We start from the raw sequence: 576716 nt of genomic DNA on the forward strand, positions 1-576716 counted from the left end.
CAGGCTCAGTCAGCTCCTGTGCACTTTAGGAGTAGTGCTGCCTGCCTCAGTTTCTCCGGCACGGTGGTGTCCAAATCCAGCCGGGGCCAGACAGACTGTATTTCTATTGCATCCTGCGTGAGCAGAGGGTTTGGGCATGAAGTATGTGGCTTCAGTCGCTGGCAGGGTGACACAGAGTTACCCCCTTCCAAACACAGCCATACCAACACAACCACTTTGCCTTGGGACAGGGACAGCCGTGGCCACAGGGCCACGCTGGTGGCATAGCATCTTCTGCCCCATGACATTCAAACAGCATCTCTCCCCAAGCTGGCAGCTGTGGGCTCAGGATATAGCCTCGTGGTTATGGGTGCAAACAATATCCTGACACAGGTGTCCTGACTAATTGCTCACAAACTGAAATAAATTGAACAGAAACCCAACAGGACTCAACAGAACTCTGCAAAATACTGTAGTGAAAGGTCTGGGAGGAAGCTGAAGGCACATAGACAATATGGCTTTGTGGGCAGAGATGAGTGTCCACAGGCGCATCTGGCAGAGGGTACCTGCTTTATGCTTCCAGAGCTGTGCTGAATAACCATCTTGTCTGTGGGAGGGAGCTCACTCCCAGGCTCTGCGTGCTGCCAGCTTGCAGCTGGGCTAACATGAAGGAACGCTGTCCCTCGCAATGCTTCTATGTAAATTATTTTTACATGAGGATTTGAGTGTCGTTACAGTGAATGTATGTACAAATATTGGAAGAACAATGTGCACTAGAGAAAATAGAGCGAAAAACCACCCAGCTTCCTATTCCTCCCGGGTAAACCTGTGATTTCTCCCACCTTCTTGAGTTGCAGTCTAATACAATATTGTACAGCCTGCTGCCTCCTTAAATAGTTTCTCCTGGAGTAGCAGACACTGAGTACATCACTCATTAAATCCCATGAAGTTGTTTATCTTCCTGTTCCACATCCTGAGGATTTAAATCTCTGGGAGAAGGGAATAACCTGGATGTCCCTCTGGGTGCTTGCTGGTGCAGGATAACACCTGGCATAGGGCTGGAGCTGAATATTTTGCAGGGGTGTCCAGTTTTACTGTCATTCCTGTTCTTCTGAGCTCCAGTTCCCCTCTTCCAGCTCCTCACATATATTAGGGCTCAAATAAATGTGACATATTGATGCTTCACCACTTTGAAACGAGCTGCAATTACCAAACAGAAGATTTGTTTCACTTACCTCCAGACATCTGGAAGTCAAACATGTGTCTTACACTAGTTGCTTACTAACAGGTAAGAGGGATGGACACTGCCAGAAGTCAAATGCTTTCTATTTATTTTAAATACCTTTCCTAGGCTAGGACAAGTGACACATGGGGAGCCCTTGCCTCCCTATGGCTCTACAGAAACCTACAAAACCAAGTTTTAGATCTCAAGGTGTGGCGACTTGAAACCCACCCTCAGTACTTGTTTATAAAGCAGCTGTGAAACATGAGCTCATTCTGTTTAGGATTTTGATGGGTTGTGCTAATCATCTATGCTGACTCTAAGAAAAACAACTTGGCCTCTAGCCTTTAAATTTTGCTCATCCAGAGTGTTTTGGGTTTCTTTGGTAGAAAATCAAAAATATGTCTGTCAATTATAAAGTAAATTTTGCCCTGTAAGTTTTGCTTTCAAAAATAACAAGTCTGTAGAAGAGCAGGAAGAAGAAGAGATTGAAGATGTCCCCTGAGAGAAGGAAGGCCAGCAGGGGATTTTTAACAATTTAAGAGCCACTGGAGTGTCAGCCCATGAGGTTATTTCTACGCACCCCAAGACATTATAGCTTTCAGCCCCTCACTCTCTGAGCTGAATCAAAATGAGTAACTTAGAGAAGAAAGTCTCTTGAACTGTTTACCATGGGTTATGAGGCTCTGTTGCATCAGAGTAGCCTGGATGTGATGTCTCTGCAGGTGCTGGGGACACGGTGCAGGGATGGTGCCAGCCGCACTGGGGATTCTCTCCTTCAGCTGCTTTAGGAGACTTTTGCTTGTGAGCTGCACTTCAGCTTTGGACCGGTAGAGCAGCACGTGTGCAGCAGCGGCTCAGCAGCGCGAGTGACGCTGCTAAGCAAGCAGAAAGTGGCAGCGGGGCTGGCAGCGCCAAGCCTTATTTGGATGGTTGCAGATGAAAGCAGATGAAAGCCAAGAAGAGCAAACAAAACCTGAGACAGAGACAGCATTCTTGCCAGCGAAGCAATGCAGTCAGAGCAGCCACTTGTTTCTTGCAGTGCTGAAGTGGTTCAATTAAGTTGAAGGAGTAAAATAATTCCAAGGGACATGAGTCTATTGAATGCCCTGAGTAGAGAATGAGGCACTTCACTGAATGAGATGCCTGTGGGCAGGACCCCTCTTTACAGAGCATTGAAGCACTTTTGTGCCATGGTGAGGGTGCCCAGACACACCTGAGAGGAGTTTTTACCAGCAGGCTCAGGCTCTGCTCACAGAGCTCAGCATGGGCTGCACAAAACCTATGCATGTGAATTTGCAGCAGACCTTGTGGCTGCAGCATTAGCAGAGCCTTGGCCAGGTCATTCAGGACTGATGCGCTCATGCTGGCAGGACCCTACCCTCAGACAGCCTCTGTCTGTGTTGCAGGCTCTTTAGCCAGCTGCTGCACCCATGTGAGAGCCAGCGACGCTTACCAAGTAGATGTGAAAGTTGCCAGTTCTGGCTATGGGCTCTGGTCATGCTTTGTTGTTGGGATGCCGCAGGACCAGACAGCTCAGAGTCCAGACTGCAAGGGTGTTTAGCATCTAGTATCTTTGGCTGCAGGACCACAGAAATCTTGTTCCTTTAGGAAGAGGCTCAGGAGTAGTGCTTTTTCCTTCCTGCCAGCTGGATAACATTCATGGCATCTTTGAGAAAGAAGAGCACTGCCTTCACAGCTGAATATCTAATGCTACAGGCAATTTTCAGGCTTTTCCTGGGTTTGCATGCCATCAAAACTGTTCCCAAATCCCTTAGACACCTAAATGAAGCCAGCTCTAGCCTTGGTTGATAAAGCATCGGCAGCTGAACAGTAAGATTTTCTGAATTTATCTGTACAGAGGAATATGGTTGCACATCTTGCACCAATCCAGAAAACTCCACTGAGATTTTCATCAGCATTGGGCCACGAAAAATTACTGTTCAAACCAACAGGATAGATCAAGTAAAACGTTTAAGTGTGAGAGAATATGAAATTTATTTACTACCACGCTAAACTGAAAGAGGGAAAGATGAATAAAAATTAAAATATTTTTTTTTTTTTAATCATAGAGCTTTACCTTTTCTGTCCTATCTTTTGTAATGAAAGAAGGAAAAGTGATGAGAAACTTTACTTTTGCTTTTTTTTTGTTTTTTTACTCTATGGAAACTACAACAGCCAAGCCAAAGCCAAACTGTTTTTGAGACATTCCTTTTATCTCGTTTTGTTGAAACACATCAAACTAGAAAGTAGTGCAGGCCATCTATGAAATGTCTTTCTTTTCACCTTTTTTACTAAACACATCAAAGGAATAAAAATCTGATCAGCCCTAGAAAAGAACATGATCGAACAGGACAATTGCTTTGTCTTTCAGGCAAAGACAAAAAATTATGGATAGGTTTATATATAAATATATATGCAGTAACCAAAACCTCAAATTCAGATACACCTGAGCTTTGCGGAAGTTTGTATATTCATTCAATCGTTGTGGCTTAGGCTCATCTGTAACAGAAATATTTGCAAATAGACAGAATACTTCCTCTTTAATCTTATCTAGCGATCTGTCTGTTTGCCTGGGTTTTTCCTAGAGATGGCCTCAGATCATGATATCTGAGGGCTGCACGGCTAAATTAAGGCGAGATCATACCCAGCTTCACAGAGGCCTTTATTTTCTCTTGTTTGCCATGAGCATTTGTTTCATTTTAATTCATTGGGATGAAAGGCAGAGCAGCCACATAACCTGGCTCAGCCTCCACTGGTCCTGTGCTTGGCCCACCTTTGGGAAAATACCTTATTTTGGCTGATGGTTATTTGCTCTATGGGCAGACTGTGGCTGAGATGCACAAAATGGCTCTGTGAGAGCTGTGAGTCTTCTTTCCTGGGGCCCTTCCAGAGCACAAAGTACATCCCAACCTTCAGCTCCCACGTTTGGTGCCTCTGCCAAGTGAGGCAGCATCTGAGGGTACCTCACCAACTGCTCTTCAGGTCACACAGTATCGGAGGGGTAAGTCTTCGGTTCATGTCCAAGAGCTCTTTTCCCCATCCACAATGAGGATTGTTTGAGGTTTCCCACTTTCAATGCCACCTTTAGGCAAGCCGCTGCAGCTTGGCAATAGCGAAAAAAGATGGTGAAATGTCAGGATCTGTGTGTGCCTGGATAATTGCTGCAAATTAGCTTGGCCCATTTATGCCCTTGAAGAACCCCAGGCACCACTGGCAAGTAAAACACCTCAGCTAACTGCCTTTGGTTCACGCTCTCTCAGAGGACAAATCACAGATGAGGCTGTTCAGACCAAGTGCTGCTTAGACAAGTACCCTGCATCGTATTTTGAACAATTTATCACAGCCCTTACCTGTGTCAGTAATTACAATTACCCCTGAGATTTAGTGCCCCGGGAAGGGCTCCAACTTCAACAGAGCTGTGCCATGCAGTGTGAATGGAGAGAAATTGGATTTTTTTTTCCAGAGTTTTATCGTGTTCTTTCATGTCTGTGTCCCCCCACATTGCTCAGGGGGCTTGTGTCACCTCTTTGAGCATTTTCTCATGGGTAGCTTCTCACCATGTCAGATTATCCACATTGTCTATGTGAGACCTCACCAACTGCTACCAGTGCTCATGTGGTTAATGGGTGACAGGAGGGGAGCAAGCACATCTGAAAGGAATGCAAGAAATATAAACAACTTTATTAATGAGACCAGAAAACTATTTGTTTAATATATGCACCCATTTACAAGGACCAAATAAACAAACAAACAGAAAAACCCACCAAGCCACTGGGGAGACGTGATTGGTGTCAGAGAGCACAGCAAACTGGCACAGATCATGTGGGTAGGTTTGGGCAGGGTCCCTTTCTTCTGCCATGGGCTGTGCCCAGCTGACATCAACCCCTACAAGCAGGGTGAGCTGGTGCAGAGCCCGGCACTAAGGAGGTGGGGTTCCATGTGCATCCTGCTGCGGTGCCAGTGATGATGCCAGCTGTGTCAGGGCTCGGGCAATGATGGAGAGATGGCTGTTCATTGTCCGCAGCTCTGCCAGGATGTCACTCACATTTGCCGATGCCTGCTCGGAGCTCGGGGGCATGGCATGGGCAGCTGGTGGAGAGGAAGCACCCCCCGGAGCCCTTTCTCCTATAGGTGCTACCTGGGGACTTCCATCATGGGCAGGGCGTGGGGGTGTGCTGCTGCAGTGCTTCATGTCTTCCAGGGAGCCTGTTCTTGCTGGTGGCTGGTCTTCCTCCTTCCCTCGAATGGTGGCGAGTGTTGCAGAGGCGAGGAAGGGCAGCCAGTTGATGAGGTGGGTAGCACTGCCAGGTGAGACTACTGGCAAAAAAAGTCCAGGGTGCAGTGGTGGAGTAGAGGTGGGTGGTGCAGGAAGAGAAGGGAGGCCAGGGTGAACTGCAGCAGCAGAAGCTGATGTTGATGGTGCAATAGGAGGCAGTTTGGGATGTAAGGCTGCAACACAGGCAGGTAATGGTGGGGAAAATGATGCAGTACCAGTGTCAGAGGAAGAGGAGGGTGATGTTGCAGCTGTGAAAGGTCCAGGGTCTTCAGAGGTTGCTGGTGAAGTGGCAGCAGGTGGTGCATCAGGTGTGCAAGGGTCTGAGTCTGCAAGGAAGACACATCATGAACCCTGATTTACACGCGCACTTGCATACACAGACTGTTGCTTGCTGTCACTTAAGTGGGATGAGGCCTTTTTATGAAAAGCGGAATTTCATCAGCTGGTAGTGATACACTACCTGTAGGACAATTAGAATCTGTAGGCCAATTAGAAAAGCACAGACAAACTCAAAGACAAGACCCCACTGTAGGCAAACATGCAACTTAACATTATAAATCTAAATTATCTTTCTACTCTCATCCTTTGTAAAGCCTGTGGACAGGCTTTAACATTTTTTTGCTTGACTTCTACATTGTTTTGGTTGACGTCTCATACGTATGCATTAACTGGTGAATTACCTACAGTGTTTTCCTGGCCAGTCATGGAACGACGGTAATGTCCTAACTGACTCAGATCTCCTGGGGAGATGTGACGGATGGACTGCTGCTGCTGGAGCCAACATTAATTGCTACTTCATAGAGGGTCCCATCCAATGTGATCTCATCCAATGTCCATTAAAGTCATCAGAAACATGCTTGCTTGGACTAAGTCCAACATATACAGTGTAGGGTGATAGAGCAGCCTCTGGGGGAAACACAAAGACTTGGAGCCACATTATGGCCCAAAGTGCTCTAACCAGTGTGCCCAGTTGGTAAATTCTGTATGGTGAGGATGGTTCTATTCTTACAATAATTCCAAAAGCCAGAAATACGATAGGAAATGTTAGTCATTCAACAACCTCAAGTAGCTGCATAAGTGGAAATACCATGCCACACTGTAGATCTTTATTTTAGCATTGGGAGCACATTATACAGATGGTGATGCGATGCTACAAGAATGGTCAGAGTAAGACAGATGGATTTCAAAACTACTGCTGCAATTGAGTGCAAATTTTAAGGCACTGCTGTGGATACAAAGACACAAATTAATAGATTTATCTAGGTTAAGACAACCTAGAGAAAGCCAAATATGGAGGTGTTAATACCTTACTATTATTATTTCTGGCATCTAAAAAATCTGATGTGAGAAATTTGTTCTCATCACTGGCTGGTTTGCTATTCAGATAGCAAACTGAAACTGTGAGTCAAAATCAAATTAAGGCTTTTCCCTGTCATCTGTAACTCCAGACCAACTGGACATGCAGCCAACATAAGTCCGTCTTGGGACCACCATGTTTTCCCTAACTAAACACACATGGAGGGGATTATGACACAAAATTCAGCATGCACTCATGTCCCTGAGACGTTTATGGAAAGTTACTGCAGGTTCCTTGAAACAGTTTCCTTCCTTTGTGTACTGGATTTTCTCCCAGCACAAAGTCGCTGCCTACACAGGAGCTCATCCTTGTTCACCAGAGGTGGGCTGAGGATGCTGGATGTTGAGTTTCCAATGTGTTATTGATTGGGCTTTGCTTTTCAAAACAAAAACAAAAATAAAGCACAGTTCAAATACAGGTTCCATTTCCATCCAAACCACCAAAGTTTGCAAAGGGTGAGATGAAAGGTTCAGGTTTGGCTCAACCGTAGTGTTAACCAGAACAGCGTTTATGGTCCATATATAGCATGGCTAATCCCTATCCACACTGGCCAAACAAACCAAATTAAATCTAATATTTTTCCATGCACTGGAGAGCAGAGGAAGCTTGACAAACCTTAAGGTAATGTGGTTTAGCATGTGACAAATAACTGTCACAAATGCTTCTTAAATGAGTTAAAGAGGAATTTGAGTTAAAATACAAAGAGTAGTAACTAATATAGACAGAAACAGAGACAAAAATCTGGTCACCAAAGGCTGCAATTTATCCAGACAGTGTGGCTTCCCTATTAGAAGCCATGGTTTTGTCATCCACTAATCCCCCTTTTAGATCTATTTATTCCATGAAGCCTTTTAAACACATCTTGCTCAGCTTTATCAGGCTCCCATACGTCCATCTAAGACATTCCACATGGGCATCTGGGCACCCATACAGGCATATCCAGGACATATGGAAGCTGTTGCTCTGCTCAGATCAATGGCTGGGCATGTGCACAGCTAACATCGTGCAGCCCATGCACCTGGAGCAAATGCCTGCCTGTATGGGGTCTGATCCAACTGCTCAGTATCCAAACACCCAAACTGATGATGAAAACTGCAGAATCACAGCATCGCTGAGGTTGGAAGGGACCTCTGGAGACTGTCTAGTCACAACCCCTGCTCAAAGCAGTGTCAGCTAGGGTCAATAATTTTTTTATTAGGAAAAATATTTGAAAGAAGCCCAAGAATACAGAACTCCTAAGCATGGAGCAAGCTACTATAGTTGCTTATCATATACAACAGGATGGTTCTACTTATTTTCTTCCTCTCTAAATTTGCTTGTTTTATCAGAATGTTGCAGCTCATCACAACTCTAGTGCTTGCTTTTTCTGCACAGCCCCAGTAGAAAGAATGTCTTCTTAACTGGAGCATCCAGGTGCACACATTCCTTCGGGGTGTTAGATCTGCATATAGACAGAGCTGTAGCTAAGTGGAGTTGGATGGATGACTGCAGAGAAGAGAGATGTTGAAGACACCTTGTCTTCAAGTGACCTTCCCTAAACACATCAACCCACCTGTGCTCGGCATTCTCCACTCATACACCGCTCACTCAGCATGCTCCACTACACTCAGCTTACAGAAGATGGGTAGGTACTATGGCACACTCCCACATGCAAAGACAGGCTGATCAACGCAGGCTTGTAGCTTAGAAGAAATGTTATTTCACCAGTTAAGGAAGTTAATCCTGGACTCAGAAAACCTGCTTTGAGATCCGCTTCATCTGAACAACCGAATTGTAAGTGCCTAGTGAAAAAATTCCATGAAACCACCTGAATTTTCTATGTTGCATATAAAGGGAAAGCCACCAAAGAGAAGGTTTGGACACATAGGCTGTATCTCTCTGAACAGCCTCAGAGCAACTTTTTTCTACTGAGCACGTAGGCAGCTTGGTCTCCTCCTTCAGGAACACTGGTTTACTGAGTTGGGATTCAGGTCACCTTTAGCTTTGACAGTCTACAGTATAGATGTCTGTATCTTATCTAATTCCCTAGGCTTTCTTCACAGTCAGTGGATTAAATAGCTGTAGCATCATCTCCTTATTGCTAGAATGAGAAATACTTGTCCTCATCAATTAGCTGGGAAAAATGCATGATAACTAACTTGGATGTGGGTGCCATTCACTGAAAATGCCTCCAGTTTAAAAGAGAACTCCTACACCAGGTGCATAAAAATAAGACGGGTGCCCAGCTTAGAAAGAGTGGATGTCTGACATTCACTTACCCTCCTGATCTAGTAGGGATCTCTCAATGAGAAAACAATTACACATCTTTGAGTCACCTATTTGCAAGTAATAGAGAATACTTCTGCACTGCCACCTCTGAGAGGACCTTGGGGTGTTAAGAACTCACAGGACTGTAAATAGGCCAGGTGATACAGTAATGAGAGAGAGCAGAGAAGCACCTCCAGGAGAGGATTTCCTGGTACTTGTCCTGCCCATGATGATGGATTTTACCAAAAGATTAATAGGCTGCCCTGTGAGAATGGGGAAACTAAAGTTATTTTAAATGCATCCATCTGTATGAAAGAAGCATGCATTTAACTTTTCAGGCAGTCTTGGCTATCTTAGCTGCTTTTGTTTTAGTACTGATTTTATCTGCCTTGCCACCAAATTGCTGCAAACTCTGATTTCTTAGTCTTTTGTTGGCTAACAAAGGAAAGGTCTGTGGAGAAGAAACCTTGAGGGAAAAACATTCTAGCACACTGCATGGGACTCAGCTTATCTAACATTAGCCATTTAGTTGGCATATAGCACAAGGCAGTCACCCTGGCTCCAACCAAGAAAGAAGAACCTCTGGGGACAAGCCATCACAAGCTATCAGGTCCCTAAGAAAGGTGGGAGGATGATGCTCTAGTGTGTCCCTCCCCTCCCAGCACTTCTTGTAGGACTAAGTCAACTGTCTTACATGGGCTACTTTCTAAATGGATGAAGTTATGTGAGCTGGATTTCCCACTTTACATATATAGATGTAGCAAGTAATTTCCTATCAAGTCAGAATAGTAGACAGTAGCGTCTCTGCATTCCTGTGGAAGGCATAAACTCATGGAGATAAGTTTTAAGGTGCAAGAGAGTAGAAACTTAGGCCCCTTGAGTACTTCAAGAAATGAGCTGGTGCTTCAGAAGGTGATAATCTTCCAAGTGAGTCAGCACTGAGCAAACAAACAATTTCAATGATAAGGGTATTAAGATGTTGAAATGAGTAATGCAGTCCCCTTTGCTGACAAAGTAACCTGCAGGAGGCCTTTGTGCACTGTCCTTTCTGCTTGGGGTTATGAAGCTGCTCTAAAGCTAGCAGCATCTGTGCGTACCCCTGTGAGACCCAGTGCATGCACGCACTCCCACTTCCTGCTGCAGCTGCTTCCCGGGAAAGTCTAAATATACGCCTGCCTCCTCTTTCTGGTGAGAAGTGAAACTGGAGTCTTAACAGCTTGTGGTAAATGAAAGTCCAATAGCAACGTCTGCATAAGTGAGGGCAGCGCTGCTTTTGCATGGACAAAGTATGTATTTGGAAGCTGAAGCTGAAGCCATCCCTTCTGCACTGCTCAGGTTTGATTCAGAGACAGAGTGGCATTGCTTCCCACTGCTGGGCTGCAGTCAGTCTTAGAGGGGCTTCAATCTCTAAATCAAGTTTAGAAGGGGTTAACATACTGCACTGGACATAAAGACTACTGGACACTATACTAGAATAGCAAAAGCATCAATGTGAGAGCTCCAGGATGACTGTTTGCCTAATGTGTGATTTCAGAAACTGACTTTGGTTCTAGACATTGTGTCTGGCATCTCTTTTTGTTGTTGTTGTATGAATTCAAACTATCTCTGAACACTCACTTGCTTTTGAGTGAACAACTTAGAAATTTCATAAAAGCATCAGGCAAGTTTATTGTTAATTATTTTTAGATAAAGCCAATCCCATTTATATCCTAGGAGTCCACTCCTCTCTGCATACATGGATATATCCATATATTAAGATGCTGCAATCTTTAATGACAAAAATGGTTTCACGTAATAAATATGCTCACTCAAGCTTAGAAGTTTTGAACAAAATATTAATTTGAACAGGTGTATTAATAAATCACAGTGCTCAAAATCAGCCCTATTGCTCTAGTTTACAAATTCAATCTCACCCCTTGCTCCTATAATAAAATATTTAAAGAAAAAAAATGGGGTTTTGGAACTAATTGTAAGTTACCAGAACCATGCTGTAATGTGTGGCAAAGTCTGTCCCAGAGTCCAAGACATTTCCCCAAAATACCCCAACTCTGTCTCTGTGCTGTCAAATTGCTGCTTGAGTCATTTCAGAAAGGCTCCTTTCCTCTGGTCTTTTACTTTTTAAGCAACTCAATAACAATCTGCAAGCTACTCTACAAATTCTAATTCTCTTCAGAGTTTTTCTGTCTTCATAAGCTCGTGCATCTCTTCAGAATGTTTTTCTTTTTTTTTTTTTTTTTTTTTTCTTTATTATCGTGTTTTTATTGTGGTCTGTTTTGGGGCCTGTTTCTTTTCTTTCAGGTACAATACACCAGGCCTCGCTGGACTGGGCTTTATGTGACTAATCACATTATGACTCCTGTGGAGTGGTGCTCTTTCAAAATTTCTTGAGTAATAGTCTGTTATGAGTACATACTTATTCCCATGTCATGCGAACAAATTCGTTCTCACAGTTTGTCGTGGGCCATCTGCTTTTTCATCTTTGTCCCTGGCTTAAATTCAGTAGGATTTTATTCACTTCCTGACAAAATGTGCATTTTTACACTCATTTGGGACCAGATTTTCCAAGAACCTGAAGTCCTTCTTTGACACCTATGGGACAAAGCCAGTCTTTTTGAAGTACCCTGCAGCTCCTGTTATTTTCTAACAAAGAAGAGTCCCTGAGGATGCCCTGACATCTCAGTGTGGAGAAGCAATGGGAAAAGAGGATGTAGGCACATTGGAGAGGTAATATTGTTGGGCAGCAGGCAATTCCTCATGACAATATTCATTGCCTAACACATTTTTCCCCGCTGTGCTCAAAGCACTGCACAGACGAGTCTCACACTGGCTGCACTTTATGGGGGCCAGACTGAAACACATGAAAAACTAAATGCCTTGACAGAAGTGCATTATGCAGCCAGGAGCAGAGACCTGTTTCATCTTCCCCATCAGCTGACATTGCCAATGCATCCCTCTTTTGGCTCCTTTACCCTGCCCCTTAACTAATGCATCTTTTTAAACTGGGGAAGCCTTCTTTCCCTTCCCTTTGCAGCACAGAAATAAGGCACAGCAGAAAGAGCTGTTATGTTTAAGGAGGCTTCCAGCCCAACCCTCCCTATGGCCATGCACAAGCATCTTCTCCGGCCACATGTGCTCTCTTCCCAGCAACTTGCTGAGGATGGAGAAGTGGCTGGAGAGACTCTTGAGTCCTCTGAAACTGAATTAAGATTGACAGCTACTTCTAGAGAACCAAAAGAAACAGTAAGAGGAAAGCACTACAATTGATCCAACCACTTTGTCCATTTTGTCTTGTCAATGGTCAGTAAATGCTGTCTCAAAGGAAGCTATCAAAAAGTCTTTGATAACAGTTACACCACAGTCTGTTATAGGAAATTTTCCCAGTGTTCCATTAATGAATCAGGGTTTTGGACCAGGACAGATGTTTACACTGCTGATGATCACCTTTTACACAATACAGGCCAATAAATTTGATTTAAGATTGGGCTCAACAACTGTATGGGCTACAACTGCAAGCAGAGCTGGTGCTTAATTACCTCTTTGAATCTAGCCATTAGCTACACCAAAAGGTTTTTCCTGTCTTGAAGCAGATATCCTTTCCAACATGTTTAATTCTTCTGAGAGTCTTGTTTTCTTTCCTCAATAAGTACTTGTGTTTCTAACTAATTGTGTTTCTAACTGTCCCTATTATCGTCTTAGTAGCCTTGTAAACATCCCGTCCATTTTTAACTTTTTTCTTTTTTCTTTTTATTCTTTTCATTTTCCTTGTTCTTTGGCAGTGTTTTTGGTCTCAGTTAATTCCTGTAGCAATGATTTTCTCAGGTTAATTTTGCATTGTGTGAGGAAGTTTTTCCATTTACACAGCACATTTTTTATACCAGCCAGCCAGATAGCATTGTCTCTAAAACAGCATCTGTTTCTACTCTTTTTACCTTTCTCAATAGCACTTTGTGCCTCACATGTTCCTAGAATAAGCCTGTGATCACATGAAATTCAGCAGGTTCTAAGAGATACAAAAGAAAGGATGTATACTTTTAGCCCAAAGGATGGCCAACAAAGAACATTGTAGAAATAAATCCTGAAGTTCCAGATATTTTGGAGGTTTTTTCTTTGCTGCTTTGAGATTAATTTCTTTACATATACACTCTGGCGATTTCAAAACAGATTCAGATGTTAATCAACCAAATGTACTTATATTAACCTGCTGTTTTTCCAGGAAAAACACGAGACACACCATGCAATCTTATGGTTTTAGTAGCCAGTGAGTCAAGTCTGGAAATTCGGTACACATGAGTCAACGAGATTTCAGGTTCTTACAGAGTGTCCAGCAAGGACATTGCCAGCAATGAACAGGCCTCTGTTGCCTGGGCTGATTAATGTAACAAACTACATGCAGGCTGGGTTACCCTGAGGCTTTGCCATATTATGCTTTAAATGGAATTGTCCCTCTCAAAGGCTTGTCACATCAGTGTTCCCCTCTGAAACACAGTAACTGCACCTTTTCCTGGGTATTTACCATCTGATTGCCCCAGCCCAAGGCTTCTGCTAAGCCTTAGAGTCTAATGTAAGAATTTTATACCATACCACACCAATGGTCCAGCAGTCCTCACCTTGTGGCATTGTTTGAGCTCTGGAAACTCACTACAGAGTGGAAGAGACAACAAAAAAGAGTACAGGAAGTCTATTCTCCCATCTTGAGCAGAACCAAGGCTGCTTGATGGGCAATGTTTGGGTGAAAGAGGGTGATGCTGAGTAGAAGGCCATGATTAGACACAGCACAAGAGAATATCTCTGCAAGATTAGCATGGCTGCTGCACTGCCTAAGAGTCTGCAGGCCAAAACCTTTGAAGCTAAAGGTGGATGCTTTGAGTGTATTATAAAGGGTCCCTATGTGAGCTGAAGTTGACAAGGGAATGATCTTGCCTTAAGTATGCAAGAAAAGTAGGAACTAACTCATGGAATTCATTAAATTTTCACATATTTCCCAGTATGTTTCACTCCCAGAGGCACGGTGCCATTTTTAGGAAAATAATCTTGTAACAAAAATCCCCTGAAACTGCACAGCTTGAGGTGCTTTTTCTCATCTTCATACACTGAGGAACCACATAGGCTATATCTTTCCTACAGAATTAATCTGGGTGGGAGACAGCCATACATGAACACCTGAGTTATACCAGTCTGGACATGAATTATTTCCCTGAATGGCCCTACTGCATCTTTGCTGTTTGTGAGCTTTCCTGAGTGTGTCAGGAGAGTCGAAGCAGAGGAGGCATATCTCATAAATTTTGCACGTAGATACCCTGGGATTCTTTCCCAATCTCTTGTGTCAGATGTGGGAGAACTTGATTACTCCAAGGAAAGGCTTTTGGGAAAGTCCTGAGAGATTCAACCCACTCGTGATCAAAATTGGGTCCTCACTGCAAAGCAGGTCAGTGCCAGCCTGTGGCCAGACAGGACCCAGGCTGCTTATCCCTTTCTCAGAGCTTCTTACCTGGAATGGAACCACCTCCCAGGCCTGAATGAAGTTTTTAACACGTGTGGGTTCGGTGTCTGGAGGTGTACCTTTCATCTTAGCTGTCATTTCAGCTGCTAGATATGTCCAGGCAATCATGGCAGTCATCATGGAAACGCTGTCTTTAAAAAGGCATTTTGTCTCCAATAACATTTTCATTTTACACCCAAGTCTAGCCGGAGGTGAATTCTTTTGTTTAATGAAGAGTCGGAGCTCCTTTGGAACAACATGTTCTCCTGTAAGCTGGGTGAGCCGCTGGTTTTATTGAAGAACAGTCCTGCAGACCGAGACAATGCTGTACTTCACTACCCTTTTTGAATTACCACTCTGTCATTTCCCAGAGGAACATGATCGGCCGACCACTAAACTCTGCTTTAAGATCTTACGCCCGATCTAAATGAGACAGAATGAAGCCCTGGAGAGATTTCAACCCTTGCTTTGTTGAAACAACATTGCTTTGTTTGGAATGTATTTGCCTTTGTACTGGGGGATGAAAATGTAACCCAGTGCTCAGTTTTGAAATACATAAATACAGTGCTTTTGGTAATGTAGCATATATAAAGAGATCCACAGCATATGCTTTTTCTTACACTCTCCTTTTCCTTGGAGATCTTCAGTTCTGAAGCCTTCAAGCCTTGAGCCTAGGGACAGCTCAGAGGAGGAGGAACATATCATTTCTGTGTTGCAGGCTGGCACAGTGATCCAGTTAGGAAATCTGTAGCATTTCACGTGAAATGAAACCCAGACCTGTGCTTGCGACAGTGGACTCAGCCTTCCCCTACATCCAGTTCAATTACAGAAGCCATGATCCCCACTCACAGCTGAAGTCAGTGGTCATCACTGCTTGGCTCCCAGGTCTTTCTCTTGCTTTACTTCAATACCCTTAGATTATGCACTTAATCTAGGGATATATTCCACCCTCTTTTCACCCTATGTTTGAATCCTGAGCTGGCAACAGCTGGACAACTGAATGAATTGGACTATTTCCTACCCTTTCTCACAATTCCCTGTTCTTTCAATGCATTTTGGGGCAGAGATTCTATGAACCCAGGCCCTTGCTTTTCCATTAACTCTGTATGTGTACCAGCAGTCAGAGAATTTGGGGTATGATGAACATGAGAAGGATGGAAGAACCACCCTAGGTGCTCCCCAGTCCCTCATCCCTCCACCTAACCACTCTTCCCACCGCATATCCTCCTGAATAACTAACTGGAGGAGACATTCTCCCACTTGGAGAGCAAACAGAACACATCAGCCCTGCACAAACAGAGGTGCTCTTGTCTCTTTGCCTGAGCCTGTGTCCTTTGATCATCACGGGTACCAACTCCCGTCTGATATTTTGGGCTGTGCAGGGTGGGCTTGGAAGCTCGCTGTGTGGAGGGAGACACCTCAGCAGGGCACGAAGCAGTGATTCAGCCACTCCTCACTCTGAGTCAATATTTACCCAGCGGCTCTGGGCTTGAAGGAGGGATGGTCTCTCTTTGGGATTGCATTCCCACCCTCCTGAGCAAAGTAGCTGGAGCCATGAGATCAAGACGGTGCTAGAAGCCTTTTCCTGGGAGCATGCCCTCTCTTTTTTAGCCTGCATTTTGGATGCAAATGGGCACACTGTGGCTGTGTCTCTTTTTCTTGTTTTTTTTTTTCTAATTGTAGTCTGGAGTTTTCCTTAATGGGACAGAGAAGTCTTTGAGACTGGAAATGTGCTCTTCTCTTTGTTTCTGGTAAGACATAACACTGTCCTCATGGGACCACACTCCAACAGGGATATTTTAGTTCTGGCTGGCTCAACTTCTTGCTGGCCTGCGGTGTGATTGCTATTTGTCACTGGGACTGCAAGCACTGGGGAACAGAGCCTGCCCTCACTGCGGCTGCTCTAGTAGACTGGAGCCCTGAATTTGGCTGGGCTTCCCAAGCATTCCACGAGGCAAATAGTAACACCAATTTCAGATGGACACTGTATTCCTTGCTTACATTCCTAAAGGGTTGTGTTGTGCTGCTTTTGCCTTGTTCTCCACATTAAACATATTGCTAGATTTCACCCTGGCGGTTGTTGTGTCCTCCTGGTAGATGATTATATTCCTCTGTTTGAGACATTGAAGATGAAAGAGCACTTTGAGATCCCTTTTGACAGATGGAGATACCCTTCTGGCCCAGTCCCTGATACGATTTTGTGTCCCATCCTACAGATTTTGGTCTCATATATACCAGTGTTAACCAGGAATAATTCCACTGGCATCAGCGTCATTACACCAGGGTAATCATGGGAGAAGGAAAAGAAATAGGCCTGCAGGGATTTTTTTGTTTTGTTTTGTTTTGGGGGGGAACCATGCTGACTGTAAAACCACAGCAAAATTATTTTTAAATGAGAAAGATTTCTTTAAGACAGATCAGCCTCTTAAAAAGACAGACAAATGGAATAAAATGCTGCAGTTCAGAAAGTCCTGCAGTATTTGGGAAATGGATCAGTTTGCTGCAAAACACGGAGTAATTACCCAAAGCCAAGAGAGTTGCAAAAAGAGAAAGATCCAGAAAATGAAGTTGCTTATGAATTACATTATCAAAAGTTCTCACAGCACAAGAGGTGAGATCTTACAAGCAAGTTTATTCTCAGCTCATACATGGAAAACTATAAACCTCAGTAAGAACCTTTGAGTAAACCTGAGAATAGAAAATGACTGTGCCTGGAAATGTTTAGGGGATGATGTTTGTCAATTAATGAAATGAGAGGCCACCGTCTGCAGCTCGGTGCACAACACAGACGTACACAGGCTAAGTCCAAAGAAGGAGACGTTTTCTTTTCTCTTCCCAGTAAGAGGAATGCAGGGAAATTTGTTCTGTGCTTCATCTGCAACTGATTCTTTTCTTCCATAAAACATGGCGATTATTGAGAAGAGAAAGTTTGCTCTGTGTGGCTGGGCGAGGGGTCACAATTACTCACATGACCAGGTTCCCGTTTGCCTTTAAGTTTGTTGATTTTGCTGACAAGCCTTTACCACTCGGTTTCTTAGTTGTGTCAGCAGCTTTCCCAACAGCGCAGTGATGCTTTTTGTGTTACACTGTGCAAACAGGAGAGCAGCTCAAGCCAAAAAATACACATCGAGATTGTACTCCCGACTGTAAGCAACATCAGCTTTTGACTAAGTTTGGATCCAGCCTCCTGGTTTTGACTCATCTCTAATAGAAATACACAGGTATCTACCTCCAATGACACATTTTAATTGATAGTTTTTTAATGACACAATGCATGCACCTTGTCAGGGAAAGCTCCTCTCTATGCTACGATTTCTTAGAGGAGCCACTTGCTTTACATACATGACTGCCTTAAACAGGGCAGGGAGGGGGATTCTGACAGCATCAGGAATCTCCAGCATGCCAAAAGGAAGAAATACCAAAGGGGCAACTGCCTTGTGAAAAGGAGGGCTGCTTGATTAACTTTATGGAAAGAAACGGAGCTGTAAAAAGACAGCATTTTGTCTTTAACAAGGACTGCAAATTGGGAATGTAGCCAACCGGGTAGTCTGCGCTAGCCCAGGACTATTAGGAGACCAGGGTCAGAAGGAGCCCAGACACCAACAGGAATGCAAGGAGAGACAGGCTGGCGGAGCAGCTATGTGGAAGAGCTGAGGTACAGCTGCTGACGTCCATAAATGACTAAATGAGCAAACTCGTGCAGGATCTCAGCTTAGAAGGGAAGGAAAAAGAAAACAACAAAACCCCACTGGATGTCCATCTATAGCTCTGTTCCATAGACATAATGGTACCATCACAGAGAAAGGGAGCCCACTAGAAGATGACATTGCTGCTTAGTCTCTCTGGGCATTAGGAAAGTGGTTGTGCCTTCAGAAATGGCTACAAGAACCCCAAATCATCCCTGCATAGCTTGCACTACAGCTAATGTTGCAATACAAAAGCAGCAGAGTTTTGAAATAAAATACACGGTCCAACACGCTGTGTAGGATGTCAGATTGAGCTACTGCACTTGGCCAGTCCCTGTGACATTATAATTAGAGATGGGGCTTGAATCAAAGATCCAAATGTGGAGCAGTGCTTTGAGTCAGCCAAGACGTGTGCACCAACACTGTCATTATCCTGAATTTTGTCATTTATAACAGAATTGAAGCACTGCAGTCTTCAGAACATTCAAAATTTGGGTTGAGAGAAAACCCCAAATTTGGTATTTATCCCTGCTCTCCAAAGCCCAAAGTCAGTGAAGTGCTTAAATACACAGCTGGAAGACAACGGAATCTGGGAGCTGCGCTTGTGAAAAAAAGCTGCCTGAAGTTGAGCTTTCCAGCATAGATATAGACCTAAATTTTTTGGACACCCACAAATGAACACACACACCTCCCACAAGCCAAGTTTTTTTTGACCTTTTTTGACCAAAAAAGCTAATTTGACCTTAAAGAAAAAGAAGTAAATAATTTTAGCTCCATGTCTATCTCTGACTACTGTGGCTCTGATGAAAGAAGAAAAGTGAATTTGTCACAGAAAAAAAAACCCAGCAAATAAAAATCTCAAAGGGGAAACTGATTAAAGTGATTTAAAATATGTAACCACACCATGACAGCTGCCAGTGAAACCTAGCACTTTGGGGTAAGATCTGCTAGTCCTGCTGAGCACCCCATGTAGCTCCCTTTCCTAGGCTGCTGGAGTATTCCCTGCACTTGAGCAGCTTGAATTAAAAGTGCGATGTGAAATGTCCTGGTTCAAATGAACTCCTTGCCAATGCACTATATGTCAGCATGGAAAGTATATATTGTAGCAGAAATGACTGGAGAGTAATGCACAAAGTAATGCACTTGATCTTAGAGGAGTACAGCAGCATGGAATAACTTAGTATGCCAGGCATAGGTGGTCAGGGGTTGTAGATACCCTCTTGCTCGCCAAGGGAGCATTAGTAGTCAATACAATTTTGAACACCCAACCCATGGCAAGGCCTATTTTGGGAGACCAAGCGTCCAGTGCAATGCCAAGTGTCTATAAAGACCCCAGCAAGCCCATTATGAAAGTTCATACACTCCCTGCAGCTCATTTCTTTTCACCCCCAAACTTCCTGACTCACTGTAAGGACAGCTGATTTGGCAAAACAAGGAAATCTTACTACCTATTTGTCCAGAAGCTGCCCCATTAAAGGCCAGATTATCCTTAACAGGTGCAAAAGCACTTACTTAACTTTTGCTTAAATTCACAGTTGTGTCTTTTTCTTACATGTATCCTGTGCAGATACTGTGTGAAAAGAGCCATTCTAAAACACATGGCCTGAAAAAAACACATCCTACAGCCACTCACATAATTTTAACTCCTTCCTTTATCAATAGAGGCAAATAAAATCCCTCAAACTTCCCAGATGCTTACTGCAGGTATAGCAAATCTTTAAGGCTGATCCATCTTAGTGCAATTGGGAGTACAAGCATTTGAGCCCTGCACTTCTTTATCCTGAATTTTGCTTCCTCCCATGAACCCTCAACTCCAAGTGTTTTGTGGACAAATTTGCAAGAACAGTTTTACTAACTTTTGCCAATGTATCATCTGCACAAGAGATAACGAGTGTGTGCATCTCCTCTTCCAGTGCTGAACTAGATTAATTTAGCAAACTTGAAATCAACCTAAATGTCTAATAAAATGTGTAGAAAGATAGGGTTTTATCCACTGTGCACTAGGAGTGGAATCAGACCCTAAAGTGGCAAATTTTAAGAAAAATCTATGAGATATGTTGATCAAAGGTGGACCTGTACTTTTATTTTAGCACCAATAACCTGAAACAGCGGTGCTTCAAGGTTGTGGGGACTAGGTTCTTCACTTCCTAATGCTGTTGATATTCCTTACAAGTATACCATAATCTGCTGATAGATAAATAGCCCTGGGGCCATACCCTGCCATCAATTACACTTACAAGTCTGAAAAATGTGCTAGCAAACCAGAGAGGTCAAATTCAGTCAAGAGTCAATGAGACTGAGAGCAGAATTTAGCTTAGACATGTAAGCGAAGCATTTCCCTGACACATACGACACAGTACATTTCCCAGGATTCATTCTTCCTACAGAAGGAATGTGTGTTTTCATGGTTTTGAAGATGAATTGGGTTACATTTTTCTCCTGATGGGGAAATACAGGAAGCTCATCTCTCTTTGATGGCTCGGCTGTATCTTCTATAGATGAAAAAGCTCTATGATCTGCTGATGATAGTCTTGCCTCACTATAACAGAATCTCCTGCCCACCTGGAGAATATTTAACTATGATATATAATGATGATGATAATTTTATTTCACAGGAGAAATTTTATGTAGAGTCCATTTCTTCTGGGAGAAATAGTGAGGCTGACAGGTGGAGAATCTTGAGCTGTTGAACACTTTAGTGGTTAAAAGGCAGGTAAAAAGTGAGTCAGGAACTCTGATTTTAATTCCTGGCTGTCTAATTGATTTGGTTGTATGGACTTGGGTATCTCCTTTGGAGCCAGAGTCCTTAAGCCACTAAGAGCTTTGTCTGAATAAGAATTGCTATTAGCTTCACAATTTTGCTGTGTCTTAAATTTTCCCTCCCAAATACAGCAAGGGTAAATTTCCTCCCTCCCACTGGCATAGCAATTCTTAACTCCATGTTTGCAAGACTCATTGTAAGTTGTAGATAAAAGGTGTTAGAGGAGCACAAAACAGATTTGACACCTTTTTTATATAGAGAGCTTTTGAGGTTTCCTGTGATTGTCCACATTTTTGAAGATTAGTCAGCTTTTCAAATGGATTATGCAAAGTGAAAGCCTGCAACAATAGTAGGTTGGGAAAGGGACCCAGAAGGTCCTTCCAGTCTTGTGTTCCTGGAGGCTTTTCCAAGTCATACCAAGGACACTAAAGACTACTTGTGTGGTCTGAACTTAACACCTTCAATACATACATCCCACTGAATTTTTTTGTAGCATCCATTTAATGGGGTAGAAGCAGAGGAGAGCTAGGACCCCTGTGTAAAGGTAAGAGAAAGCACATGACGCAACAATGACAGAGCACCACACAAACTAGCTGACAGCTCAGGAAACTGAAGTGGTCATGCATGTCAAGAAACACCTTAACAGACACAAACAGCTTCATCTCTCTGGCCTTGAGATCCCACCTCTAGAAGCATCACTTGTGTTATCACTGCCCATTCCGTCCTGGACCTCCCTTTTGAAACCTAATAGCTAGTAGCAGTTATGACGGTGGCTTTCTGGTGTAGACGCCTGTCCATATGAAACTCATCTGGGACCATCAAACTTATTTTCTTGCGGCAGTTTACCACCTTACCATATGGTAATGTTTTCAGTAATGTTTTAGGCTGGATTAAAATTAGTGACGCAGTGATGGAAGATGCTTTGATCATGCTCTCAGCTAAGCCTATACTTCACCTAGCTGGAAAGTAGGTAGTGGTGTTGCTTCCTAGTGTTGGTTCAGGTATGTGTTAAAGATGAATTTAGATGGGCTCGCACTCCCCCACCTCCAGGCCTATCCCATCTGAGGAAACCAACAGTTTCTGATGTTCAAATGTGCTTTGGCAGCCAAAATGTCAACCGCATGCCACCTCCGAGAAGGCCACAATTCGGTGGTTGCACATCAAACCAATCAGTCCGTATTTATAAGGTGCTTTGATATACGAGATGAAAAGACACTATATAAATGCCCCATTCATTTAGCTTACATACAGTAGCAGCAAACATAAAAATCATTACCCACAGGGTTAGAAAGGTGTATTCCTGTTTATTAATTGAAGACCACATAAAGAATGCTTGGTTAAAGTGTTCCATTTGCAGTGGACATTTCAGTGCTGGTCCCGCGAATGAAAATAATACTGGAAATTTGCATGGGCAAATGGCATAAACATCAAGTTTGCACAACCCAAAACAAAATTCTCCTTAAAACTGCAGAAAAAAAAAACCTTTTTATATGGGAGTATTCCTTGTTCCCTACACACCAATGGGAAGTGAGGCAAACAGTCCTTTGGCAGATCAAGACTACAGTGAAATAATTATCCTAGCAAAAAAGAATTTTACTGAACATCAGCTACTCTGCAACTTAGTATATGTCACACTTAACCACCTATGGGTTCACTGTACATCTGTTTCCCCTCTTTTATGCATATAACTGAGTCTTTGGATTTCTAGACCTGTATTCCTCACTTCTTTCTCTGTGTATCTTTGAGATACATGACCCTCTCAGTTCATTTGGAAAGCTATGTTAAATAAAACCTTTTCTGTCTGTCATCTCAGTAGTCAAGTGCTGAGTTGATACCCATTCACAGTCCCTGGGAGCATGCAGTGCCTTTCATATGTCATAACCATAAAAATAAATAAATTACAAAGCAGAAAGGAGATAAGGCACAGGTTTAGGCTGCCTTTTGAAGATTTATTAAAACAAACTGATATTTCTTATAATGTGCATGTAACCAGAATACATAATTGACAATGATAATCATTAACAGGTACTAATGTTATTTCAGAACAGAGGATGGAATGAGACAGACTAAACCTCCATGCACGCAGTAGAGGAAATCCAAACTGCGATAATTAAATGCAAATAAAGCCTGGGGGCAAAAATTCCTGGTCTCTCTAAGATAAGAGAAATGTATTCCTACCATCTATACTTCATTTATTTCTCTTGAAGACTCTAATTTGTTTTTAAGCTAATAGATCAAACATTCTTGTCACAGTTCGTACAACTGTCTCAAATATGTGAGAAGTACCCGCCAGGCGAGGACCACCAGCAATTTTTATGATTTCTTTACACTACAAATATTTGGCAGAACTGAAATCACCCAATAAAATAAACCTGTGGATTCATCTGCAGTTTTAGACTCTCTCCAAGTATTTTTTGGACTCCTTCCCAAAATAACTGATGCTCATGATATTCCAATATCAAATGAAAATATGTCCTAATTTTCATGTCTCACTACCACCATCTGTTATTAAAGAGAACGTAATTTTTTTCCTAATGGACCAGGTGGCTTGGAGACACCCATGTGGTCATGAGTGAAACTTTGGTCCAGCAGCGCTTTGGGTCTTTCATGCCTTTAGGTTGGTGGGATTAGGACATAATGCAAAGGCAGAACCATGAAGCAGTGGTGGTGGAATATTGATTCTTTCAGTACCAGCATCGTCTGTCAGCTGGTGCTCAAAGAGCCAGCAGCAATGCAACATGGGTGTCCCCATCTCTCTAGGGGAAAAGAAGCTTGAATTTGATTATGTGCAAGAATGGTTTTAGGGAAAGGTTCAGGATCCTCTTTGGAAATGCCTTTGGCAAAAGGAATAGATAAAAGAATACATGCTTGAAAAGTCTTTCCAGCTCTAGTGACACTGCAGAGGTTTTCAGTGAAAGCAAATCAGCAGTACACAAATATTGCAGTCACTTCTGTGAAGTTCAGATCAACTAGCTGGTACTTCGGGAAGTCAATAGCTGAGCTTTACATACATTCTTACTATTATACCCATGCATTTATAATACTGAATTCTTTCTCCTCCAAACCAAAGATGAATTAATTTATAAACCACCCAAACCTTCTGCCTCTGTCATTGCATTTGCAACCAAACTACATCACCATTTATTCACCCCACCAAGGCATCCCAGAGGGCTATTCCTAAACAGCTAACACTGCTCTTCCCCATTCCTGCAGACATTTTTCTCTCTAGAGGTCTTGAGCTGCACAGTTTTAGCAAGTGCTGCTTGCAATATGCCTTGTAAATCCTACAAACCACTGTAAAATCTGGTGCACGGTGTCAATTTTACATGTTTTCCAGCAGAAAGGGGCATGGCTTTTGTTTCCACCAGTCTCCTGGCTGTACAGTGCCTTGTAGGTACTCATTTTTAGGGTTATCACCCACTCTGATTTTGGTAAAGCACCCTAATTTTGTGAGACTTGTCTCACACCCTGTTAGACTAGCTGGCAGGCTGGTTAATATTGACTAGATGGCAGAAGAAAACCCTCTTTATTAGTACAGTGCTGAATTTAAGCATTGCTGTTGCCCATGGATTGAAATGGTATCCTTTCTGATACAGCCACATTGCTCCACAGCATTCACATGAAATCAAGAGAATGGGCAAGTTGAGCTACTCAGAAATTTCTCGTTTTGCTTTTTTTCTTTTTTAAGGAAAAGCTTGATTTTCCTGAAATGTTTCCATTTTCCCTCGGGATAGATCAAGGAAAGCATTTAACTTTGGGTCAAAGTGAGCTGAAAATTGTTCAGGTCAGGTCTAAGCAAATTAAAATTATTGTAGGTCAAGCCAGCCTGACATGAATCTGCTTTAGCTGGAGTTATACATACATGCTGAGATATGCATATCTGTTCTGAAGAAATGGAGATTCGCTCCAGCAAGGCAGCCCAGCCAGCAAGAAACAACCAACCAGAAGAAAATAACTTTCAAGAGGTGAATGGAGAACAACTGAAAATACTGCTTAGTGTTGAAACAGCCCAAACAAACAAAGTATTTCAAAATATTTCCCACATTCACAATAAAAGATTTTACTACAAGTATCTCATTCTACTGTAAGTTTCCAACAGTTCAGTTTGGGATCCAAAGTACAGATGAAAATGACTGTTTAAAGGCAGGACACAAATCCAGATCTTTGTTCTAGTGACACATCTACTTACAGACATAAAACTATTTTGTTAACTGGCAGGGAATACTGGATCATGCTGGAATTTCCTGTGTTTCATATCCCATATATATACTATCATTCCCATTCCACAGATAGGAAACTGGGATTGCATGAGCACTGCTACATAGGCAATATAGAAAACAGTGCAAGGACATTGGAGGGTCTCTAGTTATTAAAACTAAACATCTACCAAAACCCCCTCCCTTTGAGATAAGCTGTCTTCCAGGACAAGACCACAAAGGCACTGCATGAAACTACGAAGTGGAAGGTTGAAAAACAAAGAAGAAAGGAAGGACACGGTTCTTCACAAAATGTGCGGTGAATCTGCACGATCATCTTGTGCTGCAAGATGTACAAGTTTGCATGAGGTCAAAAAGTGATCAGATGTTGGCAGCTTAGACAGGGGATGAAGAAGAGGTGGGATGTTTTTTGAAGGCAGGGTGCTCTTCAGTGTCCTTTTTGGATGATAAAAGGTCCCTTCAGTAAGGGAGAGACTGTCTGTGACCCCTGTCTCTCTACATGTGCCCAGTATCACCAGAGTCTCTGCACTCTTCTTGACCCAGGTCACTGGCAGCCCACTGAGTCTTTCTTGTTCTCCTGTGACACATTTCAGCTTCTACTCTTGATCTTTTCTTACAGGTCCATAGATGGCTACAGAGGGCTAGGAGATGGGATATATTGTGGCCTGGGAAGCAAACCTTCTGCAGATACCAGTGTACATTTCCCTGCAATATGGAAGTGATGACCAAAATAGTCTCTTTTAAATTTATATTTCTATTCTCTTGATCCCACAAATGCAGTATCATTTACAGAGGTTGATACCAGGTCGATACTTGCTGCAAAAGGGCCCTTCCCAGTCCTGGCTAAATGCTGAAGGGCCGATTATGTAGGGTTTGCTCTTCCTCAGGAAAAAAATATTTCTGTTCCCTTAATCACCCTCTACACAAGATGTCTATGTTTTCCTCTCCGTGTGACTACAACAATATATAACAGAATTTGACTCTCCACTTTATGCAAAAGCAAACGGGCTTTACGGTATTATTCTCAGGCATGATGGGACAGTGTAAACCACATAAAGAGCTGAGGAAAGCTAAGATGTACAGAAAGGGGCAAGGTAGCTAAGTTTCCTGCAGGTCCAGTGCAAAGCAGCTTACACATTCAGGCAAAACAGCTTCCCAGTTATTCTACTGAAATTTCAGTGTCAGCACCAAGACAGACTACTCTCCACAACTCAGAAACTGTAGATGGAGGCACCCCCACCAACCACCCAACAGATCCAGCTCACTGATCTGCAGATTCAACTGAACACGTAAAACCTGCTAAGTGGGAGCTGTGTCTCATATCCTCTACAAGGATCCAGTAACCCACTCACCATCGGGTTAAGCTCCTGTTGAACACGAGCAGAGCTCCTTACATGTTGTGCAACACAATGGAAAATTGAGACCATACCGTAGATGAGGACATACGAGTTACGTGGTTTGCCTGAGGCCACACAGTGAGTCAGTGGCTAAATTATAAACTTGGGAGTCCCTGGCTCCAAGTCACTTATTCAATCTATGCTGCCTCTAAGGCATATTACATTGGGGGTATTGTATGGAAATGACATTAACTTTAAAGGGCAGTGTACAGTAGAAGCAGGCAAAATAAGTGGGCTTTATTGTGGGCTGGGATTTTTTTTATTTTTTTTTTTATTTTTTAAAGCATGAAAAAAGTGACATGAGCAGTTTTGCAAGCATACAGTGTAAATTAATTTTGCACAATTGGATTTCGAAACCTCCCTCCTGGATTAAAAACCTAAACACCAAGTTTCAGGCCATATTGGACCCTTCTTTTCCACTCTTCTTCTGGTTTTCTTTTTTTTTTTTTTTTTTGCTTTCTCTGGCAATACTGTTAACCCCTGAAAACAGAGGTTTAATGTGGAAATGCTGACAGCTCCTTAAGCAGAGCATCACATTTGCAACACTGTAATTATGCCTACTTCAAAATGCTCCAAAGAAAACAAGATTTTCTTGTTCAAACAAATCTTGAACGGTTTTAGCCCCAGAATTAAATAATTCAGACCAAAAAGGACTGTGTTAAGCATGCTGATCCAGGGCTGTACCAAGGAGATGTGGAAAGAGAGAAATGCAAACTGATTTTACAATATTTACATAATTAGATCCACATCTCTGCTTTTCTCTATTGAATAAGTAAAGACCAGATTAACCTTATTATTATTATGTTTATTTGATTGACTTAGGAATTCCATCTGGATAAAAGAGAGTCTAGATGTCTTTCTCCATGCACGCTCAGCGTGAAGCCAATCAACATGACTCTCTAAGTAACAAATTTGGTTTATGTCATCTATCAGCAAGATACTGTAATACTGGATATAGATTTAGTTCAACGGGTAACTGCTTCTTAAAGACCACGCAGTTTAGAGGATTCCATCTTGCATTTTTATGTCCCCACAGAAAATTACTTGTCAGATTTTCCACTCTTGTGGAGACGGTTGTAAGTAAATGTGTGGTGCACAAAGCGTGCATGGCACATTTAAATGATAATGCAGTTTGGTGTAGGATGTTTGCTTATGTTGCAAGACTTTCTTCCAGCACATTTCTGCACTGAAAAAAAAGGTAAAGATGTGCATAGGTACAGGATTTCTTTGCCAGTGGTGACAGTAAGAGAAAAGGTAAAGATTTCTTCCACTGCTCATAAATTTTAATTTTGATTTTTATGACTGTTTCATGCAAATTATTCTCTTTAACAATATTTACTATATCCCCACTTAGTGTAAGTAATGTTAGATGAAAAAAAAGGAATTTGGTGTCAATCTCATTGCATTTGAATGTGGAAGAACAATATTATGGTCTAATTAGGAGAAGTCTACAAATAGATTGTTACTTCCTTTGAAAAACTTTCACCGGCTAATTAAAAAACACCATCATGAACCTTCTTCTGGTAGCTACCCTCACTTTCCGAAGAAGGGTAAGAGAGTGGGCTGAGGCTGGGATAGTTGGGTTTATTTCTCAGCTTTACCTAACTAAGACAAAGCCATCTCCAAACTAGACAACAAAAATATTCACTTTTTCTCTGTTTTGTGTCAGTCATGTTTACTTGAGTTGCCATCATTTACAGGCAGAGCCTTCTGACTATATACAACACCCAGTTCTGACTGCTCACTGGTACTCAGAAGCATACAATTAATCCAAAGAGATGGCCATTTGATTCAACCAACACCATTTCTACTGCCAAAGTGGCCATTTTGTAACTGTGAATGGACATCTTGTGAATGTTTCGATTTTATCTGATTTCCCATTCCTTGCTGTAATAAGCATACTGGAATTTGCCATCAGGCTGCAATCTGAAACAGTTACATGAGGCTTTGCATGTTACTTCATTTGTGAGCTCCCTTTACCACACAGGCTTGCTTTTGACTTCCTCCCGTGCACTATCACAACAGACTCCAACTCACGCGCTTTGCTTTTCTGTTGGGAAAACATTGTGTAACCTACAACACTCACACAGCAACGCTTCCCCCACAGGGAAGGAAGCCTCCAGCTAAATGAAAGCTTTGATATTAAGACCACAGCAATGTGTAAGCCCATAATAATACACTTGGACTGCAGCTCTGCTTTAGGAAAACAACAAAACAAAACACTCCTAATGAAGCTATTGGCTTGGAGGAGGTACCAAGTCCAAAATGATTTCGACTCCATATGGAATTTATATGGAATGCAACATGCAATAAAACACCAGCACACCCAGATGTGGATGTTCCCCAGCTGTCTGTCTACTGCTTTGATGGCAAGCTACAAAGAGCCTTCCCTACACAGTCATCTTCACAGGAAGCAAGAGGTGACTCCATTGCGCTTGTGTATCAAATAGAGTAGTGGAAGAAAAATTTTAGAAACATAAATGTTCCACTCAGCTTTTAGCTTCTGTGTGTTTGAAACAGAGGGTTCTGAGTATCTTAATGCCTCTCAGCAACGGGTCACACAGCCCCAAGGAAAGAAAACTCTTGGGAAGCATTGCCTCTCTGTCCCCAGGGCTTCTGCTTGGAGCACTCGATGCAGATGTTATTTTTCCCTGCAGCTGTTGGGGGCAGTAGACAATCAATCCTGCTTTTCTGTAACCTGTATGATCCTGGGTGCAGATCATATACGGGATATATATGTGCCCTGATGCCAAACAGATTTGCAAGCCACCTTGGCATGTCTGTCAATCTAGGGGAAATGTATGTCCTGCCTTGAAAACTGTGTATTTCAGTGATCCTTCGAGATATGTGGTCCAGATCAGGGCCAAATTTAGCAGAATTTATGATTGCAATATGATTTTGCAAATGCCAATTGATTTTGGCCAGAATTTTACCATTTTCAAGCCATGAGTATCATTATTTTCGATGTGGCTGCTGAATTTTTAAACAAGCTCCAGGAAATAAGTCCCAGGGTCAGGGAAACAGATTTGCTTTGGACACAGGCAGGAGGTAGACTGCAGGCAGAGAGAGAAGCAAGACAGAATCTGGAAGGTTATTTTTACATTAATGGCTACCAAAGATTATTTTTTACCCCCCAAAATCCACTCTCTACAGCCATAAAACATACTGGCCACAGTCACTACCACAGCATCCACTGAAGTGCGTGTTGGGTTGCAGGATGTGTGAAGGCCACAGCACTGATGTGCAGCAGGAGAAAGGAGCTGGATTCAGTCCATGCACCAGCCATTAGTTATTTCACATTTTAGCACACCATAGCATTCCTTGTGATACCTGTGATCAACTTCAAAATCATTTGGAAGACCTAAAGCAGAAGAGCCCAGCTTGTCGTTATCCTTAGACCCCAGAAATGAAGAGCCTTGTCCTCCGCTATGCACCCTCAGTAATCAAGGGGGAGAGGAACAGTATCCTAGAGGACAGCTGAGGCCAAAATATGAAGGCATCAGAAAAAGCAGCTTCTTTTTCCACTACTAAATAAGACCTGGCAGCTCAATTAGACTAAAGTCCTTGGAGATAGATGGGATGAGACCAGTGCCCTTTGGCAGTGGTTTGGTCACCAGCTCAGAGATCCCATGCAGCTCCTAATCTCAGTCAAGTTGGACCACACTGCAAGGGGGTCTGGAAGCCACCTCTACCCTCCAGGTCTCCAACTTTAGAAAACTACCTGGCTTCTCTCTTTTCTGCCCTTCTCCATCTTTTCTTTTGCTAATGAGTGAGAGGCACCTTTCCATAAAAACAGTATGGCATGAACAGTTCGTGGGTTGCTTAAGCAAACCTTAGGGGAGCTGAGTTCAAGTTAGCCCACCCCTGAGACCTCTGGTAGACCTTTCAGGTCCAAGGATGGCCCATCAATTGCTGTCCTGAGGGCTTTGCTGCCTGGTGCTGTTTGTTCGTGAAGTTTCAGCTGCTGTTTCTAACAGTGAGCTTAATGCAATGAAAAGCAGAGATTTGCAGTGTAGCTGCCCATACCTGGGACAGTAGTTTAGGCTTAGTTAGCAGGGTGAAATAGGAACTTTCAGGATAGAGCTCACGTTTCCTAAAAGAAATGGCTAAAATAACTCAGGCTTTGTGTAGATTTCATGTTTTGTAGGAAGTATTAACTCCATGCGCCTCAGCTTGACCTTCTACACTCATCTCTGCTCAAAAGCTTAGGGATGGGATTTTTTCTCTTGGCTATTTATTCTGGAAAGTGAGTGCTCCGTGGCATACTGGTCCCCCACTTTGCCATACTGGGGACCTGCCAGAACAGCTCTTTCTGCCTTCTGGGCTGGGTTAGGGCAAGGAGGTAGCTGGTGCACACCAGGGTCTTTCACCATATAGGACTGTGCCGTGGTCAGGTAATTGTAGATGTCTGGTACAACAGGTGCCAGAATGCTCCTTTAATAAAATCACTGCTTTTAATAAGAATAAGGAGGAGTGCCCAGTAGCTAAAAGGCTAGGCCTTGATCCTGAAAATACATGCTCACATGAGTAATTACATGCACTTAACAGTCCTCCTACAGTGCTCTGAGAACTTTGGTACAGGCTGCTCCAGTTCCCATAGGCTGCAGCAGGGATGGGACACCCCAAGTTCAGGGCTGATCTCACCATGCATGAAGTGACTCATATTCCTGTGTCTGACTGGGGTCAGACCCCCAACCACAGAGCCGCACCTCAGATATGTTCCCTTGTCAGTAGCAAAAATGAAGTTCTGCGCAGGGGGAAATGCCCAAATTGGGATTGTATTAGTTAACAGGACATGGTTGAAGGTTTTTGTATCCTGCAGCTTCCCAGTTTCCACTGACCTGTGTGATACCATGAGGACTGGCTGTTTCTCTGGAGATTTAACAAGGATTAGTGATTCCCACATCGGAGCCATAAACACAATACTGCCAATCACTTCACCTTCCCTACTCATGCCAGCGGAATAATACAAGGTCCTGCTTACTTTCTCCTTAAATTTCACATTGTTATGTAGAATATTTTTCCTTTTTGAAGGATCATCTAGGGATAACAAGATAGGAGATTATTTTAATAACTGATGTCCAGTAGTGGACCATTTACATTGCTTGTTTCTAACTCGCCTTCTTGTTTACAACAGGCTGAAAAGGTTAATCAAAATTGGTAACACATGACACACCGAGGTGTTTCATACAGTGGCCATATATATTTTCTTCCTGTAATTATTATGTTACTACAAACAGCACTGATAGTTTAATATATGTATCAGAGAACTTCTAGGAATAAAGACATCTAACTGAGGGAAAATATTCTACAAAGGTTTTCCTGTACAGGCAGTTGCACTTTGACACTAACAAAGCTCCTTAACTTCACATTTTTAATGATGGGTTTGTGAGCTGAGCTATGGAAAGCTCCAGCCTGGAGAGCTAATATTGCAGGGAAGCTCACTGGGTGGTTTCTCTGTTCCACCCTAGAGGTAGCTGCATTTCCACTCTGTGACTAAGTGGATGATACATACTCAGGGCTAAATGGATTTATTTTTCACTCTTTCAATGTCAAGAGCAATTCCACAGCCTGCAGTGGAGATGCCATAGAGTACAGGAAGAGTAAGTAGCTCACAGCAGGTAAAGGACTTTTTACTTGACTTAGTGAACCCATAAAATTATTTTTTTTTATATATAAGTTTCAGCTTGGCCCTTCTGTTTCTCTGCTATGGGTGAAAAGAGACTTGGGTTCTGTTTAGCTAAGTAGGACATTTAGCTAAATCCTAGTCCTTTCTCGGTCCTCAGAATGGTGAGGAGTCTGATGAGGGGATGTGAGAGCTGTTTGTAAGTTGAATGTACCCTTCCTCTTATTCTCACAGCTTGCTTAATAATCAGCATTTAAAAGCAAAAAACCAAACCAAAACAAAACAAAAATCTTGGGGATGCTACAGTATCTATGTAAATGGAGGATTTGAGTTCACAGATGCCACCTCTCCCTTTCCTTATGCCTCAGGTTGCCAGATGGTTGAGAGCAACCCAGATGGGCTCCAGCGTGAGAAGACAACCTTTCCACAAGGAATAATGCTGCTGGCCAAATGTACAACTGGTTCTACCACCAATTAGGGGTCAGAGTACAAATGATCATATGTTTTCATTATGAAAAGCAGGAACTCCTGGCTTGTACCAGTCTCAGTTCTGCACAGTGACAGAGAATTCCTCTGCAGAGGCAGCTCAGAGCAGACATATTTCTTGCACACACATCTTATCCAGCTTACAACTGATATCAAAACCAAGTTACCACTTTAAATAATTTCATTCCCATTTTCAGAGCAGCAGCTGTCCAGCATGAAGCATTTATCAAGATCAGCAGACAATGACCCCTGTGCTTACACTGTGCTTGCAATCCCAGCACATCCCTTCCCCACAGGGTAACAGCTCCCACCTGAGGGATGGTTGCCCTCAAATGAGTACCAGTGGAGCAGATTTCCAGCTTGCTGTATCTACCTTTATATTCCCTCTCACCCCTGAGGTTCACACACACATCGGCATGCTGCTGAATGGGCACCTGCAATGACCACACACTTTTCAGACCCTTCAGCAATCTAGCACACATCCATTTAGGAAAAGTATTGATATTTAACAATCTTTTTGGTTGTTTAGTCCCACCTGAGGATTCCAACAGTTTTTCCATGTCCTTCTTAGGCAAATAGACATCTCCACATGTTACTGAATATTGATTTGAATTTATGCCATGGAATTAACAAACACTACGGGTGTTAGAAAACAGTACCTACAACTTAATTGCACTGAGTGGTAGGAATAGCAATGACCCCACTGAATATTCATTATTTGGTTTGAATTTTTCTGCATAAAAAATCCAGCCCTCATCTCCTTACCCATTCATATAATTTTGTTGGAACTGATCTGTGATCCTTCACATTTTTCTGCTCTTGATCACGAAATTGCCAGTAACCAAAATTACCATCAAAGAAGCCTTTGTTCACCCCTTAGCAAGGTTGTATAAGGGCTGAGCAGAGGGGACAGGAGAGCAACATGGACCAGTATTGCTCCCACAGTAAGCAGACTCAGGACTGGATGGTCCAGAAGGTGCCCTCTAGATCTGTGTTTCTGTGACGAGTCATCCGTAAAGACATTTTTCCATTTGTGGGCTTCTGCTCACAGGTGAAGCTCGGAGGTAAGGTCTCAGAGTGCTGTAGAAAGTCATACCCACAAGGAGGGACAAGCCCTTGTGGCAGGGCAAGACACCTTTGGACTTATTCTACGAACCAAAATCGCACTTTCCCACCATTTCCCATTGTACAGCCATTGCCTAGTCACTTTTAACCACCATTACTAGCTCTTTTAGAGCATCAGTGTTTTTTCAGATCTCTCACCCTCCTATAAAATATCTGTATTTTGGATTAATATTCCCAGAATTATTAGTATGCCTTTTCCCAGACAGAATCTCATTCTGTTTCCTGCTCATATTTCTAACCTCTGGTTCCATTAGTGTTATTTCTCTGTCTTCACTTGGTTTACAGTTCTTTCCAGTGCAGTGTTGTGTGCAGATCTAGTTAATGTACTTGGTTACACCTCCTTACAGACCATTAATAAAAGTATTAAACAATGTCGCTGCTAGCACAAATCCATGCAGCACCCCACTGTTCACCTCCATCATCTTCAAGACCACAGCCATCCATCATGTGCACCACTTATCACTGGCAAACAGACTTTGCAAACTAAAGCCGTTCTGTTTTAATTATGTTGCTAGCTCTAGGTGAGTTAAAAAGGCAAAAAATGCTAAGTGTTAGTGGCAGAAGGAGGTGGAACAAGGGATGCTCAAAACCACTCCTTATCAGGGAATCCAAATGGACCGATGGTGAGAAACATAATCCCTCTCTGCATCTTACCATGTCCTGTAGCAGAGGTTTCCCAGGAGCACTCTGGTCTGGCACAACCAGGCACCACATACTTAAGGGAGGAACTATATATTATTCCAAGAGTTGCTACGCCAGCCAATGCACAACGGGAATAGCAGTCACCAGCAGAAGAGAGATACTGTTTGTTCCCACATAATTATGTCCGGTAAGAAATAGTCTCATATTCAGACATGAACTCAAATCAAAGGAGAAGTTCAGGGCATATTGCCACTCTGCTTGCTGCTGGGATCTGCAATGAAGGATGCTCATAAAGCTGAATATAAAAAAAATCCTGGACTGAAACAGGCAGTTATCTAGGGTCTTCTATCATTTCTGGGCATCTACACCTGAGAAGGAGGTTGCCAGAAAGGCAGAAGAGGTTCTTTCCATCCAGGCTTCTTCTTCAGGAAAGCAACATGTTCCCCATATACTTGTCTAGACGTGTGGCATGTGCATCCCCAATGTCAGGAACGTTGAGCGTTGCCACACTGAATTAAAGACCTGAGGTCCAACAAGCTCAAAATCCTGCCCCAGAGAGTGGTCAGCATCATGTACCTCTGGGATGATACCTTTTAGCTGTCTCAAAGCACACAAGGCTGGCACAAACTCTGTGCACTGCTCCTCCCTCCTCCTAGGGATTAATACCAAGGCTTCAAGAATGAAAGACTATTTTAATACCCAAAGCACGAATTATAGAAGCTTTTCAAACTGTTTGCTATAGCTGTGAGAACTGTGGATTTGCCAGCTAACCACAGACATATCCCAACTTCATTTGTAGGATAACAAGCTCCCAGAAGTCCAGACAAATTGGTGGTAACTATGGGGGTTAAGCAAGTGAGAAAATGGCATCCAAAGACAATACATGTAAACTAGGATGGCTGCTCTGACCTGACCAGTTAGTTAGATAATACTTGGACTCCTGCAGATCTGCTTTTATTACAAGAAACTTTTCTATTTCTCAGATATAATCTTGTTTAACTAAGAAATATGCCTAAAAAATCCTGCTCCTCTGAAGGCAGTAGAAACATTAAAATGAAAGCAGCTGCTTTGCTCTGAAATACCCAGACTTGCCCCCGTAGCAATTTCTGTGACCCCAAACCCATTTGCATTCAAGAAATCATATTACAAATGCAAGTGAAATAAACAAACATGGAATTAGGTAGAAGTAGAATTAGAATTACGGAGCTCAACATTGTGCGGACAGCTGGTAACAAAAAGCACTCAAAGAGAATACCAAGTAAAAATACTTCTTGAGGGTTCACACGTCTTTAGCTCTAAGTTGAACAGACTGATGATTTTTTAAGAAATTGGTTCAGTAGCTTACCAAAGCGCTCGGAATTCAGTTTTGAACAGCTATGGGAAATAGAAGACATAGCACATATGTAGGTGGAAATAGGAGGAGAAAAATTTGAAATTATTGTGTGTTTTTAATTAAAAATAGCAGTTTGAGCAACTTGCATTTCACTGCTCAGATATTGTAATTATGTAACCATAATAAACAAGTCTGAACAGGAAAGCAAAAGAGCAACACAGGTAGAGGAGTATAAGGTTGAAAAGGGGATAATAAAAATACGAGCTGTAGAGAACATGATTTCAAAGAAACAACCCAGACAATTTCTTAACTAAAACTTCAGAATTGCGGAGTACAGAGAATAGAGTGAACATAATGAATTTCAGCACAACCATTTCAAATACGATGATTTATCACAAAGCTTCCTAAAGCGGGTGAGAGTCCTGAACCCACACACGCACTGCTTGAACCAGCCCGGGTGATTGCCTGTTTGCAGATCATGTGCTGTGATCAGGTCCCATAAACTGGCTGCTCTTGGTTGTGCCACACTGCTGATATTCACTGGAAAGTTCTATCCCATGTATGTATGAAGTGGCATTGATCCTCTGGAGTCTGAGCTGGAGGATTTGTGCACCCCAGAATGGTGCATCTGATGGCTCAGTATTGTTGGATTGGGCATGATGGCTTAATAACCAAATAATATTTTATATTTAATAATCAAATAAAATAATATTTCCTTTGCTTACAGTGTTAAGCAGCAGTGAAAAAAAAAAAAGCAGCAACAATTTTTCTTTCAAAATTTTGGAGCTTGTGTTGAGGTACGATGTGCTGCCTGAATTCCAGTTGTGTGCTCATATTTGAATTACTTTATATTCTTATATCATTGAATCTAACTGGGCAATAAATTTCACTTTCTGTCCTAAAGTATGTCAGTATTGCTTTCATGTATTACAATAGCTGCTTACTGTCCAGGACTCAGGGGAAATGATCCTTCTGATTTAAGGCATACTTCATCTTGTCCCTAGTGCAGACCACCCTGCCAGTGAGGCACCTCCTGAAGGTCTATCTCCCCTTCCTGCTGCAATCATGTAAAAGATGTGTGGTGACAACAGCCACGATGCCTCAATGATGTTGCACTGGGAAAACACTGAATTTCCTTGCAACGTGGCACTGCAACAATAAGAAAACCCTGTTCATAGAATCATAGAATGGTTTGAGTCGGAAGATTCTAGATCATCCAGTTCCAACCCCTCTGCCATGGGCAGGGACACCTTACACTAGAGCAGGTTGCTCAAAGCCCTGTCCCACCTGGCCTTGAACACTTCCAGGGATGGGGCAGCCACAGCTTCTCTGGGCAACCTGTGACAGGGCCTCACCACCCTCACAGGGAAGAACTTCTTCCTAGTATGTCATCTAAATCTACCCTCTGACAGTTTAAAGCCATTCCCCTTTATCCTGTCCCTACAGACCCTTGTAAAAAGTCTCCCTCTCCAGATTTCTTGTCAGCCCCTTTAGGCACTGGAAGCTGCTCTAAGGTCTCCCCTGAGTCTTGTCCAGGCTGAACAACCCCAGATCTCTCAGCCTCTCCGTAGCAGAGGAGCTCCAGCCCTCTGATGACCTTCGTAGCATCCTCTGGACTCGCTCCAACAGCTCTACATCCTTCTTATGTTGGGGGACCAGAGGTGGGTGCAGTACTGCACATGGGGTCTCATGAGAACAGAGTAGAGCGGGGAAATCCCCTCCCTGGTCACACTGCTGGTGTTGCAGTCAAGGACATGGCTGGTTTCTGGGCTGCACGCACACAATGCCTGATCACGCTGAGCTTCTCATCAACCCACACCCCCAAGTCCTTCTCCTCAGGGCTGCTCTCAATCTGTTCTCCACCCAGCCTGTATCTGTGCTTGGGATTGCCCTGATCCAAGTGAGGGACCTTGTCCTGTTCTGGTGAGAGATGCCAAAAGCAGCAAGTATTCTGAAGGTTTCTAAGTGTCAGCAGTGAAAACATCTGGACGACTGCAGGTTTAAGCACATCTGCCTGTGTAACCAAACAAGATGATGAACCTGGTGGAATCACATGCAGTATGATTTTTCATTGTATTTCTCATGTAAGCTGGAGAAGGGGATAAAGCCATTAAGAGAGAAAAATTTTCACCTCTTTCTACAAATGTCTGGACTTTCAGATGCTTATGGATGAGGTTTACTCCCAACTACACCACATGACAACTGCTTGCTCAGATCTTGCTGCTGATGGAGGCTCTTCCATCTGCCCAAAACCTGTTTATATTATCTGATGACTAAATGTGCTGAGATAGCAAGCTGCTCACTTAGCCTGCCATGGGATGCTGAAACTTGAAGTACCAAGAGCAGAGAGAAACCTTTTGTCTTGTTTTTGCATGCTAAAAGTTGTGGTGAAGGCTTCTGTGTGCTGCTGTCAGTGATGGGCACATTAACAAGCTCTTCAGGAGTTAAACTGCTGCGAAATTCAGATGCAAAAGTATTTGCTTGCATTAGGACAGACACCAGAACTGGGCAGGCAGGGTAAAATGAGTAAGCGCTTCCTGTGTTTTCTGGTGTTTTTCTCTATTTAAACAGGCCAGCACGCAGGTGTAACAAACAACAGTGTTTTAGCCACTGGCAAAAAGGAAGCGTTTCCTGCTGCCCATCTACCAGGGATATGGTTTTCTACTGTACTAAAGAGTTCGCAGAATACGAATTCTTCTTTCAGGGAATCCACTTTTCAGTCTGAGTCCACAGTTAATGAAGGAGCTCATGCAGTTGCAAGAAGAGAAGGTAAAAAAGTGTTTCTTCAAGCCAGAAGAAAATCAGTGCTGTCCTTCAACAAGTGTGTCCTTGTTGCTAGTGGGGGAGCCAGGCACATCCTACCTATCCAAAATGAAAGGGTTGTTCTGCCAGTAAGATTGTGTCCTGTTCAGTCAGCAGTGAAAAAAAGGGAAACTGGATTTTTTTAATGCAGAAATCTGTCTGGACCTCTTGTTACTGTTAGGAAATGTAAGGAAGAGTGCGAACAAACAGTTTAGTACAGAATTTTCCTGCTCTTTTCTTGATTCCTGACACCTTTTGGCAAAAGGCAGGGTTAAGTTTATAAACTGAGTCACACCAAACCCTTCTGTTGTCTTAAACAACTGTTTAGCTGCAGCTGACTTGCACTAGTGTGCATACGAATTCTCACTTGTACAATTTACTTTCAATTCTCTGTGCCTACTTAGGAAAATAAATTAACGATGCATAAGATGCAAGATCTGCCTACCAATTTGTATGGTGTTTGCTCCAGCATGCTCCAGAAAGAGTTACACAAGGTTATTTACAAATATATATTATAATTTCTAATCTTAAGGTATACTGTCTTTGAAGCTACATGGGAGCAGATCCAGAATTACGTGGGCATCTGATTTCTATTTAGATCCCAATTGATATCACTGGAGCTCAATGCCTGGGTGCTATTAAGGTATGAGTCTGAACAGTAGTATTACGAATTGCATTGTAACAAATCATAGAATCATAGAATCATTTAGGTTGGAAAAGACCTTTAAGATCATCAAGTCCCAGCTGTTAATTTAGCACTGCCAACTTCACCACTAAACCATGTCCCTAAGCACCACATCTACACACCTTTTACTCCAGGGATACTGACTCCACCACTTCCCTGAGCAGCCTCTTCCAACACTTGACAGTCCTTTGGGTAAAGAATTTTTACCTAATATCCAATCTAAACCTACCCTGGTGCTCCTTGAGGCCATTTCCCTTTGTCCTATTACTTGTTACCTGGGAGAAGACACTGACTCCCACCTCACTACAACCTCCTTTCAGCTAATGTAGAGAGTGACAAGGTCTCCCCTGAGCCTTCTCTCCTCCAGACCCTCAGCTGCTCCTCCTAAGACTTGTGCTCCAGACCCTTCACCAGCTTCGTTATCCTTCTCTGGACATGCTGGTTATGTTAATATCTTCTACAGTGCAAGCCTGACCCTGAGTCACCCCAGACCATCTTGTCAGATAGTGAAGAGAAGCTGGCAATGCCCAATTTACCTTATCCTAAAGCAGATACCTACATTAGGTAGAAAATTCTTTCCAGAGTGATTCCTTTTTTCCATGGAGTATACAGGCAGCCTAGGATCACCACCTCGGCTGTGCCCACCTGGCAGAAATCTAAAATCAGGAGAGATAACTCCACACAGCCTGTTCATTCCTGCCATCCTCATTCTTAGCAGTGCTGCCATGAGCTTTGGTAAGTGCTTGTAAATTGAGTCTGATGGGGAAGGTCTGGAGGACCAGTTGTGAAACAGAGCTCATGGGCAGCAGAGGAAATAAATTAAGCTGCAGACAAGAAAACCAATATTTAAGCAGAACTTGCTGGGTTTACCTTCAGTAATCGACAAAAATTTTGCTTTCGTGCAATAATCTTGAATGGGGAATTTCCATCAGAAATCACATTCTTTTAAGGATTTCATTAAACCAGTCTGAACCTAAATGGAAACTCTTATTTATGTTTAGGTAGGCTAATAGGATTATATCAAAAGGAATAATAAATCAGTTTTTCTAATGTAAATGTAAAAGTTCATCCCAGTATAGGTAGAATAAACTGTAAGAAATTCCATATCTTAATTTTTTTAAAATGAGGTATTTTACTGTTGGCACTGCTGTGCCTTGCCAATTGATTTAATCCATTTTCTCTCTTTGATTTATTTTTTCATACCCCACGCGCTAGAAGAAACAACACTCTCTGATCAAATGTAAACATATACTTGAGCACCTTCCTGGGCTCTCCAACCCGCCCCGAAGAGGAACAGGCATGTCAGGAGTGTAATTAATTCATCTCAGCTAAAAAAACCCTGCACTCTACACAAACCCACAGGCCCATTTTCTCTGCAGGGACTGTATCAGGTGTAGCACAGATCTAGATGTCTACAGCGCTAAAAGCTGGAGAGATGCATCCCATTGTAGGCATCTAGGTTGGAGTCCAACTCAGACTTTAAATCATTATGGCTATTCCATAGCTCAGTGTGTCTAAAACTTGCCCGTGTTCATGGGAACACTGTGTTTCTTCTGAATTGGGTTAGCAGAGCTTTTCTCTGCTGTCTGGCAGGTCAATTGCTTCTCTTCTAAAATCACTGGATGCACCTGGGCTCAAAAAGACACTTCTTTATATAAGCGTCAACCCAACATTTCCAGTTTCATAGCAACCCCAAATAGAAAAACTGGTTTTGGAGGAACAACAGTATCTTTAAATAGCTCTGAAAATGAACACGATGCAAAAAGCTCCCAGAGGTATGTTTGTGTAAATGTAAGCATATGTTTCTACATTTGTTTTCATATTAATGTTATTTTAGTATCTATTTCATTGCTAGCATTCAAACGGACTTACCATTAAACTGATAGTACACATTACAGTCCTCCCACATGAATTGTTCCTGAACACAGCGATAACACTCTTCCAGCACTTTATGTATCAGAAATATTTATTCGTTTGCCTTCATGGGAATATAAGGCAAAGTGTATTAAATCAATAGTTACACAAAGGGTTTTGGTTTCCCATTAAGTCCCCAAAATAAAACTGACAAGCTGATTAAACAGATCACATTTTGCAGTTTCCAAAGTCTGCTTTATGAGCTAGCCCGTGATATTAATCAAATGCTGAGCTAGAGGAAAACATTGATCAGGCTCTTATAGAGAATAAGAGTCAGACCCTCCACTGGTGTAAAATGGAATAATTCAGCATCTCTATCTCAGTTTATATTGGCTGAATGTCCAGTTCACAGGCTTTACACCAACAGTGTTTTTGAAAAAAATCTGTGTATTAGACACTATGTATTTTCTCTTTCCTTTTCTTTCACATCAGAGTCAAATATTTAGATAGAAAGTTCTGAGGCAAGGATTTCCACAGCTGTCTACAGTGGCCTTTGTGGATATATAACTTCCATATATTGGAGAAGAAATAGGTATTCCCACCCCCAAAAGGGTCATTCTTGCTGAACGAGTCCCTGCACCTGTTTTCTATTGCGTTGTCAGCGCAATGCACTCATTGCTGACTGTAAAAACACGACTCTGAGCTTCTCAGAGTGAAACTGCGCATCAGAGCTATGGCCAGGGAGGAATTTCCCAGTGGTATCAATGTTGGGGGTGGTTCATACACTTTTGTGGTAGGTGGCATGGTCTATTCCCAGGATCACTTGACATTTTGCCAATCTCACCAGCTCACAAGTACCCGTGTTCACCCAGCAGCTGTTGGCACCACCCCTGGGTGTCCCAGGTTCCTGGGCATTTCCCCAAAGCCTGAGATATAGAATAAAAGCCACAAGTGCAACACAACAACAAGAATAAAAAAAGAGATATGAGGAGCCTAAGGTAGGAACCGTTTTTGCAGTCGTATTCACTTCAATGCCATGTCATCAGCAGGATATCTACATCCCTCCTACACCCGTTTTCTGTAGAACCATAATCCCACATACAGACCTCAGGTCTCTGAAGAAAGGGAGAGAACAGTTATGGTCCAAGATCACAAGTGACAGACATACAGATTTCCTCCTGATCCTGACTTCTTTCCTCTTCATATAAGCCCTCTGCTTTACTACTGAACTTGCAGCATTACACTGCCCATGAATACCTTACCTGAGAGATGACTTTTGTATACAGAACTTATATATAAGTAACCAGGTCATGGCTAAGATTCATCTAGTCCATTGTCTTGCCCTGACAGTGGGGAACCATGGATGCTTATCATAAGGAAACACAATTGCACTCCAGGACACCGCAGCTTGGGGCTGGTGGATTGGGACATTTTAATATAAGGGCAGTTGTGAACTGATCAAGTCCTTATAAGACAGGAACTGCAAAATTTGGGTTGCACCCTTTCATGCCAGATTACTACTTAATCACTTCTTATCTGTACTAGCTTTATACCCTTATCCTATTCCTTAACCTTTACCATTCTGGCAATGCAAAACAGTTGTAAAAGTTATCAGAAAGGGACCACTGCTACATGACCCTCAACTCATCCCACTGAAGGTGCTGGCTGGGACCTAGCAGTGTGCAGGAGAAGCAGCAGAGCTGGGGGCAGCCTCATGGTGAGACAGGCTCCTTGTCGGCTCAATGGGACATTGAATTGCAGGATGCGTGCAGCCTCCTGCACAAAGTGTGCAGCCTCAAAAGTGTCCTGTGAGTAGTTTTGCATAAACTGTTGGTTATTCTCTTCTTATCTCAGCACAATGGGATACATTCAGTGCAATAATTAGGAAGACAGATTCCCCTTATAAACATTTTCTGCTCTTGTGTATACTTTTTCCGTTTTTGAGCCCTGTGGGACCATTAGCAACCGACCAGTAAATCTTCAAGATCTATTCCCCATATGAGCATGATTCTCTGTAGTGTGCCAGGTTACAAGAAATATAATTAGGACTTCTTCACCTGACAGATTAATGAGTTGAACGGCAAAGGCCAGATAGCAGTAAATTAAACACCTAAACGCTGCTATCTCCACACATAATATAATCATAAAATAGCACATCTTTTGTAATGGCCTCAGCTGTTTGAACACATAAATTCCTTTATAACATATCAGTTTTATGGTACTTTTTTATTATGCATTGGTATAAATATTTATACTCTTAGCTTGCCTTGCCAGTAAATATTTAGCATTTTGTTCTAAACGGTGACAGTCCCGGGTTTAAACACACAAAATGTTGCATGGATTTGTCACGTGAAAGCATTTAATGAGCCACCGAGAATGTGCATTTGGCAATAATCACCTTTTAGAAGAACTAACAAATGCTCAACAAGCTGCTTGTTAAATCCTTCATGCCCCCGGACTCAGAAGACAGAGCTCCCAGCATGGTGAAAGCAGACACATCTGTCCAAGGCCAGTGTGTTTGATTAGGTTAGATTAGCACAGACTTGTGGAGGAAAGAAAAAAAAACACAACAACAAAACCCCCAGATCTCTGCTGAAGTGCTTAATCCTGTTTCAACAAGAAGTAGGGGGATTATGCAACTAAAATCGGAGAGAAGGAGAATTTAGAAGAAAACAAAACTGATCAAGTCGTTTTGTACTCGCAGTGAGGTTGTAACCTATTGATGCCATTGGCAAAACTGAAAGGTTTTATTTGGGATTAAATACTGAATTTGTAATCTCTGTAGGAGTTGAGAAGAAAACAGGGCTCTTGCTTAATTTTTATCATAGTGTTGCCTAAAAAAAACAACTTAGAGCACGACCTAATTTCTCACTTATTCCAGTTCCCCAGTGTCTTACCATTTAGTTGTAGAATGAGATGCAACAAGCTAATTCAGTGGATGATCATCAGCAAAGCTGCATGGCTGTAATCATAAAAAACAGACTCGCTCGTAACACTCAGCTTTTCAGTCCTCATCTTTTATAGCTACCGAAAGAGCCCCCAGCCCGGTCATGCTTGCACAGGCAAGTTCTCCGCAAACACATACTCTAGCAACTCATTAGCTACCTCGATTTCCTCGGGGTGGGATTCATCTCACCTAATTAGCCATCGCCACGCCAGAGGTCGGCACAAAGCCCGTCTCGTGGGCTCCCCACCAGCCATGGGAGAGCCAGCCACCTCCTGAGAGCCATTTGTTTTGCCCAAAGACAGAGCAAACACCCCCAAGAAAGTGCCTCCATCTCCCCAGGGTCATTAGTGGAAGGCCGAATGACGGGTTTAGACTAGACACCTAGGTTTTAGACAGCTAAAGGTAGGTGAGAGAAACCCTACCCTGCAAGTGGGAGCTGACCCCGCTTCCGTCTGCGGCCACATTGTTCTGCTCAACAAAAGGGTCTTTCTTTGAGGTGAGGCTCAGGATGGATGTCCCAATGAAGGGAAGCCAGAAGTGCTTCCACTGGAAATTGTTTACAGGAAAGAAGCCCTCTTCCAGCCTTTTCACAGGAAAGTTTCCTTCAAACTTCTCAAAAAAGCCAAACTCAAGCACAGCATTTAATTTCCCATCCGCTCAAAGTCAGGTAGCTTAAAATATGCCTGCTGGCCCCAGGGGCTCCATGAGAAAAAGTGCTATTTGGTGTTACTCCACATATAGAGTTCAGCAGTTTACTACAGTTATCATGCAAGTGGTGACAGTGTGTGTTGGGTACACACATACCGAAGCAGTACCAACTCTGCTGATACTTTTACCATTAATTACTGAATTAAAATAGAACAATTGTACTGAAAAGCAGGAGGGTTTCAATTGTGTTACCCATGCACAGTATGAGCTAACAAAGAATCACAGGATCACCAAATGGTTTGGGTTAGAAGGGACCTCAAAGATCAGCCAGTCCAACCCCCTGCCATGGGCAGGGGCACCTTCCACTAGACCAGGTTGCTCAAAGCTCCATCCAAGGTGGTCATGAGCACTTCAGGGATGAGGCAGCCTCACCTTCTCTGGGCAGCCTTTGCCAGTGCCTCACTACCCTCACAGTAAAGAACTTCTTCCTTAGATCTAAACTAAATCTCCCCTTTTCAGTTTAAAACTATTACTCCTTGTCCTACTGCTACAGGCCCTGCTACAAAGTCTGTCCCACACTTCTTATAGCCCCCCTTTAAGTATTGAAAGGCCAACTCATAGCATAGCATCAGGTGTTACCAATGTAACACCTCTGTAGCCCAATCTAAATTCAGGTTAACTCTAGCACAGTTAAAAGAGCCCAAAATTTAAAGCAACTAAAATAAAACCCCACATCACCCCAGACAAAACTACAATTCAGAGCTACAAGGCTGAACAACACAGCCAATAGTCTTCATATCTGAATTATCCATCTGGATTTAATTTGATGTAGGAGGCTTCTTTTCCTCTTTTGAACACTTGATTAATGTCATTACATACTCATCAGCTTTAGCCACTTTCTGCCTTCATGATGCCCATCCCTTTGCAGCAGGAAAGTAAATGAAACTTGATTTGCAAAGGCTCTGAGGCACTTTGGGATAGTTCCAGTGGAGATGGACAGTGAAGGATTCTGCATGTGTTTTTTGCTATTTGGGACATGAACTACAGGAACGGCACATTGCAGTAGGCGGCTGTTACCACCACGTGTTTGGTGCTTGTAAAGCACTGTAGAAGTGCTCTGCAGAAACATCATGTGTGGGAAGTAGATAGCTTGAAGTGGAATCCTCTCTGGTTCAGTGATGGATGTGCCTCAGTTCCCCACACATCAAGGCACTGTGCATCCTTCTGGGTGCTAGCAATATTAACAAAGCTCTTATTGCTGCTTTACTGAAACCCTGGATTCCACTTCTGGAGGTGTTTACGTGTGTGCAAGGGTTGTCTAGCACAGAAAGCTACCTGTCTCTCTTGGTACCACCTGGGGTAGTGACCTACCTCTAAAAATGCTGGGTCCTGAGGCCACCCCGAGGGAAGGGGGTTCCTGTCCCCAGTGCTGCGGGTTCACTAACAACAAGGTGAACCACCTGCTGTAGCCCTCCCAGAGCCAGGAACCACAGTGATGCAGGTCAGGAGGTGTAAAAGGTGGCAGGGGAAGGGATCCCAAAGCCCAGGGAATCGGGCAAGGACAGAAAAGCAAACCTGAAAAAGAAACCCAGTGCGTGTGAGGCTTGTGGTTGCATATGGGTAAGTAAGCAGGTCTCCTGAGAAATCCCTCAGGCAGGCAGGCAGTGCTGGTGGGATGGGGGCTCGCTACATCCTGGGGAGGCTCGTGGGGCAGCAGCAGCGCCGTGCCCCAGTGTGCCTCCTCAGAGGGGTGGCAGTAAGGATGCACCCAGAAGGGTTCACAGACTCCATGCCACATCTTGGAGGGCTCCCTCAAAGATATCACAGCAGCGTGCACAACACAGAACTGCAGTGGCCTGCTGCTCATCAGCACCTGCAATCGCTTTCTGACTCAAGTGACTGGAAAAGGATTGGGCTACCATGAGGAAAGGGCAGTGTGGCCACCAGGCAGGACAGCATTGCTACACTGCATCCCTCATCTGTACCCATGCCCTGCAGAATCCTCAATGAGCATCCCCCAGCACAGATTTCATTGGACTCCTCCAGCAAAAACAAGCAGGGGAGATTTTTATCGCCACAAGTCATGTTTCTAAGCCTGACTTTAACAACAACCCCTTTTTCCAGCTGCTAAAATATCAAAGGATGACCACCAGGATTTTAACAGTCCTTCAAACCCAGGAGCTGGTGGAAGGTAAGAGATGCAGAAGATCCCAGTCTTCAAGAAGTGGGATTTAATCAGCATTTTTCTGAGCTCTTGGAAAATGACAACAACTGATCCTCAGACATGGGTGTAAGGGCCAGCCTCTCCAGCAGCTCCCGGGCAAGGCAAGCACTGCAAAACCCAGAGTAGCACAGGTTGTGTTTTAATCCCCTCTGATGCTGGGATGCTGTCAGGTTGTAGTGTGGCCAGGGAAGGACGTGTGAGACCAAAGAGACGTTTTGGCTATGTCTGTGTGGGAGTACAGTGGCGGCAGCGGTTGGTTTCGGTTTGTGGGAGCCCGTGTGAGCAGCGGGTCTTGCTTACGAAGTGGCTGTGCAGGAGTGTGGGTGGCACAGAGTGGCTGTGTGAGAGACAGACAGAGTGTGGGGTTTGGGGCTGTGTGGCTGTGGTATGGACGAGTGTGTCCCGTAAATGCTTCTACTGTTGCAAGGAACAACATCATAACAACAAAATAATGCTAAAAATACTACTAATACTACTAATACTACTACTAATAATAGTCTGTCAGGGGTGGGAGGCTGCAGGCTGGTACCCCACTGGCTCCCCAGCCCAGTCTGTGCCACGGCAGAGGCAGAACATTCCCCAGATATAAAGGCGACGAGAATGTGCAGTTGTTTCTCCTCAAACCAAAAGCTTGTGTTTGGAAACAAGCAGCGCTTTGTTGTATCATCCCAGCTTCTGACCTCGGACAGCTTGAGACCAAAATGGTTTGTGAGCCTTTTTTTCCTTTTTTACAGGAAAAAAAAAAAAGTCAAGCAAATAAAAATAATCCCATCTTCATTGTGAAGAAGAATAGATAGTCCCCATTTTCTCCATTGTCATTTTCAAGTAAATGTCAAAGCTAAGAGGTTATTTGGATGCACATCAGCACGACTGATAGGTGAAGTCAACCTCATTTCTCCTGGGCCTGTGGGCAATAAAACCTCTGTGGGCTTTGATGGGCAAGAGGAGATGAGAGATCTTTCATCTCACAGTGTGCCCAGCTGTTGGGATGGGATTAAGATGCACAAGGAGGGGGACAACCCCTCCGAGCTGCAAGTGGGCACAGCAAGCTTTTCAGGGATAGCTCATCCCCATTTCATAGCCCCAATAAGCTCTACCAATGCTGGCCTTTTATTCATGATTAACACTGGAAACTGAGTTAATTCGTAGGAACTAAAGCAGATCACTGAAAGCCTAAGTACTGAAATACGCCTCATTTATCAGCCTATCTCTGTCTCTGTATGATCTACATGATAGGGATGAATATTAACTTCCTTTGAAGAAAATAAAGCGAAGCAGCCACATGTTTTACCTGGCAAACGTATGCAGGGGTGATTCATTCCAAGAACGCTCTGAAAAATCCCCACCTCACTTTTACCTCTAGGAAATTCCCTTTTCATGGGAATGAAAATCACAGCTCCCACGCCCACAGATCGCAGGGCTTGGGTATTTCGAAAGGCTAGAGATGCTTCACCACAGCCTCACTCATTGAGATTGCTCTGTGACAAGCAAAGCACAAGCAATGCTTTTCCCTAACCAGATAGTATATATATTTTCTTAACCAGTCCATTTTTACGGTGGGCTTAAGCAGCTTCCTATGCTCCTGTTGTTGCTTTTAATTTTTTTCCCTGCTTCGGGTGAAACCCCTGCAGGAGGAAATAAAAAAAAAAAAAAGGAGAGAGAGAATAAATAAATAATGAAGAAAATGTTTCTCTTTCCCTCTCGATGTCAGGAATGTATGGAAAGCTTTAGGCTGCAGCAGTATTTTGACACTGCGCGCAGTACTGCTCCCCTCCCCTATTCCTTTGAGGTTCATCTTTCAGACCACAGCTCTGTTCCGCTGCCAACTCGTTGGAAGTGTTTAGTGACTGGAGAACTGTTGCCTGCTCTCTTCAGAACTTCACACTTCATTTTTCCAGATCCCTGCGAGCAGCAGCAAATATTTCACCAGCCTGGTTTGCCGGCTACCACCATAAATCAGACTTAGGACCCAAAAAAATATCCAGGCCTGTCAAGGCATTAAGCTTTTATTTTCAGGCTGGATCCAGTGGTAAATGAGGGCTTGTATTTTCATTTAAAACTGTAAAGGGATTTTAAGGATTGTCGTTGGACAATGGCCAGATTCAAAAGATACAATGCAGAATGTAACTGGTTAGAGGAGATTTGAAAAAGTCTTAAGGATGAAAAATGACTTTTCTTAAAGGTTTTTCAATGAAATGTGAAGCCAGACTTGAATTTCATAAAGGCTTTGGCATAGGCTGTTTATGAGGAAATCAATTGGGAAAGCGAAGAGGACAATGCTCCTGAGCGTCTGAGGGGGCATTTGTCCCCTTCAGTTTCACTGGGCAGAGATCTGCCACGAATATTGCAGGAGCAATGGCTAGGAAAAATGTATCAATCACATATTATTCACTTTCAAAATCTGATAGAAAATAGGAGCCTGTATAACATTGTGGATTTGGGGAAGTTTGTAAGGCAAAGATGCTCAGGAAACTTGCTTTTCACTGCCCAGGCCAGAATTAGATTGCAGTAGGGTGTTTTTTTATAACTGCCTCTTGAAGCAAACAACCCCGGTTCCCTCAGTCTGCTCTTCATTACCCTAGACAAGCACTGAATAGAAACTAGGTGGGGAGTCTATGAGCAGGGCTTCATTGCCAGCATTGTCATAGGCTTGCTCTGCAGCCTTGCACCGCTAGGATTCAGCAATCTGGTAGCTGTATACACACGGTCTTTTTTTTACATGGCAATAATGACCAAACTCGTTTGCACAATTTAGCTTTAAAACATGCCACAAAGCTTCCAGGCAAAGCTGAACATCAGCAGAAATTGAAAACTGAGGCACGGTCACAAGTTTCATGGCTTAGTTTCCCCCATACCTGAGAAACAAGGAGAAGGCTTGACCCAGACAAAGTGATGTGGGGTAGAAGTGTTGCTTTTCTCCATTGCTGCCATCCCAGACCACCTTCTGGCTCAGCCCCCTGACCTGGGGAGAGCAGAGGTCTGTTTCCATCTTTGCTCCATATTCACAGCATTATCCAAAGCAGGTTGGTTCAGTATTGCTGCCCTGGAGGGACAGTTGTGTCATTCACTGTGGCAAGGTGTTTTGAGGACAAGCCTGTTGACACTTGCTTGGTGACAAGGCAGTACAAAACTATAATTAGATCTACTGGGACCTTTTTCCCCTCCCCATTGGGGAAGTATCCCTTCCCAGCCTCAACATCAGACTGCACCATCCTATTTGTACGGCTCCTGAGATAGCAAGTCTGGCTCCTGGTCCCAAAGAAATTAAAGATGAGGCACTGACATTTGCATATTGTGTGCTTCTCTACTTCCCCTAGTGCTTGCAGCATGGGCTAATCAAGACAAGTGCCAGCATTCACAAATATCAGCTACTCAAGCCCCCCAAATTCCTCTCCTTCACTCTGAGCTGCTCGGCAATGCCAGCATCCACATTGTTCAAACACATGAGGGAGTGACAGCAGCTTAACAAATCGCCTCTCTGTCAGCTGAGCCTCTGTAACTGTCTGTGCATGTGCCCCTAGGCCACCTCGGACGGGGATTAATGTGATTTAGCTGAGTGTGTGTTCACTGCTGGTTTAGGCTGTGTCACTTTGCCTCATAAGCCGAGGTGGGTGAAAGCATGCTCACAGATCATCCCCATCCTTCAGCCTGCCAGGAATGGGGAAGGTGCTGCCCGCACTCAGCTGTGTGTCTGACCAATTCCATTTGCATGACCTGCTCAGGGTTACATACAGATGGGCCCTGAAGAGCGGCTCTGCAAAGGCATTTTGCTAGCTAAGGGATTTCCATGGGATGTCAGTCCCCGGCTACTTTCAAAGAACCTTGGGTTCAGGGCAGGCTGAAGTTTTGGCATACTCTATCATTATGGACAGAGCTGTTTTTTCCTGAGAGCAAAGCATTGAAGCCATAGGAGAAATGTCCTTATGGAGCTGTACCCGGCCTTTGTTCCTGTTTTATCTCAAGGGGCTGACTCCAAAGCAGATGGCATGCCTGAGATAAACTACATAATTTAAGATTTCTTTACACAGCAAAGACGCTGCACTCACAGGAGATGGTCCTTAGGGTGCTCTTTGCACATTCTGACTAGAGGCAAGGGGTCTCTGGAGATCCCCCACCTCCCACAGTGAGGTGAGGGCATTCCCTGCCGCAGGCATTGCCAGCTCCCCCAGTAAATACCAAAGGCTCCCAAGGTTCCATTGCCTCGTCTCCCATGGCTGTGTCTGATCTGAATGGTTTCCTTTTACATTTCCCCACTGGTGCCCATATTCTGCGCTGCTTATTGCCTGCTACCTCTCTTGCAAAATTTCCCACCTCCTCTGACCTTGCTACTGCTTCGTCTTGGGTGTTCTGCATTTGAGGCTGCTTCAGCAGTAGGCTCTGAGTCAATTAATTTTCCAAATCACAGCTAACTCAGCAAGGCATTCATGAACGGCAAGGTGGGGAGGCCAGCCATACTTCAGGAAAAACAAAAAAAAAGGAGTTTAGTTTCCCAATTTAGCCTGGCATGTAGCAGGGGTGGCCAGGAACTGGCGCTGGCTGTGAAGAGGGATAATTTTCCAGGTATGCCGAAAGCACAGGCACCATGCTTAGAGTAAAACAGAAACAAAAGCACCAGCCTTTTCCCCCATGGCAGGATCAGACCCCCAGCAAAATTACTTCCTATGCTGGGAGCTGACATAAGACTCCACACTTCCAGGCAAATAAACACCTCTTCATTTCAGTGGCTATCTGACACGGGTGGAGCAGAGGGCAGGTCAGAGCTTATAGCTCCTTTACATTTTTAATAGCTAAGAACACACTACTGGTGCTTAAGAAATACGCTCGTTAATAATTGATGAGCATGAATGGACAGCACGGTGGTTAAGGCAGGCAGTTCGGTAGAGACCTGTTCCACCCCTGCCTCTGCCACAGACTTCAGAGGTGATGTGGGGGCAAGTCACTTTGTTCAAGAGTATAAACAAGTTCCCACAGGGTGAGGGATGGAGGGAGCTACAACTGAGTCATCTCCATCATAGAATCACAGAATCAATGAGGTTGGAAAAGACTGTTAAGATCATCAAGTCCAACCTTTACCCCATCACTGCCAAGTCCAACACTAAAACATGTCACTAAGGGCCTCATGTACACTTTTTGAACACTTCCAGGCATGGTCATTCCACCCCTTCCCTGAACAGCTTCTTCCAATACCTGATCAACCTTTCTGTGAAGAAATTTTCCTAATTCCCGATCTAAACCTCCCCTGGCGCAGCTTGAGGCTGTTAACTCTTGTCCTATCACTTGTTATTTGGGAGAAGAGACCAACCCCACGTCACTACAACCTCCTTTCCTGTAGTTGTAGAGAGCACTAAGGTCCTCCCTGAGCCTCCTTTTCTCCAGACTAAACAACTGCAGGTCCCTCAGCCATTCCCTATAGGACTTATTCTTCAGACCCTTCACCGCTTTTATTGCCCTTCTCTGGACCCGCTCCAGTGCCTCAATGTCTGTCATGTAGTGAGGGGCCCAGAACTGAGCACAGGATTCAAGGTGCGGCCCACCAGTGCCCACTACAGGGAGATGATCACTTCCCCAGCCCTGCTGGCTATGCTATTGCTGATACGGGCCAGGATGCCGTTTGCTTTCTTGGCTGCCTGGGCACAAGCTGCTCATGTTCAGCTCTGTCAATCAGCACCCTCAGGCCCTTTTCCACTGAGCAGCTTTCCAGCCATTCTTCCCCACCCTGTAGCATTGTATGAGGTTGTGTGGCACAAGTGCAGGACCCGGCACTTGTTGAACCTCAATACCACTGCCCATAGCCCATTGATCCAGCCTGTCGAGATCCCTCTGCAGAGCCTTCCTATCTTTCAGCAGATCAACACTCCTGCCCAACTTGGTGTTGTCCACAAAATTTACTGAGGGTGAACTCAAACCCCTCATCCAGATCACCAATGAAGATATTAAACAACACTGGCCCTAACACTGAGCTCTGAGGGACACCACTAGTGACCAGTTGCCAACTAGATGTGATGCCATTTACCACCACTCTTTGGGCTCAGTCATTCAGCCAGTTTCCAACCCAGCAAAGAATACACCTATTCAGGCCATGAGCAGCCCATTTGTCCAGGAAGAACGCTGTGGGAGACAGTGTCAGATGCTTTACTTAAATCCAAATAGACAATGTCCACAGCCTTTCCCGCATCAACCAGGTGGGTCACCTCATTGTAGAAGGAGATCAGGTTGGTCAAGCAGGACTTGCCCCTCATGAACCCGTGCTGACTGGGCCTGATACCTCCATTTTCCAACAAATGCTATATGATCTCACATCTGCTCCATGACCTTCTCCATCGCAAGTGCATTTCTTGTCTTCCTGATGCCCTGGGAGCAGCCTGCTCCTCCATAGTACAGTGGATGAGGACTCAGTTCCCAACTTTTGCTGTCGGTACCTCGTGCTAACAGGCACACACAGGTACAGAGGCAGAGGAGAAAGCTCACACCCTTGTTCACCCTGAGGCAACTTTTTCATGTGCTCCTAGCTGAGCAGTGGTGTGGCCATAGCCCAGGTAGATGCATCCCCAATGCCTACCATGGGTCAAAACCACAGTGAAGATGTGACACCACAGCTTCCACATTGGGAAGCTATGAGCTGATTCCAGAAACAGGCACCTACTACATTTTCAAGGGCCAGGCTATGTCTGTATGATGTTTAACCTTCTTAACTTGCCCAGAGCCAGTTTCGTCCAACTACACTGCTGTGCGTTGGTGTGTAGACAGACTTTCCTCCGTCCCCCCTCACTTCAATAAGGTTAATAGCTCTCTCCTACCTACCAGATGGGTGGCAAAGATAAACACACTATGGATCGGGAAGCATGCAGACACACTGATAATAGGGTGCAGCTAAATGCTTTAGAAAGATAACGAAATAAATAAACTTTGCCACATCAAGAAAATAAGGACAAGGGCCCATTCTTTGGACAGAAGGCAAACAGGCGTGGCTTGGCCATCTCCACAGTATTCAATTCAGCCTCCAGATCAGGGTGATCTGGAACTGCCCACTGGGAACGATCTATGGTCTGTGCTGGCTCCTGAGCTGTGCCAAGCATTGTATGGGAGAGCCCAGGCCAAAAGCCTGCCCAGGCCTCTCCTAATGATTCTGTTAGGGCAAGTCCATGCTAATAATGATTGGTACGCCCATTGAACTGTTTAATTTATTAGCATAGAAGTCCCCTTTCGGACTGGTTTTCACCATTGAAATGCTTTTTCTTTGGATAACCAACTTTACTGTTATCTTTTCTTCGACCATCACAGCTCTATACTGTGGACATCTGCAAGAAAATGAAAACTTTGTGCTCATATGGCATCAATTATTTCATGTAATCTCTGCCTTCTTTCCCAGATGGACCACCTCTTTTTTCCTTCTCCCCACCTCCTTCCTTAATGCAAGGAAAACAGGAGTGATTTTCATTAGAGGATCTGAGAGCCTCCTGATCCTGTGACTAGGCTCACCCATCTGATCACAGTGGATGGAGTGGGTGTAATATCAGAAGATGTTGAGTTAAGGAGGAGGAGGTAGGCAGTAGTGAGCAGATGTGTTCCCACAGCAGGTTGTAACACTGATACATACAAATCGGGTAGCTGTAAGGAGGGCTAAGTCCTGATCAGGGTTCCTGCTAATTGTTCCAGACACTCTGGTGTAAATGTTGAATTTTGAAGCATTACCAGTTGATTTCTGGGAAGGGGCGGTGTTGGTCAACAGTTTTGCTGTGGTACCAGGAAGCCCTAAGGCAGAAGCAAAACTAGAACTGGAAAAAAATCCCATGAAAATGGCCTCCTATAAGAGACTGTGATTAAAGTTATCTTTACACCCCACACCCCCATCACTCCCCAGCCTCTAACAAGGCTCTGACAAAAAAAAAAAAGACACTTTCCTGAAACAAAAGAATTCCTTTTGAAACCCCTCTGTTTCAGAATTTAAAAGAAAAGAAGTAAAAAAAGGATTTTTGTGTCACACTAAGACTCCTCTTTTGATGTATTTGGGTAACTCTGATTTCTTAATGCCTCTGTAGTGGTGTAAATATAACACAGCAGAGAGATGAAGTCATTCGATACTGTGGCAAGATGTTGAATAAGACCTAGTATAGTAGATGAAATAGCCTATGTATTTATTGTATATAATTTCATTGAAAAACCCAACCAGACAACAAGCACAACCAAAAAAAAAAAAACAAAACACCAAACCCCAAAACATTAAAAGCTGTTGTTAGCACAACTAGAAGAGTTTATTTTGATCCTTAAACCAAAATCTACCCTTTAGGTGATGTCATATAACAGTTTGACTCTGACACGTAGTACTGGCATTTCCTGCAAAATGGAAATAATAAGACTGTAGGTTTTGCTGAGCACTTCCTCCCCACGTACGTAGACACATGTTTCTCCTCCTACCTCCCCACTGCCTGTAATCACTGCTCTGATGAAGTGTGACCAATCCAGAAAAAAATTATTATGTGGGATGGTGGATTCGATGGAAAAACATAATTTATTTTCCACCCAGCAAAATCCTTTCTGTTACTGCTCCTTGATAAACTATGGTTTGTGTTCTTTTCAGAAGCCTCAACAATGGCAGACTGTGCCTTTTCATCACTTGAGAGCTTTCACTTTCGGTCGCTCGGCTATAAATAGGAAAGTCTTTGTTCTGTCCCCTTTGGATCACAGCTACAAACATGAACCATGGAGGACACTCGAGCCTTTCCATGCTTCTTGGTTGTTCTCCTGAGAGAAAGCAGCCACGCAAACAGGCTGCTTTGTTTGTACTTCCTCTGAAGTCACAATTTCTTCCACTAAATGTTTACACATTCCAAAGTCAAGCAACTTGCCTTGCATCTTGGGAACCCAGCGCTGGTGATTTACGTTACTTTCAGAAAGATTTGGAGATGTATATTTAATGGGTTCAGTTAACAATTTAATTTGCATGTTTTTTTCTCGAAGCTAAACGTTTGTTAAATCAGAACATAGCTAGCATTTATATTGGTGCTAATGGGAACATTTTCATAAAAACCAAATTTAGAGCCAGTAGAAGGATCCTGGCTTGGCACATTTTCAAGAGAAGGGCTCTATCTGAAGCTCTGTACACAGTCATGGGATTTTTTTAACCTCTGTTTCAGCAAGTTTGGAGTCAGATGCTCAGCTTAGGTGTAGACTGCATAAGAGAGAGCAATTTGACACTTAGGGTCCATGGTGTCCCCAAGCCTGACCTGGAAGACCTATATCTAGGGATTCAAAGTCAAGGATAATGGTGCCTTCAGTCCTTTGAATCCCAGTGCTAGATGATCACAGAATCATAGAACAGTTAGTGTTGGAAAGGACCTTAAATTCATCTAGTTCCAACCACCCTGACATGGGCAGGGACATGAGCAACAGGCTGAGAGTATTAGAAGCGCCTGAAAATCCTGATTCCTGGCCATGACTGGCTTAGTCCAAGACTGAACCACAGAGTGAAGGACAAGCAATCTATTCTTCACATGTGTCTTCACTGGGTTGCCTGTCTCCTCAGCTACTTGTTTCTGAAGCTCTTCCCTGCCTTGGTTTTACTTCCCTTTCAGCTCAGCCTCCTTCCTTTCCTTTCCTTTCCTTTCCTTTCCTTTCCTTTCCTTTCCTTTCCTTTCCTTTCCTTTCCTTTCCTTTCCTTTCCTTTCCTTTCCTTTCCTTTCCTTTCCTTTCCTTTCCTTTCCTTTCCTTTCCTTTCCTTTCCTTTCCTTTCCCTTTCCTTTCCCTTTCCTTCTTTCCCTTCCCTTCCCTTCCCTTCCCTTCCCTTCCCTTCCCTTCCCTTCCCTTCCCTTCCCTTCCCTTCCCTTCCCTTCCCTTCCCTTCCCTTCCCTTCCCTTCCCTTCCCTTCCCTTCCTTTCTTTCTTTTCCCTTTCCTTTCCTTCCCTCTTTCTTTTCTTTTCTTTTTTTTTTTTTTTTTGGTACAAATAAACTAAATTCTCCAAACCATCTGCATTGCTATCAGACGCTGCTTTTTAAAAATCTTGGCATAATTTCTGAAGTTTCCCTGTGTACACTTTCCTGTTCATGTATTTCCGTCATCCAGGTATCATCACTCAATAACCATACTGTGGCTGTAATGCTTTTCACATGGAAGGAATTGTGTTTTATTGATGGCAAATGTTGTAATGCACTTTCATGTCAAGATGAAAATCTGAAAAAGAAACTTTTCTTAGTGTGTGCTACATGAAACCTCTACATTGAACCAGGCTGTAAAGAGAATATATTCAAGTACACATATGCTATGACTATATATAGCAAATTAAACAGTCCTGGCATGCAAGAATGGGCACAAGAACACATTTTTACTGTGAAATATTTAGCATGGGCACAGTCTAGCAGTACTCTCCCAAGCCATTTCCAGGCATAGACCACATGTTAGCAAAGCTAAGGACCACACTGAATAGGCATTTTGGATGCGTCTGCTCTCTTCTAGGGCCTAAGGGCATTTAGTGTTATGGATCTGACAAAAAAAAAAAAAAAGAGGACCAGAGCCTGAGCCCAGGCACTGTTTGGTTCATGCAGCTGAAGTTATCAAGCCCACCATGGTCCATAATCAAGGACAAGTTGGGGATGTCATCCTCCTACCTGCCACCTGATTTCTATAATCACAATAGTGACCAAATGTTGTGTGGGTCACTTTGATGATGGCTTTATTTGGCTAACGGGTGCTTGGTGAAGCCCCAGAACCTCATGACAAGAGGTTTGGAGCAACCTGCTCCTCAGGTGCCATGGACCCAGGCGTGCAGCACAGCCAGCTGTTACAAAATGCCTGCTTGGAATCAAGGGGCAAACTACAAAATGAAGATAGGGACAGCGGTGCCTTTAGCTTGTCATTACCCCACATCCAGCATCACTCTGCACAGCTGACTGATGTCCCTCCTTCTGCTTATGGAAATACACAGCCTGGTCAGAGCCCTTGGTAGGGTGGCACCTGCACCCAAGCCATGGCTCTTGTTATTGCCAGTGCATGAATTGTTCTCTGGTTATTTTTTTGGGTCTCTTACTCTGCAATGAACTGGGAGCAATGCTGCTGAAATGCATAAGACTCATCCTCATACTGTTTTTTGTCTCAGTTCGGTACCCTGCTGTGACCTGCCATTGGCTCCCATCCAAATGTCCCAATACGAGTGAGAGTTGTCCTAGAGTGATTTTAGCCCGATTGAAGCAAGAAGGTTCAGACATCTCTTAAGAGAAGATTCCTGGGATGTTTCCAACTTGGGTTTTTTTTTCAAATGCAAAATATTTAGCTACACTTGGGAAAGGATCCAAGTCTATGGCTGTTTGTCTGAAGGAACCTTGAAGCTTTTTTGAGGTTGGATTGTCTCCTCAGCTCAGTCACCATTTGTGCAGTTACTTAATGTTAGTGAATTTGCATCTGATTTATGTACCAGAGAAGCAAGATTACCACCTGTCTCAAACACAGGAGAAACTGCCCTTCTCCCTCTTTCTCATTTGATTCTTGGAGCAGTTTTTTGTTTGCCATTGAGAGGAAAATGAGAAAACTCAACCCAAAGCCCAGCTCCTGTCACTCACCAAGACCAATTCAAAGGCTTTCGCTATCAATAGTAACTGCTGGGGCAGTGCATGGAGCTGACAATTTTTTTTTTTTACAAAAAACCCCACTTTCCTGTTTAAAATTATAGCTCACTATTTTTGTGGAAAACTATCAGTTTCAAGGATTGAAAAATAATTTGGACTTCAACACCCAGAACTGTTTTCCAGCCACATGGCATATGAAATCTGCTAGCATTTTTTTGCACCTCCTCGTGACCCAGATCCCAAGACAGATGCCTCTGGGCTTCCTTTGCAGTCAGTAGGGAGAAATATGTTTCTAGAGCATCTCATCCTAAAGTGGGCAACTAAACTGGCTCAGCTCAAAGTGTTACTTTCTCTCTATTGACTATAAAGTTAGTGAACACAAGTAACTAGCCCAGATGTGGAAGTCTGTCCTGATGTAGGTCAGATGACCCCTGTCTGGCCTCTTTTGGCTCCAGCACTGATCCATCTGCAGCAGCTCTTCCCAAATAGCTCATCCCCACCTTGGGCTGGGCTTTGGGGGATGGCTGCTATGTGTGAGCATTAATTAGTCAGTGATACAGGCCCTGGAAATACTTTCACCTGGCAAAGCCAAGATGGAAATGCACTCCTGCCTCCTCCCAAGGGCATATCACTGTTGGTACACCTGCCCTCTTTCCACTTTATTTTGTCGCAGGCTCCATAAATCTTGCTTTCCTTTCCACACTGCAGCCCACCATCAGGAGGTGTGAATGCTCCCGTTCACTCAGCCAGAAGGGAAAAAAAAGTTTTCCACAAGCTCAGCTTTGCTAAGGCAAATGAACTCCGGGTGTTAGGAGGTCAGTGCAGCAGGCTGGATGTCCTGGCAGATGCCAGGAGTGCAAAGGACAGGCCAAAAGAAGCCCAAACAGTGCAAAGACATAGCACCCAGGCAGGCAATCCTGATAAGAGAAAAGCCTTCTGCAAACAACTAGGAGAGCCAACAGGAAAGATTTACTCTCACTCTGTATTATTTTCCTATCTACAAGTTTGGGCTACAGCAAAAACCATAAAAAAAATAGCCAAAGCTATGTTAACAGTTAGATTATTTTTGTGTATGGAAAGAGAGGGCTCAACCTCTTCTCTGAAAACACCCACCCAGGGTTCCAGGAAGAGGCTGAAGTCTCTGGTTTCTACAGTGGCTGCCTCTTATCAGGGGCTCAGGCTGATGCATCACCCCAGTTTTAGCTCAAGTCTGTCGAAGATCTGAGGAATAACTCCAGGAGAAGGGCAAGGTGTGCACAGATAAACAAGGTGGATGTCACTGGTCCAGGAGTACCACGTTCCTGGGGATAAGGAAAGTGAGAACTCAAATTGTTTTAAATGGAGCATCTTCTCATCTTGCTTGAGAAGCACGATGGAGCTCATCTCGTCTGCTGGGCCTTTTAAAATCTTAATTCTCTCCTTTTCTAGTTTCTAGGGCTTGAGTGAGGACAGTCATCCTCTCCTGTTTTCTAGATGTTTATGTTCAACATCCTGAGTTTATTCATAGAGCAACGAGCCTGCCTTTAAAAATCAAGGCCAAATCTAGGTCAAACCTGATGAACATTTTATCCTTTGCTCTGCAGAATTGGAGGGCTCAGGCATACAATCGTGTCATGGCAGCTCAGTGAGTGATACCATGTCAGCTTCACCAATGGGCCACGCACGCTGAGCTGCAAGAGTGAGGCCAAACACATTAGCTTGAAACTTCTTTCACTGGGTTTTCCGTAAATGTGCTTCACCCCATATTTGCTGACAGTCACCATCTGAGTTGCATTATTTCACTGTTTGTGGGCACAAAGCCTCTTCACAAGCTCTTGGTTTTCTATGCAACAAAATTTCTTGCAGTATTTAGAAGAAGGAACCAGAAAACATGGCATGTCTAAAGCTGAGCTTATAAACCCACGCTGGCCAGTGCTGGATTGCTCGTTGTCCTGTTTGGGGTCCCACTGAGGCACAGTGGGGCTGTCCAGCCTGTTATTTCTTTAGAAGAATATCCACATTCAGAGGGAAGTGGTGCACAGCCCAGTTTTATCCCATCAAAAGAGTTGGTATATGGCAAGAATGCACCCAGCTACAAATATGTTGATGGCTGGAGAGGAAAAGGGCATTATGGAGCATTTCTACTGCCTACTGTGGATTCAGTCTTCAAAATAATCTCATCCTTGAATACTGAAGAGCTGCTCCAGCCCTCAGTACACACAGAACAATCCCAGCAGTTCTGCCTCCTTCCAAAGGGGGCTGAAAAACAAAGTTAAAAGCCACCAAAAGTCTAAGTTAAACCTTTAAACTGGAAGATGTACTTTCTTACAAAAACACTCACTTTATCTACATGGGGTTTGTGTTCACAAAGCTCCCTTCATACTCATGGAACAGCCTGAAATGTCAGTGGCTATTCATAGAAGTTGCTTCTACACATGAGTGAAACAAGGTGGTCAGGATGCGACAGCCCAGACAAAGTCAGAGCAAATAAAATGCAAATAATGAAACTAGATTCATGTGGTTCAGCCCTTTTCCTCTGCTATCTTCATCATCTTTGCAACACCGCTGTGATGGCTGATAAGAAAGCAGGGGGTCAAAGTGTCAAGAAAACAGAGGTTGTTTCCTTTGCATCAAATACTAAAAGCAGCATCTCTTGGTTTTCTCACAGACTGGCCCAACCCAGAGCATGGCTAAATTTTGCTCAGGTGGGACTGAGAGGTGCTGGCTGCAAGGAGGAGGCATTTGCACGACAACGCATCCCACCCATTAGCACGTTTCAAAGCTTGGGGCACCTCATTTTTCCTGGTTGCTCTGGGTTTCTGCATTGAGCAAAAGGCTATATACCATTTCTTCCACTCCAGAAAATGTATGCAAAACTTTCCACTTATAGTCAATGCAAGTTATCCCTGACTTATCTGCTGGAGATGGAAATAGTCTCTGTAAAAGATCTGCCACCTCTACAAGCAACCCACTGACCATGCAGTTTGCCATGTTCTTGCTATTATAACTTGGGGCTCAACACCCAGATTTTGTACTGAAATACAAGTACAGCGTCACAGACTTAAAATTCAAGCTGCTGGAGTCTGAGGATGTAAACTTGTTAGAAGAGAAACTGTCAGGCTTGGGGAGGGAGGGCTTTTTGAGGCAGTTGATTAGATCAAGGGATAAACTGATAAAGCAACTGCTAAAACTAAAAGGACAAAAAAGAAAGACAAACTACATAGGAACTGTAAGTCCTGTGAGACAACCAATGCAATCTGAGAACTGAAATTCATAATTGTACTAGATAATAACCATTACTGATACGACAGAAATACTGCTTTTATGGCACTTAATCTTTTCCTTCTTCTCTTCCACTGCAAGGTCCCTCTCTGCTCTACTTTTATGTGTCAGGTAATTTATAAAATTACAGCAAACTCAGAGAAATTTTTCCCAGTTTCTCCAGTTTCCTTTTATATTTAGAGTCTGAAATATTGCTTGGCCAAGAGCTTGTCATTTTTTTCAGCTGTGTTGTTTCGTCTACCAAAGATGTTGCTTTGTCTCACTGATATTCAGTGAACTGATCTCCAACACCAGCAGTATCAAATACTGGAGTTTGCAGAAGGGCACTGGGATACACTACAGCTTGAATAAACAAAACACTGCCCAAAGGAGAAGTCATCTTCCCCCGTTTTCTGAAGTCTTTAAAACAATCGGGAAACCTCCAGTCCAATCACACAATCTTGGTCCCAGGGTGTACGGTCTAGCTTGTCACGCATAACAACCAAAGCACTGCAGCAATGAAGAGTGTAACAGTAATAACTGTTAGCACTGCCACTACTTAACTACCCAGATGACCTTCAAAACTGTAGGTTTAGAGGCCAAAATTCTTCTTTTTCCTAGGAAACAGGAATCTGTTCTGCAAAGAGAATGGGTTTTCCCATGCAAAACCAGAGGCAAATCCCACCTCTTCATCAGCACTGTCTCACCTGATGGTGCTCTTTGACAGGGCCAATTTGCCCTGGATCACACACATAGGTACAAGGTGCTAGCACACCACTAGCACAGCAACCCAAAACACTCAAAGCCTGAAGGTGCATTTTAGAGTGCTTCTCCCAGCAAGGAAACTGGACTTCTCATATGTTTCACTTAAAAATACTTGAGTATCACGTAAGTGCTACAGTAGTGCATGAATACACATATAGATAAAAAAAGGTAAAATCTATAAACTATTGGCCCTAATCCCTAAATCTCAGCAAATTAGCTCTTGACTTAAGATCACCTTGGAGCACATACTGGGCCATGTTCTTTTCTCTTGGTCATCTGCATTGTGGAGGATATCCATTCTGGCATCTAGCTTTGGTTTCTGAATTAGGGGTCTGTATAGTACTTCTGATATAGTCTGTGAAACTTTTCTAGGGCAATTTAGTGATTGAATTCCTGTTTCAGGAATGGGATAATCATTGTGCTCAGCCCTGAGCTCACTGGGAAGTCTGAGAGGTCATCTGGCAGGTGAGAAGTCACAAGGTAGGAGACAGTAACATTCAAGGCTCTGCTTCCCACTGTTATCTTTGCAGAAAACATTCAGGTGGCTTTTAATGGCTATAAAAAGAAAACCAGCAGGATTCAATTCTATTATATATTACCTGAAGAAACTTATTCCTTTGTGTATCTCATTAGTAATGTTTTTAAACTTTTATTGTGAACCTAAAGAGGGCAAAGGAGAGTGAACACTATAGCATCTGTGGCAGAACAAAGAATCCCAAAAATGCAAACCCCCTTTTCTTATTAATTGGGACTGGTATTGACCTGTTAAGGAGAAATGTGATTACTGGCGAAGTATTGGCCTTTTCCAGAAAAATGGCATCACAGCCTTTCAATTCTTTGAAATTTGCCTTGTCACAAATATTGACAAATGTACATAATTTACTACGAAACATTGATTTTTTTTAACAACAGCTGTAAAGCAGCCAAAAACCCTCTGAAGAAAAACAACTGTATTTTAAGCTAAAAGAAGTAACTAAATAACAACCACTTTTCCTAAATAAACCAGGTACTGCAGGATTGATAGTAAGATCAGCTCCCCTGTCCCATAAATATGTTTTGACCCATTTCCAATAATACGGCAAAACCCATGTTTGACTTAAGAAGGTGGTAAATACAGAGGACAAATCATATTCATATTAAATAACAATATTTTCACTAATGCCTATCTAAAGCATTACACAACTTTCATTAAGTACCCATCACTTCTGGACACTTGAGAAGAGAGTGAGCTACGAAAACGTTATCAAAGTGGACTACTTCTGATTCTGGGAGGCAGCTGAAAATTTGATGAAGCCCTTTCTCGCATGGTATGTGGGTGTGGGTATGTTTCTGAGCTTCCCATCTTCTGTCTTTGAGGTTCAATTTCTTATTTGCAGTTGTTGTGGCACAAAAAAAGTTGACATTTTGCAAGGCCTGAGGTCTGTGGTCATTCTCATATCTAGCAGGACACCTCTGCAAGTTCAGTCATATCCTTTCCACTGTCAGATGTACGTATTCATGGGTCTTGAGGACCAAAGGGCACTAGCCCATTGAGCAATGAGGGATAATTTTCCCTCATTTTGGTCTACACCACCTGTGCGATGCCGAAAGGACACAATGGGATGGAAGAAGGCCAGTGTGCACCAGTGGTGGGCTTAGGCTACAGACCTAGGAAAGGCATGGATCCCTTAGTGAAGCTCATACCAGATCTCGTGGGTCAGGAAGGGTTTATAATTAAAATACTTTAAGATACTTAAAATACTTTCATAGAATAGAATAGAATCATAGACTCATAAAATCATAGAATATTTTGGGTTGGAAGGGACCTTCTAAGGTCATCTAGTCCAACCCCCTGCAATGAGCAGGGACATCTTCAACTAGATCAGGTTGCCCTTCAGAACAACTTCCAGAGGAAAACCAGGATTTGAGCGTGGAAACTGGCCTCTGAGAGGACTTTTGTTTATGGTGTGCATTCATTTATCCATTTCCAGTAGGGTTTCACTTCTCAGTTCTTTGGGCATGGGTGTGAGTCCCCACCAACTTGACTTGAACAGACTTGGGGAGGTGCCATCTCCTCTGAACCATGATCTGTTCAAGTACCAGTGGTTTGTGGTTCCTGTCTCAGGTTGTCATGCTGCAGATGACCTAAATTCTCTCTCTCTTTTCTGATACAGGCAGGTGTTTCTGAGCAAGAAATTGCCCCGTCACAGGGCACATGCCTGTTCTGCTGACAGGCAGGGTATGCAACAAAACAACCATACACTAGCTGTACAACATGCACAGTTTATTAAATAAGCACACTAAAGCAAACAAGCGCACTAAAGCAAACAAGCATATTGACGTGAATTGGGTATATATCTCTCTCTCTATAATAAATAAGTACAATAAAGCAAATCAGATAAATACATAAGTAAAGTACAGAGGAAAACTAGCAATGCATAAAATCATTACTGCATAAAGAGAACAGAGATTAGAAGAAATACACTACCAACTACCCCCGAATCACCACCTAGGCCCACACTTAAGGCTAGGACGCCCATTGCAGCCAATGACAGGAGTCTCAGGTAATTGGGAAAATCCCTTTGTGGTCCATCCACCCATAGCTGAGGCTTTGGATCTGGCTACAAGATGGTCCTGCTTTTATACCCGTACAAAAACAACCAGCTTTATGCCAGATCCCTAATTGGTTACTCATGGGGCTGTGCAGTTTCTCATGATCTCACCCTTGTCCACACCGACAGCGTTGGCCAGGCACCCTGGTGCGGCCAAGTATGAAGGTCATAGAACAGCTGCACACCTATGCTGTCCTGCCTGTTTCTGACAAACAGTGACCATGAACATAAACATATATACTCTACCGAATACTCTGACAAAAACCATACTTTGTTATGCCTCTCAGTCATGAGTGGGAATTAACTCTCAGCAAGGTTCCTATCCATTAGACCGCCTTCAGCCACGAGCAGAGGATCCTCCTTCCATCCTTCACCACAGGTGCTGCTGACCCAGAGCGTGCACAGGGTCTGTTCCACTGTGCCACAAAAACCTGGATCAGCAAACCCAAGAGACAATAACCAGGTAACGCTGCAGTCATCAGCACGTTATCTGTTGGTATTTTCTACCACAGAGGAGCTGGTGAACTGCTCCAGGGCAGATGTCTACATTAAGCAAAATGCCAGTCTTAACATGACCATTCCCCAAGCAGTATCTTTTATGCGCAAATCCAGTGCACACAAAGAAAAGTGTGTCCTGAGACCTGTTAAATGGAGCAACCAAAATGAGTTCCTAGTTGGAAAGTTACAAAAATAGCAATTGGGGAGATCCTCTTGGTCAGGCAGAGACAGGGAGGTTTAAAACAGCACGTACAAAACCTTGCCTCGCTGGCAAGGAAAACGGTTGCACAAGTTCTCCGTAAACATCTTTATCTGCAGTCATTAGCCGGCAATCCTAAACATTGGATGAGTTCTCCCCATGGTTTCACAATGGGTTTTTTTCTTGTTTCTAGGAACTGTTTTCGAGGACTGCCATTCAGCATACGAGAAAAATGTGTGAACATGATACACAGTCGTTTCTTTTTTTTCTTGGACATTGCTCATTACAGAAATACAAACCACCACATTACCATGTACCCTACTTTAACAGTTTCCATCCAATACCTATAAGCACATCACAAACATGAATGATTTTAAAGATCCGTGATTTCAAAGATCCCTGCCCAGAAGGAAATGTAGTTTTTGTGCTAAACATAAGGAAAAGATGGTTGAAGGGGTACTATGTGGAGCATACAAGGCATCTTCCTTAATGCCCAATACAATGCCTTATAAAACCACAGTCCTGTCTCTATGTAGTAGTTTGAGTTAATCTCTTCCAGACAAATAATGCAGACTAAGAAAATAAAGCAGGGCAGATGAGAAAGTACAAAAAAAAGGTGGAACAAAGATGCCATTTTAAATCACTGGCCCCAAAGCATCATGTAACTATTCTCTAAGGCAAGGAGCAAGTCAAGGAAATTCCTCATCAACTGCTACTTTCTACAGGTCCATAAGAGCCAAAGGCTGTGGATTTTGCAGCTCTTTAAAGTACAGGGGGAAATCACCACCAGCACTGCTCCAAATCCCTGAGTGGTGCAGGAAGTGCTGCTCGACACATGACAACTGATCAGCAAAGGGGCAGAAGCAGACTGGGTTTTCAGGGCTGACTTTGAGATCCAGCTGCCAAATGCATTGCAAAGAAAGACCTCTGGAGATTTCTCATACTTTACTTTTTTTTTTTTTTTTTTTTTTGGCTTATTCTCCTAGCGTATTCATCTTAACAAAAATCAGCTGTTTTCCTTCTCACTTACACAGTATTTGCTGAAGAGACTTCAGCATCTGGCCTGGCTACTATTAAAAGATGAGAACATCCTGCTCTGTTAGGAGAACACCACTACTGTCAATAAAAGGGCAGAGATTCTTCCTGAGGTCTGTCTGCATTATTTAGGGTTTTTGTCCCTTATGCCACAGCCTTTCCTTCCTATTTCCTGGTGTTTGCTAACTGGCCTCGCACACCCTGGAAGCAAGGATAAAAATTGTGCTTTCCTGGGAGAAACTATCTTACTGCATTTGGATTAACAGCATCATTTTCAGCTACCAAGGACTGCTTTTTCCAACTGCGGAAATGAAAAAGTAAACAAGCTGGAGAGTGTGAGGCACTGCCTTGGTGTTCAGGCTCCTACTCTATTTGTAATAGTGCTCTGAAGTCACAGCCTGCACGAATACAAATGAAGGGATGGAAAGGGGAAGTCACTAAGCACTGGACCCCTACAAATGTGCAAAAAAGTTTTAAACCCTTAATATACCCCGTGTGCCCAAACCCAGAGGCAGGGGAAAACCCCAACTCAGAGGCTGGGGGAGAAGTCACCAATTGCACTTTGGTAGTTGGGGTTAGGTGTTAAGAGAAGCATGGGGATGACATGCTCTTCTGAAGCCCAAGCTCCACCTCCATGCTTGGAAGACATCAAAACTTGCCGGGCACAGCCATCCTGAGCAGATCTGACGGCAGTGGTCCTGCACTGAGCCTCCCTTGGACCAGCAGACCCACAGAAATCCCTTCCAACCAGCATTTTGGTGACCCTTTATTGGTAACACCCTCACTGACGGGTTGAAAAATGCTGGCGTCCAAAACCACAGGGCTATTAATAGAGGGACTTCAGCTGATCTCTACTGGTGTAATCACCATCTGAATTTGGCCTCGTGGTAAACATTAATCACTGGCAAGTTGCTGCAGCATATCAACTTTAACATGGGTTGTTTGCTTTCCTCTAAGTGTTGGGACATCCTGCAAGCTCCAGCTGCTCATCCTGAGTGAGCTGAAGGGACTGAGCAGCCAAGGGCTGCCTCCACGGATTGCAGTGATCCCTGTGTTTCTTCCTGCCCCACCGCAAATCCCGAGTAAATCTGTTGAGACAGTGCAACTTGGCTTTAACTCTGCATTGTTTTTTGACCAGATCAGCAGTCTGGAAACTGGGTCAATTTTTCTAAACATGTGGTTTAGAAATGTGCTGTTTCAAAGGACACTACCCAATGGTGTGAGACCAAACATCAGATTTGTAGTAAAAAGTGCTAAACAACAACAAGAGTTCAAAGCTCTCTATAAACACTGAGTCCATGGGAGACCCTGACAAAGTAGGGAAATAGTAAATATTGTGCTCTATATTTAGGGAAACTGAGGCACAAAAAGAGGAGTGCAAAGCTGCCTGGAGAATCGCAGACAATGCTGAAATTACTCAGGGTCAGAACAAAAGCTAATTGGTCTCATCTTTACAAGTTCTTACAAATAAAACCATAGGGATTTGATTTTATTGTCTCACCCAAACTGCAGGAGGGAAATTCAAGTCTGCTTGCATTCCCAGTGAGGGAAATCCTAGCCCACTTGCTACTTAGGTAATACATTCAACATTTGAAACACAGGTTGCATCTACCCCAAGTAATACATGAAGTTAATCTGTGTGCAATTAGCAGGGCAGGCCTGAGAACTTCAATTCTGAACTACGTCATAGGTTCCAAGTTACTTTGTTTGCACTGCATCAGATCACCAGATGCTTTTGAAAGCTTAGGCTTTGTTCTATTTGTATCTCACAGTCTTATCAGTTACTGGGGCCAACAGCTTCCTATTCTCAGAGGGGCGAATGCCAACGTCCCCTCCTCCAAGACCATGTAAGTATCACCAAGAGACCCCATGGGAACATCTCCATACATCGCAGACTGATACCGCAGCAGTAGCTCTACAGGGGAAAGATTATAACTACTGAAGTCCAAAGACAGCCCTCATGAATGTTAAACATTTATTTTTTTTGCTTTAAGCTCATGCTAAAGTTTCTTTTTTTCTCAAGATGTTGAGTAGAAATGCTCAACTGCTCCCAGTATTTCATCCAGCACAGTCATTCCCATCACCTATCCAAAGATTATGGGTTTCCAGTGGCTTTGCTTATCATTTTACCCTGTACAGTAAGTATTTCTGGCCAATAATGTTCTCAGCTGTTCTCTGCAAGCATTCCACCAAGTGGTGAGTGCCTGAGCTGCAAAGCTGGTCACCCACAATGCACCATGCCACCGCCCCAAATATATGCTCCAGTGTGTGACCCCAAGTGCTGCAGATCACTGTTGCGACTTACGCAGAGCATTGGCTATTCATGAGCAGTTGCCCAGGAGAGGGATTTCACCACAAAATGCCAATTAATTTCCTTCTGACCACACGGAAGGATGGTAACCGGATGGTGTGTATTATTCCCTGGACATATAACTGAGGTTATTTCACCTTTTCCCCTAGTAAACAGTTTGATGAAGTTTTCATTTGGTGCCCGCACAGGACTTGGTGCTGAACCATGAAGTCAGACCCTGCTCCTTCTCTTCCCCACCACTCCCCCAGAGCTTGTTTTAGGCACAAAAAAAAAGGCTGATCTAGGCCTATGGCTGCCCTGAGCCCATCTGGGGTTGCTTACAGCCACAGGAAATGAAAAAGTTAAACCCAAAGCCAACAGGGAGAGATGGTGTGAGATGCTGCCCGCTGTACGTACACCGCGTGGGACAAACGAAGGCCTGACTCCAGAGATTCAGAGCTGACGTTCAACCCTCACCCAAAAGAAAGAAGCTATTTACTGACACCAAATGATGGAGAAGACAATCATCAGCACCCCTAATAGGAAGTGCCTTTAAACATCTCCTAAAAGTGCTTTGCAGTTGATCATCCCTCCATTGGGCAGTCATACATGGTGACCAGTGGTAGACATTTTGCCTCAAGAGTGGTTGGTTTCTGACTATGGCAAAAGAACAAGGGTCACCTCCTCAAGCTGCAAAACGGTAAATGAATCAAAAAACTAAAAGCGACACACCTAGCATGATGCACAATGGGAACTGCTGTACTGGGTCAGCATGGTTTGGCTTTTCCACACCTTGTGCTCACCATGTCTGCTATAGATCACAGAATCACAGAATCATTAGGGTTGGAAGGGACCTCTGGAGATCATCCAGTTCAATCTGCTGCCAAAGCAGGGCCACCTAGAGCAGGTTACACAGAAATGTGTCCAGGCGGGTTTTGAATATCTCCAGAGACTCCAGGACCCACCAGGACAGCCTGATACAGTGCTCTGCCACCATCAATGTAAGTAAGTTCTTCCTCATGCTGAGGCTCTTCTTGTGGTTTAGTTTATGGACATATCCCAGAGAAACGCTCCAGAAACCAACAAAACACAGAAGGATCACTGCAACTCCTCAATAACCTGCATGTATTAGTGGCATAACCTGTCTAAGAATTTCATTCTGTCAAACCTCTTTATTCAGGCTGGTTTTAGCTGAATATATGTCATTTGCAAAGTCATGCAGATTTTAGCTTAGACAAGGTGCAGCAGATAGCTCTTAGCCTGACTCACCAGGCCATGGGATAATTTGGAGGGGACCATGGGAGATCTCCAGGCCAACCTTCTGCTCCAGCAGCTTCAGCTCCAGGGGCAGACCAGGTTGCTCTATGCTTTACCCCAGGAGTTGGGTCCTGTAAACCTCCAAGAACAGAGGTGGCACAACCTCCCCAGGCCCATGTTCGACCACTTGACCATGTGAAATGGTGAAAAATTGTTTATTTCTGGATTAAGTGACCATGAAAGCAAGAGTATAATAAACATCCGTCTGTGCTCTAACTATCTGAGATGGGTTAACCTGAGTACCTGAGGGCAGCAGAAAGTCTTAGCACTAATGTTTGTAGCAGAAGTCCCTCTCCGTCCCCCCAGTTTATGTAACAATTATACCACAGAGCACTGATCCATTTTCTTGGTTCCTCACTCTTGGATAAAGCTTCCCTAAAATCAGGACTCCGATTACGGGCAGGATGAAAGCACCCTTGAAACCCCCCCCAAACATTATCTCAGTCTTCAACTACCACACAAGAATGTGTAGGTCCATGGTAAATCCAAGAGAGTTCACAAAATCAGTATTAGAGACATTTAAACTTCAAAGTTAAAGGCTTATTTAAATGATCAGAACCCCATACCTCTCTGTGCTACTACTTTTCTTCTGCAGAGTCAAGAAATAGCTAAAAACGATAAGAACTTACTATGAAACCAGGCACAAGCTTGGAAACAACTCCTGTCCTCTCCTCCTGCACACAGCCTTAGGTGAACTTCACCTTCATTAGCTGCATCTCCTCCTACCGCTGACACTAGGCTGGAAGAAAAAGAGCCTCCTCCTCCAGTCCCCTGCCTCTCCATGTATCTTTTGCTGCTTGGAAACCGTTCTTGCCTTAGGTCATGCAAATCACAAGATTACCTGTAACTGCATTCCTCAAGTCTGACCAGGAAGAGGTGGGGATAGCACAACCCTCATCCTGGAAAAGCACTACAAAACCCAATCCCTCCTGCCTGGTTTGGAAATCTATCCCAGTTTTTCCTATAGTTCCAAGCTGTGCCCAAAGTGCTCTGGCACCAGAATATCTCAGATAATGCCAGTTGTTAAGTTTCAGAGCTAACGATCTAGCAAGAGCAATGGAGCAGTTTGCACTCCTCTAAGAAACACAGGTTTTGACAGTTTGCAGATTCAGGAGAAGAAGCAACATTTGAGATCAGATGTAGAAGATATCCTTTACCATCCACAGGCATGGATATTTGCTTTTTATATTTAATTGGAAACTTAAGCACTGCAGGAATTGATGGTGCCACTATGAAAGGCTCACTACTGTGTCCTACCATGTACTTACTTTACCCTGCCTGGTGCTAAGAGGAGACAGTGGAAGAAAAAGAAGCATGGAAGATCATTAACAAAAAAAAAGCCATTTTATTGAAAATGAAATTCAAACTTCAAATTAATATTACAATCATGAGAAAATGCCAAACAATTCAATTTACAGTTGCAACATACAATACAAATAGTCCCTTTGAAGTTGAAGTAAAATGATCCACAATCATCATCTGTGGCATAAAGCAGAGTGTGTTTGTACAACATGTGCATGAGAAGCAAATCTTGGGTGACAGCATTTGAAAAAATAAAAAAAATAAAGCTTGTATTTACACAAAATGCTACAAATATTTTGTTCCAGCGGAAATTCAAGACTGGTAAAGCATATTTAACAACAACAAAAAAGAACTGGAATGTCACTCATATTACCTAAAACAAAAGTTACTGTAAAAGTATGGGTTTGGCTGATATACTTAAAAGTACTGCATTAAAAAAAAAAAGCAAAGAGTTATCTGTAAACATGGAAGTAAACAAACATCTAAAAAAGATCTCAGAAAATGTTAAAATGAAATGCATTCTATCAAAAAACAACAAGAAATTCAGAGAATGGGGCTTCTTTGAGCTCATGGCTGATCCAGGTTTAATTATTGCTTTTGTTCATGGCTTGTTGGCTGCGCACAGCCCGGCACAGGGCTAAGCTTTGCTTTGCTAAGTGTGAAAGTGCAAAATTTTCCCCACCAGAGATGGTACCTGTGGAAACCGGTAAATCTTTGCTCGGGAAACTGCTGCCCAAAAAGTTCCATACTAAGACAGACACAGCAGCTGGTCCTTTAAAAGGAACAATAAACGCCACACGAATGATGCTGTGGGTTAAATAATTTGCTTGACTCATCCGTCCTGACCCGCTGACCCCAATCTGGTTACTCTTAGGAGGAGGGAGAGGAGGATTTAATCCTCCATTCAGCAAAAGGAAGATCATGCCTGTTGTGCTGGAAGTAAATCTTTGGTAGGATAAGAGAGCTGGAAAGTAAAAAAAGGCCATTAATCTTTCAGTCTATGACCAGTGCCAAAGATTGCCACTGACCAAAGGGAAGGGCTGTCATACTTTGGAGAAAACTCCTTTCTGTTGATGCTAAACACCCCACAAAACGTCAAATAATCTGATGGGATTTACTACATAGTGCTAGTGGCAAGTTTTTTTGGTGTGAAAATCCTGATTCAAGAGCATTTGCAAGTGAACTCAGAAGCATTTTCTAAAAGCTCTCATGAGCATCTCTGCCTCAACCTGTACAACTCCCTCCATGACCAGCCTGACGTACCGGTTCAGGAGCACAGGGGTCTACTGAAAGTCAAAGAGCTGGTGCTCCTCCATCCATAGGTCCTTAGAAAACCCTTTCCTTCCTATCTCAAGCAAGCAGAGCCAGATGCCTGCCTCCATGGTCAGGGAAGCTGAGGGCAGGGATCAGGCTCACGTCCCTCAACGGGGCAGGGAAAACGTTATCAACATCTGTCCCTAATGGTCCAGTTGAAAAGCCGTGGGGACACAATGAGTCCTGTCGGTACTGAGCAAAACAAAAGTCTGGTCTGTGCTGGATTTATCCAGAAACAAAAACCAAGTGCTTGAATTTTACAACAAAGTCTTTAAAAAAAGAAAAAAAAAGGAAGAAAAAAAATCTGGGTTGCTGCCTGCAGCCACTCTTAACAACATTTCAACACAAAAGCACCCTAAAAATTACTCAATATGCATACAGTAAACCTTAAAAAGCCCTTCTCAGCAATAACAAATAATGTACAAATATAGTACCTTTTTTTAAATAGGAAACAGCTTGCACTGGCAGTACATCTTTTTCTCTTGCTTACTAAACAAAAAACAAAACTGAAATGTGTAACCAGACACTGGCTTTTTAAGTGCTGCTGAGACTAACAAACGTATTTTACAGTTACAAATAAATGGACAGTGGTATGCTTCAAGCTACCACAAACCAACAATAAATAGAATCAATTACAGCTTCCATCTTTGAAGGAAAACTAAGTATTAGAAGAAAAACAAAGTGTCTTACTTATACTTTAAGCATACTTGGTATACAACCTTTAGAAGGCAAAGACTTTATTTTTTTTAAGAGCACATCATCACGCAAATCGGAGGGATGTACCACGCTAATGTCAACTCGTTTAACAGCTTCGCTATTAACGAGCAGTGATGGTGTTGTCCAGCTCTGTATGGCTATGCCCACCATTTATCTACTGAGATATTCTGGTGGTAGCCCAAGTACAGCCAAGGAGCGGTGTGGTGGCCGAAAGCCCCCTGAGGAGGCTGTGGGCAGCAATGGGTAAGGCAGGGGAAGGAGGCAGCGCTGGCAAACCCCATCAGCATGTGCTGAACATCCCACTAAACCAGACTTAACATCACCTGCTTGGGGTAGCCTGGGGCAGGCAGCTCAGCTCCCACCACATCCAGCTGATGCCACATCACCTCCCTGTTTACCGTAGCAGCCAAGGGTTGGGAAAACTCTGGGCCCCTCCACTGTATACTTTGGCAGCAGACAGGCTGGTTAAGGGTTTCGCGCGCAACCTCCTCTCCCTGTATTGTGCTTGGCATCCCCGGGGTGGCTTTTAAGGTGACTTTTTCTCTTCAGCTTTTGCAGAGGTGAGTATTGCTGCCCTTGTGCTTGTCTCTCTAATACAGCAACAGCCACATCAGCTTCAAAGTCAACATAGCATCCTTACTGCTCTAGCATTTAATGCTAATGGGCGGTGATTTGCTACCAGGCAGTTTCTGTCTCAAGTTTTGAACCTTTTTATTCCATCAAGTGGGCTGAAATTGCAAGGGGAGGGGAAAAAGATTCACCAATTTCCCCTTAATCCCATTTCTGAGATACTTAACAATTCAGTATCTGTAAAACACAGGCTTTGAAACCATTTTGGTTTTTCTTTGGCGAAAAAAAAACCAACAAACTGTTGAAATTCAAATCATGCTGTCAAAACGGAACATTCAAAATAAGAATATTTTCAAATTTTGCAGTTCTGAGAAAAAATCCTGGGAGAAGAAGAAATCAGGGGAAGGCTGGAAAATACTTCATCCTTCCTACCATTTTTCCAGTGTCTCCACAACTACTGATTAAAAGGCAAGACTGTGTTGAAGGCAACCAGAGAGCTAACAAAAATATTTCAAACACAATATTTCCTTCATAAGTTATAGAAAAAAGATCCTACATCCAGAATCGCTTGATGTGGATGCACTTGGGTTGGCTTTGTCGTTTTTAAGTCACATTGTAAACTGGTTCACACTGGGACTACTTTTCAGAGTTGGGTAAAGGTCTGAGATTTACACCATTGCAGAAATGTAGTAAGTCAAAAGAAACAAAACAAAAACACTTTTAGAGACCGAAGTCAATATATCATTACATTAAGAAACGTTTAAAGGGTCCAAATGTCATTAAATAATTATAAATATTCTTTTAAAGTTATACGATGATTCATGTTAGCAAACAACCTCAAATTTTACACATTTATAATTTAAAAAGAAAAAAATAAAAAAGAACATAGCCGAACACAAATACTATGTATACCATTTTGGCTCTAGTAATATATATTGCCATTTTCATATTTTGCATAAGTAACAACATTTTGTTTTTTGTTTTTCAAAGGTTTTGGTTTTCTTTTTGGTTTTTGGCTGATCGAAGGCAAAATGAACGGATACAAAAGCAAAAAGGAAACCCCAGGGCTGTCTAGCCTAACTTGAAGACTCATTCTCTTTAAGTACCCAAAAACAAACCAAAAAAGCAATGAACACAGAGAAGTTCCAACCACTATCTGCAGCAAGGCTTGGACCGAGGCTTTTTTTGGGACAGCTGTTTTCATCTGAATGTATCATGGCAAAATGGAAGCAACTCAATCTTTGCTTTCCTTTTTATGTGCACCAATACAAGCCAGTTGAATTGCACTACGGGTGTGAAGAGGGTCCCATATGTTGTATGATTGCAACTGTATCTGGAGTTCATGGTTAGGTTTTTATTTGTCAAAAATAAAAGGGAATGCAGCCTTTGCCTTGCATCACCATGTTTCTCCTGATAGCCGGGGAGTCCGTTCTCTCCTCATTGGCAAAAGTACTCACTAGTTATTACAACACTCTAGACAAAAAAAAAAAAAAAAAAAAAGGAGGGGGTGATTTTTTTGTGTGTGTAAAAAGTACATTTTAAATATAAAACAAGGTAAAACGGTCCCAAGAAGAAAAGAAATATGTGCTTTGATCCACACAATCTGAAACATGGGCTGTGGTGTGCTGGCAACTCTTGTGTTATTTGTGGCCATTATCATCCCACCTACGCAGTTGCACATATTGGTAAAATCTATTTAAAAACAAAAAACAAAAATAAAAACACAAAAACCAGGCACTTCGTAGTTAGTCGACCATTTGTTTGGTTTGGGCTTTTTTTGGCTCGCGGAGGTCGGGCCGGCTACAGAAGGAATCTCAGTACGGCCTCCAAACGGACTCATCCATTCTGCCACTAGAATTCAAGACGGTTGGGGAGCTGCTGTGGCTGCCATCCGCCTCCACACCGTCACTCTGGTTGGGCAAGTTAGGGTTTAACAGTGTGCTGCCGTTGGACGTGGTGGTGCACGGAGGAAGCATCCTGGAGGGGGAGCGGTCCCCTCCTGGCACCATGGGGAACTGGTATGATCCTGATGAAGTGCCATAGTAGAGATATGGAGTGCTGCTGGTCTGGAAAGGTCCACTTTGGTTTTGGGAAGAGCCGGGGTAGGGTGGTGGTAGGTAGGTGTGGTAGTGAGTGGTTGCGGACATACCCAGTGACATGCCTGAGGTGACTGGCGGTGTATAGGTAAAGGTGGCTGGATAGTGCATTCGTGGGTTGGAGAAGCGGCTCTCAGTGAGGGATGAAATGCTTGTGAACTGCCTGGGATCTGAAAATGGGCCCAGCTCTGAAGCACCTAAAAAATTATAACAAAAGACGGGGGAAAACAATTCTGTAAATACCATTTTTTGTATCAAGTGATGATAGAATTCTATTTTTCTAAGAAAACCCACTACTTTTGGCCCCCAAGAGAACAGCAGATCATACCAAATAATACATTGCAAGGAACAGAGTTATACATCTGTCTTCTACAAGTGCTGGGCCAAATTCATCCCTGGTCTAACTCCACCAATGCCAGTGGAGGGAGCAGCATTGCCAATCTGAAGCATTCAAAGGTCACAAGTCAGGCCGGGGGTGGGGGGGAAATCTCAAAAATCAGGAGACTGCAAACAAGCCAAGAGAAAGCTGTATTTGGGGTTGATCTGCTTTCTTGTTTCTGAGCTTTGAAGGTTATGTGTCTCTCCTGTTTTGCTATAACCTCACATGAAACTCAGGTCTGGTTGCACATGAAAGCCGAGATTCCCACCTCAGCACATGCCATCGGGAGCTGGCGTTTCAAGGAAAGCTGAAATTGCTGCTCAACTTGTGATCAAACTACAAGAGCTGGCAACACCAAGTCAGCTGCACCACTGACACCAGGGGAGTTACACCAGGGGTGATGAAGACCCACTTCTTGCCTGAAATCCATTTATTTTTGGGAGAATCGGCTCAGCTACTTCCTATGGCTGAAAAATATTTGTTGTATCTGGAGGATGGGCAAGGCCAGTGAGCTGATAGCAAAGGTGCAAGTTTTACTTTTCAGTGCAGTCGAAGGAAAATTACAAGCCCAACACTTTTTGCCATTGAAAAAAGTTGTTTTCATATGCTGTCTGTGCAGTCTGGTCAAAAAAAAAGACCACACAGTTTATGGCTACTGTGAATGTCTGGATGGTAACGCTGTGAATTGGAGTCTAACACAAAACAGGGATGGGTAAACTCATTTTGCCTAATTTTTAATCCCACATCAAACACCCAAAGTTTTGGAGCAGAACTGGAAAGCAAACGTTAGTAGCTTGGTGATCTGTTTAGGAGACTGTGGGATGGACAGAAGCAGAAGAGAAAGATGGGGAAAGCTCGTGTTGAGAGAGCCAGAAACGTGGAAAACAAAACGGGCGTGGGAAAAAGGACAGGGGGGTGGGGGGTGGGGAGTGGGGTTGTGGGGAGTGTGTGGAGAGGGAAAGGGAATAGAGAGAGAAAAAGCCTTATAACAAAGTACAGTGCAGGAGGCAGATGCATCAGCCAGTATTCAGTATATACATATATACATATTTATAGAGTTGTGAAGAACAGGGTATAAATAAAGAGGAAAAATCATGAAATCAAATGGACTCTCCCTGCACTTCCCAGCTCACACTTCTACACCTTCTACGTGCTGAACACTGAAACAATCTGTATATCCTGAATATAAGACAAAGTGATGCTTTTCCTTGCAGGGAGGCTTTGTATCTGACCTGCTGACACTGCTGTGTAGAAGGAAGGTCTCTCTAGCCCTTCTGTCCTTGCTCTCCTATAGCATACACAGTGGTGGTTGCGACCGTAAGCCACAGACTCAACAAACCCTGCCACCTTGTGTAACACACTTGGTGATTTAGATCACTATTCTCTCTGTCCTACCAGCTCATTTAACCCATGCTTTCAACAAAATCTAAAGGCAGCAGAGGGGCAAAGCTCAGGCATAACTAGGCTTCAGGCTGGAGGACCTGGGCTGCAGCCAGCCAAGCGTCCCTATCATGCAGCCTGAAAACTGGGGATTACAATCAAAATATACTGAGGACAGAGGCTTAAATGGGCAGTAAAAGCCCATTTTTAACTTTGATGACAATGTGATTACTATTATTTTTATCTGGACCTGAATCAGTGACCTACGGGTGAATGGGTCTGTCTCCACCAACAACCCCTTCAACCACAGCTCCATGGAATGTAATATAACTTGTACCTTTACAGCAAACACTACTACTTGATGCAACTTCTTTCATTCCCAACTGCAAACAATAGCCAGAGGCGATACCACCCAGATTCAAAGCTGTAATTTTGGAACACTACCCTTTATATTGTGAACAGGTCTGATATGTATCTGGAAATATAAGGTTAGAACATAATTTCCCCAGCTGCTCAAAATACTGAGTTTCAATCTGCTACCGCTTATGCTGCTTTTTTTTTCCTTTTATTGTTACTGCAACTCTCCCAACATGAACAGAGTTGCTTTCAGTTTACCCTGATAGAAGCTAAACAAGACTTTTATAATCAAAGGTAGAGCTGGTAAGGGCGTAAGGTGTGTAAGGTGTAAGGGTGCAGAAGAACATCAGCATTTTTGGTTTCTTTGCGATCAATAGCTTTTGGTTTTTTTTCTTAATAACAAACTATGCACACAGGTTACACATTAAAGGGCAATCTCCCTTTCAGGGCTAAATCCAAATATTACCTGTATGGGTGCTGCCAAGAGAACACGTATGTGTTGAATGACCGGGAATGTGCACACCACACGTAGGCATTTCTAATGTGGGGCTACAGACCTCCTTACATACCCAGTAAATCCACACTTGTTTGTTTTTACTGTTGCTTGTAAAGCACAATCCTATTTACCCAAAGGCCAAATAACCATAACCCTTTCTTATCTCACTCATGGCTGTGTCTGCATGGCTCCTGCACACTCACTTCTCCACCCCCACTTTTGCCCAAATGCCTTTTGCAATCTCCCCAATTCCCTGCACAAGCTGCGATTTGTTCACAGCCTTCTGTATCTCCATTGTGTAAAGATATTTTTGGAGACCAGGATTTTTCTGTGTTGCCCGTTTCTAGTCTCCTTTCTAAGTCACCTCTAAATCTCAGCTTGTCGAGCTCACCACTGCAGAATCTCACTGATGCATTTTCCTTCTCCTCCCTCTGTGTTACCTCCTGTGTTAAAGTTGATTTTTGGTTCTAACTTGGAAACACAAGATGCATATTCATTTGTATACGTTTAGCTCTTTGCTGGACTGGGAAGATAAACAGCTTTCCTGGGTACAGCACCCATCTTTGTGTATCTAGTCGTGCACAAATAGCGATGTTGATCAGCAATACAGCAACATGACAGTACAAGTAAATAATTTATTTATTCCTCTCCCCAGCAGGATTAAAGATTTATGCTAATTTCCCCTCCGTCAGAGCAAGAAAACAATTTGCATCTGTGAATTCCCACTCTCGTGATAGCTTGTATTAAATGGGTGAAGCACAGATCCTCTGCCCTACATTGTGGCCGCAAGATTGCGAAACCAAACTTCTGTGAAGAGAAGAGACTTTATTTTCTTCTGTCAGAAAGAGAAACCCGGCTAGGAGCACAGCAAGTGATCTTTTCCAACAGTCTGATCAGCTAACAGTGCCTGACAACACCAAAAAATAAAGTTCATTTTTTTTAAATCCCTTTACTTATGAAAGAGTCCAGGTTAAATTGTTTTTAATTCTTCCAAGCTGATTCCTCTCTATCTCTAACACAACCTGGCACTCAAAGTTCCTGAGAGCTATACGTTTAGAACAGAAAAGTGGTCATGTTAATATCCAATATATATGCTAACATCCTAGATTTAAGAATACTGCTCCAGTGTGTTTCATATTTAGCATAAGAACAATTAAAATTCCATGTGGTTTTACTTATTTTGATGCAGAAGCCTCATTAAAAACCCTAGACTTGGGCATTTGCCAGCAGCCGACTAAAATGGTTTTGCATTCACGCTTAGAAAACAATTTTACCTGTTGCAGCTTTGCAGCTCCACCATTTACAGATGAATGTATACCCTGGCTATTTCTCTTTTTCATTTTACAGATGCTAGCTAATGCTAGTTAATGTTCACTTCTCAATTAATAAGCTGCGCTTGTGGTTTGCAGAAAATAAGGCAACAAATTTCTGCCAGGTTTACAGCACTTTGGCCAATCACTTCCAATTATTAAAGATCATAATGTACCGTGGATAGATTAACTCCTTGTGAGCATAGCAAGCTGACATCTACTTTAAAGAGTTCTAGGATAATTTTATAACTTACAAATACAGCAATTTGCTTTGTCATTTTATGCTGCAAGGTCACTACCCAAAAACCAGGTCCCCTTGGCTAATTGCATAGGTCTGACAGGAATTTTTTAGCACATCAGGTCAATGCAAATCATCGGATGCAAGAAAAAAGAGTAGGGCTATATTCAAGAGTCACTGAAAAGTCTGTCTCAAGGAAATTCAACTACATGTGGTTAAATACATTTACCAGTACCTAAATGATTCACTTGTGTTTTGGGGAACTTCAGTGTTAAAGACATTCGCTGAAGTAAGTACTAGATTTTGTGAGGGTTTGTTCAACAGTTTGATTCAGGCTGAAACATAGCACTAACTGATCTATTAAAACTCCTTTTTTTCCTTCCCTACCAGCTATGTCTACGAATTATATGTGCAGCTTGGATTACTTACAGCTGATAATATCGCCTCGTATGAAGTATGCCACACACTTCACATGATGAGACGATTTCCAGTCTCTTACAGCTTTGCCAGACTTTAAACGTTCTGGCTGAAATTGTCCATGCTGGGCGTCTGTCTCAGGCTAAATTGTGATTTATGCATTTATTTGTTTTTAAAATTTCAGCTGAAACTCTTCTGCTGGGAAAAATATATTGTTTTACTAATCTTAAACTTGGAGGAGCCTTCCTTTGAAAAGCTGTACCAGTTCCATGCTTTGAAGTAAGAACTTGAACTTTGGAATAGGAGTGGCCTTTTGTGTGAAGAGATGTTGCCATGAAAATCCAGCCAAATATGAACAATTCTTAAGGATTCTGACTAAAAATGGGCAGAAGAGTCTGTGCCCCTACAAAGACACTTGTCCAGAGACTGGAATGAAATCCAGGAGTCCCAAGTCCTGGATTTTTTCTGCAAATATTGCTAAAATAAGGGGACATTCCCAGCCATCCCTGTGCCAGTACTGACAGAGAATCAGTCCATCGGTGGCTCCATTCACTGGAGTGGCAGAAGTCTGAGTAGAAGGAGTCCACGTGAATGTTTGTGCGATATTGCAAAGGAAAAATTTGGGAAGGCGGGGTGACTTGGGGTTTGCTTTTTTTAGAAACCTGAGAAACTATAAACACAACTAGAGACAAACAAAAGGATATTATTAAGGTTACCATGTGAGGAGTGGGAAAGTCAGTTAGGAAATACCAGCGTTCAAGTTACTTCTCCATAGGCACTATGATACTGCATTCAATTACAGGATAAGATGCCATTCTTTTTATACAAACCCTCTGCAGTCAGCAGACAAGCTGACCCCCTCTGGAGATGTAACAGAGTTGAGGAATAGAGAACACCGTTGTCTATACATCCCCCAAATCCTCTACTGCAAGGAAGCAGAAGGGGTGAAGTGAACAAGGCGAGGGAGACCCGATTATTTCCTGAGCAAACTGGATTTTATATGTGTTTCTGCCACATGGTTCGTACGTGACTCAGTTCAAACCTCTCCAAAGCACATTTTCACTTCTCCCATATTCCGTGCCCAGCCAAGACGTTGGCTTCTGATTTGCATGTGTGCTAAATATTCACAGCTGCAGCTAAAGCCAACAGGATCACAGGTCTGAACATAAAGCTAAAGACAGAAAAACACCACCATGCTGTAGGTGACACAAGGAAGGTGCACTTAATTACGCAAGACTTTAGGGTCAGTCCCAGTACTCGTTATAAAGTGGGTTCTTTCTTTCTTGGGAATACTGTACTGCAACGAACTGCACACAAATGCTATGGCAGAAATATTAGAGCAAAGCTCATCAAGAAATTAAGAATTTCTTCTTCAGAGAAGAATTTAATGCTCTGCAATAAGAAAGGCCTGAGGAAATGCAAAGAACAAGAAGAAAACAAAATATTGAAGAGATGCTCATTAAGTTAGCACTGTCCATCCTGTGCACTGAATGAGACAGGAATCCCGTGGGAAAAATACCATGTGATCCTGTAATTAAAATCTGTAATATAATGCATAAGCAGAATGAGGCTGATTTAAAGTTGCACAGGCAATATAAGTACTGAGATTTCCCAATTTCTGAGCACTGAGTTTTGCAATCAAAAGGATTCTTTGCAACGCATCTGGATGGGGGGAATGATGACTTATTAGCTGGATCTCTGGTTTCCCTCAAACATCATTCTGTATCAAGGACAGAGTGTTACTTTCCTCTTCACTTTGTTAAATTCCTGGCACCTGCCCCTGCTAATAAGTGTTTAACGAATCATACATAACACGACCCTTGTCCTGCCTCCTTCCAGGAGAGCTTTTGACTCCCCAGAGGTGCTGTACTACCTTCCCTCTGGATGCCACTGCAGGATGGAGCCTGGGACTGAGATTCCCAGGGATCCCAAACCACCTCCTCATGTATCTGCTCCCTGCTGTAGCTGTTAGGTCCTGATCCTGGAACCTATGCCAGTGCTCAGCTTCATGCTGGAGCTCAGGGACATGTGTGTACGTGCCGCAAGGGTGAGGGTCGTGCAGTACAAGTAAGGAACAGGGCTCATCGCTCCCTGGTTCACTTTTGTGCTATGTTTTCAAATACCGGTTTCCTCTCTTTAATGTAGATAGATAGATGGATAAACAAATGGGGGGCGGGAAGCATTTTCACATCTTTTTTTGTTTGGTTGTTTTTTAGCTTCTTTTTTTTCCCCAGGTTACCCTATGCAGGTCTCTTGGCAAACAATAGCAGCAGAAAAGGTGTGAACTCCCCCCCCTCCTCCTCTTTCCTTCACCTCAACAAGGTGTTAACTTCAAGGCCTAGTTGGGACCATTTAAACTGCAACATTATTAAGCACAGCAGTCTCACAAAAGTCAGAGAGAGGAAGGAACATTTTAACCCCTTCAGAGCCTCATTTATAACAGGCGAGAAACCTAATTCTAGCACAACTCTTCTCAACATCCCTCAGTACCCCAGTTCACAGGGTAAACAGCACGCTTGTGCCTTCTGGTATTTAGGTAACAGGACTTTGGCACCTAAAATACCACGGATTAATTTACAGATAGATGTTTTCACTGAATTTACGGTGCAGCACCTTAGCTCTTTGCTGGGAGAAACACCCCATAAATAACATAGTTAGCAGCAACCATTAAAGTAGCACTCCTGCAAATAAAGGAAAGTGTTTCCCAAGCAGAGCTGCTACATTGCTTAACAGCAAAACTGGGGTCTCTTTGCACTTCTTCAGTCCAGACTCCATCATTACCTGCCCTGCCACCTCAATAGGACTTTCCTGCTGAATGAACTGTGCTGGAAGGAGGTGATTTTATTCAGGCACCCAAGTCTTGCTGGGTGACACTATGCATTTAAACACAGGTGGCTGCTGGCTGCACCTCAAGAGGTAGCTCATCTTAAATTACGAACATCAGTGGCTACAAACTCCTCCCACGTGTGGAAGAAAGCAACAACAAACCCCTCCTAGATGGACTGCCGGGAGCAGAAATGGAGCTATGGAAGCACAAGCCGTCATTGTCTTATTTATACATGTTGCTTCTTGTGAAGCTTCACTTCTAGACGACTTAAAACCTTTCTAATAAGAACCACAGGAGGGGGACAAATGGTCATATTACAGAAACACGTCCTTGGCTAGCCATTGTGACCTGCCACACCATGGACCTGGTGTGATGGGGAGCCTCTGAACTTCTTGGTCTTTGCTATCTCATCTTAGTGACTTCAGTCTGGAGCCGTCACAGGTGATTCGGGTGAAAGGGAATTGGTAGTGTATCAAAATCCCCCTGCTTGTTTAAAGTCTCAGACCTTCTATGTACTGCGTTGGAAACAAAAGGTAAATAACATTTATTGGAAGTAAGTCCAGCAGCTCTGCAACACCACGAGGCACAAACACGCACACAGGCGCATATAGATCTCACTTCAGTTTTCCCCAATTTTTCCTGCCTGAATTTCAGCCCCTGCTGTCTTTCACCAGCCCCAGCTGAAACACAGCAGAAGGAACACTTGAGGCTTTTCTTGGATAGCAACCTCAGCAGTGCTGTATACAGCAAGGGTTGAAACCACAGGGCTGAGAGCTGCAACGCATGCACGGCGATGGTGAGGACAGTACAAGAGCCCTGTGTAAATCCAGTGAACGGGAAGATGACATACACTGGGGCTAGCAGTCTACTTTAGTACCTTTTTTTTTTTTTTGCAGAAAATGTGCCTTAACTACCCAGTATAAATATTTGTTTCCAATGTTGTCATGAATTGTACTTTTCCACTGCATGCTAGCAACTCAGAAATACCATTTGATCCTTGAGCAGACACAAAGAAACTATGTTTGGGGAGGGGGGGAAGCCCTTGGCACTGCTCTGTAATTTCACCCTTTAAACCCCTCATTTTCCTCCCCATACAAATTTTCCTTTCCAGTCTCGTACAGCTAACACACGTCCCTCCTGAGGACAGAGGATTCCTTGCTGGTTCTTGATTAAGAGACTTTAGGAAGCCGGGAAGGAAGATATTCTTTGAAACTGGATCTACTGTAGGATGGGAGCCAGCACACAGGACACCGTGTCTTTCAGAAAGGGCCACACACAGTGCCACTCCAGTCATATGACTTCTCTGTCACATCCTGAAGCCATTTCCAGCTCGTGTGCGAGTTTGTACTCCCATTTAGAAAAGGATGGGATATATTGGGAACACACATATGGAAACACTTTCAGGGAATCAGTTTCCATGAAATCCATAATAAGCCAAGTGGCTTCAGATGTGGCAGCGTGCCTCAGATTAGCCAAAAAAAAAAAAAAAAAAAAGGAAAAAAAAAGGGGGGGGATGGGGGGGTGGGGGAAAGAAAGGAAAAGAAAAAAAAAGAAAAAAAAAAAAAAAAGGACAAATCTACCCTTTCAGCCCGTATTTCAGTTTCAAGGGGGAGGAAAGAAAGAAAAAATTCAAAACCACTAATGACTTATGGCTACCAAAACAGGCAGCCACAAACCCCCCAGCTAACAACAGCATTCATCCCTCCCCCAAGTAATGGAGCTGCTATCAGCGCTCCTGTGGCTCCCTGAAAGCCCTCCTGGCATCCAGGAGGAAGCTGAGCACACTGACCTCGCCCTGCCAACACCAGTGCCCATTTGGGCAGGGCACCACAGTATGATAACATGTGAGGGCAACTAAAAGCTTTTCCAAAACCTGCAGCTCGGTGATACACTGTTCATTAAGCGCATCTTCCAAGAAAGGCTGAATTCAGGAGAGGACATCCAGCCGGATTTATGGTGGGAATGATGTGTTGGATGCTAGGCAGTGATGTTGATGTCAAGCAAGGAGTGGGTATCACCTCTCTAATGTGCTCCAGCGTCCAGGAGCCGAAGGTCAAAAGCAATCCCTCACGTGCCCTCCCTGATGGGTACCAGTGAGCAGGAGCCAGGGAGCGCGCTGCCCAAGACAACCCCAAACAGCACAGCAAAGGGCTGGAGGCTGCATCAGCCCTGAGCAGGAGGGAAGCAGCCAGATTATCTGAGTTAGCATGGTGCTGGAATAATTTCTGCATGGCCGAGGAAGCAGGAAGAAGCATGGAGCAAGTGGCAGGAGTTCAAACGGGCACTAAAGAGATGCTATGTGCATCTCTGTGACAGCTAGCCGTGTTTTTATCATGAGAAAAAAACCCAGGGATTTGGCTGCTAATTGGGGATGTATCCTACAAACCCTACTTTTCCTGACAAACAAATGACTCCACAAATAGTCCCTCTGTTTTCAATAGGGTTATTTGCAGCACGAGGGACCACCCAACACGAGAGGATCAGGCCCTCCACTTCCTCGCTTTGCAGCTCACTTAAACCTTCAACAGCTACATCTGAACACAAAAATCCCCACAAACTGCAAAGGCTCTTCCCTGCTGCTGCTGGAAAAGCCCTGGACGAGGAGCTCTGTGGAACGGTCTCACGCGCTATTAATACGATGCTCTCCCCGACTTCCGCCTCCGAAATGGGGATTTGCGATTTGTTTCTCAGGCTGTTTCTTTCCACTCAAGCCTCAGCACAGTAAACTAACTGAAAACTTCTGCATCAAGGAGAAGGTCTCTTTTAAAGTTTTGCTTGGCTTTGCTTTCAAAGAGTTGTCTGTATATTTTAGAATATGTAGAATTTGCCTTTGATTTAAACCTCTCTCTTAACAATAGACAAGAGACTATTTCTCTACTGAGCGATTTAAACAAAAACAAACATATTTTGGTTACCCAGGCCTTGTTCTCTAAACACTATTTTTTTCTCTTTTTTTTCTTTCCCAGAGAAAACTCAGACGGTACAAATTGTTCCACTTTTGGCCAAAATACCTGAAATTCACAAATGCAGATAGTCCCATTTTGGTTTTCCTGAACAGTATCATACACAGACAAAAAAAAAAGGGCACCTCCCCAGCCCCCAGACATCCATAAAACATGAAACCCCCTAATCTAAACAATTAAAAACACACGTTTTCCCTCTAAAATAACTCTTCCCTTCAATGGACGTTTTCAGCCCCAGTCCTTGCCTATGTGCAGGGTCATGCTATTGGGGATTTTTTCTCCTCTCCAGTATGAAGTTCTGTGTCCCCAGAGGGTAAACAGACACACCTCGTCCTGTGGGGAGGCAGCGGAAAGTGGCTGCTTGTATCAGGAGCAGGAGCTAGAATGAACCAAGAAAGAGCAGCCGCTCAGAAGGGCACGAGGGTGCTTAGCCCACGGAGAGCTTCTGGCTATTGGAGGTAGGAAAGGGGAGATACCAGGGAAGCATTTCCATCTTAGGTTAAGGATTTTAGCAGCAGGCAAAATAACGCTGTTGGAGTGAAAACAGTGGAAAATAACTCATGCAGTGACGGCCAATTTTTTCCTTTACAATGAGAACATGTTTCCCCCAAGTAACACAAACAGCGGTAACACCAGGCTCTGATAAAATGGTAAAACACCATCCTGACTCAAGACCCACCAGTCAAATGAGTTTCAGGAGGCTCATGGTGCGAAGGATCCCTGTGGGAGATGTGTGGGTAAACAACAAGATGAACCACTACACCCATCTCATGGGGCAGAGCAAGAGCACCTCAGGGCATCCCAATCCTCGGTGTCACAGGAGCAAAGTTGTGGCTCTCGGCAAGAGCAGGTCTCACCACCTCGCAATACGACTGCGCCCAGTTTTGGGGAGACAGAGGAAACCTTTGTACGCAACTGCTGGGCTGTTTTCACTACAGCTGCTGCTCTTATAGCCAAGAGTCAAAAATACTGACCAGTGAAAAGAGGTTTCAGTACATACATTTAGGCTCTCAATGCCTGTTTAGATACCAAATTGCCATCAAATTCAGCAGGATGCCAAGAGCTAAACATAGTCGTATAGCGGGGATAGAGGAACTGTATCCCATTTTATATTCAGCATTGCACCACTTTAACAATATACGATTTTCAATCTGATTTAATAAAAGCAGAGCAAAGCCTTTCATATATTTCTTTTTATGTATTTCAGACCTGAGTTTCTTACTAAGTTAAGGCAAACTACTGTTAAGTTACATTTCAATCCGTTATAAGCTTGTCCACATAGCATCTCCATTCATCAGCTGAGCTGAAGCTTAAACCAGCCCAACTCTGAACACCTCTAAATAAATGCTTCTTCTCCATAGTGTAAAGTCTGAATATAGTTTTTATCCTCCCAGGAAACTGGTGATGAGAAAGAGAAACAGACTTTGGTCTGTAGTAGCTCACATCATAAACACACTTTAGGCTGTTTGCTGTATGGGAACTTAGGCTGTACCATTAGCAGCTCAAATCACTAGTAATGCTCTAAACTTAAAATCTAAGTTACCACGTCTCAGATAAAACACAGTAACAGTCACCTGAATGGCCACTGCTCATGGTAGCATTTCATCTGAGATACGACAATCTGTAACAGAGGATTGAGTTAAGTCTCACTGCCTTGTGTCTGCCATAGGCTGTAGAAATGCACACTCCTACCTAAGTATAACTAAGCCTGTAGTTAAGTTCAGATAACCAGACCAGTCTCTGAATTTGCTTTATTTCAAAGGACATCTTGGGCAACTTCTAACAGGGCTGGTAACAAATAAGTGTGTCATGGAGATATTGCACAGGATAATGGCACACTGGCAAAAAAAGCATGTGTTATTTAGGAGTTTAGAAGGCCGGCTTACCCATTAAAGCTGTTAAAAGGGTAAATGTGATGCACTGCTTTCTGGCTCTTGCTACTGATTTGTTTCGTGAATTTGGGCATATAATTTGACTTTCCTGGCTAAATTTTGCTTGCTATAAGATGGATATTTTAATACTTCGTATTAGCCAAGTGACAAAGGTCAGTAGCGCAGCTTGGAAAATGCTATGAATCTTTTGTTGGAAGATGTTATAAAGTTATGAAGATTACAGGCAAAACACATCAGACATTTTTTGTAAGCTCTTCAACTGGTGAAGACATAGAAAAGGTGGAAGTCAGACAGAGTGAATAGACTTGGCTTAAAATACACTTTCACACACAATCCCGATATCTGAAATAAAAAAGTCAGCCTGTATTATTGCCTTCAGTTGTCTTCATCTGCCCAAGAATTGCTTTAAACTGAACCCCCTCCAGCGCATCTGCGGAGCAGACTGGTGAGAGCAGAAGCTGGCCTGGCTGAGGACCAGGCGCCGTGCTCCAGCTCCACTGTGGCTGGAATGGCTTCCTCCACGGGCAAGCAGCCTGTCCTCAAAACAGCTCCAAACCAGTCTCACCCACCTACATGGGCCAGGCCAAACTAGGAACTGGTTGGGTTTGGACTACCCTTAAAACCAGCTTCCTATCTAATTTTGGAATCTAATACAGTGGCTCCTAATTAGGCTCCACTGGTACTTAGATCCTCCGCTGCGCTCCTTTTCAACCATAAAAAACCCTGCATCATGGGTTGGCTTCTAGCAGGAATTAAAATGAAAACAAAAACAAACAAAAAAATCCCTTTAGAGGGAGATATTTTAGAGAGGAAGAGGGAAGAAAGGGGGAAGAGAGGTGACTTTTTCCTGCTGCCAGGATTCCTCTGTGGCTCCTCAAGCCATGCCAGCATCCACATCACAGTTCCCGGGGACTTCCTCCAAGGAGCTCCTGTGAGATGCCTCTTCCAATGAGCCATTTCATGTCAGGCTTATGTTGCAGAGATTTTGGGTCAGCAGCCTTCCCGCTGTTTCTGAGGCACTTGCTTCCCTTCCTATTTGGCAGACCTCTGCAGAAGGTCTAATTTTCAGCCCTCAGTCCCTAGTCCAGATCCCAGCCTCTGCAAGCTGCACCCTAGAGGCTACCTAAATCCTTATGCTCTTTCCCAATGAGGTTTCTACTCTATGCATTCCCTCTGCCAGTGCTGACAAACCCTACACAACTCTAGGTATATCCACTATGCTGCAGTGGTAACTCCGACTTTATGGCCAGCTGTCTCATTTAGAAGCCCAGTGTATTCATAAAGCCCCATCACTTCTCAGGCATTTACTCATGTATGTAATGTTAGCTTTGACTTCCTTTGTTTTTAAGTTTATTTTCTAAAAATCATTTAACTGCACCAAAATTATCTATTTCAATATTAATCAAGTTTTTGGCTGGGATTTTTCCTTCATTGGAACATGGTTTTGTTTTTGCTTTCAGTGGCAGCAATGCACGTAACTAGTTGGCTACACTTAACAGGAATAACCTACAGATGTCTGATCCTATTTCTGTGTAGAAAGGTACAGATCATATGATCTCATGAGGTTTCTGTCAGCCCTGTATAACTATAGAAGAATCGATCTAGTTCCTCTGGGGTTATTCCTACCTGTGTAGTAGGTAAGTAGATTGACAGAGCTCTATCAACAGCTGTTAAATACAATGATCCAGCTAAGCCTCCAGCTTTGGAAACCCCAACAGCTTGGGAATACCTATGTCCCGGTCTTACGCTCCAGGGGAACCGAATGACCACTTTTGGCAATGCCAAGAAGTTGATGTGTGCTGGATGGACCCTTGGTCTAACCTGGTGGGGTTTATCTTCTGCCCCATTCACCTTTTCAAGTGATGATTCTGACCATTGTGGTTTGCCTCTTATTACAGGCTCTAACAAGCAGCCTTGTGGTTTCTTTCCTACCTCCCCTGAAGCCTGGGAGGAGGTGAAGAGCCACAGAGCTATCTCAGTACCCTCCTCCAAACATCCTTGCACTCCCTCTAAGCCATGCTCACTACTACCCAGCTGCAGCCACTGCTATGTCCTCCCTGTCTCTCTTGGTGTTTCCTCAATTCCCTCTTCTATTCTGTTGTACATCTTGTAACCAGTTGTACTGTATTTAAGAGTGCAAATCCATAGAGGACAAGGCTGACCTCTCTTTTTTCCCCTCCTCTAATTGTAGTCCTTAGCACAATGGGATTGGACTTCCAAACACTACCACAATACAAACAATATTAGTAGCCACTGCCTATTCCGTGGTCAGTGGAGACTCCAGCAAAAGCCTATTAGCTATTCACAAATACAACCATTACTTTGATCACTGAACCACATCGCCTGCAACAGCCAAATTTCGGTGCTCCAGCTGAAGTCCAAACCTCATGTGAAGTCTTCTAAGAGGAATGATCTCTAGTTTGTGGAAATATTTCAATCCCAGGTTTTGCTTTCAACACAAAACATAATTTAGCATAGAATTAAATACAGCAAGCTGTGATTTTACAGACATCGGCCAACTAGAAATGGTGTGCCTTATAGATTTGGTCCTGTACATATGCTGCAATACTGTTTTCCAAGCAAGCCCATTGTGCAACCTAATGATATAAACCAAAACAATGTGGATGTACCTTTAGCTTCCAGCTTCATAATATTCTACCAATTTTAGACAGTGCTTGTTTAATAGAAAAGGGCGTAAGAAAGCACTGATGCCTATGGATCAGACATCAACAGCCCCATTAACCATTAAAAATAATAAGTGGAAACCATGCATGTGGCATCACTAGAGCTTGTGTAGGGACTTTTCATCTCAGCTAAATGAAAGAGGTTTTGTGGGTACCACTCCTAATGCAAGCATACTTCTCACCACCACAGAAATGTGATGTTAAGAGGCAGAAAGATCAATACGAGATGCTGCACCACTTCCATTTTGCTTTGAGAATTCATCCTTATTTCTAAGTCCTCCAGGATGTTGTTCTTTTCTGGTGTTCCCCTTTCTCTCAGCACGCTTGCTCTTCTTTCTCACAAGAGCCCAAAGAGGCTTTTGCCATCTATCTACACACAGTACTTCTATATTACAGAATAACATATTACAGCAAACATTCACAGCTACTCCCTGCCCATGGCAGGGGGGTTGGAACTAGATGATCTTGAGGTCCTTTCCAACCCTAACTATTCTATGATTCTATGATACTGCAGGATGAAAGGTCAAATGGGAGGTTAGAGAGAACTTTGGGAATAATGACTGGGAAGCTTGGAGGTGATATGGCTCAGACAGGGCTGAAGACGCAAAAGAGCGACTCCTCTCTTCCACAAGCTCCGTTAAAGTGACACGAGCACCCCTGCATTAAATGTATGATAACTTTTTTTCCAAAACTAAACTTTTTCATGCAATGAGAGCATCACCTGGTCCATGTAATACCAAGGGCTTAATGCAGTTCCAGCTCTCTTATTTGCGAATTTGCCTGTGGAACAATTATGAATGTGAAGAGCAAAGAGTCTGCTTTGGCTGGCGGCCACAGCCTGAGCTGCAGGCTTTTCTTTGCTTTTGACAATGCAAAAGCTAACTAAACCTGAAGGAAAAATCCCCCTATAGCTGAATTTCTTAAAACGAAAGGTTAAACAGTCTCTGAAAGCTAGGGGAGAATGCATGTCCTGTTGTCTTATTCCAGAATCTCCATCTAGGGTAGTGGGTGAGTAATTAAATTCTTTTTTTTTAATATTTAGAAAAACAGGGGGAACATTACAATTGGGCAAATACATAACCAGAAAAATTCCTAAAGGAATTGCAGAAGCCTACAAAGTCAGTGAAAAATGCTTTCTCAGTCCGTTTTTCCAGGTGGGTCGGAAAAGTAAGAGTCCCACTAGTAAGTCAACCAAAAATAACTCCTTTTCAGCGGATTCCGTAGCAGTTTGGCTGATTAGGGAAGGGAACTTCTGCTATTTGAGGGATCGCAGTGAACCCACAGCAAACTTAAATGACCAAAATACTTTTGCACAATGCCCCTCCAGCCTCTTTGCAAGTTGAACCAGTTCTGCACCCTACACATCCATACAGCTTCCACCACCTCCCTGAGACCCACCACAGCCACCTCCTTTCCCACCCACCTCCTTGTTGTATCTGTCACCCCACAGGAACCCATGCGAACCTCAGAAATAAAAGTCGGCGCTGCAATCTGGCAGACAAAGTTATAGCAAGTTCAAATGAGTGGAAACTAAAGTTAGACAAATTCAGACTAGTAATAAGACCCACATTTCCAAAGAGAGCTTAATTAGCGTCTGTAACCGAAGGTTGCGGTGATTTTGCTTCCCTGGAAATTTTTAAATGAGGACCAACTGAGTTTTCATGTGGTGGTTTGGATTTTTTTGTTCAGTTTTGCTTTAGGTTTTTTTCTTCTCAAAGGTTATCTTCGAGTTCAAATGAGAGAGAGCTAATTTGGGGAAACCTTTCAGCTGCGCTGAAAGTAGATGACCACATGTGCTTCACTGTATTAATAAGCTATGAATCCATTTATCTGTGGAAAGCTCCTTATATCAAATTATTTTTTCCTGCCCTTCATAAATGAATCTCCCCCATTGTTAAAAATCCTTGCCTTCTACAAAAACTCCTTTGAGCTTCAGAAGCAGCACAGAGCATCGTGTGGTTGCAGGGCTGGGCTCCCCCCAAGGGAACCCTGCAATGCCCGCACACCACTCTTGTGGACAGGGGGAACTTGTCCTAAGCTAAGCAAGGCATCTCCTGCTTTGATCACTACCCTCAGTCTTCTCTAAGTAAGTCTGAAAACAAACATTAAGAGATTTCCAGATTAGCGTCCCCAAATACACTCCCTTTATGCATATGAAATAGTTCCTTCTCTCTTAATAACATCTTTGACAAGCCATGTGAAGGTGTGCATCTTCATTTCATCTCATTCATCTTCCTCCCCTTCGCTGCCTACATTGTTTTCTTTGTACACCATTGTACAACCACAGAAAGCCTGAACCACTTGCATGGCTCTTACCTTCCTTTTGGTCACCAGTACCAGTCCAGTATCACCAATATTAATGCTCTTTTAAATCTGACAGCCAAGCTGGTACGACACCAGATCCTTTTCTGCTAAAACATCCATCAAGGGGGGGAGGAGATTTGGACATCTGTAAAATGGGGCCAACAACCATTACTAAACCACTTCAAAAAGGTGTTGTGAAGCTGTGCTAAGCTCCAATACTCCCTTCCGGACCAGATTCAGCATGGTCAAATTCTGCATGGCCAGAAATGTGAGGAAATTTCACCACAAGTCAAGGCAATTCCAGCTATTTCTACCAGCAGCATATTTTGCCTCTTACATTGTATTTTTCACTGTAAGATTTGCAGAATCGGGCCTTTTAAACCAAACAGTTCCTGGAAGGCATGAGACACCTTTCCTTCTATCTTCTACCAAACACTGTCACAACCTGAGAAGGACCAAGTTCTCCCACATTGTACAGAATCATTTCATAAATTCAACTTGTGCAATTAATCAAACCAAATTCAGTGCAATAAAGACTCAAGGCCACAGAGACTTAAGGGCAAAATAAATGATCCCGACTACCGTACCAGAGAGCGTCATGTATGGAGCTAGTTAGATTTCCTCTCCATATCAAGACACATGTGGTCCTGCATCAGCCACCACTGCTGGCTCCATCCTAGGTAGAAAATCAACGGCAATTCCACCAAGGGAATGGAGATATCATCACACGGCTTTGCATAAGGATGAAACAAAGTGCTCAGTCCCACGGCCTTCCTGTTAGGAGCTTATTGACTTTATTGGGAACACACATCTAGGTAATGGCTCCGGATCTGTCCCTTTGAAAGTCTGGAATCAAGTGCCCAGTTGCCCCATTAACAATTAGCATTCTGTTTACAAAACCCAGCAGAGTCAGTAAGAATAATCATTACAAAGCATGCTCAGACTGTGATTCCGGTTTAAGTTAATATAATTTTAATGAGTTCTTCAGAAAAGGCCTGGCACTTATGGAAAATTTCCTTAATTAATATCAGACCCTAAATTAGTAATAAAAAAAAAGCCCTGAATATCATTTGGTCTCAAGCTGGAACTAAAGTATGTTTTGGCATCATTACTAACTGTTAGCAGCAAGTTCTGGAAACAGATGCAAATCTTGATATGTGTCCTAAATATAAAACACATTGCAAAAAAAAAAGCTCAGATAAAAATATATCTATACATCCACATATATTTGAGTGTGCTATTTCCTGCCTGTATCAGCAACAAATTTATTCCATTTAAAAACATTCCACTTGTTTCTTTTTGGTACTTTTTTTACATCCCTTATTTCAGGAATAAAACTCCTTCCCTCTGCCTTCATTTTTCCTGTTGATTTCCTCTCCCGCTAGCCGTTTTAAGTAAATGAAAAGGGCTTAAAGACACGCATTATAATATTCAAACATCTGAAAATCAGCCCACTTGTTTTACCACCTAAATATGGGTATGGGTACCTCATTTGAGGCCACCCACGCTAGAAAAATTTGGCCTTCATCCTTGAGGTAGGGATCATGCAACGCATCTTCTGGACAATTACTCCAATGAGAGATTCTACCCAGCAGAGAGGCTGCTACTAAAACCCCACAGACGAGTGCCAAGGTGCTGAGATTCCCAGGTGGCACCAAGTGGGCAGGAGACTAAAAATGGACAGCCTGCGGTAAACAAAATAAATAGAACCACTGAAAAATAATGAATTAAAAAAAAAGAGACAAGTTACAAGTTTAGGGATGGTAGCAAAATGAGTGGGTTGTTTCTGAAGGCCTGAACTCCCCCAAGGTCTTTACTTTGCCTTAAACTCAATGCCACCTCGCCGGGAAAGCACTGAAACTTAGCTAGGAGAAATGGAGACAGAGACAACCTTGAGTCTTTCAGCTTCCATTAAAAAGAAAAAAAAAATGAAGACAGAGTGAAAATTGTTATAGTCACCAAGAAAAACATCACAGCGTAGCGAGCGCACCAGAAACAGAGCTGGCTTCTTGGCTTTGCCAAGAGCCTGAGACAATATTGCTGAAGCGTGAACTGCTCATTCGTTTCAGGAGCTGCTAACACCAAGGCTGTTCCTGGCAACAGCCACTGTATTTCTCTGCTTCCCAGAGGACATAAAGAACAAAAGAATTGTATTTTGGACACAGTGTTAATGCCTTCTCCTGTTAAGAGTCCTGTCCTGAAATGTGCTTATTGCCCACAACATTTAACGAAGTTAGTAGAAATTAAGGGATGCAAGAGTCACTACTTTGCATGACCACCATTTTTACTCAGTAGCTATAAAGTTTTCTGCGCTCCTTAGGAGAAGATACACGTATTTTCATTCTTGAAGTTAGTATTTTTTCTAAGACCAAATTCCCCCCAAAGGTAAAATCCTGATTATGAGGATCCTGTGCATTTTGTGTCAGTAACCAAAATCCAAGGCAATTCACATCTGGGATTAGAAACTCAAGACGACAACCAGTAAAGGAGCTCAAGAAAAAACAGCCCATCACTGTGAGCCACTTTCTCATTAACATACAAGCACTAAATCCAGAGGTTCAGCGGGAACTGCTTCCAGTATATGTGGTTTTTTATTTTAAGATTTGTAGGCTTACAAGAATGTAAACTGAATTGTGTAAAGGAACAGTATTGTCACTGATTAGGGCATGGCTGGTATTCACAGGGTTGCATTTACACTTGCCAGCCCTCAGAGAGCTGGGAGGGCAGGAATGTTTCTTAAATTCAATATCTGATGAAGGTCCAGGATGGTCCAAAACAATGTGGTGATATATACAGAGTGAGATGAATTAATGGACAAGTTTGGCTACACTCAAACTAGCCAGCAGCCCAGGGTCAGGGTCCATTCTCTGGCTCTACACCCAACCAGGATGGTCTGGCCACAGCTATAGCATTAAACCCTGTAAGCCTCCACAATAGGCTGGCTGCCTCCGAGCTGTCCATGGGAACAGGTCTGGGGCTTTGCTCACTCCCAAACCACAGCGGGATCTGTTTGTGACCATGCTGGCCAGCCCCACTCAAAACCAACCTCACTGACAATTTAACAGTACCTGTATTTAACAGCCCAGGCCCTTCCACTGTGTAATTTATTGCTGAAGATACTACTTGCTGGCCACTTTAGTTCAGAGGGATGAGTCTGCAAACTTCTCTCATTTAGAGGCTGAGCCCAGCTCGTCCCTATTCGGTGGCACAGTAAATATGAAGACAGCAAAATCCACCCTGCACACTGAGGGGACTCCAGCGTGTGGGACAGAGATTTCAGGCTTGGCAGCATTATGCCAGTATCCACAACCAACAACCATCTGCAAAGTGTACAAGTGTGCAGGCTTGAAAAGTAGGTTTGGTGATTTGTCCTACTATTCACATGCAGTTTTATTTTTCTCCTCTGTCATACAGGCAGTTGTCAAACAGTTGTGTAGGACAGGCTCCTCCATAGCCAGCACTGAACATGTACATGTTACACCTGCAGGGCAGGTCCTCCAGCACCTTAAGACCTCGACCTCACAAGAGTCTCTCAAAGGTGAAACAAAAGCAAGGGACTAGCATTTAGGCAGAACGGCGAGGAGGTCCAGGAAGTGTAGGGGTTGAAGTTGTCCTCCCACCTCCTTCTCAGAATTCTCAACAAAATCAAATGCAAGCTCAAACCCTGCAATCACAGAGCAGGCAGAGGTCAGGGCAAGGCAGACCACAGCAGGGTTAAATCAGGACTGACAGAAAGGCAATGATATGGATATGTTTATGGGACAGCTAAATCATCTCTTAAATCACCTCACCAAAGGCAGACTATCAGATGAGACATGCCTGTACCTGAGCTACACACCTAGGCTTGCTTTAGAGCCTGTGGAGGCAAACAGGCTCTTTCCAATGCACTGCCAGGGACCAGTCCAGCTCATCTGCAGACTGGTCATATCCTACCAATGCCAGCTTGTCCCTACTGACTCAAAAGGGACCTGTGGGTGGCAGTCTCTGGTATAGATGTCTACCCTGGGGACATCTATATCTCATTTACCTGCTGCAGAACACCCCTCTTGTGACTGCAGGAACAACCCAACCTGTACTCCCTGCTCTGAACACCTTGCATGTGCTGAGGACTTGCTGGATCAGTCCCAAAGCCTTATGTAAAAATGTGATGTGTATTTATATGAATCATATACATTAATTACATAATAGACACTCATGCTCCCCATCCCACATGCACTTTGGATATGCATAGGACACAAAGACTGAGTGCATTCACTATGAATCATGCAATAAGACTATGGCCCTCAGGCAAACTCTCTTTAAAATGACCATGTTCTTATATTCCCATGGTTTCCATTACAGTATTATTTAATTAAGAATATTAATCTGCTAGGCCACCAACTTTCACTGTCTTCTGGGGAAGTCTGAGCAGACAGATATTAATAAAATATGGGGAATCCGGCTCTTTTTATGACTGAGTTGGTGCAATAATGCAACTCAACTGCATGGCCTTGTGAGCTTAGTTTTTATTTATTCTTGATACGAATAGGAGACTTATGCACCAGAGGGATCACTGGTTCAAAAGTTCCACGAGTGATGCCAGATAATCTTTTATTTTTATTTTTTTTTTTATTTTTTGCTTTGCTTTTCAGCTATTGCTGTTGAATACTGCCCAAATATGTGTGACACATCATTAATTAGCTACATGGCATTGCAGATACAGCACTGATCCCCATCTGGAGAATAAAAGATGAATACTTGGAAGTTTGACAGCCATGGCACTAATTTGCACGTGCCTGCAGCATGCATGCAAACACTTCAGTTGTGCAAAGAAATCAGTCTAGACACTGACATGACCAGTTCAGCCACATTACACTAGCCTGCCTGAATAACTCCTCAGGGTTGCAGCCTGCTGCCCTTTTCCCCTCTCCCATGGGACAGGGAACTGCTATGTCAGTCCCCCACCACCTCCTGGCCTACATCCCTAATAAACCTCTTCTGATGCTCAGCCTTATTTGGGACTGAAACACATGCAACCTTTCCACCAAGAGATGTACCCATCCCAGGACACGGATGAAAAACATGGGATGGATGTGTTTCTTGTCATGGGAGTACCATCAAAACCAGCTCTTAAGGGCTGCCACTAACAATACAACCAGGAACCACTATTTTGGAGGACAGAAGGCTTTATTAGATGGTACATTTCAATATTTGGGTGTATACAACTTAAGCAGCTGTCTAAGCAGAGCCACTGAGGCCTGTGGAAATCTGGGTGATGTGGAATTGTGGCAGGTAGGAAGTCCTGTGTCTCTAGGTGTGACATCCAAGGCCTAAGGGGTAGTTTTACCCATTTTTCCTCCTGCATGATGTTAAGCAACAGGCAGTGAATATGGTATTCATTAAAATTACCTTGTATACTTTTAACAGCCTTGATAACCAGATTTCTGCCACTGTACTGGAAAGCATAGCTTGCTTTTATTCAAGGCCTTGTAAAACTCTTAATTTTTCCCTCATGCAGTGAAGGTGCCCAAAGTTTTCTAACATTTTAGTGTTTCTTAGCAGTAATTTCCGCCCCTCATCAAAGCTTTGTTATCCCCTGAAAGATGTATCAAGTAACTGAGTGAAATTTGCATTTCTCCCTGTGCGAGGGATAAACCGGTTGCTCTAAGGGGCAGCTTTAAACTTGCATTTCTCTCTCTACTTTAACACAAAGGAGGTTAGATCCTGCCCTCCCTCCCTGTGAGATTGCTAGGTAGAAATCCTTGAGATGAACGGCAGGGCTTGCAGCTGGGGCTGCAACGTGCTTCCTTACAGCCTGAGCATCAGCACTCATCCTCCTTGCAAAAATGCTTCTCTGCATTTCTGAACATCAGCAAACACTGCAGACAAACTCTGGCACTTGTGGAAGATTAAAGTCCCCTTGTTCAACCTTAAATGTAACTGGAAGCAAGATCCCCACGCTGAGAAAAGGTAAGAGCACTGCAGAGGCTTCAGTCAAGCCCCCAGAAGATAGAGTGCAAGAAGTGTAAAGGCAACCAACTTTACAGTACAGCAGAAAAGTTCAGTCCTCGGCCACACAATGTACACAGCAGCCAGGTCTTTTAGTCATTCTGCCTGTGCCCACATGCCAGGCACTCACGTCTGAATACACAGACAAGCAAGGGCTGCAGGGCAAGCATGCTGTGGTACATCTGCTGAGGTCCCAGCCGAGCCTCTCCTGCAGGTATTGCTGGGGGCACAGTTGCAAAAATAACCATTCGACAACACAGACCATCAGGAGGCTCTGACTCAAAGGGAACCTGTTTCAGTCCAAACAAAGCATTTCCTCAGCATCAAGCCAATCGAGTTTTTTGAACCAAGTCAGCGTATTGCACAGAGAGCCAGCAGGAACCTGCTCCATCAACCTCAAACCCCCAGCCCACATGGAAATGCCAAACCTCAGCTTGGCATCTCTGAGAAGGCAGGGTGCGCTAGGACTGCAGAGGTTTTTCCAGCTGTTTGTTTGAGAAACAAAGCTTCCCTCTTCCAAGATGAAAGCAATCAAGGAGTCTGCACTAATCAAATCCTACAGGCCCCCTGGCTGAAATTCAGCTTGTCAGTGATGCAGCTCAGCGAAGGGATCAACATTTCCAGTGCTGTAAGCTTGGTGGAACGGGAAAACACGACAGCAAGAAATTCACCTGGCTGTGAGTCAAACAGGTGTATGGCAGCAGCATCCAAGATTATAATAGTATCTTGCAAACATGCAAAAATAGATGTAATAAGACTGATTCTTTGGTTTCCATTAATGAATCATAAAGACTTTCTTTACATTACACATGCTCTTTTGGCATACGCTGCTAATATTCCCACACTTGCAAGGCTGGAGCTTTAATACTGAGCCTCCCTCCCCTACGGTTCCTCATTTTTGGCATGATATACAAGGTGACTGTGTGCCATGACAGACTCTATCTTACTCTGGGGCAATCAGATTACTTCACACAGATGGTTTTATCACTGAGACCATTAGAGATGAATTGCACAGTATGTAAATTGACATTGGTTTGGTAAAAAAAAGTCTCAGTTCTCACTGCTGTCTTGTCTATGTTCCTAAATGTATTTCCTCTCTCCTGCATCATTCCAAAGCACAGTTTGTCCAATCTCTACCCTTAAGTGACTCAGCTAGTTTCTGATAGGTATCTTAAGTACACATTGACTACGGAAATAGGCTCTCTTGTGCTACTGGACTGAAATGCGGGAGAAGGCACCTTAGCCTTAACTACTGAAATAAAGGCACCTCTCTGTCAGGATGCGGAACATCACACGCACTACAAACATAGAGCACCAAAAAATAGAGAATATCACAACTACTTTAAAACAATCAAGTAAACATCCTCTTTTAGGGAAAAAAAAAAAGAGAATGTGTTCATAGAATCAGGTTCACAACTTAAAAACAGTTCGATCTGAAACGGACCTAGAGACATTCAAATGATACATGTTCAGAGCAACACAGAAAAAAAAGGGATTCTGACCCCCACCCACCATGCAGTAACCCTGTTAACACCAACTGAGCTGTGCTCTTCTTATTAAGGTTTGTCTGAGGCCATGAAGGCAACCTCTGCCAGTCCTGTTCCTATCTGCATAATTGTTCTAGGCAAAACACGGTCTTTACCTGAGAGGCGTCTGGGCACATCGGTAATGGCTGGAAGTCCTGTGCCTCGAGTGGAGGACAGGGGAGTTGTGGAATGAATGGATGGTGAAGTCATCTGGCTCAAGTAGGATGGGTAAGACTGGTCATAGGACCATGGCGGGGATGACTGCGCCTGCCTGGGGTCTAGGAAATAAAAAAATGAAAAATAAAAAATAAAAAATTAAAAAAGGAGATTTTTTTTTTTTAATAAGAACAAAAATTAGGGCATCAACAGCCTAATTGACAGATAGGATGACTGAACGTACACACAGTGCTACATGGTGCTGTAAGGAATGAGAATGCATTGAAACACAACCTGCTCCTCTAGGACTCAACCCTTCCAGCCTTGCTCTGGGCTTTTCCTTGCCCATAACAACTTTTGGGGAGAAATGAATGGAGCAGTGACCAGAGTTTCAAAAGATCTAGGATATGTGCTGCAAATTCCTGGTGTCTCTCATCTAGGTCTATCAGTGTTACACCAGTCCTTAAGGATTTGGACTGGTAAGCAGACAGCAAGTACGAGACCCAGGTCTGAGAGCTTAGGAAGTGGACTTCAGAGGTTGGGAGACTCTACAGTCAGCACTTGGCAAGCCTGCCAAGTTGTTATCCAGTTAAAACATTACACAGTAGTGTTTTCAGTGCTGAAAATACTACCCAAGAAGGAAAATGTCATTAATCTTATCAGCATCCACCCAAAAATGTCACATTTGGATGTTGGCCCAGTTACCTACAGTCACTTCAATTACAGCAATATAAAACCAAATGGTTTGGGATAACTATCGGAAGTTAATGATGCCTTTTGATGTATTCGCTACAGCTCACTATAAGGAAATTATTTTAAGGATAAATGCAGATTATTTTTTACTGAAGCACTGATGGATTGCACTAAGTGAGAGAGAGGGAGACCTAGTTGTACTCACTGGTGTTCGGACTTATAAACCATTTTCTCAGTTAATATTTGCTGATAAAGATACCACTGAATGCCTCATTAATTATTATTTTTATTTCTTTTCATCAATAAAATCAAAGCACCCAAAGTCTGTTTTGGGCACTGCATGATAAACAGAAAACTATCTCTGAAGTGGCTCAGAAATTGTAGCACATCCCTTCAAACCCTCCCCAATACTTTCAGTGAAGCGCATCAGGTCCACTCAGTTTGGAAAACCTGTCATAGCAAAGCACTGTGCTAAGGCCCTGCTTTGCAGACAGCAACGTGATAGCCACATGGCATAAGCAAAGACAGTTTTTCAGGAAATTCAACTTGATTTTTTCTTTTTTTAACTCCTTTTCCTGCTTTTCCACACAGCAAAACCTTGTAGTTTCAGCTATTCCTTGTTTATTTTTTCTGTTCAGACATGATTTGTTTGAAGAGATGTCTGGAAAGCAGATACTTCCTTGAAGCAAAAAAAAACTATATAGATATATAAAAACCTTCAACTTTCCAATTTAATTTTAAGAGGATTTTCCTGGAGTTTGCCATTTATATTGGAGCTGAGTAATATAAATGGTTAACATAAACTCCTCAGAAATCTGAAGGACACTTGATCATTAAAGGTAATAAACTTCTTTGTTTTAACAATTTCAAGGCTAGGGTTGTATAGATTGGCGTGGGTTCAAATCTGACTGACTGCTCGTTGTTATATCTGATATTGACATATTTCCCTGCCTCATTCCACTACTATAATTCACCGTGCAGTCAATGGTAAATGATCTTCAACTGGGAACGGAAAGCCTAGGCTTGCTGGGAAAACAATCTTAAAATTAATGATGTGTCAGGAGCACAATCTCAAATCCAAGCTCCTTCAAACTGCAAGAGCTTTTCAATCTCTGCTTCTGAATCTAAAACAGAGTCCCTTAAAGTTTTGGTTTTATGTCAGCTCCAGTGCTGGAAGGAAATTATGTAGCAGGTAAAGGCTGGGGGAAAAGTAATCGCAACAGAGGATGTTTTTACAGGAGTTTGGTCTAAGGTGGTGAAAACTGCCTTCTGGAGGTTCATGCCCCTTCTGGTAGCACAATCCTCATGGCAAGAGCTTGAGCGTCTATGGCACCCTCACCACTTTGAACAGCCATGCTGGACTTGTTTGTACATGTAACATCCTTAACCCAACAACTGTGAATAGCTGGGCAGACACAAGAAGGATGAATGGCAAAAAGTGGTCTTTCAAAGGCTTTCATGGTCTTTCAGAAGAGTATTATCTCTCAGAGTGGTGTCAGAGGCAGAATATGGGGCTGGATGGACAATCAGTTGACCCCAAAACATATAACATATTCTTACATCTACCTTAAATTTATACATGTCTTCTATAGCTCATTCCAACCTCAGAGCCCCAACAGCACATTTCTTTTTCAGATATATATATTTGATTTCAGCTCTCTGTGAGATCAATATGGTGAGATTTTAAACTGCAAAATGTGTTAAGAGAAAAAGAAAAAAGAGGATGGACTGCTAGTGAAGGCACTGTGCTGTGACTTGACTGTTTCTGGCTCTGAAGCAGATCTCCTATTGGACTTGGGTAACTTACCCTACCTCCACGTCACAAAATTTCTACCTAAATTTAAGGACAATAATTATATATTGTGTATTTAATTGGTGATTTTTTTTTAAGGTGCAGGGACTCTCTGAGTACCTCACTCACTAAATGGGGCACTTCTCTTGGCTGGAAGCTTCCAACCCAGATATTCAGCTGCAAACTTCAGCCCCTCTGAAACCAGAGTGTGAGCAACTTAGCTCCAGGAAAATTAAATCATGTCTTTGCATGGAATAAGAAATAATATAGAGGAAAATCCTCACCAAAATCGAACACCAGATGATGCATCAGAACTCAGTGACTGAGGAGAAGATCACAGTGTCCCAGGATGGAGGGTTACTGAGATTCCACCACACCAACGCATGGTTGAGGTCATGGTCGAGGCACGGTGGGGGATTTTGGCCTGGGGCTGACTGGCTTCAAGAGTCATTTCTGGCCCGTTAGGAAACCAGAAAGTGAAGATACAAGTTTCACCAGACCCTACAGTAAATGCCCTAAAGCCAGCCTCTGCTAACTGATAGCAGCCAAGGCTTATGGACGTGAGGGAAGAGACCAGCAAAACACGCTTGCCTTGCCGAGCCAAAGGTGACCACTAGCCCACAGGGTAAACGTCCCCGCTCAGCAGCAATGCGCAATCCCCAGAGTAAAATGTCTTGAGGCAGAGTCTAAAGCTGCTCCGTCTAGCCCCTGGAGGCCGACATGTAAATGGGTCCCACATGGCACCCTCTGGTCACACCAACAGATGTTCCTTGCAATGCTGCTGGAGCAGAGACTTTGGCTGCTGAGGCCCAACCAGCCCATCTCTTTGAGTCCTGCATGTCACCAAACCAAACTTCTTGGGGAAAAGGAAGGTGCTGGGGGTACCACAGGAAAGTTCCAGATGCCAGAACAGCACTTCCAGGCCAGATCCGTACAGACACTTCTGAAGGAAACAGGTCAATGTCCTTAGGAAGGTCACCTCCAACTTACTTGGGCATGGAAGGGGTGTAGTGACTATTCAGCATGTGCCAGCAGGGAAGAACCCATAAGCAGACTGTAAGAGGTTTTCCTTGGCCTCCTACACCAGAGACCAGCTTCCCCATTTGCTCTAGCTGTCAGGATTATACATGTCCACCAAGTACCTGTAGGCCAGGGGTTGTGCACCATCACTCACACTACCATGTGCTCTGCAGGCACAGCACATCTTCCTAACTGTGAAAAGCCCAGGGCAGATGAGAAACCTTAAAGCTCTGAAGTAAAGCAAATGTGGATTCCTCCCTAAAGGAATCCCTCCAAAACAAAGGAAAATGATAATATAAATATACAGCTAGCAACCTGGGAGAAAGCCCCCCATCTTCCCATACAGCAGCCATAGGGAAGGGCTAGCAGAGCATTTAACAGCAGCTTAAGGAGGCAGAGAGCCACTTTGAGTTGGCATTTCCACTTGAAACTTTTGGAGAGATTCCTAAGAGCAGTCCTCCTTTTGTAAACATTTCTGTTATGCCTGTGTGGGTGTGAAGAAAAGTGCGGCTTTCAGCATATTTGTTCACAACAGGGCATATCGTGTGTATGCTGAGAGAGCCTGTGCGCAGCTCAGCTGAAACAAGTCAGTGGGGTGAGGTCTAAACTAATGCACGCACAGCTCAGTCCTGTTTCAGCTTCCAGGTAAACCTTGCTGAAGCAGGAGTATTGCAAGGTGTTACTGTCACATTTAAGGTCAGTGGGAGACAGACATGGTTTGACCCTTGTGGTCTGGGACTGACTGCATCAGTGTACAACAGACAAGTGGTTTTAAAAATCAGCCTAAGATTGGATGCACTGTATAAACTAAAAACGGAGAAAGAATGAAAAAAGCCCCAGTGACCAGTTCTACCACCAATGACATTGGCTCTACAGCAATGTGACTTCCTTCAATGCAAATGTTCTGAGTGTCAATGAAGAGAAGAAAAAAAAAACATAAACAGCCCTGAAGAATGAGTTTTTCCACTACTTTAGCATTGGATTATGAAGCAAACAGATTTACTGTAAGAACATAAATCAACTTCCCATTTCCCAAGCTGTGGGAAGATCAGAGCATGATCACAGGCCCTCAGCTCCTCGGCTGAAACACCCCAATGTCACATGCATGCACGCACTCTGCAAAACCACTCTCATTTAAATCCAGCCATCAGCTCTAGCACTGGCTGCTGCTGCTGCTTGTATTAGCGTTACTGCAGTACCGACAAACAAGCTGTCTGGAGTTATCTTCAGAAAACACTTGAAGCAAGTATCCTCACTTCTGATGTTAACAAAGCCACAATGTCTTTCTGCAGGAGCATCCAACTATTGTTGTAACATCCCCCACCCCCAGCAAAACACCACCACCAACAACAAAATGCAGCTTTCTCCTTCAGCTATTTCTTATGCATCTTTAAAAGCCCAGGGCTTGATCTGAATTGCCCAGTTCAGTCCATGAAGACAAATTCAGTGGAGATACACCCCAATGTACAGAAGCATAATTGAGAACAGATTCAGATTAAGCCTAGGGCTTGATCTGAATTGCCCAGTTCAATCCATGAAGACAAATCCAATGGAGCTACATGGAGCCAATGTAGAGAAGCGTAACTGAGACCAGATTTTGGCCTGAAGAACCTCTACAACCATTTCTCCTCCCACCTCCCCAAGGGTCACACTTTTAAAAGATAGACATAAAACAAACTACTGAACAAGTCATGCCAGTAGAGCAACTAAATTGTAAAGGACATGGAAAAACTAAAGTTAAAAGAATATTTTAATAGGAGAGACACATGCTTTACCAAATGGAGGTTCACAATGGGAACTCGACAGTTGCCTGAAGGATGCAATCAATTTACATAAAATACTGCAGACTGCAGCCACCCCTGTGTTCATGGCAGCAGAAATCCTAAATTCACCACTTCATCTGAGGAGCCTCGTAGCTTTTATTCCACGTTTCTGTGAGCTGAAGGCATGATTTATCCTATAAGCTCATTTCTTGGGCTAATTCTGAATTATCTGCTCCAAGCAACCATGTACTTTTTCTGACATGCTCTCAGATGGATGTACACCAGCTACAAACCCATGTGTGCTTCAGAGTGCTGCTGGTCCCAGGTAAAACACAGTCAACCCCTGGCAGGGCACTTGCATGGCGCTGCTCTAATCACAGCTACACAGTTCTGTTTCAAACCTGTCCTGCAGTTCATGGCCTTGGAGGACAGACGGGTCCCCTCACTAACTTCCAGGTAATCCAGTTCTGAAGCCTTTCAATCTGCTTCCTATAACCCTAAAAATTATGAGCATAACATCCCTGAACTGATGGAGAGAGAAGGAAGAAAAGGAAAAAGCCCAACATTTAATGTGACCTGCTTCTGAGTGTTGTTATTTCAGTGATGGAAGTCAGAGGTTGCCTATAGATCAGATGGTGCCACAGGGGTGATGGAGCATGAAACCTCACTTAATTCCCACTTTGTAGTCCAAGCAGCCCAGCTGCTAGTGTCCTCGTGCCGTGGCTTTTCCTGGCTGATAGAAGCTAACCCTCACTGTTTGCATTTTAGAAAAACAACAGTTTTCCTTGCTTTATACTGCAACACTGATGCAACAGCTCAGTGTCTGAATGGGAATGTAATCGGATACATGAGCAAGTTGTGCGAGTGTTGTTAGGGAAAGGGGAGAAAAATAAAACAGGCAAATATACCAGTATCCAAATGCAAACAGACAGGATTCCTGATTTATGGGCAGCAAGCAGGGCTCAAATTGAATCTGCATTGCTTCAGCAAAGGCATCTGCTTATTGGATGATTTGTTTTTTAATCACCCTTCGATGTTGCTTTTCCAGAATCCTAGTTAAAATGCCATGTTGAATGAGGGCAACTCTGTGCCTTACACTGCCACAGCCCGGTCCTATGACTTGCTGTGATTTGTACAACCTGTGCTCTGATACTCTAGGAAAATAAACACAACCTAGACACAGAAAAGAAATGTAAGAGTGACCCCCGAAGTGCTGAGTTCTTTCAGACTCAGGTGTGGGCCAGCCAGCCTTTAAATATTATTTCTGTTTAATCATGCAATAGCTATGCAAGACCTCAAGTGGAACGAAACAAAAACAGTTTATGTGCTTACTAGCAATTATATGTCGTAGGAAACTAGTATTTACTGTTCAAGTTATTAGGAATTAATTATTTTCCCTAAATTACCAGGTAAAAAGATTAAGAAACAAAGATATTTCTAAAGGAATGCTTGCTTAATTCCTATAAAGGTAATAAAAAAAATCTTGCTTTTCAAACAAGGGTCTATTCTTTTAGTACATACCCAAACCACACCAGCACAGTGACCACGTTAAGAAGGCAGCGGTATTCCCACTGAACACTGCACTGCAGCAAGGAAACTGGTGGAGGTGGACAGCCCAAACAACTCACTCCCTACCATCACACCACGCAGACGTCTAGCAATTCTTCATGGTCACTTAACACTCGATCAAAGAGGTTTCTCATCTGTGGCATCAACTTTGTCTCTTGTTGGCATGGTTTGTGTGCCAATGAGCATCCATTCATTCCAGAAGAACTTGGAGGGACTGTCCGCAAAAAGCATCCCAGCACTTTGGTGGAACATCAAAGCATGTTGAGCTTTACAGATTACAATCAACGTCCTGAAGAGCACCAAAAAGCCTTGTGGGGAGGCCAGCACAATTCACAGAGCTCGCACTGATGTAACATGCCACACTAATCACCTTATTAAATGGGAAGGCTACCAGAAAGCTAAGAGTAGCCTTTGAGGGATGGGTGTCTGCCCGTTCTAAATTGAGGAGGAGACAAGGGTGGGAAATAACATTGCAAATACTGTTTTAGACCACTTCTGCACTGCAAGCTTTAATAAGAAAACGAGTCCTCACAGCTTCTGGGAAATGAAAGTAATTTGGGACTCTAAAGTACCCCATGACCATGAGTTTATCCAGCAAGAGAAGCACATAATTCACAAGAGACAGAAAAGTCAGCCTGCCTTCCTTGGTTCAGCTCCCTTCCCTCTGCTCAATCAGCACCGCATCTTCCATGTCTTGATGAAGTCTCAGCTGGCACTTTGAACTCTTAAGTTTGAAGAGAAGACAGCAAATGCCACACAGCTTTCTTTTCAGTCAGGCTTATTTAAAACTCATCTGAAGTTTTCACCTCCTGGATCTGTAAATGCTGCTGCTGATTCATAACGAGGCAGAGAAGTACCCTATTAATCAAACCCAGCAGAACATTTTCTACAGGAGGCATTTATGTGAATGAGAGCAGCATATGAGGTTACACTTAGCAAGGAAGAAAATTACAAGGGGATCTCAGTTCTCGTGCTTCAGGGCATAAACTGATCACCAGATGGGGTCAGAAAGAATTTCACCCTCCTTCATTCCTAGATATTGTGTTGCACAATAGGTAAACTATGGGGGCACAAGGAAGAAGGGGAAAAAAAGCTGATTATATCCCTGGATTTCCCCCCTGCTTTCTCAGGAACTGTGTCAACAAACATCACCAGACAGAAGACAATAGGTTAGAAAAAATACTGGGCTTTAGTCTGACAGTTCTTACTCAGAAAATGATATGCACAAGAGCCCTGACTTCATATGTCCAATGAACAGAACACTAAGCCCAGCCAAAAAACCTGCTCCAGGAAGCTGGTGGGCAGCAAATAGCATGCAATGGCTCCTATAGACATATTTAATGTGTTACAAATATTTTATGCTGGCTAAAGGTAGACTTCTAGATCTGGGAGAAGTTTGCCACAGCTCATGGGAACAATTTTTTCTTTTCAGTCCTCCGAGTGCTTTGGGTTCAAATTAACCCACCTACTTCTCTTTCTTACTGCAAATTAATAAACCAGTTGAACTTTAAAAAGAGAAGAAAAAGAAAGAAGAAGAAAGCCACAACACTTTGTTAAAACCGCTGAGTTTCAGCTGGTATCATGTCAAAACCACTTGAAACATGAAACCAGAAATCTTCCTGGGTTGACTCAAAGACTATGTCTATACCAGGAGTACTTTACCAGTAAAGGAATACTGGTATTGGCAAAGGATTCCTGGTGCAGACACAACTACAGCAGCAAAACTGGGTTTTAAATGAGTCTAGTAAATTGAGCCAAGGGTTTTATTGACAGACTGGCATCTAGGTGAAGTTCTTGAACAGTTCTAGCAAGTGAGTTGGTCAGGGGCAACACTCTTCACATCCTGCACAGACACAAATACGTCAGCAAATATGCAGAAATGGCCAAAATTAGGTAGAAATCACTTTGAGACTCTTTTGAAAAATTTATCCAGCTCTGAATTTAGGAAAAAAAAAAAAAAAAAGGCAAAATCAGTTTATTTTGTAGGCTTCACAGTTTTGTTGCAAACTTCTGGCATAGCCGCAGTTAAACATCTTATTTCAGTCTTATAATCTGTGACACATGGTACTTTATGATTTCTCTCAGCACAATGAAATCTGTCTCTCAGCATGCAATCATAAATGTTGCATGCAACCCTCACAAGCAAACTTTGGAGATTTCTCCATAACCCAGTTCATTTATTGTAACAGTGGTCAGCACTGGTGCTAGAAGGAAACCACCACGTAAGAAGATTGTGTTATTATTCCAATAGAAGGACCATTAAAAGCTGGCTGCTTCCCTCAACACGAGTGCAAAATAAAAAGGCTGAATAAAAACCTTCATTCTATTACACGCTAATATGTACCACTGCACACACGGAGTAGAAGACAGAGCAACGTGGCAGTTAGTTAGAATTTCATCAGATTCCTCCTCAATTTACCCAGATTGACTACTTTTGATTATTTTGATTAATGGCAAAAAGATATTTTAAAGAAAGAAAGACATTTTCAGCTTCAAACACTATAGAAAAAATCCACTTGCCACCTAGCTTTGCTTGGAACACATCTCTCACTCTGTAACAGCCTCTTTTACTACAGTTGAGACACAAATATCCATAAGCAATTACTACTGTTTCCTGAGCAAGTCAAACCTATGGTTCTGTCTCTTACCTGTAATCTGACTCTGTCCTTGTGGATTAAAAGGACTTGGTGCAGAGTTCAGAGAGGGCCGTGGGCTCTGGGTCGGGACCCCTACTCTCATACTGGGATGAGGAATGCGCCCTAAATCACTGAGGCGTTCAGAGAACAAACTAGGTTTAGAGTCATCAAGCTTCTGTCTGTGCCCTGGAAACAGCAAATCATAAAATAAAAGCGTTAATAACAAGATTTAGTAATTTAACACACCCCCAAAAAACCCCAAAGTGGCTTCTAAGGACCTGTTATTAGATTTAATGGACTTACAGATATCTCATCTACCCCCAATAACACAGTGACATTGGTGGGAGGAATTGTGTTGGGTCAGGGCTGTGCTGGTGAAAGCCTTATTGATCACAACTGTGTCCCTAAAGAATTGTAACATGTTGCAATCTGGATCAGAGTAAACACTTATTAGGACACCCACACAAGGTCTTTTTTTGTCTTTTTTTTTTTGCTGCTTTAACTACACTAGGTAGTTAAAGGGGCAAACTTTCTTTTCCAAAAGCATGCCACGTAAGTAAGTATAAGTTATCAGCTGGGACAGTTATTCCATGTTTGGTTTATATGTTGTGGATTTTTTTGCTATGAAAATGCAAGCTTTTGTTCTCCCCTTATATTTCCTCTCTTTAACTCTGTCACAGTCAGTCATTAGCTTTCATTTCTCTACAAAATAAACAGTCACTGTCATTTGAGAAGAGCAGTAATGCAAGGAAAACCTTCAAAGCTGCTCGCCAAGACTGGGTCCTGCATTCCCTTGCTTGGTCAACCTTCCTTAGTGCTCCTACTTCTCTCTCGCAAAACAGGCTAACTGCCCTCATGTCTCAGGGCCACACTGGGAACACTCGGTTGTGGGTGCTCAGTTGCCAACATGTAAAGGGGAAAAATGGCGAAAGCAACAGGACGTCCCAAGTGGTACTGTTCATATCATCACTGAGATGTTTTCAAGTAAAGGCTTTTCTCTCTGTTGTATTTTTGTTCCTGGGTTTAATTTCTTTCCAAAGTAGTTAAAGAACACTTCTGGCCCAATGGCACCTTGGAATGCGCGGCACAGAAGGTGTTATTTCTATCATTCAACATATGGAGAAACAGGCATGAATTAAGATTAAGGTGAGGACTAATTTTACTTAACTTTAGCCATTCATAAATCAGGCATCTAGTCTAAACTCTTCTAATGTAGACTTCCTCTACAGTTAATGGAAAGAAATAGCTACTTCCAGAGGGCAATTAATCTCATTTGTCTCTGACACCAGTCTTAAAATGCGGTGATTCACCTTCTGAATTTGCTTTCCCTTCCTTCTCTGATCAGAGAGGGAACACACATGACTAGTTTAATTAGACACCCTCACCATTAGTCAACATTAAATGGAATGAATCTTACCCTAAGTTACCAACCAAGGTCACACAAAAAGCCTCTGGCAAAGCTGAAACAGGGGCCCAAGACCCTGATTGCAACCCAGAACCACATCTGTCCCCATCCCTGTAGTGCTGGAGCACAGCCATAAGCAACAACTGGGTAGGATATTGTTATGCTTTTAACAATAAGAAGGGTCTCTGTTAGGGTTTGGGCTTGAACCCTTCCTAATGATCCCCAGTGGCTTGAGGTAATCCACAGTGTCACTTAGCAGTGTGAACACAGCCCTCTGTCTGGAGGCTATGAGAGTTTAGTTTTGAAAGGCATGGTCAGATTGTCCGACAGGTCTTAGGGCCAGAGAATAACTTCTGGCAGTGGTTAATATATTTTAAAAGCATAAATGAGGCCTGAATCGAGACTGAGTCTTGAGACTGAACCATCAGACTGCCACTTTTTAAAGAAATCTCTTTTTATGGTACCTCTCACCACAGTACAGAAGTACACAGATTCACATCATCCAACAGCCTACAGGACATGTAGGCAAAGTGATGTCAGTACTAAACAGCTAAATCCAAACTACATTCTGAGAAATCACAACTCTAGATAGAGAAGTGAAGGATTCGGGATGGGAGAGGAGAAGAAACTCAATGGAATTTAATTTTGGAGAAACTTCTCTGGCAATTTAAAAAAAATTAATTAGCTGACCCATTATTTTGCACTTTGAAGTATAATTTTTCTTCCCCAGGATGACTCAGTCTAAAAGTACGGCGGTAGGCGGGAGCTTTCTCCTTAAGGAGAAGGTGCTGCTCTATGTTACAGCTCGCATGGGTGGCTACTTCTCCCTGCAGGAAGTATCAATCACTTTAAATCAGGAATGATTTTTGGTGGGCTTGTAAAAACTCTGTGAAGGCAGCTTAATTAACAGGATAACATCTAACCTGGTAGTCTTTAGCACTATCTTTTCAATCTATTTAAATTACAACTTGTACAAGCTGGGTGCTGTTTCTGAAGAAACAACTTTCACAAACACACGCAGTCAGTACTCTCTTGGGATTTTTCTTCTCCATCTTCTTTTCCTCCACAATTTTTGTGTATTTGCTTTTTCCTTTGACACTCGTATTTTCCACTCTGTTTTTTAAAAACATCTCCTTCCTCTCCCCTTTTCCTTTCTAGTAATTCCTAATCATATTTTGGCAAATTCAAGAGGGCTCAAAATAAGGCAAACATGATTAGCCTATCTCTGGCCTCACACACCAGGGCTGACTTTATCTGGGAATGAAGCTACCCCCAGAGTGAATTTTATCTTCTGTTTTCATGAAAAATCCTGCACTATATTCATAGTGCCCTTTTTGCTAAAGAATCACTATCAAAACAATACACAAGCTATTTTTACTGACTTCAGATAACCCAGTGAACACTTGTTATATAGGTCACCACTCCTGTACTAATCTGTGTTTGATAACCCCCAGCTTTGTTTGTCTGCCTCAGCAAACCTTTGCTAGAAAAGAGCTTATATTTAATTTTGGGCATTATTATTATAATGAACTAGGTCTATCACAGAAAGTCCAAATTCAGCAAGGTAGCAGTGCACTTCAGTACAGGCAGGTGGAAAAAAAAAAGAGGGAAAAAAAGAAAAGAAAAGAAAAAAGAGGGCACAAAAAAAGAAATAATAAGAAAGATTCCAACATCTGGTTGAATTTAAATGATCTGGAGATGTGTGGGTTTGGGTGTTGCCACCTCCCCCCAAATAAAAATGTAGGGAAAGAACTATATGCACATCTGGAAGACCCCAGGCATCAATGGAACTGCAAGTCCCCAGAAACCAGCAAGGGGCCGAAGGCAGACTTGCCTTCCCCTTCTGGACACTTAAAATTTAGCGTTGTAACACGGAGTCATGTTGTGACAAAGAGATCCACAGAAGGAGGCACACTCCCTCAGTGAAATGTCCCAGTGAGATGAGATTACATTACAGCACGTTATGGGTTACTATGCTTTCATATCAGCTAAGATGTGCTCACATTGAAGGTAAGCAGGAGACCCAACAAAACCTTCATATTCAGGAGGCGCTCACGAAACAGTGTGGGCAACTTAAATGAACCTCTTGCCCTGATTCCTGTGCAGAAAAAGAAGAAAAATCCTATTAAATACAGAGCAGCCATGAGGTATGGGCTGAAAACTCTCGAAACGCCTTCAGAGTAGCACATAAGCAGCAGCAATGAAATATGTGATACATGTTTAAAACTCATTCCACAAGCTGCTTTTCATCTCTCATTGATATATGTGTCTGTTGACAGAGAAATTCCTGATCCCAGGGGAGTGCACTAAGAAAAGCTGCATCCTTGGTCTCCAGCATGAGGCGTAATTTTATTTCAGGAAAAAAGATTAGGGTAGCAAGTGTGGATAGCTCAGGGAGAATCTGCGATCTGCTGCAGCAGTGAGTACATTAAAAAGCAATATAAAAGCTACATAAAGAATAGAATAAAACGCTGTTGCAGATACCCCAATCCCTACAACACTCATTTAGTGCAGGCTGCTCTGTTTCAAAGATGACTTTGTGGAATGAATTGGGCTTGGAGAGAGACAAAATGGTAACAGACACAGAGAGTCTTCGATGTGAAATGTAGTGAAAAAGATTGAGGCTTTCCCAGGAGTCACTGAATAAGGATGGGACCCAGCAGCCATTGGTATCAACCAGGTCACAGGCAAGGAGATGGAAAGAGAAAAATTAAGAATGAATAGAGAGAAACTATACAAGCTGTTCTGATTTGTCTGTGGTCATAGTACAAAATACGTTAGATATTAGAAATCTATTATTTGCTGTAAAATGACACGCAATATTCTAGTCTCTCACTGCTACTCATCTATTTCAAGTCAAACACCAACCTGAGTCTTAGTTTCTGGAGACATAAAACTTTGCCATTAATACACTCCAGTACCAGTTTTGCCCATTTTATGTGAACCAAACCAGAAAATAGGACTGGGAAAGTGCAGTAAGGTTAGTGCAAATTGCAGCCATCCAGCCAGTGTCTGTACTGCTGCTTCAGCCAGCCCAGGACAGCTTCAGAACATGTTAAAATGGTTCACAGAAGTGAACATTCAATTATCACATCCTAGGCATGGCAGGAGATGTGAGAAGGCTTCATCTCCAGCTTAATCACTTCAGTTTAAACTAAACGAAGGAATGTCTCCCAGATCAAAGCAAAGCAATCTTGAGTGTGCTGGATGTGGTAACTGGAAAGGGACGTGAGCTCACCCCTCATCACTGAACTTCCACCGCTCCTCTGGAGAAGTCAAGATGTAAATCGGGCCATGGAAGAGGCTGACTTGCAGAATGTAAATGTGGTGTTGATGCTTAAAGATTTTACCTCCTTTGGGGAGTAGGGGTGTGTGTTTTTATCTTTCAGCTTGTGGGTGTGGAACTGAAAACTAATCAGATTATGCTACACGTGGCTTTGCCAGATGCTGACACTCAGGGACTCCCTTTCTTTGTACCGTGTACACCACCCACCAGTTTGTGTGTGTGTGTGTGTGTTTTCTGGTACTAAGGAGATCTGGTTACCAGATTTTCAACAAATAATTTTATCACTCTCAAGTGGTTTAGCTATTTTCAGTCATCACCCAGTTCTATCTTTTTTGCTCTTGCCTTAACAACAAGAAGTATGATGGGAGTCAGGTGTCTCCATAAAAGAGCCGAGGGAAGGCAGAAAGGTAATGCAAGTAAAAACCTGAGCTCTCATCTGCTGGAAACACATTTTCCAGGTCATCCCAAGCAGAATGAAGGGTGATGGCCCAACATGAAATACCACCATGGCTTCTATTTGCTGTATGTCACGAGTGCACTCAGCATCAGTCAATCCATGGAGCATCCACTCCATGGAGTGGCTACAGCTGGAAGTGGCAAACAAATAAATTCTTTGAACTTCGGGGCCAGTAACTGAGGCTGTCTATGGCTCTGGGTTCAGTGCTGCAACTGAAAAGAAGATAATGCTACTGAAAAGGGTCTTTCCGTCAGGCTAAGGGGTGGCAGAAAGAAGAATCACCTAGTTTACAAGCTTCTGTGTACGTATGGTAGGAGACAATCTCACAGCACAAAAATGGTAGGTTACATGTCCTCTGAATTTCATCACAAATTCTCCTCAGATTCTGTTTGGATGTCTTCCTGCATTTCATCCCATTTGGTCCTGTGGATCACATGTTAACTAGAAGTTACTGATATGGGCTTGACTGTGAATTTATCTACAGGCTTGTGAAGCTGAAGTCAGGGAAGCCAAATGTATGCCATAGTAAAGGAGCCGAAACCTGAGCCTAAGGCTACTTAACAGCTGTTATGCAGGGACTGAATAATGCTAGGCATTCATCATGAAGCAGAAAAATTCATTGTTCTGTTACAAATTTCAGACAATACAACACTGGAGCAAGATGTCACTCCAAAGCAGTGTCAATCTACACACTGGAGTTAAAAATAAGAGAGCTATAAATCACCAAAAGCCCAGAAAATACACACAAGCTCTTAGCAAGGAAAAAAAATCATCGAAGCAAATCATAAGGGTCCCTTTTGTGTCACTTGTCTTGTGACAAACTGTCATCCCCAGGCTGGCTTCTCCTCCCCCCCATCCTACCGAATGCACCCAATGCAAAGTTCATAAAAAAAAGCCCAAAACAGAAAAGAGGCAAACAGTTTTTTACCCAGAAAAGGGAAGGCTTGGAACCCATCCAGTCTCTTGGGTAAAGACACAATTATGAGAAGAAAAATATAATCCACCCAAGAGACATAATTACATAATTAGGCCATAGGCTGTGCATAGGAAAGGTTCATAAAACAAGGAGCTGCATAGGTGCAGTAACTGCAGTTAATTCACTCAATGGAGAAAAAAAAAACATGTTTGTGTTTTAAATAGCTGAGGGCACAAGTCTGCATTAGACTGGAGAGCTTATTCTCCCAACTGTACACAGAGCCCTATTAGTGTCAATAGGAGCCACTCAGACGCAGGCAGAAAACAAGATCTTGTCTCTTTTTATTCTTAAAAAAAAAAAAAAAAAAGACTTGGTTTTCACCCAAAGCAGGTAAATCCTGTACCCGAAACTACTGCAGAGAAAATGAAACAAATAAAGGTAGAGGAACATAAGCTGTGGATGGGCTCAGTTCCTATACAATGACTCTAACGTGGCCCATTGCCAAAAATCCCACTGAGCTTTTCCTCCCTGACCCCTGCACTCCCAAAGGTCTTCAGACTACTGGTATGGCTCCAAAAGGGCAGATCCAGCTCTCAGGGGAACCAGTTATGCTACTGTCTTCTTGGAGTTGTGGCTTCAACACTGGGTGAGCAGAGGCAGGGGAAGGTTTGAACCTGAGTGTAGAAGTCAAGCCTGTGGAGCATCTCTGGTGTCGATGGTCATCTTCCCACTGACTTACTGGGAGCAAAAGCAAACGTCAATTCAACTCAATCCACTGGCAGCTTGTCCAGCATGGGACCAAGTCAGAGCTTCCAGCATGTCAAAGGGAGGAAAGACCAGGGAAGGGTGAGGGGAAATGATCCCATGGATGTGTAACCTGTGTCTCTTCATGCTCATGGGAGTGACTCTAACCCAACCATCGCAAAGCCTTTGAGGATAGGAACTGCTGTCAATGCTTTTTGGAATTCACCTGGGGTCTGTGGAAAGCATGCATCCAGCTGGAAGACAGACCCACAGGTCGGGGGTTTTTGGCAAACAGCTGCAAAGAAGCCTCTCACTCCTGAAATTTCTTTATGTAGAGAGGCAAAAAACGCTTGCTTGGAGCAGGGCTGCTCCTTAGGCAGAGGAGGAAATGATGGGGGGCATTTAGCAGGGGCTGAGCTGGCCAAGAAGCCTGCACAGGGAAAGCTCTGTTAAAGCAACAAACCCAGAAGATTTAATGGATGAAACCAGAATGGTGCTTTGAGAAAAAGGACAAGCAGAGCCGGAAAGGGCCTGAATGGTGGGGCTGCTTTAGCACTGGTTCACTCCCACCCTTCAATTCACCCCAGCACCGCAGGATCCACACTGCGCTCTGCTCTGCCCCTCTGCTGTGGTACTGCCTCTGCTCATCAGTAAGTGAGCAAGGTCTCCCCTTGCTGTAGTGTTTTGCTTTTTCCTTTTCCTTTCTTTTTGAAAAGCTTTTGAATTCTGACTTGGATCTTGAACCTTGTTCTGCAAAGCTGAGCAACATCCCCTATGAACACCAGCACAAACCAACTGGGTTGACGAGGCAGCAGGTGGGACCCCCTTGCTCCGCAATGCTCTGCCTCCACCTTTTCCATCCATCCTTCATGAACATAAAGGAATCTCTGTGCATGTGTGCCAGGAAACCAGCTAAACATTGCTGGCATTGCTACTCAGAGACATTAAAGACAACTCATATAAACAGAGGCTGTCACGCAAGTCTTGGTCCCTGCCTTAATTCCCTTTGCATGCTGATATCTGTTATGCTCTCCCCCTTCTCCTCCTCTTCTATTTAAGCAGGAAAGAGGGAGAGCGAGGGCTGCACCACAAAAGTGCAAGAGCTTCTCATTCTGACTTTATCATCCTCGTCCTAACCAAGCAATATCTTTGAGGAGTAAGGTGTTTTCCCCCCTTCAAAGATAGCTATCCTTTAAGAGCTCACCAACTTTTGTTGCTTGTGCAGCAACGGGCAGTAAAGATCATAGCAAATGAAGGGGGTGAGGCTGGGGAGGAGGGGAGAGAAAAAAGATCTCCTTGAACTGGTCTCCCTCCAGCTGGCAGGAGGGGATGGTTTTCTTAACGCTTGCGAAACCTGATTACTTGGTAAGAATGAAAAGGGGGGCAATGTAAACACAGCCATTAAACCAGATTAAAGGCGCTCAGTTTAAATCTAGACTAAGAACTCTCCGATGCTACACTGCTCTGCTCTCTAGACACCAATGAGGTGCACTTTCATTTCTGGTTTTGTTTTACACCCCCAGAACCAGGAGCGCATCACAGGCTGAATGCTGCGGTTACAATGGGAATTCAGGCATGGAAGAAGCAACAGTTGAGCAATAATAGATGGATGTGTGCATGTTTGCACTCTATCTTTCAACACACTGTTTTGCTGTGTTATAGGACTACTGTGTTTATACCCATGCTGCAGGTTTTAAGCAGATTGTTTAAACTTGATTAAAGTGGGGTATTTCTAAAATAACCTTACTAATAAAATTCAGCTGGCCAAAGAAACTTGAAAACGTTACAAATAAAAAAGATGCCATTTCAGTCTACACTGGCAGGGGTAATATGATATAAACTCCAAGAGAAAACAGTCTTTACAAGTTCAACTTGAAGGATTATCTTGTGTATCAGCACCCTCTGTGGCAGAGTAGCATTTATCCATGTATCCACCCAAGTTAATGCTGTTGCACAATTTACTACAGCCGTGATAGACAGGTAATTGCTTTATCCACCCAAGTGTAATAAGCGGAGTCTACTATGTTAATCCTTGTATTCTTATTGTCTGCGAATGCCAAGGAAGGGAGACACGTACACTGAAAACCCTACCCTCTCCTTCCAAAACTACTGTAGTTTACCCTCAGACCTGCTAAGGTGCTCTTACTGCATTCCACTCCCCTGCTAACAGCACCAAGAACTTTGAGTAGTATCAAGTTGTCACACAAAGGGCACCTACACAAACAGGCTCATATGGAGGCAGAAGCCAGGATGCAGTGGTCTTTAGAAAACAAAACTAAACACCCTCAAACATCTTTTCCTATTCAGTAAATAAAACAGGCCGAGCATTATGCATTCCCAGGCATAGCACAAAAAGTAATTAACCTGTCCTTCTAAAACAAACCGGACATCCATCCAGTTTATGTGCAGTCTATCTGGTTGTTGAGAAATGTCATTTAGGTGCTGGCCCATCAGTGTGCTGCCATAAAAATCTGTAGGCTTTTTTCTTGTTTTCAGTATCAAAACCAGGCATATCTTTTGACAGGTTTACAGATTTCTGGCAGCTCCATGAGCTTAGGTCTGTGACATCAAATTTGTAACGACACTTTGATGGATGTCTCCCTTTCTTCCTCCTGAAAGGTACAAAGAATTGGTGGTTCCCTGAGTAAAATATATGCTTAATGCCATCTTCTGCTCTTATTTATACATTCAAGTGTGCAAGAAAAGTCTTGCACTGATGGCAGTAAGTGGGTTTTTTGGGGCATCTTTCATGTTGCAGAAGGAACTCAACCTTCTCTGTAATCAGAGCGCTTGCAGAAGCACCTACACAATGTGTAAACTTTGACGATGGAGAGCCTTAAGCTGCACATAAATGATGCAGCTGAGAAGGAATGTTGACCTGAAGATCCTGCCAAAAATCCTAGAGGTGAGTCTCCGTTTTTATCCCTTGCTGTACTCCACCTCTATCTGCAAACGCCAACAGGGGCATTTCTGTTCAGGTGGAAGCCGGGATGGATTAAACTCTGCTTTCATGTCTTTGAAGAAAAGAAAGTGTCATCTAAAGGCTAAAACACAGCCATAGCGGATGCATGGATCGGAGTTCAGTGTCACAAGGTTGCCCAATGACTATAATTAATGATACTGAATTATAAGGTATTTTATGGCTCTTTAGTGAATTAATATTTATTATTTTCTTTAATACTTGGATGATGCAATACAAAGCATGATCATAAAACCTTGAGATGATTACCAGTAGTGAGGAGTCCTCCAGACTTTGGAGAGAGGGGTCAGAATTCATAATGATCTCAGCAAATTGGAGAAATGATACTTGACATGCAGTAGAAGTGCATCGTACTACACTATGGAGCAAGAAATATCAAATGCTTGAATGCACCCCAACAACAAACCTATTAGCCAGCAGCACTGCAGAGGCAGATGTGAGGGTAACAGGGAGTTGCAACCTGAATATGAGTCAATAATGAGATTCTGTCATTTTAAAAAATAAAGTTAATAAGTAAACGTATTCTTGGGAAAGATTAATGGTTATGTTGCATAGAAGACAGAGACGGGAACTATGACACCCAGCTCAGACATGGTGAGACATCAGCTGGACTGTTTTATCCATTTCTGGGACACCACCCGCTAAGAAAGATACAGACAAATGAGAAAGAATCCAGAGAAGAGCAACAGGGGCGATAAGAGATTTAGAAAGCATGACCTATATGGAAAAGTTGAAGGAAATACATTTGTTTAGTCTAGAAAAGAGACAAGCAGGAAAGGACATGATAAGAGTAAAATGTTTTCTAAAGAAAATGGTAATCAATTGATCTCAATGTCAGTTGAAAACAGAATAAGAAAAAGTTGGCTTCATTTGAGGTGGAAGAGACTTAAGAGATTAATGTGTGGCATTAGCAAACTCCTTTTTAAGTATGAAAGAAAAAAAACAAAGAAAACCAGACTTGGTAAGTAAGTGGAAGGCACAGTACTGGAGGATTTAAGAATTTGGACAGATGTCAGTGATGATCTAAGTATATATAACACTTCCTCTGAGGAAAAATGGACTAGGTCGCCTGAGGTTTCTTTTAGCCCTACTGTTCTAGGACTGAGTGATTGTCTGTGCTTGGTTAAGTCACGTACACAATACTTTTACCATGAGTACATGAAGTCAGGCAGCTTGTGCTGACTGTGGGCCTGAAGCTGCAAAGGGTTCAGCATCTCCAGCTGCTATGAAAGGGCAGGGTGAAATGAGGGCTGTGTCTGCTTCAGTATTGCAGACCACAAGGAACCTAAGTTTGGAAGTGCTGGTCTTAACCCCTCTGTGCCATTTTCCTATGGCTCTAACATCAGATAAACCGTAATTTCTTTGCCTCACAGTGGATATTATAAGATTTATTTCACCATAAATTCAGCAAGCACAACTCTTACTGTTCATTTTCCACTAGTTTTCAGGGGAGACACAACAAAGTAAAACTAGAATTTCATGCCCAATGCTCCAGAGTGTTCCTGCATCCCCAGATGAAGGTCCAGAATACTAGTCCACGACTGGTTTTAGTTACTTTCTTATTTATGCATCTGCTGGTTACTCAAAGAAGTATGCTCCCCCACAGAGTAGTCTTGGCCACTCCCCTTGCTAAACCTTATGTACTCCTTTCCATCCCAGTATGAAGAATAAGGACATCAAAAAGACAAACTTCTTGGGAAAAAAAAAAAAAACAAACCACTAAGCCTGGAAGCAAATGTTTTGGACAGCCTATGTATTCTATGAGAATGTAGGGAACCTAGTGCAGTGAGAGATTATAAAATCCTGGGATTTTCCAACAAAACAGACCCATTATTTGCATTATTTCCTTCTGGAAGTGCTTCATTCATAACCATCTCCACTGGGTTGCTGGTTTTTTTTTCCCTTTGGCAGGAAAGAAAAGCGACATTCTGCTGTGAGCTACATAAACACAAATACCATCCTTCATACAGGAACTCCAGTCCTACATACATTCATCTCACATTAAGACCCTGCAGCCCTAAGGCTGACTGCCTCTACCCGACCGGCTGTTTAATATAACGTCCAAAACTCAGCAAAGCATTGCAAGTGCATGAGGTACAAGTTGTTGGCCAAACTTAAGCGTGTCCTTATGGGCTTTGCAGGTTGCTAATTCAGTGCTAAGCCAGGTGTTTAACCTGTTTAGGGGCCATGCCTCCAACCAAAAGCCCCAGGGGGCACAAAGGGGAGGGAGGTGAGTGACACAAGTGGATTTGGCTGTGAGGAATGCTGGGTTTTGTGAAGGGCTCTGGCAGGGGGCTGACCTTTTTGCCGACAGTTGTAAAGTTTGTTTAGTAGCAGGGAGCCTCCTGTGAACTTAAAAACAATAGGAAAACAGAGTCCTGGAGAATAAATCTCGCCCCCTGCCCCGGCTGCCTGTGCGTTTGGCTACCAGAAGGTAACACATCTCCAGGAATGCAGGCAGTGGGGGGCATGCGCCTCCGAGAGCTGGATTGTGGCCAGCACAAGCAGCGGGTGATGCCATTCACGGTGCAGCGAAGTGCGCTGATGACTGCTGGGGAAAGCCTGGGAAAGGATGGAGCAGGCAAGATGCCCCCTACGACTGCTGCGGTTGCCTCTGCAGGGAGCTCTTCAGGAGCTCATCCCACAGAAACCACTAGTCCCCCTTTACCACTTCCAGACATATTGAATTTAGTAGAAAGTGGACTCCTCCTCAAGGCATGGTGGAGAAGATCAGTCCAAACATGTCCCTTGCCCATACACAGGGGAAGCTCAGAGGGCACTAAGTTTTGGCCATTTAGAGAGGATGCAGCATATGCAACAGGGAAACCTCTGTCCTATTAACAGTCCCCTGAGCTGCTCAGTCCTCCCCAGAGTTCGTTTCTTAAGTAAGATTATCCCTCACAGGCTTTACTTTGACCCTGCTGTAATTACTCTATTATTTCGCTGCTAAGTAGATATCCAATAGGGCATTACATTGGGGATGCAATCTGCTGGAAAAAGGAAAATCAAAGAAACAGAAGCTGTAAATGCTTAGTTATAAACACTGCAAGTTGTTAAAGTGAGCAGCTGTGAAGTTGATAGCTTTTAAAGATGTACAGAAGCACTTATGTACAGCCCTACCTACACATATATATATATGTATATATATATGCTTAGAGCCAAGAAAGATGTTAGAACACATTGGATCATCACTGGCATGTGCTTCGAATACTCCCTATTTTATTATTTTAGTGAGTACTTAAGCTTGGATGCCCGCTACAGTACACCAGTGGAAAACTTCTCTGCAACGCAAGAGTGGCAGGGATATTTTATTCTGCTCTCTTAAAGCAGGCAGAAATAACATTAAAGCACTTAAATTCTGGAAATACTCATCATCCCTATGCCATTAACATCACCTTAATAGCTCATTCTATTTAAAGCAGGTTTCTTTCTTTGGGTTTTATTTTGTGGGTGGCAAATCCTCATTTAATTTGCAGGATAAAAAAAGTACAATCCTACAATTTGAAAAATTGGATTATATGGGGCACAATCAATCTGCCAGAGCTATGAATAAAGGCTTTTCCGCCATCTTCAGTGGGAGACAGCCTGGCCCTGAAGTCTTTACAGCTTATACAAATTTGAGTTTCATTATTTGTTTTGTTTTTCATGTCATATGACTCATTTTAAGGAATAATATAGCTGCTTCCACTAGAAGTGTGACAGCTATGCATCTACGAGGCTAAAATTTGATACCTCAGTTATGGAACTTTAGATACAAGCTGTGTAATCTACCTTTTAGCCCTACCGCTTGCTTTTTTTCCATAGAGAAAACAAATCGTGCTCAAACCACTGGCACCATTTATTAGAGGACATAACATACATATGAGGGTTTCCTTTTTCTTCAAGCACAATCCTGATTTAATTCCATCAAAGAATGATGGAAAATAGAACAAAAAGTGCTCTTCCCTTTTTGTCCAAGAAAAGTAGAACAGCAACGCTGATGATGCTGCAGAAATCAGATATCTTTTCGTGGTGCATTGCCTTGGGTTTTTTTTCAAGTCAAACTCATCTGTCTTAACCAATTTAAATGAAGTAAAAAGGCAACAACAGAAAAGAGGGATGGAAAACTTTTTCAGCTTCAACACAAACTGAGGAAGTCAAGGCTTAAAATAAGAAAGTGATTATTTCAGTAAATGTGTATATAGAGCCCTGCATTATGACAGGAAGAAATTCGTTTTTTAACTCTTCTCCAGGTAAGATGGATCGTTCCTTGATCTTTCGCTCCAGCTTCCCACCAGATCCATGGGATTATTCTCCTCTTGGCAGCAAAAAAGGAGTTTGGCCGTCAATGCCCCTACCACTGACCAGTTTTGATGCACAAGCAATTTACCCCTCTCTTAACAGAAGACTCAGTGTGCAAATGCTTCACCTCCATCAAAAGACCAACATCAGACTAGGACTGAACACTATTTCTAACCCCTGATGGATTTAGATGGCCAAACCACTGCCAAGGGTGATCTCCTTTCAAGTCTACCCCCAGGATCTGGCAGGATTTCCAACAAGACATTATGTATCTTGTACACAATAGGGAAAATACACTCCCTTCTCTATAATACTGATGTTTCACTGTATCGTTTGAACAGAACATCTATCCCAACACACCAGCAGGTGTGGTAGTAATTCACTTCTCGCACATCACTCAGATTTGAGACTGAGAAGTGTTTTTTCCAGTTTTACTTTTCTGTAATGAAGTTTCTTGGTAGTGTGAGAATAGCTGATATTACTGTTTGCGAATGGTATGATGATGTTTCTTGCTTTCTTGTCAATTGTGGCATAAATATTCACTAAAATAAATAGATGGACACTGGTATAAAACTGATGTAAAAGAGAATTGTGGCTGCTGAATCTAAGGTGAAAGTCAAAGCTCGCTCACTTGACAGTTAACTGTACTTCTACCAAGCTCTATGGTTTTACACCTTCATATTTAGTGTTTGGATGCTTCCTTCTCTGCTTTCACAAAAACGACATGAAAAATGAGTCAAAGACCTTCTCCTGCCAGGCAGGGATGGGGACCCAGCTCCTGCTGGCTCCTGGTAGCATCCTGAGCACAAGCAGGAGGACTCTGCCCACACCAACCCAAGTCCGGGACCACAGTCCCAACATATGGCAGGATCAGAAGTGCCACTGCATTGCCAAAAGATATTACACCCCTCATTGCATCAGACCAAGGCAATGCCACAATCACCTGATTGACAGGAGATGGCATGCACACTGTAATTAAGACTTGCCCTTTGTATTTTATTTTGCATGTGCATGTGAGTTAAGTGGCCTCACTTAAGGTAAAGTAGTATCACTTCCACTGTCTTAAGTTTCTAAAAGCTGCCTATCCTAAACATAAGCGGAATTTGTTCTGTTGGAGTTTCTCTGTTACGCAGTTTTGGTATTTACACATGATGGTACATTCCTTCCACGTCTCTAATTTTGTTCAGAGGCAGCACCATTTATTGCTGCTTCACTGCACTGAAAAGCAAACTTACGCCTGTATGCAAACAAACACAGCAGCACACTCACACATGCTAAAAATGACATTTTTGTGTCTGCTGAGAAGAAAAAAGAAGGATTAATTATGCACAAATGTAACAACTTTCTCTAACTCTGCCTAGAGATGTGAAAGAGAAGTGGCCCTGTAATCACGTCTCTTCTGAGAATACCGCCATATGGTTTTAACAGAGGTTTATTTCCTGAAGCAAGAGAGGACTGCAGATTCTCAATCCAACTAAAATAATTATGCAGACAATTTCACTCCATTACTTTCAGTGGAACCCAAGCTGTGTGGTCCTCACATGCTTGCTGACACCTTTAAAGAGACATTAAGCCATTTTTACATAAAATTCCCTTAATGGGTGGGATGTAGGATGAATTTCCTGGAAGATTAGCACCTGTCGAATTGCATAAGGATTGCCTCTGACTGCTGCATTAATTGCCTTCTGCTGGTAGAGAGTAAAACTGCGACTGAAGCCCACAGAATACAGAGCAGCAGAGCATCAACCATATCTACAAAGGGAAACTTCTCTCCTTGTTGAGGTTTCCTATGCAATTATTTTACCTCCCACATCTGACCCTGAAATAGCACAGGACTTAAGTACAGCTAGGTGCCCCACATTAAGTACAAGGAAACTGAAATACAGCCTTGAATTTCAGTTCTGAGTTAAGCTACGAGCACAATGTGGAGAGTTTGCTGAGAACTTTTTTCAGACCCACCCCGACCTGCAGATCTTTCTCCTCAACTAGATAGATAGATCACAGTACAAAACTTCCAACCTTTCAATCAACAACGGGTAAAAATCCAGGCAAAATGAAACCATTTTGACTCAAAACAATAAAGTGTGTATTAAAACATCACCTATCCAACTTTGAACATGAACTACAGGGATCCTGTAAAAACAGGGATGTTAACCAAGACACACAGAGATTAAAGGGTATTTTAAAGAGAGAACAGAGACCACCCTTAAAGCATGGAAATATCCCTTTTGGAATAAAATGCAAACCGGCTTTTTCTTTTTCTTTTTTTTTTTTTTTCAGCAACTGTGTCCTATTTTACAGTAGCTAGTTTATGGAATTCGCAAACATACTCCATTTCAGACTAGCAAATCCAATTAAACCAGAAGAAAGCATACACATACTTTTAGTGTGCCAATCTGCCTATGGTGATAGAAAGACTTAATCCCCTGTAGCAAGACGGTGAGGGAAGGGGAAGAAGTTTTGCTAGCGGATTTTTCATAGTGTAAAATGCTGATTTCTTCAGATCAAAAAGGCAAATGTGACGAAAAACCAACCGGGATTATGATCAGATCAGAAATCAGCAGCAAACCACAGGGCACAACCGAATGGTGCACAGGGTTGTTTACTGGATGGTTTGAAAATCTTGCAGCTTGAGGCTACTGAACAAGCACCTTCCTCTGTCAGGCATGGGAGCTCTACAGCAGTTAATGGCACACTCTGCATGTGTGTGGCCTGAGCAGTGAGGAAACTGAGCAGGAAATATGTTTCTAATCTTTTTCTAGTGGCAATTTCAACATTATGCTGCAGATAAATTATCATAATGTAAATAGTAAAATCCATTTCTCAATTCTTTGGCTCAGTGTCTGCCACCACCTTAGGTTTCTGCAGGCACGATGAGCACAGGATGCTCTGCTATGAGGCAAAAGTTTGTGCTCCACTCCTGATAGTGCCATACGCAAGGCAGTCTCCTTTCTGCTCTCCCTGCCACATTTTACCCCTTTGTCTTGAAAACTCTGAGGAATTTTCTCCCATTTCAAGTCTGAGGAGCACAGTACCAAAAAATCCCCCTCCTAGCTGTGGTGTCAGTATGTCTTACTACAAAGCAATTATGCCTTTGATAAAAAATTAAAGTGTATTGACCATTACCAAAGCTGCTACTAATACAACCAAATAAGGTCGTTTTGCTAAGTCAACAGTACTTTCTAGTCCCCATGCCCAAGCAAAACGCTCTGAATGAGCCTTTCAACACAGCGAAGAAATACTGAAGACGTTAGCAACAGCACTGGCTTTCTGTGACACTAAAAAAAGCTACAAACAGATTTTTGTCCAAACTGGAATTAACAATGCTCTCTCCCCCCCAAACTTTCTGTTTTTAAAACAAAACCTGAATTTTAGGCCAATGTTTCCTGTGGTGATCATTGTGGTTAAACAATATTTGTGAGTTCTGCATGCTTCATAAAGTCTCTCAGCTCCATAGCAAAAGAACTGCTTGTCAACTGAAGTGTGGCAATTGGAGACAGAGGTTAAACCCAGCAGAAATGGGTTAACCAGATCCAGTTCTCCTCTGAATTTATGGCAAAACTCCCACTTGCTTCAAGAGAAGCAAGATTTGGGCTGATACACCTATTCAAGTTAGCCTTTAATTTTGTAGGGAGAGAGGTGGCAACTTTTCTTGTGCTATTTGTCGAAACAGGAGGAAAATGCTCAAAAGGATAAGAGTTCAGGGTTTGGCCAGCTGTCCTACTCTTCATGCTACATGCCACAAACTTCTAAAGTGGATCTTGGGGAAATTACCCACAGTGGTTTTGAGGTTTTAAATAAGGACCAGAAAAAAAGACAGGAAAGCTGCACTCGAACACTGATTCACTCTATGAATGGTTTAAATTTCTGACAGAAAGTTCAAAGAGGTAACTTGGTTTATCAAGATATAACCCTGCTTTGAAATTATTTAGGCATAATGTCACCTTCTTCGAAGATTTTGGCTTTCCAGAAGTAGCACCCATTATTTTTTTCAGTATTAAGAGTCACGTATTTAACACATTTTTTTCCCCAGTCTGACATGGACAAGTGAGACCAAACCTCCAGAGAGATCTGCTCAATAGGCAGGACCATGATTACGTAAAGTTATTCAACCTTTGTTTATCAACAAAAATAAGCACCAGTGGTTTAAAAATGACCAGCAAGAATTGTCCTCACCAACAAATGCCATCACATAATTTGGGGACTGCGCAGAAAAGTCAAGAACTCAGAAGTCATATATAAAACTGTGCTAATCACTTAAAGGAGCAGTGAAAACTCCTTTGTGTATGGTTTATAACAGTGGGCATTCATGGGCCAAAATTAACATGCTGGTGAAAGTACAATGAGATCTGTGACCACAAATGTTAACAACCTTAGTTTTATGCCACATCCTGAAGGTGAAACTTCAGAAAATGACAGTGTTCCCTTGTTTTTTTCAGAAAAGGCGCAAGCTATTGGTTCCCATCCTGACAGGGATTTCCACTCCTCTTAGTTCTTTCAGATGGAACCTGTTACAGATGTTTTCCTCCACAGCTGGACACACTGGATGTACCTGACTGTACGCAGGTCTGGACTCTTTTGTCCATGTCGGACGGGGGAAAAAGTGCGTTAAATACGTGACTCACAATGCTTCAGAATTGATGGGTAATACTTTTGGCAAGCCAAAATCCTCTCAAGGACAGGAAGGAGTCTATCGGCCCTGTACTGAGGTCTACAGAAAACTGTCAACACTGAAAATGACAGTTTAATGGGACATTTCATCAATTAATCTTGAAATTATGGACTTGTTAGACATCATTCCCTTCCCATGGGCACTGCTCAGCATTTATTAGCAGGTCCTAGATCACCCTGGGTTACGCTCTGTCTCATGTCTTAGAAATCACTGAACTTAAAGTGATTAATATTGATAAAATTCAAAACATTCTGGATCTTTGGCTTTTAGAATCACAGAATCATAGAATAGTTAGGGTTGGAAAGGACCTTAAGATCATCTAGTTCCAACCCCCCTGCCATGGGCAGGGACACCTCCCACTAAACCATGCCACCCAAGGACAACTTTTAATGGAGCAACTAAGGGGGGAAAACATTTATCACCTAGCAGCACAAATAAACAGTATTCACTTATCTTTTTTCCCTGCCTTTTATCATGTTTGATTCCTTACAAACCTAATCCATGGATTCCTCCAGGAAACCTGCAAACTTTTCTTTTTCATTATCTTTCATTGTCTTATTTTTCTCTTCTTCTCTTATCACTTGCTGTACATGTATTCTTAGATGCTTTTATCTCCTGCCATTCACTAACCTTTCATTGCTCTAGCTCTAATAGCACTAGACATTTAAGTCTACTTCTCTGTGAACTGTAAGCCTTTACAGATGGTGTGCTACTGGAGAAGGTATTTATTTCTTGGCTCTATCAGGTACCCTTTACTTGATGGTTACACCCTGGCCAACACGTGTGGAGCAGCAAGAGAGGATTCACCATTTCCACAGCTTTTCTTTTCTACTTGAACTCTTCTGCACCAGCACTGAAAGGAAAGGGAGGGACATGCTGGACAGTAACAGAAGAACACACCTGGCATCCCAAATTACTCCCATGTGTTCACTGTTGCTAATGAAAGACAAGGTTAGCACATAGGAGAGGCTCTGTTTCAGAAATATTTATATGGGCAGCATGGAGAAGTGACAGAGAAGCAAGTTATTAATTACAAAAGACAACAAAAACGGTCACTGCAATACTGTGAGCCAAACTGAAACGGGATTTCACAGTGACTGCTCTGGTACCTTGTATTTAGAAATGCATGGAGCCAAACTTTTCACAAACAACTTGACAATTTATTACTGTCTGCAATGCATAAATGGATTGGCCAAACACTCGCAAAAAAAAAAAAAAAAAAAAAAATTCCTCATTAATGTCAGGCTGCAGAATTCCAGATTAAAACAGCCTGGAGGCCTTCTCCTTTCTAATAGATCTCAACTGTTTTATACCCCTAAGGTGGGAAATGACCAACTAGGTCTTGCAGCAGCAGGTTTATGGCTAGTACTCTTGTCAGTATCTCCAGGAGAAGCCTCTGTTTTCAGGGTTTTCTGACATTGTTGCAGAGCTCACTCAGACTAACATTTATTTATTTATTTTTTGCAGAACAAACTATAAATTTTTAAATAACGCTTTAAAAATAAATCCTGTTTAAGCACTCAGCAAATGGGAACTGACTTTTTTGGAGCTCACTTTCCGTTCCCAAAGCAGAAGCTGATCTATGCGAGATGTTTAACTGAAAACCGGTCACTGTCCACAGCCCCTGCTATTCATCACGAAGCTTGGACGTGCCATCAGCATGGGGGGTAAGCAAGCCCAACACAGCCAGGGCTGTGTTCACGTGGCCTGTTCAGGTTACAGCTGTGCCGGCTGACGAGGTTATCATGCCTGGCCTTTCTCTGCTGTTAATCACTTGTCTTTGATCACAGCTACTGCTGACTTGGAGCAGGACTCTGCTAAGCCAACTCATTTTGACTGATGCTGATTAAAGGAGCACTGGGGAATGGTGTCCTTCTCAGACACCACAGCCATGGCTGGAAGAGGGCACCCAACGAGCCCTCAGGTCCCCTGCCCATGGGATTCCTCCTGCTAGAGGATGCACAAGGCAGAGTGATGTGCCTTCCCCTGATACGGATTTATTGTCATGCTGGTCTAAAGGGCTCACAAATTTCCCAGTTTCCCTGGAGACCTGAAGGGGGGTTAAGGCACTTATGGCAGATGCCTCCACCCTGACACCTTCTGCTTTCCCTACTCTATTTGCAGTAGGTTCTGCTAATCAACTTCCTGCACTGTTACATGGGCATGAGAAATAAAATCAAAGAATGGTTTGGGCTGGAAAGGACCTTAAGATCGTACAGTTCCAATCCCCCTGCTAAGGGTAGGGACACATTCCACCAGACCAAGCTGCTCAAAGCCCCTTACAACCTGGCCTTGAACACTGCCAGGGATGGGACAGCCTCAGCTGGGCAGCCTGTTCCAGTGTCTTACCACTCCTTATATTCTACCTAAATCTCCCGGTTTGCTGAAAAAGTCCACCTGAGCTCAGGAAGGATCTGACCTACCCTCTCTTTTCCTCCCTTACAAAAATCTTATCTTAATCCACAGGAAAAAGATGGGAACTTCCCCATGGACGTGCATGTTCATGAACATTCATGAACCACCCATATTTACATGTGTAAGAATCAAATGTTGTTAGGGACAATGAAAGTTTGTTAGGGACAGATACCACTTACTAGACCACTGCAGACACAGAATAGGGAAATGACCCAGAGGATTGCGAGTTAAGGAACTGGAAATCCTCTAGTTCAAAGCAGCTGCAGAAAGTAAAAAACCCACACTCACTACCTTCTCAAATCCCTTGTCTAAGGAGGGTAGTAACATGTTAAGGAAAGCAGATTAAGGATATGTTGTTATAAATCCAGAGGTACAAGTGCAGGTAACTCACTCTGAGGTGAAACACCCAGATGAGTTATTACTCACATTGAAAGCCAAAAGCAATGCTGAACTGCAGCTTACTGAGCCAGGCTGATAGTCTGCCCACACTCATGGTGCAGTCTCGCACACGCGGCTCACGATCGCGCTCGTTGCCTATGTCCTGGAGAACTGTTGCAACTTCGCCCTACTCAGCAAGTAAAGGAGGCCACAGGGGATTTCAAAAGCATGTTTCTTAAATCAGCTCTTGGTTCTTATATGCTAAATATTACAGACTGTGGGAATTACAGAGTTCAAGGTGAACTAATGCAAGCTATTTTTCCAATGGCTTCCAATAGCTTTTTTATTCTTCCAACAGCTTCCAATGCAAGCACATTTTATATGCAAGCTGTATCTCAGAAGTCAAGACTGGTAAAATTTAGATCCTGAAATACCTGTCAAAGTTTCTCAGGAGAAACCTCTCCCCAACCAGACTGAGAAGTAAAATAAATCTGCTTTTGAATGCTCCCCTCAAAATGCCATTCTCTCGTGAACAACAGTGCTTGTGGGCTGACAGAGAACTGGCGAACTGTTTTTATGCAAGCCAACAAACCCAGCTATGTTAAGGGATTTAACAACTAGTTTTTAAAAGAGAATGTAAATGCTGATGTAAAAATTGGCTTCACTATTGCCAGTACAGAACCATCCAGATACACAGCTAGTTCCTGGAGTAGAATGGGTTACCATGTCCTGAACCTGGACGGTAACCATCTGCGCATGTGGTCCTTGCCTGTGGCAAGTGTGCAGCAATTCTGCTTATCTTAAGCCTCTTTTATTGAGGGCTAAGCTAAATCAAACCAACTTACTTACATTTATGGTGGGCCAAGAACACCTTACTGGGCAGCTGCTGTGGCTCAGCTGACATGTGGAAACACAGACATCCCCTGTAACTTGATCATGCGTCTTAAGCCCTGAAATTTTCTCAGTATGGACTGAACTGGAGGCTGAAATTAAGTGCAATTTCAGGTCTACCTTCTTTCAGACTGAAGTGGTGCACAGGTCTAGTGTTAACACTTCACAGTAGAGCAAATTCCATGCATACATACCAAACCTATAATGATTCTGTAAGTTAAATATAAACAGTTTTGTTTGTGTTGAAATATTTGAACATCTGTCTAATGTTCGGAGCCTGAAAAATACAATAATGCACAGGAATCAAATTATAATTATGGAATGGAAAACAAAAACTCATGATATACTGTTTCATAAGCATGCAGTACTATTATGTGTATATATATATATATGCATACGTAGGCATATACATAATGAAAGACACTGCAAAAAAACCTCAGTGAAGACCAGTAAAAAAAATTTAAATGTTAAAAGTCTGTCTCATTGAATAAGTGAGACTGCGGCTGGAAACACAACAGACATTTCTACTCAAGTCTTCAACATTTCAACTGCCTTTGAATGTAAAAACAACAAAAAAACAATGGTGCTCTCATGAAAAGGCCAAATTCACAATGCGGAGACTGCTCCTCCCCATCAGGCAGGGCATTCATTATTATTTTAAATATGCAGAGCTTAAAAAGCTCTAATAATATTTGAGCATGGTGTGTATCCTTTTAATTCTGCACATACTCATCTTGTTATTCCATCAAGCACTTGCTATCAAAGGTTTTCTTTATGTGCAGGTGTGAAAGGTGTGTGTACAAATTAAGGAACTATCTCTCGAGCTATTCAGTCTGGAGGAGCACATGAAAGAACCTTATTATAACAACCCACGGGATTTATTTTTACTCTGAACTAGGACTCCCAGGCTCCAGAGCTGCTCCTGTCCTCTTTGCATATCCAAGACTGACATGTCAAATGTATTTGGTGAATCTGTTTTCAAGCGAGCTGCGCATCTCAACGGGTGCGAGCAATCAATTCGAATTCACGTGTTTTTCCAGTTCAGGTAGAGAAATGGCCTTGTCCTTACAAAGTGAGGTTTGCGAAGGCCTGTGCCCTCCCTGCAGCTCCAGATGGTTGTAACTTCAGTCATATATCCTGGCCAGTAGTCTCAAGGCTGGGGTTAAACAAGCAGTTTGTTCCTCTCTTGCATAAGCACCGAAAGACAATACTACATTCGAGCTCATAAAAATATTTTAATTGGTGATGATTTCCAGACAACTATGTCAAAATTAACTCAGAGTTGATGCTCACTTGCTTAAATTTCATTCATCTGGGTTCAAATTATTTGCTTAAAAGAAGAAACATTTCCTTTTATACACACTTTGGTTTCAACCTCTGAAACCATTGCTAGAAATTAGTTCTAACCACCCAGTCGGCTGCCTCAGAAACCAAGCTCAAATCCATCACTTTAATGACATCAATAACAAATACACAACTTTAAACCCTATTGTGAACAGTGGCATACCAAGAAGCATGTGTAGCTGTCATCTCGTTAGTCACTAGAAAAACACCAATGAAACCAAAAGAGCCTAACCATGACAAATTATTCACGAGTTTAACCTGAGACATTAATGAGCGCTAAATAGCTTGTTTTCATGCTTGCTTAAGGAGATTTGTTTAAAATCCCACCAACCTCCCCTGAATGTCGCTTGGCAAGACCGTTCATTCTTGTCAAGCTGGTTTTCCTATTCCAGCTAAAACGGCAGGTTGCAAATCTTTGGTTAAGGATGGCTGCCTTCCCCACCCCTCAAGACATACACGTGCATGGAGACAACCCCACAGTTGTAAAGCTTTCTCCCCTCACTCTCTCTCTGCACTCAAGTGGCCTTCTCAAAGTCAGAAAGCGTGCGGTTGATAAAAACATGTGCGCCTGATTGCAGCCATTTCCCAGTCAATGGTAAATCACCAGCCAATGGCAAATAAAACAAACCTGAAAATAATATCTATCCACACAGCAGTTTAATCTTTTCAGCCTTTTTATTTTGTCTGGTTTTCATCTCTCCGGGCTCTACTAGTGTAAAGCCTGTAAGCGGGCACTAGAATAGCCTGGTAGTTGCCATTCTCTGAAAGCACCAAGTATTTAAGTCTGAGTAAAGGCTGATTTAGTGAGAGGCTCACTCCTACAAGCCACCCTTCCTTCCTGCAATGCCTTCAAGGAGTTGAAGGGATTGGGATCTGGAGCGTAAAACAACTACATTGCTCTGATACAACAATATAGAGCAGCAAGATATGGTGGGAGCTCAAAGCTAACAGGATAGAAAAAAAAGCACCCATTTGTCCATCTTGAGGATGGACAAATATGAAGTAAAAACAAACAAATAAATAAATATGTTTCCATTTATTAAAGGAAACAGAAGCTTTCTGATTCATATTGTTATAAACCTTGGATGGGAATATGCCTTAAAAACACAACTTGAGTAAACAAACACCCTTATTCCTCACCTTCTTCCCATATTCATGTCATTTCTGGGGTAGGGTAGTGCTAGAATTCGCATTTCACACAATGGGAACTGAGGCTGAGAGATAGAGGTTTGCAATTGCCACTGAAGTTTGGTTATCTGCTTATACGGATTTTCAAATGCTCTAACGTCATAAAGTTGTCAGAGGCAGATGACAGACCTGGAGTACCCACGTCTAAATGCATCAGTCACTAAACCATCCTCCTACATCGCTGACTTACTCATGTGGCTGAAGAGTGCAGGTCTTGAAAACTTCCTGACGTGAGAATTAAAGGAGGGGAAAAAAAAAGGCATGCGGTAGGAGTGTCTTGTTCTCTTTAAAAAGAAACATTTCTTCTAACAGACAGCCATTATGCTGATGTTCCAGATATGCTAACATTGCTTTTTGCTATATACAGTCCAAATCGTCATTCAAATAAGACATGTGCAGGCTTCCAAAACAGGAGCTGTCTCAAATGCACTCCAAAAAACTGCATTGTACTTCAATGCAAAACTGCTCTTTAGTCCATATGGGAGATCTCAAGCATTTGCTGAGTCTGGCTTTATTTCTAATGGAATTTATGTTGGAGAAACCATTTTATTTTGACCAGCTTAGTTTTCATGCCAAACTTTTTTTTTCCCCTTTTAAATTTTGAGCCAATTTCACTTGACAGACAGTATCCTCTTTGAAGAGATGACCAAACAGATGTAATTGTTCCATGTTGCATATGAGCCCTAAAATCTAATCTCTCCCTGAACTCATGTCCTTACAAACATGTGAAGCCCTCTCAAAGCTTTAAGCTGTTCTGCATACTGAACGTAAATTAAGTGAGGGGTTTTGGAATTTTTTTAATAACTCGTAAAGTTGGGAAGTTTTCCGCGTGGATTCTGGAACCCGAGTGCAGGGCACACTGAACTAATTTAAAAATGTAAATATAAAAAGATATGACCCATAAGCGACAAATTAAAGAGGGAAACGTAAACGGTTTGCAGAGCGCACTGCCCTCCACCACTGCGCGCTTATGCAGTGCAGCCACTCTGGGGTCAGCGTTTTCTGGCAGCTCCAGACAATAAAAAATGCATAAACTTGACGCACATGGTAAAGCTACTGTGTCTGACATAACACTAATGCAGAGGCCCAGAGAGGTGACTGAACCCTGGCTCCCAGCTGCATCAATCCCTGTTTTAATCACCCTCCTGACAACACTTCTCTTTCAGCTCTCAAGCTGCTTGGCTCCCGAGGATGGGAATACTGTGGTAGCAAAAGACATGGGGGATATCTTAAACAAAGCTGGAGTAGCAATGGGAATAAAACTGCCTGTTAAGGTGCCTTTTGCCCAGCACTCAAACCTGTCTCCAAAGAAGTCTGTTTTAACTTCAAATAAAAACCAATGCAGCTCTCTGCTCATCCTTTCACTGCTGCAGTTCCTTCACTGTTTCTTGAGGCAGCTTCAAGTACAGTGCGTGTTTTCCTCAGAAGAAGGGAAAGATTTCTATGAGAGAGCAGATCCCAAGTATAACTTGCAACACTGTCTGCTTCTGATCAGCTCCTCCAATTTACAAACCTGTTAAAACAACTCCTGTAGGCTTTACATGGGCCCAACATCTTTAGCGGCTCTGAGTCACATAGAAGAGGAAAAGGTAACAACAAGTAATAGTTTCTCACTGGCTGACATCAGGGCATCCAAACCACCACAGACCCTGCCTCTGGCTGTACCTATCACCCAGATTATTTCTGAAGAAGGACTGGTCATTTGCCCCAGATGTTACATAGCTCTACACCCTCCCCAGGAGGCTCTCAGGAGCCTGAAGTGCCTTTCTCCACATTCACTGACTCCACCTTGGCAATGATACCGGGCCTGGATTTTGCCCATCCCGAGGTTCCAGCGGTGCACAGACAAAGACTGAGCTGCCTCCACCTGAGCTAAGGGGGTCTCAGAGAGCAGTGCATAGCCAGCCCCAAGGGATATTTAGGGCAAAGTTTGGAGGTTTTTTTCCTATGTTAATTTCCTGTGGTTGTCATCCTTAAACACAAGGGGGTTTTGCCTAAAAACACTCTTTTTCAGAAGCAGTACTGACTACATTGTCACTCTCAGTTCAGCAATGGGGCACCGAGGTGCAGGAGCACTCACAGCAAGGAGCTATGAGCAGTCCCAGTCTACAGCCCAAACTTCTTTCTGCTCGCGCTCCATGTGTGTTGCAGCCTGCACAACGTCTGTGTGGACCGTGCCAATTCAGTTGAAGTGTATGCACACCAAATTACCCCTCTGAAGAGGCAATGGGTGGGGAAGGAGAGTCCTGCCAAACGCTGGTGCCTGGAGGCACGCTGCCTTCTAACCTGCAACGCCTCCAGAAGCCCTGCAGGCTGCGGTGGCCCCTGTTTCATCTTTTACAAAGGTTGCTGCTCTCTCCAACACGTCCCCAGCGTGCAGGCAGGAGTCACGTCATGCTCTCATGTGCTGCTGGAGACAGCATCTCACTCGCTGCCTGCCCATCACCAGCCAAAGACCTGTTGAAGTTGATGCTGGAACTGCTGCAACCCATGAGGAGACCCTGCCAATTGCCAAGTTAATCTTCTATGCAGGATTTACACTGAAGCTAATGGATTATTCTTCAGTGCAAATTAATACCACAGTAGATTAAATATGTAGAGGTGGGGCTCGTAGGACTGCCTATCTTTAAAGCTGCCCAATGCTTCCCATTATAAGACCTGATTTTCAGTTCCTTGCAAGTTTACTGAACTGTGACCGCTTGCATCCCTCTTTTTTTTGCATGAGTAAAGAACACATTTCTTCCATTTCCACCAAAATGTCTCAGACATTCCTGGAAATAAGTTAGCACAGGGAAAACGTAGCGCCTTGAAAAATATTTCTGGCAATCTTTTGCTGAAGAAGCTTTTTTTGTTACTGTATTTTGGAATGGAGATTTGAAATTCAGGAGTTTGGCTTTTTTCTTGTAATTTTTTTTTTCAGAATCTCCATGGCAATTCTTCCAGATTTGGTAAAATTATAAAACTTTGAAAAATAGAATTTCGCATAATGGAATTTTCTTAGATTTTATCAGCTAAAAGCTTTGATGACAGCTTGCCAAAGGTAGCTGATTCCTGGCCCGCAGACTTTATGCTCCTGCCACATGGTTTTTTGTTGTGACTATAGTTAAGTTGCTTAAACCAGTGTTCACAGATCATATTCACTGTGTGTTCATACTTTTCGCAGTGCCTGGTATGAGACCTTCAGATTAATTGTTCAGGAGTACTGACCATTCACCACTAACTCAACCTGAACACTACATATTGTTATGTATAACATTTCGAACACCATATATCATTAGATCTCTAAAAAATAAGAATAAAAGCAAGTGGGTGTGCCCTATCCACAGGACATTGCTGTCCTATGGCTAAACCAGCACATGCTCTTACAGTGGACTGTTTTGTCACACACACACGACATGCATGAATTAAAGCTGCACTGACAACCGTAGTCCTGGCATGTCCCAAATCTGAGGGCTCAGACATGGACTTTTCCTACTATAATTTTCCTCTGTAGTGTACTCACAAAGCAAGACTTAGAGCTAGAAGTATCTGCCCTTTAATCAAAAAAGTTCTATTTCTTTTATGACGACATGCTATTATTTATCTGGTGTGTAAGTATCCCCTTGTTACATACCTTAAATCTATATTTATTCCTTTTTACACCACGTCACCAGAGAAAAACAGTTCTTGTTTTAATTCTTAGTGTTGCACGGCATGTATATAGTTAGTGAGGTGTTTACTTTGCACCCACATGGAAGTAAACACGCTTCCAGAAAGCTCCCTTCATCCTTAAGCTGGGTCTAAAGAACAGTCGCTGTTATCCGGTTTTCGCAAGCACCAACCTGTCTCCTACCTGTCTATAATAAAGACTATCTCTACGAGCCAACTGCTATCATGCTTCTCTTTTACTGCCATCTTTCAGGAATAGCAAATATCAAGGAGAGTGAAACTAATAACATAGATCAGTAGGTACGGGTACATGCAAAATGAAAACCCTATCTAAATACTGAGTCTGAGTATCCTTCATCTGCTGTAATTGTCCTAATTCTCACGGGTGCTTATGACTGTGGGTCATACCACAGGCAATGAATACTGTGGCGTGAGACCTCTTCACGGCACTAATAGACATACTCTGGGCTCACTCTTCCAAAGTGAAAGATAAAGGCTAATTAAACTGTCTGACTTTGCCAGGAAGGTGATGAGGATCACGTATAAAAGCCAGACTACTGATGAGCTGTAGAGGCCACAGCCTCTGGGAGTGGAACAGTAACAAGCACATCAGCATGGGGAAAGATGTTTTAAAGCAGGACAGGCATTTCTGTGTTGAGCGCCTGAGAGTTTCAACCAAGCAGGCACGGAAAACATAAAAGATCACACAGTGGTTATTTATGTCTAACGAGGAGGGGTTCACCTACGACCTAAACTGTAACAAGCTTCAGAGAGCAACCCTTCAATGTGGCTGTCGAAAAAGCAGGCACTAAAGCCCCCTTTTAAAAGGTTTAAAGAACAATAAAAAGGAATATAAAGAAGCATTTCAAAGCTGTGTGCTGCTGCAGTTGCCGGTAAGCCAGGTAGCTTGTTTAAAGCTGATTGTTTAATGCCTATTTATTGTTTAAATACCTGCACGGCACTGAGTGCCAGGCCTGTGGCCCACACTGCTCCGCATTCCCTCTGCAGTTAGTGCTCACTGACAGTCTCCCTCAGAGTTCTGCACACTGACACCTGGAGACAGTTAGGGTGGGATAAACCAGCCTCTAACACATACACACATCTTACTTTTGACTGCAATGGGCCAGAGATGACCCACTGAGACACCACCATATCTAGCATTTAGGCAAGTCAATCCACCCTGCACCTCTGAAAATTTGCCCCGTATGTCTCTTTATAAAAAGGATTTTCCTTTTGACTGCTCAGCTGATGAACTGAAACACTGAATCATTTACATTCACAGCTCTATTGCTGAACCCTGTTCTGCAGAATCACAGGATCAACTATGTTGAAAAAGATGCTCAAGACCCTCAAGTCCAACCACTCCTCAAGGACCCATGTCACTAAGGGCTTTGTCTAATGGTTTTTGAACACTTCCAGGGATGGTGACTCCACTACTTCCCTGGACAGCCTGTTCCAATGCCTGACTATCCTTTCAGGGAAGAAGTTTTTCCTAATATCCAGTCTAAACCTCCCCTGGTGCAGCTTGAGGTTGTTAACTCTTGTTCTATCACTTCTAACTTGGGAGAAGAGACTGACTCCAATCCCCCTCCATCCTCCTTTCAGGCAGTCGTAGAGAGCAATAAGGTCCCCCCGCTGAGCCTTCTTTTCTCCAGACTAAATGACCCCGGTTCCCTCAGCTGTTCCTTGTAAGACTTGTGCTCGAGATCCTTCATCAGCTTCTTTGTCCTTCTCTGGACCTGCTCCAGTAGCTCAGTATCTCTCCTTTAATGAGAGGCCCAGAACTGAACACAGTATTTGAGGTGTGGGTAACATTTCTGTGTACAGAGGTAGCAATTTTATTATAGCATTGGTTTTGAAAACAGTTGTTCAAAGACATCAAAAAAGACCAGAACTGGGAGCGGACCCATAGTGGACCCATAGCCCAGATCATCAAAGCTGAAGAATGTCCAATATAAAAGCAAAAAGCATGTTCCACAGATCCAAAGTTTATGGTGGTAAGAGACCCAAGGAATGAAAAGTCAAATTATTAATGCAATTGTATCCTAGAAACCTGGAACCAACTCTATTGCATTTCGTATGTCTACAGTGCTTGATAAATTCACTACATTTGTTGAATTAATTGAAGTATATTGTTGTCTAAGAATCTGAACCTATGCCCTTTGTTATGTATGTACACATGCAAGAAATGTATAATATGTTCTGTACTCATTGCCAGTGGTTAGTACCACACAGCAATTGTGTATTATATTTTCAGGTCTTTGTTCTTTTCCAGCTTCTGTACTGAGAAACACAGGTCTGAATTTTCAAAATACAATAAATAATTGTGAGTACTATCCCTTTTTGATGGGTAACCTCTGGATTTCTGATCCCTTTTAATATAACCAGTTAAAATTGGGCTTCTTTTGCAAATCTAATCTAGTATTTACCGTATGTAAACAAACACATACTACATCAGTGCCTGCCAGTGCCTAATCCTTTCCAGGAAGATGCTGCACCAGTGTGAAGCTGTTGTACATAATTGCCTACTTGTCTGACAACATATAATGAGCCTGATCCCCATTTCTATCAAATTAAATTATAAATGCAAGAGCTGGACTTATCCATTTCTTTCACAGCACACTCTTTGGTGCCTGTAGAGGTGAGGATTTTCTTGTTGAGCTCCAAGAGCAATGAAACTGAACACCATCAAGTGCCTCTGACTGCACGTGACCTTTAAGACCATGTCTACTACTGTGGGAATGAATGAATGAGAAAGCGTATGAAGGTTTAAGGAAGCAGACAACTAATTGGCATTACTCACATGGATTACAGACAGGCAGGAAGCAGATTCTACACTTGCAAGCACCCTGATTAATACTTGTTTGGAATCCTGAATTTAAATTAGCTGGGCTACTAAAGAAGCAGGGTATTATGAAGTGGGAGCAAAGTTCACAAAATGAAGGTACAAGAGTTTGATGGAAGCAACAAACATTTATGCCGGCAATAATCAGGTAAAAGGGTTTGCCTTCCCACGCTGTGGGAAAGATTACATCTCAGAAGCAAAGGAGAACGGGCAGCATGTTAAGTATGGAAAAGGAAGGAACAATTAATATATTCTGATGTGAAGCAGGGAAGTTTGAAACTTGGAAAATCTTTAAATGTGTTCCCCAATATGCTTCACTTTTAGGTAACAATAAAGTGTATTATCACCTTTAAGTTGTTTCTTCTGCAGCTGCAATATTTTAGTGTCAGAATTTGATTGAATGCTATGCCTTAATTACCTGAGTTTTAATCTGAGCAGTTCACACAACCCAAACTGAGTAGGACCCAAGCAGTACTTGACTACTGAAACCCTGCAAGAGGTGATAACGACACTTTAGTTGATAGCATCAATTTTTAAGGTATGTGTGTATTGCACTCATTATGTCAGCTGTGCAGACACTTCAAAGACAGTTTTAAACAATTCCATACATTTTCAGAAATGTAGCATGGGCTGCTCACACTTCAACTGAAGACAAAGCATCCACCCAAAGAGCTGGTTAGTCCGTGCTGAACTCCATGATATCTGTGACTGCATTACTATCCCTCCCTGAGCTCCCTACTTTAAAGTTAACTTAGGCTGTCTGAATTTCACAGCAGTCATTAGGTACACTTTAGGACTATAATATCTCATAATCTCACCTGATTTCAGCCATCTCAAAAACAGGGTGCCTAGTCTAGGCTAGTCATCTAGCCTCCATTTATAACCAATGGAAAGGGACAGATAGCTTTAAAATGTAGTTCACTGCACTCTAAGATAGGTATTACGATAGCTGGGATGAATCACTCTCTGCAAGTGCCTGTGTCCCTTCATTCACTTCAGAGGAAACTTACCCTACATGTCTCGTTTTTGAGGTGCTGAAATGCACCCTCAATCAAGCCACTGCTTTGCTGAGTAAGCTGATCTACTGTAGATGAAACAGGAGATCTGAGCAGACACATGCATTAAGTAATGCAGTTCTTTGTAAGAGTAAGGTTTCCAGCATCCCAAATATAATGCAGCATGAGAACATTTTGAAGTTTCAATTAAATGTGATATTCATCCTCATTTCCTCTCCTGCATTCCTTGTCTGGTTAAATCAGCATCTGTGTTTCGTGTCTGGGATGACCATGTTTCAGTGGAGAATGAAGTTGATATGGAGACTAAAAATAAACTTTATAAAAACCTTAAAAATAAATTTAGGATTGCCAGCAAGGAAGAACTACGTTAGTACTCTACTTACTCTGATGCAGTGACACCCAGATGTATATGCCTTGTTCCCTAGCTCCCGACCCACTTCGGAAAGTGGAGGGAGAGGTAAAAGTGGTGTTACACTGAAGTGTGAGAATAGAATGCATTTAGCAACAAGCTAAATGCATTTCAACAGAGAAGATGTACAAGTGTTCTCTTGGGAGGTAAGGACAGAACAAAATGGTCTGGGAAAAGCTATTCATGCCTTTTTTTTGTATCATCTTCCTCCACAGTACCTACACGGTGTAGTTACAGACTTACCAAAATGGTTTTCACTTTTCCTTTCCTCACAGTTGTGCTGCATGGAGATGCAGAATAGACTCATTGCCACCACTGATTTCATTTGTTTAGTTACAACCCCTTTTTCCGTCATTATTTTTCACGGAGACTGTAAGCTACTGAGGGCAAAACTCTCATACAACTATGCAGCACAACTCCACAGAGGAACTGTGATTTTATTTGTGGCTGAGAGAAACACTTTGAATACAAACAGCAATAGCTGCAATATCAAAAGAACACCATGATGGTCATCTTACATGCTGAATGCACTAGGAATAGTGTTCCCTCTGCAATGAGATGGAAACAGTCTGTTCTGTTGACAAATACAAACTGAGATGGCATTACTGTTGGTGACGACAGATTAGAGAATGGGTTTATCCTCAGTCTTGCCCATTTGTTTTACTTAATTTTCAAAGCCTTTTCCCTCTCCCTGCAACAGTGAATATATGGTCAGTCTGTCACCACTCTGGGCAGCAATGTTCTCCTATGGAGACATCCATATGGTGCCACGTAGGTCACTGAGATTTCAGAACTGCAGCATATTAATTCAACCCATGAGTGAGCTATGTAGGTTTCACTTTCATCTTACCCTACCCAGCGCACCAGCAGACAAAAGTTACAATCACTGGAAAATAAATTGTTTTTACTCTCATAGTCTAGTCCTCCGATGATGAGTTTTTATGCACCAGCCCCTCTCTAGCCGCAGTGGAAAAAACAAGAACTGACTGGTCCTTGGGATGCAGCTATCATCCCCGACAGCCTCCTGCTCACCTTGTTCCAAAGACGTGCATGGTGGTTGGGGTAACTATAAGAAGCACTGCTCTGTGGGTTACACACCCATCTCAAACATAAACCTAAACCACTGGAGTATATAATGTCTGCCACCTTTGATGAGGAACACTTGAATCATCCCACCAGTTTCTTACAGCCTCTGGGAATGCTCAGGAGCTCCAGTCCCCAACTAGTGTGGCTTGTGAAATTGCACATTTGCAAAACAAATAAACCAGCAGCAAATGATAGTGAGTGAAACTATGATGTCTGGCACTTTACACTGCAAAAGGACCCGGTGTTGTACCACTGATATCAGAAACACTTCAGCTCCTTACTGGGGAACTGAGCATAAGAGACCAGGTCCCAGCTTCTAAGTGGTCAGGCTTAAATATGCTAATGATAGTCACAGGGAAGAGCACCACAGCATAGCCACGCTGAACATTTATTTGGCTGTATAATCACATTTTGCCTCATTTCTTACAAAGGGCCATTATAAGGCAAACGTTGAGCTTCACAAAGTCATTTAGAGCAACTTGCAAACCGCCAGACCGCCCACTCTGCCTTCCTCTGCTCCCACTTACGCTGGTAGAAATCCGGAATAACCCAGCTGATCTCAGTAGAGATTTGTCACTCTGAAAGACACCAGTGCGAGTCACAGATTTTCTAGCTTCGGTTTGGATGAAACCCCAGGACTCGTTCATCATATCTCGGGGTAGCTAGCATTGACTTTAATTAAAAACCTCCTCGCTATGCCAAAACGCATGCCGATGCAAACTTCTGTGCTCAGTGTCTGCAACGCATCACTTGAAAAAACAGTGATGCTACATTTACCGTCTGGGGTGGATGCACTAAGCAGGACCTGCCTGTAAAATTCCCTCTTGTTCTGAAAACCCTCTCTCTGCACTGCCCCGATTTACCACAGAGCAAGAAACCAGAGTCAACTCAATATATTCTTGGGATGGAAGGGGGGGTTGGCAGAGTGGTTTTTGAAGGCAAGCCAGAGAATATTCTAAACAGGGGACACACAGCATGTTTTAACTGCTGTGATAATTCTGCATAAAGAGATGTCAAGGATCTAGCTCCTTGCTGTAGCATGCCATGTGTCCCTGAATAAAATTACTGCCATGCAGGCTGTTAGCAGAGGAATGCGTAAACAGACAATGTATCCTTGCATCAGTTCCACAAAATGTTGCACAACACAAATGCCTCTGGATGTGTCATTTCCTGCTTGGCCACCAGCCCAGCTCCTGACAGGCAGTCAACAAAAAAAAAAAAAAAAAAAAAAAAAAGAAGAAAAAGAGAAAAAAAGAAAGAAAAAAAAAAAAAGAAAAAATTAAAAAAAACCCCAAACAACCCAAACCTGAAAGATTTAAAGCTGTTCTACTCCAAAGCACATTCCACTAACCCGACTTATCCCTCCACCTTCCGTCTGTGATAGAAAAGTGGGAGAACTTCCTAAAACTGTTACGGTCTGAAGTCGAGGAATCTCAAATATCTCACTCACTTATCTACATTTTATAAGCCAGGTCAGCCAAACGGTTAATAGAGAGGCTGAGCAGAACCCCTCTCGACGGCTTTCACTGGCTTCTGCAGCGTGCACAGACAAAAAGGCGATGTTTGCTCATACCTTTCATCACGTGTGCACCTTGCAAGCTGCAGCGGCAGAGAAATATTCAGGAGCTGAATGAAGCAGAGCAGTTTTCTCCCTACTGAAACGCTTCAGTTCAAAACTCAGAACTACTTTTCCATTCACACTGATAGAGAAAATTGGGGCTGGTGGCTTTGGAATCTACTTTTAACTAGACAAGAACTAAAGTCTTTGGAAGCCAAGCAAAATATTAATATACAGACTTCTCCTTGTTCCTTCCTCCTGATTTCCCTCCTAATTGGATTTCTACCAAAAGCAGCCAAAAAAAGAGGACATGTCTCCTACTTCCTATAGAAGGACAAATCATTACCTATTTTTAATGAGGTAAGGCAAAGGCATTCAAGGGGGGCTCAGGTAGAGGTTTGGGGGTTTATTGGTTTTATTGTTCAAGGTTTTTTTTTTCTTTTAGTTCCTTTACAGTGACCTCTTGCTATCTGTTGGTCAGTTATGACCTCATGACAACTTATTTCTCCGGAAAACTCCTTTCAGCTCTCCCAGCTGGAAGGAGGCTCTGCTGGCTAAGATCTGGATATGGCAGAGGTTTTATCCTGGATATGAGGAAAGTATCTGCAGGATTTCCCAATGACTCCCGAAAAACTTATACACCCCCCCCTCTAACTCCATCACTCACAGTGCAGTGTGCTATCTCAGTCCAGCACAAAGACTGTACAACACAGCAGATGTCCCTGGATGGCAATCTAGATAGACTGAAATAGGTAATAAAAATAAGTAACTCTTTTCCAAGGAAAAATCAACAGAAGATCTTTTCTCATCTAGAAATGGGCAGGTTTTCCTAACAGGATAACTTGATATCACTGTCTCTATTAAGAAGTTTTACAATAGTAACAGAGAGACAGGGCAGTGAGCTTCTACAAGCATATATTTAATACAGCTAAATGGCACTTACATTTAGGAATCTGACTTTCTGAAGTGCTGAGCATCCAAAACACCAACTGGAGTCACTGCATGCCATGACTGTTCAGCACTCTTGAAGTCAAGCTCTAAATGATTACGATATCTGTCATGGTACTGCTGCTGCTCCTACTGCTGCTGGAAAGCATGCAGCATTCGTTCACTCCAGTCAACTTGCCAACAGAAGGTCAGAGTGCCTTGCCTTACAAATTCACGATCTAAAGCATGATGTCATGTCTTTAAATGATAAGCTGGCAACAAAGTAAATGACATTTTGTAAAGATGTGCATAATTTTATGTTTACGCTACTTAGAACGAAGGTTCTAATAAGTCATCGGTTGTGTTCCTTTAAAGGGAAGTCTTATAACTGAGATGAATCACAACTGCAAAAGATCAAAGTTAAAAACATCAATGATGCCATGGGGTACTTTTTAATCTTGTAATGAATGATGATCATGTGCTCTTATGAAGTTGGTCCAACTGCCAACGCCAGATGTGTATATTAAGAAAAAAGTTGTTTGTGATGTGACAGCTCTGGTTGAGCTGCCAGAGAGAGGAAAACTAGGATAACATGCCTGAGATGTCAAAGTGAAATACAGATCCTGGCAGAGAGGGGCACTATTTGCTGATACATAATTTGTTAAGAAAAACACATTAGATATCAGAGCGCCTCACTGAATTTAATTCCTTAATGCCCCCATCCACCTAATTTTCCTTATGCAATGCAAATGCCAGAAACACGTCTTGAACGATTACTACCAAATGGTAATAAATCTACAGGAGTGCAGGGGCTCTCAAAAGGAAGCAGAACTTCAGTGAAACTCTCACAGCTCACTGGAGCTGCTCTTTCCTGAAAATTCAACCCTAATAACTAGTCATTCTGGAGGTGCCATAGCCTTCAAAGTATCAGATGGCAGTAACAGAACTTGCAGAACCAAAATGACTCTAGAGCACAGTTTCACCATTCACTAAGAAAGCTATTCATTGAGAATAACAGGTATCATGTACAGAGGCCTCTCAGGTCTAAACTAGAAAACTCCAGCAAAACTCAAAAATCTTACTAAGTTGTATGAACACAGCCTCACTTTTAGTCCACTGGCCACCGATATGGTCAGTCCCAAGGCAAGCAGGTTCCCTTTCTGTGCTACACAGGGTAGTCCAAGCTGTTCTCTGCATCCTTTTCAGACTGCTCTGCTCTTCCCCAGCGGTTGTGTCCTCTGCTGGGAGATTCCCTCTCTTGCAATTGCCTCAATATATACATGGAAGAAGCCTCCAAATGGGAATGGCTAAATGATATGTAACTTCCTCCCTGTTTTTTACTTTATGAAAGCAGTTTGCCTGGTGTCTCCAAGTAGGCTACACAGAGCACCAGGTGCAAGTGAAAGTTAAAAATGGGAACTGGATAAGCTCAGGAGAGAAGTCAGAACAAAAATCCCCTCGCTGTGACAGATGCACACTTCAGCTGTAAGCAGGTAGCAACACAAGTATCTACATAATGAAATTTATCCATAGCTACTTGCTTTTTCTGATCTGTTATTTGAGGTGAAACTCTACAGGCTGGACAGTTGTTACAGAAGGCATTTCAGTTCTGATCGCTAAGTGCAAGAGGAGGTGACACCGTAGCATGTATTAGCACGAGAAACACTTAACTGCATGAATTCTATCTATGTTTTTCCACTTCTGCCTTTGTGGTAAACAAAACTCAATGAAAGCTCCTTAAAGGTCTCATTTGTATGTGCAGATCAAAGGCAATATAATTACTTGAGATGCTTCCATTATAGGGATCTTTTTAATGCGGTTATTCATCAAATAATTCTTAATCTCTAAATGTAATTTAAATACAGCTGTATCTAGTTAATCCAATCAATTTAGAAAGAGTCTTTAGATTAATAGAAGTCCTTTAGATTAACAAAAAATCCAGCACTAGCTCATCAGTGATACCCATACGATGTGAAATTGGCTACCAGCTAAGAGTGCTAGCTGCAAAGCCATATAAAATGCCGTGTATTAACCAGACTTGACTGTACCTAAAAGTGCTACCCATAAAACTGCTAGAACATGACAAAACACAATTGTCATAAAAATATAGCCAGTGAACACTGCAAATAGGTTCTTAGTAAGTTAGGAAGGTGTACTGCTATGAGATAAACGTGCTGAGTGAAAATCTGCTAGGCTCTGTTTAAATAAAACATACTTTCTGTGCACAAATAAGAAATAAAGACCATGCTGTTGATATGCTTTTCTTATCTTTCTTTGGCCCTCAGGGGTCTATGATGAGTCCATAGCTGAAAACCAATTTCAGGTATGATGAGATTAACCAGGTGCATTAATTATCTGATGGCAAAAGAATTTAAGGCACTATATTATATATGTTCTCCCTGCGCTAGGACTGATCCTGAAAGCTGAGTCTCCTATTTTGCTCTAAACGTCTTCAGCTAGAAGCTCACAAGAGTTTAGGGAATTCAGCACGCTGCAGGATTGTGTCTGCTATGCCTAAATCAGATCATATATAAATACAGTGGGTTTAGTTCTCATTTACACTGGCAGATAATGTATCAAGACCTTGATGTGAATGAGAATCAGGCTCGTGATTGCCCAAATTCAGCCAATCACTTAAGTGTGTGTTTAAGGCAAGTATGTGTGTGGTCCAATACACTCCAAATTAAGCATGCGCTTACATATTTTGCTGAGCAAGAACCAGTGTTTGACAAAGACATATATTTCATTTACAGGTCTCTGGTAAACAAAATTAAGCAGATGTAAGTGCATAAATAAGAATAAAATACTCACTTCTTGGCTCTCTTGGCCCATCCACTGTAACCTTTATAGCTCTGTGGTATGTAGCGACTTGCGGGGGATTTGTCAGGACAGTTATTGTCAAAGTAAAGCTCTTCCCTACAAAGGGAAAAAAAACCAACAAGGAATGAGTGATTACAACATGAAAACAGTCACATGCATGTTCAGTAAAGAATCAGAGACGTTTAAAATTATTCCCTGTCGTTACCACAATCGTGAAAATTAAAAACATAACTGACCATACGAGTTTTCTTCCCCTTCAGTTTTACTCTATGTCAAGAATATGTCCATGTGTTGACAATCTAAATGTTTCTTATTTAATAATGGGTCATCATACAATGACAGAACAAAAGTGATTCACTGCTGAGGACAAGACAAATTCTTTGCTGTATTGAAAGTGGTGTAAGTCCAAAGCAAGTCAGATAATTTAAAAATTTACTCCAGTTTTGCAGCTGTGTGACAGAGAGCAGAATGTGGCCACATGTTATTTACTTCACACAGTTTTATCATTTCATTCGTTTGACTTTACTACAATAAGATGAGGAAAGAATGTATTTTCCTCCTGGGAGTCATTTAACAGGGAATCAGTGTCTCCTGTCCTTCATATGCCAGGGGTAATATGATGATATCATTATTACTGGAACACACTTTTTTGTTTTCCCTACATATATTCCACCAATGAAACACTGAGAAAACCCCCAGCTTTCCTGTGAGGGTGAGAAACTGCTCTGTGCACGTACGTTGCTATCGTCAGTCTCCATTTATTTATTTATCTTTCAAAGTCTGAATTCACACAGAGGTTTCACAAGATCATCCGCAGCCTTTAGCTGAATGAAAACGTTAACAAGAAATAAATGAGGGGAGCTGCCTGCGTCTGATCGCACATTCTCACACGGCGCTGGCCCCTGTTTGGGAGACTCACTGACAGTTGTAATCTGTTAGATATGCAACGGTTAGTCATGTCAGATAGTCAAAACTGAAAACTGTTTCAAGACAGGAAAAGGTGGGCGTACAACAGTGACTCAATAAAACAGTCAGCAAACTTCGGCCTTCATGCTCATTTAAGCTGCTACTTTACCAGACACTTAAAACTCTCTCCCCCCACCCCTCCTACTCCCTGTGTGCATACGTGCATTTTTGTTGCTAGGGCTTTTCCTCTTGCTGAACTCTGAAGGCATTCAATCAAGACACAAATCTTCAATGATATGTAACAGCACAAACTTAATGCATTTTTTTTTTGAGCTTAATATAGAACAGCTTATATATAAGGCATAATACAGAACAGAGCTTTGGCTGTCAAATCTAGTAGTTGGTCTTTCTTTCTGGTCCAAGTCATATATTCCCCAAACCTGCCTGAGACATGCATCATTTATTATCAGGAGTGCAAATTCAAGCTGTCTTGGCTATATTTTTCACAAACTAGAATGTGACATGGCTTTTTTTTTAAGGAAATATAACTGTCATTCAGAGTAAAATGATTTTCCAGGTGTAGCTGTGTTCCTGCTGTGCCCACCTCTCCAACAGATGCAGGATAGAGGGAAGGCTGGGACCCTGGCAAAGGTACAAAACTCTCAGGAGGCTGAATTCTATCACAGTGGAGATGAACAGCTGAAGGTGGCTTTCCCTGGTTTCATTGAGAATTCTCAGTTTCTCAGGTCTTTTTGAGAGTGATCCTCAAAACTCTCATGGAGATTTTATGTGTAAGGAGGACATCAAGTTTTTGTCCAGTCCTGACCATCTGCCGTCCCCAGCATCAGAGTGTGCATCGGCAGCTTTTAGACACCGAGCAACAGCCCTGCTGAAGCACATAGTGCCTCCATGCCTGCTTGTTTAGGGCTGAAAAAGGTCCATGTCTTTTATCCCTCTCCAAGCAGGAATTCAGCCTATTGCTTGGGCACATATAATCTGCCATGGACAGGTTTAAAGCCTCCTTCGGCACCAGCTTATTATGTCAAAGAGTTCAGACTATTAAATTGCATGATTGTGGCATTCAGATCACAGTCACCCATATAAAATCAGTAAAATATTACGGGTAACAAAGATACTAAAGGGATTTTCCATATGCCTTTGAGTGAAAAGTGGCCTTCCAATATTTCTGTTCTGTTTATACACCAAATCAGTATAAAAGTCTATCATGACTAGAAATTGACCCAACAAAATATATTATGCCTATAAAATCATTCTACGGAAAAGCACTGCAAGGTCTTCTACACTAAATATATCCCAACAGTACAGTAGCCAGAAAAAGATGCATTCCTCAATATAAAGAGCTATGTTTCAACCTCGCCTGTGAGCATTCTTAAACTGCCATCTCTACACCAGCCTAAGCTGAATAAGTAAGCATCTAATTTGAAAGGGAAAGGGGTTTGTTCTCTAACTGGTATTCTATGGAACTGAACCACTGATGCAGTAACACTGACAAAGCCTCCTCGCACTCAGTAACTGATACACCACTTCATCACAGGGTGCTGTGTGGCCCGGCCAGCACACTCAGCTCCCAGAGCTTTCAAGAGATGATTTACATATTACAGGATTATGAGCAAAATAAATTTTTAGGGTCCCCTCTTTCACTGATGCTTATGCCTTCCACTGGTATTTCACAGATATCCCCCCTCAGCTACAAAATCCTTTAATGCACTTTTTATCACCTTTCTTTATTGCCCTTAGTCATTTCAACTATCCATTTTCAGAGGCTAAAGACTAATTGTAGTTCCCTTTTATGAAATTCCCCAGCCAAGCAGTCATCTGGCACTATTGCTTCAGTGTGTCTAAACTGTGCATTCTTTGTTATTCACACATGTGAGCTGAGCTGACACAGAGGAAGACGAGATGGACATATGCTGAAGCACAAGGCAAACCCCAGAAATTAGCTTGAAAGGAGACTCGGCAGTTTGTGGGCTTTGCATATTTTTTCAGTTAGATGCTAATGTGATTAAAGTATCAGGACACAACAAAATTAAGGTTATGATCCTTTGCTTATTGAAGACAGGAATTCTTTCTTCTCTGTGCTGTGGATCAGGCTTGTAAAAGTGAGCTACCGCCTGAAAACCACATACAAACAACTTCTGCATTCACATAAAGTGCCCCGGTTACTTAGTCTCATGAATCCAGAAAAGGTGTTTAAGAGAAATTACGCAAACGAAAACGTGAAGCTTCTGTCAGGCAAGCAACATTAATATGTATAAAAATCAAGTTTCTCCATTGAGCCATGGGAAGCAAGAAAAAAACGTGGGAGAGGAGGTGAAGTGGTAAGTTGATGATTCAGACTCCACAATCAAATTTAGAGATACAAAGATCAAAGACCGAGCTGTTTAGAAAGATGTAAATCTAAAGTCAGGAACAGGTGTGGATTAGTTTCTCGCTACCGAAAAGTGATCTCTTTATTACTTGATTTTTCCTGTTCTACTTCAAGACCTGCATCTAGCGATATTTGTCTACGCAAGGAGCTTTCTCACTTCTCTTTGTAACTACTACTTTCTTCTCCTGATATTTTAAGCAGGGTTCTAAAAGTCTATCATTAATGATAACTCTTTCTCCTTCGCTCCCTCTCTCTCCCCCTCTCTGTTCTAAGTCTGGAAGACAAGTCTGGACCAATTTCTCCATCCTGCCTCTGGCAGCAGAATGCAGCATTTCAGATCCTCCACTGAGTCCCGACTGCTTCAAAGGAAAAGCCCTACTTTCTTCCGTTAAGATCATAAGAAATATAGGGGGAGGGGGTCAGCTCTGTTTGGACATAATTACACTTCATCAAAAGAAGCTTTCTTCATCTTCCATGCGTGAAAAGTCTGCAAGCAGTTAAGTCTGTCTTTTTTCTTCCTTCTTTTTTTTTGTCCTTTTTTTTTTCTTTTTTTTTTTTAAATATAAAAATTGCTATTTGGGAAACTAGCCAAAACTCAGAAAGCCAATATAGTAAAACAGTGCACACCCTTTGTTTGTCTTTGAAGTCTCTTAAATAAATACGTTGAGGGTTTGAAAAGTACACTATCACTTTTCCATAGATTCTACCCAGATTGATCAGAGAAAAACTCTATTCCAAGTCTGCTAGATACAAATAATTAAAGTACTGGAAACAAATTTTAAGAGGTTTGTGTTTATGTGTGTCTGTAGCCATATCTACTGAGGCTTTAGGCCCTCCATTTCATTTCCTATGCTTTAATAACAAGTATATATCATAGATTTCAAATGAAATTCATGGACCAGAGGTAGCAGTACATCACATTTCAGTTCTTTTTCAGCACTACTGAAAGACTGATACACTACTGAACTTTTACTGTAAGGCAGCAGTAGTGATGGAGCCAGAAAACTTTCAAACCTAATCCATCAACAGAAAAACAAAGCAGACTGGTTTTTTTAAAGAAAGTAAGACAAATGGAAGATATAGGTAACACCTTATCCCAAAGGGCAATGAACTCCATATTTATATTGCATTACTGGTGCAATAGTTATTCTGTCTTTCAAGTTATTCTTTATTATCGGTACTTTTTGTTGTAAAATGATAAAGAGAATTGTTGGCCAGGTCACTAAAATAAAAAATAGCCACTGTGAACTACGCTTATGGTCTTACTTTCAGAAAGCACTTGTAAAAGTGCGCTGTCTGATTTAGACTATCTAGGCCTCTGTCTGTGTTTGGGCTTTTTTTGGATAAATACTCTTTCCTTCCTTAAGATGAATTGCAACTGCTTTCTAAAGAATATTACTGTAAAATTAGTTTTATTGCTTACTTTCTAGCACAATTGTTTGCTTTCTATTGCCTTGTTTTGCCCTATGAAGGGCTACTTACAAAAAAGACCAACAAAACCAGCAAAACTTGAATAATTATTTCAAATACATAAATGAAAAATTATGCTGGTTGAATCAATGACTGATAGAACAAACCCCTCTGAAGATTCCTGCAGCAAAAACTGAAGTGCCAGCTTCTTTCAAGGTGCCCTTTCAATCACTACCTGATATTTGAAAGCAGCCGCAAGACTCTTAAAAGGAATTCTTGCAAACTTGCAATGATTACAAAGGATTTCCATGAGTGCAGGGCAGTTTCCAGATTATAGGAAGCTCCTAAACAGCTGGAAGACAATGACAGCACTCTACCTCTTCAGAAAAAAAGTTAACTACCCTGTCATTTAAAGTAAAGGTGAAATTCAGTTCAAGCCCAAGCTTACCAGCAATTCATAAAAAGTCAAGCAGTTTACTAAAAAGAAAAGTAGAACTTACTTTTGCAAGTCATATGCAATATGATTTTAAAGGGCAGGGAAGTCACTAGAAAGCTTTCCACCAATAGCTGTAAGCCTTTAAAGATGCAAGCCCTTAAAGAATGTAACCTATAGCATATGTGATATGCAAAATTTCTTTAATTATAACTCTTCTACAACTTCAGAAGCAGCTCTACTGCTAAAGGGAATTCTCCATCTCTCACTGCCATGTCCTGAGATACACTCTCTGACTCCACATAACCCAGGTCACAAATAACCCCACTTCTGTCTACCTATGCTGTGGGATTAAAATAGGGAAGCAGGTACTTAAAACCTGCATCTGATAAACACATGCAGAGATGTGAGGAGTAAGAAAAACTTAGGGAAAACTCAAGTTGCTTGAGTTGCAAAAATGATTAAGTTTGCAAATAAAACGAGCATTCATCCCTCCAAATGAAAGGGCAACAATGATGCATTTACAGACTACTCACTATTTCATTGCAAAGTAAGTGTGGTGTCTAGACATTGGTTTTACTTCATGATGGACACAGAGAATGCAGTGGCCTACCTCTTCCACTTCTGCCCACAAATCGTAAGTCATTAAATCTGGCCACCTGGTTCTTCATCACGGCAGAAGCATTTCGCAGCTCTGCAGAGTAGTTCTCATCGTTTCCAGCCATGACAGTGACCACTGTCCCATCAGGCACTTCTCCTAAGGCCACCACCTGTTAAAATGGGAAGACAATCACAACTTGTGAAGCAATGCTTTGAAAACACGTGTCTCCATCCCAGCTTTGCAGGCTGCCACACTCATTATGAAGCTCTGTGGCAGCTTCTCCAGCTCACTGTGGTGAAGAGTCATGTATTAGCTGAACACAGAACAAAGTGCCACATCAAAGACAGAAACATCTTGTATTGTCTCCCTTTCTCATAGCCTAATGGGGAATTTCTTCTTTGTTACATCTCTTCAGAAACATTCAACATCCTTATGTTGAGTGTATGGTTTAATGCTTCCTGAAGGCCAACTTTGTTCTTAGCAACCAGTGAGCAGCGAGAAAACATGAGGCATGGCTTGTATCCATAAATTGTACATAGGAATGCATTGGAAATGGAAAGTTAGTCATCGCTACTAGCAGCCTTATCACCCAGATTTGGTTCTACTCTCTCCAGGTTGCACCATCACCCTGACCCTGGAGTTCCTGAGACTTCAAGCTGGAGAGAAACCTCCATCCATTCATCCCAGGAATGGCACCAGGGGTATCAGCAGACAAAGCTCTCCCCCCAGCATGTTTCTGTGATGGAGGACGTTATGGCTGGAATTCAAACTTTTCAGATGCAATATAAAACAAAGGCTGTATTTCCTTGCAGGCATGTAAATGTTCACAGCGCTCGCAAGAATCGCATGCGGTTAGTGCTGATACCTCTCTCAAATTCCAGGATGGGCGAACAGAAGATATCAAAGTATTTCTCCTTTATGTTTCAGCTAGCTGAGAGTCTCACTTTCACACTTCAGTGGTTCTGTAGCCACTCCAACATCTGATTAATAAATGCCACAGAGCAGACTGCTACTGTTTTCTGATCTGAAAACACAGGGATACCTATAGTGTTACTGCACTTTGACTTTTAAAAGTTAAAATAAATGGGAACACTAAGCTACTATGAAGAAATTCGTACACAGTTCTTCACATGGGGCAAAGAAGTCACAAAATAGTACCAAGAAAACTATTTTCTTTTGCCCAGTTAGCTAATACTGATGCTGGAAATACATTCGCAATGAGATTCAGAAATATTGCATGGCTGAGCTTGAACTTGGAAAAAAAAATTATCTTGAGACATGAAGTCTTGCAGTTTCTAACAGTTTACATGGCCAGATACGACATTTTATATTATCTGGAGTAATTTATTCTTTTATCCTAAGCCCTGCTTGAAAAGTCTTTCTCATAAATGATCCTGACTGAAACTAATAATTGCAGGTTGCACTGTAATATTAATTAACTGGAAAGAATGAGGAGTTCTGAATATATAGGGAGAGCAGCCCAGTGCACTGTACAGTGTTTCTCTAAGACAATAAAAACTAATTGCAAGGTCATACAAAATCTGAAAATATTTAAAATAGACTATATTACTGAAATCATAGCTCATCTTCTTTAAAAGGAATATTGAAGAGAAAGAAGAAAGCAAAGCTAAAATGCTGTATAAAAAGGATCTACCCTGGTGCTTTTCTGTTTTTCCATGAAACACCAAAAAACCCATACCACCCAAAAGTGGAAACTGAGTTTTGCCACAAACTGCTGTGAAGTCCTCACCTACCGAGCAAAGATTTTACTTTAAAGTGACATGAACATCCCTGAACATAAAAACACAGGAACCACCGTTGTAGATAAGATCTGAGGTCCCACTAACTCACTGCCTTGGGTCTGAGAGCAACCAGGTATGATGGCTTCAAAGCGAGGTGTAAGGAATAATAAATAACAATCAAATAATAAACAATAATCTGCTGAACAGATTAGATAGAGCTGACTCTAACCTTTAATAAATGGGTATTGGCTTAAACTCGAAAGCATGGGGCTTCAGACTAATTATAGAACACTCTCAGTGTGCAATAGACCACGTTCCCCCTGGGCAGTGCTGCCATGCACACTGGCATCCCAGGGAGCTGCAACCTGCGTTTTTTATATCTCATGAACCAAAAAAAAGTAGAAAAAAATCACATTAACTTCAGAGATGTAAAGAAGCCAAAAGCACAGGAGGAAGTGTGAGCCTGCCAGGGGCCTCGGAAGAGGGAGCAGAACCACCGCAGCCTCAGCTCACCTCTTTCTCTCTAGGTAACCAGAGTATTGAGCAGGCAGCACCACTGCATTTCCATCTCAGCCCGGTCTCCCAAACATGGGTTCAGCTTTCAACACCTGGGAAGGGGGGAACAGTATCTCTTAAAAGATCCCCCTATCCCCTGTTGCTTTCCAGGGCTTTCTTCCCTACCCTTTCCACTCAGTTCGTTAGCTTAGACATCAGCCTAAAGCTGCACATGCCACTGCCAGAGTCACCAGGCTGGGTGCACCTAACCAAGAACTGCATCACTAATTAGCTGCACTGGCTTTTGGATGCAGTATGATGCAATATCACCATTCTTCTCATTACAAGAAGACCGAAGGAAAAGACAAACTGAAATCAGAAGGGAAAATAAAAACTTTAGCTAATAAAGTCCTATTACATGGGAAGCTCCCCTATTACATGGAGTAGTAAAGTACTTGTCTTTTTCATCATTTCGTACTTTTTTTGCCATGAAAGACTTGCACGCATACGTAACAGCACTGGTAGAAAAAAAGCTTTGCAAAACAAGTTTGCAACCTGCAGAAATAACATCATTTTAAGAATTTTAAAAAGTAACATTACATACTGAAAGACTGTTGGCAAAAAGCTTGATTTGGTAATTTTCTACCATGTATCAATCCAGGATTATTTACATACTCTTTGAAAGAGGATTGCAAGTGCACTGTGAAATGAATGAGTGCGCAAAAAACTAAAGATTAAAAGCAGCCACAGTGCCCATTCCTGACCTATTCTTCAAACATTAATATCTCTATTATTTCAAAATCTTCATTTTCCACATTAAACCACCTTCACATTTTGGTGATTAAAGCTCAAATTTGTTTTTCTTTTTGTAACTAAAGCTCAAAAAGGTACACAAAGTCAGATGAAGCCACAAAATGCACGCAAACTGATTCTTACAAGTTGAAAATAACTATGTATTTTTTTGCATAACACAGTTCTCGAGTGGTTAGGCAACCTGTTTGCCCAGTTTCGGTCCAGAGGGATTTGAACTGGACAAAGTATGTACCCTAAAGACGGAAGTTACCAGCACGAAGCAAAACTACTATACAACAGCACATACTAAGATCTTCTGCCAAGTAGAATGCTTGTTTCGGAAAAAAAAATAGTGTACATGCTAAATAATTCCTCTCAAGCACTGATATCTATCACTTCAACAATTTTCCTGTGAAACGCTGAATTCAAACTGCCCCAAATGTAAAATCATATGTATTGAGAACGCGTTTTCCAGGGATTGCCAAAAGAGCATCTGATACTATTAAAAATATTTTAATGTTCTGTAACTTAAAACAGAATAACTGATTTGCACTACTTTTTGTTTCAGAATATACATCTGGGCTGGCAATTTATACAGCAGGTTTCAGCTTGAAGCTATTTAAAACAGCTGAGTTATAAACTCTGAAAATTGGGGTTTAGAGTGGAAATGCTGACAGAACCTTAACTACTGTGGCGCTACTGGAGGGAGGTTTTAGGCTTCATGTTCGTTATTTAAACCCTGCCTTTAAGTCCACCAAGACTCTGTCACCCTCCGCATCATACAGAAGCCACATGTCACATCTAACGTGGCAATTTGGGTCTTTATGACTTTCAGTAAAAACTCCCAGGCAGACACTTAAACAGAGGGGCAAACCCTGACAATTCTACTCAAAGTACCGCTGGCTATCAAGATTAAGGCACGAATATGGTCTGGACTGGGGCGCACAATATCCATTTATTGTATGCTGGAATATTAATAGACAGTTAGAGCTAAATTAATAGGTACACGTCTAATACTCTTCCCCATAAAACCAGTCTGCATTAACAATCTTACTAGTACACGCAACAGGGACTCCCTCCCCGGCGCGTGTAAATATTAATACTTAAAATCCAATCTAATACTAAGCCAACATTATTTCAAAAAATTATAATCAAACCAGCACTGTTTATAACACACTTCCTCTCCTGCATATGATTTATATCTGTTTTTCTAAATTAAAACAGTGCTATATCCAGAGTGCTTTTTAACTAGAGACCTCTGCGAAAGAATTATGACACACTTAACACACCACTCAAAACATCATCATCATATCATTATTTATTGCCAATAAAACTTCAAAAAGTGTGTTGTCTGTGAGCTATTTTACTTTCAAGTTCCAGTTTAGCCGAGATTTCTATAGCCCAAATCTGTCTTTTTTTCCTTTCCAGAGATAATTCACATTCTGTTCTATCACAGTCAAGTGTTTCACTGTATGATTCATGCAGCTGCTCTGGTGCAAAAGCACCGGGCAGCCGTACGCAAGTTACATTTAGAAAAATGAAATTATTTTTTAAAACGGTCAAAATTAATTCAACTGAGTTTTAAATTAATTTGCCAGTAAATGAGGGAACAAGTATCTTCGGCATGTAAAAAGTATGCATTGCATCTGTGGAAACATAGATGCACCCACAGCCAGACTGCCAGGGGCAAGGTGCACTCTGATATACCAGTAAGTTGGTCAGATCTACACCTTCCTGGCAGCCATCACCTATAGGACTCAAACATAAGACACATATAAACATATATACAGGAACACAAAAAGCTTTGGAAATGTACTAATCACTTTTCTATCCTTTTATCACACATAAGTATTCCTATTGCAATAATGCTCTAACGAGTTTAGTTTAGATCTTTCCCTTATTCTAATGAACTGTGACCACATCCTTTGAATTGCTGTAAGGTAGGAGAAGGCTCAGACCTTTCAAATGAAAACTGCAATGTGAGTGCAGTAACGTAAGATCTTCTTTGTCCCTTCTATAAAGAGTAACGGTAATACCAACTTAATCTAACACTCAATTAAATGATAATCACCATTCTCCAAAATCTCCTCCTCCTTACCCCACAGCCCCTCTGAATCAGTCACCGTGATCCACACCTAGAGAGCCTTTGAGTGCTACACCGAGTCACGAACACACAACACAACCCATCTTCCTGCCACTTCTACTGAGCCCGACCAGCATGACCTGTACAAAGCAGGCCCCGTGCAAAAGGTTTTTTCCTCCTGTGACTCCTGACTCTTCAAGCTACTTCCCCTATGCTTTAGCCAACCCTCATCCGCACCCCTGTAACATTTTGGAAGCAAAGCTTCATCTTTATCCCCAGTCACTTCAACACTAAGTCATCTAATGGATTCTATGATTTCTTATGGCTGAGCAGCTGTGGTAACACGGCTAGCGATCGGGAAACATCAGAACAAGGCAATGTTCTGGGAACGCACTGGGTGAAGCTGTTTTCTAACTTTCCACCTTCTGAGCTATTTTCAGGCACATTATTTCTCACACAACGGGTATGGTAGCGACGAGCCCCTTGCAGGGCCGCCTCACTGCTGGGGCAGGTGCTCTAGGAAACCCAGGACATCACCTTCTCCCTACCCTCCCTGAACGGGAGATCAGACTCCAGGCGAAAGCTTTCAAATATCGCTAGAGGAGGACAAGGGCTTGCTTTAAACCATCCAATTCTTGTTGTTGTTACTACAGTTCTTTTGGACGATCTTTTCCTCTCATTAGCACGCCGTGGGGATCTAAACAGAAAATTAAAAACAGCATCCCTGGTGCTGATCAGGGTGGTATTTATTATTTAAACGTCAGAGCCCTGCCAAGGAGGGTGTCTTCTGGCCAGACACTTCCCTGTGTTTCCACCAGGAGAAGTGACAGGGTCCCGGCCCTCCCAAGAGCCCAGACCCCCCCTGCCCAGCTCCATCTCAGCCCGGGATGCCCCCGGGGTAGGTGGCAAAGCACCGGTCCCCCTCTACCACCGCTGCGCCCCCAGCCTGGCGTTCAAACCGCAGCCCTAGCCCCAGCACCCCAAAACCCCAGTCCCACGCCTCGGAGGGGAGGGGTTTTAGGGTGAGGTATTGGGTTTCTCAGGGGGGAGCACCCACTTTGCACCCCCACAATAAGCTTTGGCCGATGGGTGAATCCCCCCTTCCGCAGGGAGAGAAAGCAGCATTTATCTGTTCTTTCAATGGAAAGCACAGGCGAGGGCCTGTGGGGATAACGGTGTGTCCCCAAGGGTGCTATGACTGGGGCACAGGGTACACAGCGCTGCGGGGGGCCTCGCCGGCACTGCCCCGCGGTGATGGAGATAACGGGCTCCGGAATTCAGGATGCAGATAACTGGCAGGGCGGGAGGGAAAGCGCAAGGGGTGCACGGAACTGGAGTCGCTGCACGGGTGAGGGGGGCAGAGCGGGCACTGGCGAGCACAGGAAGCATAGCTGGGGGGGAGGCACTGCAACAGTTGGGGGGGGTACGGAAGGCACTGCAGGGGGTGCACAGGAGGCACTGGAGTGCAGTGGGGAGCGAGAACGCTTCGCAGGAAGCGGGGGCACAGGAGGCACTGCGGGACAGAAGGCATAGAAGCTACTTCGGGGGGGTGGTGGACGCACGGCAGGACACGGACGGGATAGAGAAACCGCTCCAAGACTTTGGGGTGCGGGGGTGTGTGTTTGTGTACAGGAGGCACTGCAGGACTGCGGGGCAGAGAAGCTCCTGTGGGCTGGTGGGGCACTGGAGACATTGCAGGACGGAGGGGGCACGTAAAGGATTGCAGGATGAAGGCGACAGAAAAGTCACTCTGGGGCAGGGGGGAAGGCACAGGAGACATTGCAGGATGGGGGGGGGGGGAACATGAGACATTGTAGGATGGGGGAGCACCGGGAGGCATCGCAGGATCGGGTGGTACAGCAGACACTGCAGGACGAGGAGGGTTGGGGGGGGGGGGGGGAGAAAGAGACGCCCCGGCGGGCCGGGGGTGCACAAGAGACATTGCAGGACGGGAGGGGCACGAGAGGCATTGCGGGTTGGGAGGGGGGGGAGAGGAATAAAAGCCCCTGAAGACTGAGGGGGGCACAGAGGCCCCTGTGGGCCGGGGAGCACAGGAAGCATAGCAGGACAGGGGGCCACAGGCGGCATTTTGGGGCGGGAGGGGGGGGAAGCTTCTGCAGGCCGGGAGACACAGAAGGCACTGCCAGATAAGGGTGCGCGGGGAGTCACTGAAGGATGGGGGGTAAGGCACAGGAGTCATTGGAGGCTGGGGAGACACAGTGGCCCTGCAGTCTTGGGGGGCAGAAAAACCCTTGCAGGCCGGGGTGGGGGGGGGCACGGAGGCCCCCCCCGGGCCGGAGAGGGCAGAGGCGGCTCCGCGGGAGGAAGCGCGGCGCGGCGCGGCACGGGGGGAGGCATCCCCGGCCAGCGGCGGCGGCGGGAGGGGGTGTCTCACCTTGAATGCCACCGGGAGGGTCTTGTTGCAGCGCCAGTGCGAGGGCAGCACGGAGCAGAGGAAGTTGGGGCTGTCGGTGCGGACCAGCTCGGCGGGGTGGTCAGCGATGATCTCCACCATGGTGCGGTTATCGTGGGGGCGCAGCCTGGGCACGGCGGCCGCCGCTTCTTGCTGCTGTTGCTGCTGCTGCTGCTGCTGGGCTACTACGACCGGGCTGACTTCGCTCATCTTGCCGGGCTGCAGGCTGCTGGAGGGGGGGCTGAACCTCCGGCTGGTGCTGGGATCTACGGGAATACGCATCACAACAGCCACAAGTTAGCGAATTGGGGGGCGGGGGGGGATGGGGGGGAGCGGTAGGGGGATCACTGGAGGAGGCGTGGGGGGTGGGGGTTGCAAAAAATATATAGCGAAAAAAGGGGTGAATGAAAAAATGGAGGGGTGAGGATGAGGGGCAAAAAAGCCACTCGGAAAAAAAGAAAAAAGGCGGATTAAAAGCACGAGAAAAAAAAATCTCAGTCTGTTTTTCTTTTGTTGTTTGTTTTGTACGAGGCGGGGGGGGGGGTGATGCCGGGGCGGGCGTCTGCGGCAGCGAGAGAGTGGGTCTGGCCGCGGCGTGCGGGGCTGCCCCTCTCAGCAAAGCCCGGCGGCGAACTGCATGGTCCCGGCTTCTGCCCAGCTGCAAATGCTGCTGCTTCTCCTCCTCCTTCCTTCCTTCCTTCTTGCAGAGTCTCTGCTCTTTTCCCTCCTTCTTGCCACCGCTTCTTCCCTCAAGTGCTTGAATTTCTTTCCTTTTGCTTCTCCTCCCTCCCCGTCCTCTCCTTTTTTTTTTTTTTTTTTTTTTTTTCTCTGTTTTCGGATTTTCAAAAGGTTGTCTTGGGAGAAGTCAAACTCGGAGCTGGTTCAGCTTCCCGACTTGCTGCTGCCGCCAGAAGAGGAGCGAAACTCCCAAACCCGGCGAGGGGGTGCTCAGAGAACGTCCCGTTTTCCTCCGATGAAATCTTCCTCCTCCGGATAAATATTAAAAGGCAAAAAAAAAAAAAAAAAAAAAAGGAGAACGGAGCAAACAAAAAGCCTCGCTGGGACACAGGCGACGAGCCGCCGCTCTCCCCCGCTTATTGCCTTTGGCTTCAGGAAGCGGAGGGACGCGGGAGCTCGGGAAGGGGCTTGGGAAAAGGCTCCCCTCCCCAGAAAAAATAATCGCTCCCGAAGCTATTTCGGCGAGGAAAGCAAGTTACTGGGGCTGTTGGGTGAAGAGGAAAGTCACAGGGCTAGTAATTAAAAGGGAGGCTTTAGCCGGTTCCTTTGGGACGATAGGACTTAAAAGTTGAACTTTCAGAGTCCCAGGGGGGGAAAAGCGGGGAGCATAGCTGGAAAAATCAAAACAAAAACCCAACAAAACACCCCTCCTTAGGCTGATTTCTAATATATGACCAAGTAAATTCTGGGAAAAGGCAGCCTCAGTTCAGTCCGGTCCTTTTAATGAAGACGCTTGCTGGATCCAAGTCCGTTGGGTTGAATAGGCGAACAAAAATCTTTCCTTTTTTTTTCCACCCTTGGTGAACAACAGCGGCAAAAAATAAAAAAAAATATAAAAAAAATCAAGTGTCGGTTTGAGTGATTTTTCTTTCTGAAAAATCTGGTTAAAATAATAATAAAAAAAAAAAGCAACCAAAACCCAACAAACTTCTTTTGGGTCCCAAGAAGTTGAGGTCGGCGAAGATGAAGGAGCCGAAGGAAAAAAAAAAAAGGGAAAAAAAAAATGCACGGAGTTTTTTTGTCCTCAATGTGGTTTTTGGAGGCTGGGATTTCTAATGATTAGGTTTTTGTGGTTTATATATACAGGACTCGCTGGGTAAGGCGATCATTATGCTGATGAGAGTCAGCAGCACGTGGTGCTCCACTCCTCAGACTTGTGCAGCCTTCAAAATAAATACAACAATGTGCAACCCCCCCCCGCCGAGGAGGAGAAACCTCGCTTGGAGTCGCTGTCCCGCACGGGGAGGGGGACGGGGAGGCGCAGCGGGGGGAGCAGGAGACAGTTGCTGATCTCCGTTTCTCTCCGGGTTTTTTTCCATCAACACTTTTGGGCTTGTTTGTTAAAAAAAAAAAAAAAAAAAAAAGGCACGAAAAATCTCGTTTGCGAAAAAAAAGAAAAAGTAAAAATAATCTGGTGCCAAACTTTTTTGTGTGGGTTTTTTTTTCCTCCTAAGTCTCCGGTAGTCTAAAGCCTAAACCATTTCCTTGAATGAATGAAAGCTATAAAACCCCCTTCAGACTGTTAAGGTGAAGGGAGTCTGGTTTGTTTTCTCCTTTAAAAAAAAAAAAAAAAGGGCAGATCTTATTAAAAACAATTTACATACCCAATAGTAAAAAAGTGTAAACGCCTCCCAGCGCAGATAACGACCTATCACAACCCTCCCTCTAATTTCTAAGGCTTTACTTCGACTTGCTACTTCCACCTTCTTGTAAAAAGTCGGCGCTGCGTGTGTGCTCCTTGCTCGCCGCCTGTGTGTGACTCGGGGCGGTGTGTCTGTCTGTGGCTGGGTGTGTGGGGGGGTGTGTGTGTGGGGGGAAATGTGTCCTTTTTACGGAGCCTTTGCAAACCCTAACCCCGGCACGCAGACCCAGCCGAAAAGCCAGGTTTGTCCCGCCTGCCCTTCCGCGAACAGCCCCAGGACATGGGCACGGGGAGGGGGTGTGGGTCAAGAGACACATCACTGCTGTTTCCGCGTTCCGCGGAGCCTCCGCGCCTTCCGCCGGCTCTACCCCAGCCGCCTTCACCCACCCCCTCCAATCAGAGCCTCTCCGAGAGCAACCCCCCCATGGGGAAAGGTGGGCGCACGGGCAGGAGTCCGGAGGCAGCGCTGCTCCTTCCGCATTTCATTTGAAAGAATAATAAGAAAAGATCTGACGTTCGGTCACAGGGGAGAGCTCTCGCTCCGCGCACCGCGGCTGCCGCCTCCGCTCCGCGCCCGCCGCAACGCGCCGGGACCCGGGGGTCCCGCCTCAGAGTTAATGTTCGTTCTCCTCTGCCCTTCCCACTGTTAAAACGGGGAGTAACAGCCCCGGCTCAATGCCCGCAGGCCCTGTGTCCGCCTCTTCTATTTTTTCTTTCCCTTTTTTTTATTTTTCTTTTTCCTTAACACCCCCCCCCTTTTTTTTTTTTTTTTTTTAAGTTTTATTTTTCCTTTTCCTGATCCAGTGTTGGAGGGCCTGTGGAAGTTTCCCACCCCGTTGTGAAAATGTAGTCGCTAACACCACAAACCCCTCCTGAGCTCGCCCTGCTTCTCTTACACCTATGGGGATCTGCTTTTTCCCCCCAAAGTAGCCACAGGCATTCCCAAAGGACAGTTACTGGGATATGCAGAAGCTCTGAATTGCTATAGTTTCCTTACAGAAAACATATTTTTTCACAAATATTTTGGTAAAATGTTTATGACCATAGGTTCTCTTGGCTTTCCCCTGCTTTTAGCTGGATGGGGAAATACATTCCATTAGAGCCATTCCATAGGTGCTAGAAAGAAGGCAAGAGGTTGTCTTCTGTCCAAATACTATATGAGCCTGACAATCGTGATTTATTTCAAACAAGAAGATACATTTCCACTTTTAATTAGTCACACTAAAAGTTTTACAGTCACCTCTCTTCCTACTAAAATAAAATAAAAAGTTAATTAGGATAAACGAAAATAAGTTATTGGAAGGCACCAGTTTAAGGTCACTTAAAATAGTCCATGGTTATTTATAATGTCGAAATAAAATTTTCCACTGAACGCCCTAACAAAGTTTCAGGTATCTGGCACAGCTGATTTTCAGCCTCCGTGCAAAAATATCTTTCTGCTGAACATTTACACGTTTAACAGGAACTTACTACAAGCCTGGAACAGAACGCAGCGCAGAGCTCTAGAGTTTTATTTCAATGGTTATGGACAAATTAATAAAAGTACCAGGAACGTTTATGGACCTGCGTAAAAGCTGGATGGGTTTTTTCAGCAAAAATAATTTGTGTTATGATATATATAATCTGGAACGTTGGCTTGGATTTGGCTGAAATGGAGAGCAACCCTGCTGCTCGGCTTTCCTCGGGTTTTATTTCAGAACTTCTCGGAATTTTAGCCCTGGTTGCAAAATGGGTCATATTTTAAGATGTTAGAGAATTGTAGGAGGTTAGTGAAAAAATGTGCTTGCACTGCAAATTATGTTTTAGCAAACACCTTTGGATCCTCCTTATAAACCAGGATTTTCATTAGTACGGCGATATTTGCTGCAGTTGTCCTTCAGCTTTTTCACTTTTAACTCTGTTGTGAATACAGCTGTAATGAGGTTGCTTTTGGACCAAAAAGTAATGTTTTAAAGAGCCCTGAGCTTGTTTACTGTTAACATTTATCAAACATGGGCCCAGCATACTGCTGTCGTAAGCATCATATGCTCAAGATGAAAAATAATTGCCAGATTTGAAAGATTCTAACCTGGATGAAGTTCCCTAAATAAATAGTTTCGATGCCAGTTTGTTGGGCTGGGGTGTGCTGTAAATACGGCGACTACAGAATATATTTTGAGCTTCTCTATGTATGTAAATAGCCTTTGTGAAACAGGAATAAATGAATGGGTTCACTAGGTTTGTTATTGTATTGGATATTTTTAGTCAGAGAGACTACAGCAATGTCAGCAATTATTACTATAGTTAAGGACTTGCCAATATTTTCTTTCCAACATCTACCTTCCCAAAGTTTTTTATTCATTCGTGAACGCGTGCATCGAGCCAAAATGTGTGAACTTAAGTCAGCCTAATGCTAGGGAAGGTTTTGCCCAAATTTCCATTCATTTCAGTAGGGGCAAGATAAGCCCCAGTGTCTCTTGGCAGTGCTTTACTTTCGCTCTGCTTGTAAATTGACTGTTTGCCCAGCTATTCTTTGCTTTTTCTTAAGTATGACAAATAGTAACTCTAGATTAGCACGTTATTTGGTCCGTTAAGTAGTCATGTGGTAATGAGTTCTGTAACTACATAGTCAGACTATGGACTACTATAGTTTGTTTAACTCCTGCCTTCCTGACCCACTGATTTACAACCCAGATAAAAGAAGATTCTTTGTCTCCCAAAATTAGTCGAAAGGATTTAATATTTCAGCACCATGCACTACTTTTTAGTGTTTATAGTTCCTGATACAAACATAAGCATAAAGATAGAAAAGACAGGCTATAAGATAATTACATTAAAAAATATCCATCTTGAGAATATGACTTTTCCCCACAGTATTTTCAGGAGGAAGTGAGGATGAAGAGCCGAGACTCTTGTGTTCTGCCTCAGGATTTGATGCTGATTGGCTCTGTGATTTCAGGCAAGCCTTTTAGCAAGTTTTCCTTCTGTATAAAATGCGGTACTAACTATTACCATATATCTTTTGAGATATAAAAGTACATGTTCAATTCTCAGAAGTCCAGAGGTTAGCAGGGCTCTGCACCCAGTAATGCCAGGAGAAGAGTTATAAAATCTGGTAAGAAACCTGTTGTGTCACCACTGAAAAAGAGTTGGCTTTTCCGTGGCACACAGTGAAATGCATGTTACGCAAACAACCAAGTAAATAGTTACTGCTTCTGATTTCTTTTTCCCTAAATGATGTATTTTCTGCTTCTCTAATAAGCATAGACTGCAAGCCAAGGTCTCGGTCCTAACATAGGGTTCTCCCATTTCCCTCCCTGTCTGCAGCCTTTTATGCCCCATTGGAACTGAATGTATTTCAATGAGGTTTAAAGCAGCAAATGACCATGTCATCATTGCGGAGGAAAGAACCGTGGGCCTACTTGTCATCTTGCAACAGCATTTGAAAGAGAAAGTATGGCCTGTGTTTTCTGGCAGTAAAAATGTGAATGTGTAGTACATTAGGGAAATGTATGGCCTGTCTTTTTCAAGTAAATTATGTTTTTGTTTTTTTTTTAATGCTTGCAACATGCAAACTAAAAATTAACTGTAGAAAGCTGTTAGAGTTCTCACAGTTAAGGACAAACTGGTTTTTTTTTTTTTTCACTGCAAGACTGACTTTATCCCTTTCCATTCATCCTCCCAATTTCTGTGTAACCAGTTTTAGAATGAGGAAAAGGTTGTGTTTTTCTCCCTGAATGAATTCAGATAAAATCATCACATTGTTCTAGAAATATAAAGGCTAGAAAATGAGAGCTTAAATGTTCTTGTTTCTTTTTTACTTCATTCAGCATATATAAAACCAGCATGAGCCAGAAACTTCACGGTTATTTTTTCTGTTGACCTCAATGAAAACTGGTTCCCTTGACTAACTGTAGGGAAAGTGGGTGGTATAACTGTTTGTAATTAAAAAGGGTTTATACATTTGGAACCTTGCAGAGTTCCTAAATTTTGCATGCTGCTTTTTAAAAGACTAATGAAGTGCACTCTGGCCAGATACAAGCTCCATAAAGCTCACACAGAAGATACGACAAGATCTAAGTCAGTCTCGAGTGGGAGAGGTTGTTTTTAATGCTCCCAACCGCAAGCTCACCACCAAGTCCTTGCATTTACTCCCTCAGTGTTGCAAAAGTGAGGATTCCCATTGTAAATTCTCAATAGCATGAATGGCAAAAAAAACCCCCAGGCACGTTCTTTGTTAACAAGGTGAGTTTTAAAGCTGAAGCAAGAGAAAAAAAGCAAATAATGCTAGACTTGTTCTAAAAAGGATGAAAACATACAGTATTGAAAGAGGTGGTGCAGTCTACAGGAGTGAAAGACAAGAAAGCATTCAGTAATGTCAAACACTAAGTGCAATGGACAGAGCAAACCAACTATTTGAGGACCTATAAAAATTAGTCTACTTTTGCCCTTTCTTATTCACTCAATAACAGATGTAAGCCCCACATCAGCTATGGCCTTAGGACCTTGGGGGTGCAGGGCATAACACAGGATCGATCCCTTAGTCAGCTGTTGTGGAATTCGCAGCAAAGTCACAGGAGACAACAACATCAATCCAAAAATAAGTCGTAAGTGCAGATGACAAAACATTAGACATCCCAGGAATGATTCTCTCTAGTAATAAAAGACAAAGATCTGGCAGAAAAAATATTATAGGTGAAGCTGCCAGCAGTATCTGCAGTTAAGCCTGTCTACCACTTTCCAGTGTAAGACCTTGTTTTCATTCACATATCGTTGCCAATTTTTTACTGTTCAGGATGAGCTTTTCAATCCTCAGTCTGCCTCAAGCTGAATTTTTTGGAAACTTCCAGCAGAAATACTTCTGCTACTTGTAAGATTGGCATTAAGAGAAAACGCATTGTTTTCACAATAGTTTTAAATTTCTTAGAATCACCCCAATATCTACTTCAGAGCTGAGATGGGAAGTTTTCCTAGGTAGGAGAGGAATAAGGGGGGAAAATCAGATAAGTTCCTTTTGTTGCCCTTGACCAAAAGGATCCACCCGAACTTGGCTGAGTTAGAAGCTGCTGAAAATTGTTGAGGTTTTTCTCGCGCGTGCTCAGTACAGATGGAGTAGTTGGCAGCTAAGTTTTGCAAAGCCTCTGTAGCAGCACTGGGCTTGCTAGACTGGATTGGATCTGTAGTCAGTCTAGTCTGACCAATATTCTCCCTGACAGTAGGCTGCACTGTTTTAGAGGGAAGGATAAGAAACCCTAGAGTCAGCAGATAGATATGGGATCTATTTCTCCTTTAAGGTCTCATCTTAGATAATAGTAGCTTATAAAATATGATCAGAATGACTGTCAGCAGTTCAGTTTTAAATTGTGTCTTTTAGAAGTCTATAATTCAACCATAAAAATTCCTTACGGGCTGAAAACTGGCTTATACTCTCAGAAGTCAGAATTCTCTGCTGCTTTTTTTTTTTTTTTTTCTTTAAATAGTCTGTTTTGAAGTGATAGAAAAGAAAAAAAAACGAGTCTTGTACAAATCCTGGATGTTTTTTTCATAACGCACTTCATAATTCAGTTATGATAAGTATGATAAACTTTACGCTGTTTGTTTCAAATGCTGGTCAGGCCCCAGAAAGAACATGAGTAAATAAAATCTTCACCATTAACACCAGGCATTCAAATATGAATAGGATTCTCTGACCTTGGGATATTAAGAGCTTATGTGATGTAATACCAAAACCTGTTATTCTAGTTTCTTATAAATACTGAGATAATTTATTAAATGCATATGTACTGAAAAGGATGGGAGAAGGGGAGAAGTCCTTCTGACCTTTTATGGCAAAACTCATTGTGAAGACAGTCACTCAAGTGTTTTCCTAATTTAAGCATATAAAGAAAGATATAACCTGGAAAAATCCAGGAGGAACAAGTACGAGGTCCTCAGAGGGGGCAAAGCAGATGCAAAACCTTTCTTGGAAGACCACAGCAGCTCTCGTTACTACCAAGCTCTCATTACTTCCCTTTGTAGTGGAGAAGATAGAGCAGCTCTTCCCATTCTTGGAATGCTTTCAAACATACTGTGCTTGGCACCCTGAGGTTAGCGTGATTTTGAGCAGATAAAAGCCCTTTACATGAAAAGGCAGATCCCACCCTTTTCTTTTTCCCCCCCTTTATTTTTTCCCCCCTTGGTAAGATGGAAAGAAAAGCCTTATTCCGTCAGCAGTTCCACTGATCTCAACGAGAGCCTTCATGGAGTAAGGTGCTGCTTCATGTAAGAGAAGCAGAACAGCCTTTAGGTAACTTTCTACTTTGTGTTACTCTCCTTATCCTTTCACATTTCCATGTCTAAATGCCCATCTTGCTGAAGAATATGTAAAGTCTTTCAGCTATTTGCTTCCACTCAGTTTTAAAGAACTAGCATAACTTGTATTTTTAGGCACAAGAAAACAATTTTCCACTGTTTTTGACAATTGAAGAACATGGATTAAGGGAATCAGAGGAAAGCTCTATTTACTAAACACCACATGTAGATTACCACTGACAGTTTTTCTAAGGAAATTTATGACCTGTGTGGAGTAAATAAACTCCCTTTTTGGTAAAGAATCTGCAAGCCAATCATTCATGCTTGCTTAGAGACGTTACTGTTCATGTTGCTTTTATGTAGAAGGCTACAGTAATGGGTGATGTTATGTCTAAAATAGAAAATCAGCAATTTGGAAAAAAAAAACCCAAACATTTCTGACACTACTTATCATGAGATTCTTGATAGATTGTGGCATATTCACGGTGATTCAGGAAAGAAAGAAAAGATAATGATAGGACAATTATAATTCTTGTAACTAATATGTTATCTTCATGCATACACTTGCATGCCTAGCTATGTTTACTGGCAAGTTATAGCATTTTACATATCTGAAATAAACTGTCCTCAGTGTGTTCAAAATGTTTAGTATGTCTGAAAGCTGTTTGCTCTGTATCTCAGAGTAAATGAGAATGGGACAGACACTCTTCTCCTGACTGCCCAGCCTGTAGTCCTATTATGCCCCTTCGCTGCTCCCCCTTCTTCTCCCCATTTTATGCTCTGGATCCAATAGAGACATAGCTGATCAAGGCAATCATGAAAATTAAGTGAGAATAAGGAACTTTATTAAGTGTCTGTATATCATGTTTTCCACTAGTGTTTTTCATGTACAAGTAACTTGTTGGCTTTCAGTGGTACCCCTTTTGATTTACACTGGTGTGAGAGGGTAGCTTGGCTCTTACTATGCTTGAAGTCTACCTAATTTAATAGCCGCACACAATATGTATGATTATTTTCTATAGACCATCATATGTGAAATTACCAATACAACATTTAGTAAGTACAAGTCTACCTATGAAAGTATTCTGAATTTAAAACAAGTGTCTTTCTGAATGATGACTGCATGTCCGTAACTCACCCTGCTGCACTTCAGCACATCAGCTATGTAATGTCACTGGGGCTATGCCTTCTCTAGAAAAAAATACCTGTTTTTGACGAGAGGTGTCAAAAATAATTTTCTATGGTCAGATCCACTCAAGTACTAGTAGAAATTGTCTCACTGGTGTGAACAAGGTCAGGTAAATTCATTGCTTACCATAGCAAATCATGCCTGTCAGGGGCTCATGGGACAACTCGCCTGCATAGGATTTACCTTGCAGCGTACAGAAGGATTTGTTACAGTAGGTGTTGAACTCAACTGACTTTGTACACACTGGAAGAGTTGTTTTCAATGCTGCTTCAAGATCTGTGGTGACTGGGTGGGCAGTTTGACAACAGTTGTCAAAAGCACATTGTTTGTCTGGGGTAGGTGCATATCTACTGAAATATTGATGCTATAAAGGGCTCAGTTCAGTAAACATGGGATAGTGCAAAATCTGCAGTGCTGGCATGAACTGTGATTTTCTATTGCTTGTGTGCACCTACAGGATATCACATGATGAACAGGACTTTTAATACAGGTCACTTATCATCTACAGAAATATATCATTCAAGGCCACAAGCCAGTCAATAAAACCAGATGATTTTTAAGATTATGTTGTGTAATTGAAAGTTGACTTTGATAGAACAGCTAGTGGAAGAAAATACCCATGTTATGAGTAAGCGGTCAATACTTCCATCACATGAATGTGTTGACATACTACGTACTGATGAATCTTGCAGCCCCTTTATACACTACATGCTCTTCTGTGAAAAAGCAGAAGAAACTATTTTGCCGAACAAGGTTGGACCAGGTATCTCTACTTCTCAGATGTTCATTAATGACTGACCAACTCCATGGAAGCATCACAAAAGAAGTGGATTGTAACGTAAGTTTTCTTTTTCTGTGGTACTTATTTTTGCAATTGCATAAAGAATAAGCTAGCATGTGAGGAAGGAAGCTGAAGCAGAAGTCATTTTCCAACTGATACAAGAAGATGCTATTTTGTGCAAAACATCTAGTTGACCTTTGCAGTGAATGCTGTAAAATACTGTTTTGGCCACAAATGGAACCACATTTTTTAGAAGGATTAATGTTTAATCTATCTGTCTGTCTATCTGGCTATGTGTGCAGGATTTAAAAAAGACTAAAGGAAGCTAGCAGCTCACTCTCAGTTATAATTGCATCTGTAAAACTTTTAAAACTGTGCAAGATCTTTCTCTACTGTGCTGGATGCCATTAACATTAGCATATTACCACAGAAAAAGAATCTGAAGTAGACGGTGACCTTCGTAATAAATCTTCCAAAAGCCTCCCATCCCTCAAAAACTTCAATCCCCAACAAGAACCTGACATTCATGAAACTCACTAAAATATATGAACTGTTCAGTATGCTCACAGAATTGATAACAGAGTATTTTTTGATAACAATAAAATCCAGAGCTATATTAGATGTGAGAAAGCAATTGTGGAGGAATTTTGAAAGCCTGGACAAATTTTAGAGTGGTCAATCACTGCACTGAGAGCATATACATTTTTCTTTATTTTTTATTTTTTTCCTCATTGTCTCTTTGCTCTCGGCACTGGTACAGGTTTCTATCAGACTACATATCCTACAGCATTCACAAAATCTTGCACAAGTACCATGCACTCATGCTTTGTCTTTCCTGGCCCTGGACATTAGGTGAATGTGAGCCTTATAAATAAAATGGACATTCAAGAATCTAGGTACTCTACAAATACGTTGTAACAGAAGGATGACAAGAATAACAACAATAAGGAAAGAATCTCTCTAAGTTACAAAATTCTTTAACTGACACTCTGTAGCAATTCCCAGTTAAAATGCTTTAGCTGATCGCAGTTATAATATTATTAAAAAGGGTGACTGGGTATGTCCTTTGGCTGATCTGAACATTGTCTATAATTTAAAATCAACATCCTAACTTTTTAATAATTTTTAAAAAAATCTAATTAATTAGTCTAGAAGTATTTTTAAATGCCTCTGCATTTTCCATCATGATGCTAAGTTGAAACTGGCAGAATGGAAATTGGAGAGAAATATCAAAGAAATGTAAAAGTATCCTACTCTTTTGTCCATCTACAGAAATGACCAAAGCTGCCAGAGAAGCACCTTATACAAAAGCAAGACTGTCTAGAGAAGAGGTAAGGATATTCTCAAGAGCTCTGCTGAAGGCATTGCTTCGTATCCGTGAGAAAGACAGAAACATGTAATTGTACTCTTCCCTTAAAACCAGGTCTTACTGCTTTCCTGTGTGTTACAGATCACACGTTATTTTACATTGGAAGCTTAGTGCTAAAATCTAAAACGTAGGGGCCAAGTTCAGCTCTTAGATACACACACAACTCCAATGAACTCAAAGAGAGCTGTGTTCATATGTTTAGCAATGGAATCTGGCCCTAAATATTTAAACATTTATTCGGGGGGTGGGGGGGAATTTCTCTGATACATTTGTAACTCATATCTAATGTACAGAGAGTGCCACCACTGGGCACCAATATTAAGGGATTAAAAAGTATTGGGGAACCATAAACTCAGCATTCTACCTGCTCTGCGTGGTCAAATAACATGAACTTGTTTCAGGACATTGAGGAAATTAAATCCTTAACAACCTGTGGCTGATGTTATTTATTCTGCAGTCCAGGAGTAATTTGATGCAAACTCCTGGCACTATTCCTATATTTCAAGAAATTACTGTTTTGAATGGAGTGATTCTGGAAACTTTCATTATATTAATATGCAATCCAGAAAGAACTAATGTCCTCTGCTTATGTTTTCTCTGCAGACAAAGTTCTGGGTTCTTACCTTTCAAAGGTTTATGACAGGAGTCCATAATAACCTAAGCATGTCATTTGGAAATAGTTAACCTGAGGATCCTACCTGTTTTCCATGGCAAAATGACCCCAGATGTATTTTTGTTAAGGACACAAAGGATTCAGAAGCCTGCAAATTTTCTTCAAGCAACATAATACTCCAATTTGCATTATCTAATAGAAGTAAACAATAACTGCATATACATGTTATTTTCCTTGCACAAATGACAGCTAGAGGAGAGCTGAATTCCAGGTTCACACATCTAAATTTGGTTGTCTATAATGCAAACGTTTACATTTAAGCTAGAAGTTTAAGCTCCCACTATGTTCAATTCACTTGTTTAAAATTCTCTGGTGCTATTACAGATGCCTTGGGCTATCTATCTGAGAAATCGCTGTGGGGCTGGACATACATGTCAGGACCTACACGAAGCCCTATACTCTAAAGAAAGGCAGATGTTGGCCAGACAACATAGCCCAGAGTACTTGACATAGATAACTAAACTCAGCCCTAGTAAATGCTTCTAGAGAAGTCTGATGGTCAGACATACGAGTCGACTTTTGGATGAACTGAATTGGTCTCTTGCCTGCACTGACCGTGTTCATTTGGTTTCCACTGACTCCAATCAAAACCTAAACACAGCCCACATGTAGACACCTAACTTTAGGTGACTGCATCCAGAACTGAAACCTACTCCTGATACCCTAGTTGCCATAATATATGATGCTGTTACAGTAATCAGCATGCTTCTGGTTCAACCAGGGTTAAGCTACTTCGTGCATTTTGTGCGGTATGGTGGTTTCATTTAAATGGTGGTGGGCAAGACAGCAAGAGTAATGGGCAGGTGTGATTACATGGGTGATGAATTGCTTGATGTTGTTTTGCTTCAGTGAGTTCTTTGAGATCCATATAGACAATGTTTAGCTAAAGCTGCTACCTGCTCCCTAGCTAGAGGAATCTCTGGCTACTAGCGTTGGCTTTTCCCCTTGCTTGGGAGAATTGGAGCTTTGCCTCCTTTTCCTGCTGTAATTTTTCCCTGTCTCTGTTCCCTGACAGAACATCTAGCATACTGCCATGGTGCTCTTTTCAGAGCTGTATGTTTTTTGGGCACGGTCAGCTTTGAAAGAAAGACTCTGCACCAACTCTGTTGTTACAGCCTTTCCGCTGGAGCCCTCTAATCCTAGAGGTCACCTTTGAGTATCTCTGGCTATGGAGGCACAATTCAGGATGTTGCCAAAATACTGTGACCATTTTAGGAAGCAGGTAGGAATAAAAGCATGTGCAGACTTGTAAGTTCATTAATAATCATGGCCAGTTGGGCCCTGTATCCTGATCTTGCATTAGTGCTAACAAGGTAAGCTAAGAATGATCCAGGACCAAGTTCTTTGCTGCTACAAATCACGATTTTGGTTTGCTCTGGCAGTTATCTTGGTTGAGATCAAACCTCAAGCATTACTTCAGATAATGTATACAATTATTAGCATAAGTTTTCCTTATTTGTGTGTGGAAACTCCCAACCTCACTTCTGGAAGCCATGGCTTTGAATAGCATACAACAAACCAGCATTATTTAAGCTACAGTCTCAGTTAGGGCAGTTAACTGGAGGGGCTGAAAGAGTCTGTGCCTGGGAAAAGGACCTCTCAAAGTAGTTTCTCTTCAAGTGAATTGACACAGATCTGTCAGGAATGAACCTCTGCTTTTATTGTATTTTCTGTTTCATTTGTATGCTGCTTACTTAAGAGTGTGCATATGGTGTTTTCTTCCAAAAGAAGCGTTAATACATGTGCAAAATTACTACTATAGATTGAAGGTCTTGGTCGCAACTGGATTACACAACACAAACTTCGATCTTCAGGATCATGGTGCTCCCTAATTCTGTTTCTTCAGGTCTTTAATTTCCTGGCATTGCAATTGCCTTAAATCCATTTTGGCACAGAATACACCATTATTTCATATTGTGCTAGTGTACTCTCCTGCTTTCATCCATACGATCGAGGAGTAAATAAGAGTTGGCAACTTCATACTTGACTATTATATTGCAGAGTACACTTTAATCAGTGCCCTAATAAATAGCACGCCCAATTAATTGGGACATTTGCCAGCAAACCAGTTCACTTCCCTGCACTTCAGTGGCTGTAAATGATGGATAACTAGCATGCTCACTGTTGTCTGCAAGCATATTTGTTGTAATTAACAGGTATGATTTGGTGTTCGCTGGCATGTGTTTCCTCAGTAGCACTCTGCTCATTTTTGAGTAGGCTCCCTGTTCCAATACAGCTGCTAAAAATAAAGACAAATTTCCCTTGCTTTAATCAATGTAGTATTTTTCTATTAAAAAAAAATCTATGTATTTCTATGTATTAAATTTCTATATGGTTTTGACAATAAAAGTTATAATTTAATTAGCATGTTTCTGTTTTAAATAGTACAGCAAACAGAACTTTGCCATACCATAGGATAACTTATAATAAAGGGAAGGCTTTCTGCTGCAGCTTTCTAACAGTACCTTTTTTACCAGGGATTGCATGGTGGATTGCTTTAAAGTGGTATTTCCTTGAGGGAGATACACAGAAATACAATCTATTTTCTGAAACTGGCATATGCTATTATTTACTGTATGCACGTGACACTTTCTCTTATTTGGGCACCCTTTGCCAAAGCATTAAATAAAATTGAACACAGCAAACCTTTCTAATCTCTGCATTCCTCACAGATTGCTTTAATGGAGACTGAAGAAATTATTGGAAGTAAATGAATATGAAAAGGGAAATGGGAAAGGGATGTTAAAAACCGGGATGGCTATGGATCAGCAAAAGGCAGAAACATGTGTAATTACAGGAGAATATAATTTGTGGGTTATCTGAAAGGAATTGTCCCTGTTGGCATTTACTTTGACTTGTTGGCAGGAGGAAAAGAAACCATCCTGTACCACTGCATATGGTTCCTTATTAGTTGTGGCTTCTGCAGAGGCTCCATCTCTTTGGAGCATGGAGGATTTCTTTCATTACATAATCGTTTGTTGTTTGTTTTTTTTTTTTTTAATAATTATTTTTTCTTGTGTGTGCAAATTCTCTTTGCACCAATGCTTCTATACTGAGGTTATTATGCTAAAGGAATGCAAGCATCTAGAGTAACAATGGTTCATTTTCCTTTAATGACTTTGTCGACAGGAGAGAGACATTTTTGTGGTGTGATGAATTCACTTGGTCTCCTGTTGTGTTTTCTCCACATGCTTTGGAAACTCTCTCTCTCTCTTTCTCCGAGGATTGTGGCCATCCACTCCAGCAAGAACTTCATTACTTTATATTCATTGTATTTAAATGACACCCCAGTGGTGTCCTGGGGTGATTGATGTAAATTATATGCTATGTAGGGGAAAATAAAACCTTTTTCTGACTTTTTATGTTCTACAGAGAAATAAAAAGTGAAAACAAATGACAGAGAAAATCAGGCCTATTCAAAGTGAAACTTTGTAAGCATTATGGTTTGAGCAGACTCCAGTCTGTAGAACTGCTGAGACAGTTTATAATGACCTTATGATCTGAAAGGTGACCCAAAAAGGGAAAATAATTTTGTATGTGCCCATTTTTGGTTCTGTATAATGCATAACAACAACTTGATCTATTTTTTCCCTCTCTGTGAAATACAGTAAGAATTCGGACTTGAGTATGGAGCAGCCACTGCGTTTTTACCAGCTTCACTAAGGCACAGCATTATAAAGGATGTTGTGTTCCTTAGTCCTCTTTCCTCCTGTCTTCTAACAACTTTTTTTGGCATTAAGATTTCATAGCCAGTCGGTATCTCTCTTGCTCAATTATTCTGCCAGGAATTATCACCTGTAGAAATGGCAATGGGGGAAAGTTCTTTTATCAGCCCAGCTCATCATTGGGCAGTAACTTCTGAACTAGTAACCTCTCACTATGGGCAAAAGGGTTTTGCACAGCAACAAAAATTGTCAGAAAATGTTGTCAGGCATTTCAGCAAGTCACATTGCCTCTATCCAAGTGACTGAATGTTACGTAGTTCACACTGGACATGCTCAACCATATTATCCCAGTAATTCCTTTTTTAAAATTAACATATGGAATTGCCATAGTAATTTCTCTATTTTCTATGTTTTCATATTAGTCTGTCCTACCAATTCTGGTACACGTTAAGATATGCATGGCACATATCATAGAAATGTCAGCAATATGCTGCCTTGCCTTCCTCAGTTTAATGTAAGGTTTTGGCAAATCACAGAATTTGGCTTAAAACTTGAGTCACCTCAAGGCTTGGCAGAATGCTTTGATGCGCCTTTTGGCCAGGAAAATGCTTATCAATAATCCTGCTTTGACTGGGGTTGCCCACTATGTTAAAATGTTCAGGCCATCCTCCACACAGCAGTAACTAGACTTTGCTGTGCATGCAAGAATCAGCAGTGTGAGGCCTCTTACTCTCTAGGATACTATTATAGCTGCTTGGTGTTTTGCCCTGTTTCTGTCAGTGCTTGGGCTGGTATCGGCTTTATTTTCATAATCATAAGCAGCAGCAGAAGGGAGAGAGGCTGGCAGCATTCATAGTGAGCAGCAGAATCGACGCATCTTTCTGATGCTGATGTGGGAGGTGGGAACAGGAAGGAAGCAATGCGTGAGGGGACTGATAGGGTGTTTATATGAAGTAGCAAGAAGGATGGGGAGTGAATAGTAGTCAAAAAAAAAAAAAGAGCAGAAGGAAGATAAAGGGAAAAAGCAGAAAAAGACCTCTAATAAGCTGGAATTCAGATGGCCACTAGAATGTCAGTCATTGTAGTTGTTGCCAGAGTTCCCACTTTCCTCCTTGTCCCTCAAAAAAAAAAAAAAAGTAAACCGCTAAAATTATGAAGCCTTTGTGCTGTCCATTTCTTAGAATGAATCATAGTTTAAATAATATGGATCCTGTTCAGTATGCAGTCCGTTTCTTAAAATGAATCATAGTTTAAATAATATGGATCCTGTTCAGTGTGCAGGCAGGAATTTGCATTATCATAGAACCATAAAATGGCTTGATTTGGAAGGGGCCTTAAAGATCATCTGGTTCCAACCCCCCACCACAGGCAGGGCCACCTTCCACTAAACCATGTTGTTCAAAGCCCTGTCCAGCCTGGCCTTGCCAGGGATGGGGCAGCCACAGCTTCTCTGGGCAACCTGTGCCAGGGCCTCACCACCCTCACAAGGAAGAACTTTACCTCTGTTGGTCACATTTATTAGTACCAGTTTATACCAGGTTACAAATCACCCTGTCTCCTAATAAACTTATGTGTGTACTTGCAGATGAGTGGAATGATTAACTCCCAGAACCCTATAATTAGGTGCCAAAGAAAGAAAAGGTTGAAAGAAGAAAGGAAGGGTAAAGAGGAAAGGGAAAACAGGTTAAATGCTCCAGCCCTGTAGTCAAGCTTTTCCCCATTAACCCGCTGAGTTGACAGAACACAGGAAAGCTGCCATTGCCAGGAATCAGAGGGAAAACACAGGCCCTGCTTATAGATAAATGGTACATAAAACCAACCCAATGAATTTAACCACCCTAGTATAAAAAAGACTGTTTCAGTTGGAAGAGACAATCATCTAGTTCTGACCCTTCCAGGGTTGACCAGAAGTTAAAGTGTTTTACGGGCATTGTCCAAACAAAACCGGACAGGCATGGGGTGCACTGACCACCTGTCTAGGAAGCCTGTTCCAGCGTTTGATCACCCTCTCAGTAAGAAAACGTTTCCAAATATCCAGCCTAAACCTCCCCTGGCACAGCTTTGAACCATTAATGGTATGTACTAGTAGCAGTACGATAGTACAGCTTGTCGTGTTGCAGCGAAAACCCACCGGTATTTCCGACTGCAAAGTGTACACGGATAGCTCCTTCGCACAGCAAGGGGAAGGCTCTGTGCTACCGTCAAACACCTCTACAATGCTGCAGAGACACGGGCGCGCTGGCACCTGCACCGAGGCCAGCCAACTGTGTAAGTGCGTGCTCGAGAGGACCCGGCCTCCTCTCCCCAAACCCTTCCGGGCTTTCGGCCCCGGGTGCATCGCCACCCTCCAGCGATTCCCGGCGCTGAGGAGGAACGGGGACAGCCACAGCCGCGCGGGCCCTCCCCTCGGCCGCCAGGCAGCACCTACGGGAAGCGGGCGGGGGAGAACGACCCCGCGGCGGGCCGAAGTGAGCTACGGCGGCGGCAGCAAGGAAAGAGGAAGCAGCGGGGGAGGAAAAAAGCCGCCGGGAGGGAGGAAGCGGCGGCGAGCCCCGCCCCGGTTCCCCCCCCTCCTCCTGGGAGGCCGCGGCTGCCGCACAGCAGATGGAGGCGGCGGCGCGCTGCGGCCGCTGTGTGGCGGAACCGGCCCCTCCTCCCAGCGGGCGGCGCCATTTTACCCCCCCTTGCAGCGTGTGCGCCTCAGCACCGGAGTTGCGGCCACTGTGGTGGTGGCGGGGGCTGGGGAGGGGGAACGGGAGCTAGAGGCCTCCGCTTTCCGTCCCCCTCGTTTCTTGCCTCGGTCCAAGCAGCGCGTTGAGGGGAAGGGACGAGGTTCAGTTCCTGCCCCTCTCTTCCCCCTTTTCGATAGCCGCACACGGGGTGGGGGAAACTGGGCACCACCAAGCCAGGCTGCTCCCTCCCTCCTTCCTTCCTTCCTGCCTTCTTCCCTCCGCTGCACATCTCAGCCTCCTCATCCATCCATCCATCCATCCATCCCCGGGGGTGAGCCTTTGAGTGAGTCACCAACGAGGGCACGCAATTAGACAATGTGTTGCTGCTAACTAACTTAGCGAGGCTGTCCGTTTCTGTGGGGCCTTGAGCATTAACCCCGTCGGGATACCTATGAAGCGCTGCTGGGCGGGAGGGGCGGCGGGGGGTGCCTGCGGGCGCGGGGGCTTCTGCTAACTCCATCTGTGTTCGTGGTTTTGCGTTTCGTGGGTCGCGGCGGGCAGATGCGAGCAGAGGCGTGCGAAGCGTTACGGCCGCGGGGGGATGCGGCCGCAGCCTCGGGAAGGGGCTCCTCAGCTGCTGGTGTAGATGCCAAGATGCTGAGCAGCGGCCCAGCCCTCAGACCCAGGCAGCGATGCCTCCTGGTACCCGGCTGCCAGCTCGCTCCCAGCTTCGCAGCCTCCTAACTATGCGATCTCGGGAGGAAGCGCTAGACAATGGGTTGCTTGCTGCTGGGAGGTGGCAGCGAGCACCTTTTAACATGTTTCACTCTTGTGTCGGTTTTCCTGTGGCCTGCGGTGTTGTTACACACGTGGGACCTTGCCCTGTTCATTTTGTTGTTTTGCCGACTAATCTTGAAGATGTTTGTACAACTCATTTTTTTAATCATAGACTTAAAATTAGGTGGCAGAGGCCAGGCTTTGGCCTGCGGTATGCCGTGTACTGTTGGGTGTTGTCATAGAATCATAGAATAGTTAGGGTTGGAAAGGACCTTAAGATCATCTAGTTCCAACCCCCCCTGCCATAGGCAGGGACAAATCTTGTTGCTTTGATGTCAATCTTTTGTTGCTCTGTTGCTGTTAAATCTCAGTGGTTTGTAACTTTCCTCTGTTGGAAGCAGATTTTGTTTATTTTGCACAAACAGGTGTGGTAGTTTATTAATAGAAATACTGTGCTATCCCTTATAGAAACTATTAGACCTTAAAGAAATTACTGGTAAATGCTAGAAGTCTAGGAATAACAGCGAGTCCAGAATACTTCTCTGTGTGGGCTTCAAGTTGTTTTGCCACTTGTTAACTGTATTTTACACGTCCTATTTAAAGATCAGCTGCTTATAAGTTCCTACAGATGACACAAATGAATGCCTTGCAGTCTGTGAATGCAAAGCCCATTATACATGCAAAATATTTATTAGTGTGTATGTGAAGGGCAGGTTAAGAACCTGATGTTGCAGACAGCAAAGTTTGCTGTATGGCATTAGTATTAATGATTTATTGTGAGGCATTTGATTTCATAAGATTGAATATGTTTCAAGGTATGCAGTGGTGTTCATGATATGATTAAATTTTCTTTTGAGGTCTTGGATCTAACTCCCACATCCTTCTCTTTCTTGGTACAGGCCTCTCTTTCCCTTTGGCTTAAGGCACTGCACCCTGTGCGGTGCTGACTTACTTGTCAGGGTGCAGTGCACCCTTCCTTTCTCCCGCTAGGCATATCTTTCTTCATTGTTGGCCAGATCTAAGTGGCATGGAAGGCAGTGTCAGTCTTTTAACTCTGGACTTTGCACAGGCTCGTATTCACATGTTACTAACATGCAAATCAGATTTTATTGTGATTCCTTTTGTCCTGTGTATTGTCGCTGTGTGGATGGGAATACTGATGTTAAAGGTAGTATTTCCAACTGTAACAGTATTTATTTATGTTTTTTTTCTGAAAGCCGCATCCCTGTGAATCCTGTGAAAGTGTGAAAATACTTTTCTTTTTTTAAGATAAATTCTTAATTGTGATGATTCTGATGAATTAGCTTGACGTTTAACCAGAATTACAAGAAATCCTTCTATGCTTTACCAATATTTTACTCATGACTTTCCAGTGTATGGATTTGGAAACACTGCATAAGGTTTAACAGGATTCAGTAGCCTTTAGAGTATTTGCTAAGCTTCTGAGTGTCATTACCAACTGAATTACTCTTGTGGGCTCAATTCTGAATAAAACAGAATGGAGCTGTCTGAAATTTGATTAGTCAATTAGTAACTTGTCAGCATAAGCAAGCTGTAATATAGTAAGCTACAAGTTTTCTAAGAATTACACATAGTAGTCTAGAGCAACACTGAACATTGTTCATGTCATTATTGCTGTTCTGATGTGATGCCCTCAAGCAATGAGACCAGCTAGACAGTGTCTTTCTAGGTCATTATTGAAAGGGTGTTTTAGGGCATAAGGCCAAACCCAAGCAGGGTAATTATACCATAGAAGCTAATTGAGTTGATGTTCTTGTTGAAATTGCGAAATATCCAAATGTGCGGATATACAAAGTATGTAAAGAAAAGGAAACTAGGTAGGCTTGTGTTCTCATGGAGCCAGGCAGGAGTGACTCAGTTACAAGCTGATCTGGGCTGATCAGAATACTGCATGTCAAAGGTATTGAAAATTATATTGATTAGATCTGTAATCTGTGTTTCAGATACTTGGCATTCATAGTGTTACATGTAGTCATTATTAATATGAAGTAACCTTAGTAAGTGTTCATTTGCAAGCTAATACAGAATAAATTTCTATTTATAAATAATCTTTGGCTTTTCCCTACCCCTGTATTTTTGCATACATTTGAAGTATTATGTTTGATTACAATCAGATATTTACAGAATCAACTGAAAGTTTCTGGTTCACACATCTCCTTAAACTGCCATAGAAATAACAGTAATAGTAAAAAGAGGCCAAGAACTTCTATGAAAGATGTGATTTGAAACATACAGTTACTGGCCTAACTATTGCTAGGGTCTCTGAATTAAATAATCAGAATTATAAATACAGCTCTCCAGTGTTAAGTGCTTTTAAAAATCATGTGCTCAAGTAGCAAAGAAAAATATGCATTCTTAGCAGAAACCTATTGGACATCATCTATGACCATGAGATCTCTAAAAGCCGCATCTGGAATATTGCGTCCAGTTCTGGGCCCCTCTGTTTAAGAAGGACAGGGAATTGCTTGAAGGAGTCCAGCGCAGAGCCACAAAGATGATTAGGGGAGTGGAACATCTCCCTTATGAGGAGAGGCTGAGGGAGCTGGGTCTCTTTAGCTTGGAGAAGAGGAGACTGAGGGGTGACCTCATCAATGTTTACAAATATGTAAAGGGTGGGTGTCAGGATGATGGAGCTAGGCTTTTTTCAGTGATATCCAGTGATAGGACAAGGGGCAATGGGTGTAAAGTGGAGCATAGGAAGTTCCACGTTAACATCAGGAAGAACTTCTTTACTGTAAGAGTGACAGAGCACTGGAACAGGTTGCCCAGGGGGGTTGTGGAGTCTCCTACACTGGAGATATTCAAGGCCCGCCTGGACAAGTTCCTGTGTGATATACTGTAGGTTACCCTGCTCTTGCGGGGGGGTTGGACTAGATGATCTTTTGAGGTCCCTTCCAACCCTTGGGATTCTGTGATTCTGTGAAAAGGAATTGCTGTCCTGAACATTACTGACTTACTGTTAGACCTGTTTCTGAAGCGCTAATTTTCATGGTTGTAATTTTATTAAGACTGTGGGTGTTTTACCTGCAGCTTTCCTTGTGATAGGTGGTGTACAAATAAGCAACAGTGGAGGTAGACATTTTCTGATCTAGAGAATTTAGACTTAAGATGGCAAGCAGTGATTTTAGAAAGGAGAGGAGCAGTTCAACAGTCAGAATTGGAGAAAATTCTTATCTCTGCTATTTATTTGGCTAGTCATTCTTCATTAGGAATTTTTGATACATACATTGATGCCCTAACTTGAGGGCAGCCATGGAGCAAAGTATGAGATTCCTTATATGCCAGAATATGCAGTTAAGGTCAGGATGGAACTATATTATGAAGTGATTTTAATTGTATTTCAGACAGTGAACTAACCACAGCACAGGGTAATGTGAAAGGAAGAGGACTGATGCAATTGGTGTGATAGGTTGGGTAGAGAACACTATCTTGAGAGGAGCTGAGCAGATGAAGGGCTAGAGAGAGAGAAGTTCTACCCAGGAAAGTATAGTTTAAAGTTAATTGTAAGAGGCAGGCAAACTTGATTGTGCTTTACAGAGAATCTGACAACACTAGCAAAACCTTAAATTTTAAGTTACTTTAGGTGGAACTTAAAGGTAGATGGGAACCATGATGACAAATGGATTTGCTTGCGGGCAAATGAGCAGTAAAGCATACTAACTTCCTGTTCACATAGGAATGTTCTACTCCTCAGAAAAAAAACAGAATACTGAGTAAGTTATAGTTTGGGGTCTGTTCATCTTTGCATGCTGGAGTCAAGTATGTAAGTTCCTAATGAGTTCAGGCCACCTTTAACACGAGATTTGCAAGCAAACCTTATATTGGCTTTACTGAAGATTGTCAATGGTTACCATAGGGAGTTCACGGTCACTAAATTTTATGTCTATACAATTATTTAATAACTGGTATGGAAGATTCAGAATACTACTAAAATAATGAATTTTGAAAAAAATAAATGCTAGTCCAAACAAAGTTACGGTTACAGGAGCCGGATTCTGGAAGCTGTGGAAACTGCTGTTAGTTAAGATTTTCTGGTCTTTACATTCTTTTGTTAAAACATTTCTAGGAAGAAAGAAGAAAGTCATTGGTGCATAAATTTGCAGTGCCAGTAACTGGCAAATGTGGTACGGAGTTCTGCAAAAAGTGTTGCACATTCAGTTGAGAGGGAGGTGGACATATACATTAGATTCATTTTCCCTTCATTCTTGGTTAAAAATAAATAAATTGCTTATGGGGAAGGACAGAGCTCTGATTAGACTGGAGTTAGAAACGCTGGGAGAAGTGTTTGTAAACATCTCCAGATGTGGAGGCATACCTCTCCTGTAAGATTATGCTGTGTGTTTCTCAGTCTCAAATAGACTCACTCATCTGTGTATTAATATTCTTTCAGTAGTCCAGACCATTCTGTGGTTTGTTTCAGAAGAGGTGTACATAACTGTCATGTCTAACTCATGGATGGACAAATAATAGCTTAAAGTATGAGGACATGCAGAATCATTTCAAGTAAAATGCAGTGGTTGTTACGCAGAACAGTCAGAAGGTTATATACTTCAGTCTGTAGTTGGTTGGTGACTATCACTGCAAAGTCAGTCAGAGAGTTGTGCTTGTTTGCTTGTTTACTGCTTTCATTTCAGGACTTCCATAAAATTAAGGCACAAAAATAATTTTTTTTCTGAGAGCTGGAAATGAACATTAAGGATTATTTTAAAACTGTCCTGTTTGATAAGAATAATAAGATTAATTTTATTCTTTGGGCCAAAGTATATGCCTATATATACTTCAGTTTTTTGGGTCTGATACCCTTTCTATCAAACATACATGTTTTTTCTCTAAGTTCTACATGGGAATGAAGGAAACACATGGGAATAAATGAAAAGAGGGAAATAATGTTCAGTTGTATCCCTTCTATTCATGTGGGCTTTTAAGCGTATTTCATTTCAAGAAAGAGTGTCATGGTTAAGGATGAGATGCTTATTTATCTGAGTGGTGAAAGCTGGGCTGTACATTGACAGCTATAAGATTAATATTTCATTCTGGAATTCACTTTAGAACAATCATAAGCATCCAGTCTATCAGGTAATAAAGGGAAGCAGCAGTAGCAGATGTAGTGTGTTATCCTTAGCATGAAGAGTGCATGCATTCCACTTTGTGATACTTTGTTAATTATTACAAAATGAAAGAAAGCTGAGATTGCATCCCTAGCTTTGAACAATATTATTGGGTGCATACCCACTGCAGATGTGTCACTGCCTGCCCACAGATTGCTTCTAATCCTGGATTCACTATGGCTGTTCCTTGAAAGTCTGTGCCGTTGCTTTATCTGCTTGCCTTTTAAGAGGTCTTGTTTAGGCAGTATGGAAGTTATTAATCTTACTGCCTACAAGCAAAGCCATTTCTTAATTGTTACACAAGAATCTGGGTTGTTTTTTGTGTGTTTATTTTTTATTCTTTTTTAACCTGAACAGGTTAGAGGATGATAAAAGAGTTTCATTATACACTTTGAATAATAAGTTTGTTCTGAAATCTAGGTCATCTGTGTACTGTGCTTATGCAAGACCCTTTAGAGTGTTTTTCATTCCAGCCTGCTTAAACAACTCAGGAGAACTAAAGGACTTAATACTTACTATTATTTTAATTTTCACTTGTTCTGGGAGAGTGGGTAATCAGCAAAACAGTATATGTACTACAGCATTTGGGTATTGCAGAATTATTGTTTTGCATTTGGTGGTTTTTTTTTTTTTAACTTTTTTAATTTATTTTTTAATATTTAACATACACTTAGCCAGTCTTGCACATGTTCAACGGGGTGTACAGGTTTTGCTTTTTGAAAGAAGTGCACTAGCAAAAATCTGTAGTTAATCAAGTTATTACATCTCCAGTCCTAGAGGACGTATCTTATACTCTCTGTTGGTGAGGCCATGCAAGCAGTAAAATACTCAGTGGTAACAGGCTGGTTAATGTAATTACTCTGAAGTAGAGAGTGTAAAAGCAAAAGCATTCATTTTAATTTTGTGTTAGTTCATAGTCATCTTGGCTTTTGTTTCCTTCCTGTTTTGTTTGGGGTTATATAAATGAAAATATGTCAGTCTTTAAGTTTTTGCATGGTTTCAGGTTTTATGTAAATGTATTTATGAAAGGCAAGAAAAGAGGACTGATGCAGTAACCGCATTAGATGTATGTTTGCTGAAGTCAGCATAACAGTAAATTCTACTCTAATGTGTTAATTTAAAAATTCATGTAGGGACACTGCTGTATTTTTTTTCTTTAATTCTGCATCTTCCTTAGCTTATAAGAGAGGCATCAGATAAGATCCATAAGCATCCACTTCTGTTTTAAACTGGCCCAGTTTAGATTACTGTCTTTTTGTGAAGTGGGTAATAATAATTTACTCTGCCTAATTGTGTTTAGATCAGCTGTTGAACAGATGTATTGGAGGACTGGTCTGTTTGGATGCACCTTTCTCTGCATGTCTTGACAATGGTGGTATGTGAATAGAAGTATTTCAAAAGAAGGGGTTATTAAGTGTGTATATATATATTTTTTAAGACTTATTATGTATGTCCCAAATGAAGTGAAGTAACTTGGAGATTTGGTGCTGTACAGTTACAGCTTAAATGTAGAGCCTATGTTTTAAATTCAGTTTTTAGGAGCAGTAGAGGTTCAGTTTTTATATGTGTGTCTAGATCTTGAATAAATAGATGGATTATCATAGAATCATAGAATAGTTAGGGTTGGAAAGGACCTCAAGATCATCTAGTTCAACCCCCCTGCCATGGACAGGGACACCTCACACTAAAATTATGCGGATCAGTTATTGATTGTACAAGCATCAGTGTGATTGGTAATCTCAGAGTTGATTTGGATACGAAGTATGGCTATGAAATGAAAGTCTGCCCAGGTATCTTACCTCAGTGAGAAGAATGGGCCTAAACTTGACAAGAAATGGCTTAGAATTTGTTTCCCTCAGCTGAGAACTCCTTTGTTCTGCTGATTCTTATGAAACAAGTACTGTTTTCTATTGTGACCCTAATGTAAAAGGCATTGAGGATACAGTAGATGGCTTTTAAACATTTACATTAATGATTCTATATACCTTTTAATGTATATTTATATTATATATTTGCCATATTGTACTTATAGGAAAGGAATTTGAAAAGTTGGAGCTATTTGAGTAGGAACTCATAATTACTATTCCAAATAACGTTAATCAGAAGTTATCTTTTTCTTGCTAGAGTTCATGATTAAAATACAGCATGTTGAAATAATCTGTGACCTAATCAGAACATCTGAATCCTTTTTGTGGAGTATGGCAAACAGCTGCATTTCAGTCCAGGGCTAAAACAAATACCATATATTGACCCATTGAAGATTACAGTAGGCTTTTCAGTTCCATGTTAGCTGTACTTATTGAAGAAAATTGATTTGAGAGTGCTTCTGCTTTTGAAAGATTTTTTTTTTTAATGTCCGGAAGAAAGGAAATAGAACATACGGACGATGGAACTTTGATGTGTAAAGAAGTTAATTATCTGAACCATCAAACAAAATGTGGGCTGTGGAAGTAATTATTGTAAAGGGTCTGACAAAGCCTGACAAGCTGTTGGTTTTTTATGTCAAGAAAATGCTGTACACCTGCTTGATTTGAAAGTTAAATCATTTGGTTGCAATAGAAGGCCAAGTTTTTAGGGAAGCAGTAGTTGATAAGCTTTCAGCTTTCCAACCTGCTGATGCTCACCCAGACATACAACCCTTCAAGTTTTTTTAATTAAGCTGGTCTTGTCCACATGGAGGACAGGAACCTTAAAAAGTATTCCAAAATTGGATACACATGAATCACAAGTGTTACGCTGTGAAGAGGCAACTGTGGAATTGTACCATGTTTCTTGGGAATTTTGGGAGAATGCTTCTGAAGTTATCAGACAGTTCTACATGGATAAAGCAAAATGATTGCCATGGATGTTCAAAGAAAATAGCTATATGCTTTAAATGATGCAGTTTACAACAACAAAAACAACAACAACAAAAAAACAAACCCCAAAAAACAACAAGCAAAACCCTTTAGTCTTCATATGTTATTTAGTTTTTAAACTTTAAGGTGCATATGATAAATATGTTCCATGGCTTTTTCTACAGCTGTTTTAGAAAGTATTACCTGAGCTGTTCCCCTATCTACTTTATCTGGGGTCTGTGTAAAATTGTACTAATTTACGTTTAGGAATATTGGTACTGTGATATTGGATATAAATAGAGAAACTACTAAAATGGATCGTAATCAGTCCCAGTCAAATAATGAACAGTAAAATACACATAAATTTCTAAATCTTTGGGCTGGTACCATTGAAGCTTCCTCTTCATGCCCTTCCATGTGTAGCTAGAACTTTCTTGGAAATACTGTCACCCTCCTGTATGTTCTAAAAGATTTTTACTTAAAAAAATAATAAAAAAACCCCACTAATTTGACTGTTTGGATTATATGACTCTCTGGTAACTGCTGATTATTGCAGGATCCTGCCATCACTTAAGCCTGGTGTGTAACTACTCATATGATTAAAATCAGACTTCAGTGGGAGTAAACTTTATGATTAAAGTTACACATGTGCATAAGTGCTTGCAGGATGGGGATCTAAATTAGAATCTGCTTGAAGATGAACAGAAGTCTGTGAAAATCTCAAAAGCATTAAGAAAAAAACAACTTAGGACATGAAGTTGGCTGGGAGTGTTGATCTGCTTGAGGTAGGAAAGCTCTACAGAGGATTTGGATATGTTGGGTCAGTGGGCTAAATCCAGTTGCCTGAAGTTCAACAAGGTCAAGTACCAGGTCCTGCACTTGGGTCACAAAACCCCCATACAATGCTACAGGCTTTGGGAAGAGCGGCTGGAAAGCTGCTCAGTGGAAAAGGGCCTGAGGGTGCTGGTTGACAGAGCTGAACATGAGCCAGCTTGTGCCCAGGCAGCCAAGAAAGCAAACGGCATCCTGGCCCGTATCAGCAATAGCATAGCCAGCAGGGCTGGGGAAGTGATCATCTCCCTGTAGTGGGCACTGGTGGGCCGCACCTTGAATCCTGTGCTCAGTTCTGGGCCCCTCACTACATGACAGACAGTGAGGCACTGGAGCGGGTCCAGAGAAGGGCAATAAAAGCGGTGAAGGGTCTGAAGAACAGGTCCTATAGGGAACGGCTGAGGGACCTGCAGTTGTTTAGTCTGGAGAAAAGGAGGCTCAGGGAGGACCTTAGTGCTCTCTGCAACTACAGAAAAGGAGGTTGTAGCAATGTGGGAGTTGGTCTCTTCCCCCAAGTAACCAAGTAATAGGATGAGAGGAAATGTCCTCAGGTTGTGCCGGGGGAGGTTTACATTGGATGTGGGGAAAAATTTCTTCACCAAAAGGATTGTCAAGCATTGCAATGGGCTGCCCAGGGAAGTGGTGGAGTCACTGTCCTTGGGGGTAATTTAGGTATGTGACACTTAGAGATATGAGTTAGTGGTGGACTTGGCAGTGTTAGGTTAATGGTTGAACTTAAGATAGAGTCTTCCAACCTAAATGATTCTCTGATTCTACCAGAATGCGTAAGCTTTTTATTTTTGTTGTTCATCCAGGTGCTGTTTCGTCATTAGCATTTTTAAAGCACTAAATTCTTTCCTTACTTCTTGGAGGTATTTTATGTTACGTACTTAAAATATTACAAGTTTTCTTAAAGCACATTATTTGTGATTGATTGCAATGCTTTTAATGGTTTTTAATGTAAATCTGGTCATTTAGTTTCGTAGTTTTAGATAGGTTTCATTTCCAAAAAACAATCTTAAGAGTGGAGAAAGGTAGGATCCCTTAAGAGATTTTGCAGCAAACTATTGATACATGGTTTCATTGTCATTAAAACCGTTGCTACTAATAATACAAGAAATGAGCAGTGCAGCTCAACTGTTACTGGTATGCAGCAAACTAGAAGAGGAAGAAGTGTAGTGGGAGTATATCCTGGTTATCAGGAGACTTACATGGTGTGTTCTTTGTTAAAATTTTTTTTGAAGGGAAAAACAGAAATTCCTGTTAGAGTTTTCCATAATAAAACAGATATTGACTTGTCAGACTTTTATTTAGTTTTTAAAAAGAAATTGTTTAAAGCCGTTTGATATGCCTGTTATTTAAGAGGAAAAAAAGAGATGCATTAATTGCATCATAGAATAAGAGTAGAATTATCCTGAGTTTGGTTGGAGTTTTTTAATGAGAAGTTTCCATAGAAAAGCTGTAAAATACTTTGTACAAAGATAGGACCTTCAGTCATGTGAGTATTATGGTAACATTCAATTCCCACTCCTAGTGCATTTCTGTTTTAGAGACTTAAGTAATATATATACATAAAGCTGGTGTTTAAGAAAGGAGGTTATGTTCTCGGTGCTTCATTGAGTTTTTTTTTCTGGCTTTTTCTGAGATTCTGCTTTACTCCTATTAGTCTCAGTTGAGATGGTGTGGGTGTGATTTTTTTAGTGCTTAGGATACTGCAGGAATATAAGAGGATGTTTTGGGTAGCAAGATACTGGTGCCTCTGGATACTATATATGCATCTTAGTGCTTTTCCTAGGGTACCTCTCCAGGGTATTCAAAAATAGTGCATGTTTCTAGTACTTTGGTTACTATAGACATCAACACTCTTACATTTTCCACAGCCTTGCAGACAGGCTTCTTTCTGCATGCAGTGCCCTTATGTTCAAGTCTGCCCCATATAGCTTTCCTTCCTTTTTCAATGCCTAGTGTGAAACATTCATAAAATATAAGTATCATAAGTGTTGTTATTTCTTGTTTACTCAGATGAGCAGCACTGTGGCTAGCCCGATGTCAGCACTTGCCTCTTCAAGCAGTGGGAGAAAATCGACAAGCTTTACGCCTGAGTTGCAGAGTATGATGTAAGTAATCAGTCAAAATACGTGGTAATGTCTGCATTTTCTATGCATCTTTTAGGGGGTTTTTTAGAATGTGTGTGTAAGGATGATAAGGCAGCAGGTGTTAGTGACAGAACTGTTGGTGTTTTACTTCTGATTTGTAAAACCTTCAGAGGTGACTTTGATAAATAGCAAACACATCGAGTATTGAAATGAGAGAAAATCCTGCTGAGTAAAGAAACACATTTTTAGTATTGCTTTAGATGTCTTTAGAGACCTCTGTTTCTCAGTCCTTCATCAGAGAAAGCTAAGCTTCCCTTTGTCATATATGCTTATGTAAATATTTTTTATTAACATTTTTCAGTGCTAATAGAAGTAGACTGTTTAGATAATATTGCTGATGAAATCAGGATGTGGAACATGTGCAAATAACTGGGTTTTGGCAGATAGGATGCAAAGTTGTTAAAAAGCCGAGTTATTTGTCATTGTAAATGGACAGTGGATTCTTTGAAACCCAGTTCCAAGATGTGATATTACATGATTTTGTAGTTTCTGGCTTCTAAAACCTTGGATGTTATTTAAACAGGTGGGGTTTGTCAGTCTCAAAGATACATGCATAATCAGAAGGATTTCTTCTGTAGAAGAAGTCTTTATCTTGCCTGGTGACTTACTGCATTGGGCTGACTTCAAATCTTTGTTTTGTAGAAGAGCTACGCATTCATCAGAAAGTTTGACCTACCACTACACAGCATTTTTTTTTTTTTTAGCTTTCCTATGTGTATCTGAGATACCGTGCTGTCAGAATTGGGGGGGGGGGGGGGGGGGGGGAAGGGGGGGGGGAAGTAAGGAGCTTGTTTCCATGTGGATTTGTGCTCCTGATTTATCAAACACTTGAAAGAATGTTTCAAAGTACACCTGAAAGATATCTAACGGCTAAAGGCTGCAGATGGAGAGCTAGGCTGTAGTGCCTTATGTCTAAATCATACACTAAAAAAAAATGATTGTGAATGTTACTTATGGAGTGGAGGGAGAGGATGCATGTGTGCCAGTTGCTGAGGTCAGCTGCACATAAAAGAGAGCTTTGCTTTTATGAAGTCTTGCAAAAGCATCTTAAAAGATTTTCCCCTGTGTTCATTTGTCAAGAGCTGAAAATGAAATGGAGAAAACTAGTCCCAGAGTACTGAGACATAAATCTGTGGTTTCAAAAGATGATAGTGGTGATCATTGTCCATTTTCACTAAGGCCTTGGCTCTGAAAGACTGTCCAGGATGTTGTTTAACCTAGACTGAGGTAAATAAGGACAGACTGAAGTGTGAATTCAGTGGTTTTTCAGTGGGTTTTAAGTGATCCTAGCAGTATCTGAAAGTTTCTTTTTACTGTATTGGTGCTGTTTCATTGTATGTTTTTTAATTCATTTTTAATCAGCAATTTAGAAGTCAAAACAGTTCCAGCATCTGCCTTCTGACCCGTGACTATGTTTTAATGACAGGGAAATTTTATTTATTAAAAGTATGTGTACATTCTGGCTTACCATGATACTGTCCTTTTGTCATTTTACTTTAGGTCGTTAACTGTTGAATAGCTATTAGTATGTTTCCATGTGGGTTTTAATATATTGCCTTGTGTTAGTTAAAAGTTTTAGATAGTCTTATCTGAAATGTTTCACTCTCCTTCCCCTTTGCATTATGTAAGAACTGAAAATTAGCTTAGGAAGAATGGTCAAGTTTGACTTTTATTTATATACTTATAAATATTTATAAATATTTTTCTGCCAGTTGCCTTCCATAACATAAAGAAGTTAAAGTATTTCAGGCCTCTACAGATGGTAATTACTTACCTTCATAAAACCTGCATTTGGCTTTTTAACAAAATAGAAATATTTAACGTTTTAGTATTGCTGTATCACACTAGATACTCTTTGGTTTTACTTCTTTTGTACTTGTGTGGGAGTTCACTTAGGAGTAAAAAGGTGCTTTAGGTCACTTCAGGCTATATTTGAACTGCATTTTTTGCCTGTTTTGTCTTGGTCAGTTATGGACATAAGAATGTTAAATATTGAATCTTTTCCATGTTGTGTGCCACATCCCACACCTTCCTTGAGTCTCTCACACTCAGCCTCTTCATAACAAGACCCCCCTGGCTCCTTGCTCCTACTTTTAGGAGATACAGGATCTTATGCAGATTGAATGGTCATGAGAGTAATGCTGTCTTGCCTGTTCTGTCATGTGTTGGTTTACCTTTGCTGTCATGTACCAATTTCTGATTTGAATTGCTATATGGGCAGTAGATATGAAAGGAATTACTTGCCTCATTTAAATTCCACGTAGAAGGTTTTCCTGTCCAAAAGTAGAAGGTGCAATTTTTTTTTTTTTGTAGTTAAGCATCCTTCAGAGACTACTTGATTGTTGTTAAGTGGAGCATGGGATACGTTCTACTGCAGTATTTGTCAGTATAATGTAAATGCAATAATAATGAACTGTTTCCTGTGAATTCGATCATAGAATACTTAGGTCTGGAAAGGACCTTAAGATCATCTAGATCCAAACCCCTAAATCTTCTGAAGTAGATGAATACTTTGTTACAAACCCGGTGGTTTTCTCTACTGAGTTCTTTTCAGATAGAATAATATTAGTTCTCGCCTTCAAGGGAATTCTGTTTAGTTATTTATATCTATTATAGTCATCTACACTGGAAAATATAAGGGTTGTTCTTGGTTGGTGAAAATAACTGTAAATGTGTTTAAAAGAACAAAAGAGTCTATGAAGTTTTGAGGCAAAGAAGTATGTTCATCAGTTTGGATCAGTATCTGCAATGCCTGTATTTTATTTAGTTGTGGACTTCCTGATAAAGTATTTTGAAACTACCGTCCTCGCCAGTATACACATGATTCTGTCAGAATGTAGAAGTTATTATTGGCCATATAAGTGGAAGAAATAGACATTTCCCTTTTGCTTCAGAACTGGTGCAGTTTGAGAACTATGCAAACATCTGTGCTTTAGAGTAACAGTTTTCACAGTTTCATTAAACTTGTAGGAAGTGAAGAAATCCTTTTAATGTAGTGAGCACAATGAAAGTTACATTTTTATTGTTTGCTGGAAAAAAATAAAGGAGACTTTTGAAATTATAAAGTGCCAGGGATGAGCCATGTAGAGAAAAAAAGACAGCTGTTTCTTTTGGCTAGGACTGCAAGATGAAGTTACCCCTTTAAAAGAACTTTCCAGGCTCTGACAGAAGCTGACATTTTTTATAAACTACATAATTTAGAAAGTTGCAGATTCTCCCATTTAAACAATTTATAAGGAATTCATGCTGACATCTTAAGATCCTGAGAAACAATAAAGGCTGGAGAACTACAGTGCAGAAAAGGTAACAGCTTTCTTAAAGAAAAGAAAATAGAGACTAACACTGCAATTAGTTGTTTGTTTTTTTTTTTATTATTGTGAATCACCTGTTTCCTATGGATTATCATCCATGTAAGTAATGGAAGTAATAGGAAGAGTAACTTCAACTTCTCTCACCTTTCTCAATAAAAAAAATGGGTGCAGCAAGAAGGTGAATTTGTGAGAAGTTAAGTCATATAGGGACATTGAGTGCTGCTCCAGAATGGTGTTTGGTAGTTTTTGCTGATGTTAAAAAAATGAACTCTTGTAGAGACTTAAAAGATGGAAAGAATGCAGAGAAGCTATCTTTTTTTGAAGTAGAATATCAAATATTGTTATGACCCAATAGTGAGATCTAGAAGTCTGTGGATAACAATGCCTCACAGTCTGAAGGTGGTATCTTTGATTAGTTTATAATTTACAGCAGGTAAGTGTTGAGTCAGGGTCTGATTCCCCAGAATGTTTAAATTTATATGTAATGTTAAGCTTGTGAGTAATCCTGTTTAAGGTGGGGAGGTTATTCATATGCTATGTCTGTTACGTGCGCTACACCTATTTTTGAACCACAGCATTAGGGAATGAGCTGGATTTTTTTGTAGAATTGTGTTTTTATAATCTCACAAATATTTTCCTATACATTTTCTGTCTTTTCAAATAAATCAGGTGTCTTGAAATAGTAAAATACTGCAGAAAAACTCTTAAAATGTGTAAAAGTTTTTCATATATATATTTTTTACTAATAAAATGGTTGTTTTCCCATAAAATATATGTAAAATATTTACATGGATTTTAAGAATTTTTGCATTTGTTAGGAAAAAATAAATCTGTATTGATGTCTAATGCTTGTGTAAATAGTATTAAGTACAACTGTTGATAGTACTTAATATGCTGATTACCTTAAGAGGAATACAGAGCTAAGTAAAAGTATCAGGCTGTGGCAGATTGCAGAAACATATATCAGTTTGCAGTGCACTACCTTTTATATGGGTATGTTTGGCTTTTACTTGTTGAGACCTCGGAATGATTTGATATTTATCTTACAATCTTTTAAAAGAACATAATGCTACATAGATTTTGCTTTGACTCCTACATCCTTTATTTGTATTTGGATATATTATTATGCTACCATAGAACTAGCAGCAGTAGGTGTTAATAATTTCCAAACCCGTTTTCAGCACATTAAAATGCATTTTGCTGAGCTTTGTTTTATGAAGCTTCATTTGGCTAAGCTTTGTTTTTCAAAGCTTTATTTAGCTGATCTACAATCTGTTTCCAAACTAACTCCTAACCTTAGGTCAGTTGCACTCAAATTATAGTTCTGCCCAGTAGATTCACAACTGTGGTGATTTCACAGTAGCTATTAGAAATCATAATTCAGTTGAGGTAATCTATTTTGTAATATAAGCACTACTTATAGGGTGAATTTTCATCTGAACATTTGTTTTGAACAATTTGAAGATGAAGGGTTTTTTTTTTTACCTTCACTTGGAGTATTCAGTTTGAGAAGGTGATGAAGAATCATATTGGAGATAAAATTCCTGGCTGAATACTTTGTCTAGAAAAAACTCAGAGAAGGTCTTTTCTAAACTGCATGAAGGCTACACCAGATGAAGAAGTCCTGATTCAACACTGTTTATCTATATATACAGATGCATACATACGGAGATACACACATACCCCATATGTGTATGAATGCAGAGTGTAAGAAACTAAAACAAATGGAAGACATCCCTGTGGAGTTTAATACAATTATATGTGTCTTTTTCTCTTTTTATTTCCTTTTTTAATTTTGCATCAAAATACTTCTGGGAACAGAGGATGGAATGTTATGGAGAATAACATTGTACATAGCTGAACATGACATCTTAACACTGGAGCAGTGTCAGTAATAATGTTTTATGCATTGGGGCTTCACTGTGTAACGGAGCCAACGTTCATGATCATTCCCATTCTGATATTTTCAATAATATTTGAGAGTTCAAACTGGCTAGTAGAGAGTGGTTCTAGACCTTTGGTCACTGGTGGAGTGTCTAGGTTGAGCATACTTTTACATTGCATGGTATTTTTTCTTTCCTATATATGTTATGATGTAATAAAATGTACTCTTTATTGTCTTGCAACCTTATCAATAAAATAAATTATTTTTAGGGGTTCTTCTACTTATTTAGGATTTCTCATCCATTCTGATATGTCATCATCTTAAGGAATAGCATTCTAAATTTTGGAATGTGAAATGAAATTGTCAAAAGTATGGTCTCTGAAGTAATCTTTTCTCCTAATGATGTATTTGGATAACGCCTGCTGACTTGAGTTGGATTACAGTTTGTTCAGCACTGAATGCCCTGGAAGATGTCACTGTTTTCAGTATCAGATGTTTAATTTCTTTTCAAATACAGAAATGCAAATGTTGTTTGATAGCAGCAGTGCTTATGTATGCTAAAATAGTGTTTTCTTATCAGTTAGAAAGCTCAGGGGACTTGCTGCTCACTGCTGAAGAAATGCACACCATATGTAACATTAAAGAAATGTTGTGATTTATATAGCTGTGCTTTGCCAGATTGGCTCATGCTTGTGTGTTAGTCCAGTTGTGAATATCAGAATAATTATAATCTAAGTACTTTGAGTCATTCAGATTACATGCTAACTAAAAATCAAACACAATATGCATTGTAAGCTGTCTGCAAGATGTAATTTACTCTTGAATATTTTATCTGAAGTTATTTATTATATGATTTACTGTTTTAAACTACATTCTCTGATTTTTAGTTCTTGTCTAAAATCTGTCATCGTTTTCAGCTGTTAGCCTGATTTTTGATGCACATCTGATTTTGTTAATCCTAGTTTTCCAAACATTTTATTTTTTTTATGTTTCTTTTTGACAATGGGTTTTGTTGCTGCTAAGTCCAGTTTGCAGTTAAACCATGGCCTTGATGATTCTGTGTTTCTATGTGTGGGTTTGTGTTTTGTTGTTTGGGTTTTTTTTTCTTGTTTTGTTTTTTCTGTCATACCCAAATGTATAAGGTTGACTCACTCTTGTGAGGCAGATGCAAGCATAAATACAAAAGCTGCCATTCCCCTCATGCCAGGTTCCTCAGGAGGTTTCCCCTTATGCCAGGTTCAGTTCTTCCCTGGGAAGAAGAGAGTTTTTAGAGTGTTGGCTTTCATATGTCTTAGGTTTCTTGGAATGCAGAGCACATGCAGACCATGATTCTACTTTAAACAAGTAAATGATTATAGTGACTAAGCAGTTATGCTGAATAGACAGTCTAGATGATTGTTTTTAATAAAATCATCCAGAATTTATCTAGCATGCAACACACAATGACCGTGTGCTTGAGTTGAATATTAATTTTTTTTATCTTACTGTATGGTGAGGTAGGGTAGTACTCACATAACCCTGTTATGACTGTTGCCTTATGGCGTTGGTTGATCATATCCTTGTCCCTCTTTGCTTTGAGGTTGATCAGTAAAATCGTCTGACTTTGGATAGTTTGTTTGGAATGATAGTAGAGGAAAACATCAGTAATGACCTGGCTGAGAGACTGCTTTGGTTAACCAAACTGTAATTTGGGATTGTAAAGAATTTCTCTATTCTGTCCCATGCTTGTTTACCATATTTGAACCCAGAATTGTGCTGAGATTGCATTGTTCAAAAATAACCATTTAGCCTACTGAGCTGAAAACTTTCTCTACAAGCATGCATACAAGACTCCCCCATCTCTACTAAAGAACAGAGAAACAACGGAAGGGCAGTGGCAGCAGATACAGTACTTGTTTATCAGATAGTGTGTTGCTTTTTTCATCTACCTCATTAAATACATCAGGCAAGAGTGGTATGAGATAGAAAACTAGGAGCAGAACTAAGTTTCCCTTTTATAGGTAGGATGGAGCATAGGAAGGACATTGATTAGAGAGAGCGAAAACACTATAGCTCTTTCTGCGGGTGATATGTTTTTAAGCTTTTAAAGGCAGAGCCTCGTCAGTGTACAGTGCTTATTAGCCCAACAGGATTTTGCTGAGTAGGCCTAATAGGGTTTGCACAACTGATGCTAAAAGATGCAAGAGCTGAAAATGGAGTGAGTTTTAAAAAAGCTATTTGAAAATTAATTCTTTTGGGCTACCACGTTTTTGTACTGTGTTTTAAAATGAAGTTACTTCAGACCATACTTTTGTAATTCTGCAGTTTCATTTTACCTTCTTACTAGCAGAGCTCACGTGAAAGACAGCCTGAACTTTAGCCTTATTAGTATCAAACATCATGTCTGAAATACACTTGTTTTATCTCTCACTTCTCTCTTGTTTTTGTTGTTGAGTATCCTGTCTCTATTTATGTAGGGACAAAAGGCAATGGAGGATCTTAACGTATGTAGTAGTATGCAGTCAGTCTTTTACACAGAGCAAATAAATCATTGAGTCTCTACAGACTTAGGAAGGAACATTCCTGTAACTAATTTCAGAATTACATTCGTACTCAGAAAGCTTGCAAAAGAAACATGAGGGATGTTTTTATGAGGAAACACTGGAGAGATTAATCTGGATAGCAGTTTTTACTATAAACAAAATTAACTGAAGTTTTGCATTAGTCTGGGTTATGTGTATCTTGTATTTCTGCTCTACCAGTACCATATTTTTCTTTTGCCAGTTCAAAGTTAATGTAGGTTTTGGAGTTTATTTCTGAAATCCATTTTGGTAAGTATGAGAAGAGCCCCTCTGAGTAAGGTTACGATGCATACAGTTCTACTCTGTTTGTTCTGAGAGGAATACAACTTCTCGAGTAGATCCTGTGTTTGAAATTTTGTTTTGAGTTGAAATATTTAAAGGGATATGGTTCCAGGATTCTGAGCTTAGATTCCTAAAACCTTCTGGCTTCAGGTTTTGACAAGTTGCTTTAGGGTAACATCTAATACCTAAGTAAAAAATTTTAAAATTTGGAAGTGATCTGTCCTACTTAAATGAAGACATACATGTATTGTAATGAAACACTGATTAAGCTATAAAAGAATACATTAATCAAGTTCAGCATTTTCTACTGTTTTCCCCAGTGTAATGAATTGTAATACATTAATTCTAGCAGACTGAACCTGAAAATCCAGTTTAACTACAGCTATGACCGTAACTGGCAGATGTGTCTGTTCTTAACTGCTGAAGTCTTCAAACTGCAGCTGCTTGCATAACTTGTAATCTCAGTTTATTTCTTCTAGTCACATTTAATTTGACAGTACAGATTGTACGTGTCAGCATGCAGTGTTTTTATAGAACATTATTCATCCATACAGAACAGTAGGGAGATAGACGTTATAATTACTATTGGCTTTTTCATTCTTCTGAAGCTGTTCAACCCCACAGAATTATTTCCAGTTGCATCAGATAATTTATTGAAAATTGACAGAATGTACATAAGTGACCAGATTTAGAAGGAGCAGAAGGGAACTGCAGATTGCACTTTGTCCTAGGTAGCTAAATAGGAGTGTCTTTCTCCTCCAGGTGCTGTTTTGCTATTTCTGGCTCATTCAGCTATCTGATCGATGGCTTTGGAGAGCTATATTTACCTTCTCTCCTAAGGCCCAAAGGTTGCATAATCCCTCCCAGGTTTATTGGGCTGATGCAGAACTCTGCCTCCCTGGGTACACGGCTATCTCTTCAGAGGTGGAAGATAACCCTTAGTGGTTAGAGAGATGTGTTTATGTGTTTTTCTCTGTCACTGTGAGTGCAACGTAGCAATTTTGATTATGACGTTCTCCCTAAATTGGTCTGTAAGGTGATTGGCTTATCCTCAAATCCCACACTGGCTCTAAATCAGCTGAATAATAGAGGGAGTAACTTTTGCATAGTTTCTAGCACTTTATAAATAAGTGACACTATCAATTTTTTACAATAAAACAAAGTGTATAAGGGGTTAAAACTTAAACAGGGGAAGTTTAAATTGGATATAAGGAGGAAATTCTTTCCTGTTAGGGTGGTGAGACACTGGAATGGGTTGCCCAGGGAGGTTGTGAGTGCTCCATCCCTGGCGGTGTTCAAGGCCCGGTTGGATGAAGCCTTGTGTGGGATGGTTTAGTGTGAGGTGGCCCTGTCCATGGCAGGGGGGTTGGAACTAGATGATCCTGAGGTCCTTTCCAACCCTAACTATTCTATGATTCTATGGTTTTATTATGCTCTTAATTTCCGTTAGGTTACTCTACTTATTCTTCCAGTTGACACATATATATATATATATATATATATATAATATAATATACTACATACTAAATCTCACTGTCTCTTTGTATTAAACTGATTTTAAATCCCATAGACCAGCATTTGGTCTTTTTGCATGTTTCTATAGGACCTTCTATAATGATGCACTAAGGTGTTGCAGTGATTAGATGGGACAGCCCTCCTCTCCCTTCTCCATGGCTATGAAATAACTGAATAATGCTTCTTTTAGTTTGACTATAGAAATGGTAAATAATTTAGCAGTTGTGGTCTAACTGGATGCAGAGATGTCAGTAAGACTGATGGCTAAGTGGGCAGTGGACAGGGAAATGAAAAGAGGGAGAAAGTCTAATGGCATGTGTTAGTTTATTCTGTAAAATGATGTTGTTGGGTTCTTAAGCAATGATGAGCTTTTTTAGCTTAAAAAAAACCCACCACTACCCAGAACATGTAGTTTATGCTTAAAGTTTGGTTTTTTTTTACAGAAGATGCTGAGCAAACAGCTTATTTGCCCTCCTGATTTGGCGACTTTTTTTGTGCTTCAGTTTTCGGACTGAGAGCTGTAAGCACTTTATGGTGTTAAAAAGCAGCAGCTTCTGACCTAATGTACCCTTCTCTGAACGATAATGTTTCGTTGTTACTTATTTTTAGCTCAGATTGTTTTTCTCCCCTTTCCCCCAACATGATTTGTACAACCTTTAGAAAATTGAGTAGTTGTGGTTTTGAATCATCCTCTGTTTCTAGACTGAATGAGTATTTCTGAAGAAGCACTCTTTTGCTTATGAGTGAGTCCTTTTCTTACTTAAAAAGGCAACAGCCATGACACAGTCTTACCCCCTGAAAGAAGAAGAAAAACTATAGACACGTAGTAGGCAGTTCTGTGACCCTGGAAAGGACAATGTGTTAAGTACTCATTTTTGTACGAATGTTACTTTGCTAGCAGATGGCCTGTTGTTTTCCTTTAGCTATGATTCAGAGTCATTTGGGTAAAATATCTTGAAGGAGTATATTTTGGTCCTGAAATAAAGCATGACTATCCATTTTGAAACTATAGTAATACTTTATTATGAATCAGGCTATATTTGACTCCTTGTTTGTGTGTAAAGCCTGCAGTATATCTAGTACAAGTCCAAGTACTCTTATTTGTTCTTTTCGTGAAGAACAGCAAGATAGCGTAAACATCTGATGTGTACACACTGATGAGAAACAAAAAAAAGGGACAAAAACCTAATGGGGGAAAAATACTTCCATGGGTATGAATAAATGTAACTGGTCGTTTTCAGTGTGGGAGAGAACAAATAATGAATTTCAAGGCAAGCTATTCTTTTTCCTATTAAAAATATGAATACTTTTATATTAGAAAAGGATCCTGTTGTATAAATAAGGTAACTCCCACCTAATCCAAGCTTGTAGTTCTTAGTCGTTGTGTAGTTTTTATATTCTAAGTTATTCATAGGAAATCAAGAACTTGAGGGAAGGGTTGTGCTTTTTTTGGTGTGCTCATATTATACACATTTTCATTTAAATGGGTGCACACACATGCGTGCACACACATGCTCATTCTTAACAGTTGGCAGTATTTCTGTGCCAGTTAAATAATAATACTGTAGAATGGAATCATAGAAAAATGCAGGTTGGAAGGGACTTCTGGAGGTGACTGGTCCAACCTAACTGCTTCAGACCTTAGATCAGATTGCTCCACAACTGCATGAGAAAAATGTCTTCTTATTTTATAATCTACTGTGTTTGACTGCTATAGCCTATAGTAGTAAACTGCTTTTTCCAGTAGAGCTAAGCTAGTGTAATTACTCTGGAAAAAAGCCTTTCAGATGTGGACTAGACCTTAATATTAAGCAGCATCTAAAATTACTAAATAATATTTAATTTTGATTTTCTGGAAAGGGCATTTTGCTAGCCAAGTTAAGAGGAGAAAGTATATAGTCTTTATGGAAGGTATGTATCAATGTGGTTTAATATGTGACTCCATACCTATGACTACTTTTTCTGCTGTACCACAAAGCTACTGCAAGTCTGTATTTTTAAAATGTAGGCATTGGAGTAATTTTGCACGTTTCCCTGAAAAAAAAAATGATTTAAAGCTTATCTCTCCCCCTCCACCAACCATTCTGCATTGTCTGTTTCTAATTTTTTGAGCACTTATGTGAATAATTGATAATTACTATTTTATATAGCTATTTTACCTGCTTCTCAGTTATGATAAAACATTTTGTGCTACTGTTAAAACTGGAATTTATTTTATATGTCTGCTGCACTGCTGAAGGTTTTTATGAAAGACTTCTTCTTTTATTAAGTAGGGAGTTTGAGCCAACCTGGAGACTTGATAAAATACTGAAAAGGATGAAAAATTACTCTTCTGTTCCTCCCTCTTTTTACGGGAAAAAAATAATTTTTAAATTAAAATAATTTCTGTCTGTTTCTTTCTCTGCACATGTATATTTGGGCTTGTATACAAACATAACATTTTGCTGACTTCCAGTTAATATTAATCTATTTGTCCAGCTATCTAGGGAAAAACATGGGAATAAAAATATTAGTATGCAGGAAGAGGTTGATGTGCAAGAATGCATTTTCCTTAACATCCCTCTACACCTCAAGAAAAACTACCTAAAGAAGTTAAGTGTTTTGTTCCTCACTTAATAACTTTGAATTGAATGTGCAACTGTATAGTTGGCAGATTCATTCCAGCCAGATCTCTCTTCTAAAGTTATGTTTCATCTAATATTTAGGTAAGGCAGTTCAGTAAATAGCAGTGAAGTCTTACAAACAACTTTGTGTCTTGACTTAGTCTCTATGGTGAAGACTTAATAGTAGTAATATAGTGGGTAGTATAAAAAATTACTGTGTGAGGTTTTTTTTTTTTTTTTGGTAATGTATGCATGTTTGTGTGTGTATTTATAGAGTTTAAAGAGCAGAAAGCATGTATTAGTTGTGGTGTGCTGATACAAGGGGGTTGTTATTGACTAAGACTTTATCATATTGTCTTTAAAGATTGTAAAGAGGGCTGGAGCACCTCTCCTGTAGAGACAGGCTCAGACAGTTAGGGTTGTTAAACCTGGAGAAGAGAAGGCTCCAGGGAGACCTTAGAGCAGCTTCCAGTATCTAAAGGGGCCTGCTATAAAGCTGTAGAGGGGCTTTTGGCATAGAGACAGGACACGGGGGAATGGCTGTAAGCTGAAAGAGGGGAGATTTAGATTAGGTATTAGGATGAAGTTCTTTACTGTGAGGGTGGTGAGGCCCTGGCACAGGTTGCCCAGAGAAGCTGTGGCTGCCTCATCCCTGGCAGTGTTCAAGGCCAGGTTGGATGGGGCTTGGAGCAACCTTTTCTAGTGGAAGGTGTCCCTGCCCATGGCACGGGATTCGAACTGGATGAGCTTTAAAGTTCCTTCCAATCCAAACCATTCTGTGATTCTATGATTCTATGATTGTATGACTGTGAGAACCATAGAATTGAGCATAACTTCATATTGTAACCTTTGGTTTAAGAGAAATCAGCTTTCTCTATATTACCTACTAAGAGGGAATGTTAACTTTCTGAAGATGGTCATTGTAGTCTTTTGCTTTATTTTTTAATGCACAAAAATATTGTTATCTGTTTAATTTCCTAAGCATCTGCTAAATGTCCCAGTAATTCCAGTTTTGCTTTTGATGGTGGACAGATCAGTTGCAGAAATAAAATTTTATGTAACTCTGAAACATGTAATATAAATAATGTAATTAAATTTACCTGTATGCAAATCAGCTTAGAAAACCACAGAGGTATAAATGCTGACTGTCTCTTGAATACAATGTATTCAGGAAGTTACACAAATGCTGTTGATCCTGGACTAGGCACTTCTAGGTCTGCTTATGCCTGCTGAACTGAAAGTGCAATTAAGTAGTCCAGTGAAGTGAATACTGAAAATCTACTAAACTGAACCAGCTTTAATACATGTCAAACAGGGATAGATGCATATCTGGTGACTTGCGAGAGAAAGGCTCTGTAGCTAGCTGATCAACTTCTGTATTTCCTATTAAATGCCAGGTTTGTTCCTCCAAGAATGAGACTCTCTTTTGGAAAGAAATGTATTAAAACAAGTTCTGCCTGTGAGTCTGAACTGGCAGTATCTTCCACTCTGTCTGTCCAGGTAGGACCCTGAACATACTGCTCTAGGTACGTGCCCAGTGACAACTCGGTGTCTTTAGGGTTGTGCTGTGATTCAGATCACTGAAAAATAAGTGATCAATTTATAGAAGGAGCGATGAAACTCTTAAGAGCTTTTTCTAATGAATTACAGAATTATTTCTCAAAAAGTGTTTCAGTGTTTGAATAGTCAAAGTTAAGTATATTTCTGGATCTGGGGTTAGGATGGCAATATTTATCTTTGAATTCTTAAGGAAGATAAAAATCAAAAGCCCAAACCACTTGCTATTTTTTTTAATGCTCACATTAACCCAGAAAAATAGACAAAATTTTGAAAATTGCTTACTTAAACATTGATTGAGGAACCATATAAGGGGCATTTCATTTCTTTCTTAAGAAGACTTCTCTGTGTAGCAAAATAGGGTTTGAGTGATTTATCATTATGGTCCTTTTGAAACAGGTCATAAGGCTATCAGTTAAAAATTGAGGCTCCGAGCAGAAACTCCTGGACACCATTTAAACAGAGACTTTTGTCTTCTCTTTATCTGTGTTAATAAAGCATTCTCTAGTCTGATGTGGGTGATAAATTGAAATGTGTTTGGTATCTTTAAGGATGTCCGATTTTTTTTCTGTTGGCAACACTGTTTCCTCCATTGACACACAAGTGAAGATAGTTGTCTTATTCAATACAAGTAAAATAGGAATTAGGCTTTTTTTTATTTGTACCACTGTTTGCTACATGTGATGTGTTTGCCATGTGGCTTTCCATGCGTGCCACATATTTCTTGTATAAGCGTCTGCTATTAAAGACAAGTGTTAGTAGTTAGTATCACTAACAATTCACATACACTGAACTGAAAAGCTAACTTCTTCAGCTGGTGGTAGCTGGCACTGGTATTTTGGTAGTCTTTTGCTGCTTTAAATGTAGGGTGATAAAAGCATGAAGAACAGCTGCTGTTACTTCAGAAGAGGTAATATTCATGAATGCATTTTTGTGAATGGTGAAATACTCCTTTCTTGTAGATGAAACAAAGATATTGGGAATATTTTAGTGCTGATCGTAAGAACATAGCTATAACTTACGCACTTGAGAAATTGAAAGAGCAGTCCACCTATTACAGCCAAAGCTGGAGTAAAAATTATTGCAGGAAGCTTTAAACGGAAAAAAAATCCCAAACCTGAGAAAACTCCACCAAAATAAGTGGGGTTTGGGCTGAAGGAGTGAGAAGGGTAAACACACTTTAAAACTCTGCAGTTTAGCTTTTGCACGTAGTACTGTAGTTACAATTTAACTGAAGTTTTTCTGATATACTTGTTTATAATTCATGCAACAACATGTAAGTCACCTTTATTTTTTGTCAGATGGAAAGGCCAAATGTTTTTTCCTCAGAGGTGATGATGAATGAATTAGTGCAGTCTTTCACCTTATTAGTATGTCTCAGCTTTTGAGACTTGAGACTACTACTAGAAGGATCTGTATGAGTGTCTTTGTATCTTCTTAACCATGGGGCTTGGGATAATCAGCCTCGAATTAAGAATTGGAGTCATGTCTTCTAAGCCTTGGTCAGGACCTCTATGTTAAAGTAATCCCCTTGATATAAAAGCCAAAGTAAGGTGGTGTAAATTCAAATCTAAGTAGAGTTGAAAGGTTAAAAAATAATTTATCTGCAGAGCTATCAGTTCTCAGAAATCTGTCCTGCTTTTTAAACTTTACAAGGGGTAGCCCTTAACCAGAGATGGAACCCACTTCCACATCCCCTGCACCCCCCCGAAATATTAACATCTATCTGAACCAGAACAGCACCACTCTGCAGTGAAGTCATTGAGTCCTCTTTCCATTTCTGACATCTGACTGCAAAGAAAAGCAGCTGTAAATATAACTTACCTACCTAGTTAAGATGACAGTTCAGCTGTTATCTGTTACTGAAGCAGGACAAAGCCTACCAAGTCACTTTCTGTTGAGTTTGAGTTTTCTCTTTTAGTAATGTACAGTGTAAAAAATCCAACATGTTCAGTATATTCTTACAACTAGGATGTGCACTTACCCCACCCCCCACCCCCCCATTTTTGTTTGCAAAGCTAATACTCAGGTGCTTTAAAACTTGACTGAGGTTATCGTGCAAAAATTTAAATACTATCTTCACCAGCGGGGGGTGGGGGGGTGGGGTTGGGGTGGTGGGAAGTGGAAGTAATTCCTATTCTATTTTTTTTTCTTATGTTTTTTTGTTGTTAATTGCAAGTTAAAAATCAGTTGTGCATCACTTATCAATTCACTAACAGGAACAGGAATCATTTTATAAGTACTTTACACATCGAGAATAGGCTGTGAGCAGTTTTTCTGGATGATTTCAGATTCTGAGCAGGATATTAGCATTGACTTTGCTGGGAATGAGATACAAATAGTTGTGCATGTACTTAAGTGTTCTGCTGAGTAAGGTCTATTTATTTATAGAGAAAACCTTTCACTGAAATCCAGAAATATCAAGACTCATGATACTTTCTAGTATGAATTGTTGTTAGGTTTTGGGCATGCAGACATATTCCCCATATATAGGCTGGGATGTGAACTAGGATGTGTGCCTTATATACTTTATCATACTTATATATATATGTGCTTTTCCCCATACTAAACGGAAAGTTTATACCCTTATCATTCAGGGATAGTACAGCCAACTGAAGAATTAGCATGTGTACCTGAGTCATCCTTCCCTGTACCTGAGCCACTTCAAGGTTTCCATCTTACTTTTGCTTGTGGAAAGTTAAGGGTGTACCAAAGTCCTTATCTTTATCAGTGATTGTTACTTTTTTGTCACTGAATACAAGGGGTATAGTGGTGGGAGAAAAGTAAAAGAATCCACTTACTCCAGTCTGGGTCACTGAGGCAGGGTTATGTATTACCAAAACCTTCCTGACAGCCAGCTGTCTCATCTGCTCCAAACTCTCTCAGTGAAGGAGACTGTTGGGCAGTTTCCACAGAATTTATTTCCTTTTCTGACAGTTACTCCTCTTTCTCTCAAGAAATGATATCTGTGATGACTTTTTTGTTACAGAAGAGTGTAGAGAGAGTAGGATCAATCAGTGTTAGTGATTCTGGATATAATGTAAGATTGGGTTGCATATGCAGGATGTATTTCATCAACTTTCTAATGGTTTAAAAAATAAGTATCTCAGGACACAGTCAGTCTTCGGAAGCTATGTAGATAGTTTTGCAGACATAAAATGCACAGAAAATTGGAGCTTGCAAGTCCCATTGTACCATACATGGCATAGTTGCAACCTAGCCACAGAAAACTGAACTGTTCAAAATGTCTTTCACCACAAGACCGAGGAGGAGTTGGTCACTGTTCACTTCTGCAGACTAACCCAGTCCCTTTAAGCTTTTAACTGTGAGCATGGTTTCTACAATTGTTATTAATGCTTTGTTTTCTAACAGTGTTTTGGAATTTCCACCCCACCCCCCTTAAAGGTGGTGTCCACAAGGGTGGAGGGTGCAGTAGGGTAAAAAAGAAAGTTTTCTTAGGCTCTTCTCATCAGTGAGACATGCAGAAGCCATCTCCTGCTTTTTCTGTATGTTGCAGGCCTGAGAGCATCTGTGAGAGTGAGTTGAACACCTGCTACCAGTTTAGTTTGTGACCTTTTTCTAATTTACAGGGTTTCTTCTAAGTTACCATTCTTAAGGAAGTTATTCAGCTTTATTTAAACAGCAGATTCTCTGAGTCTGCATTTTTGCACTTGTGCATTTAATTTGATGCTGTTGGTTTTGGGCTTTTCTAATTGATCAAGACTGCCATGTTCTCCTTAAGTGTCTGAGTGTCCTCCAATTTGATGTCATAGTAAATTGAGATTCTTCTTGCTCTCTCATCTAGGCTGTAAATATTAACCTAAGCAGAACTGAACATAGCATCTCTCTGTGGGACTCTTAAAATACCTTTTCTTTTTATAGGCATTGTTACCAACTACAGTTCACAACACTCTACTGCAACACTTGTTCTTTTCTGAGTGTACAAGTTCTCTTGGATAAATATGGAGGCAGCATCTTTTTTTTTCTGAAACCAAGTTGCTTTGATTCTGCTGCTTGGCATTTACTAATAAAGTCAGTTTTCCTATGCAGTTAATCAGGTTGATATGCAATTACTAGTTCTTTTCATTTGGGTTGTCTTTGCACCTTGATACTCTGCCAGTGCTTATGGGTTGACCATTTCTGCCTGCTCAGAATCTCAAGTGTGGCAGTGGTTACAGTGGATCATTGTGTACGAGGGCCAGATGCAGGACAATACTTTGTATACAGTGTAAACTGTGCTTTTTAGGAAAGTGGCTGATAAAGAACACGATAACCAGCTCTTTTCAATCAGAATCCTATATGGTGCTGTTGGCACAACCAAGTCAGTCAGTGAGGTTTTTAAATGCTTGGGATTCTTTTGAATTGTTAGTTGCAGCCAAATTCGGTTTTCTAGTTGAAAATACCTTCAGGATCCTACCCAAAGAGCTATATTTGGTAATGGCACAATTGTTAGCATTGCTATTTTCAGGTTTAAAATATGCTCACGCAAAGAAAATGGAAGCATTTTGCTGACAATATTTGCTAAGCATTTTTCCAGCAAGAACCAAAATTACCGAGTCCTGACACTGTGAGTCATCAGTATGCCTTTTTTTTTTTTTTTTTAGAACAGACTACTCAAGTATACATCAAAATAAGTTAACCTTGAAGGAGACGGATTTACTTAGAGCTAAAACAAACAGACGCTCAGCAAAGCTGTTTTATGAAAGTTCTGCTATTGCTCTTTATTCCTATTGTCATATAAGGGTCATACTTACGGATCAGTATTTTCATTATCGTAAGCACTGAACAAATTTATAACAAGAATGTAATCTTAGTAAATATAGCTAAAGAAATGAAGGATCTAGTTGGTGTTGTGGTTTTGTGTGTTTTTTGTTTTGGGGGTATTTTGGTGGAGATGTCTAGAATTTCCAGGTGGCTCTGACTTCTACATGGGACCAGGACCTCCCAAAGGCATGCTAGATAACCACTGCCATGTGTGCCATGTGAAAATAAGGCAGTTGAAATACCATTAGTCAGGTGGTTATATTGTTGCTGATTTTGAAAGTAGAATGTGATGACCTGCTTGAATAAGTCCAGAGTAGGCCATGAAGATGATTAGAGGCCTGGAGCACCTCCAACATGCTGAAAGAGCTGGGGTTGTTCAGCCTGGAGAAGAGAAGGCTCTGGGAAGACCTTAAAGCAGTTTCCAGTGCCTAAAGGGACCAATGAGAAATCTGGGGAGGGACTTTTTATAAGGGCATATAGGGATAGACAAGGTGGAGTGGTTTTAAACTGACGGAGGAGAGATTTATATTCGATATTATGAAGAAGTTCTTCATTGCGAGGGTACTGCGACAACGGACAGATTGTCCAAAGAAGTTATGGCTGCCCAGTCCCTGGCAGTGTTCAAAGCCAGTTTGGATGATGCTTTGAGCAATCAGGTCTAGTGGAAGGTGTCCCTGCCCATGGCAGAGGGGTTGGAACTGGTTGATCCTTAAGGTCCCTTGAACCCAAACCAGTCTATGGTTCTGTGATTAATCATCGTGATACATTCAGGTAAGTTGGAAATGGGCTTCTTGCAGGAGCTATGCCCTGTTCTATGAACAAATAGAAGAGATAGTAGGATAGTAGATACGTGTAAAGATGCTTAGAAACACTTTTGAAAGAGGAGACAGATGGCCAAGAACTGGCATTTTAAAATGGAGCCATACCTATACTTTATACTTTGAAGACCTGATAGGCGGGGAGGGGGAGTTGCCCTTTATGTTAGGGATAGGCTGGAGAGTATGGAACTCTGTCTGGGGGCAGGTGAGCAGTTTACAGAGAGTTTGTGGGTCAGGGTTAAAGGGAGAACAGCCGTGGGAGACATTACTGTGGGAATCTGTTACAGGCCGCTTGATCAAGGAGAACCTGTGGATGAAGCACTCTACAGACAGATAGGAAAAGCCTCACGCTCGCAGGCCCTTGTTCTCATGGGGGATTTCAACCACCCTGACATCTGTTGGAACGATGGCACTGCACGGCATAAGCAATCCAGGAGGTTCCTCGATTATGTGGAAGACAACTTCCTTCTGCAAGTAATAGAGGAGCCGACAAGGAGAGGTGCCATGCTTGACCTTGTGCTCACCAACAGGGAAGGGCTTGTTGAGAATGTGGTACTCCAGGGTACCCTTGGATGCAGCGATCACGAGATGGTCGAATTTGAGATCCCCAGGACAGTGAGAAGAGCATGTAGCAACTCACTGCGCTGGACTTCAAAAGAGCAGACTTTGGCCTCTTCAGGAGCCTGCTTAGTAAGGTTCCATGGGATATAGCCCTGGAGGGCAGGGGGGCCCAAGACTGTTGGTTGATATTCAAGGATCACCTGCTACAAGCTCAGGAATGCTGCATCTCAACTAGAAGGAAGTGCAGCAGGAGGGCCAGGAGACCTCCTTGGATGGATAAGGAGCTGCTGAGGAAAATTCAAAGGAAAAAAGAGGCTTATAAAAAATGGAAGCAAGGACGGGCGGCCTGGGTAGAGTACAGGGATGTTGTCCGGGAAGCTAGGGACCAGGTTAGGAAGGCTAAGGCCCAGTTAGAATTAAACCTAGCCAGGGATGTTAAGGATAATAGGAAGGGATTCTACATGTACGTAGCAAACAAAAACCAGACTAGGGACAAAATAGGCCCCCTGAGGAAGCTCTCAGGAGAACTGGCTACACAGGATTTGGAGAAGGCTGAGGTTCTGAATGACTTCTTTGCCTCGGTCTTCACTGGCAAAGGCTCTGACTGCACCACCCAGGTCTTAGAAAGCAGGTGCAGGGACTGTGAGAATGAAGACCTTGGGCCCACTGTAGGAGAGGATCTGGTTCGAGACCATCTTCAAAATCTGAACGCACACAAGTCCGTGGGACCTGATGGAATCCATCCACAGGTCCTGAAGGAGCTGGCGAATGAAGTTGCTAAGCCACTGGCCATCGTATTTGAAAAATCATGGCAGTCAGGTGAAGTTCCCGATGACTGGAAAAAGGGAAATATAACCCCCATTTTCAAGAAGGGGAAAATGGAAGACCCGGGGAATTACAGACCAGTCAGTCTCACCTCTGTGCCTGGCAAAATCTTGGAGCACATTCTCCTGGAAGGCATGCTAAGGCACATGAGAAACAACAAGGTGCTGGGTGACAGCCAGCATGGCTTCACTAAGGGGAAATCCTGCCTGACCAGTTTGGTGGCCTTCTATGATGGGGCTACAGAACTGATGGACAAGGGTAGAGCAGTTGATGTCATCTACCTGGACTTGTGCAAAGCGTTTGACACTGTCCCACACGACATCCTTCTCTCTAAATTAGAGAGATATCAATCTGATGGATGGACCACTCGGTGGATAAAGAACTGGCTGGATGGCCACACACAAAGAGTTGTGGTCAATGGCTCGATGTCCGGCTGGAGACCAGTAACGAGTGGTGTCCCTCAGGGATCGGTGTTGGGACCGGTCTTGTTTAACATCTTCGTCGCTGACATGGACAGTGGGAATGAGTGTGCCCTCAGCAAGTTTGCCGATGACACCAAGCTGTGTGGTTCGGTTGATACGCTGGAGGGAAGGGATGCCATCCAGAGGGACCTTGACACACTTGTGAGGTGGGCTGATGCCAACCTTATGAAGTTCAACAGTGACAAGTTCAAGGTCCTACACCTGGGTCAGAGCAATCCCAGGCACAGCTACAGACTGGGCAAAGAAGAGATTCAGAGCAGCCCTGCAGAGAAGGACTTGGGGGTGCTGGTCGATGAGAAAATGAACACAGGCCGGCAGTGTGCGCTCGCAGCCCAGAAAGCCAACCGTATCGTGGGCTGCATCAAAAGGAGCGTGACCAGCAGGTCGAAGGAGGTGATCCTGCCCCTCTACTCTGCTCTTGTGAGACCTCACCTGGAGTATTGTGTGCAGTTCTGGTGTCCTCAACATAAAAAGGACATGGAACTGCTGGAACAAGTCCAGAGGAGGGCCACGAGGATGATCAGGGGACTGCAGCACCTCCCGTATGAAGACAGGCTGAGGAAGTTGGGGCTGTTGAGCCTGGAGAAGAGAAGGCTGTGTGGGGACCTAATAGCAGCCTTCCAGTATCTGAAGGGGGCCTATAGGGATGCTGGGGAGGGACTCTTTGTCAGGAACTGTAGTGACAGGACGAGGGGTAATGGGTTAAAACTTAAACAGGGGAAGTTTAGATTGGATATAAGGAGGAAATTCTTTCCTGTTAGGGTGATGAGGCACTGGAATGGGTTGCCCAGGGAGGTTGTGAGTGCTCCATCCCTGGCGGTGTTCAAGGCTAGGTTGGATGAAGCCTTGTGTGGGATGGTTTAGTGTGAGGTGTCCCTGTCCATGGCAGGGGGGTTGTAACTAGATGATCTTGAGGTCCTTTCCAACCCTAACTGTTCTATGATTGTATGATTCTATGATATTGAGGTCAGAATTATGAGAGGTGGGAGGTAGCATGCTGAGAAGACAAGTTTGTGAAAGTCAAAATATTTGGCTGTGAAATGACATTCTCCTACTGCATTCATAATTAGAAAATGTAGGGAGAATCATTAAACAAAGAAACAAACAAACAAAAAAAAATCCACTAGGAAATAAGCAGTAATTATCAGAATTGTCATGAAAACAAACTGTGTTACTCAAATTATGCTCTGCAAAATGTGTGCAGTGCCTGACCCTTAATGCTCCCATCACCCTAAGCCTCAGTGCCCGTCACCAAGTACAGGTATTTTTTGGTGCTTTTCTCTTTGTTGTATAATACCAGTAATATGTGAAAAGAATGGCTTCTTATGTGTACAGTTTTCCTTCTGGAGTCCCTGTAAAAGAGCCTTGCAAAATACGTTCCCTGATTTTGCTGTTTTCTTACTTTGTTTTACCTTATTCAAAGCAGAGAATTCAAGTTTTAGGGATCCTGAAATATTGCAATTGCTTCTCTAATAGTATGTAGACTTGAGTAGTCTAGTATGTTGTTTTTTACAGACATACATGTATGGATAGATGTGTGTGTGTGTGTATATAAAATCTTAATAAACTGAAAATCTGGAGGCAATTTTCTTCTTGCAACCTGTGTAGACAGACTCGGCTGCCACGGAGGCCAGTGCTCTTGAGGGTGAACGTGCGCATGTTCTGTTCCATTGGAACAGAGCAAAAGGTTCCCTACGTGAGTTCTTGGAAGGGCAGTGGAGCTCCCCTGCTAGGGCAATTTTTAGTAGTCAGGAAAGGAAAGAGTTTACAGGTTAAGAGCATGAAGTTAGTTTTCCACCATCTGACCTTTCTCACACATCAACACAGAGCAGCTTTTCTGTAGCATCAAAAGCTGTTATCGTTTGCCAGGATAACTATGCTTATAAATCCTCTTGTACAAATGTATCTATTATGTTAAAAGAAAAGATTGTGCTACTACAAGTAGTTTTATTAGTGTAACTGCATTTCAGAGAGGCCTTTTTCCATCATCACTGTCTGTAAAAATAAATTTGCATTTTTAAATACTCCACTACTTTTTCAGTATTGCCTAGGTCCTCCCTTAAGGTGCACTGTAATAGCAAGTGACAACAGAAGTTCTATTCTGTGGTGTTAACAGGAAGAAAGATTCAGCTCTTAGCACTGAGCTGTTCGTTACAAAGACTTTCAAAAGTGTATCATCCAGTTTTTTCCCCCCTATAATCTTTAGGTTATTTTCCTCTTGCTCCAGTAACTTCTATTCTACAAGTACTAAAGTTAAATAAGAATGATCTGATAAGCTTCAATGATCTATCTAGGATCTTGTTTGCAGTTACTAGGTCTCTACTCATCGGTATTGTCCCTGATCTGCATGGAATAACAGATTGAATGCTCACAGTCTGCTGCAGTACAAAGCAAATTGGGTTTGCATAAATGCAAACACTCATCTAGTCAGATCCTTGATGTGCAGCATTGATGAAGGAAGAACTAGGCTGTCCTTGGATAAATCACTGCTGCATGTCACATTAAGGTGTTAGTTTCATCTGGTTTAGCAAAGTGTAAGGCTTGTGTCAAGGGATATACTATGTGTGGATGTTATACATTTGGGTATGGATTAATCTTTAGAATATTTCTTAGAAAAAGTCATGATGAAACAAAATTAATGATGTGTTTTCTGAAAGACAAGCCAAGCTCTTATTGGAGAAAAAAAAAAAAAAGAAAAAAAGAAAAAAAAAAAGGAAAAAAGAAAAGAAATCTGAGTGTTTGCAAATATGTATATATTTATATGCCATACATTCTGATTTCAATTCATTGCTTTGACATACTACCTTGACTACCTTATATTTGTAGATGGGCATTTAGCTCACAAGTGAGTATTTTTCTTTGTGGTATTTCTACATATTTCTTTGTCAATAAGGCATTAATATCAGTGGTTTCTAGATATTGTTGTTCTCAGAAAAAATATATATATAAATCATACTAAAATAGGTGATCTGTGTTACAGTGTATTGCCCACGTACGTTGTGCCTGGCTACCCTTCTGTTGTGAAGAATAACATACTAAATTTTCGTGCAAGTAGCTGTTAGGAGTAAGAAGTAACTTCCATTACCAGGTTTTCTTCATTTATGTATGTTTGGTTGTTTTTTCTTTAAACAAACAGCTCTCTAATCCCCTGTTTTTCTTTATAAGAAATAGAACTGTATCTAATTTGTAACTTAAATATATTTGCTTTTGTTTGAGTAACTCTTCAGTCAATGTATTCACTTTTGCTTTACCCTGTTCAGAAGTTTACCATAATGAGCAACACAGAACAGTTTACTTTCTGAAAAACAAGTGACTCCTGGTAATGCTCAAGTGTGGTTTGTAACATTCCAAACCCCAGAAATACTAAAATACGCTATTTTTTTTTCAAACCTGAGCTTCAAAATAATAGATTATGAATCTAAAATTGAGAAACACTAAATTTGAAATACGTATGAAATAGATTTCTGATGAAGAGGGAATTTGAGAAGTATTTCTTTAAGAATTCTGGTGAGATACACAAACCACCTTCTGTAAGCTCTCTGAACATAACTAGCATGCTGCTTAGTTTATTCAAAAAGGACTGTAAATTCTGGAAGTTTTAACTTGATATGTTTGCAGGTAACATGATTGATGTGTAACTCTAGAATGAAAGGAGTATTTAGTCTTGGCTATCAGTTCCCCAGTTCTTATTCCTTAAACAAAGACAGGTCAGATATTAGTCTTGTCCTCTGTAAGTGTTACAGTTTCTGACTTCATCCTATGAATACAGACACATACAAACTCAGAAAATACTCTGACACTCAAAATACCTATCGATCACCAAATCAGAAAAAAACATAATAGTGGAGGGGGGCTAGCCTATCTGTCGTAAGACTTTTTTTTCATAACTTCTCAGAGGTATATCATATTATAAATGCATTAGAAATGTTTTGCTCTGAGGATATGTAGCATTCCTATAAAGGTTAAATCAATAAAAATGATTTGGCCACATTCCTAAGCATGGCTAGAACAGGTAGCCCGTTGTTTAAGGTACCCTTGAATTTCTGGATCAGATTATTATAGTGCAGCAAAAAGGCTTACTTAAGGCTTCTTACTGTCTGCAGACGTTCTGTGTTTCTATGTGAAGATATCGTCAGCCTAAAAAAACCTTGAGATTTTCGGGGCTACTGAAAAAAAGAGCATTTTTATGTATATAGGTCTCAAATGTTGTGCTCTGTGTGCTGTAAGTTTTAAAGGAAGTTTTGCACCAAGAAGGGGTGAAGACACATCAGTAATTGATAACAAGCAGGTATGTAAAGAAGAAAAAGAGACGTCTTTTAAATCACTGTTGAGACTAGTAGTTTTTGCCCGTCTCAGTATCTTTATTAGTTTGTTTAGATTATTTTTATTTTATGCATATCTGATCAAGTGGAATAGCCATTGAACTATGTATATTTTCTGTATCAAGCCAGTTCTGTAAGTAAGTAAGATTATTAAATGTGATGGTGGAAGACTTAAAACAATTGTTAATTCAAATCCTTACAATTTTATACAAAGCTGATAGAATTTAGTAGCCGTTAAGTGGTGTTTATTCAATACATCTGGTTGATTCAGTAGACAGTGTTGAAGTCTGACAGTAGACTATTTCTATAGATTCAGCGCTTTTAAAAATCTTTCATGAATGTTGAGGAACTACTGTATATTATTGTTACAGGGCAGATTTGTGTCTTACATTGCTTGCATGTGCTGTACATCCATGCCCCTGACATTTTTATATAGGTTTTATGGAGCACAAGCTTACTGTAGGAACATGTCACTAAGATCAGAGTTCAGATTGTGTGGGTATTTTAGATTTATTTCACTCAGTCTCATTGTGCCCTTTAAGAATGCTGGAACTGAAAATCAGTGCCTTTTTATCTTTGTTTCTTCTTAATTTTTTTATTTTAAAATCTTGAGAAAGAAGTTAGATCTATTTTAAAGGTATTTCCTAAAATGTAAAATGATGAAGAGTAATTCTGATGATAAAGTAAAAAGCACACACTGCTGCTAACTAGGACTATATGTTTCAAGATGTTTTTCAGTTGTGAAAATTTGATCAGTGAATTAACCACACATCCGGCTACATACATCTTTGATCAGAATTGGAACATTCCAACTTGTGTGTGTGTATATGTAAGCTGGCTCCATCAAGTAGATTTTACACATGTGCACTACACATGTGCCTTAAAATTAGTTTGTAAATTAATATTATAATTTAAAGTAATACAATAATACTCTTTCAAACCTTTTGCACATAATGAGTATTAGAAATATTTATTTTTCTATCTGGACAAGATCAAGCCTTCCTTTATTTTAAGATGTATTAATATGCATTTAGGTGGCGCAGCTGTAATTAAAATTTTTGCTTTTGCTTTTAAAGGTAATATTAAAATGTTACTTTAATGAGCTTAGAACCCCAAATTATTACAAGGTCATGACGAAATTAATTGCTACGCAGAATTAACAGTATAATTTTAGGTCATCTTTCTTAAATACTGTAAAATTAAAAGTTGTTCTAGTGTTTGCACATGCAGTACTCAGAATGAAACTGTTCTTGCTAGAGTAGGAAAACAATTTGTGCTGATATTTCTTCGCACTTGATGCTTTTTTTTTTTTTTTTTTTTTTTTTTTTTTTTTTGATTCCTAGGTGGTGTTATTTTATTACCCATAAATGACTGGACTTACTCTGAATCTTTGTGTCTTTAATAAAATGTTGGTATAAAGATTGTGCTCTCTGAATTTGTTTTAATGTTTCTGTTTATGCCTTTTAATCAGAAAAGGGGAAATAAAAATATACTGAATGGCAAGAAAAATATAACACTTAGTTTTGAATGTACAGAGTTGGATGTAAGAGGGGTGGGAAGGAAGTAAAGTGAATGCCCTTTATGCAGAAAATCCTTTTGGGAAAAGAGAACATTTTTACTGGTGTATATTAAGGTACACCGCCTAAGTAAATAGTTGCTGCTTTCTGGTCCTGTCAGATTTAAATAAACCATTCATTGTTATGGCTTGGTTATTCCACAAATAACCAAACACAGCCGAGTTAAACTTTGATACCAATGACTGGAAAAACGCAGATGATGAACTCTCTTAGTGGGAATTTATACTGGTGGTCTTGACTTGGCGAAAACAAGTTTTGCAGATTGCGTTAGGAAGTAAATACACTGCAGACTTCAAGTACTCTGTTACAAAGCTGCTCCTGTGCTGGAGTATTATACAATAGCTACTAGCATTAACTCATCAAACGCTTGTTAATAGAGTCACTAAGCTGGGCCATATGTGTTCCTTCAGTGTTAAAAAGCAAATATGACTTTATTCCCCCCCTTCCCCCCCCGAGTTTTCTATTTAAAGGTGGAGGATTCTCAGTTGTATAGATTATGCATTCGAATGAAAGCAGTTACTTGTGGAATTTATACAGAAAATGAAGCAGAGGTATAGGTACTATAGCAGTTCAGTATGTGTTATTATATATTAATACCTAAAAGGCAAAAAATACCGAATTCTAACACAGTCTTCAGAAATAGATTATTTTGTTTGTTTGTTTGTTTGTTGGTCATGGCTTAAAATGCCTTTTAAGTTCTGTTGAATACTAATTACTTAATCTTTGTAAAATTAATCTTGCCAATTCTACATGAAGGTTGGTAGTTATTGTCAATTATTGATGTGTTATCGTTTTACTATTAAAATAACGTGGTGAAGAAACACAGTTCCTGTCAGGACAACTCTGCATATCACATCAGAATTCTTTCAACATAAATATGGTGTGCTTGTGTGGTTTTGTTGTTTTGGTTGTTTTTTTTCTTTTGATCACTGTCAGAAGAAATATATTGCCCTGTGTCAAAAACAGCAGCCAACTTACAAATAAGACTCCTTTGGCTAAAGTTTATGGTTTCACTTTGAAAGTTGAAGTGAGTTAAGACTGGCCAGGTTAGTGTCCGCAAAAGCAGTTTCTCTCTTCATGGGACTATGAGAAGAAACAAGATACCAAGGCACTTACTCCCAAACATCCATATCCTCAGAAACAGACAAGTATTCTAAAATGAGTACTTCTGCCATGTAATATTTCACTACTAGCCCTAGAAATTTATAGAACAGCATAACAGCAGTGATGCACATTCTTCTTTACAAATATTAAGACAAGACCTTTCCTGCAAGTTCCTACACTGCATATTACCAAAGTAGAGATACATGAAGAGTTATCAGCATTCTTTGGGTGTTTGCACTGGCAAATCTGAATGTGATAGCTCTCTTTTACAACTTCATTGTTAGGGTAGAAAATATTGTACCAATAGACAAGTTTTCTAAATTTACACATTTTTTTAATGTGAAGAATTTCAAAATTTTGGAAGTATGGACTCGGAGGAACTAGAAGTTTGAACCGTATACACATGCATGTTTGCACATACACAGCTCATTAACATTTCTTAAAAGAAAGAATACCCTGTTCTGATACCACACATGGATACATTAAAATATCATGCTTTTTTAACTCTGTCTTTTCTGATTTCTAGTCGACTGAATTAAAGATATTTTGGGGGAATATCACTATCTGGAAGTGAATGTATTCAGACATAATTATTTGTCTATATTTTTTTTCCTTAAAAAAATCAAAACAAAACTGCCAAAACCAAGAAACAAACCACCAAACAACCCACTTTCTCTTTTGCTTACTGTATAGGGTCATATATATTAAATGTGTTTGATGAAGAAATTCAATTCAACAAGTAATAATGACTTGTAACATCACCCTGCTCTGGTTTGCTATGCAACACCCGCTTATCAGAACAACTGCACCCAATGTACTGTTGCTGGTGTGTATGTGTTCTCATATGTATGGATGCAAAGACATTAGTGTTATAACTGATTTTCTTCGTGATCGAGGCTGGGATATTTTCCTCTGAACAGTAAGATATTATGTAACTGGCAGTGGCTCTGTCTTAGTAAACCACAGAGTGGATTTAGATGTAAGATATCTGACCATGAGGGATAAGTAAACAATGGTTTGGCACACTTACGGTTCAAATAAATTCTGGGGAAAATAAATGTATGTAAGGTCATCAGCTTTTAACTTTCCTTATTCAAGAAAATTAATGATAATACATTTAAAGCCATTATGAAATGCTAGTGATTCTGATGAAATGTTATATGTGAAGTAAGCCAGTGTCTATCAGAAATATAGTAACCATATTTGAATGAATTCCTGCCAAAATATTTTTGCCACAGGGATTTTAGCTAAAACGTATTAAAACTTAAAACTATTGTTAATTCCAGAACTTCCTAGCCTTAGTGAATATGGCATTTTTAAGAGACAGACAGCAGAAGAAACTGGTTTTAGCCTTTGCTTTAAGAATAAAGGCAGTTTTATTAAAGATGAAAAAATATTCTTAAAGAAAATTAAGAATACAATAAATACCAAATGGTACCAAAATACCTTACTTTCTAAAGCACACTGTGTATTTAGAGCAAAATCTAGCCTTTTCCTCTTTAATCTTTTGATATGCTAAAACTATTTTTTATAAATAAAAATGTTTAATAAGGAGTAGGTTGTGCAGAATAATTGAATTGCTCTGATTAAAAGGACTTCAGCAGTTAAAGTGAGTCAGTAGAAAGCCTATAGGTTTTTCCCTCCTGGGGCAAGTTCATACATGAAATAGGAAACTTATAGCTACGTGAGGAGGGCTAGAACAGTACACAGTATGGAAACAAGCAGAATAAAAAATATATACAGGAAACAGATGCATGAATAATGGATTGTTTTATTGGAAGTGTTAAAGTGTTTTACGATATAGTAACCAGAGTTTATTTTGTCTTTGTGCTCATCTTTAAAATATCCTCTTTAGGGTATGCTTTTCAGTATGTTAAGTGGCAGGTCTTATATTTATTTGTAGAAGAGAGCATGTTTATGTAAGGAAACGTGCTCTTAGATTTAAGCTTTATTAACTTAAAAACAAAAACACCTGAGAGCGGAAGATAGACCTACTCAGTCTGTTCTCCGTAAGACTTTATAAGGCAGTTTGTAGTCAATGTATACAACAGAAATTAAAGTTATTGTATACAATGTGAGCAAAAATTAATTTTGTCGATAACTGTATTTTCTTGTGGGGGTTTTGTGGTGGAGGAGGTAGATGCTTTCTGCATTTTGTGGGTGACTGCTGTCTCCGGATGAAAATCTGTGGTTAAGTCTGAAGTCTGGCAAAATTTGCAAGGAGAATGTCTTTGAAATAGTGCATGGTTTACTAGTTTATTTCTAAGTACACTTATCAGAATAAATGTTGTGTTTATTCCATTTAGACAAATTAATGTTTTAATATTTAAAATAACAGTTGAGTATTTTCATGCTGCAGTTTCTTAACTGGTTATATGAAACTTTGGTTCTCTCAGTGCTGAAGTTAAAACCTTAAAATGCTTCAGGTTTTACCATCTTAAACTCACTATTTATCTTGAGGCTGCCTTAATTAAAATATATACTCCAGGGCATATTAAACATGGCAATTTATTGTAATTCTTATTAATGGAGTGTATTTAATGAGTTTTCAGAACCAACTCCATCACATACAACACACAATGTTGATTTTTATGAGGTACATAGAGTAAAAGACACGGTCTAATTTTCAAGAGGTACTCGGCTCTGACAGCTGCCATTGGCTCTTGTAGTAGCTGAGCAGGAGATATGTGGGTGCTCAACACCTTTGCAGCCTGGCAAGCTCAGGATCATTCCTCCCTTCCCTCTTTAATTTCCACGGGGTGTTCTGGACTTCTGCTGAAAAGAATGCCAGATTTTGCTTGTATTTTCAGCTTCTGGTGTTAAGAGTTTTAGAAAGTATTTTTTGTAGCTGTCTAATAATGCTACCTATTGATGGGTGTGTGCCACAAGGTGTGATGTTCTTAAACACAGATATTACTATCTAGCTTCTGTTTGCTCTTTTAAACTGTGTGCACTGCATAGTTAGCACCTCTTGCAAGAATTACTTACTGCTTGATTTTTCCCTTTATACTTAAATGGAATACAGTATTAAATGGTCATTATTTACTTAAGTCTGCTCTGAGCTTCTTGTTGTTTATAAAAAGTACAACTGAGTTCTGAAAAGCAATCAGGGAAAAATAAAGGCTTTAGGTGCAATTTTAAGATTAATGTTTGCCTGACCATGACCAAGAAATCTTACTGCTTGAGAGGAATTTCAGTATTATTGTTATGCTCTTAATGTGGGGTGGCAGAGCCTTTAAATATTTCTGGTAGAGTAGTTAATACAGCATGGAAGTTTGATATTTGTACAGTTTGTAAAGGAATTTGAGGTGTTACCCTATTTTGACTTCAGTTTTCAAGTATGCACTGGTGCATCATTAATCATAGGAAATGCAAAAATAAATAATATAGTCCCTTTGGATTTTTCATGTGAATACTTACCTTTTCCTTTTTTTGTATATACAGTTGAGGTATTTAGGTAACCCCTAACCTTTTGCTTCAACAAGGAGGTACAGTATAAAAATATTACCACAGTCTTCATATGAGCAGTTCTCTCTAAGAAAACCTCTAGATGAATATTTATTGAAAAAAAGCAAAGTTGCAATACAGAATGACTTAGCTTGGCCTGAATATTATATTTTAGACCACCAGTGAATAAAATTAAAAGCACATGGATTTTAAATAACTAGAAAAGGTTGTAATTGATTAGCACTGCATGAAAGTATTGAAGTGGAGTAAGTTTTGATTTGTGAATGGTTCTATTCAATAGAGATTAATCCTGTATGTTTGATAAAATCTTAGTACCCCTAATGAGTGTTAGGTTTCTTTTTTCCTCCCTTCCCAGTTTATTTAACCATCGGATATTTCAGTGTTCTAACAAACTGGAACATTTCAATCTTAGTGAATTTTACATCAGGGTAGTTGATTTAAACAATATTGACTATTAATAGTTCATTTGAGACAGATAATTAAATGGATCAGTGCATTTTGCTGCCTAAGAAGCCTGTAAGTGGTGTAGTGCAATTCTGCATGGTTTAAGGGGGTTCACACACTAAAAGACTTAGTGAGAAGCTTGCAGCTTTCTCAATGCACGTGAGAATGGCCATTCTTGCAGTTTTCAATACTATTTTTTTTTAAAGTCCCAGTATTTTGAATTTTATTTTATACACAGGGTAGTGATTTCTGAGGTTTTGCTTAACGGTTACAATAATATGAATGTGTTAGAGCTGTAACATACAGAACATTCTCCTCTATATATGTAGATAATGAAGAAGGATCTGTCCCTCTTTTATCAATATCTTAATTAAAATACCCCCCCCCAAGATTCCTTACCAAATAATAAAGCAATTCAGAATTGAAATCTACAAAGGGTTTGTTTTTTTGAAGAACGAGGTGACAGTGAAGAGTATTTTAATGAAAGCCAAGCAAATATTTTGTTGTTAACTTGAAGACTTTCATTTATATTTAGCATGTTTGTCTATTGGGATCAGGTTCCAGAAGTTATTTGTGAAATTACTGATTAAATTATCAGCCAATTTCTGATCTGTTAGCTTTCTTCAGTGAAATCCTCCTATGAAGATGCACAGAACGTATTTGAAAATAGGGAGGTTTTTTAATTGTAAGTGCTGTGGAGGCATTTCAGAAGTATTTCATTCCCTGATGTACTTTGTGTAAACAATGTTTACCAAATTTTCTAATATATATATATATATATACTGCTTCGAGCTTTTTTGCATAGTTTTTATTTTGAGCAGTTTTTTTCTTCAAATGATGCAGATGTGAATGTAATAGTCTTTGCTAGTTGAAACTAATGCACTTACATTTAGAAGCTTTAGATGATTTACACAGGCATGATGCAGTCAAAACCTGTGTGTAATTAGCATAAGGTAGAAATACTCTGGATGTGAAACGCAGCATCTAGTTAATTCAAATGTACTTAATTGTAGAGGAATATATATATTCACATTAATTAGGAAGGGATTTTTTCTCTTCACGACTCTTGTTTTCTCTTTCATATGAAGTCGAAAACAGATAGACAAAACTAAGTGAATTGAGAATTTTCAGAAGTGTGGTTAATGGCATAGATTAGCAACCATGCTAGTTAATCATCTTAGCATTGTTTTCCTTCCCTATGATTACTTGTTATTATGTTTCATAAGTTAATTCTTGAAGAGAAACGTAATTAAATTCAACAGTCCTGAAAGGAATAACGTGGAGATGTGAGTAGAAGGAGATAGAGGCAGTACAGAAAGGATGAACAGATCATGTGTTCTGACATACAATTGGTAGGAAATGGCAAATTTACGAGTAACTTGGGTCTTCTCACTTTTGTTCTTTTAAAAATATATTCTGTATCATTTTCATGCAGGTTGGGTTTTTTTTAGCTTTGGTTTTAGCTAAAGATACATTGCTTACATATTGATAGAGCTGCTGAGATTTATAGTCCCTCACACCCATTCTTTGTGCCCAAAGTGCCATTTCTGTGACCAAACCTATTTAGTGAATTTTAGGGAAAAGCATTATTCACGTTACAGAACTTCTCCCTTGCTTTAGGAGTGATCAAAAGTAGATGAATTAAGCAGTCAGCACTCCATGTTTTGATAGTTTTAGCCAACTAAATTTCTTCTAATCTCTTTTGGAAGTAAAAGCAAAAGAAAGTCCCTATACATGTAAACTGTATTTCCTGTTGTAAACACTGGGATAATGTGGTCTGGCTACGCTTCTGCTGTGCTTCATTAAGACAGCAGTTTCGGTAGAAAAGCTACTTACCAGCTTTGTGTTAGTATTTCAGCTCAATGTTCGGTGTGTTATAGCTACACGACCAGCCACACATTATGTTATCTCTTCTGCTCTCTATAGATCCTAAATTAAACTGGTCTCTCTCCTGGAAGAAGCTGTTGCACTGTCCCACACTATTCTGTATTTCTTTTCATACACACAGTCTTAACAGCTTATTCATGGGCTTGACTGGGAACTGGTCAAAGCATATGAAGTAGGAGGGGTAAAAGGAACTCCAGTCATCATTTCATTACAATACAAACTTAATAGGGATGTATATACTGAAAATGGTTCTAGCATTGTTGTTTTTTGTAGAAGGGGGGTAGGGGAAGAAAATAAATAGGTTTAGCTGCAATCCCAAAATGGTTTCAACATGACGGACACCATTAAGAATATCTTGTAAGTTCTCAGAATTTTATTTTCTTATCTTTCAGAATTTTCAGTCAGTTTTCCTGATGTCTCAGTAAAAGATGCTTTGAAAAAAAAATGGAATATACTTCTTACTGCTCATCAAGGATGAGTAGAATACAGCATTTTCCAACACGCTTTAAAATAAAACTTGCTTTTACTTGCAGATAAATTACTTAGTCATATTCAGTTTTATTTAATGTTCTGTGAGGTGCTCTATACTGGTTTTTAAGACTGTGTTTCAGAGGAAGAAGCTTTTCAAAGTAATGATAGAGGTGCAACTTCGTAGCGTATTTATGATTTTTATAGGCATGCATGTATGCAGTGCATATAAATAATTGCCTTAGAATATATATATATTTCTTAAAGAAATCTGCTTTTACCATTCAGAATATTGAAGTAAATATTTGGCAGTGCTTTTCTACAAAGTTTTTAAAATACCACTTTCAATTAAAGCTTAAATTCATCAGCATGTTAAATCATGTATTTTTTATTTCATAGCTTAATATTTTTATGCATGAATGTTTTGCCTTGTTCGTAATAAATGTAATAAGAATTTGCTTTTATAAATGAATATATTATCACATGCTTTGCTGTGCAATGAGGGCAACAAAAGACTAAAGAACTGCAGATGTACACTGATAAATTCAGCTGATATATATGCTTAAAAATAAGATGTCTGGAACAAAGATAGGGCAGTTATGGGTAGGACAGGCTGCTATATGCTACTTATTTTCATCAGGGTTAAAGAATAAGCAGTCTTAAGTCTTATAATTTTTGTCTCTTTCAATATCTTCCGTTAACCAGTCATGGTGGGTGCATCTGTAAGTGTTAGGCTTTACACCAGAGTTCTGAATAAGATATTCTGTGCTGTTGTTGGTAAATTCACAAAGTACTTGATCTTTTTCCCTAGGATAATATTAAGCATTAGATTAGATCCCATCAGACTCTTCTGAATTTGTGTAGCTACACCTTGACCCAGGTGACAGCTGAGCACACCTGCTGTCAAACACTAAGGACTTCATTTCGCTCAGCTTGTCAGCTAACAAATTTGTCCATAAATCTGCAGAAGTTTACGGTGACTTCTCTCTCCTCCCCTCTCCTCCCCAAAAAATCCAAGTAAGCTATTTTAACACCTTCACATCCCATTCAGCAGGTTTCTACTTAGATAACTGTAACCAGCATTATTAAAAGTAAGAAAACTCCCGACAACGGAAACCAGAAACTCAAATATTGTAGTACTTACCCCAAAAGAAGTTTTGCTGACATGGTGTCACTGAACTGAACAGGCTGTTTGATGCCATAGTCCCTCTCGGTTCACTCAGAGCTTTCACCTTCTGGTGTAAATACTTGGATCCTCAAACTGAAAACACAAACCATAGCCAAACCTTGTTTTAGTTTTACAGTGTTCCTGGGTTGCACAGACTCTACAGTTGGTTTTTTCCCTGTCAAAAAATTGTGTAGCACTGGTAACATGTGAAAAGCAAGGAAACAAAACAAAAAAAAAGGGAGAATAAGCAAATATTTGAAGGACCTACTATTACTGCATAGACTGTGGTTAGAGAGCACTTACTGACTCTGTTGGTCTCAGTGGCTGGTAGTGACCTGCGGAGATTAACCATTTAAAAACCAGAGACTTCTTTGCTGTCCTCCTGGAGAAAGTTTGCACCGCACTTGTGGTTCTGTGGTTGTTTGTGAGGCGAATGAAGCATTCACACAATCCAAAAAAGCAAAAGCTTTAAAACTCCTTTTTTTTTTTTGCAAGCACTGTTACTGGAGCGAGCGAGTCATGTGGCTGTGACATCAGGACTCCAAGTAGGACTGCCTACACTGGGGCTTTTTCTTTCTCTCTCTCTTCCCCCCTCCCTTTCTTTTTTCTTTTTTTTTTTTCCCTCTTTCTCTTTTTTTTTTTTTTCTTTTTTTTAGATATTTTGACAAAAGGCCCGTGGTAAGGCCCTTCCTGGCATCCAGAAGGATATAGCTTTTTAATTTTTGTGACTCATGAGGATTTGGAGAGAGTACAAAATGCTGTAAGAGCCCATACTTCTGTACAGTTAAAGCATATGGACAGCAGAACTTTATTTGTACTCTCGGTTCAGGTTCCCCCCACTCTTCTTCCCCCCTCCTTTTTTTTTTTTTTATTCTTTTTTTTTTTTTTTTTTTAAATCCCCTTTTCGCTCCCTTCTTCATTATTGTGTCTGTGGAAAAGTGAGCAAAATTGGCACAAGTGGCTGTGTGAAATTCTGAACAACAGTGATGATTTACAATAATTTACATCTTTGGATTGTATCACGATCTTGGGTCTGCTTCATATTTACTGGGTGGCTGGATTCCTTCTGTTTTACTTTTTCTCCTTGTCGTCTTATACTTGTGAATCTGTAACTCATTGTAAGAAACTTTACCTTTCCTAAGGTCTAGTAGCAGGCTGCTTGTTGGGCTTGTGTTTTTTACTGTAATTGGCTGTCACAGAAGTGTTAGTCTGGGGATTCCTTTGCAAATCTTAAATCACGTCTGCCTTGCTTTACATGCCTTCAAAACTACTTAGCAGTTTTATGTAATGCAAATTAAGGGCAATTATGTTTCTTTTATATTTTGGGCAAAATATGTCATTTGGATATCATAATTAGTTGAGTAATGCAGTATAAGTGATGCTTTTGAATACCAGTATGGCTGGGATTTAATGTGGACGTTGCATAACAGAATGAACTGTGAGAGTTGGAAGGTTTTGATTGCGCTTTACATTAATTGCTTATTATAGTTTCAGTGTTTAAGAGGAATAGAACAGTCCTAGACTTTTTGGGAGACTATAAATAACTTTATTCACCAGTTAATGTTAACACTTAGTTTTAAAATGAAACATAAATTTGATGCATATGTAAGATTTTATACTTAATATCATATGTGTGCATGTGTGTATAATATTTTTTATATACTTAACATATTGTAAGTTTGACTTTGATTGTGTAATATAAGCCTTTACTGTACCAGGACAGAGTGGGTTAACAAAAGCAGTATTTTTTTGTTTATAATAGAGGCTTTGAAATAAATTGCAAAATGCTGTGTGTAGTAAGGAATAATGTGCACAGACAGTGTGTATTAGTAGTCTTGATTTGCTCACTCAGATTCAGAACAAAATTGGAAACATCTTTGAGAAAGTATCTTATTTTTTGCCTCTTTGGACGTTATATCTAGAACTTCTCTTATTAGCCTGATTGTATCTTAGATGCACTGTATTTTTTTATTTGTTGCTGAGTGATTTTTTAATTTTTCTCTTCTGTTTTTTTGTCATATATATATATTTGGAAGCAGAAGAATTGTGTAAAGCATTTTCTAGATATTGCTCAGCTTTTATTTCTAAAATACAATACATCTCTTTGAAGCTGCTATCCCTCCTTTTTAATTTTCCTCTTTGTCCTTAGCTGTCCCAGTAAGATACTGGCCACAAATGATGTGAAATGAGTATCTGGAGGTATGAGTGGAGAGCAGGTTCTCTGTTTTGCAGGGATGGAGAGAAAATGGAAAGGGAGATGTCAGTAAAAATTACAGATTTGTGTTTTGATTTATTAAAGCAACATAAAACCGTTTTCATAAGAACCTTGGAAGTTACTAGGTATTGTCAAATTTATAAAATTCTGCCTTAAAATGAAGACAGAGTATTCTGCAAATCACCCATCTTATGCAAAATAAGGGCGATATTTAATTCTCCTAATGACGGATTGCTTTTATTTCTTTAGATTTTCACAGTATGATTGTGACTATCAGTGAAAAGAAGTTAAGGATATAAAAAGATGGTCAGAATGATAATCTTCTCATATAAACAAAATATGTTTGTATGCATTACAGTTTTAATCAACCTTCGATGCAGCCAAAGCTTTTGGAGGTTGCTGCCACTGTGATTTGTGGAAGTCTTAATTGTAAGCACGATTTTTTTCAACTACAGTTATGCACTGAAGTTATTTATCAACTTCTGTTTGGTGATAGGTAGACTCAGTATTTTTATAGAATAGGTAACTCATGTCTTGATCTTAAATACTTGTTTTAGTTTATGTAAAAAGTTGTTTGATTTTTAAAAGTTCAGAACTTAGTCACATCTTTAGTATGAGCATATTGAACTTCCTACAGAAGTCTGAATTTTAAAACTTGTTACATTGGAATACTGTGCTCTGGCTTTCTCTGGAATCTGCTTTCACTTGTGTACATTCTCTAACTTCTAACTTTGTTAGAGTGGATAGGATACCTTTCTAAGATTTGTTGGGTTTTTTTTACTGTACATACTTTTTCACCTGTCAATCAAGACCACTACAGGGAAGTCTTCATCTAAGACAAAATCCGTTAAAAGCAGAAAAAAGACTTCAACTGAGTAATCAAGACGTAGTTTGCAGAAACTGTTGCTGAAAAAATGCAACTTTTTAAGTATAGAGACATTGTGAAGCTAAACTTCACGCAGACCTAATACCTGGGAAACTGACAACTTCTTTCAGTATAGTTTGGATGAATGAATCCTGAAAATCCGCTATAAAGCCAGTGTCGTGATTGTAGACTAATGCTTGACAGCCTTTTGTTTAAAGGGTATATCTACAAAATTCAAAGTAAACTTTTGTGTTGCATAGGGGGATGCTTTAAGTCCCAATTACACTTACAAAGGAAGTGTTTGTTAAGGAATTTCTCTGGTAAATTATGAGCTTGATCTTTGACGGCAAATGAAATCTTATTTTAAACCAATTGTAATGCAGCACTAAAAGATAATTACGCCTTTCCACTTTTTTTTCTGAAATGTGTTTTGAAACTTTTAAGCCGTGCTTTATTTCCAAACATTTTGCCTTATGTCACTCAAAGTTCATACAGCATATAAACAGTAGGATACCCTGCTGAAAGTTTATTTGTACTTAAATGTTTGTTTCTGTGCTACAACTGGAGAGAGATAAATATTCTCCTAGAGCAGTGTGATGACAAACTTGTTAAATTGCACTTACTTGCAAGTTTTACAGTATCTACTGTAACAAGATGCTGATTTTTGTAATACAGAAATTCCTGATTCAGTTTCCTCAGACGTAGGTATTAACTGTAGGTGTTACTAACGTATCTGTTTCCACTAGAGCAACATTTTCTGCTCCCCCCACTCCCACCTTGATCTGGGGAGTGAGACCTCTCTCCTTGGCTCTTTTTTTTATAGCTTATAAGTAATTCTATTTTTTAAAGGTATAGCACTGTGTTTTCTGATGATTCTTAGCTAGTATATTTAATGTACCATTTCATTTAGAGTATTTGTGCCTTTTATGGAATTTTTTGTTGCTAGATGTGGCTATCTCTTAGACTTCGAATTTCCAGCATACCTGCAACAGCTTCTAGGATGCTTACATCACATATACTGTGATATCACATATACTGTTAAAATCAACTGCTTCTTAATTAAAAACATTGTAACAGCAAGGTTATTTTAGTAGTCCTTCATTTAAAAATACTTACTGGAGTTTTACTGCTGCCTTTTAATGACTTTCTGTTCTCTGCCATATAGCCTTTTTCTAAGTTTGATATGGTTTGAAGTAGCCAGTGCCTGGGACCACTAAAAATACAGAGTGGGAAAAATTGCTGTTACATCTCTAGTATAAATAAATGTTGTCTGTTTTCTGCACAGTGGAATCAGGCTACTGAAGAATCAAATTAAACCTTAAACTGAAGTGTTATTTAAATTAAAAGGATGGTCATCTTCTGTTAACCAGTGAGTACATCATGTAATAATGGGTAGTAATAAATAGTTTTCATTCATCTTCAGTTGCCAGCTGTCTCGCTGCTTCATAGCATGTAAAATATATTCTCCAGTGAAATAATATAACCCTGACCAGGCTTTGAATAAGGGGCTACATCTTAATGGCCAAATGGGTCACATCTTCATTATTCTTGCTGCAGATAAGTTTATTCTGAAAAGTGTTAGTTTTCCTGTGTTCCTCAAATGCTGTACAGTTATTGAGAAAAAAAAAAAAAGCCCTTTTGGGTGGACATGGGCGTTCTAAACAGTCAGTATACAGTGTTTAAGATTCTAGCTGTTTTCTCCTGTATGTTTTTGGGTAGTTTTTTTTTTTTTCCTTTTTTAAAGTCAACTTGCAGAAAATATGGGAAACTTGTCTCATATAACAGCTGAGGATGTGGCTAGGTTAAGGCAGGAAACTGCTACCCACAATGCAATGTTACATACACTACCACTTAATAAAATTTATTTCAAACATGCTACTGACAAAACCAAAGAAAAATAATATCCTAACTATGCTAGTTAGTACACTAAATATATCTAGGGAAAAGTGAAAGTAATCTCTCTAGAGCCTTTCTTGCTTCTGGGATACAACGCTACCAGTAGTTAAACCAGAACAGATCTCAGTAGTTAAAAGCAGTGACCTATTTTTGGCAAATATTCACATCACTCTGGAAACAAATGATTATATGCTTTTTAATAACAGTCAAAGTTATTTTATATCAACAGAATTCAGATAAGCTCTCTTTTCACATAGTTTTAAAACCGGCAGCTTTTCTTGCTTCATCCAGTTTTCACTGAATCTTACCTTTACTGCAGCCAAGCAGCCTTTTACCTCTCGTTCCCACTTAACCTGCTTGTAGGTTGGTGTGAAAATATTTTCCATGTCATATGTGAGAAAGGAACTGAGAAGAGCAAAGTTCATCTTTCTAGATTATATGAAGATTTAAAGGTTCTGGTTGTTTTATTTGATTGCCTGCAGTTTGAAGAATATGTTAATCTATAAGAGGTAAATAAGGTAAAAACTAAGGTAAATTTAATAGACTTGAATCTTCTATTATTATTTCCAAGTATCAGAGGTATGTGGACAACGCGTATGAAGTCATTAATGCTGCTATGCCATAAATGTCCTGAAAGTCTTATTCTAGATGTATTTTTTTCTGTTTGTGTTTTAAATGCACGTATATTAAGGGTGATCCTCTTACAGAACATTTTTGAAGCATTTGCCTCTATAGTTAGAGAACAATTATCAAGAACAGCTGCTGTAGTGCTGTGGATCCTATCCATGGACTCATGGTGGTCTGCTGAACAACGTTCTTCAAGTTTGACAGGTGAGACAGAGACTCTCCAGTGCCACTACTTTTGGATGAATCTAGCTGTGGTTGGAGAAAGTGCATCTTGCCAAAATATATGGGTAAGACCACACACAGTCTTTAAAATAGTTATTGTAAGCTTATTTTTAGGCAATACATGTCTTGACAGTTCTTTTATTTGCATGCCAGTTTCACTGCTGCTTATAGATTTTTCATTTATTTTAGTAATGGCAATTGCAGATTTAGATCTATGTTTGTAAAGCTTCTGCACATCATTTACACTGGAAAAATACAGACTTGCTACTTTCAAACCTCAGTCAAGATTAGGGAACAGATTTTAAAAAATACTAAAGCAGAGTATACACGCTCTTCAGATTTGGTGTCAGTGTTCTCCTACTAAACCCCTTTTTCAGGGCCATAGTTCAGCAATAAAAATTTGCTTCTGGTTTTAAAATTACACCAGTTTCAGTAGCTTCTGTGCTCATGTAAGTCTGCAGCAATATAGAATTAAGACATGAAATTAGTTTAGTATGTAATAAAACCATTTTTAAAAATTGCATAGTTATTAAATACTGAATTTAGAAACTGTATTGAATTTATAACTTCTGGACAGTATTTTTCATGTGTATTTTAGTGTGTAGAATATCCATTGCATTCTAAGTGACTGCTTCAACAGTTGGCTTCATAATGGGGATTTAAAATATTGTATGTTTAACTGACAGTACAGAAAGGGTGTTGCACCCTGTAGAATTTCTGAGTAAACAATAGCCATTTGGTAACTTTCAGAACAGATGTTTTTTAAATACCCCAAGAGAAATTAAATGTAATACTGAAATGGAATATCATAAACTGTTCATTGGGTAGTGATGCTTTAAAGTTATGGATACATAATGACATGTTTTTTTTCCCTTTTTCTGTATTTTCCAGATTATCTTGCATAATTAATGTAGGACTGTTTCTCAAAAGAACATTACTCATTTTTTATTACTTACCATTGCATAGGACCGTTGTTTATAGCAGCAGACTTTACAGACAATTAAGGAAATAGTCACTGCCCTGAGGAGTATACAATTAAATATATGCAGGTAGCCATTTAAGGAAAGTATGAAAAAGAGTGAAGGGAAAAACCCCACTTAATGAACTTAATAAAAATGAGTGATTTGAAGAAATTCGTGGAGGAGGAAGAGTAGTAAGTTTTGATTTTATTATTAACTTTTTCCACATATTCTACTATGAAGAGTGTTATTTATTTGCGTGCAATTGGCTGGTCTTGTTATCTGCTTGAACTTGAACATGATGCCTGATCATCATAGTTGCTTCTCTGTACTTTTGAAGAAAAAAACCCAACCAACCAAAAAACCAATCGAAACCAACCAAACCCCAACCACCCCCACCAAACCCCACCCCATAACATTTCCTTATGCAATTAATGCAAGTTAAATTATTTCTGTGATGTTTATGGTGTCTACATAAGTTTAAGATTCACAGTGCTGTAAACAGTATAGGAAGGAAGCAGTAGTAGTTTCATCTTTTCTCCCATGTATCTCCCCCCATTCTTTTTTTTTTTTAAGATATATTTAGTACCTGACCTGGATCTACTTCCTTTCCACAGCTTGTCAACAGCCTAAGCTTTCCCTTGTAATTAAAAATGTATTGTGGTTTTCTGTTGGAGAAAAGATCTGAAGATCATTCATGAGAAAGAGATTCGAAAAGAGGATGAGAGAGGCATAGAAGGAATAAAATTGGGAGGAAGAGAGCTAGAAAAAGAAGATTGTGTTGGTTTTTAATGAGCTTTTTTAACAGTGTGGCTTCCATTTTTGTAGAGAAGGAATACTGAAGGTGAGGAGCAGTGAAGACACTGAAAGAGGATGAAGAACAAAACCATGCAGCCTTTTCATGGTGACAGTATACATAGAGAAAATTTCCAATGTGAAACCCAGTTTGTTCTGGAATAGCCAGAAACTGAAATACTGGATACTGGAAGCACCAGTAACTTCAGATACTAGAAGCAGCCCCACTGGGTTCAGTGTGGCCATGAGCTCATTTGGAGTGAATTGGCCTGTCTGCATGGCACTTAAAATAGCCTGTGTAGGTATGCCTAAAGAATAATAGAAGAGAATCAAGCTGGGTTGGAAGGAGTATGGGAAATGTTTATATTAAATTTCCATCACAAGTTCTGTGTTGGAGATTTGGTTTGTTGTTTTTTTCACAGTTGGAGAAAGCAGGTGGTATTTATAGATAGTCGATTCACCAATGTTCAGAGAAGCAGATGTCAGATTTTAGTTTTGTCATGCTCTGAGTAACAGACCACTTAATAACTGAGTAGTGGTAATTAAGAAACAATATACAAATGAATTATAGTCATTCCTTCCACTCATACCTCCTCCTCCTCTGACCTTCCAGCTCCAAAAGCGAGGAAACGGTGCTTCATTGTTAGAGAGAAACTGTAGTTTGGTTGCCAGAATCCAGACCTATACATCTAAGATAACACATTTGTCAAAGCTTGCATTATTTATTTGTTTTGTTGGGGTTGTTTTTGTGTGTGTGTTTTTTTTTTTTGTTTGTTTTTTGTTTGTTTGGCTTTTTTTTTTTTCCCCTAATGCTCAGTTATTTCATTACTTTAATCATTTATTTCTGTTCTGTTTGCATGGATAAATAATGATTTGTTTTAAGAAGCTACACCACTGCATATGTTTGTTAGCTCTGGGAGGGAGGTATCTAGTAAACACTAGACCAATCAACTGTGTGGAGTTGAGTAAAGAGGGGGCACAGAATTTGGAGACCCAGCCAGTAGTTAAAATGAATTGTTATGTTTCTATTTCAAGAGCAAATGTAGATTCTGGGTCTGCTGCTGTTTGCAGTGTGAGAGGTCAAAGGTGCTAAGCAGAATGACATTCTGCATTTTGCCATAAAAAGATGATGATGGACAGCTTAGGGACTATTGCGTATTGCCTGCTAATTACAATGTATATGAAGATAGGCCAGAGCAATGAATGTGCATGTAATGCCCAAATCGCCTTTTGAACTATATGGCCAAATTTCTTTCTAGCGACTGGAACTTGGTTGCTCAAAGCCTGGTCCAACCTGGTCTAGTGGAAGGTGTCCCTGACCATAGCAGGGGGGGTGGGACTGGATGATCTTTAAGGTCCCTTCCAACCCAGACCATTCCAGGATTCTGTGATTCTGTGAAGGTATAACAGTGCTCTGGGCAGTTTACTACTTTGCCAAAAAGCCCTAAGCTCAAAGGATTTTTGTGAGCCAGAGTTCATTCTCATGGCATGGATTCTTAAGATTGGGGCCCTCAGAAATAGCTGTGTTCTCCATAATGTGCAAAATCAGCTAACCTGTATCTTTCACATTTTGTGCCTTTGCATCTGTAAAGGTGGAGTACATTGTATTTTAAAAAGAAATATCAGTAACTCTTGGCATTTGGGAATAAGACAGGACTGTTCAGCATACAGAATTCTATTTTGCCATCTCTGTCCTGCTCATTCTATAAAATTTTTAATTGTTCTTTCTTTAAAGTTGTCTTGTATTATTTTTATTTCTTATGGAAATCTAAATGATTTTTTTTTCTTTTTAAGTCTGATTTGGCCCAGTGTGGGTTTGAAGCAGCTCTGCAGCAGAATGTTTATATTTCAGTTTCAGGAAAAATGATACCAGTCTGTTCAGAAATGGAATATTTGCAGTAGTAAGTGGCATCTTTACAAGCTAAACATAATGATCAAAGAGTTGAAGAAATAACAAATTTAGTTGTATTTTGGACAAAATTACAATGGAATAGCATTTAGTTTGTCATTTAGCTTCAGTATGATTTATTTTTCTTCTCTTTTAATTGAAGCACAAATCCAATTCATAACTGAATGCAGTGCAATCTTCTCATTTTCTGATGTGGATAGAAAAGATCTGTTCTATCTGTATATCAGAGCTACAGTAATTCAAGCTTATTTTTTCTCCTGAATAACTGAAATGAACTGAAAGAGTCAGATGTTCATTACATGACATTATTTTGCTCAGACACATTTTTAGAACTCATGAATTTTACAGAACACTAATGCTTTTCTTTTCAGCTCGCATTAGTAACTATTCCTAGACTGGACATATGACACAGATGCAGCTAAAATTGCGAAGATTTTCTACAAGATTGCCTTTGAATTTGAGGTGAAATCTGAAGAGCAACACAAATAGAACTATTACCAACTGATAGGGTGTTTGTTTTTTTTTTTTTTGTTTGCTTTTTTCCCCCTCCTTAAGTCTGTGTTCTTCTGTGAATCAAGTTTAGCCAAAACTGTACTTACTGGAAGAATAAGTTGATGAAACTAGTGAAGAAGTGCTAGAATTAAGATTTCCAGTGATCATTTGTACAGCCCCATTGTATGTGGTATATTAGAATAGAGTTAATTGATGGCATTTATTTTTTTTTTCATCCTTAGAAGTCCTGACTCATTCTTTACATGGAATGAATACTGCTCACTTCAGAGTTAGTTGTTCAGTGACTTTCTTTTTATCACTCAGTGCTCATTATATGGCTGTCTGCCACCTTTCCTGCACAGCATTCAAACTACTGTGAAGAATAATTACTAACTTTCATGTGCTTTTTTATGGCACATGTCTCACTATGAGAGTACTTAACGAATATTGTTTACTTTTTTTTCATAGTACACTTGTGAGAGAATTGTTGTTCTCTGTATCAGATACATAGTTTGGTGAAAGTGCAAGGGAATAAAATTAAAACCATAAAGGACAAATTAAACCCTAAACTTCAATTTAGTAACTACAGAACACACTAGGGTGTACTTTTTGTGAAAATGCTTTGCTTTATTTATACATCTTTATAAGTTTAAACAGCAAATTTTTTAACAATGGATGTATGAACTTCTGCAAATCAAATACTGTGGTTTAAACAAGGCATGGATAATTACTAAAAGGGGGCATGGTTAGGTGGAGTGTTGCTCTTATCTAGTATGATGCTTCTTTCTGCTTGTGCTTAGATAAAATTAATTGTATGTGTTTTCCAAACATGAAATTAACAACTCGAAATTCAGGATGTCCACTTTTATGATCAAGAGCTTACGCAGCCTTTTACAGGTTCCAGTGAGTAGCTTCATAGAGACCAAATGGTTTCGTCACAATACTGGAAGTAATAGATTAAGACTGCCAGTCTCCTTCACCTGAATACTAGAATCTTCATGTGCCCTAAACTCCTGATGCATTGGCCGTGTAGGTTGTTGGACAACTTGCAGGTGGCTCATACGTAGGAGAGTACTGTTCCCTGTGGTCCACTGCAGTGTAAAACAGGGCAAAGTGAGGTAAGCTGATGAGTCCTTAAATGATGTTTCTATCTCAATGGTTTGTGTCTTGCTTAAAAAGCATTAAGGATTTGATTATTTTGGTAGCTTTCATGCCAGCACTGACCTCTTGATGATCATTTGACATATTCCATGCACAGGAGCTATAAGCCATATGCAGATCACAAGCCAAAAAGATGCTTTGCTGTTTAGCACACTGATTCAAGAGGTGTGGATTCATTTTGCCATAGTCCTGCTTTGAGGTGTTCATTTAACAAACTCTGAAGTGTTTTGTTTAGTGAGAAATAGAGCATTTAAAATACCTCTTAGGGTCTCTGATATATTTTTTCATTTGCAAGTTATTGGTCTGTGGAAGTAGGGTGGGGAGAGGCACTCTTTCTGTGGGACTGTGGAAAGAATATTCAAACATTTTATATGCCTTTTATCTTTTTGCATTTCTTTTGATGGCTCTGTAGAAGTCTGTACACTATCATTCTTTTCCAGAATTCTTGTATTTCTGTGGAAAAGAGAAGAACCAAGAAAATTAGGAGAAAAAAAAATTTATTATTTCTGTATTGCTGCTTTTCACTTTGTTAGCAAACAGGGTACTTCTTAATAGAACTTGCTGTGTTTTATGTTCTCAGATACTAATTATTAGCTGCTTCTATCCTCCTTCATCCTTGTTTAGGAGGTAAACAAGTTTATTTCTGTTTTACATGTACATAAGGGAGACAGACTGGTTCTCGGTCTGAATCTGGGAGTTGGTAATACCTGTTCCACAATAACTACTAGACTTGCTGTTGAAAACATGTGGTTGTGTTCAGCTCTTAACATGCCTGCAGTCTTATTTAGTTCATTATTATACCAAGTCTTCTTTAGTTAAAGATGAAAAACTATGAAAATGTGTTGATAGGAACAGTCCTTAAGTAGCGTTATTGAATAAAGGTCTTTAGTAGATCTGACAATTTTCAATCCAAGCTTTGACCAGTGTTTTTTTATTGGCATTGAACTAGTCACTTCAACTTGCCATGCCTCTGTCTCGATTTGATTATTCCTCTAATTTACCATCCATCAGGAGTGATTATGCTGAATCTACTGCAATTTTATGGAGGTAAAAGTGCTGTAAAAAGCAGAGAGAATACTGTAGTGGCCAGAGGTTGTAGTCTGGGGCTTGAGAGGTGAGTTTAGCTGTGGCACTGAGCCACAGACTTCTCTTTGAACCTTCAGAAAATTAGGGAAATTGTTCTGTGCATCAGTTGGTCATTTGTAAAATGGGAACGATAGCTTTCTTTTTATTTCTTTTTTTTCTTTTTTTTTAATTTTAATATTTAATTTGTGTAATTTGAGGGATGTGAGCCACTGGCACGAGGCTATGATCTGCAGGCTTATGACTGAACGCCTCTAAGTCAGAATCCCGCCTAGACGTAGCGATACCACAGCGCCGCTGGCACCTCGGTGGGCTCACGATAGTGGTCGTTCAAGATTGACCCAGGAAATGACAGTCTTGCTCAGAATGTGCGGGTTAAAGCCCATCCTGAATCTTCGTTAGCAAAGGAGAACTATCTTCAAACCCAGGCTGATTGAGCTCATCTAGCCTTGTATGGTCTTCCAGCTAAGAGAAGGACACTCTTACAAAACCTGCGACCTGCGGACTTTGCTGTCACCATCCTAGCTCACTTGGCTGTGGCAGTTAAACCTCAGGTGTAAATGGTGGGGCCAGTTCTGCGCACACTGCCCTCACCTAAAAATCTACTGCGCAGGCTGGAAGGGCTTACTGACACTTGTCTGTATGGACAGGCGAGGGTCGAAAAGGCAGGTAACAAGGTGCATGGGAAGATGCAGATCCAACCTTGCATGTGGGCGGACCAGCACATGGGTAGCTCGAGATTATTCAGGAGATGACAGTCCTGGTCGGACACTCCCTGACTGCCTAAGCATCCTTTTCCAACCAGATTTGCATATCCCACATGCCCTTGGTCATCATGCTTGTAGTAAACGTGGTCAGAGCCCTTCCCAAATCTTCACTTGCAAGGTCAAGCCATCAGATACCAGTAATGGAGGATATAGGAGTACCAGAATTAAGACTGAATTTGTCTCTGTTATGTTTAATAAACCTTTTTATTCCCTTATAACTGAAAAATAGAGAAGACTGCTTGATACTTTACTATAGACGTGAAGATTTACACTACTTAAATAGTTGAAGTGCTAAGTAATATGATCTTTTTTTCCTTTTTTTTAGCATGCAGCATTGTAAAATGCTTGTTTAGTAGAGTATTAGTATCTTTCAATTGATTTAAGTCCCTTTAGGGAATTTTCTACAAGTTTTCTGATTAATTTCTTCCCATTATCAAAGTTAATAGCCTGGGAGCTGCCTTGAGTTAGCTAAAGAAATTGCTAGTGACTATGGTGCTTCCACATTTGTAGATTTATGCTGCTAGTGAGCTTGTAACGCTAGGATTTATTTCTTTCTTTAAATAAAAGGAGGGTGCAGAGCATAAGCAAATGTTATACTTAATCCTGTCTATTAAACATCACCATGGAGTCATCAGAGTACAGTCATTGCCTGTCCCTTGTGCCTTTCTCAGTATAACTTCTTGCTTTGTTTAAAAAGAAGTAAAAATCAGGGCATTTACAAATCTTCTGTAGGACTGGGCATTTCAACTGAGATCAACATTTTGTTGTTTAAAACAGGATAACAGCTGTGACTTTGTAAGCTACTGTTAGTGGTTTTTAGAAGCTAGTTTGTCAGCTAGCTGGCACACTGAGCTCACTGCCAAAAGAAGTTGATGTCATCTCCCATATCATTCTTTGTCAAAGCTCAGCGTCTCTTTATCTTTAACCAGTGATTCTCAAATAGAACGTTACAGAATGGGGCTGTTTGTCAGTGGCATTATTTTTCTGTTTATGTAACTTCAATTTAGATCATTCATGGCTTAACGCAACATTCAGTCATCATGTGAGAGTTGGTTGCCCTTTTTTTGTCTCCTGTATTCATGATATATAGCTTCTTTTTATGTCCATTGAGTAAAAAAAGTGAAAAGCAGAAATGTTTGTTACTTTCAAGTATTGCTACTTAATTTATACAAACAGTATCCAATGTATAGTTTATTATTGCTTGTTCTACATGTAGGGCAAATTAAGGATTTATTTAATGAATACAGGTATAGATTAAAAATAAGATTTCTTTAAACAATGAACAAATGTTTAAAATCAGTGACTATCAATTAATTGTCAGTGCTGCATATTGTATCGACACAAAATTATTTATAATTGGTGTTGAATATCCTGTCTAAAAAGGAACTGCAAAACTGCATGTTTTCCATTTCTGTCTTACTGCTAAGAAGTATTTCCAGCCTGAAATTTGGTGGAACCCCAGTAATTTTATTCTTTTTTAGTGAATTGCGTAGAGGCTTTTTAGTAGCTTCAATAGCTTTACAAAATGTGGGCTATAAAGAAAAGAGCCTTTTACAAGATACCAACTAAATAAAAGATGAGAAATTAAGGGCAGGAATAGTTTTTTTCACACCAAAGTTACTTGCAAGATGCACCAAGGATGTTGGAGAAGCAAGAACACTTGCTAATAGCAAAATAATTTAGAGTACTGAAATCAAATGCTGATTGTGTAGGGCCACCCCAGGTTATAACATAATTGAGTGAGTGTTAAAATGGGTGAAACTCTTTGCTGATAAACCCAAAGTCATACGCATGAACTCTGTGTGGTTTATTTTCCTAGAAAAAAAATCTGAGGTTCACAACTCTCAAAGCTTAATAGTTGAGTCTTAGTAGTTGTCAAAAATTGATTAGACTTCAAAGGAATTGAGCATATGCAAGGAAGAGTGTTACTAGTAGTTCTGCTGGTGTGCTTACCCTATTATAAAACCAATTCAATTCTAGAATTAGAAAAGAATTCAGTGAATTCTGTACAAGGAGAAGCTAAATTGGCAGGGCACTAAATCCTGAAAAAAGATAACTGAGGAATGTGATAGAAATCTAGAATTATGATCAATGTGAAAAAAGTGAATGGAAACAATTATTTCCCTTTTTTCATAACAAAAACTAGGGGCACCTAATTAAATTATCAGATGGCAGACTTAAAATAAACACAAGGAAAGTAGTTCTTTAACAGTGCGTAATTAAAGTGTTGAATTCATAAATTCCTTGCCAAAAGGTATTGTAGAAGCCAAAAATTACAGTAGATAAAAAAGACTAAGAGAAGATCATGGAAGTGAAGTTTGTCTGTAGTTATAAAGCACAGTTGTCTGGTCATAACCTTAGGCTAAACTTTAGTTCTCTTGGAGAGAAAACCAAGTAGGGGTTTTCCCTAAGAAATCGGTACTGGCCTTTATAGAGAGTACTTCTCTGTTCTGAAGGTTTTGTGAAGAGATCAGCTGATAACAATATCTAGATTTGAGTGCTACATACTGTATAATGGTATTTCTTTGGGGGAAAAAGTTACCAAATCTTCAAAGATTTGACAATACTGTATAAATGAGGAACTGATGTAGGGATGCAGAAACTTATGAACTTTAATTGCTTATGCTTATAAAGGTAAGTAGGATGTACTTCTGTAGTTGAAAGCATCTTGCCTCAATAATTTGATTTCTAATTTATTGGTCATCTAAATGTTAACTTAATGTTGAAATATTTTAAATGAGGCATTTTTCAGGTTTGTTTTATCAGATCAATTTCATAGAATCATAGGTTAGGGTTGGAAAGGACCTCAAGATCATCTAGTTCCAACCCCCCTGCCACGGGCAGGGACACCTCACACTAAACCATGCCACCCAAGGCTTCATCCAGCTTGGCCTTGAACACTGCCAGGGATGGAGCAGTCACAACCTCCCTGGGCAACCGATTCCAGTGCCTCACCACCAATTTAAGGTTTTTCAGATTCTTGCCCCCTCCTCCCCTCCCCACCCCCACCCCCCACCCCCTAGTTGTCACCTTTATTTTGTTAATGCTTTTAAGCCTTGTTCTTTGAATGGTGGTATTTTGTGCTTCAGTTGTTGACCATGATTTTGCCTTGTCTCTCTGGAAAAATTGGCCTGCTGGAAGCTAGATGACTGCCCTCAATAGCTGTACATATCATAAAAGTGAGGTTTTGAATGGGAAAAGGTTTACCACTTTAAAAAGTTTGGAAAATGCTGGTTTTAATATATATTAATTATATTAATATTAAATATTAATATATTTAATATAGGAAATGGCCCCATTAGAAGCTATGTGAATACTCATGATATTAAGGCTACTAAAAATATATTAATTCATGTAAAATGACTGTCTTTTGTAAGAGATTCACTTGTGTGTTTGCTGTTGTCCTACTTTATTTCCTAAAAGTATGCTTTGCTGAAACCCTTCAGGCATAAATTTGGCTCCACTTCATCCTTGGGTATGTACAAAATTAAGCCTTAAGTTATGCTTAATAATAAAAAAGCCCCAATATAGTTTTAAAATACAACATTGCAGATGATAATTTATAGTAAGTGTTAACATACTGGACAGGAAAATATACTGAAGCCATAATGTGTGTATCTGTTGTTAAACACTTATCTGAGGGTTTGTTTTTTAGTTTCAGTTTTGAATCCAGCATTTATCATCTTAAATTTCAGCCAGACTTTTATATATGCTTGAGGGTGAATATTATATGTCTCTTTATGGATTAGAAACACAAAATGTTATCACACTACCACCTGGACTGCTTTATCCTTATATCATCACAGATTTATGGTGATTATATTCAAACACAGTGTTTTCTTTTTCAAACACTTCAACACAGTAGACTAGTAAATCAAAACTTCCTTTTGAAAGATTGATTGGTGCAAATGTATCTAATCAAATCCAAAGTGTATTCAGAACTCTATTCGAAAGCGTTGATACTGTGCTTTTGGATTACAGAAGGACCACACATACTGTAAGTGGTTCTTTAATGGTTGCATAAAACTCAGTCCTGTTTTCCCTGAATCCTGATTATTTCCAGAGGTAGTAGGTAAAAAATTCTAACTTCCCCTTCCTCTTTCTCGTCCTTTAAAGAGTTTTGTGAGGTGGCCTGACTGTTTGTTTCTGCATCATCATGTGGTTATTTAAAAGCCTATGCTTCTGTCAATGTGATAAGGAGGTAATTGAGCTGCTTTTCCTATCTATATTTCTTAGATTAAAAATGTAGTATCTATGGTAAGGCATGCTTAAGTGTAGACTTCTCTTCCTCCCTCTCCTGCCTATGAAAGTTCCCGATCCCAAAAAACTTCTTAAGGTGATATGTTAATTTTCTTTTTTTTCTTCCGAGTGACACTGCCAATTCAGATCAGCAGCTGTGAAATGTGTTTTTACATTTTGAGAAATTGCTTTATATGGTTGGATGGTAGGATGAAATTTAAATTGTATAGCAACCTTTTGGGGGGTAGCCAACACAGTGTACAATCACTGTGTAATGGTTTAGGTTGGAAGATCATCAACTTCCACTATACGGGGTTGTTCAAAGCTCTGTCCTACCTGACCTTGAACACTGCGAGGGATGGGTCAGCCACAGCTTCTCTGGACAACCTGTGCCAATGCCTCACCATCCTCACAGGGAAGAACTTCTTCCTAATACCTAATCTCATTCTCCGCTCTTTCAGTTTAAAGCCATTCCCCTTTGTCCTGTCCCTACAGGCCTTTGTCAAAAGTCCCTCTCCAGATTTCTTGTCAGCCTCTTTAGGCACTGGAAGCTGCTCTAAGGTCTCCCCTGAGCCTTCTCTTCTCCAGGCTGAACAATCAGGGCTCTCTCAGTCTGTCTCCATAGGGGAGATGCTCCAGCCCTCTGAGCATCTTCGTGACCTACTCTGGAATCACTACAGCAGGTCCATACCCTCCTTCTACTGGGGGGCCCCGGGTCTGGATGCCTCACTGCTTATCTGTATATTCAGTGAAAATGGACTGGTGTTACAATGTGGCTGAGGAGGACATTCGAGGTGAAATTATCATCTTCTTATTTAAAAGGAAAATAATATTTATTTTGATGTATAGACTTTATGGACCTTTAAGTATCTGATGTTACTGTATATTATAAGACTAATCACAAACACAGCCCTGTCTTAAATAGCAAATTCATTTTGAATTTGCCAAAATGTCACTATGTTTGTTTTTTTTTTTTTCTAGTTGCTTAATTCTTGTAGCAATGCAAATATTTTAAAAGCTTGTAAAATGGAAAGCACTGTAGCCAGATGTACTTACTAATCTCTGGAAAAGCCTGGAATGTGGGTTGAGCAGGACAAGTAGCATAATATGGGGATATGTGTGCCATCATTAGTAGTTTCAAGTTAAGTATCATGCAAATATAAATATGGTGGGTTTTCTCTGTTTTGTTTTGTTTTTTCTTTCCCCAGAAGTAGCAAGAAAATAGCTTTGTTAAAACGTAAACAGAATGTTTAATCAGGAGGAATGTATGGCTTGTTATAACAAACGCATATTGAGTCTCTTGTGTTTCGGTATTTTGTCTATAGCAGGGGCCAGAACTGGTTACTTAAGAAGAAAGTATAAGAATTGTGGATTAGGACAGCTGTGCAATAGACTGCTCGTATGGGAGAAAAGGGTCCACCCAATCATCAGTTAGTGATTTAAGTTTGTGAAATACAAGTGTATTTCATAAGTTAAATAGAACAGGAATTTAGGAATTCTTTAATTCAACTTTAACCTGAGCTATGGTGTTGTATTTTGGCCACCACCACATGTTTTAGAGAAAGATTAAAGAAACTTTTCAGTGGATATAGGGTATGATCATCTTTCCAAGAAGGTCTCATTGTAATCCTTAATACAATTTTAAACCTCAGATCATGAGGCTTGTATTTCTTTCAAAACATGTTTGAATGCTAGCTCTCAAGGATCCAAGACATATTTGAGTACTAGAGGATAATTGTTGTCCATGTAAGCATTCAGTTATAAAACCATTGAACAAATTATTCAATGAACTTATTTGTCTTGATATTTGAGTCCTGCTTTTCTCTTGTCCAGAAGCTCCAGCTTTAGTCTTTACTGCTTTGATTTGGAAAGGGAACTGGTTCACAGCTGATTTAAGGCTCTTTGATTATTTTTTTTTTTTTGCACAACAGTCAACTTTTACAAAGTTTCCTCATCGCTGTTAACGCTTTTGCTCACTGGCCCATTTCAGCAAAATTTGACAAAATTAAGAGGGATGAGGGGTTGATAGCTGGTTGGTGCAATTGCATAAGCCTTGTTCCTTAACAAGCAGTTACAAGGACTCCTGGACAGAGATGCTGTGAGATCCGTGAGTTCATATTCCCTTCTTACATAGCAACTGCACTTAATGTTGGCAGATATTATACTTGTAAGTCAGGTTAACAGAGATTTTAGTCTCTCATTTAGCCTTTTTGAAGGCTGCCATTTGCATATCTTTCTGTCTTGCACACTTGTCTTCAGCATCATTGACTGGAAATTAGTTATACAACATAAGTACATTCTGTGGGAAGATTATTTCTTTCAATTAGTGGATTATCTGAGAATTGGGTAATATTCTAGAAGGAAAAAAGCATTTCTGTTCTTTGGAACTCAGTGGAAAGAGTAGAGAGGTTCCATGTAGTCTTTCTGCTTTCCATCGGGGCCATGACATACAGGTGATTTATGAAGAGATGGCATAGAATCATAGAATCATAATAGTTAGGGTTGGAAAGGACCTTAAGATCATCAAGTTCCAACCCCCCTGCCATAGGCAGGGACACCTCACACTAAACCATCCCACCCAAGGCTTCATCCAACCTGGCCTTGAACACTGTCAGGGATGGAGCACTCACAACCTCCCTGGGCAACCCATTCCAGTGCCTCACCACCCTAACAGGAAAGAATTTCCTCCTTATATCCAATCTAAACTTCCCCTGTTCAAGTTTGAACCCGTTACCCCTTGTCCTGTCACTACAGTCCCTGATGAAGAGTCCCTCCCCAGCATCCCTATAGGCCCCCTTCAGATACTGGAAGGCTGCTATGAGGTCTCCATGCAGCCTTCTCTTCTCCAGGCTGAACAGCCCCAACTTTCTCAGCCTGTCTTCATATGGGAGGTGCTCCAGTCCCCTGGTCATCCTCATAGTCCTCCTCTGGACTTGTTCCAACAGTTCCATGTCCTTTTTATGTTGAGGACACCAGAACTGTACACATTACTCCAGGTGAGGTCTCACAAGAGCAGAGTAGAGGGGCAGGATCACCTCTTTTGACCTGCTGGTCACGCTTCTTTTGATGCAGCCCAGGATACAGTTGGCTTTCTGGGCTGCGAGCGCACACTGAAGCTGGTTCATGTTCATTTTCTCATCAACCAACACCCCCAAGTCCTTCTCCACAGGGCTGCTCTGAATCTGTTCTCTGCCCATCCTATAGCTGTGCCTGTGATTGCTCTGACCCAGGTATAGGACCTTGCACTTGTCGTGGTTGAACTTCATAAGGTTGGCATCAGCCCACTTCACAAGTGTGTCAAGGTCCCTCTGGGTGGCATCCCTTCCCTCCAGCATATCAACCGGACCACACAGCTTGGTGTCATCAGCAAACTTGCTGAGGGCTCACTCAATCCCACTGTCCATGTCAGCGACGAAGATGTTAAACAAGACCGGTCCCAACACCGATCCCTGAGGGACACCACTCGTTACTGGTCTCCAGCCAGACATTGAGCCATTGACCACAACTCTTTGTGTGCGGCCGTCCAGCCAGTTCTTTATCCACCGAGTGGTCAATCCATCAAATTGATGTCTCTCCAGTTTAGAGACAAGGATGTTGTGTGGGACAGTGTTAAACACATGGTTTTGATGGTATTATCAGAAAATTCTGCACTGGCAGAGGGGATAGTTCTGTAAATTTTCTCCTGGTGACTTACGGCACTTTTATCTCATGTTGATTGGACGATTCAGTATTTTAACTGCCACATAGTTGATTTAGATTGATATTGACTAGTGAGGGCTTTGCTTTAAAGTACTATACTGTTTTCACTGATTAAAAATATCCATAGATAGTAGATTTTGTTGTGAATTCTAACAGAAACGTCTTCTATGTAAGAACAGGACTGAGCATAGTCATTCCATTGGATGAAGAGAAAGATTTAACGTGTTTTCCCTTGAAACTCAGAGTATTTTAGCCCCCTAGAGTTGGGTAGATTTTTAATAATACTGGGACAGTTCCAGTTCCAGGATGTTTTGAGTCTGCTGGTGAGGGCAGCTTTGAATGCCTTCAAGTTCCAGGGAAGTGCGTGTATGAACCTGGATGGTTCTCATTGCAGTATCCCCTGAATAGAGGATGGGTCTTGTTGAAGTGCTTGCCCTTCCTCAGTGGGAAACTTCTTACTGGTGCAGAAACTTCTATTGTAACTCTAAGTAGATTTTATTTACAGTGTTAATCAGGCATGAATCTTTTCTTCCTGTTCATTTATGGCTAAATAGTTGTTGCAAAAGGGATTAATTTCATTAACTTCACATGTCTGCATTGTCATCATATGCACCTGAACAAGGAAGCAGAAACTTACTTTCTATAGCCAGCAGAGAAAAATAAGCTAATTTAGTTAGTGATTCTATTGAAAACAAGTGGCTAAAATTAGCCAGATGAATCGTAACACTTTTCTCTGTACTGCCTTTGAAAGAAGTGTAGGTTGACTCACGTAGATGTAGGTATTTGGTCCCCTTCAGAACAACATGCTTCTCCCATAGTTTAAATATTCATACTCAGACTGATGGAGAACAGGGCTATGAAGTGCAGTCTGTTACTTTGATGTTACCATCAGAATCTTTGCCATAAATGTGTGCTGCTGTACTTGTTGTGTAGTGAGTGTCTCTGCAGCAGGTCTTTAAAGTACTTTACATTGTTCCATCTGAATGGTGTAAAACAGTGTTATTATTGTCAAAGCTTCTAGGCTGTGTAGCTGTACGTATGTCTCAGATATTTTTTGCTTTTTACTTATTTTTAAATGTGCTGACTTAATTATGTTTTTATTTTTTCTTAAAAGTGCAACCACTTTATTAAATTTTAGTTGAAGTTGACTGTATACTTCTGTTACATTTCCATGTAATGTTTCTAACATTAAAGCTTCTCAGATAAGTATAACTAAGAATTTTAAATTTTGTTAGGGCAAACTTTGTCATCTTTCTTTTTCCTTAAGTAATTAAAAAGAAACCCAAAGAAAACCAATCTATCAATCAATCCTAAGGTTATATGACATTCATCATGTTTCTTCTTTGAAACAGATCTTGCATTCACTTCTGTAATCTTTGCTTGTGGAAACAATTCAGTGAGGTTTGGCCAGGGTATGATAATGTCCTGCAGGTATTACAACAGTAAGAGCAGCCCGTTAAAAAGACTCTCACCCCAACAGAGAAACTGTACCTGACTTCCAGCACTTCAGACTGGTTTATTGGAACTTCTGGTCAAACACTGGTGTCTTTGAAATCTTGGGAGAATCTAGTATTAGGGACAATATTAGTCAATATTAGTGGCTGCAGCTGCAGTTTAAATGTCATTGAGCTAAAAGAAATAACTTACCTTTCCACTTAAATCTGTCCTTTCTTTTTGGCTGTGGATGTATGTTCCCTGTTTCCCAAGCTTGTGATTTAGATGTCATCTTCAATTTCTTCAAGACTTACCTCAGAGCAATTATGGCATATCTTGCTGTTAAACAATTTGCAAGATAATGGTATTTTCTTCAGACTTTTAAGTCAAAGTTTAATGCCATGTGATTTATTTTAATTAACTCTGAAAGAAGTAGATTTTTCTTTCCTTTGGCATATTAACTCCTTTGAAAATGTGTCTGCACAGTTTCCTTATATTCTGTAATTGGGGCATGTAAGTAATCTCTGATAGAGTTTAAAGGCCATTCGAAGAGGAATGAGTATAGCATGTGAAATAAGATGTATAATCTAAATTAATTTTTGTGGGTGGATAATACCTAAAATTCTTTTATTGCAGGTGTGTTTTTTTCTTACAGTTTTTTGACTTATATTTGCATTGAGTTATGTGCATAGTCATCTCAGTAGCAAGTGTAAGGGTGAATATATTCTCACCAGCAGACTTGTATTTATGTTGTTTTTCGAAAGTTTATTTGTTTGGGGAAAAAGAAAATAGTTGATGTGAAACATTTTGTCGTTTCAGGTTGAACTAAAGTAATAACGCAAGCAAATCGTAGCTCTAAGCTTTGAAGAATATTGTTGAAAAGCAGGACATTCATAGTGGGACAGCTTAGAATAAACTTAATCAGCAGAGTTGCATTCTGTTTAATGGAAAGGCTCTGTTGAGTGCTTCTCAGCCAAAGCTGAGACCAGTCACTGGAGTCTGTGCAGCTTAAAAGAACTGATTTTATTTTATTTTATTTTATTTTATTTTATTTTATTTTATTTTATTTTATTTTATTTTATTTTATTTTATTTATTTCTCTAAAGAAGGAGGTTCATGTGGACTGAATTCACTTTTACAAAATGGGCATGATTCCCAGGGAAAACATGATACTTCTTCACTAATCAGGATGGAGCCTTATCCTGCAATGGGACCTACATTTCAGTCTTTTCACCACATCATTGCTGTTTTCTACATGGACAAAAATAGATATAGAGTAAACCAACCCAAAAAGTCAATTATAGGGTTTTATAATGATGTACTGTGAAAAATTTGGTCATGTTTTTCATTATACAGAATGTTCTTTCCGAAGACATAAACAGAAAAAAAAGCACATATGTTTGATTTTAAAAATAACTTTGCTTAGCTGTTTAAAAACGCTGGAGACATTTTGGATAGTTCCAAATGATCAGCATCATAATTATATGATAAAACTTCTGTGTAAAGAGCTATCTGCTTTACAATTATTTAACTTTTGGGATTTTGGGGTTCAAGAGTTATACTTTGAAAAATTTCTCTTATGTATCTGAAAAGTCTGAGTTATTCATCTTCCTCTCCTCTCTAATCAGGAAGTAACTGTTAAATCTGTGATGTCAGTTTAGGGGGAATGATTTAATTTAAAAAGTATTAACATGTGAAAGGAATATTGGAATGAATGAAAACAGTTTGGTCTGCTGATATTTAAACCAGTCATTATCCTAGGGTAGTGTAGTGTAGGAGAGATGCTGAAGTAATAACTGCAATTACAGTATCAAAACAATAAAAATTAATATGTAATAATAGAATTATAAATGAAAGCCACATTTTTCAGTTGTGGGTGCCTGAAATTCAGTAGATAAATCCATATTTGGACATCTACAGAAATGCGGTAAGACTTTAGTAAGTGTGGATACCCAACACTTCGTGTTGTTTTCATGGCAATTTACAAATGCTCAGCACTTTTGCAAATGAGTCCAAATCTGTTTAGCTTTCTAAATATGAACACTAGTATTTGAAAAATGAGAGAGATTTAAAGATGCTAAGAGTTATATAAATAAGAAGAATTGCTTCTTGAAGAGTAAATGCTGGTGGGTTTTTTAGATAGCTTAATTTAATTTGGATATAATCTTTGCTAGATTTAGTTTGGGCCTGATCCTAATAAATGTAGTGGGAACTTTTGAAACCTTTATTTGTGTGTTTATCACTAACATATTTTCTGACTAAAATTTGCTTATTATTTTGCTTGACACTGAAGCTAAGGTAACAGTTGCTTATTCAGGTGTATATGAAAACACCCTTAAATCTTACACTTTAAAGAAAAAATGATTCATAAAAATTGCTATTCCTTGAGATTATTAGATATGCCAAAATTATCAAAAGTATAATGTAACAATAGAGATGCTACTAAGGTAGTTACTATTTTTTTAATGATTTCTAAGTAGTCTGTTTCCAGCTTTCAAATACTTTGTGTTTTCAGCATAGTGACCGCAATCCAAGAGTAGCTTTACATGTAAGCAGTTCTTGTCACTTGTGTAGTGTCCCCCTACTTGTCTCTGTTATTAGTCTGCATCATCATTTTTATTTCTTCACAGAACACAGACCTTAGCACCATGTTTTCAATTAGTTGCCATATTTATGAGGTGCTTCCTTTACATGTTCTGGGTAACCAAATGCGTATTTCCTCGTACTTATTTCCTCTGTACAACTTGATTTCCCCAAGCAATACCATATTTAATTTCCTTGAACTTCAGTATTACATTCATTCTGAATGTCTTCTAATTAATCCATGGATTTTTCCGGCTGCTCCCTTGTGCTCAATCTCAGTCATGGACAATGTCTTCTATTTGTGCATTAAAAGGCCAAAAAGGTATTTCAGCTTATCTGGCCTAACCTGTTGCATCAGTTAAAAACTAATTCTACCAAAAATGTTAGTCAGTATTTAACTAAAATTTTTCTTCAGAAATGTAATCCAGATTGGATTTAAAGCATGAAAAGATAATGTCTCTTGTTATTCTGTTTAATTAATCACTTAAGTAGTTGTATTAAATAAAATTTGAGTGTGTCTGGCATTGATTTCCACTTTGTCTGTCTCCACTCCGTCATGTATTTTCCTTCAGGAACTATGCTTTCATTAGGATCTTGAGTCACCTCTTGATGTTGTGTTTTGAGTTTTTTGGTAAGATAGGCAAGCTGGATTCTGTCTTTGCTCTGTTTTCTAGCTGATAATTTGTTTCTCTTTCACAGTTTTAATATCTGTATCAGAAATGCAGCATAGAGAGGTGAAGTAACTTTCCACTCGTATCTGTTGATCTCAATTAAATATTTTTGAGTTGTTTTTGTAGTGGGTGCTCCTATTAAATTGAATATTTGCTCTAAATCTTCTTTTCAGTGTTGTCTTCTAGACTGTTGTCTGGTTTGAAGTAATGGTGTGTATTTTTCTCTGAAATTTGCAGCTTTACTTTGAGATCTGTATCAAATTGTGGTTTGTTTGAGTGGATTCCTTAGGTAATCTACATTATGTTAAATAACTTTACTGTCTTGCAGTGTATGGTGCTGGGATGATGTTCCATTATGGGAGAATGTGTCGGGGGGGAGCAGATGGGTACATGCTTAGCTGTTTGCCGGGGTCAACCCGCCACTTCGTCTTCAGGTTTTCCAGTCTCCCAGTTTATAACCCTTGGTTGAAACAGGTGCATAGACTTGTGTAGATGAAACAGAGTGAAAGAGTAATATGAGACAATTATTTGGATCTATGAAGAGCAAAACTTCTTCCTGTTACTGTCTAAAAGTAAGATGAGGTAAAAGAGGTAGATCTAGGTAAGTGAACTCAAATACACATGATACTTCTGGATTTTGCAGGGTTCTTCTGCTGTATCGTTTATGTAGCCTATCTTAGGATACAGTGACTCTCTTGATTGCTTATTTTTCTCTGCTGGGAATATAGGACAATTAATTTTAATGCAAATACAGAAATCTAACATTTATCTACCAAAGTTTGGGCAGGTGAGCCAAAACGTTTAAATGAATGAGAAGTAATGCCTGCCCTACCTTTAGTATTGGGAGTTACCAGATCTCTTCTCTGTCTAGCTGCTGATTAAATTTTGGTTTATTAGAAACTATAGGAGGACTTAATTTTATTTGGGTCTTTTACCTCTTTAATAAGATGTTAATAAGCTTGTGGTTCACAAATCATTAAGGAGAGGCTGTCAGATAGACCATTGGATAATATAAACATGTTTATCATCTCTTTTCTAAGAAAAGTAGGCTGAAGATGTTAAAGATGTAGATCAATGCTAATCTTGAGTTTCAGTGTACGAGTCAGTTACAGACCAATCTGGAGAACGCCAACGTTTTGGAAACAGTGGTGAAATAGGTAGTCAGAAATTTTCGGAAGAGTTTGGTGAAAGTGGTAGAGAATCATCTTCATCTGATCTAAGGAGCAGCAGCATGATCCCTGAAACATACACCTTTCTGTGGATAGCTGTGTTGGGTAAGTACCATCAGGCTGTAAATAGAACTGTTTGTTTGTGAAGTGAATTTAATTTGGAATAGTCTTTGGGTTACAACTGAATTTTTCACTGATGACAGACTCTAAAAGTTTGAGATGGATTTTGCTAAGAAGTTGATGTTCACTTACTTTAAGAATGTCCTGGGTAGTTAATATGAGCAGAATGCAGTTTCATCTGCAGATACTGCACTGAAAATACAGTTCTTCGGTTAATCTCATAAGAGTTCTCCTTGTCTGAGTTTTTATTCCAAGATTCTGCTTAGTGCATTGCATTGCTTGTTAACCTCCATAACTTGCCTTGCAGATTTTGGTTGCTTGCTTCTATTGTAGCATTCTGAGGTTCAGCAAACACCAGGACCATTTTATGGTAGGGGCGCTACTGCTGTGGTAATCGTTCAGTATTTAAAAATAATTTTGAAGGGGTTGTAAGAGAACTAAATTGGTGTAAGGATAGAAATTTGCCTTTGTTTTTTTCTTTTTCTTTTTTTAAAATGATTTAATGTTTCAGAGTTGCCCATTTGTCCCTTAGCCTATTTGCCAGTGAATGACCTTATGCTTTGTAAGGAAGAGGCCCATAAGTGGTACTGAGGGAACAATAAGGATGGTGTCTTTTCGTGCTAGCATCTAATATTCCAAATATGTTAGCACTTGGTATAAGTAAAACTTAAATAGCATTTCAGGTGAATAGATGGAAGATCATCTTGGGTACTATAAGGAAATGTTCTACTGAATGAGAGTTGCATACAGGAATGGAAGAGAAGAAGAAAAAAAGGTGCTGCTAATACTGTCAAGAATAAACACCTATAATACTAAGCTTTGTAGTTCGGTTGATACTCTGGTGGAAGGAATGCCATCCAGAGGGACCTTGGCATGCTGGAGAGGTGGGCCAATGACAGCCTCATAACGTTCAACCAAGCCAAGTGCAAAGTCCTGCACCTGGGTCAGAGCAATCCCAGGCACAGCTACAGGTTGGACAGAGAAGAGATTCAGAGCAGCCCTGCAGAGAAGGACTTGGGGGTGCTGGTCGATGAGAATATGAACATGAGCCAGCTTCAGTGCGCGCTTGCAGTCCAAAAAGCCAACCATATCCTGGGCTGCATCAAAAGGAGCGTGACCAGCAGGTCGAAGGAGGTGATCCTGCCCCTCTACTGTGCTCTCATGAGACCTCACCTGGAGTATTGTGTGCAGTTCTGGTGTCCTCAACATAAAAAGGACATGGAACTGTTGGAACAAGTCCAGAGGAGGGCCACGAGGATGATCAGGGGACTGGAGCACCTCCCATATGAAGACAGGCTGAGAAAGTTGGGGCTGTTCAGCCTGGAGAAGAGAAGGCTGCATGGAGACCTCATAGCAGCCTTCCAGTATCTGAAGGGGGCCTATAGGGATGCTGGGGATGGACTGTTCATTAGGGACTGTAGTGATGTGACAAGAAGAAATGGATTTAAACTTAAACAGGGGAAGTTTAGATTGGATATAAGGAGGAAGCTCTTTCCTGTTAGGGTGGTGAGGCACTGGGAATGGTTGCCCAAAGAAGTGGTGTTCAAGGCTGGGTTGCAGAGGGCCTTGAGCAACCTGGCCTAGTGTGCGACATCCCTGCCCGTGGCAGGGGGGTTGGAACTAGATGATCTTAAGGTCCTTTCCAACCCAAACCATTTTATGATTCTATGATTCTGTATTTTAGAGAAAAGAGACGGATCAGGAGAAAGTGATACTTACCCTGCTGTTATTTCTTCATTCAGAGCCATTTTCTCTCTTCTAATTTGTACACTTCCGTACTTCTGTATGCCTGTGGGATGTATTCAGAAGTTCTTTTGCTTAGGGAATGGTTTGGTTCCCTTGAACATGTGTCTGGGCAATGGCTTTGATTCTGTTACTTCTCAAGAATGGCCTAGTCTTTTGTTTTCCTTGGAGGGCTGAAACAAAGTCTCTACACAATCTTTTGTCTTCAAAAATAGAAGCAAGTTTGCTGGAGATGTTCTTTTTTGGATGTTTTTGTGATTTTTCAGTGATTTTAAGTCATATAATTCTGAGTGAAACTGTCAAAAGGATACTTGATTGTGTTTATACCCAGTTTGCACTCTTCCTGAAATATTGTGCAAAGTGCAGGTTAATTGACAGCCAAGCCCTTGGATGCAGTTGTTTACCACTGATTTGTAACATACTGATTATGGACAAATACATGCTTGAGGGAAGGAGAAAAACCTGGAAAGAAGAAATTCTTAGGCCTCCATAAGATGAAGCAGAAAGCATCTATTCTTTACTGTTGGGATGTTGCTAAAAAGTTAGTTATACTAATTCTATAGTCAAAATACCAAAGTTTGTACATGTTGTATCTTTACCCTTGGAGCCAGAGCAAGAGATGGATTAGTAATTTCAGAATTGGTACACCTATTGGCCCGTGCAGTGGACTTTGAATGCAGAAATTGTCAAGAAAAAAAAATCATTTATGTAAAGAAAAGTATAAACTGCTGGGATTTATATTTGACAGTTAGGTACATACCCAGAAATACTTTTTAACCTTTGACGTTTAAGACTACCAGCCTAAGAAAAAGGAGTATTCTTTTCCCTTTAAAGCAAGTGTATCTTTGCATTTTGTCCCATTGTGGTACTGCTAGTTGATGTTAATATTCTTCCTTTGTTTTTTCTGAATTCATATGTGAAACTTTTTGGATTAACTGTTGCCCTAAGACTTTCAGGAAGTTTATGGTAGTAGTCACTGCTAATTTAAGGAAGGCAGTATTAAATATTTATATTTATCCTTAAAAGCTTTTGATCATAGCTCCATCCTGCTCCATCTCAGAAGCCAGCATTTTTCTCCCGTCTGTATCAACAGTCCCAAATTCTTAGAAGTTGGAGATCATAAATAAGTATTTAAGGATATCATAGATCTACTAAATTCCACAGATTCCTCTCTATTACCCTCCTTCATGCCACTTCCATACTTCACGCCTCCATACTTCCAGAGGCATACTTCCTGGCCCCATAAAAGCTCAGGAGTGACCCTAAGGCCTTATGAAAATCCACTTTGAAATCTTGGTTTTATTTTCATCGAGTTTTTAATGATTAAAGTTCATATTCACAAGTATTTAAAAGGTGTGGATCAGCACCTTATTTGCAGTGTTATTTAAAGTCTTTGGCGTTCTCAAAGTTGCTCTAATTTTTTAAAATTGGGTTAATTATAGTGGGATTTTTTATTTTATATATATGTGTGTGTGTGTATATATAGATTTTTTTTTCTTTTTTTTTAATCGAAAAGTATGTCTTTGTCCTTATGCCTAAATCTCAAAAATTCCCAGGAGAGAAATTCTCACATTCTGCAGTTCAGGACAGAGTTTTGCAAGACGCCAACTGTGTTTGGCTGTTTCCATTTTAATAAGAAGTTCTTTATGTCTACTGAACCACTATTTCTACATTTTTATGGAATTGGGCAGTGCCAGTTCCATAAAAAGCCATTGTAGCATAGTTGTTGCAGCAGCATTTAGGCAGATCAGCTACGTGAAGCAGTCTGTAGTCATTTTTAGATAGTTAGAAATTGAATATGGAAACTTCAGGAAAAATAGCTTTTCTTCGAAGTGAAGAAAAAGTGCAATTGCAATTGATTAGGTTTGTTTGTGTCATTTACCTGGGATGGTTTTATGTTCAGTCACTCGAGCATCTCACAGAATAAGATAAGGGGAAAAGTTGCCTACCCAGCTCTGTGAATTGCTTTATCATTTTCTGAATCACTACTGAAATGCTTTATTTAGTGGAAATTGTTGCTTTTTGTCCAGCATAGCATCTTGAAGCTTATAGTTTTGGCTTAAAGGTTTTTTAGGTGTGTTTTTGTTTTGTTTTTCTGTGGGTTGTGGTTGTCATTTAATAGCTTTTTGTGTTTATAATCTTTTTATCCTGAATATTTCCATACTGACTTAAGTGATAGCAAAAGAAGGTTTTTGGGGTGCTATTTCAGTGCTGGGAAGTGGTCATCAGGTAGAGTTTGGTACCTAAGCAGACCCTTTGGCACCTACCACGTCTCAAAACTCTTCAGTGCTTTAAAAAATTACACTCATTAGCGTAGGTACCTACCGGTATTGCTAATATAGGGACTGTTGAGCTAAACTTCCAACAATACTGAAGATATTTTAAACTCATATGATTAAATAGCAATTTCTCTCTCAGTACTCTCTCTAACGATTTCTGAGATGGTTAGGACTTCCCAGTAGAACATAGAAGGGTTAATATGAAAAAGGTCTTAACACAAGTGATGTTTCTTCAGCAGTTTTGTATTCATTTATAGTGCGTAGAAGAACGTCAGGCGACGGACAGGAACTACTCATATATCTATATGGTGGTTTTAAGAATATAACAAAAAATGAGCCTGTTCAAACCAATTTGTTCTTTTGCAGGATTTTTGTACATTACACATATAATTTTGCAAGAATGAAAATCTTGTAAAATAGCTTTTATAGAAGTTGGTTTCCTTTAGAAATGTTTTTGATCTGTTTTTATAAATGGTGTTAAGTGTAAATGCTACATGTGTGGTACTGAAACACACTCATGAAAGCTTCAGAAAGATTTTGATTTTGAAAGATTAATTGAATACTGTTCCAAATCCTCCACTTGAATTTATCTGTAACTGTGTAGTGAAGTATGGCATCACATGTTCCTTTAAATTCAGAGTGGCTGTGTTTAGGATTTGTCAATGTTTTGTTTGTATTCTTGTGTTAGAATTTAACTGGTCGTAGTCCTGTTACACCACTGATCAAACTATATGTCTTGTGGCAAGATGGGAGCAGGAGCAGTGAATGGGAGTGTAAGTCTCCATATTACCATGTGCAGCTTAGATGTGCTCTAGTGGGTTGATTTACTTGCCATCTGTTGTATAGTAAGCTAGCTACCTGAGCTCTAAGCATAAGTAGTAGTACTGGACAGAGTGTGTATGTATCTGGAACCAGATATATATTGTTATTGTTAAAGATTGTTTACTTTCTTAACTTCATTATGTTTTCCATTGAATTCTATGAATTTTCTGAGGGGGTGTCATAGTTTCAGGATTTTTTAAATGCTGTTTGCTGGAAGAATTTTGAGGAAAGAGTAGAAACTCATTTTTCATTTGTTAAATTTCAATGTGGCCTTTTTTACTAAAAAAAGCTGATGCCAAATACCAATTTCTTGTTAAAAAAAAGAAAAAGCTGAAATCCAACATGCAGTTGGTAAAAGGTGTATTATCACACGTGGCTTAATTTTATCTTTACAGCTCTTGAAATGATACCAGGTGTGCTAGCTATAGCAGTTACCCCTGAGAAAGTTATGTGTTTCTACTGAAATACTCTGTAGGGTAGTGGGGTTTTTTGTCAACTCACAATCCTCTGATAGTCGTTATTGTTTCATCTTAGATAAAATGGAATGCATTTTTTAATAATATGTTCTTTCTGAAATATGAAAGTGTTCTTCCTGCATATAACACACTATAGCCATGCCAACATTCTGAAAGGATTCTGCTGAATGTAAGGAATTAGAGGGCATGTAATAAACCTTGATTATTATCATAGAATCATAACATCAGCTTGGTTGGAAAAGACCTTTAACCATCAAGTCCAACCATTACCTAGGATGGTGAATTTACTAATTTTGTATTTGTATCAACTTAAGTATTGTAAATTTTGGAGGAGAATCCAAGGAAGATAAAAGGACAGCTTTTATGTACCATCTCACGTAATGCTTGTTATTTACTAGAGACTACATAAACATCTCTTAGCAGCTTGTTCCAGTGGTTGACCACCCTTGCAGTAAAAGGGTCTTTTGGTTTTTTGCTGGTTTTTTTTCCTTAATTTTTTTGTTGTTGGCTTTTTTTTGGGGGGGTGGGGGGGAATGGGAGGGTATGTTTAAGCAATATTTACTGTATTTCAATCCATCACTGTTGTGTCACAAGATGGACTTTGGCGTTCCTGTTGCTTGACAGTGCCTCTCTACTCCTCCTGGGTTGCTTGTCCCTGCTTCCACCTCTTCTGTGCTTCTTTTTTATATCTGCATTAAGTTAGGGGCTCCTTGCTCATCTGAGCAGGCTTCCTTGCCTTCTTTGCTTGGTATCCTGCTTATTGTGATGGACCATTCTTGAGCTTGGAAGAGGTGATCTGTGAAAATCAGTCAGCTCTCCTGTATCCTTTCTCTCCAGGTCTGTATGCCATTAGGTGCCTCTTGTAGCCTTGTGTTACTGGAAAAAAAAAAAAGATCATGAGCATTGTCCTCATGTTCCTTTTTATTTTTTTTTTTTTTTGTCCCCAATGTATTTTTAGTTTTTCAGTTGTAATTGGCAAGCTTTCCTTGATTTTTTTTTTTCAATCATGGTTAAGTTTCATCTTGTTAAATTCATATTGTTAAACTAATGCTGTTTCCCAAGCCTTGGGGATATCCTGCCTGTGTAATTACAAGTTTATGCTGCAACTCTGCAGACGTGATTATTACCAATAGTATGAATAATTGCACCATTTGGCTGGTTTGTGGTCAGGCACTGTCTAGTACCTAGACGTGGAACAGTTAGAATAAAAAATAAACCAGAAAACTGCTGAAATGCTTGTAAGTAGTGCTTCTGACTGGCAGTTTTGTTTTCTATGGTTGTGCACGTATGATGAGATTTAATTGACAATAAATCCAGCAAGGTGAAAAGGCCTGATGACTCAAAAGAAGATAATGTGAAGGGAACATTATAGAATTTTATTGTTAATTTGGAAGCAGTCCTTTCCCACCACTTCTAGAAATACTAATTCATGTAAACAAGTGTAAATAAAAGGCAGCATATGTTACATCGGAAGTTAGTTCTGATTAAGAAGCTACTCAGGAATAGAATCAGGGATTATATGAACATTAACACTTCTATTGCCTTACATTGTTTACTCCTTTTTCTTACATTTAAGAAGTGACCCAATTTTTTCACCCATACCTCCAACAGAACTTGACTTTGGTGGCTTAAAACAGGATGTTGTTCCTGTTTCATGTTCCCCTCCTCCCCAGCTGTGACTTTGTGTAATGATCTGTAATGAACACATGCTTGGAAAGCTTTAAATTTTGAGGTTTCCTTTGCACTCAGAGAATATAGGAAATTAACAGTAGCTGGAAGTAGGATTAGTACTTGTTAGGAAAGCTGTTGACTGTTAGTAGGTAACATACAATGTATCAGTTTTCATTGATCAATTTTTATTTTTATGTATTTCTTTACTGACATTTAAAGCTAGGTAATTACTGTGATGGATAAATGATCTTTTGGAAGATGGTATTTATTTCCATGTAAATCATATGTTTAAATCACCGTAGGTACTGTGCTTACTGGCTAAGCAGAGGATAATCACAGCAGATTGTGGCCAGGAGAGAAATAGCATTCCCAGTGTGGGAACACCTAGTGATAAAAACAAAGTTAAAACACCTTTCTGATTGAAGTAAGAATTATTAAATATTTGGGTTAGAAAAGAAGAGGCGTTCAGAAAGTGAAGGAAAAGAAATGAATCTCTACAAATACAAGCCCAAACTCTTGGGATGTTAATAAACTGTCACTTGGACCACACAAATTGAGAGAAACCTTTGGAGCCAAACTATGTAATGTTTATAGGCTTAGTTTTCCTTTCATTTTGGTTCCCCTGTTTATTTAATTTTCAGCTTTCTTGCCTGCATTTAGTTTCTTCAGGGTAAGTGGTAAACACCAGTGGATCCTATTGCTGTAGGTACATTGATCATGATGGTATTTGTACTAATGTACTTGAACAGTGCCGGCGTCTTGGTTATGTTTCTGTAAGATATTCAAAGGATACTGGGTGTTTTTCCACTTTGCTGCAGAGTTTAGTGTTGAAACTAGCAATGCAGAAACAGACTTAAGTTTCTGATGGCTGGGATTATCCATGCAAGCTTCCTTAGAGGTTCAGGGTAGTGGGGAGAGGACTTGAATCCAAAAGACTGTCAGAAAATGTGGCACTACATGTAAAATCAGATCTGAAAATCATTATGTGATAACTTAAGGGTAAGAAATGTGGTTAAGACTGAGAAGAACACAGGCAGGCTACTGAATGTACAATTTACAGTTTAGAGTCAGTTTAGTTCTAGAATAGTTTCAGTCCCATGGAAAACAGTCCTTTATTCTTTTTGAAGAGTTTTCTTTTTGTAAAGAACCCTATCAACAGCAACAGAAGGATCTTTATTTATGAATTCCTGTAAAGCCTTTTATGTGTATTCCTCTTATTGTTACAGAATTTCTCTTGGGTAAGGGAATCCCCTTGCTTCAGAAGAGGATTTGAGGAGGGGAAACTGAGATGGAAAACAGTGATTTGCAGATAAGTAGGAAGGGAAGAGAGCTGCTAATAAACTGACAGTGATGCTTATGTGAAAATAAATGTAGTAACAAGTAACCATCTTTTTAATCTTCATTTTTGTGGTGTTTTAAAAGTAATGTGAAAATCTCAGTTACACATGAATATTTAACTGATATGTGAGCTCGAAAGCTTTGGTTTGTGATTTCTCTCCAAAAATGGTACTTTGAAAGAAAGTATTCTAGAGTGGCAGATCACAAGTATGTGTTGAAGCTTAAAATGTTTTTCTTTGCTCTTAGTGGTGTTTTCTCATCAGCTTTATATATATCATTGGTTATTTTTGCTTTAGTTAATTCAATTTAGCATTTGGAGAGAACAGTGCTCTCAGAAATAACAGCCACTTTCTCATGGCTGTTTTTTTTTTTTCTCTTATTTTAAAAGTAATTTTAAGATTGCAGACATGTTGATGCCATGTGAGAGGAGAGACTGCTGTTTTGCAGGTTCATTTAAGCACAAGTGGAAGGCTAAATGAGGTCAATCACATTGATTCAAGTTCTTGCTGTCGTTGGCATAACCCTCTCCACAAGTATGGAGAATAAGGAGAGAAAAATTAAGCTAATCAAATGTAAATGGGGTTTTCTTTCTCAATTTCTCACTTTTAAACCCCACATTGATACAATGGGATACTATCCTATCCTTTATTATATTTTTGTAATATCTGGAAGAATTATTTAATATGAAGAAGTCTGCTTAAGCTCTTTTTTTCCAGTACTGGACTGCTAATACTCTGAGGTGTTGACATCGGAAATAATTAACTTTCCTCAATTCTGTAACAGTTTTCAGACCTGTGAAGTGTCACGCTCTCAGTGCAATGCTAATTCAGCCTACATTCAACTCTCTCATCCGTACCATGTTGTAGATGTACCAACATCGTGCACATTTGCAGTCAGCAGTGCTGTTGCTTTCCCTGTCGGGCAGGCTGATGTACTGAAGGAAAGGTACCACTTTGGTGTCTTTTCCAGATGTTATTATCACACCACAGTCCTTTCTGTCTTGTCAGATACTTGTGACTTCAGTGAGTGGGTGTCCTAACCCTAACTCTACTGTGATGTTCTGACACGTATTTTAGACACTGCCAGGAGGTTTTTTTCTTTCTCCCTATGTATGAGAAAGAAGCTCATATCTGTAATCATCCTAGATTTAGCATTTTGAGCTAGCAGATTCATTCTCAAGGGCCATTTTCTTAGATCTACAGACTTTTGGGTTTGCAAACTGCAACACTTAAAGATTGAGCACTTCCTTTCACTCAAACCCATAAAACACTCAATCTCAGTTGAACAATACTGCATGTCCTGATAGCTAGGGTTGAAACTAGACTGAATCTGATGTTGCTTTCAGATTGATGAGATAAAGCTGTAATATATTTTGACATTGGTAGTTAGAGAACTTCATCTATTTAATCAAAGGAGGATTCTGTAATGTGAAAGCATTTTAACAAATAGGATTACGGAACAAAAGGGTTTTTTGATGCTAGTTTATGAGGTTTGATTAGTGCTGTGTCTACTTCCAAAACACCTTTAACAATTTTTCTTTTTTATATAGCATACAAGATCCTTCATTCAAATGCTCAGTAACGTAATAAATGTAAAATGGAAATTTTGTTTGGAGAAGGAAAGGCTCTGTTTCTGTGCTCAGTTTGGTCATGATATGTAATGCAGTTCTAGGACATTTGGGAGGAAAACCTTAACTGGGGTTGCAGCTTCTGTCCTTCAGTTTATTTGGGTAGTGGACCAGCAAAACCTGGGAGATCCAAATATTTCTTGAAATCCAAATCTGAGCTCCAAATTTTACCTGTATTAATGACAGTACATGCTCCACAAACTTGGGAAATGCACATAACTCAGCTTCCTCCGACATATATTAAAAAAAAAAAAAAAAAAAAAAAAAAAAAGAAGTCGAAACTATTAGGGAAACACCAAATAAAAAGACATAACAAAGATACATGAACTTAAGTACACTAACCTAAATAAACCACTGAATTTAGTCCTGTTTAGAAATACCACTGATTAGCATAAAATGGTAATGACCAATAACACAAGAATTGGATAGTCAATCATTATTAAGAATACCTTGTAAGGAAAAAAATATAGCTTAAGAATAGGTTTTAATCCTACTTTAGAAGGTTGGATTAGAAGTTTAAAGCTTTATTCACAAGGCATCCAGACTAGAACTGTTAAACTTTGTACTGGGATCAGACCAAAGCTTCTTTTCATCTTTTATGTCTCATCTCAGCATCTCAAGTGCTGGCCAAAAGTGGATTTTAAGGAAGGAGTGTGAGAAAAGGAGAAACATTTAGGGATACTTCCACAGGATGCTTTTCCTAACCCCTAGCTATGTGTAGTTTAGACTTCCTGAGCTAGAAATGCCTGGTTTTAGTAGGTCTTGCTGTATGTTTCCTCCAGGAGTTTATCCAGCTGCAGTTTGAACTTATCTAAACTTTTAATAGTAGCTTGCAGCAAGTCCTTTACTTCTCTGAGTCTCCTCTTCCTGCTTATGCAGCATGACTTTTAATCTTTATAAAAATTCCTGATCTTTGGGTGGGAGGAGTGGTTTGAAAAGTTAATGTCTTTTATCTGTTATTTCTGTGAGATGGGCTAGTAACAACAGTTGGCCTACTTGGTGTATGTTAAATAAAGCAACTAGAATGTCAGATTGGAACCAAAGAAAGAGACGTTTTTTTGTCCTGTGTCAGTTTTTTTGGCCCGGTCAAGTTATATCACCTTTCTACGAGGCATAATATCCTAGTACTGACTCATAGTGGTGGCAATGCAGGTGAGTGTTTTCTGAACCAAGACTGAGTTATGTCCAGCTGGCTTTGAGCAGAGTAAGTGTAAAACTTCTCTTCCTTTAGTACTTTTAGTAGTGCTTAGTTCTTTTTCTCTTCTTGTCAGTGGACTCTAGGTAATCACCAGGCATGGCTACAGCAAATTATTCTAAAGAAGCGGACTCCTTCCTTTGCAAAGACAGACTGGTTTGGCAAAGCCTGTCCCAGATTCTTTGCTAACTGGAATCCATAACCCTGATTCTCTCTGATAGGAAAAAAGAAATAGTGGTTGTTAAATCTTTACCACGTTACTGACTAGGATGTTCTATGTCATGTGAAAAGCAAGACTGAAGATGCAGAATTGACATTTAAGTAACCTAGGTGCCTTCAGTTGTCCAATACATGATAATATCTTCTGAGGATGTGCTGTTGTCTTGTCATAAATGGTTAGTGTTCTTAATACTTGAATGAAAATTCATGGTTTTGATAATCACTTCTGTCGTGGTCAACCCAGGACAACTTCTTGTCAGACACTCCCTAGCGTTTATATTGTGTGGCTTTTCTGTAGAGGAATCGCAACAAGCTTATGGCAAAACTTTGATTTAGGCTTGATTTACTTTGTTTTCTAACCAGATATAGCTTATTTGAAAAGAAATCTGAAGAAAAGATGTTTTCTTGCAATGCTTCCCTTTGAAGCCTGTGTAAAACCTGTTTTGTTGAATCAGGGGGATTTATTTAGCATTGCTTGATTATGTTTTTCCATTCCTTCTGTACAGGCTGTTAGAGATCATTATATTTTATGCCTATCAGCATGTTGATATTTAAAGGCTTATTCAAAATTTCCATTCTTGGGTCGTTATCTGGAAAAACATTGCTAAATTTCAGTTATTTACATTTTCCTATTCCTTAAATTTTGACATTCAATAAAGTCTTAACTAACCTGTAAATAGTCTTCATCAGGATATTTGGAAACCACCCTGTAAGCACTTCCAAGCTTTCTGCTCATTTTGGTAGTTTGAGATAATCAAGAGTGCTACTTTTATTTTTATGTTGCTGTTGCATGTTTCAAGGATGGAATTTATTTTAAGTGGATAATAATATGCTACAAGTTGTTAGTTTTTCCCCTTATGATGCTGAATAGTTGAGCATGTTGGTCAATTGCTGATGGAAATATCTCTTTGATCGAGTTGTGTATGTGGTGAATTTTAAGACAAGATATCCCAAAATAAGTGATTTTTCTTTCATAAGAGACTGTCTCCTTAAGACATGAAATAATCTTGCTGATGACTTAGGTGTTGATACTTGTTTTTGACTGTGTAGCTCTACATGACAGACATGGTTTAGAGCAGAGTTTTTCATATAGGAGCTGAGAGTTCTAAGGCCAGCTCAGAAAGACTGGAGATTGTTTTGATTAAATATTTAATTATACAAAAAATTCATTTCAGTGATCTGAAATAAGACGTCTTATTTTCAGTAAGTTTGCCTCAATGTGTAGATGAGTATAAATACTTGCTTCGAGTGAAAACCACTACTTAATAGTCTTAAATTGTTGCTTTTTGTAGCCAATGAAATGAGTCAGCATTGGGAGACTTGAGGATATTACAAATAAGAAATGAAATATAGAAAGTTTATTTCTGTAGAGCATCAGAAATGAAGTGCTGTTCATTATCAATATGTTTGTGCACTTTCATGGCTTAAAGGTAAATGCTTGTACTATTTTTCAAGACCTGAAGATCTTCTGTAACACCTGTATTTCTAGTATTCTTATTGAGAACATTCTTCTGTTAAGGAAAATAGGTCATTATTTCATTGTAGTTTAATTCTTTTAACATTCATGAGCACAGAGACAATGTTGACAGAAAAAAGGTATCTATACTTACTTTCTGAGGGATTTGGCCAATCAAGAAAATTATATGTGATCTGTAGTAGCAGGACAGTACTACTGGTCTATTGTAATGTGTACTGCAGGTAATGCAAGGTACTTCCATGTATTAGAAAAAAAACCCAACAAACCAATTCTAAATTAGAAACACATTTTTAAGTGCTTAAAATATATATACAATTCTCTGCTTATCTCTAGTTAGTTGTTATAGGAAATATATATAGCTGGAGAAGAAAATGAATATAGTCCTAACTTTGAAAATACAACATGTCATGTGTGTGTATCTATAGTTAAAGTGTCAGTAAACTTCAACTTTGCTGTAGTTTTTTGTACATATATAGTACCATACTTTGTAAATGAGCAGTATCCTTTATATAATATGGATGTGTTTTGTTCCATAGCAGCATATACAAAATTTAGCAATAAAACAGAATTTGGATATTTATTTTTTATACTGAAAATACCTGAATAATATGAATATATATTCTAATAGGGATGTATACTGTATGTTAAAATTACAGCTTACTAAAAAGCTCCTCTTTATTTGAAGTATGTATAACATAAAATTATTTATGGTATCTTCATGCTGCCCTTCAATTTTATTTGTTTTTTAGTGTCATATAAAAGTTCCTATTTAAAGTTATAAGTAGATTTTAACAACACCGAAGAAATAAAGATGGATCTCAGTATTGGCCAGTAATAGCTTGGTATCCCACAGAGATGAGAGAAGATAGAAGTCTAATTAGAAAAGTCACTGAAATTGTGGTTCTCAAAGAACCTTATTTCTACATAATGAAGGAAATTTAGGTGGAGCAACAGAAGTGCTTTGTGAAACCGAGAAGTGTTCCAAGATTTTCAGAAAAAAAAAAAAAAAAAAAAGGATTTCATTTGAAGTGCTAGAAAGCAGCAAAACTTCAAGGTGAGGAGCATGGATATTTGTAAGCATAGTCCTTAGATAATTAAATTTATTTCATTGCCTTAGCTGTAATGCCTAGGGGCCATGGCTGATAGTAATTAGGCAGGTAATGAGACATGATTACTCCTTGATATTAATAAATCTGCCTACTTTCCAACTATTTTCATCTACCATCCGTCTTCTCTTTTATGGCTGTTTCCTAGTACAATCTATCTTAAATTTACAGTGTGGGCCTTTTGGGCTGTCCACGTATAGTTTGCTTCTCAGCTTGCTTGTGCTTAAACCTGTACCTCCTCTGCTCAGAAGCAAACCAGGTCCTGGGCTGCGTGCAAAGGAGATGCCAGCAGATCAGGGGAGGTGATTCTCCCCCTCTACGTGGCTCTCGTGGGACCCCACTTGCAGTACTGCATCCAGCTCTGGGGCTCCTAACATAAGAAGGATGTGGAGCTGTTGGAGTGAGTCCAGAGGAGGCCACAAAGATGCTTAGAAAGCTGGAGCACCTCTGCTATGAAGACAGGCTGAGATTGTTTGGCTTTTTGAGCCTTGGGGTAAAAAAGACTTTGGGGAGACCTTAACTGTGGCCTTCCAGTACTTTGGATTGGAGTGCTTATAAGAAAGGTGATGTCAGAGATTCATAGGGCTTGTTGCAATTGGACAAGGGGTTTTAAACTGGAAGAGGTTAGATTTAGATTGGTATAAGAAAGATATTGGTTTGGGGTTTTTGTTTTGTTGTTGTGTTGTTTTGTTTTTTTTTATGATGAGGGTGATGAGGCCCTGGCACAGATTTCGCAGAGAAGCTGTGGCTGCCCCATCCCTGTAAATGTTCAAGGCCAGTTTGGACAGGGCTTGGAGCAACCTGATCTAGTGGAAGGTGTTCCTACGGGGGGGTTGGAACTGGATGATCTTTAAAGATTCTTTCCAACTCACCACATTCAGTGATTCTATGATCCCTTTAAATCCTCAGGTTGTTACTGTAATAAAATAAAAACAAAACCAACTTAGGCTATTTTTGGCATCTTGAGTGACATTTTCAAATTTTTATATTCTGCATGCAGTACTACTATGTAGAGCTATTTCAGTGTATTCTGAGGCTGATCTACCTGACATATAGTTAGAATGTGTATAATAACTATAGATTTGAATTTACCTTAGATTTCATTATAACATTACAATCCTTCAGTGATGATTTCATTAAAAAGTGAGAAATGGTTCATGTGCCCTCATATGACTGTCACTTTTTCATGCCTTTTTCATCTTTAACTCTTAGATATTATAAGTTAGGATTTTTTCTTTTTTTTTTTTTTAATAAAACATTTTTATAAACTTCTGTTTGTTTAAACTGTTAGGCTGTTTTCCTTAATATTTTTCCTTTTCTGACACACAGCCTGTGTGTGGTCAGACAGTTTTGAGACTGTTGTACAAAATGTTACTTGCTTCTAAACTTCTGTGTACTTGGGTGATTGAATACTGCCACTATGAGCCGTGCTGTGCACTTATACATAGCTTTAGTGTTTAAAATATCTTTCTTTAGTTTGCTGTCATTATATTGACATTCTTCTAGCTTGTAAAGGTTTAATTTTCAGGTTTTTAAGGTTTTTGACAGTGTGCTCTTGGCTTGCTTAAGTTTGTTATGGCACAGAAAAAATTAACTGATCAAATTATGTTAAATAGTATGTATGGCAATGTGTTTTTCATTCATATTTCTGCAGCATCTCTTCATCAGCCATACTTTTCAAGTGATTATGAGGGTCCATAAAACTATTGCACTGTTATATAGTATAGGAGTAGATCAGATTAGTATTTTAAGTTTTTTCTGCCCATGTATCTGTAGTCTGAAAACCAAGCTGAAAATCCATGGTCTTGTCTTCGTGCTCTGTTCTCTACTAGTATGGACATAGAATCATAGAATAAACAAGGTTGGAAAAGACCTTTAAGATCATCAAGTCCAGCCATTGCTCCAGGACTGCCAAGACCACCACTAAACTATGTCCTCAAGGCCTACCTACTTGTTTTTTGAATACTTCCAGGGATAGATGGTCTCCAGCATCTTGTTTGTTTGGTATATGACTTACCCACTTTTCAAAGGAGGACAGATATACTGTCTTTTGAAAACACTTTTGAATTTACGGTAGGATGTTCTTCATGGGCTACAATGTAGGGCTTTTGGTTTAACATATGTTGAGATGTTTTTATTTATAAACACTTTGATAATGTGAAGATCATCCTTTCCTATTAGCTTTGAGCCACAGAATAAAATTTTGAAAGGAACCAAAGTATCACAGAATCAGAATACCAGCATAGAAGGGACTTCAAGGATCACCTGGTCCAACTTTTCCAGGCAAAGCACGACCTAGCCTAGATGTCCCAGCACTCTGTCCAGCTGAGCCTTAATAGTGTCCAAGGCTGCAGAGCCCAGCGCTTCTCTGGGGAGATTAATGCAATGGCTGACTGTTCTTATTGTGAAAAATTTTCCTCTTGTGTCCAACCCAAATCTCCTCAGGATTAACTGGTGCCCATTAGCCCTTGCCTTTTCCATGTGACTCCTTGGAAAAAGATAGTGTCTGTCTTCTCTGTAGTCACCTTTTAAATATGGAACATGGTGATAATGTCTCTCCTAGCCTTCTTTTCTCAAGCCTGAACAAACCCAGTTCTCTCAGATAAGTAAAAAGTCTCTATATCAGATCATTATTTTGATGAAGCATCCTGTCTTACAGCTATTTCATTACTTATTACTATTGCTTATGTAATAATTGTAAATAATTAACTAGAAACAATTATCCAAACCAGGTGATAAACTTGGTATTTGAATTTTCAGCATGATAAAAGCACACATCCCTAAGGATAGTTGAGTTTATCTATATTCTTCTCTCTAAGCAACAGTATCTTTTGGAGGTGCTAAATGTTAGATGATGCTTGCTTGCTTGCTTGCTTTCCCTTCCTTCCTTCCTTCCTTCCTTTCCCTCCCTTCCTTCCTTCCTTCCTTCCTTCCTTCCTTCCTTCCTTCCTTCCTTCCTTCCTTCCTTCCTTCCTTCCTTCCTCCCTCCCTCCCTCCCTCCCTCCCTCCCTCCCTCCCTCCCTCCCTCCCTCCCTTCCTTCCTTCCTTCCTTCCTTCCTTCCTTCCTTCCTTCCTTCCTCCCTCCCTCCCTCCCTCCCTCCCTCCCTCCCTTCCTCCCTTCCTTCCTTCCTTCCTTCCTTCCTTCCTTCCTTCCTTCCTCCCTCCCTCCCTCCCTCCCTCCCTCCCTCCCTCCCTCCCTTCCTTCCTTCCTTCCTTCCTTCCTTCCTTCCTCCCTTCCTTCCTCCCTTCCTTCCTCCCTCCCTCCCTCCCTCCCTCCCTCCCTCCCTCCCTCCCTCCCTCCCTCCCTCCCTCCCTCCCTTCCTTCCTTCCTTCCTTCCTTCCTTCCTTCCTTCCTTCCTTCCTTCCTTCCTCTATTTATAGTGTTTTCTTCCTTTCTCTATTTATAGTGTTTTCTTCCTATTCACTGTTTGTCACTAATTTTTGTTTTGCACCTTTATAGTCTATGGCATTCTCAGTAAAAAAAAAAGACATAGAATCATAGAATAGTTAGGGTTGGATAGGACCTCAAGATCATCTAGTTCCAACCCCCCTGACACGGGCAGGGACACCTCACACTAAACCATGCCACCCAAGGCTTCATCTAACCTGGCCTTGAACACTGCCAGGGATGGAGCATTCACAACCTCCTTGGGCAACCAATTCCAGTGCCTCACCACCCTACCTTGTTTTGGAAATATTACTGCCCAACCTGACCAGATAGGCAAAAAATTCAGTAGTCTGTCAAAGGGAAAGTAGTCGAGTAAGTCTGCCATTCATGGAAAGTGTAATACTCCATGGGCAGGATACTGCAATTTCTTAGTCTTCCTGGATGTCTGTATATGACATTACAAAATACAAATAAAGTGTTTGTTCACAAATACAGTTGTTTGGACTGCAGGGTATTGTGTAGGAGTCTTCATGGAAATGGTGAGTCTAGAGTGGCCAGGGGAAAGGAGGTGATAAAAGTTTAATACTGGAAAAAGAATAGGACAGAAAGAAGGTGTTGAGCAGGAGGAAATGAATTACAGGTTTTCACATTAGCATAGTTCCAGTGTGAGTTAAGTAAAGAAAATTTGAGTTTGAAGGTGAGGGTAAACCATTGGAAAATCTTTTGCTGAAAGATTGTAGTACTTCTGATGCCTTCAAGTGATAGCAATATACAGTGGTTTCATCAGCACTTGGAAAACTTCTAGTAAGAGAACAAGCCAGAAGACAAATTTAAGGAGTTTAGGTAGAAAATTAATTGCATATGGTTTGCTAGTAGGGATAGACAGATGGATTTTGGAATATACAAATTATTCCTATGCTCTACTGGAAATTAAGGTAGAACATTTCAAATTGTAACTGGCTTTATAGTTGATGTTTATTTGCAATGGCAAGACACTGGACTGTGCAAGTAGGTTTCCATTAATGACATTCATAAAGAATGCCTGAGGCAGAAAAATGGAAATTTCAAAATACATGGACTTACGGATTGCATTAATGAAAAATTAACCCCCATATTAGGTAAAATCTAATCAGCCTGAGTTGAGATTTGGACACTGAAATCCACCTAAGGCTCAGACAGTGGTTAAGCCCTATAAGCTTTTGAAGGCTACCTAGTCTTTTATATAACTTACGTACTTTACCACCCCCTGTGGAAATTTTAACTGAATGATGATCAGAGGTCCCTTCCAACTGAAATTATTCTGTAATTGTATTTAGTATGATAGTTTGCAGCATACTTAGCTTTACTTCCTCAACATATGCTCAAAAGCATCTATTCTGAGGAAGTGGGCATCTGTCTGCCATCTGTCTCCTACTTACAAACATGTTTAGTATGACAGACACTCGAACTCTGTCCCTGTATTCCAAAGAAAAGTTAAATGTAGTATGTATTATATTGTTAACAATGCCCTTTATTTCAGATGGGCACTCACAGCATCTGGGAGGAGTTGCAGCCTGCACTGCAGCCAGCTGTTTGGATCTTATCATAGAATTATAAAATAATTTGGGTTGGAAAAGACCTTAAACATCACCTAGTTCCAACACCCCTGCCATTACCAGGGACACCTTCCACTCAAAAAAGTGCAAAGCCCCTTACAGCCTGCTCTTGAACACTTCCAGGGATGGGGCAGCCACTACTTCTCTGCCAATACCTCATGCCTCTCACCATAAAAAAACCCCTATCTTCTTTTCAACAAAGCTAAGTTTCTTGTCAGCCCCTTTAGGTACTGGAAGACTATTCTAAGGTCTCCCCAGAGCCTTCTCTTCTCCAGGCTGAGCAAGCCCAACTCTCTCACCCTGTCTCCATAGGAGAGGTGCTCCAGCCGCCTGAGCATCTCCTGGTTGTTGCATCCCAGGTGCTTGCCTTGTATCCATAGGATGGGTATCAGGACCCAGAAGGGCCTTAGTAGTTGCTCTGTGCCTTTGCCCTGTTGAGATAGGGCAAGGTGCCACCAGCCACAGAAGTTATAGATACCACGCAGAGAACTTGACCCTTCATGCCATACATGTTTATGAATAAATTATGGAAAGCTGGCATTGTGATACCTATTCATAGAGCTGTTTTTAATACAACTAGTGTTTGACGTGAATGTAATTATATTTGGTAGGGAGTTGGCTTGGAACCTGCTTGTACCCTTTCACAATTGGATGTTCTACATATCTACTGTGGCATGGATTGGGAGCAATATTATTTTACTGGTATGGAATCATCAGAGGGCAGAAAATTATTGGAGGAAAAGAGAATAAATTCAATGAGCAGGTATGACACTGGGGTATAAGAGGCTACTGTGAAGAATAAAGAGGTTTTTGTAGTTTAATTCTCTGTAGTGTAATGGCTCCTTGTAAAAGTAACTGTTGTTAACTCAGATTTCTTCAGAGATGCTGCAATTTAAAAATCATGGGGTACTGTGTTTCATAGTCAAACATACTGTAATTAATAGTTTTAGTCTGATTTATAATGGCATGTACTTTTGATTTAATTTTAAAGTTTACCTAGTGCATGGTATCTCTTTTTCCCTTTCTCCTTAAATACATGTTTCATTTAGTGTCTGCAGATCTTACTTCAGTGCTGACTATGTGAAATCTTACTTGCTATGATTTGAATTGTGGCATCATAAATTAAAGTACTGAGAGGTTACCAATTTTATTTTCCTGCCTGGGCAATGTACTGCAGAGAAAGTAAAACAAATTTAACAAATACAGAAATTTAAAATGCATAGGTTTCTGTGCAGTTAACATTATTTTTGAATGTGAGTATTGAAGTTGAGACCTTCTCTTCAGTATATTGATGTTGGAAAATGAAGAGTCTGTGTGGTGACTAAATTTCCATTGACACTTTTTTTTGCCATTTCTAGCAGTACTTACTTCAAACATTGAACGTTTAGCCCCTGTTATTTCAACTGTTCCTTGAAACTGGCTATTTCAAATCGATATTAAAGGTACGTGTCTCATGCTGGATGGTCACGTGATAATGTCATTTATTTTCACTTTTAAAATAGCTGATCACAGTGGAAAAATAACTTTAAATACATTTTTAGCTATTTTATTATATCTATAGGTATTTTTACAGCTTAAATCTCTTAAGAGGTGCAAAAGCAGAAACTGATTTTTTGAAGTACTGTTTTATTCTTTGCTTTCAAATACTGTTTTGTTCTTTGCTATTTTAACTAAATAGTAATGTTTTGTTCAGAAACGCTACTTCTGATTTCCAGTGATTTCCATGTATCTAAAATAAATACATTTAAATGACAGTTCCTAAGAAACCCAGATATTTCTGTGTCTCAAAATTAAAAACATACTCCATGGATGGATTAGGAATAGAGTCCATATTGATCCAAATTAAAAAATGTAATAGCTGCAATTTTATCTTCGTAGCTCACTGAGGAATAAGAAAGTTACTTAGTGATTATTACCATATAAAAAAGCAACATTTAAGGTATAGCTTGGTTTTCAAAGATATTTTTGACTGTAAATGTATATATTTTTAAACTGTGATAATTTAGGAAATTTTAGGGAAGTGGCTGAAGCTTAAAATTATTGGGAAAAAATCTTCTCCTTTGCAATAATTTCTTGGAATTTCAGTGTTTCAGCAACATAGTTGCATTGACTTGAGTTCATTTAACTTATCTCAACAAGTACCCATGAAATATTTTTTTAATAAATTCAAACATGCTGGAACATTTGCCAAAGATTATAGTGTAGTAACAGCTAATGCTAAAATGTCTGAAAATAAATTTACTATATATTTTTTTTTTTTTACAGCAGGAAAAGATTTTTGTGAAAAAAAATCAGCCTATTTTTTATTTTCTAAAAATTTCTGAAGCAGAGATGTAGACTTACTGATCCTTCCATCATTCAACAGTTCTCACCCTTTCTGCACATGGAAATAGATGCCACCTTAGCTTATTCTTACAAACTACCAAGTATTAAATGCTGTTGTAAGGATACTGTACTTCAAAAACTGCTTGTTGATTCTGTTTCTAAAATGAGTAGTTTTATTGTAAAAAATATTTTCTTGGAAATATATGAAGCTGAATATATGAAAGCACTGCATGTGGGTATTTGGCTGGTTTTGTTACGGGTTCTGACAGGCATGATCCCTTTTATGCCAAATTAAACTGGACTGAAGTCAATGTGTAAAGGGTACCCCTTTCTTTTGGCATCTGAACATGAGTTTGAAATATGTTATGTTGCTTAAAGGTTATACAAAAGGTGACATGGTTAAATGAAATTATAACTAAATTAGCAAATAAAATGTCAGAAAGATTCTATGTGTGGAAAATCAGAAGCAGGTTAAACAGAAGAAATAATTTAAAAATATGATTGTCTTTGTGGTCATTTCCTAATCATAACTAAGCAGTGGAAGTTTAAAGTTATAAGGTTGCTAAACTGAGTGAATATTTGTATAAATATTTCAAGTCAGAAATCAAAGGACTGAAGTGACTTCAGTTAGTTGCAGATGTTTGGGGGAGTGTTCGAGAAGCCGAGCAGCAGCACATGGGTATGTATTTTGGAATAGCTGAGGGAGCAGCTCTTTGTTATTTTTGAGTTAATTTAAAAATAAGATCAGTTTGGAAATCAACCTTTTTTTGGTGCTTTAATCCATTTTTCTTCTTTGTAAAGTGTACAGTGGACACCAGCTACAGTGTACAGGCTAGAAGTGTAAACAATATGAAATTGATAGTGTTTCAAGAATTAAAATAAGCATGTATTTTACATGCTCCTCACCTATATGGAGCAGTGTGCTGCTATGCATCTGTTAATATTTCCTGGAATTGTTTTTAATTTGCACATTTTAATGTAATTCAAACCCTATATCCCCTCTTATTATTAAAGTTTAAATGTGGCTTTTGAAATCATTCTTTTTGATACAGTGCAGAATGTCATAACAGTAGTAGTAAATCTCAACTTATTTGAAATCTGAAGGCAATAAAAATGCTTCTTTGACAGTTAATTACCCATTTCAGGTTTCTGAGAGGTGAGGCGTTATGAGTAGGCAATTTTAGGCTGTTCATGATGAACTCAAATAACTTACATAATAAAGTGTAGATATTGAGGTGTGGAAGGAATTGTTCATTTTCCATTGTCAACTGCCAGGCAAGTGAAATTCCAAAAGGAGATTGTTATTATTTACGCAAAATTTTATAGTAGTCTGGAAAGAAGCAGCACGTTTACATAATCTGCATGTGAATATAAGTATACACTTTTAAGCAGCGTCCTTTTCTGTACAAAATGAAAACAAGAAACTGTAATCTGCTGTAAGTTCAGCTCAAGACAGCTTGCTAGAAGTTAAATAACATTAATATTTTAGTTGGAACTCATGTAGAAGAGGTATTATTTTAAACGAAAATGAAGTCTACAGATATCTGGTTGTGAATGTCTCTCAATTACAGTGGCGTCCGTGGATCTTGGATCTGAATGAAGATTTGGCTAGGAATTCTCCACGTCCTTAGTCTGTGTTTTCTTCTGAATAAGAAACAGCATGTGTGAATTACATTTACTATAATCCGCTCCATACAGGAAGATAAAAATTCTGTGAAAAATGATTATGCATGGTTTGGAATAATTTTTATTATAGCGGATAGATTCCTTTTTAGTTTAGCTAGTCAGAAGTTATTTTGAGCAGTAATGCTGAATGGCTAACATTTTAGTATTTAGCTAAACACAAACCTATGAATAAGAGGTAGCTCGGCAGTTGCAGACAATCGCATTCCAATGGTGGTGTAACTTCCTGCATTTAACCGAACATGAAACATTATTCAGTGAAAAGGAAAAATGCTCTTTTTCCTGAGTGTGCTACCCAAGCAATTAGAATGGATTGCTACTACTGCAAAGTGGGGAGTTACTGAATGAGATAATCTGTGTTTAAGCTTCCCATAATACAAGCTTACAGAATAAAAACATGTTCTCTTATGCATCAACTTAAAATATTTTTACAGTTGTAGCTACCAAGTTTATAAAGAGATTTCTTCTATTTTCACAAAATTTGAACATTTCTGTGTGCTATGTAAATAAATTTCAGTTTAACGGCTGAAAGTGCTGAGATGCATCCAGTGCTTTCAAAGGAGTTACTAGCTCTGAAGATAGTCCGAATTCCGGACTTCCCCGTGTCAGTGAAAACAAAGGAAATTTTCCTCACTGATGCACATATATGAATAGTACCAAACTGAAATGATGGCGGTATGGGCATTTTCAGGGGAAAAGTTAGAACTCAGTGAAAAATGATCTCTTGCAAAAACTTCTGAAGTATTAGTAATTCTTGTAAAAAGCAAGAGCATGAGTAACTTTCAATATAACTGTTAGTACAGTATTAAACAATTAAGACAAAAAATTAATGCTACTTATTTAGTGCCTCGTTTTCAGCTTCTTGTTCTCTAGAATATGTGATCTTCATGTTGGAATTCAGTCAAGTATTAGAATTAAAAATGGCATTTGCTCAGTTTCTCATTTGGAACTGAGAGAAGGGGCTATGCATCTTACATAGTATAAGTAATAATCTGTATGCAAAACTTTTAGATGAGCTTGATTTTTAAAAAGAATCATGAATAAAGTAATGGTTGAGTTACATTGTATTCATAATTCCTGTTACATGAAACCAACCAAACAAAAACCAAGCGAATTTGTTGTCGTTTGTATGGAACAACTTAAGGTAAAGGTTAAATCCAGTTTAAATGTCCAGTCTGGGATGTTAGCTGAAGAAGTTACTGAAAGAAAAGAAAGTGCTATTTAGCTTCACATTCTAATTCATGCAGAAATGTTCCTTCCCAGATGTTACTTTTGAATTAAAAAGGCTAAATTGCAGCTTTGACTGCAATTATCTGTACATCTTGGCTTCTAGATCAATGAAGTCTGTCATGTGTGAGAGACCACTATCTAAGAATTGGAAAATCTCTTGTGAATAAATACACATAAACTAAAGGAAAAAAATGCAAAGAGAAAATACTCATATGAGCTAAGAAATATAATTTTCGAGGTGCTGTTTCCATGTCTCCCAGCAAATGAAAGAGGTTGAACTTCTGGCAGCTTGTAAAACAGAAACAGTTAGCCCATGGCCTCACAAAAAAAAATGTGGCAAGCTATTGCTTATATTCCACCTTTGCATTTAAACCCAGAATGAACTGCTATTTGTATTTTTTAGAAATTAAAGTCTATTTACTTTCATTAAGCAATCTTTTGAGCTGCAAATATTTCTGACCCTCCCACACTTCTCCCATATTTTTCCTTTTTTCTTTGGTAGGAGTAATGAATCTCATGGATTGCATTTGTACTGTCAGTGGGATATAATATAATTTACTTCACTGACTGGTTCCCTTCCAGACGTCTACATGGGCTGAAAACTGGATTATGGTATTTAAGATACAAACTGTCTGCCCTTACTTGTCACAGAAAAATACTTGTCAGTTAAGCCACAAACTCATATAAATAAGACTTTGGTCTTAGAGCAACATATTTCTTGACTGATCTTTGAAAATCTAAGTTCAAAGGCTTTTTTCTGCAGAATTTCCGATTTATATAAGTCTTATAAGCCTAATAGGTAAAAGTATTTTATTTAGGGAATTTTAAAAGGCAAATAGGGAAAGGGAAATTGGAGATGTGTTACATACTTCATTATTGAAAGAACAACTGTAGCATAACTGAGTATTTAGGCAAAGTAGGGTTTTTTAAATATATCCTACATTAAAGTTGTAATATTAAAAAAAATATAAAATATTGAGCATACTTTATTTAGGTATTTCTGTTTTAAAATGATTCTTGAAAATAGTTGGAAATAGAAGAGTTAAATCTTTACGTACCTTCTCCCTTTTTTTAAAATGCTGACTTCTATTTGATTAGAACTGATCTGTACTTTGACATTGTATTAGGCATTTAATATGCTCTGTAATTTCTGCCACACTTAAGGAAGCAAAAAAAGCCCCAAACCCCAAGCCTCAGACAACCCCCCAATTTGCTGACCTTACCAACATTTTAACAAGATACTTACTTGAAAGTATTTCTGCTGTCTCTGTGGCACTCCTTTCAGGAGGCTTCTCTGTGTGGTAGAAAGATGCATATGATTAAAAAAAGACAGTTGGCCACACATTAGTTTTGCTTCATCCTGTGAAATATTGCTTTTCATTCACATTGGATAGTCCAGCATGCTCATTCTGAATTACAAAATATGTGTTTCAACCTCACTTGGGAAATCTGTTGGGTTTGTTGTAAAATGTTCTAAAAAATGGTAATTCTCAGAACAGACCTACATAAATATGTTCATATAAATAACACAGCCATAGTGTCAATATGACTCAGGTCAGCATCTTTGCCTGTATTAAGGCTCCTTGATCTATTGTTGATCCTGTGTTTCAGTAGCTTTGCCACACTTTAACCAATCTCACTTATTGGAAAGATATCCCGAAAAGAGGTTGGTTGTCTCATGTACTTAATAGAAGGTTTTTAGGTGGGCAGCAAAATGCACTCCATGTTTCATTCCTACAGAGCACTCTTGAGTTCATGGCTGTCGGGGAGTCACAGATGCTTTTTCTGGCAGCTTGGAGAGGCTGTGACACCTTCTCTTGGTGCCCCAGGACCAGGGATGGAGAATAAAATAGGATAATAAATAAAAAGGAGAGGATATTTAAAGAGAGGGCAGGCATCTGCTGCATATGGTATGGGACCACACTTAAGCAAAGGCTATTTATTAAGTTGCTGGACAAAAGGAATTGTTTGCAGCAGAACATACTTCCTTCCATGATGTGGGGGAAGAACTGGGATTTTAGCTTAATCCTCGATTCCCATTACTTCCTTGCTGTGAGCAATTATTTGCAAAAGCTGATGAGCGCCTGGAGTGTGTGGGATAAGGAGATGCACACTTTACTGGGAATGACACTGAGATGAGAAGCCGGGGACTGGGAAGATAACAGCATGGCACTGGGCTCTATTAGCAGGCTGGGACAGAGGCAGGTATTCTTCCAGCTGAAAGTGGAAAAAATATGCGTCGTCCTAAGACAAGCAGTCCATCTTAAGCCTGGCATGTCCGCATTTATGAATGTAGGCTTTCGCAACTCTAAATGCTGTTTAATGCAAGTTTTGTGTGTAATTTTATTTGTTTGTGTTGTGGTAGTGCTCAAAGAACCCAGTCATGATTATGGCAGCTTTATGCAGATAGGAAGACAGACCCCGTTCCAGAGGGCTTGTACCGTAAGGCTTGGTGTGTGCCAAATGTCTCACAGAAGAGTAGATCCTTTTTAAGATGGTGGGTGTGCTTGCGTGGCTCAAATTAAGCAAACTCATACGTGTTAGCATGGTTTTACCTGAAGAGCTAGATGAACTTCAGCACCTGGAGCTCTGCCAGTAAATTCTAACGGGCTTCTCCTTGTTTGCCATTTCAGACCTACGATGTCTTTGACGGACTGGAGCCCAAATTCTCCTTCCTAGTTTTCAAGTGAAGACCTTTTCAATTTTTATGATAGGGTCTTGCTAAAACTAGGAAGTACGTGCCTGCTGCCTCTTATTAGAGCGGCGATGCTATTTCACTTCAGGGGGTAGAACATTGCTAATATTGGGCATGCATGTTCAAGTGCATCAAATTAAGGAAATAATTTATTATGTAGAAGTTACGCTGGTGTTCAGCACCAAAGACCTTTTCAGTGCAGCACATAAATTTCATTTATTCAGTTTTTCGGATTTAGCTGCAGTGCTGTCCCGCTGCATCTCAAGAATCTGCTCAGGAAGCTTTGAAAAGTATTCAAGGAAAACTGTATAAGTTATTTTCTTAAATTGTAGATACTGCTGACAGATACTTACTGTATCCGGAGAAAGAACCAGTTTCTGTTGCTGCCTGTTTGGTTTAAGCAGTTATATTTCTAGAAGCCAAATGTCTGTCTGTTCCTACAAGAATGAAAATCTCTCCTGGTTTGTCTTAAAATAATAAAAAAATATATATTTTAATTTATTTTGTGTGATTTGGAGGAAGTTTTTTTTGCTAAATATTTTCCTCTTTGAAATAAAAACCAAACAAACCAAACCAACACCAAGACTTAACTTAAAAAAAATTGTTTTCTGTTGAGAAAGCCCCATAGAAAATGGACTGGAAGAGCCAATGGCTTTCTGTTTTCTCTGTCTTCCCTTGGCCTGTGCTGTCTTCTGTCTCCTTGCAGTAGTATGTAAACTCATTCTCATACTGTACTGTTTCTATACTATACTTTCTCCCCTGCTTCCCAGTAAGAAATAAGGCAGACTTGAAATTTTTGTTTCCGTGATAATCCCAATGGAATTATACTTTTCTGCTATGTTATTTTTTTCTAAATAATATTTTTATACTTAAGGTAGAGATTCGATGCTTCCTGACCTTCTCTCAGTGTTACTTTGCATGAGGTGTATACATTTATGCACTATGCATATTGAATGTATAATTTAACTACAGCTTATAGAATAAAACATTTTCTTGTGAAAGTGCTGTACACTATGGTCAGAAGCACCACATTTTTATTTCTCTGGGTTCAGTGGTCTTCGGTTGCATCTTTTACTATCTTAAAGATTATTAGTATTTTCTCATAGCATATTAAGTTGTGTTTTATAAATGGAGTTTATTCCTTAAGCCCATATTAACAGATGGGTGAACAGTGTTGATTCTATGTTAAGTACACTTTTTTGTGTGCCTTAGCCCTGAAGATGACCTTAAAGAAAATCACATATTTAAATATTATTCTTAATGTAAATGCAAAAGTAGGTACTTAAGTTCTTAATGTGAAGATATTAGTAAAATGGATGATTTTTTTTTTTAATTAATTGGATTATTCCCTTAAATAAATTTAATCAAACATTTATTAGGACTCTTGCCATTATTTGTGCCTCTCAAATTTTCCTTTAAAGTCTATGCATAATATTGCAAAACCCTTTTGGGTGGCAGGTGCAGTTAACCACATCACAGTATTTCAGTTCTATATTTACAACAGGAATTTTCCTAGTTAAAATTATACTTTGCAAACAGTTTAAATTTTAAACTAATATTATTCTTCTAATGAGCAGTTGGGAAATGTTTTCCATCACAAAGCATAATATCCAGTGAAAAATACCTGTGTAATGCAGAGTTCCTGAAGCAAAGCAACTACCACATGTTCCTGCTGCTTTCCCAACCAAAAACATTCCCAATCCTACAGGTAGTTCTATGGTGATGGAGTGTGATGTGCACATCAGTTTATTCTTAGTTTATTCAGAATTATTTAACAGAAGATTTTATTATTATTTCACCATTAACTTGATTAAGAGAAGGTTTTGTGTTTTCTCTTAAATATATGCAGGATATAATTTTGATTCTACAATACTAATGATAGCTTTAGAAAATGTGCAGGGTCTATATATCAACCTTAAAAAAATAAAATGAAAAATGTAAAGCCTCCTTTATGTAAGAACTTCAAGTTACGCTAAGTAACAGAGATAAGTGCCAATTTGTGATTTCATTGAATATTTTTTTCTGTCGTATATTATAAACTCATCTGAGAGCACAAAATTGTTATGGTACATTCTTAAAATAAATCTTAACATGCATATAAAATTATGAAGCAAGTTCAGTCATGCTCAGCTCATGCTGCCACCTCTTCAGGCAGCGATTGCCAGCTTAAGGTCATGTCCTGTTCCCATGTCTGCAGCCAGGATTGTTTGCAGGCTCATGATACCAATTTCATTGTTATTTCTAGACTCATGTCTCCTCTTAAAGCTTCAACTCCAGACATGGGAGTTTTTATCTGGGTCAAGTACCAGCGGGAAATTCAGTACAAGGGCAATTTGTCCATTTCCCTTTTTTTTTTTTTTTTTTTTTTTTTTTTTTTTTGGGGTGGGGAGAAAAATCTCTTGGGATGTTTTTAATCACAGCATTCCAGTGACAGTCAGAAACATGCAGTACTTCAGATTTCATAAATCTGAGAGAAAAAAATTACCGAGTTAACAGCAAAAATATGTCTAACAGTATTTAACATGTAGCTTTATTCAGTGTGTCATGGGCTGTTGAATGCATTTTTATTTCAGAGTTTGACAGGGATTGTCTTATCTTCAGCTTGTTTTTTTTTTATGTAACTTACATGGCATAATCATGCATATATGTCTGCAATTCACTCAAGGTTACTAAGAAGTTGGTTTCTGTGAATGCACAAAATGTCTACTCAGGCAGAAATTCAGAAGTGTATGGAATTGTTTTAAAGAATGTAAATATATGCCTGTGCTGACTCCATGGTTAGTAAAGCTTGTAGTAAGTAACCTCTGTACCAAAAGAAATTCCTTCTAAGTTAAACCAAGTTGTATGTACTTTTAGCATATTTTTTAGCTGCAAGTGATCAGAAAAAAAAATATATAATTTTTCTCCTTAAAAGATTTTGTTGGGGTAACTCATGGATTATTGTATTTTTTATTTTACTTTTTTTTTCTTTTTAGAACTGTTACCACAAAGATTAGGGTTTCTGTTGGTATACCATTAATAGGAACAATCCATTGCTATGGACTGCTGGTTTTGGTCAGAAGAAATTATTACCTGTTTCTGCTTTTAGTTGCATGTATGTCAGGGTAAAATAGTTCACAAATAGCCATCTAAATAGCTATTTTTCTTAGTGAGCTCACTTGAATTCACACACATTAGGGCTGAAATCTCAGCCCCGTTGACTTTAAACTCCAGAAACTTCCTTGGGATCCGGACTTCTTTTAAGAAGTGTACTTCAGATGAAAAAATATTGACATTTCCTTCAGGTTTTCAGACTTTTGATGTTCATCAAAAGAATGTAATCACATTTGTTAACATGTCTACTGTTACCTTTACCTGGAAGATCCTTTGCCATTATGTGCTGTGTTTCTTGAAATAAATCCATGTAAAAATATGATATTACTGGACTATTTTAGCTTTTAACAGAAATATGTACCCGAAGCTCCAAATATATAAAAAGCATAATTGTGAAGGGTTGGATTATTTTTAAATGACCTGTGAAATTGGGGAAGGGAAAGTATAATTTGTACATCTCATTTACTGATTGCCATTAAAATAATTTTGTCAAAAAGTAATGTGCCTTAGAGTATTTGAAATAAAACACACTAATGCAAGAGGATATCTAAGGTGAAAGATGTTTGTGTAATGCTAAACATAACCAAAGCAACTGTGGTTTTAGCAAAGGTACCATGCTCTATTTTATCAAGTGCCAGAAGTTGCATAATGAAAGTCTTTCAGTTAAAAAAAATATAAGCAAAGAAAACACAAAAATGCCACCCAGCTGGTAGAGATCTTCCTAATTTTTACCTGATTGTATTTCTGAAGAAATATGGCAGGGCCCTCGTAAATTTTCAACATGAACTGCATTTTTGTTGCCAATTTCCATATCCTTTTAAAAGTGCTGAAGCGTGCATTTGCTATTTATGTTTGCAGTAGACTGAGTACACTTTTACTATTTGTGGTTTCAGAAATTGGAAACAACCAAACAGTGGTGCTATGGTCTAAAAAAATAAATTTTAAACAGCTGTGGGACAGTATTTTTAGAATGGTAGGAGTCCTTCTGAAGACAGACTTGTAACTGTGTGTGCGCAGGAATGCTGCAGAGGGGTTTTCAAAATCGGAACTGTGTTTTCTTCACACCTTCCTCTGTATTGTCTGGTGTGATCAAACGCTGGGACAAACAGAGCTACTGGGATTAATACCTTCACCCCCATATTTTCATGCTATCTGTGTGGATATTTGAACTACTTTAAAATGGTTCTTAAGATTTTGCATATCTAGTTCTCTCTAGCTCATAAATGTGATATAAGATATGTAATTAACTCTAATCTTATCTATACTGATAATAGAAGGTTGTAGGTGGCCAGAAATCCACTGTTTTAATTCTCGCTTATTTTGGCATACCAATTCTATTTGTTCCCTAAAAGTTGTCCTGTATAGTAAATTATCTCTCCAGCTATAGCAGCATTTAATACTTCAGTTTGATTGGAGTAGATATGTTTAATTTCTTTGCCATTTAAATGGTGAATGTAGTCCTGTCACAGATAATAATATAATAAGTTTTGGATATATTTCTCTGAAAACAACTAACAATTCCAATTTTCCATTGCTAAAAAAAAAAAAAAAGAAGAAAGTATTTTAATAATTTTTTTAGTAATTTCTGTCACATAACTTTTCAGGAAGAGCGGGCTTAAAGTTTTCTTTTATTCAACCCAAGTAATTAAATTGCATAATTAGTTTAGACTATAGGCCTAGGAAGAGTCCAAAATGATAACATGGTTTAATCCTCTGTATGGGCCTGTAAAGTGGCAGCTCCTTTGTGGAGGCTGATGAATTTGGTAACTAAATCATAATGTGTATGATGTTTCAATAATTTGATTGCTACATTTGACATAGCTATAGACAATTTCATCTAGGGCTTTTGATCTAAGACTTTCTGGGGTATTAACAGTATGTACTTAATATAAAATTTAAATCAAATGAATTCCAGTAATTTTTAAAATTTCAGCTCTTTCTAAAATTCAAACTTTAACTGTATAACCATTCCAAATTTTGCAAACTGTTTTTCCAATGGAAAGAAGAAATACAGTTATGCTTCCAGTCTCAGCAATGTCGTTCGGTTCTTGTTTTGCCGTGGTATGGTGCTGGCTACATGAAGCTCTTTCTGCTTTGATCCTGTAGCTGAGTAGGTTTTTGACTTTTTTCTTATAGTCCTGAGGTGCAAAGAGTTCTTGGCTTTTGGATCCAAACTTCCAACGTCCATTTCAATTGACCATCCTTGCATTTAGATACAAGTTTCACCTATTGATTTGAAAACAGGATCTATGTCTACCAGTAGACATTATTTGCAGTAGTTTTTACAGCGTATTCAAATTTAATTGTACAAATAGTGAGTAGCAATGGTGTTGAAATGGTCATGTGCATGATTACACTCAGCAATGAATGAAAGTAAAGCAGAGCACTGACAGTTACTTTCTTAGGTTCTGAATTACCTTGCTGTAATAAAATGTTGTAATTTTTTTTTTCTTTAAGATATGTCCTTGTAGTGCTTATAAGTTGAGGTAAGTTTAATATTAGTTTTAAATTCTAACGATGAATGTCACTGTATGTCAGTTCCAAGAAATGCACCACGTGCTCAATGTACTTGCTCTCAGTACAAGGTGAAAGGATCTGTTGCAATTCTTAGGTAGTAGAAGAAGATACAACAGAGAAAGTTGGGGCTGTTCAGCCTGGAGAAGAGAAGGCTGCATGGAGACCTCATAGCAGCCTTCCAGTATCTGAAGGGGGCCTATAAGGGATGCTGGGGAGGGACTCTTCATCAGGGACTGTAGTGACAGGACAATGGGTAATGGGTTAAAACTTAAACAGGGGAAGTTTAGATTGGATATAAGGAGGAAATTCTTTCCTGTTAGGGTGGTGAGGCACTGGAATCGGTTGCCCAGGGAGGTTGTGAGTGCTCCATCCCTGGCGGTGTTCAAGGCCAGGTTGGACGAAGCCTTGGGTGGGATGGTTTAGTGTGAGGTGTCCCTGCCCATGCCAGGGGGGTAGGAACTAGATGATCTTGAGGTCCTTTCCAACCCTAACTATTCTATGATTCTATGATTCTTCTATGAGTTACAGCACTTTGATAAAGTTTTGGTTTGTTTTTTTTTTATATATCTTGCTGAGTACTTTAGAAGGAACAATTATAACTGTTCAGACATGTTTTAACTAGAGGGGGATTATTGTGATAAGCTGTAAGTAGGGTTAGGTGCTCATACTACTGTTAGGGTCTCCTTTTAGCCCACATCACTACTAAGGCCTGATAAAATTCTATTTCTTTCTTCATAGCCTTCTTCAGGTACACTTGTAATTCTTTGCAAAGAGCCCTGCTGCCGAAAACAGTATTGTAAACATAAGCTTGGCACTTTCGCGTTGAATTCACTTTATCAGAGAATCTCCTAACTCTAGTTCATTAAGTCCTTATAAATGTCCCCAGAATGTTAAAAATTGAAAAGCCTGCAGTATTTAAAGTTGTTACCTGTCACAGGATTTATAAGCTATGTGTATGTATGTGTAAATGGATACTATATATATATATATGTTATTAAGATGTTAACTTCAAATTGAAAGGTGTAACAATAGATTAGAAACAAAACATAAGGAATGTTTTTCCATAAATGATAATATAAATTAATCACAGATGGAAATTAAGTAACAAAAAGACTCCAGAAAACTCTCTTGGTAATAATTAATGGAAATATTGGAAAGGTCTTCTATAAAAATGGAAACCGTATTTAGTATCAAGTAGCTATTTGATGTACTAGATTTAGAGCTGGTTTTGACAGAATTTTTGCTGCATTTTCAGGAAGTTGTGTTAATATAATTTTTATGACCTTTCAGATGGTCAAATATAAAAATACAGAAAACAAATTTTGGGGAGATTCATTTCAGAACAGCTGTGTTTTGGCTACTGTTTGAATTAAGTTAATTTGTACTCGGGCTCGAATGCCAAAATCCAGACATTCTTGAATTCTGTGAGCTGACAGCTGAAGTTGGATCTTGGGTTAAAACCTTGTCATTTAAAAATGGCAGCGCTCCTCCAGTGTGAGAAGAATAGCTGTTAATTGATACTAAAAATAAAAAAAAAAAGTAATTCTAACTGGATTTTCCAGTGTATTTGTACTGGTAAATGTCCTAGTTTAGAACATTTTGGAAGTTGAATATACTGAGAAGGTAAATATAATCAAAATAAGTTTTCTCTTGTTATGCCATTCGTGGTAGATGATTTTATACGTTGTGAAACTCCAATGGGTTTAGCATATCAGTGCTTCAAAAAAAAGTCTTACATTAACTCAGTAGAATCTCAAGTAATGTTTACATAGTATATTCTCTACTCCTCATTGTAATTACTAATTAGTTACATAGCTGGTATTTAGATTTCTGCTATTGAGAGCTGGAATTCTAATAAGATTTGTGTATTTTGGACTGATGTATGAATATCAATTGTTGTTCAAGATAATGCGTATGATAAATGGATTTTATTGCTCTGCTACAGATAAGGCAATAATATAGCAGTTTGCCAGACGTGTGATCCTAACAGTGACCTTTTGCTAGGAGTCAGTGTTAAATTTTTTAACTACCTGATTGCCATTGGGATATTATGATCCTATAGTTCAGCTAACCTGCTTTGGTCTTGGTCTGCTTCGAGTTTAAGTGCCAAGTGAACTACTACTCTGTAAAGATAGATGTTGTTGCAGGGATTCAAAGTTGATTATCCCAGTGATGTTCAAATGATTTTAAATATTGAAACAAACCTTATCCCAAACCCTGGTCTCCTTCCTAAGACATCTAGTTAATTGCTTCTTTTCTTGGGGAATCCCAGTTGTGAATCTAGCAAGTCTTGGTGATCTCAAAGTGGACCTTGTTTGTGCATTTGTTCTGTGATTTATGGTGTCATTTCTGTTATTTAAACAGGTAGGGTTCAGGAATGTGTTTATTCATGGGACAATCTGATGAAAGCTAAACTGTAGGTGAGTTTACCAGAGTATTTTAGGTTTTTTTCGAGGGTATTATATTGGACCCTACTCACTAAATGTAAAGCATTCTATAAAGTAAATAAACTTCTGATCTCTAAATTCAGAAAGGTATTTAAGGATCGATTTAGTTCTTGCATCTTAGAAAGGGTCTCAGCTTTAAGGACCTCAGTTAGACCCACCATAGTTTCTTCTGGAAAGAGTTCTGTTTTCTTTGGTCCAGAGGACTTCCTCTTTAAATTTCTGAGCTTTGACCAGTTAAAATGTCTTTGTGTGGTCTTCTGATGCCTGAGGGTTTGGGGGAGGGGGAAAGAAAAAAAAAAGACAACTTTGACTTTTCTCTTTTTTTCTTTTCCCATAGAAATAGGAACTACAGACACCTCTTTTCCTTTCCCCTCTTTTTAGTTCCTTGTATGTTTTAGCCAGATACTTGGTCATAGGTTGGAGTTTTAGGATAATTTTTAAGAGCCAGCAATTCTTCTTTGCTTAAATTAGTACCTGGTACAATGACAGCACATTAAAACAGAGGTGGTTTAAAATACAGCAGCATTTCTGTAGTTATATCAGAGCCTTTTTTTTTTTTACATTTGAAACCAAATTACAATTTGATTAGATTAAGTGATATATGATCATATCTTCCTCAGTTCTAAAAACACAAGTGAATTGGCCACCCTGTTCAGATCTTCCTTACCTCACCAGACTCTCACTGGTGAAACCCCCTGAACACAACACATGGTTCAGTAGTGTTGTACCATAGCAGAAATTGTGCCCCTATGCAGGGTTCTCATCCTGCACACAGCTTGCACACAGGCTCCTATGTAGATTCGGCTTCAGACATAAAAGAACTGAGAATTCATGCACAGAGATAATTAGGTAGCGACAAAGGGCAAGACTGTACAGAAGGAGAAAACAGAAGCAAGTACCTAGAGTCCCGCCAAGCTTCACATAGAAAACCTCCTTGAAGTGCAGCAATGGAAACTGTTAAATAGGAGAAAGTATGTCATATGGTTGGTGTGGAGGCTTTGGTGTCACAAGAACAGATACCCAGTCTTTACATTGGTGCTAATGGTGTTATTCGTAATCCTGAACAAATGTTTCAGCTGTGCATGTCACAATTTGCCTGTATCTCTAAAGCAACTTTATATGGACATGAACAGTGCTACGTACAAAACCGAAGATGTGTAACACTGATGATGGTGATTACTTATAGACAACATCAAAGTATGATTGCAGTACAACATTATTTACTTTTATTACTGGATGTTGAAATTCTCTTTCGTGCATGATCGTTGTAACTAAGGGTTTCCTTTCTAGCATGATACACTCACAAGATGAGTTTACACAGTTGCACTGTCTTGCTAATGTCAACTGAAATCATTGGCATATTTTAACCCCATTTAGCTGAATGATGAAGGTATCAGATATATTAATTCCTCCCTTGTGGGCGCAATGTATGGGCAAGGAGCAGTTTGGCCCAACAGAAGCTGAGTACCCCAGCAGCAACTGCTTGATGGTGGATTACATGTAGCACACACTGTTTCTTGACACACAGTCAAAAGGTAAGGGGGCATGTGACAGGGATGGGTGGATAGGTCACTGTTCATGCAGCTGATATGTCATGGAGTCTGCTGTTTGAAATATCATACAAATAGAAGCATGAGCAAAAACTTACACATTGTTTAAAAATTGGGTTTTATCACTTTCTTGCTTTGCCTTTGAGGTTGGTCTCTGTGATGTAAATAAACTTCATGCTCATATTTTCTTCTGTCATTAAAAACTTTTAATTTTTTTTTATAAAAAAAAGAAGTCTGAGAGAACTGTGTTATGCCAGGGATGGTTCATGCCTGTTGTATTGTTTACAAGGGCTCATGGGATCATGCTAAGATAAGAGTTGTGTGAGATGCAAATATTGTCTGTCGTGTTCAGGATCTCCTTCAAGAAGATCTTCTCTCTGACAACAGATACCATGTCTGCTAGAGCTGGGCACCAGAGCTGACAAGCTGGGAATCCGTTTCCTCTGCTTTGTTGGAGTGATGGTTTTAACCAGAATGTTACTGGGGTGGGGAAAAAAAACCCCAACCAACCAACAACAAAACAAAACCAGAAAGAATGGTTACATAGCAGTAATGTAAAAAGAGTCCTAAGAATGATTTGTGATTTTTTTATACTGAATTTGTTTTTTTTTTGGTTTTTTTTTTTTGTCCTCCCCTAGTAGCCTTAATAATTAGTTATAATCATGGCCTATTTCCAAAACTTTGATTGAAATAAATTAGGTGACTTAAATGATCATTGAGTGCTCATAAAGATTGAATCAAGTGAAGCAGGATTTGCTTACAAGTGAGAAGCTTTTGAGTGCTTTTTCAGGATTTCTTCATGCTGTTCTCTGGGTGACAACACATGATGAGCTATGCAGATTATGAGCTGAGGATAAACATCTCCTTGAAGAACTGGCCTGGATTTGTGTCAGGCATGTGAACAAGAGATTTCTGTCCTTTCCTCCCTTTCCTACTCCAAAGATATTGATGCTGTGATATTTTTAATTCTTCCTAGCTGCAGCAAGCTTCCTAGCAATTCTTCCTAGCTGCACTTATAAAAAACAAGTGTAACCGTAAGCAATTGTAAAAAATTGCTCCAAATCTGCATCTCTGAACTTCTAAATCTCCTGGGTTCTTTAGGATAGTCAGCAGTTCATAGAGCCGAGTCTCACGTGCTGTTCTGGCTGTGGTTGCATGCCTGTAATAGCTCACTAGCACTTTCTTTATGATCCTCCCCTAAGACCATAGCTTTACTTCCTACCCTGCCACTGTTGCAGTTTGTGATACTTTCACTGCTCCGCAGGAGTTTTGCTTTTACTGCAGTTGCTTGCTGTAGATACAGAAATGCATCTGAAATAGCCAGAGCGCAAGACCTACAACAAAGCCATTTGCTGCCCCCCTTATATCAATCAAAATCAATAAGGATGGTCATGGACAAGCTGGGAAATTCTGTATTTTGACAAATACTTGCTATGCAATCAGGATTAAGTGTTTTCAAGCAAATTTGATCTTTTGATTTTTATGATTTTACCATCTTCATTAGAAAAGTAGAGAGAATTAATTAATGAATACTTCCAGGTCGATGTGAGATTTTAGGAAGATGCCCTTCAAATTTGAATCTTTGGAAGTTATTGCAAGACTTCTGAAATAATTCAGGGAAATACTTGCTTCACTGCACTGGAATCACCAGCCTTAATAACTGTCACTTTAAAGTACAGAGGAAGAAAAGGGGGTTTAAGCTTTGTAAGGATCTTGCTGCTTAGGTAACATTTACTACAAAAGCATTGCCACTTGGAAACTTGGACCGGTCACCCACTGGTGGTTTTACAGAGGTTAATTTTCAGGCAACCAGTGTACCCCCCATAATACAGGCAGCACATCTCCCTGCGTATGGGTTTGCTTTGGATTTTGACATGGTTGTCTATGAAGCAATTTACTTAAACAAGAAAATGTCACTTTAAACAAACAAAAAAGCTTAATTTGGGCAAACCTCAACAATGTACTATGAAATAAAAATGGACAGAGATGATGCATCAAAAATGAGACAATTATTGGAAATGATAATATTTTTTAAAAAAGATAACTTTTGAAGCTAGGGGTAGGGACCCAGTACTTCTGAGGTACAGCAAAATGTCATCTCTGTAGCGTATCAAACCTATTCCATAACTCCCAAACATCATTCCTAGCCATTATGATTTCTTTTTATTTCCTCTATTTAGAAAAACGTACACTGATTATTGATTATTTTGTAGAACCTTAATGGCTATCTGTGTACTGTGAAATGGTATCTTCGTCAGGAAAGGAAACTGAGTTCTGACTTTCAGTCAACCTTTTTATGTTTTTCTGTATGTAAACTTTTCCACCAAGGGTGATCAGATCTGGCAGGGTATAGAACCTCTTGTGGTGCTTATGTCTTCATTAAGCACCTTTAGGAGCTTTGCAACTGAGGAGTTTATAAGATTCAACTTTCTCAAAAGGGGTAAATTCCCCTTTATCCCTCTGCTGGTTTGCTTCTCATGAGTAAATAGTAAAATGTACGCAGTTTTATTCGCTATCAACTTTTTATTAGCTATCAGCTTTTTTTATTAGCTATCAATTTTTGTTAGCTATCACCTGAGATAGAATCATAGAATCATAGAATAGTTAGGGTTGGAAAGGACCTCAAGATCATCTAGTTCCAACCCCCCTGCCATGGGCAGGGACACCTCACACTAAGCCATCCCACCCAAGGCTTCATCCAACCTGGCCTTGAACACTGCCAGGGATGGAGCACTCAACAGCCCCCCTGGGCAACCCATTCCAGTGCCTCACCACCCTAACAGGAAAGAATTTCCTCCTTATATCCAATATAAACTTCCCCTGTTTAAGCTTTAACCCGTTACCCCTTGTCCTGTCACTACAGTCCCTGATGAAGAGACCCTCCCCAGCATCCCTATAGGCCCCCTTCAGTTACTGGAAGGCTGCTATGAGGTCTCCACGCAGCCTTCTCTTCTCCAAGCTGAACAGCCCCAACTTCCTCAGCCTGTCTTCATATGGGAGGTGCTCCAGTCCCCTGATCATCCTCGTGGCCCTCCTCTGGACTTGTTCCAACAGTTCCATGTCCTTTTTATGTTGAGGACACCAGAACTGCACACAATACTCCAGGTGAGGTCTCACAAGAGCAGAGTAGAAGAGCAGGATCACCTCCTTCGACCTGCTGGTCATGCTCCTTTTGATGCAGCCCAGGATACGGTTGGCTTTCTGGGCTGCGAGCGCACACTGCCGGCCTGTGTTCATTTTCTCATCGACCAACACCCCCAAGTCCTTCTCTGCAGGGCCGCTCTGAATCTCTTCTCTGCCCAGTCTGTAGCTGTGCCTGGGATTGCTCTGACCCAGGTGTAGGACCTTGCACTTGTCGTGGTTGAACTTCATAAGGTTGGCATCAGCCCACCTCACAAGTGTGTCAAGGTCCCTCTGGATTGCATCCCTTCCCTCCAGCATATCAACCGGACCACACAGCTTGGTGTCATCAGCAAACTATCAGATACTGATAAATTTTCCATCACAAACTCTGATTCAGTGACAAGTTTCTATTTGCTGTGGATCCAAATTTCTGGAAACCTCCCTTGAATCTTTTATGTTAACCCACTATGTTTCTGTGGACCTAGTCCCTGTTCTTTGATAAAGCAACACTTACTACTCTTCTGTAAGTTTTGCTGCAAATGGGCATGTAAAAAAGTCCATTAAAAATTCTGTTGGTCTTATGTATGACATATGCTTGGCAAAAAAATATACATTAGGGAAAATGTATATTCATAGAAGCAAATTGATATTCCATGCAATTGAATTTATTTCTTTATTTTTAAGTGATCCTAAGAAAGTAATTTCACTTACTTTCCTAGTACTTTTCCCATACTTAACTGAGGATAATGATCTCTTTCCATTAATAAGTGATTCTATAATTTCGTAATTTACAAAACACAATTGAAATGTTAAATACAATCATTACTCTTGCATACCCTTATTAAAAAAAGAGGGAAGAAAAAAATTTTTTAAGTACATAACCTTTCCAATAAAATGCAGTAGCTGCCAAAACTTGCAATTTAAAAAAAATAGTTAAAAGTCCTCTGTATTAACAATCATGCAATGTTAAAATATGAATTGTAGCATCCTTTAGAAACCGTAGGAAGCAATTGTAAGGTGGTTTAGTTGAATTAATTTTGAATCCATACAATGTGATTTAAACTCTAGAAGTTTGTGGAAAACTAAATTAAATAAAGGATTAGGATTTTGTGACGCATCCCTGCCTATGGCAGGGGAATTGGAAGTAGATGATCTTAAGGGCCTTTCCAACCCTAACTATCCTATGATTCAGTGATTTATAATTGACATGTTTGCCCTTGGTTTTCTACAGCAGCATTTCCATACCCTCTGTGTTGAAAGCAAATTATTTTATCAGTAGGGTTTTTTTATCTTTTTCAGATGTACCTCTCAGTTGACTTCTAAGAAATGCTAGAATCCCCACTTCTCTGAAGGGGGGAAATAAAAATACACAGCACAAAAAGGCCCAAGAAGCGGTTCATTACTGAAGCTAAATTACAGGCAACAGGAAAACCCACCATAATTCACTTACATATGCAAAAAGTTTTGTTTTCACCACCTAAAATAATATTTTTAGTTTCCAGTTCTGCTATGCTCTGCAAAACCCACCAATTTTGTTCTCATCCATTTTTATAGAAATGGTTTACATCAAGACTTTTGTTTATAGAAATCAGATTTTAGAGTAAATTTAATGTGCATACTTGGATACGTGAGTTTGCTGTCCTTTTTGATCTTTTTTTCTTTGGCTTGGAACATTTTGTCTATGGTACAAATGTAAAATGAATTAAATCATAAGTATACCAAGAACTCAGTTTGCTCTGACCAGGTCATTCCTGGCAAAGGAAGCAAAGCTTAGCACTTTGTTAATTAAGATGAATTTTATCAATTTTTTGGTTTAGTATAAATTTCATCTTAGTACTGAGAAAAACCCCACAGAGTTCAGGGAAAACATGGATTTTGAGGCAAAAATTAGTGGTCAGTTGTTTTAAATTAAGTATTAAATCTGTTCTAAAAAGTACTAACTGAAGGAAATTTTTGTTTTCTGTTATGGTTGTAGGATGTTTAGAGGCTACAGATGATAATAGATGAGTCAGAGGATACAAAATGCCCTGCCTGTGAAAGATGGATCCACCCTGCGTTTTTTGTCTCTGGATTCAAACTTAATTCCACTCCTAATACAAAAAGGGGGCTTAAGTAGTTGGATTTTGAGTTTTTGCATAGAATCATAGAATATATAGAATATGCATAGAATCATAGAATAGTTAGGGTTGGAAAAGACCTTAAGATTATCTAGTTCCAACCCCCCTGCCATGGGCAGGGACACCTCACACTAAGCCATGTCACCCAAGGCTTCATCCAACCTGGCCTTGAACACTGCTAGGTCTGGAACATCCACAACTTCCCTGGGCAACCCATTCCGGTGCCTCACCACCCTAACAGTAAAGAACTTCTTCCTTATATCCAATCTAAACTTCCCCTGTTTAAGTTTTAACCCGTTACCCCTTGTACCATCGCTACAGTCCCTAATGAAGAGTCTGTCCCCTGCATCCCTATAGCCCCACTTCAGATACTGGATGAGGTCTCCACGCAGCCTTCTCTTCTCCAGGCTGAACACCCCCAACTTTCCCAGCCTATCTTCATACGGGAGGTGCTCCAGTCCCCTGATCATCCTCATGGCCCTCCTCTGGACTTGTTCCAACAGTTCTATGTCCTTTTTGTGTTGAGGGCACTAGAACTGTGCACAATACTCCCAAGTGAGGTCTCACAAGAGCAAAGTATGTATCTCCATTTGGAACCTGGGGTTTGGTTCCACAGGGTTGTGTGATTGGCTCTGTGCTGTTTTCTCTCACTTTTCTGCCTAATTACTTAGATTTTCAATGCAGTACATAGGGAATCTTGTAGGAAGATCCTTGCAGTCCTGTCTAAGAGTTCAGGTAGTGCATGTGCTAGGAAACCAAAGCCAGGAACTGGGGATTTTTTTAGTAATTGTTTTTCATTTTTTTGCATTCCGAAGGATAAGGTAGAAGATTGTGAATGTTGTCATAAGGCTATTAAGAAATGCAGATGTATATGTTTATATTTAGCAAATGTAAGATTAATCAATCTCAGACTCCCTGTAATTAAAATTAATTTTGGTCTTCAGTTGCAGACCTTATGTTCAGTTATGAATAAGTAAGTTCTGACAGTGATTTTAGCTTGCCAATGTAATATACATGAAATCTGGCCCTTCTCAGAAAGTTATGTGGGGGAAAGTTTTACAACTTTTGGACTTATTTGTGTGAAAAGTTCATAAGGAAGTAGATTAACATGTAAAATCACAGTGCGTAAATTGGCCAGGACTACCTTTTGGTGAGGACATTCTTCCCAGGAGGACTAAGGGAATTAATGTTGAGTGTTAAAGGGCTGGGAGTTTCCCTTTGAAAATTAATGCTATGCTGAAACAAAGTAGGCAAAACTTGTTCTTTACTCATCCTGACAGTCTCTTGTTTCAAATGTGATAGTAAGGGTTAGGGAAAGAGCCGCTAATTTTTTTGCATTACCTTTGTTGCAGGAAAGGTCAGGAAGGATGTAGTAATTTTGTTATTTAAAAACGCTATACAAATTTTGAGGATGTCCACCTGACATTAGTAAATTTAAAGCACTTTGTTATCCTGTGTGAAGAGTTAGCCCAGGTGCCTGCCAGCCTGTGGCTTAGGATGTGGGTTTCTTTGGGCCAGCTACATCCAGAGGTAAGGGAAGCAGGCAGCATATGCAAAATGGGCAGCGGTTTGGAGCTGCCTGTAGTTGTGCTAAGATCTCACATACATTCAGGATGTGTGACCTCTGTTGCTTCCTCTTGTGACGTGGCAACTCAACATTTTCATGTTCAGTGTCAGTGATACTGATGGCCAAAAATGAATTCTCCAGACCAGGTTATGAAAGAAAGTGTAAAGCCTTGGTGTTGAAGCATTTCAAAGGCCTTTCATAACATTTTGTCTTCTGAGTACAAATTTATTAATGGTTTGATGCACTTTTTATTTTCTTTCCCATGTGATGTAGTTGTCTTTGAACAATCTCGTTAAGTCTTTAGTAGCAATTGTCGTGTTACAAATAGAATATGCCCATTAAACCGCTTCAAATAACTTCGCCTAAAATTTAGTAAAATTTTTGGTGAAACTTTTCCAGAATATAGGACAAAATTTTTAGTAGATATCTAGTCACTTGCCAGTTCAGCACCTTGATATTTGATGGCAGTTTTATTCTGGCTACTCTGCCTCAGTGGTTACTTAAGTGTTTTGAAGTGAAAGAATTTAAACGTACTGAAGAAAAGGCTGTTTTTTGTTGTGTCCCTGGATGTAAACACCTTAATGATCATAAAAAGTTTTAGAGCTTTTGTAGTGGCATTTTTAGGGTTTTTTTCAGCATATGCTATGTAATTGGTTTTTGTGGACTAGGTGCTGATGAAAATGGTATAATTTCAGAATTTGTTTAAGGAGAAAAGGGAACAGGGTTGAGCTATGAAAGGAAGAGAGAAAAAAAAAAGAAAAAGATTTTTTGCTTTATCTGAAAGTTGGTATTTGAAAACCTTCATCATTGGAAGCAACGTGAGGACTGTTGTCTAATTGCCTTCTGAGAATGATATCCTAGTCCCAGTATTGGAGGTGTTTTGGTGACGGGACTGTGGCCTGTATCTCTGGCTGGGACACAAAGGGCTTTCCAGTGACATGGGCCATTTCCTTTCCCAAACTACAAGTTTTCTGCTGTATTTCCTGGGAGTGTGGCGCAGTTGCGTTGTCTTATGCCTAGTTATATCATTACATGAAAATCTTCTTAGAACTCGTTTAGTTTAGTGAGGAGAAATCTGCAAATGAACAGATGTGACTCAACATGGGTTTTCCTTTGCAAATGTTATGTTGTAAAGTGAAATAAACTTTTTGAATAATCTTAGGAGCTTTCAGAAAGCTGAAAGGGAGCTTCCTACTCTGCGTAAGGACCAGGCACGTGCAAATGGTCTTCAGTGTCTGTTTGCCTGGGGTGTTCTTCACTGGGGACTTTTAAGACAGATTTCATCAGAACTTCACCCTGAATCTTATTTGCTGTAAAGATTTATAGTGGTGCCCAGGAATGAGGCACCACAGGAATGGAGGAATCCCTGGTACTCCATCAGAAGAGTGGGTTGCGTCTGTGTTTCCTCTGGTGAAGTGATTATAGGCGTTTCCACTCCACATTGAATATGTTCTTTTTGGCTTTGGTCAACAAGTTAGGATAGTTCTTTTACAACTTTTTGCAGTGCCAGGCATGGGAACAAGGTGCTTAAGTATTATGAAGTTAAAATGATGTAGTATTTTGTGCCAAGGCTTACTTTGCTAGGGCTTGTTGCTTTCTCGTATGAAACTTTTCAGCTCTAGCACGTGAAAGCCTCCCAGATATCCTAAACACCCTGAATCTCTGCAGAGATGCTAATGAAACAGTAGTTACGAGATTAAAGGCCTTTGGAGTGTACAAGCTGGATGAAAACCAAGTCAAGAGGGGAACTAAACGGTCCCCTTGTATCCTCATCTAACCTGTTTTGTTTTTTTTTTTTTTATTTTTTTGCTGCCTTTAAAGGTATTTGTGATTTGCAGTTCATGCGGGCTTCACTCCTGATAAGCACAAGAAACCACAATAGTAATTATGAAAGTTCACTAGTTGAGTTTCATCTCCTCCCTGTACTAAGTTTAGTAAAGTAGTTTTAACAATGTCTAATGATGATTTCTGTGATTCTATTTTCTCTATTTTAAAACCATTTTAAGATTAAACAACATTTAAAACCAGATCTAGGTAAATGCCACTTTTCCAGTTTCTCCAAGCTGTGTATGAACATTTGATGTCTAGGTATGAACACAGCAAGTTAATATATTTTTCAATACTTCTTGACTTACATATTCATGAATTAAAGTTATATTCTTTAAAACATGAGTTGGCATATTTTCAAACATGGTATATTTATCTAGTCATAGAAAGTCATCTATCTGAGGTTGCAGACACTGAGATCAGTTGTATCTCAAGTGACGTACTTAAGGGATACTGTCAATGTTTAGAATACCTGGTGTATAAATTTTAAACAAAATCCTAAATAAGAAGGGGAACTTAAAACATAAGAAGGATGTGTTTGGAAGAAATAGGAAGTGTAGAAAGAATTTGTTAGAATTATCACTATGCCAGCTAAACCCTAGCATGATCAGCTTTGTTATTTACCCCAGCGTAATCTGTACTGATTCTTTTTCTAAACTTATTTATGAAAGCTCTAATTGGTGATTCAAAACCTTCTTTACTGCATCTAAAATGGCACTGAAATTTCATGGGTTCCCCACATTCACCATGATAATCCATGCCAATCTGTTCTTTAGGGTTTCAGTCCTTACTGTGTTGCTGTTCCAGCAATTCGAATATAGAAATGTGATAGAGATCCATGGATGTGATTGCATGTTAATTGTGTGTTGTGGTTTAAACCCAACCACAAACCTCGTCCACTTACTCCCCCCCCTTCTTGCCCTCCCCCTGCTTCTGGAGGGACGTAGAGGAGAATCGAAAAGAATGCAACTCCCACGGGTTGAGATAAGAACAGTTTAGTAACTAAGGTATAACACAAATCACTGCTGCTACCACCAATAATAATAGTGCTAAAGGAAATAACAAGAGGAAAGAATACAACACCTCAACACCAGCCGACAGATAACTCGCCCCACTCCCCCCAGCCAAGCACTGACCGATACCTCCTCCAGCCCTGCAGTCCCCCAGCCCTTCTGGTTAACTCTCCGTTACATCCTGGCCATGACGTGCTGTGGTATGGAATACCTCTTTGGCTAGTTTGGGTCAGGTGTCCTGTCTCTGCTTCCTCCCGGCCTCCCTCGTCCCCGGCAGAGCATGAGACTCACAGAGTCCTTGGCCAGAATAAACATTACTTAGCAACAATTAAAAACAATTGGTGTTATCAGCTCTCTGCCCAGGCTGGAAGTCAAAACACAGAGCTTGCACCAGTTACTAAGAAGGAGCAAAACGGCTCCTGGTAAACCCAGGACATTGTGCTTGCGCATTAACCATTCTTACCAGCGGTACTCTTGTCATTTTTAGTTGCTGAACAGGCATCTGAAGTTGTTTAACCATATTTCCTATATAGTGTTTTCTGAAGTGAAGTGCCTCTGTTTATTTTATTATACAAAGAAATTCAGAATTAAAATCACATGTAAGGACAGTAAAGAGTAGATGTTTAACTTGCCCTGCTATGGCTTTGGAAGAAATGATTAAAAAATCATTTCCATGAAACTGTGGATAAGGTAGGGCCTGTGGTTTCAAGCTTGGGGAGCTCGTGTTAAAAATAAAATCACAACATGTACGTTATGTCACTCACTGTTACCTGATTCTTTTTCAAGGTAAGTTATTTACACATAGTTTAGAACAAAGAGCTTTGTATTTTCAGAAAAAAAATATATGCTAATTGCTTATGCAGTTTGTGATGACACTTTGGCAAGTTAAAAGTAACATCCAAAGTCAATTTGAAATCTAAAACATGTAAGAGACCTAAAAGACACCATCAGGATTTTACTGTTTGTAGACATCTGTGATACATTAAGTATATTGTTTTTCATTTGTGAACATGAAAAGATAAGTGTTAGTGACATCTTCTATATGAATTCTTACATATTCATCATGCATTATGCAATGTTTGTCATTCGTGTTGGTTAAAATGGCTGTCAAAATGCAAATGCTTTAAAGGTTATTGCATTAATTAGGGCATGTTATTTGAAATATCTTTGAAGTATTTAATGTTTCAACATGCTATTAGTTTTTGGCTTTATAGATGTTGTGTTTTTTGTTGTTTTGGTGGTTATTTTTTGCTAAGTGTAGAAGCTCAAACTATAACTATCAGACTAATTGAGTGAGATTTATTCTGAAGCAAGGGTAATGATAGATACAGTAGCAGATTCTGATAATTTAGTGAGTAGACTCATGTGAACTGCATGGGTTTTAATCTAAATATTCCTGTTTGGCTTTTGGGAATAGCGGGGTGTTGTGAAAACAGTGGCAGGAATGATTCCAAATCAGACATAGTTTCTTTTTATTCTCTCACTGTGCAATTTATGAAATAAAATGTCAAAAGGTGCTTGGTCACTGCTAACATGGAATGTTAAGGCCTTCAATCTCGCAAAAAAGCTGTCAAAGTCAGCATCCAGTTCATATACTGTAGAAATCTAAATTCGTTTGTAGTTTATGCCGTCTAGTGATCTGGTTATATCATCATAACATTGACCCTACATTTGGTCAACTGAGTTGCTATCTGGATTCCAGTGATGGTATCAACTGAATCTGTTGATTTTTTTCAGAGCGTTTAATCCAATTTGCATGATAGACCCTGTTAGGAAAATTGAGTAAGGTAAATTACTACTAAGAGCAAAGCATTTTTTGAACAGTGAGATAGTCAATGGAATAGTGCAATACAGGGAAGCAGCAGTAGGTTCTTTATCTGACCAATCATTGTGGTAAAAAATAAGTGAGTCTTTAAAAAGCAGAGCTCAACAAAATGATACCTGAGACTAAGAGCTGACCCACTTCCATTAGCCTGTGAATTTTTCTCTTTGCCTTTTTTCAGGAAAGCTTTCTGGTCTTTATGTATTACTGGTGTTGCCTCAAAAGGGGGAGGGTAAGTACGAAGGCCACAAACCTATGGTGTGGGTTTTTTCTGGTTTCAGAGGAAAGGGTTTGGAAAAGTCCCATTTCTCTTTGTAGTACTGAGACACTTTGTTTCCAGGATTCTTGTGGAAAATCTGCATGTGCAGTGGTCACCAAAAGATTTCTGATTGGGCTTACGTAGCCAAAGAGCTCTTGGATATTTACGAGAACAGTTAGGGCATGGTTAAAGTTGATTTGGAGTTAGCGCCTTTTACATTCCTCCCTCCTGGGATTATTGGTAACAGATTGGAGAATGCTCATCTTCAAGCATTTCGTTGGGTTTTGTTTGTGAGGATTTTTTGAGTTGAGGGTTTTTTTCTGATAAATACGGCTACATTCAATAACAATTATTCCAGAAGTCTTGAGAACATGAAGACATATGAACCTTATTTCATCTTCTGATGAAATAATATTATTATTAATGAAATAATATTATTATTAGTTGATAAACTTCAAGCACTTCCTCTGAATTGGTTCCTCTAGGACAAAACGACCACTGAAAAATTTAGGAAATTACATCAATTTTTAGGTTTTTTTTTATTTAAATGCATACAGATTAGTGGTTAATTTTCTAGTTAACTTTCACTAGTAATTCTTTGGCAAGTTTGCTATTGATCCTGGTAATTGAACTGTGGACAAAGATAGTTCTTGTTAAGAGTCCGAGGCCAAGCAACTCATCATTCAAGTTCTCTGTGTGAGGACTTGCAGTCATCTTGAAGTGTAGCCAAAATGTTTTTTTATCTTTAAGTGTATTGGGGTATTTAAAGCAACAATAATAGGAACCAAGAGTTAGAACAAGAAAAGCAGGCAGGTACCCAGCTCCCTGAGCTGAAAGACAGGGATAGGAAGCTGAACGAAGCCCCCGTAATCCAAGGGGAATTGATCAGTGATCTGCTACTCCACTTAGATGTGCACAGGTCTGTGGGGACTGATGGAATTCACACAAGGCTACTGAGGGAGCTGGTGGAACTGCTTCCTGAGCCACTTGCCATCATATATAAGAAATTCTGACTCAACAGGGAGGTCTTAGTTGGCTGGAGGTTACCATGGGATGCCTGTCTCACAAGAAGGGTCAGAAGGAGGATCTGGGGAGCTATAGGCTTGTCAGTCTTACCTCTGTGCTGGGGAAGGTTGTGGAGCAGCTCATCTTGAGTGTCAAAACACGGCATGTATGGGGTGTAGTGAGGTAGGGTTCAGCCTCTTTTCCTAAGTAACAAGTGATAGTACAAGAGGAAATGGCCTCAAGTTGTGCCAGGGGAGGTTTAGATTGGATATTAGGGAAAATTTCTTCACCAGAAGGGTTGTCAAGCATTGGAAGAGGCTGCCCAGGTGGCATTTAGGGATGCGGTTTAGCGGTGGGCTTCACAGTGCCAATTTAACAGTTGGACTTACTGATCTTGAAGGTATTTTTCAACCTAAATGATTCTATGATTCTAAATTATGTCAACAAGAGGATAGCAGTAACTTTGCTAGTAGCTTACAAGTTAATGATATCAAAACATGGAATGGTTTGAGAGTTACAAGAAAATTCCTCTAAATGGAGGCTGCAGTCAAATATAGATATTCATATAGATTAGGTAGTTTGAATGTAAGTGTCACTGGAAAGATACTTTACAGTATTCTGTTTTTGACAAGCCCACAGAAGAATGATGTTATTTTCAATGCTGAGTGTGGGAGGTTGTCTGTTTTCTGATAGTGTTAAAGCCTGTATTTTTTGGCAGAGACCTGTTTATTTTTATAAGCACCTCATTTTCCTACAAGCCCATTTGAGCTTCCCTTGCTTAGAAAGCATCTCAGTCAGGTTCTTAAAAGAGAAACCCCAAACCCCCGGTTCCCTTCCCACCCAAACAACAGCAGAAAAACTTGTGGTTTCATTTGGTAAAATGCCTGTGAATGCTAATAGCTCAAATCCGGACACTGCTTTCTGATAGCATGGGTTCTGTAATGTTGCATAATGCACTTTTCATTCACCCTTGCTTGAGATTCTATTTGCTTGGCCAAATTTAGAGAGAAATACAGAGAAAGGATGCAACAAGTTGTCTGCAAAGCTTACTGATAGAAATGAGGATCTGGGGAACTGTGTATTTATTTTCCCTTTTTTCCTCCAAGGTATGATGCCCATTTACTCTCGTGCTGTCTGATTCCAATCCATTTGAATACTTGCATCCAACTGAAGGTTAAGCAAATAGTTTTCTACAGAAGAGGAGGACCTCCGTGTATAATGTGAAAATCTTTCTGCCGGCATAACATTGACTTTGCAAGCTGCAGTTTACATACACAAGCCATTCACACACATTCAGGACATTTTCTTGGCTTTTGCTAACGACCATAAAGTCAATGAAATTAGAGAATAAATGATTCGTTGTAAATATTTAGTGAACTGTGACTAAGTACCTTTTAATAGAAAGTGTCAGTGTTTTAATTCCAGAGGCTTGACTGTTTATGAATAGTTATATTTTATAGGGCGCTTTGTCATGCTCACAAGATATTTACAGCAAATCTTTTTTTAGTGGGGTTTTTTTCTTTTTTTTAATTAAGAAAACTCAAAACTCATGAGAATTTCCTGAATGTACGAAGAAGGCTCATGATTGCGCAGTGTGTCACTGGAAACAACTTTCCCTGCAGTTTGTATTTCCTTCTGTCTTGGTGGGCTGGGGTTTCAATACCATACCTACCTTTGTGGCTAATGCCTTTGTTGGAAAGGAGATGGAAGAGATGAGAGGAAAACGTTCTCGTAGTTCTAGAAACCTATTTATACTCCCTACTTTTCTGTAAATGTCCAGACAGATGCCAGAGAAAGTTCCTACCGGTCAAGCTATGGAAGTCATTATTTATAAAATACAGAATCTTTATTTTAGTTGAAAAAAAACCACAACGAAGCACAAAAAAGCCACAAACAAACAAACAAATAACTAAAAGCCAAACAGGAAACAAACCCTCCCCCCTCAAAAACCCCACTAGGTCTTTAATATTATTTTTGTTGTTTCATTTTTAAGCATTACCTGCTGCTCCCTGTCAAAGTGATGGAAAAGCAGTAACCATTAGATGATGATTAAGCTTCTGGGGAAGAAAAGGGAGGAAACCCCTCATACATGGAAGTGATTTTTCCATCCAGCTTTGTGCAATTTTGTGTTTTACTCTGTCAGGCATTGATGAGCAAATTTAGTCTCCTTAAATCCTTCTTAAGCTGAGGTTTAGGAAGGCCCTCAATTGCAGAGTCTTGGAAAGACTGCTGTACTGAAATCTGACAGACGTTTAAAGCCAATAAGGGATTTGGTGTTTTCTAGGCATCAGGCAAAAAGCTCTTGAGAACTGTAAAAAAAATGCTTGTCTCTTATCTGGAAGAGGGGGGAGGCGCCAGGAGCCCAAACTGTGCTTCACTGAAGAGGGAGGCAAGGACTCCCTTTAATACATAAAATCCCTGTCTCCAGGGACTTTTCCTAAATAAGAGTCACTCATATATAAGCATCATTATTAAAGTAGTTAGCAGAATTTAGAAGGTCAATACTTAAATTTCTCTAATATTCAGTGTATTTTTCCTTAAAGGTGATATAAAGCATGCCTGCATGGTTAGGCACTGAGTTCCCTCAGCTGGAGCTTCCCAAGCAGATTGGAATCAGTGTAGTTTCATGGATATTTAAATAACACTGGAAATTTTAAAAAGTGTAAAAAGAGATTTCTCATTGCTCAGTGAATGTTCCCTATTTCATATTTTTTCATATAATTATCTCCAGTTGATTTGGTGAGTCTCTTCTGATTAGTCAAAGACAAAATGAGAGAAAGGCAGTGGAGGCTAACAGGGAGATTTATTTGAATTCTATAAATGTTTTGAATTTTTAAGAAATAAATGTTAAAATAGCACAGTTCTAGTGGGTCATGGCCAAATGTTTTTTGGGAGACTTTTTATTTTCTACTTTTTAGATTGGCATGTTAAGTCTGCAGCGATTTCTACTGTACCTAGTAATCTCCAGTGGCATTATAAAGCTACAATTTTAAGATGTATAAACCTGCAAAAATCAAGGCTAGCAATATCATATATTTTTTAAATCCCATTTATAGCTTTTGCATGTCTTTTTTTTTTTGTTTGTTTTCTGAGAAAAAAAATACATTTATTTCAGTGAATGGGGAAATAGAGGTTTTAAGAATGTGGCTCTTGGGTGGGTTCCCTCCCCCCCCCCCCCCCCCCAGCATGGAGATGGTGGTGTCCATCTTCTCCCATATAGAGTGGTAAAGACCACCTCTTCTCCAACAGGCTGCTGAATATCACTTCTGTTGCCATCCCTGGTAACCACACTAATTGCTTACATGGAAAAGGAATATTAGGAAAATATTAAGTGAAGCTAAAAATACATTAAATATGATATAGCAGCTGGAAACGGGGAAAGCCAGCACCTTCCACCAGCCAGATCTCTACGGACCACCAGCAAAGTGCTCCGGGGGCCACTGTGACCATGTAACCACATAACGTGCTTTGGAACATTTACATGAAATATCACCTCCTGCTTTTTACCTTGACCTCAGAAGACTTCCCCAGCAAATGATAAACAATAAACTTACATAATGTGCCCGAGAGACTTAGGTTCTAAATAAACTCTGTATGATGCCACACATTTTCGAGGAAGCAGAGCTTACCGTAGACCACACAAATCTCAGCCACGAGCACCATTGCTTGTGTGTTGAGTGGTGCCAAGCTGGAACTCTTAAGAAACGACAACTGTGCCTGGGTATAGAAGCACAGTCAGGGTGGTTTTTCAAGGGAAAAAAGTCTTGTGGCTGCCCCCTCCGCAGGATCTGGGGTACCCAGAGCGTGGCTCTTGGTCTCACTTCTCCAGGGCCAAAACTGAAAGGAAGCAAATGAGAAGTGTTCAATAACGGCTGCACAAAGTGAGATGTTAATTACTCTCCTCTAACAGATCATTCTGATCCAAAAATTGCATTTTCTTTTGCGTCTCTAGGGATTCAGTGAAACCACAGCTTTTCTTGGAGATTTTGGTCTTTTCCCGAGTCCAACCATTGCTTCCTTGGCTCCTAAGGAGGAAGAGAAACGGAAAGATGGGATTCTGAATCCCATTCCCTCAAGCGTGGCAATTCCTGACTTCTGTCTATAAGGATTAATTCTTTTTAAAAACTGCTTGCAACTGAGCATTTGTCAGTATTGGTTAGAAAGCTGCACAGGTACTTAATTTCTTCAAGAAATTTTCCATCTTTGGTCATAGAAATGTGCTATAAATAAGTGGGAGAATTCATTGGAATGACTTTTGGACTCTTGACATGCTTCTTTTTATTTTGGTACCTTATCTGTTTTGATAAATAAGGGAATTAGGATTTTACCTGATATCATTTCACATTATGTTCTGCAGATACAGATGAGAAAGCAAAGTACAGCAACCACGATTTTCTTCATTACCTCATAATAATGAATTTCTGGATTAACTCATGTACTGGGCATAACGCTGGGTGGGCTCTCTATAAAAAGAAAAATTAATTCCTTTTTAAATGCTTGTGTTTGATTACTGGTTTTGCCGTTACTTCAGCAACTGAAATTTGTAAATTGAAAATAGAATTTCATATTAAGATATTAATTCAGTCCAACTATAATTTTATAGTATTTTCTCTCCAATTACCAATTATTCAAATCTCAGTGTTTGTCAATAAATAGTAAGCTGTGCACATTTTGCCTGAATAAGCATAGCTCATGTTTGTCTAGTTTTTCAGTAGGAAAGGTCAGAAACCCACAATTTTATTCTATTTATTTTTTAAAGAAAGGCAAATCTGAATGGATACCAAAGTGTCCTTTACACTGACCCCTTTTGCACTACCATCAATACAGTGAAATAATTAACAGTCCTTTTATTTCACGTGATATTCTGTTGAGCCTTGCAGGAGTGATATTTGTCCCCTTTTTGTCTTTTATTCTTGGCTCAGCTTGGACATGCTCCACTATAACTTTGGCTCCTTCTTTTTAGTGTTCTTTTAATATTATTATTAAACAGACAGTCCATATTTGATACTTGTAATTTTGCTTCTGTCCTTTGCAAACTAAATATTTTTCATAATTTTGAAAATTCAATTTTTGGGTGAAGATTTTTAAGCACTTTTAAGTGCAGATATTCATATCTTCTGTTTCCTACTTTCAACTGAGCCACATTTATTGACAAAAAAGAGCAATTTTTTTTGAGACATCTGAGAAAGCTGCTTCTTATTTCCTTTTGATAATTTCTGCACTCAAAGTAATTATTTAATAATTTCAGTGCACATGGGGGTCAGTGTAAGCCTACTGCTTCTGTGTACACCCCCATCCTGAAGTCCTGCGAAGGACCTGGTGTAAAAGCGGAGAGGGTAACTGCCTTCACTTGGACATATGGGAAAATAGAGCTTTGTTTATGTATACAGGACTGTCTTTTTGCCAGTATTTTCACCCTTTGTTTTTTGTTTGGTTTTAGTTTGGTTTGTTTTTTTAATCCCATATATTGCAATAAACAATACATTGTGTCAATAATAAAATGAGAAAACTTATGTTTTTAATGAGGCGTTGTCAAAGTGATGATTTAGTATCTGTGCTCACTATAGGATAACTGCTAGAGAGCACATTTTGGCTAGAATGAAAAACTAAAGTGTAATTAGTAGACACGGATGTGGTCATCTTCCAAAGTCCTTGCTTTTGTTTTTGTAGCAAGTAGATCAAGACTAGGGTGACTGTAAAACATCAATATTTTACAAAACTCTTCTTTTCTTGTTCCAAAAATTCTGCCAAATTGTACTTAAATGAAGTCTTCTGAGGAAAAAGCCTGTAAGAGTTCTTTACTATAAATACATTTTTGTGATTTTAAGAAGAATGGGGTATTTATAATGGATTGAAGCAGAGCTTCTCTGCTCTGTGTTATCTTTATAATGTTTGCCATAAAGTGCTTCCAGGCGACATCTTGACTTCTGTAATTTTTTTCTTCCTTTTCGTTGGTGCCTGGAACAGATTATTGTGGGTTATAACATTTTAAAACATCTAAGTAATCCATTTGAAAGCAGGAAAAAGCGCACGCCATTGATATGAAATTGCACTGACTTTCCAGAAAAAGATTTTATCACAGAACTTCCAGTTTCTTACTTTAGGGAGAAGGTTGAATGTTTTCATTTCTGAAATAAAATACTCTTTTAAAGCATTGTCTTTTTTATTGAAATCAAGGTATCTTATGACAGAATTTTACTTTCAGAAAAACTGAGAGTATTGGTGTGTTCAGTGCATTCTGAAGTTAAACTTCAATTAAACTTGACTGTTCAGAAGAATTATTCTGTATTTTAATCATTGTGCATGCATATCTCCTTCTTTGTGGATGTATTTTATTTGTGCCTAGTGGGGAAATAATTTCTGTCTCTATTTTTTACTCACAGGTTCAGTGATAACACAGGGTAACTAACAGGTTGGGGTGGATTTGATTTTTGGTAATTGGGAGGTTGTGGTGCTTCATTAGTTGTAGAAGGCATGAACTGCCATGACCCTGAGTTGTCAACTGTAAGAGCACAGATTTCCAAGCTATGATCTGTGGACCACTGATGACCCAAAAGTCAAATTTTACAGCAGGTTGTTTTTTTTTTTTTTTTTCTAATGGATATAATACTAAAAAAAAATAATCTAGAAATGCTGCAAATATTAATTTCAGAGTTAAGTTTTACAGTGCTCATGAGAAATGCTGACATTTGTAATGTCTTTTGGTCTCAAGTATTTCCATGTTTTTGAGATAGGTCATGTTTTTTGACATCTGTTTATATTTCTACCTGTTACCACAGTGAGTACTGTAACATCTATCTGACACAAGTACTGCAAAGATGAATAATGAGAATAGATGCATAGGTGGACTTTTCATATAATTTTGTTTTCCTATTAAAATTAGATCTAATTTGCTAATTTACTATTAAAATAAATCTAATTTGCAAAGCCTGATTTGTCAGTAGAGCCCTATACCACACCGCAATGGAAGCATAGAGGGATATCTTGTCTTTTTTCACCCACAGACCAGCTGTGGACAAGTTGCTTCTCTCCTCCAGGCATTAACTTCAGGAAAGGTAGTAAAGTAAAAAATAAAAGGCATCACAAAATGTGTAAACACCTGATATGGAAGGTTGTTATTTGAGAATTAGATATAATTATCATAATTTAATACCCAAAGATCTCATTCATAAAGCAGTGATGTGACTTTAAAACAATGAAAAATGGTCTTGACATTTTGAAGAATATAAAAAGGATAATATTATTTCTCTAAAAATTAGCATAAAGCATTCATCTTCATATTTTGTATCTTGTGGATTAGTTTAAATTGCCTTGTGGTTTTAATCTAGATTTAAAATAGCTAGGGATTTCCACATTTGGTTAACACTTATAACGTACATATACAGTGAAATGATGTTTTGACTTCCTGCTCTTCTCATCACTTTTTCGCCCTGTCCTCTTGAGAACAGACTGAAAATTCATCTCTCTTGGCTTTGTTAAATTCCATTTGTGTTTGGGTATATTGTTGAGATGAACTTTTTCCTTGAGCAGAAATGACTGATCATAGTCCAGTCTGCATAGTCTAGAAAGACAGTTGTCTCATTTATTTCCTGAAAAACTGAAACCCTTTGTGAATGAGCAAATGGAACATATTATGTTATACAACTGGAATAAATTATATCTTTTTTCTTTGCTAGTCATAAGGATTTGTAAAATTAATTTATGTTTAAAGACACTTAGCTGTTAGAATTTGGTGTATTCTGATTAGTACACAATGGTACTGAAATGGGGTCTTGCCACAGCTTTGTGTTGAGATAAATCTGCTGATTTTCAGCAGTTAGAAGTGTTTACTGCAGTCTAAGAGAAAAAAAGAAAGGAAACCCTAGACAAACCAGGGTGAAATCATTAATAAATTGGACGTTTTAAAGCACCTATGTTACAAGTCTGCCCATATTCTAGCATTTATTTATTTTACAAAATTACATTCATTCTCAGCCAATGGGTATTGTACTTACAGCAGGTTACAAAGGATAACCAAGCTAGTTCAGTGGAACCATATGTAGAAAGATTATTCTGCAGAGCTTTTAGAAAAACTCAGAAAATTAGGTTTTGATGGAATGTAGACATACTCACCCTGAAAGATATGTATCTATAAATAGTTTGTTGGAGGTAAATCTGCTTAGCATCTTGCATCAGAATTGCCAGTGCTTTGCATATTGATAGTTCCTAAAGTAACAGACCATGGGGGAGGAAAAATATTTTAAAAACAGTTTAGTCAAATGCACTTCCTAAGCTGTGTTTTTATATACATGAATTCATTTTTCATGTCTTTACGATACCCATAAAAGTTTAAGTATAGACAATCTTACAACACTTTCTGCTTGAAATCAGACTTCAATTTACATATTTATTCTTCCAGTAATAAAATATACAGTATTCTGCTTTGATTTTATGTACGATATTGCTCATGAAGAGAAGTCATGGCAACTGTGGGGAGTTCCTTCCTGAGAAGTGGATGAAAGTAAGTGCCATTTCTGTCTCCAGAATGGCAAGAAGGAGGATCTGGGTTGTCTTCACCTTGATCCCTGGGTAGATCATCCTAGAAACCATTTCTGAGCCCATTAAGGTGATCTGGAGTTGTGAAGAGACATTTACAAAGGGGAAATCATATGTGACCAACCTGATACCCTTCTGTGATGAAATGACTGGTACAGTGTAAGAGGTAAGAGCAGTGAATGCTGTTTCCTTGATTTTAGCAAGGCTTTTGACACTGTCTCCTGTAACATCCTGATATCCAACCCGATGAAGTAGATAAATGGATGGGCAGTGAGGCAGGCTGAAAACTGTTGAAGGGCTGGGTTTAAAGGGTTGATGCCAGCAACATGAAGTCAATCTGGGGGCAGTTATTGGTAGTATACCCTTGGGATTGATCCTGGGGTCAATATTGTGTAATGTCTTCATTAGTGATCTGGATGATAGAACCCACAGAAAATTTGTTGATGCAAAACTGGGAGGAGTGATTGATAGGCCAGATAGGTGTGCTGCTGTTCAGAGGGACCACAGGAAGCTGGAGAAATGGGCCATAAAGTTCCATAAAGGGAAATCCCAAGTTGTGTCCCTGGGGAGGAATAAACCCAGCCACCAAGGCTGACCATCTGGAAATAAGGTTTGCAGAGAAGGCCTTGGTGGGTCCTGGTGGACACAAACTTGGGCATGTGCCAGCTATGTGCTTTGTGGTAGCATCCTGAGCGGCATTAGGCAGGATGTTGCAGGCAGGTGATGAAGGTGATCCTTCTCCTCTGCTCAACACTGGTGAGACCCATCTGGATTGCTGGGTCTGCTGCTGCACTCCCCGGTACATGAGAGACATGGACATACTGCAGCAAGCCAATGAAGGGCTACTAAGATCATTAGGAAACTGGAGTATCTCTCATACAAGGAGAGGCTTGAGAGAGCTGGGACAGATCAGCTTAGAGAACAGATGGCTCAGGGAGATGTTTATAAATAGCTGATGGAAGGGAGTAAAGAAGATAAAGGCTTTTTTGCACTGATGGGCACTGACAGGACAGGAGGCAGTGAGCACAGAATGAAAGAGGAAATTCCACTTGAACATAAGTAAAATTTTTTTTACTGTGAGGGTGGTTAAATATGTGGGAACAGACTGTGCAGAGAGGTTGTTGAGTGTCCATCCTTGGAGAAACTGGACACAGCCCTGAAGAGACTTGTTTGAGCAGGGGAACTGGACTAGGTGTCTCCACATATCCCTTCTAGCCTCACCTTTTCTGTGACTCATGGAGTAGCAGTGGTACAATGGTATTTTCTTTTTTTCCCTTCCCTCCTCCTCCCCCTCCCTTTTCTGTCCTGCGGGACAGTAATTTTCCAGGTATGAATATGAAATTAGTAAGGCAGAAATTGGATACAAATTTCTTACTGCATATATTACAGTGTTGTAGTTACAAACCGTGCTGTTATACTAACAAAATTTGCCCTTTCTAAATGGAAAATTTTGGGTATTTTTTGGTTTCAACAAGTTATTGGAACATTCAAGTTCAGCTTAAGAACATGATTCAGAAGGTTCGTGCTTAAACAAAACACTTTATTGAGTCAAGACTGAATGACCTCCCATGGAGCTGGGAGACTTCAGCATCTCTGAAATGCATTCCCTGAGGATTTTGTGTTATTCTTGATTTACGGGGGTGTCCCTGAGGACAGGGTTTGTCTTTATGTGAGAAGAATTGGACTTTTCATTTGGCAAGATGTTAGACATTGTTAATCCTGCTGTCTGGCAGACTTTACCATTTAAAAACTCATGGTGTAAACAAGCTGCTTCTATTTTCAGGTAAACAAAGTCACTCTTAGAAAGGTCTTGCCTTGTTTAGATCTTACCTCAGTGGTACAATGGACAGGACTGATGCCTTTGGATGTTTCCACCATAGTAACTGAGAAGTATCTGTAGTTAAGACCATTAAGTAAGCATTAATACATTTTCAATAAGCTCAAAATAATTATTCAGTATAAATTTTCTTCCTCACTGTAGAATTTTAATAATTATAAGCAATAGTGAAGCTTATTTCAGACTGCAGATACAGAGATCCAAAAGCTGTCTATTAGCTGCAGGTGACAAACCATTTTTGAATGCCATCTTATTTTATAGTATTTTAAGTCACATAATCAATATTTCTCTTTGTGTCGTTTTTTAACATCACCAGGCCCCCCAGTTCCTGGTTAAGCTTAGTTTTCCGTTATTCCAGCAGTTAAATTTCTGTGCCTTCTGAAATAATTACAGAGGGTTTTAGCTCTTGTTTTCAGATGTTTTTCATCGAATTTGCTCTCTGTGTTCCTTTTAAAGATTTTATCCCTTTTATTGTCACTATGTACTTTTGAATAATTAAATGGTATTGTGTAATGTTGCTCTTCTTGTTATTTATGCTTTTTCAATATTTGCAGACATCATCAAGGCTTAATTTTATACTGACAGATAAAAAAAAACCCAACCCAACAAAAAGCATTTTGTAGCTGCCGTCTCAGTTTCTTCCTGTACTTGCTGTTCTCACTGTCATGCACATTTTGGAAAAAGCATTTTTCTTAATCTGAATTCCTTTCAGTAAAAAATTGATAGTTTGGTAATCAGATTTTTAGAGTTAATATTACAGTATTTAAACAAGTGAAGAGAACAATTCCATTTGCTGAATAAGTAGATGGTAATTATTTTAATAATTTCCTATAGCTTTCCTTGACTTCACAGAAGCAGGAGAGTAGGGAGTCCCTGTTCTTCACATTTTAAGGGTAGTGAGATACATCCTCAGTTGTTAGACACAAAAATGTGACTATCTAGCAAAGTGTAGGCCTAAGAAAGGAGAATGCATGGACTCCCTTCTGGAGTTAGAGAAGCTATCAGTAACACCTTAAAGCATTATAGAGGGACAGGAGATGCTACCCAAGGGGGATGGGATGGGACAGACATCTATAAACGAGCTGGTAAAGGAAACAATATGGAAGAGATTTTTAAGTCAATACCGATTAACTCATCTTCATATGCAAAATAACGTAGTGACTGTTAGCCAGTTAGCTGTGTACTGTATGGCCAGTTACCTATATATCTACCTATGTATCTACTTCGATATACAAATTGCCTAGTCTCTGCAGCTGTGTATGAGCAAGTCCCAGTTTTGTGTCATCAGTGCTTATTTAAATACAAGCAGGGTTTGGGACCATTTTCAGTCAGCGGCAAGGGTGTTAAAAATGCCAGATGCTGAGTGGAATTAAGGTGCTGAATTTAGTGCCTGAATATACGCACTTCATGCATCCACGTCTCTCTGTCAACTACAGGAAATTTGGGGGTTTGTATGTATTGTTCTGAGAAATATTTTAGCAGTGTCCTAAAATGATCCATGTCATTTGACATAGACAGGAGGAAGTACCCAGATTTGGGGTGTGCTCTCAGGTCTTACAGTTTACATATAACGCATCTAGAAGAACCTATATAGACATTATGATTTCCAATGAACTCTGGAGAGGACTGTGTGAAATTGGGAATTGTGGACCCTGTTGCATTCTCTGTTGACTGTGGACAAAAGGCTGACCACATAGGTTAGATAGGTTCATTTTAAAAGGCAGCATGGTTCTCTGTTGCCTCTTGGATCTTCATATTAGAGAACGAAGCTATTCTGCTCTTCTCATGTTTTACAATAACAGGGTTGCATCCTAAAGTGATCATTGTAGCATGGGGCAGCATGGGGAAGCTGAGGATAGAAGACCTCATTGTTTGTCCTTGGAGCTCTTAAGTTGGCACAGGGAAAAGTGCCATCCTGGAGTAAACTGGACTCTCAATATATCCAGAGTTTACTTTTTCAGCTGTTCTTTCTATGAAGATGTAAAAAACCCTGTATACTTTGTCTTTGTGTAATGTGGGGCTTAAATTTGTTAGTACTTTTCTGTAATGGGCTCTTGGTAAGTGGCTCTTGGTAAGTTTACACCACTCCTGTAGCAGGGAGAAGCTGTATTTGCCAATGTTAGTGTAGACCTTGCTTGATTATAGAGCATACAGTCTGCGCAAACTGAAGTCTGTGATATCGCTTAAATCACCATATCTGGTTTCCTCTTCACATTCAAGACAATTCCCCTCAGTTCTGAGAGCAGATTCAGTTAAGATGGTGATAAACACTCCCAACAAGTCAAAAGCCATGGAGAAATGAACTCTCCCATTTGATCCCTGCTTCCTGCCAGACCAAATGACAGTTTGGTCTAATTCTGCCAAACACATCTTAGTACATGCAGTGCAGTTTGCCTTGGCCTTGCCCTTAGTGGGTGATCTGCTCAGTAGGGCTGTAACCTATCAGAGCAAGTGGAGTTAAGGAGCCCTGGAGCTGTGAAAGGGTAAAATGCAAGTAAGTTATTTAGAAGTTACCGCACAAGCTTTTTAAAACCACTGCTGGGTGATAAGTGATGTACCAAACAGCACAAGATGATCTGAATCTCCAAGAGTTGCTTCTTGCAAAATGCTAGTATTTTCTTCCAAGTTTAGCCACTGAAGGACTTGGCAGAAAAATACTGGAAAATTACCCTAATTTTTGTAATTTCTGTATTAAAATTGCTGTAGGCTTTGAATGCTTGTTTTTATTGTAACTTAAACATATTTTTTCTGAACTTTAAAGAAAAACCTAACACAGCTACAACTTGCATTTTTATTTTATATCTCTCGTATCCTGGTAAAGAACTATGCTCAGTGTGACATATGAAACCTACTTAGACTTGGCTTCATTAATCCAAGCAGATAAATACATTAACTATGAACTCTGATTGGAATTAAGGTTGCCTTTTCTTTTTAAATGGGCTTTGGTGGAAGCTACCTGTTGGGCAGATAAACATACACATAGCTGTATAAATTCCAGGTTTTTTTCAGGTAGTACATGTAGATTGTGATGGTTAGTTAACATAACAAAGCTTTAAATTGTTCCCTTTTTCATTAAGCTAAGGCAATAAACAAGCAAGATTGTTTAATTTTTAAATTCATGTCCCTTTACTAAGTTCACTGATGGTATTAGGAAGGAACAATGTCCACAAAACAGCAGTCTGTCACATCATCTCTCTCTGATATAAAGTACCTAACAGAAATCAGAAGTATTCTAAGATTTTGTTCTTTTGTTCCTCTTCCGCTCTCCATACAATGTGTCCTCCTGTGTATGTCTAATCAGTTTTCTGGTTTGGCACGTTATCTCTTTCCTTTCAGACTCTATTTGTACCTAACTTGTTCAGCAACTGCTGTGGCAAACAAAATGGAGAGAGAAGAGCCAGCTTTAGCTTTTAAGACTTTGAAAAAGGTACAGTCCTAATCTTATTTTGTCTGGGATATCTACTGCACTGATAGCTTCATTCCCATGGTCATCAGAAAGAAATGTGTAGTCTCCCAATTTTCTCTTTTCTAAGGGACCAGATCTCCTTGTTTTTATGTCTTCATAGTCAGTGTCTGATGGCACAAAGCTGAATTACTTCAACAAGCTGTACTATTGATTTTCCAAAGTTTGTTTTTACTGATTTTTAGCGATTTGCAGTGCTTGTCCTTCTGGTATTTAAGTTGCTGGAAGTTTTCTGGATTTCTTGTGCTCAGACTGTAAAACTGATTTTCTCTGTCACCACCAGCCTGTCAGGTCTCTAAAAATTCATATATTTAGGAGGACACTTGCTTATAGTATGGAAACATCTCTGAGAACTAATATGCTGTTGCATATTCCAAGTGCATTCCTGCCAAACAGCTGACAAATCTACTGTGTATTCTTACAGTACTGCAGAGATGTGAGCCAGATATTATCCAGTCCAAATATATTTAGTAGTTGATTTGTCCTCTATGATTTTATGGGATCCTTGCCTGGGTTTGAGTTTGTAACAGTGAATTAGCTGGTTCCGTATGTTGTGAGCACTTATATCTTGATCATATTCTGTTTGGTTGGTTGTATAAAAATGCAGGATGGGGATCAGCTTGCTGAGACAGGCACCCAGGTTCAGATGTCAGCAAGTGCTTGTCTATGTGTGAGTTAAGTGTAAACACATACGTTTATGCGTGTCTCTAGGTTCTCATTACTTGTTGCCTGAACACCTTCCAAGGTCCTTTGATTTCTTTTGAATCTCATCAGTATATTTTTGTGTGTCTTTCTCCATGTGCGTGTACTTGCATTCACAGGCACACCTAGTCTGAGTCTGATACTTCAGCATATGTCTTAAGTTAGGAATTGCAAAATCCAGTGTCCTCAACCTCAGTCATTCAGTACTGGAAAGCCTCAATGCTCATATTCGGACACACATGCAAACAGGTCTCTCAAACAAGTCCCAAACCCCGCAGTCTCCCAGACAGCTGGTGTGGACCTCCTGATCTCTCCAGTAGCCAAATCACAGACCCTCTGGTCTCTCCAGTATCCAACCCAGATTTATGGCCACATTGATACATGGATCCCAAACCTATTATCATTATCCTACTCAGGCTAAGTTCCCACTTAGAATCACAGAATGGTTTGGGTTGAAAGGAACCTTAAAGCTCATCCAGTTCCAGCCCCCTGCCATGGGCAGGGACACCTTCCACTAGAGCAGGTTGCTCCAAGCCCGATCCAACCTGGCCTTGAACACTGCCAGGGATGGTGCGGCCACAACTTCTTTGGGCAACCTGTGCTAGGTCCTCACCGTCCTCACAGGGAAGAACTTCTTCCTAAGAGCTCATCTCAATCTCCCCTCTGTCAGGTTAAAACCATTCCCCTTGTCCTGTCCCTACAGGCCGTCATAAAAAAACCCTCTCCAGATTTCTTGTCAGCCCCTTTAGGCACTGGGACCTGCTCTAAGGTCTCCCTGGAGCCTTCTCTTCTCCAGGCTGAGGAAGCCCAGCTCTCTCAGCCTGGCTTCACAGGAGAGGTGCTCCATTCCTCTGATCATCTTTGTGGCCTTCTGTGGACTTGCTCCAACAGGTCCATATCTTTCTTGTGCTGGGGGCCCCAGAGCTGGATGCAGGACTTCAGGTGGGGTCTCACGAGAGCAGAGTAGAGGGGGAGAATCCCCTCCCTCAACCTGCTGGTCATGCTTCGTTTGATGCAGCCCAAGATACACAATGTGCACCCACCCACTCAGGTCTCTCCTGCTGCTTTCATTGCAGGCACATGGAATCCCATGACCCATAGCCCCAGTTGCAGGCAGGAGCAAATAAATACATCTTTGCTAAGGATTTAAGCAATATCTGTTTGTCCCGTGTAAGATCGTCAGATGTGTAAAACCTCCTTAGGTCTGAAGGCACCATCTCTGCTGCTGCAAATCCTTCATATAGGAATAGAAAAGTTAGGGATTTCTAGGAAATAAAAAAAGTCCTATTTCTCACCAGTCTGCCTCACTGCTGTTATACTTTTGCTAGGCTACGTTCATCAAATTTATTCAAGGTGGTAAATTCTACATGAGACGGGCAGCTTTGTTATAGTATGGACCCCATAGAAGCCTCAGTAGGGGAAACTATTTATTCTAGCTTAGCGCACTCCCAGCCACCCTGGTTATACTTCCTTTCTGGCCAGGACAGCTTTGCAAGTCTGTGGAGGATGGGAGATGGCAGCAGCTTTCTCTCTCCGCAGTCTACACTCCTGGTGGTCTGGCCACCTGGAGAGCTCTGCATCAGGGTATTTGAAGCAAGGCTGTGCTGTGCCTGTCCCAGTACCTTTTGCACTCATTTAAACCCTCAAGAAATGCATCAAGAAAAAGTGTTCTATCTATTTCTGTAGCTGCCCAAGATTTTGAGGTTCTTACAAATGTGGGTCCCTCCACTGCGAGTAGCTGTTGTACCTTAACGTGTGCCAAGTATGTGCGTGTGTGTTTACACATAGTATACCATGATATTTCACGTAGGCATTTAGTGGCTTGGATATTTCTCCTTTTGATGAGCCTGGAAACATTATTACAGGAACTTAAATAAATTAGAAATAGAAGCTAAAAGTAAACAATAAAAGAGCTGCAGCAGTCTTTTCTTACTCCATGCTACTATTTTAATCCTCCTGTGAAAATCTGGGTAAGTTGATCACCCCCTTGTAAAAATGTTTCCTTAAAACAGACAAACCTTTGAAATTGGATCTTCTGAGAAGGTTTTGTTATTGTATGACATGTCTAATGGGTAGATGCTTTCATGATCAGGACAGTCTTCCATATCCTTTTGCTGTTTTGATGCACTGATAATGTTATATTTTGATATATTTCCTCTTCAGTAGTTACCTATAGGGAAACAGCTCTTTTCTATTTTCAACAGAATTTTTATACATTTCATAGGAAGACTTGTTTATACTTTAGTGAATGGAAGGTTCTTTAAAAGACTCTAATGAACCGTTAAAAGCAAAGCACATGTGAAATGAAATTTGTCAGTTATATTAAAACATCAAGTTTGGTTTCAGTTCCCAGAGGCAATGGCACCGAATTTTGGTTTTGTTTTTTTTTTTTTTTAAGGGTTTTCTTTTAGCTTTTAACCTACCTTATATTCTGCAACTTGGCAAAAATCTGAGACCCCTGACTCTTAGTTTAGTGTTTATTCTGCTATAGAGAAGTACAATGGCAAAAGTGATTAAAAAAAAAAGGAGTTTATTAATTTAACTACTTATGCATTTGTAATTATTACCTCTGGCAGTAGAATGGAGTAAAAAAAGTTTGTGTTTGGTATCTTAAAGAATATTGTGCTAGAAGCAAAGAAGCATATCAAATGCTATACAAATACAGTTAACAAGTATCAAAGCTTTACAGTTTTTTCGTGTCTAAAAAATCCTGTATCCATTGCAGAGAAAAAGGAAGCGGCTGTGGGTAGGTGTGGTGGTTTTTACTTTTTGCTGAAACCACCATGCTAGTATCTAGTTTTCTGTGTGTGGGAAAGAAGTTGGCAGAAGTTACGTGGGAAAACAGTGAAGGCAAACTGAGATAGAAATAGCTTTGAAGGTAGAAAGAGCGTAAGGAAGGGAGGAAGACAGTAGACGCATCTGAAACTTGATTTTCTGTGTAATCAAGTAATGCCACTGATTGTTGCATCCCTCTTCTTCACGTTTCAGCATCAACTCTGACATACCCTTTTGCATCAGAAAGGAGGAAGATTTGATATGTCTCCTCTCAGATCAATGTGCTCCATCTTGATTGCATCTCTTCTGCTTCTTGTGCCATTCAGGGGGACTGATAGTTACTTGTGAGAGAGACTTTGTTCTTGCACTTTGTTGTCTTCAGGAAAGAAAACCAAAAACCTTTCGTTTCTGTATGTGGAATGCTTAGTAAAACTGTGAACAAAAGATACATTCAAGATGAGAATGCTGGCACCAAGTGTTACTACTGTATCGCACAGTTGTTTTATTTTGCATTTTAAGACTTAGAAAGAAAGAAAAATTGCGTTTCAATATTAAAAGGCCAGAAAGTAAGAATGGTTGTGATAACTGGGTCCTGTTTGGGTTTATATACCTTATAAAATGAAAAAATAATGTAAATTTTAATGCGAATGTACATACACAGCTCAAAAAAAAAAAAAAAAAAACGTTTATCGTATATGAGTGCTTGTTTTGAATCTGTGATGTTTCAAGTATTATTTTAAATTCCAGTGTAATATGGTAATAAATATTTTTTAAGCAAAGGATGCTGCAAATACAGAATTACTGCTGGTAGCATAGGAGTCCTACAGCTTTGCCTGCTTTTTTCAAATGATTCTACAAAATGGATTTTCTTCTGTTTCCTCAGTTTTTCATGTTTTCACACCGTATGCTTTGCATTCTTGCTCTTTTCCTCATTTAATCAGATTACTTTGTTTTATATTCCTGCACCATACTGGGTGATCCATTTCTGTACATGCAAGTAAATTAAGCTTGCTATTACTCATACGGTTTTTATTCTTCTGGAGAACACCTATTTTGTTCTTTTTTACTCATTTTCCTAACCTTTCAATAAACCTCTTTTTTCAAGGTTTTCCCTGGGAGATGCTCGCAGGCCGCTCCACGAAACTGCAGTACTGGTGGAAGACGTTGTCCACACTCAGCTGATAAATTTGGTAAGAACATAGCTGATAATGTAGTATTTACTCTCAAACTCCTTGAAACAGCATGACATTTTCATGATCAAGTGACTAATAACAGATTGTTCTGGTTTTAGAAACAAATAAAACACAGAAACTGAGGGTGGTGTTCTGGCCTCAGTAATCTGTAGTTTACCATTAGGCTTGCAGATAGAGATTGTGCACTTTGCTTATGATTATATACTTATATATGTATATGTATATATATATATTTGTGATACCTGCAACATTACATAACCTGGGAGTAAAGCTGATATATATTTTAGTTTAAAACTTCAAGTTGTTAAAAAACCTGGCAAGTCATGTGAAGACTTCAATACTAATTGTTCATGTTCTAGTATCTGTGTTAATGCTTCATTTACTTAACATGTTCTAATATTCTTATTATTTGAAGGTTTTATTTTTGTCAAAACTAATACAGAAATATCATTTTTTTTGTTACTGAAAGCCAATGAAAGGGTTGTATGCATGAGTCTGTTTCAAATGTTGTCTGTCAGAAACAGCTCTGAATTGGAATCTTTTAATGGTTTTTAATTGAAGTTCAACATCACCTTTTAAGAAATCAGTGACAGTATTTTATGGCATGAATCTGCCATCTGACATTTTGTACAGAAAGGTGTACTCCTGTATTCCACTTGTGGCTTGGGAAGGGGACATATGGTATAGGAAGGTAGTAAATGTTTTCTTTGTTTATTATACTGATTCTTCAAATGAAATTGCCAGCAAGTATGTATGTGGACATTACATGGAACTACTGTATGTAAATAATACTAATACGCATTATAGCTAACATTCACGTACGGTGAGTCCCTGGATCCGTTAGAGTTCTGAGCTGCAAGTTCCTAGATCTTTTCTCTATAATGAGCCCTTTCAGGAATCAGAAGGGTTTTTAAGTTTCAAGCTTGATTCTGTTACTACATTAACTAGAATTAAAAACTTTTCTAAACTGAAAAAATTCAGAATGAGGCAGACCACATATTATATATGTTTATATATAAAATATACATACTATTTTATATACACATATACACATATACGTGTATATTATACATAAAATATTTTTAATTATAATAAATTTATTAATAAATAATTTATATAAATAAACCTCCTCGTGCCTACTCTTTGCCTGCAGACAGCTGTTTTCCTTCAGCTTTGCACTTTATCCAGCAATTGTTCAGTGGCTTCCTGGGTCACAGCAACTGCTTTTGGGGTCTTTTCAAGCTCCAGACAGTTTCTTTCTGCTTATGCCTCCTCAGCCCAGTGGTGTATCCCTGTCTCTGCAGTCTCCTGGCACCTTTGTGCTGTGGTTTGTTTGCTTATTATGCTCCTCTCAGTCTGTCCCGAACATGCCCTATGGCTTCTGGTGAGGGCACAACCTGTCTCCCCTCCCTGCAGGTTTCCCACTGGTTAAACATGCTTTGTAATTCTTATTCTAGCTCTATCTACTACAAAATAGCATTTTCTTTTTGTTAATAAATGACTTCTTTGATTTATGCAAACTAATGCCGATGGCTTCACTCTTCCTTTAGTAGTAAAGTGGTGAAGTGTCTGCTTTTACATCCCACTGAGGTTTAGCTGAGCTGAGCTTTACATCCAAACGTGTGTTTTGAGAAAAGGCAACCTGCAGCCATGTGGTCTTTGCACTTAAATGTGGGCACTTACTTGGGGAATGACCGTGACCCAGGGCTAACCCTGTGTGGGGTGAAGGGGCATGTACGATTTCCTGACAGAAGGAAGAATGGGAACAGAGTGGCAGATAAACAGCTTTTCTAACCTTTCCCCTCCGAGCCCAGGACAGCACTTCATTTCTGAGGAAGTGAAAGTATCTTTAATAGCTCATTGCTTTGACCTCTGACATTCACATGCCGGAACTCTTAAATCAGGAGCTTTTTACATGCTCCGGGGTTCTGATAGGGATTTTTGCACATTTGTCATCCTTGATAACTGCACATCCTTACTGAGCTGTTACTAAGTAGTTATATTAAATTTTCACTTTATATGTAGGTGTTCATGTGGGTGTATATTAAATACAAGAAATAAACTATTTCTGTAATTGAAGCTGACTGCAGTCGTAAATTTTTTGCTTATTACCTGGATTTTGTCATATTTCTTATACTAATGGAGTACACACTCCTCATTATGTAATTTAATGATTTCTTCTCAAAATTCGTGTTCATTTTGCCATCCATAATACATGTATAAGGCTAAAGCATTGAAGTTGCATTTATGCCTGCAATAAAGCTGGCACATTACATACATCTTTCATAGTAAACATTTGTAAGAAGAGCTTGTACTTGTTGATTAATTCCAGGTTTGAGCTTCTGAATTAAAAAATAAGTTGCCAGTGTGATTAACCTTGATTGTTTGACTTTTGATATCTCGCAGGTTTATAGCTCTAGCTCCCTGTTTTCAAAGTTGATCTGAACTCCATTAAATCAGGGTCTGGTTTGGACAGATTTATACAGTCACTGCTTCAAACCACTGTATACTTCATGAGGTCCGGCTGCTATAGCAGATGACTGCACTAACAAGTTAAATTCTTGTAAGGCAGTGTTTTTAACGTCTGCATCACATTTTATGATTGATGTTTTGTGTGTATTTTGAACGATATGTACACTGTTTTACATTAAGTGAAATTCTGCTGAAAGTATATACCTATGTGTAGAAGGAAATGAGCATCTCCAGAGGAGGATTCGTGTAATCATAAAGTTAGTTTCCAAATTAGATGAGATGAATCTCTTGGGGAATTTATTTCATCAGCTGACAACTAAAGGGACCCTTTGACAGCTGGCTGGGGTTTGAATATCTAGGAGACAGGCATAAAAGTTGAGAGAAATATTCCATCTGATTTGCGTCAGAATGCTAGCAAAATTTTGACTTACTTTTTTTTGCAAATATTATAATTTTAATATATGTATTGTTATTTGCATATCAAGCAAAATCAAACAAAATAGAACAAAGAAGTTCAGTACATGTTTTCATAGAATCACAGAACGGTTTGGGTTGGAAGGGACCTTAAATATCATCCAGTCCCTCCTTCCCGTGCCATGGGCAGGAACACTTTTCACTAGACCAGATTGCCCAAAGCCCCATCCAACCTGGCCTTGAACACTTCCAGGGTTGGGGCATCAAGCATAATGTGTTTGAACAGCACAATGAATTTACATTTTAATGTGAAATCAAATTCACCGTCAGTTTTTGGTGACTGATCTATATATATTTATAGATGCTTTAATGTTACCCCTAGGCCCATATTTATGTGTGCTAAGACTAGAGGTTCCAAACAAGACTACATTCTTCCTTATGGTTAAACATGAATAGCAGATGTCTGTCATGGGGAAAATTGTGCTTACAAAACAGGTTCAACAGGGAATGCAAAAAGATGTTAATCAGGAGGGGTCAAGCCTTTAAATTACTTACCATTTGTCGTGAAACACGCACTCTTTTAGTTTATTCTTTCATCATGTCCAGCAGTCTTGATTTCTTAGTACCTTCTCTTGGAAGGGCCATAGCTCCACATTCATCCTTCAGATGTCACATTCAAAGGCTAAGATAAGAGCATGATATACTACTTAAATCAAAAAGGCTATTGAGGAGTTAACTCCTTGTGCTGGGAATGTATTGATGGGCATTTATTGCTGGGAATTTATTATCAGAATGAACTACTACCAATTTATTCTCTAGGCATGCTGAATACAGTATTAGTAGTACAGACACCTGCTTTCGCAGAAGTTGGGTTTTCAGGTTAGCGCTAGATGTGAACTTACTTAAGTCCTTTACATTTTGTTTCTGAGTTATCAAATGGATTCTGAGAAGAGATAAGTTTTGGTTTTTACAAAGCAGAAGACATTTTAGCAGTAACACAGAGTTCAGCAAGGGACTATGAAGAATACAGACCGAGAGTACAGATATGCTTATAAACAGCAGAGCCCAAAAGTTCTTACCTACTGGTAAGTAACCTTATCTGTCCATGAAAGACTGGTGCTTAGGGAGAAGGCCACAGCACATCGCAACAGCTTTAGACTGCATCCTTTAAATGTTTTATCCACTAATATCCTTTATAAAATGTGATAAGTCTTTGTGGAGACTGTAATGAATGATGGAATTTATGTTGATAGAGTTGTGGTTTATCCCTGTCAGCTAATGTGTGTCTGCTATAGCATGGACTCTAATCTCTTCAACTGATGTCAAATCATTTAAGTCAAGACCACTTGGCTGGCTTTTTTTAAAATGCAATAGTGTCAACTTAAAGGAACTTCAATTGCCTAAAATCATGTTGTATATGATATCTGTTGGGATTTTTTTCAGGACTTATCTTCCTATGGAAGAATTTAATTGCATACATCTTGGGCTTCTAACTAGTATTTATTGACATTTTACTCTTGCTTCCTTTGTAGGAGCATGATTAGGGTCTCATGTTACATATATATACATATATGAACATTTTGCATGTACACGTAGATTTTTTTTTTCTGGTTTTATTACTGTTGGAAATTAAATGTCTTTTGCACAAATAATAGAGTTTATTCAGAATCAACCCTTTGGTTTCAACCAAAGCTCAAAATACAGGTCTGCAAGTGAATAATTTATACTGGAATATGTAGATTATTTTAAATTGTGCCCATAATTCATAGGTAAAACACTTACAGTGAGATGCAGAGATTCAGCAGTGTGTCAGGTCTTCAGTAAGTCCGTAGTAAATCCATCCCTTGTTTTTTATAGTAGGGATTTAAATAAAGATTGGGTAAGCATTTGCCACAACTAAGAAAAGGAATGGTGGAAATACAGAGACAAGCATAAGGGTGAGTTTAAAATGCTAGGTGCTTAATCATGATCAGCATAAAGTTTTTGTTTTCAAAAGGCTGTACATTTTCTGGATGAATGTGTTGCGCTTTCTTTGCTTCCCAGTTTTATCCCTGCAGCCGTTCTCCATTTCATTGCAGTTTAAAATTAGTAAAAGGAGGAGGGAAAGCTCGCCTTCAATTGCCCATCCAAAGAAAAAGACAATGGCAGTTGGAGGGGGAAGTAGGAAAATTGACAATTTAAGCAGAAACAAGGCTAGAACTTAATTGGTTGTTTACAGCCTGCTCCTACAGGTGTGGTTTTTTTTAAATCAAATCACACTCATTACTCATTCACAAGCTGGATTAGTCATTTTAATGTATGTAACCTCTATGCTGTTCTGAAGTCATACAGGCCCAGGTTTGTTTCCTACGTTTTTGAACTGTTTAGACTTGTGACCTTTATACATACAATTGTTGAATTTCTGACATTCCTTTTAAAAAAGAAAGAATTGAAACCAGCTTATTCATTAACAGAAATTGCCAACTGATAAAAACGAACAGTGTGAAGCACTGTTCACTCTTGATCCCAAAGTTATATGCAACTGTCATTTATGCCAGTGTAGTAACAGGAAAAGTCCTTGTTTTATGAGTCTGTTTTAAAACAGTAATAAAGTTTCCTGTTCAGGACATTAATTAGAGGGGTTATCAAAATAAGACAAACTAATATAATTTGTGATTGTACAAAATAAAGGAAGTCGAGGGTACCATAGGGACCTAATGAATCACAGGATGGAAACAATCTTCTGGCTAGCTAAACATTCAGACTTTGTAGTAAGTCACAGGGTGTATATACAACTCAGCAAACCGGAACACACTGTGTGTTTACATGAATGGGATAAAGGAGTTCACAAAAACCATCTGGGAAAAATCCATCGACTATTCATTCTGTTCCTACTGTAGAGTATGTTAAACAGCACACATACATTTGCAGCAAACACATGGCACACCTGCCCTGGAAGAAATCAAACTGGAAAATAAGTCTATAATATAAAAAATTCCCTGGGTACCGGCAGTGTACATTTGTTAGCATTTCCCACGTGAGATGAAAGAGAAGGTACTTTACCTCTAGCAAGCGGTAATTAATTGTTCTCTGTGCATTTCCATCATTTAAATGTGGTCAGTATTTATATTATGTTATTACATTGGTACGAGTGAGTTGGGGTGGGTTTTCTCTTTTGTTTTTGTTTTGAATGGAAATAGCAGGTTTGACATTAATTTTTGTGGTCACCATTCTCAAGATTGTTTTGGGGCCATTTATATTATTTAATTTTTTTAAATATTTATGACTTTAAAAGTAAGGGCTGTTTAAAAACCCACTTTTTTGTTCAATTTACAGAATAGCATGGAATAGCTTTTGTTATGCCTTTTTTCTGTACATTGAAAAAAATTAAAAAGACTCAACACATTCAGTAACCATCTTATAGAGATCAGATGCTTTGACTCCTGTACCAAAGGACCTCAGTGACAGTGTGTCTGTTATTCATGGGTGAAGTGGACATTGGTTTAGAAAGGCACACATCAGACATAAGACACCATTTTCCCAATTTCTTAAAAAAAACCCCAAAAAAATGTATATTTTTTTTTCTAATATTTCTTGGTTGGCTTTACTTGAGCAAATGAACAGTATTTTTTCTTCAATATATTAAAGGTATTATAAAATATCTTCTAAGGAGAAGGAAAAATTTAATTGCAAGCAATATAAAGTCTCTTATCTGGCTTTTGATGTAGCCTTGACTTTTCTTCATTCATAATTTATATGAAAAGTGATGTCCTGAGTTTTCTACACCACTTGTTCGCTGTATTCAGATGCATTTATTCTAAAGCACAGAATGTACTTCAGGAGGCAGTTCAGGAGTCCTACTTAGGGAGTCTGGGCTCTCTCTGTGCCTTCTCTTCTGACGAGAGACTTTATGACAGACTTGGTCAGATGTTTTCTTTCCCATGAATCTTTCTGCAGAATCAACATGTGCTATGAGACAGAGCTGCTGCTTTTTTGCCTGGTTGTGCAGAGATGCTGCTCAGCATCCAGTGGTGATGGACTTCCCTCATCCAAAAATTGGAAAAATTAAGACACTTTTAATAAAAACACTTAAAAAATCAAGCAGAAGGAAATGAATAATTATGCACACATAGCTGTAGCAATATGTTCAGTAGTGAAGAAAATCTAAACCATTGACTGAAATGAATGGAAAAGCAATGTGATGAATGGTTAATAACTGTCGTGTAGTGCATATAAAATACCAAGAATTAAGGTAGTGTAAGCAGCTATAATCCCAGTATTTACTGATTTTCTGCATAAGTCTTTGGGCCTTTAATAACAATGACATAGATTTACATGTGTTGTATGTGTGCATGTATATATGTGTCTATATGTAAAGGTCTGGTTTTCCTACCCTTAACACATCACTTTTTAGGCTGTTGATCAAGAGGAATTAAATATATGTGAAATTTCATTCATGGGGACTTTAAAATCTGTTCCTTTCTATATGTACTTAAGTACCTTGGCTTGTAGGGCTTTTATGAATCAAGCGATAAGCTGATCCCAGCCTGAGTTTCCAAAAGACAAATGTATCCTCTATTCATTTTTATATATACACCTAGGAGTATAGCATAGATCAATAACTATTGAAATCTTGGCTGAGCTGAGCTGAGACATTCAGTGTACTGATGCACGGTGTCTAGTGTGTGTTGGCTTCTTACATTAATGTCACTTATTATTTTGCTGGAGCCCTATGAACTTCTAGGTGATTAACTCTTCAGAAAAGAGCAACTTAAAAAATTGACAAGTTAAAGAGTAATCATTAGATTTTTATTATGCAATACGATGCACTCTGGTAAATCAATATTTGTCAATAGTTTTACTCTCTAGTCTCCTTTATGGAAATCTTTTATGGCTGAACAAGCTTTTGCCAAGAGTATTTTTGATGTGACCTAAAAAATTGTCTCAAATAATTTAGCTGGGCTGGAACGAAATAGCATTGTTTCTGTTTGTGAAAACTTGTAATTACATCCCAGGCTTCAGAAGTCAAATAGAACTCTGATCTTCAGGATTTCATTCTTTCTTTAACTTGTTTGTATAATGTAAGTTAAATATTATTAGTGTATGAAGATGTATCTACACCCAAAGACCCATCTCGTCTGGTAGTCTGATTCTGTCAGCGATTCATAAATTAAGTGAAAAGAATCTGAAATTTATCAATTTGTGTTTAACACGCAGATATCTCATTAGGAAGATGGACCTCAAGTTAAATTTCAAAAGCATTTTTATATTTCTGAAATCAGCTCTGGAATCCAATAAACGATGGGGTTTAATTGTTTTCATCATCTGGCTTGCTTTGTTTAAAATCACTTTCTAAATATGGCAACTGTCAGTGCCTGGTGGAAGGTGACGTTCCTTCTGCTTTTCCTCTGAGATAGTGAATGGATTCACCTGAACGAACATAAAGGCAAGCAAACATATTTTTCTGTACCTGAGATAATGATGCCAGATCATCATTTGTATCAGGAGAGATGAACTCTTCTGGGATGTGGCTCTTCACATCCTAAAGTAGTTATTTAACATTCCAGCCAAACATTTATAATCTGGACTTCTTAAGTAAAGTGGGAGCTTTCTCACCTCTATGACTTTTGGCACTAGCTGCATGGTTTTGATATTTCGTTTTGCATTGATTCTGTCAAACAAAACTGTAAACATTAAGTTGCAAAAGACACAAACTGATTTATGGATATCTGGTGAAAAAAGAGTAGTGTAAAATTCTGCATGGACTTTAAGTATAACTAATAAACCTTAAAGGTCATTTCAGAGTGTTTAACAGAGCAAGTTCATTGTAGTTTTTAAACACCTTATCTGATTTCAAGCAAACCTGATAGTTTCAGAATAACTTTTTTAAGGAAGATGGGCTTGTTAACAGTGTTATGCAGTTACAAGGAAATGTGGTCACAGCTGGTTCTGGTTTCTTAGCTAATCCACCTGATTGAAAACAACAGGTTTTTGATATTTTTCCATTTCTTACACTGACACCTAGTGTTCAGAGGTCTTGAGTTTCTAATACTTCACTTTTGTTACTAATAGATAACTGTAGAGACTGAAGTTCTCCACCTCTGTCTACATGTTCCATTTCTGTCCTCCTGCAAAAGAAAACAATAACTGAATGCAAAGGTGTTGCCATCATTCAAAACAATTTTACTTTGGAAAAACAGATAGTGTACTACTACTGGAACACTTGGCAGAAGCTAGTTTACTTCTTGAAGCACTGCAAAATTTGCTTTCTTAAAATTTAAGTGCTTTAGTCTTGGCAAATACAACCCTTTTGTGTCTGTGAGTGCCGCTGGCCAAGAATAACAGTGATAATAGCAGGAACCCTTAGATCAGTATATATTTAATTGTGGGAGTTGTCAATGCTTTTTATTTCTGTGTTCTGTTATCTTCAAGCCACAAGTTCTACCTCATAGGAGTGTTGATGGCAGCACAGTCCTTGAGTAGAAAGAATACAAGTTATACACAAAACCTAGAACAAACAGCCCTTTATCTCAGACTTGCAAATAAATGGAGCAATTGAAGTATGGACTGTAACCCATTCCTGAGAAAAACAGCAATTGACAGAGTAAAAGTTATTCTCTAAGTCTTATACCTGTGATTTTGCTGTATCTGAAGATAACTGAAGATCTTTCATTATTTAAGATAATATGTTAAGAATTTTGTGTGGCTGTGTCTTGGAGCATCAATAAATTATTGTGTTCTAGTGATGAGTTCCATAGCAAAGTGGAAAATATTCAGGCAGAGAAAATGCATATTGAACTTATCCTTCATTTGATCATTCTTCGCTTCTTTTCATGACTTTTCCTGTGGGTGCACAAAAAAGCTGCCTTAGTGCACCAAGTCATATGTGTTTGAAGTTTCCTGTACACTTACTACCTTTCCTTCTGGGAAAACCAGGCAGCGGTGACAATTCACTGAATCCCCACATAGTGATGGTCTCCTTTTTAGGAAGCGCTTGGTTCTTACCCGTTTTTGAAACATGTCAGAATGTGACCATAAGAACATTCACTTCCCGTAAACTTTGGTAAACTGTATAAGCCAGATGTCAAAAGTTAATTCTACTCCTTTATTATGACATTTTCCCTCCAGAGATGTCTCTCTTCTTCTACACCCATTGCCTGCAAAATCTGTAGATTCTTGTGCTGTTAAGATAATTGGTGTTTAAAAGAGCATGGTGGCTGTTCCAAGATTTTTTGTATGAGGTGATGGAGTTAGTGGCTTGGTCAGTGAAGGCCATAAAGGAAATAATGTTGAGGAAACATGTAAGGAGCTCTGCACCAAGCAGTAAAGAGACAATGCTCTCAAGAAAAGTATATGCACTACAGTTAAGGTGATTAATCTGAATTATTTTCAACACAAGTTTTAGGTGCGGTGAACTCTGGGCTGTAGTTGTTTCTATGATTTACGTAAATATTCCCAAACTCAGATAGCTTTCTTTTCATACAGGCTTCTTGTAAATTATGACATATAATCGACCAACTTAGACTGGCCATTTACTTATATCTTGGGTAATGGCATTGTACTTCTCTGTGTGCACATGGCATATTAGATAATATACGACTTTACTATCCATCAATAGTTTATATTCCTGTGAAGCAGTCATAGTGTGCCTGTTGGAGGAATAGAGGCAATATAGAGAAATGTTACTTATCAAATATATTTTATTTTACTTCTTTCAGGCATTTGTTTTTAGGTTGAGGTGAATTTGGACCCAGAATGGTTGCTCTCTAGTGACTGTAAGTGATGCCTTGGGTGGCCAGCACAGGCGTAGACATCTGTATTTAGTCCGATAACTCTCGCCTGAGAGATACCTCCCCATGACAAAGGCCTTGAAGCAATCCGAAAAGAAGAAAAAGATAACAGTGTCAAAAGCAGCATAAACATAAAAACATACAAGACATACTGGAGGCCCAGATTTCTGGCTAGGAGGAGGCATGTAGTGTGTCATATATGAAGAGTTTTAAGGGAGGGGATTATGGAAAGTCAAGTTGGAGCTGATCAAAGATAGAAGAGGGGAAGTCTGTGCATTAGCTGAAAACTGCATGTTATATGGGCTTTTAAAGATTAAGAGAGAGAGAAAGAAATAGTTAAAAATTGGAGAGACAACTTGGATTGAGATATGGTTTCTTAAAAGAAGAGTATCATTGAGGACATCTGTACACCATGAGCAGAAGTACTAGAGAGCAAAGAATAAGTGAAAACTAAGAGGCAGGATATGATGCATCCACTGAGGTGAGTCAGAGTTGGAAAAAGGCCAGAGACTTATGACAAGAGAAGGTGTTCAGCAACAAAAACTAAGTGCAACTTTGTAGGAATGCATATAGTCTCATAGCAGAAAAAAACATGGAGCTAAAAGAGGATCCCAGGTTGCAAGTAAGGAATAGGAAGTCTGAGGTTCAGAAAACAGTTGTTTGAAGAAATGGAATAAAGAAATATGAAAATAAACTTGTAGTAGAAGGAGTTTGGAAGAGTATCCCATGACCCTCACTCAGCATGCTCAGTAGCAAGAGAATGGAAATAAATGGAAATAAGAGGCAGAGGAGTTTGAAACAGTAACTGTGGCTGGTGTGTTGGAGCTTGCAAAAGCTCTGGTCTGGAGAATGAGTTTGGGAAGTAGCTTTACAGGACATTAAGTGCTGATGACAGGGAAGCCATCAAGAAGTAGTAAATGGAGTGAGAATCAGCAGATGTGTTGCTCCCAAGTTGAATTACAGATGGGGCCAAGGAAAGTAGGTGTATAATGATGAAACAGGTGGAATGTGGCCATTGGTGTCACCGTGAAGAGCACAGGACTAAGAAGAAAGGAGGGAGAGTTTCTATATTTAAGTGAAGATTTCATGGTAAAATGGAAAGTCTTGTGACAAAAGCTTCATCTGTGGACCTCACCATACACATGGCCGTCTCTATCTGTCACATATATGCAAACATATATGCATATATATATATTAATAGTGAGCACTTGTAGAGTGATGCACAGCCTGATGCCAGTGTATCAGCTTCAATATACTCACAATATATTGTTCCTGGCAACTGTTATCATGACACTCAGTTACTGCATTCTTTATAGTCTCTGATTCTTGAATATGTTTTTGCACTGTTAGCCGTTTTCATCTTTGTGCCGTCATCGTTCTGAATTAGGGACAAAAAAATAGATCATTTTATTGATGAGAAAGTAAAGTACAAAGAAGATGAAGTTCGTTTTCCCCATGTTATGGAACAAATGAATGGCAGAGCTGAAAAAAGTTGAGTAGTTGTCGTTGAGAGGGAAGCTGTGAAAAGCTATTTTGTATTGATGGTGTATGTCTCAGCCAATTGGATTTTTATTTGACAATCCAAAGGTGTAATAACTTTTATTGTAAGAGGAAGAAAAATACATCAGGGCTAATAAATAATGGAGGGCCTACTAGGGATATGCATAAATGCATATCCTGTTCCTATGTATATACAAGCTTAATTGTGTCTCTTGTAATTTCGCTATTTGATTCAATGGGATTGTCAGGTAATCGTCCTATTGAAAGAACAGAAGAGGATAAAATTTTGAATAACTTTGTTAATCTCTTCTGGCTGTTAAAAGATTTATTGGTATCAAATTTTATTACATTCTTAGAATTTAGGGATTGATTGGCTGCTAGTTTAGCTTACTTGTCTCTTCCAGTTAGAAAGCAAAACACAACAGAAGAAAGACATCACATTGAAGCTGGCATGCAACAAGTGAGTGAAAGTTCACTTGGCTATTTCTCTCGGCACCAGGTGCAAAAGTTGGCTAGAAGTGCTGTGGCAGGCAGTTATTTTAAAGCAGTTTCTGGTTTAGTGTTTTATCAAGCCCAGGAGTGAAATATTCTGCAACTACTGCAGTTTCACAAAGCTGCTTTTTAAGGTAGAACTCTGAATTGTTTAACTAATTAAAACAGCTCATTACAAACATTAATCATACAATAACCATCAATGAGAGGGTTTGTGGGATTTATGGAGGACTGTGGATGGTATTTTAAGAATGTGCATCATTTCTTTGTTTAATACACAATATTCTTGCAGTGTTCGAATATACCAGCGGTTCTTGAAATCCTGAGGAGTATTGGTGATTTTCTGCATCCTTTCTTATAAATGCTGGAGGAGGTGTATTCATTTTGAGGGAAAGACAACTCTTAACAGTGTCTTTATTAGTCACTTGACTTTATCTGATAGGCCTTTTTTCTTGAATAGCTGCTCAGTTACAGCTTTATAGTATGCTTTAAAGTAATGGTTCTCTAAACAGCAGCTTTTTCAAAGTGGGAAGGTGATGGCTCAACGATGACATAAGCTCCAGAAGTGGAGAGTTCAAGTGGTTTGCAAGTGGGATTGCCAAATAACACAGTTTTGGTTTGTTTTCATTTTATTACACTGATTCTCCTCACCAGATGTATTGGATTTCTGTGGTACCCCCCTTCACCTTAGATTCTTACTCCTTGTAACTAACAATTTTTATTAGTCATCCTAATGCTCAGCATTTTAACTCAGCACTTTGCAATAATAACTAGTTAATCCTCACACTAGTCCTGAATTTCACTGTCATTCCTGTCCACATTTGAAAAGTGAGCTCGATGACTTGCCTAAAATTGTGTAATGGATTTGACACCTGGATCAGAACTTAAGTCTGCCTATTCTGCATCTGCATTGCCCATGCTGATCCTTAGCCTCTCTACACACTGAATTTGTGGCATGCCAGTTATAAATTGAGCATTTCCTTTTGGTTAATGACACATTTTTACCCTGATTGCTCTGGAATTTCAGTCCTGAACCTTGCAGAGAACTGTGCTGGAAGGAACCTCAAGAGGTCATCTGAGCCATATCTCTGATCCTGAACTAATTTTGGCCTTTGTTCAGGAAAGTTCTTAGATTTGTACATATAAATGGATGTGTATGTGCATGTATGTGTATGTATGCATATGTATACAAGTATTTATTGAACCAAGTCCCAGTTTTTGAAGAATTGTGGATAGCTGCCTAATCAACATTTTATATAAGCTACCAGCAATTGCGTTGAAATGCTTGCACAGAATATCATGATTTATATTGCTGTGGGAAGAGCTAGGACTACAAAGAAATTTGTACTGGGAAAGGCAATGCTGTTAAATCTGGTGATCTGGTGGTGTGGCTTCTGGAAGTATTACTTCTTTTTCTCTCTTTTTTTTTCTCTCTCTTTTTTTTTTTTTTTCTCTTTTTCTTTTTCCTTTTTTTTTTTTTTTTTTTTTATTTCATGGACCTGTAACACAAAATCTGTTCATTACCTCAGTGATTTTTCTTCTATAATAAACCCCTCGCTAGCTTGACTATACTTGGCCTGTCCAGCTACGACTTTATGGAAACAGAATGAAGTAGTGTGTTCTCTAATACGTCACAAATCATAGTTAAAACTGGAAATCCAGTCTGACACTGTGGTCTTGATTTGTATGGTTTTCCTACTCTTTTTTGTTTCTGCAAATCTGTGTATATATTTGAAGGCAGGAGTTCCAGCCAGGATTTTCAGTCTTAACTGTGAATTTCCTTCCTTTAACAGGTTTAAAGCAGGCCTTTTAGATTGCTTCAGTGTAACTTTTAGGCCTTGAATTTCCTTTGTGTTCGTTTTGATCCGTTTCCAGTATTTATCCATACATTTGAAACTCCTTCAAATCTCTGTGCATGGGAACAGTTACACTAGGAGGTGGTGGCATTTCTATTATATTAATGTTGGAGTTGATTCAAATGATGCCTGATTTTGAACTCAGTCAAACACTGCAAACCTAAAATTCAGGCTCTTGCTCAAGCGTTACAGGGTTCGTGTCCTGCTCGGAAGTCTCTATAATTACTGTGTCTGGCTGGAAAACAAGAATTCAATTTCCTGAAAAATTTAGAGGTTTTGACATTTGCTTTACTTTTTCATCAGAATTAAACTAAAAGCTTCTTAAAAAAATTGCAAAAATATACCGAGATGAAGAGGAATTTTATCTAACTGGTGGTCCAGTGGGTAGGACAACAGTGTTAGAGAGGAAAGACCTACTTTAAAGTCTCTGCTTGGTGGAAGAACATAAACTTGAGTATCTTATATGCCAAGTGAGTGCCATGATATAAAACTGTTAAGTACACCTTCTGATGTCATTATTTTTCTCTGTATCCTTAACCAGATCTAACGCTAACCTTAGACCTGTGAAATATTGCTTAAAACTTCTACACAAAATTGTTTGTTTCAAGTAATATGATTTTTCCAGTGGAAAAAAACTTCATTTCAAGGTACTGCCCAGCACTCATGATTGAATTATTCATCTATTTTCCATGTGCATTTAATTGAAAAGAATACTTTTTAGTGATTTTTTTCAGTTTAAAAATTCAGCGTAATTTTTATAAATCTTTTGCTTCAGCTATAGCTGCAGGGTCTCATAAAGGCTTGACTGCTTCTTCTTTATTCTTTTTTAATGGTAATTCATTTTAGTGGCAAACTTCATTATTTACAAAAAGTTATTTGAAGTAACTTTTGTTTGAACCTTTTGCAGGTTTAAATCTGTTGCATTATTGTAATATAGTACCAAATGCAGCAAAGCATTGTTTGGACAGATTATATGATTCAATGATAGATAGATATATCTATTAGTAGTGTGATCTAGTGATGGAATTTTTTTCTTAGCATATGCAATTGTCTGATATTACTTACAGATAATGAAGAACATTGCCTCATTTAATGGGAGATTTCTTTCCACTCCCTTTGTTCTCCATAGTTTCATATTAGGACAGTTTTTGAAAAGGTCATTATAGAGAAAAATCTGAGCAATTTAAATCTGAGTGAAGCAATTAATGTTCTTTCTTCCCCTGGCCCCCCAAACTGTTGCATTAATGCTGCATATTTGCATGTTTGAAGTCTGTCACAATTCTCTGCCATATTCTGTATCATGGGTTGGTGTCCTCCATTAAAAAGGGTTTGCCAATCTTCTCTGTTAGAATAAAGTCAATTTATATATATAATATATATAGTGTATTTATATAACATATATATTACATATATAAAAATATATATTTATAATATATTAAAAAGTAGAGTTTATTGTCTTCCATACATCCTTATGAAGACACTCCAATTCCAAAAAGCTAATGTCAGCTTCTTCCAAATTCTTGCTAAACTTCTCATCTATTCTAATATCTGCAAAAATGTCCATAGCATTTGAATTTCCAAGACTGTTATTATTCACATTGCACATTATGTTTATGTGTCTGTCCTTTGCTGTCTGTCATCCTGGACTTTAAGCTTTATGTGACAATGTCTCTTTTTCACGTGACTCTGTGATGTCCAGCAGTTCAATCCTGGGATCCACTAAGCATTAGTAGCGTACTTTTGTACATTACTAAGATATAAATCATAAACAACTGAATGAATATATAATAATATGAATAAATAAATTAAAAAAATACTTATTGTTTAATTTAACATCTTTAAAGATAGTAGTGTTTCAAGTTAAGGTTTTCATATGGCTCTAGGCCCTTGTGACATATTGGTGTAACTATGGTCTGATATAGCTAAGCTCTGTCTTGCAGGACTACTCATGATTGAAACAGCTGCTCAAAATAATTTTAATGAAAGGCTTTTATCTCACCCTTATGCATTTTGTATGTATAACATGTATCCTTACGGTCATGGAAATGTATACATACCTGTTTTGGGGAGCAGGAATAGGATATTCCTTGTCCATAGACTTGACTTAATTAATTTTCTACAGCTCCTGCAGAACTTTTTACCCTGTATACACAAAAGGTGGGTAAGAGGTATGTCTAGTTTTATTTCCATATCAAATCCTTTATCATGTAAATTTGGTTTTTTGTTTGGGGGTAATTTGGGGGGCAGAGGGGAGGGAGTGTGATTTATGAGCAGCTAGGCACTTCAGCAGTAAATCTAAAGACAATGTTATACAAAAAGTTACAGATATGGTGCAGCGATGGAGGATGGTTAACGCACTCTACATTTCATATTCTAAGGGAAATGTAGTGCTGTTATGCCACCGTATGCCATGTATTTCATTAATGCTGGAGGCAGCAGGAGGCTATTTCGTGGAAATGTTTCCGTCACTGTCAGTAGAAACATGCCTGTCTGGCTGAAAAATATCCTACGTCTTGCAGTTCACTACTTCTGAGCAATTTCAGTAGGAGGATGTTAATCTTAATCTGTCACAACCCATTTCAAATCTAAATTTTTCTTAAATTTCAAAATGCTTCAGTAGTGTAAGTATGGGAAACACAACTGTGTTCTTATGCAAGAGCTGCTCCCATTCGCAGATGCAGGAAACATTTTAATTAGTGTTCATTAGTATTTAGTGGTTAGGTGTGCTGGAATTCCCAACCAGGCTCTGTAAAGGGATGTGAGCTCCAGAAGGCGTGCTTGAGTGAACTCGAGAGCACTGGATTGCAGATCTCTCTTTGTTTTGCTAACTACAAACTAGCAATTGCATGCATTAAAAGAAATATATCTATAGTGGATTTTTTTTTTTTTAGATATTTCAGCCTTTTTGCTGAACCCCTGAACACATCTCCTCTTCCAGTGGTGTTGGGACCCTTTCTGGAAAGGTCTAGTTGCCTAATGGGAAATGTAGTCTCTTGCTTCCATGGTTATCCTTTGAAAATATATTTGTGTCAGAAGCCTTTCCTGTGGCAGACACCAGGTTCCTTTTTGATTTTCTGCATTACAAACCTGAGCTGATGGTTACAACCTGTATTTGGTGGATGGGCTGTTGGAAATGTCCTTGGAATGAGATGCTTAATGTCCTGCTTGACAGAGGAGAGGATATGCATCTAGGTGCTTAAATTCCCTCTTAAATTCCCTCTGTCTTCCTCTTGAGGAACAATGAGATGTTTATGGATATAGGCTAAGTTCTTACAATGGACAGATCATAGTCTCTGCCTGAGTTGTCTCTCTGGAGTGCTTAAAGGAAGATTTTTCCTTTCTTCGCTCAAGTCATCAGCATAAAGGACTGAAGAGGGAACTTCTGCAGGAATCACTGGAGTTTTCTGGGCATTTTGGAGCTTTTCCCTTTCATAGTAGGTAATACCTGAATGAGATAGTGAGATAATGATGTTCAGCAAATGGATTTAGAGGTGTAACACACAAGGAATGTTTCTACCTTACCTTCTTTACTTATCTGTGATGTGTCTGCCGGTTACCTTTTCTATGAACAATTATTACTATTTACTTATGACCAAATAATGAATTTAAGAAGCTTGGGATTTTATGCCTCCCTGCCAACCAGCATCCAAGCAAGGAAAATTCATTTCTTGTTGCCAAGAAAGACATACTTGCTTCACTCATTGCAACAACATCTTCCTGATGAAATTGGTGTAGTCTGAGAAAATTAAGTATGGGATAGGGCTGCAGGAATAACTCAGAGATCTGACAGCAGGAAGGTTGTACAGTTTAACCAAAGGAAGAAGTTAATAATTAAGATGATATCAGTACTGTAGTTAGTGTTTGCTGGAGTCAAGTAATCAACATAAAGCTGTCTGAATTCAAGATGGTTTTATGCTGTACTTTTGGGGAGTTTTCCACAAGACACACTGTAGGCAAACTGGGAAAGATGTGTTGTGACACTGAATACAAAATGACATGAGAAATTTTTTGCCAAGGTGCTTTTTCTTCACAGCATATTCCTTCTGTTATTCCTTATTCTTCATGTTATTAAGCATGATGTTCAGGGAAAACATCCCATCTGGATAGCATTACCTGTAGGATGTGCAGCTTGTATGTATCTTTTGGAGGTTAGCGTCTAATGTTAAACAAAGGAAGCTGATTAAAAACATCTGTAAAACATTTTCATAGTTCAAATTTTATACTGTGGGTATTGAATTACCTTGCACATGACTGCATGTCTGAACTAAAAATAATAAGGTAAATCTTTTCCTTTTATTAAAATTAGTATAATATTAATTTTATAGTTAAACTACATTTAACTGTTTCCCTACTTGGCACTTGAATTTAATGCTGCTGACATCACTATGTATTTTATATGCCACTGAGAAATAATTGTTCATTTATTGATGCAGTATGCTACAATAAGCACATTTTAGGTGCAGTCAAAATATAAACATTAGATTGAAATACAATTTCTTATGTAAAAGTATGGCATTTATTAAATGCTAAAGGAGAGACTTGCCAGCTATATGTGTAATGTTTCTGACCATTAAATATATTATGTGAAATAGTTACATAGAATATATAAAATGATTGTAGTACTGCCCACTTAGGTACTCTGTTGAGTTATGAATTCAGTTAGAGTCCCTAGTAAATACCAAAATTGCTGATTCTAGGTCAGTATTTATTAGGTTAGTAAATTTTATGGAGAGGAAGGATTTGTGCATCCCAGAACTGACAGAGAAAGGTGTTATTTATGTAGTTAGAGTGAGAATGCAATTGTAATTTCACAGCTGAGCCAAAAAAGGTTATATGCTTTCTTCATATTCTAAATTACTTTCTAAAGCAGCTTATAAAACCACATAAATATTTAAAGATCTAAGATGCTAATGCTCAAGATTTACTGTTCAGTATCATAACCAGAAACTTCTTACCTTTCCAAAGTTACTTTCAATGTACTGACTCAGATGCACATATCAAAACAGAGAGACAAACATTATTCTCTGGGAAAATATTTTGAAATTCAGCAAGTGTTTTGAAAATGATTATCATTATTGTTTATTGTAAGCAAAAGATTGTGAAAATGAAGTGTTGCTCATAAATACCACGCAGGCTGAATGGCCAAGGGCAGTTCTTGTCTCTAACATGCAGACTCCTACCCAAAGCAGTTTCATCCAGTTTGAGTACTTCGGTTTATTATGTTTTTACCGAAGTTAATAAAAACTGCAAGTGGAGCAGACAATAGGTATGTATATAGTTAGTTTCAGCCAAGGAGACTAGATTAGCACAAAAACGTATTTTAGCACAACATAACGTGAACGGTTTCCATTTCATCAATTAGTGGCCTTATCCATACTGAGAAGTGTCTGGTATCTGTCTGTGTGCTGAAAAGGCAATGAGGTGTCTTATAATTTGAAAAATAAAAAAGACATGTACTATGCTAGTGAGATTTACAGAGTTTATCTTACTGTTCTACTTGGGAATGTATGTTTCATCACTGATAACATAGCTCATTAAATGACTGAGAACAAATAATTCTGTTTTTTAACTATATTTTTGTAGAATCACAGAATGGTTTGGGTTGGAAGGGACCTTAAAGCTCATACAGTTCCAACCCCTGCTATAGGCACGGACATCTTCCAGTAGACGGGGTTGCTCCAAGCCCCGTCCAACCTGGCCTTGGATGCTGACAGGAATTTTGCTTCTCTGGGCAACCTGTGCCACCCTCACTGTAAATAACTTTTTTCTAAAAGCCTATCTAAATCTTCCATCTTCCAGTTTAAAGCCATTCCCCCTTGTCTTGTCACTACTTGTTCTGATAAAAAGTCCCTCCCCAGCTTTTCATGCTGGCCCCTTTAGGCACTGCTTTAAGGTAAAGTCTGAGCCTTCTTTTCTCCAGGCTGAACACATCCTTCCTATGCTGGGGCCCTCAGGACTGCAGGTGGAGTCTCATCAGAGCCAAGTAGAGGGGAAGGATCACCTCCCTCAACCTGCTATCCATGCTCCTTTTGATGCAGCCCAGGACACGGCTGGCCCATTGATGGGTCATGTTGAGCTTCTCATCATCCAGCACCCCCAAGTCCTTCTCCTCAGGGCTGCTCTCAGTCCATTTTCTGCCCAGCCTGTATATGTACTTGGGATTGCCACAACCTAGATGCAGGACTTTGCACTTGGCCTTCTTGAGATTCATGAGGCTCACACAGGACTGCCTCTCAAGCCCGTTAAGGTGCCTCTGGATGCTAAGACAATATGTCTTACGAGCATTTCTTTTGCTTACTGAGAGCTTAATATTTTTTTTCTTATGTTATTACATGAGGTATTTGGAGTTCACTCATCTCATAACCCAAGAGAAGTGAGGCTGCTGCAGCTGCACCTTACCAGGACTGGCCAGTACTGAGGCTGAGCATGAATACCTTGTTGGAACACACTAATACATAGGCACACACACTACATGTGTAATTATGCACATGACCAGCTAGAAGAATCAGTGCAGTCAGAAAGCACTAAATTCATCCAGACACTAACAGCACCATTGGGCTTATGCTGTTCCCTCTTTGGCTGATCAGGATGAAAGGGTGTTAGCTGAAAATGTATAAATATGCAGATATACACATATTATGTGTAACTATATATATCTTTATATATCTGTAAACACTTATCAATTCCTCCAGCAGCTTGGCTTACATGGTTGCATAATTTTGGAAGATTACTGAAACACTAACAGGAACATAAGCAGATAATTGTTTTTAACAAACACAGCTGGCAGAGTTGTGATCAGATCTTTATTGCATCTTCGGACTGATGCTGTTCTGGATTCCTGTTCCATGAAGGTTTAGGAGGATTTTGGGGGGCGGTGGGGAAAAGCAGGTTGCAATAGGTTTGGAATGATACAAATTCACCAACTTTGTGTCTCTGCTGTGTAAATGATATTCCCCCTCACATGCTGAACTGGATGATTACATCAATGGGTGGTTTTATGGCCAAAACCATAAGTCTGAGGCTCCTGTGTTTTTATCACAAACTGTACTCCATGAAGTGCAAAGCTGCAAAGTTTACTTGACAGTTTGAAACCGGAGTAATTTACTTGACTAAGACCTTAATGTACCTCCTTACAGTACATCATCATAATTTGAACAGAAGGGATGTGCTTTAAAGGAGGATTTTGTGGCGTTTGCCAGACACGGCTCCAAACTAAATGCTAGATGAAGAATTGCTGTTACTGAGTTTGCTTACTTTGTAATTGCCAGTGCGTTGGGGATACTGGGCGAACTGTTTAAGAATGTTGGAACACCTGCGTATGGCACAGCACCTTTATTTTAACAACCCTATAGGTGCTCGTACAGCAAATTATCACTGCAATGAATTCCCTTCATTTTGAGTTGAGTCTTTGCCAAACAAAAGACTCAGCTGATAGAAAGCTGGCTGCAGCACAATTGATTTTGGATATAACCCTGAATTTAACAGCATGGGTCAATGGATGCTTTTTTTTTTTTTTTTTTTACTTAAAAGATGCCATGCTTGCAAACCTATTAAAGCTGAATTAATTTAAGCTCAAAATTTATCAGATCTTTTAGAACTGGACTGGGATATGTCCGTGATGATTTCAGAATGGCTGTGCTCATTGTCATATTGAAATAATATTAAATTATTCATGTCTTGTTTACGAATGTGACTTTCGTATAATGCTTAACCTGTGGAGGGTTTGCTTTATTTCTTTATTCACAGGGTACTTTTATCCGTTTGTTCCTGAGCTGTACATCAGCTATATCATAGATAAATTGGACTGACTAGTCTAGAATCATTGCTCAATGTGTTTTTTCAAAGAGAGCATCACTTCTAAATCATGACTCCTAATTAAAATGAATAATGCTTTGAATTAAAAATAAAATCTGTGCAGACCCCAGCAAGGTAAAGATATTACACATATGCCGTGCTTCATCACCACTGTAAGTTAGTTTATTGTACCTTTCTTTTCTGTGTCATGGACTTTCCTGTTATGCTCTCCCTCCTTCCCATTATCCCTGTTCATTATTACTGGTTTCATTGACAGTCTGATCTCTCCAGATGCTTGACTTGGTGTTGACTGATGGAAAGACATTGGTTTATGTCTCAAAATACTTCATGAAAAGGTAAAATTCTCAGATTTTAAATTCTTAAGGTAGGGGTTTACTGCTTTACTTGTCCTTAGAAGATATATATCTTTGTAACAATGGAATTCTTATAAAAGAGCCACCAACAAAACTATTTGAGCTATAATGGGAGGGTGGAGACAACTTGCCTGCCTATTGAAGTGCATCTTTCATCATCAGAACAATAGCTGATTCTTTTCCCTTGTCAACTGACCATCTTTTTTCCTTCCATTAATTAGCTTAGATCTCAGACAATTCTGTCCTTGGCTTTACGCTGCCTGTTCTGGTAATCCCTCAGGATACTCCGAATAGGATGACAAATCACAAGAAAAGATGTTCTGGTTTTTGTTCCTCTGCTGATGAGGAAATCATCAAAAATCAGTACTGTGTCTCATACATATGGAGTTAAACAGACTTCCTGAGTTTTGCACTGGGCTTTGTTATCTATCCATTGTGCAAGTGCACGTGAATTACCCAGCACCTCTGAGCTGCATTTTTCTGTCTGTCGAGAGGAATATATCTATGTCTTTAAAACCATAAATAAAAGCTGTAAAAGTGCTATCATTAAGCATCCATACAGGAGGAGGCATCTGATAGGTCTCTCCCACCAATCTTAACAAATGTACCACTCAGATTGCTGCTCAGTGGGGGACAGAATGGGAGGCATTGGGAATATAAGAAAAAACTCAGTTCCTTTTCATTTCAGATTCCCAGTGCTACACACAGCTGCCAGGGAGAACTTTTAGGAGAAGAAATTGTAGGGGATATTCTGTTCAACTTCCAGCCCTCTGGCTGCCACAGACAGGAACTTTGTAGATTTTGCCTCTGAATTCCAAACAATTATCTATTGGCATGTAGAAATGCTGCTTTTTCATAGGGCCAATCAACCACATCTGGTGGATGATTTTTCCCAGGTATTGCAAAACCCTTTTAACGAGGATGACATTTTATTCAGCACAATAAAGATGTTTATAATTCTTTAAAAATGAATGCATAATGTTTACCAAATATTTTCCTTTTTTTTTCCCCCCTTAAACAATGTCAGTGGTCAGCTGCGTCTGCTGAACTTTATTTCAAGTGTTTTAAAGGAATCACAGCAAGCACATTAGGCCTAAGCTTACTGCAGACATCCTTACCTCCGTAGGTTTTAGTTTTATCAGATAGCAGATAATCCTTTCTGGGGCATTGATTCAGTGATTCATCATTCACATCTCTGTGACTAGAGATGATAAAGAATTTGAAGACATAAAATTGAACGTGACAGTAATTTCTACAAACCAAAGGAAGGTTTTGAGAATTTTCCAGCCCATGTTGGTAAATGGAGGGATTCAGAAAACGTGTATCTGTGTGTCATTCGTTCAGATTTGCTGAATGTGCATTTGACGACTCTTGGTGGGAAAAATCAATGCAGAAAAAACATCAGATATAACTGAATGTATGCACATTGCATATATATGACATTGCATTAGCAGCAAAAAAGTCAGTTTTTCATTTCTTATTGGCCTGACTTATGAACCTCATCAGACAAAATATTGCATTACCTGTAGTATCTACATTGTCATGAACACGTATTTTTGACTAAACTGACTGTAAGCATATTATTTTCTGTGAATAACCTACAAGAAATTAATTTATCTATGCTTCCATTTGAGCTCATTGATCCTCAGGCCTAAACCTTATGTTATTAAGTTTCCAGAACAATAATTACAATAAAGCTTGAAAAGAGACTTGTCCTGTAGTTGAATGAGACTATTCTTTGAAATATAGAAGAGAACATCCTCTGCACCAGGGTTCAGTGCTGTGCATAATTGCTTGGCATACACAGGAGGCTGATACTCAACTTTATTCCCAATTCAAGCAAGGGAATTTAACTCCAGCTTTCTCTGTCCTAGATGAGATCTATAAAAGCCTGATTCTCTTGTGTTCTTTTTCTTTGTGAGTCACTATTTTATGAAGAAAGAAATGTCCGTTGGCCAAGTAAACTGACAGGGAGCATGTCCTTATCCCACCAGAGTTTGACTGTTCATGTAAGATGTGCTTATAAAAAAATTATAAAGGTTTGTTTCCTGATAAAATGAAATCAGGAAGTATTAATACAAACAGGAGTCCTTCAAAGACGGAGTGAGAAAGATTGCACATGCTTCATATCTGGGTTTTGGCATTCAAGTAGTGATGATTGCTGTCAGTATCCTGTATGTGTATTTCATCTAAATGTTTTGGATAATCAGTATTTTCAAAACAAAATGCATTTGTCAGAAGATTGTTAGCAAATTCAACTTGTGCTTCAGTTGGCCTCTCTGGCTTCATTTTCCCTATTTGTTATTCCCTATATATGATTACTAATCTGCTCCAGTTTGGCATTTGTGGACTCGGGGCAAAGCTCTTGGATTTTGCAATTTTCCAGAATATCATGAGCCCATCTGTAAATAGGTACTGCTACAATACATATACTTATGAGTAGTTCCCCTGAATGGGTTAAGAGATGGAGGTACTTGAACCCACTCACAACATGATTAGAAGATAGGCATTACTTTACTAAGAAATACTGCTACTTCTCTAATTAATCCCATTTTCATGTATGCATCTGTATGACTGCACTTTTAAAGCTCAATATCCAACAAATGATATGAGAGCTTTTCCTTTTTTCTTGCCTTCTTTTTTCTACCAGTGGGCAGAAATATTATATGTCATTTTTCAGAGTGCCATACTTCACACTTCAATTTAATTCGGCCAATAATGATTTGTTAAGCAAACGTAAGTATGTAAAGCACATGCTGGGTCTCACACAAAGTGTTCAGCCACTCCAGCAGTTCCTTTAGAATCCCACATCTACGTTATAAAATCTGCAGGTGCAAAACAGTTTGCCTCTGTACTAGCTCAAACAGAAGATAGAGATAATACGAAACTTTATATTCAGTATAATTTTGTGGCAGGTGTAATGTAAGAAGGGACTGAGTAGGTAGTTTCCATCAGAAATGCACAGAATCATGGAATGTTTTAATGAATGGGCTTACTCTTACCCCATGAACTGTTAAAGAGAAAGGACAACTGATCATGATGTCCACCAAGTCTGTGACCACTATTAAGCATTAGAAACGGAAAGTATGGCTCTTGAGTTTGGAGGGAAGAGCTATTGTTGAGGCTCTTTTTATCTCCAGTCCCCTAACTATGAAGTGATTCTTCTCACAGGGGTTACATCATTTCTAAATCTATTTTAAAGTGGAGGGTGTTTTTCAACCTAAGACGAAACACCATATTCTTCTAATCTTCCTCTCCCACCACTATGTAATTCATTGTATCTTTAAACAAGTTTTTCTTTCTTTCTTTGGGCATCCCACAAATTTCTGTTCTTATCCCATTTCCTTTTCATCAGTGGGCTTTCTAGCCTCATCTGCTTTCAAGGATTCAGTATCATCTTAACACTGGTGTTTTGAATATTTCTCTCTCTACTCTCAACTCTGTGTTTACCTAGGGCTGCATTTTGGCATGTTTCCCTAGAAGTACTTTGTTATCCACTGAAACTGAGGAAGGACAAAACCAAGCTACTGATCTTTTCTGCCTTACTCTCTGAGAGTTGATTAACGCTATAACATTCCCTGGGACCTTTTGCCTCCTTTTTTTTCTATCTTCAGTCTGGGCCATACTAAATCTTGCCACTTTTTCATCATAATACTTGAGCTAGTTAATCTTCATGTCAACATTGCCAAAACTGTATTTGATAACATAGGAGACATTCCTCTTTATATTTTTAGAGTAGCATTTAACAATTTTGTAGTTCAATGTGAATATTAGCATTATGATCAAAATCATACTCGCTTTCAGCTCAATGGTATTTAGCATTTGTTCTGCATGTATTTTCTAGCCTTTTAAAAACAGTAAACCAGGAAAAAGGAAAATTTTGGAAAAAATATTTTTAAAATTATATTAATTAGTTTGCTTATTACCAACTTACTTGAGCATTTATTATATTTTTGTGATGATTCTTCACTAAAGATTTACTTTTTTTCAAAAGTCAGATTATTCGAATACAAAAAAAAACCATAAGCCTTTTGAAGTAAGTAATATTTTAATCTTGGCTAACTTGAAAATGACCAAGTGCATTTTTCCCACATACTCAAGCCAAAACACTTTCCTAACTGAAATTGGTCTAGAACATGGCAAAAGGAGAGCTAATCACAAAAAAAAAAAAAAAAAAAAGAGAAAAAGTGAGAAAAGGATTTATAGTAAAATCTGCTTTAAAAACCTTAACAGTACGTTTTTATAGTTAAAGCAGTTTAGAATGTTTTTAAAAAATATATAAACTTGAAAGGGCATTCAAATTAAGCTGTCATACAAATCCAGTCAAACATAGCTGTGGGGTTTTTGTATTTGCTCTAAAAAGTAGGAGCATGGAATGATTTTGAATAGAGATGATATTTTGCTGGGCAGCATTGGTGCCACTGGAAAAGATGTGTGGAGAAAACAGTAGAAAGTTTTAAGAATACTGTAAAACACAGATGACCTTTTGGAGATTAATATCTGTGTTTTGTGGAAACTGTGCTAGAAACCTGAAAAGCGAGAGGTGAGATGCAAACACAGGCCCATTGTCCCCATTCCATGCCAATGACCTCGTCCCTGGTTTAGGCTCGAGTGATAATCTGCACTTCAATTACATGTTCTGTCATTGAAGTCAACACTGTTCAGATTATTTCCTGTTCAGATCATTTCCCTTGACAGAGGTAAACTGCGGCACATTGTTGTTCTGGTTTAGATGGATGGAGAGACATATGGCTATAGAAGAGCGGTTGTAGCACACCACTGGCTACACCAATATTACAGAAAGTGAACTTGCACTAGAGCACAATCTGTCTGTTGGAAATGACGCCTGCATAAAATGGTAATTTAGAAAATATATATGAAATGGAAGACCAGGACAGGAAATCATTTCAATGTTTAGCTGTGCTGAGACCAAGGGGATTCACTTTCCACTTGGTAAGTTTGAATTCAGGTGCATTGCTGGATAGCAGGAAACCCCTTCTGATGTAACTATAAAGCATGACAATGAAAGTAGTATTTTTAGACTTATTTTAATACTTGGCATTTGCAGATTGTAAGTAAGAGCAAAAGGAAATTTTGAGAATGAATACATTTAATTTCTATGACTCATGTATTCATAACTGTACTGCAGCCAGAAATGTCATTTTATGCATCAAATGGATAACATGCACTATTAGTGGAAGTTGTTTATTAATTAGTTAGATGGATGATTCTCTCTTTATTTGCATTGACTGTGCAAGCCTGAACTTCTACAACTGGCTGAATGTTAGAGAAATGGGAAGCACCCAGATGCATGTCTAAGCATTGTGAGATAGTTATGGGAAAGCAGGTCAAATTATCATTTTATATTCAGTTTCTGACGTTAAATGTCATTTAACAAAATACTCGGCTAATCAACTAATACATTAGACATCTTTAAAGTTATTATAAGGACAGCAAAAGGTAGACATTACAGAGATTTTTGCACAGATTGCCATTATACTGGTTAGATTGAAGATATTTGGAGGGAGATATCTGAAATTCGGTTTGTCTCTGGAGACAACTGGTAGGTAAAAGTTATGTGTACTGTCTGGTGCTTCATACTCAGGATGGGGTCAGGTCCTGAAATGATGACCCAGAATCAGTAAAATTTAAGGTGACCTTAGATTAATTAATTTTTATTTCTGTATTAGGTATTAAAATAGAAAAATGGGGATAATGTCATTGAGTTTTCTTGTAAAGTACTCTGGGACCATTAGGAAATGGCAGTAGAATATATGCATTTTTGGTGTTTGTTTATTTACAATAGAAATTTGTCCTGGTGTGGTGGACCTCAGCCTCAGTTCCATTGTCTTTCCCACCAATTTCACTGCAAGTATCTGTAGAAATCAGGAACACTGTCTATGGTGCTGCCTTCTCATGAGACAAACGTTCTCTTTCATTCATTAGCTGATATATTTGAGTTTATTACATCTGTAAGGTATAAAGGGAAATATATATATAAAGAGAATCTAAAAACCCCAACAGCATTAACCTTATTAACAGTAGTAACTCCACTGTAAACCAGTGCTTACATTAATCTATTTAAAAGGTCTTGATTCTGGAGCTGTTCTGTAAAAACTTGTTGGGTCTTTAGGATTTAGCTTATAGGGTTTTAAAAAGGCAAATCTTAACTAAATCAAATTACAAAGTTCACTGTGAGGTATGAGTTCAACCACTCCATATTTTGTTATTAGTTGTACTATGTGGTTAAGGACACAGAGCAGCAATACTCACATCTGTAATGAATAACTGCTTTTTTTCTAAATGAAGCTCAAACACATATTAGCACGTCCTATTTATCTGAATGAACCAAGGCTGCAAATAATTAAGGAATCTACTCTGGGAATATTTACACCATCATAGAAGCTGATTTTCATTCAAGTTATATCAGAAGAAACCCTAATAACCTTGCTTGACTTGTTTTACATACAACTGCCATTCTCAGCCTAGATGACTTGCTGTGAATGAACCTGTTATTTTTGTGTATTTTTTTCATTCTTACTGAAGGAATCAGCAAATTTCATCTTGTCGTACATCTCATTCAGTGTGCAGTGGGACTGCTGGTGTGAAGGAGCAGACCTTGTTTCTTTTACTTCCTGTTAGTGCTGTTTCGGATTTTTCCTTGTGATTGCTAGCTGTTGGGGAGCTGGCTATAGTTGGCTTTCCACATTGATGGTTGTAGCAGCAGCTGAAGGATGTGGTGAGGTTTGTCTCACCTCCACCTTTGTTCTGTGTCTTTTGCAGAGTCCTCAGGACTGGCTTTCTGCACTTCCACTTTGCGGACACACTATTTCTGATGAGAATTTTTATTTTGTAGTAGTAGATAGGGCACCCTATTCCAAATGGAAGGGAGTGTGACTGTTGTGCTGGAACCTATACAAACAAGTAAACATTTCGTTTACTCAAAAACTGTGTCAGAATATACAAAACACATAGGGGAAGGAAACAGTCAAACCTCTGGAGACAACTAGTCCAGCCTACCCAAAGGAGAACTGTCACCGGTACTAGATCTGGTCAGCCATGGCTTTGTCCACCTCAGGCTTTGGAAGCTCCACAGAGGAATTTTTCAGAGCCTCTCCTGTTAAACTGCTGCAGGGCTGCTCTGTCCTCCCATGAGGATCCTACCTCCTACTCGATCCTTCCAAACTGCAGTTTCTGGCTGTCACTCCTCGTTACATCATCTGACACTACCAAGAAGAATTTGGATCCGTCATCTTCCTAATTGCTCTTCAAGTATTTGTAGGCAGCAACCTATAATTATTTTATCCCTCTAGCTTCCCAAAACTTAGCTGATTTATTTGAATATTAATGCCAGCGGACACTCAGTTATGTTTACAGTTCACTCACGTCTGAGATACCCAGTGCTGACGACTGAACTGCAGTAAAATCTTTGAGTTTTACTTCCATTCAGTACAGTAGAAACAATTTATTTCAATATACCTCTTCCATGAGTTGTAGCTTTGCTCCCATGCTCAAAATCACAGTTCTTCTCAATGCTCAGTGAAAATTAGACTCCTGTTTTGGAGCCATGTTTAGACTTTCCATCTTTATTTAATTCTGAAGATTATCTTTCTTCGTAGTGTTTTATGTCTGAAGCCTCCTTTGCTTCTTAATTTAACTTGCAAAACCTAATTAAGCTTTACTTTTGGCAATTCTTTGTTCGTGTATTTCTTGACCTCTAAATGGTATGGCTTTACAGTATGCTGCAGCTCCTATTCCTCCTCAAAAAGCCACTGATTGAAAAGTGATTTCTTGTGAATGTAGGAATTTACTTTTATATTATTCCAGGTCCAGGTTCCAAACTGCAAAATAGTGACCATGTTGACATTGTTTATGCTACCATCTCTTAGCTTTGTATTAAAATGACTGATACTATTCATAATGTTTTATGGAAGTTTGCAGGTATTTAGTTTAAATGTTTAGTTGTTTTTTGGTTTAAATGTCCCTGAGAATTATGATTATATATGATATAAGGCTGGCACACTTACTCTAAATTAGAAAAGAAATACACCAAGCACAGTTTTTATGGTTTGTGTGTCTGCTAAATCACCTCTGCATTTCACAGCTTTGGGTGCTGGGAAGTATTTATAGTATTTGCTTGCAAGTGCATACAAGTTTAGATACAGAAAACTCTGAAGTTAAAGCTCAGAAGAGGTTTGGTTGGGTTTTTTTATATTTCTGCATTATTTTGCAGATGTTTCCTATTGCATTAGAGAATAACTTAACAGTTACAGAGTGCTGCTAACTGGTTGTTGAGGGAGGCAAAAGGAGGAATTTTTTCTTCTGGTACTGTCTTTGCCCATGTTCCGTGCCTCATTTTGCCTATTTGCCTATTTGTAAAATGGGTGTAGAACAGGTATCACTGTCATATGCATGAAAATATAAAATTCACATAGGTAACTTAGCTTTTCCATAATATAGAAATGAAAGTTAAAAGCAACCCAGGAAGGGTGTGATCTGTATTAATGGAGAATTGTTATTGTTAGTAACTTTATCCCCTACTTTCCTGACTCGTTAAATCCCATCAATAATCAGTATGCCTTCTTAAGCCTTACCCAGCCTTGGTCTTTTCTTCATCCACTCTACATTTCAATTTGGATCACACCTTTGTCATGTCTTTTAGAAAAGTATCATCCACTCTGTCATTCTGAAAACAGAGAATTTTTTGTCTTTGGGATATTAGTATGGATTTTATTCACATTTTTTTTCACTCTTTTTTTGTAAATATAGTTATCAATTTGTGACTGATATTTGAGTTCACTTTCTTAAAATACGTGGTAGAAGGGGAATTGTTCCATTGTTTTTTGAAGAATGAAGGTACTTTTGCATTTGTTTTCCATGTGTTTTGTTGGGTTTTTTTTTTTTTAGAAATTCATCAATTGCACTTTAGCAGTTGCACTTTAGCCTTACATAGTCTTCGCCCTGTTTCAATAAACACTGCAGAATATACTTCTAATAATTAGAGAAATATGTCCCCCTTTTCACATTCTTTAAACAACATGCTCATGCAGAAATATCAAGGTCTTTTCTTAAAGAAATCTGTGCTGCCATTTTTCAGGAGCTGAATGGTTTGAATCCTGATGATTGTGCTAAGGCTCAGCCTTTGCTGTGGTCAGAATCACTGCATGGTTTTTCTGGAGAAAATAAAGATTTTTCTTTCCATCCTTGCTTGAGTCCCTCCTCTTTTGTTGAAGATTTTCATGATGTTTCCACGTCTCTTGAACTCAGAGTGTTCACTGATGTGAACAGTGTACAGTGAACACTGTAGTGCTGATGCTTTCCTTTATGGCTCCAAATGATCAAGATAAATGCTGGAAAAACTAGTTTTCCTCCTCCCCACTGGCATCATTGGCATTATCTTCTGCCTCCTTTAGTACCAGTATTGCGTATCCTGGCTTGTGCTCAGCCGTAGTAACTTAGTAACTCATGAGCAGTGTCAGTAGAGCTGCATTTAATTATAAGATTGTACAGTTGGATTCCCAAAGCAGAGATTTCCTCGCAGCATGGAAAATTGTCTTCTCCTAATGGATGTATATTGGTCCACGGCTTGGACCTTTTGCCCATTTTCAGAGATTTTTGCAAAAGACCAGGTACTTATGTCCCTTGACATGAATCTCATTTCCTCCATTTTACCAGACTTCTTGCTCAGTCAATTGATAGTTTTTTGGACTGACTCTGGACTGACTGTCTGCCAAAGCCTTTGTGGTTCATAACCATTTTGAGAATGTGCAAGTTTTTATTTTGAAGCACTGGTAGGTAAAATATTTTTAAAAAATCACCAAATCCAACCAAATGTCCGTATACCAGTTGAAGGCTGACTCTAGCCAATATCTTAAGTTTCAAGAGAAGAATAAGAAATACAACGTGTTCATGGTATGTTTTCTTGATTTCCTGCATTCTTCAGAATCTCTAGATACAGTGACTTCTTACTAGGAACAAGTGTAGCCTCTTAACATTTTCCACTGAAGATCAGACTCCTTTTAAAATATAAGAATCAGAATGTTCTCTGAGACATGACATTACTGAAAGGTTTAATTTTATGGCTGGTTTCAGTGACAGTGTTAGAACTTCAGAAGTAAACCGTGAACCAGATACTAGGAACACACTGTCAAAAACTTTGATGTAGAAAATTTCTGAAAGCAGCTTTTTCTGTCTTGTTTCCTTTATCCCTCTCAAAGCTTTTCTGCATCTTTCCCAAAAACACCTTCCTGGTTCATACTCACTGCCTTCATGTTGTCCATCCTGCAGTCTTGACAGGTCAGTCCAGGCTCTGTTGGGCCTAGGAAATCAGTCTTTGTTGCCTCCAGGATAGCTTTTTCAAAGAAATGCTTTCTTCCATACCCCTTAGGCTTAGGAGGAGCTTTCCTGAACAACTTAAAAGACATTTTCCATTGTTCTTCAAATTATCTGTGAAATGCCCTTGTATGTTAGTGTATTCTGGTTTTGGGAAAAGCAGTATTTCCAAGGAAGGTAATTTCAGAGCATATTCACACAAGTCAAGGCAAATTTAGATTACATAAAAGTTCACAGCCTTTGCACATTCATTATCCCAGTTGCAAACTCCATACAAGTTGCCAAGTTATCTATTCCAACATTTAAGAATTCAGCCTATGTTTTCATTATAGTTTAAAGCCCTTCCATTTTTTTTATGTCAAGAACATACTTAAAAAATAAAGTACTTTAACTTTCCAACAGTTGCATTCAATTTGAAGGATGTAGTAAACATTACTGAAGCACAGCAAAGGGAAATCCCTTATGGCTAATAAAATCTAGTAGTAATAGAAGATAAATTTTAAAGTTTTCATAATAGATTATCTAAACATCTCCAATGCAAAGCATAAAATAAAGCAGGCCCAGAAGCTATTGTATAATTTTTAAACTAGTTCAGCTTCTGGAGAGAATCTGAATAAATGTAATAATTTTCAAGCTATGATGTTCTGGCAAAAATGTTGCTACTTTTTTTTCCCCCTATTGTTACCGATATTTCTCTTAAGAACTTCAGAGTACATTTTATGGGTTTTTTATGTTAGCAAGATGATCTTCATACCTCCCAGTAGTTTGATTTTAACTGTTTGCACAGTTTCATTAAAACTGTCATTTAGCAAAAGGAAACATAGTAATTTATCCTTACAGGGATGTTGTGACTCTAACACTCCCTTCTCTTCCTGTTGCTTGATCCAATGTAATTAAATAATAGATTTCATTTCATAACTTTGCAGTAGTAATAAAGAGGAAATTATGTTCAGAAGGCATGTTTATTTTTTCCCCCCAGCCTTTTCATGGCTTTAAAGTGATTCTTTCTCTTCGTGCTAAAGTAATGTGAAACAGCCTTTTCAAACTTATGTCCTTGGGAAATGAATGTTAATTAAAGAATGAACATTAAATAACAGTTAGGAAATCAGTGCCGTTTTTCGACACAAATATCTGTTGTTCAGATTTTACATTTCTGTTCCTTCATGTTGCTTTCTTTTCTTTCTCTGAGCAAGAGCTCCTTCCTGTATTTTTTGAAGTTCTGAGAATTATAATTCATACAAATGAAAATATAGCAAACCAACACATACATACAAAAATTGGGACTTCCTTTCCTCTTACAGGAAAGTGGGTCTACCTTGGACTGGGACTATTGTTTCATAAATTTCCCTCTTTTTTTAGATCCTTGGAATTAAGGTCCTTCTAAATAGATTTAGGATTTTGAAGCCATTTTGACAGAAGAGAAACAAAATCAAAGGGCGTCCTATTTGCTACACATTCAGATTATACCTTTTCCCCATTGTCAAATCATTTTCCCTAAAATTAAAATTACAGAATAGGCAGAGATTTTCTCTAGTGTCATTATGTACACTCCATGCTTATGTGGTTGAAATAGCGTTGAAACTGAATGTTTTTCTCTTCTTTATTTTCTATGATTGAGTTTTCTGTTGATAATTTGGGTACATCTCACATGATGTCAAAATTCTGCAGGTAGTTTAAATTATCTTAGTCCCAGACACATGTATATCCTGTCTGCCATCCAAAGCCATTTAAACCAGTAGTCATTTTTATGTATTATGTGCCTCACTGTTTGATCTGAGTGATCCTGTAGCATGTAGTTGTAGTCATCATGCAAATTGGGGAGTTCCCACTTGGTCAACGCCTGCATTTGAGCAGATGAGAATAAAAAGGACAAAGACTGATATGAATTGCCTTCTCTCTTCTGTGCACTGATGGTCCCTGCTCTTCATAGTCATCCTTGCTTTGCAGTTCTTTCATTAGCCTGAGGCTTGCTCTAAAAGCACTTTATCTCTGTGCTTGGAATAGGTAAATATATGTCTTATTTTCCCTATGACAGTGAAGTCTGATTCCAATTTGCTGTCATATGGAAAGGAAGAGTATTTATTTAGTGTTCTGGTGAAACTAATAGAAGGCATGATTATTTTCCTCTGTGAGCAATGTAAAGATGCATGATTTAAACAAATGTTACTCTACAACAACTGGAGAAAGAAACCTGTTTATATTAGATGGTCTCTCAATCAACAGAGAACAGGGTGGTTTTTTTTTTCCTGCTTGCAGCATTGGAAACTGCGTAACAATAATACTGAATGGTGGTTTCTTCTGGGATTTGAAACCAAAGGACAGGAAGTTGTGGTATAACATAAACCTCTGCTGGTTTGCATGTCATGGTAGTATTGGAGAAAGAAAAGAAATAGAAATAATTGATGGAGGGAAATAAATCTGAGTTACTAGGCTAAATACTCAAAAATAATATTACTTTCAGTTCTCATGAAGGGTAAATTTGAATTGCATTTTTGTTTTACTAAAGGAAAGGTGAATGCATTTATTCCTCATAAGATTGCAGAGTCTTCTTTTTTCGAAGTAATGTTTTGTACTAAAATGTCATTCAGAGATGTAACTTAGGTGGAATTAATAATTATATTTGAGATTCCTTACTTGCAATAGCTATAGTGATGCTGTTTAAAAATAAAACAGGTAGTTGTGAAAGTTAGAGTGCAAATGTAGTTAGTATTATTATAATTTGGACTAGATGACCTTTAAAGGTCCCTTCCAACACAAACTATTCTATGATAATTTCTTCAAAAACATTATCATTTGTTTAATTTAAATGCAGAGATATTTGCTGTCTTTGAATTGCAGTGAGATGGTACCATTTACTTCAGCGTGGAATCATTGAATCATAAACTGGTTTCAGTTGGAAAGGACCCTAAGATCATCTAGTGCGAAACACCCCGCCATGGGCAGGGACACATGAAACTCGACCATGTCACCCAAGACTCCTTCCAGCCTGGCCTTGAACACTGCCAGGAATGGAGCATTCACTTCTTCGTGTGAAGTGTGAAGGCACATATTCCAGTGCCTCACCACCCTCACAGTAAAGAACTTCTTCCTTATATCTAATCTGAACTTCCTCTGTTTAAGTGTAAACCCATTCCCTCTTGTCCTGTCACTACAATCCCTGATGAAGAGTCCCTCCCCAGCATCCTTATCGGCCCTCTTCAGATGTTGGAAGGCTGCTATGAGGTCTCCATGCAGACTTCTGTTGGGTTCTCCAGGCATGTAGAATATATCATCAGTCCTAGAACATGTACAGTCAGTAGAAGACCTCTATGGTCATCTTCTTCATAAATGCAGAGGTCAGAGTGCTTTTGGCCATGAGAATTTTTGTTTCATCTTGGCTAATGAATCTTTCATGTCTGTACAGTTTACACTTCACAAAGCTTTTTTCACAGTCTCTTTCTCATTCTAGAGAACATTACTTCATCATTTCCCTCTGGATGATATTTCTCAGCCTTATTTTTTCTCCCTTGTAACAATAATAACTACAGTAGAAGTTTCCAAGTTTGCTTTGTTGACTGGTGTTATCATCACCTGCAGTGGCGGAGAGCATCAACAGGGCCATCTCCAGTGCAACACCAAGTCTTGAATTAAAGTTAATGTAGTCACTGAATAATTTGACCATATTAAAACTGAATTCAGTGAGTATGAATACTTTTCTGCACTTACATACTTTATGGTTTTAATGTTGTTTGCATAATTTAATTTTGTTTGGTCAGTACTGCCTGTTGCAACTATCAGATGTGCAATAGGGTTTCTTTTGTTTCGTGGAAGAAGAATTAAAGGTATAAAATGTTGGCCAAAAAAGATTATTTTTGAGTTAGAAGTAGAAGAAGGAAAAAATATGAAAAATTCATGCTTGAAGTTTAAGTTGAAATGTAGTTATTGTTCAATAATGTACTTCAAAAATTGTTCAAATTTGTATTGTTCAAAATGTAGTTATTGTGCCATAAATTCTTTTCCCTGAGTGACAGAAACTGCAAAAACATACTCTACTTTAAGAAGTTGAGCTTAAATTATTTATAAAAAAGATATTAAAAAAAAATTACTGTGATTCAAAGCACATCTTTTGCAAAATTGCAGTATTAATATCACTATTTTCGTGGAAATTTATTTCCTTTATTTAAACTGTTGAATATAATAAAAAAAATAAAAAATCATACTGTCTTCAGTAGATACAAATCATTACTTTCAGTAGCAGAGACTAGGCTATTGGGCTTTAAAAATGTTATCATTTTCTAATAATTTTGCCTGTTTATATTTTAAATAACAGTGGTTCAGAATATCAACAAATGTGAGGCTCAGCTATGATTATGCCTGCTAAAAGTAAAAAATACAGAGCACAAGGATTCAGTTTGCCTTAATCCCATTTTGTAGTGGGATTGCTGCCTCTACTGCCTACTGAACTGCGAGAGTTGCTACGCCAGATCCAACAAGCTGAATAAACATGCAGAATCCATTGTGAATATTTAATTATTCCACACATGAGAAAACGTTTTCACCTATTTTTTTATTCCTCCCTTCTCCTGCATAGCAACACTTCAGTCTCTTAGATATTGGTAAAAAGTGAACTAATGAGGCCCGTATGTCTTCATTAGCAACCTGGATGGGGGACACAGTATGCTCAGCATCTTTGTTGATAATACTGAATTGGGGGTGGCTGACATCATAGAGCTTCATTTCCAATGGCAGCTTGATAAACTTGAGATTCAGATGGGTATAAATCTGTTAAGTGTCCACATCCATTGCAGAATAGCCCCATGTATCACTGTGATTTGGGAATCTGCTGCTTTGAGATGCAATGTGGGGTACAGTCTGGAGATGCCCTGAGTGGCCAAATATAGTCTAGCCTCCTCTGATGTATTTTATTTATATGTTTCCCTGAAAAGAAATGAGTTTTGAACCTTGAAAAGGTATGAGTTTTAACTCAGAATTGTTTAGTAATGTTCAATTTTATTACTCTGGTCACTAAAAAGCCTTCCTCTTCCAACTGCAGGGTTTTTCAGCAGGGTCAAACTGGGTACAACATAAGGAAGCTCCAGAAACATGATGCATTTTCCTCTTAGCCCATTCCATTGCACAGGCTGAGTCCCTGTAGTTTTCTAAGGGCACTTTACAGTTTTCTGCTTATTTTGTTCTTTCACATTTTTAGAATGATCTTGTTTGTAACATGAACATTGGCTTAGGCAAGGTGCGAGTGTTCTGTTTTTGCTATTTTCACTTGATATAAGTGTTGCATTTTTTCTACTCTGATTGTACTGATTGTGTTGCTGAAACACAAAAAAAAAAAAAACCCAAAGAAAACCTTACAATGTTTTCTGTATTCAGAAGAAGTATGTGAGTTGGCAGTAGAAGGAAGTGAGGTGATGTTGACCAAAATTATATGAAATGTTCAATTTAAACAAATGGGAATAGTAGTAGCTTTGCTTCATCATACTAATGTTTTGGGTCCTTGATAGCAGTGTGCAGTTAAAAACCTGCAGGCTGAGATGGAGGGGTATTTGTGGAGTTCATTGGACTGGCTTTCACAGTTTCAGTCTGAGGGTGGATAAGGAAGGGGCTGTTTTCTCCCATGTTTGTTAGAACAGTCTGACTTCTTAAATGTATATTTACTGCTCAGAAGTTGAAACCCAATGAACCTGTAGATGTGCTCTCTATGCTTTCAAAGGATATTCTTGCGCAACCTGATTATTTCTAGAGGTGCTTTTGGGATAATTTTTCTCCATCTACTAGTGACTGGCTGCAGACTGTCTCCATATCCAGCTCTTTGGGCTAGCTGAACTGTGGAAACCAAAAAGCCATTGCCATCTGCTAGAGGGCAAGATGGAACAGTTGATCTTGCTTCAGAGACAGTACATTTTTATTGTTTGGTTGTTTTGGGTTTTTTTAAGAAACAAATAAATTTTGTACTTGACAAGAAGTTCTCAGTAAATGTCATGGACTGTGGGGTATGAGCTTAAGTTTTCTTATTCTCATGATCCATATGGAATGAAATTCACTGTATGTCAAGCAAGAAAATACACCTCTTATTGCCCTCTATAGCTACCTGAAAGGAGGTTGTAGTGAGGTGGAGGTATGTAAGACTTGTAGATGTGGCACATAAGGACATGGTTTAGTGGTGGACTTGGCAGTGTTAGGTTCATGGCTGGATTTAATGATCTTAATCATTGATCTTAATGGTCTTTTTCAATCTAAATGAGTCTATGATTCTGCAATTCTCTAAAGCCTCAAAATGTGATGCAGAACTTTATCTTCTCAAGGTCACACCTAGTCACCTAGTGTTACATTAAATGGTCATGTAAGTGAAAAATACTTATATTTGAAAACAGACACCTAATAAGAAGACAATTGATTGTCTTTTGATCTGCAGATGAAAGTTTTATCTTTTAGGCAGCTTGTGACAATATAGTCATGCTATTTAACCCCTGTGTGGTAATCCTAAATCATTACCTATTATAGTACCCTAATGGACTCTGTAATGTAATTATATCCCAAGGATGTGCTAACTGGATAAAGCACATCCTTATGCTGACTTTTGGAAGCAAAATCTGTATTTTTCCTGTTTTTGATAGAATTAGAAGTTCAGGTGTCATCTTTATTAGTATGTGAGATATTACATAGAAGTGAAAACCTCTATTCACCTCTTCTGTTTAACTGCCTTCAAAAAGTATGGGGATGCTCTGTTTAGAATATATTTATAGCACTGTATTTAAATTCAGAATATTCTTTGTTAGTTGCATACTTTTGATCAAGAAAATATTAAGAAATAGGACATTTTAATGCATATTTAATAACAAAACAGCCTTCCTGCCTCAGAAAAAAAAAAATTGGCCAGGTGAACTATGATCTAATTTTCTTCTATAATGAAAACAAAATCGTAGCTCCTGACGCATTATTCTTGGCTCCCAGCAGTTTCAAGGCATGCAAACATTACCATTTTGACTCCATCCTGCAGTTTAACTGGAAGGATTATATCACAACACAGTATGTTTGTTTTCCAGCTTTTTGTCTGTTTGTCCATCGAGACAGTTTTGTAGAAGAAGTATCGATGATTGTTGACTTTGGAGGTAGTGGAAGTAAAAATAATTATGAATAAAAAAAAGGCAGACAGTACCATTGAAGGAACTGTGTGCTGTCATAGGAGAATGAATACTCCTTTCAACAAATCTATAATTTGCAGAAGCTGCAAAAAGAAAATAGCCGTAAGGTGACTTTTAACATACTTCAGTTCATCCTGCCAAGAAAGTTAACTTCATAAAGTCATTAAACCAGTGATTACATTTTAAAATATTATTCCCCAGCCATTTCTTCTTAGACTTTAAAATATAGTTACTGTATATACTACCTTCTTTGTAATGTGAAAAATTGTAAAATACACTTATTTTTCATAAACTCCTCATTATTAACAGAGTTCTTTGCGCTCCTATAGTTAAAGTCATTTCAACACTTCCGTTATTTAAACCTCGCTTTTAGAGTTTCATAATTTGGCTGTAATAAAAAAATATATTCAGACTCCGAGGTCTCAAATATTGTTTGCTGGTATTAGGAAATTTAGCCCATTTTTCTTTATAAAGCTAAGTAAATTGGATTGTTTTCCATTCTTCAAAATAGCCTCAAACGAAATATTTTGTATTGTGGACTAAATAATTTTAATCATTAAGATTTAGGAAAAGACAACGAGTATGTTAGAACTGGTGCTGCCTCAAATTCTGCGACCAGCACTGAATATTACAGAGGCTTGGAGAAGGGAGATGGTAGGAAATTCTTGCCATATCTCCACTGTTGCCATACAGAAACCTCATGTGTGAAAAGTAATAGCAGTATTTGTATCCTCTGGAATTGTGGGCAGTAGACCTGCTGCTCCCAAAGTAAAACTTTGACATGCTTCCACTGCAGCAAATGGCAAAAGACCTCCTGACCTAAAGGTTGCATAGCAGAAAATTGCTTTTCTGGAATGAGAAATGCCTGGCTGCTTGGAGATGAATCGTTTCTTTGGTATGGCTTCCTGAAATCCCCCTTCATCATGTAACACAGCCGTGGTAATGGCTCAACAAGGCCTTTAGCTCCTGAAATTAAGGAATCAGGGCTTATTGCATATTAATGGCAACTCTGGGACAGTCAAATAAGACAGTTTGTTATAATACTAATTATAGTAAAGTACTCATGTTGTGGTTTGAATGAGTCAATTATGTGTGTGTTAAAACTATAAATACATCTTCCCCCCAACCTAGGCTGTGTGGTATGTAATTTTTTTTTTAATTGCTTAGATACATATTTACCTGAGCATATCCTGGTTTCCCAGGTAAATATGTGTACCAATGCAGAACTCATTATGGTCTATTTGGATAAATAATCCATATTTTATAACTGTACAGGAAGTAATTATTTTTGTATTTTGCTTTCTTTAAGCCAAAGAAATTAAATGCTGTGTGGTCATTCCTTAAAATAAAATAGATGCAGAAGTCGAGGCAATATGAGAATAAAGTTTTCATTGTTTTGGTAGAAGCTGAGAATATTATTCCAGATTTTGATCTTGTGTTTAGCTCAGAATAACTCCATTAAAATAAACAGTGTTATTCAGGATTTACTTAGATACAAATGGGACGTGAATTTGGCCTCCTCTCCTTACTCTCCCTTACTTCATTGGGAGATTCCTGTAAGCAGCTTGCACACAATCTTTGCTTTGAATGACGTTGTCACTTGTTTATCGTTTGAGAAATAAGGTTTTTCAGCTGCACACAGAAATGAACATATCTGAATGTCATGGTTTAACGCAGTAACTGAGCCCCACACAGCCTCTCGCTCACTCTTCCCCAGTGGGATGGGGAGAGAGTGGGAAGACAGACACAATCACTATGAACATTCCTCACTTCCTTCTTCTTTCCCCAGCTTTATATGTTGAGCATGATGCTATAGGTTATGGAATATCCCTTGGGTCAGTTGGGGTCAGCTGTCCCTTCTGTGTCCCCTCCGAGCTCCTTGTGCACCCTCAGACTACTCGCTGGTGCGGTGAGGAACAGAAAAGGCCTTGACTCTGTGTAGGCATTGCTCAGCAATAGCTAAAACATCCCTGTGTTATCAACGCTGTTTCCAGCACAAATCTAAAACGTAGTCCCATACCAGCTACTATGAAGAAAATTAACTATCCCAGCCAAAAGCAGCACACTGAATTTTATGGTAAGAATCATAGAATGGATCGGGTTGGATTTGGTTGGCTTGGAAGGGACCTTAAGGATTATAGTTGTGGTCCTAAATGTGTTAGGAAAGTAGAGCGTGCTTTCATGTTGGATATTTCTGCCATTGTTTTATACGGTATTTGGAAAAGCTGTGTTGTGTTATCACCATGCTAAGGTCAGGTTTTGTAGCACTTTTAGTCTTAGAGGAGGCAAAGTTGGCCTTGGAATAAACACATTTACTGTAATAGATTTACACCAGAGATGAATATTGGCTCATTCTTTGTAAATTTATTTTTATCCAGCTCTTTATATTTTATGTTAGAAATAGAAGTAGCTTGTGTGCCCTCAAACCTAATCAGAATAAGAAACAGTTTTGCTTATCCCAAAAAATAGAACTATCATTTTTCACATTCTTACATTTTTTTCAAGTAAGATTATGTTACTGTAACTTCTGAATTCCTGAAATCTCTCTGGTCTCTGTGACAGCAAGGGCCAAGAGAGGGTTTCCAAGGGAAAATCTGAAACTCTTCACGCAGTATGTTTTGTGTTGTGCATACAAGATACAGTTAACTTTTTGTATGCATGTGATTAGTGTGGAAAAAATTAATGCAGTCCAGCATTATGATTTATGGACTGAATCTTTTGCCCACTGAACACTTGCCAAAATGAAAATCTTCCCTGCCCCCCTCTACTCCTTTGGATATTAGAAACAGCTACTGTTTTTGTTGATCTTTTTAACTTCTGAATAGGCCCATTTCAAGCCATAGCAGCATGGGAGCTCAGATTAATAATATACTTATTCAGGCAGTGATACTGAGTGAAACCATTTCTAGTGTGAGTATGAAGGATAGGATTTCTTTAAATTATTTTCAGGTGCATTAATACATTTCTGAAAGAAGAATATAGGGATATTTAAAAATAAATAAAATTGCAGTTTATTGATCATGTTACAGGTGTGTATGAGTTTTAATATAAAGAATTTTATAAGGTGTTTCTCCTTTTGTTAACTTTTGTAGTGTGCTCACTGTCAGTTCATCCATGAGATGTCTAATGAGGATAAGAACAAAGAAACTATGATTGAAACTTGCCTTTTGGACAGTGGTTTTGAATTTAGAGGACAAGATACACATGCTGTGAAGCATCCTTGCTATCCCACCTATTCTATAGCATCATCTTATGCCAGAACCAAAGGCTAGAGAGGTGAAAGGAGCAAATCCTGTAGACTTCTCATACACATTTGGGTTTTACCACCTTAGTACAGTAGTTCAGTAAGCATCAGCTTGCACAAGTTTGGTTTGTAATCTTGTACTTGTTTAAGTATTATCTGTTTGTGTATAATCTAGCCTGATTTCCTGAACCTACTGAAAGTGAATCCAAGGCTGATGTGCTTAGTCTCTTACGAAAAGATTTTTGTTCTTCACAGCACAATTTGTGTCCTTTAGAGGCACTGTCACAATGGAGGTGAGGACAGTTCTTTGCTTCACACTCCTTTGGCCACCTCCTACAAATTTTTGTGGCATTCTTTACTCAATCCCATCTTTGTCTCTTTCATATCTGAATGGCCTGGTCAGCTCAATCTGTTTTTTCTAATTACTTTATTAACAGAGTCAGTGTTGCCTATCAATTAATTTTCTTTCTCTCAAGTGAAATAAAAAATATGCCTAAAAAAGTTCTTCATGTAACCCTGGTTTGTACTAATGATAAGTCAAGTAGGGATAGAGTTTCTTTCAAAAAATACTTAGGTAAGCTGTTTAAAATTAATATTTGTTATTCTAAAAAATCGTGAGAGGGATCAGCCACCATTCCACAGTTGCAGATAAAGTGCTATAGCAAGAATTTGGCATTTTTACATTGCCTGAGAGAATTATGTGTTCATTTTCTGGGCTGATGTGGTGCAAGGAAAGAAAATAGGGATGTAGTGGGTTTTTTTAAAAAGCACTCATTTTAAATATAAACAAAAAGGTTTTTGCCTAATATTTGTCAAAAGTCTTTCAGGCTTTCCATAAAATTGATTTTCACTTCTTGGCTAACAGGAGCTGAGTGACACCTTTGAGAGTCCCAGCTTGTGTTTTACCACGTATCTTGTGTTTTGCTATTCAAGACCATGTAAAATATTATCCGAACTTATTTAAAAGAAACCCTAGTGAATAAATATTTTAACATAGAAACAGACATCTTAATTTATTCATTTATTTTAGTTGCAGCAAGCAGCTGAAGTTTCTCAACTGAGAGGAGCGAGAGTCATCTCTGCTGAAGATCTCCTGTTCCTAATGCGTAAAGACAAGGTATAGTAATAAGACAGAAATTTCTTATATTACATACTGAACTGCTTATTGTGTTTTGGCATGCTTGCTTAACCAATGTAAAAGGAGTCCGTCATCATGATTAGCTTTATTTGAAAGTATAGCTTCCCTGTAATTGTATTGTATTTTGTACAGTGCAATATTTGTATAACATTTTAGTTCATTATCATTTTCCATTGTAACTGCAATTATCAAAACTGCAATTATTAAGTTCTGGGGTGGATAATCTACCTTAGAGCTCAAAACAGTTTCTTAATGAAAGCATAAATGCTCTTCCCTATGCTTTATATGCCTTTTAGTAAAGATCAATCATTCTAATTTTCCCTCGTTATGCAGGGTGTAGGTGTGACATTTGATGGTGTGACCATTATGTTTTTGTCATCGAGGCTGTCAGTAAATCCTCTCTTGATTTGCCTTTATAATATTTTTCCTGTACTTTATCTCACTAAATTTTCCAAGTTTCAGGATGGTCTTGCTTTCTCTGGACAGTAAGTGGAGCAAGTCAATTTTTTCTTTTTTTTTTTTAACAAACAGTTTCCATACAAAGCTGAAATTAATTTTATTCTTCAAATTTCAAACTTATTAAAAAATGTTTGTCAACTATTTTATCAACATTATTTATTCTTTTGTCTTCTTTTGTTCATTAATTACCCCTTTTCCCTTACCCTTTTTTCTCCCCTTTTTTCTTTCTTCATTTGATAGGTGAAACTTAATAACCAAAGTCATATCAAAATTAAAAATGCTAGAAATGAAAACCAACTGCAGGTTTTTAATCCGATATAATTCATAAAGCTATACTCAAAACAGTGGTTAATATGTATGTCAAAGGTCATGGAAATATTAATTTGTAGACTTGAATTTCCAAACTAAGTAAAAAGTTTGGAGTGTCCTAAAAAAGTCTGTTTTCTCAATTTTGGCTTTCTGAAAGTCTGTCTCACAGTTGGCAAAAGTATAAAGGAGCTCAGATAAATAATACTCATACAGAATTGTTTCTGACCTGGATGTATTTTCTAGATATGGATTTTTGCAGAATCTAAAATTATGAATATTTTAAAAAGTATATTTACTGAGTAATATATTATACGTTTGTATGTTTGTTACAAAGTTAGTCTAAAGAAAAAACTCTATAAAATGCTAATTAATATAACTATGTTTTTTCTTTTAGAAGAAGCTTAGAAGGCTACTTAAATACATGTTTTTTCGAGACTATAAATCTAAAATCGTCAAAGGAATAGAAGAAGATGACCTCCTTGAAGGTAGAAAAAGGAATTTTCTTAATTTGGGGAAGGCTTAATATTTTATAAATGCACTGAACAGCCCAATGCAAAGTATGAATATCTAGTTTAATAGTTGAAGACAGAAAACTGTTGTCTGCTTTTTCATTAGAAACACTGTATAAGTATTGGTATCTATGATCCCAATAATAAGTAAAACTGCTTAATGTCAGAACTCTATTGAGGTAAGAAACTGGTGCTAAGTAAAGGGCTAATTGGTTTCAGCTTGTCTAATTTAAATGTGGCAGCTACCTCATGCAATTGAATGGACATTTGTTAAATTATTGGCAGAGGGTTTTGACATATTTGGGTTTGTTGTTTGTATTTTTTTTTAATCCCATAATCTGAAGTCACTGAATACTAATATATGACCTGGCTTTGTTTTCAGTCTGGTTTAACATTTTATAATTCTAACCTGTAATTTAAAGAATGGGAAACACTTTTGTTTCCCCATTCCATCAGCAAATCAGAGATTTTGTAACCAATGCATTTAAAGGAAAAGTCCTTTAAATTAAAAATATATTAATTTATGCCATATAATTTGCTCGTACAAAATTTTGTTGATTTATATTGATAGAATAATTAGCATTTCCTTTGTTAAATGTTAAGTTAAAACTTATCATAGCAAATCTAAACCTTGCCATGTTCATACATCACTTTTATTGTATTTAGCTTACTTCCTTTCTCAGAGTTTTTTTGTTGGCTTTTTTTTCCCCTTACAATGAATTCCTTGTGTTTTGTTCTCTGAGCATCCACATTGATGTTAGATAAACACTGTACGTCTTGCTTTGACTTAATCAATCTGTGGATAAGTTTTTGTCAATTCATTTGAGATTTAATTTGCCTGTGGCATTTTATTTTCACCACACGTGGAAGTATATTGTTTTGTGCAAGCAATCTGGCAGTATAGCTTCCTACCTGAAAGCTTTGTTTTCTATAATACTTAAGTCTGTCTCTCTATTTAAAACTAATAACCAATTTTTGAAAGCCATTAAAATGTTCATTAAATGCTTCCTAAACACAGTTCATCTGGGAATTAAAGATTGCATTTTCTACCGGGCTTTGGTAGTTGAAGCCATTAGTTTTGTTGTGTAACGCTAATGTCTTTATAGCTGCTATTCTGTTTATAACAACAGGGATCATCTCTCCAGGGTTCTCCAGGCTTTACTGTAGGGCATTAGCCCATCTCCTGTGGAGATGTGTCTTAATGCTTGTGTTACACTTTTATTTAGGATGTAGGTAGTGAGGGTGTTCTGCATGTTCTCAGGAAAAGCTTTTCCTCTACGTATTCTATTCTAAAAGTGAGGTTTTTGTGCAAGCAAAGAATGATGGTTTCTTCTACACCTCTGTCCACTGTGAGAAGTAATTATATGTGAGCCTTAGACTAGGTTTCTCCAGATTACAAAAACCACTAGGTCACACTAGAAAAGACCAAAGGTGATTTTTTACTACAGTGATACTACAGTATAGTAGTGACATCACCTTACTGAAGTAGCACAAGTTGTATGAGGAAGACAGTAAGAACAGGTCTTTTCTGCATAGTGCATCTGGTTCTAAAACATGTCCTTCCTAGGGATATCAGTTGATGTTTGGAGAAGCCAAATAACTCAAGTTTGTTGATCTTTGCTTACCTTTGTTCAGACAAATTCAACAGCAGTAACACCAACAAACGGCAGAAGCTTGCTCAAGACTTCCTCAACTCCATTGACCAGACTGGAGAGCTCTTAGCTATGTTTGAGGATGATGAGATTGATGATGTCAAGCAAGAGCGGATGGAGGTAATTCTTTTCTTTTACTGATACCCAGCTCCAGCAGAGAAAACTGAAATATTTCATACATCATGCTGGTTTGATGGCTTTTTCATGCTGCCTATTATATAACATTGTTACATGTTTTTCCTTTTGCCCAGATGGTCTAAAGGAATCCTATTTCCATATTTTTCCTATTCCCTCAAATGTTTCCTGATATCTAAGCACACATGCTGAGACGGAAGATTACTTAAGGGTAGTTATGGATCTTTCTGCCATGTATTTGTATTTCCTTCCTGTAGAAAGAAGATTCTATTTATAAACATTTCACACACATTTTTTTACAATCAGTTTTTTCTTTTTCATTATTGGTCTCATTTGAAAATTGTTTAAACAGCATTGTGAGACTTTCTGTTTTGTCATTCTGGAACAATTTTTTGGGGGTCTGAAATGCTACAGAAGTTGCTAAAAGTATGATGGTCCCTGTCCTAGACAAGGACAGATCTGATTCTGTGTCTGTCAAGGAATGTGTTCCTGTAATTAAATATTTATCTTTGATCTGACTACATTTTGTCTTTCCTTGCTAGACTATAATTCATGAAGTGTATATATATACCTTATAATGTAACTCTCTCTGTTGCTCTTCTTTATTATATTTCGTGAACTCTTGATCTGTTTCCATGTTAAAAAAAAAACTACTCAAGATCTACTTATTTTAGAGTAGATTAATGAATTCTGTAGATATGTGAAGTCAGTACTATGTACTTTCTTTCTTACTAGATTTTCAAACCAATGACAAAACATGAAAGATTGCTTGAGACATCCTATTCAAAATGTTTAACATATTTTTGGCTTGCTTTGGGATTTTGTTGTCACTTTTAGGTGTGTGGAAAGGAATCAAAGATAGTAGGAATTGTGCTACATTCCTAAAGGAAGAGTTGTTAATGGATGTGCTAACCTCTTGTATCACGTTTTCTTTGTGCAGTACATTGTCGAATCCATGCTATGTTTTGGAGGATATCCAATAGACACTTTAACAGCATTGAGGAATTAGTATGCTTAAATCATGAGTTGCAATCTAAAGGCAGTGTTCCTTTTAGTTATCAATTACGTCAGAAATGTGTGGTTATCTTGATTTGGACAACTGTAAATGATTTCAGTTCCAGTTTGCCTTGGGCCAAAATCATGCTAAGTTGTTCAGAGCAGATGATAAACATATATTTCTGATGTCATTATGGGCTAAACAGGATATGATTGTTTAGCAGTATGGTTTCAGTTATGATACAAAAAGCAAATATTGTTTATATTCCTTTCTTTTAAAACATTTTATAAAATTAGAGCTAAGAATTCATGAGATTGCTTGCTGTTCTGTGAGGTCTACTCTGCATTTGTACCATGGAGGAGTAAGCAAAGCTCTAAGCCACTTTCAAATGTTACTAAAGGAAACAAGCAATTCTACACTTTGGACTGAAAAACACCCACTAATGCTGTCATATTAAAAAGAAACTACATTCTTGTAGGAATAAATATAGAATTTATTTATGTGTCCTGTGATTTTCATTTGAAGCAAAAGGACTATCTATCTCTAAAACAGTAATAATAGCCATGTGCAAAGGAAAGTGGAATACTCTTAAAATACAGGGCAGACATTAAGAACAAAATTCACATTACTTTGTCATGTTACATGATTATGGTGTTGATAAGTTGCGATTAGATGACTTATTACAAAAGACTTCAATACTAGCAATAAATAGTGGCAAACCAGCTACCTGTACTGGCAAAATCAAAGCAAAATAAAACCTGGAATAGCATGTATGCATTACTTTATAAGAGTTAGTATTTTGCCTTCCTAAGATAGCAGTAAAATACCAGTGAATAGTTATAGATGGAATAAACTGTCTTGTTATTAAAATCAAATACAGGTATTTTAAAACCTCAGGCAATGTCATTGCAAAGCTGACTTTTCGCTCATTCTGTAGATACCAATTTTTTATCATCTATTTTGTAGTTCAAATACCACCCCTACCAGGAAAAATTCTTCCCATCAGATGTCCGAACTGACATACAAAGGAATGCGTAGTGCATCGTGCTGTGAATGCTCTGTTTCACTTTTGTTCCCCTAGGATTAAGAGAAACACCATTCATCTGTCACTCTGACCGCTAATTTAGCGATGTATTTCCAGCACTCACATGTTACATGCAATAATTCAGTTGCAATAGCTGCCATAATGCTTTCATAGTACATTTCAAGTTTGAATAAACAGTGGAGAGAAAATAACTTCCCTAGAAGAACAGAATTCCTTGAAAGCAGACTAGATGCCAGCAAAATGCTAAAACTAAGTTACCTCTCTATGGAAAGGGACTGACAGAAGCTTGTGGTTCTTTAATATGTCTTGTCCTATGAGATACATTAGGTATTTAAAAACTACAGGTACATATTATTGTTCTAGGAAGTTCATTGGGGATATGATTTGTTTCTGTTAGTGGGAAATCTGTACAAAGTTCACAGAAATGCAATGGGCTGTGTCCAAAATGCAGTAGAGTGCAATAAAATGTAGGTGCATTTGGAATATATCCTTTTTTTCACATGAGGTTTAATTACTCCAGTTTAATTCTGTCTCTGTTCAGATACAATTAATTTTTTTCTGGGCAATATATACCTAAACAAACCTAAATGCACCTTGACATACAAGGAATCATGCTGTATAGTCCTCTTTGTTTTAGTCATAGAAATAAGGTAGACTTTGTATACAGTACTAAATTAGCAATGACCAAGAAGATTCCTTTTACTGGAATATAACTATCAGCTTTTGAGTGGTCACACTTAGACCTGAGCATAGCATTGTCCCAGACAATTCCTAGGAGTTAGCGTGGACCAGGATCTATCTCCAGCATACAGTTTGGATGTGGCCTCTTGGGGAGGTTTGGAGATCAGGAACATGGACACAGGTTGCTCCATGCTGGCTGCCCTTGGACCTGGGGCATGGACCTGGCGTCTTATAACTGAGGCAGCTAAAATTTGGTGGTGTAGTTCAGAAGAAACCCTATGAGCTCTTCTGTGCAAGGAGGTATGAAAAAGGGTGTTGAAGTTCTCAAATTCATTGTAGTAATTTGGAAAAGACATACAAAAAATAAACAGAAAAGTATTTAGAAAAAGCTCTGAGGCCTTTGAGTACTATTGTGCTCATCTTACTGATGAAAATTATGGCAGTGTAAGTGCTGCATGGGGTCATCACTCTTTACCGAGTATCTGTTCCTGCAGGGTATATTACTAACAAACTGGAATTTTATTTAAAGCCCATATAGAAAGCTTAGTGCTTTAGTACAGATAACATACACTTAATAGAAACTGCATGCCAGAAGGCAAACTAAGAAGTTTTATGATACTAGTCATCAAGGCATTGTTTCTCAGAGCACATCTCTTTTGCTGTAGAATTGTTACAATAAACTTATTTTTCTTCAGAAATAATTGCTTTTAACTTTCTTGCTGATTTCAGATTCTTGTCAGTAGAATCCATATTTTGTATTTAGTTGAGCGGTAACTTCTTATATCTCATAATATTGTTCCCAAATCAAAAAATTGTTAATTTTTAGAATCACAGTTTATAAGCACTAACCGTTCTTTGATTTTAACAGCTATACCCTATGAAAGAATGCATCTTGGGGTAAGATTCAGCTACAGATGAAAACATTTAAATTTGTTTGGGGTTTGTGCATGGGAGTTAAGTGTCTCATCTCCTGCTGTAATTACTGGAGACTCAGGCATTATAAATAATGGAGTTTAAAGAGCTGTTCAGCTGATCAAATGTTTGTATCTTCTTTACAATGAGACACAGCTCCTCTGGATCTATTTATCTTGTAGAAAATTTCCCTGTGTTGTCAGTTACCATTCTGCTTCTATCCTGGCTATATGGGGGGAGCTGAGGATGAAAGACTAAGATTAAAAGTATTAGAAGTGGAAAAGGCTTGAGTTTTGGGGAACTAGTAAAGGGAAGAAGTGTATATATATACTCACAAGTATGTATGGTTGCTCATGTTCACTCGAGAATAGGAGTGCAGTACTTGTATTTTTGTGCTGTCTTAAAAGAATACTCTCACACATCTGTCACCCATTTATCTTGTGCTGGTCCACATAAAGAATTGCACCTTTCTAATATATCATTTACACCAGCAACTCAATAGCCTTAAATTTTAAGACATTAAGTTTTGAAAAAATAAAAGAGAATAGAAAATAAGGTTCCTTATTCTTTATCCGGAGTTGTCAAATAGGGATCCCAATGCAAAAACCCAGAAGGGCAGGCCATACCATTAGAAACCTTATGTCTTATGGTTCATTTCTGTATTTGTACGACTAAATAATTGGAGCCCTAAGTATAAACCAGTATCATCCTCACCTGTGTGTCCAGACCAAATAAGAGGAGACTGTCTTGAATTTGAAAAGGGACTTCAAATGTCTAAGTAAAGTACTCAAATAGGAGTTGGAAAGTTCCTGCCCGAGGACACCAGATTCCAGGGATAGTGATGAAAACCCCCCAGGATCTCCCTTTCCCACCCCCTTAATCTGCTTTGAGAACTCAGTGCATTGCTACTGCAAATTGGTCAGAACTTCACTTAACCATACCTGCCAAAAAGTTTAAACATCCCAAAAACTTAAGACCAGATTCTGTACTCGGAAATGAGAGAGAAACAATCCAGGGGGAAGAGCATTTCTTAGATCAGAGAGGAAAATGCTAATTCTTTGCTCATTTAATGCTTTACACATTTGAATGTAATCTATCAGAAGCTAGGAAAAGTACTCCTGGTGTCTCCAGGGTGGTTCTTTTTGGAGACTGAAGTTCTGTATATGCAGTGGGACCTTGATGATACGAGAACAGTGTATGATGATCTGTAGCAGACTATAAGGTCAACATCAGCTCCCTGTATACCATCTACTTCTTTTGATATACATAGATGCAATGATTAAAAAGAACAATACATGGAACGTCAGTCAAGGAAAATAAAAACTTTAGGCAATGTGGGTTTTTTTCCTAATATTGCAAAGCATAAGTCAGAAATGCAGATATAGAGGGAATTAATTTCACTGCATCAATCCAGTGTTTCCAGATGAGTGCAAAGATAGCACAGCTAGTAGTGTCTCAACTGTAAATTATCTGTCTGGACATCAAAGTGCTTGTAACCATATAAAAATAAGCCTGCTGGTATTAATGGTTTCTCTGATTACACATTGCTTGGGAATGTTTGGGGTACTGGGAAAACACTATTTCTCTCGGGTAATGGTTGAATTGGTTAAAAGTAAACAGAAAATAAACAGAAACAGTTTTTCATTATTATCTATAAGTCTGTAAATATTGTGTCATTCTTGTTGGAATGGAAAAAAAAGCTATCATGTGAAAAGATTTCTTGTTAATGCCAGCAATATCAGTATACATTTTACACTGTTGCAGATCTAAGATTATTAGGGTTTTCTCACATTGGGTTCAATTGCTATGGTTACATAAAGTGCGCTATTTGTTTGGATCTTCAGTCCTGGTAACATACTGGTCTTAGAGCATTTTAGTAATGTTGCTTATACTGTAAGGCAGTTTCCTTGGAGGAAAAGGTGTTATTTGCTTTCCTGTCTTTTAGTTCTTTGAGTATTTTTTGCCACTGTTTGCTTTCTCTGAGGAAGATTCTAGGCTGTTGTGTTTTGTATTTTTGACACTGAAATGACTGTGTTTTAACTTAACTTCTGGAAGGAAACTTAGCCCTGCAAATACCTTCTACAAAATTACTAAGAATCCTTTTTTTTCGAATTGGCATTTACCCTCTGATAGCAGAGTGAGCAAGCTATGTGTCATCACAGCCTTTCCATACACATTTGTAGCATACAGACAAAATAGAGGAGTACTGAAAGTAATTTTCAGGCTGCAGTCCAGCTAAATAAAGCTAGAATGAGCTCAGATCTATTGAACTGCACAACTTCATGGGTAAAGAAAAAATCTATTGGAGGCTATTGAATACAAAGACATTGCATTTGGTTAAGCAAGTACTTAAACCACAGATCACTGGGTGCTGTATGACTATTCAGGAGAATAATTATTGCAAACTTAATTATAAGTTGTAAGCATATATTTATTATACTATTCCCTAAACCTTCACAGCTATCTACTGTTGGAGCCTGGGATAAGTGGAGATATGTTCTGTCCCTCCTTACATATATTTGATCTTTGCTTGTCTTCTTTTTTTCTTGTTTCAAGGTGTGTTTTTTCGGTGGTGTTTTATTTTGCTTCTGACCACAGGATTAGCCAGGACTAGTGCAGTTTTTCTCCTCAGAAGTAAAGAAGTCATTTTGCTAGTTTCTGGTCTATATTGCCTGCAGTACTAGATTGAATTCAGGTAGGATTTTGTAAACCTCTGTCACAGGCACTATAGTAAGATATCAAGAATCACTTGATTCACTCAATAGTCGCTATCTGTGTATCATCATCTTCATTGGGTACGAATCAAGGGGCTGACTGGCACGGGTGATACAGTTGTGGGGGTCTATTACAGACCTCCTGATCAGGATGAAGGAGTTGATGAGGCTTTCTACAGGCAACTGGAAGTAGCCTCGCGACTACATGCCTTAGTCGTCGTGGGGGACTTTAACTACCCCGATATTTGCTGGAAGACTCACACAGCCAGTCATTCACAGTCTAGGAGGTTCCTCGAGTGCATTGATGATAATTTCTTAATGCAAATGGTGGGCGTACCAACTAGGAGAGCAGCGCTGCTAGATTTAGTACTCGCCAACAAGGAGGGTTTGGTCAAAGTGGTGACGGTCAATGGCAGCCTTGGCTGCAGTGACCATGAGATGGTGGAGTTTAGGATCCTGTGTGGGAGGAATAGAATACCTAGCAAAGCCACAGTTCTGGATTTCCGAAGGGCCAACTTTGGCCTCTTCAGTCAACTGCTAAGGGAAGTCTCATGGGAAAGTGTACTAGGCGGTAAAGGGGCTCAAGATAGTTGGTTAGCATTCAAGGACCGCTTCTTCCAAGCTCAGGATCGGAGCGTCCCAATGAGTAGGAAGTCAAGTAAGGGATCTAGGAGACCGGCGTGGTTAAACAAGGAGCTGCTGGGCAAACTCAAGTGGAAAAGGAGAATCTATGGATTATGGAAGGAGGGGCTGGCCGCTTGGGAGGAATATAGGACAGTTGTTAGAGGATGTAGGGAGGCAATTAGGACAGCTAAGGCCTCCTTGGAACTCAATCTTGCTAGTCAGGTTAAAGATAATAGAAAGGGCTTCTTCAAATACATAGCAAATAAAACTAACACAAGAGGCAATATAGGCCCACTGCTGAACGAAGTGGGTACCCTGGAGACAGAGGATATAAAGAAGGCAGAGGTGCTGAATGCCTTCTTTGCCTCTGTCTTTACTCCTGCAGACTCTCCCCGAGGGCCCCGGATTTCTATAGCCCCAGAAGGAGTCAGGACAAAGGAGGAGTTTGCTTTGGTAGATGAGGATTGGGTTAGGGATCAGCTATGCAAACTGGACATCTGTAAATCGATGGGTCCGGATGGAATGCACCCACGGGTGCTGAGGGAGCTGGCGGAGGTCATTGCTAGGCCACTTTCCATCATCTTTGGTAAGTCGTGGGAAACGGGCGAGGTGCCTGAGGATTGGCGGATGGCAAAGGTCACACCAATCTATAAGAAGGGCAAGAAGGAGGACCCGGGTAATTATAGACCGGTCAGCCTTACCTCCATCCCTGGAAAGATGATGGAACAACTTATTCTTGACTCCATCACTAGGCATATCAAGGATGAGGGGGTCATTAAGAACAGCCAACATGGTTTTATGAGGGGGAAGTCATGTATGACCAACCTTATAGCCTTCTATGAGGAAGTGACTAGGTGGAGGGATGATGGTAGAGCGGTAGATGTAGTTTTTCTTGATTTCAGTAAGGCATTTGATACTGTCTCCCACAGCATCCTCATAGATAAGCTAAAGAAGTGTGGGCTTGACGATCAAGTAGTGAGGTGGATCGAGAACTGGTTGAAAGGAAGAAGGCAGAGAGTTGTGGTCAATGGCGCAGAATCTAGCTGGAGGTCTGTGACTAGTGGAGTTCCTCAGGGGTCGGTGCTGGGACCGGTGCTGTTTAATATTTTCATCAATGACCTGGATGAGGGAACTGAGTGCACCCTCAGCAAGTTTGCTGATGACACAAAACTGGGAGGAGTGGCTGACACACCAGAGGACTGTGCTGCCATTCAGCGAGACCTGGACAGGCTGGAGAGTTGGGCGGGGAGAAACTTGATGAAATTTAACGAGGGCAAGTGTAGAGTCTTGCATCTGGGGAAGAACAACCCCATGTACCAGTACGGGTTGGGGGTTGACCTGCTGGAAAGTAGTGAACGGGAAAGGGACCTGGGGGTCCTGGTGGATAGGAGGATGACCATGAGCCAGCAATGTGCTCTTGTGACCAAGAAGGCAAGTGGCATCTTAGGGTGCATTAGAAAGGGAGTGGTTAGTAGGTCAAGAGAGGTTCTCCTCCCCCTCTACTCAGCCTTGGTGAGGCCGCATCTGGAATATTGTGTCCAGTTCTGGGCCCCTCTATTCAAGAAGGACAGGGAATTGCTTGAAGGAGTCCAGCGCAGAGCCACAAAGATGATTAAGGGAGTGGAACATCTCCCTTATGAGGAGAGGCTGAGGGAGCTGGGTCTCTTTAGCTTGGAGAAGAGGAGACTGAGGGGTGACCTCATCAATGTTTACAAATATGTAAAGGGTAGGTGTCAGGATGATGGAGCTAGGCTTTTTTCAGTGATATCCAGTGATAGGACAAGGGGCAATGGGTGTAAACTGGAGCATAGGAAGTTCCACGTTAACATCAGGAAGAACTTCTTTACTGTAAGAGTGACAGAGCACTGGAACAGGTTGCCCAGGGGGGTTGTGGAGTCTCCTACACTGGAGATATTCAAGGCCCGCCTGGACAAGTTCCTGTGTGATGTACTGTAGGTTACCCTGCTCTTGCAGGGGGGTTGGACTAGATGATCTTTTTAGGTCCCTTCCAACCCTTGGGATTCTGTGATTCTGTGATTCTGTGATTCTGTGATTTGAGTAAGTTCCAGAGTGAAAGCTAACATGTTGTAGGATTTGATTAAATATTATCCAGTTGCTAAGTACAACTGTTATAATTTTACATTCCCATTTGCAAAGCCAGCAAGGGGCCAAGACTTCCTACCTATACTTGGAGTAGAGTTCAAATACCATTAGGAAAGTCAAATGATCTGTTGCCAAAGGTGATAGTCATTAAAATAAATCAAATAGTAAATACGTTGCTTCCTACTGAATTAAGAGGTATATTAGAAATACCTCTTTGGAATTTTTGGTTTCCAAGCTTATTCTGATGGGACCACACTTGTAACCTGACACTTAGTCTATCCCTAAAATATGATATTCTATGGCAGATTTTTAGAGGAGGTATCATTTTAGTACTGATAGCAAGAATAAGAATACAGGTGCAATGAACAATAGTAGTTGCCTCCCCTTGTACTGCGTTTTCTTGAAGCCTTTCTTTCTCTTTATGCAGCAAACTTATATATGATGTTGGTTCTTGAATCTTACAAACTAACTAAAAGGAGTAATTCATAGCATGGCAAATAGATTATGAGTCATAATACCAGAGCAGTCAAATCTTTGTAAAGCAAGCCCTCCATTCAGAAGGACCTTTTTGATAGACTGGAGAAATGGGCTGATGGCAACCTAATGAAGTTCAACAAAAGAAAATGTGTGATGAAATTACCCCATGCAACAGTACAGCTTGTGGTCCAACCGCATACCGGCTGTGTTAGCAAGAGGTTAACCAGCAGGTCAAGGGAAGTAATGCTTCCCCATTATTCGGCACTTGCCAGACTGCATCTGGAATCTGTGTCCAATTTTGTGCTTCCAAGTGCGAGAAGGACTTTGACATACTGAACCGAGTCTGGCAGAGGGTCACCAAGAAATTTAGGGGCTGGAGCACCTGATAGCAACCAGAGTTTGTTCAGCCTGAAAAAGAGGAAGCTAAAGGGAAATTTTGTTGCTGTCTACACCTGACTAATGGCAGGATATGGAGGAGATGCAGCCAGACCCTGCTTGAATATGCATAGTAAAGGACAGAATTTGGACTGATACGTAATAGGAGAAAAAAAACTGAAATCAAAGATTGAAACTGGTTGGTCAGGAAGGTTGAGGAATTCCCCAACTTTGGAAACATTCCAAACTTGACTGGTCAGGATTCTGAGCCACTTGATCTAACTGGACCTCTTTTGAACAGTGTGAAACTACAGATCTCTGCAAATCTTCCAGACTGTTTCTGGAGTAAATTATTCTACCATTCTGTGACTCTGCACTGAAGTTTCCCATTTCAGATAATAAAATGGCAGGTAGGGTAGAAATAGAACTTTTGTAAGACATAGATGATAAACCATCTCAAATTTCTAAAAACTGTTTAAAAATCTTGGTAGCATATAATTGGACTTTCCAGCTTTCTGCACTTTCTGTAATCTGTAACTGCTGGTATTTCCTGGAATAGATGGTTTATGTATATAAAGAACAGGGTTTTCTGTCTTTCATTTTGTCTCAGTCATTGTGGTTTATTTTATCTATAATGTTGCTTGCTGTATTCTTCCATAAGAATATGATCTGGCTGCTGCAAAATTGCACTCGGTGACAGCTTCACACATGTGTCACAGCTACGGAATCAGAAGCAGTAGGATTTAAGCATCTTAAGTATCTGTTGAAATGGTAAAGTAATATAATTAAGCTCTCCATGTTGCAAAATGGGATATGCATCCTTACCCAATCCACTAGAAAATGAACCCACAACATTCCTAGTAGAATAGTATGGGTAGCAAGCTGGTGTAGTTTATTAACTCTACACAAAATAGCATGTTTCCATTCGTATGTTTTGGCCCTCAAGGCTTAAATTTTATGTCGTCTCTTTTCTTCCATTTTGTTCTTTGATTAAAATTGAGGATACCTAGGCAGTTATACCCTTTCATTAAATGAATCAGAAAAGGTTGTTTTATTTCAGATACTTGGGAATAATAGTGATAGTTCTCATTTTCAGATTGATACCTACATTAAGTTCTCTTGGAGTGAACATGTGGAATTTAATCTTACAGATACTCTTGAGATCAGAATTTGATCTGGGGTTTACTTTTAGCTAACTTTGATATGACAAAGATTAGACATTGCTGCTGCTTTGGCTTGACAAAACACATCTGCAACTACACCTAAGTTTTCAAGGAAGACAAGACCATAATGCTATCACTAGAAAAGCTAATTTTGCGTAGAGAATAACTTTTAGAAATCGATTTATGTGAACTCTGTAAGATCTTTATCAAGTGGGGGCCACAGTTTGATTTAAAAAAATGAGTATTCTCAGTTGAATGTGTGGATTCATGACTTCAGATGTATCTCTTCACATATGTATACAGGTAATGCCAGACTTTTACAATTTCTTGGACATATCAGTGTATGTATCATATACACAGCACTTTCAGTGTTCTAAAAGAGATTTCTTTAAAAGCAATGGCAAAAAAGCAATATAAAGTGGTAATATAAAGCATACATTAAAATGCATATATTTTATTCTCAAATAACTCGTAAACATTTTTTCCAGACTCTTCTTTCTAGTAGCACATGTGAGGAGCAAAGATATGGACTTCTTAGTAGCAGTGTTAAGTACTGTTGAAACTTGGCCTCTGGAACTTCGGAAGCAATCATTACATTTGGTTTTCCATTTGATCAAACGAAAGAAGGACGGGTAATCTCTGTCAGAGGACTGGATTTTATTTCCCAAGGCTAACAGCCATTTCCAGGACTTTGTCAGACCTACTAAGAGTTTTTTCTACCATTGTCAGATGGTATTATTTAAAATCAGTTCATCCACTTGTGTGGGATTCATATCCTATATCATACAGTGACTCTGACAACAAGATGCTTTTACTAGGAGTGTTATTCAAAGCACCGTTGATTTTCTCAGGCTGCAGACATCTGCAGAAAAAGCTTGTAGAACATACAGCATCTGGTATTGAGTCCTAGCTCCTTACACAGACCATATCAAACAGCTTAGAAATGGAACACGTACTCTACATCCGCTTGGAAATAATTTTTTTTTATGTTTGTTGTAGATGTATTAGCTGTCAGCTCATATCATCAGCTAATTATTTTATATCTGAAAATTGTAATAGCATCCTCAGATGTACTAAATTCAGGCAGATTTCCAGCTACTAATCACACCCTTTTTAAAATGGGAGTTAACTCTTAATGTACCCCAAGCCTGGAGGCCTGATTTCTAGTTCCAGTATTTAAAGATATGTGTTAGTTATATCCCTGTTTGCTGTGTCGGCTAACCTTGTCACCTTCAGTTGGATTTTAAAGGAGACAAAAATGCTGAAGAGACATTGGCCTTTCTGAAATGCTAGATCTGACTCTAAAAATGACAGAAAAAAATCAGAAACCCCTGAGGAAACAAAGTAAACCAATGAAGAGTAAATTTTCTTCAACAGCATAGAAGATGGCATGAGAATCTACTGCAGCGTCTAACAGCGCTGGCAACTAATTGGTGCCAAACTGCGGTTGTTAGTGTTGCTACACTGGAAGCACCTTTAATAGTAAATAGACTTCAACCTTCAAAGCTGTGCTTCAAAATGTTGTTATTGAAGGTATTGTTCTTTGCATCCCAGTTATGTTAAATTGTTAAGTATAGGATTTTGAACTGAAAATACTTTTCCATTATTTTGTGAGTAGGGCTCTGTGATTTTTTTCTTTTTTTTTTTTTTCGTAGATCTTTGATTCATCCTGCTACCCCTCCACCTCCCAGATAATCCCTAACCCTTCCATCTCAGTCAGTCTGAAGCACCAGGAAAGTCTAAGCTGAAAACCTAAGAGAGAAAACCTTAGAAATGTGAACAGTTTTGATATTTCATTTTCAGGTTAAATTTACAAAACTATCTGTTCCCAGCAATAAGAATATATACCTGAAGTATGGCATGTATTCCGTATCTTTATAACTGGTTTTGAACAGGCGTTACAACTCCTGTTCGGCAACTATGGCTTCCTTTTCAGGAGATCATCCTGGTAGTAGGATTCTGGAATATCTCTTGCTAAGCTCTTGAATTCAAAGCTTTCTGCCTCTCAGAATCATTTAACCAACTGTAGAATAAGCAGAAAATAATATTAAAAAAAATGCCTTCTATATTTAAAAATGGTCTCTGTTTTCCTCTTTTCTAAGTGACTGAAAAATTTGCATATAGAATTGAACGGTGCTAATATCTTTAGAAAGTATTGTTTTCATTGCAACCAATTTTAAGAATGAGCTCAGGGAACAGTGTCTTGTTAAATTTATTTCTATAACAGGCTGGATGAATGAATACTGTGTTCAAACACAATTATCAATGCCGCATAACAATTAGTATATTGGGCACTACAAATTAAGACGATTGAAAATCAAATTCCCCAGACTAGCCTTTTTTATGTCTTACAGTCTGAATACTCTTTATATTGCTTTTAATTGCTGATTTGAGATAAAGAGTGGCTTCTCTCTTATGATGGGACTCAGAGGAGCTGTGATGATTTAGAACTGAAAATCCAAGCAGCTAAATAGTTCATACTTAAATTTGCAAATCATGTTACATTTAAATGAATTATTTTCAAGTGATTTTAAAGTGACACTTTTCTGCAATGCACAATTACGATAAAGACTTCTGCTGTTGCTTTGAAATGTTATGATATTATTACGGTAATTTAGAAATGTTTCAAGATATTTTCTAATTCTGCATATTTCTCCAAATGAGATAAAATTAAGCAAAATTTTCTCTTAAAATAACTGTTTAAAAATACTTATAGTAACTCAGAATATTGTGCCTCAAACTTTATAATAACATATAAGTCTGATACACAGGTGAATTCAATTTTTGTGGGTATGTGCCACTATTGCGAATTTAGATCTACACTCTTCCCCCCTCCCCCCAAAAAAAAAAGCATTATCTGCATATTTAGAAAGTACATTCAAATACTTACTTTTGGAACTAAAACTAGTATCCAGTATGTAGCTCAAATTATGGATTAGGGCTAGAGTGTTAAGTATAGTTGAGAATTTCAGAAATCATTGGCATACAGCATTCAGATACTTCCTGAATGAAAGGTCTTTCTTCATTGAGTTATGTCTTGCTTTGAGTTTTAAAATAGTTGTAAGTGTATAATATCGACCAATAGAAGAGTGCTGTAGGATTTAGCTGAGAGAGTGTTAACATTAGCTCATTACATCAATATTTGTAAGATTCAGATTCTCAAGGGTTGTTTCTTTGGAAAGCTGCACATACTAATTATCAGTTTAAACCATCAGTATAAGAACTGCCTTTGTCTTGGAAATATAAATAAAGACTTGCCAGTAAAAGATGAAGACTCTTTACCACTTTACAAGTGAAGGGAATGTGTAACAAAGGCTGTAGAAGTCTAAAATTTCAGCTGAACATATTACTTTCATGGCATGTCCCATACTAAAAAACTTAAAACTATTTCACAAAAAATGTTTCTTCTAATGTGTTGTTTTAAATTCTATATTACTTAAGCAAATATTTAAATATTATATTAGTTTTTCTGCATACTTGACATGAATATAATTCTACCTTCCTGCCAAGTATGTGAAATCCCAAATTCACTTTCATTTGCCAGGGTAAATGTTTATTTTGTTTTCCCACATAATGTGCTCTTTAAAGTGTCACCAGGATACCAAATCTGATTGCTTTTTAATAGACATGGTGGGGTTTTTTTGCTTTCATTAGGAAACAGGATAAACTATCAGTAAAGCTTATGGTAATGAATCTGTATACAGTAGATGCTCTTTGCTCTCCTTCCCCTCATCTCACCATTTAAAAAAATGAAATTCCCATCACAACTATTGTAATGATACCTCATTTTTTAAACATGCATGAAGGGTCTATAGTAGGTAGGGAGTTTGGGGGGGGGGGGGGGGGGCAGTCAGTGCTGTAAAGCAAGAGACCAAGATATATAGGATCCATTTCTTCTTTTAAAGGTAAGCTATGATGACTCCACGAGGCTCCCCAAAATGACTTTGTTCTTTGTTTTGCTGTGAAATAGGTGATATTATGTAAGATACAATTCATTAGAAGCTTGCTATAAAAAAAATGTGGTTTCACTGATACAGAACATTTACATTTCAGATGCTAAAAGCTGCCATCAGATGCTCACATAGTTTTTCACATCAGTAAGTTTCACTGACTTTCATCCTTAAAAGTCTCAAAGTATTCCTCCAATCTTAACCAAACTAACAAAATCTGGCAAATTTTGTTTAGAAATTAAAATTTCGGATTTTCTGTTTTTAAATGGTGTATCAGTAAAGCTTCAACCAAAATTTTCAGTTCTGTTTCTTATGCAAATGAAATGGAACTGGTTTAAGTATTACTGTGACAGTTTTACACAATTCAAGAATACTTTTTTTTTTTGAGATTTTCCATTTTATTTTCCAAAGAAAGGAATGGGGATGTTTACTAAGACAACTCCTGTAGTGTCTTTGGATGGTGGCAATTGTTTAGAATTAATGACAGCATATGTTTCTTTGGTTTTATGTAAATGCTTAATAATTTTGTGGTATCTTTATCAATGAGCACAGTGTAAGGGACTAAATAAATAGATTGTTCCAAATGAGGCGAATCAGCCGATGGTTCGAATTAACTTAATTCCAGAGCTAAATCATTGTGTTAAATCCCAGAATCTTCATGTTTTCCTTTTCCTTTCTAACATTCAAAAGAGAAAAGAGAAAGTAGAGGAGGAATAAAAAGCATTTGGCCATTAAGCAAACCGCCTTTGGGAAAATAATCTTTTTACGATTCTATTTCTCATGTATATAGTGGAGATAATGCTCACAAGGCTACTATGAAGATAAATTCTCTCATATTTAAAGGAATTAAGAAACAGTAATGAATAGCAGTATATACAATTTTGCATAGTTAAATAAATAGCAAGTGTCACAAAGTTATTAACATCTAAGTAAGGAAATATTCACACTGGGCCAGATTCTGTTCTCAGTGTCATGTATGACAAACAAAACAACTAAATGTTTGTTCAAATCCTTTTAATTCAGATAGTGATTTTTAGGGTCTTCTTACTTTTCATACCTGAGCATGTGGTGTAGTTTTGTTTTGCTTTTTTCTCCCCCAGCCTGTGCAAGCTGGGGATACGTGGCTAGAGTGTATCATGGCATCACCATGCACAGCGTTTGCACTGGTTCAGTATCAGTGCAAATAACCCCATAAGCTTTGCAGCAGTTGTGAGACAAGCCTTACATTGTGTTTGATTCAGCCTTCATTTGCACTCAGTCATGCTCAGATGGCAAATTAGGAGCAGAAACCAGGTAGGAGTTTTGAATATCAAAGTCCTATTCTCTTTCTGGTTGGGAAGCCTGGGTTGTTCAAGAGGCAGGAGGCAGCCAAATTCAGCCTGTGAAGTTGAGAGAGACATCTCTTATCAAGTATTTTAAGCTTAAAGAAAAATATATCTGTATAAAATCACATGCAGATTATATGTAATTCATACTGGTCACTGATTTCTGAGGGAAGCATTTCCTTTTAAACTCAATGTATGACTCACTTATTCCCTGAATTTTGTGATGTGATTTTTATCTGGAGTTTCATGTTTTACAATTATCAAATTAGGAAGGCTTTTCCGAAAGACTAAAAATCTGACCACAGAGTTAGACTCAGTGGTGTAAATGCCACAAGTTGAATGTGAAATGTCTACATGCACACTTCTTGTGTTAAGGAAGCAAGAATGCATTTTTTAATACCACTCTGTATTGTTCTCTGATTACAGTGGACTCTAACAAAGTAAGTTCAAATAACTGCATTCTCCAGTCACATGCCAAGGGGAGCACATCTGCATACATGTGGTACCATGTATTTTAATTTTAATTAATTTTAATTAATTAATGCTTTCCTTATAGACATTCATGAATGCACTTCTTAACAAATTCATCATAAAAGTTGACAGGTTTGGATTTGTTGTGGAAAATGGCTTAGCGAAATTGTTTTACTTATTTTTGTCATTAATAGTTTAAGTGAATTAGTGGCCTTCCTTTCAAAAACCAGATCAATATCTCGTCTAGGTGCATCTTATAGTTTATAATCATCTTCCAGTTTGCATAAACAACTGCTTTGTATAGCTAAAGGGTGAGAAGTTCTCAGCTGGAATCCAGACATCTGTTTCTGTCAGTCATCTGCATTCCTGTGTCTGAAGAGAGAAGGGCTCATCCAGAGCTGACACATTCTCTTACCACACCTTTCATAGATGTGATCAGCCTACAGAGGTGCCTCTCTTTTCCCATTGATTATAAAGGGTGACTTGGTTATCCTGAAACACCCAACATTGTATGAGGTGAGTCCTAGCCCGAGGCAGTGCTATAGTGACTTTGGGAAAGAACACAGCCAGCTTAGCAGCAGCTGGAGTTCTCCTCCCTTGAGCCATACTGGCCTGTTTTCATTCCAGAATACCTTTATAGATGGAGTCCTAGTTGTATTTCTAATCTGCATGTAGGATAATATAGAGAAAAGGCTCTTCTAGTCTTGTGTCCCATTTTGAAAACCCATTTTTCTGCTTTCCTTTGGCAAGAGGGTGATAACCATCTATAGTAGGTGCAACCTTAAGTTAGGAGAGGTGTTCATAGGGTGAGATCCTACAGCTATCGAAGTTAACAACAGCTTTGCTGGGGATATTATAGAGACAGGATTTAATCTATAAGTTGTAAGACTGAATTCAGACTTAAGAATTGGTTTGCTATAATGCATACCAAATTACTTGTGCACACAGAAAAAAAAAAAAGTGTGTCTTGGATTTCTTCTTTGTACATTCTGCCATTATTTTGGAAGTTGGGCTTTTTTAAAAAAATAATTTTTCAAGGAACAACATAACTAGAAAAAAAAAACAAACATTTTTGATTATAAGCATTTTTGTTTCTACTCTGAAAACCAATGATGCATGTGTGTATATGCTTGTAGTATTGTAGTACTTGTAGTATCTGAAAGAATGGATAATGTGAGTATCGGCTGATCTACCAGGGATGAATATAAGACAAGTCTGTTTTATTAAGCATAAGGAAAAAGACAGAATTTTAATATTTACAAATATGAGAACGGAAGTATTGCTCATATGGTCTGAAACTTATTCAAATTTCTCCTAGTGAAATTTTTCCTAAATCTTCTCATACTTCTTTTCTTGTGGAGCTCCAGAAGACCATTCAGGCCATTTCTCAGTATCTGTCAGCAGGCATGACGCACAAAGAATTGCAGAGATATGCCTTACAGGATAATGAATTTTATCAGGGGAATTGCTTGCTAGTATGTGCATCAATTTGCTTCCCCTTCTTTTCTACATAAAGAGTGTAAGAACAATGTTTTTGAGGACTTCCTCTTCTTCATTTCTAATTTAACATTACCAGAACTCTGAAATGTCTTTTTAGAAGCATATATTGATCCTAGCTGTTAACAGGACAGAATTTTATGGTGCTTTCCTTTTTTAAAAATTAGATTTGTTCTCTTATATGCATTTACTAAGTAAAGCCAATGAATGAGAGGGCTAGTCCCTAGATTTTTTAGTTAGCTGCTGTTCAGTTTAACTTGCTTTACTGGATGTATTGCTTAACAGGTCATGGCTGTAAAGTGAATAATTCTGAATGTATTGTAGGCAGGTGATTAGATAGAATATGTTTGGGAATTGAGTTTTACTGAAGTGTCTTATGTATAGGATTGATCTCCTGGTGAACTTTGAGTTGAAATCACCCCCTTAACCTTATGCCATTCCATTTGTATTCAGTAGGAGCAGGACTCTCATCCAATCCTCCTCTACAGCAAGGATGGTGTGCAAGTGTGTAAGACATGTTGTGCTTGTACCACTCTGAGCCAACCTTCATCCAAGATCATAAGCAAGCTTCAGTCTATTCAGAGGAGTGGAAGGAGTGCAGTTTCAGGGAGTCAGATTATTTGTAGGCAACTCTTTAATTGCCTCTTATTCAGTGCTAAATTACCAAGTGTCTACACCTGAATTGGGTTCAAAACCAAGCAAATGACAATGGGGAAAATATTATGAGGGTGAGAAGTACTTGAGGATTTTTTAAGATGACATATAATAACTACAAGAAATTTGTATAGAATCCAATACAAATGTTGAGTACATACACATTTCTAATCTGTCTGTCCTTTCGTTTATCATCTGTCCCCATCTGTAGTCATAAAGCTAAAAGAAATACTTTACCAATTTCTTATAGCTTACGGTAGTTTCCTTTTGCTTATAAGTGAGCCTCTATAATTATTGTATTATCATTAAATAGAATGTGATGGCTGATTGTCCTGAGTTCAGCAGTAACAGTCATATTTCTCCTTATTAGTAGCTGGTGCTGTGCTGTGGTTTTGACTTTCAGCCTGGGAACAGTGCTGATAACAGCGATGTTTTTAGTTGTTGCTCAGTAATGTTTACTCTGTCCAAGGACTTTCTGAGTCTCATGCACTGCCAGGGAGGAGGGGAAGCTGGGAGGAAGCAGAGACAGGGCATCTGACCCAAACTGACCAAAGAGGTATTCCATACCACAGCACATCATGCCCACCATATAAACTGGGGGCAGTTACCTGGAAGGGTTAGATCACTGCTCGGGTCGGGCTGGGTATCGGTCAGCGGGTGGTGAGCGGTTGTATCCTCTTCCCTTGTTATTTCCCTTATTATTATTGGTGGTAGCAGTAGTGGTTTCTGTTATACCTTAGTTACTGGACTGTTCTTATTTCAGCCCATAGGAGTTACATCCGTTCGATTCTCCTCCCCATCTCTTTGGGAGCAGGGGTAGGAAGGAGGTAGGAGTGAGCGAGTGAGCTGCGTGGCTGACTGGGCTTAAACCACAACACTGATTTTGACTGCAAATAAAAGAAAAAGCCTGAAACTCATTATGCAAAAGGGTCTGCTTTGCTGTTTGTATCTCCCAGACAATGCAGTGGTGCCTATTTTGATGACTGCAAGCTTTACTTGTGGGTGTTAAAGCTGTTTATATGAACGTCATCTATGAATTGATACAGAGTCAGGATAAGTGCTCAGAAGGATGCTGTCTAGAAGACTTAAAGGTATCCTAATATTAAACTGGTGTGAAAATTTTTTGATGTACAGCCAGATGGAAACCACAGAAAGGTGTTACAGTATCCTCAACCAGAAAAGTGAGGGAAGGTCACTTGTGTTAATATATTAATAAATCCCATATAACTTTTGAAGTTTGGTAGCAAAGTTTATCCAAAATAATTTAAAATTTTTTCAAAAGCAAAAGCAATGGTAGAAGATAGCCATGATTTTAGCATAGTTTTACAAAATTCATTACAATACTTATTATAGCATAAAAAAATATTTCCTGTAAAAATCAAAGGTATTCTGTGAAATGGAAATGTTTTGTTTGCAGGTTCCAGCTCCGTTTTTCAGACTAGCAGTAATAAATTTAGACAAGGAATTTGGGCATGATACGGAGCTGGTTCAAATAAATACAGTATGTGTAGAATTTGCATATGTTCAAAGGCAAAGTATTGCAGGGGCAGTGAGTCCCTATCAGCAGGTGAATTTTATTTATTCCTTAAGCAATGAGATCATGACTGCTGGGAATTAATCCATTCATTTTGTTATTGTCTGTTCAATTTCATTTGCTTTCTTTTTTCATAATTCCCTCAAAATTTCTACATAATTTTAAGTAGTCTTTCCAGCTCCCTTCCCTCTACTTATCTGCATATACTTTGTTAGGATACATTTTGCATACTTTGGGAAAGATGAACAGAGTTAACACACAGACAGGGTACAGAGCTGTCTTTGTATACATTTGCATTGCTTTGCTTTGAGATCAGAGCAGGAACAAAATTTACTGAGTCATTCTTTAGTCTTGGCTTTTGCTTAGCCGTCAATGGTGTTCTTCACTGATCAAAGTAGAATTCATCTTGCTTTTCTGAGGATGTCGGTACTGTAGGCATGTAGACCTATGCAAGTGTCTGTATCCCTGATGTATACAGTTGATGAACTTTAGACAAATTCATAGATGTCATTCATCTGACTTATTTTAACATCTAGTTTAGCTTGAAATTGCTCTCTAAAAGTTCCTAATATCTTTCTTACTGTAAAGGGACTTTAGGTGACTAATTAGGATATTGCAGAGACCTAACTTGTTTGAGTGAAATCCCATCTTTTGGCCCTGGACAGAAAATCACTAATTTTTCATAATGAAAAATTATAATTAAAAAAGGCGTAATTAATATTTGTCATAATCTACATCTTCCTTTCCTGTCATTTATAGTTGTGGATCCTTAACATCTGTGTAATAGTTAAGATTTTTAAGGTTCTTAAGGTCTTAAACTCTGTTTATTCATGGGGAATGGGGTTAATAATACTGTAGAGATAAAAAAAAAACTGTTCTTACTAGTTATAACTGTGAAATACATTAAACTGGGGATCACCTTGGTCTGCCAGAAAAAGACCTTGTGTTTTTTTCTAATATTGGGAACTTTGTACTAAACACATGAGCACTCAAACCCAGTACTATATCAAAGGCCTCAAGTTTGCTATGCAGACTTGTTCAGGTTAATGGTTACTGCAGAATGTATGGTATGTTCTATAAGGGGTCAGTAAAAATTATAAAAATTCCCTGTATGTCTGTACTTTGTAGCCAAATCAGGTATTACATTACAAAAGCTATTGATCTTTCCCCAAGTGGCATTTTTATTTTCTGTACAAAACTCTAAGTAAGCTTGCTCTTTGAAAATGCTTACTCTTAAAACCCTTTTTTTCTTTTCTTACTAATTCAAGTGATTCTCAGAAGAGTAAATACATTTTTCTTTTATGTAACAAAAATCTTCAGATAGTGATAATCCTCAAATGATTTCTAGATACAGAAGAGTAAAATTGTATTTTCAGCATATTTGCAAACTCTTCAATATTGAGCTATCTTGTATTTTATTCCTCAAGTTACTTTTTGGGTTTGGGTTTGGGTTTTTTTTTTTACAGCATACAGTGCCCTGTTATTCTCTAGTCTAAATAATTATTATGATAATGATAATAATAATAATAAGAAGAAGAAGAAATATTTAGCATATTCTTTTAGTAATCAATGCAGGGCAACTTTGATTTTTCCCTGGGGTAGCCACCTAGCTCTTCGGCACCGTGATAGATGCACAATGAAGAGGTCTTTAGCAAAGGAAATCAGGAAGTCATGCCACAATATGAATATTCAAGCAGTTTGGGAAGCCAACATCTTCATCATTAATATTGTTGCCAAACACAGGGGTGTCCAACCATGCTGCATACATTTTTCAAATGTTCCAGCTTAGCAGCTACTCGGCACATTTCCTTCAAACACAGAAGAGTTGGTAAGCAAGTTAACATTTGGCCCCTTGCCTTCCCCCCACACAAAGAGCTTTATATGTCAAGTGTGAAAGCTTTAAAATGGAATCAAAATAAGATTATTTTTCATCTTGGATGGTAGGTGACAGCATGCAACTCTGCCTTTTCTTTCCTTTCCCTTTTTAGTCTTCCTTTTTAGTTCTTCATGATAAAGGAAAGATATAATGCAACACATTTTTTTGGAAGACTAAGCACACATTTACTGTGCCAGGTCCTATCTGCTGCAGCCTTCAGCATGTTCCAAGGAAAGCATTCAAAGTATTTTAACTCTGCTGTACACCACATAACTCAGCTTCTTAACTTCTTAGACTGACTAGTACTACTATAGAGGGAGTAAAAACAATAGATTTTTAATTCTTCTGATAAACCAGTGGAGCAGTGTCATTGATGTTATTTATTGTATCTGGTTTCAAGATAAGATTACTTCAAGGAGGCTTATAATTAGGAGTGTCAGTGTTTCTTCATGCAGGAAAGATTCCCAGCCAATTTCTTTTATACTGATGAAAGAGGACTTCAGTCCTGTTGGAGTCATTTCCTGTTCCTTCCAAGAATAGAATTTGGAAAATTTCACTTGTATAAAATTAAAGTTATTTCTGAGTTAAATCATCCTGTGTGATTTCTTGTTCTCATGGGAAGAAAAAAAAAGTTCAGAAATTACTGTAAAAAAAAAAAAAAAAAAACCGAGTGGGTATTTTGAAGATTTAAAAGAAAGCATTGCTTACAGCTTATGGCATTTTCGCAAACTTCCTGTGACTTCCCATCGCTGAATGCTGTTTCCTTTAAACTCCTTTGGCCTGGAGAAACCCTGTGTTCACAGTAATATGCTCACTCTTTCTTCTCTCTTTTTATTCCATGTTATTGATTGATTTTGAGTTTATAGAATATACCTTAGAATGTAGATGCAAGGCATTAAATTTTTCGAAAGCAGGGATGATGCAAGAGAAAATGATTACTGGTTGTAACCTTGTAAAGTGAAGAGGAAAGATGATCTGTTGTTGTCTTCTGCTTTGGTATTTCCGTAAAGATAATATACCTTTGTAAATTTCTCCTGCATTTGCTGGTTATTTATAGACTATTCTAAAACTGGTAGGACTGATGGAATGGCTATTCTTATACCTTGAACTGTGCATTTCCATGCCATGATGTGGGGGTTCTCTTAAAGTGTATTAGGAAGAAAATATAGATATTTATTTTAAAAACTACTGTATCTCATAATGATTTAGCCCATCACTGTAGAACCCACCTGTAAGAAAGACTTCTTTTGCAGAGGAGAATTGGAGGGGAAAAGCAATTTTATTTCGCAGGTACACAGGTAATTTTACTACATTAAAATAAATCCATACAGAGGAAAAGTAAGTTTGAGCATTCATTTAGTATATTAAGAACAAAATTAAGTCCTGTATTTAGACAACTACTGTAGACAGTTTGTAGGAGAAATGAAAATCCCTCAGCAGCACCTTTCTTTTAGTAAATCTTTGATTGGTTATTTTTTTTTTTTTGTTTCATTTTTTCTAAGGGAACTCAGGGAGCTATGGCAAAATTTGTGTGTATGTGAGTGCGTTTTTTCCTTGTTGATTTCTGTCCTTAGTGTGAAGACACCTGTACTTCACCTTCTTTGTGCATGGTTTCTTCAGCTGTATGGGCTCACTGCAGAAGTAGTCCTGATGCCATCAGCGTCTCCTGATACCACTTTGTATCCTTAGTTACGGTTCTGTTCTTACCAGGTGTAATGATTTATTAAATGAATTACTGATTGGAAGATAGCTATATTTGTTTCCTTAATGTTTAAGACAATGTGCTTTCCTTCTTTGAGACGCTTGAGTAAGATGTCTGCTTCTGAAGAGGATAATAATTCTCTTTAGTCTAATTACTTCTTCCTGCCTTTAATACATGAAGGATTTAATCTTTTCTAGAGACCATATCCTTACCTTGTGAAAATCATACCTGCACTGTTGAAGTAAACAAACTTCAAGCATGTGTTCAAACCAAACCATCAACTTCAGTGCTACTTCAGCCACAATTCAGTTATGGCATAGTGTATACATGGAGGGAAGGGTGTGTATGATGCTTATGGTTTCATACCTTGACTTTTTTGAGATATGGCTGACACTAAGCCCTGTGTGAAATACATTCTTAAATCTGGTCGTGAACATTTTAAGCTGTTTTTTCTTGAATGACCTCTAATTCAGTCTAACTCCCTTTCTTTTCCTGTAGGTGTTCAGAAGTATAAAAAACCCAAGCATAAATTAACAAACATAGAACTAATTTTTTCTTAGTAGTGCCAGGTAGAATAATGCAGGTCAGAACAACCACAAATTGTTGCTTGTTGGTAGTTTCAAGTAGGGCGTTAGAAATCTTTTTGACTAGTTCAACACTAGAGCAGATTATCCAGAGACATATAAGGTCTGTCCTTGGAGGTTTTCAATACTTTGCTAGAGAAAGCCATAGCTCACTTCATCTAGTGTTGGCAATAGTCCTCTTTTAAGCTGGAGGTTGGAATAGAGACCTCAGAGAGGGGGTTGTTGGAGAAGGATATCAAGCAACAGTTCTGCGAGCCTGCACATTTCCATGTAAAATTTCAAGACAGTTTTGTCATAGAGAAGTTCAGTGTGTTTGGTTACTCATCTAGAGTTAATTATTTCAGTATTACCTGGCAGTAGCCAACTACTAATTTATCACTGGTAAACAAAGGCATAAATGATTATGAAATGTAAACCATATTGCATAAAAAGCGTTTTAAATTATATGAAGGAGTTATCTCTTAACATGTGAAAAAATTAAACCCAAATTAGATTCCTTTCTATAATATATGTTAAAATTGCGCAAGAAATTCTAGGACTGCCATTTCTAGGATGTATTTTGTGAGAAGGGCCCTGTGCTGTGCAGAAGTTCAGATTAGATGATTCTGGTCATTCCTTTTGTCTTCAAAAGTATGGCTGAATTAGTACAGAGACAAAAGAGACCTCTCTTATGTTAGGTGAGGGTTGAGGTTATGGCACATATCATGAAAATTTTTTTTGAAGGATGCAAAATCAATCTAGACTACTTAATGTCTTGATGGAATAGATTAACTGAAAATTTTTACTGATCTGAAATGGCAGCTCCACAAAATATAGTCAAGATGCCAGAAGTATGCATAGGAGAACTGAAAAATGCCCAAGTAGAACAGTTTCTGTCCTGATGAATACAGTAGAGATGATTGACTGGGTAAGAGTAAAAGAAAGAAAGAATATCCAGGTATGTTCCTGCACAGGTAGTGTTTACAACTAAATTGAACATGTTGACTCTCAACAAGATCTCATAACTGATGGATTGGTCCGTCATAGAAGAGTGACCTGAAAGGCAGAGAATAGAGAAAGAAACTGTATTTGAAGTACTGATTTTCATTTTTAATTTTTTTTTTTCTGGTTTGAGACACTGCTAAGGCCAAACACTGGTTGTAGCCTCTCTTCAGATATGCTTATCAACAGCTCTTTTGTTTTCTAGTAAATTAAATAACTCTGCAATTTCAATTTCATCAGTTGTAGGCAGTCTACTCATGTGCCTCAGTTTAAACATGCACCTTGGTCAGGGGAAGAGTTCTCAGCACGTTTCCTATCTCAGCCCTTGTCACTGTCTGTCGTAGGTGAGCAGTGTACAAGCAGATATTTAATAAGAATTGACATGTCTCTCTGGGAAATTTAACTCACAACACTAATAACCAACCTGTGGTTTATATTTCTGCATCTTAACTTGGTCAATGCACGTTTAATTTTGGAGGGTTACTTCAAGGTTATGGCAGGGGCACTTTGGCACTGTAATTTCTTTTGTGGAATGCAGTTCTTGCTGGAACAAGTACATGATGTACTTCTACTCTTTTGTCAGAGAGCAGAAAGACAAACACGAATGATGGACTCGGTCCAGTATGCAGAATTCTGTGAGAGTCGGCAATTGAGTTTTTGTAAGTATTATAATGGCTGCCCTGTATTAAGATGTTTGATTATTATTTCATGTAATAAAGAACACAGCAGAACCTCATGTCTTTTGAAAGCACTTTTGTTTCATCTGCAATCATAGCGCTTTAAATTCTTTGTCTGCGAAACTCCTGGGAACAGTTAATTTAGCATAGTTCCAGTCTGCCAGGCAGAGTGTTTTATTTGAATATTTACCAAGCTTTCTATAATGCTCAAATGCTGTGCTGGTGGGGAAGACTGCAAAGATCGAATTGGTAAAGAGTTAATGGATTAAAACAACCATACTTGCCTGAAGTCTGTCACAGTGGTGTTATAGTCAGCATATTAGCAAAGTTTCATGGTGGCAGGTTTTCTGGAATGCATCTAAAATTAGGGAAGAGAAGCAAGTTTTGCTTTTATTTCCCTGTCCGCAGAGACACAAAGAACTTTAGTACTGAAGAGTCTTTTCTATTTTAAGCTGTAAGCTCCTGCTGTGGAATTTGTTCAACATTAGCCAAATTCATCAGTATACACCATTCCAACACTAATAACATGATGACAGAATTAGGGCTTTACTAGCACTGAAAACCAACTTACTAGAAGTACTTGTGGGCCACAACTATAATGAGCTGTAAATTAATGGGCTTGATCATGTAGCAAAACATCATTACAGAAGCGGTTAAGTGATGACTAAGGTTTTAGGTCAAATGTCAGAGAAAGTGAGGTGAAGGAGCCAGAAAAAGTCATGACAAAACAGCACATGATCCTACAACACAGACTTCAACACAATGGTGTCTTTAAATGAGAGACCTTATCTTGTTCTTCTTTTTGAATTCAAAGAAAGAGTGACTAATTTATGGCAAATAAGTGACACATTTTAGATACTGTTCTGTATCAGCAAATGTCAGCAAATGTAGGAAAACATGTTTTGTAAGCATTTCTTTTCCTAACTCACTATGTTTTGTAAGCTCAGTTATCATTTGGCATCACACATCTGTGAGCCACTAGATAAATGATACTTCAGATTAGGGTGACTACAGGAAATGAGAGGTTTGTGACAAAATCATTTTTAAAACCTAAAAAATTATCGTCTGGATTCAGAACAAATAGAAATCTTAAATCTGAGAAATAAAATTGAATGTTGCAGACCGGGCGACTATCATCTATAAAAATATCTTAATGGTATTTTCACAGTGTTTTTAAATGACCATGTCTATACAGTTCTTTTTCATTGACATTTGATGTCATAAAAGAAGAAGAGAATTTACAGGGCTTAGAAAATACTAGCAAGAGAGACTTATGCACAAATTCAATTGCATAATCTGCACTCAACTAGGTGGAACATACTAAAGGCCATACAGAACATTCAAAACTAGTACAAAAGCTGTTTTTCCTTAGTTTCTTAGATTTTAGTAAAAAAAAAATAATGTATTGCTATGTTTACAGTAATAAACCCTTATTACTGTAATATAAACCCATGAAAACTGTGTCGCAAAAGAATAAACCTGGAAGGAACTTGAAGAAGCCTGTTTTAACAATATATATTAATAATTGCAGCTCCCTGTATTTCTGTGTGCCTTAAAGACAGGCAAAAGGAATGGCCCATCAGAGGAACAAGCACTACAGGACTACAAGTCTGAATTGTAGTGAACATTTTGTGGTCCTGCTGTCACCTGCATGCTTCTCTTCCTTTGGTTTTTGTTTTGGGGGGCGTTTTCTGTCTTTAACGACCTTGGAGTATTGTGTGCAGTTCTGGTGTCCTCAAGATGAAAAGGACATGAAACTGCTGGAACAAGTCCAGAGGAGGGCCACGAGGATGATCAGGGGACTGGAGCACCTCCTGTATGAAGACAGGCTGAGGAAGTTGGGGCTGTTCAGCCTGGAGAAGAGAAGGCTGCGTGGAGACCTCATAGCAGTCTTCCAGTATCTGAAGGGGGCCTACAAGGATGCTGGGGAGGGACTATTCATTAGGGACTGTAGTGACAGGACAAGGGGTAATGGGTTCAAACTTAAACAGGGGAAGTTTAAATTGGATATAAGGAGGAAATTCTTTAGTGTAAGGGTGGTGAGGCACTGGAATGGGTTGCCCAGGGAGGTTTTGAATGCTCCATCCCTGGCTGTGTTCAAAGCCAGGTTAGACAAAGCCTAGGGTGGGATGGTTTAGTGTGAGGTGTCCCTGCCCATGGATGGATGATCTTAAGGTCCTTTCCAACCCTAACTGTTCTATGATTCTATGTAGCCTTCCATTCCCTCCTGCAAAAAGAACCACTCTTTACATCTTTTTTTGGTTTAGTACCTCTCTTGTTTTTAGCTTTTTAGTCCTTGTTGAAGACTATATTTGAAATAGCTGTTTCAAATGATTCTTCCACATTTTATCTACTCTGTTTGGGTTGTCCTGCCTTCACAAACAACTCTCATTAAGACTTCTATATTACTAGCTCCTTTCTGTCTAAATCTCTACAGATTTCTGTGATCAGCTTGTCTACCATTAACCTAAGTAAGATCATCCTTTTTTTCCTCCTTTAACTCTCTTAGCAAATGTTATGGTTCTTTGTCTCAGATTTTTCTCCGTACTTCCTCCAAAGTTACCTCATGCATTAGCAGTGTGAAGTTCTCATATGAATGTTGTTCATTTGCAGATCTACATCTGTCCTTATTTCTTATATCTAAGGCAGATTTTAAAAGCACTCATCTACAAATCATATTGGCTGGCTTGTCAACACCTTATCGCTGTAAAGTTAACACAACGACTTCCTAGTTCTTCTGTCCTTCTTCATTTGTCTTCACCATTGTATCATTTTATCCAGACTCAGATTTGTGTTGATTTAGTCTAGTGATTTTTTTTTTTACTCATCAAAGATGTGATACAATTATTTTAGGTTTCTCCTGTCTGCAGTTTTTTGAGCTAGATCCTCCCTTGTTCTGAAATCTCCTGTATGATTGATTAATAGTGTATTTTTCTCCATGCTGCTTACGGGTCACTAAAATGTTTTGTATTATGTTCTTCCCTACTAGTTCCATTTTGATAATTCACGTTAACAACCCTGGTTTCACATTTGTGTTATTTTCTGTGACCCCCAAGAATGCATTCTTTTGGCCTTCCTGTTGTTAACTTTTCCTTCTTCCCTTATGATTTTAACTGACAGCAAAGAAAGCATCCAAGTTTCGTGACTGGTTGGACTGTAGCAGTATGGAAATAAAGCCAAATGCAGTTGCAATGGAGATTTTGGCATATTTAGCATATGAGACTGTGGCACAGGTAAGAGAGTATACTGATTGAGCAAACAAAATCAGTTACTCTTGGGTGTACTTCAGCCTCAGGTGATTGTGTTGTAAGCCCCTTCAGAAGCATATAGTCACTACTTCAGCTAACCAAGGTAACTGGATTCCTGTCTGTCTTTCAATTTACAGTGTGACAGATGCATATTACACTGAATTCATCCATCTGATACACAAATAGAAGTGTTTTATAATGGTTACAGAGGAGAGTGGAGTCCAGCATGAACTTTATTCAAGTCCAAACTGAAACCACATAGTTTGCTATGTGACCTTTGGCAGTGTTCTGAGGCTCATTCAACCCCATTGCACAATTGGATTAAAAAGAAGGATTTCCTGGAAAACAAATTTTACCTTAGTGCCAAGCTAAACCCTCTTGGGTAGATAGATTACTCCATATATTTACAAAAGTGGAACAGAAAGGTTTCTTAGGGTGATATATCTCTGAAAAGTTTGGTTTCAACTGAGAAACACTAAGAATAATTGGCCTCAACTCACAACTCTCTCTCATTTCTTTGTTACCATGGCATTTATATTAAGTACTATGTCAGCAAACCTGTTCTTGCCCCTCCAGTTGGTGGACTTGGCCCTTCTGGTTAAGCAGGACATGGCTCCCAAAGCTGGTGACCCGTTCAGTCATGCCATATCTGCCACTTTCATACAGTATCACAATTCTGCTGAGGTAAATCTTGCTTTTTCACATATTAATGCATTTTATTTTTTAATTTTACATGTATTTGGTAGTTAGTTGCTTTCAAAGTAGCTGTTCTTGAATCTAGTGTTGATAAAGACTTCTGTTATGCAATTTATGAACATCCTTGGAAGTGTTCAAGGCCAGGTTGGATGTGACTTTGAGCAACCTGGTCCCTTCCAACTTGAACCATTCTAAAGTTATGGATTTTGACAGAAAATTATAGCTCCAAATATTAAATTCTTAGCAGCATCTTTATATTTAAATATAAATCCCCTTTTCTTGGGTGGAAATTCCTTCTCTGTATTGATGGTGCTCTCTGTTGTAGCTTTGGAGAGTAAAGTTTTCAACAGTGACAAGTGCAGTAAGTGCTGCATTGCATGCATCACTGCGATACATGTATTATAGTAACCTCTAGAATGAGCAAAGTGAATTCTGTATTACATCTCTTCCAAGTGTAAATCTAAGTAGGCAATAAGGTGGGTTTGGTTGGTTGGTTGGGTGGTTTTTTTTGTGATTTGATTTTATAATGACCGTTTGATATCTTGCTTTTATAGACACATCTCTTAGGGCAATCTACAAGTGTGAAGACAAGTCTTGACTCTCCTGAAAATACACCACCTCCTACACCCACGCCCCCAGCATCAGCAGGACAGCAATACCTTGGAAAAACTCCATCAGGAGCCCTGGGAAATGGTGGAATTGGACAGGACTCTACCAAATCCAAACAAAGGAAAAGAAAAAAGGTATTTGGTGCACAAGTCTGGGAAAAAAATAATGGAATAAGAAATTAATACGTCTTCAAGAAGTAGCGTTTCATTTTAAATACTAATTTTAACCTATATCACATATTGACTATCAATGTTATTCTCAAGCTGGATGTGTGGTTTGGTGGTTTTTCCATCAGGACTAGGCTAAAGCTTCTTGATAATGCTGGCAAAATGAATTTTGTTGAGGTAGCAACTACTGCTTCTGTGTTGAGCTGCTTTTACAGCTGCAGTGGTAGACATGACCCCAAATAATCACCCTTTCTCTGAGAGTAGCAGCTAGCATAGATTTTGAGGGCCAAAGCATAAGCAAAGTAGGCAAAGAGATTGTTGTGATTTTCCTGCTCTGTGCAGCCTTAGGTGACTGCCTTCTTTTGCCTATAACAGCTTTGCTTTTCCTGCTTTATTTTTCTGCCAGTTGGTTGCATTCCATCTAAATATTTGTCTACATTGCATAAAATATGGATGTCTCATATTCAGAGTGTGAAATGCAAATACTATAATTCCTGTCTTCTATTGTAGAGCCTTGGTAGTCTATCTGAGAGGGATATATGTACCTTAGAACCACAAGGGAAATAGAATTGATTAAATAACCTGGGTAGGAAGAACTGTGTTAGTCACTTCGTGCTTTTTTGCAAAAGTATCATAAAATAATAGAATCATAGAATGGTTTGGGTTAGAAAGGACCTTAAGATCATCTTGTTCAAATCCGCTTGCCATGGTCAGGGACACCTCACACCAGATCATGTTGCCCATGCCTCTATCCAACCTGGCTTTGAACACTGCCAGGGATGGCACATTTACCACTACTTTAGGCAACCTGTTCCAGTGCCTCACCGCCCTCACTGTGAAGAACTTCTTCCTTATATCTAATCTGAATTTCCCCTGTTTAAGCTTAAACCCATTACCCCTTGTCCTATCACTACAGTCCCTGATGAGGAGTCTCTCTCTGGCGTCCTTGTAGGCCCCCTTCAGATACTGGAAGGCTGCTATGAGGTCTCCATACAGCTTTCTCCTCTCCAGTCTGAGCAGCCCCAACTTTCTCAGCCTGTCTTCATACGGGGGGTGCTCCAATCCCCTGATCATCCTCGTGGCTCTTCTCTGCACTTGCTCCAGAAACTCCAGCCCTTCTTACATTGAGGACATCAGAACTGTACACAGTACTCTGTTAGGTTTCACGAGAGCAGAGCAGAGCAGAGGAGCAGGATTACCTCCTTTGAACTTCCTTCTTTTGATGCTGCCCAGAATACTGTTGGTTTCTAGGCTGCAAACACACACTGAGGTCATCTCATTTTAAGTTTCTCATCGATCAACACCCCCAAGTCCTTCTATGCAGAGCTGCTCTGAATAATATATCATGGTAGTACTCACTTTGCTGCAAAGCAGTAGAGTGACTTGTGATTTTCTCGTTTGTGTTATCATTCTCCTAAAACAAATACTCATTTTTCACAGAGTTGAACCAGTGATTTTTACAACGACAAATAGAAAAATGCATATTTTCCATTTCTGATGTTATCAGTGCTGTAGATACTCCTTATATGTTCAACTTTCTCTCTGCTCTTATTTTAATCCATTTAGAAAGCCTTTAGTGAGTCTTAAAAATCTCTCTGAACACTTTTGCTTTTTCCTCTTTTTTTTCTGTGTTTGGTTATGTTTTGGTTTGTGGCTGATTTCCGTTATAATTCCTAGGAACAAGAGTTTAGCTGGAGATGAAGTTTTTGCTACATTAAATTTCACTAGCGTTGTGTGTTTATTTTCAGTTCATAGCGTCTTACTTAACACCTTTTAAAATAATTATATTCTAAAAAGTCCATGGTTTTAATGAAATATTCTGAATTCTCCAATTTGGTTGTGTACATACTAGATATAACTGAAGCATTCAGACAAACGGGTTGGTGAAGAATATTATTCTTAGTCCATGAAGACCCAGTCCAGCAGCAAATATTTGAGTTTCATATTCCCTTTATGTCAATCAGCAAGGCAAGAATCTGCCATCATATTATGAATAATTCTGTGTATATACACACAGGCTCCAGTGGACTCAGCACTCTTGAAAATAAAAAGTTGAGTGTAAAAATATCCCAAGTTGGAAAGCATTAGCATGTAGTGTAAATGTATGAGGGGACCCTGTATGTGTATACATTAAACTTCAATGTATAGTTTAAGGTTTTGTCATTCTTACTGCATTCACTAATATAATTTTCATGAATTTATTACCAAGCAGCCATCATTTTGATAAGTCATCTGAATTCTGGCAAGCAGCCATATCTCTATGGAGCCTAACCCAGCATTTCAGTTTGACTATCAAGGAGATAAGAGTAACTTTTTCTTTTGAAATCCTGGGGATGCTTTTGTAAAATCAATGGACAATAGCAATGAATTCTTATTTTTCCTATTTAGTATCCTTAATCTAAAAAGTAATTTCAAATTTGAAAACATTTCAGTTTGAGGTAATTAGAATATTTTTTCATCCCTCTTACACCATTATATCACATCTATGTTTCAGCTTCAAATTTCAATCTGATATTACTCAATGATGATTTTGGTGTCAAATTGCTTTCCACTTCGGGTACTTGTTCAGTATTTTCCCCACCTCTTGACATCATAATGAGAGCCTGAAATGTTTTAAAAATAGTTTCTGTGGTTATTGCAGTATGACTTAATTGACCCTTTCATTTTAGTTTGAACATTTTCTGCTCTTTTCAATTGCAACCTACAGCAGCAGTAGGTGAAAGATTTAAGAGGACAAATATGGTGTTCTTTGGGTCTCTTAAGCAAAGTTCATGTAAAAGTCCTTTTTGATTTGTTAATGGCTTTTTTTCTCTAATGTAGTGTGTGGCAGCAATGATGTGTATCCTCAGGAAAAAAGAATTGGTCTATTTTATAAGGGTTTATTTTCATACTTTATGTACTGTAGGTCTGTTGTGTGTTTTTGATTTAGTAACAATTTATGTGTTTTTCTGTTGCAGAGCACTGCAGCCTGTGGTATAGAGGCTCAAAGCGATGCCATCCAGCCCAGCCACATCAGAGAGGCCATTCGACGCTATGGCCACAAGATTGGCCCCCTTTCCCCATTCACAGTACGTAATAACAGAGTTATAAAAAGTTATATTTATAATCTTAAAGAGCTTTGATTTTCAAGTGGTCAAATGAAGAAGCTTTGGAATTGTTGAGAGCAATTTGTGGTAACTGTAATTTTCTTTATAAAAGTGGCATAATTCTCTTGGGAAATAAAACTTAGTAATTTCTGTCTCTTTTTGGAAAGACAAAAAAGTTTTTGTTTTCTTTTAAATATTATTTTCTTTCAATTACAAATTATGCTTTTTTGTTAGTGCTTGAATTTTCTGTTTTTGCAACGTTTAGGTTTACAGTTATTTTAAATTATATGTATTCCAGTATGGTGAGGAGCACTTTATATTCTAAAATTAGTTGTGTGTCAGATACTGCTCCTATTGGAAGTTGAACTCTCAAGTGACACATTTATGGTTGGAGGAAGAAGAGAATGGTTTCTTTACACAACTTTGAACCTCCACTAAATTGTAATAGAACTGAACTTGTGGTAAAACACTGATGGGTTATGAGGTTTGCCATCATTTTTTCTATGCAAATTGCAAGTCCATTGTTCAGAGCAGCTAAACGAATTCTTTATTTAATTTTCTCAGCTGATAAAAATGGGAAAGCAGTGTGTCTCCAGTGTCATAAATTGAGGTAATTTTCTTCTGATCTGATGTTGTATGTGGCATATATCCTTCCTTACCTCAGAATATCTACATCAGGAGAGAAGTCATTATAGGGAAAAAAACAAACAAGGCCCACCAAACTAGATCTGAGCTCCTAAAAATCAGGAAGAAATTGTCCATTTTTTGGAGGGATTTTTATGAAAAGAAAATTATTCTGAATTTGAGGAAATTTGTCTACATAAAAATTTTGCAGTAGTACATGAGGAGCATAAATATCAAGGAAATAGTGGGAACTGGTGTCAGAAGTGAGAAACAAGCAAAAAAAAGAATATGTGAAGATATAATATTCCTAGTGTCAGAATTTCCAGTGTCAAAACTGTTCACACCTTTTATAAAGGGCACTAAATATTTGGTTTATTAGTGGTACTTGATATGTATTTGGAATGAATTATCTTTACATAATTTTACCTCTCTCTTTTTCCACTCACAAATGCTAGATTAATCTCATGTAAAGGGTAGGATAGAATTTCTAGTCCAAAACAGAATCATAGAATCATAGAATAGTTAGGGTTGGAAAGGACCTCAAGATCACCCAGTTCCAACCCCCCCCGCCATGGGCAGGGACACCTCACACTAAACCATCCCACACAAGGCTTCGTCCAGCCTGGCCTTGAACACCGCCAGGGATGGAGCATTCACAACCTCCCTGGGCAACCCATTCCAGTGTCTCACCACCCTAACAGGACAGAATTTCCTCCTTATATCCAATCTAAACTTCCCCTGTTTAAGTTTGAACCCATTACCCCTTGTCATGTCACTACAGTACCTGACGAATAGTCCTTCCCCAGCATCCCTATAGGCCCCCTTCAGATACTGGAAGGCTGCTATGAGGTCTCCACGCAGCCTTCTCTTCTCCAGGCTGAACAGCCCCAACTTCCTCAGCCTGTCTTCATATGGGAGGTGCTCCAGTCCCCTGATCATCCTCATGGCCCTCCTCTGGACTTGTTCCAACAGTTCCATGTCCTTTTTATGTTGAGGACACCAGAACTGCACACAATACTCTAGGTAAGGTCTCAGAAGCTTGCTGAGAGGTGTAGCTAAGAACATAGCAATAGCTTCTGAAAGCAGAGAATGTATTCAATTTTATTATAAAGAAGTCAAGAGCTCGCATAAACAGTTACAGAAAAGTAAGTCTTCCTTCCATGATCTTGGTGAAAGTGGTTTGGTTAAATATTAACCAAAGTTTGAAATTTCTCTGCAACCACGAGATATAGTAAAATACTCTGGTTTGGGGTTGGGGTTTTTTATGCCCTGCGATCTTGGAGACTTCCCAAATACAACAACTAACTGAACAACTTATTTTTTTGACATTACCTGCTGTCGACGGGGTTGATGAGATGAGCAGATCTCGTTCCCTCTAGACAACCCAAGAAGGAGACAAACAATCTCGGGTCAGTTTCTAGGTTGTACAGGTGTTTTAGACCTCTGATGCAATTCCTTTTTTAATACAAAAGTTCAGGAAAAGCATTTTGTGAGATATTACAGAATATGTGTTTAGGCCTGCCATATTTGGTTAGATACATGCACCAGACCTTTACATCACTGAAGTGTATTTCTTACTCACATCATTTATAATGTAGATTACAAGAGGTTACTCAGTGCTCCATCTACAGTTTTACCAAATTAAGACAGAGTGGTCATTGTTACTGTCTGAAGACTCCAGGGTGTGCTTATATGCTTGTATAGAGAACTGTGTCATTGAAGTCATGCCCTGTGTGAATATGAATGGAAATAAGAGAAGAAGAGGTTAATTTTCTGTAATGGATTGGCATATATTTTGGTTGTATCCCATCCTCCTATCTTCTCTCAGTTTTTCAGGGTCCCAAGGGGAGAGAAACAGGGCTTTCATGACAGTTTAGCCAGTGCAACAATCTAACCAATTATTGCTAAGAATCCACTTGACTGGGAATTGTAATGGTATCTCAATACTTCAGGAAGGAGCTATTCCTGAATACACCAAGATTCATTTTGTACTCAGCATCCAGTGTTTAACTGGGTATGAATCTAAGATTACACTTACTATGTTAGTGTCCTGGTATGCTCTGCTGCCTTGTCTGAATAGCTTTCCCTGAAGAATTGAGTTGTGTTTCTTACATGCAGTCATAGTTAGCTGGTGGTTGTTTAGCCGAGAACCAGTTAGTTACTGTCTGAGAATGTATGTAAATTGTTTTAAGTTAAGAGATAAATATTTCAAGACTGTTAGATAAATAAATTAGTTTTGTTAGAATTATGGAATAGTTAGAGTTGGAAAGGACCTTCAGATCATCTCGGTCCAACCCACCTTCCATAGGCAGGGACACCTCACAGTAAGCCATGTCACCCAAAGCTCTGTCCAACTGGACTTTAACACTGCCAGGGATGGAGCATTTATCACTTCTTTTGGCAACCTGTTCCACGACCTCACTACTCTCATGGTAAAGAACTTCTTCCTTATCTCCAACCTGAACTTTCCCTGTTTTAGTTTGAACTCATTACCCCTTGTCCTATTGCTGCAGTCCCTGATGAAGATTCCCTCTCCAGCATCCTTCAGATTAGGTAGATGTTTTTTACAGAAAATGTTGGGTGTTTTTTTACAGAAATAGGGACACCTTCCACTAGACCAGGTTGCTCCAAGCCCCATCCAACCTGGCCTTGAACACTGCCAGGGATGGGGCAACCACAGCTTCTCTAGGCAGCCTGTGCCAGTGTCTCAGTACCTTCATCCTGATAGGACTCCCACCAGCTTAATTCTTTCAGCTTTGTTTAAAAGTAGACCTGGGTTGACCTGTATTCAAATGTTCAAAATGGTTTTGCATTCCACTAGAATCCTGCTAGTGTCAAATTGTACTGATGTGATTCATGTTTTATTTGGGATTTCACTGAATCTTGCTGGTTTTGACTGGTTGAACATTGGTGGAACTGAGATGAATCTCATAAATTTTAATTACCAGATGTATACATACTTTTTTTCCAAAATATCAAGATTTCTGAAGGAGATCTTATGAAGAACTTCTATTTTGTAGAACACTTCAAAATCTTAGTGTTACTTCTAAAGTCAAAAACCTGAGTGTAAGTGCAGCCTTTATCTTTTGCTACTGAATAACTCAGTTGCATACATAGAATTTAGGTTTTATTTCTCTTTAAGAAGCAAACGTAGGAGAATATTTTGTTTTTAAAAAACAACAGAAAAAAATGTATTCTTTTGGGACTACTTTCTTAAGATGGTTAATATCTATTTGTAACACAAGAGCAGTGATATTTTCTGATGTCTTTCCTTTTTTTTTCTGTTTCATCATGATTGTCCCTCTCTTCCATCTGATTTTGTGATAAGCATTCCTAATAAGGCAGTTCTCAAAGAAGAGTTAAGGCATGTAATTTATTCTTTAGCAGCACTTGATGTATGTTGGTTTGGACAAAAGAGCACTTTGAAAGTTTTATAATCATATGGTAAATGAGAACTAACATTAAACTAGTGAAAATGATCTGTTTGCATTTATTTTGACCTTGATAGCTATGTCAAAATGACTAACATAATTAGTGCGTTTAGGTTTTGTATCCAAGTGCCAGCCACAGTGAAAAGCAGCAAGTGTGCTCTAGGTTCTCCTCCTGCTCATGTCTAAGGTAGTCTAGACATATACTTTATCTATATATATTCTCTATTAACAGTGTGGGGTGGCAGTCAGTATTGCCTGGCCCAGACTTTCAAGGGGCAGAGAAATAAATCATTAATTTAAAAAATAGCACCATATAATTTTACAAGACAGAAATGGGAAATATTTATCTCTTCATCATGTGGGATGACATATTCCATGTGCCATACCTGGATCTATTTCTCTGTACTCTGTGCATTTAAGCTAAGGAAGTGAGACATTTTATGTGTATTAATTAATTGCAGGCTAAATCTTTCTTCCTCGGTCAAGGAAAATAGGAAATTTGTCTTTAAAAATTAACAGATTTGTTATATTTTAAGTTGAATTTATATTTGGATATAAAATTAGTATATATGAATATCCTAATGTTTTTATATAACATCTATTTGTAATTGTGCTCTTCTGCACACGTTCTTTTTTAGAGTAATAATTTAGATAGTTAAGGAGTGGAATAGTCCTGAATGTCGTATTGTTAAACATCATCTCAGTCTATCCCAAGATCTTAAATACAATGGTGTTAGGATTGCAACCTTTAGATGGACACTATAACCAATTACATGATTAGCTCATTTCATGGTTCATTCAGATAAGTGATCTATTAGACTCATTCAAGTGTGACCTATAATAAAGAGAGTAAGCGGGTTACTTGCATGTACAGAATGTGTTGGAGTTCAATGGGAAGTCAGTGGAAAGTTATTTTGAGAAAGAGCAATTTGCCATACCTTGTAGCATGAGCCTGGGTACATTCTTCTTCATGAAACTTTGGTTCTGGACTCTTACTTCCTTTACAACATGGCAGCATCACTGATTTCAGTAAGATTCAGGATTTAAATGGGATTAAAATCATGGAATCATAGAATGGTTTGTGTTGGAAGGGACCTTAAAGATCATCTAGTTCCAACCTCCCTGCCAGTTGCAGGGCCACCTTCCACTAGACCACAATGCCCAAAGCTCCATCCAACCTGGCCTTGAAAATGGCATACCAAATTAGAACAAGCTCGGTCTTTCTAAAGACTAGCCAAAAATGTAGAAGTACAATAATGTTAGATTCAGATTAATCTAAAAATCTCATCTCTGTGCAGTGCATGGTGAAAATGATCTGCAGTCTTGACTGGGCATATAGGTATAATCCTAACTGTCATCTGAATAGCATTCTAAATAATAATATTTAGTATGCCAACGTGTTTTCAAAAATACCTGATGGGAATTGCTTGAAGGAGTCCAGCGCAGAGCCACAAAGATGATTAAGGGAGTGGAACATCTCCCTTATGAGGAGAGGCTGAGGGAGCTGGGTCTCTTTAGCTTGGAGAAGAGGAGACTGAGGGGTGACCTCATCAATGTTTACAAATATGTAAAGGGTAGGTGTCAGGATGATGGAGCTAGGCTTTTTTCAGTGATATCCAGTGATAGGACAAGGGGCAATGGGTGTAAACTGGAACATAGGAAGTTCCACGTTAACATCAGGAAGAACTTCTTTACTGTAAGAGTGACGGAGCGCTGGAACAGGTTGCCCAGGGGGGTTGTGGAGTCTCCTACACTGGAGATATTCAAGGCCCGCCTGGACAAGTTCCTGTGTGATGTACTGTAGGTTACCCTGCTCTTGCAGGGGGGTTGGACTAGATGATCTTTTTAGGTCCCTTCCAACCCTTGGGATTCTGTGATTCTGTGATTCTGTGATATTTCTTACCAGGAATACAAGCATAAGGTCTATGGAGAAATTATTTGAAGTTATTTGGGTTGGATTCCTAACAGTTGGAGTAACAAACAATAAAAAAATATTTTAGCGTACTTATTTTGTGATCAATATGTATTGATTACCTGAAATCTTGATATGAATAGTTGTAAGTTGTACATGAGCAGTTTGTAAGTAGAGCTTGTCACCTAGTGCTAATAAAATGTACAGCTAGCATCCTCTACTTTGAAATTAAAATCAAAAGTGGTCAGATACAACAGTGGAAGACCACAGGCAAAAAGAATAAGTTTCCAAAGCAGATTCTTTGTCTCCTCTAGTTTATGTCATTTCTGAAATGAAGTGGTTTAGATGTTTAGCTAAAGAGAAATTGTGTTTATAAATGTAAATTTTAAGCCTGCATAGACTTGTGGATGACAGTAGCCATTATTCAGAAGTGTATATGTGTGTAAATGGAGCATATTGAATGAACAGAGGGTATAACCAACTTTTGTTTGGTTATTTACTTTTTGGGGAGAACACTTCTTCAGGCTCCAAGTAATTTCAGCATGAAAAGACTGGCTAGTCTAAACCTTCTCTTGTTAAAAATTTCAGTCCCATAAAATTGCCTAGGCATCATGAAACAAGGAATATTTACAAAACCATTTTTGTGATACTGCTGGTGACATTCCCTGCACCAAGAACATGTGACGTCAGAGAATGCTGTTTGGCAGAGACATTACTTGGGCCTTATACAGCCCTGCCTATACTCTGTCAGGTTCTCCAATAATAAATGCAAGCATTCCATGTAGACTTCAATAAGTTACCTGTACCTGTAAAAAAATAGTTTCACAATCATATATTTAGTTTCACTTCTGATGTTTTAAAAATACTCATTGTTGATCCTGATTGAGCTCAGCTCTTGTGCAAATGCTTAAATCCATTTCTGTAGTGAAAAAATACTGAAGTTCATCACCGATCTTCAGTAATTTCAATTTAGTAAAGACGATATTAACTGATTTCCACTACAAAACAAAATTTGTGGAATGAAGACCTGACAAAGCTGAGCTTCTAAGAGAAATGAAATCAGCGGATCCTGGGTATGGAAAGAAAGGGAAATTTTGAAAATATGAGGGGGTGTGGCAGTATGGTATGTGTGGAGATAAACAGAACATTTTGAAAAGCAAGTTTGGTTTAGGTGCATTAAACCAGGAAAAATTCAGCTTCATATTTGGTCTGCGACTTAGTCTGTTTAACTGAAAGAAATGTCTTGCTGCATATTTCAGACCTAAATGGTAGTGAGAAGTTCTGGAATACAATCTTCAGTAATTGCTTCAATAAACATGATGTGGATACATTACATCTAAATTTTTCTAAAGCACCTGAATGATAAAAAATCTTGAATGCTGTTTCCGAAAGAAATTAGGCACATAGAAACCAAATCAAAAATTCTCTTATACTTGGGGGCCTGTGTATTATGTACTACCCCTACTAATATTCAAAATCAATTGATACTGATTTTGAAGAAGTCAAGGTTTCATTTTTAATCGATTTTAAAAAATGAAATGTATGTACTTATGTCAAAAGGCATTTGAAAACTTTTCCTTCAGTTATACATTCAGTTTCTGATATAGAAAAAGTCAATTTGACATTTTTATTGTTTCTTCCTATTTTGAAAGCAAGAAAAAACATCTTATTTCATGAAACAGTTATATATTTATGATGTCTTTGTCTATACTTCAAGCTATTGTGTGTAGCTATTTGTTATTCTACAAGGTTAACACCATGCATTTGAAAAATATGAGTTATTATTCTGTAAACCCAATAGGAAGTCAAATCCTAGTTTGGAAATCTTGTTCCTTTCTCTCCCAACCCCCAACCCAAGGTTCCTCCTTTCAGATTTATGAAAGAAAACATTTCTTTCTGTAAAAGGTTTTTGTGTGCCAGCATCTGGAAGTGTTTATTTCAGTGGCGTGTAATCTATCTGTGGATTTAGTTAGCACCAGACCCCCTTTTGTGTACTCCTGACTTAAAATTTTTATAAATGATCTTGTTGAATTTGTGCCAGTGTGCACATGGTTTGGCTGATTGCTGCATATATCCTTTACCTGCCAGTCACCTTTGATTTATATTCCTTCCCTTCTGCTCTTGCCTTCCAAAAATGGTGCCACTGAACTGTCCTCTAAATCATTTTATTGGATAAATTACTCCAAGATGAGATGGTACAGTTTTGGCTGACTCCTTGACAGAAGGCATTCGTATAATCCATCCTTACCCACTCTGTGTAGAGCCATTCAAAAAAAGAGAATGAACAGGGGAAATCAGCTCTTTCTTTTAGTGCTATTCAAAAATGCAAAATCAGACTTTTGATTTATATAGCTGTTAATACCATCTGAAGACACATAAACTGTTTGAGAATCTTTCACATACCCTTTCCTGAATTGAACTTCTTCATTATAGGAGTTTAACCCAAGAATATGGTTATACAGTTTTCTCCCAGAAATATTAAAATGTGAAAGAATAGTATATTTAAAAATATTTTAAAGCGTTTCATTTGGAATAGATTACACAATATATATGACAGTTCTTTCCATGATAAAAATCTCCATTGGTTTCCTTAAACTAAACAGCTAATACTCCTATGGAATAACAACAGTTCTGTAAGCTTTACTTAATGACATTACTAATTTGGAGAGTTTTATGAAGTTTCCTGGAGAAAAGCAGGTGGCTTGGCAATAATTTAAAAGGTTCACAATTTGTGGTAGCGGTTTCAGGGGGTTTCATGTTTCTAAAGAGGGAGACCAAGCTGCATATTGCTTAAGAGTGTCTGACACAATGATGTATCATTTTGGACTAAGTTTCCAGAAGTTCGTTGGTCATTAAATGTGCTGCTTGACTTTATATTGCAGTTTCCCAGCTGTCTCTACTGGGGGTAATCTTAACGCTCAAACAGAGTTTATTAATGAAGGCATAAGCTTGCAGCACTGATGAAAGAGTAAGTTGCCCAGATGATTTTATTAAACAGGAACATAGATTTTTAGATAAGACAAAAATGTCATTTAAGTAGATTTGAAAAGAACTGGTTCATTTTCTGCAGAGCACTGTGAAAGTATTTACAAATGGTCTGGATAGTATTTGATATCCTGTGGGGACATTTAAAATTCTTGGATTGCACATACATCAGTGTCTTACTACACAACACAGTACATGAATTGTTGCAAGCAGCGTGCAAGGCTTTCAGGCAGTATAGATGTGGTTCTGTTGAGGTAGGGGATACTGGCATGAAATGACTCTGCTGGTGTAGTTTGCACGACCGCGTGGAGAGCTGCTACTCCATTGTGTCGCTGCCTGTTCAAGCATGTTACACTGGAAGTACTCAACAATACCTGCGTCTTGCTAAATGTAGGAGCTCACAGTGTAAGATTTTACTACTTTTCATATCTAATAATTTAAAAAAATTGATTTAACAAATACATTTACTAACTGTTAGTGAGAGGATAACAAGTAAGCTCTGAAGTTTGCAACCAGCGGAAGCTCTCCTATAAAAGAAGGCAACAACTCCTAGTCTTGTCAGCCTGATGTAGTTATTTTCTTCTAACTGTATGGCCAGATTCAAATACATACTAGAGACATTTTACACACAGTTTTACCAATGTAAAAGGATCTGAGGGTAAGAATACATTACTTTTTAAATGAAGTGTATGTTTTTATATGCCTCCTGAGAAGCTTAAAAAACCTTACTATAAATGAGAATCTGACTTCTGGTACTTTGCTCAAGGCAATCTAACATGTAATACATAAATAAGTATTCTAAGGATAAGGTGAGAGATATAATTCTACAGCATATGAGGGGAAAAAATAATCAAGTGTTCCAAGATATTACACAAACATGCCCATCTTCAATAATTTACATTATTTTTTGTAAAGGTAGTGACATTGCTTCCATGTAGCATGTAAAAATGTAGTTAATAAATAAAAACTTGCCAGATGAAGAATCTTAAGAACATTGAAGAATCTAAACAACAAAGTGGAGTTTTTTCTTACTCATCATTGCACAGAATAGTAGTGCAGCTCCATGCAGGTTTCATGTTTTTGTGAGTCTGACAGTTTTTGATGTACTTTTTTTGATATGATGTCCTTTTGCCATCATATAAAGCAGGATGAGCTGTTGTAGTTGTATTCCGTATAATTCTTTCAGATTTCCCAAAAAATGAGCATTCATTCATATTTTTCTCCTTGAAAGATTTAAAAGTACTTTTATGAACTAAGACTACTCATAGTTGCTGGTTCATCTTTAGGCTTGACTGAGCCAGCTCAGATGTGAAATGTGGCAGCTGTGTGAGCCTGCAGCAGTGCTGCACAGCTTTGTAGCACCGGATGTGAGCTGTCTAGAAGAAACATTATGAGAACTTTAGGATCATGTAATATAACTGTTTGAGTTGAAGTTAATCTCTCGTTGAAGAAAGTTGCATGGAACTTAATTTCTCATGAACAGGATCTCGTTTTAGATGTTATTTCTACTGCTAACGTTTGACAGACTTGTCCTACTGTATTGAGCTTGGATAGAAACTGTACCTGTGGACATCTCTGTCATCACTAACTTCATGCTGTGCAAATAAAGAATGAAGAATCTCTAGAATAACAGGGTAAATCTGGAAAGAAACAAACAATCTGGGAACACCAACACCAAGTGGAAATATTTTTTATAACTCTGTTATTTTCCATTCTAGTTGCCTACTTTCTTGTTCATGAAGTTCTAGAATAATACTCAAACTGTTGAGCTAGGCATTGCACACAGAAGACAAAAGATTTCTGAAGTTTAAATGGGGATTTCGTGTTTGTTTCTGTTCATTTATCATGCCCCACACAGTGAGGTGGCAGGTCTCATTTAAATCTTTGATACCACTAACAGCAAAACCCAGGTTTTTTAGTGAGCAGGAGTACAAATGGTTATTGGTTTCCTCTGGTTTGTGCCCTCTGTCTTCTCTATTCCCTCTGGCTAATTCTCCCCTTATCCCTCTGATATGCCCCCAGGCAGCAGAAGGCAACATTGCTATATGGTTGCTAGAAAATCGCTTTAACACATAATTTCTCCTACTCTCCAAACTAGAGCCATTTCAGGGAGCCTGACTGCACACTTGGTAGTGCTTGCAAGTATTTCTCTAGCAGAATCAAACAAAAACACCAGGCTTGAGGCAACTGAACACGTTTTATAAATTTCAGTTTGGGGTTTCTGTGTTTCTTTCCTTCTTTGAGGTTTTGCATTATTCCAGCTTTCTGACTTTAAGTTCAAGGTCGTGTAAACCTCAGTTCAGCAAAGCAATCATCTGCTTAATTTTTAAACTAGACCTTCAGGCTGGCAAAAGCGTGTGCTAAATTGAGGGTTTGGGTATTATTAGTAATGTATGTTTTGATTTATCTGTTATTTCAACATTCTTTTGTTAAAATCTGTTGCACGTAGGAGAAAAAGATGGAGGAGGATGCTTGTAGGAGGAAAGGATATTCAGAGATACAAGCAGAGATGCAGAGAAATGCATATTTATAGTTCATAAATATAGAATCATAGAATAGTTAGGGGTGTAAAGGATCTTAAGATCCTCTAGTTCCAACCCAGCTGCCATGGGCAGGGACACCTCCCACTAAACCATGTCATCCAAGGCTCCATCCACCCTGAACACTGCCAGGGATGTAAATCTAAGCATATATTAGTAAACAGAATAAAGAAAATAGTCTTTGCCATCTGAAAAGCTTTACTATTTTTTATTTGTATATAAAGTGATTTTTCCTGGCATCTTGTTTTCTTTAGACATTTAATTTACAGTAGTTCTTTTGTCAGTGATAGTGACCTTAAAGGCAGTAGTAGCAGATTTGATGAAGAAGACAAGATCCTGGCATTTCTCCTGCCGGGATGAGTGATAGAATATTTAAAAATATATATTTAGTGAAGACAGAGGATAACTTAAGCAAGAGGTGGTCTGAAATTTGAGATTCACTTATTTTTAATGTGTTCTGTTTCTGAAAATAAACATGCATGCAGCTCAACTGAGTAAGTGAAAATTATGTGTCTGTGTGTACTGTAAAGGTAGGTGCCAGAATAAGAGAAGATAGTTAAGGGTCCTTCAGAAGTACTAGCAATAAGCATAAAATGGGATGAAATTAAGATCGGATCCTTTTTTCTGGCATTGAAATATTTGGCTCACTGGAAGTCTTGGAAGACACTTTAAAGATTTAAACTAAAATAGGATGCAGTTGATATTGTGTCATTATCAGAGAAAAATCATTAAATGAAGGGAAATTCTTCAAAGGCATATCAGACTCTGGAAAATGAAAAATGATGAGCAGGTACCAGTAATGATTTTAGTGCTGTGTGCTACTGTACTTCTGTTTGTGACTGTTGTTGTGACTGCTGTGTACTGTTTATGATTCAACCAGGGCCTTCAACTGCATCTGTTATATCTACTGCTCTACAGTAACAAAATTTCACAATCAGTATGGTTTTCTTGTTAACTCAAGAGCTTCTTACTCTTAGTTCTATCACCCTAGAAAATTCAGTTTCCTTCTAGGTGTTTAAGTTCTTTAGTTATTTATTGGTAGAAGTTATACCCTTTCACTCCATGTCACTTAGTTGAAGGAGAGAGAATATGAGGAGGGATTTTTACTTGGTAGATGGTCTTCTGTGTCTCTGTCAGTATTTAGGTTAGATAAGAAGCACATGGATAAAAATGTAATGTATCAGTGTTTCATAGAGATCCTCAGCTATTCCACAAAACCCAAAGAAAACATGTCGAAAGTTGGTTTCCTTCAGGCTTCAATTGCTGAATGACTGTAGAACCTGGAATGTACCTGACTGGTTAACAGATATTCTGTTCTGTTTTGCCAGTTTGATATGAATTTCAATTCTGAGCTCTGCCTAAGAATTATAGGCCTCTAATTTCATATAATATAATTTCCAGTAATGCTATGATGATGATGATGATGATAATCAACAATTAAGACAAAGGAAGAATAAGAATAAAAATAAGGAAAAAAACACACAATAAGTGTTTGCATGGGTTGCTGACAGTGGCAGGTTAGATTGGTGGGGAAGAGGCTGGTATCCAACCTGAAGTTGTACTAATGTAATATTTCAGGCCATGTATTGACACAGGTCAGTCTTTAAATGTGGTGCTCTGCTGATGGGATTGTCATTTTTGATGGTAAAGAACTGAGACACCAGGAAAAAAAATAAGACCCTCTAGAGATCTATATGTGTTAGTTTTACTGCAGAAGGTGGTAAAACTGCTGGAAGCAAGCAGTCTCTGTGCAGAATTACTGCAATACAAACAGCCTGGAAATGAGACATATTAATTTCACTAAGTTAATTTTGTCAGTGGTGAAGGGTTTGTTGGTTTTTTTTTTCTTACAAAAATGAAGAAAAATTATTAATATTTAACATCAAGAAGACTGTAGTTCTAATTGCGTTTAGATATGACACTTAAATTACCATCAGAAGGTATAGTGTAGATTTGGAGTGTAGGTTAGGTGCTTCTTAGAAAAAGTGTGCAGCTTTTCTGCAGCTGTTAACAAGAAGGTTTGAACAATCTCACCATTGTGCATGGTGGGTTTTTAAAAAACAGAGCATATGGTACAGAAGAAAGGTATATGCTTGTTGCCACTTTAGGAATCTTGGGATTTAATAGCTTACTAGGTGGATGGGGTCCATCTTTGTCCATAATTTACTACGGTAATACTTAGGTGATAAAAAGAGATAATGGTACGAAAGAGAGAAACTGGATGGCTCAACAAATTGGTATAAAGCTATTAATCATGCCTCTCTAGGACATGTTGAAAGCCATTCAATTTTGAGACATTATTTCATATTATGAAAATATAGTTATCATTTATTGCTTATTATCAAATTATCAAAATTACTAGATATTTTGTGTGACTGGCCTCCAATCCATGTGTAAACATATTGAACATCCAGTATCAGAGATGATACCCATGTTATACACCTGATGGGCAGGAGGTTCTTGATGAACAGAGATGGAAGATTTGGAATAGTAAGGTGATGAGGAATTCCAGTTTATCCACATCCAGCCTGAGCTGGCAGCTCAACTGAAGACCTCTCAGAGGGGCCTAAAAAGCTAACTAGCCCTGAGTTATTCAGCCAAGATTCTTTATCGGTCGTATTATAGGGTCAGAAACTCTTACAACCATGTCTGTGAGCAAAGGCTACAATGCATAGTATTATTTGCTTCCCTTAATTTATTACACACTTCCCAATTCATCAAAGCACAATTTCCTTTAGGTTGCTGAAGCAACCGCTTATATTTCTGATTTTTTCATGAAAATAATTCATTCCCAGCTTCATAAACTTTGTTTTTAAGACATTGTGGGTTCAAGGTTTCTAACAAATAATGTCTTTTCCAAAAAAGTAATATTTCACTTTAAATTATCATTTGCCTGTTGCCAGGAGCAACCTTTTGGCTTTAGTACTTATTGCCATATACCCCAAGAATAGCAATAGATATTGGGAACTTCTGACTTTCAGCATTATAACTGGGACTGATATTGTAATATCAAGTCAGAGAAACTTTTCCCTGGGGGGAAACACAGGCTATCCAGTTTTGGATATCCTTCTCTTCAACACTGTGCCAGGAATCCTTGCACATGCAAACACCATCATACATTTTTAAGCCACTTATCAACTGAATTCAACACATACTATTTCATGATTATGGTAGGGTAGCCCCAGCATTGTTATAGATACTTTGAACTGAAGCAGGCACACAGAAATATATTCTGTCTTAGGACCTCTGGACACCTTGTCAGAGTGCAGAAGAAATCTGGAATCAAGTGCAATGCAACATGAAGTCAGTAAGGCTTTGCTGTTCGGTCTGAGAAGTCTCCAGTGCTGCTGTATTTTATAATATAGATACAGGTGGAGTGGGTGGAGCACTGCATTCATAGTGAGTGTTGAAGGTTTGGAAAATTTACACTGCAAACTCAAGCTTTCCAGTTCTCCAAGTGTAGTTTATTTGCGGTCTCATTTCCTTGTCAAATATTTTGGGGAAAAAAAGTTCATTGGGGATTGTAGAGTAATGGAGAGGACAAGTCAGTGACAGAGAGTTACTGGGTTACCATTTGGTCAATTAAATGTAAGCAAACTCTTTTCATTCCTCTTTTCATTACAGAAGAGCCAGATGTTAAGTATTTCATCTGTGAATTACGAAAACGGATGATGTTTACAAGCTCCGGGGCTGTATCTCACAAAGTAGTGAATTTGAGAGTGTCCTGGATTCTGGAGGAATCAGTTGAATGTGATGGGGCCAATATAGCACTGTAGCTGAAAGAGCTGGTGCAGTCCTTGGGCAGATTGGCAGGGGAATAGGAAATAGAAGAGTTTTCTGCTATACTGCAGCAAGCAGGGCTAAAACATCTTTCGAGTTTGGGGTTTGTATTTCAGTAAATCCATCAACAATTGCAGAGGACTCAAAGATCTAGGAGAAATTATTAAACACCAGAAAATCTCAACATGGAGATACACAGAGTGCTTTATCTGTGGAGTTCATCAAACTGAAGAAAGTGACGTGTAGTTCGTTTTTAAGGACCCACTAGAGAAAAATCTCATGGTTTAGGGTTTTTCAGTCCTAGAATTCAACATTAAAAGATATTCAGGGTGAAAATCCTCTGGATAGGTACAAACATCTGTATCTGGGCACAATGACTAGATTTCCTTTATAGCCAATCAAGAGCAATAAGCATTTTTAGCCTGCAACTTGCCTTTTCCTAAGGTAGATGTTTAAGAGGGGTCAAATGAACTATGCTGTTGTCCTGGGTTCTGTGCCTTTTTCTCTGTCTTAACAGAATGATGCGTGTAGGTGTAGATTGCAGAGCTCTAGGTTAGGTGAGAGGAGTCCTTCTCTTCCCATGCAGTTTGACATCTAAGCTAGTCACATTCAAACTAGAAATAAGACATATATATATTTTTAACAACTTAACTAAGTGCTGAAAGAACCAATGATTGTGATTGATTGTCCATGACTGGAAATTTTAAAATCAAGATGAGATGTTTCTGTAAAAGCTACATTCAAGTTCAACCACAGCTACTGGATGTGGAGAGCTGATTCAAGAAAACTGTGTGGGCTGTGTTATGCAGCAGACTCAGATTAGGTGGTCCTTGCTGTTCCTAAGAGCTGTGAATCATATTTACATATTTGGTAAACTGTAATTGTGAAAGTCCGCTTTGAACGCAGGTCAGCAGCTTACCCAATTTGAATTCCTGATGTTCAGGCTCAAATTTTCCAAATTATTTGGAGGAAATAATATGGAAAATTTGTGGTAATATGCCTTTTTAAATATAGCAATTTCACTTCAGAGTTACAATTTTCAGTGCCTTTTCATTAGCTTTATGTTACACAAGGTAGTCTGATTAATTTTTTTTCCTAAAAAATAAACATCAAAACTATGTAACGCAAGTTTTTGGGAAGAAGCTATTGATTATGTGGTTGTGACATTTGGTTTTAGAAATAAAATTCTGATAGTTTGTTATACGAACAGGTAGATCGGAAAAAAGTCAGCATTACTTTTAAAAGCCAATGGAATAACCCTTTTTACAAACCCTCAGAAAAATTGGGTCATTATTTCTATATGTGGTATCTCTATACATTTATAAATATTCATATTATTCTTATAATGTGAAATAAAATGGTCTAAATACACCACTTTAATTAGAGTAGTGGAAATAACTAGTTATTTCCATTCTTTGAATGTCTTTGGCAAATTTCCATTGTGTCAACATAATTAAGATATATTAATATTAATCTAGTAAGTACTGTAACTTTCATAGTGGAAAAATAAAATAAAATGGACCATGAGAACATTTTTCAATATCAGTTTAAATTTTAATACTTTATATTGTTGTGAAAAGTTATAAAAATGTGTTATTATTTTATTACCCCATTAAGAAAACAATGCAGCAACAGATGCTTGTTACCCTGATTTTCTCAGTCTGTTTATGGGGATGTTTTATCAAAATGGGTCTTTTAAAAGTTATAAAGATGTAATACTCTTCTAAATTAGGTCATAAATGCTTAATGTGGAAAACTAATACATTTTATTATTTTTCAGGTATAGGTTTATGTATATTAAAATATGCAGCTGGTAGGAAGTCTGGAGTGTGTATAACAGAAGCATATTGCATTACAAGATGTTAGTGTCTCTCTCTGAGTACTTACATTCATTATGCATATACCCACTCAAGTTTTTGGCATGTGGAAGAGACCACATTCATGTTTTGGCTCAGTATTACTTTCTAATATCAAAGATTATTTGTTTTTACTAATATATGTAAACTCTAAGCCTACTGAGCACATACATGTATTTTTACTCTGAATTTACCATACTACTTGTCGCAGATACCCATATTCATAGAATCATAGAATCATAGAATGGTTCAGGTTGGAAGGGACCTTTAAAGCTCATCCAGTTCCAGCACCCCTGCCACGGGCAGGGACACCTTCCACTAAACCACGTTGCTCCAAGTCCCATCCAACCTGGCCTTGAACATTCCCAGGGATGGGGCAGCCACAGCTTCTCTGGGCAACCTGTGCCAGGGCCTCACCGCCCTCACAGGGAAGAACTTCCTCGTAAGATCTCATCTCAATCTTCTCTCTTTCAGTTTTAAGCCATTCCCCCTTTCTCTATCCCTACAGGCCCTTGTAAAATGTCCTTCTCCAGATTTCTTGTCAGCCCCTTTAAGCACTGGAAGCTGCTCTAAGGAGTCACCAAAGCCGTCTCTTCTCCAGTCTGAACAAGCCCAACTCTCTCAGCCTGTCTTCATAGAAGAGGTGCTTCATTCCGCTGATCATCTTTGTGCCCTTCTGTGGACTTGCTCCAACAGGTCCACATTCTTTTTTTTTTTTTGGAGCCCCAGAGCTGAACACAGTGCTGCAGCTGGGGTCTCATGAATTGAGCAATTAGATGTAAAATGAGAAATATATATAAACAACATTCAGTTCCAATATCACCAGTGCTACACTGTGATTCTGCAAAAATGGTAGGTGTTCCCATACCAGGAGCAGTAACAAGTCTCTTAATTTTAAACTTTCTTCTGTCATCCATACTAAGCAGCTGGAATAGATTTGTGGTGGTGGATAAGTGATTCGAACACCTGCTTGTTGCAGGTAGCATAGTGACCATGACTTCTTTAGGAAATGGTGTAGCCAGAAGGATTTTCAAATTTCCCCATAATTTGATGTGGATAGAGCAGTTGTCAAATACATACTTGCTGCACTTCATGTTTCCACTGATATAACCATTTAGTAGTCACAAAGGTGTGTAAAGTATACACTAGAATCATAGAATCATAGAATAGTTAGGGTTGGAAAGGACCTGAAGATCATCTAGTTCCAACCCCCCTGCCATGGAGAGGGACGCCTCACACTAAACCATCCCACACAAGGCTTAATCCAACCTGGCCTTGAACACCGCCAGGGATGGAGCATTCACAACCTCCCTGGGCAACCGATTCCAGTGTCTCACCACCCTAACAGGAAAGAATTTCCTCCTTATATCCAATCTAAACTTCCCCTGTTTAAGTTTTAACCCATTACCCCTTGTCCTGTCACTACAGTCCCTGACGAAGAGTCCCTCCCCAGCATCCTTGTAGGCCCCCTTCAGATACTGGAAGGCTGCCATGAGGTCCCCACGCAGCCTTCTCTTCTCCAGGCTGAACAGCCCCAACTTCCTCAGCCTGTCTTCATACGGGAGGTGCTCCAGTCCCCTGATCATCCTCGTGGCCCTCCTCTGGACTTGTTCCAACAGTTCCATGTCCTTTTTATGTTGAGGACACCAGAACTGCACACAATACTCCAGGTGAGGTCTCACAAGAGCAGAGTAGAGGGGCAGGATCACCTCTTTCAACCTGCTGGTCACGCTCCTTTTGATGCAGCCCAGGATACAGTTGGCTTTCTGGGCTGCGAGCGCACACTGCTGGCTCATGTTCATTTTCTCATCGACCAGCACCCCCAAGATGTTGTGGCAAAGATGGGAATACACCAAATTAATAGGAGGCTGCTTCACACACACATAGAAACATCCCCTCCCTTAAAAAAGTTATGTATATAGGAAAATCTATGTATAGTATTATTTTGTTATAGATGGGAAACAGGATTGTGTAGCTTTGTGATATTTTATTCTAATTGCTGCAACATTTTTTTACCACATATACTTTATAAAAAAAAAACAACAAAACAAACATGACCAAGCATAATACTTATGCTTTCTCGTGTTCAAGGCCTCATTTATGAAGAACTGATAAATACATGCAAAACTATCTTTCTATCCTTGAAGTACTCTCTTCAGAGCACTCCTTTTTTCATAAAGCTTACAAAAACCTTGTCAGTAATTAGCATTAAATTAAATAATTATAAATGCCATAAGGAGCAATTTAAATGAAGATAGATTAGTAATAGATATTTTTAATATAAGTAACAGATTCTTTTAATATAAGCAGTGTGAAAACTTAGTCTTGAATCAGGAGAACCAAGTTAATCTCTGATTTTTGTAGCTTCGTTATTGGTATATTTTACCAAGATCAAAATAAAATATCAACAATCCTGATCCTGACATCAAAGAAAACTCTTCTTCATGCTAGCTTTGGTCTCATTGTGTATGGTTTCATATAGCACTGAGTATGTGGAATCATTGCAGACCTCTGTCCACACAAACAATTGCCTTTAGCCTCACTTTTAAGCTTTCTGTTGCAAGATGTGTTGAGCTGTGCACCCTGATTTCCTCCATAATCAGAGGAATTTTCCATTTGGTGCACAGCAAGCTTAGCTCTGACCATGAAATCATTCTTTCTTGAAGTCTTTGAGCAGCTGGGTTTAAGTTTTAGTTTGAGTGCCATGTAAGTCATGCTGCTTCACTCACTTCTGTGTCTGAAGTTTCTAGAAGTTCAGTGATGTCTGGCCTAGTGTTTTGCTTATGGCCTAATCTTATGCTGGTAATTTTCCATCTTCTTTTGTCCTATGTATATTTTCTGTGAGGATTAGAAATTTTTCTACCTTCTCTCATTGCCCAGCAAATACTGTTCTTGTGTTGTGGCTGTGTTTATGGTGATTGATAAGAGTTTGTCAGAGAAGTCTGCAGCATAGTGCCCTTCCTTATCCAGGTCCCATTCTCTTACCTGTTTTCACTCATGTCTGGTTGGCGTGGCATGATATTGTCCTCAGGGTGGCTTATAGTTAAGTTTTCAACCTATATTTGACTTTGTTGTCTATGTCATGTGTGGTCTTTCTGTAGGGTAGCATCTGATAAAGGAGCTTTGCAGAAAAGGGCCTGGAGATCGTGGTGGACACCACGCTGACCATGTGCCAGCAATGTGTCCTTCTGGCAAAGAAGGACAGCAGTACCTGATGTGCTTCTCACTGGCAGTGTTCAAGGCTAGGTTGGATGGGGCTTTGAGCAACTTGATCTAGTGGAAGGTGACCCTGCCTTTGGCAGGGGGGCTGGAAATATATGGTCTTTAAGGTCCTTTCCAACCCAAACCATTCTGTGATTCTGTGATTCTATGGTTAGGCAGGGCATAGCTAGCAAATCGAGGGAGGTAATCCTTCCCCTCTCCTCAGCACTGGTCAGACCCATCTGGAGTCCACTGCTGGGCTTCCTAGTACAAGGGAGGCATGGATGTACTGGAACAAGCCAGTGAAGGAGCACTAAGATGATTAAGGGACCGGGGCATCTGTCATGTGAGGAGAGACTGAGAGATGGCTGAGAGTACATCCACAAAAAAAGAAGCCTCAGGGGTACTTTATCAAGATGTATAAATACTAGATTAGGAGTATGAAGAAGACAGAGGCAGATTTCTTTCAGTGCTTCCTTGTGAAAGGACAAGAGGCAACAGACACAGACTGAAATACAGGAATTGCACTTGAAAAGAAAAAACTTTTTTCTTTTTCTTACCTGTGAGGTTGTGTGGTCAAACATGGGAACAGGTTGCCCAGAGAGGTTGTGGAGTTTCTGTCCTTGGAGATATCCACCCGAGTGGACGCATCCCAGAGCAACCTGCCCTAGGTGATCCTGCCTTGAGCAGTGTGTCAGACTAGGCCTTTCAGCCTCAATGAGTCTGAGAATTATAATATTCTTGAGAGCATGTTTAGGGATTGTGTAAATTCAAGTTTTCTGTCTTCTCATCACTCTCTAGATTCAATACCTGCATTCAAAAGGCTTCATGGATGTACCCATTACAGTTAAAAAAATGATGCAATACATTTACTTCTCTTGTAACCATGTTAGGAACTACACATAAAGCCTGCATACCATATAGTTTCAATTAACCTAATTGATCATAGTAGCTGTGCTGCCAGCCACCAAAGTGCTAATAGGACTTCACCTGAAGCTCAGTTAATCTGATCATCTGGTGTCAAAATGTAGTTAAGATGCTGCTCCGGTTTCAGACCTGTAGGTTTTCATGAAGTCTGAAGTTCAAGCCAATGTGCAAAATGCTGAATTTGTTGCCATTTTCTATTTTTTAGGCTTTGCAAGTAGGTGATTACTATGGTGTTCTAATTCACATTAATGAAGTAGATTCTATAAAGGCAGTGTAAAATATACTTGGTTTCATTATCAGGGATCCATGGTCAACAAAGAGTTTAGTCTGCCACGAGTTTATGCTACTTGAAAGATGAGTCAGAGGTGAGACTTTACAAAACTAAAAACTTGAGATGTGTTTTTCTAAGCAAGTTCCGTAAGAGGTTGTTGTTCTGGTGGCTAGATATGCCTGTTGCTTCATTACAGCCTGATAACGGTATCTTACGTCCTGTTCCTTGTTGAGGTGTATTTCTTAATTTAGCACTCAGCCAAAGTGTTCATAAGAAAGTGAAGCAAGACTTGGTAAACAGCTGGTTTATGGCTTCAAGGTTATTTTTGAGATATATTTTCTGGATGAAATATCTCAGACCCAATTTGCTTATCTGCTTGTCGCTTCTTTCTAAGCCAGACTAAAAGGCATAAACACTTAGTTGTGCACTTTTCTAGGCCCAAGCTTCGGTAATAGGAACATATCTTCTCTACCTGCCTTCCCCAGAAAAGTAGGACTAATAATAATAACAACATTATTATTATTTTACCTGAAAGTTATTTTTCTCTGCTCTGCATCCAGATTAATTTGGGGTCTTTGCATACTACTAATACCAATCCGAGTGCTGTCAGGGTTATATATATAGATAATGTTGAAAATGCAATTTTCTGAACGACAAGGTGCGTAGCTTATCCTAAAAACGCACAATAACTCATCTGGAAACACATCCTCAAATGTTTTTGGTTGAGTGTGCTAAACTGGACCAGGCTGCAGGGCCACACACATGCAGTTGCTCAGCAGGGACCCAGATGGCTGCAGCTGTACCAGTTGTGTTGTAGGAGGGTACTGCTGTGGCTAATTTCAGTGTTATATACATCTTACAAAACAACATTTTGGGGTAGCTGACTGTTGTAGAATGCACTTGTCGAGGATGCATTCCAGTGCCTCAGCTTGGATATACTATTGTGTGGTCTAAGAAAACCACAGGGATGGTTCTCTGTGTTCTCATTATACCCTCAGTCCTTATAAACGTAACGCTTCTGTCGTCCTACACTTGAATGAAAGGTGCATGCTTTTCTGAACTGCTCACTTCCCAGTTGGTAAGGTGTGTAAATGCAGAACAGTTATACTTTAGGAATTTAATTTCTCCTGTTTGTAAAAAGAGGTATGCATACTCTTGTTTTGACAGTGAGAACTCCTGTCTTTAAGATGCAATAACTTGCTCGGGATTACTGGCGCGGCAAGTCGCTCTTAAAGAATACTGCTCACTGAGCTTTGCAGTCATTGCAAGAAGGAACTACAGTTTCAGGAGTTTCAGTTTACAGCCTGATTTGTTGACAACTGGCTTGCTATTTAAAGGAAGTCAGTAATAATTTATTATTTGATGAAAATGTTCATGATTAGCCACTTTTTTTCCTTTTTTCCTTTTTTTTTCAGAAAACTCGACTTTATATGACTAACATGGTTAAAATAACACATATAATCAAATAAATTGTGGAGTTTTATATGGTTAAACTGACAAAGTTTGCATTTTCCAAAACCATGAGGTAGGAGTTTATCTTGCCAAATGCAGGCATACAGGAGAAGGCACTTTCAGAGATGTACATCCTTCTAACCAGTGTTTATCTCAGCACAGACTGTATCTGGAGATGGGGGTGACTAGCACAGACTGAGAGATTTCTATGGTCTGACATGAAAAAAGTAAGTTGAGATGAATGCACAAAAGATTTGGGGATATCTTAATTCATATAGAAGGTGGTGTTAGCACTGTAAGGGCTTAATTAGATACAGTATAAATTTTTTGTTTTATTAAGCCTAAAATATTAATAAAACATGCTATTTTATATTCAGAATACTGTTTTCAAAGTTTTGTTGCACATCTTGGTACTTGTTAGTCATATTAAAGGTAGGTTTCATATCCATTTCCCTCTGAATTTCTTTACCAGTTTTATAATCACATTTCATTAATTATGTAAATACATTTTCTTTCTGTTCTCAGTGAATAAAATGCGCAAGTACAGTTTAAAAAACAGGGTAACAGAAGAGCTGGAACTTACTAGCAAAAAAAAAAATCTCAGATTTATTAAAAAAGTAAAATAATAAGATATTTTTCTCTGTCATTTGCAGCTGAGAGCTCTCATAACAGTGATTAGTAAAAATATTTAAGATAGTTTATTTTGTTGTTGGATTTTTCTATCTCATATTAATAGTATTTGAAAACTCTACATAGACAGAACATTTTGTGTTTCTAAGTAAATTTTATGGATATTGAAAGTTTTTTAGAAGTGTTATTTAACAGTAGCAGAAATTCTGTGCAATGTTATAATATCCTATTCCTTTAAACAAGTTATATGTCAAGGGTTAGAAAAAGAAAAGAACTGTATTTAATATGCGTGCTTAATAGGAATCAGATTCAGTATTAGGACTAGAGAGATATTTACTTGCAAGTCAAATACCCAATTATAGAAAAATGTGACACCCAGCAGTTTAAAGTAATTGATGGATTTAAAAATTCATGATCCTGTTGGATATTTGTATCATTTTTTGTCATATTCCTTAAAAGCACACCCCAAGACTCTTAATTGGAACTTGAAAACTCATTGAGCTAAACAGTGTATGAATGCAACTCTCATTTTAGACACGCGAAGAGGATTAATCACAGAATCGTAGAATGGTTTGGGCTGGAAGGGACCTGAAACATTATTCAGTTCCAAACCCCTGCCATGGGCAGGGACACCTTCCACTAGACCAGGTTGCTCAAAGCCTGGTCCCACCTGGCCTTGAACAGTGCCAGGGATGGGGCAGCCACAGCTTCTCTGGGCATCCTGTTTCAGTAACAGGAAAGATCTCCTTCCTAATATCAGATCTAAATCTTCCCTCTTTGCTTCTTACAGCAGGGCAGATAGAGGCACTACTGCTGCGCATGTCATGAGCTCAAACTGCCACAGAGATTACCTAAAAATAACCTAGAAAATAAACAGAAGAAGGCTGAATTACTGTAGGCCCCAGAGAATAGGACTGAAGAAATACATGTCTTAAAGTGGGACCTAAAAGGATGATGAGAAGTAGAAGGTGACTGGGGAAAGGATAAAGTCATTACTGCTAAAGGAAGCTGTGGTTTTGAGGATACACAACTGGCCTTATCCAAAGCAGCTAAATAAGCCAGGACAAGTAGGCTACACATATACCCATTAGTTTTAATCATGATGCTGCCTTTATGCTTCTTGGTGAACTTGACTGAGAATTGTAGAGGTGGCAGCTGTTAAACTGAAAGAAATTTCTGACACATTTAGTTTTGCTGCTAATGGGCTGTACTGCTGTGAATAAGGCTTACTAAGCACACAGCCAGAACTGTTCTTATTTATATACATCATATAAATATCACATTGTATAATAGCTGTAAGACAATCCAGAGCGTTTCTGGGGGATTATTGCACATCTCAGGTAGTTTAAGTCACCCAGTCTTTTGGCTTTATGACTTAAAATGCTACCAGAGACATGTTATAATCGTCCAGAAATGCACTGCCTGTTGCAAATTACAGTTTAAACCAAACTACTCAGTACCCAAAAATATACATCTTAACCAGGTAATGTGATGTGTGTGTTTAAAAAAAATAATAATCTAAATATGATGTTCAGTATGCTCTTCCCTCACAAAGACAGATTTTACTTACCCATCCAGAACAGTTCCAGGAAGTCCTTGCTAGTTTTCAGTGTCATTTGTTTCTGCATTTAGTGATCTCATTATCATCATCTTTGACCTTTCTCTCTTTTCCCTTCTTTTTGTCTTTGTTTATTTGGGCTTTGCATTTGATCCTTGCAGTGTTCTGAGACACTCAAATATGGGATGTAATTATAGCAATAAAGTGTAAAGAGTGTCACAAATAGCATTCAAGACCAAACAGAAAATGCAAGGAGGAATCATGGCTGAAACTCTAGCACAGTCACTATGATGTTTCTCTTAAGTTACACTTTGCCGGAAGAGGTTTTCCTATAACAGAACTATATCTGATCTAAGTGTTTGTATAAATACCTGTATTAAACTCGCTGATAGGAGTAAGTGTGATTAATTATTTATTTATCTTCCTGTCTTCTCCTACATGACAGATGAAATAGGAGATCCCTGTTACCTTCTTTCTGCCTTTTGTTGCTATTTATCCAGTCTAAACTCTGGCATCCTGGGCTGTTCTCTCTCATCCTGTTGAACAGATTTGTCAGCCTAATGTTTTATTGACCCTGTCTTTATTGGCCCTATGATAGCTGGTTTTGAATAAAGCAAAGCATTCCCCACTGGATAGGGTTAAGGAGTTGCCGGCAGCCAGGCACACCTTATGTTGTTTCTTTTTTCCCAACTGTTGTGTTTTTGTCAGATAAAATTGCAAGCAAAAAGCAAATTGCAGTGTTTTCTAATATTAACTGTAATATTATGTCTTCTTCCTTGTAGGCAATTTAGCTCAAGCTGGCAGGCTGCCCACTCCAATGTGCAAGGACACTGCTTTTCTGGGAAGCTATGTCAGATAAAGTAGTTAGCTTTTCTGAAAGTGAAGGCTATATTTTTTTACTCTCGTTAGTGGAACAAGACCTTATCAGCATATAAACACAGCCTGCATGGCAACACAAAGATACCTGTTTTGCCTCATATTAGGCTTCCTCAACAAAGCATATTTCTCATGTGGATATAAAAATAATAGCTTTTAAGTTAGAAAGTATGCTTGCTTGCACTGCAATTATTAGCTGCTCAATTAGGACACTTTTCCAGCTATCTGGGCTGAGGTTTTCAGAGGAGCCTAGGGAGTTGACTGCATAAAGCCATGTCTGTACTAGGAGATTAACTGTGTCTGTGCTCTCTGACACTGAGGCTAACAAGCATGGAATGGCCCACATCTATATTATTCAATTTTCTTATCCTCTAAAATAGAGTGGTCGTCTCCAAACCGCCTCCTGAGAATGGTTTCTGGTCCCTGCATACCTCCGAGCTGTGTCCCAGCACTGGAGAATGGTAGTTGCCCTGTGCCAAAAGCATTCCTGGGGTTACTCAAACAATTTATGTGTAAAGGGGTTTTTAGAGAGTCTGGGAATAGTCCCTGAGACTGTTTTATCTTGAAGTCAAGTCCTAGCGCTGTTGACTGCTCTAAAGTTGAAGTCTTAAACCCTGGCCCTCAGAGCAGCCGTATGTGAAGTCTTCATGGTCTTACTGCATGCTGTTTGATCTATGGAAAAGGTGCCTTCCCCTCAGTAACTTTATGTAGTTGATTGCAGTTTAGAAATAAGTCATTCTTAACTTGAAGTATAGAAAATGCAGTCATTTTTAAGAACTGTATGACTCTCATGTTAGATCCCCTTCAATAGCATTCAGTACCTGATGCATCTTTGATATGATGCTTATTAATAATAGTAATAACAAGAAGAATGTCATAGCCTCTCATTTCGTAGGCTTCAGCATTATAATAAGGTTGCCCTGTTTTACTGCACTGTGCAGGTAACACTACTTACTGCTCAGCTGAGGATTGTGTGAACTATAGGTGTCGATAATGATGTTGTCAACTTGCTATTGACAAATACAAACAAATACTATTTTTTCTCTCCCATTTTGTTTTCCTATAAGAATATATTTTATCTTCTTTAATACCATTGGGATGCTCATGCTTTGAAATCCTCTGATCAAATACTGTGTAGCTGCAACTGGTATTGTGTACCCTGATGTGGTCTGTATATTTGCTATAAGTTCCTCATGGTCAAAGACCTGCTCCAAAGCTTCTGTTGTTTTTTGATTCAGGCACTCAGTATCTGTTGTGTAGACTGGTAATATTTTTACACAATCTTTCTGTGTTCTGTATACATATAATGAAGTCATAGCACTTGCTGCGTGACATCAAAGCCTGTTGCTGTAAGTGTCATCTAGCAAACAGTGATCACATTGTCTATGTAAGCAGGAAAAAGAGAAGGAAAGTTATGAAGCGAAGCCTTTTTTATTTACACAGCAATGTTTTAATAACCAGCAGATTTTGAGGAAAGGGCTGGAAAAATAGTAAAAGGATAAATGTTTTGATGTGATTTTTTTCAATAAGTAAAAAAGTTCATTTCTACCTATTAAAATAAAAAAGTACTCTTGAATTTCAGGCAGGATCCTGAGAGAGCTATTGGCATTCCCAATCAATGCTTGCTGAGATATTTTCTTTTGATTTTTTAAACACACACACACCCCCCCCAGTCCTTCTGTGGTGCTATTAATGCTAACCTCCATAGCTGCACACTTGGAACAGCCCAGTGCGATAGCTTTACTACAAAGGGCTTCTGTGTATTCCAGGAGTCAGGATATAGCACTCTTCTGACAGAAAATGCCCTGTAATGAAGGTGAAGCTTAGACATTATTTATTCCAAATACATGATCTTTCCATCTGCAAGTTTATAGAGGCTGAGAAATTGTTGAATTTGGAGATTTGCAAATATAAATTACAAGCTCGACTCTGAAAATGTTCCCTTTTGGAAAACAAGTTGTATTCCCCCTTGCTAGCATTATCCTTATGCAGCATTAGATCTGCACAGAAGGTATGTCTAAGATGGGCAGCTTTGCTCATAAAGACACAGCACCACCCTCTCCTGGAACGAAGCAACTAAAACATTTTGATCCTGTACTCAGGTACCAGGCGAGAACAGACTGTTGCTTGTGTTAAATTACACGGAATATTTTTTGTGTCTCTTAGCTAGGTCCACTTTTTAGGCTGCAGCAGGTTAAAGTTATAGCTTTGCAAACTTTGAGAAGCCTAAATCCAAATTAAGGTTGGCTCACTTCCAGAAATGGCTAAAGCTGGCAAATTTAAATCATTTTCAAGTTGGAGCTGTTTTTTTCTGGGTTTTATGTCATCACTTATGAGTTAAAACTGAGGAAAAACCTGGTTGTAACCAATTTAAGCTCTTTTTGCCTCCTGCCCTGGTCTAGAATCTTTTTTCCGTATGTGTGACTTGTTTGTTGAGAACTTACCACTGATGGGATTATATAGTGTGTCGACTCTCTGGAATTGCCATCTAATAAGGCATTTATTTTAAAGATTTTCTTTTAAACCTTTATAAAGCATCAATTGCTGAAGTATCTAGAAGAACGTGGTTCTTAAAACTTTTGCTGTAAAATAAGTTATTTTTCCACTTTATGTTTTTATGCAAGTCATACATTAATTGACAATTTTAAAACTGACTTTTAAAAAACACATTTTGCGGTGTCGTGCTTATGGATTAAGATCAGTAATAAAAGTTTCTTGGCACTCACTTTTCCTGAATTATTCCTGTGGTAGAGGGATAATCTATATACATAATAAATTTACAGGTGAAATCTCTCTGAAGCCCCAAATCACTGTAACTTTATGCATGTGGATGATTATTATGAACCGATCTGAGAGATGGTGGAAAAGGAAGCCGTGCATCTGAGGAAGGGAGCCATGGGAATCTGAGGAAACGGTTTACTTCAGTAAAATACAGGTGCCTGGTTAGGATTTGACCTTTTGAAGAGCTGTCCAAACATTCACTCACTCTCACAACACCCTCATGAAGTAGAGGATAAATATTATCTCAGTTTTATGGAACAAGAAGGTGAGCACCAAGAAAATCTGGATTAAAACTCAGGAATTTGTGGCATGCAGTTGCTTGCTTAGTCCATTAAATCATGGTTTGATTTGTCTGTAGTCCTGTGCTTTATAGACTGGGCGAAACCTTTAAAATACCAACTAGTTTAGATAGGCAGTAGTTCAGTTCTGTTTGCACAAAACAGAGATGAAGCCATTTCATATCATCATAACCAAACTTGGTGAATTTGTTCCATATTTGTCTTAAAGTGAGAATTGCTCTTGAAAGTAGCAGTGTATCAAGCAAATCACTCCTTCTGGAGGAAGGGGAGTTTGGAAAAAGGGATGGTATTTCCATGTTAAATGAAGTAGACCATCACTTTAGCCTTGATTTACCAAAGGACATCACTAGGGAAGCAATGCTGTATGTGTAATTATCTTGGTGAACGGTCCTATAGAGTTTGCATACAATGAGTTTACATTTGGTTTATGCAGGACAGAATTTATAAAGCACTTCTATAATTTACACCAAGTCCTTGTGATGCTGTCACCCATCAGTTAAAACAAGGCTGAAAAGCACTGTAGAAATGACAAAGGCTACCACCAGCATCTCTTCCAAACTGCAGTAGAACTGAAATGATACAGGACAACAGGGCAAATGTTGAGAACTGGAAAAATAGAAAAACAGAGCAGCATGAAATGTCAAACCACATTTTTAAGGCATTTTTTACTATATTTCCATAAATGCATGAGGGAATTATGTTGCAAATACTTGAAACTGTTTATTTTCATTTTTGGCTTGATTTTCTAGCATTGAAAAAACCATGCCTAATGGTCTTGAGCATTCTTAAAGAAAAAAATTATATTTTACATAATGGTTTGCATGTGTGAGTTCCCTCTGGCAAGAGCACTATAATTAGCCTGTCGTCTCTGAGAGAAGAGACTATCTGTCTTAAAGATGCAACAGTGAGTCTTGGCTGCTACAGCTAGGAGCAGAACATTGTGATTTTGTCAAAAGATAAACATTATCCCTTTTCACTTATTCATCTTTCTTCTCTTCCTGCTTCTCTGACTCAAAGCTAGCCTGGAGAAGCAAAGGACAGCTGAGTACAAACAGTTTTCTTCCATCCTCATTCAGCAAGCCATGGCGAAAGATCTTGGCTTCTTGACATCAATAGCTTTGTTTCAGCTCAACCTCAAACTGTTTGGGCAGTCTTTCAAAAATAAAAAGGTACTATAAAAGGGGACTGAACTTCCCGGTTTACTCACAAAGTAGCACACTTTCCTTTGGGATTGTCCATATACAGCATGGTGGAGTCACAGAATCATAGAATCGAAAAGATCTGTAAGGTCATCACATCCAACTTTTAACCCAGCACTGCCAAGTCCACCACTGAACTGTGTCCCTAAGCATCACGTCTGTACTTGTTAAGTACCTCCAGGGATAGTGATTCTGCCACTTGCCTGGGCAGCCTCTTCCAATGCTTGACATCCCTTTCAGTTAAGAAATTTTGCCTAATATCCAGTTTAAACCTCTTGTCCTGTCAGTTGTTACTTGGGAGAAGAGACTGATCCCCACCTCACTACAACCTCCTTTCAGGTAATTTAGAGAGTGATAAGGTCCCCCCTGAGCCTTTTTTTCTCCAGGTTAAACAGCCCCAGTTCCCTCAGCTCTTCCTCATAAGACTTGTGCTCTGGACCCTTCACCAGCAAGTCAAGGATGTGGAATATTATTCCTTTGCACAGCTTTACTGTAGCTATTAAAAGACAATCAACCAGAACAGGGCAATGGCAGACAGTGTTGTGTGTTTCAGTCTTTTGCGGTCTTGTTACTAAAGGAGAGTAATTTTGGTAGAAAGGCTTTGCTGCTTTTGGGTAGCCATGTGTGTCCTTTATCAGAGGAGGGGGAAGGAGAGAAGAAAAACTCAAAACCACCACAGAGTCAAAATAGTGTCACTGGTTTGAGCTGGCATAGCAGTGTTGGTGTGTGTTAACTCTTAGTATTATCATGCCTGAGGTTTCATTTCCAGTATCAACAATGAGAGCTGTAATACAGGAGATGATCACATATGGCATCTTTCCAGGCCCAACTGGTTACAGTAGCAGGGAGTGGGTAAGAAGGTGAGGTTTCCAGTGAGAACAGGAGAATAATGCATTTCATTTTGAAGACTGTCATGTACATGTGCCACTCCATCAGAGAATGTATTGATATGCTGGTGAAAACTGTAGTGACAAGGACATTTCTCCACAGATGATATGTGTACCAGATTCCTTGAATGTACCCATTGTAAATTCTTTTTATTTTTGCCATGTCTGTTTATTCTGGAGCTTGCTTTGTGATCCTTTTGCTGTTGCTGTCCTCCTACCCCTCTTCTCTCCTTATGTTGTGTAATTTGTCTAAACAGTATAATTTTCTTTTCTTATTCCATACAACCTTTCCATTTCCACCCCTCTACTTTCCTGGTACTTTCCTTTGCCAAATAGTCAAAGATTTTCTCAAATAGTCAAGATTCTTCTCAGTTCCTATGTAAGCTATAATTTAATCTATTATGAGTGAGCAATGCTTCTGCAGGCCTGGAACTGATTACTCTTTGCATATATCTAGCATCACCAGCCAAAGAGTCAAAGACCAAAGAGACTTCTCGGAACCTTGCAAGGTTTTCAAAATCACCTTGTTATTCTTCTCAGATTCCCTCTTTTGTTGGGAATTTCTTTCTTCTTTTTGTGTATCTGGGATTCAGAGACCAAGTTTATCTTTTGAAAAATTCTTGTAGATATTGGTTACCTTCTCGAACAGTCCAACACCTAAAATCTAATTTTAAATCAGCACCTATTTCCAGTCTTGGACATCCCAGGAAATCATTGATTAGATCAGCATGAGCCCTGTCTCCTCTTTTCTGCAGTGTATTTCAGACTTTCGGATTGACAGATCTCTGCTGGGAGGCTAAAAGCAAAGCTTTTGTGTGTTTTGTGTTGGTACTTAGCCCTGGTTGGAAAAAATGTTTGCACAGGGTTTGTAAAATTTCAGTGCTTTAGTTCTTCATCCCAGAAAGGAGAAATCGCAAAAAAATAGATAAAAAATAAATCAATCCTTTGGAAAGGTGAAAATATTAGAAGCAGAAAGAGGAGGGCAATGTTGTGGGGTTTTTTAATTAAAATATTAAAGAGAGGTTTGTGCTCTTCTGAAAGTGAATGCTGAAATTTCTACTGATTGTTTTGCTCTTTATAAAAGGCATGTGCTACTATTGTGTTCTGAAAAGATGGGATAATTAGGAACTGTGATATAGAAGAGGTCATATTGGCCAGTCTTCTGCTTTTTGACTCCTGGAAATGAATACTTACAGGAAATATGATTTGAAAGACAGAGGAAACTGTTGAACTAAGACTGAAATAGCTCTTCTGCTTTGTCAGTCACTTCCCTAAAGATCTCTGTAATAAATCTTAGTTTGCCACGATCACTCATGCATTGACCTTTATATTTTCCAGGAAGTTTCCTCAATAAAAACAAAGATATTTTGAAGTGACCACTGACCTAGCCATCTTCTTGCTGCTCTTTGCTTATTTCTTGGTAGTTTTTGTCCCATGCAGAAACATTTATTTCTGATAATGGTGCTGCTGGTCTGGCAGCCACAAAAACCCTCACCTTTCTTAAATGGTCTCATGTGGAACTGCATATCTCATTTTAAGTCTCCTTTAGCATAAAATGCTTAATTGACCCATATCTCTGGACTGGATAAATGGATGCAAGTTCTGAAGATGTATTCCTATTCTTCTTCCTTTGGACACTGTATTGAAGGTCGTTGACTGGAAACAAAGAATTAAATCAACTATCCTGATTGTCTCTAAAGTTTTGTGGAAGAGCCATTTCTGCATTTTGAATTCTGATACTTATTATACTTTGTTATCCTTTTTCCATGTCAGTGTCTATCTTTTCCTGGCACTTCTTCTTGAAGCCCTTTGTCTCTGACTTGGTCTTTTCAGGATGAGCCAGAATAACTATTTGTTATTTCCTAAACATAAGGATACCACTGAAAAAAGGAACTCTGTTTTCTGTATTGCCTTCTGATCACTGTCATTATTCTTTAGATTATGGATTAATACCCAGCGATTGTTAAACTAAATTAATTCCTGCAATTACTGTTCTCCTGAAGTGATTTGATCCTGATTTTCTATTCTCTGCTGCTGCTGACACAAGGTTCCTTAACGTCAGAGGAAATTAGGCTGTGACTGCTTTGCAAGTAGTGCAAATAAGAGCAGATGTGTACAAGACAAATGGTTGGTGCTGACCCAACATACACATGATGAGCATTTCAGTGGGGTTTACTTTCACTCTAGCACTAGGTCTAATTCGGCCCCATTGACTGAATGCCGGTTAGTGGTTGGAGTGCATCTTTTGATTTCGTTTTATACAAAAGGAGCCCAGTAGTGTGCTCTGAAATCATGCTACAGTGCAAACTGATGTGCAGTAAGTGGGGATGAATAGGAGATTTGTTTCAAAACCACACCCCTGATTCAAACTAAAATGCTTCCATAGATGTATCCTTTTGTACCTGACTCAGACATCTCAGTAAATCCAATAAAAAGCTTATCTGGATTAGCTGGTGCTTAAATATTTCTGTGCATGTGGCCAAAAGGCTTCTTAACATCCCAATTGGACATGTTATTTTCATATTAATATTACCATTATTGTGGAGACAGTCATAATTGCTGTTCTTGTAACTTGTATTTATGTAGAAAAGTAATACCAGAGAAATTCAAGTTAGAAATAAAAGACAAGGAGATTAACAGTAGAACAATCTACCAAGTGAAGTTCCGTATTGTCTAATTCTTGATGTCTCCAAGTGGAGGTCAGATGAATTTCTGGAAAACATGCTTTTGTTAAACTTGTTACTGGCCCAAAATAGGGGCAACTGGCTAAAATTCTGTGGTCTGTGGTACTCAGTAGGTCAGACTAGATGATCTAATTTTCCTTTCTGCCCTTAAACTGTATGAGTGTGAGCAATTCCCCTGGTCACGGGACACTTCTGTCCATTGAAAACTGCAGGATCAAGCTGTCACTTAGCAATAGAGAACATTTGCTATTCTGCCATCAAATTAAGAATTTAATTTTAGGATACCACATTGTATCCTGGTTTATGATGCAAAGAGCTTTGTGTAAGCAAGGAAATAAAACCCCACCACCTAGACTATGATTTAGATTCAGGCAACTCTGTATTGTAAACTTAGCCTTTGGTATTGCTTATCACCATTCAGATTCAAAATCAGAGCTAGAATAGGACTTTGATTTAGAGTTTCAATGTCAGGAAGGTTAACGGTTATTGACAGCTTTAGGAATGAAATGTCAGGGAGGAAATTAGGGCAAACATGCATCATGAGCCAGCACACAGCATGGCTGGTTTTAATAGACACGGCAGATCTTCTGTAGTGACGCCTCCATTAATAGTGCAGTTATCACTGTTTCCAGATGGTGTGATCATAAACACACAGAGCTTTTGCAGGGACCTATAATTTATCCTGATCCCTTCCTCCTCTGGATTCACCCAGAAGGAGGACAAGTGGTACCACAGCCCACCCCAACTGGTTTGGGTTTTTTTGCCAGGAAGTGTGGGGTGGGGGCAGGATTACATCTGGGGGTCCATGAAGCCCACCAACAGAGACTGCTCTGAGCTGTTAGTGAACAAGCATATCCGCTGCTGTTCTTAGCTGCTTCCTTGCTTGTACTGGGCTGTACCATGCCCCATATTAGAAAGCAGGTTGCAGTTCCTTTGCAGCCATTTTAGACCCTCAGTCTGACTCTGTGTTTTCAGGTTTTGTTTTTTTCTCTTTAAGTCAACATTTTATTAACTGAGTACACATCAATTCTCAGTGAGTTTCACTCAGTCACTGCAAAATCATCATTTCAGATAAACACTTGGACAATTAGGAAATGGGAGATATTTTTAATTGTATTCTTGACAAAGTGTATTCCTTGATAAATCAATAAAGTGCTCTAGTCTTCACAGTAAGTATGGGTTTGAATGCATTTGAGAAGTAGAAAAATAAAGGGTGTCTCCTACAGAAGAAATCTGCAGAAAAAAATGTTTTTCTCTTCCTATCTGCTAATATAAAGATGCAGCACTGTGAAGAAACATGTCTCAAAATATACTGAAATGGTATAATGTCCATTTCAGAAATCTCATATCTTAGTGTTTCTAGGAAGAAGGAAATTCAGATGGCAATTTAAAAAAAAATTCTAGTAGATGCATTAAGAAATTTTACACTTCTCAGTTTAGATCCCTGGGTTACCTAGAAAGCATATATGTGAAAGAATAAAAGGTGTCCACTTTTGGTCTTTGATTGTAGAAAAAGGAACAACATGCATTACCAGTGTATTTCTTTGCTCTTTCTGTCTTGTACATTTGGTAGATAGGAGTGGGAAAAGAAAGAAAGATCCAGCTTCTTCTAAGCTCTGCTTGGGTATTTCGAAAAACCAACTGTGGCACCTTAAATCTTGCTTTCATCAAGAAGATGGCAATTCAAAATAGCTGAATTTTTGATAGTATAGCAGCAAGTCTCTTCATATCTCACTTTTTGGTATTTGTAAGTAAACACACATGATTTATAGAATATTTTATTCCTTTTTTTTCTTTTTTTTTTTTTGACTTTGCTTTTCACCTCTTTGACCTAGAAAATCTAGAGTGCCTTAATAACCAGCGTCCTTATTAGAAACTTACTATGTGACACTTTTTGGAATGGCAAGTTGAATATGTGGCATAGTGTAAGGAATTTTGATGTAATTCATTTAGAGAGGCTGTTTCTTAACAAACCTTTTCTGAACAGGCTACATGGTAACTGAGAAATTGGAAGTCTTGAGGCTGAACTGGATAATGGACAATAGATGCTTTCACTTCTGTTGCCTGTTCAAATCCAATCTGTCAAAGACTGAAAATTGTTCCCTTTTCATACTGGGCAAGTGGCCTGTGAGTAATTAGTTGGTTGACTCTGCCTGGTGCCTGATTAAAATTTGCCCACAAGACAGAAACGCCACCCCATTTGGCACCTTGTCTGGTTGCTTCAAAAGTCAAAACTGAATCAGCAACTGTCTTTGCTATATTCTTTTCCACACCAGGACTGAGATGTTTTATTGTGCAGTGTGGAAATGCTTATGTTTTGTCCCCAGTTTTGTGCTCTATAATGCCTGTCATGAGAACTACATGTTACATAGCAAAAATGGGTTGTTTCCTGGGGATGGATGAATTTAATCCTCCTAGAGAGTGCCAGGATCAGTGGTTCACTCCATCAACAGCTCTCCTCAAGGAATAAATATCACCCCAAAACACACTCCACACTATTTCTGCATTTGCTAAGAGATATGTGAGACTTAATAATGAATTTTGAGTTGTTCATGCCCAGCTAAAGACAAAGGAAGGAGATATTACAGCAATTAAGTGACACCACATTATCAAAAGAAAACAGAAGCTTGCTAGAATGGCTCATGAGTCTCAAAGCAGGGCAAACCTATGGGTCACCGTTTCTGGGGCAGCACCTCAAGCCTTTCACAATGGGAACATTTCCACAAAGGTGAATTGAGCAATTTCTTCAATGGACTAGGCATAAATATGCTTCTCTTTGACATGAAGGTGGCATATGCCTTTTTTTTCCCTCTTCCTCCTGCTTTCTTTTCCTTAAGCAAACTGAGTAATTACAGCCAAAAGAAAAAAGAAAATTGCATGTTTCACTTACATTTATATTTAATATCCAAGACTGAACTTAAGCTTGTGGGAAATATGAAAACTCCCTCAAGCTTTTGAGGGCTCTGAGCCTTGAATGCCAGTTGCTGGCTGCTCCAAATTGGTGTTTATGATCCTACTACTCCTACACACAAACACTGAATTTCTTTTGCATGCCCAATGCCCCTTTTGGTATTGCCAAAACTCTCTGTCCCACAACTCTCATAAGCAGTAGATCCAGTTTTCTCTAGTTTCTACATTGACTGCTAATACAGCTGTAGAGCTAAAAGCTGTCTGGGAGACAGTGAAGGAGGTTTTGGATGGAATTATATCAAGACAGAGAAGACCTTCACTTCTTTACAGAGGAGATAATTTCAGCAAAAGAGAAAGACCTGAAGAAACAAGGTTGGAAAGAAAAGCAGCAGAGAGAGAAGTGGCTTACATAAGAAGGGAGAGTGGGCTGGGAAGCTAGGGTAGGTAAACTGAACTGAGGACAAAAAGATAAATAGAAGGAGAGATTTGATTAAGGTTAAAAAGAATAGAATAGGCAATAAAGTAGGAAAAAAAATGTTGTGAGGAACAGGAAAAGGTGAACAAGAAAATATGTTGAAAGAAAATTTTTCAGGCTATTGGAGAATATCTTGTAGTTCTAAGTACTGAGTGTACATTTTAGAAAACTGAGAGAGAAATTATAATGAAAAACCAAAGAAGAAAGAAGAAAAATTTAAATAAATATTATTTAAAGTGTACTTAAAGTTTTAGCCACATAGCTCCTGGTGGAATGACCAGGAGTGAAATAGATAAGGTCACTTGTTGGCTTTCAGAATCTCCGCAGTGGAGTTTATACTATAGAAATGTTAGAGATTATGTTACTACAATGTAATAATATATAATAACTAAACGCAAAATATACAAGCTAGTATCTATATATGTTACAAATATTGATTAGCACATGAAGAAGCGTAATGATCCAGTTATAAACTAAGTATAGAGTAACACAGAGGGTTTCATACCTTGTCTAAAATCAAAAGTGTAGGGGAATAGGCAAAATGTTGGTTTTTTTACACAAATTTGATGTTTGTTTGGGTTCTTTTTTGTTTTGAAGTTTACTGCTTTTGAGATAGGACAATTATGTGTTTTGAGAAAGGAGGGGTTGATGTGAGGAAATGCCTCAACTACATATTGAACTCTTAGAAAGTCACACCTGCATTCATGCTGACATCCAAACAGCACCAGCATCCAAAAAAAATAGCAGGATTTATGAAAGGACAAAGCATCGTGAGTACACCTAGGGTGATGGACTCATTTGAACCATGCTGTAAGCATGACAAAATGGCGCTTTGGAGCTGTATGATCTTTTGAAGATATGATTACCATTACAGGTGCTAAACATCTGGAAATGCAACTCTGCCCTTTTAAAATTCTAGCTGTGTTTCTAAGTCCATTTTAGTTGTAGCTGTTATTACCTGTTGATAAGAGCAATACAAAATACGGGGCAACAGATCACAAAGGCTATCTGTTATAAAGGTGCACCTGTGGTGCTGTGTATATGGCTATGTACCCATGTCTAAAAAAATAAGTCTGAGCCCCACTGAGCTGCTTCAGATACTTCTGCTCTTAAAACTATGATTTTGTGTGAGAGATTTTCCTTCCTACCCTTAAGGATTAATGGGAGAAGGTGTTGAACTCACCATCTGATGCAGGAGGAAAATCTGCTGTAATCTCTACTGATTTAAGCTATTTTTTTCCTTTTCACCATGTTAGCATCTGAAGCCTAGTATGGCTTCTTTTGACCACATAGTCCAGAGTATTGCACAGTACACTAGTAAAACGAGAAGCTGAAGAGTCAAAATCCTCACCATAAATGGGCTACAATGGTGCATATTCCTGCCCTGTACAATGAAAATCATCTTGTTCATTTACAGTACGTGCTGATGGAGGCTTCTGTTGCAGTATCATTTACAGCCGTGTTGTCTTTGTAGATGCCTTCCACAATGTGAGAACACTGATGAATGGAGGGGGAAGGGACCGACCTTCCATTTGCCATATGGAAAACATCTGTAACGGGCAGCATAGCTCTCTAAAGAAATGTGTTGCTGTTTCTTCAAAGTGTTACATAGACAAAAGGTATCAACTTGAATTTTAACCAGGGCTGACTGTCCCAGCCTCTAGAGCCATTTACCGTAATACCAAAGTATTCTTTTACACAAGACAGGCAGTAATGTTTTTCACTGTCTCACACAAAAAGAATGTAACATCAACTGGAAAAGTATAGAGTAGTCAAAGTGCTCCAAAAATAAAACAAAAGAAACAATATCATGCCCTTTTATTGTGGCCCCTTAACTCTAGTCCTCTGAGAACAGTGCTGATTGATGTCAGTGATGCAACCTAAAAATTAATGTCAATTACCCAAAACAAAATGCACAAAAGCGACATTAAGGGTCTGATTTCAGGCCAAAAAAGCCAGGAAATTCAGAGCTACTGGACAGCCAAAAACCTGGATTTGACATTCCCATTTTACCAACAGCCATTCTGCTGGGGGGAAAAGGAGAAACAAAGAAAAAGGGAATTACACCATTACAATAAAATGTGACTGAGACAGCATACTTTCTTTTTGCTGAGGTCCAGATCCACTGGGTCCCATTAGCTTTAAGACAAGGAACTCCAATGTGTTCTAGGTTTGGAACTCAGTAAATCCTCCACCACTTTTCTGCTCTTTTTTAACATAAATTCTTTCATTGCTTTAGTAACAATAACCTTTTTAATTACTGTAAATGAAGAGTTAGGTATGAGACCTAATTTACAGTAATTATTTGCTGTTCTTGTATTTCCAGCCATCGGAAGTGGGGGTGTTGCTATCAGCATGATTAGCACATGTTATGTATTTAGTGCAATAATTGCACATCCAAACGGGATCTACCCTGCACTCTTTGATAAATGAACATGCAGTAATCGAGATGTTCTGGTGTCAGCATGCACACAAATCAAAATGTTCTAACATCAAAGAAGTACTCATGAAAAAAAATCATACAGGATTTAAATATTCCTCAATGTTATTAAAAAAATATGGGCTGCAATATTATGAAAAGCCCTTGGTGGAGTTACAAGCGGGTAATCCATCTCCCTATTCGTAAGCCTCTATTTAATGACTGAACAATGGCAATCAGCCAGAAGAATCTCATGGCCTGGCCGGTTTGTTTTCAGACAAGTATCAGTTTTATAAATGTGCATATAAATGTATGTCTTCTGTAAAATTGGATACAAAAGAAAACATATGAGATGTGGTACTGAAGAAGAGAGAGTTTGATGTGATAGGTCAGACCACGAACCTACCAATGTTAGTGGCATTGGTCTGTGTTAGCATTGCAAAGTAAGTTTCATTTAAGTGTGCCATAGCAAGTATTGTGTGTGAGTCTATAGAGAAGGGAGTGTAGTATGAAAGTTCAGAGTCCACCTAGTTATTTCATTTTCTTCACAAAGTAAATATTGCCACCTCTAAACACTAATCAATGAGAAGCAACCAAAAGGAATATTTAGTCAAATCTAGGAAGGACATTTTTGAATTCTGCAATTCTCAGTAACCATCCGGTGTCTGTGCTAAGATGATAGGCAGACAAGGAATAGACAGACAGAAAAACATTTGGAAAGACTATAGATAACCTAAGCCGCACTTTGGAGAGAAGTCTACCTTGACTTGTGAACCAGCTTTTCCAACATATGAATGTGGGTATAATGTTATTTTTAAAGCATAATGTAAAATAAAGTCTGGGCTTCCTTGGAATCCCAAGTTTCTTGGTACATCCTTGCAGCTCGTAACTTGCCAGAAGCTCTTTGAAGGTCCAAATACCTGGAGGAGTCTTTCTGTCCTGCAGGTGGCCACTGGGAAGAGACCCAAGTCCTGGGGCAGCAGAACCAGTCCCTGCAGCGTGCGTGGTGATTAGGAGGAGGTTGTGCTTTTTACGGGTCCCCACTTGCTCATTTACAAATGAAGCCACCCACAGTTGAGCTCTTCATGTGCTCGACATGTTTTGGCATTGAGATCCTAATTGCAGGCTGTCAGGAGATAGTGAGCAGGGACACTACCACACTAGACCAAATCAGGGCATCTGGTATTGTTCACAGATGACCAGATCATTCCTGTTATCAATTTTTTTAACTTCTCGTATTCCTTTGCATATACTGTAATAATCTGTTCTTCACACTACTTTCTTTTCCACATCCTCATGCTTAGATCTGGCTTGAATGGGATAAATGAGCCATTACTTTGGTGGGGCTGGCCAGTACAAAAATGGGTTGTTACTTAGGGGAGGAGCATCTTATTGTGATTATCACCTATTAGAAGTAAAATGTTAACTATTCAAAGGAATTAACTGCTCTACTTTATGTATTTTAAAGTCATATCGCATTCTTTGCATGAGTAGGACATCCTACATATAATTAAAGAATAACCTTTAATTGTCTTACTTATATATGCTTCCTGTTATCAAACAACTGTACCAATATATGCCTGGATTAAAGTTCAAATTAGGGATGGAGCTTTGTTTTGAAGTATAAGGACATTTGGCTTTCATACTTAATGGACCAGTTTTTGTTTGGATTCGATCCTGGTCTTCAGAGTTTCAGGAGGGACCAGAAAATGTATTTTGATTCAGGGCTATTTCTAATATAAATGTCATAAAACCTCAGTGTGTGTAATAATTCATTCTTCTGTTAAAGTATTGTTTTAACTGGTTAAACTGCCTCCGCACTTGGATATGTTCTCCAGCATGTTGCAGAAATACGTGTGAAAGATCGATTGGATGCCATTCTGCAGCCTAATCCTACATAATTTATTCAGTTTTACCTGAGAGAAAGGTCCAAATGTATGTTCTTCTGGTTTTAATCAGTCCAACTACAATTGACTCAACTTTTGCCTGAACAAGGAGTGAGTGAAAACTGAACGAGAGCCTCAAGATTTGGCTCTTATTCATTAACCTCAGGGCAGACTTCATTTTGTATGATTTTTAAGCTATTAAAATGTTGGTTGGCTTCCATTTGAGCTCAGACTCCTAATATCACCAAATAATTACATGTAGATGATGAAATGAAAAAACAGGCATGTAGTCTCCAAACGCGTGTTTCAGTCTGGGTGGCTGAAATGGCTTGTAACACTCAATGCATGAAAATGGGGTGGATTGAATAAATTAGCAGAATCACAAAAGGAAACCACTATAGGAAATAGTTTTACACGTGTAATCACTGAAATACTCTAGTGAATGTGTCAATCTGTACTAAATAAATATATTTGTTTATAGACATGCTCTGTATTAGCTTCCACTCTTTCACAGCACTTTGCCAAATAAAATCCCACTAGAAGTAGGATGTTCACACCCGAGTAGGAGTTTCTTGGATAAATATTTTTTCTATATTGAGACCAAAACCACTTCTACAAATTTCAGACTTTGATTGAAATAGTATATTTCTTCCCCCCCCCCCCCCTTTTTTTCCCCTTTTTCCTTTTTATTTTTCCTTCCCATATCCTCCACTGGCAACCACTGATGCATTACCTTAATTCCTCTTACCTCCCACCGCTCCGGTGAGCAGGCGCCCCACTGCAGACAGAGCACGTCAGTCAGTAAGGAGCCCGGCTAGAAGTGGCCGCACCCGAATGCCGCCACCAGCAAAGGGCCTGAGAGCCTGAGAAAATTCCTCTGTTTACAGACTGACTCTCTGCCCTGCGTTGTTGGTTGGGTTCTCATTTCCCCAGTGAAATGCTTCCTTGAATCAAAGGGAGAACAGCGATGCTATGGTCTCTGCAGAGAGCACTCACAGGATGTTTTTCAGGGGGTGGAGGAAGAGAGGTATGTTGCAAAATGTCCTTCTCATTAGAGTTTCAACAGTTTAAGAAAAGAATGTAGGTGAACTGCCTTGTTTTCCTCAGATAATTGGATTTATTTCAAAGTAATACCCGCTCCTTCTATCCAATAACTGCCAATTTCAGCATCCATTTCTGTACATCTGGTATTTCAGCCGTTACAATGGAAGTTATATTGTAATGAAAATAATAATTATGGATTAGCATACAGTGTTTTCAAAATGCCATGTATTAGCTCTGTAATCAAGCAATCCTCAAAAAAGGTTTTCAGCGAGTGATAGTATTTCTGTTTCAAAGGCAGGGGAAATTGAAACACAGAGACATTAAGTGGTTTGTCTGAGGCCACACAGCGAGTAAGTGTCAGAGCTGGGAGCAGAGCCCAGCCCTGGCTCCTGCCCTTGTACTCAGACGACTGTACCACACCATATTGTTTCCAAATAAGTTTGCTAAAAATCATATGCTGAGCTCATGAGGAATAGTGCCATGGAGGAGGAATTTAACCCCTTCTGTCACTTCCTACAGAAGAGGAACTGGAGCCTCTACAGTAGTAGAGAGAAACCTTAAAAAGCCAAGAAAAGCCTTCCTTGGCAAGAGAGAGTCATCCAGGTTATTTCATGCTGAATTAGTCTCAGGTTGAAGAAGTTTATATTATTAGTGGTATATTTTCACATGGGAGTGCTGTGACCGTTCGCTGCCCTTGAGTCATAAACCAGAGGTTTCAGTATCTAACCATCCCTGAAGTCTTTTCATTGTATGTCTCAAAGCTTCTAGCTTTAACATCATTCTCAGACATAATAGAGTTGCCCGCATACATGATTACTAAAGCAGCAAGTTGAGACACATCATAAGGGGAGACATTGGCCTCCAAGCAACTCAAAGTATTTTGACCAGTTTGATGACATAAGGCATTAAAAGTATTAGCAAACTAATTGTGATGCTCATGAGGAGACTGGGGATACTTGGGAACCACCGCATTTCCGTTGCAATAGAGGGATTGACCTTTCACAATTACACTGGGGTCCAACAGGTTGTACCCATCAAGGTTTGGTGCCTCATGGAGACCTGCTGTCTCCAGGGTGTTTCATAGGCAGACAGTTACAGGCCATTAGACCCACAGCAATAACTTGCTGGGTTTTGTCTTGCTGTGCAGGAGAAGCAGCCTGCTCCTTTGGACCAGGGAAGGCAGGTGATGGAGCTCAGCTACAGGTTTTTTCAGCCTGGGGGAAGGAATTCTTGTCTCCGACTGTGAACAGAGAGCAGCATGAGGTTGCGTAGGGCTCAGAAGAGGAATTTATATCAGAGTGCTAAGCAGTGTCGCCTTTTCTCAAACAATTAGAAAGGGTTTCTTGCTCTCAGACAAATAAAGCCTATTAAAATTGGTGGCAGTGATGGGAAGAACTTTATGAAAATATGTTTGTTTTGCAAAGCTGGCTGCCAAGTATTGTTTTATATTCAATTTTTTCCTTCTTTCTCCACTACCCACTGAGAAACTTCAAATGGTCTCTCTCTCCCTACCAATTTTGTTCTTTTTTTCTTTTGGCAGACATTGGTACCCCACTCCCACACCCCAGTTCTTGCTGCAACAGAAGCCATGATCCTTTTGCCTTATTTTTCTTTTTTATAATACTAACCCAGCCCTGAGAACAGTGTTTGCTAGTTAACTGCTGTATCGCAAATTTGGCCAAATGAACTGAAGGACAGCAGTACAAACTCTACATTTTGTTCTCCTTCCACTGCTGATAATGCATGAGGTGTCTGAGAAATACATTTGGGCCTTGTTTTTCAGAGATCCTATGTCTCCATTGGCCTTGGGATTGTCGTTATTGCCAGCAGCAGAGAGCAACTGTATAATAAAGTTGGGTAGCTGAGATCTAGACTATGTTCTTTAATAGACTTGGATGATATATCCTGGATATATCCTATTCCAGGGCATGGCAGCATGGTTTTATGTGATTATTGAGAAAGTTTACACCATTGGCATATAAAAGGTAAATCAAAGCCCGGAACTGACTTTGCTGGAAAGCATTTTGCTACAAGCTGTTGAAGGCTTGTTTACTGAAGCAGTGCTTTTATCAGTGTGTGATGTCTGCGGCTACCTACATAAAGCATGCTGATGATCTTGGTCACCTTCCTGGACAGCAGCTTATGACGTGGAAGCCGCTGCTGTTGCCAATGTCTCACTTGGTGACTGAAGGCTCAGGGAACAGACCTGAGGAACAGAGTGGTTTGTTGGTGTTTTTCACACCTAACTGTAGTGTCTCTGGGACTAGTTTAAGTACAAATGTGGTTGCACTTCCAGAGGGACCATCACTGTATGAGTAAATGGATGCTATAGCTTTCAGCACACCAGTCTGGCCTTATTACAATGAAATCTGTGAGATTTCATGAATGCAGCAGGGCAGATCATCCAAAGCATCATAATCTACTAAACCTGGGTGTTCACAGATACATATTTGGGCTTTGCTATTCAGTATTGACCATGTACTAGACATTATATACATAAAATGTTCCCTCACCCTCTAAGTAATATCAGGCATCTGTGCTTTGGCTACTGATTAAAGATGGTTTTATAGAATTAGAGCCTTCAGTGCTATTGTTTAAAATTGGAGAGAGAATTATCCATTATATTTCTTTTGTAACACGTATGCACTTTTAATAAGGAGAGTTTATATCCACACAAATTTGTTTCAAATTAAACAGAAGCAACTAATTCTAAGCAACATATGGATTTTCTTCTTATAACAATGCTGCTTATACTTTGCCTCCTAAACTAATTGCTATTTTAATCTCTAAATAAGCTGACACTTCTTTGCATATGGTTTGTCTATGCAGGCTGAGAAAAATTAGAGCAGTAAACTTTTAATCACAGGGGTTTTAATGTAGGTGTTTGCAGATGTACAAAGAGCTATGAATCTGTCCAGGGTGACTTGTTTGATATTATGGCGGGCTAATGAAATTTCAAAGTTAACATTCCCCAAATGAAATGGGAAGAAGATACAGGGAGAAAGGAGCAGATTTAAAATTAGAGAATCTTTGTGGTTTATGGGTTCCAGGTTATTTGGAATGGAATGAAAGTTAATGCTACATCCTTTTTTTCCATCCTGCCAGCCAGTTGTCTGATCCAAGAATGTCTCTTATTTAAAGGGCAGGGCTCCCTCCACTGTTCTTAAATAAAGGCTTTCACTGTCTGAGAGCCAGTCCTCCCTGATATTCACAGTAACATTGAAAGACTGCATGAAGGTAATTATTTAATGAAAAGAAGTTTTGCATATGATTCCCCTATCATAAGTCTGTTCAAGTCATATGGTTCAATTTACATTTATGCAAATGTGAGAGAATAGAGTAAAATTACCAAAGGAGGAAAGGACCGTGGCATGTCACAAACAAGATGTGCCTATTTATGTTTATGTTTGCTAATGAAGTTCAGCCAGGACTTGCTCTTTGATTCTGATGTCTCTGTCTGCCATTCTGCTTTATGCATTGTAATTAAACCACTTGCCCACACACATACAAGAGGACACCAAGAAAGGGAGACTTCAAGTTTTAAAAATGCTATACTGTAACTTGCTTATACAGGGCCTGTAGTTCAGGCTTTACAGTTTTTAAGTGATACAACAGACCTGTGGTATGACATTGCGCCTTAGTTTTAATGTAAGCAGAACTCCTGGCTTAAACCAGTGGAGGATTTGGCCCAATAAACTTAAGTGTCTAGAATGCCCGCTGGAGATGTTTTATCCTAGACTTTCCAAATTTTATTCTGAATAAGAATTAAACGTCAACCCACACAGAAATCACAGCTGTCTTTCTCCTGTCAAAATTAATCTTTCTCATCATTCTACAGCTATGGAATTATGCACTAGTGTGAACTGTTAACTGGAAACCATTTCTAGCCAGGGTGCCTGTTCAGAAGTCTTAGTTTTCTAACCTTATGTGTTACCTAATTGAGGAGTACTCACATCTTCACATTTGGCTGGGACTTGTTTCTGTAAGTCACAGCTTCAGTATATCTTGTGTTAACAAACACAAGATGTATTATTATTCTATATTATTATATAGAATTATCTGACCCTACATTGGTCCTAAGAACTCTTCAGTAGACTGTTTCGTTTTGTGTGACTTTCTGTGGGGATGGGACTTTTGCTGCCCTCTTCATATAGTGTTTTTTTGTGGTCGTTCATAATATGCTACCTCAGGCTACCGCTACAGATGAGACATGGGACCAAAAAATTAGTGGAAAATGGATGATTTTTCATGAAATTTGAGTTGCTGCTTGACTAAGGCCTATTGTTCCAGGTTGGTTTTTTAAAGCGCTATTTTTCTTTTCTTTCAGCAAACTAAGGGAAAGCATGATCTTTCATGTCAGGTGACTCACGGCAGTGAACACTGCTCATCTTTTCTGCTTCATTGTACCTTCTTTCAGACTGTTGGAAAAAAAAACCCTACCTTCATTTACTAAATAATGATAGCATTCCCAAGATCTTTATATCAAAATCCAATGTTCTTTAATAACTCGAAGGAGCAATATTTTCAAGGCAGGGTTCCTATATTATAGGTAAATAGAGGATGCCTGAGAAGCCATGACAAGACGCTTCACCGGGTGCCTAAATTGGTTGTCCTTTCACCTTCATCAAGGTCAGAGAAGGGGGTTGCAAAATCTTGTCATATGATAGCAAGGGGCAAGAAATGTTTCTGTGAGAGCTAAATTGGCCAAATAAGGTTATACCAACTTTTCAGATCATGGAATCTGTTCTGGGAAAGTGAACTATGTAACTTCTGCCAAGCTGGGCGATTTCCCATATCTAAAAGGTGGTCCTTTGGCCACCTGCACACACAGTGGGTACAGTAACAGGCTGACAGACCTTTAACCATGGCAAATAGCCTACAGAAGAAAAAAATACAAAGCACAGTCTGGTAGATGATAAATTTTGAGAAGGAGCACACATAAAATGCAGTAGATGCCCAAAACAAGCTCCAAGGTTGACTGTGCGCTTTGGTTATCTCCTGATGTTGGGCTTTATAGCAAAACATATCCAGCAAAATACATACAGCAATGGTTTACCATTTTAATCCTACATCAAGAGTTTGCATCATCTTCTATCTGTAATTCTGAGCCAAATAATCATTTTAAAAATATTGGATACTGCCAAAGTGGCATAAAGCACCAAGAAGCATCATCTAAAACCTTTACATTATATCAAACCATGTTAAATGACTGCCACATACATAGAAACTCTTTCTTGCGAGGGCACATACATATGCAAGTTTCATAAAAAAACATCTTGCTCTTCCTCTTTGCAGTTCTTGGCATGCAAAGGTATGTCTTTTAGTATCACAAATTCAGCTGTATAGATCTTAAAGATATATAACTCAGAACTATGGGATGACTGTAAAATAGTTTTGCTATGCATAAAAGCATTCTGGAGGTTAACCTTTATTATCTAGTAATGTATCGAAATAAGAATTAAGTGTTATCTTGTTATGGAATGGGATGAATCAAACTCAACTCCTCTGAAATACCGATTTTCAAAACAGTTACCTTTAAGCTGAGTTTGAAGGTAAAGATGGTTTCTGGGTATAATGCTTCAATTTATGGCTAAATTCCATAATAAAATATGCATATATCAGAATCACTTTTTCTTGCTTGGGAAGGAAAAAAGTATTGTTTTCATTATTGCTGAACTTCAAAATGGCTTAAAGAATTTTGTTGGTCCTTTCCAAAGAAACTGAACTTCAGGCAGAGATTAAAGCAGAGGAAATTTCAGCCCAAGGGCAAATGTTTCAGAAAGTTTAAAGTATGTGAAACAGCGAGTTAAGTAGGAAATAGTTTTCAATCCTAACTATAGCCACACTAGTTATAATATATGGCTAAATATAGACTCGTGGGTGTGTCTAACTTTCTGAAGGTGTTATCCTCTCTCTGAAACTTGCTTCTAAAATGACCTTTTCAGGGATATAACTAACTGTATAATATTGCCCATGTTGGAAAATGTTAAACTTATTTCTCAGGTGAGCCCAGCCAAGCCCAACTTTGCTTTGCAACCAAAATTCCTGTTGAAAAATTCAACCTTTTATCTTTCATGTGGATCCAACTTTATACTTGGGTTCATTTATCTTCAAGCAAGCTGCACAATAGCCCAGAATATTTTGTTTATGTGTTAAAGGTTGTCACTTCGGTTATAAAGCTCTGTATAAATATCGGGGTCAATTTGCTAAAAACATTACTTTTGCATCGACTTCAAAATGCCAACCATAATGGTTTGGGCAAGCTGCAGATCCAAACTCCCTTGGACTGGCTGCTCGTGGTTGTGGGAATATATTGGATCCTTTCAGAATTATTGGCTAGTCTGTTTTTGTGCATTTTGTGTTTGGATATAGAATCTTTGGATTTCTTTTTTGTTTTGTTTTGTTTGTGGTGATACTGTCATGTCTGATGACTGGCTATATATCCCAAAGCTAATACTCTGCTCTTTGGCTTTAGTGCAATATACTGCTAGGTCGCTACATTGAAGTATGATGTTAGTGTCAAGGATGCTGTAATAAACATCTTGCACATATTTCCTTTTGGATATTCAGTGTCTGTAAATGTCTCTCGGAATACATGCTTGCTGGTTTTGAAATTATTTCCCTACAGTTCAATATAAATACTATTTATATACAAAGTTGTTTGAGGTTATCCTTTGCTCTTAATGATACTATTCTATTTTAAGAGACGAGAAATTGATCTTTCTGAAATTAATTAGGAAATTGGTAGAGCCACTAAAAATGGTAGTTATATATGGCACTTCCTAAGTGCTTGAACTTAAGAGGTAAAAAATAATCTGACGAAGCACTAAATGTAATAAAATAGATGGCTATATTTTCATTTTTGAAAGTAAATGACTGCTGAAGGTGAACCAAATAAAGCAAAAGTATTTGCACTCCTTCCCGTTTTGAAGCTATCATTAATATCACAAAAAAAAAAAAAAAAAAAACCAAAAAAAGGGTTTTTAAACTCAGAATATCCCCTTAAAATATAGGGTTTCCAGCATGCCTGGCGTAAAAAGGGATATTTTCCTATACTGATTCAGAAAGAGATGTTAAAAATGTATGAAAGGTATTTTAGTGAGACATTGTCACAGGATCTTTTAAAATTATTTTCTCAAATGCTATTTAACCCCTGTGTTTCTTTAGCATTGGAAACACTTGATGCCAGGTTACAATATGTGGGATATCAAATTATTTTGTGCTGACCAGAGGGTCTTTAATTTGGTTTTGGGGGGTGGGGATTATGCCAGTGTCTGTTTATGTAACTTTAGACTCAGACTATAAATTAAGATTGGAAAACCGTAATTATTCAGTAATTTATAGACTATTAAGGTAGGTTAGAAATTATTATTGAACATAGTGAATAGAGAACACATGCTTAGAAGGGACAAACAGATTCAGCATAATAGTGTATTTTTGGCGTCATCTATTTTGCAGGCAATTAACAAAATAGGATGTTGCATTTTTGCATATCTCTTGCTCTCCTGAAATAGTCACTAACCACTTGCTAACCGCACTGATTTTTTTATAGACAAAGTGGTTGCTCATAGCTTCCCCACCAGAAATGTTCAGATTAAGCACACTATTAGATTGCAGCCAGAACAGTCTACAAAACAGGAAGAAAGCCTTGCCTTTCTCTCTGCCTTCTTCCCTCATTTAAGTTGATGTGATAATTCATTACAGATTTTTCTCTTTCTTTGACAGAGTGCCTACCGCAGAAATGGGATGACTTTTCTCGCCTGCTAATATGGATGTGGCTGCAGCAACAGGAGAGGCAGTGTTATATTAAGGTGATTTTCTTTTCCTCTCCATGGAAGGAAAAAAAAATACAAGCTCCAATGTCTCCGTGTACCAGCGAGTGGGCTGGTTTGTTGTGACTATCTGCTGGCTGACTGTCTCTTTTTCCAGCCCCCTCAATCGTTATTCTTGTTTACTAGCTGGAACATTTAGCTAATTAATGGCAGGATGTTTGGGATAGGGTGTAGGTGGACAAGAATGCAGATCAGACAATGCTGAAGTTTGCAGGGGACTAACTGCCGTCAGCTTCTTTCTGAAATGCAATGTTATTTTTATTTAAGTCTTTGGAAGTCTGTATGTTCTCCTAGAGATATTTGTTTTGCTTAAAAAAAGCAGGATGAGGCAGAAAGAGGCTAGAGATAGAAGGGGTTATATGGGTTTTGCAAGGTTATTAAAAGGTTATATGTGTTTTCCTTATGATCTTTACTGAAAGAAAAACTGTTTTCCACAATTTTCCACTATTTTCACTGATTCCTCCCAGCTAATTTTTAACTGTTCAGATAGGTTAATCCAGTTTAATCCAATGAGGATTTTTTTAATGAGAGTAATAGCTAGTTCAGATCCAAGATACTCAGAAAAAAAAATTCAGATTAACTGTACTTTATACCAGTTAGAGACTTTTCTTTTTTGCAGATCCAAGGATAGGCTAAATCAGCCCCAAATTCTAAGTATTTAAGTCTCCTAGGGCTCTAGCCATCAGTGTCTGAAATCAAGGAGAGCCTTTGCAGTGATTTGGCACTGGATTGGAACCCTGTTCATAAAAATGCATCCTAAAGTACTTAAATAGCTGTGTCTGTCTCAGTGGTTGTAGGCAAAGGCTTAATGCTATGTACTTGCTCAGCGTTTGCTGCAGGAAGCAGATGTTGTCTCTGTTGTTGACAAAGACAGCACTACTGTTGGATTTGGTTAAAGAAGAAATGGGCTTTTTGCCTTTTTTATATTTTAGTTCACGTTGTTTGTTTTCAGATGTATTTTTTAAATCTCAGTCCCTCCTTCTATGCTTCTTCCCCATCCGCTGCTCCTCCAGCCTTCGCTGGCCTCAAAAGCACATTCATTTCTTCCCATAAAAACTGTACAAATATAGAGCTAACCACAATGATGCTTGACCAGAGAAAAGGGCTCATGCTTCAGCCCATCATCAGGATATACAAGCATAGACTGCTTGTATCCCTGTGGTACCCCTTGGGCCCAGGGGGTCTGCTCCACCCACTCTAAGCCCAGCCTTGAAATCTAACTTAAACCCCAAATTAATACAGAGCGCTCAAGATATCATGAGGAGATAACAAAATATTACTTGTATATAGTTCAGCCATCCTGCTCTTTTATGCTTAGTATGTGAGGTCTTCATTTTCACTCGCACTGTATGCTCTTGTTGTCCTTTGTAAGTGGTTTTGTTTCTCTGCTTTTCAGGACCTGCTTACAAAAACTTTAAAAATACTTATATATTTTAAATAAACAGAAAAATGCCTCTTCTGTTTGCAACCAAAATATTGTTAACGTGAACTTTACACATCAAATATTACTGCCATTCATAAATTGCTTTTTTGTTTTACCTGCTTACGCTTCTATTTTCTGGAATTAATCTGTGTGTAAAGGACTAAAAGTAATGTGTACAATGCAGTGTGTTAAATGAGGGAGGGAAGTTTTCTGATGTTTCATCTGTGCTTCTTCAAATATATGATTAAACTTTTCTTTTTATCATCACTCTTATTTTTTTTGGCGTCCTTAATCATAGAAAATTATATGCTTGCTGCAAACATCCAGACTTTTTAAAAGGACACCAGCATTTATTGTCTTTGGTTTCGATGTGCAGGGACAGAGACAGAAGAAACCATTTCAGGCACTGGGTGCTGGAATCAAAATAGTTTCTGTAGCTGTATCTCTCCCAGATTTTACATTTTAAAATATGCATAATCAGGAAAAATACTGGCGCTTACTTTTCACTGCTCTACTTAAAGTCCCAGAGAATGAAGACTCGACATACATTTCTCTCCGAAATATGACAGATCATGTTTTTGTTGGTCTGCTGTGTGTTTGTCTATCTTGAACAGTCTGACAGGCAATTATTTATAAAATCTGGGTTTGCCCAGTAAACCCATATAATAACCTTTCACTTCTCTACACAAGTGAGAGAGCTGAATTTAGAGTAAAACAAGGTGGGTTATGTGTCCCTATCTTGCACTAACCGAGTTTATTCTTATGTTGGGAAGAAATTGCTTTTTTCATTCATCTTCAGGGCTGTTCAATTTTAAACACAAAAGTGACCACTAGGACTTGTGCTGCATACAGAGTGTGTCCTAGCACCACTTTATGTGCTGCAGAAGCAGAAGTGTATGTTTAACTTGGTACTACACATTTTATCTTAATTTTTTTTCTGTACTGTAAGTATAAAAAACAGTTTGAGATTCAATTAATGACTGTGTACAAATGACTTTGTGCTTGTATAATTTCAACTTGAAGAACCTTAGCAAGGATTTGTAGTAACTGAGTCAGTTTATGCTGATTATTTAGCATCAGTTACCCGAAGAAGAGAAACAGAACCAATTTCAGTAGGAATAAGACTGTATAACACTTAAGGATGTTGGGGTTCTGCTGCACGTCTTCCTTGCTGTATGGTTATACTACCTAGCTTTTCGGTTTCTTAGTCCAGCCATCCACAAAACAGGGATGATAATTCAGCTTGAAAATTGTCAGACGTGAGAGAGCCACAGCACAGATTTCTAATGGGGCTTTGTCTCATTTCCTGACCTGTCCTTCCTCAGGCTTTCTTCTGAGAAAATAAAGCCCTTTAAAACACTCCTGCCTTCATCTGGAAAACAGGAGAAGCTGACAGTGCTCCATATTTCTCCAGAGACACTGAGGACCTTGCAGAATTTGCCCCCCTGGGTTTCCACAGTACACTTCTCTTTGTCAAGTGAAGATATCGCTGGCGGGGGGGAGGTGTTTTCTGGCACTTCTTGAATTCAGATGAACCTTAGCGTTGTATTAACATTCTGCCATCAGCCGTGCCTAGATCTCATAAAATGTTTTATAGCTTCCCGTCTAGCTCATACAGAATGTTTCATAGTACATAAACACTTCTACTAATAATTCAAGAATAAATAGATAGTGACATTAGTCACAAGTCTAACCTCTAGCTGAAACTTACACAGTTATAGGGTGTGTTTTTTTCCTTGCCTAAATGAATCATCTTGTCCAAGGTTAGACTTTTTATACCTCTACTATATATCTACACAGAGTGGTGGTGCAGCTAGGGAAACACAGTGGTGGCATGCATTAAATCCAGGGCTTTATTCGGAGGGCTGAGAGCCAGCGCAAAGCAACAGAGCCATCCCTGAAGGAATTGAATGTAAATTTGATGGTTTAAATAAGGCCAGATGCCTTAAAAAATTATTTTGAAAGCTGTATCTTTAATGTAGCTCTTAACTTGTTTTTTCTGCCTCAGATAATGATGTTGCCTTTTACAAAGTAATAAGAAAAAATAGCTCTCATCTATTTTGGGGAGACAAAAATCAGATACTTTGACTTCTATAAATCACTGAAATGTTGGCAACTGAAACAAACTTCTAGAAGGCAGATGCCTGAAAATTTGAAGGAAACCTTCATATTTTACTGTTAAGAGTTCTTTAACTGGCTAGAGAGCACTCTAAGACACTACATTAATAGCCATTCTCAGTAATCAAGGTCCACTGTACTTATATACTATTTTTCCTAAACAAGATAGATTAGTAACGGAAGAGAGCTGGAAAGATAAATAAAGAAAATCAAGAACTAAAATTATAATAATACAGTTTCATTTTACATTTTATAGCTCTCTTCTTTATTTGTGGTTGATCATTTATCTTAATTCCTATCACACAGAAATATTGGCACAAGAGTGTTGTCCCAATATTGTGCATTTCTGGACTAGTCTTCATCCAGATGCTTTGCAGATTTTCTTACTGATTTTGTGAAGATGTGATCTGTCAATCTTTAGTACTTGTATGACTTTGATTACTGTAATATCTTAGTGCCTCGCAGTCTTCCATGTATTTATGCCTGCGGCACTGCTTTGAAATAATAATGTGTTGTTATCTCCATTTCTTCTGAGGCACAGAAAGGATAAATGACTGGCCCCTTGTTGGGAAACTTGGGATGTTTCAGAAAACCTGGATTTCCCGAATCCATACTGATGCCCTCAGTTCTAAGTCATCTTCACTCTGCAGTGAAAATGATAGGTTTATCAGAAAGCACATAACCCAGCCCCACAGGTTAGGAAAGTGGCAAAAGCAGCCAACTGGATCTACGAGAGGAATTTTGGGAGGAAGAATGCAGTCACTCAATTTGGATCCAATCCAGGACTCAATGCTTTAAAACCTTAAGGCTGAAATATGCTACAGCCACTTAATGACCTGGTGCAGAAACATAAATGTTACATTTCCACCAAAACATGAACTGTGGGATACTTTTCTTCCTGTCCACACCCTGCCGGATTTCTGCATCAGAAATCACCGCAAGGGATGTACTCTGGTAGTGCCAGAGTGTTCTTACCTTCATCTCCTCCCAACCTTCCTTTGTGTAGAGCATCAGAGCTGCAAGAAGCAATAGGAGACATACAATTAAGAAATGTAGATGCCCTCTTTTAAATGGGGCAGCAGCTGTGATGGGTGTTCACAAAGGTAAAGTTAAATGTTGACTTTTAATAAATGAACTGGATCTGAATCTAATCAAGTGCAGCTGAATTGTGGTGGCTGATCTTCAGCCTGTAACTAGTCCAGGAAGAAGAGGTGGTGTGAATATCAGAAGCCATAGCAGGATTCAGAAAGTCAAGAGTCAATAAAGCAAGTTGGCTCAAACCAGTTCTGTTTAGCTCTCATTTCCATAAGTATTTAATTAATCTGCAAAATAAAAAAACAACAAAGAAACTATTGCATTTCTTGTACTGACATGACTTCTTCAGATCTGGAAATGAAATGGCAGCAACTGTGTGTCAAGCCTAGGTGAAAACAAATCTGAAACCTCTCTTAAAGAAGGAGAATGAAGGTTTTTGTAGGAGCAAGGCTCCAGCTGAGCTCCTCTCTCTGAACTGCCTTGCTCAGAAGATCAGTGCTGAAATCTGCTGCACGTGCACAAATTTTGTTGTAGCTTTAAGTAAATAATTTCAATAAATTAGATATGTCTGTCTTTCTCCATGTCACCTTGCCCTTACTTTAGTATTTAGATAATTTATATTCCTCTGTTTTGGAATATTACCAGCATTTTCCTAGTCCTAATTTTTTCCTGTTCAGCAGATTTTAGTGTAGGCAGAACACAAATATATTGAAGCAATTATTAAGGGGTGCTTTTAGCACCTGGGAAAGGGTGTCTTTGAAAGTCAGTTTCTCCATGGAAGGTGCTGCTCTGATTCATCTTCTCTGTGATGGTGGCAAAATTTATATATGGTTTCTGTAGGGCTTGAATTTGTACAACAAACAGTTGAGGTAAACCTTGAGGTCTCTCTCAAACTCATATACAGCCCATTTGTTTCCTCACTGTGCAAATCAGACATGAGCCCAAGAGGAAAAACATGACACATTCTTCCACTGGAAGATCAAGAACCACTGAATATTCCAAGGTAAGATAACCTTAGTCTGACTGAATTCAGCTACATATCACTTGAAAAAAAAAAAAAAGTTAGTTTTTTTTTTTTTCCTATTTGACAGTTACTTCATGATTTTTTTCCACACTTTGGTGATCAGAGCTTTGTGTTTGTATGTTTGGCCATGAAATATTTAAGAATAGTTATTTCTCATACGTGATCAAGTTTCACAGTCAATACAGTGGTAAACAGGTCTATTTTTATGTAGCTGTTGTTTTTAAGTAGTAGGTTAAGAACCTGTCCCATTTTAATGGCAAATGTATTTTGGAACAGAGTCTGAGTCAGTTGCTTTTATTCATGGTACCCAAGTATGTGTAGCCATTGAAGCTAGTCCACATTGCTCTGTTGGTTTGTCCAGAACAGAGTGTATTAATATTGTCCCCGCAACGAAATCATCCAAGAAATGGCCAAAGCTCCATCCACACCTGGGTTAATAGAAGCAGCATGAAGATTATTCCACCAGGACTCTGGAGTTTAAGTATCTGTTAGTCCCTATGCTCAAAACCCTGTTAAACCCCATTTATACAGGTGTCTGTGAAGCAGAGTACTATGCCCCCATGTCTGTGAATGGGGTTTAGGTACGAAATTAATGTTGCCTTGGGACCAAATGTATGCTACTGTCAAGTTAAATGGAAAAAAACAAAGGCTTTGCTATGGACTGTGAGGGGAGGTATGGGCATGCTTGCAGGTTAAAATCTTACTAATTTTATGGTAGTAAAAATAAAATTTGATATAAGCATCCAAATTTTTGAAATTTTGGCCAAAGTCCAAACCTTCCCACTGTTTGCCATGGTTAGTTTTCATATGTGTTTTTACAGTGTTGAAGTTGGGCTTGTCGATGATGCTGGATTCATTTTTATTTTGTTGAGGCTTGTTTTATTTGCACTTTGGTATGTATTTGTGGTGCACAGTCTGAAGGGATTTTGCATTATAGTCGGTTTCTTTGGTGGTCCTAAAAGCAGTGCAAAATTAATGCAGCGCTTAAGGATCCTGTTATTAAAACTTTATTCATAGGTGAGCCAGTGAAGCATAGAAAATGTATGTATATGCATATATATTAAATAAATATGAATATACATATTCATATTTTTTCAGAAAGATTGAATTCCAAACAACAGCTCTGCTTTTACAAATCCAAAAGCAAGCTTGACCCTGTTTTGGTGCCTCCCTCTCTGCAATGAAAGTAGTTTTACCTGGTAAAGATTCTTAGTTGAAGTAATTTGATTGTACCATTGGTTTCTTTGCTCTTGTATTACTCATTTTTCTCTTGCACAAAGTTTAATCTTTAAGAGGTTTTAAAGCCTCATGAAGTTTTATAAAAATCATCGCTGACCTCTTGTACAAAAAAGGCATTTTCAAATCTATAAGTGTGGGGGGACTGTTGCTCATTTGTTGTTGTTGTTGAGGTTTTTTTGAGTCCAACAGAGTATTGTTTGAGAAGGAAAGAGATCTCCAAGGTCTGGGAGTACCCCAGTTTATGCACTGGGCACACAGCAGGTATTTTTGTAGCATCTGAATGTTGAACAGAGTTGTCAGAGGTGGACACTGCAGAGTTACTTCATTGCTCCATTAAACTATGTCTGAAAAATACTTATATTCTGTAATACACGAGTTGTGCTCTTGGCAACTATTTCCTTCCTTCAGACTCCCAAAGGTGAGTGGATTGTGCCCTCTGGGGGCTCTTTACTGCTTTAACTTAAATTTAAGGGTGGTGTTTTTTTCTTTTTTCTTCTTTCTGTCTTTCTTTTTTCTTTTTTCTGTTTTGTTTCTTTTTTCTTTTTTTTCTTTTTTCTTTTAACTTTCCTTTCCCTTTCTTTTCCTTTTTTGTTCTCCTGTCTTTCTTTCTGTCTTTCTTTTCTTTCTTTTCTCTCTTTCTCTCTTTCTTTTCTTTCTTTTCTCTCTTTCTCTCCTTATCTCTTTCTCTCTTTCTTTAGTGCAAAATGTCACATTGATTTCCACCCTCCTTGTGTCTTATGTAGGAAGAAATTTATGTGCCTTTTACATCAGGAAGTCTAGCTTTTCCTGACATTTTATTGCTTTGAATATTTGAAACATTTCAATCCCAGACAATAAATATTACATGATTATTGTTTTCATATGGATAGGCTATTTCCCCCTGTTTTTTCTATCCAGCATTTTACTAGCAAGTGACACCCAAAAATTTATGGATACTCAAACCATTACTGTTCAACTTTGCTGGGGAGGTCAGATTTGCATGCAACATATAGGAAAAAAAAAAGTTCGACTTATCTCATATATTTTGAATCCTGAGGGAATACAAATTTACATCAGAAAATAAGGCGTCTTTTTTTTTTTTTTTTCCTTTCAAAAAAATGCTCATATTGTAGCTCAAGCCTTGTTTCCACTGAATTGAGGCTTAGGTGGGAAGAGCAGTGAGCCCCTACTGTTTCCCAGATCAGCAACTGGTAGCATTAGGAGTTTACTTGAAGTTGGTGGGATGGGTTATACCTTTTCATAACCCAAAAGCGTAGGTTTTCTGCTCACCCAGGTCAGTATCTTGTTGCTCTCATAGCAGAAACAATTCCTGGTCAAGTGGGAACTGTAAAATACAAACTGAGGCTGCACTTTTTAGTGCCTTCTATCTGGGAGAAGGCAGCTGGCTACTTGCTGTATGTATGGAGCAGCAGTTCTGCTGTACGAGCTCTGGCGACAAAGTCTTACCTTACAGTCCCAGGTTTGATTTCACAGCCAGCCAGTAAAGCAATGTGGTATCTCTGGTCAAGTAGCTAAGTTTATAAGAATATAAGAAACACAGGTTCTGCTCAGAGGCACTAGATCGTCTGGTATTTTTATGTTGACAGTTTTTCATGGATACTATGCAGGACCTGCTGCTCGTGATCCATCAACCATCATGTTGTCAGTGACTTCAGATTGATGATTGATCTTGATTGCAAAACTGGATCCAGGATAACCAATACATCTCCCTCTTTCTGTCAGTTCCTGATTGAATGTTTCATGCAAATTCAGTAACTGTCTACATAACTATAAAGAGAGTAATCCTAATGTGTTTCAGGAGGAGGCAAGCTTTCAAGTTGTGGAAACAATTAAAAAAAAAATAGGACTTTGGAAGTTTATCTTCAGTGATGCATCAGGCCACTCTCAGGCTGGATAAAGGTTTAGTATGGGGATAAGAAAAAAGACAAAACTTGTCAAAGTTTTCAACTGCAGCAATGCCTGTGAGCTGGTTGTTCTTTCTCTGCTTTCCTTGTGCAGACTAAAGGAACCAGAGTCTAAATCCATTCAAAAAGAAACACTAGTAAGTACTTGTTTAAAGTCTTTTTTAAGTGTTTTGTGTCTTTACTCTCTCTCCTGTCTCATCTTCTTTTGGGAATATTGAAAATAACATTAAGTTCTGTGCTGCCTTTGTCTATCCTTTTCCATGTGGTAAACATGGACTTTTCCCTCCCTGTTTCTTACAGACTTTCAGCCAACTCAGCTTTTCCTGTTTACTTCCCTGTCAAAGGCATCATTGGTGATATCACTCAAAGTCTAGAAATAAGGGGTTTGCTGCTTTTCCTAGCTTTCTGCAGCTCCATTTGGTGTTATATTGATTTTGCATCACAGCAGATTTGGCATATCTGATTCGTTTTATTTTTTTTTAAGCAGATGCTTCCCCCCCACTCCTTTACCAAGACATGCTGAAGGTGAAGGCACTGAAATGGCTTTATGGAGACCTGGGCTCCCATCCAAACCTCTCAGTGTCTCAATTATATCTGTATCAGGGGGATCAATTTGTGGACCCAGTCTTTTTAAAATACCAATGATAATAATGAGAATGAGAAGCCTGTAAGCTCCAAAATTCAAACGAAAAGATGATGGTATGGAAGCTGCAACAGCTGTGACTGAAAAACTGATCACCACGGCTTTGCAAAACCTGTTTTCTTCTTGCACAGACAGAGGTAAATGCAGCAGAGCAGCTGCATCATCAAGTGCTTTGTTTGTTTCTTCTGATTTGGAACCCTAAATACTTTAGTGCCTCAAGAAGACACTTAGTCCTGATAACGGCAGTTACTGGCTCAGAGTTCCCTCTGTGGTTTGAACACAATTCTTACATTCTGCACAACTTGAAGCAAAAAAAAATAATGAGATGTGATCCCATGTAAACCCTTCATAGTTATCAAAACAGACTCCGATTTCATCTGTCAAAATCTGTGATTGCTGAACAGTAAAAGTACCACATGTACCTTTACATGTAAGGTAGTATATGAGGTTTCTTGACTGGTGATATTTGTAGATATACAACAACCTCCTCATGAAAGCACCAGCTTCATGGCTGAAATCAGAATTTCAGGTTTTCATTTAAGAAAGGAAGCTGCTGCTTTCAGAGCAGCACTTGGGCCTGTGTATAACCAGTTTACTGCCTGACAGCATCGGCAGCTTAGAATAACACCTCTGAGAGGAATAAAGTAATCCATCTTTCTCAGCGAGGTATTAGCAAACTCCTACATCCCATTGAACTCTTCTCAGAAGTACCCTCACATTGCTAAGTATATGTTGTCTTGTCAACATCACTGCATCTGCAAGGACCAGGGGCAGCATCTGTCACCCACCTGACATGAAGCTGGCTTGACAGTTGGTGTAATTAGAGCACACTGTTAAAGGAAGACTGTAAATAGGAATGTTTTCCTGAATTGAACTCTATATCGGGAAAGAGGAAAAGAAGAAAAGCCCGGGGGCATCTAGAAAGGAAAGTAAGTTCGTGATCTGTTGTGTTATACTGAACATAATCGTAGTGATCTACAACCACCAGTGAGTCCTGCTAGCTAGAGCTAATACCCTTACCCTTGGGTCCCTCACCATTTTATTGCTGCTCTGTAACAGGATGTGCAACTGCTATGCATTAATACGTTATTACAGATTGGCTAGTGTAAACTCCAGGTGTTGAGAACATGATTTATTCTATTAGCATAAAAAGGTGTTTTCTATGGCCATATTAAAAATTATACTAACTGTTGGTCTTGCCACTGCGCTGTGTGTGGCACATGCCAATTTAAACCTGTCATTTCCTCTAATTTAAGGGTATGTCCTCGGAAGATCATTAATTTGGGGTGGAGTTGGGGATCATAGTACTGCTGTGACCTATTAACCTCCACCTGGCCATTAATCCCTGCAAAGGACCTTTTCCCAAAGGTGTCTGCTACTACCGTGTAGTGACTGAAGCAGACCAAAGAAATTACATTTTTGTGTGTATTTTACATTTAACTCTATTTTGCACTGCATTTTTAGTTTAAAGTGAATTGTACCTGTTATGTGATGTATGAACCCAGTGAATTCACTACTCAGTGGACTGCACAACTCTTTAGAGTTATATAAAACCCCACAATGTTTCCTTATCCCAAAGGAACTTATCCCAAAGCAGCACACATTCCTTCAAGCACCAACCCTGAGCACCACTGGGATGAGCAGACATAGCCTCATGTACCCCCTAATTGGGCTCCCCTCTGACAGTGCAGGAATCAGAAGTCCTGGTCACACATTAAACTGAGCAGCTGGAGAGTCAGTCTCTGTGTCTTGATCAGTTCTGTATGTGTGTGAAGGCAGTGGCGTGACTTCAGTATGTCTCAGGTGACTCCTATAGCTTCAAGATCACCCATGTAATGCCCTTCCTGAGAAGCACCAAACCATCTTTGTGCTGCCTCCCCTCCACATGTTTCTTTGGGGGACTTTATCATTTTACTTTCCCACTCTCAGATGCTGTTCATGTTGCTGGGCTTTACACTTGATTTTCCAGTTCTTCATACCTTGTATCCACACAGCTTAGATATGTGTCCTTGATCCAGAGCTGATTTGAGATGACCCCGGGGTAAGCACAGGGAAAAGACTGGTCATAGTCATAGAATGGTTTGGGTTGGAAAGGACTTTAATATCATCTAGTTCCAACCTCCTGTCATGGGCAGGAACACTTTCCACTGGAGTAGGTTGCTCAAGGCCCAGGATACAGTTGGCTTTCTGGGCTGCGAGCGCACACTGAAGCCGGCTCATGTTCATTTTCTCATCAACCAGCACCCCCAAGTCCTTCTCTGCAGGGCTGCTCTGAATCTCTTCTCTGCCCAATCTGTAGCTGTGCCGGGGATTCTCCGACCCAGGTGTAGGACCTTGCACTTGTCGTGGTTGAACTTCATAAGGTTGGCATCAGCCCACCTCACAAGCGTGTCAAGGTCCCTCTGGATGGCATCCCTTCCCTCCAACGTATCAACCGAACCACACAGCTTGGTGTCATTGGCAAACTTGCTGAGGGTGCACTCAATCCCACTGTCCATGTTGCTGACAAAGACGTTGAACAAGACTGGTGCCAACACTGATCCCTGAGGGACACCACTTGTTGCCCATCTCCATTTGGACATTGAGCTGTTGACCACAACTCTTTGTGTGCAGCCATCCAGCCAGTTCTTTATCCACCGAGTGTTCCATCCATCAGATTTATGTCTCTCCAGTTTACAAAGATGCCATGTGGGACAGTGTCAAAAGGTCTGCATATGTCCCAGCCTTGTGCACTTGGCTTAACTGCTGTTTTTTTTCATCTGCCCTTTCAGTAGCATTGCACAAGCATCATATCTCCTAGAAAATCCCAAGTCTTGCCTGGTGTAGAATCAGCTCATATTTTTTAGGCATCTTGAGAGTGGATTAACTCTTTATGCTGCACTGAGCTACCGGCAGCCCATACCCAAGAGATGCCGATGCACAAAGCCTGTCTAGAAGCACATCAAGCTTCAGGACATCATTCATATGCACACAGAAAGCCTATCTTAAGCAGGGTTCCTTATACCTGTTTTTCCTGGCAAAGTTTTATCCACCCTGTGTTTAAAGACCCCCAGGGATGGAGATTTCACAGTCTTGAATCTACTGATGTTCTTGATCCTCATAAATTCTTTTTCTATCTGGTTTTAATTTTTCTGTGCAGCAACGTAAAGGCGTTTCTTATCCCACCAGTAAGGATAGATTGTACCAGTGCACTTTTTAACAGTCTTTTCTGTACTTAAAGGCAGTTATATCCCTCCAAGGCTCTCTCTTTTGGCTAATAAATGTAACTTGATCAATCTGTCCTCCCGGGTAGTGTTTTCTGGATTTCCAGCGCTGCTTTCTGTTTTGACAATGAGCCATTGATAACTGTTCTCTGGGTGCGTATATCTACAGCCTTGTCCTCACTCTGTAGAAGTTTTATCTAGACCCATGTTTCCCACACCTGATTAGGAAAGTGTATATGAGACAGTGTCAGAAGCCTGCAAGCGCTAGTGATGAATCTATTGCTTTTTCCTTTGCCTTAAGGCTTGCTACCTGTCACAGGGATCCCACGACAAGAGTTCAAATGGCCACCAAAAGTCACACTTTGCATGCTCAAGAGCAGACAAGGGATTAGTTAAAAGCGGAGATTATTTGACCCGTTTGTGAATGGGTTGACAGAAGAATTGAGGTTCCAGTGAGAGGAATCATGACCTGCAGCCAGACAGGCATTACAAGTGAGAGGTGGACTGTGTCTCCAAAGTGCTGTGCTCTTGTGTTGTAGGGTCATCACACTGATACCGCTGGCCCTGTGACATGTCAGTGAATGCTGGCAGCAGTTGCAATGTCTGCTCCTCTAATGTACAGTGTGAGTGAACTTGTGTCATCGCACTGATAGTCGGGTATTTCCCCTGACTTTGCTCAGCAGGTGAACTAACATGAATATTCTTCACAGTGAGGTTCAGTTCATTTCTAGTAATTACCTAACAGCTCTTTTAATTTTATCTGGGTTTTCCAGGTTTGAGTGTATTCTTACTACATGCATGGAGAGAGCCAGAGTGCTCTCATCCGAGTGATCCTCCTACTGATCTGGAGAAAAGTTAAATTTTCAGGTTTTCATTTCCTGAATCCTACTCCTCACAAGGCCATGAAATCCCATGCATCCCTTCAAGGGTGCATGGGACTGTGGACTTGTGGCTCCTGGACTTCATTTCTAGCTTGATCAGTGTTACCATCACCTCCACATGCCTCAGTGACCCCATCTGAAAAAAGTAAAAACATCTTGCTCAGTTCACCCTTAGCTCTCAAGGCAGCTCCAAAAGAAGAAATAAATCATTATACCAGTTTTATGGATGGAGAAACTGAGGCTCAGCAAAGGGATAAGACTACCCTCAGCTTCCCACAAGGCACCATGCCCTTGGCCTCGCAGCTCTGTGCTCAGGGGCTTGTCCACCAGACTAGACAAGTGCTGGAGTGGAAATAAATATTCCTCCTGATGACTGTGGTCTCTGTGGTCAGGGCTGAGGGTCGAAATGTTCGCACAAGACCTGCACGCAAAAACCACAGAATCCCCCACAACTCCACTGCACTTTATTAAAAGTCACTGCTTCTGTGAAAAATGGGTCTTATAAGAGTTAGGTGCCTTAATTATAAAGTCATGTGCATTTGAATGACTTCTTCCCTGCTAACCATTTGTGACAGCATACAAATGTGAAAAGTATTACCAGCCCTATTTTTAACATGGCTATGGAGAGGCTGTAGTTGTGGAAAACAAAGTCCTATAGGATTCTAATGAGAAAAATCAGTGATTCTTTAAATATGGTTAGTGTTGTCTGAGATTCACAATGATGCAGGTGCTATTTGAAAGACAGGAGACACCAGAGTCTTGCAGTAGGAATTGTGTGATAAATAAGCAATAGGAGCAAGTGCTGCACAGGGTTAAATCTTTCCTTTGGAAGTGGCTGAATGGTCAGTGTATGGAAATAAAATCATTTCAGAGGGGTGCTGGTGCATGTCAGCAGTGTGCAGGTTTTACATGTGTTTTCTGCAGAGCTGTAACCTCTCAAGAATTTATTCCATCCTTGTTCTTTACTAGACAAACTGCCATCTAATAGGGTATGCAAACAGCATGTGGTCTAATGCTTTGTAGAACTGAGTCCTTAATATTGCTTCTTCATGGGTTGTAGCAGACTCAAGGCCTGGAAGCATAATTTTTATCACCAACTTTTGGCTGTAAGCTCTGCAGGAAAGAGGAAAACACAAGATCTTTCTGGCAGAGTTATTGCCTGCATCCAGTAAAAAGGGCTTCAGCCCTTCTTATAACAGGGCTAGACACTGGAGAAGGAGAGCAGGCCAAAAGCAACATTAACGTTAGAGCAGTAAGTGTCAAACTTGGTTTGAAAGGAAATGAAAAATGATGAAAAGGAAATATTCCGAATAGGAAGAAGAAGAGCGAGAGAATGCTGTTCTTTTTCAGTTAAAAGATAAGGAATAAGGTAAGGAAGATGAATAAAAAGATGACATACCTGTGGATAAGAATTTTATTGTGGGTTAGGTTTCAGATTGGTGGACACCATTATGGGAATTTCCTCTGATCAAACATATAACTCTGTGTTTGATTTTTATGTTGAATCTAAGCCTATAATTCTTCGTCTGTCCATGACTTCTCATGGTATTATACAGACCTTAATCTTGGCATAAGGTCTTCAAAGAGTCCTACTTCAGCTCTGGATAAATCATTTTAGTGCTAAGCAGCAAAACAAAATTTACACCTTATTTTAGTCGACTATGTTTTATCCTCATTTCTTCACCATTGACTTATATCAAACTTGAGTGATGAGTTATCTCCCCCTACCTCAGTATCATAAATATTCTGCACATATAACCTGTAACTAAGTTCTTAAATAAATAAAAGACTAGATTTCTCTTGGCCAAGGCAGATTTTCCAGACTTAAGTTAATTGTCGGAAATCTTTGAACTCTTCTAATTTCACCAGCTTTTGAAAAGCACTCTCCCTCATACCATGAACAATGGTAAAACCCCTTCCTTAGTGGTACTTACTGTTTGTATAGTTATGAGCGGGTTTGCATACATCTTGGTCATCACTTGGCCTTGGGAGTCTCTTTGGCTTTGTGGATAGTGGTAAGCAATGGTGGGAGTCATCTCTGGAGGCCACCAGATGCAGTACAGTAACATGAATGCCCTTAACTTAGTCTGCCAAACAGCATGGACATACTCGCCTGTTAGAAAAGGGCTGCAGACCAGATCAGTTCCCACACTGTTATTTGCAATGTACACCACACATGTTTCTATGTATGTACTTCATCACTAGGTGTATGCTACATGCACAGGTACAAGATGAAAACGTAGGTATGCACGTATGTACATGCACATAGGTATGAATATATATGTGCAACACATGTGCACACACCAGCATGCTCTTTTTTAATAGCAAGTTAGACTAACTGTGTCTTATCAAAAAAACCCAGCAGATTTAAATCCTAGCTGGGTTGACTAGAAGCAAATCTGGTATACCAAGCATTTAAGTCCCTTCCTATGATGTCCTGATTACTCCCTCTTAAAATAAACCTAACAAAACCAGCCCTTAAACGAAAATATTGCTAAGCCAAGGCTTCATGTGATTACTTGCTCATAGATGCTTCACTGACTGAAACTATTTTGGTGCAGAAGGCCAGCAAAGAGACTATGCAGCAATATGTCAGCTTATCTTCTCAGGTGTAGGCAATGCTGAAATCCAGAACTAGTGTTCTGCATAAGATGAATTTTCTCTTAACCTTTGCTTAACAATAGAGCTGAAATCTGGAGTAGTATGATTTTTCCAAAGGACTGGATAATATCTGGAAGAGAGATGCCTTCAGATAATTTATTCCCCTCCCTTCTGATGTATCTGGACACTAAGAGCAATTCCTTTGCTTTGAAATGGATTGGCAGTGAGAAAGATGTGAAGATTCTGAACCAAAGAAAGGCAACATCCTGCTTCACTTCTTTTTTTCCCCCAACTAAGGAAAAATAGGTGGATTTTGATACCCAGTGTATTTCTTGGAAGACCCTGCAATGAAACCCTTTTGCTAATTACAGATCAGTGTGTTTGTATTGCTGTGAGGAATAGCAATGCATTCATAGAGGTCTAAAGAAAGATACTCTTTGTGCAACATTTAGTCTCTCATTTTTTAAGTTATGAGAAACTTTATAAAGGCTCCAGACTAAAAGCACAAGTTGTTTAAAATTCCTTAAAGATAAAGATTGAGTCTGATGGTCATGAGGTCCTTCACACCATAGCAGAAAAAAAATAAGTGCTTTGTTTTCAGGCCTTTTTTCATTTCTTTAGTTGGGTACCATGAATGTGCATCTGAAAGAACGTTTTCTCTTTGTAACACAGGCTGAGGCTGAAGCACATTGTATCACTTGAAATAGCCATTGGTACCAAGCTGTCAAGGCACTACCTGCCATCAGAGAGAGCAAAACCAAAAGGTTAGAATTTCATCTTGCATATTGACTCTTTGGTTTAACTTCCAGTGTTAAATTGGAAGCCTCTGTCTTTCCTTTACATTTGCATTCATATACACATTCACGTATCCCTTTCACAATGCCAGTGACAAATTTATCAGAACATTTGCTTGCCTGGAATAAGCTCCAGGAGCTCTATAGCTAAAATTGCAAAGAAGCTTTTTATTTCCCTGCCAAGTCCACACATGAAGGCATGGCATACATAGGCTTAGCCAGTGATGTTTATTAAAAATAAATAAATCAATTTAAAATATTGAAACTTCTTGGAAAAGTAAAAATTGGAGTTAAAAATAATGATGTATAATGGTTTGGTATTGGTAACAGACTATAAATGTACATTGGGGGATATAAAATGCTTGCACTGCGGCTATAAATCTAGGGAGAGCAAGTGACCTAGTAAGTGCAAATTTGTGCCTAATCTATTCCACTCACACTGCTTGTAGGGTTCGAACTTGCAATCCTCAGTGCTAAAAGGAATCGTTACAACTATTTAAGCTAAAAGTGTAGTTTTGATGCTAGCTCTTCCCTTGTTTGTGGACAAACCACTGAGGCACATCTGTGCCTTTCTGGGTGTTTTTTAAACAGTGACAATTGAGAATATTCCTCACTGGCAAGACAATCCCTGCCTCGGCTCAAGCCTTTGTCCTTTGGTCATCCTGTGTTGGAGCAGAAAAGAAGTGGTATTTAAACTTGACTTTTTTTTTTTTACGCTTACACATTTTCCTTTATCAAAACATAGAAAAAAATCTCTCACTGGTGTATTGCAATGTACTTACTTTGTGATTAAACAGAGCCCATCCATAGTCGTAAGACTCCGACTTGTTAAGGCCTAGTATTGAAATCTGGGTTAATTTTTAGGGTTTTCTTTCATGACAAATGTTGGCCCCAGATTTTCAATGTAATCACACTTGTCTGAATCAGGAGTCTGAGTCATGAGTTTTTCTGGCATCTTTGTCATGGCAAAATCTGCAGTCCTTCTGGAGACCTAAGGGCTCAGGGAGATTGAATACTTACAGAGACATAATTGGAAATAATAGGGAAATTTGGAAAAGGAGATGGGAGATCACGGTTCTTCTGATACATGACTTCCCTCGTCAGTCATTGTAGATCTTTGTTTCTTGTTTTTTTAAACCTAACAGAAGCTCCTTTCCAGTCTAAACTGTGGATGAGACAGAAACCACCTGCACTGTGTAGGTGAAGCTCTGACTATAATAGATGTTGGCTGACTTAGAAGCTGAGCCTGTGATTATAAGGTTGTGTTTATACCACTGAGAGAGACAAATTCAAGTTGTGGGTCTTCACTGAAGGTGATACTCAGATTTGGGAAACTGATCTGGAAATCTGATCTGGAGATTTGGCTTCCTTCTCCCTGCAGCAGGCTATGAAACTGTAACAAGGAGATGCTTCTGCCTTTCTCACAAGAATCCCTATATTCAAACACAGCACAGGAGAAAATTTCATTTCAGAAAAAATAAGTAAATAAAGAATTTGGCAAAATAGTTAGCAATGCATTGCAGGGAATGTGTCTGTTTGCAGAAATCAGCAAGGGTTTGGCAGCTACAGTATGGTTATTTATACTTCCTTAACAATTTGCCTGCCATAATCTTCATCTCTTAGGTACAAGAATTAAACACCTTCAGTGTGTCCACAGTATAGCTTTTGACCAACTAAGATAGTAATAACATGCTGAGATGTTGTGTTGGAGAAGGACAGCCAGTCAATCTGTGTAATTTGCAGTCCCACCTTTTTTTGAGAGGTACTGTCACGGGGCACAGCTTCAGGTAAACATGAGGGAACTCACATCCAACACAAGTCAAGTGAAGAGTGGAAGAGGAACAGGAGATGGGCATGAAGCCTGACGTTGCATTCTGCACTATTGTGTCTTCAATGACGTAATATTTCCTGCGGCTCTTTCTGTAAATATTTTCATAACCTTTGGGTAATGTGCACTCTGCTAAGGACTTCCTAATACTATAATCCCATGGGGGTTTGGAGCTTTAATGGTTTTAATCCCTTTTAGCTGGATTAATTTCCTCAGATTTATATCATACGGAATCAGCTATTACTGGTTTATTCCTCATTACATCTATGACAGCTACACATTCTTACCTACCTAAGAAAATATCAGAGGAGTTCATTTCCTTATCTTTAGCAAATGGTTGTATACTGATCCCCAAGTAAGATGATATTACTGCAAAAGTAGAGGGTTTTGTGGGGAGCATGTTCCCATGCATCTGTGTTTTCCCAAGAAGTCTTGGAAAGTTTGGTTGTCCCACATTGCTCTGGTTTGGTCCCATCATGACCTTTCTAATTTTTTGGATAATCGTGGTTTCTCACTCCAGCCAAAATGAGGCTACAGGTGAATTTTTCGTGGGGAGTTCATGACACCTAGCATTCATACCTCAGCTTCTTGTCTCTTCCAGCCAGTAAAGAGAAATAGATGCATTTTGGGAGTGATCAGTCTGACCTATTTTAATTGTCTGCTTTAATATTACATGAATTGCACCCTAAAGACATCTGTTTCTTTGAACTGAGTACAGAAGGAGAGTAAGTATAGTTGTCAACATTGACACTGTCTGCACTTGATCAGATGAATGCTGCCCTTCAAGCCATATTTAAACTTATTTATGATGGGATCCATCTGACAGATGATGAATGTCTATGTGTAACCTGGATGTCAGAGTGAATAAATAGACTTTTCTCATGGTGGAATCTATCCCACATAATATCAAATACCTGAAATAGCTTAGCTTAACTAAGCTGTTGACTGCAGGAGGGACCCAGAAGGACTAGAATTTTATTCTGCCATTGAGATATACACCTGTAAAGTCACATGAGACTAAATCCATCCCAAGGAAAGACTCCTGACTCTTTCATAGTGCAGTACATCCCGCAACTCCCTCTGAGGCCAGTGGGCACTCAGCATGTTGGATAGCCATGTTGCTCATTTGCATGATTAATTGATGAATCTTCCTGGGCAACCGCACTAGAAAATCTGGGCTTTCAATCATATTTTTGATTATTTCCTTGCCTAATATGCTTTTGCTATTAATGCTAAAATTAAAAAATAAAGGCAAAAAGGAAAAATCCCGTAAGACTTTTTTCATAAAGCCAATACTCATGAAGGAGGTTGTGAAGCCAGTATGTTACGAAATAGAAGTATATTACCTCTGCAAACTGTAATTTACAGCATTTTTCATCTAGGGGCATTATCATCAGAGTCATAAGGAAAATAAAGAATGGGGGAAGAGTGGGAGGAAGAGTAGATTCTTGTCATCAGATTGATTCCTCCCTTCTAGAAATCCATGTTTGTACAAAAGAAACTGGGAGGTAATTCTACTCGGTAACATGGGGTTGCGTATACAAATTGCAACTGCATACAGCTGTGTGTATAGGGCAAGGCTGTTATACCTTTCTTTCCTAGCAGACTATGCCAGCCATTTTTAGTGCCAAGATAATGGACATGCTGTTTCCAATTATTCCCCTTGTAATTAATTCATTATGATCTGGTTGGGGGGGTGGCTGTAGCAATCCCAGACATTCGGGTCTGCTGTGATGAAAAAAAAAGTAATTTTTTTCATAAAAACATAGGCCAAGATTTGAGTGCACCTGGGCCAGTTTATGGTTACAGATGAACACTGCGAAATGGAGCGATTTCAATCCGAAACCAGGCAAAACACATTGGCTTTGGCTGGCTTTGCTTTGAATTATGGAGTCTGTAGGAAATCAAAACTCAGAAGGGGATAAGCCCACACAAACCAAAGCAAAAGGAACGATTTGCATGAGTGCCCGCAAACTGAACCTGCACAGTTGGGTGTATTACTCAATGCCTCACCTCCTGGAGGCTTGGGTGTTCAGCATCCTGCGGTGGCTGGTGGTGCTGCAGAAGAACTCAGGTCTTTTCCTGATTGTGCTTGGGAGTTTTTCCCACTTCACTGTTTCATCGACTAAGATAAAAGAAGACACCTGTCTTCTACATAAATTAAGGAGCTTTCTGAGTTTTGTTTTTCTCTATCCATGTCTCTGTTTCTCGTCGTGTTGCTGCTCTGATCTTTGTAGCACTTGAGAGCTTAGTTCTGGTCTCACACTGTCATGTAGCCGTAAGCTGCAGAAACACTCTTCCACTCTCTCAACCCTGCTGCTGCCAGCACAAGACAAAGGCATTTGTGTCCAAACATTCACACAAGCCTTCCATAGACAGCTCACGTAAAACTGCTGCAGACGGATGCTAATTTAAGATGTCCTTATATTGCACAAAATGACTAATCAAAACTCAGTGTAGTGCTACTCCTAGTATTTCTGGTTTTGTCCACAGATCTATTCAGGCATAATTTGAAAATCTTTTTCATTACTGAAGTTCACTGTGGCTTTGCTTTTGTTTGCAGCATCTATGTAGCAAACATGAGATATGTGTTTGTCAGATAATCAGATTCATTAAAAGCGATGTTTAATTGCTCTTTCCAACTGCAGCGAATTAAGTGAAGATACAATATGGGAAGGAGAAATTTCTTATGTATTCTACGTAAAAGGACAGAATTATGATGACTACAGCTAATGGAATAATTCACCACAAATAATTTATTCAAATGGAACCTTTTACCTTGCTGAGGGAATAGCTCTAAGCTAAGTGTAGTTTCATACACAGTACTTGCTTGGACAAATATAATTTTGAACTTTTTTGCCCCTGGCTAATTCATGAATAACAAAACTTGAGACGTGTTGGTCAAGCCAGTCACATGTTGCTGTTCCTGCTCACTTCATTGAAATATTGCTGCAACTGCTTGCAGTACAAATATCCAGGTCAACACATTTAAGGTTCTGTTCCTCTTGGTGCTCTTCCATTAAACCCTGAAATGTTCTGTCCTGGCCTATTTAGGCCTGTGAAATTCAGCCGTAGGAATGTCGAGATAGAACCTCAACCCAATTAATTCAGAAGTAAATTATAACTAATATTCATTTAATGTAAAAAAAATCAAGCGCCTGTAACTTATGTACATGTGGAAGCTGCCATACACCATACTTATCATTGAACCAAAGTATGCATCGTCGGCTCGATCACTGATGTACATATTTTGCTCCTTACTTCAAAAAGTAAGGTGATGTCCACTCTTAGTTTATTTTGTTTTGATGGGCATAACCTTAACATTTCTTGTGGAGCATAATCTTACATTGTACATACATACCAGATGGTCTATAATACCATTCTTCTTTGCAAAGGAGGATTAACAGTACTGCAGCTACTTAACTATGAAATTTCAAGTCTGATATCATCAATCATCAGTTTATTACAATGCACACTACAGACAGGGCTGGTTGCCTATTATTGAGGTTGTCTGACACTTCCCATTACAAGACTCTGTTTTCAGTTGTTCTGAGCTTTGCCAAGCTTTAACCATTTGGATTTACATTCTTCATGCTGAGTGTCTGCCTCAGGCTGAATTAATTTTAGAAAATGTCATCCAAAATCAAAAAAATGCATAAAAATTCTGACAGCCTTTATGTGAACTGCTCGTTTGTCCCCTGTACTTTGCAGGAAGGGCTTGACATCTGGCAAACAGACTGACCTTTGTGTTGAAGCTGAAAATGCATTGAAAGCCTGTGTGAAAATTCACAGAATCCCAAACTTGCTAAAGTTTCCAACCTTTTGCCAAGCTGCAAGGTGCATGGTTCAGGTGAGACTTTGATTTCATGCACAATGGATGTGGTTTTCCCTGAGCTGATGCTGTCGTGGGGTCCAAGAATGTTCTTCATCATCACCATTGAAAACAAACAAACAAACAAACCAACCAAACAAACAAAAAATCCTAAATTCTTCACTCATTCTCAAGCCTGTACATACCTCATATTGGCTCTACTTCATACATCACTGCTCTCTTTTCATCCATGGGGTTAGAGAGAGATATTTTTATTATTTGCACTATGAATCATTCGAGATGACCTGTGTCTCACTTCCATTTCTCACTTCATTCCTGCATTACTTGATAAGTAATCTACAGCTACTGGCACTCCATTCTGTTCCTTGTAAGCAGGTTAGTAACTCCTAATAGTCAAGGCTGATGATCTAATTTCAGTTCTGACAATGCAGTTCAGTTTTCCGTCCTGACAATGAAACTCATGGGAGCAGAATACACTAATGGGACAACTGTATTAGTTAGCATAACACTTCCTAAAATGCTTAAAGTACCATTAATTGTCCTGAAGGCATTTGAAGGCATTTGATGGTAAGGGGGACTAAAGTACCTCTCATAAAGAAACGGTCTGAGAAAATTGGCACTGTTCAGCCTGGAGAAGAGAAGGCTGTGGAACTAGATGATCTTAAGGTCGTTTTCAACCCTAACTCTTCTGTGATTCTATGAAGTAAATATGGGATGAAGAACAACACATAGTAGTGGAAAACCACTTATGCTGCCTTCTTATAGGTGGTATGTTGGCTGGGGAAAAAGACATCATCGTTTTGCCATGTGCAAAATTGTTGCACTCCAGAGATACCCCTTGGATTTTCCTGATCATGCAACACACATGAAGTTCAGTATTTAATTCAGCCCTTTCATGTAAATCTCGGAGCTGGACAAATTGTAAGTGAAGGAAGTAAAAGACTCTCAGCAATCTGTTATGAAAAGGCTGATGATTATAGCTGAGATTCCTTCTGTATGAGAAAACCATCCCTTGGCTGATGCCACAGCTGCATCTTGAAACATCAAGCACAGTCTTTATGTAAATCTCAGTGTTCTTCTGCGTGTTCTGCTGCAAAAGCCGTTCTCACTGGGATACAGAAGGAAATCCAGTGAGACAAGGTAATAGAGATGGAAGGCTGCTAATGGAAAGATTAGGTCTCTGGGCTGTCAGGCTTGTCCCTCTTAAGCACATGTTTATGCTTTAAGTTAAATAGTACAGCATGCTTATGAATGTCAGTAAATATATATACTGCATATGTATCTGAATGTCTGAGCTGTAAGATGCTGTTCTGTGTAAGAAAGCTGCAGCAGAGACTGGTTTCACATTTATGTATATTATATTACATTTCATTACATTTATATTACAATGTAAAAGGTTTCTCCCTTTCCCCAGAAAACACGATATTAGCATTCATGTACTCATGTACAAGAAACCGGTACATACACAGGATCTTGGAGAGCAAGTCGGTTTGGATATTGAGTTTTCTTACCCTGCAGATGGTTTCTGTGGCTCTTTGCTCTGGGTAAAACATGTCCTTTTCATTGAAATGAATGCTTTAATGCTGAACTCAAGTCCTGTTGAGGGAGTCAGCAAATCAGGGTTCTTAGTACTCCAGGTGTCCTTGTCCTTTTGTTCCATAAAAATATTTTTATATTTTTCTGTCACTGTACTTAAAAAAAAAAACAGGGAAAAAAATCCATTGCCTATTATACTTTTCCAAGTCTTATTTTCCTGCACTTTGCAAACCATGCTATTACTTGCAGCAACCCACACTTGCTGCAATGCAACTGAAATTGGAGACTAGGTCTTTCCATCTGTTTCTCTGTAAGATTAAGAATTTATTTACTGGTTTGTACCAATAGCACTGGAACATAAATAGCTTTGTGTGTTTATTTTCTACAACGGTCTTTGTAGAGTTCTTCGGAGATATTTTATAGTCCTTTAACATGATGTCAGGGAGGTTAAAGAGTTGATCATGCTTCAACTTCTTCCTTGTCCTCATTGTCTTTCCACTTCTTTTTTTCCACCTTGAGGAGAAGACAGGACACTAGAAGAGTTCATGCCTCCCACTAGGAAGCTTTTACATGCCATATATGGTAGGTATTTGTGGAAGTGATGCACAGTCACCAGAGTTTTCAGGACCAGAGTCCTAAAAAGAAATGGCTGAGTTTAGATGTTGTGATGTTATTGTATATTCTTAGATAAGATAATAAATGCTGACATGAGAAGCCAGTGATTGAAGTACCGGGCTAAAAGAGTTGTGTCCTCTGATCTAATCCTTCCTAGACCAATTTACCTTAACCCTTCTCTCCACAACTTTTCTATGTAAAACTTTCAGGTGAAATTTTATAAACCAAACTATTATCTACTCTTCAGATTAAAAAAGTTTTAAGGTACATAGTAGAAATGCAGATGGCAGTTAGTGCAAATAATAAAGTTTGGCCAGACCAGGGCTGGTTTGTGTTGAATTCAAGTTTTAGTGTCCTCTGCTCAAGAAGTGTAAGTAAGTCACACTTTTCTTCTCCCTCTAGTAGGATGTGGGCTGGGAGGAGGTGAACCACATGAGATGAGAGCATATTCACAGTGGCCATGTAATAAAAATCTGGCTAAACTGTTTCAGCTCTTAAAGAGGGTTTATATTTGGTTCTATATGTGTACATTTTTGTAAATTATAAAAAAATAATAAAAAAAAGAATTCTAAAATCCATTTCTTTCTGTGTCTCAGGACAAAAATGGCTGAATTTACAATGAAAAACTGATGCATTTAAGTGTAACTTAAAAACAGATGTTGTGTACCTTTAATAAAAACTTCTGTAAGTCTCAAAAGGTTGCTCAGTTGCTTTCAGGATGCGGTCCTCTGTCTTACCCACAGCCTATATGGCCTTATCTAGTTCAAAGCAGCATCAAACTATAAGAAATTTGCTGCTAGAGAAATCCAACTTGATCCCCAATGCTATTTTCTTCTTAGATTTATTGGTTTCAATTCTGCCTGTTGCTGTGTTCAGCTGTTAACGTGTATTCTTGATGAACAGGGAGAGTTGGGGGCAAAAGAGAAATTCCTTCCATGCATTCTGTGGAATAGAACTAACTAAATACCTGCTTGCAAATTATTCAGAAAACATCTAATTTAATATCTGTCCTTTGTACTTGGGGATCCCAGTGGTGGTTGCTGCCAACTGGGGGCAAAAATTGTCTGGTTTTCTACTATAGGTGATCTTCTGCTATCAGTGCAATCACTTCTCACTCTACCACTGCCCATCCTGTCTCCCTTTGCAGCAGACCTTGAAATAAGAACTTTATGAGAATTATGATAGGAATTGATTGGTAAAGGGACAATTTTCCATGACATCGGTATTAAATATAATTGAATTAATCACAGTCAACACTGTGCAGCAGTGTCAAAGACCATTGGCTAAAAGCCTAATCAGAAAACAATTTGCAGCTGAGTAATGAAGCAGGGTAATTATTGCTTTGATATTACTGTCATTACTCATGATATTACACTGAGCAGTACTTTGACTTCTTCAGAGGGTTGCTGGCTGGCTGAGGCATTTCAGGATTTGATGTGAGCATGATAACCCCATTGGGGATCTATAATCAGAGCAGAACAAAGCCCAGGAGTTCCAAAAGACATCCAAGTTGCCCTGCTTGAGGCCCACAAGTGCTTTTATGAAGGGAGGTGAAGTTGGGGTGATTATAAGAGTCCTGTTTGCCTTCGTGGTTGACAAGACAAGTAACTGGGATTGTGCTTGTAAGTGGTGAAAGCAAGCTCTGCAGGGATTGTGGGCTCATTCTAGCTGGAAACAAAGGCTGGGTTTTTTTAAGTGAGGGATGCAATCAAAGTCAGAGGTTGGGTTTGTTCCACTAAAATTGGGTTGCAGTCCCTGCTCGCTTGAGGAACTTCGTTGATGTGAGTAGTCCCATTGAGAGTATGAGTATTTATGTAGCTGAGAGAAGCTAATGAAATGAACTGAAGTGAAAAAGGGATTGTTCACATCTCAAGAATTGTATGACAAGGGCCCTAATCCAACCATTGTGGTTTAGGGATTTGCAAAATTACTTATTTTTGCTATTGTATCTGTATCAATTTTGCTAACTCTTCACGCATCCAGGCTCTCTTCTGAAATCTACCTTGTTTGCTCTGAATTTCTCCTTCCAGGACAGTCATAACAACATACTGACCTAATTCTTCAGGCTGCGCAGCTGTGTACTCACTATTTTAAGAGATAAATGACTAACAGTCTGTCCATTCTCTGGTGTAAATTGACCAAAGCCTCTTCATGTCAAAGCAGCACATGAAGTTGTGAAAACTGAAAGCCTGAGGCTAAACGTTAACTGCAAAAAGAAAAGGCAGAAACTGCGTGATACTTTTAAAATTTATTGTGAGCATACAGCGTTTTCAGGTAAAAGTGGTGATCTAGTTAAAAAAATGAACTATGTCTGGGATGAAAGGACTTTGTTGGTAATGTTCACTGTGGTTTTGCAGTACAGATCTTGTGATGTCCAAGGTCATCATACTGTTCAAAGTGATTTTTCTCAGAAGGGATGTTTTCTGCCTTTTCAGCTATTAATTTTTTATCAGGGTTATATTTTTGAAGGTGTCTGTATTCTTGTTGGCTGCTAGACAGATGTATCACAAGGATTTCCCTCTGGTATAAAACACAGAGCTCTTCTGTATCAGTATGGAATGCAGTAGCAAATCACTGTACAGTGGCCCATAAGGATACCAGCTACCCTTATAAACTTTTTATAACTTAGGAAAATAAACATGTGGTTTCAGGGCTCTGCATAGTCAGTATGAGCTGACTTGGACCTGGCTTTACAAAACTAAGAAAGAAAATATTGGTAGAGCTAATAAATTTCTGAGGGAATCAGTGAATAGCATTATGAAAGGTCTGAAACATTTAATGGTTTATGGACAACTTTGTATTTTATCTCCCTGAGCATCATCCAAGTTGAGCACTAAAGTGCAGTGTTCTCCATAATGAGTAGTGTGATCTGGACACTCCTGTGGGACACCAGCCTCACGTCAAGTTATCCATGGAAAGACCTGCTAATCCAGAGGATCTGATGTGCTCTGTGCAAGGCCAGCAGATATGTCTCTCTTGCTTAAGGAGAAAATAGCTGGTCATAGTAACAGCAAGAAAGCAACCAGATCTACACAGATAACTGTGACTCTTTCGAATAACCTTCTTTATTTAAAAAACATACTAATTTAAAATCAGTAGCTACTGGGGATGATCACAATTGGAAGGTGCAGCTTGTGACAATGGATATTTGCCACTGCTTTCCAGCAGGCTGCATTCATTGTTATTTTGCAGCCTCTCTCTAGAGGCAGTGTAAACCAATTCCTTGCAACAGGAAAAGTGTGTTCATGAAGGATCTTTCGCACATGGAGAACAAAAAACAAGAATGTAAGAAAAACTCTCACCAAAGTTGTATGCCACCAACTCCACAAATTCTAAGAGTAAAAGAAGTAGGGAATAATAAAACTGGTGTTCAGATGAATGAAAATGTGGCAGGGTCCAAGACTGCTCATTTTGTGCATGTGAACTGCTGGCTTTTGGTGGAATCTCCCTGAACTCATTCCATGAAACAGGTGTCAGGGTTGGACCCCAAGTCAGGTGCATTTTGGGATCAGTCATCTGAAGGATATTATGGATGCAGGTTATTTACTTACTTCTGCTTTCTGAATCCTCCATCTGGGTTTTCTGATCATAAATCTAAACCTTCCTTTTTCTTAGGAACTACCCTTCAGTTTGTCACCCAGTCTTCACAAGCAAAGCATGATAACATACCTAGGAGAAATTCTGAAACAAGAATGCCTTTTCCCTGCCCATTTGAAAGCTTGAGATAGGTAAAGGCATGACTCAAACCCTTGGACACTCAAATGCAAGCATGTAATACAGTCCACGGTCAACTGTTCTGTAGCTAGGCTGACAGATCTTTCTTGCCCTGGAGACAAGAATGACAAGGGACTGAAAAAAACTCAACCAAAAAAAACACCAGGTAGGAAACTGAGGCACAGAAGGATTAAGTGCCAGGCAGGCTATGGCAGACCCAGGAATAAATCTCAGCAGTGTGGTTACCAGTTTAGTGCCTTAACCACAAAATCACCCCTTCCTCACATCACAGCATCCTTTGTCACCACAAGCTAACGGTAGCAAGGAGTGAGGACAGAAGAGCTGGAGATCACAGTAGTGAGAACATATTTTATGAGAACATATTTCATGTGAGAACAGTTGACTCTGTTTAGGTACATTCACATCCTGATAAGTCCATTAAAGATACCATTGTTTTCACCTGAAGGTGAAAGGTTCTGTATTCTCCCTGTCAGTCCCTTGTGTTTCCTTATATTTATTTTGAAAAATCAAAGCAGGAGGGTTACAAGAAAAATGAAATTCTTTAAAAAAGTAGCAATAATAGAGCTACGGTAGAATAAGGAGGTGACATTAAGTTTGGATTTGTAGCCTGCAAATGGCTGTGTGAATGCTGAAACATTAACTCTGTTGTTTAGCTCAAATAAAATTGTTTTGGTGCCAGTAGAAAATACCTTTCTTCGGGAAGGTCTTCTGGGCTCTAATTTGGAAATTCCAAAAGACTCAAATGTATCCAGTTGTGCACTTGTAAAGAGGTGAGAGATCTGCCAATAAGTGATTTACAGTATGTTTTCCCATGTTTTACATTTTGGTAATTTCATGTTGCAACTCAATACCTAATAATGTAAAATCCAGCTCCTCCAACTAAGCCAGGAATGAACTCAGAGAGAAGTGTCCCATAGGGAAGGGCATATACTACATTATGTGTCTGTGTGCCAGCACCGGAGATGCAAAAACATCTCCATGGAGATTTGTCCTGTAAGGCCAGCCTCCAGAATTGAAAGGGTTGGCTGAATTCACCTTTTGCTACTGACTGACTGCAATTCCCAAAACTTAGCACTGCAGTCTGCTGAGGTTGGGCTGCTGAACCCTGGGCTCAGATGTGCCTTTAGATGAAACTATCCATTAAATAAAACTCAAGAGGAACCTGAAGGAAATGTGGAGAAAAGCTCAGTTTGTGGAAGCTGTTCTAAGCACAGTTCCTATGTTAGCATGTTCAGGACCATGAGATGCAAATTGCCACCTCGAGCTGAATGTCCCCATGATCATGAATCTTCACAGAAGCTTGTGCCTTACTGTGAGACAGGAGATCCCATTTGAGGCACAACTTTGATCTTAAGATGCATAGACATGCAAAAAGTGACACAAAAATAATTGCAGGGCCAGAGAAAATGCATTGCCGTGGAAGACTTAAAAGATATTGGTCTGATAATCTTGTGAAGAGCAAGGTTATGAGGTATTTCGCTTATGCCAGATGAATTGTCTTCGTGGAGATGAAACGGCAGTGCTGCAGATCGCCTAGTCAAGTACAGAGAGATATAATAAAAACTGGTAACAAAAGCTACACCTGAACTCATATCCTGAAGAGAAACAAGGCCAACATTTTTAACTGTTGGGACAATTAATCATTAAGAACAACTGTCAATGCAAGTGGGGGATTTTTCATCCTTTGGTCCCTTTAATCAGGACTTTACATAATTCTGAAAAATTTGGTCTACTTTAGCACAGTGCATTGAAGTCATAGGAAGATGGGTGGAGGTTCATCTTTCAAGGTCTGTGTTAAATAAATATTTTTTCTGGGCTTAGACTGTATGGATTTACTGCTCTTTCTGAGGCCTGAAAGACATAAACCAGACATTTCTTATCAAAACCTGTGTGTGAAGGATTTAATTTCTCCACCTTTCGCTTTCTCTAAAATGCCGAAGATACCCAAAACTTTCTGTTCTTCTGTGTCCAGCTTACCTGACTTTATGCAAGAGACTCTGAGGTCACTGAAGCTGATGAGATTTTTGTGACATCATCAAATATATCACTACCCCGATAGGACTGAAATGAGAATAGCTAGAGACTCGGCAATGAATGATGGGCTACTAGGACAAGAACTGGGTGCGCAGTCTGCAAAGTATCAGCAAGGAGAGGAAACAAGTCAGAGGATATTACTCTTCATCTACCACTACCTTACTGCACCATCATCTGTTTGACAAATCCAACCTTAATTGAGACAGATTCCTCACAGCACAGGAATCTGTGCTAGAATCAGGGTTTCCAGACAGGCTGGGATCAGCCGAAAGGAAAGAAAGAAAATAAAATAAGGAAAAACCTGGAGCTCTGATTAAGTTTATCATTCAAGGGGCAGAGAAGACAATTAAATTGTTCAATAACTGCTAACTATTTTTCTTTGCCTGGGGAAATTTCAAATTAACCTTTGGCCATTCCAGATCCTAACATGACTTGTGCTGTTGCCGTAGTTCAGTCATGATGGAAACAGCCATCATATCAGTGTAATATTTGGACTCCCCAAGCTGTTGAGTGTTGTAGCCCTCCTGTGCAACAGCGCTGTACCAAGGTCCTGCCTTAACATTCTAGACAACAAGCTGCAAGAGCATTACTAACTAGCACACTGGGTTCTGTTTACATGTCTCAAAGAACATTTTAGGTAGGTTGATGTTATTTATCCACGTTTTTTGGGGGGCAAAACTAAGTTGAAGTGATTTGTCTAAGGCCATATTGTAAATCAAAGAGAACGAGAGACTAAAACAGACATATCAGTTCCTACCTCTATGTTTTTGGCTTAGCCATATCACACAGTCACACAGCTTAGTGCTAACTTCATAAGCTGTCACCTTGGTATTTCTGGTTCATCCTCACAGTGATCCTGCTGTTACCCGGTCCTGACACCTAGTGGATTTCTGTCCCACTAAGCAACAGATCTGACATTGCCAAAGAGCTCAAGCATAAGTGATGGTAAGGAAGAGGTAATCTGGGGATGCAGAAACAGTGTTGTGCAAGTGGACCTTCTGTGCCATTGCTGGGGTACTCAGCCTCCAGATCTCCTTGTTCCAGATCTTTGATTTGGAGCTACCACACAAATGAGGCCTCTGCTCTGCTGAAGACTCTGTCTATGAGGCAAAATAAAACAGGCGAGGTCAACATGCTTTCCTGTTTCATGTCCATTCTGCTCCTTGCTAGAGATAGTTCAACAGTCCAAATAGTTCCTTGCTCATGACCATGGACTGTGCAGTCATTTTAAACAATATAGATGAACTTGGCAGGTTCTTGAGCTCATACCCTGGCACTGCTTTATTTACTGGAATACACCTTGCATGTTTGACTCTGTGAAATAAAGATGCAACACTGCCTTCCTCCCACTTTTCCTCTCTTTTCAGCTGATTTGTCAAGCCCTCTGGAGGAAAAGTTTCATAGTCATGAGGGAAATATACAACACTTAGCTGTGGTTTCAACTGCATCCTGTGGCAGGTGCTGTTTGAGGGCATTTCTATCCCAGCAGCAGAACATGAGAAGGTGAATTAAATGATACCACCTTGGACTCCAGGAGCTCTCAGTGGAGTTCAGTATCTGGGCAGAGCTTACTCAGCAAGGGAGTTTAAAATTGCTTTTTGGCTAAGAAAGCAAATCCTTCAGCGTCAATCGGAAAATTGTATTTTTGATTTATTTTGTTTAGATAAGGGTTAAGAAGACCAATTCATAGCCCCTTTATGCTGTGATGTGGGTGGAAGTTTGTTCAGCCACTGAGATAGACCAGTTGCTCCCTTTCCTTCCCCTCACCACTTCACTCCCCCCAAAACTTGCTCTCACCGCATTTTTCTGAAACATATGGGCCTAATTCAGGTTGAAGACTAAAAAGTTTGCACAGCGCTGGTTAAAAATTATGGCTTCTTATAATGAAATCTTTGTCAATGGAAACTTGAAATAGCAGCTTGGCTTCTGACTTATGGGGAGACTGATGATGGAAATCAATTAATCATCCCATTTCCCAAAATCTGAACAGGAGGGCACACTTGAATCAGAAAGGGGCTCCAGTTTATGAGCTTCTTGCACAGCTTCAAGACTTCCATTGAAAACCCCAGGAGCATGAGTGGGAACAAATATGTTAAGATGGAATGTTTTTCTTCGGGAAGAAGAGCAGTAATAGAGATCCTTTGTTGAGGAACATTTGTTTTTGTTTGGGGGAGGGGTACTTTTTTTGCACTGCAGTGAAGCACGTTGCAGTCTTGAGCAATAGGTTCTCCATTTTTAATAAAGGCTCACTGGGTAATTTCATTGAGGTCTGCTAATTTTTACCGGGGGGCAGTCATCAGGGAGCTGTACACTAGCTTTACCTGTGCTGGGCCATCTGGGTGGTGCACACCACCTCTGTGGGTGGAAGTCCTGGAAGGGCCCTGCAGCTGCTTGCTGTGAAACCAAAAAGAGTGGTAAAACCCATGGATCTCCTTTGGGAATGTGCAAGGGGTCATATGTCTGGGACCTTGGCAAGGCTTGGGGCAAATTTATGTGAGGTCCAGATCCAGACTAGAGTCCACCATTTCAATAGCCTATGGCTACAATTATACTGTTCCACATCTGCTTATTAAAAGAAACCATACCATAATTAGAGCAATACATGTAATGGATTCTCTGGTTCAAAGGGTGAACTAAAGTGTGGTGGGTACAGGGGCATTTTTGGGTAGGACCAAATTTGGAAAAGCGAGGATCAGTCTGGATCATCTTAAAATACTTTGCTTGACCTGAAATAACATGTTTTGCCTTTTCTAGAACTTTCTACCCCCCCTTTTTTTTCTCTCTTTATATATCAAAACTTGGAAAACTTGGTTTAAATAGTTTTAAAAATTAACCCATTCACACACCCTAAACCAGCAAAACAATAGATCTTTTACAAATAATCATTTAATAAAATACTTATTTGAGAGTAATAGATACTCCCTAAGCTATTTTATTAGCATCGCATATATATTTCATACTGCATCTTGTTATAGGAAGGGACACTCGCCCATACAATTATGATGTGATAGTCCAAACTAATGTGAAGCAAGCACAATGTTCTCTTTCAGAATATCCCAATATTCCGATTTTTGGAGCTAATGCAGGGGATTTCATTCCCCCAACTTTGCTTTAAAAGGGAACAACTGTCCTCAATTCCCCACTTATTTGACACAAGCAAGGCAGATATCTGGGGCAGTCAAGAGAAGGAAGAGACAAGGAACTGGGGGTGTGCTGGAGCAAAGGAGCCTGAAGAAATCTCACCATTTGGCACAAGGATGATTTCCTTTGTCATCCTGCTTGCATCCTGCCAGTGGGTTGACTTTAATGAATAATGGGAGATGAACGATAATTTTGGTTTCTGCCTGGAGTGGGAACAACTGACAAAGCGTTTAATGGAAGCTGACAGTTAAGTACCCAGCCACAGCAGTAAAGTGTCAGACAAAGCATATGAAAATAAACAGCCCAAATGAAAGCTATTTCTGAGCAGATTGCTGGCACACTTTCCCAACCCCAGGCAGGTTATCTGAGATGGTAATTGCTGCCAAAAAATTCCTCCTCCTCCTGTTTTATTTTTTTTAATATACCTTATGAGACTTACCTCAAGGGACCATAGAGCATATTTATGGATACGCTTAACTTCAAAATAAGCAAAATCAATACCAGGAAAACGCAGAGCTCTTTTATAGAGCTTATACTAAGTTTGTTTGCATGTTTAAAAAAGTCGGTTGCTTAATAGCAGCTCATATATAGTATCTATTTATATATAGTATCTGCTTATATATATGTGTGTATTTATATATTTAAGAGGCAGAGTCTGGGGTTAGCTAAAGACTTGAAGGAAGCTACAGTGCCTAGTTGTCACTGCCTTTCTGTAAGAGCCCTAACCAAAATGATCTGGGGACAAGATGAACTGTTCCAGCAGGGTCAGCATGAACCCATACAGCCAAGATTCCCATCCAGTATTTATGCACTAAAAACCTTGCCATCATGAGCTGTGCTTTGATGTCTTTTTTGCCCACAGTGCACGTTAGTTCTGCTTGTGTTGCTTTCAATCTTGCAGAACAGTTAATCAAAGCCGATGCAGGTTATTGAATGTTGCCTCATGTTTAAATACAGGTTCATTGCCTTTGTGGCCAGAAGGGACTGCTCTGATCATCTCTTTTGACCTCCTGCATATAACACAAGCATGGGATAAGTACTGTTATATGAGGGTTAGTGTACACAGTACCTTCCTGTGTTAGCTTTCTACCTCATTTATTAGCTTAGTTGTGAAAGAAGGTGACTGAAAGTCAGCATTCCTGGTCCCATTCTTGGCCAAAATGGGTTGTAAACTGGTTATAATATTTCCTTATCTGTGATGCTTAACTGATTCCTATACAGAAAAGGCAACAAGCTTGAGGTGATTTAACGGTTACTGAAAAGAATAATACTGTTACAGCAAAAATAATAATCTAAATACCAAAACCAGACCCCAACCCAAATCCAGGCTTAAAATAAGATTAAAAAAAAAAAATTAAATTTGAAATTCTGAAACCTTGGCTGCATAGGCTTTAATGTTTTAAAACACTGGAGTATGCATTTTTCACCTCCAAGCTTGACTCTGACCCTATATCCTTCTGTTCCATTAGTGTGATCTATCTGTAGACACAAGAAGTGAATAATTCATCCCAGGTCTTTACCATAGATATAATTACAGTAAATCCTTTAGCCTGAATAGCATGAAGCCTTCTTTAAGATGCGCAGAAGTTCTTGTGGGTGATGTTGCTCTGGTGTGGTTTGAAAGGTGGTAGCTACATGTTTTGTAATGACATCTGCAATGGAAAAACCCAACAGAGCACTGCTGTAAAATATATAAGGAGACAGAGAAGTAGCAAGTTGTGGCACCACGCTCTTGAGGGATGGTACTTGTGTTGGTTAATGGGCTGAAATCAAGAGGTGGGAATTGGTTTCCTAGCCATGTATAAGACATCTGTATTTTTCCCATATGCTGTGGAAATTAATACTGCACGTGAAATTGCAGTTCTCTGTTTCACTGTAAAAGTGTTGGGGACAAATGGCTCTAGAGCTATGGACATTAGAGGAGTATTAACTCTCTTTCTATGTCTATAAAAATATTTGCCAGTGTAATGTTCTAAAATGTTTTATTATGATTACTTTTTGATAGGTTAGTCTTTGAAAGCTTAACTTTCACTGAGCTATTTTTATGGGTTGTTTCCTAGAGAAGGGCTACTAAACCTAGCCCTGTTAAGCCCAGACCTTAGCCCCTTCAGCTTCACTTTGTAGTCCCTCTGCATACAAAAGACTCCTGCAGGAGTTAAAGCTGGTGAAGGCAAAGGCCTGAAAAGACAGTAAGATCATTTAACCCCAATTTTGGAACATCTAAACTCTTGAATTGCACCCAGATCTCCAGCACTGATCCCAATATATTATTTCACTAAATCTTGTCTTTCAGGATGACATCCTCCTTTGATTTGAAGACATTAATAGATTGAGAATCCACCACTTCCCTTTGGTACTTTGTTGCAGCAATTAACCACAAACACAGTTAGAAACATGTACCTTATTTCTAATTGGAATTTCCCTGGTTCCAGGTCTTGCTGTGCTTTTCCATTTTCAACTACAAAGCCTTGTATTTCTTCACTCAGAGGTCTTACTGTGCTACAATCATATCTCTTTCAGTCTCCTTGTCACTGAGCTCAACAGCTTCAGCTCCTAGGGTGGAATTCGCTCCAACTGTATTGGTTCTTTGGTGTGTAACGTTGGAGGCATCTCTGCATTTGTCTTGGAGTTTCTTCAAGACTTCAGTCACACATTTACTTGGAAGTGTCAGTTCTGGCATGTGGCACCATGTCAGGTTTAAGCAGTAGGATTTCTATACTCTGCTAGAGAAGTCCAAAACAGTTAAAATTGAGATTGCTGCCCACTTTTGGCCCAGCAGTTTAAGGAGCAAGGTGCATACCTTGAAAATGGTAAATCTGAATGCTCAGCTTGAGGGGGCTAAAACCTGAACCACCATGTCCTGGGAATATCTCTAAGCATCAGGTGTGGAGGAGCTCAAGTTTAAATGTATCTGTGTTAAATATGTAACTAGGGGAGCATGGTCTGGCAGAGAGCAAGCAGAGAGCAGACTGCGCTAAGCACATATTGACACTTTCCCAGGTTACTCTTCCAAAATCAAACAATTTATGGCTCAAGAAGTTGCTTGGGGCTTTTTGCCCCCCCCCCCTTTTTTTTTTTTAGTAATGCAGATGGGATTTCTTCTCCATGAAACTGTCCAATCTCTCCTTGACATGAACTTTTAGCATCCACAGCACCCTTTTGGCACATCCTACAGCTTAGCTGTGTCTTCTGAAAAAAAAAAAACCAACAAGCCACCTCCTCTTATTTCTTTTGGGTTGGCCAACTGCTAAACTTGGTATTACATCATTTTTGTATTGGAATAGATAGGGGACAATTAAGCCCACTCATTTCCTCCATGTAACTCAGTTTTTAAGTCTGTATTAATCTCCCCTCAGTTGCTGGTTTGAGGATTCTTCATGTTCTTTTGTCCTTCTTGCCATCATACTCTCATCCATTATAATCTGCCTGAGAACTGCACACACTATTCTAGATGCATGTGTATCATGGATTTGTAATACTCTTATAACAAAGTCGGGTAATAACATTTCTCTACTCCTAATAATTCCTAATGTTCAATTTACTTTTTCCTATGTTACTAAGAATTCAGCAGCCATCTGAGCTGTCTAATGGGGTTAATTTCTGATCTAATTTCTGAATGGTAGTGGCCAACTCCAAGCCCATCATTTTGTATGTGAAGTTAAAGTGTTTTTTCCCCATTGTATATTATTGCCTTTATCTGGGTTCAGTTTCATCTGCTAGTTTAACACAAGTCTTTCAGTATAATAGACTCCTTCCACAGTTCTTCACAGATTAGCCTGGCTGTTCTGGAATACTGTGTCACCAGTGAAAGTGACCACCTCACTGTTAATTTCTTTTTCAAGATCATTTATCTATCTGTTGCCATCACATGGCAATCTGGCACTCACTAGTTATCCTCCTTCCCAGTGAAAATTCCTACCATATCCTCATAGGCATTATCCATTCTTCCTACCATTATCCATACTAGGATCTTCAACTGATCTTTTTCCTAAAGGCCTTTGGCTGAGAAGGGTCTCCAGTTATCTCTGAGAGTTTTTCATCTTCTGCTATTGCTTGTCCAGAACAGAACTGAACAGTTGTGCCTTACACTTTGTCCTAGGTGTCTATGCTGAAAGCAGAAAAGCTTGGCACTTAGTTTAAGCAGAACAAGGTGCTTGAGTTCCTGATGTCACTGGTAAAGCAAAGCATAAGAGGTAATCAGACTGGATAACTCCTCACAGGTGCTCAGTGGCATGTAGCTCTTTCCATCCCAACCACATTTGAAATCAAGGCAATGAGGACATCCACCATCACTCCCTGCCCAGGAGCAAAACACCTGCAATTCCTGTAGCCGGTATCTTAATTAAGCCTTTACCTGGGGCTGGAGACAATCCCCATTTGCAAATATGGTCTGTATGTTTCGTTTCTGAACCTATCTTTCACATTAAATTAATTTTCGAGCATTTTCCTTGATTTATTAAGTGAGTTATTGATCACACTCCTGTTCTCCTCTTAGCTCTCCACTGATCCTTAAACACATTTTCTTAGTAGTGATGCAAAATTTATTTCCAGAGCTTACTGACAGAAATGCTGAAATGTACCGTACCTTGGAGGCCTTCCTACAGAGCCTCAGTGGGTTCCCCCATAGAGTGAAGACTCCCCATTAATGACCCCTTTCTGGCGCTGTCAGTTAGCCAGTCCCTAAGTCACACTCTTTATGCTCTACTGATATTGCATTGTGCTAATCTTAAATCAGAATTTCAGTCCTCTGCCCTCAGGAACACACGCATTCTAGCTCTGCTTTGGCATTGATTTATATCTGCCTACTCCCAATTCTCCTTTCTGCCTCTATTGTCTTAAAGGTCTTGCTGTTTTTACCCAAAGTCAATATTCTCCCATCTTTTCCCACAGTGGTGACATACACTTTGATGGAGCTGGATCTTATTTTTACTTACACCCCTTTATAATGTGCAAGCTTTGACACTGATGCCTGCAGTAAGGGTAGTTCATACTACTGGAAAAGCAAAAAAGGATGTAGTGTAAATGCAGATCAGGTCTTAAAGCTTTTCTGCCTCAGGTTTTATTACAGTCAAGTGAGTCATAGATGTGGGAACTGCTAACTTTATTCACTGGGGAGCATTGGTACTGACCTGCACAAGAAGCCAGAAAGCTGTTATTGCTTGAAATGCAAAATTAAAGAAAAAAAAATTGCTGTCTTTCTCATTTCCCTGAACTGGACCACATGCTTCCCTGGAGGAAAATCATTGTTGAAATATGTTGACTGCAAATTTTTCTGTTAATCTGAGTATTCCTGCCTTGCTCTGAGCTGCGGGATGCAGGCAAAAACCTGTCCCATCTGTTCTGGAGTGATCTGTGCAAGCTGCAAGCCTGACTCTGCTGGAGATGATGGATGGCCTAGCCCACTGCCCTTACGTCTGTAGGTTTGCAGTGGTAGGACAGGTTGCACCAGAGAGTAAAAAATGGTCCCCAAGATCACGTTGTCAGCCTGGCGCTGCCAGTGAGGTCACACTTATTGGGACCCTACACTAGCACCAGTTTCACTGGTGGGATGTGACCGCAGAGCTAACAGCCTAGTTGTGAACTTTGGGAGCTCTCATTGATGTTGTGCATGTTGTGGCCTGAAGAGCTTTCTCATTACCAGACTCATGCTAGATCCACTTGCAGATTTCTTCTTGAAGAAGGTGCGGTGTGCCAAAGACAATCTCACAAGTGTTAGTTCCGGTCTTGGCATTCATCCCTGAAGGGTTTAAAACATCCCTGAGAGAGCATCCTTTTCATTTTTCTCTCATTCCTTATTGCATAGAGTGTTATATTTTCCCTCTCTTACTCTCTCACACCATATGTTAAAGATTTTTAGGAGTGTACCTTTTCTGCAGCATCTTTTGCCTCTAGATTTTAATGCAGTCCTGATGCATTTACCATAAATCCCTGGAAATATGACAAATCCAGCACAAAACTTGTTGGAAGCAAGAACTCATTGGAAGCAAGTTTTACATATGCATACAGTCTTCCTTGTCTGGGTGCAGGAGCTACATCCAGCTACTGGATGAAAAGAAAACTTCTCTATACCCAAAGTCAGCAAAATTTTTGATTGAAGATATTTTTATACTAACAAGGCCTCAGTGTCTACCATATTCAACATCAAGGAGAATCATAGCAAGGCGCAGAATGGAAGAAATGTGCTAATTTGAAAAATCTGGAGATTTTTATCTGTGGGGAAAAAAGATTTCTGTGAAGGCTATTGGAAAAATAGTGAACGGTTTTGTGAACATTTTTGTTTATACGGAAGTCTTTATCTGCTTTCCACTAGTTCCATCATCTGACAAATATTTTCCATCAACTTCCACCATTCAGTTTTCTTTTTAAATCTCACATTTCCCCTTTACATAGCTTTACCCTCTGGCTCTGAAATCCTATTCTGTTCTTTACCTGCTCTTTTTTCTATACTTGTGAGGTGGGCTGATGCCAAATTTATGAAGTTTAACTATGCCAAGTGCAAGGTCCTACACCTGGGTTGGAGCAATCCCAGGCACAGCTACAGGCTGGGCAGAGAAGAGATCCAGAGAGGCCCTGCAGAGAAGGACTTAGGGGTGTTGGTCGATGAGAAAATGAACATGAGCCAGCTTCAGTGCATGCTCGCAGCCCAGAAAGCCAACCGTATCCTGGGCTGCATCAAAAGGAGCGTGACCAGCAGGTTGAAGGAGGTGATCCTGCCCCTCTACTCTGCTCCTGTGAGACCTCACTTGAAGTATTGTGTGCAGTTCTGGTGTCCTCAACATAAGAAGAACATGGAACTGTTGGAACAAGTCCAGAGGAGGGCCACGAGGATGATCAGGGGGCTGGAGCACTTCCCGTATGAAGACAGGCTGAGGAAGTTGGGGCTGTTCAGCCTGGAGAAGAGAAGGCTGCGTGGGGACCTAATAGCAGCCTTCCAGTATCTGAAGGATGCTGAGGAGGGACTCTTCGTTAGGGACTGTAGTAATAGGACAAGGGGTAACTGGTTCAAAGTCAAACAGGGGAAGTTTAGATTGGATATAGGAGGAAGTTCTTTCCTGTTAGGGTGGTGAGGCACTGGAATGGGTTGCCCATGGAAGTTGTGAATGCTCCATCCCTGGCAGTGTTCAAGGCCAGGTTGGACAGAGCCTTGGGTGAAATGGTTTAGAGTGAGGTGTCCCTGCCCATGGCAGTGGGGTTGGAACTGGATGATCTTCAGGTCCTTTCCAACCCTAAGTATTCTATAAACTATTCTGCTTTCTCTAGAAATTATTCAGCTTTGGGGAAGAGAGAGAAGGTTCCTCAGCTGTCTTACACCGGTCAGGCTGTGTGCTGAATAACAACATCCAGTAGACAGAAATTTGACACTTTTTCTGCTGTGTCGTGTGCAGTGGTTGGTGCATACTGTGGTCCCAGCGCAGGAGAAATACTCACATGAAGTAAGTAAAGAAGTCATGTAAGTTATCAGCTGGAATGCTAAACCTTGTGAAACCCAGTGATTGAGCGTGGAGGAATACACTTAGAGCGGACCTGGCTTCATTGCATGGAATGGGAATGTGTCCTGCAAAGGCTATTGGTAACAAGAGGTGTTGGGGAAGGAGAGCATCAGAGCTAACATCCTAAGACTTCCTGTTTGTTCCTTGTACCTCTACCCAATTTCTGTCCAGATCTGTGTCCATGGAGCCTTTGTCCTGTTCACCCAGAGTGGAAGAGAAGCAGAACTGGCCAGTGAGAAACTGCATTCACTTCACTTTTTTTATGCACAATTTCCAGTTCTATACTCTTCCAAGGAAGTCTGTCTAGAAGGCATGTCTTAGTCAAGACAAATAGGAATAAGCACAGATTTATACTATGTGAGATAATTAGGTTTTCTGGTTTTTTTCTCTGTCCTTTTCCTAATACTCCCTTGTGTTTTATCTGTCACTTTGATGACTGCTAAGCACTGCAGTAATGTTTTCAGAGAACTACCCACAAAACCCAGTATGCACAGTAATAGCTAATTCAGTCTTGCGACATATGTATAATTAGGATTATTTTTATCCTATATTCATTACTTTGCATCTATCAACACTGGATGTCTTTCAGTGCCATGAGATCTCATCAACAATGGGTATCACTCAGTATCATGAGATCCTAATAAGATCCTATCATCAGTAAACTTCGTTACTTCATGAGTCACTGTTTCCCAGATTTCATGAATACGTTGAACAACACTTATCTGTGTGGAACTTCATGTGACTTTTCTGCATTATGTCAATTGACTCTTAATTCTGTATCTTTTTAGCCTGTTATTAAGAGAGATGAGATCTCAGTTTCTTTTTAAGCCTTTTGTAACCTAAGTACTTTGCATTAACAAACATTAACATCATATTATTTTCTTCAAGATGCTGTATCAAGATATGTGAATTATGACTTCATTCTGCGTATCTGAATTCAGCCTCATGACTGGAAAATTATGAGAAGAACAGAAGTACTAGAAAGAAATCCTACATTTCCATGCCACTCTTATTCATGACTTCAGGATCTGTGAAAGCATCTTCTTACCAAGTAGGCTTGGGCATCAGAGCCATGCCACAGCCTAAACCTGTTAAAATTCAAGGTGGGATAGTGTGAAGTAGTTAAAAAGTAAAGCTAAAAAAAAAAAAAAAGTAAAAAAGTCCTCTAAAATGAAGACTTGTAATGAAAATAGTCAATACCTTGATACACTGATTTTTTCTCTGGGCAGAGAATGCCCAAATAAAACAAAAGATAGGTCTTGGGTGTTATTTCAGAGAGATCCTTAAGCAGATGTTAGGCTGTCTCCTAGCTAGACTCCCTTGTTATAAAGTAACCTCTTGTTAGCACAGCACTAAGAGTAATTGCACAGAGAAACCTAAGGCATGGAGCAGCCGTGCATAAATTATTTCTTTTAATATGTCACTGGAATTCCTAGAGGAAAGCTGAATTTTTTATTTTGTTTTAAAGGAATTTTATTTCATTTTGTTTCTCATTTATTTCTAGGAACTCTGGTTGTGCAGCAGACTGGTGCAGAGTGGAGAGGGACCCTCTTATACTCAGCTCAGATTAATCCAAGCACTGAGCTCTTCCTCTTTGCAGAAACACTAGAGGAGTTTCTATTCTCTTTTGTGCAGTCAGTGAATTCTCTGTGGGGATCTCCATCTATCTAGCAGGTCACATTACAGCTCTGCTCTTGTAACTGATCTCTCCATTGGTTTCTACAGAAGAAGTGTTATTGATGAATTACTGCACATGGCGCTGAGAGTTATGTTGCAGAGTTGTTACTTTTCAGCTAGGGAGCTTTCCTGGGAACTTTCCATAATGTGCTGGATGGCTAAAGAGTTTTGGACAATATGTAGCATACAGCTGCCATAACTCATTATGACCAATAAATAGGGGAAGCAAAACGGATAGAAAAATTAAAGATCAAAGATGCCAGCAGGACATGCGTATCTGTGATTAGTGATGAATTTTACTACATTAGAGAAAGCTGGCTGACTTCAAAAGATGCTAGACCTCCTGGCAAGGCATAGAAATAAGCCCCCAAAGTCAGCATGTTATGACAACTGTAGTTTCCCTCAATGTGAGACACTACTGATTGCTCTGCCAAATGCCAGCTAAACAGATTTATTTTCTCTGAGACCATTTTTTTCTTGCCGTTGAAGACTTCTCTGTACTTTCCCATGAGGTGTAGTTATAAGCAGAATTGGTAGCATTGCCTTAGAGTAGGTCCATATTACACCTGGGCACAACATAAGTTTGCTGTTCTGTTACAATATTTGACATAATGGAATACAGGCCCCTAGAACACAAATAAAAACACCCAACATTTTTTACAAAAGCTAAACACTGAGAAACTTGACCTCATATTTTAAAGTTTGATTTGCACCAAATTAAGCATTTGATATCACTAATTATGAAACTTTCAGCAACTTTCAAATTTTTTTAACTTTAATTTTCTCAAAATAATAACCTTGATTTTTCTTTAATGTCACAGTGTGGCATTTCAGTACTTTCTTTTTTCAACATACATTGAGTCAGGAGATGAGCTAAACCCAATGTTTTTCCGTAGTGTTTTGGTTACTAGGAATTGTGTTTTTCCTGTGAAAAATTGTTTAAAAATTTCCAACTGACTCTTGTATTTATGCTAAAATGATTCACAGTAATATCCTGTGGAGTCAGACAGAGCAAAGGCAGCATCAACAGGAGTTCATCACGGCAGATAAGGGCTGGATGTTGAAATGAAGTGTCCAGCGGCATCCTCATTCAATTATTCATACAAAGCTTTGTAAAAAAGAGGATACCGGAAAACATAATCACCAACTTTTCAGAAGATGGCAGAAAGAGGAGAACATCATCTGCAGAGACATAACCGGACCCAGTTTTGCAGATACTACTTGTCTCCTGTCTTTGGGGGCAGAGTGATGAGGAGAGAGGCCTGTTTATCGAAATAGGAAGGGAGGAAGGTTTCCCACCCTTCTGAAATGGCTTAGGAGGCATGTTAACACAAGCCAGAAGAGTAACTAATCTTGGATCTGGTTCCTAACTTGCATAAACTTCAAGGATCAATTCTCGATTTTGAGCTTTCATTCAGCCAGTTTAGAGAGCAACTATCCATCCATGTTCTTTCTGTAATTCAGTTACAAACTAGTCTCTGAACTCTCCTCGCATCAAGGTCTGAATTTCTATTTATTTGGATTACAAAGTCCATTTCTGCTATTGCTGTTTTGCCTTTGCCTCATGCTTTAAACACCCTAGACTTGAAGGTACTGGGAAAAATTAGTTGATCCAGTATCTTCTTTATTTAAGACAGGAAGCATATAAGGAGATGATCTATTAATATAACATTTATTAATACCCTTCTCACACACAGGAACCAAAACTCACAAGGCTTGCTTTGAAGCTGGGACTCTCTCACATGCATTGAAATGAGTTTCCAGCAAAGAGCAGGTGCATGCCATATGAGCAGAAGAAACCTTGGGACCATGAGCTAGCAATTTGATGACTGCTGTGTGCTCAGTGCCCAAAGCAGATTCATGGCAAGGTGACACTTCCCTGGCTCAGCTCTCCCCTGGTCTCCTACTGAAGAACTGTAGATATTTTTCTCTTGCAGGCTCCTTTTTCTTACTTCTTAGTGCCTGATAGATGTTGTTCCTAACCGCTTTTGCAGGTGATTACTGTGGGGAATTAGTAGGCTTCTTATTCACACCTTTCTGTCCAGCCCCTCTTGACTTGCATAATTCATTAAGCCAGAGGAAACAAGGAATCTCACAAAGAGTGCTGAGGCCTCCGCAGGCCCAGAGGGGCTTTTAAATGTTTTAATTTAATGATCGTTGTGGGAAATGCTTGTGTAGATGTTAAGCATTTTGATTCCCCTCCCATTTCTTCCCCTGTTAATAGGTGGTTGTGCCACTGAGGCGTTCCTTAAGAGGATTGTTAATGTGAAGTATGAGCTTTGTTGCTGTTGACATGCTGGCTAACAAAGAGGAGAAGTCAGACTTAGGTTCCTATAAGGGGTGCCTCAATTTTCGTGGTTTTCAACCATTATAAATATTGCTGTCTAGCACAGGTGAGCTTTGAACCCCTATCTGCAAACCCCATGTCCCATGTGTCTCTTTTTAGTAGTGGGAACACTGGTAAAATAAAATACAGGTGTGAAAGAGGCCCTGAAGCCTTCAGGTATGTTGAATTCTAATTAGTTTCTCCACACCTCCCCAAAGTGGATATATGGAATCAAGTTATGAATGAAGAAGCAAAACTTTCTGGCTAAATGCCATTGGTCCAGTGACAGTGCTTCAAGTCATGACATCAAACTCTGAGGCAATGTCTACACTACAGAACTGCACATTACAAAGGAGTAATCCCAGGTGCTTTAACTTGCTTTTCATCCTCAGACTGGTCCCTTGGATACTTTTGGCCTTGGCTCACTAGTATCTCTCCAAACAGTTTCCAGGCAGTTCGGCAACCTGCATGGCCAAGGGACCATTCCCAGTTGGCAGCTTAGATATAGCTGCTCTGTTTTGGAAAGCGTGAGAGTTTAATGAATGGATGCAGGCATTTCTGTGCCAGTTGACCTTCAGGCTAGAGAATGGTGCTGGCGGAGTTTAATTTTCTGAAACAGACATAGCCTTGGGTCTCCTTCTTATCTCTGCCATTGACTTCCTGGGTAGTGAGGGCTTGGCTGTTTACCTATAAAAACGACTTTGTGAAAATGGAGTGTGCACGAAAAAACGGTTTCAAAGACTATTTATTATGAATATGGTTCTTTTTAACTTAGTAACTCGTTCACAAACCCTTGGATTGGGTTAGTGTTCAGAGACATTCACTGATCACTTACAGCAAGAAACATTCAGCCTCTGGTTTGTTTTCTTTGCTTCCTTTTTGCAGTGGGGGACCAGCCAGCTGAGAGATCTGCTTTTGTTTTCCCTTTCCTTGATTTGATGATTGAAGCTTTTCAAACAGAGCTACAACACGCGGCAAATATCCATGATGAATTTCTAGATAAATAAACACTTGGGCTGAGGTTATTTTGGAAGAATGGCAGACTCAGTGCCTCCAAATGGCAAATAATAGAGTGAACTGAGCCCAGCCATTTTTTTTTTTCTGGAGTTGGAGGACTCGTCTATCCCTCCTGTTAACCTGTGCGTCTCTGTTTTGTTGCTGTGCTCTCTGTTTCTGAAGCACTGTGAAAGACACATTTAGAATCATAGAATCTACTAGGTTGGAAAAGACCTTTAAGATCCTTAAGTCCAACTTTTATCACAGGACTGGCAATTCCATCACTAAAACAAGTCAATTGTTAGGGCTGGTTAAGAATCAGTCCAGGTCCCCATGGAGAAAAAGGAGACTCTCCCATTGCCCAGAAGTGGGGCGAGGACTGATCCTGGTCTGGGTGCTCATGGGGTGGAGGCTCAGAGGAGTCAACCCCTTACAAGGAGGTGCATGCAAGGTGACTGTTCAGCCTTTCCCAGGTGGAGATGGCTCAGGAGACATGCTGGAAGCATGCTAAGCATAGGTCTTGGCTCCATCATTCGCTCATCTGTGGATTTGCCTTCACTCGTTTCCTTAGATGAGTTCCTCTGCCTGCTTATTTGTGTTAGGAAAATTATCGTTCCTGTATTTCAGTCTGTGTCGCTTCCTCTGGGCCTGTTTTGTTATTGCACAGAGGGATGTCTCCAGTGAACTGGATGGAGGGAGGAGGACTCAGGACTTATTTTTATCCTATACATAGGAAGTTGGCCAGAGCAGGCCAAAATAGAGCAGAAAGCCCTCAGAGCATTTCCATCCCTTGGGCCTGGAGACAGCAATCCCCGCAGACCTTGCTCAGATGTTCCACTGCTGCTCAGGGACGCCACCAAGGAGAACTTTCTCTGCGGTTTTGCTTGTTTGTTTTTGAAAGGAACAGTGCGCATTGCTTCCTGCCACAGGGACGGGGCTTGCTGCCTTGCCATTGCTGTGATCCAACTTTCTTTTATTAATGAATTAAACCTCAGACCACCAGAATAACTGGAAAAAAAAAAAAGGGAATTTGTGTATATGTACTGGTAGTGTGACAGCACCTAGAGGCCCTGATGGAGCTGGAACTGGCAGTTACTTCACACTTTTCTGAAGAGAGATGAGAGCTGGTTGGGGAGCCTTAAATGCAAACTGGACAGACAGGTTTGGGGTAGCAATACAGAGCAGAAATACATAAAAATGTAATGGTTATGTAGCTACCACAGAGAGAGAGTATGGGAATAGGAGAAAATAACAGGTTGAGGGCAGACCTAGCAGTTTTTTGGTTCAATGAGTAGCTCATTAGACCATGCTGTTTCCGTAGACATTTGGGGGAAACTGAGGCATGTGTTTTATGACTACTTGTTTACTTTGCATTCCCATTTCCTTTGTCCCATTAAATCTCCTTTCCAAGAGGACTGCAGGCCATCTTTTTGCCTTTTTTTCCTTTGACTGGCGATTTCCAAGGAAAGGAACAGCAGACCAGGCAGCTGAGCGCTCTCCCATGCAGCTTTGCCAGCACAGGCCAGCATTACCATGAGCATCTCCCTCCTCTGCCGCTGGTCTTGTAGCACAGCTGGGCTTCAAAAGACAACAATTCTCTCCCACGTGCTTCAAAGAGAAACCAGGAGTTGCAGAACAATTACTCCCACTCACAGGACGAGGGGAAATCCTCTTCTAACAGGAGATCATCTTGTTAAAATGAGGATGTCTGGCGATTTATGACTTGCTGCTTTAAACCCTCCTCCCCCTACTGAAGAAATACAGCAGATAGCAAAGCTGGAAGCAGATACAAGAGAGAGCTGACACTGGCAGATTTGAAATATGGTGGGAGAGATAGGGGAACCCTTTCTTGCTGTCCTCATTAGCATGACTTAATTAATAGTTATAATCTTATCAAATAGAGATTGTCATGCAGGAGGGATGTGCAGGCTGGAAATCAAAGCTATAATAGATATTTTAAGACCAAAAAGCACTACCACGTAATACTGTCTGACTTCTTGTATAATTGATACCAAAAGCAGACTTTTTCAACTGAAAAAAAAGAAGGTGGATTTAACAGAGAGTTCAAATTATTATTTTTTTTTGCAATAATTTTAGCTAGAGAACCGGAGTGGGGTTTTTTAGTTTTTTTTTTTTTTGAAAATTCAACTTATCTGTACTTCATCGGTTTCCATTTTCATTTCCTACTCTAAGTGCCTTGTAAGTTCCAAAGACTGCGTGCTCTGTAGGACTTAGACTTCAACTTTCTTCATTTTTTTCTTCTGTTACTTACTCCAACTTTAAGAAGAATATTCTCAGCTTGGGGGAAAGAAAATGTTGCATTTTGACACTGTGAAACTCTTGCAACCTACATTAAATACTGCACAAATTAATATCTCTGCCATCAGCTTTGTTATTTTCTTTGACATTTTTATAGATTTCCCAGCTCATTTTATTCGTTTTATCCTTAGCTTGGGTCTTAGGAGTGGTGGCACCTCTTAATTTCAATAATATCTTGGCATCTTGATGTCTGGTGTGGCAGTAAAACAGATTCTCTTCCCAGGAACTGAGAGAAAACAGCTTTAGCAGAAGGTCATCTCTCACACATGGAAGTTGAATGGCAGGCCAGCTTACATCAAAAGCTAGAAATAGGAAGAAAACGACTCACCTATACCAGGTTTTAAGTGTAGAAGAGAAATCCCATCTCAAGAGCCCCAGAGAAGGAGAAGGCAAAGACAGCCAAAAGAGACAGATCTTGGTGTAGGCAGTGCAGTGCAAGGCAGGCCTGAGGGGAGAGTCAGAACAAATCATCCAAATTGCTACCATACCTGCTTCTCTACATGAGGAATGTCATCCAAACGTGAGCTAGTCCTCGTCCATATTGGGTTACTCTATACCCATTCATATTTCTAAGAAAGCATCATAGCCTGTGGAGCTGAAGCTCAACCTGAATAGCTTTTGAATTTAGAGAAGGCCATGGCTTTAATCCAGACTGAGTCCATCAATCTCAAAGGATTTTACGCCAGCATCATTGAGATTTGAATTTGCACCAGGGTTTTTAGAACAGACCATTAACAGGACAGATTTCTTGATGCTAAAGGGAGAGAGAGTGACTGTGAATTATAAAGCCACATCCTTACTGGCAGACATAAATTTGGATAAACCTCCTCCCCCAGTGCTCTCCTCAGGCTCTTTCCCTCTCACTTGTGAAATATATTACAGTAGCCAAATTACCAGGGGATGAATGACCTCAATAAATTCACTCATTTTGCTCTGAGAGAAGATACCATGCTGTGGAGAACAGAGTGAAAATGTACTTTTCTCCCCAAACTTGCAAGTATTCCCATTGTGTGCCAATTTTATTGGCAGGTGAGTTTTTCTTACTTTGGTTGGCCCCAGTTTGATTTTTTCCATTCTGCTTCCCACTGTAAATGCCTTTTCCAATTACTGGTTTTTAGTTCATATCAGTGAAATCTGTATGGGGAAAGAGAATAAGGCAGGGCAGGTCCTCCTCTGGTATGCATCTGCTTGTTCAACACATTTCAAGAAGGCTCTCTGCTGCTTTGCCCAGCCCAGGATCTGTGCAGCAGTGCTGTGAACACTGTAATTCTACCATATTTTTTGTAGACAGATTTGCTAAGGCAGTTATGCATGGCAGAAGTTATCCCCCAACTATTGAAGGAATGGCTGAATACATTTTTTTTTTCTTTTTTGCCAAATGTACTTATAGGTGTACCCCTTCAATCTGACACAAAAGTGAAATCTGACACAAAATGAAATATTTCTGAGGAACAGAGATAAAGTTTAGAGATACAAAATCACTCCATCTTCATTTAAAATATAGCAAAAGTGCAGGACCTACCTTTCATTTTCCTAGCAAGCTGGCTCAGTGCTCTAAGCAAAGAGCCTAGGGGCAATGGCATATGGGAGACTCCCAACAGCAGCAAAAGAATTTTAAACCTTACTGGGCAAAATGTGCGAAGCTTCCTGGGGAAAGCCTCAGAATGACAGTTAAGGCAACAAAACACAGAAAATCCCTACCTCAAATCCCTACACATTGTGATTTTTACAAGACCTTGTCAATATTAATGTAGTTTCTCTTATAACTGAGGACAAACAGGAAGGTCTAAAGCTTCCTTTCAGCATCTATTCAGATAGCTCTAACCTTTCTGAGGCAACAGATGCACAAAGCTGGTGCTGGCTGAGAAGAGATGAGGTGCAATTTCCAAGAAAGATACAATTAAAAGAAAAACCCAAACAAACTGATAACCAAAATTAATTAATTAATTTTATTATCATCTGCTAAGCAGCCTAAAATCGCATGAACAGCATCTGTAAGAAGTCAGCATTACCCTGTTTCTATGCCAGGTGAATCTCTACCATGTCTGTAAATGACTTCTACCTCACCCTGTTGTAAGCAAGTAAAATCCTGGCATCAGATCTGAACTCATGGAGTCTTCCCCTGCACTGGCTGGAGTAAGACTAACACTTGTTGGTGGGGGACCATCTCACACTGTGGCACCCCATCTGGTCCAGATGCCAAAATGGCACAAAGGAGAACCACAACCATAGTATCTGGAAACATTTAAGGCCAGGCTGGATGGAGCTTAGCGCAACCTGATCTAGTTGAAGATGACTCTCCTCACTGAAGTAATGGTTGGACTAGATGGCCCTGCTCATTGCAGGAATGGTTGGACTAGATGACCCTTAAAGGTCCCTTACAACCCAAAATATTCTGTGATTCAATTACTTTGGACATCTGAGAGTAACACGTAGCTTGAAAAGGGGCTCGCTGAGAGGTTTGATCCCACTATCGTATACTGGAGTAGGATATGTGGTGTTTGCTTTCTCCCCAGCCACTGATCTGGACTACACAGCAGCTCCGATGCCAACTTGAGAGCTGTACATGGGGCTTGAGGAACAGTTTGACCATTACAGCTCAGACCAGCTGGGGACAAGAAGTCTTCATTTATGCATGTGTGAGAGCAAATCACATGTAAAGGCTCCTCCTGAAAAACTCTGAGCAGAATTTCTCCAAGGCTCAGCAGCACCAACAGTCAGCAGTATTGCAGTAGTGAAAGCTTATTCCCTTCTGCTTATCATGAGTATCAGAGATGGAGGAAATGAAACTAGAAGTCAATGTCACAACAGCCTCACACAGTTATTTCCTCTAAGATGAAAAACAAATGTGGAAGGTCTGATCCAGGAAAGTAAGAATCTCCCAGCAGGTACTGGAGCTGCAGTGAAGCTGCACCTCATTTCAGTTTGTGTTGGAGCTGTTACTCAGCAGGACCATGGTGGTAGCTGCAAGAGCGTTGCCCTCTAGTTCTTAGAGGCAGAAATCCACTGAGAGGCTTTCAGACTGGAGCAGGACACTCAGTCTTGCAACTACAGTTGCCCACGATTAGTTTACTTGCTGGTAGACTTTTGGTTATTCTCACACAATTTTGATTTCCTATTTGGTATTGGTATTTTCAATATTACTTTTCTCTGTCATCAGATGTAAGTCAAGCTACTCTTGCCAACAGCCACATCAGCCTCCACCTTGATTCCTTCTCCCTCTGCCTCACTGACCTTGTCTACATCTGAGTCACGGTCAAAAAGCAAAGGATGATTTAAAAATTGCTCTGTTTGAAAAGGCCAAAGGCAAAAATGGGAATATAGACATGTGTCCTGCCTGTGTTGGTGTGAAAAAGGAAAGAAAAGGCCCCTGATGTGGGAGTCCCATAAGAGTTGTTTCACCGTGGCTTGTCGCTGTTAAAAAGAGAGTAATGTTTTTGCTTTATCTTCTCTTTTATGACATCTGAAGGTTGGGAGAAAACAGGGTACAACTGTAATAGAAAGCTAAAGCAATTGCTTTATAGCTGAATCCTTTCAAAATGCCCTTAAAATTTCAGTGACTACAAAGTTTACAGGAAAGGGTAATATCCTCTGTGAGCTGATTTCAGCTGATAGAGTTGTGAGGACAGAGAAAAAGAGCTTTGGGGTACATGAGCACTTCTTCAAATCTCTGTAGACTTTGAAATGTCATTGTTTCCTGATTTACCTCATGAAACATAAACTTTACTAAACACGGTACAGTAACGACAAGGTGTGCAAACGTGCCTTTTCAACTTAGAAACAGGGTTGCCTCTGTTCCAGACAGAGCTACCTCTTTGGACCTAAGATGACAAATAATTCAAGTTTAAACATATGTAGTCGTTTGTAGGCCCCAAGACACTTTATGGCAAATTCGTTCCAGCTACTTTTCTCAATGTCCCCATACAAATAAGGCCTAAGTATCAAGGCCAGTAACAAGAGAGGAGACGGTTACGTACAGTCTGAGGATATGAAGCCACAGTCACTTTTACTTATACATAGACACATGTATGTATGTATGTATACATATAAATTAGGAACCCTGAAACTTAAATCCACATGCAGGAAAGTCTGCAAACAGGCAGAAAACTGAAGGCATTTTGGAAGAAAAAGGTATTGCTGCCTGCCAGTGTGAATGCAAACTGCATAGTTTAGTATCTTATGCTTTCTGGGGTTGAGATTTTCAGCTGGGTAGTTTTCATCTAAATAGAAGTCAGGTGTTTTTCAAAAGGCTTTTTATTTTAATGCATCAAAGTATTTTCCCAACAGAAAAGGACTGGTTTTTGAAGCAGAATGGAAATTTTTAATTTAATCTGAAATTTTATTTATTTTAAGGGAAAAAGAAAAAAAAAGTAAAAACCAGCCGTGCAAACATTCTCACTAAAAATGCTGGCTTTACGTCAAAAACCCTTTTGAGATTTTTTCAAATGAAATATTTCCCTTTAAAACTTTAGTTTTCAAAAGAACCTGCATATTTTTCTTAGGGTTTTTAAGGAAGAAAAGACTAAAAGGTGAAAAGTAGAATCAACTTAGAAAACCTTTGTGGGGAAAATTAAGTTAAAATTATGATATCTTACATTAAAAACAATTTCCTTATTTCGATCAAACAGTAGAACATCTGGCCACATCTGATGGGGCTGGCAATACCGTGTAGGTGGCTCCAGGGGCTGCACAACACTGGGGAAAAGTTGCACTGTCAATAAAAACTGCCTGCAGGCTGCTCACTTCCTCCTTTGCCATATGTTGGGCTCATTAATGGAACATCAAATCCACAAATGTGGACATAAAGTCAGCCTATACATGTCCAGCTTCTGATATGAGCATCCAACCACTGCCTGGGGCCTGTGTTTGAAAAGCAGGGCCATGTCCTGAGGATTGTAAATCCATTCTTTTTGACGGAAAACAAATCTCAGCGGGTTTCTTTCTTAATTTTTTTTTTTTTTTCCACAAAAGAGTCTTGTATTCTGCACTGTGAGTCTGATTTGCAACGGGGAGGGGGAAGAAGCAAATCCAGCTCAAGGCTTGAAAGATTTCCACTGTCATTGCTAGAGCTCTGTGGAGTCAGAGCCCCTCAGTGCCAAGAACAAACACATCATCACCACCACATAATGCAAACACGATGCTCTTGTAATCTGCTGTGGGACACTGGGAATCTACCTCCCAGGAGAAGAGACAGGCAGGGAAAGCCCTGGAAATCTCTTTTGGTGACTAAAACTATACTTTATTGCAAAGTGCATAAAGGGCCGTCTCGCCTTTCCAGGCTGACTTCCCACCTGCAGTGCATTGCTGATTTAATAAGGGCTGAAAGGGATTATCAAGTTGTGAAGTTGTTTGCATCCTACCGTGCTGTAATGAATGAAGGCTTTTGTTCGGCTCAGCCTAACTGAATGCTTCTTGGAGTGATCATAGCTGAGGAAAGGCTGTAAGTGACCAGTGGTTTTGGTACATGCTTAATACTTGAACATTACATGATGAAATGGAAGGTGCATAAACTGTTTGTTAGTACTGCAGTGGGCTTCTTTCCTTTAGTCCTGCCCCAACACTTGCTTCAGGTGAAGTCCTTGCAATGGTTTTCAGTCTGCTTTGGTAGCTCAGCATTCAGTGAAAGAGAAAACAGGAAAGTTCCCTCACAGTTCTCTGCTTTTATTTTCCTTCTGTAGCTCTGCCCCAGGTTGCCTCACCCTCGGGGAGTTTGTATCAGTTGCAGTTCTGCTTACAAAAATAATGACAAGAAAGATGCTCATTCCCTGCCAATTCCCTGCAAGCCAGTTTGCATCCCTGCTGAGAAGGACAAAGAGTGCCACAGGCATGCTGGGGTAAGAGCCTCTTAATCCGTCTCATTTTCAACCCCATAAAAGAGCAGAGCAACTCCACCCAATTAATTAACAGACACAAACCCTACCTGTCCCTTTGGAGGCAGAGCTGTCGGAGTGACAGAAAGTTAAACTTTATTCTTCCTTGGTAGAATGTTTTTATAAATCTGGCATCTGCACAAGAAGCCGGAGTTGATCCTCCTCTAGATGGTCTTCTCTCTTTTGTGGAGGGTCAAACCTGCCCTGTTACAGCCCCCTTCTCCTGTTGTGTCTGGTTTTAGCTCCCTCTCTTTTTCCCAGTCCTTCTCATGCTTCCTACCCACGAGTGAACTTTGTCTTGAGACGCTCTTGACCATTTTCCATGTTGGTGCTCAACACAGTGGTACAAACATGAGTTAGATCAGGAGAAGATGCAGAGCCCCACATCTCCTATTCACCCAGGAGACCCTAGCAAGTGCAAGCTGTCTTAATGTTTGTGCTCTTATTTGAAATTTCCTTCAGAATATGTCATCTACCATTCAAGAGTCTGGAGCAGCTAATTTAAAAAAAAGTCTGAAATCTCCCTAAACTTTCCCCTTGATTCAAGAAGATAAGCAACCTCACCACTTGCTCTCTCATATCTCTGGTTCTCATCCTTATACTCCCATACCTTTTCTTGCCACAGCTTTTCACACTGTCCCTCCATCATTTTCACATCTCTCCCTCTATTCAGACATTTTTTCATTTTGTTCTCCCACTCCTGCATCTGAATGCTTCTTCCTTCCTGCAGATGATGTTTGGGAAGGGATCTCAGCATACTTAATCAAGTAGGGGATTTACCCTATCCAACTTCAGTCTCCCAAGTCAGCCAACAGCTCTTTTCATACTGCTTCTACAGTAAATGGAGAAAACTCCTCCAATGGCTGAGGAACCATCTCTAAGCCAAACACATTCTTTGAAACCTTTCAGAAGCACCTGACTCTGTTCCTTAGGAACCTAGGAAGGTTTGTTAAGTTCTCTGGCAGACAGATGACCCTTGAAGTGCTATGGCTATATCACAAAGACACCACCTTGTCTTGTTATTTCAGGTGCTGCCTAAGTGCTCGTTTCTCCTATTATGTTGTAAGAAAGGTGTATAACAGTTAAAGGAAGAAAAAGAGAGTAATTTGGGAGTTCATGATGGGTTTTGTATTCTCTAGTCTAACACAACAAAAGAAAAGAGCTATCCAAGCCAAATTAGCTTAATGTCATAGGAGCATAGAATCATTCCAGCTGGAAGGAGCCTCAAGAAGTCTCCTCAGAGAAGGGTGAGTGATGAGGTAAGACCAGGTTACTCAATGTTTCATATCAGAAAAACTAAGTGGTTTAGCTGATCAGTTGGAGGAAGGTGAAGAAGAATAAAGCATATGCAGTTCCCACAGCAATTCTGGGCTCCTATTTGTTGGAAATAAAGAGGTGGGGCGGGATGAGGAAGTTCTTCCTTTAGGTGTGTGGTCCACAATGGAGTCCAGGCTCCATTAGCTGCAAACACCTGAGATAACCAGGTGGAAAAAGTCACTGCTGGGGGTGTTACTGGACTGCTGTGCTGATGGTGACTGCATTCCAGGAGCAGCTGCACTGCAGAGTCAGAGGTAACATCAAATAACATGAACTGATCTTTCCTTAACATTTATGTGCATGGAGAGGTCCTGTTTTAGAGTGAGCTGGTTTCTTAGAGCCAATTTTCCCCTCCCCCAGACTTTGTTTCCTGACTCGTGTTTACCAGCTGGAAGAAACATGACAAAATAGTGAAAAGAAAGAGATCTGCTTTGAGCATTAAACTTCATTGCTGAAAAACTAGAAACTACTGTTTGGCTTGCCAAGGCTTTAATTGTCAACTGATGTAAGAAAGGCTCTCATTTAGTCCCTGTTTGCATTCACCAGGGGGTTCATAAAACAATTATAAGAATCTAGTGATAATCTTCTTTCAGCCTTTATGCTCCAGTCAGTCCAAAATATCAACCCAGTAAATGACTGCTCGTATGTGAGGTCACCAAGCCATTGCCCGGATCTCTGACTCGTTGATTTTAGTATTATTAATTGTTTTTATTAGTTACAGCTACTACAGGGCATGTGAGTCATTCAACTAGTCTGTGGTCCTTAATAGCTTGATTGTATCATCCTCATCAAAGTTGGTCCTTTCTTTTTCCTTATCATGTGATCTTCAAAGTCATCTTTGGATGGACTGAAAAACAAAAATCTCAAAGGCAATTTTAGGCTAAAACAAAACCCAAGAGCTCTATATTTTTGATATGTTCAAAATATTAAAATCTGACAGTGCTAGACTGTCATCTTGTGAACAGTCTAAGACAAGCATGAGACAGCCACAGATCCCGGCTGGCAGTAAATCAATGTCTTCTCCCCACTAGCTTGAGGAGCTTCAAAGCTAGTGAATGACAGATTCTGCTACTTCAGGTTACCTTCAAATCATTACACATACTGAATATTAAATTATACGTTTTATTGTTAAGTGGTTGCTGAAAATCCTGTCTTGTGTGTGAATGAAAATTAAAACTTTAAGACTCTTTTGTGGGTGCTTTTTTTTTTTAGCTTTAATATTGCTTGAATGTAAGTTGTATTTCATGCAATATCCCTGTCATTTTAAAGACAAATTAGCCTGTTGCAGACCAGATCTTTACATAAAACATTCGTTCAGGCTTGGATCTGAAAAGTTCCAGCTCTTGCAGTATAGACTAATATTTCACCCTTTGATTTTGATAGCTATACAGGAGGAAAGGAACATTTTACCAATACTGTATTATTTGCTAAGGAATTAAAGCATGTGATAAGGTCTGTGGAAAACCGGGATGATCTAGAGACCCTGATGTGTCAAATGAAATATGTGCTCAAGTATTTCATTAATGTGATGGTCTGCCTGGCCTTCTGAGTTGATGCTGGTGTGAAATTCATGTCAGAGAGACAGAGCAGTCAGATTTAATTCCCTTCCTCATAAGCTTGTACACATGACTTGTAGGCAGCATGGTATCAAAATGAAGTGACATTGACTTTCTACCTCACTGTTCTTTAAATCCAGTGTAATGACAAGTTAAAAACACAGGGAATCCAAAAAATGATAATTTTAACATAAAAAGTCAGATGGCGTTTCTTTTTGTCCTATGGATTGTTGGTATAACTCTAGATAGAAATATTAATCTCTTGGATTTGCAATTCTGTCATAACAAATAAAATACTCTTAATTAAAAACATTGGTCAGATTCAAATATTTCTAGAAGGAAAAATCTGTAACTTAGGGCTTTTTTTGTCTGAAGACGGAATTATCTTGGAAATAAAGAAGTATTTTCATATCAAGGAACCGGCAGAAGATTCCATCACTCATTGCTTCCAAGATCAGAACAATTTCCTCTCCTATGGGAGAGGAGTAATTTATACTTACTTTGTACGTAGTGGTGAGAGAATAGAGCTTAATATAGTGGTAATAAGATAAGCTGCTAAAAGCATTTACATAGAAACCAGCAACTTGGAATGTTTTTTTCACCACTGCTACGGAAAATGGGCCCACATTTGAGGGGTATCTTTCCTATGGGGCTGCATACATTATAATTTGAACAGACCTAATATTTTTGGCTTCTATTTTTTGCTTTTTTTCCCTCAAGTTAGATAGTGGCCAATTTGTAAAGCGTCCCTACATCAAAAAAAAAAAAAAACAAAACAAAACAAAAAAAAACCACAAAACAACAACAACAAAAAAAAAAAAACAACCAAACAAACCAAAAACCCCATAAATGCTCCTTTGTCATATTTGCATATAAGGCACAATTTAGCACATGGAGAGAGATGGTAGAGGGATGTAGTATGACGTTTTGAAAGAAAGTCATGTAAAAGTTCTACATGAGAGCACAGGAGGTTGCAACTCTCTTCTATTTACAGATTTCCCCCTCTGGTGCCTAAACTTCAGCTGAGTTCAGTGAGAGTTTAGCCGTTTAGCCAATACCTCTGTGGACTGGGCACCAAGTTATCACCTTAAAGCTTAGATGAATTAGATATTTCAGTGTTCCTAAGAGAGGCTCCAAATTGGCAGGGTTTTTTTTTTTGCTGATCTCACCAGAGGTCCAAGAATGACTGAGCCTAGAGACAAGACTCATTGGCAGCTGGAACTTGGAACTGGGATTTCACAAGGTTGGAACAAAGGCACTGTACAGCATCATCTTTTGGTTATGATTTGGCAGATTTAAGGACTGTGAGAAGAGGTGTTCTCAATAACAGTAAGCAGAACTGCTAACATAGCCTTTAAACATTGCAGCTCAAGATCAGTTTGGCTTAGGCATTTGCCAAAGCTACTTCTTAACAACTGACTTGAAAACTGCGAGGATGAACTGTCTTTTTTCCTCCCTATGGGGCAACCACATTTTGACATTGTGGTTCCTACATGACCAGAAAATAATTTCATATGCTGGAAATGAAGACAAGGGAAAGGAAGGGGGGGAAAAAAAAGATGAAATCTTTTCTTTTCCTTCTCCCAAGTTAATGAATTTTTTATAAATGTGTAAGCATGTCACTATTCCAAGCCACATCAAATCACTCCTAAAATCTGTATTTTAAAAACAGGAATGTGTATAATATGAATGGCTTAAGGAATAAAATGCAAAAAGATGTTGATGATGCTGGATTACCAGCCAGCTGGAGAATTAAAAAAGACAGGGAGGGAGAGTGATGAAGAGAAGAACAAAAACGCCCGTGTTTCACTGGCCAAGTCAACAAGCGTGTTTTTTCAGTCGCCCCTCATTATGGAAAAGTGTACTCAGGTTGTCCTGGAATACGAGTTCACTGTTTTTAAGGAGTCACATCAGGAAAAAAAGCATGATGCAGTACAGAGCATATGACAGGGAACATCTGGACACCAAACTACTGGAGCTGCCATGTTTTGCAGAGGGATGGCTCTGAGGATGAAATGGAGTGAACTGTAACAAATACAGGATTTTGCTGGCAGCTTTAATTTATTTAAATACATCCCTGGCTTTTGAGCTGTTTCTTTGTTTTGGATAATATTTAAACATGTCAAAAATCCTCTGTCTTTCCTGCCTTTCATTGCACATGACAGGGAGTGGATTGCTTTGGCCATCTGTAGAGTAGGAACGAACAGAGCTACATCTGGATGGGCTGGGGATCACATGAATGCTCACAGCAAGCCCCAAGCAGTTAACTTGAAACCTGTCTTTCCCTGGATGAGCTGAGATACTATCACAGTTTTTGCCAGGGTTGTGTGAAGTAGCATTGGAGCCTTGTAGCTAAACACTTCTAGAGCATGTCTGGGGGCCCTCCCTAAAGCTAGGCACCTCTGCCAATCCTGCATGTGTCTATGAGTTGTGTTTGATAATAACATTTGGCATTTATTGTGTGACATCTTGAGCATATGAAGCTATTCCTGAAGCTTCACTGTAGCCTTACAGTGATTACAAAAGTTTCAAGAGACAATACAGAAATGCATGTGGCAGCATTCAGAAGAGGGAAGAGCTGATAACAGTGTGGTCAACCTAAAGGTTGAGAGACTCACGTGGCTTATGGCAAAGCTGGAATGTGCTGGCTTAGGGTGCTGTTAAGACCCAAAACCCTACCTGAGAAGAAGCAAAGGGTGAGCTGCTGAAGTAGCTGCCACTGACTCAACCAAGGAGCAAGCCAAGCTGTCCCCAGGGGGTGGCGACATGATAGCTAGGAAGCCATCACTATCCCCTGCCTGTGAACTGGTGCTGAAGGTCTCTCTCCCTTGGCTCTCTGATGTATGGGTATATGTCCCACGGCTGTCAGCTGTATGTTGCTCACAGGGATCAGGAAAGATGGTAGGTGGCCACTTCTCCCTTTGTGAGCTGTTTCTCCCTTTGAAGCTGTTTCCATTTCAGGAGGTATGCTTGGTTCCTCCTTTTACATCTAATATACTAGGGAAAAGTAACACCGTCCAGCTTCAAGAGGAAATGTCTGGGTTTGGCCTGAGTTGCTACACAGTCTGTGAAGTTTTTCTTCAGGATGTCAGTGTCCCTTCCTGAATTTGATGGTGTACAGAAGTACTTTTTGCAATCTTTTCTAAAGAGAAAATCTTGACTGCAACTGCAAAATTGACAGACACCTCTTTTGGGCTGGGAAGCTGAAAGAAAAGTTTAGGGCACATTTTTGGATATGACTATCAAAACAATCTGTTCCACATTGTTATTTTGTAGGTTGGTTGTTTTTTTTTTTTTGTTTATTTGTTTGGGTTTATTTTATTTTATTAGTTTAGTTAATTTAATTCTATTTTAGTTCATTATATTCTATTTTAGCTCATTTTATTCTATTGAATTTAGTGGCCCTTAAGTTGTAGGATTTATGGCATGTGACTCTGACAGTAAGAGATGACCATATAAGACACTGACCCATTGGCCTGAACAGACCTGACTCATGGACAGAGAAATTGTCTCTTTCTCTGTGCCTGCGAATGCAGACTTTGACACAGTTAGTGAGCCCTCTTAGCAAGGGGCCAATTAATCATAAATGCTGGCTTTCATTATGTGGATGTTTCTTCTTTTGAAATGAGGCTCAGGCTGCCAACTTGCAGCATTTCATAGTATTTCACTCACTATAGAGTGGGCAGTAGTGCTCCCTTGTTGCATCAGGGATGGTTGTGCATCAATGACTGTGCTGGAAAGCCCTCACTGGCACCCTGACTCATGGTTTGCATGACATTGAGCTTGTCCTAATGTGCTTTTTTGCAGGGGGAAAGGAAACATGTTGCTCAGCACAGCTCAGACTTCACTTCCAAACATCATCATGAGGGTGAGAAGGGCAGGCGGGATTCATGGCCAGCACTGAAAACCACAGGGTGAATAGCAGTGAAGGAGCTGCTGATGGACAGGGGGACAAATTAAGTAAATCGGCCAGTGCTGGCTCTGTGGTGGGAAAGATCACCTCCAACAGAGTTTTGATCGCTGTAAAAACTGCCCAGCACTAAGCATCGGCTGTGTTGGGGATGCTTAGAGGGCCCAAGCATCCCAGCCCAGGGCTGGCTGCCATGGGGAGGCAGGAGCCATGCCAGGCATCCCAGAGGTTTAGCCCCTTGGCTGGGCACGCTGACATGCCTGCCATGGTCTTGCAGCTCCTAGCTGCTCTTATCTGCACCCCGTCTAGCAACCAGAGCTATTCCTGAGTCAGGAAAATTTCTGAATGCAAAGATTACACCTACAGGGTTTCATGAAAGAAAAAAAAAAAAACAAAATCTGAGCTCTCCCTTTCCCGACGCCAAGCTGTTGTCAGCTTAAAGAAAATGTTTTCTCTTTGTGTTTGGACAGTTTAACGGATTTATTTCCCCCTCTTTTCCCTCCTCCTCCTTGGATGAAGGTTGCAGGGTTTTCCACAAAATACGTTTGGAGGAGCCAAGCCTTCAACACCAGCAGTTTTTTGTCAGACTGTTGGAATGATCAATAAATCGGCAGTGACTGATCTCAGAGTCTGAGGATGTCTACAAGGCACAAGCAGCTCTTTTAGGTAAGTCTGAGCAAGTGAGTAAGTCCAGTAGCTCTGGAGCCAAACCCTAAAGTGGATGCAAAATCATATGGGGAGCCAGTGCTGTGATTTTCAGTACAAGGGTGATGTAATGATTGAGTACAGTTCAAGTAAGTAATCTAGTCATCTGTTCGCAATTTTGAATTATGGCTGATGCAGTCTCTGCCTGCAAGCCAGCGAAAAAGAGTGAGAATTACAGTTATTGAGTCAAGCCAAAGGCAGGGATCAACATCTTGGCATCAGCTTGGGGAAGCAGTGGGGATGGGGTCTGCGCAATTCGAAATGCAACTTGGGGTCTAGCATGAGCCTGAAATTTCAGAGACAGTTGAGATCTGCACGAAAGGTGGCAGATGGACAGTGCACCAGGAGGTAGGGGCACCTATATCTGATCATTACCTCAAAGAATTTGAGAGGCATCAATCCTAAGCACAAGTAACCAAATGTGAATCCATATCACCCAAGACAACTAGTTTGAATACATACTCATCTGTGGTGTTTGAATTCCACTTCAGAAAATTTAGAGCCATCCAGGGCCTGACCTTTAGCAAACCACAAAGGCAACCCATAAACCACAAGGCTGGAATCAGCGAGAGAGGACAAGCAAAATCCAACATATTAGCATAGACTTTCAACTGCAGCTGGTAACCAGGGATATTACAAACAGGAGACGTACCGATAGCATCCATGTAAGATCTGAAAGTGTAAAGTTGGATTCATGAGGGGCTCCACTGAGATCATCACCCAAGAGGGGGAATAATCCTACATGATGTTTAATAATAGTAAATGGCTGACTTCACCACCAGGCGGAAACAAAATATTTTTAAGTGTCAGAAACCGTAAAAACATGGCATGATTCATCTTAAAACAAACAGCTGCTCATGTGAATCTTAGAGCGGAGGTTACATGGAAAGTCCCAAGATGAGACCATCTCTGGAGGGCCATTTTTGGGGCAAAAAAGCATATATTGCGGGCTAAGCAGTGTAGGGCCTTATCAGCTGAAGACCTATTGGGACTGGGATACTAGAGGATGTACTACCAATTGGGAAACTAAATCTCCTGCTCAAAACCAATACCAGAACAGAGTTTTTTGACAAGATCAATATGTTCCCCATAGAGTGTACGTCTGAGAGATTATCCACTAATGATGGAAGATCTTTGAGCATTGACCAAAACCGTAACAAGTAATCCATTGCACTAGTCATTTATGTCAAACCTGCAGTCTCTGATGAAGGTTATATTTTTCCCACTCTGAGTTCTAAGCTGACTATAAAGAATGAGAAGATAAAAATATCTCTTCTGAAATTTTTGCATAAAATATCCCAACTGTTTGTCAAATAATGTTATGTATAATTAAATAATTAAAGCCTGAGGTGTCTGACTCTCTTCCATGAGACAAATGATGCATTAAACCCTTTGTACAGATGTCTAGTGACCTCTTGTTCATGGCAGGGAGGAAGAGATTACTCAAAGCTGTAATGTGTTTGTAACGATCTCTTGTGTTTACTGTGGCTGCTTTATTTGGTTCATCGGAAACTTATATGTATCTTAAAAGTCTCACAGTGATTCAGTGGAATTATGTTGACAATTGTATACTTTGAGGGTATTTGGATCAATAGTGTAAGACCAGCTATGGCATTAACCCCCATAAATGAGTTCAGTAACTGAAATACATGCTTTGAAAAGCATCTTGCTTGTTTTGAAGATATTATTCCTATCTGCTGCATATTTGATGGTCTTTTTTGGAATTTCTGAAAACATTTTAGGAAGAATAACCATCATTTATTTACCCAATTATTTGCATCAAGACTAGTCACTCCAAAAGCACCTGTAACAGTTAAGCCTGGTTTTCAAAGGATTTGTATTTCATTTCAGCTGACTTTTAAACTCAATTACACTGAGGATGCACGTGAACTAATCCTGCATTAGGCATCAGAGAATCCATACTACAACAAAACAGTGATGTAGGATGCAGGTTTTCCGATGTCTTCTAAGCCAGGAGTGCTGGCAGAAGCCTTTGCACAGTTGGCACTTCCATGTCTACCATCCTTTACATGGAGTCACAGGTATCTAATAAAAGCTGGGCTCTCAATGCAGTCTTTTCTTCTTTGGGAGAATTAAGAGACCTTTCCTTCTCCATTTAGCCACCTATTTTTATTTTCAAAAATTACAAGGATGTAATACATCTAAAACCTCTAATTTGCTGTAAAGTTTGGTTGAAATAGTAAAAAAAAACCCTCAATGTGCAGATTGTCACACAGACAATGACTCACTATGTCTGAGTGAACCTTTTTTTTCTAAGAAAGGATTGTTTTTGTCTGAGGAAAACTCTCATGGTATTATTTATGACATTTTGTAGCCTAGTAGCTCCAAGTCTGGAATGTTGTTACTCCCACTGCAGGTACCTAGATCCAAGCCCCAGTTTTGAGATGGAGGCTCACACAGTGTGCTGCCTTGCATTTCAGTTTTCTTTTTGGTGTCTGAAATGTGGCAGCTCTCACCCCTTTACTTAGGAAATTATTTTACCCCCTTAAAAAGTCTATGGTTGTTCTTAATCCCCATTATGAAAACTCTGGATATTCTTTCTATCATGCTACACTCTTGGTCTCTCTGCCTTTGGCTCCTTGTCCACAACCTAAGCAAAACAAGCTTAAAAGAGCAAGAGGATCTCTTAAGGGATGAATCTTCGCTGCTTTGACATAAGGCAGGAGTAACTCTGCCCAACATCAGTTTCAAAGACATGTTGGTAAGAACATACAATCTAAAAATACCAGGGACCAAGATAAATCTGGACAGATTTTAATTGGGGTTGGGGTAGAGTGGTTGTAAATTCTCCAGTAATGTGGAGGTGGAGGCTTAAAACCCCAGCTTGGCCACTTGATATGATCTGAAACAATTTACCACTTAGGATCAAATACATCCCAGGTATTTTCATCTGTCCTTTCTAAGTATTTATCCTGCACTCATTCCCACATGACCTGAGTACTGATGTGGTTTCTGTGTGCTTTGTTCCTTTCAAAAGTAAGTTGATGATGCTTGCATTTCACCTGGAGGCAGAGGCTGGAGGACAGAGTTCTTGAAATTCATTATTTCATGTTGATACACAGCCGCCAAATAACACCTTGTTGAAATAATACTTACATCATAAGAAATGTCCCTAGATGGAGCTAGATGTTCTTTAAGGTCCCTTACAACCTAAACCATTAAATGATTCTGTGATTCTATGTACACTCTACTTAAACAGAAGATAATTTCTGAAAGAATAACACTGATAGAACAACATTTCTCTACCAGGTTGTTCAGTCCTGGTCCTTCAAGCACTTTCCCTGGTGCGTGTCATCTAGGATCTGGGTGGTGAGCTTGCATTATGCCTTGGAAAGAAGGAAGATTCTATGATGCTTTACAGGAACTGGCTATTTTGGTCTATCCCAGTATTTAAATCTTGTTACCAACATATTTGAGCGACTATTTCAGGAGCTTTTTTACTTAAACTACTCAACTCTTGACAATTCTCTCTCCTTTCCCCTCCAGCTACCCCACTGAAAGAAAACTCTAATTTCCCTACAGCAAACCTCACTAACAGTCAACATGCTATGCATTGTTCTGCTTCAGGGTGACCAAAAGCAAGTCTGAAGTGAGTCTGACTAATCTCCCCTGAAACTGAAGTCAGGGAAAAAAAACCTCAGTTGGGTACAATTTTATTATTGTACCATGGGCTAGCCCCAGTTTTTAAATTGCCTTCAGAGCTACCCAGAAATAGTGTTGCAGTCATTAATGTCACAGATATCGTTGCCCAAAATATTTGCTTTATGTTACAGGGGACAATGAATTCCTTCTTATCCCATTGTTTTCAGAGCTACTGTGTTTGGGACGTTCCAGGACTGCTGTAAACTGGTTCAATTATTTTCTGACATGTCAGTCATTAAATGTTCAGGGAGCGTTTCTCTAATCCTGTCCAGATGAGCTGTGCATTCCAAGAGGTTTCTATTTTTGGATGTAGGCTTCTGCCTATATGCTACTGTTGGGCTCAAATTCATTCAGAGGAATCACATTAGCTGGTATGCAGATTTATTTCTTTGCTTCTATTGAATGTGAACTGAAATTGTTCGGTTTTGCCACTTGCCTTTCTGGGGCAGGGGGGAGCTCAATGTCCTTCCTTTGCATTTTTCATAAATTGGAGTTCTTTTCTGATGAATCAGAGCCTGATTTTTATTAGTTTTTCATAGGGATTGCTTCCTCCTGCTACCACTTAATTCAGTGGGAATTTTTATTATTCCCAGTTCTTTAACAGCAGCTTATTGGGACCGCAAACAAGATTGGAAACTCTCTGTGTTCACAGGGTAACACACTGAAAGAGAAAATTTCTGCTTCAGAAATCAGAATTTTGTAAGAAAAGACATATAAGAAATATGAGAAAAATAATATGTTCTCCTTAATACAGGTAGACACAGAGATCTGGATTGCCTCTTATACCTAGTGTCATCCAGCAAGCCTGCTGGACAGCTTCCCACTGGACATCTTTCCAGTCTCAGCATGACATCTGCCCTCAACTTTTCTTGTGTCTGTGGATAAATTTCAGATTTCAAATTAAGAATCATGTTCCAGCAGTATGAAGTATGATTTGAACCAAACTGAAATAAAAATATCAGCCAATTATGTTTATTTTGATTGAAGTTCTCTAACACAATACGCTGCCCTCAGTTGTATGCATAACATCTCTGGTTATACTGTCTTGGAAAAAAAACATATATATAACCATTTTACTTGTCTAACCTCTATTAGAGTTGGTCTAAGCAGCAAAGATTTGGGTTGGGAGGACTGGGATGGCCTGAAGTCAGAGTTTGTCTTTGGTAGTTCTGGTGAAAACACATCCAAGTTTAGTAAATGTCACTGCAAATCTCATCTGGGGGCTGCACAGCTGTTCAGTAGAAGTTTATTGGGATTGAGGCACTCGTTTTTTTCCAGGGCCTACGCACTGACCATAATCCAGCCCAGAGCTACTATGGAAGACCACAAATTTCTCACCAGTTGCACCTCCCATTTGGAGTCCATTTCAGTGATTTGTGGAAGAGCTGAAAGGCTGTAACTGTTATGCTTTAAATTCTCACCATCCTAGTACCATACAGAGTACAGGGGAAAGAAGCAGCCTCACAGTAATTCACCTTAATTTGATGGTGAGGATCTTGCCAAGGTTAATGAAGGAAGAGCCTGGAAGGAGAGCTTGCAAGACTTGTAGGAAAACTGTGTGTAGTACAGTGGGATGGAGCAGCAGGCTTTGAGATAAGAGTGGCAACCTGAAAAGGTGGGGGTGACTGGGGTGAAGAAGTCTGACGGTGTCTATAGAAGGCTCTATGTGTAGTAGTATAGAGGAAAATGAAGTTATGTATGGATATAATAGTCCCTGAATTATTCAGTGTGCTTCAGCTGTGACTACTGATTGGTTTCCTTTGATATATAACATCAGTCTCTATTTATTTCAAGGTCAGATAGCGAATAAGTTCACACTCTTGTAGCCCCTTCTGTGACATCCGTCACACTGGTATCCAAATATTTCATTAAGTTAAAGTTCTTTAAGGTCTGCTCAATATTCCTGTGAAGAGAGGGAAGGAACTGGGGAAAATTAAAATCTGCCTCAATGCAGACCATAATTTCAGATCCCAGTTACTGGTATCTGTGGTCTGCTTTTGCAGGGATTACAGGAGGCCATTTAAAATTGTATCAGGAATTTAAAATTATTTCAGCAACTTTAGAAAATCCCTTAAAGTTTCAAATACATAATGTTTTGGGTACTTTTAAAGTTATTTTATGTCCTTTTAGTGAATACAAGAAATTACAAAATGTGCACACGCAGCACCAATCCAATTCAACACCTGGAAAAAAGTGATAGTACTCTTTGCTCGTCAATTTGAAGCCTGGGGAGTAAGCAGGGGAATTCCAACATATTCTTGATCATATTGGATGTTTCACCTAAATCATCAGGCCTGCAACTCATTATCCAGAAAAGCAGAAAAAGAGAGGACGAGGAAAGATGACTCAGGTTCTTCCTAATTTCCCTTATGACTGATGTAATCTCAAGGTGTTCCAGGCCAGGGAGGAAAAGAAGATTTTTTTTCATTACAGCAATAGTTTTAAGACCAAATTAATTTTACATGAACAGCTCTCAGTTCTGGCTGAGAAAATCTTCTCAAGAGATGATGTCAAGAAGCAAGACTGAATTAAGTTGAAATTTTAGAAGAAAATTAGAAGGCAGAATGCAGCATGGTAAAGGATGTGGCCTAGGAATCGGAATCTGACGCCAAGTTCTGTTCTCAGCTCTTCCGGCCCCTTGCTTGGTGCACATCACTTCACTTCATTCAGTTGCCAGTTCTCACGAAGCCTACAAACTATAGGACAAGAACATGAATAGTGTTTTGGAATAGCTAAAAATGAAACAGTTTGAAAACCTGTTCAAATCTGGGTAGACCTGAATGAAACTTCATTACCAGAACTTTTGTTTTTAAGGAGACTGGAGAGCCATATTCAGATAGATGCTGATGTATTCATTCCATTAACTACATCAGATAGCCTCAAGTACTCTTTTGTCTGTTAACGTAGGTGCCTCAGACGATACCTTGTGGCTCATCATCAAGATGCTGAAGTCAACTCCCAACTGCAGGAGATCACTTTATATCAATATTGTTAGTAGATCTTAGATGTCACCTAGTCGAATGATTAGAAAAGTTGCTAATTCAGTTATTTATAAAAGGAACAAAGATTCAAACTTTGAGACACCATTTTTGAACAGTCAGAATTACAGTATTTTCCAAACAGCTTTAGCATAGAAAAAGGCAGTTTGGAGGAAGGTGGGAATAGAAAGACTTGCACAAATACATGTGCCAGTGATGGCTTTTTAGAGGAGCTGGGATCCTCAGTGTAAGATGAGTTTGTTCTTCTCCATCAGCAGTTTCTCTTCTTCCTTTAGGAAATGTTTAGGAAATAAGTCTCTAATGCTTTATTTTCTTCCAGAAATCAGATAGTTAAATCATAAGCACATGGTAAATGAAAAGCGTTGCTGACATGCAAGTACAGATGATCAGGCTGGACCTCCATCCTTGGAACTGTCTTACAAGGTGGTCCAGTGGGACCTACTGAGAAATTTTGCCCGTGACCTGATATGCTACTTCTGTATTAAGGCCTGTCTCTTTTCACTAAAGCTTGACTGGTTGTACAGCTAAATTATTAGAAGAGTCCCAGCAGGGTTTAGGCCAACTATTATTCACCCAAACAAATTCCAAGATACAGCTCAGGACTCGTCAAAGGTGAAAACGCTCTCCCAACTGGTTGCTCTATGTCTAGCCACAGCTGCTTTCAGGTTGTTCAGCCATCCAGTATGGGACCATCTGGGCAGATACAGAAGAAGCATAATTATGGTATTTCCAGGACCTTTGCAATCCACCTTCCTTCCTTGAAGCCCATGGGTCCTCATAGTTCAAGATATTGTGATCACACCTAAAACCCAGTCCTTTCTCTGAGATGATTGCTATCACTAGCATGAGGTGTCCCTGCCCATGGCAGGGGGGGTTGGAACTAGATGATCTTGAGGTCCTTTCCAACCCTAACTATTCTATGATTCTATTTTATGATTCTATGATTTACAAGCTCTCAGATTGCACTTCCCTCTCGTATCACTGACTGTAGTTACTAGGTGACAGGAATGTAAATTGTTTGAGTGCCTTCATTAAGGATGCAGGTGTCCCTGTTACTTAGTGTAGATGGAGTTAATTGCAGAAAGCACCATCTGGGACAGGCGCTGGAACTGGATGCTCAGCTTCGTCCTTGGAAATAGGTGTCTGTCTTCTCATGGACTATAGGGGCCATTTAGGGGGCACCAGAATAGACAGCTACAGTAGCCATTTCACCCTGTGCTGTATTAATACTGCCCAAACAGTGGGTATGCAGAAAGCTGAGCTCAGCACATTTGCTGGTGAGCAGTCAGTGGTAAATCTGGTGTTTCCCATGCTCACTGAACCCAAACAGGACTGCAAATATATATGTATATAAACAATTAATTGTACATGAGCTCATTTTAGGATGGAGGGCTGGACTACATATTAAATGAATGCTAGTTCAGGCCATTTTTCCAATGAAGTCTTGAACCTCTGCCAGCTCATACCAGTTGAGAATCTGGCCTCTTGCTTCTTATATTGTATGTTAACTTTACTTAATCGGTAGATTTTCCATGCTTACTAATTACAGCTACATAAGCAGACATCTTTATTTATGTTTGTTTGAGCAGGGAAGGACTGTTTCAAAGAAAAGACATTTTAAGAATGGCTTAACTGCAGTCCCACATAAAATCAGAGGCTTGTGCCTACTACACGAATTGGTGGAGCATGGAGGAGGGGGGTATTCAAGAGCAGTTAAGCAGTATTTGCAGCTTGTGCATCAGTGGGAGAAGAGGTCACATCTCTACATATTGTACCTACACCCTTTTTCCCCATGTCACATCTGTTTCTGAGTGACCAGAAATGCACATAGGTAGGAGTAAGCCATAAGGAAAATTTTGAGACCCAGAAATAAAGATCCCTCACTGAACCAGTGTCTTTGTGGGGACTGTCTTTTGCACATATATTTTCTGAGGCAGACTCACATTCCTCTGAGCTTGGCATGTTCCGGTTAAGATTAACTCAGCATCCAAATGTTGACACAAAAGCTGACTACACCATATGCCATGGCCCCATGCCACCTCCAGCTGGCCCATGGCCATGCTGGCATTGGCTTTGGTTACTTGAGTTAAGACAATTATAGAAGAGGGAAGGGCAAAGGGTGCCTGAGGTGGGCTTACCTGGTATTCCAAGTGGAGGAAATGGCCTGCATTCTTCTGCAGAATAAGCAGTGAGGGATGAGTAGAGGGAAACAAAATAAATAAAGGAAACCAATGGTGTAATTAAAAAGAGGATGTATCACGTTTACCATGAGAGCATGTGACTCAGACATCCAGACATGAACATTCCTGCAAAGCCCCAAATGCACACATGGAACTGAATTTTTTTTGGCTTCCCAGAATGGCTTAATTTTATGATTCCATGACTCATTTGAAAAAGCAAAGTCCCTAGGCATGCTGCATCGAGACCCAGTAAACACCAGTTACTGATGAGGACATACGGGGACAATGGAGCTGGTGCAGGATAGATGTGGGGATGGAGGGGAGAGAGAAGGAATGAGACTCACAGCCTCTTGCTGACCCCCTTTCTCCTTCTAGTGGCTCTGTAAACATGTTTCTCTCTCTTCTCTTTTTTTTTTTAAGATTGGAGTGGAGGGGTTAACAGAGGTCATGTTAGTTTAAAAAATTATGGGTAACCTTACAAGCTGGGTTGCCTTAGGTCACAGTGATACAATTCCCCTCCCTTCTCCTGTGCAGCGGTGGTTCACAGAAATTCCTCTAACGTAGGGAAGGACAGGGCCTGCCAAGGCTATGAGCAATGCAGAACAGACTTACCTGTTTTTATGCACTGCTTAACTAATTATTTTAAAAAGAAACGGTCAAGTCGGAACAACTGCCTTTTTCTTCAAGGAGGAACATTTTCCCCTTTTCCTTTTTTCCCCATGTCCCCCTTCTTCCCTTCCTCCCTCTTGTTGTTTTTTTTTTCCCCTCCGTTGCTTGGCTTGGCGTTTGAAACAGGTTCGCGATATCTGACACCTCTTGAAAGTGTAGTTTGGCAAACAGGAATCGAGCTCGACTCCAAAAGGGCCCTGCACAGGGCTTGCTGTGAAAACACCTGGATGTCTCCTGCGCCTATAAGAACCAGTCCTGCTTCTGTAGAAATAACAGCTGCCCTCTCCCTTCCCCCAACCCCTGCTCTCCCTTCAAAATAAATAATTAAAAAACATTAAAATGCTGGCACTGTTTTCGTGTAAAACAGGTGGTTTGAGGGCACTGCGGAAGGGGATGAAGTCCATCTCAACGACAGTGTGCAAAAGAGCTGCACAGAAAGGATTTTGATAGCAGCACGCACATCTGCGACTCATTTCCCCAAGCTCAGGACAAATTAAGAATCTTCCAGCAATTAGGGGAGAAAGCTTCAAAGTGCAATCATCAGACCTTAGAAGAATATGTGCTTGGGCTTTGAGGGAGGCTAATCCTGCTGCTTGCACTGGGTTCCTCTCCGCAGTGTGCATTTTCCAAGGCCAAAATTTTGGCCTGCTTCTCAGTCACACCATATAAAATAACAAACACGCAGTCTAAGGAAAACAATTTTTAAGACACAGTGGAACCCACTTTAATGAAGAAAACTGTTAAATGCATAAAACCCCCATGTGCCAATGGATAAATGTGCTGGAAGTGTGAACTGTTAAACCAACAAAATTGTTAACACATCATACTGCTGGGCAAAAAAATAAAATAAAGAAAAAATAAAAAGGGAGTGAAACGGTTTTTTAACATGCAACCCACTTTGCCTTTATTGTTCACATTCCTGCTGACATAAAGTTTCCTGATTTGTCCCCTGGGCCCAGAAATATGGCAAAAGTGGGAACATTAATTGTATTTGCCCCCTTTAAACTGCCCTCCCTGCTTTTAGCTCACAGTGGCCAAGAATAGCTTCATGGAATAGGGAGAGTTTGCCCTTTTTATTCAGGGTGATGAGTGAACAAGTTCGTGTGGATTTTTTTTTTAACTGGTATAAAATGTTAAACTATTCCTGAATGTCTTTTTTTTTTCTTTTTTTTTCCTTTTTTTTTTTTTTTTTTGTATCTGTGGGGAAAACTGGGACTAGTTTTGTGTTTGCTTTTCCTTAAAATTCTTAAGTCCCTCTATATTCCTGGTTTTCCTAGGGGTTGATGCTGAAATGAGGTTTTTCCCCTGGCCTTGCTGCTCCCTGTGAAGATGGGGAGCTCTTCCTGAGGAAAAGCCTGATCTTGGGAGACCCCTGAAGGCAACCGCTTTGATAAGCGTCCAACCCTGTGGCAGTGCTGGTGTGGTGGTACCTGGACTCCTGCCTCACTGTGAAACATGAGAAACTAAAAATTAGCGCACTGAATTTATCTCATCTGACTCCTGAATTACATGCTGTTCACAGATTTCATTTCCACAGGTGGTCAAAATGGAATAGGTTGATGTTTCTTGGTTTTATATTTCCTTTAATGAGAAAACAAGGAAATAAAAAGCATAGCAAATGTGAATGAAACTTAAGGACTTGATAAAAATACTCTTAAGGAAAAAAATAATTTAGAATATTTCCAATTTATAACATTTTTTCTTAAAACTGTAGGATCTGCATGGATATCTCTTCAGATAAGGTCTGTGCTGCTGTTTGCCTGTTCTAGGGGCCTTTTAGGTGCTGTCCTATGAACACAGGTATGAAAATGCATTTATGATGACTAAACTCCAACTGTGAACTGTGACGAGGAGTTTATTCCTGTGGTTCAGAATGTTCTAATTTTCTTCATTTTTCTGTGTCCCTTGCAAAATAATATGAGGTCGTGCCTGGCTTGAGGATGGCTCCTCTTTTTCTTGGCACTTGCTGATTTTGCTTCTTAGGCTGATGTTTGCAAAAAAATTCCAGTCCCTGAGGGCCACTAAATAAGTACTGCATTGCAGAGTCTCCACAGACAAGTTTGCACCTCCAATATTCTTGGATCTCCTGCTCCTAAGGTGGACTAGTAATTCTATCATGTACTTGAGACCACTTTACACACCAGAGAAACTTAAATCAGAGTCAGGTTTTGTGTAGTTAAGCAAAAGATTTAAGAAAGCAAAGTTGCAACAGAATAGTATAAGCTTTAAAATCTGACACTGGCCTCTTCACTGCTATGCATTTAGGGAATTTCTGGGGCCCTTTCTCATCACCTAAAAGTCAGCCCAGCTGTCCCTTATCTGGAAGACCTGGGGGTGCTCATGGGATCTCTCTTTCTGCAAAGAAACCAAGAGAATATCCCACTCCCTCTTCCAGGCTGGCTGCAATATCTCTCATCTAACATCAGCAGCAACCAAAAAGTCAAGGGCCTAGTCTAGTTGCTTGCTCTGGCTCCTGTTTGTCAGTGGAGGGGGATGGAGGGCTACTCATTCCCATCTTGAAGAATTAATCCTACCTTTGCCTTTGATTTATGGCCTTCTTCAAGGCTTCAACACAGTGTATGGTTTTCTACCGTTGGAAATGTTATCTATGTAACACTTTTAATTACTAGCCTGTCTGAGTTATACTGGTGCACTTCCACAGTGACCACCCACAACTGCTTTTTACAGTGTTAGGCTGAGGAGAGCTTCAGTTCTTTTCTTTTACAATTCATAAGGCCTTGGGCTGACATGGAGGCTTCAAAGCAATAATTCTGTGATTCACTGAGGTCCTCTTGCTACTGCATGAGCCGAAGTCCTCTGTACAAAATGGGGGTAATCACAGAAATTCTGGGATAGAAAGAGCATCAAACTATTGCCCTGCTTTGCGGCAGGGCCAGAAAATCTGATTTATTCCTGACAGATGTCTATATAATCTATTCTTAAAGCCCTCCAAAGCCTTCCATAGTAAATCACTTTGAGATCTAAAGGTGAAAAATGCTATGTAAGACCTGAATATTGTTATTATTATTAACAGTGTTGTTGTTAGGAAGACAGCTTAGCAGCACAGTCCCAGATGGCACTTTAAAAAAGAGCCCAGAAGGAATGAGTTACAGTGAGTTGCGCCAATTCTGGTGGAAGTGCTGATCCAGCACTGCTGGTTCTCCTGCCTACTGCTGGATTAGTCTGAAATTAAACTCCACAGCCTTTGCCTGTGCTCACACAGAGGCCAAGAACTGTCAATGATTACTATATTATAGGGCTGGATTGCTCTACTAAAGCCACTGGTGACATTACTGACGGATTCCCATTGTGAAGACAACTACTTATTGCTTACTTGGTCCTTTCTGCAGGTGCCATGTTCAGTGTGCGCACAATATCATGTGCTTCTCCCTTCAGAAACTTGGTTCATGATGATCAGTTGAACTGTCTATGTAACTGGGAAAGCTGGTAATTGTGTATTCTGAGTATATTTGCGTATATCCACAGCAGGATGCTGATCCTGCACTCCCACTGACGCTGGCCCCAACAAGTGGTTCTGAGATAAAATTTCCCCCCATCTACCTACCAGACTGACCCTCTGTTCATTTGGTTTCCAACATGCTCCAGAAAATCATATGTATATTCAAGTATAGGTCTATCATTAGAAGTATCCTTGCCAAGGAATGAGTTACTGTCCCCTACATCTTTGCTTCTACCTACTAGATGCCCCAATTAACCGCATACTTTCCCGCTTCCCCATTGCCCTTGGTGCTACCCTAAACATACCCTGCTGTCTCACAAAATGAATGAAAGAATTCTCAGAGGCAGTGCGTGATCAGCATTTGGACTGAGGACCTTTGCACTCAAAGCTTGAATATTTTGAGTAGAACATATTGAGCTTAAATAATCTTGGATAAGATTCCTTTCTAGCTAGTAAATCTAACACTGCTGAGACAGAGGTTCTAGCACAAGGAATGAGGTACAATCCCTTCTATCTGTAGGCAATACCTAACACCTCCTGAAGTTTGCACAAGCCAGAGACTGTTCCTGATGCACAGTTTGGATGTGGCTGTCCTGTTCAGAAGGATAAAAAAGCTGAATAGTATGGTTGTGCCTACACAGTGCCCTTTAGACTCCACACTACAAACAGGTACATTTAGTGTTTGGGTCTCTAGCTATACAGTAAATGAAAAAGTGTACACCCCAGAAGAGTTTACCATAAAAATTCTATGCCTTCATATTCCTCTTACCATATTACTTGGAATAGCACAATGTGTCCATATAAAGAAGTTTATTCCCTTTTGATTCTGGTGTAGGAAAGGAGAAGCGTTGCATGATTTTAACCAAATCTATTTGGTCAAGTGAAAAAATATGTAAGACTTTCCTTGAGGAAAATAAGGCTGCTGTGCCTAAATTGAACTTTGTCAACAACTGCCTGCACAAAACTAGTGGATTACCCAGAGCTGCAGACCCAAGGCAGGACTGCAGCCAAGGCACAGTTGTGTATTGAGAGTATTACTCAGAGTGAGCACTCCTCTGTTTCACGTGGGTTATCCTACCCTTGTCATGGGAATCAGGGGTCACATTTGTGTATCCTGGTGAATAAACTTAATCTTGCTCTGCTTCTTTCATTTCTGCAGAATAACATGGTAGTTTGTCTCCTGGTCTGCACCTGAGAAGCTGCCATCTTTTGGTCTGGGTGTGACAAGGCATTTGGCGCACCTGGGAGAGAGGATCCTTGCTATGCCTGCACATTCATTTCAGTAGACAGACAATCTCCCAGATGGTTAATCCTGTACAACATCACTAGCCAAACACCAAAAAACACTCCTCTACCCAGGCTCCATATTTGCTGCGTGGCTCTGAAATATTAGAATGTTGCCTGTCTTTCAGTATTCTTGCACTTATGGTACAGTAACTGGTTTAGAAAATACATATGTATATAAAAACTGTCATATGTGTGATAGAGTTCTCTACAGTAATGACCAAGAGTCTGTTGCCTTCACATTTCTATAGGTGAAAAAACAGGCTTATTAGAGCTGGCATAACTACTCCCCAGGCATCCAGTCTGTATTCTCCTTTCTTTAGCTGGGGCTGTTGTACCTCAGTTACCAACCTTCGAAAAGGAAAAAAAATTGGAGCTTAATTCCTCCCTGGCTTAAACTTTTGTATGTTTTTGGCTGTAGATTTATGTTCCAAGAACTTGGATTTACATAAAGACGTATCTATTTGCACATAATTTGCAAGAGTTCCTTTTAGCCTATAATTGTGCTAAATACAGTTGTGGAGGCCACAGCATACCTAAAGTATTGCCGAATGGATTTTTAAGAGTAATTTTTTTTCAAAAGTGTGCTAAAATAGAAAGATCAGAGGAAAAAAGAAAAAAGAGAGACGAAAGATGGCCTTGTGGTTAAAATCCTGGCCTGCAATTCATGAAATCTGGGTTCAATTTCCAGCTCTGCCATTTACTTCCTGTGTGACCTTGGGCAAGTTGGATAATCTCAGTGTGCCTCAGTTCATGGGCACACTAATAATATTGCCTTTGTCTTTCATGCTGCCTAGAGCATGAACGCACCAGGTGTTTGTTTGCACAGTACTTAGCACAACTGGGACCTGGTCTCCGCACAGCCTTCTTGCTTTACTATAATGGTAACAATAATAGTAATAATGTTTTTACTCAATATTATGTGTTGAAAGAACAGAGCGGGTCATATAAAGGGGTGTATTTTACCATCTTTGGTGGGTGCAACCAAAAAGAAGCAGCCCTTTGGTGGCAATGTCATGAACAGCTTTGCTCTACCTGAAAACCCAACACAGGCTGTTGGCTATTAGTGGTGTCTTTTAACACCTCATTGCAGGGTGTAAGAGGTTGTAAGAGACCACTGTAGTCTACAAAATCCTGCAAAATAATATGGAGCTGTGTGCTGTTAGGACACCTATAACTTCAGCCCTATCTTGTTGTGTGTCAGTATTCTCCTTCTCTCTACCCAAGAAAATCTCACTAATGTGAGCTCAAAATAAACCGGTCTGAGTGTTTCACTTCCCTGAGTAAACAGGTTGAAAACAGTGGGGCTAAATACTGCTGTTAGCGTGGAGTACCTTATCCAGATGTGACTGGCTAAACTCTGCGATGCCAAATTATGAGATTAGTGTTGTGGATTTAGATCACTGGCTGATTAGTCTAAGAATAACTTCAGCGTCTGAGCTCTGTCTTGGTTACCTGAGTTTTTTGGAAGAAGTGCAAGGGATCTGGAAATAACCTTAAAATAACAAATAAAAGGCTCACTTAAAGAAAACATGTGCTGTGTGTCCTGACAATCTGTCATCTGTCTAGCCTGTGTTGTTAGGAAAATCACTTTTGTGAAAGAGAGGAAGGAGACTAGTCAAAGTCCCTATGTAAAGAAAAGGAGCTGAACAGAATTGAGTAGCTCCTGTGAGCTACTGTGCACATACACTGCTACAAAATGAGGCCGAGACTATGAAAAAGGATCAGTGCTTTTGGGTGCTTCGCTTGCAGTAGCTTGGAGAAGACCTGATTTTTAGGGACTGGATATTCAGCACCATGTGAAAAGCAGGACAAGGTGTACAACCAAAATGATACGTGTTTGTGACACAAAGGCGTGATAGATGACTTATAGCAAAATGATTTTTTGTTGTTGATGCATACATTTAATGTTCATTTTCCATCCTACTGCTGTGGATGAATTAAAGCTGACTTTGATCTTCTGGTGCTTTCTGAAGTCTGTTTAAAGGGTACCTGTCACTTAGGGAGACCTGGGAAAGATGGACAGTTTGACCTGGGCACCAGCTTTAAGAAATTATTGCAGTAGGGAATTGTTAGTCTGCAGCAAAAAGTAATACAGAGAAAGCTGTAAGAGGTTTTGTGCAGCTCTTGCCCTGCAAATATGGAGTCTGTTTGTATCCCAACTGTTCCTGTGGCTGGTGGAGGGCTCCACTTGAGCTTCCATGAAGATAGCTTATTTTACATAGACAGGGTACTGTTCATCACATCTGTCTAAGCATCTTTCAGAATTCCATTCCTAGTGTTTCCTTCCACTCCAAAATATCTTCCTAAGATTTTTCAGATATTCAGGCAAAATATTTTGGTCCCAATGAAAAGCTTTGAAAATGTTTTTGGTTTATGTATAACCTGGAACATCTTGTCAAAGTGGGTATTTAGAAGGGGAATCCCCATATTTCTGAATAAAAATAGAAATGTCAACCCAAAACTTATACTATAAATGTTTCCAGTGTTTTAAGGATCAGCGATACAGCATAACTGTACAAGATCAAGCTTTTGGGCTTACAAAATAATTCCAAAGCCACATATCTTCTAGTTAGTGTACAGATATAAATACGAAACAGTTCACATCAAAATAGCTTTACAGTGGACTATAACATCAGATACATACATCTCCATGTTGCTGTAGGAAAAAAGAAGGTTCTTGCTTATATGAAATAAAAAGACTTTGACAAGCATCGATAACAAGAAGTCATTTTTCCTCCTTCCAGTCTTGTTTTCTTTTAACAGCCTCGGGGCAGGAAGGGTGGGGTACAGGATACAAGTAAACCCCAAAACTTTCTAGAAGAGATGTGCTGTCTTTCAGGTTTCCAGTGTCTTGTTAAGTTTCAAAATTAAGAATGAAATCTTTGGCTACTCTTTCACTGCTCTTTCAAGGAAATTACTTTTAGGATTATTCACATGTGTAATTTTTACTAATTTCCATGTCCAAATTTTTTTGCAAACTCATTAAACTTTAGTCCTTTCACAGGTATGGAAAAAATATCAAGCTCAGGAATTCTTCTTAATAACATTAACTTTGTAACTCATGCAGTTTTGGGACTAGAAAGTTTCTTCACCTGAGGTTTTTGTTTGTTATTCCAAATTTACTGCCAGAAACTTGACACTTACTCTAGAAACATTTGTCCAAGATGGGTTCCAGAGATTAAAGACTGAGTTTGCTTGAGTGGAGTGATTTTAAGACTATGAACTACTTTCTCTGTTAAAATCCTTATTTGCAAGTTCAGTTAATGTTCATGGGCTTGATTTACAGCAGAAGTAATTAAAAAAAAGAAACTGTTCATTAACCAATATGAAAAGAAGTGTGGTAGAGAAGTTGAAAATGTGTGTAATTTTTATTTCTATGCTAACAGACACAAGTTTGAACTAGATTACAGTCTTGACAACTCTGAAATTTTATCATACGGGTATGAAAATGTTGTGAAATCCACATCAGTCTTTGATCCACAAATTACTGATAACTGTGGCCTGTAATCAGGGAGAAGGGAAAGCTATCAGCAGTGTTGGGGTATAAGAACCATACTAAGGCATTCTGGAAACGTAATTTTCTTATTTTATGATAGGTGGCTACAAAGCAGACATGTAGAGCTGAGCTAATAGTGCATCGGGAAAATCAGTAGCAATGGAAGTGCATTTTTAAGACATCATTCCTCCAGACTGTTTTAGATGCCCAGTTTCAGATGAAAGTCACATGCTAAAGTAGTATAATTAGGTCAAGGAGGACTAGGGTGGCTGAGTTTTCAGCTGAATTTTCCTTTCAGAAAATGGCAAATTTCTGTTGTTTATATTAACATGATTCTTCATCTAGCAAGTGTGAAGTGGTAGAAAACAAGAAGACAAAAGGGAGATGCGAAATACATGGATATATCTGGGTACAGCTCTTTGCGTGTGTAATTATTTGTGCCTGTTCATATACAGATGTGCTGAAATTAAAAAGAAAGATATATGGAATGACAGAAGCCAAATGCTTTGATTGACCTGATGTATTTAGAGGGAGAAGAGAAAATGGCAGTGCAGAGAAGGGATTTGGTCCCTATGGGAATTTTGGCATTTGATCTCAGTAGAGATGCCCAGGCTCTGATGGCATAATCACCCTGGTTCCTGTGTCTGCCTAAATCCCACTTCTGCCTCCAACTTGCTGGCTGATGTGATTTTAGAAGCAATGGTTGCAAAAATGGCACTGTTTTCCGTGCCTTGCCTGGACCGTCATATTGGGTCCAAATTGGGTCAAGATTGAATCACCCCAAACAAGCCATCATTTTGCTAATTCTATTTTGGTTTCACTTCACTTACAGATACGACCCCAAGCCTATAGTGATCCTTTGTGTCCTGTGCCGAGGCCACTCACGTTGGCAAGCTCAAGATCAGCTCCAAAAGCTGTAGGCAGTCCGTCAATTATCATCATTGCTATAAAAAAAAAAATAATAATTCTCCCAGAGCAAGAGTGTTTCTCCAGCCAAAATCTTCTCCAGCCCCAAGGTAAGAAAGAATTATGTCTGGAATATTTCACTCCGACTTTGAGAGAACAACTCTATGTATTCCTCAGTGTGTGAGAGCTGGATGAATGGCAACAGCAGTTCAAACTGTTTATTCCTTTCTTAGCAATAATGTTTAGGTTCATGAAAGCCTTCCAAGATATATAGAATTCCTCATGCTGAGTAAGGGCTCCTTCACTTATTGCTTCTGCTACACACTATGGACCATTCTTATTATACCTCCCTCCCCATTCATACCACTATAGTTAGGGGACTCTCAATGTTGTCATTATAAGTCCCTTATTTTTCAGGGTGTATAATTCAGCTGTAAAAAATTTGCCCTGGGCTGAAACTTGGCACATGAAGGCCAGAGAGAGGATTTTTGTGTTGATTATTTTTTTAAAGCAAGTTTTTAAAATAAAATAAAATAAAATAAAATCCGTTCAGCCATATTATGTTGTAAAAAGTGCAGGAAAAAATAGAAGTTAGTGGTTTCAGATGCTTTTTTCAGACCTCTCCTGTGTAACTCAAAGCCAGCTTTGTTTTTTAAACTGAAATTTTCCAGGCTATTAGTCTATAATGTGAACTTGTGCCTTTCAGGTTTCTCTTAAACACAGGCACACACAAAAAGAAGAGCTGAGTTATTTCAATTAGGACCGGGAGTTGCCATAATTTATTTTACGTGCACTTTTTCACAAGGATTTTTTTTTTTTTCACCTTCTGGGAGGCACATGGGTGCACACCACCTGAATAAGTGTTGGGGTGAGCCCCTCTGCCCCTGCCTGCTGGTGTCTGCCTCTCTTTGCTGTGGGTCTGCTGGATCTCCAGGGAGTGCTGAACTAGATTCTGCTTCATTAGTGAATCCACCAGCTTCCCCACACTGAATAAAAGTTAAGGCAGGACCGAGCTTCCCAGTGGCTGGTTTCCTCAGGTCTCAAGCAGGTCTATAACTTAGTCTGAAGGAGCTGGCACATTTGGATTTAACCTTCAGATCTCAGTCTGTTGTCTTCGTCACAGATCCATCATCTTTTTCCTGAGGTGGGTTGGATGATATTTCATTTAAATTCTGGTTGGCAAAGCCCATGAACATGAGAGTTTTAAGCCTGTTGAATCTTGAGAAAACAGTGGCCTGGAGTTATGATCCTGTACTAAATCACAAGTTAAAATGCACTGGGTGGCCACTGCCTGTTCCTTAGCTTGTGAACAGTTACAAAACCATGGCATGGCAGACTGTCTTTACAACACGTCTAAGGCTGGTTTAGCAACAGAGAAGGGCTATGCAGAGGCAGAATTGTCTGCAAACAGCTTATGCCTGTTTAGGACCAACTTATGAAGTGTTCTTAAATGTTCGGTTTCCCCAGTGGTTTTATTCTCAAGAAAAAGAAGTCCCTAAGACATAGAAGACCTGGTCTTTTGTTTCACTAAAAGTAAAACAAAAAAGAGTTCTCTGTTTCCAGTTCTAGAAGTGGTATACATTTCTCAAGGAAGAACTTAGACTGGTTTCTTAATTTTGGTGGTAAAATTTTATTTGATAACGAACCCCAGTATTTCATATGTTTATAATAATTATTATTACTGAAAAAATTTTGTAGAAGATCTGTATGAAAAATAATCAAAATAAAATAATATGTATCCTATACTCAGAGATAAAGGTATGAAATTGCACAGCACTACCTTTCGAAGTGACCCCACCATATCTTCCTCTCAGTGGGAAAGTGTAAATTGGTGGGTGAATGAGGGGATGCTTATCAGGGTGAGCAGCCTGAGGTACTATAAGGAGCAAGGTGAAATGGCAGACACCAAACAAGAGCCTACAAAGCCTGGCCACAAAAATATTAGTGCCGTTATCCTGCGCATCTTCTGCTGGTTGCTGCTACAGCTTTAGAAAAGAGACTCACCAGTGGTGAGAGGTGTGAAAGGCTGATGTATCATATACCCAGTCATCACTGGGACATTGTCTTAGCAAATGTCTATTTATATGAGGGGACCACTATTGCTTTTCCTGAGTCTAGCAAACTGTTTATCCAGCATTAGGATATCCTTCAAGGCCAGTGTTTTCTCTTCAAAGAGGACCATTCTCTCTACTACTTCAGTAGCTCTGAGATCAGGATGTAAGCTAAATCATCACTTCTTTTTTTCACAGCTGGAGAAATCTGGGTGACTTGCCCAGAAGCAGAAAAAGAGCAAATGAAATTGATTGGCAGATAACCTATCTTTTATTTGTGTGTGTGTATGTAGAGCGTGTGGGAAGGAATTGGTTGCAGTTGCCTTTCAACATGTTGCGATCCGTTAGCCAGGCACTCGTGGCTCCCATCAAAGACCACAGCTCTGTATGTTACCACAGATTTTGGGTTTCCAAACCAGATGTGACCGTGAAATTCCATGGGGTAGAAAACAGCTATCCCTAACCCTCATCTCACCTGGTGGCATGCTCTGTATGTGGGGTTTTCTGTTCACACTGGGTGGCCATAGGATGACAAATTGGGACACATCAGTGCTGTGACTTTTCAGGGTGGAATTTTGACATTCCTGGAGTTCAGATTTGCTCATTTGTATTTCTTTTAGCCAATTAACACTGGCTCCAGACAGGGTTGGGTTTAGTTTTCTTTTTAGTTTTCTTTTTTTCTTCTTCCTTTTTTTTTTTTTTTTTTTTTTTTTTGTTTGGGTTCTTTTTCTGGTTAATTTAGTGCTCCTACTGGGGACTTGTAGGCAGAGAATACCACACACACAGGCACAAGCTCCTCCTCACGCCCCATGTTGCAGCCACCATTCCTGCAGACAAGGAAGCCGAAATGAAGCTGCCTAGAAAGCCTGTCATCACAGCTCACTAACCAGCTGGAAACCGTCCTGCCAAGTAAGGGGAAGAGCCACCCCTCGAAGAGTGGGAGCCCAGCCCCAGCTCCAGCCCATCCTTGTGGGTGAAGTGAAGCCCACAGGGAGGACCTGGAGGCTGTTTTTGGTGTGTGACAGCGCTCAGAACCTAAGCCATAACAGCAGCACTTTGAAAACAGAAAAGAAACCAAAGTGTCTAATATTGCGTCAAGCCAACATCTATAAATCAACGTCTGTGAATTTATAAACTGTTCATAAATTTAAGTGCTTTTTGGAGAGCTGTTTGTTATTATGTCATGGCTGGGAAGGGGGGTGAGGGAAAGTACTTATATTCATTCACTGTCTCCTGCTCTGGGCTTGCTCGTACGTTGTTTGAGTGGGGAGAAGGAGCAGAAGTTATCTGGGCGAGGGAAGGCGATAGACGGATGCTGCTGTTGTGCCCCAGAAGCATTTGATGCAAGACAATCAGGAAGGATGTACCAGATTGAAACCACATTTGTGCATTTCAAATTTCCCATCTGTCCTTCAGCTGTTTAGTCCTCCTCTAGCTAACATAGCTTTAAAACAGCCAGAGAGACTTGCGGCAGGAGGCCCTCAGCTGCTACCTCTCTCTTCCCCCTGAGTGCCTCTAGGGAAGGAGCAGAGGCACAAAATCATCTCAGCAGCTCTGTAGCCCCTTTCCCTTCATGCTCTCAGTTGTGGTGACAGTCCCTGATGACTCTCCCTGCAGCACACCTCACTCCAAAGCACTCTGTAAAGCAGCATGATCAAGGGGGAATGAGGTGCCACTGCTGTCGATGGGAACTGGTAAATGGCTTTAAGGGGGAAAAAGAATCCCCTGCAATCTTGCTCCACCCTTGGCTGGAACTTTTTCTGAGGTTCAACTATATTTGCATAACTTTTCCTCCCACCTCTATTCATTTTTGTTCCTTTCACCACCTGCTATTTCTACAGCCAGGATAAGGCACAAAAGTGTCCTGAAAGGAGTTGTCCCAGCCTGTCAGGAAGCAGGAAGTATTGGAAGGCCTAAGAGGGTGTGAAAAGTTTTGGAGGTTACGTTCACAAAACAAGACATTGTTCTGGTGGGGTGCTGCTCATTCAAGTATCTCAACACTTTGCACGCATGAATGAGTTAAGCCTTATAAACCACTTGTAAGAAAATGGTATCCTCCATTTTATAGGTGATGAAATGGAAGTACTGAGGGGGCTGAGGCCAGATTTCAAACCTGAATGCCTCCAGTTAAGCTTCTAAATCCTAGCCAAGGCACTGAAATAAGAGTTCACAATCTACCAAGTCATGCTGATATGAAGGGAATGGTTGCGAGTTTAGCCAGTGTCCCTGCTGAGCAACCTGTTTATGAAAACTTTGGCCTGGACTTTTACACCAAAGCCATACGATCAGTGGAGACAAGCACTGGACACCAAGCACTTAAATACTAGTATACAAATGTGCATTTGAATGTTCTCCAAACCATGCAAGCCTCTTTAGTGAAATAAAAATCCCTTTGGAAGCCCACCTTGTTTCTAAACTGTATAAAATACGCTGAGAAGAACCATCTTCCTGGAAGCCCAAAGATCATGGGTAGGCAGAGTAGAAATCAGTGTATTTTCTGAAGACCAGGGGAAGTTAATCAAAACATTCTCTGAGCTCTAAAAGATGGGTTTGGCACTGCTTAAGTAGCCCTTGGAAAAGATTTGAGGTTAGTTATCTACTTCACTTGAACATGACTTGAGTCGAAGATCCTCACTTCTGTATTACGTGTCCTGAATTGACCTCCAGAATTTCTGAGATACTCCAAAGTATAACAACTTTTCATGCCCTTACATGTTTCAGGAATAACTTGTCATGGCCTGTTTGCCAGTATTTACAATGTGTCTTTATGTTATAATGGTTGTGTGATCTGGTAAATTTAATTCTTTCATTTCTGTAGTACATGTCAGCCTCTCTCAGAAAATGAACTGTCTCCATATGAACGGACTAATCCATTTCAAGGAATTAAACATTTCTCTATTGTCATATTTATGGTGACTCTCTTAGCTCTTTTGTGAGGCTGCCAGGCAAGACGGTACTTAATGAATTTTAAATGTGTGGATTGGACACCCTATCCAAACATGCTGCTTGCAGACTCAGGTAGATGTTGCTCCCTTGATGGTATATTACACTTGCGGTTTTGTTTTTTCAAGGTTTTAAACCAAGTCTGTTCCCCATAGGAAGCGCTACAAGGACCAGCTCTGATCATTTTGGACTGAAAACGATTGAGGGACTGAAATGCCCTCAAAAAATCCTATGCTTATTTCTAAAGAGGATTGCAACGGTCTAGAGCCAGGACATTGTAGGGAAGAGGTGTTTCTTGAAATACAACCTCTGTCTATGTCCATCTGCCTGTAACACTCTCACTGCTGAGCCAGTGATCCATTATATATACATATCAACACTTGCACCCTGCACTGGATCACAATTCCCATACCTGTTGCAGTGCCATTCATCTTATTGCACTGCTGGGTTATTCAGATGCATTTGTTTGGGAAATAGCAGAGGTTACTCACACAGAAATAATCTTTTCCACTTTCGGAAGCAGTTAGGCTTAAAAAGGAGATGACCCTGAATGTAGAGAGATTGTGTTTTAGAGCTTGTCTTTGACAAGCTGTGATAGGGAAGAGAGCAGCTAAGGAACCCATACACACAATATACACCCAGAGGTCTTTGCTGCTATGACATTGATGGGGACCTACACAGTGTTCTGGCTTGCCAGCATTAAATGGAGTCTTGGCGAGATGAGTGGGGTGGTTTACTCAACTTGGAGCACACTGCCTGCAGACCCAGGCAGATGTGAATGCTTTACCGCAGTTGTATCTTTCCTTAACTAGGAAGATGCAAAACACTGCTCTCATTTAAACTAAAAAAAAAAAAAAAAACAAAAAAAACACAAAAACGCAAAATCAGAAAAGGGGAAAATTCTGGCACAGTTATCTGGCTTGTAGTGCTTTGGAGACACTGGGGACATATCTCCATATGTTTCAAGATGCAGAAGCAAAACACTGCTTGCACACCATCTGAAGAAAGGCAACCTGGCAGCAGAGGAAAGACAGCACTGCAACCCTGACGGCGGGGATTAGGGCTTCCTGATAGACTCAGAATAGGCTTTACTGCTGACTTAACTAGTAACACATGACAGAGCATGAATTTTCATGGGATAGCTGCTCAGAAAATGAGTAGGAAGTGGCTCAAAGCAAAGTCAGGGAGACAGCTATTTGCAGGGATTGCCTTCTGACAGCATTGTCTAGTGAATCCAGCCAAAGGACTTAATATGAGTGAAAAAAAAGGTCAAAGTCCTGGCTCCAACGTTTAATTCTGTGCAGTCCCGTTTGTTAGGCATAGTCTGTCCAAGCTTCTGCTGGAATAAAAGGTGAGTCAAAGGAAAATGGTGTCCAGAAGTTCAGAGCAACCCAGACAGCCCTAACCACATGACAGGCTCAGAGGGAAGTTTTAAACCACCCACACAACAGCTTGCACAGCTTGCCAAAAAGTCAGATCCTTCGGCTGGGGGAAAAATAGCTTGCATCTGGATTCTGTGTTTGAAGCCCATGCTAGAGGAAGAAGAGAATGAGGAGGAGGAGTGGGAAATGTGTTCTGAACAGACCAGATTGCAGTTTGATTTGAAGCATGAAAGGAAGGAGTTTATTATTCTGATAGTAATAAGTCATTTCTCCCTGTAAGCGTAGTAGAATCTTCTATGAGTGGCAGATCAGCCAAGAACAGAATTAGGGACATTTCTACCATTTCAGTCCAGCCTGCCTTTGTTTATTTTAAAAATAAAACACAGCTCAATGTTTATTTGAATGGATAGAGAATAGAAGGAGAAGTTCATCAGCTCCTAATCATGCAGGCTAAAAGTGGATCATTGGCAGCTGAAGCAACCATAAAGGGCCGGGCTGTGAAACAAGCTAGTGTGCTTAGGTGATGGTCAGGTATCTATGGTTTGGAAAGGCAAAGATGATCAAATAATAAGGTATTGACTTTTGAGTCAGAGGACCAAAATGATGGTCATGTTTGTGAGACTGACATAGTACACAATCCTGAGTAAAACACGACCCTCAACCTTGTTTTCTTCTATATGGTGGCAGTGGAGAGGCAGTGATGCTTGTCTTCGAGAATTCTTGAAGACATGGTATCCACATTGCTGCCTCTAGCTGTAGTTTGGCCACAACGGCTAAATCTGGACTAAAAATCAAATGGTATCAGGCCTTGGCCTGAGCACTGCAACTTGATTGCTTGTGCCATGAAATTGTTGGCATTGTCTCCATCAAACTTTTGGCCCAGACCAGAAGTGCTGTCAGCAACTTACAGCCATGGTCAGTGAGTTAGCCCAGGACACGGACTGCTCCACATAGGCACTGTGGGTACGGTCACAGTGTTTGGGACACTCAGGGAGTTGAGAATTGCAGCAAAAGTACAGCCAGTCTGTCCCAGTTGGTCTCAAGGGTGGGGAATGGGCCCTGCCACTGTTCAGTTATTAGAACTGATGTAGCCAAAATGTCCATAGAGTGGTTAGAAAGAGGAAGTCTTGGGTTCTTTGCTGGTGGGTTGAGCTGCCTGATGCCTGAGGTTATGGCTGTTAGGTCTGGAGGACATGAAGGGAGGGCTTGGGGCTGTGCTCACACAGGGAGCCGCAGCAGGAGCTTTATCCTGAAAATGTGCCTCTGTCGTTTTTTGTGCATCGGTAACACAGCATGTAGGCTGGCACATGTGTAGGCTTGGCATAGCCAAGAGCCTGTGGGAATGCTAGGCAAAATGTCATTTTTCATCCTTTTCTTGGTACTTGTCCCATGCTCACATAAGGCAAAACAGAGTTAGGGCTTTGGATACCAGATGACACTGCTGCAGGAGGAAGATGCGTGGTGGAGCAGAGGATGAGGCATTCTGCTTGTGGCTTCGTCATCAGCTCCCTCTGACCTCAGGCAAATTACTTAACCTCATTGCTTCCATTTCCCTTGCTGCCACATGGGGATAATAATACCATCACAGGATGGTTGTGAGCATTAATTAGCATTTGTAGAGCACTTTGAAGATGAGAAGCTTCTAATGACTGCTGGGGATTATTAAAGCTGTTCACGTTCAGTAAATGTTATTAAAAAGAAACCAAACCTAAATGCTCTGCACTGAACCTCATCAGATCCCAGGGCTTGAATATTGGTGGAAGGACTACACCACACTATGTAATTCCTCAGTAAGTTGCCTATGGGCTGAATTTATCACTGAAAACCACAGTCCTGAGATCTAGCCAGAAAAACCAAGTGTCATCTGCTGTGACTCATTCCACCTTCCCAAAGGGGAAAAAAGCAGTGGCATGGTTGTAGTTGGGTTCACTTTTCATCTGAGTGGTACATGATTTCTAACACTCCTGAACTCATTGACTAGATTGGGGATTATATGGGCGTTGTTTAAAGTAGGAGCATCTGCTCCTTTTGGAGACAACCAAGATGCACTCAGGTGCTACTCAACTGAGGTGCAGGAACTGGTTCAGGGTTGTGTGTATGAGGATGGTGTACAGTAGACAAGTTTCTTGGAGTTGTCTAGCATGAGTGAAAGCCTGTGAGAGGCCAAGAAAAAATCAGGGGGAGGGATTTCATATAAATATGTGGTAAAATACTGAAACAGACAAACATGTGTTAATCAAATGGGCAAGAAGAAAAAAAAGTAATCATTTCAATCTTCCTACGCTCGTCTTTACAGATGAAATGGAATATCTGAAAGGCTGTCTTTTGCTTTTGATCTCTCGCTTTTACTTGGAAATACTGCTGTGCATGAGGAGTGATGTTTGTGTTGTTAGGGCTGGTATTGGATAATGTGCAGGTCTGAGTGTTGTGGGTTTGCAGTATGATTACAATGCATAACTCACCTCTGCCTCAGTTTCCTCCCCTGCCTAATGAATTTACAACAGCTTGCACTGCCCTTAATTTTCTGGTATGTCCAAGTGCTTCCACGCAGCTTGTGGGTGATGCCAAGAACAGTTTCCCTCTTCTACTTTCTTAATTACTAAAGACAAGATGTTGACATACCATGGTGACTCAAGGTAGCACCAGGGTTTAATTCCACTAAGACTGTAGCCAGCAGCTTTCCTCACATGTTGTCACTGAGAAGAATTTGCTAACAATTTGTCTGATTGGGTTTTTATGGGTTTTTTCTTAATTTCAGGTGCAAATGAATTATTAATATCATCAATATTGTTATTACTAACATTTATATTAATATTATTGTGTTTATGAGAGCACTTTGTTATGCCTCCAAACCAACAATACCATTTAGTTTATTACAAAAGAGACATTGCAGTGCTTGCATGTGAACCTTACAGACTTCATGAAATCAATTCATTTTATGCAGTTGTATTAATATCCCTGTATAGCTAATAGTAATAAACAGCTATAATCATTGCAATGGGTTTTTTAACATTCCCTGTTTTTCACACAGGATCTCATGGCTTTTCATGTGGCTCTACAACAGCGATTGGTACTAACATCCATATCACAGGGATGCTAACACACGTAACAGAGCTTATTGTCAGTGCCTAGCCTGGGAATAACATCAATAGTTACATGCAGACATATAAAACAGGGGAGTGTCCTACTCCATTTTGTTACACTTGGAGAATACTACTGAATACCCTAGCACAAACCACCATTTGGAAAACCCTACTGCAGCAATTCATGGTTTCACTAGCTGGCACTGCTGCTCCAAGCAGTAGATGTACACACATGCCCCAATCTGAAAATTCTCCCAGAAATTTACCCTTTGTCAAGGAAAGATCTGACCAGGGTTAATAATGTCAGAAGTACATGTCAGGACAGGAGACCTCCTAGAAAGAATGCTGAAAATCAGGTGGTTTTTTTCATCTTTAAAGTGAAAATTGCATAGGGTCACTGTAGTGCTGTATGTAGCATGATAGTGTGAACCTTCAAAAAGATTTTTTCAACATCTGTGGAATAACACAGGTGTATTTTAATGGATAGCTCCTTTAAAGTCAGTTTCGTTCCCCAAGTGGCTTGTTCTCCTTGGCCCAGATTCATCCTATCCCTCTAGAACAGCCTGGTTTTCCCACCTAAGACCAAAATTGCCCCTTGAAAGTATTTATTTTTCTTCACTGATGGTGCAGGAAAACTTGGGATTATGCCTCCAACACAGACATCACAGTTAAATGCTGTGTTGTGGGATCCCACTGAAGCCAGTAACTTTACATTTGTGGGAAGTGGATTTAAGACCTGTTGGGCTGTCAGCAAGGGCTTCTTCTCCCATCCTGGCTTCTCAGAGTGGTGGCAACCATGCCGCTTCTTAAACAAGCAGTGCCAAACTGCTCTTTCAAGTCTTTCCATGGCATGCCTGGACTACTGAGGCACAGCTCCCATTGGGCATTTAATCTCATAGCAAGATTATTCTCAGCCCTTGGCACACTGGGAAATCAAAGATCTTCTGCTAGCCAGTCACTGCCTTTATGGTGGGGCAAGCGTGACAACTCCCAGCTGACTGTGAGTACAGCCCTTTGGAGAGGAGGCTTAGAAGATCCCATAGTGTGGATGCTGCTTCTCCCTGTGAATCTGTCTTGCTTTTTGGAGTACTCGGAGGGGTGTGAAGGAGGACAGGACTCAGGCTGCACCCCTCAGCAGGAGATGGATTGCTGCTTTTCTCTCTGCAGTCATCCCAAGGTCACACAAACCTGAAGCCCCACTCTTCCTTTTGGCAACAACTAAGGTACTTTCTGCCACTTTCAAAGATGATGACACAGAGTCTGCGAGAGCTCAGCTGTCTCCTTTTCTTTTTTTCATCCTCCTGATAACGTTTTTTTCTCTCTCTTATAATACCTGAGGGTGACTTCTGAAGGTTCCTCCCTCTGAAGCTTAATGCTTGCCCATGAGAAGGATATATATTACACTCAGAGCTGCTATTTTCAGCAGTTTGAGCTGTAGTGGGAAAAGGCTGCCAGAGAAAACGGAGGTAGACTGGTGTTAAAATGAAAGGGCTTGATTCTGAACTCACACTGGATTTACACTGCTGTAATGCAACTCACTTGAATGGAGTGTTTTTCCTGTTTCATAATGATGTCAGTGAGAAGAGAAACCTAACGGACTCTAACTTAATCCCAGGCTTTGGCAGGAACCTTCATCTCCCTTTAATGAGCGGAGGTCCTTTTCATCAGACTCGCAAATACCCCAGTGATGGGTGCCAGTATAAAACCCTAGATAGGCAGACGTTTATGTAATGGCAGCAGGCAGTGTGCTTTAGAGAAGTGGAAAAGGCATTTTAATCATGGTATTAGGTTAGATTCCACAAGACAGTATGGAAGGCATCAAGATGAGAATGCCATAACAATCTGGAGTGTGTTACCACTGCATTGATCTAATATTGTGATGTAGTAATAGTAATTTCAGGGATATCTTGCAAAAATGCACTCTGAGTTACAATGGAAAAAAAAAATAGGGGGAAGGAGGAGGGGGGAGAGAAAGGAAAAGTTAAAGCTTGCTCAGCTACTAACTTGGGAGCAGCTTTGTATTTGCCAGTCCTAGCTCAAATCCCTGCTGTTAACCAAGAGCAATGCCCCAGGTTTCCTTGGAGAACTCAGGGCTGTAGAAAAGAATAGTCAAGTCGCCCCCTCTAGTTATTCGTTTATACACATATCTATTGAGTGTCCATTATCAAGGCATCTCTGGGCCCTGCGGCCTATTTAAAAACAAACATATGGATGTTACTCAAGGAGCAGTGGAGAAACTTGGCTTGGGCAGAGTTAGACAAAGCCAACGGAAAGCCCCCACTCCCGGTTCATTTCTGAGCAGCAGGAGATTTGGTGATTGCAGAGGGCTTAATGAAAGACACTGTCTGCACTCAGCTCTTATCTTCAGAGTGTATCGGCAGTAAGTCTGCTCCAGCCAGCACTGAACTACATAGGGGTAGAAACATTTCACCAACACCAGGCTTGATATTGCCAACAGACCTTTGAAACATGCCTGGCTGTGTACTTTAGAAAGGTTGTTCCCAGACATGGTGTCTGTATCCATAACAAACTTCCTCCCTGAATTTATTGTGCGTACATTTGTCACATTGCTCTGGAAAGCCAGTACCATGCACCATATTGCCCTTGTAGGCAGCCTGAAGGCAGCTTGAGTTTTGCTTGTACATTGATCCCATTTGCCTTTGTAGCAGAGGACATTGTGCCATTTGGGGAAAGACCTGTTCACAGGTCTGCCTGATACCATCACTGCAAAGGCAGCTGGGAAAAATGGAGCTTGCACAAAGACTGTGAAATACATTCATTTGGCTCTACAGATGGCCAGTGTTGGCCATGAAGATGCCCTGCAGGAATGAAGCATCTGCAGGAGGGTAACATGACCTTGGGACATCCCTTGAGCTGCTCTAATGCAGATATGCCTGATAAGATCAAAGAGCTCCTAGACAATAAGGCTGTGGATGAAGTAGGTGGTGTGTATTGCTGTAATGTCATAGGAGCATCGCTTCGATTCACAGCTCAAGTAAATACAGCCTGGTGAGACTTAAATGCTGGTAGGATCCTTGGGCTGATTCTCCTCTTCATTGCCCACTGATGTTACCCAGCATGGCCATGAAGTGTTTTCATTCTGATCTAGAAGGGCTAATAGGATGTTAGGCACAGATGCCAAATTATTCACATCCTTTAAAATACCTGAGCCTGCATGATCTGGAGAGGGAAATGAAGGGCCTTGCACTTACCGTTAACTTCACAACATCCATATTCTTTTCTGAAGTGGTTTATTTTTAATATCTGTCATACTTTTATGCTCTTATTACTGTACAGGCTAAGCAGAGTGGCTGAGTGAAGGTTTTTAGGAAGGTGGGGTTCTTTCATTTCCTTTCAACTTCCACAGTAGAAACAGCCTTGAAGCCATTAATGAAAAGCAGAGGTGTTGTTTAAGAATGCAGAACAACTGCATAGCTGTTTAGGGAAAGATATAGGAGCTAGGAACTTAGAGAAGAGAGATATGAAAGGACAGTCTATGAGGCAGAGAGTTTGTCTTCTAATACGTTACTTAAAAGTAAAGCTAAACTCTGGGTAAATATGTCAAATAAAAGTTTGGCTTCTGAGCAACCATGAAGATCAAGGTTCTGCTTTGGTGCCATTTCTTATTTTGGCCACTCTGATTTTAGATGAGAGCATCCACTCAGGGAAAAACTGTCGGCTGTTAAACCAGCCTTCCCCTGAGCTAAACTGTACAGAAAGACCAGCAGCAAATGGGATCACAAAGGAAGCAGGCACAGTAAAGGGTACACAAGATGGTAGAGATAATTTTAAATCACGTTTCTAAAACATAGAAATGGTGAAAATGAGAACAATGGCTTTTTTCCACCTTAATTTTAAATCATCCAAAAGAGCGTGCTTGAAATAGCTTAAAGATATGAAGTTTCTGTCTATGCGCCTTGCAGGATGCTGCGAGCTCTGAAGCGATGTTGCCACCTTGTGGAATAGGAATCAACTCTGTTCATTTAGTTAAAAAAAGACCCCGACATTGTTACCTCTCACTCCTTGTTCGTTGGGTCAGGCTAGAAAGAAAAGTCCGGTGCATAAGGAGGGAGAGTGCCCTTTTGCTGATGGGCTGAGGACACGGGTGGAAGAAGCCCTATCAGGCTGTGTATTCCTCCACTGTTTATTCTCAAAATTAAGCATATGTAGCCTTTGATTTCCTTCTTTGTATTTCACATCACCGGCACACCTTGTGTTTTTTTTTTTCCTTTCTCTCTCAGGGACTGTTCATTATCTTGCAAGTAAACCCCTTCATTTTCATAAAAGGCTATGGATTATCATCCTGTAAAAAGCAAAAAGAAACATCACCTAGCTTTTATGCACTGTAGTTCTGCAGTCCCTGCACAAGCAAAGCTTGCATTGACTGAGGGCAGACTTTTGTCTGGTCTCTGAAGACACACTTCTCTATGAGATTCATAAAAGGAACCTTCAAAACCTGTGGGTACCTACCCAGCTTGTGTGGGCTAACTTTTTGGAAAACACACACTCCTTTTATGCTCAGGAAATCAAAGCTGGGCACAGGAAAACCATCACTTTAGCTTTCAAAAAAGAGTGAGTGCCTGACCTGGAATTTGCAGTATTTAATTTCAGCTTGGAACTATGTGACAGAGCGGTTTGACTGTGTTTAGCAGAAGGATGCAAAACGGTGTCACCAGGCACGGCTGTTGTATCATGCACACTCTCACTTGGTGAAGGGCAAAATCCAGACTCCTGGCACATTTGCCCTCTTTCTTTCTCTTAAGAATATTCCAGGGCTAACCTGAAGAGTGGGAAATTTGAGGGAGGTGCTCAGAAGAGGTTCATGGCATGGAAGGGTTATCCCTTTTTCCGGTAAGTTTTAGCTTTTCTGATCTCCCCCATTCCCCCAAGGCAAAGAGGCATTAGATTTTGTATGTACCAGTGGGCCCTAAACACCAATAAATTATTATTATCAGGGATTCCCAAAGCATTTTTTTAATAACAAAAATTTCTATCTGAAAAAAATTGAAGTTTTAATTTAAAACCTGCATTAATTAAAAAATGGGATTGTGGAGTTTCAACATATACCCAACAGCTGAGATTGTCCTGTATTATGTTTTTCTTCTGTTTTACAGTGAGGAAACCAAGTAAAATAAACCACAAATGAAAATAGTAAAATATAATAAAAGGAAACAAAATTAAAATAAATAAAATAGCATAAAATAAAATAAAAAAAAAATTAACCACAAACCAACAAATTAAGAAGAAGGGTACAAGAATGTAGAGAAGAGAGAGAGTAAAAAAAAGGAAATATCTTTAAAAGCATGTAAAGCTTTAACTCTTCCCTTAAAATACAGAGAAAAAATATACGCGGGTTTTTTGCCCCCCCCCCCTTTTTTTTTTTTTTATGAAAACTCATTAATGTTCCCATTTCTGGTCAGCACTATTTATAAGCAATTGCCACTGAATCGTTCAGCCTCTGGCAACGTCAGCATCCGACCGGTGGTGGGTAAACAGCAACTCCCATCATACAATGTGAATAACAAACTTCCATTTACAAAATATGTTTACCCCACTATGTGCTTGGGCATGAATGCTACCTTCTTTTTTGTCTCCAGGTCTGTATTTCCCTCTGAACAGTCCTGGAGAGCCCTACGAGCTCTACTGCTTCCCGCATACGTGCATGTACACACACACACAAACACGGACTGCTTCGGCACTGAGCCTCCCACATCCCTGCCGGGACATGGTTTAGCAAGTTGTAAAACCAAACCTATCCCAAGGAAGGAGGTCTGGGCAGCGTGGCATTCTTTCCTCATGCTACCCATGGCTCCGAGGCTTTGGCATCAAAAGAAGAGGGGAAAAACTGGTGTTTTGGGTTTATTTAAGAAAAAAAACAAGCCTAAACATGAACACTGAAGTTTGGGCCACCCCAGCAAGTTAAAGGCACTGGGGGATCCTGAGCCAGCTGATAAAAATGTAATGCCATGCTAAGCTCCTCTTTGGTGGCATCAGGGGATGCTGGGGCCTGAAACTGGAGGATATATGCTTGTGCCCACCTCACCTAACCCTGCACAACCCAAAAATCTTCATTCCCACCTGATATTCTGCCAAAATTCTGGGCTATTAGCATCCTAGCAAGAAGATGGGATGTCACCCCCAAATGCCTCCCATATATTTGCCTACCTTGAATTACCTTGAAATGCCATGAATGTTTCCAACAGGATTAGAGCCAGGCTCCCATCCACACTGGTTAAGCACTGGGATAAACACATCCTTTGTATAGAGTCAGATTTATCCAGAATGGGAAATGAGAGAAGGAACATTTACCTTCAATGCTATATGATTTTTATGGGTTCCTCTCTTTTAGATCATAAGGAAACAAATTTATCTCGAGAGTCTCCCTTGAAAGAGATGGATTCACAGAAGGTTAGACCTGGAGCGCAGTTTAATAGTAATGATCATTTCTTGTAAGGTCATATTTTACCTGGAACCAAGTCAATGCCTATAAAAACGCTATAATGAATTGACAAAATAATTCCTGGCTTGTTTTTTTTTTTTTTTCCTTATGCTATTTTTCTTGTACAAAGGCAATTTTTAAAAGTTTACAAAGGCTGATGCAGCTCCTAGTAATTTAAGCGCCAAAGCCATGAATGGCACAGGAAGCAGTTTCATGGTTAGTGACATACTTTTATTTTAATATCATGCTGGAGAGATAGGAAAAATGCATGGACAAAGTTTGCAGATCAGTGTAAAAAAAAGCTTGTAGGCACCTAAGCAAGTCTGAAAAGAGAGCATGTGCCTTGAGGCATTTACTGTCTAGCAGGTGCAATAGGGTGCAAAGGAATAACCAGTTTTATTACTGCAAGTCTGTGGTGCTACTGGGAGCTGCATTAAATTCCCCCCAAAAACGTGTGAGTGAAAATGACCTGGGTTTGAACAACGATTTCTGAGTTTTTTGAGTTTTCCCTTTCCATTCCAGCCCTATCCTTCCTCTAAAACATGACAAGTCCTTTCTGAACAAATGACTGAAAACACTGGAGTCGGGACTATCAGATTTTAAATTTGGACCAGTGAAGTGTACAGAGGAAAATACGCCACCTACTACTAGGCAAGGAAAATTTCAATCATCAGAATGAAATTAAACAGAAGCCGCGCAAAGCTGTTTTTAATGAAGACCATTACAGGGAGAGGTGGCGTTTTCCTTCCCTCTGCGTGTGTGTGCGTGCACATCAAACCCTTTTCTATCCGGTCACAATCAAGGAACTGAAAAATCTGTCTTTAATTGCAGATGTTGTAAAAATAATCACATAGGAGACTAAACTAGCATTAAAAATGTGGATTCTTGACTTGTTGCCTTGGCTTGGAACATCTTTCTGTTGAACTGCTTATAAAACAGTAAACTATGAGTCAAAATTTCTTCAAGAAGATGCCTTTTCTTGTTATGGTTATTTTACTTCAGAGGGTGTTTCCTGGCTTTGCCAGTAAAAGGAGATGGTGGGGAATGTTTGCTGTGTGTTAAAAGATGTCTTTGTTTTTAATTATCCTTGCTGCAGAATACAGTGGGATCTTTCTGCTTCTATTTTTGTTAGTGCAGATAAAATTCTCAGCATTTCAGCAATTTTTTTCCTCCTCTGCAGCTTTTTCCTATTTGTACTGTTATTTATTACTTCTTTACTACCTTTCACGCGGTTATATGAAAATCTCGACACTTAATGGTGAAAACACCCCAAAGGAATTTAATTTTATTTCTAGGGTAACGTCGCCCTCATGAACAATCTACCTCTAAACAATGAGAAATTGTTTCTCCGATCCCACCTACCTTTCTCCTCCTCCTTCCTTGACTCTTCTGTTGAGTTTTGAGACTGCTAGGGGAAAAGGGGTATTTTGTTAGTTTGAAATCAGATTGCTGTTGCCTTTTTAGTACCTTTATAAATCCAGGAACATTAGCTGAAATGAAGACTAGTGCAAAATGTTTCCTTTCTATGGGACCTAACACATTGAAGGGCGCCAGTAGGTGGTCACTGTTCATAGACTTTAAAATGCAGATTAAGCCCAGCTGAACTGTGCCAAACCTTTTTCAACCTTGTTGAAGTCCAAAATAAATTCACACCTCCTCATTTCTGTCCTATTAATCAATCAATTCAAGAAACTGCAGTCTGTGGTGGGTATCAGTCAGAGACTTGTCTGTTCACTTGGGTTGATGCACAGAATAAATGTTTTCATATATTTTAAAATTAATTTTATTTCCTGTGTCTATATTTTTAATTTTGTTTTCTTTTGCAAGAATGCAACTGTGACTACCTGTTGTCAGGAAGATCATAAATTTCAAAGTTAAAATAACATTATATTCCTGTATTTGTTTTTCAGGAGAAAAAAATCAAAATAGCAATCTAAAAAAAATAAAGAGGAAACTGTGAACCCTGCTTAGTATAAATGTACAATAATAAGATTTATTTTTACTTTGGCTGTTTGAAACTCCTCTAAATTTATGCCAACAAACATAGCTAGAGTCCTAGAATGATCATAATCCATTCCCACCAAGTACAAAGAAGGGTTTCTCTTTTATAGAGACTTGACTTTCCAAAGTTAAATTGTTATGTGGGGCAAGGGCAGCATTAGCTAATATTAATGACCTCTAATTTTTTTCACTTTTAATATTCAGGCTTCCAACAGCTTTCCAAAGAGCAATTAGATAAGCATCCCAGGAGCCTCATGGAAAAGGGAAACTTTCCATTTTGTACCCTGAAACTAAAGCACTGAGAAATTTAAGCAAAATGTGATGTTAAGGGAGTGGCAAAACAAGGAATGAGATTCAGATGGCTTCTTGCTTTAACCGCATGACTGAATTCCTTCTCCATAAAATAATAATAATGACTGCCTTCATACCTAGGAGTCCAGGCAGGATGGAATGGAGCACCTCCAGGCTGGTACAACCACTGGTGTTTCCTGGTTTGCCAAAGAAAGAGGGATACAGAGAGAAAAGGTCATCATTGCCATTTTGTGCCTGTCAGACAGCAGTCTCCTGTGCCTCTAATGTAGCAAAATTCACCACCATTCATCTTCCTCAAATAGAAAATGCAAATGAAGTAACAAAATCTATAATCTAACAGTTCATTCAGTCAAGAATTCCTAATATGTTTTTATCTGACACGATGCAGCATAGACATGACTTACAGCAACTAACCGTGATGACTTAGGTGGTAAAAGTCAGTTTATACTCCATTATTTGATATAAATCAGATAACATTTTTCCATAAGCACCCAATCTTTCTTTTTATAGACATTTTATTTCATTTGTCATTTTATTATCTTGTCATTCTCTTTCATGAGTGCATTTCAGGTTTTATGACTTTGGATAGAGCATTACTTGGTCACTTCAATCCTTTCCCAGATCGTCTGCAAATAAGTTCAACAGCACAAGTCTTAACTCATCTCTTTGTCGGGTATCTTTATTAAAGCCAACCCTTTATTTCAGTCTTTACCTTATTTCCAACCTCTCAACCACTAATCCATGTCAAGATATTTCCTCTTACACCTTGAAAGGCTAATTCCCCCAAAATATTTTGCTGTGGGATTTTATTGACAGCTTTTGAAAAGTCCATGCATTCCAACTGAATTCCCATATTCTACACCCCTTTTGCTCCTGCATAGGTTTCTAATGAATTGATGACTCTTGATTTTAAACAAATGCAATGCTGTCTTTCTTAGATCAGATCTATCTCTGTCTTCTAATTCTACTATTTAATATAATGTCTATGTCCACTAATGTTCATTAAAGACAAGTCAGAATATTATCTGGCTTTCCCAAAATGACATTTAGAACTTTAAATGAAAAGATGACTTTATAGTTTCTGTCTTCTCACCTACTACACGGTCCTATGTAAGTGATAGGTCTCAAACCACAGTTTGTAGTTTTGCTCCTTTGTGAGTGAATTTCTTCAGAACTCATGAGTGAATGACATCTGATCTTGGCCATTTCTTAATGCTAAATTTTATTGGTTTGTTCTAAAATTTCTGCTCGTAACACTTCATCTTGACACTATTTTGGAGCTTAATCCACCACAGAGGACAGTTTTGTTGCAAGAACCTCTCACATTTTCTCATAAAAAAAAGTAAAAAAAGTGTTTAACTCTTCTGCTAAGGTCTTATCTTTCCCAAGAACCGGCTTTTCTTTGAATCAACTGCTACTTCTTTGGATCCTCAGACAGGCTGGTTTTCAAAGAACAGTGCTTGAAGTGTTTTCATTAAGGTGTTTTTTAATGGTTTTGGCATGGAGTTCCTCAAATTATTTCTTGACCTGCTTTATCAATGTTTCATATTTAACCTAACATAGTATGTTCTTTTCTTTCTCCTTCCTTTATATGGAGGTTTTACTGACCTTCTACCTGACTTCTCCAGGGATTGAAAATTCAATCATTTCATGATCGCTTTGCCTGAGACGTCCTCCAACCATCACATTGCCCACCAGTCCTTCTCTGTTTGCAATCAGCAGATCTAGCCAGGAATCTCCCCTAGCTGGCCCACTAACCAGCTGGGTTAGGAAGTTATCTTCCACACTGCCATTGTTTAAGCCCAGCTGGCAACCCAGGGTTGGGTTGTTAATAGCGCTGTTCACAGGCTGAAAGTCAAAAACACAGGACTGCACCAGCTACTAAGAAGAAAAATGACTCCTACTGCTGAACCCAGGACACACACCCTCAAAGAACCTCCTGTATTATTTCTTCTCTGTTGTGTTGTACTTCCAGACATTAGGTAGGTTGAAGTCCTCTGTGAGAGCAACGGCAAGTGATTGTGAAACTTCTCCCAGTTGTTTGAAGCTACATCTGTAGCTTCATCCTGGCTAGGTGGGCTGCTCAATGGCTTCCAGCTCCTCCTGTTTGTTCCCCATGTTGCGGGTATTGGCATAAATGCATTTAAGTTGCCCTGTGGATCTGGAGTCCAACGGCAGCATGTGACCCTGTGACTCATTTCTAGCAAGACTCGTGTTATCCTGTTCCCACTTCAAACCTAGTTTAAACCTCTCTCTATAAGCCCTACTAGCTCCTGAGCTAGGATCCTTTTCCCACTTTGCAACACGAATACCCCATTCGCATCCAGCAGGCCTTTTGGAGTGTAGTCTGACCCATGGTCAAAAATCTTAAATTCTAGTGCTGACACCAGTCATGGTGCTAGGAATTAATTAGTCAGATTTTTCTGATGTAACTATAGTCATTGATTGTCACTGACTGTGTCTGTTAGTCCTTGCAGAGAACCTCTGACTTCAGTAGTGTGCCATCAATATCTGTTAACAAAGTGTTTGACCTCTGTTTTCACTAAAAAATTGTTTGAACTGTACATTGGTATGGACAGCCAAAGATACAGGAAAGAAACTAAAAGGTTATTTGGGGGCAAGAGTTCCGCCAACCCAGTGGTTTCCTACTCGGTGGTAATCATGAGTATCAGGTTATCTTGTGGATATGTGCGAGGAAATGTAGTTGTTGCAGTGTGTTATCAGCAAGAGCTGCTTCAGACATGCTTGTGGTTGGGCTAGGGGACCAATGCTAATAATTCAAGTTATCCCTATTTAAGCTTTAAAAGGCTTCTATTGTGGTAAAATTGCAAGCTTCAGGAAATGTTTGCACAAACTCAGCAAGAAGGGAAGTTATCACTAGTTTCAATTCTCTGTATAGCTTACGTGCTAAAAATGACTAATGCTTGGAGATATATGGGGCTCTTATTCAAGGACACTTACCTCTAACACAGTTCTTATCCTACTGCCAACCAAGAAAACTTTGTCATTGGTTTGAATAGTAGAATAATCTAAACTGTTCAGATAATTTACAAAAAACTTAAAGTCTGTGGGGTCTCCTCTGCTGGTTATTTATGTCTATTGGTACCGAATTGCCATCATCCCCCATTACCTTAAGTGGTAGCATACAGCCCTCGGTTCATTTTTTTTTTTTTAATCACACACATAAAGATAGAAAGTGCTATTATGTCCACTTTCTGGGTGAAATATGAACCTGAGAGAGCCAAAGCTGTATTAGGAACCTCAGAGCTATATTAGGAACTTCATGCTGGTTGGGTGGAGAGGAGAAGAGCAATATAAACAAACAAACAATAAAAAAATACCCTTGTGCAAGTCCTTGTGGAAATTTCCTGCAAAACAGAGCAGCAATGAGTCAAGCATAGTCCTGCATCTTTAGAAGCTGTGATCCTTAAATCCCCTGGTGCAGAATCTCAGTCCATGTGAGTTGTTCAAGTCTTTGGCCAAGTAGACCTGAATCTGTGTTATCAGACTCCATGTGATCCAGATACCTCTTGTTCTCCTGAAAGAACAAAACAATGACAGACAGTGATGACCACCCATTTGCCACAAAGGAATTTGAGGGAGGAATTCAGGTTTTTTGAAGTAAATTGAGCACCTGAATATTAGAAACATTCATGCTCACTCATTTTCAGGCAATCTCCCTACATTTATCTTACTCCTCTTTGAAACCACATGAAAGGTGCTAAACTCAGACCATGAAGAACTAAGCCCCACAGTCAGTCAAAGAAAAGGGACAGTGCGAAAAAGAGCAGGACCTCAGTCTGGCCAGTGCCTGCTTGTGCAAGTATCCAGCTGAACCATTTTCACCATATGACTCCTCTGATTGGCTTCGTGAAAAGGGTCTTTGCCTGTTTTTTTGAGGAATTATGAGCCCACCCAACAACTAGACTGTCAGCCTTTGGCTTTAAAATGAGATTTCTTCCCTGCAGAAAAAAAAAACCAAATAACCCCATATGTAATTTTTATGAAACTACAAGTATGTATCCTAATGCTCCTAATACTGCACATAACGATAAAATGGAGTTATATCTTGTCCACAAAGGATGAATTGTCCACAGGATGAATTACACTGTTGAACGTTAAGGTTTTTTCAAGCAACTGTGTAGTTCCCATGGGTTTAGTTAAAGTCTGCATGACATTTCCAAAGTATGTGGCATCTTTTGGGGATGCTAGAGGGCTGTAAGATGACTGGAATTAATCACCCCTCTAGTCCAGGACTAGCCTAAGGTTTCTTATCTCTGCGATGAGAAGGAGCAATGTCTCAACACAAATCTCTTACACTGTTTCCTTGTTCAGATTAATGGTGGATAAATGAGCTGAGTTGCAGCTACTGTACCCCTTAGTTGTGATCATCTCATTCATTTGAATGCATTCCTCCATCACACCATGACCACTGAACTTACGAACAATTTGACAGATCTGATATTGCAGATAAAAAATTCAGTAAACTGAACAGTTTTTCACTGGCATGTAAAGCAGTAAGGAGACACCTGATGTTCATTATCTTTTATCACTACCAGTCTTGTCTGGACATAAAAAGCTCTATAAACAAAGGTCAGTCTGTGGATTGTCTTAGATAATGTATCATCATTACTTCAGCCTTAGTCCTCTGCCATCAGTGATAAGTAGGTCTCCAGGAAGAAACAAAATACAGTGCCAGAAATTAAAACAAAAGATTCTAAAAGCCTAAGCAATTTGAGCATCAATCTTAAAAAAGTAGTCACTGGAAAAAGGAGACAGCTGTATGGCTCAGCTGGTCACACCTGAATCTCATGAAAGAAATTATGGAAGAGGATACTGGTCAACTTAAGAATACTTACTAGCTTATTGCAGCGGAAAGGAGCCTAAGGGTACTAAGGGACAAGAACAATGCAAATGTAAACCCATTCCATACAAAGAGGACTAAGGTGAAATCAGGGAGTTATGGGTTTGCAATAAAGTTTGATTTTGACAGTAGACAAGGTCTTGGAGACATTAGTAGAGGATGAGATCACAAACAAAACATCTGGAAAAATATGAGCTGACATAAAGGAATTGGGAGAGTTTCTGGAACAGAAAATCATGTCTGACAAACCTGGTGGAATTTTTGGAGGCAAAAAAGAGGGTAGATGAGAAGTGATATGGTGAGTTTTAAGTGCCTTGCATTTCCTGAAGGTTCTTAGTATTTTGCCAGCTGGTAGGTATAGCTATGTATGTTGCATTTCCTGAAGGTTCTTAGTATTTTGCCAGCCGGTAGGTATAGCTATGTATGTTGAATGGTGGCTCATTTGTTCTTTAAATTAACAGAAGTCTTATGCAGTGATCAAGAGTAGACCAAAATGACAAAAGTGACAGATCAAAAAGAAAGACTTGTTTATGGAACAACTTAGTTTCACTATGTTGCTTCCTGGACCTTGTTCCTGAATAATGCTCAGGTAGCAAAGCTACCTAAAACTGGGGAGCAATAATCAGAGGCCAAATCACTGACTGAATAGTCTCTTCCATTCTGTTCTGTAGATTCATGCTTTTGAATTAGTTAGTTGCCTTTTATATTGTTAACAGGTATAAAAGCTTTTGTTGCTTTGGCCTGGGACAGTCTGTTGCTTTGAGCTGAGGTCTCTAAGTAGCCTGAAGCTGATTTTTTCACAGTGACGTATAGGGGATATTTACACCATAGACAGCATCTAGTTGCTTAGTTGTGAGAAAGGGCTGCTTAGATATGTAGAGATAATAGTTCAGATCCAGCATTCTGTGGGAACTTGGTGGCATGGAGACGAAAATTCAGTCAGCTCAGACTATGTATTGCCTGATGAAAAGATTCAGTTACCTGCCTCCCAGAGGCGTACATAAAATAGCAATCTGTAATTTCTGCATAACTACCAGAGAGTGGTAACTGCTCCTAAAGACCTGTAGAGGACAACTCATTTTGCTTAACTGTGTATCTCTTCTCCTATTGTGCAAAGAAGGAAACTACTGGGGATGGCAACTGTGTAAGATTCAGGCCACGCACCCTATTCTCATGAAGAATATGCAGAATGAAAAGGAGAAGAGTGACCAGCAAGTAGAAGGAAGTGATCCTGCCTCTCTACTCTGCTCTCGTAAGATCCTACTGGGAATATTGTGTACAGTTCTGGTGTCCTCAACATAAGAGGGACATGGAGCTGCTGGGACAATTCCGGAGGAAAGCCACGAAGATGATAAGGGGTCTCAAGCACCTCCCATATGAAGACAGGCTGAGAAAGTTGGGGTTGTTCAGCCTGGAGAAGAGAAGGCAACATCTAAAGAAGGCTTATAGGGATGTTAGGGAGGGACTCTTCATTAGGGACTGTAGCGATAGGACAAGGGATAACAGGTTCAAACTTAAATGGAGGAAGTTTAGGTCAGATACAAGGAAGAAGTTCTTTACTTTGAGGGTGGTGAGGCATTGGAACAGGCTGCCCATAGAAGTGGTGAATACTCCATCCCTGGTGGTGTTCAAGGCCAGGCTGGACAGACATGGTCTAGTATGAGGCATCCAGGCCCATGTCACGGGGTTGGAACTAGGTGACCTTAAGGTCTTTTCCAACCCAAACCATTCTATGTTTCTATATGTCCAGGTTTTATATAATGATGATATAATGTCTAATGTTCTCCCAAGACCCTGGCTCTGTGGTCAACACAGCCTCAAGGATGTTTGACTTTCCATTGCCCACAAGGGTTCCCTAATCACAAAGTCAAGGCCAGGCACATTGTGGTCTCCCTTTCCTCCATTCACCCAAACTACTGTGTGTCCTGAAATATAATAGTCATGTTATCTTGCAAGGAGCATGATCTGACAATTTGACATCCCTGCTCTTTTTTCTCTCTTTTTTTTTTTTTTTTTTTTGATGTCTGTCTCCTGCTCCAAAATTGACAAGAAAAAAAAACCCACCTTCAAGTTTCTACAGCTTTTAGATTTTTGGAGAAAGGAGGATACTGCCACATTGCCTTCACCACCTCTGACTTTAAAGCGCTTTCTAGAAGACTTAGGTGGAGACAAAGTCATGTAGTTTTAAGAAAGACTAGAACTTTGATCATGGTGAGTCCATAAAAATCTCTGATGAAATAAAGGTGCATTTAATGAACTTATGGGCATCAATAATGAGCAGTCAGGAAAATATATGTGTTCATTTACTGTCTGTGACAAAAGTGGGATTTAATTGGACTGGATTTTATTCCAAGGTGACTAGCTCTGCCTCTCAGCTAGGCAACTGTCCTGGGCTCAGCCCTGGCCAAATCAGCTATACTACTTGCACTTCTGGAACTGTTTCATTTGATTCTTTCCCAGATATTTCTTCTCTGTTCTGTTTTGCATACCACTTGTATGCTTTGAATTGCTTGTTAATTCTTGTGTTCATTCTCAAATCTGGCACAATTGGTCAGGTTCTAGTAAGACAAAATAAAAAAATAGGTATTCTTGAGGGATTAAAACCCTGCAAAGGATGTTAATCAGCCCATGGAGGCACGTGGACTGGTTTCTTTTACCTTATCTGTTCATTCTAGTGTCTGTAATGCCACAAAATAGCTTTTCCTGTGGTTTTCCAATTACTTCCTTTCTTTGTTCAAGGTGGAAATAACACAAAAGCAAACTTAGCTGCAAAGTGACAGTATTTCTACCCTCAGAATTATGCATGCAAACAGTATAAAGGCCATTTGAAAATTAAATTATAAATTTTCTATGAAGTAGCACGCAATAAATCATGTGGATCATCAAATCCAGCCACATGCTACTTCAGCCTCCCACGTAACATAATCTGTCCATAAATTTTGTGTGTTGTTCATAAAAATGGTTAGGTTTCTTGCCATAACTACTCCTATGGGAAGACTGCTTCAAAACTTCACTCTTCTGACAGTTTGAAACTATCTTCTAATGTCCATCTGACATTTATTCGTGGCCAGTTAATACCCATTTGTCATTATGCCAAAATCATCCTGTAGTTTAAATAGTCATATCATCTTTCAGCTTCTGTTCTGATACTTAAAACAAACCTCTCTAATCATGTATGAAGTTCCACATTCCTTAGATGAATCCAGTGCTCTTTGCTGCACCATTCTTAATTCCAGTTCATCTTTCCTGATCACAGGTCACCTGAATCGTGACTCCTATTCCAGAAGGGAATAGCTTTGCACCTGTGCAATTGTAGCTACCAAGTCTACAGTTTCCAATTCGGTTCAACCTAATGAAGACATGTCAAAAAGTTTCTGATTTTAGCCAGGCTCGTTTTCGTAATGAAAACAATTCCCAGTATATTTCCACAGTGCTTTCAGTTCTATCTAAATGAGAGACAGGCTTAAAAAACTGTGATAAAAATTATTCTTTTCCATCAAGTTCTCGTCAATCTACACTGGGATTTAAGCACCTTTAATTTGGCTAGAACTCAAGCTCCGTGTTTGCATCTGAACTGCTTCAGAATTAGGGCTTAGAGACACAAACAAGTTACCATGCTTTTGCAAGCTACCATGTGCCAGCTGAGCTGCCACAGATGACTGTGCTTATCGTGAATGTGACATAATGCAACCCAGTTTGGCTCACAGTGAAAGAGGTTAAAGCTATGCTTCATAAGCTGTTGGATGCTGTTGACAAGATTTGGAGGTCATCTCCACAAAATTTCTAACTTAACTCAGCTCCAGACCTTAGACACCCAATTTAGTGCTTATATGTATCCAAGCTTATGTTAAAGTCAACGTGCATCTGGTCAGTTTTGAAGAGATGGAGTAGCCAATGTATTCAGCTGGACCCTTGTCTACTAGTTAGATGGCCTGTTGGTAGTCAGCAGAAAGAGAGGGTCATTTGCAGATAACTTACATCAATTATCTTCAGACACCCAGGTTAAAATCTGCCCTATAACTTGGTACAATGCAGTAATTCAGATAAAATCCAAGCTGTTACTGTGGAGCTTAACTTGATATATGGATCAAAGGTCAGCTGCAGTAATGACTTTTTCAAGTATTTTTAACACGTGCTGGGTACATGCAGTGTCTACACGCAAAATACTGTGCTCCTTTCTACTGTTTTTGAGACCAAGTGATGAAAAGTGTTCTTTGACTATGTGGTTAATGATGCAGTGTGCTGGATGGAAACTCTGGATACTTCTAGGAATCTACATGTAGATGTCTGAGTTCCCACTGTAGTTAGAGGACACAAAGTTGCTGTGGTCAGTGTAATGAATAGAGTCCAGTAACCACTTCAGCTCAAGGTAAATATATGTATATTATGTGACTCAGATGCCTACTGCCACCTGAGGTATCCTAAAGTATCTCAATAGTGCCATCTTAAAGTATCTCAGCTGTTGATCTGGCAGGACCCATGTCCTGTTTAGCAGCCCTTGTGTGTTTCTCTTGGCTAGCCAAGGCATTTCACCCTGTGAAACAGATCTCCATTACATTTATTGTTGTCTTAGAGACCTACTCATAGGTGTTTGCATCTATCTTAACCGCAGAATTACTCTCACCCTGTGGATATACTCAGTATTTCACAAGCAGGCCTTGCTCTGCCTTTGTGTCAGTGATTGAGAGCTACACTCAGCCAGGAGCTTTGAAGTATAATACAGGCAGCATTGGCTGGGAAGAAAACTGCTTCTCTCCAGATCTGAAGTGAGTTTACTCTAGAGATTCCTCTGTCAAGTAGTATTTCTGAGCAAGCCCGTGCTCTTTGTTAAGCAGTAGAGGTCTCAGATGCTCTGAGAGTTTCTAGCCATTCTCTCAGGGTAGGGACATACTGATGTTTCTTACCCCTCAGAGCTATTTCCAAGAAGGTGTCATTAGCAAATGTTCTTTTTCTTTGCTATTCTTAATTTGAAAGAGTCATTCAAAGCCTTTAATACAAGTCAAGCCATAGGTCAGAGTTGAGAAATGGTTTACAGCTACAATATTTTTATCCTGTGTGCTTCAAATAAAGTAAAAAGCAAACTCGAGAAATTAATCTTCTACCTTCCCACCCTTTTCTATATATTCTTTTTTCATTTTCAAAACGGTTTGATATAATTTCCTTGAAAAGTTGCAACACACACAAAAAATTGCTCCCCAGCTGAGAACTTTTTATATCAAGTTTCAGACCTTCTGCTGTTGCCTTTTTTTTTTTTTTTTTTGAAAAGTTACAAAATCCTGAAAACAGGAGGGTTTATAACACAAGTGCTGGCAGAGCCTTAGCTGTAGCATTTCCAGATGTGCTGTTGCAATTAGGGCTGGGCAAATAGAGTTGGACAAAATCTGAAGTGACCCAAAGCCTTTGTCAAAGCCTTGAACTAAGCCTGAAAGTCTTTAGGGGGTTGAGAATGTTTGGTTGAGTTTTATTCTTTATTTTGGGAGGGTATTGCATCCAATCTTGAGATAGAACTGATTGTGAAGAGTGTCTTTGTGGCACAGCACAGAGTTTATGATTCTAGTCACAGGCAAAATGGGAAGAACAGAAGATATAAAAGATAAGGCCCTCCCATCCTTCTCTCACACCACAGGTATTGAAGTAAGCAGCTCCTTGCCTCAAACACCTGCAGACTTTGGAAACCTTCTAAAAGCCTTTTAGTTGTGTAATACACCACTTGGATTTGCATGATTTGAGAGTTTGTATCCAAATTTTACTCTGGATTAAAGCTTTGCAGTACAATTTTATCTCACAATAACTGAATGATCTTATTATGGCTTCAGATACACACAAATGCAAACCTCACTTAAGTATATAGGAGTCCCAGGTGTGAAACTACAGCCATGGCAGGCAGTTGGGAACTAGATGATCTTAAGGTCCTTTCCAACCCTAACTATTCTACTATTCTATAATTCTATGATATCTTCTTTGGTTTTTTACTTCCTTGTTTCAGTCTGCAAAGGAAATGAATAGCAGGAAAAATAGTATATCTTCCTAGAAGGTAGTATGGGCTTACTGCAGTGGGTTTTCTGTTCTGCAGTGTGTACGGACACATAGCATGGGGGTTTGAGAGAGATAAGAATAACATAGAGCAGAGTTTGCATGTGTCCTTCTGGATAAAGGCACTGTCTCTCATATGGACTTTGTATATCAAGCCTTGCAGGAAGCAAGAAACCCAAGCCAGCTCATATAAGAGGCAATAGTAATAGGTGGGGAGAGCCAAGCAATCTTCAAATCTGTAGTTGAAAACAGAGGAAGTTTCTCATACCTGGGTTTGTTTTTCCATGTTGTCACCCTGACTTGAAGTTTAAACTCCCTGCTCAGATTTCCAGCATAGAATCATAGAATCATAGAATAGTTAGGGTTGGAAAGGACCTCAAGATCATCTAGTTCCAACCCCCCCGCCATGGGCAGGGACACCTCACACTAAACCATCCCACACAAGGCTTCATCCAACCTGGCCTTGAACACTGCCAAGGATGGAGCATTCACAACCACCCTGGGCAAACGATTCCCTTGTCTCACCACCCTAACAGGAAAGAATTTCCTCCTTATATCCAACCTAAACTTTCCCTGTGTCAGTTTTAACCTGTTACCCCTTGTCCTGTCACTACAGTCCCTGACAAAGAGTACCTCCCCAGCATCCTTATAGGCCCCCTTCAGATACTGGAAGGCTGCTATTAGGTCTCCACGCAGCCTTCTCTTCTCCAGGCTGAACAGCCCCAACTTCCTCAGCCTGTCTTCATACGGGAGGTGCTCCAGCACCCTGATCATCCTCGTGGCGCTCCTCTGGACTTGTTCCAGCAGTTTCATGTCCTTTTTATGGTGAGGACACCAGAACTGCACACAATACTCCAGGTGAGGTCTCACAAGAGCAGAGTAGAGGGGCAGGATCACCTCCTTCGACCTGCTGGTCACACTCCTTTTGATGCAGCCCAGGATACGGTCGGCTTTCTGAGCTGCGAGCGCACACTGCCGGCTCATGTTCATTTTCTCATTGACCAGCACCCCCAAGTCCTTCTCTGCAGGGCCGCTCTGAATCTCTTCTTTGCCCAATCTGTAGCTGTGCCTGGGATTGCTCTGACCCAGGTGTAGGACCCTTTGTCTATGTCACATCATTTACTCAATGAGGAAAACAAATCCCAGCAGGCTTTCAAGCTTTCTGAGCCTTGTGTGGCATACTACTGTTGATACCAATTTTGAAGTCATGTCTTTGCTCAGATAAGGCTTCTTTTTTCTTCTAACACCCAGTGGCTCCCGTCTGCCATTGTTGAATAGCTGTATATATTAAAAACCAGATTAGTAAGTAAGAGCTCTCCAAGAACATCCAGGTGCTGAGGAAGTTATATTTGTGTCTCCAGAGGTGGCATGGTTTCCCCCTCGGATGATACCTGATCTGGTGTCACTGTATTGTGCTGAGAATTATTGAGAAGCAGCTCAGATGAGATATAAATCTGAGTTCTGCCTACTTGCAGTGAGGACTTTAACCAGGGGGAAATTTGTGAGGAAAGCAGTAGGGATAACAAGGAATGGAGGGGTACAGGGATTTTCCATACTGTAGGCTTCCTTTTATGAGGATTCATCAGGAAAGAGTTTTCCTTTTTTACAGATGTCCCAGAAATATTGTTCCCCATCCTCATACTCAAAACCTGCCTTGAACGTAAAATAAAGAAGAGGTAAAAGCCATCAGACCTCTCACTTCCCAGCACATACAAAGCACGATAGCTGTCTTGCAATCCCTTGTGGCAATCAGAGTAATGGAGCCCTGGTACCTTCTCAATCTTCCCGTCACAGTTACATTGCACTAGCTCCCATCTCCACATCTTCAAAGATGCCCCAGCTTGGCAGATTGAGTGCTCAGCATGGGGAGGGTTTGCTTTTGCCAGAAACATTCTACCTCTCAAAGCTGACAAAGATGTCACATGCCTCCAGATATGTGAAAAACACTCAAATCCTCTAGGATTTACTTCTGGGCAGCATTTATCAAACAGAGGAGAAAGCTGGATCCTTGGAACCCTGCCATTTTAAAGCTCTGAAGATTATTTCTGATTACTGAAGTTTGACCTCTGCATTTCAAGTTGGAGCCAGTACTCTCTAGCCTAAATCTAAACCAGTCCGTAGTGTAGCTGTGGTTTTCTTCCAGGGTCAGCAATGGCTTAAATCCATGCCCAGCTCAGTAAATTGGAAATGGCAGAAGAAGATTCCAGAGTGGTGGCCTGAGAAGAAGATTAATACATCAATTCCAAATAATTACTGTGCGTTTTTAGAAATTTAGGATGTCTTGAACCTGTTTTCATGTATTCATATATTTCATGTATTATGCTGGAGATAAGGCTACATGATCAAACTAGTTCCCTTCAGCTTTCAAAATCTATGAAGGGCTTGCAATATTGGTTAACTATGTTTGGAAAAACGCTTCAGAAATCTCAGGGGGAAAATATTGCAGCATAGAAAACCAATTGTGTATATTCAGGATATAATGAATGGACAGTGCAAATACTTTGCAGAATAAGCCGTAAACCCTGTTTGTGTAGCACTGCATATTCTGTTTAAAATACTTCTTCTTTCCCCTTTCCATAATCATCTGGGTTGTATTACAGTAAAGGAAAGAATGAATAATGATGATTAGCAAGCTGGTCATCCATTGATCCCCAAACTCAAACCAGGATTAACTACAACTTTCTAGCAATCACAAACTTGTTTCAGGATTCGGGTCATTAATAAGTATAGTGTGCAGAGCCAGACTGGATACCTAAGGAAAACTATTGGATATGTTTTTCAACTTTGACTGTGACTGTTACTAACTGCTTTGTGAGTACAAACAGGAGCATACCCAGTTTAATGTAATCCTATCTAAATCACGTTTCTTTAGGTGGTTCTTGGAAGCTCGTATAAGACAATGTCAAAAACCTAACTAAAGTCTAGACATGATATGGATTTTTAGCTCGGATTTTAGGATTTTAGATATTTAATTGGTTTGGCTTGATTTATTTTTGCAAATCTATTTTAGACATATTTTATATTCTCTGTGATTTTACAAATTGAGATACAAAGATATTTAGGCTCCATTTTAGTGAAGAAAAAAATAATTAAGTTTCTAGGACTTATCCTGGACATTGATGTTGAGCCAACTGATACACAAAAATAGGCACTAAATTTGATCCAGTTGCCTGAACTCACCTATGTTTCAGAAGTTATTGGAGAGAATACTTAATAGCTGTTGTCTCACACTTTGCTACTCTTGAACTTCCCAGAATCAACTGGACAAATTGTCTTGCCTATTGTAACTGGTGTTTCTAAATTTCATTTCCTGTGGACCAAATCCAAATTAATACCTATATAGTAAAATAATAACAGCAACAGGTAACATTTCCAGTGCTTTCTGCTCTTCATGTTCTTTATATATTTTAGTATTTTGGGTTTATTATCCTAATAGTGCTTGCTAAGTAGAAAAGTAGTATTATCAAAAAATGATCTTGTTTCTTCCTTCTCACAGGAAGAGAGATGAAGCCTAGAATAGGCTTTCAAAGTGCCTAAGTCCTACACCTGCATTTTCTCCCAAAATAGTTGTATTGAGCTGTTTTATTTGAGGCAAAGTGCTCGGCATTAAGTTAATGGCCTCTGCTGAAGTCAGCTGCACCATCAGCAATGCTGAGTGCATTCAAAGCTGTGACTCTTGATTTTGGTGGTTTTATACCTATATGATATGTACATACATATATGACAAGTAAAAACAGTAGGATTTATGGCTTTTTACTTCTCTTGACTCATAACATTGGTATTTGTGATCCATTTGCTATAGGTAAGATGATGCAACCACCTTGGTTTGTAGGTAAGGAAATTTAATCATATGGGTATGACCAGAGTGTATCAGTTAATCTCAGGGTCAGAATGTGGGTCCTTTCAGTTTTTAGGTTATATAGGTGGACCCTTAGTGCTGATAGTTTGACAGGATGTAAAATGGATCCAGGCTTTCGCTACTGAAGAATGATAGGGAAATATCAAAGGCTTTGAACTTTGGATTTGGTTAAGCAGATGATGTTGTCCCAAATTGCATGTTGAACCTTGAGCATCAGATGAGCATCATCTGATCTGGCCAAAGGACTCCTGCAGTGACTTCTTCCTCCAATGCTATCCAGAGCTCTCACTTGCCTATTGGGGTGTGACAGTAACTGAGCACACAGCTACTCAGGCTTTCAGGAATTTCCCCTTGCTGGACTGAAAAAAGTGCACGAACAGACTTTCTTCTGGTATAACTCAGTGTCAGGCCTCGAGACAGACAGGTATGAAGACAAGTGCTAATACTTATCAGATGCACATATGGAATCATAACAGAAAACTCTAGAGCTAAAGACATCCCAAGTAATTTAAAGCCAGCTCCTGACTTCCTAGGATGCCAGGCATCTTTAAAACAGCAAGGTGAGTATCTGGTAACTGCTAATGCTTCAGAAGTCTGCATATGAGCTGAACCAACTGTTGCTGCTCTGGTTTGTATTACCTCAAAGCTCTATTCCTCAGTTCTTCATAAGTAATACGAAAAATCTCAAACTCAGTAGTTTTGTTATTATTTTGTTGTTGTTCTGCTCCTCAGGAGCTGTATTTGCATGCTAGTATATCACTGGAAAAGAATGGAACATAAAGACAGAGCCTTCTGCAGAAAGCTTATCTAAGTACAGAAGAGATGACAGATGGACAGAGAGATGAGGAACCAAAGGAAGCAGTGGCACTTTGATGAGATGACTGAATTCAGAGACAAGTAAACTGTATGGATGGCCTGCAAGGTAGGTGGGAAACGAACAGGATCACTGGGATCATGGAACAATGGTCATCACCTGGAAGTGCAATTGGTGATCATTTGCGAGCTGTTTTCTTCAGGTTTCAATATTGGGACTGACACTGTTGAACATCATTAATGACACTGAAGGTGGGACAGAGAGCACCTCAACAAAATCATGGATAATTTTAAACTAAGAAAAGTGGCTGATATAAGTGGAAGGTAGGGAGGCCATTCAGTAGGAACTTGACAGGCTGGACAACAAGCTGCATTTGATGTACCCTTCCAGCAAGGCTCCCTTCCAGCCTACACTACTCTGTGACAAGGGTCAGCACAGTAGGCTACTGCAGTCTGAAATCTTGTGAAGGTTTTGTTTTGGTTTGATTTCTTTTGTTTTGTTTTGGGGCTTCTTTTTCATAGAGTCAGCATAAGGGAATGTTTGGTTAAGGAGTTTATTATTTTGTGTTTGGCTCTAACTATAAACTGAATTTGAGGCACGGGAACACACTTGTTCCACATCGTCTCTTCTGTGTGGAAATCCTGAAGAACAGCTTTTTGTATAAATGGGTCTTCCAGACTTTGCTTGGTTATTCCTGCACTAATACCAAACATTTGTGGTTAGGAGTCATTTATCATTGGGAGACATGGGCTTTTGGAAATGAGAAAGGAAGGGGGAATGACAACCTGCTGTTGGCCACACAACAAAGTTTCTTAACAACAACCCAGTGTGTAAAGATAAACCTGGAAACAAGTATGGCTCATCCGTTCTACTCCTAATTGCAGTAGTTTTCCCTTGAAGTGAGGATAAATGGAAATATTTTGCAGATTTTATGGTTTGTAGGGTATAGAGATGTTAGTGACAGGAACTAGGCCATAAAACCAGAGCATATTTAGTTTAAAAATGTTGCTGCCTGTGAAGGCAATCTTTTGTTTTGTTTTGTTTTGTTTTGTTTTGTTTTGTTTTGTTTTGTTTTTTTTAACAGGAGTGAAGAATTTAATACTTGTGAATGGAATGACAGCACATGGGGATTATGCATTGGCAGAGTGGAATTTTCAGTAGAAATCTTGCCTGAGATGCAGCTTGAAGACCTGGCTATTGTTGAGCAAGTAGCTTTTCCTGTTTCGCACCACGCTAGCCCAGACTGGCAGCAATCTTGCCCATAAACTCAGCAACTATTTTACTGAAGGGGAAACACAATGATGGCGGAATTTCAAATGGTTTCAAGGTGCTGGTGACTTTTACAAACTGCACAGGCACCTTTTAGTGGTTAAAGGACGTGTTTATTTCTTTCAGTATTGGCTTGATTAAACAGTTCCTCTTGCAAGTGTGTAAAAGGTGGCTTTAAAGCCATTCTTGAACACCTGCAGGTCTAGAGACAGTCAGGTAGTTTTCAGCCACATTTTCTAAGTCCGTTTAGCAGAGCCAGGCTCTGTTTATGTGTGTGTACTTGCAATGCTTGTTGGATACATTGGTCAAGCTACATACCACTACTTCTAAGTTGACTGAACTTTGTGTCCTTGCATTCTGGCGCTTATAATACTCTCATACTTCACCTCTTAGAAGTGAAATTTTGGAATCTCTCTTTTAAGCTTGAAAAAAATAGTTCTAATATTTCTTTGAGCAAGGCTTAGGGTGGAAGAAGAGAGAGTGGAAGGAGAGAGGAAAATTGCTGTTTTGTTTGTGTGAAATTCAGGATTGACAAAGAGGCTACCATAACAATCTGAAAAAAGAACATAATCTGGGACTGAGTTAAGGGTAAATAAGAGATTAGTACAGTAATCTTAGATATGGAAAAACATGGAGTGTGAGATCTAGTGGGAAACTGATGTGAAGACGGGAGAAATGGGCATAGGAGCTAGGAGGGGATATTTTGAGCCTCAGGCGCTGGATCATGGGAAACAGGACATCTAGGAACACAGCTGTGAGGGCTTCCAGGAGACTGAGGCCAAGAGCTCCGAAGGGAAAATAAGATTAGTTTAAGACTGACAAAAACTATTAAGAGTGGAGACTGGGACTACCTAGAGGAGACAATGGGACAACTGCTCCTGTACTCTGCTCTCGTGAGACCTCACCTGGAGTATTGTGTACAGTTCTGGTGTCCTCAACATAAAAATGACATGGAACTGTTGGAACAAGTCCAGAGGAGGGCCACAAGGATGATCAGGGGACTGGAGCACCTCCCGTATGAGAAAGTTGGGGCTGTTCAGCCTGGAGAAGAGAAGGCTGCATGGAGACCTCATAGCAGCCTTCCAATATCTGAAGGGGGCCTATAGGGATGCTGGGGAGGGACTCTTCATTAGGGACTGTAGTGACAGGACAAGGGGTAATGGGTTAAAACTTAAACAGGGGAAGTTTAGGTTGGATATAAGAAGAAGTTCTTTTCTGTTAGGGCGGTGAGGCACTGGAATGGTTTGCCCAAGGAAGTTCAGAATGCTCCATCCCTGGCAGTGTTCAAGTCCAGGTTCGGACAGAGCCTGGGTGGGATGGTTTAGTGTGAGGTGTCCCTGCCCATGGCAGGGGGGTTGGAACTAGATGACCTTAAGGTCCTTTCCAACCCTAACTATTCTATGATTCTATGAAATTCGGAATGTAAAAAGGGCAGGCTTGTCTGTGCCTTGGAAGATATGGGTCTGCTGAGTGAGTTTAGGATGTTGAAGCTCATGCATCTATCTGAGGATGTCATGGTTTCGCGTATGAGCCCATTTTGTCATGCTGATAGCTCTTAACCTTTGGACACCCCTCAGAGTCACACACAGCAAACAGTGAGGCACTCTGACCCCAAGTCTGGAGTTAATTTCATCTGACCTTACAGCTCTATGATGTAAATCTTGGTATCCGAGCCAAGTTCCCATTATAATCCTGGGAGAAAAAGGTAGGTACTTGAAAGGTATATCTCCTCTGAAGTTATTCATCAGCTTCCATAAGTCTTTCTTCATGTTAGGTGGTGATCTTCTGTGGGACTTGTTATCAGCCATTGCAACACCCCATGAGGATGGTACCAGAAGACTGACAACATGCTGATGACAACATTTCCAGATGACAACACATGGTCAAATTTCTGGCTTTTACCTAGCTAATAAATAGCTTTCAGAATTACAAATATTTACAGAATTACAAACAGCAGATTCTTGTGTCAAAAGAAAACCCTTGAAGTAACAAATCCTCCCACAATGTGTTCAAAACCAGACTTAAAAAGAGAATAAAACCAATGGGTGATGGTGAGCCTAACTGAATTCTGAGCTGACCTCTTCAGGAGAGATCAGTTTCTTTTTGCTGTTGAAATGCCTCCTGCTGGCACATAACCCATATAAAATTTTAATCTGGAAAAAGTATAAAACAAGCTGAGTGCATGACACTTCTCAGGTGCTGACAACCCGTTTGATGTAGAAATCTTCTGTTCTGCCTCCATCATCTGCATCACCCCTTTAGGTACTGGATTATGCAACATTGCCCTATATTCTGAAGCGTGTTAACAGATGGGTCTTTATAAGTCTTTGAAGCAAAACCACAGCTGGTACTGAAGCATGCTGTGGTGTTGCTAATTATGTCCACAATGTGCTCTATTAAGGTGTTCTGTGAGTTAGTGTTGCATTAAGCTACTGTGTTATAGGATTGTGTGGTGTCACATACTTTCTATGACAGTTTTAGGAATGAGATGTTTATGTTGCTGTTGTTTGCAAACATTCTGAGGTGCTGTGGATTATTTTTAGGATGCCAATTAATAACACATAACTAAGGGGATAATAAATGCATGCTAGTTCTTTGATTCGTGAAGCAATTTTTTCTGGCCCAGAAATCTTTGAAAGGATCTAACTGTGCAACAAGTCTTGGGTTAAGGCTGTCTTGACTGAAGCAAGTGATAAGCAGAAGTACCAAGTAGGGCAAAGCACCATGGGAATGTGCAAGTGTATTGCCAAATTTCCTCAAAGAGATCAACAAGAGTTAGAAACTTAAACAGTCTCAGGCAGGTCTTGATTCGGTGCTCAGACCACTGGTTCATGCTCAGGTCTGTTTCCAAAATACAAATTTTGCAGCTTTGCACACTAGCCCAGATTTCCTCCTCTTCTTAGCACAAAGGAAACCTAACAATTTCAGCAGTTAAGCCAAGAGGATCAGCTGCAGCACCCTTTGCTGTTGAAACCTCCTGCTCCTCCCAGCATGTCTTCACTGCCTGTATAAAATCTCACATCCGAGGGCTGAGTGAAAACACATGGCACAATCCCATGTACATATGAATTTAACACAAGAATAAAGATCACAAACGAGGCCAGACTGTCTTATCCATTTGAATACCTTTCACTTAGAAACTTGCTGAAAGCTTCCCTAAATTTTTCCTCAGAGCAGAAATGATGCTTGAAGCTCTATAAATGCATAGAAAGAGAGACACCCTGACCCAAAGGTCTGCTGTGTAGTGTAGTGTAAAGAAACCAGGCAGATGGAAAAAGAAGGTGACTCTGGAGTCACTTTCATTTTGCCTCATTAAGGTTACCAACTGATCACCATGTCCCTGTACTTTCCCTGTTAGTCCTTCTTTCTCTTGCATAAGACTGTGTGTTATTTGGGGCAAGGACTATTTTTCTGTTCAGTGTTTGCACAATTCTTGTTGTAGCAGCTTTCTGGTTTGGGTGTGAAGCTGCTAAGAGCAGGAACAATGCTACCAATAGTAATAATTATCCTACTTTCCAATTTTGTGTTTTAACCTTGAAACCATCTTTCTGGCTTCAGCTCATATTTGTGGGAGCTCAGTTATTTAAAACAAAAACCAAAAAATTAATTCTAGACAAACTGACCTTTTTCCTATTTGCTTCTCACAGACAAGGGTTAGCCCATAAATCATTTGGTCAGGCAACCTGCTTCACCAGTTCTAAGAAGAAAACAAGATTCAGCAAGTGTATTCCTGGGCCAAACACTATTCCTACCCAGAATTCATGGTGATGGATAAGCTAGAAATGTTTTCATTCTTGTATTGAAAACCTGAGGGAAGCCATAGAAATCAGCCTCATTTTCAGCAGATTCCAGTGCCTCCTCATCTGCAGAGAAACTCTTTTGGCCAAACTTCAAAAAGGAAAAGGGTGTGAGGAAAGGAAATAATAATTGCTACAGCTATCAATGCCTCTGCCATTTGCATGCTGGAGCAGCTCCAAATAACTTTGCCTCTTTTGGAAGTCGCTGTTTACTCCAGTTGCTTTGTACTGTGCTAACGGCTCCAATAAATTTAATGCTATTCCTATGGCACAGGGTGGCTGTCATCTGAGTTTATGAATGTGAGATTTGTTTAGCTCTCCCCCCCACAAGTGATTGGGGTTAGAAAGTGTGATTATATTTGGGCCGAGGGAGAGAGATGCTGCGAGAAGGCAAACTGAACAGACATTGTGAATATTTATTTTTTTTAGATGGAAGGCAGTTGTATTTATGTGCAGTTGTAAAACAGAAAAGACATTGGGCTCTGGTGCAGGAATTATACACTAACTCAAAAATATGTATACAGCGAGAGCTTATAATAGAAACTTATTCCAGCAGAATCATTTTTTTTCAACAAACATGTAGATTGGCATGTGGAGCATGCTGTGCTGAAGAGATCGTAGCTTGATTGTGGTTTCATATCTGGCATTCCTGAGTGAACGGAGAACTGTGGTCCTTATTCATAGTATTTCGGGCTGGGGGTAGGAGAGGGGATGCTGCCATGCAGAATGGTTCTTGGTTTTGCAGGGGATGGGAAGCCAGAGGAGAAGTAAGTTCTGCTGTCCCTCATTTAACTCTTCTGCTCTCTGTTGGTCTTTTGGATGTGGCAGATTTAAGGTAAAATGCCAAGAGACAGTGGAAAATTTTGCCCTTCTAAATCATATCAAATCAATTAATTTGCTACGGCAGG

The 576716-nt window shown here is 39.7% G+C and overlaps 2 protein-coding genes and 2 long non-coding RNA genes across 9 annotated transcripts; 3 read left to right on the top strand and 1 right to left on the bottom strand.

The window, feature by feature from the left end:
* Positions 1-4864: 4864 nt before the first annotated feature.
* RUNX2 (RUNX family transcription factor 2) lies at positions 4865-230172 on the bottom strand. Of its 6 annotated transcripts, none has more exons than XM_065681811.1 (8): positions 230041-230172; positions 229714-229830; positions 163389-163672; positions 155894-156050; positions 150134-150238; positions 110889-111062; positions 101364-101525; positions 4865-5806 (listed from the first exon to the last, which is right to left on the bottom strand). In XM_065681811.1, the coding sequence occupies exons 2-8, from the start codon at positions 229769-229771 to the stop codon at positions 5124-5126; spliced, it is 1623 nt and encodes a 540-aa protein (XP_065537883.1). In that variant the 5' UTR covers positions 229772-229830; positions 230041-230172; the 3' UTR covers positions 4865-5123. The 6 variants fall into 6 exon arrangements, with proteins under 6 accessions (XP_065537883.1, XP_065537885.1, XP_065537884.1 ...); XM_065681815.1 differs by lacking the exon at positions 4865-5806 and adding an exon at positions 71819-76683 and having other exon boundaries at positions 230041-230170; XM_065681813.1 differs by lacking the exon at positions 110889-111062.
* On the top strand, positions 182225-458239 carry SUPT3H (SPT3 homolog, SAGA and STAGA complex component). Its single transcript, XM_065681818.1, is given in 12 exon segments — positions 182225-182565; positions 194002-194096; positions 324270-324354; positions 368771-368857; positions 370041-370131; positions 371791-371927; positions 398191-398266; positions 401405-401517; positions 402109-402216; positions 402783-402971; positions 405962-406072; positions 456443-458239. Coding segments are annotated over 12 exon segments (1362 nt in total). The 5' UTR covers positions 182225-182337; the 3' UTR covers positions 456485-458239.
* LOC136014460 (uncharacterized) lies at positions 275895-278273 on the top strand. Its single transcript, XR_010612719.1, has 3 exons — positions 275895-276342; positions 276938-277021; positions 277845-278273. It is a non-coding gene; the product is annotated as an uncharacterized LOC136014460 (long non-coding RNA).
* A 59252-nt stretch (positions 458240-517491) lies between the features above and the next one.
* Positions 517492-520230, top strand: LOC136014461 (uncharacterized). Its single transcript, XR_010612720.1, has 3 exons — positions 517492-517554; positions 518116-518262; positions 520153-520230. It is a non-coding gene; the product is annotated as an uncharacterized LOC136014461 (long non-coding RNA).
* Positions 520231-576716: the final 56486 nt, after the last annotated feature.

Source organism: Lathamus discolor, chromosome 5 (assembly GCF_037157495.1).
Source record: "Lathamus discolor isolate bLatDis1 chromosome 5, bLatDis1.hap1, whole genome shotgun sequence".
NCBI classification, from domain to species: domain Eukaryota; kingdom Metazoa; phylum Chordata; class Aves; order Psittaciformes; family Psittacidae; genus Lathamus; species Lathamus discolor.

Bases quoted from the DNA above. Each gene is read 5' to 3' on its own strand.
- RUNX2 (XM_065681811.1), bottom strand. From the start codon at position 229,771: ATGGCATCAAACAGCCTGTTCAGTTCAGTGACACCATGTCAGCAAAAC. The intron at 163,673-229,713 runs GTAAGTACTACA...GTATTCCCGTAG, and splicing joins TCAGCAAAACTTCTTTTGGG to ATCCCAGCACCAGCCGGAGG. The intron at 101,526-110,888 runs GTAAGAGACAGA...TTTATTTCCTAG, and splicing joins AGGACAGAGTCAGATTACAG to ACCCCAGGCAGGCGCAGTCA.